This window comes from Odocoileus virginianus, chromosome 9, assembly GCF_023699985.2.
Source record: "Odocoileus virginianus isolate 20LAN1187 ecotype Illinois chromosome 9, Ovbor_1.2, whole genome shotgun sequence".
Lineage (NCBI taxonomy): Eukaryota > Metazoa > Chordata > Mammalia > Artiodactyla > Cervidae > Odocoileus > Odocoileus virginianus.
The window spans coordinates 19,075,659-19,543,288 of NC_069682.1; the positions used below are offsets into that span (position 1 = coordinate 19,075,659).

Here is a 467,630-nt window from a genome sequence, read left to right on the forward strand (position 1 = left end):
TGTGTCTGGGGTGAGGACTGCGAGTGTTGTGGCAAGTTGTGAAGGGAGACCTGGAGGTCCGGAGAGGACTGCGCTCCGCTCGCACTCCCTTCTCCCTCGTCCCGGCTCCTGGGTGTGCAATCCCAGAGAAATTTACAAAGGCCTCTGCGCCCCTCCGAGACCGGTCCGCAGCATTCAGCCCCGCTGTCCCCATTCCCAGCGGGAGCCCCGGAGCAGCACAGGGCGCCGGGGAAGGACTGGCGGGGCGGGGGCGGTCGCGGCGGCGGCATGGCGAGGTTCCGGAGGGCAGACCTGGCTGCTGCAGGAGTTGTGTTACTTTGCCACTTTGTAATGGACCGGCTTCAGTTCGCTGAAGGGAAGCCTGGAAATCAAGTCAATGGTAAGATGCACTTTCGCTTGTTGGTTTCCTGCCCAGTCGGACCTCTCTGGTACCCAGTTCTCCACCCACCCCCAGCCCATCTATCTGCCCTTGGCAAAGTTATTGCAATTGCATTTCAAGTAAACTTGGGCTTCTCAGAAGAGCAGAAGGTTGGCTGGATGAGTAGGGTGGTAGGGACTGAGGGTTTTCTTAAGGATTTACCACTCGCTTCACCTGAGCGGTAAGCAGGGGATGTACCGTCTTCTCCCGAGGCGTCCTGAGAGGGCTCGGGTGTTAGAGCAAACCTTCCCGCGGATACCTCCCCAGGAGCTGGCATCCTAGTCCGCGTCCTCCCGGGCTCCTCCTCCTTCCCTCCTCCTTGCCTCCTGCCGAGATAAACTAAGGGGGTGCATTGTGGCGGATGCGGTGGCAGCCGGGGATTGCAGCGCTCCCCTCTGCTGGAGAAAATTCCCTGCGGCCGCACCTTCCTCCCGCAGGCGGTCCCCGCCTCTGCTCGCTCTTGCTGTCTGGGGCTGAGCCGGCGCTGGAAGTGGGGCGGGCTGGGTGCGGCGGGACACCGGGGAGGGGAGGAGGTGGCAGAGGTGGGGGTGGACGCGCCTCTGGAGACCAACCACCCGCCCCATTGTCCCCCTCCGGCCGGTTTCGCGGACAGGCCTGAACGTGCAGCGGTTCCTGCGAGTGTTCTGGCACTGCCCCCGCGCGGAGCCCGGGAGCCCCGCACAGCCCGGAGGCGGCGCCCCCTGCTCGGGCGGCTGCGCCAGCCAGGTGCGCGTCCATCCCAGGACCGCGCCCCCGGGGTCGAGCGCTGAGCGGGCGACGCAGCCCTGGGCCGGGGGCCCGCCGGCTTCTCCCGGCCAGGCTGCGGAGCGGAAGGTCCAGCTGCCTTCCGGGACCCTGTCCACCGTGAACCGAGTGCCTGCTCTCCATTTCGCTCTCCCCACCCCACGAAGAAATGCATAGATTTTGAGGGGAGGTGAATGAGGAAAAAACACTTGAAGAGAAATAAACGCTAGCTGGTTAGGATAATCAAGGTTTTATTTTGTTGCTTTAATTCCGAGGAGGGGAAATAATAAGTGATTCCTCGGAAAGTATTCTGGCTTCCACAAATGTCAAACTTGCAAGTCGCAGAGGGAAATCTCGGGAGAGCACCTGGGGATTCCAGGTGAGGTGAATCTAGAAGGAAGTCCTTAAATGAAATTTTACCAACCTGAGACAGCCCGAAACACTGTCTGCTCCTGGTGAAAATTCTTACAGAGAAAACAGATTCTGACTGTGCTCCAATTTATCATCAAGGGGTGTGTGTTGGGGATGGGAGTGGGCAACAAGATACCGCTTTTAAAGCTGTGAATAAAACGCAAGTTTCCTGGATGTCGGTTTGTTCTGCACAGAAGGACATAGGTTGTTCTTGACAAGGTGTTGTTTATATCAATACATCATACCTTCTGTTTATTTCTCTGATACATTTTATTGGTAAAAAATAATTAACTTTTACTTGTCTGGGAAACAGCACATTTATTTTAAAAAGGGTAACAGTAATTTTCATGGGCATATTCATGAAATAAATAAATGTTTAAAGAAAGCAATTTATTATATCCCAAAGGAGATTAGAGAGGGCTGTGTGCCAGAATGCATCCTAAGTTGTTTATTTGAAAACTACTTTGGCACTGAAAGTAAATAATGCATTTACAGTAAAAAATAAAAGGTCAACAAATTTTTTTTCTGAACCTTTTCATTAATAATATGTTACTAAGGAAAGAATAATATATATATGTAAGTTTACTAAGTTCTCAAATTGAGGGTAAAGTCCACTTCACTCTAAAATTGGTCATATAATTGAATGCTTCTGCTTTGGGGATTATAAAATACATATATTGCTCAACATAAATCTGCAGGTGTTGTAAACCAATATTTCTGATGGAAAACTAGAAGCCCATATATTTATAGGCTTGAGTAAAAAGGAATAGTTTAAATTTCTTGGCAGTTTTTTAAAAGATATCAAATTGAAGTAGCTTCTTTCCCGGTTATCAATCTCCATTACTTTCATGAAATCATCTTGGAATTAAATAGTTAGCATACTGTAAAATATAAAGTATAGCAATGAAATGGAAGGAAAAAAATATAGTTTCCTTTGTAAAATAGACTAGCTAAAAGTTCAAAACACCAAATTTTTAAAATGTCCAACAGTCTTGGAATTTGGCATGTAGCAATCAGGATTTTTATTACAGACATTTTGACACAGGGGGGAGAAACCTGATTTCATAACAGGAACATTTTTATTATGCATTACTTTAGAAATGCTGCAGTTGACTTTGTTGCCACCAGAGGGCAAAGAAACTGCTAATTTCCTTCCCATTCTTTGCCAAACCTTGGATTAATGATCCTTGATATTTTGTTTTTCCTACGTGCAGTATTTGTCGATATTTCAGCTTGACATTTAAAAATGAATGGTGACTTAAAATAGTGAGAGTTTATTTTATTTCCCATTTTCATTGAAATTAAATATTCATTTAACATTTATATAGTACTTCCTACATGTAGACTTATACTTTGAATACATTCTTGTGGTGTAATAAGTAGTGGAAAACCCCAAATGCTCTGTTCTTCATCACTGTTGGCAATTATTACCACGTTATTGTGGAAGTCCCAAGAATATATTTGAAATAATCTCTCTTATGATTAAAAGTTCATTATTGTATAGTGAACTTTTTTGAAGATTGAATGTGTTGTATTGATACTTACATCTGAAAAGTATTTGCTCATACTAAATAGTACACCTCAACCAATATTTAGAGAAAAATAAGCTTAGAATAATGTTAAATTTTATAAGTCTCAAATCATTTCTGTATTGTTATACATTCATCTTTATATCCTGAACTGATTGTGAAAGTTTAGTAACAATGTCAAAGGAGATAGATGCATTAATCTTAAAGAATTCAAAAGTTTAAATCAGGAAAAAAGGTCTTAAAATATGTAGTTGTATTTTGGCCTCATTATTGCTCTTAGATGTGATTTAATGCAACAAATAAGTTCATTACCACTATAGATAAGAGCAATGATAATTTAGGGCACCAAGGAATTTTCACTTTTTAAACTTTCTAATATTGTTGTAGAGGCAAGTAGTTTATTTTTAGCAGATCATTTACATTTAGTTCTTTCTCTAGTTGGATGTTTTCCTATTATTTTCTGCTTTCATTAGAGTTAAAAAACTTAGTTTGAAATACTACTAATTTGTGGAGTTTTCTATGAGAGTATTTCTGTTGAGATGTACTGTCACTATATATAGACATATCTGGAGCAAAAGCTTATGACAGAGGGTTAATTCAAGTGAATATTCTCTATAAAATGGGCATGTGTCAGATTATTAGAAAATTTAAAAAAATTTTTTTTTACCAGTGACTCTGGATTGCATATAAAACATTTTTAAAATATGGAATGTGAGAGTCTTTTTTCTTTAGAGGATAGATAGAAGTTGAAGCCTGAGGCTGGGTAAGTTTGGAATGAGACATAACTAATCTAGAATGTTCAGTTCAGAAGTAAGGTTTGAAATTCATGGATGTTTGCAAAGAGATTTGTAATCATTACAATTAGGACCATTTATGCATCTCTTAAGTTTGATCTTTGGAAAGAGGTTCTTATCAAGGAGAATGTGCTTGAGTAAAACTTAGGAGTGGAAAATACTAATTCACTCCCCACAGATTTCTTGTCTGTAAGAATCAGATACTTTCATGCAGAGATGTAGATACTGTGGATTCTTTTCAATAGTTTTGGTCTCATTTTCTGCTTCCTAAAATGTACCTTCCCTTGTAGAAACAGTATGTTCACAGAGATGAATGAATTGATCAACCATGATTATGAGATTTAAAATCTCAGGTCAGTTTCCCACTACATGAATTATAGCCTCTGAATGAAACCAGTACACAGGAAAGCAGAGCTACGTGATGGAGAAACTTGAGTCCTGTTGACAATGTTTGTGCCCCTGGATCCAACCATGCCTGAAGCTAGTGTATCCCCTGGACTTTTCAGTTATATGAGCCAATAAGTACCCTTCTTTGCTTAAAAAACAAACAACCCCCTCCCCAAAACCAGGCTCTTCTGCATGGCCATTACCAGTAAATGGAAATGAATATACAATAGGCCTCAGAGAACATAGTTTAAAATGAGAGAAGATGATCCAAAGGTCTGTCATAATGGCCTTAAACCTTCTGTTAATAGAACTTTGAAAAAGTTCATCACACTATCCTGCTACACTTCTGAGTTCTGACTATATTTTCTCTCATGTCCTTAATCTAATACCTTAAAGTACAGTGTGTACTTATAGTGTGTATGTATATATATATCTGTATGTATATGTGTGTGTATACATAATATGTATATATATAGCGGTGATGCACTATTTTCAGTGGAGGTGAACACTATTAAATAAGTTTAGTTCTTTTTGAAATTACTTTTGAACTGAATTGTGCTTAGGCCTCATTCCATTAACCTACACTGAAGGTGGCTTTAAAAACAGTCTCCTAAAACTCATTATTGGATTTCCCAAGTGGTGGAGTAGTGAAGAATCCACCTGCCAATGAAGGAGACATAGGAGATGCAGGTTTGATCCCTGGGTGAGGAAGATCACCTGGAGTAGGAAATGGCAACTCACTCCAGTATTCTTGCCTGGAAAATTCCATGTACAGAGGAGCTTGGCAGGCTACAGTCCATGGAACCACAAAGAGTCAGACACAACTTAGCACAAAACTTGTGGTAGCTGTTACCGGTGAAGGTGGTTGGGTGTGTGGTGCGATGCTTTGCATGTTATTTGTTCCTCAAGTAAGAGAGAGGGGGGGAGGGAGGGAGGGAGGGAGGGAAAGAAGATTTTGTGTCTTAACAGTGATATAGTTCTTGTGAACTGGTTTGTTTGTATCCTTTGGATATTATGAATAGTGACCAGAAACATTACTTTAAAAAAATGAGGTTTTTTTGAAAGCTCAGAGCACAATTTGTGGCCCGAGTGCAACAAGTATATGAACCTTCTGGTGTGCATTTTTTGTACTGGCTTACCTAGGTCTTCATCTTGTCTTTCCCTACTTTCATTTAACTGTGTCCAACTTTTCTCACTTAAAGTCTTATTTAGTTTTAGAGAGGGGAAATAAATAAATAAATAACAATCACCCTAGTACATAAGGTTGTATATTACAAAGTTGCTTTTCTGCTTTCTTTTAATCTAATTTCAGTCCTTTGCCTTTATTCCGAGCACATATTTCACGAAGCTTTGATTATCTCTTTCCAGTATCCCACTCTGAGAAGTCTGTCTTCTTCCCTGAGGTTCACAAAGGAGGTCTTCCCTCACTATCCTCCAGACTATGATTCTGTTCAACTGAGGACGTTGCTGCAGAATGACAGTACTGTAGTGATGCTTTTTCTAGGACAGTTTTCCCCACTATTTATTGTGTCAGGTATTGCCTGGCCAAAAGAATACTATCTGAGGAAAGAAGAGAATACAGAATACTCTACATTGTATTGTAACAAGACTTTGAACTCATTGCATGTTTTTTCTTTGTTTCTATTTTGCCCTCTTTAATTAAAAAGGTGATAAGATATGAATTGATGGCACAGATTTGGATATTTAAATAGAATTAGAGGTCTTGTCAGGAGCCTGTTTGCAATTAGGATAGCCTGTTAAGGATTGTAGATCTGAACACAGGGTCAGAAACTGTGTCACCTTCCTTGAAACACAGACTTGTAATCCCTTCCTCCAGAGGCCATCCAAACACATTTGAGCACTAGTAACTTGCCTTTCCCCTCCAAATTAAAATCAGCTGTCCTCCCTGCTTCAGGCATTACAGTAGACAGTGGCCTGTGATTTTGTCTAGAGGGGGTTAAGAAGGCAGGGATGCAAAATGACTTCCATTTTACTTTTCTGGAATCTTATGACTTAGTTCCTCTCTTTCCCCCACCTGTTATTTTTCACTCATTAATTGGAAATTTTCCCTTGAATACGTATTGTCCAAGGTGTGATCCTCTAGGTAAGGTGCTTAGCTGACTGTGGCTAAGCTGACTGTGGCTATAAGACTATAGAGAGCCTGATGGGAATTTGCCCTGTGGATAAACTGCATAAGAATCAGAATGTTTAAAAGTCAAGTTTGTACATACTCCTTGGAGTGTTCAGTGATAGGAGAAGTCTACATAAAGCCAATAAATTCTCTCTAAGCTTGCTGCTTGGTAAGTACACCCTGGTTTATTTAGATCAGGCTAATGTGTTCTTTGGTCCAGTTGGAATATGGAACATTCAGTATGCAGTGATGATTTTTAGATAGTAGTAATATCCTTCTGTGTTTATATGTATCTGTTTGTGGCAGTGGCTCCCAACTTTTTCTCTCTGAAATCATAATTTGGACATCCTATTAAATATTTATTTCCCTAAACCCTAAAAGGGAAGTAAGCTAGGTGGAATTTATTATTTTACAATGTGAAATTCATAAATAATAATAATGTTCAAGATGTAAAGTAGTCCTGTAGGTGCACTTAAGGTACAGCTCTTTCTGAGTCTATGTACATATCGTACATACGTATTTGCATATTTCTCTCCAAGTTACAGCTTAGACAGCAGCTACTCCTGACCCAATGAACCTGATTATTCAGTTGGTATATTTTTGTTTGTTTGGTTAAAAGAGCCTGTTGACCTTACTGCAGATGTAGCAGTATCTGACTTCTTTTGCTTGCACCCTCCCCTTTTCCATCTGTTATCCATTTCCTTCAATACATTCAAAGGGGTCTATGAAGAAATTATATCAATGTAATCTACATTGCAAAATAGTCCTGAAAAAGTGTACAGGAATTAATTTTTGCTGTACTAACTCATATTTTCAATGCTTATGGGTTCTTGATATTTAAAGGAATCCTGTCCTGAACTTTTGATTCAAAAAAAAAAAAAAAAAGCTCAATTATTTTGTTAGACCATAGTTTTATGCTTAAAATTATCTATAGGGCACTAATATGCATACTTCTTTCAAATATTATATCATCTGATGTTAGCTGTCTTATTTATTTACTTTAATTGAAGTATGATTGACTGATATTAGCTAGTTTAATTGTGGCTTTTTAGTATTTATATATTTCCTAGAAATATACACCTATAATTACTTTTTCCTTTTAAGGGTAAGGGTAACTGTAAGGGTAACTTAGCTCTTTTAGTAGACAGTCAACTTGTTTTTAATTTTATATCACTAATTTATAACTTACATATTTCAAATCTATTTTCATTTCAATTGTTTACCATTTTCTGTATTCCAAGAAACAAGAATTGAACTAAAAGGCATATTGCTATGTATTTACATCTTTTGTTCTTGTTTATTTGCAGTAGAAATAGAGTCGTTGAGTTTATTGTCATGCAACAAAAGTTTAAAGAATATTTTAACACCTATTTGAAAACTCTGGATGTCCTATAAAAGTAAAGTTGACTTGTAAGGTTAAAAACAAAGCCATTTCACATTTTAGTTTGAAAATGTTCTTGCTACATTATAAAGATATTGCTCAAAGTTTTATTTTCATATGTTGATAGAATATCATAGGGTATTGTATATCTTGCATAGTATAAATTTTTACCTGTTTGCATTTATAATTTGAATTTTTAAATTTTATGTAGTTTTCTCTAAATGCTTATTTATTTTATTCAACTTAAATGGATTTTATGAAAATTTTAGATTAATGTGAAGTATATGTAATAATATTTCCTGTATCAAAACACTGTAGTGACATTTGTAAATATGGCAAGAATTGTAAAATTTTTATATGTTGTGAAACAATTTTGATTGAGGCTGAATTTTGTACATATGTATCACATGTCATTGTGTTGGTCCTAACTTTCCCAGTTGATTTATCCCCCAACCGATTTATATAGTCTCCCAGTTATTTTTCTATAAGGGGTGTATCCAATCTTCCATCAACAAAAAATCAGTACTTTTCTTAAAATGGAACAGTGACATGGTATATTTTATTTCCATTTTATTGAGATGCAACTGATACGTAACACAGTGTAGGTTTAAGGTACATGTGCATACTGAGTCCTGTCTGACTCTGTGCAACTCCATGGATTCTTGCCCACCAGGCTTCTCTCTCCATGGGATTTTCCAGGCATAAATACCAGAGTGAATTGCTATTTCCTTCTCCAGCGGATCTTCCTGACCCAGGGATAGAACCCAGGTTTAAGGTAAACAGCAAATGATTGGACGTCCATACATCATGAAATGATTACCACAATAAGTTGAATGAACATCCATCATCTCATATAGATACAAAATAAAAGATTAAAAAATTTTTTGCCTTGTGATGAGAATTCAAGATTTACTCTAAGAGCTTTGATATATATGTATAGTAATGTTAATTACATTTATCATGTTGTGTATTACATTCCTAGTGTTTACCTTATAATTGGAAGTTTGTACCTTTTAACAGCCTTTGTCACCATACAAAGATGTTATGTTATCAGTTCAGTTCAGTGCAGTTGCTCCGTCGTGCCCGACTCTTTGCAACCCCATGGACAGCACCCTGCCAGGCCTTCCTGTCCGTCACCAGCTCCCAGAGTTTACTCAAACTCATGTCCATTGAGTCAGTGATGCCATCCAACCATCTCATCCTCTGTCGCCCCTTTCTCCTCCTGCCCTCAATCTTTTCCAGCATCAGGGTCTTTTCCAATGAGTCAGCTCTTCACATGAGGTGGCCAAAGTATTGGAGCTTCAGCTTCAATATCAGTCCTTCCAATGAACACTCAGAACTGATCTCCTTTAGGATGGACTGGTTGGATCTCCTTGCAGTCCAAGGGACTCTCAAGAGTCTTCTCCGATGCCACAGTTCAAAAGCATCAATTCTTCGGTGCTCTGTTTTCTTTATAGTCCAACTCTCACATCCATACATGACTACTGGAAAAACCATAGCTTTGACTAGATGGACCTTTGTTGGTAAAGTAATGTCTCTGCTTTTTAATATGCTGTCTAGGTTGGTCATAACTTTCCTTCCAAGGAGTAAGCGTCTTTTAATTTCATGGCTGCAGTCACCATCTGCAGTGATTTTGGAGTCTCCCAAATAAAGTCAGCTGCTGTTTCCACTGTTTTCTCATCTATTTGCCATGAAATGATGGGACCAGATGCTATGATCTTAGTTTTCTGAATGTTGAGCTTTAAGCCAACTTTTTCACTCTCCTCTTTCACTTTCATCAAGAGGCTCTTTAGTTCCTCTTCACTTTCTGCCATAAGAGTGGTGTCATCTGCATATCTGAGGTTATTGATATTTCTCCCAGCAATCTTGATTCCAGCTTGTGCTTCATCCAGCCCAGCATTTCTCATGATGTAGTCTGCATATAAGTTAAATAAGCAGGGTGAGAATATAAAGCCTTGACAGACTCCTTTCCCAATTTGGAACCAGTCTGTTGTTTCATGTCCAGTTCTAACTGTTGCTTCCTGACCTGGATACAGGTTTCTCAAGAGGCAGGTCAGGTGGTCTGGTATTCCCATCTCTTTCAGAATTTTCCACAGTTTATTGTGATCCACACAGTCAAAGCCTTTGGCATAGTCATTGACTGCCTTCCCCCAAACTGTACATTTCATCCCTGTGACTCATTTTATTAACTGCAAGTTTGTACCTCTTAATTTCCCTGGCCTGTCAGTGCTGTTTTGAACACTGGTACTGTGTATAGCCTTGCATACATCTCTTCATGTTCATATGTAGGACTTCTATTTAGAGGTAGAATTCATGGGTTATTGGAGTTGTGAATGTTCTACCATAAAAGGTAAAACCTGGGACAAACCCTGATAGACCTTCCAAAGGTCTGTTCCAAAGATAATGTTTCAAAGATAAAGGTGCATGGTACCCTGGTGATTATCCCTGTGCAGATAGCACAGTCTTAATTACTTTAGCTTTTAACAAGTCTTTGTTGGTGGGACAAAGCTGTCCTCCTTGTTCTTGATCTTCAGGAGCATCTTGGCTATCCTAAAGGCTTTTTCGACTTCCCAGGTGGCTCAGTGATAAAAAATCCACCTGCCAGGAGACGCGGGTTCAATCCCTGGGTAAGGAAGATCCTCTGGAGAAGGAAGTGTCAACCCATTCCAGTATTCTTGCCTGGGAAATTCCAGGGAGAGAGGAACCTGGCGGGCTATGGCCTATGGGGTTGCAAAGAGTCAGACACAAGTTAGTGACTAAATAACAACAAAGGAAGGCTCTTTGCTTTTGCATATCTATTTTAGAATAAACTTTCAGGTTTCTTTAAAAACTCCATTGAACTTTTGATGGAAATCACTTTATATCTCAGGGTCATTTGGTAAGATTTCAATGTCAAACAACTTGGAAACGATGTAATTTATTTTCTACAACAGCTAAATGCCACAACAAGTACCACTGTGCTACATAACAAATTGTTAGTAGTGACTATTTGGCAAGTGACCTTTTTTTAGTTGAAACAATGTCCTTAGGTTGAGTGGTCAGTGCTGTTTTCCTGATCGCATCCTGATACTAAACATACATCTAATTGTTTCTTGGGAAATAGTAGGGGGAAACCATAGGTTGATTAAAATGAACAACTCAACTAAAGAAAAGAATATTAATTCCTAACTTTTTAGGAACTGCCACAGATGAGAGGTGGCTGCCAGGCAAATAATTCATGGAAATAACATTTTTTCAGTGTCATTTTAGTAACCTATCTCTTCATTAGCATAGCAGTTCCAAGCAAGACTTTAAATTTGCTGCTTTGTAAGCATTGGTTTTGATGAGAGTCCTCTAGATTTAGGATTCTCCTTAATGTTTGCTCTTTAATTAATATCAATTCCATGGCAGATTTACATTGAAAGAGAGTACACTTTATAAATTGCTTCCATTTAAAGATAGTAAATTTATGATTTTATTTAGACTGTAAGACAATAAATTAAAGGTTTATAATTTGCTTAATTTGAAAATCCTAATTGCACCTCCTTCTCAGCCCAGTTTATGTCTGGCCATTGCTCTGAACCCTGCCTGCTGATCTGGATATTTTTTAATAGGGAGTAAATGGACAGACTGGGCAGGCTGTTTTATTTCTTTGTTATTTAGCCTTCATTATCTTTTTAACATCTGTTGTTCATTTCAGATATTTTTAAAAACAAGCATGATTCAACATCGTTTGCGGATGATAGTCTCATTGTCTGCACATTGCAAAACAGCTTTACACAGGAAGCCAGATTTGTGCAATCTTAGTTTTGGTCAAGCTGTTTTTAGAAGAGCGGTTTGTAAAATAGGCACAACCAATGAGACAGTGATTTTTTACAAACCAAGCAGTGATGTTTGACTTGCTACGGCCTTTTCGTATCCTCAGTTCCCTTATCCTAGCTCTGGCAGGCACCATCCTTTCGAGCCTTGTTCATTTCAGTAGTGTCTCACTTTCCCTCCAACCTCATCCTGCTGGAATGCTTTCTTCATTCCACAGCTGGAAAGATCTTTCTGAAATGCGAATCTGTGTCACCCTTCTGCTGAAAATGCCTTCCTGTCTTCCTCAGGCTCTCACCCTAGAGGTCAGAGGCCTCGATTACCCGATCCTGGTTTACTTCTCCAGGTTCAAGTTCGTCACTTCCTTCCTCCTGCTCTCCCAGGATCCCCACACTTTCTTTCCCCACGAAGCAGCACATGCCATTCCCTTTCCCTGAAGCTCCCTTTCCTTCTCTTCCCGTCTACTTGTCTTTCGGGTCCCAGCTCCATCTGGATTTTCAGCAGCAGTGACTCATTCCTCGGTGTTTCTCCACCAGCTCCAAGACTGAGAGGAGTCCTCCCCAAAGTGTGTTCCGCACACCCTCATGGTGTCACTTATCACTGTGAGCCGCCCAGGGTGAGAGGCTGGCTGTACTGATCACCACTGCCTCACCAGCTCCAAGTACAGGAAGCCCTGTTGAACATTTGTAGGATGGAGGGGTCTTGTTAGTGTCCAGCTTTGTATGATGGTACTGTTAATGGGTGCTTCATCGCTCAGTCGTGCCCAACTCTTTGTGACCCCATCGACCACAGCACGCCAGGCAAGAATACGGGAGTGGGTTGCCATGCCCTCCTCCAGGGGATCTTTCCAACCCAGGGATCGAACTCAGGTCTCCCGCATTGCAGGTGGATTCTTTACTGTCTGAGTCAATTCATTTGTTTAGATTTATCACGCAGACAAAGGGTTTTGTCTGTAGCTTATTTCTACATATTTCTTTGGGCAAAATTTCTCACTCATAATTTCTTTCACATGACACCTCGGATTTAAATACCCGTGATTACAATCTGTAGACGAACCAGAGATTGACATCAGAGTAAAGGAATTTGTAATATATGTTTGTGAAGAACTGAGAATTTATTCACAAATGATGGTTTAAGAACAACCAAGTCACTCAGTAAGCTAAGAACAGAGAAAGGGATACTTTCCTGATTTATAATCCAACAATTTGAATTGTCTAGTAAAATGTTAAAATTGGTTCATTTGTTTCTCTTGAGAGAATGCCATGGTTAAAAAGTTTAGATGGATAAACAGTGAATGAAATAGAAATTAGAGATTGAACCATGAAATCTGCATGAAGAGCTTTCCAGGTGTTTCAAAGCTAAAGATGCAAACTGGGAAATGTGCTCTAAGATGATATACTTACAGAAGTTCCAGATACAAATCATTGGGCAACTTATTAGACATTTTTTCAACAAGATCCTAAAAGATTTCTTAATGCTTCATGCATCTTAGCTTTTGCTAGGCCATCAATCTGTACCCAGAATGGGAGTTACCTCACACTGATGTGAGTTAAGTCTTTCCAAGGTTTTCAGTGTGATTCACTTGCTGAAGTTTTGGTTAGCATCCTTCGTGTATTTAACAACTTGTATTTGTTATTCTACAAGCATATTTTTTTCACCATATCTTTCTATTTATTGCTTTTCTAGAAACTTCCTCCAAAGTCCTTCCACTATGTCACACTAATTTTATGGAGTGAACATCTGATACGTCTCTTACGCCCTTCTAGTAACAGTACCTTCTCATTATTTGGGGATGTTCAGTCTTTTGGAAACAGCATGTCAGCACAATTTAGGAAGGTCATCTAGCTGACTCTGTGTTGTTCACTTGGGTCTTTTGTCATAATGTTGTGCTTCCCCAGATAGTTCAGCATATGTCCCGAAGGTGGATACTCATAATAACCTTTCATCTTGGACTTCAGGCATATTAGTCCTTGCCTAAATGTTGCATGCACATTCTGGAAGAGAGAGTCTTTTTATAAAAGTTATTCTGGGGGTTGCTGCATTGGGAAGATATACATCTAAAGCCGTCTATAGATAGACTTCCTGATAGGCATCCTTGGTGGCTCAGATGGTAAAGAATCTGCCTGCAGTGCAGGAGATGAGGGTTTGGTTGCTGGGTCAGGAAGATCCTCTGGAGAAGGGAATGGCTACACACTCCGGTATTCTTGTCTAGAGAATTTCATGGACAGAGGTGACTGGTGGGCCATGGCAAAGAGTTGGACACGACTGATCCCTCTGACTTTTAGACTTCCTGATAGCATAAGTCAGGAAATTTCAGTTTTTACTTGAGATGTATTGCTTGCCTCTGAATCTTAGTAAATACATCAAAGTTTTCAGTTATATCGTTATTTGAGTAATTACTTGATTGAGGACTATTTTTCCCACTAGACTGTAAGCTCTATGAGAGTAGGAACCACATTTGTTTTCTGTTTTTTTTTTTTTTAAAGCACGTTTCATAGTGTTTGGAATATAGAAAGTACTCGATAAATATTTGTTAAATGGAAGTTTTGAAAAAGTTCATTTGGGAAATATTCCCTCAGTGATTAGTAAAATAATTCAGTGCTCAGACATCAGGTGAGATTTATCAGATGAGTCTAAACTTGCATCTGCAATAGATTTTTCCCCGTTGGTTTTCTTAAGGAATTCTTTGTCCCTTTCTCTTTCTGCACATTAAATTCTCTTAGCTGAGTCTTACTTTTCTAATCTTTCTTCACATTTAACTTGGGGTTTTTCTTTTACTTTCCCTGCAGTTCCTATTATTTTATTTTTCTTATGGGTCTAGATATACATTCCAGGCAGTAGAAAGAAGATCTTAACTCTTCAGTGGATGATACATCATAGCTTTTCTTAGGCCATTAATCTGTACCCAGGATAAAGAGGCAAACGAATATCAAGCAGAAAATAGTTGATCCATAGCCAGGGTTTATTCATTTTATTTGCTTAATTCTTTTTTATTGGGATTTTCTAGACCATTAAAAAAATCTGAAAAGAAAACAAAAATAGTAAGATTACATACTAATATAGCACCCAACACATAGTAACTTCTCAATTTAAACTTGGTTGACTTACGTATTAAATAAAGACCCATGAAAGTCCGTTTCACTTCTAATTTTAAAATGCATTGACTCATTCCTCTATCTATTCACTCATTCAATAAGTAATCAATTAAAAAAAAGAAATGGAGGAATAAATCAATGCCTTTTTAAAAAGTGAAATAGGCTCTTGTAGGTTAATTGGAAACCTAGCCTTTCTATCTCACATACATAAGAAACTTATATGTAAGTTGAGGTCTGCCATATGCTACACATTTATGTGTGATGAGTGCTTAAAATATATGACATTTTCATGGTATGATTGAAATCCACTTAAAAGTTCTGTTCACCCAGTTTTCATATATTAGTTCAGCCTTTCCTTTAGTGAGATAATTTTAGTTGGAAGATGTGTTTGTTCAATCAATTTAATTTCATATTTTATTCTTAGATAAATGAAAACTAGTTTCTATTCTTAAGGAATGTGACCCACAGGGAAACACAAGGACAGATATGGCATGAATCTCATAGAAGAACCATGTCTAGGGTTTGGCAGGGGCGGGGTTGGGAGAAGGCCTTTTGGGAAGACAGCATTTGATTGCTGTACAGTTGTTAAAGGAAGCTTCTGATTCCAGACAGCCTTGGCTCACAATTTACCAGTTGAGTGACCATGAGCAAAAATGTTAACTCCTGGAGCCTCCATTTCTTCATCTGTAATGTGGGAACAAAGTTACTTATCTGCACTGAACATTACTGTTCTCTGCAGGTTTGGCAAGGTCGCCATAGAAATATTAATATAAGGAAGTGTGGAAGCAGTAAGAGAAGGGAAAAACTAAACAAGAGGGAAAGAGTAGGGCAGAACCAGGGAGTTCTCCACAGACTGGTGAGCCAACTGAAAAGGCTTTCAGTAGTGATTTAAGATATTAACTACTGTGGTATCCATGTTTCAGACTGTCCGAGATTAAACCATCATCTTTGGGGTAGTGATAATCACAGGCAATAGTACTGTTGCAGGTGTAGGGAGAATTAAGGCCAGTGAGTGCTTTTGATGGCCACGTGAGCATCAGATGGCATGCAGAGGGCCCACCAACAGGCTCCGACTTGCCTGACAAGGTCCCAGAATCAAAGCACCGCTCATTTTCAGAATCCTCGCCCTCACTCGGCTATAGCCTAGGGCAAGCTTTGGATTTGAAGAACATTATTCCGGTAAAACGTACATTAAAAGAACACTCAAATAATTCATTTTTAACAGATTCATGTTGTGTAAAATGAGACGAAGCTCCCAGAAATGGTTTTCTTTTTTTGGCCTGTGCTGAGGACATGAAATAAAATTCTGCTGTGTCATCTACTTTGTAGGAAGAAAAGAATTCTTTGACCTTATTACTAATGACATACTTGCTTCTGGGGTAAATAAACTGCTGTATAAGATTACACAACTCCCTTGGGTGATCAGGTAACTTTGTTGGATTTTATTGTGATGTTCTGTGTATAAAGAGATCCAAACTGCTATGTGTGTGTGTCTTAGTGAATTTATCAGAAAAGGTAAGCAGTATATGTGTAAGAGCCTGACAGCTATCCTGAGGTTTCATCAGTGAATGGAAGATGAGAAATGTCAAAATAAGAAATGAATAAAAAACCTTTAAACATCCAGAGTTCCCCGAGCAGTTCCTATTTAGCATTTTTCTGCAGAACTACAGAAGGCCTTTGGTGCTTTAGTTAGACCAGCCCTGCGTACGTGGGTAGAAGAGGCGAACACACTCATGGTGCTATTGGAGACCCATGGAAAAACTCCTTCCAGCTTCTGTCACTACACTACTGTGTCTGTGGCTGTTGACTTTAGAGGGTGGGGTTTTGAGTTGAGGTAATGTGTTGTGGAAAATGTCAGTACTAAAAGGAGGAGCAATGGCCATCCACGGCCTTGCTGTTTGAAACCTTGTAAAACAGGTATGGTAAAGAGATAGCATCCAGGTTCAAACAGACTGGGCAGGCAGGCCCCCAGTTAGACCAAGAACAGGAAGAAGTCACTAAGAGCATGTGTGGGCATGTGCTCGCCGATGTGAAGTCTGTGTGTGCGTGTGAGGGTGTGTGGAACAGGAATGCCAGGAACAGGCAGAGGAACAGGAATGCCAGGGTCGGGGGGCTGATAGAGAGTTGCTACAGAGAGCTGGGTGGGCTTGGAGGACCAAATCCGTATACGATGTCTCCGTGTGTGGCACTCTAGGGTATAGTGCCTAGGGTCCCATTTTAATATACGACTACTATTACATTGTTTGCTCATATAATCAAAAGTACTTACAACTTCTCAATATATCCAAATTATCCAATTGGATTAGCCTATTAACTGGAAGAAATTGGCTTAATTATATGATGATCAGTATGAACAGGAATTGTTCCATCCCTCTCACATAGCCACATAAATGTGTCTTACATTATCAATTACATTGAAATTAATAGGCCATTAAGTTGGTGTTGATGAAGTTTATTTCTCAGAATTATTTATTCATTCAACAAACATTTGTTAGCTGTAGTCTAGGTGCCAAGTATTGTGTTGTAAAGAGAGAAAAAATATAGTCCCTGCCAGGTAGAAGTTACAGGGCAGTATTAAAAATACGAAGGTAAAGAGATAATTCTAAGAAAATGGATGAGAGGAAGAGAGGGGATCCCATGGTCTTCTGATCATGCACTGTGGATTAGAAAAAAAGGACCACAGGATTTAGGTTAAAGGGTCAAGGGAGACTTCCTTGAGGAGCTATTTCAGTCTTGAATTGAAGCACGAGTAAGATTTAGGAGTGTGGAAAAGATGGAAATATGTTCCCAACACAGAGAATAGCCTGCAGGCAGGAAACATCAGGCTCTTTGGCATCTGCCATTACCTGTGGGGAGAGACCGTTGAAAGACCAAGAAATGTCTCCTCTGTCATAGAAAGGTGTTGAATTCTTGCCTGCAAGTGACAGCTGGCCATCGGATGGGCCTCTCAGAAAGGTAGTGTTGGTATGGAAGGGGCAGACCTGGAGATAGACCAGATTTAGAAATGATTGGATTAATAAGGATGAAAGGTGACGAAGACTTCCAATAACAGGAGAAAGTCTAAGCCAATTCCCTTTAGGGAAGGGACAGATGAGTTCAGCTTTAGACATGTGGAGTATTGAGATGGTTAAGGGACATTCCTGGGGAGATAGATGCCAGCTCTACCAGGTGGTGGTCTCGGATGAGATTGAGATGTTGAATCATCAATGTGTAAGTGATAGTGAAAACCAGCGAAGAAGCCTGAAAAGACGGAGAAGAGCAGAGGGTCAAGGTCAGAGTCCTAGAGAAGTGGTTTGGGAAGGATGTATGGAGGAGGGTGCTCAGGAGGGAGGATGAGGAGGAATTACCTGAAGAGGGAGGCCAGTCTGTCTGAGGAAAAGCAGGTCATTAGAACTGGCAAGGAGTGGCATCTGGGAATTCAGTTAGAATTTTGCTTGGGTGGATGAATGAGGGCCCAGATTTGCCAGATTTCATACGTGATGAAAGAGAAGTCAGTGATCTGGATGAAACTACAATCTTTAGAGAAAATAAAGGGATGTCTGGGAAAGAACTGAAGGGGAGGAAGTAACTTACTATCAAGAGAGGGTTTTGCCAGGATGGGAAATTTGAACCTGTTCACAGGGCTTACCAGGTGACTCAGTGGTAAAGAATCTGCCTGCCAAGGCAGGAGATGCAGGAGGTGTGGGTTTGATCCCTGGGTTGGGAAGATCCCTTAGAGGAGGAAATGACAACCCACTCTAGTATTCTTGTTTGGAAAATCCCATGGACAGAGGAGCCTGGTGGACTACAGCCCATGGGGTCACAAAGATTTGGACACCACTGAATACACACACACATACACGTAGGTATGGGGAAGCAGCCAATAGATAGCTGGGCAGATTGAGAATATAAATATAATAAGCTACATATAAATATATTCTGTAAATATAGTAAACTATGTTGTCTCTGGAGGCATGATAACAGTTCTCCCAAAATGCAGCTTGACTCATGGAATCCTTTATTATGTTACATGTAAGAAAATTGCTGGGTCATCTAATAAAAATTTAATTAAGGCTGGATGATATCACATTTGTGTTACGTGAAGTCATCAAATCCATGAAACCTTAGAAATAAAGTTTGTTGGAAAGAGAATTTCACCTTAAGAAGTAGCAACAAGAAAAATGAATGTTTCATTTATTTTATCAGTTTAGCCTGGACTGCAAAATGTTTGTAACATGATAAATAAAGTACGTTAGAGAAAAGGGCACTTAAAATATAGCTTATTTAGTTTTCATGCATTTTTTTTTTAAGCCAGCATCACACCCTGAAGGAAATGGGAGTAATGACTTCATTGTTCTTTTATCAATAGGGACCAGGAATTAAAATAATAAACTATGAAAAGGGAGTTGTTTTTCCTGCTGTAGTTCATTTTTATGGCTGTTTATCGATGCATATTTGTGGTGATTAAAATAGTGCCCAGCACATAGTACATACTCAGGAAATAATTGTGAACTATGAGTTTTCTAACCTTTATTTGTATATAAGCAACCAAGGAAATAAGACCAAAATACTTTCTCATAAAAACTTTGGATCTCTCTCCTAGGAAACAGTAAACTCTTATAAAAGAGGTATTTATTTTCTTCCAGTATTGCCTTCAAGGTGAGTTGGAGTTTTATCAGCAGTTGTTTTATAAAATTGTTAGAAAACTTTAAAAGGACTGATTGTTATCATCTGTAACATGCTACCCAGCAAGACATTCCTGACCAGCTTGAAGTTAAGAAAAAAATAATCAGCCTTAATTAAAGGCTGATTAAAAACAGGAACACAAGTTAAGAGCAATAAAACCCTCTTAGCTGTAGGTTGCGTGCTCAGTCGCTCAGTCGTGTCCGACTCTTTGTGACCCCACAGACTGTAGCCCACCAGGCTCCTCTGTCCATGGGATTTTCCAGGCAAGGGTACTGGAGTGGGTTGCCATTTCCTCCCTCTTCCCAATCCAGGGATGGAACCCACATCTCCTGCTTGGCAGGTGGATTCTTTACCACCACAGCACCTGGGAAAGATTGTAAATTTGTTTCCCTTTGTAATTGGAACATTGCTCCATGCCTTGAGAGAGAGAGAGAGAGTGTGTGTGTGTGTTTGGGGTTGGGAGTGGGGTTGGGAAGTGATGAGTGAGGAAGATAGTAAAAGATGAAAAATGACATGGCCTTCCATTGGATTCTGATAATCTAATGGTTTTTCTGGATATATACATAAAGTTACTTAGTTTGTGCTTTCTTAAATTATATCTATCCTATTTTAACTTTGAAATGCATTACAATGACCAAAATGATAAAATGCAGAATTAATTAAATTTTTGTTTCATAAGACATGCAGAAATGCTAATGTGATTATAAATATGCATCTATCCACAGTGACCCTTCAGCTTGTAACTGAACTTGTTAGGTCATTTATCATTGTCTATATTAGAGGCTTTGTCATATGCTTTCCTGTAAATCAGAAACACAGGCCTCTCCTTTTAATTTTTTTGTGTTTTTTTACATTTCTTGTTCACTTAATCTGACAATATATTAGTGAGAGATAACTAGCATGAAACCATTTAGTTTTTCTAGCACATGTATTTGAAGAGAAAATAGTTATAAGTCAGTGAATTTATGTCACTTTTTCTTAGTAAAACTTCCAGGCTCTAAATATGCACTAATGTGTCTAGAATAGATGATGTAATGCTTTGTTAATGTATAAAATAATGAAAACACAAATTTTTCATATTTTACATATTTTTGTTAACCTTGTAGTGTTTTCTAACATGTGATAATTAATACAGCATTGGAAATTTGTAATCAAGTTTATTTAGCCTTTCCCTTCTCCAGGGGATCTTCCCAACCCAGGGATCAAACCCAAGTCTCCAGCATTGCAGGCAGATTCTTTACCAAATGAGCTATCAGGGAAGCCCTAGTAATACAGCATTGGAAATTTGTAATCAAGTATATTTAAGTCCCAATAAAAAAGACAGATCGGCTTGTTAGACTCCTTAACCTAATGAAGGTCTTGAAACAATTCTGAGACCTGTAAGTTCAGATGCCTTAAGTCAATTACTTAATCCTAATCAATTACTTAATCCTTAGAGCAAAGACTGAAATATTAGAATGATAAAGCAACTCAACTCATGGCTTCCATCTTCCCACATTCCCTTGCCTTTTTTCCTGAGTTCCTGCTTGTATTGGGTACACCTGTTAATCTGCTGATCAGTTTTACATTTCACAGCTCACTTGCTCCCTGTGTAAATCTTGCTTCTCCGACAACTGCTCTCTACCTTGCAAGGAGGGACATGGGCATTGAGTTCCATCAGTACTTGTGAACGGATTTACTTTTAACCCTGGAGGTTAGGGGACTGTATGTTCTTCCGTTTTCAACAATAGCGCTTTGGGGGGAAGGAGGGCACTGCAGAGCTGACTGTTGGTTTGCCTGCTGCTGGTTCCTTCTCCTGTCCCGCCTGTGGGCACTCCCATGGTGGGCAGACAGGGCTCCTCCACCACATGCTGGTCTGCATCACAAGGGGAAGCCATGAGGGGCGCTGACTGGCAGTCAAGACAAGGGGGTCAGGTCTTGATTCGAACTCAGCCCCACCAGTCTATCATAAAGGATCTTCTCACTTATATGGCATCATAAAATTATTGACAATAAATTACGTTGAGAGGAAAGAAAGAGCTATTCTCATAACTATACTATATCTCATATATATTTAATATCTATGGTCAAAAAGAATTTGGCGAGGAGCGCATATAATTTCATTTTTATTTTGGTGAAGCATTGAGCATTACTGATTAGATATATACCATCCATGTCATTGCTGTTATCAAAGAACTGATTATGACAGGGAAACAGATGTCAGAAAGCAATTACACTAATAACAACATGATTACTGCCACCAATTTAATTCTAGAAACCTGCCTGGAATCCTTATGAAGCAAATAATTTTCCTCAGCTGTATAGAGTAGGCACTGATCTCTTTCCCTCTCTCTTCACAATTTCAAAGAAAATGTGCATTAAAATGTTTTTGATTTGATGTACCAAATAACAGCATCAGCTATCCAACCCTTGTCTTAAAATATCAGATCTTTTTCAAAGTAATTTAATTATTTTTCCAAAGCACACTTTCACAGGTGGAGGGTTTCATTTGTTTTAAAAAATTTGTTTGCATTTATTTAACCATCACAGTTTGAATTGGGTGCATTATGACAGACTATATCATGATCATTCTTTATTTTCCAGGTTACATACATTTCTAACTTGTTTCTCGGTGTTCTCTTTTTGTTTTTGTTTTTTCACCTTGACTCACCAAATTACAGTGTTTTAATATTTTGTGCTTTTTCTTCTTCCAAGTTATAAAACCAATCTCTATTATAGCTATCTTAGAAAATACAAAGCAGTACACAGAGGAGAAATCTTGCCCATCACTCAGTGGTCCAACATGACCGATATTAGAATTTGATGTGTTTTTTTCTTTTTAAAAGAATCCTTATGTATCTATCATCTTTATTCCATCTATTTTGGCTCTAGTACAGTACAGTGCTCAGTCATGTCTGATTCTTTATGACCGCATAAACTGTAGCTCGCTAGGCCCCTCTGTCTATGGGATTCTCCAGGCAAGGATACTGGAGTGGGTTGCCATTCCCTTCTCTGGGGGATCTTCCAGGCCCAGAGATCGAACCAGGATGGAACCTGAGTCTCTTGTGTCTCCTGTATTGGCAGGCGGATTCTTCACCCCTCGCACCTGGGAAGCTCCATTCTGGCTCCACCACTGACTAACCTTAGACTCACAGAGGTCTGTGCCTTATGTTTCTCATTTATAAAATGGGAACAATAACAAAGCCCTACCTCATAGGGTGACTTTGTGGATTAAATAAATGACTTCATGTAAAGTGATTAGCAGAGGGCTTGACGCATAGTAAATGCTCAGCAAATGCTGGTGATCTGTATTCCTCATTTCTTATTTATATCTTATTTGCCTGTCCTGTTACAGTAGTGCATACATTATAAAAGAGAAACAAAATATAAATTAAGAGGAACAAGACACCCCAATGGATGATCTGCCATGCCCCACATTGGAGACCACTTGGCATAGACATTGGACATTTGCGGGAAAGATAAATGACAATACTTAGCAACATCTTCAGATGACTATCTTCAGATTCAGATTTGTGATAGGATTCCAAAGTCATTTTGAAAACTTAGTACTCTCTAACAGTAATTTATGTATTCTTACAGAAAGGAGATGTGACTTAAGGGCATCTTATGATGCTTTAGTTTGAAGCCTCAAAAACAACCACAGGCCTATAGTAGCAGATTTACATGCTGGGATTATTTTTCAGAGTTCAGCTAAATTTACCCATATCCCACCCCTCCTCCGTCATAATAGTTTCCTGACAATTACAGCCCCCAGCAGCCTTGTTCTCTCTTGATTTCTCTTCTGTTCTACCTACTTGAACTTGACCATTCAGCTGCTTTATTTTTCCACCTGTGTACGTCATAGCATAATGAACATCTTTACTAAATAATGTGCTTTTGTTGTTGTTTAGTTGCTAAATTGTGTTTGACTCTCTGCACCCCTGCAGACTGTAGCTGGCCAGGTTCCTCTGTCCGTGAGATTTCCCAGGCAAGAGTACTGGCGGGTGTTCGCCGCTTTCTTCTCCAGGGGAATCTTTCCAACCCAGGGGTCAACCACGTTGGCCAGTGGATTCTTTACCTCTGAGCCACCAGGGAAGCCCTCAACTAATGTACATGTTGGCTTCAAATCAAATGGACTGAAATCTAGACCTTAGAGATGACCCGATTGGTAATTATTCAATACTTTATTCTTCTATATTTGAAAAGTTTCTTGTAAATTTTAAAGAATCAACTACTGCTATGTCCAAAATGTCTTCATAAGAACATGGGTACTGCTGAGGACTTCTTATTAAGATATTTTCTAGGAGAGAGAGATATGTTAGAAAACAAAGAAATGGGAAACAAGGGTGGGGAGAAAGTGAATAAAGAACAAATAATGCAGGAAGATGCCTTTGTCTACATAGAGGACAGAGGTCTCAACATCAGTTGCCTGAGTTTCTCCCTTCTAGGGTGTTTTACATGATTGTGAAGAGCAAAAGCACATTTATTTGTTTAGAAATAAGTCTGCTACTTAGTGGTGAATGAAACAGGATTAACATCAAGCTTATCTGGTAAATTTATTCTCAAACCAAAGTTTTCTAGCCATGTGAATAGAGACTTCCAGTCAAAATTGCTAACAGAATTACTAACATCTTGCCTTAGAAGATGAGGGGGGGAAAGGGGAATTATTTTCATGGGTGCTATCCAAGGCTGTGCACAACTAGCTTTGACTCAGTCAAATGACCAAGTATTAACTACCGACACTCACAGATAGAGAAGGGTCTTCCTTCCCAAAGGTTATGGAAATGTGGGATTTCCTATATTGTTGTAAGGTCACGTACAAGGTCATTTATTATCTCCAAAATTCAAAGTTCTGGATATTGGAACTACAAACATAATCCCAGATTTGTTTTCTTTCAATATTTTCAGAATCTAATTGTGCCAGGAAATGTCTCGCTTTGACTTATTCTGGTTATTCATCTCATGTCTGATAGGAACTTACTGGGACATACTTGCAAGTTCTCGCTTAGCAAGACCACTGGTCCTGGACATGCTTCTCTTTGGTGAGCCTTCCACTGTTCACTTGGGGCCATGGCACTTCACCTCTCTGTTTTTGACGTTCTCTAAGAAGGCCCTTGTGCCGGTTCTGGATCTCTCACCAGGTGTGACATAACACAAGGCTCTCACAGGTGCCCGATAGAGCCTAATAAATGTGTAGGATTTATTTTTTGCTACACCTTTGGAGAGGCAATTATGGTGACTTCTTGTCAGATGAAATGTTAAGCCAAGCTGTGTAGAATCAGGGCAATTTATTGTCAGCAGGCAGTGAAGTGTAATTTTAAACCCTTGCCAAGAGGAGAACAGGTGTTTGCTGGAGCCTGTGGGAACTCTTCTCCTGCTTGTCAATCATAGAGCCAAGCCCCGCAATAAACAGTTCTCAGTAAGTAGCACCAGGTCCGTAGTTACCAAGCCAATGGGGCTCCATCTCCAAAGGCCTTTTATTTAATTCTTTTAAGTCATTTCTCTTATTTCCATAATATTCTGATCACACCAAAATTTTACCAAGCTGCACTAGATTTTATGAGTCAGACCTCTCACTTCTTGCTAGGTACCTCCATGTAGCCATGGCAACCACCCTAACGAGTAAATATATAAACGTGGTGCTTGTGCCAAAGGTGAGTAACTTGGATCTGGTAGTAGCAGGAAAGCTATTTTTAGGGGAGGAGGAGGAGAAAATGAAAGGAAAAAAGCATTAATTATCTTTCTTCTTTATTTTCTTGTGACTCAATATTTTTGCCTTAGAAGACAAGAGTGGAAGGGGGAAATGGCAGCTTTGTGAAGTGTTTGAATCCAGATCCAGGGCAAAAAATAAGTTTTACTGCATCAGCTTCTCTCCTTGAGCCTTTTAGCTTTCGAAAAACAGTGCTAGTGATATGAAACACTCTAATCATCTTTTCTTCATATACAATAGCTCTCTTTATAGGAATAAACCTTACTGGGAGCAGTTTTTGTCCACAAAGGCATAATTGAGGTTTTTGGTTGTGTTCATAATAAGCCCCGAATGGCAGGATTCCTTCATCTCCCAAAACGTTTTCAGAGAGGGGCTTCCCTGGTGGCTCAGCAGTAAAGAATCTACCTCTCAATGCAAGAGACACGGGTTTGATCCCTGGGTCGGGAAGATCCCCAGGAGAAGGAAATGGCAACCCGCTCCAGTATCCCTTCTCTTTTCTTTTTAAATTTTTTTTATTTTTAATTAAAGGTTAATTGATGCACAATATTGTGTTGGTTTCTGCCATAGATCCACATGGAGGAGCCGTAAGTATAGCTATGTCCCCACCCTCTTGAAACTCCCTCCCTCCTCCTACCCCATCCCCCCCCTCTCGGCTGTTCTAGAGCCCCGGTTTGAGTTCCCTGAGTCGTAGGGCAGGTTCCCGCTGGCTATCTGTTTTATATATGGTATTGTATATATGTCCAAGCTACTCTCTCCATTCGTCCCACCTTCTCCTTCCTCACTCCAGTATTCCTGCCAGGAAAATCCCATGGACAGAGGAGCATGCTGAGCTCCAGTCCATGGGGTCACAAAAGAGTCGGACACAACTTAGTGACTAAGGAACAACAAAAATCAGTTAGTCTTCAGGGAAATAATGTCAAGACACACAATGTGGGGAAAAGGGAAAAAAAGAGTCTCTGAGGCAACATTCTTAGGCACATCACTGACTTGGTATCCAGTGGTCGTTTGAGAAGTGTAACAGGTATCCCCGCAAAAAGAATTTATGGGTCATTTTGTTCCATTTTACAGTCTGTGGGATCACAAAGAGTTGGACACAACTGAGCAACTAACACTACTTGTTCCATTATAGTTCAAGTCCTTACCAAAAATAATAAGATGTTTTACAGCTTTTTGCACCAGATATTTGAATGTACAAGCTTTCTTTTTGGCCCCAGTTAGTTACTGCTCATTTGCTTCAGTCATGTCTGACTCTTTGCAATCCTGTGGACTGTAGTCCACCAGGTTCCTTTGTCCATAGGATTCTCCAGGCAAGAATACTGGAGTGGGTTGCCATGCCCTTCTCCAGGGGATCTTCCCCACCCAAGGATTGAACCCAGGTGTCCTGTGTCTTCTGTATCACAGGTAGATTCTTTACCTCTGAGCCACCAGGGGAGCCCAGGTAGAGTTCAGTTTATTTCAAATAGCAGATTTCCATACATGGCAAAAAAAAATATTCTGAGTAACCATTATAAATAAATGGGGCACACATCCCAGAGATTCAGAAGTACCATTTTGGTCTTCATGCAGACCTATAGAACACGTGGAGAATCTCACAGACAAGTGATTTCTCAGGTGAAAAATGCCTGCCTGGTGTACATGTCTTAACTCAGTGGTTCCCAAAATGAGGAGCATAGCGTCACCTGAGAACTTACTAGAAGTGTGGAGTCTCAGTTTCCCCCCACCCTAGGTCTACTGGATTGGAAACTTGAGTGGGCACCAGCAAGCTGTGACTTAACAAGCCCTCCAGGCAATTCTGATAGATACTCAAGTTTGAGAATCACTGCTTAAACTTATCTTTCCTTTAGGAAACACCCCTCTCATTTCCTGAGTCCTGAACTTAATTTATTTCAGTCCAACAGCATCCCAGGTGGCTCAGTGGTCAAGAACTCACCTCCAGTGCAGGAGATGAGGGTTCAATCCCTGAGTCGGGAAGATCCCCTGGAGAAGGAAATGGCGACCCACTCCAATATTCTTGTCTGGGAAATCCCATGGACAGAGGTGTCTGGCGGGCTACAGTCCATGGAGTTGCAAAGAGTCAGACATGACTTAATGACTAAACGACAACAACTCTAACTATAGCCAACATTCACTGTGCTCTAAATTGTATCATAGTGTGTGCCAAGTACTTTACATGTATTATCCTGTTCTCAGAACAACCCTGTAACAGAAAGTCTATAATTAGCTTCATTTTAATGATGAAGTAATGGATGTTTATGGAGAGAAATTTTCCCAAGGTTACACAATTAGTGAGCAGCAGTGACTGGGATCCAGACTGTTTCACAATTAAATCTGTGCACCTAACCAACAGAACTATATCTCTGATATATTTATCAAATGCAAAGTTGCTGAACGCTTGGGTTAGAATAAAATTGTCTCAGACCCAGTGGGATCCCATTTTATGTGGGAAATTGATCTGTCTTCACCGACTTCCTCTGTGTGTACTGACTCACCTAGAAAATATTGCTTTCCTTCTTCGTTAATCCAGTTCTGTGGCTGCCGTTAAAATCAGTCTCAAGACGCACCTAAGTCCTGGAAGCTTTCTCAGATCTTCTCTGTGGAATGGATCATTTCCATAGGCATTTATTGTCTTATATTCCTACATCGAATCCCTCAAGTGAACTGCAAATTCTTCCAAGAGAGGAACTACATCTTTTATTGGTGACTCAGTTTCCCAGCTGGGTTCTGTACCATGTAGGCTTCCAACAGGGCTTGTTGTCTAACAAGGATGTTTATAAACCCTCTTCCTAGTTCTTGAATACTGTTTTAGTTTGGGTTGAGGAAGAGCCCACCTGAAACACTGCTGTGAAATAGCAAATAAAAATGAATTAGAAGTGCTTAGTCAAAGTACTGAATAGAGATAACTGTTGTTTTTTCAATTTGAATTTCCAAACACCTTTAATACAGATTAAGATGAATTTCAAATGTTTCCATAAAGTAGCTACTAGGATTGCATAGTCTTTCCTTTCCCTGTTGCACCCACAGGCTATTCTTTGTGGCTGCACCTGAATTTATTGAAATGATTCTGTTTGCCTCAAAGGGTTTTGAAGGGAAGAAGAGGATGGCAGAGTTTTTAATGAACTCACTGTCCATCCCATGAAACGAAGCTTTCAGAAAAGACTGTTTCACTTCATTGTTTTAGTCTTAAGTAATGGGACAAAAGTTTTAAACTCTGAATGGTAATTAAGATTTTTATCATATGAAGAAGGAATTCCTACTAATGCCTTTTTGATATCTGATCACATATATTTATGCAGATTTTCACTCCTTTATGATCCTTAGAAGTCCATGCATTTTTATTTAAATATAGTGATTTGTGGAATTTATAAGTTTTTCAATGCATATGCACACATGTATCATATTTTAAGTGAAAAATAGTCTATTACAATAGAAACATGTTTATTGTAGATAAAGGAAATAAACAAACACAAATACAATAAAATAATCCAAATGCATTTTTCTTTCCCATGTGATAGACTTACTGATATAAATTAGCATACATGTATATAAACAAATACACACACACACACACACAGAGTCATAAATATTTTTAATGAAAACCTAATTCTCTCCAAAAAAAAAAAAAAAAAAGAAAACCTAATTCTCCAATGGTGGCTCAGTGGTAAAGAACCCACCCACCTGCCAGTGCAGGAGATATTAGAGATGTGGGTTTGATCCCTGGGTTGGGAAGATCCCCTGGAGGAGGGCATGGCAACCCACACCAGTGTTCTTACCTGGGAAATTCTATGGACAGAGGAGCCTGTCAGGCTACAGTCCACAGGGTTGCAAAGAGTTAGATATAACTTAGCAGTTAAACAGCAACAATTCTACAAAACGAAATCTGATATAATATTACATGTGTTATCCTTTCCCAGTGTGTGGGATAGATTATTCTGACGTTCAAGAAGTCTGAAGTGAAATAAGCACCTAAGAGTGGGAGACAGTACACAAGAAAATAGTTTTCCAGATTTCTGTGAGGGCTGCTTTGCCTGGAGAACTGGGCAGTGGGGACAGCCCAGGCCAAGCAGTCTTTGGGAGTATTAAACCTAGCTCTCTAAGTTACTTGTACTTTCTCCCTAAATTATGTTAGAGTAATCTGATAGACCTAAAGTAGTATCAATAATTGACGTCCCACTTCAGCACCTTTCATTAGTTTTGAGCACAGAAGGAGGAGCATTATGCTTAGTGCTAACCCCACTGAGGAGGTTAGTGCCAACCTCACTAAGCATGGACAATAACTGCTTTCCTTGTCAATTTTCTTGCTCTGGGTAGTTGAATTAGAAATACCCCTTATCTCACCTAGAAGAAAACTGCACCTGCCTGGCTGACAGATTTCCTCAGACACACGCACGCTCTTTGAATAAGGGGAAAAAAAATTGAATATGTATTTTCCCACACAGTAATTTAGAGTATGTAAGTACTAATTTTTCCTTTAGTAAAAGTTTCCCTACTTAAAAATTTTCAGTGAGAAGTCAGCTGAGTTGTTTATAGATGCTGTGTCCTGAAACTTTTGAACCTCTTCTCTTTTACAGGGTATTATAATTAAACGGCAAAGTAGAAAGCAAATTTGCTTAAAAGATTAATATCTCATGGATATTTAATCATTAAAGACCAGTCTAATCAGTTCCTACAAGACCACTACTTACCAACCCCATCCTGAGAGATTCTAAAGCAAATAATCTGCATTTGAATTACTATCTGTTAAATTCTTTATCAGGGCACCAAAATGTGCATTTAAAAATATTCTATATACCACAGTTTAGGAAAGACATGAATTTTAATGAACTTTTGAGCAACTGACCAGAAAGCAAATTGTGTCTTACTCAGAATTTTTGACTGAATGGCAAACCTAGACCCTAGAGCTAAATGACAAGTGAATTCTGCTTGAAGTTCAAGTGCTTTGCTGTTGGATCTAGAGGAAGGGTATCTTGTTCTGGGATAGCCAACCCTCTTGTTTAGTTGCTCAGTTGTGTCTGACTCTTTCGGGATCCCATGGATCCCATAGCCCACCAGGCTCCTCTATCCATTGACTTCTCCAGGCAGAGCACTGGAGCAGGTTGCCTTCAATTTGGTTTAACAAACATTTGATTAGTGCTTGCAATATATGAAGCATTCAGGTATGTAACCCTAGAAGAGTCAAAGAATAAGAAGACCTATTTCTTGTTTTTGCAAGTTTTCAAAAATAAATGATTTCACAATAAACAAAGATAGACACATAAAATACTTTATGACACTGATAATTGTTATAAGTAATGGTATTTTATAGTGCTGTGTTTTGGGACATCAGTGGAGAACTATTATCCTTGCCAGAATTGGTCATGTTCCAAACAAAGGACTGATTTTCTCTTACTCCCCTGTCATCATCCGTTAAGAATCAGGTAACATCACAGCCTAGGGCCTCTCCCATAATAAAAGCTCAACACAGAGTTGCTTAGCTGACCTGAATCAAAGTATTTCTACTTGGAATTTTTAGGATGTTTTTAAGGAGCATCAGGCTCACTTGAAAGATTTTTAGAAATTTGAAATCTCCCCAGGCCTACTAAAACAGAATCTACTCTGGAAAAAGATTCCCACGTGGTTCTTTCATGCATTAAACTTTAAGATTTAGTCTAGAGCCAGTGAAAAATAGGATAAATCATTGAAAAGTAAGAAATAAAAATAGATTTTAAAGACAAAAGTTTTTTAGCCATGGTAATGTTGTTACATTTTATAATTCATCTAAAGTCTATGGAATTATAATATGGAAATGAAGGAGAATCCAAACCTCAAAACATATATTCAGTAAAATGGACACTACTTGCTCCTGCCAGATAATGGAAACCTGTGTTTTTATGAGTGTGTTTTTTATTTTGCTTAGACTGCAGAATAGTATGTATCAAAAGGCCTTTCTAAGGTGAGTGAATTACCATGAGTCAATTATTAAGCAAAAGAGTCTGGATTATTAAGAATATTTTTTGATCTCCTTATATTGTTGTGAGTTTCTAACTCAGTCGTAGTCTTGAGCTGGCACAATAAAGCAAACAATGTAATCATCACCAGGCTGAGAGTGAAAAGACTTTTTATTAATTTTATAGATGTGAACTAATCACAGTAATTTGAATCTTGGACCCCATTCAAAAAAGCCATTTATTTGACTACTGTGTGATGTGTGTGTGTTTTCAAGTGCTCCATAAAGGCAACAGATACAGAAAAGTCAGAAAATAAGAGCTCCATTTTTAAGTCTAAAAGATTGGACAAGGTATTCAATGCAGAGTCCTTTGTTATCTGAACTCCAAGAACTTTTCAGAAGTGGACATTGTGTAATTAGATTTTACTACTTTGCTGTAACAATTTTATCTTCTCCTTCTGTTTCTGTTCCTCTCCCTATCCCCTTTTTCTTTTTAGTTTCTTAGTGGGGGGTGTGTAGAATACTGAGCTTGAGATGTTTTGTTACTGCTTTTTTGAGGGATGTGCAATCCCTAGAAAGCCAGAGTAGGTGGAAGGAAAGTGAGAAATGAAAGCAGACAGCCCAATAAACAGTGTTGCTGAAGTGGCCACAATTTCATAAGAAAACATAGCTGGATGCTTAGTCCCACAAGTTGTGCCTGAGCGGTTGTCTGAAACTATGATGTCTTGGAACAGATTTTTATCTGGATCAGTTTGTTTCCTGGATTCTCCCATCTTTTGTTTCTCTTTGATCAAAACTCACTCTAAAGGGCTTTGACTCCTCTGTACTTCACCCCCTCCCAGAAGCACCTGCAGGATTAGGCATCTCCTTGACTTCCCTGGTGGCTCAGAGGGTAAAGCGTCTGCCTTCAATGCAGGAGACCTCGGTTCGATCCCTAGGTGGAGAAGATCCCCTGGAGAAGGAAATGGCAACCCACTCCAGTACTCTTGCCTGGAAAATCCCATAGAGGGAGAAGCCTGGTGGGCTACAGTCACAAAGAGTCAGACATGACTGAATGTTTTTTTCTCTTTTCTTCTGGGTGTTTTGTTATTACTATAGATAGATTAAAATGTAATGGAACTAAAAGGCAAACTCTGTAAGGGCAGGGATCTTGGTTTTATTCATGAATGTATCCAATAAGCTTTAAATTGTGCCTAGTTCATAGAGTAAACATTTGTGTTTTTTTTAATTTATTTTTTACTTGGAGGAAAATTGCTCTACAATGTTGTGTTGGTTTCTGCCATACTACAGTGCAAATCAGTCATAATTATGTATATATATTCCCTCTCTCTTAAGCCTCCCTCCCCTCCCTCTTCTCACCCCTCTAGGTCACCATGGACTGCCAGACTGGGCTCCCTGTATCATAGAGCTGGAGGGCATGTGTAGAAAAGGGAACCCTCTTGCACTGTTGGTGGGATGTAAACTGATACAGCCACGAGGGAGGACAGTATGGAAATTCCTTAAAAAACTAGGAATAAAACTACCATGTGACCCAGCAAAGCAATCCCACTACTGGGCAAATACCCTGTAAATATTTGTTGAGTATAATTTTTCATCTGAATTAGTAGAAATGACATTTCTGACAGCAATATACATATACACACATAATTAAAGCTCAAATACCATTTTATGTTTTTGGTCTGAGTTAACTGATATAACAGACTCATCAGGCCAATGAAACGTCTGATGTTATTTCAAATTATCATCAACTATTGGCCTTTTGAAGTTCTTGAAAAGAATATTCTTTACTAAGTCTCGTTAGATATTTATATTTATGGAATCAAACAGACCCAGATCTGAGTCCTTATTCTGCCTCATATAACTTTTAAGAAATTTTCTTGAACTTTTTAAGTCATAGTTTCTTCTTTTAGAAAACCCACAGTATTAAATGAGTTAATCAAAAGTTTTGGTTTAGTGCCTATAATAAACCAAGTGCTCAAAAATGTCACTTCTCACAGCAAAGGAAACTATAAATAAGGTGAAAAGACAGCCCTCAGAATGGGAGAAAATAATAGCAAAGGAAAAAAATGGGCAAAGAATTAATTTCCAAGATATATAAGCAGCTCATACAACTCAATACCAGAGAAACAAACAACCCAATCAAAAAGTGGGGAAAAGGCCTAAACAGACATTTCTCCAAAGAAGACATACAGATGGCTAACAAACACATGGAAAGATGCTCAACATCGCTCATTATTAGAGAAATGCAAGTCAAAACTACAATGATATACCACCTCACACCAGTCAGAATGGCCATCATCAGAAAGTCTACAAACAATAAATGCTGGAGAGGGTGTGGAGAAAAGGGAACCCTCTTGCATTGCTGGTGGGAATGTAAATTGATACAGCCACTATGAAAGACGGTATGGAGATTCCTTAAAAAACTAGGAATAAAAGCACCATATGACCCAGCAATTTCACTACTAGGCATATACCCTGAGGAAACCAAAATTGAAAAAGACACAGAACCCCAATATTCAGTGCCGCACTATTTACAGTAGCTAGAACATGGAAGCAACCTAGATGTCCGTCAACAAATGAATGGGTAAAGAAGCCATGGTACATATGTATACAATGAAGTATTACTCAGTCATAAAAAGGAACACATTTGAGTCAGTTCTAATGAGGTGGATGAATCTAGAGCCTATTATACAGAGTGAAGTAAGTCAGAAAGAGAAATATAAATATTGTATACTAACGCATGTATATGGAATCTAGAAAGATGGTAGTGATGAATTTATTTTCAGGGTAGCAGTGGAGAAACAGACATAGGAAACAGACTCATGGACATGGGGGAGGGGAGGAGGGAGAGAGTAAGATGTATGGAGAGTAACAGGGAAACTTACAATTCCATATGTAAAATAGATAGCCAATGGGAGTTTGCTCTGTGACTCAGGGAACTCAGACAGGGGCTCTGTAACAATCTAGAATGGTGGGATGGGAGTTCGGAAGGGAGGGGACATGAATGAACCTATGACTGATTCTTGTTGATGTTTGACAGAAAACAACAAAATTCTGTAAAGGAATTCTCCTTCAGTTAAAATCTAAATAAATTTAAAAAAAATCAATTAAAAAATGCCACTCAGTATAGCATGCTATGTAAAGATTGGACATATCAGATTTTATTATTTGAAGGTGTTTTGTCAAATTACTATGTTTGGTACTGGTAGCACAGTCTTTTTTGTGAACTGTATATTTCTCACAAGTGTTACACATCATTTAGTGATTTTTTTTCTTTTTTTGGCAGAAATGTCTTTTTTTTTAAATCACACTTTTAACCAGAATCTTACTTTGGGGTCTTTAGCATGAGAAGATGATAGTAAAAATACTATCATTTTGTTAAAAATACCCAATAATTGAAACTTTACACACACACCCATTCACACCATGTGTCAGTATCTCCTTGACGTGGAATCAGGTTGGACAAACATCGTTATCTGCCAGCCTGATGATCTGTGATGAAGTTGGAAGCAGAGTTGGGCGCTGAAAACTGTGCTGAGCATCCACGTGAAGTTCAAGCGCCGCTGGCCCGTCGCTGGGGGCTCGGGGAGGACGAGGGCTCTGTGCCGGGTCAGTGCTCATGCACCTTGCACATCCGTGTCTCTTCTGGCCTTGACGACCCTGCTCTGGCATTTCACCCTCTGTGTCTGCTTCCCTCCACAGTTCCTGATTCCAGGCACACATGAAACAGGGAAATGAAAACAGCGTGTGCCGAAATTCTGACAGTTGTGAAAATTTTTAATTTTCCCTTACTTCTTATTTCATTATTATTCTTAAATACATTTAATTGCTTTCTTCAAGATATACACTTCACCACAGTGATGAAAATAAAAAAAAAGAATAATTGCTGAATCATTTCCTCATTGAAAATCAATCAGGAAAAATAGACATGTACAAAATAACTAGGACTGTGCAAACTGGATTTCTACTGTGGCTAACACTTTTTGAAACTTAATTTATTAAGTATTTACTATATGCCACACATTAGGGCATTCATTTTACATGGATCATTTCATTAGACTCACTACTAACAATAGATTACTTAATTTGCATTAAGAGAAATAAAGAGTTCACATATTAAGTTACTTGCCCAAAGTCCTACAGCTAGCAAGTTACAGAGCCGACAGATCTTTACCAGAATAGGGAGTCACTTATTTGTTATTTCAGTTTTCAGAGTGTAATTAAAATCACACAGTTCTTATATTTCAGTGTCAGGAGAAAGCAAAGATTGGCTAGAACTAAATCTGTCTCTCTTAACTTTAGAATCATAACCTACCCAGTTTTTAAAGCCTGTATTAATATTACAAGTATAGTCTGCACATAGTCAATTTAAGGGATCAGATAATTCATGCTTCTAATTAGAACAAGATAGGAATTAGTCACTCATTTTTGTGGCCTTTTTTTTCTTTTGGCTAAGAATCATTCACTTAAATATTCTACTCAACACTGCCAGAAGATATCTGGAAATAGTACAGAGGGGCAGTTCTCATTTCCTTCAGTGTTTATTAGGGAATAATCATCTCTCGCGGCAATTGTTAGAAGGTTCTTTTTCTAATTTGGAAAGTTTTTATCTGTGGCTCAAGACATATTGTATCATAATTCAGGCTTCACACAGGGAAATTGACAAAGACATCAGAAATGTTATATTTTAGATATATGCCTCTTCTTCATTCCTTTCAAGGGCTGGGCAACCTTAAGTTCTAAAGAAGTATGTAGGCCAAACAATAGCCATAGCAATAGATGTGCAAAAGTAGTATTTACCCAATTTGAATCAATGAACCCTTGGCCAATGGGTCATTATTAGAATATTTTAATTTGCCTATGTTTTCCTCCAGAATTTGGGTATTTTCAATAAATTTGTTAGGGAGATGTTAGCTGTTGAAGGGCATTTCCTCTCTGGACTTGTTTGTGTTTTGACTTGCTTAATTTAAACATGGCCTTGAAATTATAAACTATTACCTCCCCTTCTTCTGGTTTGCCTTTATTGCTATTGTTTTGGGAACAACACGCAGACACTTGGTCAGCCAGCCAGATGGGTTCTTGGAGGAATCAATGCCGAAGTGGAGAAAGATGAGAGAGGAATAACAAGTACAGTTTTGAGCTTCTGATTTCTGAGGGCAAATTTTCAGGCAGAAAACTCCCTAGAGTTGGTTTTGGTCCCCAGAGTTATCTTCCTTTGTCACTCACTCCTCCTGTGGTGCATCATCTGCCAGCAACCTGTGCCATGCAGTTCATCTCTATCTCCCACTGAACTGTATGGCTCCTGAGGGCGGACTCTTTACTTCCTTTTTTTTTTTGGTTCTGGGGCATGTGGAATCTTAATTCCTCCACCCGTGATTGAACCTGTGCTCCTGGACCGCCAGGGAAGTCCCCCTTTTTCAAAGAGAAATCCACAACACTTGATGCAGTGTCAAGCACAAAACAGAGTCTCAATAAATACTTGTTGAATAAGTGAAAGAATGATTTCTCAAAGCCAGTCTCATTTTAACTTTAGGACTGCAGATACATTCCATCAAATCAGTCATTCATTTGAATTTGCAACCCTGGCCTTGTGAAAAACATAAATAGTTTTGATAAGATGAGGAGCTCTCAGGTTAATGGGAGTGACATTCAGGTGTCCCTTTTCTCAACATGTAATTGGAATTAGCTTCACTGAAGAAGAGAAAGTCGCTCAGTCGTGTCTTATTCTTTGTGATCCCATGGACTGTAACCTGCCAGGCTCCTCTATCCTTGGAATTCTCCAGGCAAGAATATTGGAATGGGTAGCCAGTTTCTTCTCCAGGGGATCTTCCCAAACCAGGGATCAAATCCAGGTCTCCCACATTGCAGGGAGACTCTTCACCGTCTGAGTCACCAGGTGAATTTAAGTTGAGGGTGGGGGAGAGTTTGGAAATAAGGAAAGTGAGTAGATTGGGGGATGGAGAAGACTTCGGGTTGAAGAGTGGTCCACTGCGGGAGGAGAGAACAACAGGCATTGTGATGGCAATAGAAGCCACTAGAAAGGAAGGGAGGTGGGTAAATTAGAAGTCTGAAGATGCAGGAGAAATGCAAGGGTACCCAGGAGTTAGCATAAAACACCTCAAATCTTCCCCTTCCTTTCCTTGCTAAATTTTTTCCTGTTCCCAAGGCTTATATATATTTCAGGCCGTATCATTAGTATTGCATTTCAGACTTTTATATTACATTGTATTATATTATATAGAATAGTATTATATTATGGGTGAAGTAAGTTGTAGCGAGTTGACGCAGGGGCCTATCACCATTCAACAAAGTCTTTCTATGGGGAAAATGCAGAAGATAACATTATAGAATTTTGAGAAATCTTAGAAATCTTCCAGCTCAGTGGGTTTTTAACTTAACTCCAGAAATCTCTTTTTAAAAGGGGACATCTTACTTTGCCTTCCGAGGCGTGACACAGATGCGAATTGGGGTGGTCACCCTACCTATTCAGCGCTTCTTCCTCTCTCCCTCTCCCGCCCCCCCCAGGTGGTCTGGCCTCTGTGGAGAGGTCTGGCTCTGCAGTGCGGTCTGCAGTCAGTGATCTAAACACTTACACTTGTTTACTGGTGAAAGAAATCCAGTGACATTTAGGAACTTGGCAAAATGAGTCAAGAGCAGGCCAAGTCTGGTCACCAGTGGCGTGTGCTTGCCCCGCCACCAAAATTCCCTGGCAGTAAGAGCATCTGGCACAGTGTCTAACACACAGTGTCTGACGCAGAACAGACACTTCATAAATAATAGAGGTGGTGCAAGGAGTGAAAAAAGTGAATGAATGAGCTCTGTCCTGGCTCCTTTTGAAAAATGCTTGAGAGTTGCCTATACTTGGGGGAAAAAAGCCAGCAGAGAACTGATCAAAAGTGATGCTTCATCGTTTTCTGAAGACATCTTTCTCGCTAGTCAGGCTCTCTCTTTCCACTGTGAGAAACCCTCTTTCCATGACGGCAGGGAACATGGGTGTTTTGTTCACCATCAATACATACTAGGCCCAGTGCCTAACAGTGTGTGGGACAAACCAGATGCTCAATACGTATTTGACAATTACCCAGTTTACTGGATCCCTCCATCTACATAATTTAACTGGGTAATGAATGTGCTCCAAACTACACACATTTCCTTCAGTGTTTCTGGTATTGGATCATTATGTACACACTCTTCGTTGCCGGAATATATCTGAGAGTCAGTTTTCTCTAATCTCCTTTGCTTCCCTTCTGCGACCACACAGTTGTCAAAGTCTGATCATTTTACCATCTCAGTATTTCTTAAATGTCTTCAATTCTTTCTGGCTCCTAAGTTACCCCCTGAAGTGTGGTACCTTCGTGTTTCTTTCCTGGACCACTTGTTTTTTGGAGTTGCCCCTTGAGGCAGAAACAGAAGGGGATGGCAGAGGATGAGATGGTTAGATAGCATCACCGACTCAGTGAACATGAATTTAAGCAAACTCTGGGAGATCGTGGAGGACAGAGGAGGCTGGCAGGCTACAGTCCATGGGGCTTGCAGAGTTGGACATGACTTAGTAACCGAACAGCAACAACAACTTAGCAACTCGGCTTCTTTTGCTCACTGTCTCCTTGCTTCTTCCTCTTCTTGCCTGATTGGCCTTTTCAGAAGGGAAGAAATCTCACTTTGCCACCTCCTGGCTTAAAATGTTAATGTCTCCCTGGTCTCTATGAGGTTGTCTGAACCCCTTAGTTAGCACAGCATTCAAGTAACCAATTTAGCCTCCTTTCATGCCACTATATTCTCAGCTTCCCCTAAACTAGCTGCTGCTGCTGCTAAGTTGCTTCAGCCGTGTCCGACTCTGTACGACCCCATAGAGAGCAGCCCACCAGGCTCCCCCATCCCTACATCTGCTTAAACGCACTATCCTCTCTCATATGCATTCCCTGTTCATCTAGTCTCTGGTGCCCTTCTGCCCCTCTTTTTAGCTTTGCAATTTCTTACTCATCTTTGAAGCCACAGTTCAAATGTCCAATTTCTGACCTTTCCTACAGTTCTCTTGACCTCCAGCTCTACCTCAGTTAGAGTTGGAGCACATCTTTCATAACTCTTCTGAATTCTAAGATAATTGGCTTCCCACTAGTGTCTCCCTTGGACTATGCACTTGATGGCAGAGAGGCTTCCTTACTTACCTGGAAGCCACATTGAGTCTGGTCTCTCAGACAGAGAAGGTTTTATTTGTGGATTACTCATATGGATTAGTAAGTGGTATTAATTTAAAGTGTAGGTGTAAGGAAGTAAGTGAAGTCACTCAGTCGTGTCCGACTCTTGGTGACCCCATGGACTGTAGCCCACCAGGCTCCTCCATCCATGGGATTCTTCAGGCAAGAATACTGGAGTGGGTTGCCATTTCCTTCTCCAGGGGATCTTCCCAACCCAGGGATTGAACCCAGGTCTCCCGATTAATTTAAAACTCCTAGGGAAACGCTAGAGCCTTAAACTCTAAACAGAGGAGATTCAGAAATTCCTTGACTTACAGTGGGGTTGTGCCCCAACAAACCCATTAAAGCTGAAAATATCATTAAGTAGAAAGCACATTTAATGCACCTAACATCATAGCTTAGCCTAACGTACCTTAAATGTGCTCAGAACACTTAACGTTAGCCCACAATTGGCATAGTCATTTAAAACGAACCCTGTTTTACAATAAAGTGTTGAATATGTTATGTAATTCATTGAATGCTATACTGAAAGTGAAAAACAGCATGGTTGTTTGACTCCAAAATGGTTATAAGTGTATTAGTTGTTCACCCTTCTGACCACATGACTGAACGGGAGTTGCAGCTCACGGCCTCTGCCCAGCAGAATGAGGGAGTACTATGCAGTATGTTGCCAGCCCAGGAAAAGATCAGAATTCAAAATTAGAACATTTTATACTGAATGCATATTGTCTTTGCACAATCATAAAGTCAAAAAATCGTTAAGTTGAAGTGTTATTAGTTGGGGACTATCAGTATATTATATGATGATATTTAAAGATACTCGGGTCTAGGGACTTCCCTGGTGGTTAGGACCTCATCTTCCAATGCAGCAGGTACAGGTTCAGTCCCTGGCTGGGTAATTAAAGTCCCACATGCTGTGCAGTGTGGCCAAAAAAAAAAGAATGCCACTACCACTAGATGTGGTATCAGAACACTATTTTTTTTTTTTAGAACACTCTTAAAAAGGAGAAGTTAAAAACACCTCAAAAAAAGTAAAGATCCTCAGGTCTAAATACGGAAAATGATATTAGATATGTTCCAAATGTGTTTCTTTGTAGAATTTATAGTGGCATGATATTAATAATGACTATAATAATTAATCCATAGCATAATCTGACTTAAGGAAATTTAAACAAAAGTGTTGTAATCCAACTAGTTTTGATTAAATAGCTTTAATTATTTGTCTTCACTGCTAAGCTTGGGATACTCTTTTGCCTAGAACTTACGTGGTATTTATCTAGTATTTAAAAATAGTAATTATGTATGTAAACATAGAGTGTGCATAAATAGATTGGATTTAGATATCTATATATAATTATACAGCATAGTAATAGATAGTATTTATATGTTGTCCAACTCAGATGTATTACTTTCATGTAAAATACGGGATTATGTAAGTAACCCCATTCAGTCCAGAAGCAAAGATTTTATGCAGCCAGTTGAGTCATGGTACTTATTAAATGTTTACTGTTTTCCAGTCAATAGAAATTCAGTAGTTAACTAAAGAGTTGCAGTAAAGATAGAATTATGGGAAGAGGGAACAAAGAGAGTTCTTTTCTCTTTGTGTCTTCTTCAAGTTTACGAATTTGAATCGGCTCATTAGTCGTGAATGAGAAAGTTTACTTGCTTTATGTTTTGCTATTAAAAGCATTTTATAATACCTACGCTACACAGCACCTACCCTACAGCAACTCATTTTTCTTTTCTTTTTAACACTGAACTTTCCAATCAGGGAAAATAGAAGCAAATGGTGTTAAGATCTATTTACACCCTGCCAAGAGTTAGCCAAGCTTCTTAGACTTATTGTAGGTTTGCATCCGCTTTCTTTTAATTGCCATTAGTCCCTGGGGCCTAATCTCCTATTCCTTCAGAATCTAGAAGTGAGAGATGGAAGCTGTCTGGCGCCCCAACTCTATTTAAATCTGCTTTGCTGGGAAGAGCTTCCTATAACTTGCTGGAGTGATTCCTGTTCTGCATGAACCCTTTTCTAGTTTTCTTTTTAAGAAACATAAACAAAGTTAACAAATGGGAAACTTTTTTCCTCTAGTTGTGTTTTTAGAGGATAAGAGGAAGTGGTTTTGATCTTTAAGATCTAAAATGATCCCACCTCTCCCTCATTTGAGTCTTCACAGTGTATTTCGATTTTTAGCAGCATGTGAGATGGCTGAGGATGTGAACGTTGCGCTATGATGTTTTGGGTTCCGTTTTCCCTGAAGTTTTGTTTCAGTGACTCTTGGACCTCGGATAGATGTTCTTGCAGAAGTTGTGTTGACAAAGACATCTGTGCAGATCCCAGTTTGGAACAATATTTTAGTTTTGGGAATTGTTCTGAAACACCTGCCAGCTGACATTACATTATAGAAGCGTTTGCAGGGCTGATACCCTGCATGTAGCATTTTACATTTGCCACTTCTGAACTGACAGCTGGTCTGCTTAGAAATTATATTTAATATAATTGTTGTGAGGAACAGCATATCAGGCAGGACTTCCTAGGATACAGATGAGCATCGCTTCCCTACCCAAAGAGCCCTAGGTTTGTCCTGCAGCAGTTCCTTATTTGCATGCTGTTTTGTACAGATAACTCCAAGAATGGAATTATTGTCTTCATGTTTCTCTTCCAAGAATGAATGAGTTAATGATTCAGTACCTTAAGGGAGCAAGAACTATTAATATATCCCTTGGTTTAATTCAGTATAATTTTTTACTTGTTGTCATGTCTCTTTGCAAATGATTGCTGTTTCAGTATTTTTAAGAAAACAGAGTCCAAATTTCTATAGGTTTTATATTAAAAACAAATAAACATTTTTTATTGAATTGAGATAATTGGCTAAGAGAGAAAGCAAAAACTGGTTTTTTTTTTTTTTGTCTGTTTTTTTTTTTAGTGGAAGATATAAACCAAACATACTTTTCAAAATGTTATTTAAATACCAGAGGAAAAGATTACTGGTCCTGCTAGAAATGTGATTTAAATATGGTAATTCATAAAAATATGTGTTGGGGCTCTGACCAATTCACACTAATTATTCACACACAAAGAACAGATTGTTTTCTTAAGAGAGGGACCAAGCGAATGAATTAAAACAAAATGCCACTTGTGATAAATCTGGGAAGATTTTTTAATTTGAATATGAGAAAGTATGCTCTCCTGCTGATTCATCATATTATGTTTTAGGCTAAAATAGGCACCTAACACAACATTTTAGGTAAAATCTGAAGGTAGCACTTGAAAAGCCTTTTTAGTATCCTGATTTTGATTGGATTTTGTCTACTGATTTAAATGTATTTCCTTTAAGAGCATTTGGAGAAAATATCCCCACATATATTTTGGTTGGTATCATTTGCTGTAAAGTTCTATTATTTATGGGTATTTTATACACTTGATTGGATATATTGTTTTTAATGTTATAATAATGATTAATTTTGTCATATGACTTTATGTTTAACATCCTCTTGACTAGTAATGTGGTTGTGCTCAGAATTAGATTTCCTCACATGCTTTGCCTTATAGTTTAACAGGAAATTATATTACAACTAGATTTGGTAGCATTTTCCTCAAAAATCAGTTACAGTTTTGCTTTAACATTCTTATATATGGCAAATGCCATTTTTTCTAAGCTTCATATTCTTCCTGAAACTAAAGTATAAATGATTTGAAAATTTAAAAATAGAATAATTTAAAGAAGTATATTTTATTAAAATAATGTGCCCTTTTGCTAATTCTGAAGATTATAGTGGAAGTGCTGATGAGATTTTGATGTTTAGGAAGAGGGGAAAATGGACATTGGATGAGAATTAACTAATCAAATTATACTTGCAATGAGTATTCACTGGCAGTCATTATATGCATTGTGCTAGACAATGAAGATGCAATGATGCATAGGGTACAAATCCTTCAAAGAGGGTGTAGCGAAAGAGATTGGATAAATATCTAAATATATTCTCAGGAGAGCAGGAAAAGAACTCAGGAAGGAACTCACATTGGGCTTTAGTCACATATGAGAGACATCTCAGTTCAGTTGCTCAGTCATGTCTGACTCTTTGCAACCCCACAGACTGCAGCACACCAGGCTTCCCTGTCCATCACCGACTCCTGGAGCTTGCTCACACTCATGGTCGTTGAGTCAATGATGCCACCCAACCATCTTATCCTCTCCTCCTGCAGGAGGAGAAGGGGATAAGAGACATCTAGTGTAGATTTAAAGAGTGAGTCAAGAGGGACTTCCTGAAAGAGGTGACAGCACTCCTGAATTCAAAAGGCTAAGTGAGAGCTGGGGAAGTCTGGACAAGAGGTTTTCCTGGCAGTGGAGGTCAATTTAATCAATGCCGTAATCAATGCCCTGTGGAGACAAAGAAGATGATTCTTGGGGAAAAGATCATGGTTCAATGTGACTGGAGGAGACTGTAGAAGAGGGAGCACAGATAAGACTCATTTCTCTTTAGATGTTTTACCAGCAAAGGAGTAGTTTTTAGATTGTCTCCCAATGTTGTATTCCGCATAGATGCAATGTCGAAAAAAAAAAAAAAAAGAAATGGGAAGGGAAGTAAATCTAGTTACGGAGGACCATGAAGGTTGGAATAGCTCTGGAAACCTCAGGGGCACTTTACCTGTGGTCAAAAGTTAAATCTGCACGATGGAAAGATTCCCCTTCTGGATACTCTGTGCCCTAGGGAACTTGTCTAGTGGGTACTCAGTCGCTAAGTCATGTCTTTTTCTTTGCAGCACCATAAACTGTAACTCTCCAGGCTCCTCTGTCTATGGGATTTCCCAGGCAAGAATACTGGAGTGGGTTGCCATATCCTTCTCTACGAGATCTTCCCCACCCATGGATCGAACCCACATCTTCTTCGTCTCCTGCATTGGCAGGCAGATATGAATCCTGGGAAGCCCAACCTGTCTACCCTCTGGGTTAAATTCTTTTGCTTTTTTTCTGTACATAAGAATTAAGAAGGTTGGTGGAAAAACTTAGCACTTTTTTTTTTATTTTTAAGAAATGTATTTCCCCAGAGAATTGAGCTGTGCTTCACTTTGCAAATTTAGAAAAAAAGCTTTTATATGCTCTGAAGGTCCTGCCTTCTCATTACTAGAATGAATGGATCAAAAGATACCCTGTTTGCCTTTGCATTTTTAAGGCTTTCTTACATCATTATCATTTACTTCAGCTGCTTTCCTACATTTTATCATTCCAAAATACAATAGGGAGAGGAAAAAAAAAAAACAACCTTAAAATACCTCCAAGTTCCTGAATATTCCCATGGAAGTTCTAGTTGAAGATTTTTACTTTCTGTTTCAGCCTTGGTCATCTCAGGAAACTCTATAAAGAACTGAAGTTTTCTTCTTTTTTCTTTTTTGGATGGAACATTTAGAAAGAACAAACTCGGATGGGGTGGAGAGGGAGGTGGGAGGGGGGACCGGGATGGGAAATAACATGTAAATCCATGGCTAATTCATTTCAATGTATGACAAAAACCACTGCAATGTTGTAAAGTAATTAGCCTCCAACTAATAAAAATAAATGGAAAAAAAAATAAATGAAATAAAAAGGAATGGAAGAAAAAAAAAAGAAAGAAAGAACAAACTCCTGTGACAGTAATAAGACTAAGGCAGGTTTTCACAATTGTTTAACACATCTTTTTAAGCCATCTCTAGGAAATGCACAGCTTTAACTTCAAGCTATGGACACAGGATGAACACGTACACATGGATGCCCTTACACCCTCCTCCCTCCATTTCCTGGCAGACATACAGATTCTGTTACTGCCCCACTGGTTATTGTTATTTCAGCCATACCAAAAATGTTTGCACTAGCCTGTCAGCTCCGGGAGTCACACCTTCATCCTTGTTTATACTTTATTGCCACTGAAAAAAAGGATTATTGGAATGGACTTATGGTAAAAATCATGTTGCTGAGCTTTGTAGTTTTCTTGGCTCTTAGGTGATTAACACAAGAGGAAATGAGGTGAAATTTCCTGGATAAACTTTGTAGAAAGATAATCATATGCAGTCTCTTGTTTTAGTATTCTAAAATGTGAGAATAACAACCAGGGTGGAGGTAATTCCATTGAAGAAAATCTTGTGAAGAAGAATATACTTAGTGTCTATAAATCTGTCTTTGAAAATCCAAAAGGAGTGACCCTATGAAACTTGATTGCTGTCAATATTCGTAAATAGAATTCTCATGAAATCTATAAACATCAATATTAAAACCTAATAGAAGATCTCAGCTAGGTTTAAACTTATTATCTGTAAGTGTGCTGCATTTAGAAACTAAAGCTGTTATTTAGAGTTTTAGAATCTGTTCCAGTATAATTGATGTTTTTATACACAGATTGGCTTCCCTGGTGCCTCAGCAGTAAAAGAATCTCACAAGTGGTGCTGGGATAACTGGTCAACCACTAGTAAAATAATGAAACTAGAACACTTTCTAATACCATAACACCATACACAAAAATAAACTCAAAATGGATTAAAGATCTAAACCTAAGACCAGAAACTATAAAACTCCTGGAGGAAAACATATGCAAAACACTAAGATAAATCACAGCAGGATCCTCTATGACCCACCTCCCAGAGTAATGGAAATAAAAGCAAAAATAAACAAATGGGACCTAATAAAACTTAAAAGCTTTTGCACAACGAAGGAAACAATAAGCAAGATGAAAAGACAACTTTCAGAATGGGAGAAAACAATAGCAAACAAAGCAAATGACAAAGAATTAATCTCAAAAATATACATACAGCTCTTGCAGCTCAATTCCAGAAAAGTAAACGACCCCCCAAAAAAATGGGCCAAAGAACTAAACTTTCTCCTAAGAAGACATACAGATGGCTAACAAATACATGCAAAGATGCTCAACATCATTCTTATCAGAGACATGCAAATCAAAACCAAAATGAGGTACCATCTCATGCTGGTCAGAATGGCTTCTATCAAAAAGTCTACAAACAATAAATGCTGGAGAATGTGTGGAGAAAAGGGAACACTTTTATACTGTTGGTGGGAATGCAAACTAGTACAGCCACTATGGAGAGCAGTGTGGAGATTCCTTAAAAGACTGAAAATAGAACTGCCATATGATCCAGCAATACCACTGCTGGGCATACACACTGAGGAAACCAGAATTGAAAGAGACACATGTACCCCAATGTTCATTGCAGCACTGTTTATAATAGCCAGGACATGGAAGCAACCTAGATGCCAGCAGAAGAATGGATAAGAAAGCTGTGGTACATAAACACAATGGAATATTACTCAGCCATTAAAAAGAATGCATTTGAATCAGTTCTAATGAGGTAGATGAAACTGGAGCCTATTATACAGAGTGAAGTAAGTCAGAAAGAAAAACACCAGTACAGTATATGGAATTTATATATGAAATTTAGAAAGATGGTAATGATGACCCTATATGTGAGACAACAAAAGAGACACAGATGTGTAGAACAGTCTCTTGGACTCTGTGGGAGAAGGCGAGGATGGGATGATTAGAGAAAATAGCATTGAAATATGTATATTATCATATGTGAAACAGATCGCCAGCCTAGGTTTGATGCCTGAGACAGGGTGCTCAGGGCTGGTGCACTGGGATGACCCAGAGGGATGGGATGGGGAGGGAGGTGAGAGGGGGGTTCAGGATGGGGAACACATGTACACGCATGGTGGATTCATGTCAATGTATGGCAAAAACCACTGCAATATTGTAAAGAATTAGCCTCCAATTAAAATAAATAAATACATTAAAAAAAAAAAAAAAGAATCCACCTGGCTAATGTAGGAGACACGGTTTTGATCCCTGTGTCAGGAAGATTCCTCTGGAGAACTAAACGGCAGCCTACTCTAGTATTCTTGCCTGGGAAATCCCATGGACAGAGGAGACTGGCAGGCTGCAGTCCATGGAGTTGCAAAGAGTCAGACACGACTTAGAGACTAAACAACAAAGACATGGATTAGAAAATCTTATTCAAGTTGTCTTCAAGTGCATACAAATAAAGGAGATGCATGGTACTGAGGATCTCCTCACAAGTTTTCCAAACTATTGACACACTCTTAAAAATAAAAACCAGTGTTGTACTTTGAGGATAAATGAAAACCAGTGTACAACACTGGCTGTACTGGATCTGAATTCAATGCCGTCTATTTTCTGACTATAAAGTGAAAGTCGCTCAGTCATGTCTGACTCTTTGCGACCCCATGGGCTATACATTCCATAGAATTTCCAGGCCAGAATACTGGAGTGGGTAGCTGTTCCCTTCTCCAGGGGAATCTTCTCAACCCAGGGATTGAACCTAGGTCTCCAGCATTGCAGGAGGATTCTTTACCAGCTGAGCCACAAAAAGTTGCTTAAAAAGTAAGTTCAAAGCTATACTATTAAAGGGACATATGCAACCATAATTGTTTTATTTTTATTTAGTTAAATAATTGCCCAAATAACAGACAAAAAAAAAAAATCTGTTGAACTTTGAAAAAGCATACCTTTTGCTTACTGAATCACCTTTGTTATCCTAAAAATAATTTTTGTAGTGTTTTTATTAGCCCACTTTTTCTTCTTTAACCTTTACACTATACTTCAAATATTATTTCAGTGCATAGCGATTGTATAGGAGCCACCAGGATGAAACATATTTATGATTAATTCAGAAGTTTTAATGAGAAACTGCAAATCTTATGTTAAAACATGTAAGATATTTTTGTTTCTTCTGATTTTTTTTTTTCGTGTCACCACCTGATTATGCCCTTTGGTGATCTTTAATTATATAAATATTAGTACCTTCTAGCCTACCCTATAGATTATTGCAAATAGATTAGAATAAATCCATACAAGTGTTTTGAGTCAGAGAACTTCAGGCCCTTTCTACTCATAGTAATTATGAACAAGATAATTTAATTTCTCTAAACTTTGTCTAAACATTCTTCTTATTTGTATAAAATATTATTATATCACAGAATTCTTGAGAGGATTAAATTAAACAATATAGTTTGTTATTGCTATGTTACTTTTTAATGTTTAATATTAAGTTGAAATGTGTAATTAATATTTTATTACTTTTATTATAGAGTAGTGTTTGATTGTGTTTATCTATAATGTTTAGTTTTTACTTTACTTAGTGTAATAGCAATGCATTATATTTCTGAACATCTTGATTATGGTAGAAACATGTCTGTGTTGTTGTGAAGAAAACACATGAAAATATATTTTAAAATTCACAGTGGAGGAATATGTAGAAAGGCAGTGGTCATCAAAACATTTAATAAGCCGTAGTGAGTATGCCATTGGGTGTTGTTTTATAAAAGCACTTCTAGTGGTTTTGGGCATCTCTTGAAACACTGAGAGATCAAAGGTAAATGAAATGCACATGATTTTAAAGTAAAGGTGAGTTCTGGTGAGACCTTAACCACCAGAGGAATGCTGAAAGAAAAGCCAGGAGGCTCGTTAAGACAGAGTAAGGATTGCTTAACATGTTTTTGCACAAATGTGGCCAAGAAAACAATTTTGGGGGTGTCTTATTCCAAATGCTGATTATAAAATTATTTAAATTAATGAGATGCTATGGAATATGAGCACAATTAAGAAATGACAGGAAGGAGAAGAAATGCACTTCCTAAGGAAAAGGTTGAAACTACTAGGGCATTTCAGTTAATTGAAAGTGGAAAATGTGATGTCTGTTCTTTATCTCTAAATATGGCTGGTGGTAAAGAACCTGCCTGCCAGTGCAGGAGCTGTACGAGCCACGGGTTTGACCCCTGGGCCGAAAAGCTCCCCTGGAGGAGGGCATGACCACCCACTCCAGCCTGGGCTTTTCTCATGGACAGAGGAGCCTGTGGGCTACAGCCTACAGGGTCACAAAGGGCTGGACAGGAAGAAGCGATTTAGCAAGCACACATAGTTGAAGGTGATAAATTAGCTGAAGTATTGTATGTAAAATGCGTAGGTCATTTCCTGGTGTGAATGAGTACTCAGTGAAGACGAGCCAAATTACTGCTACTCCTACTCCTATGTCAGCTTCTACTCCAGTTATTCCTGTGATGTTTGATTGCTCAGATAAGGAGGGAAAGTGTGTCTTATTTTATTGACAGCTCACTGTGTACTGGATTGTGTGTTAAATGCTTTTTATGCATTATCTCGTGTAATATACACAGCAATCCTGTGAGGTCGGGTCCATCATTCTCAGAGGTTAAAGCGTCTGCCTGCAATGCGGGAGACCTGGGTTCGATCCCTAGGTCAGGACGATCCCCTGGAGAAGGAAATGGCAACTCACTCCAATATTCTTGCCTAGAGAATCCCATGGACAGAGGAGCCTGGTGAGCTACAGTCCACAGGGTTGCAAAGAGCTGGACACGACTGAGCGAGCGACTTAACTAACTTAGACTGGCTATTAACCACCATTGGGATCTGACTTCATGCTTTCTTGTAGTGAGGGATTTCAAATGAGAGAGAGAGCAGGTCTTTTTTTATTCACTCCTAAATAGACAGGGCTTAGATGCCTGCCTGGTACATATTGAGAATAATAAATATTAATTAATAAATAAAAATTTAATAGATATTTGTTGAAGGAGTGAAAAGTACCTTTTCAGGGATAATGAGGCTGAAATGCTCATTTAGAATAATGGGTGAGTTATTTTTCTTTAGAAGGAATTGGTGATTTTCTGAAGAAAATCAGGAATTTCTGAGACCGTTAGCCATAAAGGAGTCCTGAGAGTGAAGGACGGCATCTGTGAAGGCAACTGACATGAAGTAGAGGGAAAAATCGCAGGCTATGGCCAAGGCAAATTCACCCTTGTGGTGAAGTTCAATCTTATAATGCTGAGTTCCCAGATGTCAAGAAAATACTGAGATTAGGTTTGGGGAGATCACAAAATATCACTAACTGGATGGTGGTGACAGCCCTGTTAAAGAATGCAATAGGCCAGAAGAACTTCAAAACCTGGCAGGAATGAAAATCAGAACAGGGAATAAATCTTTGGCTTCTTGAAGACAATCAGCCCAGCAGAGATGGTGTCCATCTTTAGTTCTTTTATCCTAAGAACACCCTGTACTTATTTCTGTGTTTTTGTAGTTTTGCCCTTAAATGCCTAGTAAAATTCTCTGAAAAATTTCAACATTGGCTTAGCTCAACTCAGTAGAGAAGTGTCTCAGCCACACCTAGACAAATGTGGTTTGGAGCCTTGGAATGTTCCAGAGGGAGAGGGCGGCAGCTGTTGAGTTGGGCAACAGGGTGGCGTGAGGGGCTGCAGGGCGGAGAGTTAGGATCAAGGTGGGGGTCGTCGAGGCTGGGTAAATGCGCATGACCTCCTTCCAGGGCGTCCAGCCACGAGGCTCTGTGGTCACGGGACATAGATTTTTCTCTGGGCTAAGTCGACCCAAATGTAGAGAACTGCATTTTGTTGCACTCTGGGAAATGCTTTGAAAGTTTCTCTGGATCTGCTTGAAGGTCACCAGGATGCGAGGAGGAGTCTGGGACTGTTTTGTCAACTCCCCCTTTCCACTTGTCTGATTTTTATGCTGATTCAAATGATTGCACAAACTCCTCACAGAACATTTTGGCTGTTTACACAAAGAATTGTTTTGACAGAAAACCTCCTAATACTGCAGAAGGGTCTTTGCTGGTTCAAAACAAGGGTGTTCATGGAGTGTTTTTATCACGTGTGCCAAAGTGCACCGCAGTTCAGGGCTGATGCTTGCCCTCGGAGTTCCCAGAGTTCTTTGCTGCAGAGATTAGGATGAGGGAGGGGTGCCCAGAGGAGTGCTGGGAACAGGACAGCTTTGCTCTGTGCAAAGTTGCCAGGTCTGTGCTTATTGTATTACACACCTAGCAGAGCTGTATGCTTGTTTGTTTTCTTTTTGGTAGAAGATCTGTGTAAAACTTAGAGGTGATATGGATCTAACATGGCTTTCTACTAGGGGAGAATCACTTCTTTAATCCAATGTTTTTCAATACTTACAGTGATTCTGGAATTGATCCAAAAAGTTTGTTTAAAAAAAATCATAATATAAACAATGTATAAAATTTGTTCTTTCATTAAACATTACTTCTTTGGTATTACAAAGATCTATTTCCACTACAAAATGGGATTAGGTGGGTGTGGGGGCGCCATGTGGTATTTTGTACTGCCCTAAATGATCTGGAGTCAGGAAAGGTTTGAGAGTCAATCGTTGGAACACATTTGCAGTTCTTATGAGGATATATGATAAAAGATCCGTGAGAGTTGTTTGTTTTTTAATCATGGAACCAAGTATCCGTATTTTTCAAATTTCAGACCGACCTGTGGGTAGCCAAGGAAAAGCAGGTGGTTGAACATGTAACTACAACTTTTCTTACTGAAGATAAACTTACCCCAATAAATAGCTGGTTTGCACAGTTAAACACACTTATGATTACAGGTGTCTATCTTTGCTTAGGGCAGCTAGTGAAATCAGTGAAAAGAATGTTCTTACCAATGGGTCTGAAGAATGAGTGGCATTTTCTGGGACAGTTGCTGGAATAACTGCAATATAAATAAAGATTTTCTGTAACGTGTGTGTGTGTGTATGCACGTGCATGGGTGTGCGGGCACACAAACTCATTGCTGTTCCATTTCTTCCAGAATGCTCAGCTAAATACATGTGGGGTTTAGAGTTCTTGCTGTGAATTTGTGTCTTACAGGGGGTATGGAAATACGAGTTAATGTAATTAGTTCAACTTCTAAGAAATCAACAGCAAAACTTCTGTTTCCTTGAACTGTAAGATTTCCTTCAAGATAAAATTTGAGTTCGTCTGAGAATCAGATTTTATAATCTCTCATTCAGTCTTGTAAAATATGGGGCATTTTAATTGAGAGCAAAGCTCAGCATGTTGATTTTCTTGGTAGAGGCAAAAGCACTCAATGCAGATTTACTCCTGAAATTTTTGGTAACTGTTTGCCTTTTGACAATAACATTTGTTTGGAGCTTTTTGTTGCAATGTACTCCACAAAATTAGATGGTAATCAGTGGTTGGGATTATGAGTCCAAAATCTGGTCTATAATTGATCCTTCCCCATTTCTTATTTTCAAGTCTTATTTGCACTATGGTTCTGGGAGAGTGCAAAAGGAACCAGAAGGGGAAAAAAAAAAATAGGTTATGTGGGAGGGATTTAGGATTACAGAGTAAGAGGTCTTTTCCTTTTGTGGTAAAATGAATTTTGCTAACTTCAGAGGATTATTTTGAAACCAATAAGAAAAACTTGTGTATCAGGATTGGAAAATCTTTGTAGAAACTAGATTATATTCTCCTGCTTGACTGTGGTGAAATGTATACAAAACTGTAATGTCTGGTTTCTCAACCAACACTGTGCTGTTGGTCTAGTTTCCTCATAATAGGAAGAGACTTTTAAAAACAATTCTTCAAGAGGAAACAAAACATCAGTAAATGTGAATAGTTGTGACAGAATCACTCCCGAGCGTGTCTAGTTATAGCAACCACAGTATATCAGGGTTCTTTTTCATTTAATTTCACAGTTTCTCAGATTCCTGATTATGACATTATCTCTTGGCAGATAGAAGCATTTCTGCCTCTTAACAACTGTTCGCTGTTGTCAGGTTAAATATTATCTTTTGGCTAGGTTACAGTTGTGTAAGTTGGATTTTTCATCAGCGATATTACATTGCAGGTTCTTAAGAAATCTCGTAAAAAACATTTCACCTTTTGTTAATTAAATTAACATTAGCTATAGGTTGCCTAATTGAAACCTAGAAAACAGAAGATTTAATTTATATTGCAAATTCAAGGATGTGCAAATAACCTCAAAAGTTCTCTATAAAGAACTATATAAAAGTTCTTTGTATCCCACTGAATAAAAAAAAGATTGAATTCGGTGGAGAGAAAATGAGAATAGCAATATTCTCATTAAAACTCTTTAATTTTTAGATGACCAAAATATGGCAGGAGGCTTCCCCGGTGGGTCAGATGGTAAACAATATGTCTGCATTGTGGAAGACTGGGGTTCGATCCTGGGGTTGGGAAGACCCCTGGAGAAAGGAATGGCAACCCACTCCAGTATTCTTGCCTGGAGAATTCCATGGGCAGAGGAGCCTGGCGAGCTATAGTCCATGGGGTTGCAAAGAGTCGGACACAGCTGAGTGACTAACGCACACACACAAAATAAGGCAGAGAGAGATAATGCTGCTTACTGCATCCAATCCATGCAGATAAGTAGCATCAGAACTGGGACTACATCAAGCTTTCCTGGATTATCATTATTTCTATTACATTGTATTCAAATATAACCCTCTAGTTTGCTCTTTGCCCACAAAATTCATTCTCTATTTCTTCCAGGGTAATATAGTGTTTAGTTGGGCACATGGCCACCTGGAGAGCAATGATTTTTTTTTCTCTCCTACCTATGCATCCAGGTGTGACCATGTGACTAGGTTTTTGCCAATCATAGAAATGATGTTTGCAGTGCCTGCATCATTGCCTAGAAATACTGCTTCCCCTCCAAGAGGGTTAGAATGGAGGGCTGATAACTCAGCTTCAGCGAGGAATTCAAGGACAATGCCTTAGTGGAGAATAAACTTGAAGGGAGCTGGGTCACTGGATAACTTCATGGAGCAAAATCACTCACTCCCCTTTAATTTCTATCTCCCTCTGTTATAGTGGTTAAAATACATTCTATAAAGCATTGATATGTTTTCCTTCTTCTTCCTTGGTCTTCAGCAGGGGTTAACGTCAGTGGAAGAGTATGTGCTACTTAACCTAATGCCAACAAGTACCTTGGGATGGGAGGAGCTTAAAGCAGCCTCGTGTAACATTGCTGTAGCAGATAATACCTGAATCAACCTTGCTTTTTTGGGAAGATGCATTGGAGTATATAGGTATGGATAAGCAAAGATACCTAGAATGGGGCTGAACAAGAAAGAATTTGACAAAGGAATAAAAATGTCAAAAGTACCACTTAGTAAATTAGAAATATTGTATTTCCTACAAAATCTTGACTATAAAATATGTTTAAATATAAATACTTGGAAAATACCACATGACCATCACTTACACTTTTCATCAGACTTGACATTTTATTAGTCATGGTCTTATATAAAAACTGAAGACTGGAATTATATTATTTTTCCACTTTAAAAATGTTTATGAATTTTGATTTACATCTTAAAGAATTTTTTTAAATACACATCTAGAATGTTAACTTTATAAATGCTCTTTCCCACTTCTTAGATTTTAAAAAAATGTATATAGTTCTTGAAAAGGGAATAAACATTTAAAAAACTTTGCAAGTTGCACACTGCATAAATAAATGCTGGGTTGAGTCAAGTTTAAGTAGAATAATTTTGGGGGGAATGATGGAATTCCCAAAGAAAAATCTTTGGATAACTACAGTGCTCAATTCTAGGCAAACACCTATAATATATAACATGCTCACTGGCATTTGGATAATTTAATCCATCAATGAGCTAGCCTGACCCCCAATAGTTAATTGAAGCTAAAGTGGTTGAAAGTCTTTCTGATTTATTAATCTCACTGCATAGTTTTCTCAGCTCAATTTGTTTTTATTGCTCAAGCAAATCTTTTTTGAGGGTTTTTTTTTTTTCTGCTAATATTTTTCAGTTTCAAATCACCCTGTCCTCTTTGACATATTAGCAAGGACTATCAAATGAACTCTGGCTTTTTCTGGGTGTCATGATATTTTGAAATAGCTCTCAATAGGTATTTTAATTTTCTCTCAGAATTGACGGCAAACGAGTCACAGCATGGGGAAGCTCGAACATAAGGATTCTCTCCAACATGTGTAGAGAATGTTTCCTTTGTATCATATTATTTTCTAAACTGTGTTAGTTTTCATTGATGCCACTGTCTTTGGTATACTGACCAGTCTTTAGGCAGTCAAGAATTCTACCACTGAACCACCCATGCACCCTGACCAGTCTTTAAAGTCAGCTAGCTATTCTTATCTCTGCCAATAGGTATCAGCCAGGGAATCATTGCAGAATCTGGGGATACAAATTTCTCAGGCACCTGTAAAGAAACATACTTCATTTAGAGGAATAAAGCAATACAAGGACAACTAATTAGAACTCTGAGAATTGCAACTTTGCAGAACACCATTAAGAAGAAAATGGAGAGTATAGGCCTGATTACAAATTTTTATGCTCTCATTAGCATTGATAACCTATAAAATATTGCATGGGTAGCATAGTGCTGGGCTTATAAAATGCATTCAGCTGAGGTTTGCTGTTTAAAATGCAAGTTCTTATTTATCTGGAACATTTAGATGCCATGTTTTATGAATTCAGGCAGTTCATCAGTTTTGTATCTCTATATATGAATATATATATATATATCAAATTATTCTATTTTTAAATTTGAAATGCCCATTATAGACTAGGACACTTTACCAGGTGCTTGCATTTTAACGAATATAATTGTTTAGTGATTTATATACAAAACCTGTTTCTGTATAACTTTCTTGAAACTTTCTTTTTCCATTCAGCTATTTTAGTATTGCATGGGGTAAGTCTATGGGCTTCCCTGGTAGCTCAGGCGGCAAAGAATCTGCCTGCAGTGTGGGAGACCCTGGTTCAATTCCTGGGTCGGGAAGATCCTCTGGAGAAGGGATAGGTTACCCACTCCAGTATTCTTGGGCTTTCCTGGTGGCTCAGTCAGTAAAGAATCCGCCTGCAGTGTGGAAGACCTGGGTTCGATCCCTGGGTTGGGAAGATCGCCTGGAGGAGGGCATGGCAACCCACTCCAGTATTCTTGCCTGGAGAAACCCCATGGACAGAGGAGCCTGGCAGGCTGTAGTCCATGCGGTGGCAAAGAGGTGGACACAACTGAGCAAATAAGTCTGTTAGGTCCTGAAAAACCTGTGGCTGCGAGGAAAGTAGTTTTGATACCATGTTATTTATAAGCACCAAAGGACACTCACTCAATTCTGAGCAAACATGGTCTTTTGCCTTAAAGAGAATATAACCAAATTGTGCATTGATTGAATTAATTATGCCCTTCTACCTTCCAAAAGATATTTAGGGCCGAGCAGTCAGACGGGTCTGTGGATGCAGGTGAGGGAGAGAGGATGAAGGACAGAGCAAATAGAACTGGAAACAGAGTAAGTGAGCAAACAGTTTAGAAGCTGAAGTGCACTCTAGAAATTCAGAGATTGACGCCAGCTTATCTCGTCGAAGAAATTACAGCATCTGCCTGGTTGAGTTGCCAAGTGAAGGATCACCCGGGAAGGATATCTGTCGCCCAGACAGAGAGGGCTCATGGAACCGGTAGAAGTGTAAAAAAAAAAAGGCGGGGGGTGGGGGTGGGGCTGGTGCTGTTAAGTGCAGTGAGCAGGCATGCCTATTTTGTGGGAAGGGAGAGCATCATCAGAGGTATAGTTCTGGGAAATCATAAGGCATATTTGACAAATAAGAATTAGTTCAGAATTGTGGACTATCATGTAGACATAGGGGTAAGACGAGGGACTCAGGAGATGAGCCACTCCCTGACCATATTGTAGAATTCCTTGCATTTCCAGCTGAGGAGGTAATACTTACTTCAGTAGGAATCCAACTGAACACATCATATTGCAAAAATCCTTCAGGAATCCACTGAACACATCATATTGCAAACATGCTATGAAAGTATGCTCAGAGGGATTAATTTAGCTCTGTTCTCTAAGATGGGTTTAAATATGAAGGAAGTGATAGTGGGACACCAGTTTGGAACCTTCTGTGGGTAATAGAGGTGACATGTAGACAATGCAAGACTGTGGCTGACCTACTTGTGACTTTCATTGGTGGTAAGTTGATTTAGGAAACTTGACCATAATGAATGTTTAGAAAACTTTGATCTAAGAAATTTTTTCTTTCGTTCTGTTGTGAAATTGAAAAATAAAAATCTTCCTATGGGGGGTTTTGAAGCAAATTCTCAGTTGGTATGACTCATGTGACATTATTCTGGAATAGTAGAAGCATTTGGGCTTCCCTAGTAGCTCAGACAGTAGAGAGCCGCCTGCAACGCAGGAGACCCAGGTTCATCCCCTGGGTTGGGAAGATCCCCTGGAGAGGGGAATGACAACCCACTCCAGTATTCTTGTCTGGAGAATCCTATATACAGAGAAGACTAGGGGGCTACAGTCCATGGGGTCTCAGAGTCGGGCATGACTGAGCAACTTAAACACGCACGCACGCAGTAGAAGCATTCTGCTTAAGAAATTACAATACAAGATAACACTTTTGACCATCCTTAAGGATAAAATATACAGGCATGGTTTCAAAACATTAACAACACAATGTGATAATCAGTACTTTAAAGCTTGAGTGTCACTTTTTTGAAGTATAATAATGAATTATTTTTTTGGTGTTCTATGGTATTTATTAGGCTTCCCTTGTGGCTCAGCTGGTAAAGAATCTGCCTGCAATGTGGGAGACCTGAGTTTGATCCCTGGGTTGGGAAGATGCCCTGGAGAAGGGAAAGGCTACCCACTCTAGTATTCTGACCTGGAGAATTCCATGGAATGTATAGTCCATGGGGTAGCAGAGAGTCAGACGTGGCTGAGCGACTTTCACTTTCACTTTCTTTGTATCTATTACAGGACAGGCCAACTTGAATAATGATTTTTAAAAATTCTTTCCTATTTGAAATCAATGAGAAAAGTACTGTCAATTACATTTACTCTTAAAAACACGTTACTGGAACTTCCCTGGTGGTCAAGCGGTTAAGACTTCACCTTCCATTGCAAGGGTCGTGGTTTCCCATCCCTGGTCAGGAAGCTAAGGGCCCAAAAAAAACCCACAACATAAAACACATACACACACATTATGAATATTAGTAATGTCATACATAGTGTGTTAGGCAGTGGGGATATTTTCGAATTCTCTATGAAATAAAGCCATGAAGTGATGGGACCGGTGCTATCACTTCGTGGCAAATAGATGCGGAAAACAATGGAAACAGTGAGAGGCTATTTTGGGGGGCTCCAAAATCACTGCAGATGGTGACTGCAGCCATGAAATTAAAAGATGCTAGAAAAGCTACGGCTAACCTAGACAGCATATTAAAAATGAGAGACAGTACTTTGCCGACAGAGGTCTGTCTAGTCAAAGCTATGGTTTTTCCAGTAGTCATGTATGGATGTGAAAGTTGGACTACAAAGAAAGCTGACTGCCAAATAATTGATGCTTTGAACTGTGATGTTGGAGAAGACTCTTGAGAGTCCCTTGGACTGCAAGGAGATCAAGTTAGTCCATCCTAAAGAAAATCAGTCCTGGGAGAAGGCGAGGGTGGGATGTTTCAAGAGAACAGCATTGAAACATGTATATTATCTAGGGTGAAACAGATCACCAGCCCAGGTTGGGTGCATGAGACAAGTGCTCGGGCCTGGTGCACTGGGAAGACCCAGAGGGATCGGGTGGAGAGGGAGGTGGGAGGGGGGACTGGGATGGGGAATACATGTAAATCCATGGCTAATTCATTTCAATGTATGACAAAAACTACTGTAATGATGTAAAGTAATTAGCCTCCAACTAATAAAAATAAATGGAAAAAAAAAAAAAAAGAAAATCAGTCCTGACTATTCATTGGAAGGACTGATGCTGAAGCTTAAACTCCAACACTTTGGCCACCTGATGCGAAGAACTGACTCCTTGGACAAGACCCTGATGCTGGGAAAGATTGAAAGCAGGAGGAGAATGATGTAAAGTAATTAGCCTCCAACTAATAAAAATTCAAAAAAAAAAAAAAAAAAAAAAAAAAAAGAAAGCAGGAGGAGAAGGAGACAACAGAGGATGAGATGGCTGGGTGGCATTACCAACTCATTGGACATGAGTTTGGCAAGCTCCGGGAGTTGGTGATGGACAGGGAAGCCTGGCATGGAGTCGCAAAGAGTCGGACACGACTGAGCAACTGAATTGAACTGAACTGATGAAATAAAGCATCCAAAGCATTTCATAAATTTTCATAAATTCTATCTTTTGACTTCTTTTGCTTGACTCGTTCTCTGTCTAGACCTTATGCCCCAGTCAGCTTACACTATATTTGAACTTTAATGCTTCTCCCTTATTTCTAATTGTTGTTACCCCTGGAATGTTCTTTGTCATCCCAATTTCTGTTTCTTTCAGGATTGTTTAAAATACTATAGCTAGATAATTTTTAAAATAGCCTCATGTATTTATAGTTCTTACGAGTTTTCAAAACATTTTCCTATTATCTCAAAAATTTAATTTTTATAATTACATTTTTTAGACTTTAATTTTTATAATAATCTTATAAGATTTTGAATATTATGTTTACAGAAGAATAATTTAAAATGAAGTTGTGCTCAAATGAGCTTTGAACCTGCTTAAGTCTTCAAAAGAGTTGTTTCCCCGACCCCTCCAACCCCCAACTGGTGTCTTAGATACCTCGCACTTCTCTTGCCTCTGAACTTTGTATATAAGATGTACATTTCCTTCAAGAATGGAGTCTTTTGATTTTTCCCAGAATGTGTCCTTTACATTGTGAGCCTTTTTAACCCCTTTAGCTGTGGCTAATTACAAAACTAGTTTGATTTAATTAGTAACTCTGAAGTAACTTTGTAATTTTGTGAAAAACTGTTCTATTTGCTGATTGATATCAACTCTATGGTGGCAGAGTTTCTAACAGAATTTTTCTACTTTTCCACAACTTGTTTTAACATCCCATATACAAAGTTTTACAAAGCTGCTCTCAGTTGCTTGAAAAGGCAGATATGACAGCAAAAATTTAAAGATCTATTATATTATTGATAAGTGGAAAAAGGGTAAAGAACTTTAGTGGTCAATTAAAGGGCTAACATTTCTCAATTATTAAAACTGCAATTAAATGTAGATAACTTCACTATTGTTATGTTGTGGAGGGCATTGTAATTAGTAGTTTTAAGTTTGATATATCTTATTATTATACAGAGCCCATATTTAAATATTTACCTTCTACAAATTATCAATGTTGTCTTTCTGATGGGACTGAAAGAATACCCAGCTTAGCTTAACTTAATGTTCCAGTTATCTCTTCATACAATTATCTTGTGCTGGTAGACATCTATTTTGGTAAGCTATTGACTGCTGATTCCAGCTCAAGTTTATGTATAAAATTCAACATGTTTCAATTGAAGTTGCTCTTGAATAATTTCTAAGTGAATAGTTAAGTGATCAGTGGACTTTTGATGTATTCCTCATTGTGGAACTCTGGTTAGTACTGAAGCAATTTGAATGTTTATAATAAAATTCAGGGCAACACAAATTCAGATTTGCTTGCTTTCCATCACAAGGTCTTAAAAATTTCATTTACATTTATTTTTGCTACAGCTTTACATATTAGACCTCAATTCACTATTCTGCAGTAGGAATGTTCACCTGAATATAGCAATAAGGACTAAGGGATCAGAGAATTTATGTCTTTTAATCAAAGAGAACAAGAAGTCCAGAAGGTCAATATCAGGGCCTTCTGTTTAGGCTAATAATGGAAGGATGGAGGAAGAGCTTAGTCAGTCTTTGGAGAAATCAGATAGTCAACCAGCAGATCCAGGACTAAAACCCACTTATGTCTGACTCCAAAGTCAGGCAGCGGGACAACAGGCAGCTGTTGTCCCGCTTCCATAAATAGATGTCATGAAGCTGTGTGGTAGAGGTGAGTCAATGAATTGGATATAATAGTGTGAAAGGCTTATAAAACCAAATATCAAATTCTGCACTGGATTCAAAGAAACTACTGTGATCAAATAGATGAGCTGTGGATAAATAGTAACATATGTCAAAAGCATTTGCTTAATGTAAATTCAATATTAGTCAACACTCGGACAAAGCCAGCCAAGACCCCTTGACGAGTATTAAAAGAAGCACAAAATTAAGAACAAATAAGATGAGAGTCCTATTTTATATTGTTTGCTTGGACTTGAGTCATGGTTTCTTTGTTCATCTTACACTTCAAGGGAACTAAAATTTACAAATAAAAGTAGTAGAAGTTAAAAATGCCTGGCTTATAAGGAATGATTAAAAAACTTCTAAGGTGTTTTTTTAAGTCACTGTTAGAAAGCCTAGCTGGTCATGATAGATATCCTCAAAATTTGACCTTCTTCTTTTCAATATATCGATGTATTTTGTTAAGATTTAAAATCCACAGCATGAAACTCGAAACTCAAAACTCAAAAGTATCATGGTCTGCCTGTGTTACTTCTCTATAAGTCACTGAATGTCCTATATGAATGTATAATGGGTTCTTTCAAAGGGCTGGTCTTTTAACTATGAGGAAGAAAAGAATGCTGAGAATTCACTTTTGTCACTTTTTTTTCCCTCTGGAATTTTGCAATAGCTTAAATAGTGCTCCCTAAGATCAATATTTTGGTCTCTCTTTTCCTACGACTTTTTTTCTTTCTTCTAAAAAAAAGGTTTTTTTTTTTTTTCCCCTAGACTTGAAAACAATCATAGGAATCAAGAGAAGATAGTGAAAATCAAAACTCAGTTCAATTCTCTGGCCTCAAATTCTGTATACATCTCCATCATCCAGCTTCTCCCTCTTCAAAGATGTCAGTGTCGCAGAAGCTCATCTTTATTTAGATCAGTGATGCTCAGATGTCTGATTTTATCTCAGGATCCCTTGAAGCTTTTAAAAATTTCTAGTAACTTATCTATTGTGAGTTATATCTCTGTATTTACTATACTAGAAATGAAAAATGAATTAAAATATTTACCTAATAGTTCATTTAAAAATAGCAAACCCATTTTAGGTTTAGATAAATGCCATTTTATGGAAAAAAAATATATATTCCTGAAGACAAAACAATAAGAAGAGTGGCAATATATTTTCCATGTTTGTACATTTCTCCAGTTCAGTTTAATGGAAGATGGCTATATTCATCCATATGCTTCAGCATCCAGTCCCTTATGTTATGTTACACATCAGTCCAGGTAGAACAGTGGTTAAGAATCTGCCTGCCCATGCTGAAGATGCAGGAGACGTGGGTTCAATCCCTGGGTCAGGAAGATCCCTAGAGGAAATGACAGCCTACTCTAGTATTGTTTGGAAAATCCCATGGACAGAGTAGCCTGGTGGACTACAGTCCATGGGGTTGCAGAGAGTTGAATGCAACTGAGCATACATACCAACCCCTAGAAAATTCCACCGTAGACTCATGATGGAATGAGAGTGAAATGGACAAATATATTTGACCCTTGAACAACACAGATTTGAAAGACACAGGTCCACTTATGTGTGGATTTTAAAAAATAAATATATTGGAGATTTTTGGCAATTTGAAAAAACTGACATATTAACCATGCAGCCTGGAAATGTTGAAAAACATTAAGAAAAAGGTATGTCATACATATAAGATACAAAATACGTGTTAATCAATTATGTTTTTGGTAAGGCTTCCAGTCAACAGTAGGCTGTTCCTAGTTAAGTTTTTGAAGATTCAAGAGTCATGTGAGAATTTTCAGCTGAGTGGGTATCAGTGCTCCTAACCTTCATATTGTTCAAGTATCAACTGAAATGTCTCAGTGATATTATGAAAATAGTTTTGACCTTTGGCCCCTTGAAAAGATCTCAGGAACACCTATGGGTCCCCAGAACACACTACTTTGAAGAGAACTGGATATTCTCTATATTTTTTAATCTTCTAATTATGTCTCTCTGGTGGTTACAGATAATGTGTTCATTGTACTCTGGATCATTGGCATTCAGTGATACTCTTCTCATCAGAGAAACGTGATTAAAACTTGGGCTTTATCTAAGCAAGAGTTTGGCTCAAGAGTGACGAGGCTAAATATAAAAAGTGTATGTGTGGGCATATGCGTGCTTATAGGTGCATACTTTCTTTACATTTTAAATATGAATGTGTTCCTTGTTGATCAGTGGAGAATGAAGTAATACGGATCACTCAAAAAAAAAAAAATAGCAATGGTATCAAAGACAGTATTTGCCCCTGTCTTGAATGTAAAAGTGTTAAGGTTATTTGACACAAAAGTAAAAATAAAATAGATTTTTTTTGCTTGAAATAGGATGGGCAGTTTTTTACAATTACATAGGCAACATCAGCAGGATGTAAGTCATTTAAAGATGACATTAGTCCTGAGCCAGCTAAAATAGGGAAGGAAACAAGATTTTGAATTATCTACACAGCCTACATTCTGTCATCTATCGCTGTTTAATTTCACTTTGAGATGCAGTCCTGGGGAGAAGAATACACATTATTCTGCTTCTACCAGGGCAACATGCTTTGGTGTCCATCTGTGGGGAAGTATTAATAGATTTGCCATAATTAAAAGCAATCACTATTGGAAGAGCTTTCCTTTCATATTTTCATTTTATCTGAGATTTTAAAAATAAACTAGCAACTGAGTTGTCAGCTTTGCCAAGAGAATGATAACCAAGTATCATTTAATAAAGATTTATCTGACTGAAGGTGATATGAATTTTGCTCCCTGAGAATTCTGGGAGTATTAAAATTACTGGGAAATCATTCACCTGTGTATAGGATTGGGCATAAATGACATATTTTATTTTTAGGCCAAGTCCTTTTTTTTTATTATTATTATTTTGGTTATTGATCTCCAGCAGGCTGTTGGGCAGCCTTCAAAATTATGATTAAAAAAAAACGCTCAGGAGTGGATTCCCTACAGCAGGGTGCAATGGACTGGGGTGAATTAGACACATTATTAGATTGGTTTCTAAGAGACGGGTAAGTAGCCTGAGGAGACTAGAAAAGGAGCAGGCTCGGTGACAGTATTATAACCAGAGCAAGGCAGCAGGTCACAGGCAGATGGTCCCCATCAGGGAGGTTCAGTATGGATACAGATGACGTCACAGCAGACAGATGGGACGGAGACATTGCCCATTCCTGCCCAGAGGGAGATGGCCAGGCAATGGGCATCTGAGAAATGGGCCTGGCTGCAGGAGTTTGGGATGGGTCTGGCCAGACCTGGGATGGAGGGGTAGTGGTAGTAGTAGTGTTAGTCACTCAGTCATGTCCAACTCAATGCGACCCCATGGACTGTGGCCCGCCAGTCTCCTCTGTCCATGGGATTCTCCAGGCAAGAATCTGGAGTGGATTGCCATTGCCTTCTCCAGAGGATCTTCCTGACCCAGGGATCGAACCCGGGTCTCCTGCATTGCAGGCAGATTCTTTACCGTCTGAGCCACAGGGAAGATCCAGGGTAGAGGGGAGGGGGAATAAAATCAACAAAAAGCTCAGTTACTGAAAGTGCCGTTAAAGAAGGACAGCTGCTGCAGATCAGGCACACCCTCTACGTGCAGAGCCGTAGAGCAAGAGTGGCGGTTTTGATGGTGCCAGCAGGCGTTCTCTGGAGGCCTTCTCCAAGGGAATTGCTGCTCTATGTGTGTGGATTAAATACTTTGGACTAATTCAATACAAAATTTCTTTTTTGAGTTTAGCCCGTGGTTTGATTTTACATTCTACAGGATTTAGTTGAAAAAAAAAAAATACCATTTACCTCTGGGAAACATTTTTATGATAATACAATAGAGACCAATTTTTGTTTTTTTGGAAGATGGTTCAGTTCAGTGGTAGTGTTCATTTTTCTTTTATGTTAGGATTTATTTATAAAATGCTTAATAGCCCTTTGAAATCTTTTGGAAGTGGTACACTCCCTCTTTTTTTGGTACACTCTTTAAAATTATATGGTGACAAACTCTGTTGATTATTTCCATTGTCAGTTACTTTTATTTCTCCTAATGCCCATGACACTCCTGTTATTAATTGTGCACTTAGGGTCATGCATTAACTCATTCAAGCCACTTGGGCTCCTCCCAATATGCGGGTGTTCAATTCATTAAATGACGCATTAATTGTTTTCAAATCACTAGGGCCTCACTTAATAACTTGCTGGAACCTGCAATTAAATAGTGTCCCAGTGCCCCCAAAATGTATCCTCATTTAATGACGCAGTCACTCTTGAAAAGGGAATTTGTTAAGTGACCACAGTTATGCTAGAGTTGGAAAGTAAACTGAGTTACTTTTCTGAGTTCCTTTCTTATCTTTTGTCTACCTGTGGCCTTCCCAATATCTTGCTGAGGTATCAACTGCAAATAAATATTAATATCGTAAAAGCTTGTAGTTTTGGAATTTCAAGATCTAACACATTCCTCAACCTTAATTTTAGGCATCCACAGACCGGAAAATCAATGACCAAGACAGATCTTACACCTTGCAGTCTGAGATGGGCTCCATAACAGTGCCAGCAGGTAGCCCATATAATGGAAAGTGTTACATATAGGTACTGGACTGAATCTCTATTTCAGTTTTTTCATTGAATTCTCCCAAACTATGGGCTGTAGGTTTTTATATTCACCTAGATTTCACAGATGAAGTAACTGAAGCTTAGAGTGGTCCCAGGCAAAGCAAATGGTAGGGTTGGAATCCTAACAGAGTCAGTAGCCCTGACTCTCCACATTTCAGGGGCCTCTGTCATTCATTCATTCCTCTTACAATCACTTATGCTCTCTCTGTGACAAATTTGACAGCTTACTGAGAGTGAAGGGCGGGGAGTCTATTATTCTGAATTTTGGGTAGCTCTGAGCTTCATCCAGTTCCTTAAACTTAAGTCATGATGGAGAATGGTTTTCTTAAACCAAGAGTTGCGGAATCCCACTCTTTAAACTCAGGTTATGTGTAAGCATATAGCATATGTTTCCCTAACACAGTTTAATGTTCTTGCTGCTGTGACACATGGGATGTATATGCATGTATGTGTAGCTAATATGAGTGTATCTCCCCTTTATGCTGATCGTCTCTAACATATATATGCCCTGTGTGTAGAAGTCTAAAAAATATGTCACGGCTGGAAATTCTCTGCTCTGGGCATTAGATTTGGATTCCCCCAACCCACCCCCACCCTTCCCCCCACGGCCCGCCCCCCGGACTCCTTGCATTCCGGATCTTCGACTCCCCTCCTGGTCCTGCGGCAGCTGGAGGTTCAACCATCGCCTTCGCTCCTTTCTGACTGTCGTGCCGCGCGTTCTCCCGCTGGTGCTGCTCTCTCCACAGTCCTCTGGTTTCTCTCTCAACTGCCTCTCTTGTCTCCGAGCCGCCAGAAAATAGAACTACACAGCTAAAGCACAGAGGAGATAACCCAATGCGCCCTGTTCTCTTTTTTAAAAAATACTGGGGCCCGGCGCCGCCCCGCTCGTCGCAGCCGCCGCCGTGAAGGCCGTGGTGCAGCGCGTCACCCGGGCCAGCGTCACAGTTGGCGGAGAGCCGATAAGCGCCATTGGACGGGGCATCTGCGTGTTGCTGGGTGTCTCCTTGGAAGAGACGCAGAAGGAACTGGAGCACATGGTCCGGAAGATCTTAAACCTGCGGGTGTTTGAGGATGGAAGTGGGAAACACTGGTCCAAGAGCGTGATGGACAGCAGTACGAGGTGCTGTGCGTCAGCCAGTTCACCCTGCAGTGTGTCCTCAAGGGGAACAAGCCCGACTTCCACCTGGCCATGCCTCCAGAGCAGGCTGAGTCCTTCTACAAGGGCTTCCCGGAGCAGCTGCGCAAGACCTACCGGCCGGGGCTCGTCAAAGATGGCAAGTTGGGCGCCTACATGCAAGTTCACATTCAGAACGACGGGCCTGTGACCATAGAACTGGAATCTCCAGCCCCTGGTGCTGCTGCCTCCGACCCGAAGCAGCTGTCAAAGCTTGAAAAGCAGCAGCAGAGGAAAGAAAAAACCAGAGCCAAAGGGCCTTCCGAGTCAAGCAAGGAGAGAAGCGCTCCCCGCAAGGAAGACCGCAGCGCCAGCAGCGGGGCCGAGGGGGACGTGTCCTCAGAGCGGGAGCCGTAGGTGGGCTGGACGCAGTGCATTATCATTGGGCACAACTGGATCCTGAAAAATCCATGAAAGATGCTAGGCACCTATACTACTTTAAAGACTTGGACCTGAATCCTGAAAAGGAAGATGGAAATAAGAAACTGGGAACCTACAAAAACACACACAAAAAAACCACCAAAGGAGCGTTACCATTTTTTTGTTGCTGCTGTGGCTTAATAGAGGAGATGGGTGCTGCCAGGGTGGGGAAGGTGCCCCATGCACAGGGCAGCAAGGAACACACCCAAGGGTCCCCTCAGGAAGGCCGCATTGGTTCCTCTGATTCTCATTTTGCCTCTTTTGGAACAGGCTGGCCCAACATCACTTGTCATCGAGTCCTCCTTTCACCCTGTGGTGTATTTCTGAGTGTCCATGATGGGTCCCAAATGCGGTCACACTGTCCATGTTTTTCCCAACACTGGCTAGGCCAGGGCTCATGTTAGGGTGTAAAGAGAACAGTTGTCCATGATAATACATTATGTGAGACCTTTGCATCTTACAAATTTCCTCTTTTTTTCTAAAAAGAAATAAACTCCAAAGCTCCACAAACCAAAAAAAAAATTAAAAAAATAAAAAAATTAAAAAAAAAAAAAACTGGGTAGTTAGTATTTCTCTTCCCTTTGTGGTCATACAAAAGCACAACATTATGGTGCTTTGTGGGTCACTTACTCTGCGTACAAGTTTGTTATTTGTGGGCTTTCAGTTTTTCTGACTTAAAGAATACTTGCTTAAAGAATACCTGGTTCTTTACTCGCTTCTTCCTGCACTTCCCCCCCCCCCCCCTTTCTCTTTTGTCCCCTCTGTCTTCCCCAGTCTCCTGTAATTACCTTTCACATCTGTTAAATTGCCTTACAGGCTTTTGACCGGCATAGCCACAGACTCTTAAGGTGGGAAATCCTATTTTCTGAGCTCTGCTCCCTGCTCCTCCAGGGCTTGCTGCGGGCTTTGTCAAATGAAAGCCACAGGGTCCCCACCTCTGCCTCCTGCTTAAAAGCTCCTTGCCTCTTCCCTACACAGAAATCAGGCCTAATTTTAGACCCGCTGCCTTAGGAAGGTTGGTCACCTCTGGGGTGATTTTAAAGCTAGGCGTGATTAAGGAAATCTCTCTTTTGCTTCTAGACTAATTCCATTTACCTATTATAACTTATTTTTGAAGTAAAACTCAAGTCCAGTGACCCAAAGAATTGGTTTTACCTTCCAAGTCTGAACACAGTAAATGCCAAATGATATTACATGGGGAATTGCTCCTTTGATTTAAAAATAAAAATTGGATTTTTCATTTTCATAGAATAAGAGACCCTTACTGAAACAAAAGGCAGCATAGCTTCATGCACATGTTAGATTGTTCTCTTTTAACCAGTTTTCTTGTTTATGGCGAAAAAAAAAGAACTCATGTGAAGAGACACTTCCCTATTTTAGAAGAAAACAAGGAATTTTAGAAATACAGAATGTTGATATTTACAGTGCAAAGACATTTCAGGCCACATTAATATTTCCTATAGTAGAGTCATATGCTCCTAGTGCTTAGTAGGTGCTTGATCCATATTTACTGAGCAATGATAACGGCTAGTACTGAAATATTTCTCTTATGTGCCAGCCACCATGCAGGGATTCCTAGTTAATCCTCACAGCCACTAAAAGAGGTATGTTCTATTCTTGTTCCTGAGTTACAGGTTTAGCTCTAGGGTACACTGAGGTTAAATGACTTAAACTTGTTCAAGGTCTCTTAGCCAGTGAGGAGCTAAGCGGGGATTCAAACCCTGCCTCCAGAGGTTTGCTCCTACTCCCACTGTGTACACTGCCATCCCGTGTATAAAGACCAGGCTTGTTCATGATATTGAACACCAAAGGTACCTGTTGAAATAATTCTACTCATGAAAATTTCAGATGTAAACTTACAACTGTGACTGCAATCAAAATTGCTGGCTGCTATGTACACCAAATCAGTAAACCTATACAGGAATATTGATTGCTAAGATTTCCTAATTCAGACTATTCCTGTTACTTCATCCTTGGTCATGAAAGCTCAATCCTTTGGTCAGAATCTTATTTAAAGGAAACAATACTTTCTATAAATAAACTGACTTCTTGGAAATTCCTTCCACTCCCTCCCCCAAACTGCCTCCACCTTTGATGGTCACTTCATACAGCAATAGGTTTTGATGTTCTCTGGTGTGCCGACAACAGAATAAGTCTCAACATGGATTTGTTTATCTCCAAATAAAACCCTTGGTGGGCAGAACAGACTAAGGCCCAAGTTAGACAGCAGGAGGAAACTTTCTTCCTGACTGTTGCCTTAGATGCAGTGAGTGCCCTTTGTCACAGTAATGATTCATCACTGTTATCACAAGGGGTAGGTTCATCTAAGGCAGGTCAATTGGATAGCTGTTTAGAGATCTAGGTTTACTTTAACTTTTATCCTCAGGGCTTGGTTCCAGCTGTCGTCCATGAAGGGTAATACTCCTGTCTCAGTGGGGCTGACATGCATAATCATATTTTACTAATCAGTTTATGCAGCTCATCAGGGAACTCCTGGGTGTGGGGAATTGATTTGATGCAGGACTTACAATGGTTGTGGCTATGATAAACACATGCTTTGCTCGGAGTTTTTTGTGTTCATGATGAAAAAATTGCAAATGTATCCATATAAAATATTGTTATTCTGAATATTGTCTTACTGCATATTTCCAAGGCTGAAGATACATCTTAAATGTATAGTATTTGTCATGTTTGTTGCAGGAAGCATTAAACAACGTTTGGCGGAATAAAAAGTGCCATGTTCTGATACTTCATCAGTTGAGATAGTTGAGAGCTTATAATAAAGTGCTCTATGAGCTACTTAACTTTTACATAATGACTGTTTATACATGCATTTTTATAACGCTCATCCTCAAAGTCTTAAATTCCTTTAGAAAGTCACATAACATAAATAATTGAGGGAAGTACTCCTTTATTTAAGAATGGCTATCAAATCCATCTGAAGATCTAAGGCTTGCTTTAAATCCAGTAGAAGTTCTCTGCAAGAAGATGTGTCTGGGTCCAACATAATGTTTCCTTTGCAAAGAAGCAATCCTTTTGAAATCAAGGCAGTGTGTTAAGAATGTATATAATAAACAGTTGAAAATAATCTTAGAGACAAAACCCAAGGAAGGAAGTGAAGTTTTGTGATTAATAAAACATTTCTCCAGGATCTCTTCACCATTCCCTCAGCACGTCACAAGAGCACATGCTGGGGGTCTGATCAACTAGTAACACAGCTCTTTCAGAAATGATTCCTTTCTTGAAGCAGCATAAGTGAACTTTGAAGAGGAAACCTGACTAGGATTCAATTCTATTCAAGAATAGGATTTAATCAATTACTTGAATGGTTGGGGAGTCAACCATGCTAACAGTGAACCCACTCCAGTGTCCAGGGGTTGGACCTGATGGAGTTCCATTCCTGAAATGGTATAAAGTCAAAAGAAACACACTGGTCCTGAGATCACAGAGGGAGTCAAAGCCCAATTTTTAGAAGGAAAAACTAGCCTGGGCACTCCTCCCCAGGCTGGAGCTGCAGCAGGAGTCAGGGCTGTGAAAAATCTTCTGGAGGAAGATTAAGGTAGATGTTAACGAAAAAAGAAATTTCCAAGGTGTCCTTGGAGTTTAAAATCACAGGAATCCCTGGAAAACCAAAGGATTGGTGCTTTCCAATTTCCATCACAGCCTAAGAAGTTAATTTGTTCCCCTAAATTTTCCATAGCGTAGTTCCCCTATGTGTCATGGTCCCATGAATCAGCAATGTGTTTGCATTAACCACTTTCCAGTTTCTGCCTTTCATATGTTCCTTAGAGGTCAAAGTGAGGTGAGGGGGGTTATTCATTGATTCATACATCCCCTTGTGCATGCGTGCTAAGTCGCTTCAGTCATGTCCCACTCTTTGCGACCCCATGGACTGTAGCCTGCCAGGCTCCTCTATCCATGGGATTCTCCAGGCAAGAACACTGGAATGGGTTGCTGTGCTCTTCTCCGGGGATCTTCCCAACCCAGGGATTGAGGCTGTATCTCCTGAGGCTCCTGCATTGTAGGCAGATTCTTTATCACTGAGCCACCTGGGGAAGCCCATTACCTCCTTGTATATCCTCTTAACTGGATTACTTTTCTTAACAACTCCAGGAAGTCATGAGCCTGGGGAATCATGGTCTTTTGTAGGGGGACAAGCATAGATCTCCTTCTGTGGATGAGTTCAAGACTTGTCTTGTTTAGGAATCTTCTGTATTCCGGAAATACATTAGAATACTTTTCTTTTTGTTACATCTCTTCCATGACTCTTTTCTTTAGTGTTATCAACAAAATGTGGAAAGTGCTTTCAGAAACAGAAGATAGAAAATATACTTCATGCTTTTTATTGTATTTAAAATTTTTAACATGTTTATTTTTTCAACTATGCATAGTGGGATATTTTTTTTGTGGCCATGCAGCCCATTATCAGTTTTTCAGTTGAAAGTACCAACGCCTAAGAAATTAAATGCTTGGTCAAAATCATACAGCTAGTTAGTAGCAGAGCTAGGAATTGATATTAGATTTCCCTAACTGGAGTGTATGTGATTGCATATGATAAATCTTCATAAATAATAATACACTTGCAATAGGTAGTTCATTACTAAATAATAATGTATTAATGTGATTTTCAAGTAGCAGGACTGGCTAAGAGCTTTGCTTTTGCAACATCAGAAATTATGCTATCAGCTACCGTGCATTTTCTCTTGTGCAGTCGTCAAAACTGAAGAATACCCTCTACCTATAACATCAACTTATAAAAAATAAAAATTTTTCTTGGCTACCATACTCTGAAAGTTCCATTTAGGATTCATTTTTTAGATATAAAAATAAGTAACATTATTTTCATATTTCAAATGACTTAAATCTTAGCCTTGACTCAATAAATACTAAGAATAGGGAAGACAGTTCCAACTTGACATCAAAGAGTTTAGATATAATAAAATTATCACCTTTTGTTCTGGTTATGCATATGTAACCACTTCTCTTACTCAGTTAAGAATTTTACCACTCCATCATATCTGGAACTATTGAAACAGGTCTTAATCTTAATTTACAATCTTGCAAGCACAACCGGTAGAAAATTAATAGCAACCACAAAAATTAGCAACAACCCCCAAAACTGATTTTAGATTAGTCTGTCATGCACAAGCAATAGAAAATTAACAGCAACAACAAAAGTTAACTTTAACAGCAACAAGAGAAGCTGACTTTAATTTGAGGATTAGGACACATAGATTGCAAACCTATATCCCTTCTTTTCTTTGCCTCTGAGGTCCTAACTCTTGCCTGGAACAAGAGAGGATGAGAAAGTTTCCTTATCAGTCTAGGCTGAGGACTGTTCCACAGTCAGATGACCGCAATTGTCAAACCACAAGCATTTGTTCTTGTGGTTTCCAACATTCGACCTAGAACAGTTCCTTGCAGACAGCAGGTATTCATCCCATATGCTAAAGAATGAGTGATGGAGATAAATCAGTATATACTTAGCACCTGTGGTATTGCCATTAGGCTAGGTTCGATATACACAGTTCTTGCCCTCAGGCGTTCAGCCCTCTTTTCCTTAGCATCTTGTCTGGTACTACAAAACAGAAACAGAAAACTCAAAAGATAACCTGTTAATCACATGCAGAGTTCACTTCGACACTGCGAAGAGGAAGCCAGCTTGGACTTTTGCCGTCTCCTCCTACTGTCCTTACCTCTCACAATTGCTTTTCCTTTCATCACGGAACATCATCCCGTCTCCTCTGGGACCTCTCCTACCAGTTGTTTCTCTCCAGTTTGTTCTTAAAGTTGTTTCTCATATTTTTTTGCCTTATGCTTGTGGAAGATTTGCACACTTCACTGATACATTAAATACTGAAGGGATAATAATAAGTAAGCATGATGGCCAATTTCCTTCCCAACTAGATCATTTATACAGATCAACCTTCTTGCCCTCCATCTGCTGCTTGAGCCGATGATGTTCTGGTGGTTAAACATTCTGGCCTTTAAGGTGCCAACTGCTGCCTAATTAAAACATCATTTCTGCGAAATTATTGCAGGATTATTGATTGCACCTATTAATATGAGAATAAATACTCACGAACCATATCAAGTAGCTTCAAAAAGAACCTTGTAAGGCCAAGTCACTGCAATCAAAGTACAGAAAGGAGTAATACTTTGCTAGCAGGTGTACCTCAGATGGATGGATGTGATCTGAAAGTATCACTAAACTCTTATTATTGGGGAAAGAAGTCAAATTTTTAAAAATCTCCCCAAGTTAAATATCACATAGTTGCCAAAGGTGAGAAGATGATAGGATCCTGCGTTCACTGTATAAGAACACAGTGTCTGTTATTTTAGATTTCTTTAAAACTTGCCCTTATGATATGCTAAGTCATTTCAGTTGTGTCCGACTCTTTCTGACCCTTTGAACTGTAGCCCACCAGGCTCCTCTGTCCTTGAGATTTTTCGGGCAAGGATACTGGAGTGGGTTGCTATTTCCTCCACCAGGGGATATTCTCAAAAAATAGCATAATAAAACTACAGTATTTTAATGAAAATTTCTGGCTCACCTGTTCTGATTTTATTTTAATTTCAAATCTTTATATCTCTCGAATCAATTCTTGCTGATGTTTGACAGAAAACCACAAAATTCTGTAAAGCAATTATCCTTCAATTAAAAAATAAATAAAGTGGCAAAAAAAGAAAAAAAAGATCCACATGCCACCACTAAGACTTGGTGCAGCCAAATAAATAAAAATTAAAAAAAAAAAAAAACTTCTGATTATTCAATTTTTTGTCATATTTTCTTACATGGTTAGAGCATGAGTTTATTCATAATCTTCTAGATACATCATGATGGGAAAAAAAGATACAGACATGAAGCTAGGAAATACATCACACTTCCTGGGGATTTCAAATTGGCCCCTTTTAAAATTGTTTTTCCCTGGCCTACTGATTGTTTGCAAAGCCACATAACAAATGTGATTTCATTTCCCTACTTAATTTGAAAATATAATTTAATGAAGGGCTTGAAAAGCAATGAGGTTAAAATACAAACAGATGCAAGTGAGAAATAGAAAGAATACAGGGAACAAAAGGTCAAATTAGGACTGAGAGGTGTATGGTTGGAAGTGCTACTTTGTAACAGTAATTTTTAAGCTACATGTCTGTCAGCAATCATTTAGTTGAAATTTTTGTTGTGACCTTCCTGATGACTATAGTCAAAAGGGAAACAGTTACATGATTCACAACTGTCCCCTAGGAAAATGCATGCCATTTCTTTAAAAGAAGCAAAAACTTTTCTTCAATACAGAAAAAAAGAAGTTGTGTGCCATGTCTTCAGGTAAAATCCTCTACAACGTCCCTGTAGTTTTGGAAATAACAAATACCTCAGGGCTTTCTCTGTTAGAATGTTTCAGTGTAAGCAGAAGTCTGGACTCTAGGCCAACAGAACAGTGTGTGCAAATGTCTTCAGGCAGGGGCATGCCTGATGTTTAAGGGAACAATAGAAAGACCTGTGTGGGTCTGCAACAGAATCAGTGAATGGAAAAGTGAGAGATGAGATCAGAATCTAGGGCAAAGGGGGAAATCACAGAGGCCTGGTGGGCACTGACAGGACTTGGCATTCGCTCTGACTGGAATGGGACACTGGAGTGTTTTAAGCAGAGGAGCCACACAACCTGGCTTATGCTTTAGCAGGATCATTCTGGTTGCTGTGCTGAGAAGAAACGACAGGGGGGAATAAGGTGGTAGCAGGGGGCCTGAGTTAAGAGCCTATTGCAACAATCCAGGCGTGAGATATGGTGGCTTGGGCCCAGCTAGTACCACTGAAGTTTGTGAAAACTGATCAGATTCTGGGTCTGCTCTGAAGGTAGAGCCAATATGATTTTCTAAAGATTAGATGAAAGTGAGAAGTCAGAGTCAGATAAAAAGCAGGCCACTATTAGCTTTGTTTGTACTTTTGTATGAACAAGAAAAAGATGCTCCCTCTTGGACCTTACAGCTCTGGAGATTGTAGTCTGATGGCAAATGCATGAGTTGGATTTCAGTCCCTCGCTTGAGCCTCTTACCCAAGTATATTTGTCACCAGTTAGAGGATTCATATATTTTCTCTGCTTTCCCCTGCTCCCCACCCACATTAAGGGAGCATGCATTCAACTTATACATAATCAAAGTTGGTCAACTTCAAAGAGATAGCAACAAACCACTAGGAAAAGTTTACTGTAGCATGTGAACCTTTTTTTCCCATGGAAATATGTTTATTAAATTTTTCTTTGAATTTTAGATACTATAATTTTATTTTCATGGGAGCTGGGAGCCTGAAGTTCTGAGGCTAGATGATAGTGGTAACTTCACATTACCATTTGCTATAAGGATCTAGATGTTTCTAGTTCCACTCAGTTGTTGTTGTTTAGTCATTGAGTCATGTCCGACTCTTTGCAAACTCATGGAGTAGTCTGCCGGGCTCCTCTGTCCATGGAATTTCCCAGGCAAGAGCACTGGACTAGGTTGCTATTCCTTTCTCCGAGGGGTCTTCCTGACCCAGGGTTTGAGCCCATCTCTCCTGCATTGGCAGATAGATTTTTTACCACTCAGCTACCTGGGAAGCCCAAGTATACTACATATTATGACAAATAGTTCTTAAACATAAAAAGCAAAAATATTGGAAATATATCTCTAAAAGAGATGGAAGGGGTGAATGTTGCTGAGTGTTGGTGGGTGGGTGTACTTGTAATCTGAAAGAAGTTTTCAAGTACAGATATATTGAACCTGCAGGCAAACAGAGTATAGTTTACTAATTCTTTCATGCCTTTGTCCCTGGAGTTCTCTGCTGTCTAAGATGTTGCCATTCCACAATGATGACCACAGAGATGGCAACATCACCCTGTACCACTCAGGCCCTTTGAGTGTATGTGGCTGATTAACACAGACACACTCATTAGGATGACATATTATGGTGCATTTGTAGTTGGGGCCCTGGAATTCTCTCTCCTTTTTTTTTAAACTGAAGTATAGTTGATTTACAGTATGTTAGTTTTAGGTATACAGCAGCAAAATGACTGAGTAATATATATACACATATATTTTATTATTATTTGATTCTTTTTCCATTATAGGTTATTACAAGATATTGAAATAATTCCCTGTGCTATACTGTAAATCTTTGTTGCTTATCTGTCTTAGTAGTGTGTATCTATTAATGCTATACTCCTACTAAATTGTCCACCCCCACCGCCAGTGACCCTGGAATCCTAATCCCATCTTTTAAAGGAAATATTTTGTGGAGAACAAAGTTAATCAGCCACACATACTCCAAGGGCCTGAGTGGTACAGGGTGATGTTGCCATCTCTGTGGTCATCATTGTGGAATGGCAACATCTTAGATAGCAAAGAACTCCAGGGACAAAGGCATGAAAGAATGAGTAAACTATACTCTATTTGCCTGCAGGTTCAATAGATCTGTACATTTTAACTACATTTTAAAATAGGTTTGGTTTGTTTTATTTGCAGACTCTATTTATATTCATTTTTTTGACCTAGGCACATGGCAGTGAAAGCTCAGAGTTCTAACCACCAGGGAATTGCCAAGTCTTTTTTTTTTTTTTTTTTTTTAATTTATTTTTTGGCCTCATCGAGTGTGGCACCTAGGATCTTAGCTCCCTGACCAGGGATCAAACCTGTTCCTCTTACATTGGAAGCATGGAGGCTTAACCACTGTACCAGGGAAGTCCCTTAACCACATTTTATAGCACTTAGAGCTTCTGAGTTTTAGAACTTAAAACAGCACCTGACTTCTAGTCAGGGTGATGGAAGGAGCTTTCATCATCGTCTTCATCTTTGTAGTGACTTATACCTGTCTATTCCCTCTCGCCATCAGAGAGCAAGCTTCCCAAAGCAGGGATCGTGATTTAGTCTTCTTGCTATCTCTAGTACCTTGAATACTGCTTGACCCCATAAGTGTTTATTAATAGGTGAGTAACTGAATACATAAATGAATGAAAGAATGAATGAATAATCAAATAATTGAGATCGAGTAAATGAGAGCAAATAAATTTGCTGGTCATATTCTATTCTGCCCTGGCCATCTGATCATTCCTCTAGTCTCTTGCCAAGCTGCTGTCAACTTTGATTTGTGACTTCGGTAAAATATATGCTGGCTTCTACAAGCTTTATTAATCTCTTTCTTCTTGCTAAGTTGAGTTTGGATTCTAGAATGCTGAGGTGGTAAGACTCTGGGTTGTATTCTGTTTTTCCTATGAACCAGAAGTAAAAACTAGTCTGGGCAAGATAAAAATGAATCTAAACAAAGAAATGTGATTAGCTTCATGATCTCAAGTGTGTGTGTATGTATGTGTGTGTGTGTGTGTGTGTGTGTGTGTGTGTGCGCGCGCGTATAAAATTCTGCCACACAACAGTTACCAAGATTTCTGAGATTTTGATTCAGGGATTGTCAGCCTTGCTGAGGCTGCTGCCTTATTATAGGTCCATTTCAAAGCTTCAGTTCTTACCTATAGAATCTGGTTTGTCACACAATAACACACACCATGCAAATTCCTGAGAGGTTGACATACAAAATAGAATGCCAACAGTTACGTTACACATACCACAACAAACAGTCATAAAGATGGCTTTGTCAGTGCATTTTTTCTTTGTGAGGAACTTTATATGTTGGTAAAATTATAATCAAAACTTGTTTAATGATGAAAACTAAGGCAAATTAGCTGATCTTAATAGTAACAATGCTCAACCAAGAAGGCTATCTTCCCCATTCTAAAAACAGGACTTTCGATGTCCTCTCTCTTGAATACCTCCTTCCCTGGAAATGTGGGGAAAACTATGGTCAATATCCCAAAGCAGTCTTAAAGGCTTTGGTGAGGAATAAATGAGAAAATATATGCAAGATATATCACCAGGGATATATCACCAGAGTTATAGCAAATCGGGTTATTGTGTACCCATGGTGGAACACGAATGCTTACCATCTTGATCATAAACTTCAATACTTACTATTCCTTATAACTGATCTCTTTTATTCATCAGAATCTTACTATGATGCATTTCTTAGGAGTGTTAAAACTTCGTAAGCACCAAGCAGAGGACATTTCCAAATAGGACTTCTGTAACCAGTGAGCTTTTTGATCACTCTGAATAGTAGGGAAAATTGAAATTGTTCTGCTGAGTGGAATAAAGATTTAAAGGTTACCTTTCTGCATCTGTTTCATATATATGTTTTAAGATATATATTCTCAACACCATTCTTATTTAACTTCAAATACCTGATGCCTCTCTTTAACTCTAAATATTTCTTTAAAATTTGCTCTGGGATCATTTAAAAAAAGACCTTTGTACCTATGTCATTCAAATTTCCTAAGGTTATTTTTTTGCCCTACAAAATTTCCTGAATATTTTACCCTACATTTGAGTCAATATCCTTGTGATAGTAAAAACTGTAATGTTAGCCAATCAAGCCTTTGTTAAATACAAAAGCACTGGGAAGTGTTAGGCTTATGGATTCACAGGCAGAGGAAGGGGGATCATTGAAGTCACCTCACTTCACCTTATAGTTAGAAGAGAAGGCAAATGACATCCACCTTGAAGCCAGTATAATATGTGTGGTTAAGCCAGGTAGAATCCTGTTCTCTTGCCTGTAGTTTACAGCTTTTCCTACCATGCCAAGAAATACCTTTTTCTATTTTCAGTCCATTAAAAAACAAAAGTATTTTATCAGTGGGGCTTATTACAATATATTTTGGGTTACAGATGAGTATTTAAAGCAATTTCCTGCAAATACAGATAGTGAATAGACACATAATATTTCAGAGTGTATGTTCTGTGTAAGCAAATTCTGTTTCTACCAGCTTTGAAATTTCTGTCTGCTGCATCTCAAAATATTTCCCTGAAGCAATTTCCATTTTTTAATAGTCTCCACTCTATCTTAGTTTATTACTCATGTCATTTTCCTCCGACTTGGTTTATTTTTCTCAAACTGATTCCACATGTTACTTTCAATCACAGCATCTCAAGACTTTGGATGAATGGCCCTGAAGCATTTCCCTTGCTTGGCATTCAGCAAGGATTTCAGTCTGAGTATACAGAGGCACTAGAGCTGAGATGTGAAATACTCTGTCTTCGTATTGCTTGTCCTTCCATAAACCAGTTGAGATTTAAAAACAAAAACTTATTTTATTCTATGTTTATAAATTTAGACTTTTACAAACTCTTTTTAAAGTCAGGTTAACCAAATGAACATAAATCAATCTGATTTTTTTTCTTTTGAACATTCTAGTAAGTTGTCTAACCTTATAATAGCTGGAATTTTGTCATACCATGGAGAGAAGGAGACATTGGGAGGTGAATATAAAAAATGTTTCTCAAACATCTCTGATGTATGTAAGTAAAGCACTAATTACTGCTTTAATCTCTTTATGGTAAAGTTCAGTTCAGTCACTCAGTTGTGTCTGATTCTGCAACCCCATGAACTGCAGCACACCAGGCTTCCCTGTCCATCACCAACTCCCAGAGCTTGCTCAAACTCATGTCCATTGAGTCGGTGATGCCATCCAACCATCTCATCCTCTGCTGTCCCTTTCTCTTCCTGTCTTCAATCTTTCCCAGCATCGGGGTCTTTTCCAATGAGTCAGTTCTTCTCATCAGGTGGGCAAAGTATTGGAGCTTCAGCCTCAGCATTAGTCCTTCCAATGAATATTCAGGACTGATTCCTTTAGGACTGACTGGTCTGATCTTCGTGCAGTCCAAGGGATTCTCAAGAGTCTTCTCCAGCACCACACTTCAAAAGCATCAATTCTTTGATGCTCAGCCTTCTTTATGGTCCAACTCTCACATCCATACATGACTACTTGTATGTTGACTTTAATATCATAACTTTTTTTTCAGTCAAATTCAGTGGCCATGGCCAGTAGGAACAATATTAGTAATATCTTCATAAAATAGATAACTGGTAACACCTATTTTCCTTACTCCTCTAAAGGTCTATATTGTATTTGTTTTAAAGAAACATATGTAACATTTATACTTCCCTGGTGGACCAGATGGTAAAGAATATACCTGCAAAGCAGAAGACATGGGCTCGAACCCTGGGTCAGGAAGATGCCCTGGAGAAGGAAAAGGCAACCCACTCCAGTATTCTTGCCTGGGGTATCCCATAGACAGAGGAGCCTGGCGGGCTGCAATCCATGTGGTTTCAAGGAGTCGGACACCTGAGTACAAACATGTGTACACACACAAGTAACATTTAACACAATTAATTTTTAAGCTGTCACAAATTCTTTCAGAAGTTGGTGGTATATAAAATCTAAGAACATGAAAATAGAGACATGACAGCAATTAAATGTGAGAAATGTATGTGCTAGTTAGCTCTATATCTAGCTAGACAGTAAAATTTTTCTTTTGATAAGTATCCAAAGCTCGAATTGTATTTTCAAATAACTAGTTCTTCTAACTGTATACAGTCGAAAAAAACAGAAACTGGAGCCATTTTAATCTGGAACTGTTTCCTAAGGCAGCTTAATGATCTAAAATGAAGTTTTAAAGACTGGTTTCTTCAGCTTTGACCTGGGACAGCTTGACTTTTAATAAGCTCTCATGTTTGAGATCTCCCAAGTTTTTAGAGTATCTGAATGTTTCTGAAGGCAACAACATGTGATCAATTGAATTCCCATAAAAAGCCTGTGAGCATCAGTTTTTTTCTATTAATAAATTATAACTTCAAACTTAATATTAGGATATTTGAAATTTTATGTTTCAGTTCATTTATTTTCAATTATTCATTTGGTAACTCGTTTGGTAGCTAAGTCATTTCTGAAAATTAAAATTTAGTTAGTATAAATTAGTAAATCCCTGTGCTTCACTCTAGTCTTTTAGTCAGTTATGATGGATGAAAATAATGATACCTACTATTTGGGATGCTATGCTGTCAACTATCAAGAGCAAACAATAGTGCACCTTTTGGAGGGGAACATTTTTTTTTCTTTTTCATTTTCTTTTTAATCTTTTCTAGTGTCTTTTGGAATGGTAAATTTTGGCCTAGACCTGAAAAAAGAAAAGTTAATTTCTACTGAAGCTTGTTACTTTAATTCTACCAAATCACTTGAGTTACAATAGTTAAAACATGTACATTTACTCACACACACATTGATAAGGATGATGGTTAAAAGGAAAAATGCCTCCATTCCCCACCAAATAGGAAGATGAGAAGTACACACAGAAAATTAAAAGAAAAACAGAAATAAAGAAGGAAGAAAGGACGGAAGGAAGGAAGGAAGGAAATATTAAATATGACTACTTGAGTAATAACTTTTTGTTCTTTCTTTTTGCAATTCTTCTTGTTCTGTGGAATATTAAATAATTGCATGTGAAGTGAGAGTTGCTCAGCCATGTCCAACTCTTTGTGATCCCATGGACTATACAGTCCATGGAATTCTCCAGGCCAGAATACTGGAGTGGGTAGCCTTTCCCTTCTCCAGGGGATCTTCCCAGCTCAGGGATCGAACCCAAGTCACCTGCATTGCAGGTGGACTCTTTACCAGCTGAGCCACTAAATATTGCATGGTCTAGTTTATTTCCCTTATTCCTTACCTTTCCTTCCTATTTTAAATCTGAAAAGAAGAGGCAGGTGAAAATATGTAAGGATCTGGATTCTACTCTATTGCGATATGTAATTATTATATTCTATGTCAACAGAATTTTCATTGATTTATCTGTAATTACATAATAGTTTCTGAAATTAATTGGAATTCTATATTTCCAAGTCTTTACTAATTTACCAGCACATTTCCCCCAGTATGTTTTATAGCAAAACACTGTGCTCTGCGAATAGAACTCATTATTCATGAGAAGCAATATATCAAAAATTGGAAAGTCAAGGTTACTTTGAGGATTTCTTGTGTCCATCTTTGGACCAAAGCGTTTATATGGTAGTGGAGTTACAAACAAAAACTTGGTATTTTATGTATTGACCTCATTTATACATTTGAACAACCCAAGGAATGGGCATTATTATTCCTATATTTTTTGAGATGGGAACACTGATTCTTAGAGAAACTTACAGAAAGCTGAAGTCCAAGGTCACCAGTATTATAATCAAGGTCTATCCTCATATCCTTATACTTCAAACCATAACACTCTTCATCTTGGTGCATTGACACGTCTATCAGTATATAATGTTCCTTTCCGTGTCCAGTAACTTTCTTTGGTCTGAAGTCTACTTTATGTGATATCACACCTTTCTTTTGATTGGTATTTTTTAATAAAATTTTGTTTATTTATTTATTTTCGCTGTGCTGGGTCTTCCTTGCTGCGTGCGCTTTTCTCTAATTGCAGCGAGCAGGGGCTAGTCTCTATTTGCAGTGCACGGGCTTCTCTTGCATAGACTTCTTTTGTTGCAGAGTAGGGACTTCTGGGCACACAAGCTTCAGTAGTTGCACACTTGCCTCAATCGTTGTGGCTCCGGGTTCTAGAGCACAGGCTCAGTAGCTGTAGTACCTGGACTTAGTTGCTCTGGGGCATGTGGGATCTTCCTGGGTCGGGGGTCAAACCCATGTCTCCTGCATTGGCAGGAAGATTCTTTACCACTTAGCCACCAGGGAAGCCCTTGATTGGTGTTTTCATAGTACGTCTTTACTTTCATCCTACCTGTATCATTATATTAGAAATGAGTTCCTTATAGACATCACATAGTTGGAGCATTTTTTAAAAATCCACTTTGCCAATCTCTCTCCTTCAATTGGCATATTTAGAGCACTCATACAAAGTGAAATAATTGACAGTGTGTTAAGTGTTTACCTTCTTTGTGTATATTGAGAAACACACTGGAAACTATTATAGTTTTGCTTTCAAATATCTGTAACAGAATTTTAAAAACTGAATAAAGAATAAGTAGCATATTTTATTTACCAATATTTTTACCTGTTCTGTTGATTGCTCTGATGTTCCAAGTTTTTTCTGTTGTTATTCCCTCTCTATTTTCATCAGTTCTTTTAACACAGGTCAATTAGTCATTCTTTGCATAGCAAGGTTCCCTAGAAAGTCTGCCTTTTTGTCTCTACCTTTTTGAGTTTTCTGCTGGTAGTTTTATTCATTTTAACCAGGGTTTTAGGTGTGATAAGGGGGAGATGTGCTCACTCCATACTTCCAGAACTGAAGTCCCCATCGCCCCTACCCATTTAAGTACAGCTAGCTAACATCAGAAACATGCATAGGAATACAGAGCTCACATTGCCTTTTTCTCTGTCTCAAAGTCTAGGGTTTAACAGCCAGCTTTAAGTATTCACCTCATTAGTACAGGGTGCATCTGATTTGTAAATGCTGTGGGGAAGAATATAGTGAGCTGCAGCAAAGTAGATAAAATGCTGATGAGGAAATTATGTGGAAGAAATTTTTCCTTTGCTTTCTTCTCAAAATACTTATAGATGGATGAGGAACTGAAGTTGGGAAAACATTCAGGTAAATCTTAAAGTAGTAACTGCTAACAGTTATTTATAGGCCCTCTGCTAATCTTTTTACTATTTTAAACTGCATAGTTTTCTATGAAGTGACCATTATTCTTATTTCTATATAACAGACTTGAAAATTGAAGCTCAGAGACAAGTCTCACAGAGCTCCACAGTTGTGGTGCTTCCATGAACTCAAATTTCCCCTCAAATATCAGTGTGTTAGAAATAAATACATGAAGTACCTGGCATACAGTTGATGTTCCAAAATAGAAGATACAGCATAATTATGACTTTTTTGTAGTTTAAAGGTTCATTTGATCTGACTATATTCCTGGTTCTCCAGCAGTAAAGTTCAAGAGCAGAACACAGGAAAATTTTCTAGTTAAATAAAGCCGTTGAAAACGGGCAATATTTAGCCATGATAAATGCATTGCCAAAAGAGTCTGAAGACCTTTCTTCTTTGTAAAAGGCTCACTTGCAGGAGTCGACTGCTTTTCATCATTTAAGTTAGAAGGCTGGTATTTAAAAGGTTTCAACTCTTAGAAAATTGTGGAGTGTGTTTAGGCAGGGCTTGCTTCAATTCTGACCCCTGCTTTGTGATACTCAGAGTAGCACAGGGCTTTGGTTCCAGCCGTGCCATTTGAGCAAGGAGCACTTTCACAGAACCTGAGCATTGCTCTGAATGTGACCACAGAAGCAGCGTGGAATTGGGCTTCAGGTACTTCTGTAACCAAATGAAGGATCTTTTATGTCCTTGGTGGGCTGCAATTTAAGTCGTGCCAGTCTTTCTTATAAACTACAGTGTCTTTCCATGATACCTTTGATTCACCCTGAAGCTGATCTTCAAAACTATTACAGAAACTTAAGTCATGCTTCATACTCATCATATTCTATGTCTCTCCTTTAACTTTTGGACATAAATTCTCCCAGATGGTTTTGCAGTTCTTTAGCATGTCTGACTCAATTAAACTCCAGTCCTTTTAGCAATGAGAAGTGAATGCAGTTTCTAGTTGTTAAATGCTCATGTTCAATTTGAATTTCAATAACTATCCTTTTAGGGTTTATGCTGTTTGCGTTTTCTCACATCAGTTAGATAGGGATTCAGACAATGTGGGTGTCTTATTAAAGATTGCCGAAGAAGACTCTTGAGAGCCCCTTGGACAGCAAGGAGATCAAACCAGTCAATCCTAAAGGAAATTGACCCTGAATATTCATTGGAAGGACTGATGCTGAAGCTGAAGCTCCAGTTCTTTGGCCACCTGATGCAGAGTCAACTCACTAGAAAAGACTGATGCTGGGAAGGATTGAGGCCAGGAGCAGAAGGGGGCGACAGAGGATGAAATGGTTGGATGGCATCACCGACTCAGTGGACATGAGTTTGAGCAAACTCTGGGAGATGGTGAAGGACAGGGAAGCCTGGCGTGCTGCAGTCCATGGGGTCGCAAGCAGTCAGACATGACTTAGCAACTGAATAACAACAATTACTGACCTTTAATTCTCCAAAGTCTCTGATCTGTATCAACAGCTGAGAAAACCTTTTAATGGGTATTTATAACCTACTAATCTGAATACAATACAATAAATTAAATGCCTATATTCTGCTTCAACTTCCTCTGAATAGCTCATGAACTGGAGATCTGGGTAACAAAGGAAACACACATAGTTTTCTCCTCAGACTAAAGCAGCGAACCTGATTTGCAAAGTTCACAGCACATACTCTCCTGGTGAATGATGCAAAGTTGGGCACACCACATTTCTCATCCAGCTTGAATGAGCTAGGGAAATGCTTTCACCCTTTCTTTGCAGGTGCCCCGTTTCTGGAGTCAGCCTTTTTGGATTTCAGTCCATGAACTGAGTTCTTACACTCCATTTAGCCATTGGTTAATTTGTGCATTGTAACTAGATCAACACTGTCTTCTTGCCAGAAATGCTAAGCCGGTCAAACCCTGAGTTTAGATTGCTACACTATGCAATGCCACTTTCATCTAGTCCTTCATTTTACGAGAGGAGATTAGTCTGTGAGAGATCAAGAAAGCGTTGCTTGAAGACATTCAGCTGGTTTATGGCAGAGCCAGGAAGTCCCACCCTTAGTTCTCAGAATAGAATGTAATTAACCTGGGCTGCAATGGCTGAAAAAAATCTTTGCAGAGGAGGTGGAGATTCTAAAAGCCTAGGTAATTAGAAGCATGCGAGTAGGTAGAGTTCAGCATCCCCACAGTTTCTGTAGGAAGAAAATTCTGTAAAAGGTCTGTGAAAATGATGAAAAACAGAGATGGGTCTGGAAGACTATGAGCATGCTGATATTTTCTAACATCAAGTATATTAAACACAAGCTGGGAAAATTGATGCAGCTGTTCTTTAATTGAATAAAAATTTGAACTAATACCTGTTTTAAGACAACAAAAAATAGAAGCTTGCCTTGGCCTGAGTAGAGTTTGGGAGGGTTGAAAATTGTGGGAAAGTGCTTGCTAAAGAAAAGTAAGAAATTACGGCAGGCACTGCTTTTCTGTACTGTACTATCGATACTCCTGGAAGATAAGTACAGAGCAAGTTGATCTTTATATGCTCTTCTTAACTCAGAGAGCAAATACAGCTTTCTTAAAGGGACTTTGTAAGGATGACTTCCTTTTCAGTGGCAGGTAACAGACTGTTAAGTGTTTCTAAATTATTAAGAACTTACTGCATCAGGCATGCAGTACAAGTGGAGTTGCAGGACGTACTGAGAACCATTAACTCAAGTATAAATATGCATCACTGTTGCTGAGTTCCTGGGAGTTTTCTCACAGGAAGCAACCTGGACAGTTACTGAAGACATTTGATGTATTAGTATACACTGTGAAGTGTATACACCTTGTGAAGTGTCAGTCACGTTAACTTAGACCTTGCATTTGTAAATATGCGGTGTTTACTGTATTCCATGGTGACTATAAATTATGGAGAAATGTCAACAGAAGAGGGTCTCACTCTGTAAGTGGCTTCTGATTATTCCTAACAATGTGTTGTTTGAAAATTGTTTTTCAGTCAATGCAATGTAGGATTTTTATCCCAAAAAATTGACAATAAAAATTTATATTATAGACCCTTTAGTTTTAATTAGCTATTATATATATTAGCTATTATATATAAAATTATATTATATTATTATATAATATTATATTATTATATATAAAATATATATTATATAATATGTTTATTATATATTAATTATATAAAATTATAGTATTATTATATTATATTATTATATATTAGCTATTATATATATTTAGCTTTAATTGCTATTATATGTGCATTTACATGGTGGTGCTCATTTTCCTTTGCCCCAAAACCTTATTTTTAAAAGGACAGTCTTTACAGTTACATATATGCAAGGTATGTGTGTGTGCTCAGTCATGTCTGACTCTCTTAACCACATGGGCTGTAGCCTGCCAGGCTCCTCTGTCCATGGGATTCTCCAGGCAAGAATACTGGAGTGGGTTGCCATTTCCTCCTCCAGAGGATCTTCCCGGCCCAGGGAGCAAAGCTGCATTTCCTGTGCATCTCCTGCATTGACAGGTAGATTCCTTATCACTGAGCCTAGGCTCTTGCTAAAAGGACTGCAATTTACTGACAGAAAATATTTTACACTGCCAATCTTGTTGGGAGCCTGCTGTAAAAACATCTGCAGCTTGGAAGAATTGGAGACAGCTCATAACAGTGACTATCATTAATAGTTAATTGTTTTAAGGAAAGCAATTAGCAAATTAAGCTGATACTTAATCTACCTGATTAAAAACAGGAAGCAAAAAGAATTCAGAAAAAGGAAGCAATGTCTGTTGTATCCATGGTTGTTTCTAGTGGAGACGGTCAGTTTTTCACATTTTCTTTTAAAATATACCTGCTGAAATATACTTCGACCCCTAAGACCTAGCTTATTTTACTTTTTTTTTTCCTGCTATTTGTTACTTAAATCTTCACTTTTGCTATTGGGTATCTAAACTCAATCTGGTATTCCATTCTAGACACCATCCTTTAATACTGACATTAAACTGCACAGGGGCAACTAGAGTGGGAAAGCACGTGATTGTAAAGTGCAGCAGTGTTTAGTCTGCAGAAGAAAAATTAGGCCAAGACATCCTAAACCACCTACTAGAATTTGAATGGCTGTGTTTTAAGAGCTAGAGATACATGTATTGCCCAGTTCCAGGAAGTTGATTTAGGTCCAATGGATTAAAAGAAAACCAGTTGCCACTTTTATCAACCCCAAACACACACCCAAATAATTTTATAAGAATAACACTCCTGCATAGCAGTACGTGACTGGAGCTGATGATTGCTACCACCTTAGCACTTTTTGAGGCTGAGTCCATTTGAGCTGCTGTAACAAATATACAGTAAATTACTGGCTTAAACAGCAAACATTTATTTCTCACAGTGCGGGGTGCTGGAAAGTCCAAGTTCAAGGTGCTGGCAGATTCAGTGTCTGGTGAGGTCCTGCTCATTCATTCAGAGAGGACTGTACTTTTGTGTCCCCACGTGACAAAAAGAGAGCTAACTAGCTGTCTGGACCCCCTTTTTTTATATATATAAGGGCACTAATCCCATTCATGAAGGCTTCACCCTCACAACTTTACTCCCAAAGGCCCCATTTCTGAAGACAATCACATTGGGATGAGGGTTGTGACATATGAATTTGGGGGACACAAATACCCAGTCCATAATGAATTAAACAAATATCTCCTGCTCTCTCCACCTGGTGCTGATCCCCAGCACTGAGACCCAACACCAATAGTTGTTTATCATTGTGCGTGTACCTTGGTTTCATTACACATGGCAATCTATCATGCTAATGGTACTCGTTAAGCCTCTAGACATTTGAGTTTTGTCTCCTGACATCTGACTTTGTTTTTTTTTTGTATCCATGATTGTGATACTTAATGGTTCAAAATGATAGGCTATATTCTATTGATTTTTACTCTGTTTGAAAGTGAAAGTCACTCAATCATGTCTGACTCTTTGCGACCACATGGACAGCCGCCCTCCAGGCTCCTCTGTCCATGGAATTCTCCAGGCAAGAATACTGGAGTGGGTAACCAATCCATTCTTCAGGGGATCTTCCCCACCCAGGGATTGAAGTACTGGGTCTACTGCAATCTATTGCAGGCAGTTTCTTTACTGTCTGAGCCAGCAGGACGTTCACTTATTCTGGTTAAGTGAAGATTTTACTCAACTTCAATTTGTATGATTCTTTTGAAACATGGAACTTTTCAGTTTCATACTTTAAAAAGCATAGTTTGTGATGTAGCCATTTACAAAATCATCTTAACTTTTACAGGCTAAAGTGGACAAAGTAGTTTCACATACATCAATTAACAGACAGCCAGGTAAGCACAGAGTGCTACTCCCTAGTGGACATTTCGGAGAGCCGGTTTCATCTCTGCTGACCATTCTTCTCATCGCTAAATACTGAGAACCTTCCTCCCTCTGGTTATGGGTATGACACCCACCCTGGGATTTGCAGAGGATTCCAAGAACACGTGATTCTGAGAGGGTTAATTGACTTTAGCCATGCATCATATGTAACTGGAAAAAAACAAAGCACAGCATGTAAATGTTAGCTTCATTTTTTCCTCACTGAGCTCTCAACTATGCTTATTATTTTCTTCTCTTCTTTAAGGCTCTGGCTTTAGCCAAATGTGGTCAATGGGGCTACGCAGGGCTGCTGTGTAACTTTTGTGAGGTCTGTGCTCTGCATTTGAGGCACTGGCCCCAGGAGGTGAGGGGCTGAAAGCCAGTTTGCATTCTGCACACCAAGCCCAGTGCCCTGGGGCCTGTTGGTTACAGCTGTGCCTAAGTGCCCGGCGCAGGGACACTCAACTCTAATGTACTGGTTCGTGTCTCTGCTTACTCACTGTGGACTGAGGGACAGTTTGCCAGTGTGCGTATAAGCTTAGCACAACTTATCCTTTGTGGGGCTATTCCTTGAGAGTAGAATTACATCTGTGTGTTGGAGTGGAGGGTGAAAGTGAAGTGAAAGTGAAAGTCGCTCAGTCATCTCTGACTCTTTGTGACCCCATGGACTGTAGTCCCTCTTAATTGATGTATGTGAAACTATTTTGTCCATTTTAGCTCGTAAAAGTTAAGATGATTTTGTAAAAGGCTATGTCACAAATTATGCTTTTCAACTTACGAAACTGAAAAGTTCTGGCATGGGATTCTCCAGGCCAGAACACTGAAATGGGTCACCTTTCCTCTCTCCAGGGGAATCTTCCCAGCCCAGGGATGGAACCCAGGTCTCCCGCATTGCGGGCAGATCTTTATCAGCTGAGCCACCAGGGAAGCCCCAGAATACTGGAGTGGGCAGCCTATCCCTTCATCAGCAGATCTTCCCGACCAGGGAATCGAGCTGGGGTCTCCTGCATTGCTGGCGGGTTCTTTACCGACTGAGCTATCAGGGAAGCTCATCAGGAAACTATCAGGGAAGGCGTGGAGGGTAATTAAACACAAACCAACATTGTGTACTTGATGTTTTGTCAAAGTCCTTGTTCTAGGGATCAGTGGGAAAGACCTGTTGCTGGTGGGAAGTCATTCTTCTAGTCTGTTGAGGATGACTTGAGGACCTACTCTGGATTGGTTCTGCTGCTTCTCCTTTCTGGTTAATTGGCTAGGATGAGCCTTCCTCGGGAAGAGAGGATCAACCATGACACTTCAGAGAGCATATCTGAGACTTGGTGATTTGAATGGCAAAATACAGCTCAGTGATTCTAAAACTACAGCACATTTTTAAAGCTCATAAAATTGGCCCAAAGTGCCAGAAATCCCCATTTTGGACTGCCTTCAAGGCGATGAGAGCTCAGACACTGACTCATCGAACTGTTTCCTTATTAACAGATGTGGTACCAAACATTTTTGAGGATTGAAAAAATGAGCTGTTGTTCAAACCCTGTGAGTCTCTTAACTACAAAGCTCTCTTAACCTCTTAATCTTGAGACTTTGGGTATTTCAAAGGAAATCTGATCACGCTGTATCAATATACATACTGATTTTTGTTGTTGTTTATTTTTAACTCATCCAAATACTATTTGGCCAAAGATACTTATTATATTTGAGAAATCTTTTGAGTCATTTTATAAACTGTTGGGCGCTCTATTTCTTTCAGCCAGGAAGTTGCAGTCGCCAGCATTAAGCAGAAAGTATGTTATTGAGTTTTAGCTTTATTTAGAAAGAATGAGGTTTCATGTGTTTGCGAACAGATTTATTTCACTGACCATCCACTCCAAACATCACGTAACAGTTGAAATTTCTCTTAGCATTAGATATACTGTCAGAAAAGTCTCCCCTAATTAAAACAATGATTATCATTTTAACAAAATATAAATACATTTATGTTCAACACAATAGAAAATAGAAAATGTTCTGAAACAGTCCCACAGGAGTAAAAATCAATCCAAGGATTTATCTTTCTTGGTGCCGTGCCATGTTCTTCTGAGGGTCTGTGGTATTGGTGTACATACTCATTAAAACAAATTCTTGTTATTCAGTGTAGGCAGAAAAAAATATTTACCCAAGTGTTACACTGAGGTACTGGAAAAGGAAATCGCAGCCCACTGCAGTATTCCTGCCATGTGAAATCCTACAGACAGAGGAGCCTGGCCGGCTACAGCTCACAGGGTCTCAAGAGTAGGAAACAACTTACTGAGTAAACCGTCACCACCACGCTGAGGCAAGTAAAGATAGCTTTTAAAACATTCATGCCAGTCAGCAGAAGGTGGGGTTGGGAGGGGAGAACTTAGCAAGTTCTGTTGGTGCTTCCACTTGAATAGGTTGGTTGACTTTTTTCCTAGCCAAAACTAAGGTGTGAATGCCGCTCTATGTTTGTATAAATAAAGTCGAGCATCTTCAACTGATTCCCCTGTTGTTAGTTATTAATATTCAGTTTATCCACTTTTCTCAGATTTGGTATAGAGCTAGCAATTATGTTGACATTCCTGCTGAGTGGAGGGCCCTGTTTCCTTAGCAGGGTTATATAACAGTGGCTTATAATGTCCTTATCCATTCATAGGGAAAACATTGACACAGAAGTAGCAAATGATTTTTCAGTGCAGCGAAGGAATTAATATGGTTCTGAATAGAACTTTTTTGAAAAAAGGCTTTTCATCCCCACATTTGTACTTAACCCTCAGGCAGTCTGTGTAAATCATTTGGAGGAGATCAGGAAAGATGACCTAACATGTGTGTCCATTTTTTTCCTACCAAGGGATAGATTTTGGTAAAGACATTCAACTTCTTGATGGTTCAATTCCTGCATTTATAGCATAGATATTGGTGCTTGCGGGTTCTCTTGCAATTCAGGTGACGAGTGACCACGAGTAAAACCAACTATGCTTCCCAGATGGCAGATATAGTCTCCTAGGGCCTGCTTTATTGCCATCCATAGAGACACTATAATGGCTTGTTCCATATGACAATGAAGTTGTATTTCTTATCTATTACCTCTCCATCCTTTTGGAGCGGGGCGGGGGGCGGGTGGCAGAGATTGGCAGGAAAAGAATTCAAAATCTGGGTGAAGTTAAAGGTCTGCAAACTGCAAGTGCAGAGAATATAAATTTGTGGGCCTGCTCCAGACAGCACAGTTAACTCACTTAACTTCCAGCCGTGACACCAGTGAGCTGTATTTAACATCAGAGCACCAGAGAAGGTCACCCAGGTCCCACAGGAAAGTCTGTCAAACTTACTGCAGCTCAGCTGGCATCCCGAGGAAGCTGAAGGCGTGGAGAGCTTAGTAGCCTCTGCCCACTGGTGGTACATGATAGCACTCAGGCAATTTTGTGCTGAATGGGCCTTGTGTGTGGACAGTCTGGTAGGTATAACAGACTTGCAAAACAGTAAGGGAGTTGCTAGGAGTGTTGATTCATTTCTATTCCATGTCAGAAGGGTATGTGGAAGCCTTCATCTGTTTTATTGTTACTGTTGTTTTTAAGTAATGACATCTGCTTGAGCATCCTTGAAAAAAAAAAAGGACAATATCTAAGTATTTGGTCATGGAATTTTATGCCAAATTATATTCTACTTAGCTCACCTGCATTTTGCACGAAGTGCAACGGGGCAATAGTTGAAGTCACAGAGTCGGCTTTTCTGTTCAGGATCTGCCCATCCCTAAAATAGGCTTTCATCAGCCACTGTAGGATGGTACTTCAGTGAGGAATAAGTAGCTTTCATTGAGTTGGAGTTGCCTGCTGTTTTCCACACAGTAAAATGAGAAAGCATGCAGCCTGAGTTTTTCATTGACTGTTCTGTGCCAGGGTTTATCAGCTAAGCAGTACATTCATTATACCTACCCACTGAAATAAGAGTTTCCACGTATGGACATTTAGTGCATCCACATGTGTGCATTAAGCAGAACAAGAGAATTGTAATATCAGGGAGATAGGGTTAGGGTTGGTATTTTCCCTTATTTTTCAATATAGGACAAGCAGGAGTAAATGAGGAAATTTTTTAGCCTAAAAGAGGTGACACAAAATACAATTCTATCTGGCAGATTTGTAACCAGAAACAAATTTAGAGAAGCATAATTGCCAGTTTCTTGCACAACAGTCTCCACAGTTTCTGAATCTGTGACTTTATACCCATCCCATGGAAGCAAATAAAAGTGAGAAAAATAATAATGTCTACTCATGCTTAGTCAGGGATCCAGGGGAGATTATGTTCCCATATGAGTGGACACTGTCACCATTCTAGCTTAATTTAATGGGCATTACAGTTTTGCACTGAGTAGGTGGGCTCAAATGAAAAATTAATTAGTGGATATAATGGCCTTCTAAACTGTAAAAAGAGTAAACTTTGAAAAGAGTAAACAACCTACATAAGGGTGTTTTTTGTTTTTGCTTTTGTTTTGTCTGTTGCATTATTTTGTCTGAAAATCACCAAAAAGAGTAGAGAAGGGATTGTCTGCTTACGAGAAGCATCTGAGTGCAGAAATCTACAGGACTACAGCACTGAGCCCACGTGGTTGGGAAATGTACCAGGTACTACAGGGAAAGGATGGTGGAATCACTTTCTCAAGGATCTAGGATGGGGGAAAATGGACCAAGGCAGAATTTATTTCCATGTTTTCCTATGGATGTTTTCATATTGTGGGGGAGACATTAATGAGAGTGGACTTGAATGTCAGTCTTGCTTGAAGTATGTCCTTCCCCATTCCCAACACAGCCTTTGAGAAATGTAGCCTCGTGAGAAGAAATGAAAAACCATGTAGTGTGGGGAGTTGTGCCGAACTGCTGAAGGTCTTGTGGCATTTCAGTGAGACGGGATGGTGATTACGATATCTATTGACATGAAGTCAATGGTAGCCCTTGAAAGTTTGATCACTGCATTATCTACTAAGATAGACTTGAGAAGTTGGTACCTCGTGATGTAGAGGGTTCTGCAGTTTGGATAATGATTATTGTCCCAACTCTTTCTATTTCTTTTCTCATCCTTCTTTCTTTTTTATTGTAGTATAATCAATACACATTGTTGCATTAGTTTCTGCTGCACCACAAAGTGAATCACCTGTATGTATACAAGTGTCCCCCCCTGTTGAGCCTCCCTCCCTGCCCCATCCCATCCCTACAGGTCATCACAGAGCACCAGGCTGAGCTCCTGTGCTAGGCAGCAGCTCCCCACCAGCTATGTGTTTTAAACATGGTAGTGGATTTGCATCAATGCTACTCTCCCAGTTTGTCCCATCCTCCCCTTACCCCAGGTCCACACACCCATTCTCTATGTCTGCATCTCTCTTCCTGCTCTGCAAATAGGTTCATCTGTACCATTTTTCTAGACTCTGCATGTATGCATTAATATATGATATTTGTTTTTCTCTTTCTCATTTCTAGGGCTTGAGCCCCAGATTCCTTTCCCCTTTCTGGCCTTATTTAACTGCTGTCCAACTCACAATAACACTGATGTTCCTGACAAAAGTTACTCTTGCATTCCTCCGTCCAGTTTCTTGTGAGTGTTTAACACTTTCCAGATGCTCTGCTAGAATTCTGAGAATAAAAAAGAGGAAAGGAAAGGTGAACCCCACGCTGAGAAACTAGCAGAGTGGTAAAGCTGGGTGCTGGAGCACATGCCTTGGACACACAGTGGCCAGGTGGGGCGGGCTGGCAGAGTGTGGGAGAGCTTCCCAGAAGAAACTGGTGTTTGACTTGGCTTTCAAAAGATGAGATGACATTTTTCTGATCAAGGCAGAATAAAGGGCAGTTCAGGTAAAGAGACAAATTTACAACAGCAGAGAATCGTGAAAAGGTGTAGTATCTTCGTAGAATAATAATAGGTTCAATGGCACTAAATCTTTAGTTCATGATAGGCTGTGAAGGACTTGAAGTCTGGAGGAGGAAGTAAGTACAAGGTGATGCTGGGCATTGTCCACCCTTATAAGATTTTTGCCTTAGGCATCTGGAAATGAACAAGCATGTTAAGGCTTTTACAGAAATAGCCTTTTTTTTTTTATGCTCACAGACCATATTTATTGCAAAATTTAGAAAAACAAGTAAGTGAGCAGAAGATAAAGAGCACTCACATCCCACTGACAGGGTGGGGACACTGGGGAGCCCATCTGGTTGATAAAGTGCGTCAGAACCGAGGGTCACCCTCGGGTGGGGCTGAGCTGAACTTCCTGTGACAGGGAGCCTGGGGAATAGCCTGGGTTGGGTGGGCTTTATTGTAGACAGGACCCTCGTCCTCTCTTCCATCCTAGAGTGACCCAGAGGGAGATAATGGCTTTTGTATCCTTTAATAACGGACCCATTCTCTAGAGGCTGTCAGTTTTGTTTTTTCTTTTACTCTATTTTTTAACTTTATCTTTGGGTGCACTGGGTCTTTGTTGCAGCCAGGCTTTCTCTAATTGCATCAAATGGGTATTACGCTCTCGTCTCCGTGTGCAGGCTTTTTATTGTGGTGGCTTCTCTTGTTGTGGAGCTTGGACTCTAGACACGTGGGCTCAGTAGTTGTGGCTTGTCGGCTTAGTTGCCCCATGACTTGTGGAATCTTCCTGGACCAGGGATCAAACCCATGTCCCCTGTATTGTCAGTCAGACTCCTAATCCCTGGACCGTCAGGGAAGCCCAAGGGGGTTGGTTTTCTACAGGAAAGCTGCAGTGGGGCTTGAACCTTGGATGTATATCCAGCTGTCAGATTTCCATCTTGGAGAGTTAGCCTAAAGCCTAAAGTGATTCTAGAAATGCCTCTGTGCGTGGAATCATATGATTCTTCTTCAGCAATATGAAATGTGAAATAGACTGTCAAAGGAGTCTATATTTCTTTGTGGAAATTTGTTCTCACCTTTTAACAACTGATTGATACATTTATAAACAGTGATCTTTTAAAAATCATGTTCTAATGTTTGCATAAATCAATTTCCTTCTGGCTTTGAAGCTATTTGTACACAAATATAGACTTGAGATCGGCTTTTCTTCTCTTGGTCAGAATCAGAGTGTAAGTGATGGCTAACACAAAGCTATGGGTCAGGAAGAGAAAAAAAAAAAAGAAGACAAATCTGCTTTTTCATCCAGACACTCAGAATTATGGACTGCTCAGGTGGCTCAGTGGTAAAGAATCCACAAGTCAGTGCAGAAGCCGCAGGAGACATGGGTTCAGTCTCTGGGATGGGAAGATCTCCTGGAGGAGGCAGTGGGAACCCACCCCAATATCCTTGCCTGGGAAATCCTCTGGATAGAGGAGCCTGGCAGGCTACAGTTCATTGGGTCGCAAAGAGTCCAACACGATTGAGCATGCATGTACTCTGAAATATAGCCCCTGACACCAGAACCTGTGGGTTGGTTACACCTCCTGAGAAAAGGGAAGAAAGAATAGTTTTCATTGCCACTTTATGTTAGTTTCATTCTCTGGGATATTCATATTTAATTGTTGAAAATGACTCTAAAACTAGAACTTTTCTAACAATCGTTATTCTGAAATCACTGTAGAATTGAGTTTTCTTGGGTGATTGGTCTGCTTAGAGATTCCAGAAGGACAATTTCTCCAGTGTCCTGAGGAAGGTCCTTTAGCCATCAGTTCATGCTCTTGAAAGAGCACATTCTCATTTCTCCTTTTTTTTTGCCCCAAGGATTTCATTTCCCAGCACATTTTTTTTCTTTGCTTTTTGGTACATTTTAAGTTCCCCAAACTCCCTATTACCATTTCAATATGAAATACTGTATTCTTTCTAGGCCCCCAATTTGAAAATTCCAACTTGGGAGATTATTTCATTAAGATGACTGAAATCAGTTTTTAAAGTGGGGATGCTATATCTCAATTGGAAATGGAACTTCAGGAGCAAACATTTTGGTTTAAAGAAAAATCTTTCTTTTAAAAAAAAACAGCTGGGATGTTTTTTCCACTTGAGCTCACTGCAAACCACTAATAAGGTCTTTAACTGTGTGATCTTAGCATAATTCATGGTTGTCAAGAGGAATATTTGCCGACTTAGAGGATATGTTGACTCTTATCAATGAAATGCAGTCAGGCTGGTATTTATACTGAGATTTTAAAAATTTCAAGCACACTGGACTTATTCCAAATGCATAGTAAAACTGAAAAAAAAAATAGCATACCATGATAAGCAGAAGTGCAGGCTAATTTTGTAAACTGTGTCAGCTACATTTGGGAAGATGGCTAAACAAGTGAAAACAGATTTTACAAAGAAAAAGCATAGGTGTTCCAGGTGTTGAAAGATGGGGTAGGTAGCAGCACATGTTACCTCTTCAAATGTCAAGAAGCAGGGGGAGGAGAGCTTGTCTGGTCCTTAAGATGCCCTTGTTGACTCAGAGTGTAAACACGGTGCAGGAAGAGGGTCTCAGCGAGCCCATTCCCCCTGGGAATTGAACTCCGGTTCTTCAGAAGCAGGAGTGGGCTCCAGCTGGCGCATTCCTCTCCTTCCCAGGACCCACCGCTGCCTCCTTCCCTTCCACTCTCATCTCTGCATGTTGTGAGCAGCCTCTGATGTGCCCAGGGCACCAGGCTGTGAGCCAAGCTGATTTTAATGACTATCCTTAAGCTTCAGCCAAACAGATGTTTTACAGGTGCACATTGTTGGGCAATTCACAGTTAATACATTATTTAAAAGGTGCCTGTAAATCATTTAAAAATGTATTTTAAATATTCGTTCTGGTGGGCTTTCTCATTAAAGGAACCCTACAGCAAATCTCCCTTGAAAGGAGAAGGATCTCTTGATGATGTCAGTAACTGTCAGCACCCACTAGGTTTGGCCTTGTATATATTTGATGGATTGAAAGCAGGGTATAGCTTTATTTTCAGGCTGTTACCCTCTGTAGAGGTCCAAATTCAGCTTCACCAGCTCCCTTATCAATTTTTAAAATAAATGTATGTTTTTAATTGGAGAATAATTGCTTTAAAGTATAACCTCAGCATGAATCATCCATAGGTATACATATGTCCCCTCCCTCGTGAACCTGCCTCCCGACTCCTTCCCCATCCCACCCCGCTAGGTTATTACAGAGCCCCTGAGTCATACAGCGAATTCCCATTGGCTGTCTGTTTTACATGTGGTAATGTAAATGTTTGTAATGTTTCCATGTTACTCTCTCCGTATATCCCACCGTCTGCTTCCTCCCCTAACAGACATAGAGTCCCTTATCAATTTTGTTGCTGCGCGCCTCACAGGAGGGTCAGACAGGTTGGTAGGAGGAAGGCAGATTGTATACAACACCTCTGACTCTCTTTTCCTGCCTGGCAGTATACTTTCAGGCTTTCCTGCAAGTCCCCTATTACTGTGAGTGAACCTTAATGAAAACCCACACACTCACATAAATAACTGGATCTTCAAGGATGACAAATTCGGGAAATAATACCTAATGCATTTAGCTTCAAAACAGGAAATACCTTCTAATTTGGGAAGTTTGGGTACGTGTGTGTATTTAAATTAAATAATGAAATCTAATAAAAAAAAAAACAACTTCCTGCCTGAAGGACTTGCATGTCTGTACAAACAAATTTTTGATAGTGTGCATCACATCACGTGCTGTTTTAAATATCCTACCCATCCCAGTGGGTCTCCGGTCAGCGTCCCTTCCTGCTTGGGTCATGGAACATAGCTTTTGCAATTTTCATTACAAATTTGACAAAGTAACAGATACCAGCTCAATTCCTGGTATTATTCTTACTTCTGATTTACTTATCTTCTAGATTTTTCCAAAGGTCAAATTTTTCCACTTCTCTTGTCCTTCTTCTCAATCCTTTTATTTTCTTTCCTCTTGGTATTAATACAATATGTGTCTTTCCTGATCTTAATCATCTTACCTTCTAGCCTTTCTATTTATGCCAAGATCATGCAGTCAGTCAACTGAAGTTATCAGAGAGGCTCTTCTGACAAGGTTCCAAATCTCTTCGGACAGATATTAAAATAAACATGTACTTTCAAAGGCTTTTCAGCTTCTTTCATTTATTTTTATTTGTTTGGCACACTCTGGCATTTTCTGCTTTCCTTTTGATTTTCTGCTTTAGGATTATGTTTTCTTCTGCACAGTGAGACCACTGTGCCAACCACATGTGCAGTCAATTGAAGGAACACAAGAGATAGCTTTCCATATGAAATGACTTTTAAGTAAATTGTAATCTTTTGATGATTACCCTCATATCTCACATTGGAGGTTTTAGTTGCAAAGCCCAAAGTCAGAATGTTATGGGAATGAAAAACAACAACAAAAAAAGACACCTTCCCTTTGAGCATGGTTGAGTACCATCCTTTCCAAATCACATATTCTCCTGAACTCATTGGGCTCTGCTTAGGTAATCCATTACCTTTGAGAAACGCAGAATCAAGTCCATGACTTTGGGTCAAGTCAAAAGTGGGTTCTGTCCCAGGGTTGGGAAGACCCCCTTGGAGAAGGAAATGGCAACCCACTCCAGTATTCTTGCCTGGGAAATCCCATGGACAGAGGAGCCTGGTGGTCACATTCCATGGGGTGGCAGAGTCAGACAGAACTGAGCACGGCACAGCATCCAGACCTAAGGGATATTCTGCTCCTTTGGTGATTCACTCACTAAAGTGAAGCAGACTTTTCAATGGTTTATTTTATTTTTTAATTAATATTTTATTGAAGTATAGTTGACTTACAATGTTTCAGGTACACAGCAAGGTGATTCAGTTATACATATACACCTATATTATTTTTAAAATTACTTTCCATTATAGGTTATTACAAGATATTGACTATAGTTCCCTGTGCTATACAGTAAAACCTTTGCTGTGTAGCGTGCACTTTATTTTTTAAATTTATTTAGTTATTTTAGTTGGAAAATAATAACTTTACAGTATTGTGATGGTTTTTGCCCTACATCAGTGTGAATCGGCCATAAATATACATATGTCCCCTCCATCCTGATCAATGGTTTATCTTAAAGAAAAGTTTCCAGAGAAAACCCTCTCTCATATATCCACAGAGGTGTGTTGACTCATAAAGTCAAGAGTATTTCAGCACCAGTGCTGGCCTCAGTAATGCCTCAGGGCTGCTCCATTTCCAGAAAGAGGGAATAGGGTCCCACTGAAGATTTAGTAGAGAAAGTTTTGAAAAAAAATCATGATTATGTCATGTTACTGTTAGGGTTTTTAGCCTCTTCTTATCTTCAGTGCTAAAGAATCCACCTGCCAATGCAGGAGACACGAGTTTGATCCCTGGGTCAGGAATATCCCCTGGAAGAAGGAAATGACAACCCACTCCAGTATTTTTGCCTGGGAAATCCCATGGACAGAGAAGCCTGGCAGGCTACAGTCTATGGGGTCGTAAAAGAGTCAAGACACGAATTAGCCACTAAACAACAACGTCTTCAACACATACTTGTTTGTGATCGGGGCTGGCCTCCGAGTTGGCGGGCGGGAGATGCTGACAGGGGGAACCTAAGGCGCTCTGGCTGTCTTGCTGGTCTCCCCGCAGGCTTCACCAGCACCCGGTGGCCCTGTGCATCACCATCAGGTAACAGGCTGGCTGGCTGCTGCAGCCAGAGCACACGGCGCCCCGACAGCTGCCAGGCGGTGGTGCCTGGCGCTGGGAGGATATCCTCTCCCATCTGGAAGGTGGCCAAGCTGGCACCTGGCGGAGGAAGAGCCAAGGCAGCGAGCGCCGCGGCTCCTCTCGTTTCGTCTGAGGGAGGCGTGGGCTCTCTGGGTGGTCAGAGGAGGCGCACGTCTTCAAGAACCTCCCGTGGGAGCCCAGACGCGGCCATGGCTGCTCCTCTGGCTCCGGTGCACTCGTCCGGGCTGTTCCCACTGATGATCGGCCACAGCCAGGCATCTCTTTCTCTTCGCCCAGCCACCTAACTGACGGCTAGCACTGGCGTGATTGGTCTGCCTCCCGCTTTTTTTGAGTCCAGTTCATGATAACCACAGCAGTGAAGAGTCACTCCCCAAGGATGTACACCGAGCCCATAAACAGCCTTTTGGTGAGAGTGCCATTCAAGTGAATTCACATTCTGAAAGCACATTTAAAACAGTGGAGAGAGAACCATGAAAACTCTGCCAGAGCAGTAGAGATGGTAAAAGACTAGTGTAAACTATCAAAAAGAAAGTTTTGGCAGAATAACACCTGATAGATTGATGCCTTTATTGCTATTATGGATACATATAGAATTCATCAGAATCTGTTGTAAATCAGACAAGTATGTGTTAATTGTATTCTGATATAAATAAAGAAGTTTAAAACAAAATTTTAAAATTTGTTCTCAGAACATCTTGCTCTTTTTTAAAAAACGTTTTTATGTGTGGAAGTATAATTTGCATATATAAAAATGCACATATTCTAATTGTAAGCATGATATCTTCTTACTAGGGAACCAGCACCCTGATGATAAAATAGAACATTCCTAGTACCCCAGAAGTACCGTGTGCTTTTTTTGATCACTTTTCCCTACTTCACCTCTCTTGAGGTCTCCTCTACTCTGACTTCTCATAGTATAAATTGGTTTTGCCTGTTTTACACTTATATCATTAGTTGGCAAGTATTTTCTCTAATGAGCCAGACAACAAATATTTTAGGCTTGGGGGGCATCAAGTCTCCACTGCAACTATGCAGCTCTGCCGTTGCAATGTGAAATAGCCACGGGCAATACATAGACATTTGGGGATGGCTGTGTTCCAATAAAGCTTTATTTACAAAAACAGATGCTGACTGTATTTGCATGTGGCTGCAGTTTGCCAGCCTCTGCTTTACATAAATGCCTGCGGGTATGTTTGTGAGATCAATCCCGTGGTGCAGTAGGGCCAGCTCACACTGGCTCCTGAGGACCAGCCATGCCCATCTCTTCCCAGCTCAGCCATCAGTGACTCCAGTGGATTATTCATACCATGGAAACTGGCAGATGCTGCAAACCATGCCATCCCCTACTCCCCATTTGCTTTGGAATGTGACAGAATTGGGTGTTAGTGACAATTCACTTCATGTCTCCTAGCTTCTGTTTCTTCATTTGTAATGGGGTTGTGGAAACACCCAGAGATAATGTATATAACATGCTTAGTGTCTTTTATAACATGCTGCTGTTACCTGTTTCATTCCAACACAATGGTCATATTCTGGAATATTTCTGGATATTAGCAGATTGTGAGAGTTCATCTTAGCACTTCTGTGTTCTAATTTTGGATCTTTGATGTTCTTAATGACGTTGGAAATGTCTCTGACACTTGCCCCCCGCCCCAGTCTCCAGTTACATTGAGACGTACACAGACTCAACTTTTTACACCTACCATTGGCGAATGTCCTCTGGTCCTCTGCACCTTTAGTCCGTCCTCCTCAACTGTCATTGTTTGCCTTTTCCAAACTGTGACACATATCTATTTGTTAATAGTTCCCAGGATACTGGAATAATTTTGCTAATGTTAATGGTTCCCAGTGCCCACAAGTTGGGCATCATCCCTTTTACCAAGTCGTGTATTGTCCCAGTCCTTCATCTCCATTATCTGCTCAGCATACACCAGGGCCTCTGGTCATACTGATGCATCTTCTCATATTATTTCCACCTAATCTGTAAGGGCCAGTTTCCATGACACCTCCTCATCCTCGACTTTTTTCCAACCCTCCTTATCGCATCCACAGCAAAATGAATTGTACCCTCATCTATGTCCCTATGGTCATTTGAGCTTAACATTTGTTATAATGCATATCCCATTGTGTTATAATCGGTTGCTTGTTTATCTGCCTCTCTTATTGAGTTGCGAGTTTCATGAGGACAGAGGCTTCTTCATACCATCTCACCATAATTCTGCTGAGGTACAAACAGATGGCTGGAATGTAAGCCAGAAAAACAGGGAAACCCAAGAAAGTAATAACGTGGGCTTATTGTCATGCCTCATAGCAGGATCTTCCATCCCTGGGTAGGCATGTCTAACAAGAATTTCCTTCTGGATGAGGAAGGGCTCCTGGTTACATTGACATTTGAGAAAAAGCCAGGAACTAGTTCTTTTAACTGATTATCTCCAGAACACCTTTGGGAGAGTGTTTAACACATTTCTGTGGGTGTGGCATTGGCTTTGTGGGACACAGATTGTATTTGCATCTTTCAGCCCAGTATAAGCAGTGGCTAACACATTTCTTTCTGCTGTGGATGGCTTTTGCATTTGATTTCTCAATGGTTATAAAAACTCCAAACCTCTGTTCATGTGGTGGCATTACTAGCCTTCCTGATTTGCAAATGCCATACCTATCCTTACAACATTGCAATACATTAAATACAGCAGATGTAGCTTATCTTACGTTGCCATATGCCAGTCGCACAGCTGGGAAGCTCAAGGCTCTAACTCAGGCAAAAGCATTAAATAGTTCCTAGGGCATGAGTCTGATCTCTCACACACAAGATTTTCAGTTACCTTTTACTACAGGGAGATGGAAATATAGGGAGACCAAGTTGTGGATGACCTGAAAATAGAACCGCAGAGATGGGCCTGAGCTGGGTAGGCAACCAGAAGTAACTGGAGCTTGACTCTCAGGTCATGGGAGGGTTCAACTGGCGTGTGTTCTTAGAATCAATTACAGTAGGAAGAAACAAAATGCAGACATCCTGTGAGAAGTCTGTTACAGTAGTCTGGTATTGTACATAATTATGTAGGCTCACAGGAAGTACCGAGGTTTCTAACTAGGGTAGTGGCAGTAAGATTGTTATACACACACACACACACACACACACACACACACATATACTTATATGGGCTTCCAGGTGGCACAGTGGTAAAGAATCCACCTGCCAATGCAGGAAACCCAGGAGGCTCAGGTGCAAGTTTGTTGAATAAAGCAAATTAACCAATTAACATATTTGAATGTCCCCTCTAGGATATCTGTGTGGGGAACAGTATAAATTAATGAGACAAAACATACGTTCCTGTCAATCAAGGTCAACCCCAGGTCAGAGTTTCTCCATGAAGTTAAATTTCATCAAATTAGCATACGGGACATGGTTTTTCCAACATAACAAGAAAGTGTGTTGTGACTCCAGGATTTATCTAGTGACACTGTTAAGCTTCCATTTCCTGCTTACATGTGAGATTTTTTACTTATGAACGCTCGGGAAAGTTAGGTTTAAAGGGGCTGAAATTTTTCTCCTCTATTTTTTTTTTCTTTAGAGAACTGTTACAGGATGATGTGTGGTAAGAAGAAAACAATACAGTAACTGAAAAAGATGTAGTATTTATAGATTTTAGTAAAACATTCTTTTGGGCAAAATGTGACAAATATGGCATAAAAGACAGAAAATGTGGATGATTTTGAGCTATGAGGGGAAATTTACTTTTCCAACTCTAACTTCTAAAATCTGAGAGATGCTTATTTGGACTTGGGGATGTCAAAGCAGTGACTGAATTATCATATTGATATGGTTGATGTTTTATGTAATATGTATATTTTTACATGGGCTTTCCTGGTGGCTCAGTGGTAAAGAACCTGCCTGCCAATGAAGGGGATGCAGGTTTGATCCCTGAGTCAGGAAGATCCCCTGGAGAAGGAAATGGTAACCCATTCCAGTATTCTTGCCTGGGAAATCCTATGGACAGAGGAGCCTGGCAGGATACAGCCCATGGGATGGAAAAAGAGTCAGACATGACTGAGCACAGATGCATGCATGCATTCAAGGTGGTCATTTTAATCAATTCAGATTTAGGTAATTTTCAACTATTGGAAAGAATTTAGGTCATTTAATACAGGTACGTGAAAGCATCTCAAAACCAGAAAGATTTATCATTATACAAACTTATATTCTGGAAATAGAAAGTGGGAAAATATCATGGTTTAGTGTCATACTATTACTACATTCTGGGAGGATTTACTTCATTTAGAATAAAGCAAGGAATTTGAACATTATAAAATTATTTGTATCAAGAAGCCTAGAATTTGGAAATATATTTTTTAGTAAAAATATAAGTGCTAGGAAGTCATGAGTTTCAAATACACACTAATTTTCAAAATGATATGTAGAATTAAGAAATCATTTGTGTGATTTATCCCTTTAAAATGAATCTAAATTTTGGCCTCAATTAATTGGATAGTAATGGAATAAGGGTTCTTTTTCCTACTTGAATTTTCCAAGACAGGTATACTCATTGAATATCCCTTAGTAGTTATAGTGTTGGTCACTCAGTTGTGTCCGACTCTTTGCAACCCCAGTCTGTAGCCCGCCAGGCTCCTCTGTCCATGGGATTCTCCAGGCAAGAATACTGGAGTGGGTTGCCATTCCCTTCTTCAAGGAATCTTCTCAACCCAGGAACTGAACTTGTCTCCTGCATTGCAGGCAGATTCTTTACCACTGGAGCTACAGGGAAGACCTGTTGGGTAGGTACAAATACATTTCTTTACTATAAAAGTTTATTTAATTGTGTAAAAAAAAAAACTCGATGTTTTTTGGAGGCTCAACCATTTCTAAGGTAGCTTTCTGGTAATGATTAAATTTTTATAGCGTTTTAATTTTATTTGGTCAATAGAGTTGAATTTAAGATCTTACTAGTGTTTGAACATGTGTGGAAGAAGGAAAGAGCATCTGTGTTGGTTGGGTCTCCTCCTTCACCCTATTTCTCTGCCCAGTAGTTGTTTTTTGAAAGAGTAGACAAATTAAATTGGTTCTCAGAATTGTTTGGCTTTTTTGCTTCTCTGATTAGCTTCATCACATTTCATCATCTGCAGAGAGAGGATAATAGTACCTTTAGTCAAGAGTTATGAAGCACCTGAGTTCTGTGAACTTCCCTGGTTACTCAGACGGTAAAGAAGTTGCCTGCAGTGCAGGAAACCCAGATTCGATCCCTGGGTTGAGAAGATCCCCTAGAGAAGGAAATAGTTATCCACTCCAGTATTCTTGCCTGGAGAATGCCATGGACAGAGGCGCCTGGTGGGCTACAGTCTATGGGATTGCAAAGAGTAGGAAATGACTAAGCAACTAACAATTTTACTTTCACTTTGAGCTCTTCAATTGAAATATGGAAAACAAAAAAACATTATTGCCTCCTTGAACAATAGATTAAAAAGCACATCCCAATCACCTGTTGCCCTTATAGCTTAATAAAAGAATGAGACATTTTGGTTCTTTTGAAATTTAACAAGAATTTTTGAGGCAGTATAATTAAATGCTTGTAGAAATTCTCTCAAAGAGCAGTTGTTAATAATTTTTCAAATTCTCAAATTGTAATTGTTGAATATTTCTAATCTGAGATCTGTCTGGGATGTGGGATGGTTAACACTTCAAAAGTTATCTTGTGGATTCAGGATCTGGTATTACATTATGAAATGGAGTGCTAGAATCATTTATTTCTAGACCTGAAGAATTTCAGAGCAAGAAATTCAGTGCTCTACTTCTACAGGTAAATAAACTGGTAAAAGCAGAACTCAAATTGGATTTGATCCAACTGACACAGCTATGCCATGGAAGAACAGGGCTCTTAATCCTAACAGGATTCCTCATGCCTCTGATTTATTTTATTTCAAGAATAAATGCTCTTGATCCATAGATATGGAAGCTTTCAAAGACACTTCCCTGAAAACATACGTTTCAAAGTAACTGGGATTTATAAAGGCAGCACTGCGCGTGTCTGCTCTGAATTCTCGCTTTGGGGAGAGAGTGTCCCTCTGAGGCGCCACGTGTGTGTTCTGACGGTCAGCCCCAGTGTCTGCCCCTGAATTGTAGCCGTGATGACCAGTGGCCGCGCAGACCGAGTGTGGAAGCCCGAGTGGAGATGGGCCAGCCGGAGCCACTCCCCTGGAACTGAGAACTGTGACAGAACGTTCAACTCCTATTCCTGGACTGTCTCAGTGAATGCCGACACCAACAGGTGGCACTGCGTGGCTCTGGGAACAGAGGAAGCTGCTCTGTGGAAAATTACTGGCAGAGAATTTTGCTGGAACCTGACTGGTTTTCCAGTTCTGGGTTCCAGTCATTCCAGGGAGCCAGCTGTACTGGGTTACGTCATAGCACACTGCATGCTAAGTCGCTTCAGTCATGTCTGACACTTCGTGACCCCATGGACTGTAGCCTACCAGGCTCCTCTGCCCATGGGGATTCTCCAGGCAAGTATACTGGGGTGGGTTGCCATGCCCTCCTCCAGGGGATCTTCCCGACCCAGGGATCAAAACCGCATCTGGTATGTCTCCTGTGAAACTTTGTTAGAAATTCCTTTTTAATTTTTTAAAAAAATCTTCTCTAAAGCCAGGTCAAATGGAAGTCTTACCGGAAATGAAATGATGCCTACTCCATGTTTATCCTTTTAAACATCTTTATGGGAGAAGGAACAATGCCTTTTGTGACTATGAACATTGCAAAGAACTTTATATTTCATTCACAGAAATGCAGAAGGACACCCAGGACTCATCTCCTTTTGTCTGTCTCTGTCCCTCCCACCCCCTCCAGTTCATATCTTTGAATTCCAAACTCATTTACTGAATTCCCATTATGTGCCATGTACTGTGTTCCACATAGGTCTTCTTACTTCCTTTCAACCGAATATATATTTTTGCCTTTCATACACTTGCTCTTCAGTCAAGCCTTTTTTAAATTTTTTTAGATTGTGTTTGAAATTTCTAAAGTTAAGAACTTTGGCTTTAGAGTCAAGTTTCCACAGTGATGGAAGAGTTGGGCACAAAAAGCAAAAGACCCCGGCGCTATTTATCTTGATTGAAGGGCAAGGTTTCATAACTAGCCATGGTTGCTCTTTTGTAAAGACGGGAGTAATTTTGCAACCATTCTGTATCTTTTCCAAAGGCCAGAGAAAGAATAAGTGGACTTAAGTTGAAATATTGGAAATGCTATTGAAAAGAAATGCTGTCGAGAAGAAAAGATTGTCCAGATGGTAAAAGCTGTTGAATATCATGTAGCGAGCTGAGTAGCATTATACAACACCGGTCTGCTGTGCCTGAAATAGCAAGATTTTCATTGTCTGATATTTTGTAGTTGTTTTCCCTAATAATTTTGAGTACTATCTTATGGAGGTTCCATTAACAGATTTCATAAATTTCCTCTATGTTAGGCAAATTTTGTAACTTTTTATATACTATTTTACATGGCTCAAACATTTTTCATGAAACCTAATTGGATTCTCCAAAAATACTGCAAAGAAAAGTCTAATTTTTTCTTTTCAGATCCAGTCCAAAATATATTACATAGTTTCATTTTCAGTTGACCAAATTGTAATTTAAATATTTATGGGGGAAAAGTCAAGGCAACCAGTGCTTACTGGTAATAGTGAGGAGATTCTTGTAATGAATAGTGACGACCCCAGTTTGTTCAAAATCAGTATTTTAGCCACTAATTATAATCTCTCCACCTTAAAAAAAAAAGCTTCTTTTTTTCCCCATACTATTACTTACAGATGCTGTTTTGGTTTTAAGTAAGGCTTGCTTTCTGTCTCTACATATTTGGTAGATGTTGTTCAGTCACCAAGTCATGTCCCACTCTTTGGGACCCTGTGGACTGTAGCCGGCCAGGTTCCTCTGTCCATGGGATTTCCCAGGCAAGACATAGTGGAGTGGGTTACTATTTCCTTCTCCAGGGGAGCTTTCCAAGTCAGGAATTGAACCCACACCTCATGCCTTGGCATGCGGGTTCTTTACCTGCTGAGCCACCGGGGAAGCCCATGTATTTAATAGTACAATGGCTAAAATTCAGGATGTAGCTTGAGAACTTTTCAAAAGAGAAGGAAGCAGCAGTCAGAGAATGAAGTCCCGCCCACAAGTTGTATATTTAGCCACTGAATAATCTGGATTTAACTCTGCTTGGCTGCTTGCTTATGTAATGGGGCATTTTTCTTGCTATAAGAGTTTTATAACAACAGGACATTGATGTAAGCATGTATCTTTACCCTAATTGCTGCTGAGTTTAAGTGTCTTTCTATTGTTCTGTACAATCTCTTTAGGTCTCCGAGAATATTCTCAGCTTCTAATGCTAAGGATTTCTCTGTCTTTACGATCTTTCTTTCAGAAACAAGGTAGACGACAGAGCTCTCACTTCTGCCCTCTGCCAGGGTGAAAGTATTTTAATGGGGCAGCCATTATGTAAGATCTATTTCACAGAGTAGTTGAGCACATAAGCATTGCCATATGCTATGGGCATAGTTTTGCTGGTCAAGATCTATTAAAGTGAAAAAAAAAATTGCTGTACTTTGTAAAATATTAGACCAAGCAAAGCTCCCTGTGCCACTGGGCTTTCTTCCTATTCTTTCCTATCTTCCTGTCTCCCTTGTACAGTACCAGTCATCTGAAGAAATTCTTAAAATAGGAGAAATATTCTCTTGTCCTTTTAGACCTGTGAAATCCAATTGACCCATCCGAAGAAAATGAGTTATTTCAGGGACTTGTTTACTTGGAAGAGCAGATGGTCATAAAGTTGATTTGTGATTCTTTATGGAGGAGATAGACTTCTGCTGTGCATTGTTTACTGGAAAAATCATTTGCCACATTTGATAGAATGTGGTCTTTGTACCTTAAAGTAGCTGGCCATCAATTCTTGCCACTTTCCTCTAAAAAGTTGTGGGCTATTTTTAACTTCCTGGTAGCTGTTATGCAGAAGTAGCTACATGGTAAATTTGATAATGATGGAAGGATTTTAGATTATAATTGCAAGATAAATATCTGTAACATCCTTATAAACCGGGAATTGGTCTGATAAACTTTCTTGGAGGTGTAGTATTTTTTTTTCCCAGATAAAATTGCTTTAGAGGGATTTTCTTGTGGCCTGGTAATAATAAATATTCTCTAGAGAAATAGAGAAATGATGGTATAGTTCGACTAAGAAGCTGTCGCATCTCATTGGCTGATATATTTTAAAGACATGGAAATAAGGTCCAGAATAAGAAACTGTCTTTTCTCCAACTTCTGACATGAAAGCCTTTAGAATATATATTAATTTGCATGGATATGCCACATATTATAGATTTGAAATATGTATTTCTTTACTTGTTAACTTCTGTATTCAGTAATTTTTCTTGGAAGAAACCATTCAGATTGGTGCATGTCATAGTGAACTTTATATTAATATTGCTGTTCAGATACATAAATATTTGTGGTCTTATTTGTCCTTTTAGGGCTTCCTCTGCCTACTTACTGACTGTACTGAGAGGCTCATCATTGAGGAGATTGTCTTTCTGTCAGTGTCCATGTGGCCAAAAAGAGAATCTGATGAAACTATTTAAAAAATCTTGTTGTGTTTGTAGCAGAGCGAAGTCATGCAGCCATGCTGGTGATTAGGCATTATCCCCATCCTGTAAACCTTCAATTTGTTTGGAAATGAATGCCATGTTGGCAACACTTACCAACTGTCAGCCTTGCCAAGGCCATGCTGGCCTGGATTCAGTTCTCTTGGCCTGGGTGTCTTATTTTTCCCTGTGCAGTCCTGATGGAAGTGGGGGATAGCTTTTAGCTTTGTGGCACTAGTGACATCCTTAGCTGTGAGCAGTTTGTATGTGACTTGACTTGTCTTCAGGTTCATCTGACCTGCAAAGGACTCCACAGTCTTTTCATGTCATCCTGCCTGTCCTTCATAAGTGCACTTAGATGCTTCGAGTAAATTCGTTTGCCTTTTTCTTTGGTTTGTTTTATTTTTATTTTTCTTCTATTTTGAATTTATATATATATATGTGTGTTTTAATTTTTACATTGTTATGTTGATTTCTGCCCTACAACAATACAGATCAGCCATGATTATACAAACATCCCCTCCCTCCTTTGGCTCCCTCCCCTGCTCCCATCCCACCCCCCAGGTCATCAAGAGCTCCGGACTGGGCTCCCTGTGCTACACCGCAACTTCCCACCAGCTAATCCATCTTACATCTAATAGTATATATGTTGATGCTACTTTCTCCCTTCGTCCCATTCTCCCCCTCAATTGCCTCTTGATATTGGTGAATTAACTGTCTTGTGGAGGGAGAAAAGCCTACATCTAACCCCAACAAAGTGCTTTCAGTTGATGTGACAGAGCCTAAAATTCACTCCAATCAGATATGAAAGATTTATATCATCCTCTACCCTGTTGAGTTGAAATGAGTTTCCAGAGGACTGGAAATGTATTTTCACACCAGCTTTCAAAATCTTTTGTTATAATTTTGGACAAGACCGCAGAAGAGAATCTTCATTCAAGTTGGACCTGAATGTGCCACTCAAGTTTATTCCACCCACTGATTGAGGGCGTGAATGGCTCAGGCAGACTGCTTTCAACTTTGAAAAGATTGTCAACATCATCATGAATCAGTCCTGGTATATTAGAGAATTTTCTCAAAGCAGCTCAGCTGAATCCCCTGCCTCCAATTGTCTTGTCCTTTAATTAATTCTACACACCTGCCTGAATGAGTTAACTCCTACAGTGCAGTTCTAGTAATGTGGGAGGGGGGATGGAGGAGCCTCTCATTGCTTCTTCTTGTTCTGTCGCTAAGTCCTGTCAGACTCTTTGAGACCTCACGGACTGTAGCATGTCAGGCTTCCCTTCCCTGTCCTTCGCTATCTCCTGAAGTTTGCTCAAATTTATGTCCATTCAATCAGTGATGCTGTCTAACCATCTCATCCTCTGCTGCCCCCTTCTCCTCCTGCCCTCAATCTTTCCCAGCATCAGGTCTTTTCCAGTGAGTCAGCTCTTCTCATCAGGTGGTCAAAATATTGGAGCTTCAGCTTCAACATCAGTCCTTCCAATGAATATTCAGGACTGGTTTCCTTTAGGATGGAGTGGTTTGATCTTACAGTCCAAGGGACTCTCAAGAGTCTTTTCTAGCACCACAATTCGAAAGCATCAATTCTTTGGCACTCTGCCTTCTTTATGATCCAACTCTTGAAACCATACATGACTCCTAGAAAAACCATAGCTTTGACTATGCAGACTTTGAACCCTAGATTCATTAGTATTCACTGAGCTCCATAAGCTTTCTTTCCATCTTCAGCTTCCACTCCATTCCTTTGCACTAACCAAATGTAATATCCTGTTTGTGGTCGGTAGGGTAAAGCCTCTTCTAAGGTGTCCACCTCCTATTCCTCTGAACCTGTGACTGTGTTATAGCTCATGGCTAAGGAGAAGTAAGGTTAGGAAGGCATTAAGTTTGCTAATCAGCCACCTTGAGGTGGGAAGCTTATCCTGGATTAATAGGCGTGTTAAGTGTCACCTCAAGGGTCTTATAAGTGAGAGGGTCAGCAGCCTGAGAGTCAGACGGTTTGGAAGATGCTAATTAGACTTCTGGCTTGAAAGGTGAGGAAGGGGGTCATGAGGCAAGAAAGGGAAGTGATGGGACCTCCAGAAGCTGGGAAGTACAGAGAAACAAACAATCCCCAAGAGCTTCCAAGAGGAATGCAACTCTGGGGAAATCTTGATTTTTAGCCCAGTGGGACCATTTTGAATTTCTAGCCTCCACAACTGTTGATAATAAATTTGTTATATCAGCTCCTAAGTTAATGCTAAATTGTCACAACAGTAAAAAGAAACTCATACAGTATTGCATAGTGCAGTAGTTATGAAAACCGACTCTGAACCCAGACAGCCAGGCTTGAATCCTGATGCTGACACAAGCTCTGTGTCCCTGGGCAAGTTACTTGAAGTTTTCTGCAACTTGGCTTTCTTCCCCTACTCAATGAAGTTTCGGATAACGAGATAATTATTTTCTCCAAAAAACATCTTGTGCTTTAGTGCTATCATAGTTTGCTAATGTTATACCCATAATTCTACTTGGAAAAAAATGTACTTATTTTATTGAATCCTGCACACATGTTCTCTCCTCCTTAAAAATTTTTGTGATCCCGTCAGGGTAATTTATGTCTTTCTCTGTTTTTTTCTTGGTGCAACTCTAACATTTTTATTTTTATCAAGTAGCAAATTTTGCTGTAGTCAAGCATTGTATTTACTTTATTTAAACTCCTTTAAAATATGGACAGGTTTTGTTCACATTTGAATCTCCCACTCCTAAGGATTTGGAAAGTACAATGCTTGTTAAAGATGTCCCTAAATCTCTGTGAAATCAGTGAGTGGGTTGCCATTTCCTTCTCCAGGGGATATTCCCCGACATGGCACTGAGCCCACATCTCCTGCATTGGCAGGCAGATTCTTTATGACTAGGCCACTGGAGAAATCCGAGTCTTATAAAATTAAAGGTTCCATAAGATGTTGTTGCAGTCTATACTACCCATTTTAATAAATAAATGAAATCATGTCCCCAGGAAGGGTTTTTAAATGTTCAAGGATGAAATGGCTAAATAAACTTATTCAAGCAATTCCAGTAAAATGAATTTTTAAGTTCACAACTGACAATTTGTAATATATTTTTTAAATATTAAAATTAGCACCCAGAGGTATCCTTTGCAGGGTTCAAATGCTCCAAGTATTAGTATCAGGGCCTCGAGTAAGGGTGAAAATTGACAGGGATGTGTTCTCTTTCCTCCTGCCCCAGCCCTCTGCTGGTATCAGTCTCAAACGCTAATGAAGGGAAATGGAGAAAAGAAATAAACAAGGGTCTTAGTGCACACAAGCAGAGGATGGCATTGCAGAATGATCTTCTCTGTGTCTGGAGGAACAGAGAGAACACAATGCCCTCAGTTAAGACTGATTTTGATATTCTATTCTATTTCATACACCGTGACCAATGATTCCTACATCCACTTCTCCATTAATGGCTGGAAGTTTTCTCTATAAATTATGCTTGATAGTTTCAATGGAAAATTGTGGTTGTGATCAGAAAATTCTGTCCTTGTGTGCTAGTTCAATTAATGCTCTGAGTTCTGGAGAAAGAGACAGCTTAATGTGGATTCCAGCCTTGACACTCGGGACTTTTGTGGCTTTGAGCCAAGCTTCGCCTGTCCAAACTTCTCTTTTCTTATGTAAAGCTATTAATAATAAAAGAATCTACCTTAAACATAACAGTTATTACTCTTTCAAAAATTCTGCTTTGTATATCTTTTATATTTTAAAGAATAAAGTGTCATATTATTATTTAATAAATGAGAACACACATACAGTATATACTTAGATGCAAAGCTAGTTTAATGTACAGAATAGATGCTCCTTTATTCATTTGTGAAGAGCCTGATTTGGGCAGGAGCATTGTCCATGTCAAAATACTAATTCTTTGTGTGTTTGAAGGCTAGTTGAAAATTTTCCCTTTAATATTCAAGTGGGAAAAAATTCTGATGTGCAGAAATGAAAGAATTAACAGCTATCCTGACATGGTCATTTTTCCAGTGCTTGTCTGAGCGTAAGTGCCTGAATATCCTCTGGGAGCACATGAGGTTAGATGCATAGAAAAACAGTTAATAGAAACAGTAGGGGTAAATCAGAGATTCACCTTTAACCTCAGTTGAAGTGTGATAAATGAAATTGACGTTTCAGAGTGCTCTTAGGGGCTAAAATAATAGGTGATCCTGCTCAGTCATGTCTAACTCTTTTTCATCTCTATGGACGATAGCCTGCCAGGCTCCCCTGTCCATAGGATTTCCCAAGCAATAATACTGGAGTGGGTTGCCATTTCCTTCTCCAGGGGGCCTTCCTGACCCATAGACTGAACCTGTGTCTCCTGCATTTGGTAGGTGGATTCTTTACCACTAAGCCACCTGGGAAGCCCAAAATAATAGGAATGGTGCTTATCAAGGTTGTTCAGTCGTATCCAACTCTTTGTGACCCCATGGACTATACAGGCCAGAATACTGGAGTGGGTAGCCTTTCCCTTCTTCAGGGGATCTTCCCAGCCCAGGGATTGAACCCAGGTCTCCTGCATTGCAGGTGGATTCTTTACCAGCTTGGGCCATGGTGCTTATATTAGGATGTAAAAAGAATATCATGTCTCAATATAAACTGATTTGTGTGTGACTATCTAATAGAAAATTATAATTTAATTTGATAATGGAGAATTTTCTGTCAGTGGGACTACTTACACATTGGACTACAAAGTAGAAACTTGAAAAAAGAGTAGCTAGCATATGTGTGTATGTATGTGTGTGCATATGTGCCCTGTTGGTCATAACCTAATAACATCATTTTTAGAAAAACTGAGTCATAGGAGACATATTGATCATTTTAAGCATATTTAATAACTTATTGTTATAGCCCAACTTTTGGGAACCAAAGTGACTTGTTGAAGGACAAACTCTCTTTAATGTGGTATTTTCTCCCTCCCTCCATTCCTCCCCCGCTTCTTTTCTAAGAAATAGAATGCCCCCTATATGTTGAATGCCCCCTATATGTTAGGCAGTGGGGAAGAATGGTGATCAAACAGGCAAAAATTCTTGACCTCATGCAGTTTACTTTGTAAGATAATAAATTAGACAAGTAAGAGACAGATAATAAACAAGACAAATAAGATAAATTGTATGTCAGGGAGTGATATGTCTCTGAAATGAATCTCCCACATCATCTGAGTGTTTTCCTCGGATCTTCAAAAGTCATTTTTCCCTAGCCGTTTTATCTAAAATTTCCACCCTCTACCCCAAGTACAACTTCTTTCCCATCTCAGCATATCAGATTTCTCAACCCTTTTGTCTGGATATTAGTAATATCTTGAATTTAACCTCTTATCCCCAGATAACTACAATTCTATGCCTCCCTGTGAACAACCTTGGTCTAAAGTTATGGAACTCAATTTTTTGCATTGTCTTTACTTATTCAGATACCCCCAAACAAGAAAATTGGGTGTAACACCATTCTGACATTTTCATTATGAATCTAGAAAATGAAATAGAGTCTCTCCTAAAGCTAATGAATAAATAGTTTTGAAAATAATTGAAAACATCTCACAAACCCAAAATCTAGTTGCTGTGGCATACTCCCAGTAAAGTCTCTATTGGAATACCACACACTAGTGGCTTGTAGAAGTTTTTACTATATCCATACTCTAAAATGGTTGCTTCAGTACTGAATATACATGAGTGAATCCTGAATGTAAAATCAGTATATGAACCTGAACCTTGGTTTGGTAGTTTTTAGCCAAACAATCTTGACCTGCATCAGCACCTTGGCTTCTAGATTAATTCATGCTTATAGTCACCTGGATTCACTAAGAACAAAACCTGTAACTCTGTAACTAGTTCCTTTGAAACATCCCTTTCAGAGCAAAGTATTTAGTTCAATTCAGTTCAGTCGCTCAGTCATGTCTGACTCTTTGTGACCCCATGGAATGCAGCACACCAGGCTTCGCTGTCCATCACCAACTTCTGGAGCTTGCTCAAACTCATGTCCATCAAGTCAGTGATGCCATCCAAGCATCTCATCCTCTGTTATCCCCTTCTCTTCCTGCCTTCAATCCTTCCCAGCATCAGGGTCTTTTCCAATGAGTCAGTTGTTTGCATCAGGTGGCCAAAGTATTAGAGTTTCAGCTTCAGCCTCAGTCCTTCCAATGAATATTCAGGACTGATTTCCTTGAGGATTGACTGATTTGATCTCCTTGCAGTCCAAGGGACTCTGAAAAGTCTTTTCTAACACCACAGTTCAAAAGCATCAATTCTTCGGTGCTCAGCTTTCTTTATAGTCCAACTCTAACATCTATACACGACTACTGGAAAAACCATAACTTTGACTAGATGGACCTTTGTTGGCCTAAATGTTTGTTGAGAGATTGATTAATTAACAAGACTGTCAATGTTTCAGTAAAATAAGAGTCTTTGTCTGCATATTACTGTCCTTTTAAAACAAGCTCTTTCATGATTCCTTAGAAACTTACACAACTTACAATGATAACTTCTTATAGTTTGGACTTAAGGAGTTAGTCTACTGAATTTGCTGATGCAGGATACTTTATCCTGCCCACAAATGCTTCAGAGGTCATGATTTAAAATATTTACTTAATATTTGTTTTCTACAAATTTAGAAATGACCAGATTTGACCAATTTTAGTCACTATGAGAGATGAGTGGTCATTTATGTTCCTTCTACAGTCTACTGTTGTTAAATTGAAATTGAAAAGAAACAAAAACAAGTTCTTATTGATTCATCTAATTCAGGGAACTTTGAGGTCAGTACTGAAAGTACTCCAAAAATTGTACTTCCCTGGATTTTTTTCTCCATTAAAATACTCCTAACGAAAGAGGAAGTTGAACCTAATTAAGGAAGTTGAGCTGACACTCTTAAGAAATCTGAATATAAGGTCTGACTAATAAGCTAAAGGTTTCTTTGAAGATTTATATCTTATTTTAAAATTCATGTGATTTTAAATTCCTCAATAATATAGATTTTGATATTTTAAAAAATCATATTTTTTTTTCTGTCCTTGCCAGAATCATATTCTAGGTTGCTCTTATGACTTCAGGTAGCCTCTGCCTCATAGTCAGCTTTTCCAGGCATTGTAGACTAGTTTGTTTGATAGTCTCTTTAGTATCAGATTTTGACTCAAATAGAAGAATTTCTGAGTTACAAATGGACTTATCTAAGAACTTGAGAGTCCAAAAGATCTCTCTTGACCTACTCGAGTACTTAACCGCAGCTGTTGTTTAGACCATACAGTAAATTATGTATTAAGTCAGCCTTTCCACCAGCTGACTGGCTGCTATTTCTCAGGAAATGACACTGATTTTTTATGACCCTCACATAAGTAATGATAGTCAACCTCCTCGATTCATTCAACTTTAATTGAATAAATACAGTGTGGATTCTCCCACAGGATCTCAAAACCAAACCCAGCGTTGTTCACCTAAAATTAAACAACGTTTCACTGTATGAAACTAATAGGAGTTGAAATGCAGGAAGTTCCATTTAGCAGTCAAGACTCCTAGACAGTTCCAGACTTAATCAGAGTGTTGCCTCCATGGTTGGTTCAGAGAATATACAGGGAAAATATGTTAAATGTATGACATTATGTTATGGTTGCTTGGGATGAAAGGATCTGCTTGCCTGTGTACGTATTAGAAAAGCAGCAATCTTGGAAATATATTGAACTGTCAGTAAATTCTACAGAGAAATTGGCTAGTTGTCACTTTCTTTAAGTTTCTGAGACAGGGGCATATTTTAAATGGGCTAACTTGTTCTTGTCTGGACTAATGGTAGTGGGCTTAAAGGCAGGTTTTCTTTTTTTGTTTGACTTGGGTGGGGGAAGTTTTAATCTTATCTCTTTTTAGTTTACTTTACATGTATAACACAGAATTCTGCAGTTTCTGTATATTTTTTTTAAATTGAGAACTCCAGATGTTGTAGTCATCATTTTTAGACCTTATTTTATGCTACTAGTTAATTTTGCAGTGTAAATTTTCTATAGTATTGGGTTGGTCAAAAAGTTCCACCCAAATGAACATTTTTGGCAACCCAATATTTGGGAAGGGAGTAAATGATTTTAATAGGAATGATGCATAAAAACTATGTCAAATGCAATATTTATGTATTATTTATTGAACTTATTCAACACATATTTATTGATCATCTACTACATGTCAAGCATGTGATACTAGGCATTTAATATCCAGCAGTAGAATCGACAGTGAAAGTTTCTGCTTTATGAGGCTTGTGTTCTAATGGGAGATAGAGGTAAATAAGCAGAGAAGTAAACCAGGTATTATTAAATGTTAAAATGCTCTGAATGAAATTGACAAGCTTAGGTGTCATAACTGTCATGGGGGAGATCTCTATTTCATAACATGGTCAGGGAAAGTTCCTTCAGGAAAGAGCATTAGAGCCCATACCTGACAATCTGAAGGTTCCAGCTTTAGCTAGAAGAAGATCTAAGGCAGGTAAAGCCTTCTGTACTCTGAAGAGAAATGTCATTGGAGCTTTTATTAATAGGAAGATGAGACTGATCTTAGTTGATATCAAAGCCAGTGTCCAGCTTCTTTATGAGCTTGGAAACCAAGGGGAGCCACTGAAAAATGTCAAGGATGTGAGATAATAACAAGATCAGATTTATAGTTTTAAATAGTTAGACTGCTGTGTAGACAATGAATTTTAGGGATATAGCAATGAGATCAGAGACCCCTGCAATTGTGGAAGCTAAGACACAGGTGATGGTGATGTGGACAAGGGCTGTTGAGTGGGGAGAGGGAAAATCAGAGGCATTTGAGATTTTATCTGGGGATAGAAGCATTAGAACTTGCTAAAGCATTCCACATATATGTTTGTGAGTGTGTTTGTGTGTGTGTAGAGAGAATACATACACCCTGGGCAGTTAAGGGTGAAGAGCATGTAGAGAAATGGAGGATGAGGCAGCAGGAGAAGTCGAGGAGAACGTCTATTTTTTGGTTTGAACAATAAAACAGAAGAACAGGTCTATCAAAAATGCAATTCTTGTTTATATTTTGGAAAAAAAGTTCAGACTTACAGCAGGTCAAAAAGTGTTGGCATCAAAATGGGTTCTTTTGGATTTGGTTTAAAATAGAAAGATTGGAAGGGGAAAGATAGTTCAAATTTCAGTTTCAGAGCCATCAAGCTTGTATCTTTCTTGAACACTAAAATTGTTTTCCTTAAAGAGGTTTATAAACACTGTGCTTTCAGTGATTGCTAGGAATGATTTAAAATTTTTTACTACAAATCATCCTTGATACAGAATGAAAAGAAAGTGACCTATTTCTTTTCTTTTAAATGTGACAGTGAATATTCTGTTTCACTGATGAAATGATGTTCTTCCAAGCCTTGGTGATTGTCTTTTCATTTCAAAGAGTCCAGAAAAGAAAGTGACAGCTGTTAACTTTTGGAAGTGTGAGAGTGGTGATGGAAGCGTGCATTTAAATCATGTTAAAAGCTTGACTTGAGCTGTTAGAAGTTTAGTAATTTATAGCAAATGATATACAGTGAGCTGAAACTGATGAAAAATCAACAGGATATGTAGGCATTGGAATAGGCAGAGGTTATGAAAATAATAATGTAAAAAAAGCACAATTGACTTAGTTAAGCAAAATATATGGGCTTATCTTTTAAAGCAATTTCTTTGAAGGTACTTAGAAAAAGTGGATCAAGCCTTGCATATTGACTGACTTTTTCTGTCAGCCTATTTCACACTATTTCCTGAGGACAAAATTTTTATCCTTTATTATTCTTACTAACATTTTGAATGAAAATCTCCTCTAAGCCAATCTTTACCAATAGACAGCTAAAGTAATCATTGTACATGCCATCTGAAGGAAAAACGCAGGAGAAAGCACCTCACATTCTATATCCATTCAGATATGTCACAGGATTTCCATTTCGTAGAATGGAATAATTTATTATCTACATCTGACATTTGATTTTTGCTGATCCCTATGTATTCTGTCTTATCTATTTAGAACTTCATTGGAGAGAACAAAAATACAGCTTTAATTCCATTTTCACAGTATAACCTCATTTACTTGAATTTATTTTATTTTTACTTCAATTAAATTAATGTAGAATGACTATAAAACTATTGCCTGGGAATCCTCAGATAATTTGCATATTGGTGTATTGATTTTTCTGAGTTAACATGCTATTTAATTCAGATTGCTTTCACAGTGAACAAGTAGGCATAAAGGTATAAGCTGTTCATATTGAAAAATGGATATAAGTTTGAAAAATATTTTTCTGTCATAACTTAAGCAGTCAGAAAACTCTCAGGATGGTTTTTGGTCTGCTTAAGGGCTAGTCACTTAAGGGATATCTTAAGAGAGATGAAATTAAAAGACACTTGCTCCTTGGAAGAAAAGCTATGGCAAACCTAGACAGCATATTAAAAGACAGAGGCATCACTTTACTGACAAAGGTCAATATAGTCAAAACTATGGTTTTCCCAGTAGTCATGTACAGATGTGAGAGTTGGACCATAAAGAAGGCTGAGTGCCAAAGAATTTATGCCTTCCAACTGTGGTGCTAGAGAAGACTCGAGAGTCTCTTGAATAGCAAGGAGATCCAACCAGTCAGTCCTAAAGGAAATCAACCCTGATGATTCATTGGAAGGACTGATGCTGAAGCTCCAATATTTTGGCCACATGATGTGAATAGCCAACTCGTTGGAAAAGACCTTGATGCTGGGAAAGATTGAAGGCAGGAGAAGAAGGGGATGACAGAGGACAAGACGGTTGGATGGCATCACCGACTCAATGGACATGAGCAAGTTCTGGGAGATGGTGAAGGACAGGGAAGACTGGTGTGCTGCAGTCCAAGGGATTGCAAAGAGATGGACACGACTGAGCAGTGGAATGACAACAGCGCTCCATCCCTGTCCTGTACACTTCCTTCAGGACACTTCTCCTAAAGTGGATGTGTGAATTATGTTGTTGCTCAAAACTCTCTACCCTAACAAACCCAGATGGGAACTACAAGTGGCCTTCTCCATACTTATCTTCTATAATTGTTTCTTCTTCTGTCCTTCCTTGATCTCCTACCAAACTGAACTACAATTGACCCTTGAGCAACATGGGCTTGAACAGAGTGGCTCCACTTGTATGTGGATTTTTTTCACTAGTGATCAGTGGTTGGTTAAATCCATGGATTCAGACATGCAGTATGTAAGAACCATGTATAGAGAGGATCTGCTATAAATTATAGGAGGATTTTCCAGTGTGTGGTGGGTTGGTACCTCCAACCCTGCAAGGGTCAATGTACTTCCCCCCTCCCTGAAAACATTCCCTACCCCATTCCCAGGAAATTCCTAGATCCTCTCCATCTTGTAGTAGACACCTTGCTTCTCCCACCACTGGGATCCAAGGTTGCTGTTTAGTTGCTGAGTTGTGTCTGACTCTTTTGCAACCCCGTGGACTATCTCCTGCCAGGCTCCTCTGTCCATGGGATTTCCCAGGCAAGAATACTGGAGGGGGGTGCCATTTCCTTCTCCAGGGGATATTCTCACCACAGGGATCGAACCCTCATCTCCTGCAGTGGCAGGCAGGTTCTCTACCACAGAATCACCTGGAAAGCCCCATTTTTTATATACTGTGATTAATAGGATACATAAAACAATTTATCTCATTTCTTTTACCTTTAAATGTATCTCTTAGAAGATATATAGTTGCATATATAGCTCCCACTTCATTATTTATTTCTATGTCTATTTGTTTCAATATTATTTATTTCTGTCTCTCTTTCTTTTCTGGAATCTGTATCAACATTGCTCAATGAAGACATCAACTGTCAAACCCACTGAGAATTTACTAATTCAAACTTGAGAATTTACTAATTGCTGACTGATAACCGTTAGCTAGCTAATTACCTAGATTCATACGTAAATGGGTAAATGAATAAATTTATGGACCAAAAGACTAAAAGATGAATGACAGTACAAGTTGTGTTTGTCTCACACTTACCTATCCATCTTATCTAGTGCATTCTCTGCCAATTATATATGAGTCCTTTATACATGTGTCCTACATACTATTATAGAATTACCTCCAATTTTTAATTGGTTTAGTCCTAGTATGTAGAACTACCTTAATTTTATAATGTCTATCTGAAATAGAGGACTTCATGCAATGGAGAAACAGTGGATTCTGATAAAGGGAGTTGGGAAATTTACTTGCCCCAGATGCAGAAAGATGACTTTCTGGCTGTTCTTAAGAGCATTCACTGCTCCCGTTTTTGCATAAAATCAATAGATAGTTTGGTAAGCTATGCTTTCAGGTGATTAAATTAAACTAGCCAGTCAGCAGTTCCTAGGTCCCTTCGGTCTCAGAGGACTCAGTGAATCCTCCATGAAGTCTCAAAAACAAAACCAGCTGAAACAAAAATGCATTCTGCATGGCTTCTGCTTGCACTCCATTGTATGACACTCAGTCTTCCTAATATGAATGTATTCTTCAATTTTAAGTATCCTTCAGCAGTTTTCTTTGTGACTTTCCTGTCTTCTCTCCTCAGTAATGAACTCTTTTCTGCTGTGGAAGTGCCCTCTCTCTAAAAAGGCCAAGTCACATTGCTATGAAAGGGTAAAGGTTTGCATTCTTTTCTCCATCACACTTATTTGAAAGATAAATGGAGTGTGTAGGTCTCCTGGGTTGTCTTTCAAGCCCAGAATTTTCTTCTAAGGATATTTTGATAACAGAACTCACAGTACATACTAGAGGAAAGTGTGCATTTGAAAAATACTCAAAATCCAGGGACTGTACAATCATGAAAATGATAAAAAGATTTATCATAAGATACCTAATGAAAGCAGCACATGTGTGGTACGGGTGGTTGGCACTTCAGGGTAATGGCAAGATTCTGTGTCATGTAGCACATTTTGAGGATATCTAGATCAACATGGGCTTCCCAGGTGGCATTAGTGGTAAAGAACCTGCCTGCAAATGCAGGAGACAAACGAGATGTGGGTTCAATCCCTGGGTGGGGAAGATCCCCTGGAGGAGGGCATGGCACCCACTCCAGTATTCTAGCCTGGAGAATCTCCTAGACAGAGGAACCTAGCAGGCTGTAGTCCATGGGGTCGCAAAGAGTCAGACAGGACTGAAGCAACTTAGCATGCAAATGCACATACTGACATATGATTTCATTAGAAGTCAGATTTTTGTTAAAAGTTTACAGTTATCCCTATTTTATAGTATAAATACTGAAAACTTCAGAAATATTAGCAATTAAGAAGTCCTTCTGGGAACCTCTATTTAATTAAAGAGTAATTTTAGATACCTACTCTTTGGACACTTATGTAATTTGTAAAATGTCAACGTAAATGTGTCTCCTTTCTTACAAAGCAACTCAATTTGTGAAAATGAACAATTTGGAAATTTTACAAGTTGTGACAAAGATATATATGCTTACTGAAAAACTGGGGCTTAAGGAGTTTGCAAGCAAGCTCACACCAATTTAGTTCTGTCTCTAATTCTTGTCTTCAAACTAGGACAGTGTGGAAATTAATTTTAGAGCAGAGAGAGTATTCTGCTGATGTGTGTCACATTTTAAAAGGCATATTGATCTCTTTACAGTTTTTTTTGTGGACTAAGGCATGGTAAATTCTCACTGTAAGAATGTGAAATATAGAAAGTTTGACACACAAATAAAAAGAGTTGCACATTTGATCCACAGTGTTAGCCACTTTAATATTTTCATACACAAATTTCCAGCAGCTTTTCATTCTTACATACATTTAGATTACATGTATATAATATTACAAGAAACTTGCATCAATTGCAGAAGTTTTTGATTCAATAATATGCTGGAAATATCGTCTTTCCATGTTAGCACATGGGATTACCTCTTTTATGGCAGCATAGTGTTGCATGAAGTTTTTGCATCATAATATATGTAACCAAACCCCTAACAATGAACATGTCGGTATTTCCCAATTTTTGATTTGAGTGACACTGAAGTGAAGTTACTTGCACACTTGTCTTTGTGCCCTGATCTGATTGGTTCTTCAGTAAAATTTCTACATATGACCTTGGTGGAACAAGGGTATATAGATATTAACACATGTTACCAAATTGTCTTCAGAAAAATTGTACCTGTTTATATTCTGTTTTCATATTTCCTAGCAATACAAATCTAATTTTTGCAAATCTAGTTATTGGGAAAATGAGGTTTATTTTTTAGAGTTCAAGTTATATGCAATATTGGTACCTATTTTTATATTGGGTGATATCAGAAAGGCTAGCAGATACACATACTGTTTTCTCATTGTGATTTCCTGGTGATCAAATATTTAGACTGTTCCTTTGAACTTATCTGACTTAGATCAGCATATTCTTGTAGATTCAGCTCTTAACTAGAGACTTAACTTGTTTTTCTTTAGATCTAATATCTTTTTGGGTTAACACATGTTCCTGAATGAAAATTCAGGAATTTTCTATGTACATTTGCTGCTATTTCATATGAGAAAGACCAGATGAAGTTAATCATCTATTTCTTTACTATCTCAGACTATAATCAAGCTTGATTTTATAGTGATAAGATTCCTGTTGTACAATTACTATCTAAGAGAGACACAAATGACTAATTTCATGACTTTGTTTATACTTACACTGTTGTGGAAAGTAAATGTTTGACCCTTCTCTGAACCAAGATAAAGTTCTGGGCCACTCTTTATGTGCTTGATTCAATAACTGATAAAACCTACAGATCTAAAACAAATCATTGTAACCTATTAGCTATACTGTTCCATGACATTTAAACACATGAGCTAGAATTGAAAAACCAACATCTTTGTCTGTTCAGTAAAGTGTCTGATAAAGCCAAGTATCTCTGTAAGCAGTTCTGTCTTTCTAAAATTAATTGGAATTGTCTATGAAATATAATTGGCCAGGGCATTTGGGATTTAGCACATCTTCTCCAAGGCCGTGATGAAGCCCAATACTTGCAGTCCATTCCATAGCTGCCTTTGTTGATATTGTTCAGAATTAGTTTGCGGAGATTTTTTTTTTTTTTTTTAATGAGGTACGAGGAGAGAATAGATCATCTCAAAAAATTGTGTTTAATCCTAGACTAGATAAGCCTCGATAAGCCTCATGTAAGTTTTTTTTTTTTGCTATTGTTGTTGTTCCTCAAATTAAATTCGCAAGCTGTCATAGACCTCGTTCCCAGAAAAGTAAATGGAGCAGTTAGCCAGACTGTCAAGGCATATCATTTTGTGGTCAACAAAGGAAATTTTGAAGTCGTTTCTGTGGCCTGTTGCAGACAGGCTTCTGACTGAGTAGAAATAGAAAGCAGTTACTTTACTTTCTGTTATCTGAACAGAGGGAAAATAATGAACCTAAGTTTGAACCTTTGCTGTTATCCCATTGAATGCTTATTTTTCTTTTTTTTTTGAATGCTTATTTTTCAAATGGAGAAATTAGTCCTAAGAAGTCACACAATTTAAGGATTGCCATCTCTTGATAAAAATCATCCAACTCTCCAGCCAGTGAACTCCTTTTATCTTAGAAAATGGGGATTGACTGTTTTTTTTAAAGGGATCATAAAGGGACCTGCAATGATAATCTTGGTGTTTCTGAGAAGCACATTGCTAATAAAAAAAGGAAATAAAATCAAAGATCATGTTACTAGAAATAATTGAAAGGAGTCTTATACAAATTTACTTTTTGATAAAAAGCTACTAGAGAACATTTCACCTCTGAGAGGAACACAACTCGCCTCAGAGGGATATCTTTATAGCCATGAGTTTATATGGTTCCTTTCTTGGCAAGGACTTTGTCCAGGTTTTCATTAAATATATGGTCAGCATGAGTTGAAGGTTCATATCTTAATTTACAAAACTTGAAAAAGTTAATACCCTTGGCACTTAAATTTAGAAGCATTCATATCTGAATATACTGCGCTGTAGAGTGACTTGCAAAGGTCTTTGTTTAAATCATTCATTCTAAACCTGGGATCTATGTATCTCTTTTTTAACATCCTCTCCTTAGGGATGCCAGATTTCTTTAGAATGTAAAATATCCAGGAAGCTAAATAGAACTTCAGTTCAGTTCAGTTGCTCAGTCATGTCCGACTCTTTGCGACCCCATGAATCGCAGCACGCCAGGCCTCCCTGTCCATCACAAACTCTCAGAGTTCATTCAAACTCATGCCCATCGAGTCGGTGATGCCATCCAGCCATCTCGTCCTCTGTTGTCCCCTCCTCCTCCTGCCCCCAATCCCTCCCAGCATCAGGGTCTTTTCCAGTGAGTCAACTCTTCGCATGAGGTGGCTAAAGTACTGGAGTTTCAGCTTCAGCATCAGTCCTTCCAAGGAACCCCCAGGACTGATCTCCTTTAGGATGGACTGGTTGGATCTCCTTGCAGTCCAAGGGACTCTCAAGAGTCTTCTCCAACACCTCAGTTCAAAAGCATCAATTTCTCGGTGCTCAGCTTTCTTCACAATATCCACTGGATCATCAAAAAAGCAAGAGAGTTCCAGAAAAACATCTATTTCTGCTTTATTGACTATGCCAAAGTCTTCGACTGTGTGGATTACAATAAACTGTGGAAAATTCTGAAAGAGATAGGAATACCAGACCACCTGACCTGCCTCTTGAGAAACCTGTATGCAGGTCAGGAAGCAACAGTTAGAACTGGACATGGAACAACAGACTGGTTCCAAATAGGAAAAGGAGTATATCAAGGCTGTATATTGTCACCCTGCTTATTTAACCTATATGCAGAGTACATCATGAGAAACACTGGGCTGGAAGAAGCACAAGCTGGAATCGAGATTGCCAGGAGAAATATCAATAACCTCAGATATGCAGATGACACCACCCTTATGGCAGAAAGTGAAGAGGAACTAAAAAGCCTCTTGATGAAAGTGAAAGAAGAGAGTGGAAAAGTTGGCTTAAAGCTTAACATTCAGAAAACTAAGATCATGGCATCTGGTCCCATCACCTCATAGGAAATAGATGGGGAGACAGTAGAAATAGTGTCAGACTTTATTTTTTTGGGCTCCGAAATCACTGCAGATGGTGACTGCAGCCATGAAATTAAAAGACGCTTACTCCTTGGAAGGAAAGTTATGACCAACCTAGATAGCATATTAAAAAGCAGAGACGTTACTTTGCCAACAAAGGTCCGTTTAGTCAAGGCTATGGTTTTTCCAGTGGTCATGTATGGATGTGAGAGTTGGACTGTGAAGAAAGCTGAGCGCCGAAAAAAAAAAAATAGAACCTTAGGGACCTGCATATCTTGAATATCTCAGGAGTTTGTTCCACAGCTTCACCCCCAATTCTCTCCCCTGTAGAAATACAGAGCTATTGTCAGGATTTCTGAAAATTTCTAGGACATTTTCTGTGTCTCTAGCTTTTAGAGTTCCACCTCTTACATTTTTTCTCCATACTGTTCTATGTAGCATAGATGTGAAAATCATCACCATCTTTGAGTCCCCACAAAGACTATTTAGACAGAAACTAAAGAGTTTTCTACTATTGGGTTGACCAAAAAGTTTGTTTGGGTTTTTTTCCATAAAATGTTACAAAAAACAAAGTGGAAAAATGGAACCGGGATTATCTCCATTTTTGCAGTCTTTGGGCGCTCCAGCGTCATAGTCTTTGTTAGGAGAGAGCTTCATGCTCTTCATAGCTCCTCTTTCCTTTTCCTCCCTGTCCTCTCCTCTGGTCTCTTCTGCTCTTTTCTCCATGCAGGTAGAAAACTTCTCTCTTGATACTGTGAAACTAAATGGTATCCAGCTCCCGTGAACTTGCACTTATACCATCAAAAGTTGTTGAGAAATTTTCCCAAGCAAACAGAGTTCCCTTCCACCCTTCAGCCAAGGAACCATGGTGCCAGGGTACACCTTTTTTTCCCCCACCACCTTACAATAAAAATTTATAATAAGTCGTGACAGCCTGCAAGGTCAGTTTGCAGAGGCCATGAATAACTTATTACCCCTCAGTTGTCATTTTGCATTATCAGTTGGAGTACAGGTCATCAATGTACATAGCCCTCTGACCTGCAGACTAAAAAATATAACATCTATGAAGGCATAAGTGTGGCAGTTATTTTAGTGCATTAGAAAGCAGAGCAGCAGTCAGTTACTTGCCTTGAGCTGTGAGACCTCCTCTTCAATTGTACACCTGTAATATCTAGGCCGTTCTGGAAGCTGCTGATTTTAACTGTACAGCATGGGTTTATGTTTGCATTCACTTACCTGTTGTTAGCAGAATATTCCCTGCTTGTTTTCACAACAGTTTTCTGCAGGGTTTATGGATAGTACCTCTATATTTTCTTGCACACTGTTGAAGAACCTCAAGTTACATGATTACTTTGTTGGGGTCATGGATGTGGCTATAACTCAACAGCAGCAATGTATATGTGCTGACTTATTATTTTCAAGATAAAAATACTAGCCATTGATTGTCACCGAATGCATCGACAAAGATCATAGAAGTCTAACCAGATAGGATAGTGATGCACTGACATTCAGTGTCAGGCCACAAGTGAACTTGTATGGAGCTTCTAAGCAGGTTTGAATATGTGTAACTTGAACCCCCTTGTACTTAGCATCCAGTTAAGTTTTCGATGCAGGTGTGGCATTAAGGAAACCTTAGGAGAGAAGAAATACTAGCAAAACCTCATATACTCAAAGTGACAAAAATTACACTAAGATTGGAAGCACAAAGAAAGCTCAGTAGGAATCTTTTGTCTTATGATCGCCAATGGTGTCTTGAGATGAGCCATGTTAATTTCCATCAAGTTACAGGTTTCAAAGTGAACTCTGTTAATTTGGGTGTTGTCTATATGAGTCAAATGGTGTTAACGTGCAGAGATGTTTGGTTGGCACATTAAACAGAAAGAGGTCGTGGAGGACCGTTTGCTCAGAGCAGCATTTTAGTGACCTGTGAAAGGAGTCTGTCTGACTGGCTTCATCAGAGCCTGCCTTGATTTCTGAACTGAAACTGGACTGCTCTACCCTGATGCCTTTACCATGGCAGAAAGCCCCTCAAAATGATGATACTTTGTCTTTTGTATCACGCCCTTGCTGAGAAGCAGTTTCCTACAGCCTTAACGGATCCATTTTCTATTGTGACAATTGCATGTACTTGAACAGAGTAACTTGTTCTCATTGTCACCTCTGCTATTGTTGTTTAGTCACTAGGTGCCGACTGGCTCTTTGTGATCCAGCGGACTGTAGCGTGCCAGGCTCCTCCGTCCCTGGAATTTCCTTTTTCCAGAGCAAATGATACTGAACACACTGTCCTTTTTAGAATGAAAATGAGGTGTCTTTTGGTGACTGGGTATCTTTTTGTCTGTTTAAAGATGTAAAGAAATAAGTCAATGTTCTTTGCCCACCAAACATTTAGTAATCATTCAATAAACATGAAATTTAGTAAACATTTTTGTATTGGAAAGACTTGCTTCGGGAAATAAAAGATGAACCTTACAGGTCAAATCGTATTGAATTTAGAGCACTTGGGTATTCTCATGCCTGACCATTTTCCCCTGGAGAACTGACAGTGAAAGGGAATAGATTCTGGACCGTTTATTTGAAACAAGATTCTATCTAAAATAGTAATATGATAAAACATGATCAAAAGGAATTTTGAGGCAGGACCCCAAACTGAATTTTACTAAAGGCAATGGAGCCTGAGGATTTTTTGATGTGTTCAGTTAGCATCATTTCTTTAACAGATAAAGAGAGCAAAGGAAGGCTGTTCTTTTAGGAAGTGTTTACTGACCTTGACCATGGGCAGACACTGCAGAAGATAATAGTGATACAGGATACACATAATCTGTGCCTTCACATGTGCCATCTATCTGTCCATCTTTGTGTGAATTAGACTTTACCCTGATTTATCTTTTACTTCTAAACCAGAGGTTCTCAGACTTTGAGATCAGAATCACTTGCAGGGTTCTTCAAAGCATAGATCATTGAATGCTACCTATTTTCTTCCATTTTTTAAAAAAAATTATTTATCTTTTTGTTTTTCCAGCTTCACTGAGGCATAATTGACAAATGAAATTATTAGATATTTGAAGTATACATCTTGGTGGTGGTTTAATTGCTAAGTCGTGTCCGACTCTTGCAACCCCTTGGACCATAGCCTGCCAGGCTCCTCTGTCCATGGGATTCTCCAGGCAAGAATACTGGAGTGGGTTGCCATTTCCTTCTCCAGGGGATCTGCCTGACCCAGGAATTGAAACCAGGTCTTCTGCATTGCAGGCAGATTCTTTACCAGTTGAGCTACAAGGGAAGTCTCTAATGTATACATCTTGGAACTTGATATAAGTATACACTTTGAATTGAGTTATTTAATACACTCATCACCTTCATATTTACCTTCCCCACCACCCCCCCCTTTCCAAGAACATTTAAGTTCTACTCTCTCAGCAAATTTCAATTATACAATACAGTGTTGTCAGTTATAGCTAGATTCAGTAGGTCTTGGGTGAAGCCCAAGAATTTGCATATCTAACTGGTATGTCTGGGTGATGCTTCTAGTCTGGGATCACACTTCAAGAGACACTGGTTTAAATAAAGGTCAGACACTGCTTAAATGTGAGTGAGGATGGATGTGAATATTAACCAATCATTCTTGTAATTTAGTGAATAAATGCTATCACAGGAGAATCATAGTTCTAGTAAAATTTGATGTGTGTTATGCTTTTGTGTGTCCAGTTTTACTGTCATTGTGTGTCCAATGTCACTGTAAAATGAGAAGAAAACCCTTTTACATTTTAAATTCTGTTTTTTATAATATATTCTTCCTCTTAAAGAGCTCACCAAATTGGGTGGTTTTTGATAAGACATTCAAAAATGTTTTTTTGGTGAATGAAAGGAACACAAGCTATAGATTAAGAATCTGGATTTAGATATTGAGAAGCATAGCATCTAATTTATCTGATTGATCCTGATGAACTGTTATAAGCATTTGATGACATGATATTTGTATTTTACTGGAGCCATTTTGACTTTTTCTTGTTATTTGTACTGAAGTGTCTGCACCATCTTTCTCTGTGAATTGATTTTTATTCCTCTCCCCTGATTTACAATGGATTATGGCTCAGGGCCCTCCTCTCACTTTCTCTGGGATATGCCTTTGTCCTGGTTCTGCTGTACTCTGTTAGTAACTCACTCCACACAGCAGGCTTCACATTATTTCAGAAATAAACTTTAGAGGGCAGGTATTCCATGCCATCCTCCTGTCCCCTGAAATCAGAAGTGACACACACTGTCGCACCCTCAAGGGTATGATCACTTTTCATTACTGGTTGTTTTCACCTGACATGTGATGCACTCAACTCAAGGATACAGATTCCAGGAGACATGATGGGAAATATCTGGAGAGCCCTTCTGATTATCTCTGATTAGAGCCAACCTTCTTTCTTTAGGTTTTAGGTCATGTCCGGAGTCAGAAAATGAGTCTGACCACTGGGAAAGGTCTTCTTTGGGAAGGAGAGGCAGTGATTTTTCACCTTCTGCCCACATTGATAAGTAGATTCCTGTAAATGCAAAAATTGCTAATTCATTATTGAGAATATGGCAACTAGGGAAATTCTATTGCCAAAATAATAGCATTAGTTATAAGCAATAGTATGCCAGCAAATGTTTAAAAACTGACTCTTTGAGGAAAGAAAATAGGCCTGACTTGTAGCACTGCCAATTTCCTTGGTGTAGATACTCCCACCAAGACCACATTATGCTACCAAACAGATATCACTGAAAATGGTGTTGGCAAGAGATGTGCACAGTTGACTCCTGGAAGCAGGCTTCATACCATGAGAAGCTTACAGCTTTATTGTTTGTTTATTTTCAGGTGAGAGAGCGTAGCAATAGGAAGGAAGATGACCCTCAGATTTTCAATATTGTTCCTTTATGTAAGCAAAAACATTTCAGGGTTGGACTTTTTCCAGCTAGCTTCCCACTTCCACATAATGTAATAAAAGACACTCCATCTCTCATCACTGTAGAAATAACTCAGAAATTCAAAAGAAGCAATACACTAAAGAAAACTCATCACTAAAGGGAAAATAAGCACACAGCATCCTGGCAGTGTCTTTGTAGTGATGCCTCTGAGCTGTGGAGTTGTGTGCGGCTGCTCCCACTGGCACAGTGCCTCACATTGTTGTTCCGAGACCTGTTACCCTGCCTGTGTCCTTCTTTACCTGCCCTCTGCTCCACGAGACCGTGAGATCCTTGAGGTCAGGCACCATTTTTTTATCCTTATTGCCAAACCTTAGCATAGCTCTTCCTTAACAACAGGTGCTTGCACGGGTTCTGTGCCTCTGTACAGGGCAGCTCTGAAGGGCCACATTAGTCCAAAGCTCCTCCTGGGGTTAGCCCTAGTGGCTCAATTGGTAAAGAATCTGCCTGCAATGAAGGACACCTAGGTTCAGTTCCTGGGTTGGGAAGATCCCCTAGGGAAGGGAATGGTAACCCACTCCAGTATTCTTGCCTGGAGAGCTTCATGGACAGAGGAGCCTGGTGGGCTACAGTCCATAGGGTCACAAAGAGTTGGACACAACTGAATGACTAACACTTTCACTTTCTGCTGTAACTCCATTACAATTGAATTTTTCCCTCTGCCTAGTCCTGCTTCCCTTAACAAGCTGAAGGCATGCTACAATAGACCTCTTGCATGCAGATCTCCAGTTCAAAGACAATAGTTAATGTATGGGGCTTTGAATATTGCATAATGAAATATTTGGAAATCTGGCCACTTTTCTACAGCAGTGCACTTCAGAGCAACATGAAATAATTTGCATTTATTAAAAAGCAACATGCATCATTTTGCTGAGGCTGCTATTAAACTAGATAATCCATTAGATTCTTTAACTTCTTAAAAATTTCTCTGCCAATCTATATTAGAATGACCTGGCTTAGCTGTGATTAGTGCAGCAAAATCTCAAGATAGATTATAAGCTCTTTTGAGAAGGAGTTCTACTGCAATCAGAAAGTCTCTCAGAAAATTCTGTAGAATTGGCATGGACTACAGGCCAACTTTTTTTGCCTAGTTCCAGTGAAAATGTAAATACGAGCCTTTTGTCTTGTCAGGTGAGTGTATGCTCCTCGGTTCTTTGTCTTGTCACAATAAAAATTTGGAGTGACGGACATTAAAGCCCCCTTGGCGGGTCACAGCTCTCAGAGGACAGACCATGTTATAGCTCTTAAATAAACCAGTGTTATAGCTCAGTGTTACAGCTCTATTTTATTTAGATAATAGCAGGAAAATCCATCTTCGAGGCATGAGGGCACGTCGATCCAAAGACGCAAAGAGAAGAGCACCGCATTGTGCGAGAGAGAGAGAGAGAGAGAGAGAGAGAGAGAGAGAGAGAGAGAGAGAGAGAGAGTGAGCGAGTTTACGCATGCGTGGGGGAGCGGGGGAGAGAGAGAGAGAGAGCCCTTTGGCTCCTCTTTTTATATTTTTTTTCTCCCCCTGGGCCTGTAGTATGCAAATTGGGCTTAGGCAGGAGCGCTGTTCTACCTGAAGTCCTCACTCCGTCCTTGGACCTTCCTTTCACCTTCCTCTGTTCTATTTTCGTGGGCTTTTCCCTTCCTGTCTTTTAGCCACCGCCATTTTGGACTCCTTTTTCCCTATTCTAGGAGAAGGAAATGGCAACCCACTCCAGTATTCGTGCCTGGAAAATCCCATGGACTGAGGATCCTGGTGGGCTACAGTCCTCGGGGTCGCAAAGAGTCGGACATGACTGAGCGACTTCACTTCACTTCACTTCACTTCCCTAATTACCTAACAGTCTCATGGACTGAGGCATACTGAACCGACCTTTTTATCATCTTAATTCCTTAGAATCACCTGGGACTCCTAAGGACAATCCATTCCCATGTTTTTTGTGTATTCATGTGGCCAAGAGAACGTGAGGTCTGTGTCTGGAATAACAAAGCTCTGTCTATGGCAGCAGCAAATCCCCAGGCTTAGGTGAAGCAGAGGCAGTGAGAAAACCTATGACTCTGTGTGCTTGGATCCACAGATCCTCAAGAGCACGTAGATTTCCTTGCAAAACGTATATATATATATATATATATATATATATTGGTTGTTGTTACACGATGAAATGACATCATCTAAATGTATGAATCTCAGATATGAGGATGATTAAGTTTAGATTCTACAGCATGCCCCAGAACAGCTATTATTAACCCCGGGCTTGTGTGCCCTAGTTTTAGAATGAAGTTCCTACTTAATTATATCCCAGTAGTCCTCAAATGGGTTTACAATGTTCTTCTTACTAATAGGATCCCATTCTCAATTAGAAGATGCTTCTCTTAGCTATCAGTTAAATGGGACAAGTAGACTTTCAACTCCTGTCCAGAATTAGGGAAAAGTAGGATGGGCTATTATAATCACATTTGTGATCATCATGATTATAAACCAGAGAAATATGTAATTATAGAACTGCAGGTACTAAAAAATGACACAAACATTGAACCAGAGCTATGTGGCTATCTCTTTCTCTGTATGTATATTGATAGATAGGTCTATATGGGTATATGATACTGATATTGAAATAGATAATATTATAATTTGGGTTACCTTTTTAAATGGTGCCACCGCTGTAAATCTAGAAGTGAAATGTCAGTAATTATTCAGCATACCTATTCTTTATCATTTTGGATAGAAGGAAATAACAGAAAGTAGAAATCTTTGCTGTTTATGTGTTACATTTATACTCAAATGGAAATATGAGCTTATATTATTGTATTCTTCTGCCTCATGAATAGAATGTACAGTTTTGCATTCTATTATCAGTCATAATAATATGACTTCCCTTCCCTTCCCTCTCCTTCCTTTCCCTTTGTCTTTTTAAGTATGATAAACAAAAAAGCAGGACCTCAGCACTCAAGTCCAGCCACACTGGACCTGAGACTTTCCCAACTGTGCTTGAAGTCCTTAGTGGGTGAGACCTCCCAGAGAAGAGAACAATTGGTATTAACATTTTTTTCCGAGGTAGGCCAGCCTGGAATGTGGAGGCAGGGTAAATGCTGGGGAAATGGCTCTGAGGACCTAGCATTGCGACTGCGGCAGCTGGTGCTGGGGTTGCTGTGTCCACAGCCATGTTCCGGAGCCCTGAGGGGCCTGCCCGAACATAAATCCAGCCTGTCTTTGTCTGTGCTAACAGATGGCAACCTCATGGCGAGACTTGTTTTATGGTGCAAACTTTATGTGCGCTTGGAACATCCAACCTCGTGTAAAATGTGACCATCATGACACCGTCACATTCCTAACCTCTAAAAAGCAAACCCTTTTTTTTTAAACATACATGTTTTAGTACAATGTATAGAGCACCACATTTTCCTATTAACTGCTTATTCCTAACTTTTGTTGACATAAAATCACAAATGGGCTTGTGGAGTAAAAACAACATGGGGAACCTACATGGTATGTTCATCAGGACATCCATTTGGGGCTAGATCTTCAAAAATATGTCCCAGGAGATGGAAATATGATAGTAGTATCAAGGCAAGGGGAAAGAAATGATTTTATCTATGTCTGGATGAACTCAGAAAAATAAGGGAGTTTAAAAAGATGAAGTAAGTGAATAAAATGAGCTCAAAACACTGTATGACTTCAATATTTGGGCTTAGACCTAGGAAAACCACTTAATGTATTTCCTGCTTCATTCCTTACTGTTGAGATATACTATACGCAAACTAGAAAAGGTAAAATAAGCATATAAAGATGAAACAACTAAAATAATAATAACAATGGTACTAATAGTAATAATTTTTAAAAACATGGAAGAAGGAACAACCTATGTTAAAATCATAATTCACTGATTAAAATTAGTTTAAGATTTCAGGTACAAAGGAGACACATTTCAGCGCACTGAAATAATTGCAGGTAACACCTTACTCATTTGTGTCTGGAATCTGGAACAATTTTGAGTAGACTATAGGTGGTACAATATTTATAGTACAACAGGAAGACCTTGCTTGCTTTCTTGTTTTAAAATGGAAAAAAAAAAAAAGCTCACACAATGTTAAAAAAAATGGAGCCTGATGCCTCAAAAGTGAATGTACTAGTAGGTAACATTGACACATTAGTATCAATGTGTCACAGTTTTTCTGGAAAAATCAGACTGTATGCCAGGTGAGACTGTTATTTAGTACTGTGTACTTTTTCAGAGAAAGGTTTTTATACTGGCAATGATGGAATGGATTTCATTTGTAACAATAACATTAAGAAGAAAAGAACACAAGTATCATGTGAATTAGGTGAAAGAATTTGGAATATTTAGAAAAGACTTGAAGAGAAAGATAGCTATTTCAAATATTTGAAAGACTGTCATATAGATAGTGGTTTGGGCTTCATTGACATCAATTTAATGAGCAGAACAATCAGCAAGTTGAAGTTTCAAATAAACCGGTCTCCACTCAATGTCAGGACGGGTCTTGTAAGATTGCAGTTCTTTAAAGCAGAAATGGACTGATTTGAGAGATGGTAAGCATGTCTGCGGGCTTCCCTGGTAGCTCAGCTGGTAAAGAATCTGCCCACAAATCAGAAGTCCCCGGTTTGACTCCTGGGTCAGGAAGATCCCCTGGAGAATGGCTAGGCTACCCACTCTAGTATTCTTGGGCTTACCTAGTGGCTGAGATGTTAAGGAACCCACCTGCGATGCGGGAGACCTGGGTTCGATCCCTGGATTAGGAAGATCCCCTGGAGGAGGGCATGGCAACCCACTCCAGTGTTCTTGCCTGGAGAATCCCCATGGACAGAGGAGCCCGGCGGGCTACAGTCCATGGGTTGAAAAGAGTCGGACATGGCTGAGCGACTAAGCCCAGCCCAGCAGAAGCATGTTGGCCTGTTCAAAGAGAAGGGGAGATCAATCTTTCAGGTCTATAGTGGAAGGAATTTTCCACTTTGCATTAGAGATTAAGTGTGATGACCTCATATCTATTCTGTATTTGGTTTGGGGAAGAATGTCACTTAGAATTCATTCAACAACTACATCAGGTTGTGACATTGGAATAGTGCTGTTCATTTGGGACATTTTATTTTCAGATATTATCAATAGTGGCTAGAATATAGGGGAAAAGCTAAAATAAAATGTCCTTTGGTAATGTAGATGGGATCTTGTAAAAACTATTGATTATTCCTTGCAACAGACGTCACCACCCGGTGTTAGACTGCTAAGTTTTGTCAGGGTAAGGCTGCCAATCCAAAGATTGAAAACAGGTGACAAAAGCTCTCTGGGGCACTTGGCACCTGTAAGTAATCAGTTACTGTAAAAGCCTTGGTCAGACACAAATTAGCTTAATTGCTGATGACATTTTTAATAGCTGAAGGACCTCACAGCTTTATTTAATTAGAATTGCAATGCACTATATATATTGTAGCTGATCACCTCTGACAAGTGTTTCCTTCTCTTCTACTTTGTTAGCCTAAGTTACAATGTACCAGACATTTTATTTCTGTAATGCGAAAGGCTCATAAACACATGATAGAAGGCAAGATACACTCCTCTGTGTATTCTGCTTCAGTGTTTCTCTGCTGCATTTCTCTGGTCCTTGCATTCACCCATAACCAACCCTTAAGGAGAAATCAAATACATCTGTGCTTGGTTTCTGTTCAGTGGAAATTAAATCCCACAAAAACCGAATGGAGGTTTGAACTGAAAATGCTCATTTTAAAAGTATGTTACTAGCCTTTCTGACATTTTATTCCACTGCCCTCTTGCCCCTCTCCAATGGATGTGGAAGCAAATTAAAGTTTATTCATAGGGGAATTGATAGATAAGAAATAAAGACTTAAATTGCTAACATTATCCCAAGTCGGCACTTTCCAACTTTTGGGTTCTTATACTTCAAAGCATCTTTGGAAAATGTTGGGGAGGGTGAGAATTTAGTGGAAAGGCCAGGCTATTCAGTTTGGAGAGAAATCTTTTAGCGTGTCATGGGAACATTTTTGTAGATGCCTTTATGCCATTGGCCAGTGGTTCCATTAATATGATGAGATAAGTTTTCTTCTTATCAGACCCCGGGTAACTCATCAGAAAAACTTTATCTTTGTTGAAATAGTAAGATACTGTACTTATAACAGTTGAGACTGGCCATAAAAAAGGATACAAATATATATAAGGGAAAACAATGTAATGATTTAAAATACAATCTTTTGTTGATGTCAAAGGACAATACACTGCATGTGATTCAGAGAGAAGTGGCACATTTTCTGTTTTCTCCATAGGACTAGGGAAAACTATAAGGCAGAACTCTCCTTCACAAAATGGCTGCATTTTTAGTTTAAGTGAAGAGTGATCAATAGCCTTGGTGGAATTTAAATCTTATCCTACAGTTGTACATTAGCCTGTGTCCCCCAGCTGGTTCCTCCGCCTCAGGAGACCGTTTATTTTCACAGGTTGCATTGTTTCTTAGTAGGCATTGAGCTATCATTTAACAAGAAGGAAGCATTTTGCATTATTGTCTTTTATCAAGCCCCTGCTTTGTATTTTATTGGTTTATTCAGGTGATGAATGACTGATGTCTTGCTTGGGAGCAACTGTTTGCTCTTGATGGTCCTCATATCTTTTATGCATCAGCTATCTAATCACAATTAAAATTTAGAAACAGTAAGTCGCTTGGCAAACTGCAGTGACACTTTCAAGGCAGTTCGTGGGAGAAAGATAGAATTAAGCAGTGGACAGCGAATGCCTTTGTGTTGTGTGTAACTGTCATGTGAACTTACGCCTTCTGTTTACAATGGAAACTCTATTGGATTACCTCACATAATCCTTCAGACTTCTGAGCAGTTTGACTGTGAAGCACATGTAGTAACTTCCTCTACATCCTGTGAAGACATTACCTTGGCGTACTCTTGTTATTTAGGAGACAGTTGAATTTTTCCAGCGGTTACATTGTGCAAACATAAGACATCTTTTAGAGTTTCCTGACTATGAGATACTCAGATCCTCTGGTATGGCTTCATAGCCCCCAAGCGTACCACCATGGTTCAGGAAGGGATTTCTGGGGAATAAGATGCAACATGCTGGCAACTCCAAGAACTAAGGTGGTGAAAATGTCATGGATGACAAACCTGGTGTCCCTCTGGTACCCCTGAGTGGTCCTGAACAAGTCCCAAGGAATCTAGACTAAACATGTTCTACCATGGGAGTCTCGCCCCGAATTTCATTCCAACATCACAGAGTAATTTGTCAGAAGTTGGCTTGGACCTAGCAAGTGTAAAATCCCTTGGATGTGTTGGGATTAAATTATGCAGCTGTTCCCAGTGTCTTTCAAGTCCTGCACTGCTCCTTTCTCTTTTCCTTAGTAAGATTTTTGAGTTTACATATAATTTTTAAATAGATAGGATTAATTTATAGCATAGCTAGTTTGTGATTATTTTGTAGATTTTGAGGTTGCTAAATTATACAAATTTATTGTTGCATTCTATTGCTTACCTTTTAATTATTTCTATTTTTCAAGGAGCTATCAGTTCAGTTCAGTCGCTCAATCATGTCCAACTCTTTGCAACCCCCTGGACTGCAGCATGCTATTAGAGAGAGAATACACCAATATTTGAATATGTTACTTATTACATGATCAGTGAATTGTTTTAAGAGATGAAAATTATGGACTAAAGCCAAAGCAAAACCCTGTGTATTTGGGTCCATCCCACAATCTCAGTTCCCTCTTATCATAAATATGTGGAAAATTACTATAGACTTTTTTATAGAAGGTAGCCTATCCCTTCTCCAGTGGATCTTCCCAACCCAGGAATCAAATGGGGGTCTCCTGCATTGCAGGTGCATTCTTTACCAATTGAACTATTAGGGAAGCCCACTCTAGACTAGTTAATATTTCAACTTTGACAGTCAAGGTTGCTATGCCCTAAATCAGAGGTAAGGAAGAAATAAAAGGCCTGAGAAGAGGGGATTATATTCTGCAAAGGGGTCATGTGCAAAGGTAAAGATTGCTATGGTCAGAATTCTAGGATGAAGGAAAATGAACAATGCCTGGGCAAAAGAAACACATTTGGGTTTTCTACACTTAATGGTTTATTGGGTAACTTATGTTGTCCTAGACTTCTGCTTGGCATGTGGTTTTCCCCTCTATTCACCTCTCAGCAAACATTTATTAAACACTTTTAAAACCGCAATGCCCAATGCAGGCATCATGGAGAGAAAAGATGGGATTACCAGTGATGTAAGTCAGAGTATGTCAGTTGCCATGATGAGGAAAAGTCTTGTGTGTGTGTAATCAAGCAGGGTGCCATGTTGTTGTCCAACTCTTTTTTGACCCCGTGGACTTTAGCCCATCAGGCTCCTCTGTACACAGGTTTTCCCAGGCAACAATACAGGAGTAGGTTGTCATTTCCTTCTCTAAAGGTGCCATGACCTATGGCTTAAGAACAGAATGGATGGGGGGTGGCGATCTAAGAACAGAGAGTGGCATGAACTAGGCATAGAGGTAGGAATGTCCAAGGATTATCTGGGAGTGGAGGAATAGTTTATTTTTGCTGGAAGGTTTGTAGAGTGGGGTGGGACATCATTTGGAATGGTCTTTTTAGTATCAGATTAATAGGTCTAGCCTTTGTTCTGTCAATAGTTATGAGCCAGTAGAAGTTTTTGAACTGGTCATTTGACTCTATCATAATGTATCTAGCAACAGTGAGCAAGGGAGATTTCAACAAGGACAGAATGGGTACAGGTTAAGATATTAGGATACAGAAGAAGTATAACCAGATGAGCTATGGTGTTAAAGTTGAAATTAAAACTAAGTGGCATTTAATTGATCAGTTGGAGAAATCTGAGCTAATTAATGTCCTTTAGGTACTTTTAAAAAAATTTTGGCAGTGGTGAGACAATAAATTTAAAATATCCCTACTCCCTATCTACCTGGAAAGGAGAGTCAGAATTAAGAAAAATATTGAAAGGGTTAAAGAAAATAGTATTTTTGCTATAGGAAAAACCCATAAGACTTCATTAACTCTTCTATGAATTGGGCAACTCTGTCAATTCATACGTAAAAGTTTTTATCAAACTTCAGTTCCGTTCAGTTGCTCAATCGTGTCCGACTCTTTACGACCCCATGGACTACAGCATGCCAGGCCTCCCTGTCCATCAGCAACTCATGGAGTTTATTCAAATTCATGTCCATTGAGGCAGTAATGCCATGCAACCATCTCATCCTCTGTCGTCCCCTTATCCTCCTGCTCTCAATCTTTCCCAGCATCAGGGTCTTTTCCAATGAGTCAGTTCTTCACATCAAGTGGCCAAAGTATTGGAGTTTCAGCTTCAACATCAGTCCTTCCAATGAACACCCAGGACTGATCTCCTTTAAGATGGACTGGTTGGATCTCCTTGCAGTCCAAGGGACTCTCAAGAGTCTTCTCCAACACCACAGTTCAATAACATCAATTCTTTGGCGCTCAGCTTTCTTTATAGTCCAACTCTCACATCCATACATGATTACTGGAAAAACAATAGCTCTAATGGACCTTTGTTGGCAAAGTAATGTCTCTTCTTCTTAATATGCTGTCTAGGTTGGTCATAACTTTTCTTCCAAGGAGCAAGCATCTTTAATTTCATGGCTGCAGTCACCATCTGCAGTGATTTTGGAGCCTAGAAAAATAAAGTCTGTCTCTGTTTCCACTGTTTGCCCATCTGTTTGTCATGAAGTGATGGGACCATGATCTTAGTTTTCTGAATGTTGAGTTTTAAGTCAGTTTTTTCTCTCTCCTCTTCACTTTCATCAAGAGGCTCTTTAGTTCTTCACTTTCTGCCATAAGTATGGTGTCATCTGCATATCTGAGGTTATTGATATTTCTCCTGACAATCTTGATTCCAGCTTGTGCTTCTTCCAGCCCAGCATTTCTCATGATGTACTCTGCATATAAGTTAAATAAGCAGGGTGACAATATATAGCCTTGACGTACTCCTTTCCTGATTTGGAGCCAATCTGTTCCATGTCCAGTTCCAACTGTTGCATACAGGTTTCTCAAGAGGCAGGCCAGGTGGTCTGGTATTCCCCTCTCCTTAAGGATTTTCCACAGTTTGTTGTGATCCACACAGTCAAAGGCTTTGGCTCAGTCAATAAAGCAGAAATAGATGTTTTTCTGGAACTCTCTTGCTTTTTCAATGATCCAGTGGATGTTGGCAATGATCTCTGATCAAACTTAGCATCCATAATTTTGAAGTTTAGCTATTTACTTCTTAATAAGCTATAACTTCAATTAATTTCTATATTTTAGGAGAAATTTTGTCATTTGCAATTGTTGCAGTTCTTTGTTGTCTAACATCCTCTAGGATTTGAGAATGTACAGGATGCTTTCTAGCAGGACCTCTGGCCAGCGCTGCCGAGGTAACCTCAGTGTTCTCATTATCATAAAGGGATTCAGAGGCAAAAAAGAATATTGTGATGGTTCAGATGGTAAAGAATCGGCCTGCAATGTAGGAGACCCAGGTTCAATCCCTGGGTTGGGAAGATCCCCTTTGAAGGGAATGGCTACCCACTCCAGTGTTCTTGGAATTCCATGGACAGAGGGGCCTGGCAGGCTATAGTCCATGGAGTCACAAAGAGTCAGACACAACGGAGCAACTAACACTAAGGATGTTTTGACCTCTCGGTTTTTAGTAAGAAATTTCTAATTTCTACTTAAAGCCTAATATTAGTAAGAAGAAATATATGACAGAGTTGCTCTGGTGAATCCTATGGAGTCAAAAGCTTAAGATTCAGGGTTACCTTTAAAGAGGAACGCCAGTTTTGCTGCTACAGAATAGAGTTATAATAATGGAATTTTTCCTCTGATGATGAATTACCAGTCTGAGAGGAAGTGGTAAGGGAATGGTAGCCCATCAGCCAGAAAGCCCCAAGAACAACCATTAATAAGCACTCTTTGGTTGAACACCTATCATTATGGGGTCTGAGCTTGCTGGGAGAGCGCCATTCTGCCTCCATCTGACATTCAGGACAGTCAGTAAGAGAATGAATGAAAGAGTATTAAAAAACTTCCAAAAACAGACTGAAGAAGCTTTCATTTTAGGTAAAGAATAAATAACTAAAATTAGAACATTTTATATTTTCAAGGGAGTTTTATGAGTGAAACTAAGAAATCTTTATAGTTAACTGTGAGTAACTTTAAGGAGTTAAGATGCACAACTTTCATGCATAATATTTTGAACATTAAAATATGTGATATTTTAATTTTGAGAGCCTAAATAAGAGGAGAGCAAGATTGACAGAGTACATCAGTAGTTTGCCATTTGAAGTTATTTTTGAAAGGTCGGAGAATGTGTCCCATGTCTGTCAAGGCTGTAGTACTGTTCCTTTAAGAGAATTTCTTATGTCACATTTCCATCAGGAAGTCGGAAAGTGGCCAATTTCTCACATAGTTCCACAATCCTCAACACAATCTACTTATTACAGAATCTTCATTGCACCACGAGAGGTAAATCGTTAGTTCCCCAACCAGCTGGTGGTTTCTGTGGCTCTGGTGGGGCTGTCAGCCAGTCTGTGGGCTGAAATGCTGGCGACAAAGCAACGCTAACATGGAAACATGAAGTCATTTAAAGGCCATACTTGAAATGCTGGTGGTGGCTGGACCTTCCTCGGCGCTGAGAAAGAAAAGAAAAATAAATTTCTTAATGCTTACTGTGTCAGTAAATGAAGTCAAGAGTTACACTGGATGTGGGTAGAAACGTTCAGAAGGAATGTAGGAAAGATGAATGTATGATTAGGAGACTTAATTTCCAAATCTATGGTTCTAGTTAACAGTAAATGTCATATAAAATGTCTCTGAGCAACTCATAAACTCCATGAGGACAGAGACTGGGTCTAGTTTTGCTCCCTGTTTTACCTCCAAGAACTAGTTTGCACTCAGTAGATTTTTGTGAAATGACTGAGTGAACAATTATCTAAAGTTTTATGACTGTGGTTATGTTTAAGAACATAATTATGCCAGGTTAAATAATGAAACAATGAAATGCTCTGGTCCTGATTCTTAAAGGCCTCTTATTGAGGGACCAAGGAAAAGGTCATAATTCTGAGTGTCTCGGGTTCTTCATGATTAAAATGAGTGTTAGATTAATTCATTGTTATTCTTCCCATTTTCATAGAAACTAGTGTGTCAAATGGTTTAAAGAGTTGAATAAATATCATCAGGGGACTTCCCTGGTGGTACAGTGGTTAAAACTTTGCCTTCTGATGCAGGGTTGCAGGTTCAGTTCTTGGTCAGGGAGCTAAGATTCCACCTGCTTTGTGGGCAAAAAAACAAAACAGTGAACAGAAGTAATATTGTAACAAGTTCAATTGAGACTTTAAATGGTCCACAGCAAAAAAAAAAAAAAAAACTTAAAAAAAAACAACAAATAACCATCCTCAGCCCACATCCACAGCCCTGTAATTTCCCATGGCTGTTTTCACTTCTTTTTAACTATTCCTGTTGATATTTATTAACACATATCTAAATAGTATGCTTATGGTGCTAGCTTTGGTTTTTCAACTTTATCATCTCATAAGACACAATTGCAAGATGAGATTTTAGCTCTTTGTATTAACCCCAACCTCCTATTACACACCATCTTTCCAGCTTCCAAACATTAACCTAATTAGGACTGTGAAAGCACATTTTGCCTCTGAGCTATGTATGTATTAGGATTCCCCTCATCTCTTTTGAATTGGGTTTCTAGCTTCATAAGTTCTTTGTGTAATATTTCCTTTAATACCTGATTTTGGTACAGGAGTATACACTCCAGTAGTTTCCTGAAAAAGAATGCTTGAGAGATAGATTTTTGAGATTTGGCATATCTTAAGTGTTATACTTTCATGCAAAATTGATTGCATATAGAATTTTTAAGTTGGAATTCATGTACCTTCACAATTTTTGAAGGTTTCTTTTTTTCTTCTAGTTTCCTGCCACACTTTTGAGAAGTCCTAAATCATTTTCACCTTTTGGTCTGTGATATAATTTTTGTCTCTCTTTCAACATATTTTGGTTGTCATATCCACAGTGTTCAAAAATTTCATGCTGCTCTGCCAAGTGTGTGTGTATAAACCCAGTGGTTTCTATCAGTCTGGAAACTCACCATTTCTGGGAAATTCCATTGCTTGGCTGTTTAATGTTTTACTCCTCCATTTCATCTGTTCCCCGCCCCCTCCCCCTGCTTCCTGGAGTTCCTGTTGTGAGATTTGGGTTAAGTTTAGGGTTAGAGTGAGGCTTTCTAGGTTAATAGTCTCTCTCTTTTTTTCACTTTGCTTCTTATTTTTCCAAATATTTTTTAAAATTTTGCTAGATATTCTAGTCAAAGTGCTCTTCTAAGCCTTTCCTTTTATTCCTAATATCAAAACTTTAATTTCTTAGAGTTCTTTCCCCCTGTTTTTATTTAAGAAATAAAATTGTATCCCTTATTTCATGAATGAAATATTATCTCTGGTATTTCTAAGGATAGTTATGGTAGTGTTTATCTCATTGCATAACATCATTTCCCTTCAGGTTGTCTTTATCTGATTGGTCTTACTCTTTTATATTAGAGACATTCCTCAGATGTCTGGAAGTCCTTGGCTGTTCGCTCATTATTGTAGAATGGAGTGCTATAAAGCTAACTGCATTCACTCTAGGTTGATCTGGCTGAGTCTCATTTGTTGAGAAATCTCAATATCAGTCTCTGTCCTTCTTTTATGTTGGTCAGATTCTAGGACTTGCCACTAAAAGTATAGGCTGTGACCAATAGCATCCATATCACCTGTAAGCTTGTTAAATGTATTAATAGAACATCTGGCTGCAGCCCCAAAGCTTCTGATCATTATCTACTGTTTATCAGGATCCCATGGAGAACAATCTCTTCATTTACTTGGAGTTCCTCAACCCAGACATCCTAGGAGGTGTGAGGGATGGCGTAGAGGGCAGGTGTTTCCACATTTAGATGATAACCTTTTAAGTAATCTCCTGATGACAAGGCAGTGTCCCTGCTTTCATTATTGCCTGAAGTCCTAATCTGTTTGGGCTGCCGTAATAAGCACCCATAGACTGGGTGACTTAAATAAAAAATATTTGTTTCTCACAATTTCGGAGGCTGGGAGTCCAAGATCAAGGTGCCAACAGGTGGAGCATCTGGTGAAGTCTTATATCCTGGTTTGCAGATGGCCACCTTCTTGCTGTATCCTCTCATGGGGGAAAGTTTATAAGGGCAATAATTTCATTGGTAAAGTCCCCACCCTCGTGACCCAATCTAGTCCTAATTATTATATATCCCAAAGCCTCACCTCCAAATAACATCATCATAGAAATTGGGGCTTTAACATTTAAAACCTGGGGGAACATTAACATAGCATCTGGTGTCACTTTTGTTTTATCCTTTCTGGATAATATGCCTCCAGCTTTTTGCTAAGGTGAGCAGAGAATCTGATGGTCTAGTTTCTTCTTAATCCTCCTCAGTTTTCTGCCCCATATCCGTGCCTACTTCCTGATATAGTTGGTAGATCCAAATTCTGAGCAAATCAGCCTTCTGTTTTTCTGACAGCTAAACTTTTGTAGTTGTTTCTTTCTCCACCATTCAATTTTTGTATGGATTTTTGTATTTAAATATTTCTGCACTGTGATTTATTGGGTTTTAAAGTGAGATCAGGGGCAGATATGTAGATATAGTTTACCATCTTAGCCAGAAGTAGACTGAATTTCAAAATTCCTCTGAATTTCAAATTTTATGTCTCAATTTCTTTGCTATCTTTACAGAATAAATATATCTTATTATTTATTGGTACATTTACTTGCTTCTTTATAATTTGTCTTTACCCAGTGTTTAAAAATCTGAGCTCTGTCATTTCTAGTTATTTTATGTGAGCAATAAATAGTGCTGTGTTAAACAGGATTTATTTGTGTAGAAATTTTCCACGTACCCCGTTTTTTTAAAAAAAAATATTAATGTACATAAAAAGAAATTGTATTGCTCAAGTTTTAATTGCAACCTAGTTCTGAGGTCAAAGTTAATTAGCACCATCAGAATTCATTGTTAGGTCTAGGTGTTAAGAGTTTCAGAATCGCAAAAACATCATGTGTGTCTTATTTCTAGTTTCACCCCTCAGTAATTACTTGGCATCTGAAGAAGATTATAAAGTGCTATCAGTCAATCATAATTCCATGTAAGACCAAGCACTTCAAGCATTTTAATTATCACCAGACCTGCTATTTGGTGAGTAATACTGCATTTGGGGGCTTCCCTGGTGGCTCAGATGTTAAAGAATCTACCTGCAATGCCAGAGATCCAGATTTGATACCTGAGTCAGGAATAACCGCTGGGGAGAAAATGGCAACCCACTCCACTTTTATTGCCTGGAGAATCCCATGGACAGAGGAGTCTGGCAGGCTGCAGCCCATGGGGTCACAAAGAGTTGGACACAACTGAACAACTCAACACACACCCACTGCAAAAGGATGCTTTGTAGTCCTAGGTTATTGACCACTCTGCAAAGTACTGATTACAACTCAATGCTCACAACTGTTGTTTCTTGTAACTTTGGAAAGGGCTAAACAAGAACGTGGTAATATTGACTCTAATTACTTATGAACATTTTCTCACATATGTATGTGTGTCAATGAATGTGTGTATGCAGGTGGAACAAGAATCACATGAAATGCTCCTGGACAACATTTCTCCAAGTTGCCAGACCTCCAGGTTGGAGAATCTTGCTGCACTTTAACATAGTAATGACTCTGAGTGGTCCTTCAGCCTTTGAATACTTTTGACTTGGTTTAACCAAACCTTCCTGAAAACTTCGTTTGCTGCAGAACATCAGTTTGTATCGCTCATTTTGTTTTTGTACAGCACTTTACGAAATGCTCCCATTGGAATAGGAACGTGTTACTGTCTCAGTCATGTCTGGCTCTTTGAAATCCCCTGGGCTATAACCCATAGCCCACCAGGCTCCCTGTCTATAGGATTCTCCAGGTGAGAATACTGGAGTGGCTTGCCATTCCCTTCTCCGGGGTATCTTCCCTATCCAGGGATCGAACCCAGGTCTCCTGCACTGCTGGCAGATTCTTTACTGCCTGAACCACCAGGGAAGCCAAAGCTACAGGTGTGTGAAAGTGTTAGTCACTCAGTCATGTCTGACTCTTTGAAATCCCATTCCCGCCTTGGAATAGGAAGGCCTATGGTAAAACTATTTCGTGACACCTCTGTACAAGGTGAATTTTGTGTTTCCCGAGCTTCGTTCCGTATTTGGCACATACTCAATAAGTAGTTTCAAAATAACCTGAGTCAACTTGGATAAACTACTTTTTTATCAGTATGTTTTAAGCAAGTTCTTCAAGTTATCATTTGAGTTGGTATGAGGTTTTTGGTTTCTTTTTTCCTCCCTACTTCAGATTCTCTGAAGGTACAACTGATCTGGTTTGCCTTACAACCAGGGGCTAGTTAAGCTCCTGCACATGTAATAATTTGAACTGCCTCTAAACCATCGCCTGAAATAAACTTTGCCTCTGACATATCCACAGTGGAGAAATGGCCAACCCTAAACAATCCAGATTGATCTGAGAGCTTGGCAGTTGCTTGAATTTCCAATCGAGTCTATATCATTAAAAATCTTTTTAAAAAATTGTTTCTCTTGTCAGTTAAATGTCATATATGCTGGGTGTATTTGAAGTAATATCAAAGTATCTTATGTGTTATTAAAATTCTCTTTGATGATTTTTGTAGTGCCTCAGGCTTCTTATTTCAATTATATTTTGCTAAACTGTGAGCATACAAGATGTAGAAAAGATGAGAAGGAATGTCGATTTGATAGCATGTCTTTGCATTTTTTTTAATAACAAAATGTTATGATTTCTTTTATATCTATTTTTTGCTTAAATGGATGAATCTTTGTGATGGATATATGTAGTTGAAGGTCGTAGTGTATCAATGTATTTTATCAAGGTGTACTTGTGGGGGTGCGGGGAGCCTGATACTCTTGTATGTCCTTCACAAAAGCTACTTAAATACCAACACACCATAGAGGATCAGGTAACATTTGTTGGTAAGTCTAGTGAATTACAGCTTCCCAGATGGCTCAGTGGTAAACAATCCACCTGCTAATGGAGGAGATGCAGGAGAAGTGAGTCCGATCCCTAGGTCGGGAAGATCCCCTGGAAGAGGACTTGGCTACCCACTCCAGTATTCTTGCCTGGGGAATTCTACAGCTAGAGGGGCCTGGGAAGCTGCAGTCCATGGCGTCACGAAGAGTTAGACACCACTGAGGATACGTGCACCATGACATGATCTAGTGTCTTATTGTGCTCAAACTGCTATTCAAAAATACTATACACTAAGTAGTTTAAATAACAATTTTTTTTTTTTCTCACAGTTCTTGAGGCTAGAAATCCAAGTTGCTGGCAAATTCAGTTTCTAATAAGAGTCTCTTCTTCGCTTGTACACGGCCACCTTCTCACTATGTCATCACATAGCCTTTCCTCTGGTGTCTCTTCTTATTGTATCACTAATCCTGTCAGGTCAGGGCTCACTCTTATGAACTCATTTAACCTTAATGACTTCCTGAGAGGCCAAATCTGAAATACAGCCAGACTCAATGTTAGGGCTTCAACCTGTGAATTTTGGAGTGACACAAAATTCAGTCCATAACCTCTGGTTTTGTAAAATGTATTTTGAGTTGGTCTTAATTAATTTATTAAGAATTACATTCCAAAACTTTCAAAGAAAGCACTGAGTGTTCTATTTTCTTGATTTTTTTTTAATTGAAGTAACATTAGTTTATGTTTCACATGTACAATATTGTATTTCTACTTCTGTATATACTGTAGTATGCTCACCACCAAAAATTTAGTTTCCATTCATCACCATACAATTGTTGTTCAGTTGCTCAGTCGTGTCTGACTCTTTGTGACCCCATGGACTGCAGCACACCAGGCTTCCCTGTCCTTCTCTGTCTCCCAAATCTTGCTCAAACTCATTGATGTCATCCAACCATCTCATCCTCTATCATCCCCTTCTCCTCCTGCCTTCAATCTTTCCCAGAATCAGGGTCTTTTCTAATGAGTCTGCTCTTTGCATCAGGTGGCCAAAGTATTGGAGCTTCAGCTTCAGCATAAGTCCCTCCAGTGTATATTCAGGGTTGATTTCTTTAGAATTGACTGGCTTAATCTCCTTGCAGTCCAAGGGGCTCTCAAAAATGACAACAGTTCACATGACTCGTTTTAATCCTGGAGTTCTTTGTTGGTCACTTGTGTTTGATTTGCTATGGATGCAGTCAGAGTCATCCTTGCATTCTGTTAGCCTTTTTCACTATCCTGATTTAGTCATAAACTTCACAATCACTTTTCTTCTTGAACGTCATAGACTCATGAGCTTATTTCAACTATGGGATGAGACAGCTCTTTGGAATACAATTCAGTACAAGCAAAAATAATACCTGTCTGATTTATTACTTTGATTCTTTGTTAGGGGAGCAAAATTAATCTGTTTTTTAATTTAAAATTGATAATGGACTTACATCATTTAAATATGGAAATCAGGGTCACTGGCTAAATTTTTTATGGGCAACAGCAAGAGATTTTTTAAAATAGGCTTTATTTTTAGAGCATTTTTAGGTTTACAGCAAAACTGAGAAGGTACAAAAGTGTGTCATTTATTCTGTGCCACTTATATGTACAACCTATCCCACTATCAATATTCCTCACCAGAGTAGCATATTTGTTACAATCTATGAACCTACATTGACACATGGTTATTATCCATAGTACATAGGATACATTCAGATTCACTATTAATGCTGTATATTCTATGGCTTTGGACAAATTTATAATGACATATGTCCCTGATTATAATATCAAAGTAATTTCTTTGTCCTAAAAATTCCCTGCATTCTCCCTCTTCATCTCTCCTCACCCTCTAACCCCCTGCAACCACTGATCTTTTTATTGTCTCCATAATTGTGCCTTTTCTAGAATGTCAAATAGTTGGGATCACAGTATGCAGCCTTTTTATATTGGCTTCTTTTACTTTCTAATATTCACTTAAGTTTTCTTCATGTCTTTTCAGAGCTTGATAGTTCATTTCTTTTTAATGCTGAATAATATTCCATTGTCTGGATGGTGAATTCATCCATTCACCTCCTGAAGGACATTTTTTTTTTTTTTTTTGAGATGCCTATTCAGCATCTAGTTGGCAGGTTTTGCATTAAAAAAAAAACCCAATAAAAATCAGCTTCTTTGTTAGTGGTGCTCATTGCAAAACAGGATTGTATGGAAATAAACAATGTAACCTTCATTCTACAGGGATATCATTTGTATTGCTGAAAGGATACTGAATCATCGCATGATATTATTATGATCGGTATTATTGAACAAAGAACAGCTGCTCTGAAAAGTCAATTTATTTCTGTGAGAAGTGAATCTGCTAAAATTTAAATATGTTATCATAAAGTTCGTGTCAGTACATGCTTTTTTATTCCATTTATATGGGCTTTAGTATATTTTTTAAATCTAAAATTATTCATGTCTCATTTAGTGGATAAAAAATCTTCTAAGCAACTCTCTTCAGGTAACCCCGACTAACCAGTAATGAGAAAATTCTAAATCTTGAATCTTCACCAGTGAATCAGTTGATATAAATATCAATAGTAGATTCAATAACAATTAGTGGGTAATTGCTTAAGTCCATCCCTTTTTCTAAGTGAGTCTAGCCAAATCAGAAGACAATGCCATTTTCTTGTGAAAAGCAAAAAGAGAGGAGAGAAATAGTTTTCTTCAATTTTCCATGATAGCGCCTTTCATAATTCAAGGGCTATTGAGAAAAATTAAGTAGATAATGGTTTAGAAAGCACTTTTCAAAGTGGTGTAGGCAGATGAGTTAAAATAAGGTTTTAAATATTGGAAGAGAAGTCTTTTCTATGTCAGAATAAAATCAGAGCCAATATCCACAGACTATTTAATGTTTTCCTTCATATTCCTCCGTATTCCATAACTTTGAAAGGTGTCCCCAAGGTATAAACATACGATGTTTAATTCCAGACACAGAGGAGATAAAATTCTTTGGAGTTTTACTATGGCAGTGTTTCTCCAAGTATTGTTCTCTGGTCTACCTGCCTCAGAATCTCCTGTGGCCTTCTTAAAGAGAGTGGACTTTAGGAATCTTCAGGAACACTGTGATTCTGATGCATTCTAAAGCTTGAGAAACTAATTTGAGTGCGTTTTTGCTGTTTTAGGAAAAAATTTATTACAGCTTAACACATAGGCCTTTTGATTTTATAACAGCTACCCATAATTTCCCCTTTCATATTTACTCTTCTAGAAGGAAATTGTACTTCTGCTTTTTTCCCTGAGGTTATGTTGTTTAACTCATTCTTTCCACAAAAATTTATTAAGCATCTAACAGAACTTTAAAAATTTATCATCTGTCAAAGAAAACCACTTCATTATTAGTTCTGCATTCCTAATTTATCAGGGCAATAAATACTTAAAAATGATCTTTGATTAGATTTTTGGGAGAAATGTGAACTTTGGACACAGTCTCTGCTTGTGAACAATAAGACACCCTAAATTTTGAGCCGCACCCCCCCCCACTGTATTGCCTTTTCTTTTACTTTCAGCCAAAATTGCTTTTCTCTCTACCTACTATGATATTAAATAAAGAAAGACAGAACAAATCTTGTTCTTTGCTCTTCCATGCCACACCTTAATACATAGAATTTAAATGTATATTCTACTATCGTGGAGATACTATAGTAGTAGATTATAGTGGACACTAGTTTTTTTCCTTTTCTTACTTAGAGACATTGCTGATGATGTTGCATATATAAAATTCACAGTCAGATATTTTATGTGTCTTATTAAATACATAAAATGAGAATTGATGATCCTAGACATTTAAGTTGTTAGTCACCTATCAGCTTAATCACTTATTTTTCTTCCCGTAGTCCACTCTTTTATGCTAATTGACAACTCATTGGAAAGAGTCAAGCCCTTTTTGAGTAAACATGTTATTTCTATATGACAGCTGAACATCTTCAGAATAAAAGTGTTTTCTTTCTTACTGTTATCAGTAGAGCCTAAAGTGATAAAAACAACTTATATCCCTAGTAGTGGAGGTGATCTTTTGAAAACATGTGTCAGATCATGACCTTTCCTGGTTAAACCCTTCCACTGACTTTCCAACTGTCTCAGAGTAAAACCCCACTCCCTTACACACTGCTAGTGCCTTGTGTAATCTGGTTCCTCCTCCTTCCCCAGCCTACTCTTAAGCCCTCTGCCCAGGCTCCTTCTCGTCTAGACACACTATTCCTCCTTCAGAATCTCCAGTAGAATGTCCCTCGCTGCTTGGGCCACAGCTCTGGTTGCTTCTTCTGCCTACCGCTGGGAAGCCTTTGGAAAGTTTGAAGATGGCCTGTAACAAGATGTGATTCATGAGAATGAATGAATGAATGAATGAATGAATACATGTACAGTAAGTAAGAAGAATGCATTTCTTTTCTTAAACAGGAAGCGACATAGGTATTTTGGGGGAGTGCTTTGAAATGTGTCAAATGTCTGATATTGGTAAATGTATTATGGATTGGCATGAGGCCTTTCTAATTGGCCCCACAATAAGTTTAAATATGGTAAAGTTAGGATTAGCATTCTCAGAGCAGACCTGCATCTAAGTTTAGAAACAAATTTACATATAAATAGAAAATTAAATCAGTTTTCTAACCAGGTATTTTTGAAAATCCAATAACAGGTTAACAAATTTAAGGTTTATACAAGCACACAGAATATTTTTGACTTAATTTTAATTAAACTTCATGAAGTATTTGATGGATAAGTAAAAAGAGGAAGAAAGCATTCTCTTGGCATTCTAAATATTAATAGCACTGAAGGATATTGATGGCTTTACAAAAATGATCCCAGACTGCCTGTCTGTTACCCAGCCAAGTAATTCATAACAGAAGGCAGGTTAAAACACTTCACTCTAGAGCAGTGTGTTGTGAGATGTGAGACATTACATAAAGTTAAAGCAAGAACAAGCTGACATGTTTTCTTCTCTTTATTCACATGCCATTCTTTATAAGCAATACATTTGAAAGTTTGCCTCAGAGCATTTTGCGTTTTCCTCTGGGGAAATGTGAAAGAAAATTTTCTGTCTAGAAATAAAAGCATATTAAATGTGTTAATTTATTCTACAAGGGATGAAGAGGCTTGTGTTGGAGTAGGACTAGAGTTCAATTCAAATCGTGATTTCTGTGTATGAACATTGGAAATGTTCATGACCAATTATCACCAGTTTTTGAAGTGTGAATTGGTTAGGAGTGAAATTGTACATATATGTTTAATTTATTGATATCTCTCTTTCCCAATGTTCTTTTTTTCAAGTACGGCCATTCTTAGGGCTTCCCAGGTGGCATTAATGGTAAAGAACCTGTCTGCCAATGCTGGTTAGACGTAAGAGATGCCGGTTTGAACCCCGGGTCGGGAAGATCCCTTGGAGAACCCCACGGGCAGGGCAGCCTGGTGGCTTGCAATCCAAGGGTTGCAAAGAGTCAGACACAACCGAAACAGCTTAGCATGGCCATTCTTAAGTTAAATTAATTAAGCTATAAATGGTGGACAACCATGACCCAGGTTTCAGTCTGGTGTAAAAGGACAATCAAGGTTCATTCCTTTTGTTTGAAGAACACAGAACAGTGGACCCAGATCCCACAGAGCAAACCACAGCAGATCACACCTGCAGAGTGTGACCGTGTGTCAGCCCAGCTGCTAACTCCAAAAGAATTCTTTCTAATCAACTCCCCAAATTATTTTTACACAACTTTGTCATTTTTCTTCTAAATACTTCCAATTAAAACCTCTTTTTCTTTCCTTTTTTTCCTTTTCCTAGTTTGTCAAAAGGCTTGTCTGGCTCTTTGATGTAATGTGCATCTCACCTCCCCATGACATGTTTTTATACCCATTCAATGCTTCAGTTTGTACCCCTTACTACCTTAGTTTCTTCCTTTTGGTGTCCAGGGTGTCATGAATAGATATTTGGATTTAAATTGATTAAAATTTAGATATTAGTGTATGCCTGCCATCCTTCTTTACCCTAGGTTGACTTTCTAGCTTTTGATGCTGTTTGCTTTTTAAAATTTTTATTTGTTTAAAATTTTTGTTAACATAATGGAAGAGTTCAGCATTATAACTTTCACTTATATTTTATTACTTTACCCCTACTCTATCTTGTTTAAAATTTAGAATCTTTCCCCCAAATAACTGCATTTATTCTTCCTGAGGCTTTGTTTAAATAATGAATAAGTTTAGTGTTTTTGTCCTTAATTTGGAACCAGACTCACCATTTGTATACCTGCTCTTGGGGTTGTTTGTTGTATGGGAATACACTTCACTTGTTGGGGTTTTGAAGATTCAGTGTTTTGAAAGTCTCTGGAAGTCTACCTGATATTTAGGGAAACTCAAAATTGGAAAATACCTGATAGGTGGATAGCTTTCAGAAAAGAGGAGGACATTCCAATATTTTATGAGTTTGGACACTCTCTGAATTATAACCAATGATTTCCTACTATTTTTCATGAATTCTATTCATTCATTCATTCATCAAATATTAAATAATTGCTTAAAAAATAAGAATATAGAAAAAGCAGCAAATGTAATCAATGTGTCTCTTTGGGGGGGGTTCATTTTTTTATGTGGTAAATACACATAGCACAAAATTTACCATTTTAACAATTTTTAACTATGCAATTCAGTGGTATTAACTACACTCATCATGTGTTGCAGCCGTTACTACTATCAATCACCAGAACATTTTCTTCATTGCAGATTATACTCATTAAGCAATAATTCCTCATTATTTTGCCTTTTCAGTATCTGGTAACCTCTACTCTACTTTCTGTCTCTAATATTTTGACTACTCTATGTACTTCAGATAAATGGAATTATATTCGTCATTTTGAGTCTAGTTTATTTCAGCTTGCACACTCTTCAAGCTTCATCCAAGTTGTATTATACATAAGATTTCTATTCCTTTTCATGGCTGAATAATATATATATATACACATATATATATGTATACATAATATATAAACCATGTTTGTTGAGCTTTATATGAAAACGTATCCCTGTATCTTTCCTTTATGATATAACCATGCAAAGGCACCTAAACAGAATAATAGTCTCATATATTAGGAAAATATATCATGGTTTCAACAAATTTGTCTGAGACAGATTTGTATAACAAATGATTTTCTGAAAAAAATTTATAGAGTTTTTAGTAAGCCTACCAATCCTATAAATTTAAAAAATGAGTTACCTATCTCACAAAAGAGTTTGAATAGGATAATAAAAAAAGAAACAAGGGAATAGCATTTAAAAATGTTGACTCACTAACAATCAAAAATGTAAATTAAACTAGTGAGATTCTATTTTTTCATTGAACAAATAGGCAAAAATAAATTTTTTAAGACACCATTAGGTGATTGATGAAAATATGGGATATCTGGCTTCATGTCCTTCTGGTTATTTTGTAGACTGATGCAGTTTAAGTGCAATAGAGTACAGACATAAATTGTTCCTGAAAAAGAATTGAGGCTGCTCACAAAAGTTAACCTCTACAATCAACTTAAAAATTCAGCAGTTGATGATTAATTAGATACCTTATGATGTATCATAATAAGTACTTAAAGTGGAGACTACTCCAGTTTATCTGGAATTTGTTTGTATGAGTCAAAAAAATGTTTATAAAAAAATAATTCAAGGATAAAGGAAGAATGAAGCAATAGAGTCTAAAAGTTTTGGCGTTCTCCTGATCTCTACATGGTTGAAAGCTTGCTTTGGATTTCTGTCTCACTTTGGTGGCTTAATTCTTACCTGGTGGTCTGACTATTTCAGGAATATATCAGAGAAATTGAAATCTAACTTTAGTACAGTTTTACTGTCTTAATTTCTTTTTTAACGTAATTTTGTTGATTGTGGTTTATTTACAATGTAAGTTAAATTGTGTAATCAGCATAATGTATGCAATCAAGCAGTTTAATTAGGCAATGTTATTTAAGAAAGTAGCTACAGAATTCAGATATTCATACCATTTTAGAAATTCTTGGAACTGTATTTTAAAACTGCTATTTGAGTGGTAGTTGATATTCAAATTGAAGTATTTCTCATTTCAAAAAAAAGGGAAAAATACAGTGAATTCAGTGGAGTAAAAATATAGTATTATGATAGCTTGTAAAAACATCAAAATTTCTTGACTAAATTTACATTATTCCCAGTTCTATTCCTCATTATTTTCCCAGTTTTTTACTTGAAGTATTTCAGTCCTTATCAAAGAGACTATTTGGAACATGATTGTTTTTAATTGAAAATCATAGGTTTACATAGAGAAATAGTTTTTCTGTGTCAATATGTTTCACCCCAATACTATCTTGAGTTAGTCTTAAGGGGAACTAGGCAGGAGATGAATCATGGAAGTTTTCAGCTAATAAATACTCAAGTTCTTAATGAAGTGAACACATCTTAGTATATAAAGTATTTCTTATTTAATTATAGATAACAAAGTGTCAGTTTTGTTTAAAGAATTATATGCTTCCTACTGTAACTAATATATTATTTATGAATCCTTGCCTCACAATGCCTTTGATATTCAGAAGCATAAATCTTTCCTGTGATTTCTTGTGAAAAACTTTTATGTAAAGTTATTTGGAGATATCAAAGCTGAATAGTTTTGCCCATTGCTTTTTGGTTCTCAAGTCGTGTGAAAATATATTGCATTAAATATATGAATTAAATGTGAGAAGTAGAATAACGGGAAAATCACTTTGCCTTGCTGTATTAATCTTTCTGAACCTTTTAAAGGATGCTGCAGATAGAATGTTGTAACACTAATATTTTACTTGATGAAACACATATAGGAAAAGATGATAAAATATAGGAAATTGCACTGAAATTGACAGGGCTACATCTACTTTTCTCAAGAAATAACCCCCCAAAATATAGGTATACAAAGCTAAGAATTTTAAACAGAGAAATGAGAGTGCCTGAAGCAAGAGCTGCCACGATAGAAAATGCCAGGTCACCACCCCAAATGTATCAGGACATATCTCAGGGAAATAGCCTGGGCAGTTTTAGTGAACATCTATTATAATAACAAGAGTCAGACACGACTGAGCAACTTCACTTTCACTTTCATGCATTGGAGAAGGAAATGGCAACCCACTCCTAGTGTTCTTTCCTGGAGAATCCCAGGGACGGGGGAGCCTGGTGGGCTGCCATCTATGGGGTCGCACAGAGTCAGACACGACTGAAGCGACTTAGCAGCAGCAGCGGCAGCAGCATTATAATAACAAAAAAGAGCACAAAGATGAATCAAGACATGGCACCTCCCATGGATAAGTTCATGGTAGTTTGTGAAGGAATGGCATTTAATCAATATTTACACTTTCATGAGAACACGGAAATGGGTTTGATTAAAGTTCTATGAGATCCCATTAAAATATTCTGTCTAGGAAAATCTTCTATTGGTTATGAAGGAAGGCTTCACCAAGTCAGAATCTTTGAGTTTCAAATGGTAGAGACCTAGGGATTTTTTCCCTTGCCATAGAAGTAACACATTATAGAAAATGTACAAAATAAAGATATGTCAAAAGAACAAACCAAATAAAATGGACTGCTTCCAACTTGCATAACACAGAAAAAAATCATTAATAATACTATAATGTATTTCTTTCTCTTCTTAATTTTGTGTTCATATGTATATGTTTTTCCTTTTAACCAATTCAAATAATACTATTGCAGTTTTTTATACTTATTCATAAATCATTTTGCATATCTAGGATTTCCACAGTATCAAATCCTAGAAGACTTTTACTACAGATGGAAAATATGCACATATGAAATTTGAATTAAAACTGGAATCTGCCTACCAGTGTTAGAGAGTACAATACTATTTTCATAAAATAATCTTATCAAAACTAACAAATACAATTTTACAGTAAATCTTTGTGAGTGTAGTATATAAAAAATTACAATTTATTATATTTCTCTGACTTCTTAAAATGTTAAATATTCTAATGTATTTGGTAGTATTTATATTTCTTTGCTGTGAATTACCTATTTATGGAATTTGCCTATTTTTTAAATTTGAGGACTGGTCTTTTAAAAAATTCATTAGATAGGATATACTTGTGTATATTAAGGAAAATATACATGATTGCAATTTTATAGATCAAAAAGTTGAATAGATATACATAGTATTAATCTTAATGTGTGCTATTGATGTTTTTCCTGCTGGCCTTTTAAATGTATATAAAACTGAAATAGGATTTTTTTAACTTTCTACTTAATGTTCTTTAATGCCTTTGTGTGTGTGTGTGTTTGATGCTCAAATTTGAGCACCTTAAGCATATATTTTTAAGTCTATATTATCAACTCTGACAACAGTAGAAAGCCAAAAATTCCAGAGTTTGTGATTGTACTTTTCATCTTTATCCAAGAATGATACATTTAACAACTAATATTATCTGTTTAGTAATAATGGGAACAGAGCAGGCTATAGGGCTGGGCCCTGACTTTGCCAAACCAGGTCTTTAATTCCTTAGTTGTTGGATTATGTGAAGGGCATTGCTCATTATTTCGGGGATAAGTAGAGAGTGGGGTGCAGTTAATATGTTAATTTGTGGAAATCTGGGGATATTTTGATAATGGTATGAGTTATATTGGGCTTCCCGGGTGGCTCAGATGGTAAAGTGTCTGCCTGCAATGTGGGAGACCCAGGTTCAATCCCTGGGTCGGGAAGATCCCCTGGAGAAGGAAATGGCAACCCACTCCAGTACTCTTGCCTGGAAAATCCCATGGACGGAGGAGCCTGGTAGGCTTCAGTACATGGGGTCACAAAGAGTCAAACATGACTGAGTGACTTCACTTTCAAATCAAACATAATCTGATAGAAATATTAATACATGAATTGTCTGTCATCTGTGGTCACTGGCCAAGTCAGCCTAGGCTCCTTTATGGATGCATATGTGCTAAGTCACTTTTCTTTGTGACCCTATGGACCATAGCCTGCCAGGCTCCTCTTCCATGGAATTCTCCAGGCAAGAATAGTGGAGTGGGTTGGCATGCTCTCCACCACGGGGTTTTCCTGACTCAGGGATCGAACCCAGGTCTCTTACATCTCCTGCATTGGCAGTCAGGTTCTTTACCACTAGCGCCACCTGGGAAGCCCTCTTTTATAGATCTGACCCTACAAACTAAATATGGGCTAATAACAACAAGCAGTGAAACTGAATCTATCAGACATCTGGCAGCCATAACTTAATAGAAGGCCCTTAGTGATTTGGGTCCTAGGCATTTGGATGTCATCTTTGACATGGGGCATCATGATAACAATTGATTCTATCTGCCCTATTTTGGCTCAGGAGACTAAACTTTCCTTAGAGGCTATTGGACATGACTGGTCCTTGTTTACAGAAATTTACATCTCCATTGGCTAGCAGAGTTACACTTTTCATGCATTGGGTTTACCTTTTGTTTTAAAATTGGCCATTCTGAATACAAGAAATAAGGGTAGTTGAGGATGGCCAATAATAAAGAAATATTGAGATATTTCATTAAATATCTTTAGTTTTTCTTGTGCTGTGGAGACTCTGCCAAAGCCTTTGACTATGTGGATCACAATAAAACTGTGGAAAATTCTGAAAGAGATGGGAATACCAGACCACCTGACCTGCCTCTTGAGAAACCCTGCAGGTCAAGAAGCAACAGTTAGAACTTGACATGGAACAACAGATTGGTTCCAAATAGGAAAAGGAATACATCAAGGCTGTATATTGTCACCCTGCTTATTTAACTTATATGCAAAGTACATCATGAGAAACGCTGGGCTGGAGGAAGCACAAACTGAAATCAAGATTGCTGGGAGAAATATCAATAACCTCAGATATGCAGATGATACCACCCTTATGGCAGAAAGTGAAGAAGAACTAAAGAGCCTCTTGATGAAAGTGAAAGAGGAGAGTGAAAAAGTTGGCTTAAAACTCAACATTCAGAAAACTAAGATCATGGCATCCAGTCCCATCACTTCATGGGAAATAGATGGGGAAGCAGTGGAAATAGTGGCTGATTTTCTTTTTCTGGACTCCAAAATCACTGCAGATGGTGATTGCAGCCATGAAATTAAAAGATGCTTACTCCTTGGAAGGAAAGTTATGACCAACCTAGACAGCATATTAAAAAGCAGAGACATTACTTTGCCAACAAAGGTCCATCTAGTCAAGGCTATGGTTTTTCCAGTGGTCATGTATGGATGTGAGAGTTGGGCTGTGAAGAAAGCTGAGCACCGAAGAATTGATGCTTTTGAACTGTGGTGTTGGAGGATACTCTTGAGAGTCCCGTGGACTGCAAGGAGATCCAACCAGTCCATCCTAAAGGAGATCAGTCCTGGGTGTTCATTGGAAGGACTGATGTTAAAGCGGAATCTCCAATGCTTTCTTCACCTGATGAAAACAGCTGACTTGTTTGAAAGGACTCCAATGCTGGAAAAGATTGAGGGCAGGAGGAAAAGGGGATGACAGAGGATAAGATGGTTGGATGGCATCACTGACTCAATGGACATGGGTTTAGGTGGACTCCAGGAGTTGGTGATGGACAGGGAGGCCTGGCATGCTGCAATTCATAGGGTTGCAAAGAGTTGGACATGACTGAGCGACTGAACTGAACTGAACTCAACTGTGGAGACTCTAAAGATTTATAATACATGGATTCTCACAAATAGTAAACCTGAAAACAAATGTGTAGAATATTTTATATATGATTCCAAATAGCCTCAAGTATGTTAATGAGAATTTAGCTAGCAAGTAGATGCAATTTTATAAGCTAGGAGAAACTGTAAAAGCTATAAATTTGCTCCTTATTTTACACATGGTTAGGGTCATGTAACCTAAAAATTCCATATGCTTTTTGGCTTCATGATGCTGTGTTTTCTGCTGAAAATCCTAAAACCTTATTAAAAGATAGATTCTTAGATTTAATTACATGCTGTTTTCACTATCTGTAGGTTATTTGTAGGCTATGGCTGATGTGGAAATGAGTTTATTCGCCAAATCTGACAGATTTATTGGAAAAATCAGTGAATAGCTTGAGTTCTCTGACAATCATCTTTGTTATAATAAAATAGGAGGCTATCATCATGATAAAACAAGTCCTAAAGTCTACTTGAAGAATTCAGTTTTTCTTTTAAATTTCTGTTAGGGAGTTTTAATAGAAAACACTCAGTTAACAAGATTAATTATCTGTTTTAAAGTACTTCCAAACTTTTCAAGATGTTAAAAAATATAATCAGTTTTAAAGTGCTCTTATTTTCTGCTGTTTTTACATCAACTTTGTTTCATTTCCTCCCACTGGCAGAGTCAACTTGATGAAGATGAAATATTGTATTCTTTATTTGCTTTCACTGCTGGATTGTTTACATATTTTTGCCATTTCAAATAGTGCATTTTGTCTAAATTTTGTTTTGTTTTGTTTTAGATTCTATGTGTCATATTGTCGTTCAGTCACTGAGTCATTCTGACTGTTTGTGACCCCATGGACTGCAGCATTCCAGGTCTCGCTGTCCCTCACTGTCTCCCAGAGTTTGCCAAGTTCATGTCCATTGAGTCGATGATGCTATCCAACCATTTCATCCTCTGCCACCCTCTTCTCCTTTTACCTTCAGTCTTTCCCAGCACCAGGGTGTTTTCTTTGTGTCATATCATTAGGCTTTCTGACAGATGTCTAATTCTACCTGTGGAAGAGTCATCTGAAGTAGATTAGATAACAGTTAATACCAAGCCTATGGGTCCAGATTTGGTTATTTTCCTGGTGTATCACTTACCCTCTCATATACGTGTTTCCTCATATGTGAAATAGGAAATGCCAAATAGTACATGCCAAATACATTAACATATGCAAATATTTAGAACAGTGTATTACATTCGGCTAATCCTAAAAGAAGGTCAGTTATTATTACTAATATTATTATTATTAACCCATTATTAGAAACAATGCATAGATCACCTCTGTTTATAACTGTTAACACAGTTTTATTTTCTCTTTAAGATTTTAGTAAATATGGACCAATACCTTAACATTGTCTTAAATAATATTAACCTTTGCTTATAAAGTTAATCATGTTTTCCATAGAATAATTAACCATTTTATATATAAGATTAAGATCTCTGCTTATTATCTTATTTAATAGTAAGGTTAGAAAACTATTTCATTTTTAATGTGCAAATTTCTTCTGTACATACTTTGGATTATTTGGTTATATTTTCCCATTCTCTTTCATTTCCTGTGTGTTTTTTCTTGACCTGCCTAATGTTCTTCACTGGAAAATTATTGCGAGCGACCAAGAACCCTGTGATGACTGAGAAGTCAGAGAAGGGAAAGAGTGGAGAGTTAGAGTATGCTGGACACTCACATCTTGTCTTAGGCCTTTGTGGTTCTTCTACTCTGTGCCTCGGAGACTGGACTCATTCTTCAGACTTGTAGAATAGTCTCCATTTATTTTCCACATTTTATTTACCATGTCCTTGTTTCAGGTACTTCATACCTTTTCAACCTCCCTGGGCCACGCCCATGTTCTTCAAAGACTTGTATTCTATTTCTTACTGAGTTCATGAACCGGAAAGAATTGCGACCACGAGTGTTGCTGAACATCACCAACTGGCCAGTGAGCTTTTGTTGAGTCAAACTCATATCCGATAAGGAGAAGCTGCTATTGCTTTGTTTTCCCATAGTTTTCTTCTTCTGCTTTTTTATCTGACTGAGCAAGAGACATAATTAAAGTCTCAAGAAGTTAGACAACAGATCACATACATAATCCTTTAAGACACTGTCTCAGATGAGCAGCAGCCTGGCCAACCATTCACTTACTCATTCATTCATTTGCTTTTCAAAAAGAAAAAGCTTTGGGTATTTATCATATGTCAACATCCATGTTTGTACCAATGGGACAAAAAGTATAAATAAGATCGAACCTCTGTGTCGGGAGACTTCACGGCCACTGTCAAGTTTGGTGATGTGATAGGAGGATTCACAAGACTCGGTTGTGCTTTGTTAGAAGTAAAAGGCTACAGAGCAAAATCGGCAGAGGGAAAAGGCACGTGGGGTGATGTCTGGGGAAAGCAGGGCAGGTTTCCAGGAGCCTCTCCAGTGGGAGCACAGAGGAAGCATTTACTTCCTCCAGCAACCAGTTGTGATAACAACTGTGTGAAATATGGTCAGCCAGGGAAGTTCATGAGAAACTCAGTGCCCAGGGACTTGTACTGGGAACCGTTCACATAACCACCTTCTGTCTGCCATGTACCTCAATTCCACACTCCTGGAAGGAAGACGGGTGGTCAGCATAAACAATATTGTTTTCCCAGGCAGTTTAGCCACAGTAAGCCCCTCTTATCTGTTAGGGAAAGGGGTACCCCCCCACCAGCACCCGCAAATCTCAGTTCCCAGGTGCCTGCCAAGGGCCAACCTTACAAACAAGATTTTCTAAGGATAGCAGTCTCAGACCTGCTGTCTCAACACTTTTCTGCACAGTCTCACATTGAAGTAGGGATAGGTGGAAGAATGATTAGAGAATCAGATGAGAAGAGGCATTGGACTGCAGAAGAAAACTTAATCAGCTCTGCTTGAAGGAGTCAAGGGATGCTCCATTTACCAAGACAATATTTGAACTAGATCTTAAAGGAGCTATGAGATTTCCCAAAGCCTGGAATGAAGAAGGACTTTCCCACCATGCAAAGGTATTTTTTGCAGGTAAAGAGGTTATTGGGAGATTCTGTGTGGTGGGAGCATAGAGCTGATGAGGGAGGCAGAGTCAGGGAAGAGTGGTTAGAATAAGAGCATGAAGTGCTTTATCATTTTGTTGGGTGGTGAGGAGCCTTAGAGGTTTTAATAAAAATAGAGAAGTGAATAAATTTGAAAGTTATCTCTGACAGCAGATGGAGAAAAGATTGGAGAAGGGAGAGTTTGAAGAAAGTAAGACCAGGCAGGAGGCAAGGAATGATGAAGACGTGAGACAAGAGCATGGAGCAGTGGTCCTCAACTGGGAGACATGAAGAAACGTGTGATGCTTAACAAGAAAATAATGTCCACTTCCCATTCAAACCCTCTACTGCCTCTCAACAAAATATTCTGTATGCTTTCTCTTCTGTAGCTATCTTCTCTGTAATGCTATCAGTCAAAACTTCCTAGTCCACTACATAGCCAGCTCATCATTGGACAGAACCAGTAATATAACCATTTGTATGGAAGTTCCCCTTCACTTCCATAAATTGAGGTGTGTGAAACCATACAGCAGTCTACCTTAGCTGAATAATTTGCCTATTCTCAGATGATTCAAGCCAGTAAATCTATTTGTAGTGAAAACTTGTAGTCTTTGCAAAGGATCCACAAGGGTGATTTTGTTCATTTTGTGCAGTACAAGCCAAAGTGTATGTCCAAAATGTACAGTCATGGTGGGTCCTCACTACATAAAATACATGTCAATTTATGTGGTTACTCCTTGCTCATTTGACATATATTGTGTATATGATTGTATGCAAGACTCAAGAAATGCAGTACAGCTGGAACTAACACAACATTGTAAAGCAATTATACTCCAATTAAAAGTAAATAAATAAACAATAGAAAAAAAAACCATACTGGGGTTATAATAAAAAAAAAAAGTAACGCAGTTAAAGATGCATTCAACTATTAACTGAATGTAAGGTATTTAAATAAAATCATTAGGATGAGATGCAAATATAAACATAACTAACCCAGAACAGTTTTCTTCCCTTTTGTTTTTATTTTAAATGATTTTATTTTATGGTAGATGATCGCATAAAAGAAACTTGCAAATTTTGCGAAGAATGATATGAAGGTGTACATGAGTTTCTTATTTTGCTCTCAGATTAACTAGACATTATTGGGTTTCTTAATGATGATCTATTTGAAAGGTAGTGAAGAACCTTTTTCAATAGTACTTTATCTGCAATTTTTATCAAATAAAATATCTCAAGAATGTGTTAAGGCCAATTTATGTATTAAATATACAAAAATGTGTCTTTTAGCTTTCTCTCCTTATGTCCAAATGGGAGTCCTTAGATATATTTAATGTTTCCATGAACTATGTGATTAACAACTATAGCAAAATGTGTTCACGGAAATTATCTTGGAAGGTTTTCCATCAGTGGTTTAATTAACATACAGTAGACAGAAAGCAAACAATCTGTTCAACCAGACTATTGAAAGATCCCTCCTGTTGCTTTTGTTTTCACTACAGCTGGGAAGGGAAAAATTATTTTACATATATCCTTTCCTCTTGCTTCAGAATGATCTGTTTTGGTGGTGATTTAAAGAATAATTTGCAATATTTTTATGAGTTGGAAAGCCCATGAAGAGAATAGGAATAATTTACAATGTAGATAACCAGACTGTGGCTTTGCCAGTTTTTCTCCATTTTTATTTCTGGAAAACATCCATTTTTGACTTGTTTTATCTTCTCTAAAAATCATTCTGAAATGGGGTCAAAATCAAAGCCAGTGTCAAACTTTCATTTTTTAATTTTTTTTATTTTCTATTTTCAAACTTTAATTTTGATGAACCATGTAGTACTGAGTCATGAGCATATAGGGAATGTTTCCTCTATGCGTGATTGGCTAGTTTTGCTTATACATAACCTAAGCAGAGAGGAAGACTTACACGTAAAGCAACAACCCCAAGGAAAATTTAGAAGCTAGGCCCTAAAGCTCACAGATTTTGTCATTGGAAAACCCTTAGGTCCTTTCTTGAAAGTGAAAATGAAAGTCACTCCGTCATGTCCGACTTTCTGTGACCTCATGGACTGTAGCCCACTGGGCTCCTCTGTCCTTGGAATGCTCCAGGTACTGGAGTGGGTAGCCTTTCCCTTCTCCAGGGGATATTCCCAGCCCAGGGATCGAACCCAGGTCTCCCTCATTGCAGGTGGATTCTTTACCAGCTGAGCCACCAGGGAAGCCCCATAGATCTTTCCTTAGCCTTTGTTTACTCTTCACAGTCTGAGCCAGCAGATGATTGATTGGTTTACAGAGTTCAAGGTGGTAAATTCTAGGAGGAGCAAGCATGTCCATCTTGGAAGCAAATTAATCAACAGCTGTAATAGGTGTTAATACAACAGTAAAGAAAGCAAGAAAAAAAAAATCATGTAACACCACTAAAAAGTGAAAAACAAACATGTTATACGGGTCTGGGGACTTACCCTTATATGGGATTGGCCAAAATGTTTGTGTAGGTTTTTCATAAGGAAAACCTACAATAAATGCCAGAGGAAGAATTTATGCCAGTTTTACGCAGAAGGCCTATCTGTCTGTTAAATTCACCTTCCCCAGTAATCTCGCTAAAGGATGAGGTGGAATGTTCATCACAGAAGCAAGAGTTTGACACATTCATCAGACTTTGCAAATTTCAACTACAGTTCAGTTCAGTTCAGTTCAGTTCACTTCAGTCACTCAGTCGTGTCTGACTCTTTGCGACCCCATGAATCGCAGCACGCCAGGCCTCCCTGTCCATCACCAACTCCCAGAGTTTACTCAAATTCATGTCCATCGAGTTGGTGACGTCATCCAGCCATCTCATCCTCTGTCGTCCCCTTCCCCTCCTGCCCCCAATCCCTCCAAGCATCAGGGTCTTTTCCAATGAGTCAACTCTTCGCATCAGGTGGCCAAAGGATTGGAGTTTCAGCTTCAGCATCAGTCCTTCCAATGAGCACCCAGGACTGATCTCCTTTAGGATGGACTGGTTGGATCTCCTTGCAGTCCAAGGGACTGTCAAGAGTCTTCTCCAACACCACAATTCAAAAGCATCAATTTTTCAGTGCTCAGCTTTCTTCACAGTCCAACTCTCACATCCATACATGACCACTGGAAAAACCATAGCCTTGACTAGATGGACCTTTGTTGGCAAAGTAATGTCTCTGCTTTTTAATATGCTATCTGGATTGGTCATAACTTTCCTTCCAAGGAGTAAGCGTCTTTTAATTTTATGGCTGCAGTCACCATCTGCAGTGATTTTGGAGCCCAAAAATATAAAGTTTGACAGTGTTTCCACTGCTTCCCCATCTATTTCCCATGAAGTGATGGGACCAGATACATTGATCTTAATTTTCTGAATGTTGAGTTTTAAGGCAACTTTTTCACTCTCCTCTTTCACTTTCATCAAGAGGCTTTTTAGTTTTTATTCACTTTGTGCCATAAGGGTGGTGTCATCTGCATATCTGAGGTTATTGATATCTCTCCCGGCAATCTTGATTCCAGCTTGTGCTTCTTCCAGCCCAGAGTTTCTCATGATGTACTCTGCATATAAATTAAGCTTAAGTGGTATTAAAAGATAAACTGAGGCATACCAAGCATTTTAAGAGTCTATCTGAACACAGTTTCAATGGGGCAGCAGCATACCAGAAGTGGTTATGAACACTCCAAGGACCCCAACTAGGGGAGGGATTTTTATGGAGAAAAGGCAGAAGAAAACAGGGAAATTATTTCATTGGCTGTAGCTTAAGTGTTACCCACTCCAATGTTCTTGCCTGGAGAATCCCAGGGACAGGGGGAGCCTGGTGGGCTGCCGTATATGGGGTCACACAGAGTCGGACACAACTGAAGCAACTTAGCAGCAGCAGCTAAAGTGTTTGCCTGATTCAGAAAAGTCTAGTTGGGAGTTTGTGACTGGTTGTCCTTAGGTTTTGGTCTCAGACTTGAGGCACTTAGAGGCTCAGGTTTAGGTTTGCTTATATAGGCTGCTAAAACCATCAGAGACTGCTCAGGCTGATGGCCTCCTTGTTTAGTTAATTTAATAGTGGGGAACATGGACTTCATCCTCCCTGTGTTCTGAAGCTCTTTTTATTTGTACTCTAGGGTAAGAAGCAGAGAGGGAGAAAAGGAGAAAGGGTACTTCCTATGCAGACAGCTCCTTCATTGTTCGTTATTTTGTCTACTCCATGCCCTGTGCCAGGACCACAGGGGCTAACGTGATGTTTCTGGCCTAAGTTTCATGAAAAGCACTGTATTTTGTCCTGTGTTATAAAAATCTAAAAGGATAATGGTGAAGTTTTAAAGTCGGGCAGTGAGTATCCAATGATAACATCTATTTTAAAGAAACCAACAGTGGGGTTGAATTTCTGGTTTGAAGATTTTAATGAAGACTACTACTTTGAAGATTTAGGTATATTTTTCTGATTTACATTAGAAAGAACTGACAAACCTCTGGCTGGAGCCTTTCCCTTTCTGTGATGTTAACAAAACAAAACAAAACACTTATATCTAGGACCCATTGACTGCATTATATTTGCTATCTTTCTTATCTAGACTGATGTTATAACTAAGGATACTATAGGTTTTCAGTTGTTCCTACATAATTGTATTCAGATCGCCACTACCCATAGGGCAAAGCGAATGCGTAGCTCTAAAGTTTAGTCTAAATATTGTGCTATGAGGCCTTACCTGGTTGTTATAAAACTTTATTGTGTACTTTTGTTGTAAGCTACATCATATATTTTTAGTAATGAGGCAGGACATCTAAATAAAGCAAATAAAATTGCTTTATGTAGCTTTACCTAGAATCATAAGTCTTAGAGCCTGCCACCTACTTAGGAAAAGTGGTCTGCTTTTGCAGGTAAGATATTTTCATTCCCATTTGAAATAAAGGGTAACAAAACCACAGAGAGCTTTGTAAATTACACAACATCCCCTATTCAGCAAACCTAACAGAAAGAATTCCACCCCAGTTCTCCCGAATCCTTGCATTTCTTCCCTTACCTAATTCTGCCGGCTCTAATCATCTTTGCTCTGAAGAGACTGTCTACAATTTATTTATTATTCATTCAGTCAGTCAACAAACATTTATTGAGCATTATTCAATGGCCAGTGGGTACAACACCTTAAAAAATAAACATTTTCTGTAAAATCCTCTTTAGACATACTTACTGAACATTTACTGCGTGGCAGGTGGGAGGCCACTGTGATCAACCCTCCATGTACCTGAGTTTTTCTTTAGCCTTATAACAGTTCTGTGAGCTGAGAACAGCACTGCATTGTCTGGCTCTCGGTTTCCTCTCTATGGAATGTTTGGTCGTTTCCATTTCCATGATTCTTTTACACTCTTATATTCTCCAAGCCCATGGAAAGGTCGAGATAGCCTACAGTATGGTAGTGTTTTGCTCTAGGCTGTCTCTACTAAGGCAATAAATAATGGCAGATCTTTTAAAGTCACAGTGAAATCAAAGGATATCCCCTCAAGAGGAAATGATTAGCACCTTCATGATTTCAAAGGGAGATGTTTTAGACATTTGCATGTGACTAGTAGTGGTAGCCTTGACTTGGTTATTAGAGTTCAAAGTAATGGATTTAACGGTATTATTTTTTGTTGTTATTTTTGTTCAGTTGCTAAGTCCTGTCCGACTCTTTGCAACCCCATCGACTGCAGCACACCAGGCTCCCCTGTTCTGCGCTATTTCCCGAAGTTTGTTTAGATTCGTGTCCTTTGAGTCCATGATGCTATCTAACCATTTCATCCTCTGTCGCCCCCTTTCTCCTCTCACTTTCAATCTTTCCCATGATCAGGATCTTTTCCAATGAGTCTGCTCTTTGCATCAGGTGGCCAAAGTATAAGTTTCACTAAATACATTTTGGTTTCTTGGAATCTTCTAGTATTGATGGCAGCATCACAGCTGTAATTAAATCACTATTCTCTTAGCCCTTTTGAACCCATGTCCTGCCTATTATTAAAGGCTGTCAATTCATATCTTTTGGTAATCGTTGCCTAGAGGAGAATTGTTCTTGGTCAGACACTGAATTGCCCACACTTGTGGAACATCTTCCCCTGCTGACCACTGAAGTGAAAGACTAGGAGTAATGATGAAATCTAATTTTCACCCTGTAGAAGCGGCATGAGCTGGGTCAGCAAAGCCAGTCCCTGCAGATGGCTTTAAAATGCCTTTGTGATTTGATCTCCTTGTTTTTCATCCATTTCTCTAAGTGCCCATCACTGTCATCCTTAACCACTCTGACAAGATTCCAAGGTGAGAACAGCCCAAATGAACAAAGCATTTGTGATGCCTCCCAGGGGTGTTGCTTATTAAATGAATTCAGCAGTGAACCAAGTCTGACTTGTGAGCTACAAGGCAGGTTATCACATTGACGTGAAGATCATTCTATATATTTTTTGACCTGTTCGAATGCTCTGTTATCTCTCTGCTGCTCAGCATAACTTATGTGAAACAATATAAACTTGCAAGTTAATGATGTCGGATTTGTATTTTCAAATGTGCTGGGAGTCAGTTGGTTTCATTCCTTTGTTTGGATTGCATCTTATTTTCTCAGAACAACTAGAGAATGTTTATGAAGGGTGTGTGTGGAGGGCAGGGAAGGAAGGGAATAAAAATGAATTGCTTTAGGGCAGCACATCTGTTTTAGGGACTCTGTTGGATCTGCACATTAAGCATTGTCACAACTTATGGCATGTCCTGAAATTGCCTTCTACTCAGAGTTCTTCATACCAAACTCAAAATGTTATAGTTAAATGGGTTTCACTGTTTTGAGTTAGTTTCCTCTTTTCATGAGCAGCAGGATATTTTTCTTCTCTATGAGAAAGCATGTGAACGATGTGTAACAGGTGGTAACTCATTTTTTTATTTTATTTTTTCAGATGGGCAGTATCAGGTTGCTCAAGCCTTCCCACAGACAGAAGAGGAGGTGGAGGTGGACACACATGCATTCAGTCACAGGTGGAAAAGGAACTTGGATTCTCTCAAGGCCGTAGATTCAAACCGAGCTAGCCTGGGCCAAGACTCCCCAGAGCCCAGAGGCTTCACGGACCTGATCCTGGACGATGGGCAGGACAACACCACCCAGATTGAGGTGGGTGGATGATCTGGGTGATTGAGATGGATTAATGAGTATGCTTCTTGGAAGGCTCCCAAATTCCACATTATGCTGTCTCTTTGGCTCAATCTGGAACTTTTGGACCTTTTTGCAGGGATCAGTTTAATTCATTAATTAATAATTGATTAATGATGATAACAATAATAATCACAGTATTTAACAATAATCTTTCTTGTACAATTTGTTAATATTCAGGAACTCAATGATAAGTAATTATTATTTTGGTAAATAAATAAATAGCTAAGCCAGTTAATCATCCACAGATTCACTTACTCAGGAAACGACAAACAGGGGCTTGGTGTGGTGATGACAGTGAAGGGAGAGAATAAAGCTCCTCCCCACTGGGACATCAGTGTATGTAAGGGTCAGAAAGGCTAGCTGCCATAGCCACGTGATATGCACAGAAGTATGTACAGGCCAGTGTGGCATGGAGGAGGGGGATCACCTGCTTGCGATTGGGGGGATGGACTGCTGGCAAAGAGGCTTAGGAGTGGGCATCTAAGCTCAGGCTCAGCTGACTGAGAGGAGCTCAGCAGGCTGATAATCAGTTAATAGTAAAAGAAGATTGCTGGCAGAATGAATTACACCTGCAAAGGCTGACTGTCAGGATGGTAGGCATGGAGTCTCATATGATAACCAACCAGCTGTCCCAGTTTACCTGGGACTGAGGGGGTTCCTGGGATGTAGGACTTTCAATGCTTAAAATGGGGAAGTTCTGGGCAAGCTTGGATGGTTGATTACTCTGTTACTGTATATAATTCTCTATGATAATTGGAGCCATGAAGTGGAAAGAAAAGGATGGTTGCAGGTGGGCTTGGTGAGTATGGAAGGCTGCTGAAGGCACATTCGAGGCAGATTTTGGGGTTGCCCAGAGGTCTCAAGGGTAGTGTTGGTTGCATTGTCATTCAGTCGCTAAGTCATGTGTAACTCTTTGTGACCCCATGGACTGTAGCACGCCAGGCTTCCCTATCCTTCACTATCTCCCTGAACCTGCTCAAACTCATGTCCATTGAGTCCATGATGCCATCCAACCATCTCATCCTACTGCCCTCTTCCCCTCCTGCCCTCAGTCTTCCCCAGTATCAGGATCTTTTCCAATAAGTCAACTCTTCACATCAGGTGGCCAAAGTATTGGAACTTCAGCTTCAGCATCAGTCCTTCCAATGAATATTCAGGGTTGATTTCCTTTAGGATTGACTGGTTTGATCTCCTTGCAGTCCAAGGGACCCTTAAGAGTCTTCTTCAGCACCACAGTTCAAAAACATCTAGGTTTCCATGGTCCTTTGCATTGCAAATGGTAAAATATGATCTTGTTAGTACTAGATATAACAAACAGAAACAAATGAATCTTACAGAAATAAGCAAAAACCACTTGAATGAGAACAGAGCTGTTTGTTCAGTTTGTTACAGCAAGGGTGTGAGCCTTCATCACTGGCCTTCAGAAGAGACTCAAAGAAGGCAGGAGAGTGGGAAGGCTTCTCAGTTTAAAAAAAAAAAGAAGGCTTCAGGTATGCTGTGACTGGAGGTGGTTGGCATGCAGAAGCCAGATGTGGGCTAGTCAGAAGCCAAGAATCTTGTGGGATTGGTCTGGGGGATGTTTGGTTATCCATGCTTGGTCCAGAGTTGGGCAGAGGAACAAAAAAGAAAGAAAAACCATCAGTTGTCAATCAAGTCCTACCCATTCTGGACCAATTGCTTCCAGGATTGAGTTTTGGCTCCTGGACTAGTTGCTTTAGAAGTTGAGGCCAGACTTCTGTTTTTATTCATGGTGTGGACATTGTTGTTTGTATATTCTCTCCATCTGAAGTTTTAGTTCCTACCATCTTCTAGGTAGGCTTATGTTTTAAAGAACCAGGCAGCATTCTTTTTAGTGCCCTGAAATACTCATTATTTAGGAAGCAAATGCGACATAGTTCTGCAGATAGTATCAAGGCTTTGTTTTGTTCCCTCAGGATAAGAGCAATCTTCAGATCTGAAGCCTAGGCCATTGGGATTCTGTGGATGTGAGAGGCCCAGTGATTTTCAAAACCCTTCTCCATCCCCTAAGCTAGTGTATGACTTTGGGGGGGGTCCCTGGATGCCCCAAGTCAGCCCCTTAACAGGCAACAGAGGATGTGCCAGTAGCAGAAGTCATATAGTACTTCCAAGAGGCTATTCTGACTCCTGCAGAGTGCCTGCTATTTTGTCAACAGTGTAGTTACAGCAACTCAGAGTGGGCAACACAGTTCTTCCCTGAGCTGCCCTTTGGCCAGGGTGCAGCAGAAAGCAAGGAGAGCAGAACAGGAACAGAGCTGTTTACTCTCGGCCTAGAACTCAGCTAGTAACCTGCAGAGATTAGAAGGGGAGAACGTGGGCTCCCAAACCTCTGTGGTCTCTACGCAGGGTGCTGAGTTTTTCTTACCATTTATCAAATAGAAAAGTCCTTTTGCTCAGGGATTTATGAAGACTTCTCAAAATTAGTCCTTAGTTGTCAGTATAGTCATGATTTTGTTTTTCAGCCACTTTTTCTCTTTTTCTACCTTAATAGAGGGAGACCATATAATGTCAGAGATTCTGAACCAGTGAAAAGGAGGAAGGATGATGGAGGGAGCTATTCACTGAGTGTTCTCTTGGTGCTGAGACCTGCCAGGTGGCCCTGTGGAATCATCTCACCTGGTCCTCTCATCAGCCTGGCAGGACTTGCATCCCCAGGTTCACTGGCTAATCTCAGTGATTTACATGAGGGACTTTCAGATTTAGGTTTAGTATTTTTCTTAAGGTCTCTCATTAATGAATAAAGGGCTGGCATTCAAACCAGGGCTGCCCAGCTCTCAAGACAGCCTTACTATTTGACTTCCTCTAACACAAAGGGTAATTTTTTTGGATAGTGGCAGCATCTGAATATCGATAGGGTAACTCCAGGGTTTCAATCTGTTTGGAAGGGGACTTTCCTTGAAGCTAGATTTCATAACAAGAGGACTGCTTTTATTTTGAGTTGTTTTTGTGGGGTTCTGGGGATAGATTGAGATTATTGGGGATCTAAAGCTCCATAAGTCACTGCTTGGAACCCCCACTAGTTCTGGAAGCAAAAGCCTACATCTGAAACTTCTCAGCAAAGTTTATTTATCCTGGCCCTTGAAAAAGTATTTTTGAACACTGTTGAATCTCTTTGGGGGCTGGGGGCGGAATACTTTTGCCTGATTGAGTTAAATGGGAATAAGAAAGAAAGGAACCAAATGGTTAGAGAGTGACTGCTCTGCCCTGGGCATTGTGACAATATCTTTCTTATCTTTTAGGAATAAGCATTTTGATTTATGTTGCTTAATACAAGTAATGAGCATGAGAGACTCTGTATGCTTTTTCTTTTTAGAAGCTTCCAAAGTCCATGTCAGGAATCAGAATTATTTTCCCTAAGAGTAAAGACTGTAGCAGCAACTGTTAAAATAATACGTATCTCAGCGAGATTTAAACCACCCAGAATGGCATTCATGTGCATGTTCTCCCCAACTTTTGCCACCGTCTAGACTTTATATCCCACTTTCACTGAACAAAGACAGAAAACAAAAGACAATAGTATATTTACTCTTTTGGCACAGGCTCATTCTGAAATAAACAAAGACTGTTATTCTCTTAAATTGGTGACAGTATTTTTTCTGGCTCTGCATGAGAACAGATAATGGAGGGATTATAAACCTTAGTATCCCAGTTAAATAATGCTTCCAATGGAAGTTTCATTGTTGTTGTTATTATCTTCTTTTTTTTTTTTTACATTCTTTTCATGAAGATATAAAGATGTTTTGAAACTATTTGTATTTCCTGGTGAATAAATGGGGACTCAGTAGTTGACAAGCACCCCTGTTGATCTGGATGTTAATTTACACGAGACCTTTCTTCTTGTATCTTCTCTGTTCATGTGGACGTGTGACCATGTGGACGTATGACCACCTGAACAGAGGGGATCCAAAAAGAGGCATACCTTACTTGGGCAGATCGAAAGAAGCATACTTCCTTCTGGTTAGCGGGTATTTAAAGCAGTCACTGGCATGCTTTTTGTAATTACTTTGGGAACAGAAGGGCTTCAAGGACTCTCAGGTAAGACTGAATTCCATTCATGATTCGGCCTTGTTTGAGCTGTCCTCAGTGAATTCCATGCCCCCAGGGACACATGCATGGATGAGCAACACGTGGACCTCCCCTGCTGACTGCCCTTCTGTTTCCTGGGGCAGAGCGCTTACAGCAGTGAGGGGGCCTCGTAAGAGAGAGGGGGTTAAGCAGTGTTTGGTGAGAACAGCCAGTCTTTATAGAGCTAAGGTTCTTGGGCTTCTTCCTGTGTAATATTGTTGGTAACTTACAGTCAATCCCTTTACAGAAATCAGTCACAAATTCCTTTCTTAAGCAAGGAAGCAAATACGAGGTTCTTACCACTTTTTTCACATCCAGTGTTTGGAACTTCATATTCCTTCTCTTGGGACAGTGAATGTATTTCTGAAAAGGCTTGTCAAGTGTGACTTTGTTTTTGGCTTTGATTCTGTATTACCTGGATGACTGGAAAAAGGGAAGACTAAAATTAGGATTTATGGATCATATAAGTGTAAGTCCATGATCCAGACTGACGGAGACACTGTGAATTTGACCAGCACCTCTCCGGGGATGCAGATATGGCCAAACCACAGGCCACACTTGCCCTTGCAAAGAGTTAGAGCACAGAGCAGATTTAGCTGTTGGTTTTGAGGATGTAAATTTCTGAAAAATTCTAGATTAAATTGCACTGACTACCAACAATATCATTCATGGATTTCCCATTCTTGTACCGAATTAAAAATTGCAGGCACATCTAGCAATTGTGTCACCTCTGTTCACATTAAAGCTTATCTTTAAGGAAAGTATCCTGGAGAACGGTTAGCAAATATACCCTATGTTGTTGTTTAGTCGCTAAGTCGTATCTGACTGTTTGACGACCCTGTGGACTGTAGCCCGCCAGGCTCCTCTGTCCATGGGATTTCCCAGGCAAGAATACAGGAGTGGGTTGCCATTTCCTTCTCCAGGGGGTCTTCCCCACCCAGGATAAAACCCACATCTGCTTTGCAGGCAGATTTTTTTTTTTTTTTAACACTAAGCTACCCTGAAGCCCCCCAAATGTGCTGTACTTGTAGCTAAAAACTAGAGATCAAAGACTTCCACAGTAATTCAATGGCTAAGACACCGAGCTCCTAATTCCAGAGACCTGGGTTCCATCCCTTGTCAGGCAACTAGGTCAAATATGCCACACATAAGAGTTCACATGCCACAAGATTCTGGGTGCTGCAACTGAGACCAGGCACAGTCAAATAAATAAATAAATATTTTTAAAAAAAACTAGAAATCAACTGTTTTTCCTCAAATGTGTATGTAAAAACTCTTTTTTTGATCATCTGCTGTGGCACATTGCCAATTGCATCTGTATCATATTGTCACCAATTCTGTATTTCTTTAAAAAGCTAGCAGTTGCTAACTGCTGCACACAAATTATTGTATGTGTTCTAATATTCTATTGTAGTTCATAACTAGGTGCTCTGTTTGCCAAGAAAGAAGTCACTGGCAAGTCCTTGATCTAAAAAGAGTGTGGTTGCTTTGATGGCATTTTACAAAGCAAAGGCAAATTTCATAATATCTCATGTGGGCATAATCTCCTTGGTATGTTTGCAGGATAGAGAATGCATCAGAATATTCTTAGATAATGAAACCCCACAGCTTGTGTGTCTCAAGCCCAGATATGCTTTCTTAGTTTCAGAGAGCTGACAATAACAGTTCTAAATAGAAATATTATGTAGTAGTAATAAGACACATCATCCCATTTCACAGAAATAATGGAAATTTGCAAAATACTACTATGCTGATTCAGTCTTCAGGCCACTGTCCTGCTTAGGGAACTAATGGAAGACAGTCTTTATAGATGAAAAGGGTGTGATTATGATATAGATTTGTGACATTTTTCAAAAGAAGGGAAAGTCTCACCTGATACTGGAAATTTCTGGTACTATGTTTATTATGAATGTGAAAAGCTGGTGTAGATTTTTTAATGAAACATTTCCATCTCAGGGGAATCTTAAACTTGCAGAGGTATCTCTCTGTGGTTGCAGAATCAGAAAGCTGTGCAAAGGGAATACTAAGATAAATCCTGAAGAAGCACACTTCTCTGACTCAAGAGTGAATTGAAATTTCCTAAATGCATGGGGATGTCAGGTCAGTTTCCACAAAATATGAGAAAGAAAGTGTTGTGAGGGCCTCTGATTAAAAAGGAGCAGAAATACTGCGGAAGTTCACTGGTACCCAGAGGACGACCCTTATTCTGTAGAGAGCCAGGATTAATGTAGAGACAAGTTAGCATCTGAACCCAGTCATGGAGAGAGAGTTAGAAGGAAGCCAGGTTTCAATGTATTTCTAGCCAGAGAGTTTTGCACAGACAAGCAGGGACAGGATTCCAAATCCCCTTATATACTGTATGTCTTAGTCTGTTCAAGTTGCTACAACAGAAATACCACAGACTGGGTGACTTAAACAACAGACTTGATTCTCACAGTTCTGCATCAAGGAGCTGGCGGATTTGGCGTCTGATGAGACCCCACTTTCTGGTTCATAGGGGGGCTCTCTTTCTGTTGTGTCTTCCCATGGCTAAAGGCACTAGAAGGCTCTTCATGGATCTCTTTTATAAGGGCACTAATCCCACTGATGAAGGCTTCACCCTCATGACCTAATTACCTCCTGAAGGCCCCTCCAAATACCACGGCATTAGGGGTTAGGTATCAACATGTGAATTTTGGAGAGACACAACTGTTCAGTTCATATCACTATGCTAAGGTGTTTGGGATTTATCAGGAAGGTACCTGGAAGCTACTGAAAGGTTTTAAATAGGGAAAGGCGAGATTGTATTGGTGCTTCAAAAATATTACTATGGGGGGCTGAGGGAAAAGGGCATCTGAAAACACAAATCTAAGGAGTGGAAAGATGATTAAATTTAAATGATAATTACTGTGAAGTAAAGTGAAATAGTAGAAGAATGTTACTAATGAGCATATGAATTTCAGGAATATTTAGATTTCTAATCAATAACATTTATTTTTTTTTCCATTTATTTTTATTAGTTGGAGGCTAATTTTAACCACTATGAACAAGTTTATACCCAAACTTCTGGTGTTTGCTTGATTTTGAGGCCAGTTACAAATCCTGGTCATTTCCTTCCCTGCCAAGGTGGCCAGTTACAACCTTGACAGCACCTATCTCATATGGTTTGAGAATTGACCTCATGTCTTCAACTCTGTATTGCCAAAGGTTATGTGAACTGACAACAAAATCTGTTTCACTTCCTTTTTTTGGAAATTGGCGAAAACACACAGTTTCAAACTTATGATTTAATCTCATTCATTTTCTTTTAGAATCTTGATGATGATGACTTTCAGTTTTCAAGGAAGAAAATCCACTGAAAATAGTAAATCAGGCAGAACTTATCTGCAATTATTGCTCACCCTCTAAAAAGATAATGAGGATTAAAATAGAGTGTCATATATCTTGCTCAATTATAGATTATTCTGAGCTTGACATGTCAGCTCTTTATTGAAACAAAAATGGAAAAAGATCCATAACTGTCCTTCAAAGATTTCCATAAAGAATAACGGAATTATCTCTATGATGCTTCACTGTTAGTTAATTGAGTTTGCTTACAGTAAGAGCATGTAAATAGTCTTCAGAAAGAGATATATACAGGTTGTAAAATTTCAGCTGAATCTCCTCCAATACTTTGGCCACCTATGCGAAGAACTGACTGATCTGAAAAGACGCTGATGCTGGGAAGGATTGAAAGCGAGAGGAGAAGGGGATGACAGAGGATGAGATGGTTGGGTGGCATCACCTACTCAATGGACATGAGTTTGAGTCAACTCTGGGAGTTGGTGATGGACAGGGAGGCCTGGTGTGCTGCAGTCCATGGGGTTGCAGAGTCGGACATGACGGAGTGACTGAACTGAACTGAAAATTAAGTGTGTTATAGTCATATGATTTATTTTTAGAACAAGAATTTTATTTTAGAATAGTATTCTTACATTGTCCATAGAAGAAGAGAAATATCATATTTAACCTTCCCTCACCAAGACCCTGAGATTAATAGAATCTTGCTCTGAGTTTCTCCAACCTCAGTTTCCTAGGCATTTATGAGGACTGTATCATATCATCCACCTTTCTTCACATTAATTAGGATAGTGATATGGAACTTACAATACAGGAAACATCAGGTTAACCAGTTGAACTTTTGTCTTGTCATCTTGCAATCTTATTTTTTGTCTTTCTTTAGGCTAACTTCCAACAGGATGTTTAAAATATGCTTTCATGAAAATTATTATTATTTTCATTATCAAGATTGTAGTACAGCTCAATGTTATCAGTCTATATCATTCATCTAACTGATTTTTTAAAGCCATGCTGAAGAAAAGATTAATTGTTGATAGACCAGAATGTGTGCAGTCTTTGTATGCTGAGGAAGGGTAAAGGAACAGTGATGACTAAGGAGGGCCTAGAGGTTGGCAGCAGAAAAGCCAGTAGAGTGCTCTGTTCTCCTGGCATCTCATGGAGGGGTGTCTGCCAGTGGACAGTGGCCCAGGAGGGCTGTGTATGTTTGTTTTTCCTCTTTATTGGAAAAAGCTAAGAGGAACATTGTACAGGGGAAATACACACTTCAGGATCAAGCGCCGAGCAGCCCAGACTGACCCACCAGTGGATTAAGAAGTGCCAGTACCTTGGGCTGGTCTTGCCAGGTTCCATGCAGAGTTGGGTTCAGGCTCAGTCCTTCTCCTTGCTGGGTACATAGCTCATCTTCTCAGCTATCTAGTTTCTGGGCAACAAAGAGACAGCTTTGAGGGTCATTCACTGGACAGCCTGTTCTATATTAATGGATTATGCCTTAAGGATTAGTCTTCTATGTGATTCTTTTCAGAAGCAGAATAATAAAAGTAATTGTAGCTCAGTGAAAATCACTCAATCATGTCTGACTCTTTGCAACCCCATCGACTGTAGCCTGCCAGGCTCCTCTGTCCGTGGAGTTCCTCAGGCAAGAATACTGGAGTGAGAGTAGCCATTCCCATCTCCAGGGTATCTTCCCAAACCAGAGATAGAACCCAGGTCTCTCACATTTCAGGCAATTCTTTACTGTCTGAGTCACAGGGGAAGCCCAAGAATGCTGGAATGGGTAGCCTATCCCTTCTCGAGCGGATCTTCCCAACCCAGGAATCAAACCGGAGTCTCCTGCATCCATAAAGGTGGATTCTTTATCAGCTGAGCTGCCAGGAAAGCCCTTAATTGTAGTTCAAAGGCTCAATAAGTCTGGATGGATACAGGTATGCCAATAACATGATTTTTATTACTACATCCCTAAGAGTATTGAGGCCACTACTTAATCACCTGAAGATTTGTAGCATAGTGAATCTGCCAGCCCCTATGATGTTATTAAGTAAAATTAACTTATTTAATTTTAGAAATACTAATACCAACTGAGTTCACTAAATCACACCAAGTCTTTGCCATTTATTTTATCTAACAAATTAATGTGCACTCTGCAGTTTAGTACCAATGCTTTGGAAAAATAAAGACAAGGCCTCTGATAAACAATGATGATCTGGCATTTTGTATGGCACCCAGAAGTTTCTATGGACCTTTGTCAAAGATGTCTCATGTGTCTTTGCCAAATATTGTGACTTAGATGGAGATATTATTAGGTCTCCACATAAGTGGGCCATTGCTTATATAGGAAGTATTTAAAATTTTCTGCTTTAAACTTACAGTATGATAAAGTATAGTTTTATTCTTAAACAATGATGTATAATATATTTTGCTAAGTGTTCAGGGGAATTTTATGTCACCTTGTATATTTCTGAAGCAGTCTTAAGGTAGATAAAATGAAAATTTGCTAGTTGCTTAGTTGTGTCTGAGTCTTTGCAAGTCCGTGTAGCCCACCAGGATCCTCTGTCCATGAAATTCTTCAGGCAAGAATACTGAAGTAGGTGGCCGTTCCCTTCTCCAGGGGATCTTCCCAACCCAGGAATCAAACCAGGGTCTCCTGCATTGCCGGCAAATTCTTTTACCATCTGAGCCACGAGAGAAGTCCAGTGTAGATAAAGTCTCTCTATAAAAAAGCATGCATATGCATATTTGTATTCTTTGTTTTTTGCATTTGTCATAAAGAAATTTTCCAACATGTCACTCTGTACTCTATTCAGGAAGGCATCAAATATCCAAAGGTCTTTTTAAGAAGGGGTGGTTAACATTCGGAATGAACAGAAAATGCCTTAATTTTCTTTTTGTGTGTCCGAAAGAAAACCTTTCTGTTCATGCCCCAGCAATGCATAGATGTCTGAATCTGTCTAGAAACGAGAAAAGAATTGAACTTTGCAGCCCTTGGGAACAGTTGTTTTGAGCTATTTTCTGATGGTATTTCAAGCCTGAGCTATTAAATTGAAAAAATAGTTTGGAATCCATGGCACTGAATGGAATGAACGGATTAAATACTGCTGAAACTATTTCTTTTTTACAAGTAATTCTTTGCTCTTTTTGTAAACTTCATATATTTACATGATCTCTAGCTTAAAAAGCAAAGCTATGGAAAACACTAACATTCACCTTTTAGACAGTATCTCTATCTATCATCTATCTAGCTATATAATTCTACATTCACAATGCTGATCCCACTTGTGGCCAAAGGAATTTGAAAGAAAAACTTGGAAGCAAATTTTTTACTGTTTAAACATTTCTCTTAGTCACAGCACCTTTTATTAAAGAAGTCTTTTAGATATTTGCCAAACTAAAAATATTTCATCTTCTGATAGGATTTTTCCAGTTAAATATAATACTGCCTACCTTTTAAGGTTTCATGAGTTCTACTCTGTAAATTTTTGTAATTTTAAAGTTGAATGTTATGGTTTACGATTGTCAGATTTTTTTTTTCTGAGAACATTTTAGGTTATAATATTTTACAGTTTTCTTAGTTTATAGTGCTTTGCCCAGTATTCATATTTGAATGCAAATCTTTACTAGTTCTGTCATATAAAACTAATATAGAGCAAAAGATGATTTAAAATTTTATTTTCTGAAAATGTTTACAGGGAACACTAAAAAACATCTCCAAGGAACTCAAAACAGTTCATTTATTCATTGTAAACAGTGTTATAGATGATCTGTTATCTTAAAAATCAAGAATAAACAATCATTTTTCTCCTTCTTATTGAACAAAGAATGACTTGTCAACTTTCTCTGTCCATTGAGCAATCAGATTGTTTTTACAAGAAGGAGATTAATCTTTTATTATTTTATCTTATTATTTATTAATCATTTATTTTAGTTTTACAAAGAAGGAGATCAATCTTAACCAGAGTAGAAGGATGTCATATTCAGATGGGAAAGGTGTAATTCAAACAGTAAGGAAACAGCTTTATGAATAAATACAGAAATGGGCAGGCCAAAATATGTATTCATTGGAAAATTTTCTCACTTTATTGATTTGACCTGGTGGTAAGAAATTTATCCTCTAAAGTTAAAAATTTTAGACAAATCTTTGTATAGTCACTGTTCCTCAGAAACTCTGTGGAAAGTAATATTTTCCACCATAAGGAAATAAAGTGATCAATTCATTGAAAAGCCCCCCTTCTTTCCTCCTACCAACAGTCCAGCCAATGTGACTGTATTTAGGCAGAAGACTTTACAAAGAAAGCAGCTGCAGTTCAGTTACTTATTGCTCCACAAAGAACTTAAATAGAAATCAAAATCACTTTTGCCACGATGGTTAAAATGTTATTTTGCCTCATCGAATAGGTTTGCCATGGTCTGAGCAGATTTCAAATGTATTTGATATGCTTTATTCAGGCAGTTTAGTTGCTGAACCATCATAACTGCCACTTGAAGGATTTTTTTTTTTAATTTCGCTTTGTAAAGGTGTATTTCTAACTTCGTTCTTAAAAAGAGAATGGTGATATTTTCTGCATTTAAATCATTTGCATCAAAGGACAAAAGAAAAAATAGCTCTGCATTTTAATCTCCGAAAGAAAAATGTTTAAACATCTTCAAAGGAAACTTTTTTTTTTCATTTGGTGATTACTTCTGAATGCAAATTAGAGTAAGTGGTAAATGACTGTTCTTCCTGATTTTCTATGGACTTTTTAAGAGTTGGTAATACAGACTCTGGTAAGAGAAAATTATTTCCAACTTTGAAACAGTCCCTGAAACAAAGCTAGAAGCCAGTTGACAGCAATGAAGCAGAATCTGGGACAAATATTAATTTTCTCACTTTGATTTTTCATTCTAGCAGTGCTTTCCACCAGTCATCTTCCATCTGCCCAGTAGCCTCTATACCAAAGTATCTTGGTCTTCCTTTGGACTGAAGTTGCAAAATTAAAAACCAAAGAATTTGGCATTGTAGGTAGTGGTTTTAAAAATCCTTTTGTGTAGGCAAGGTTGCTATGAACTACAGATTTTCTTTTTTCCAAAGCCTGTAAATAGAAGTTTTAGTCATTTGTAAATGATTGTGTTATCTATGTATGTTTGGGTGTATATGTTTTGTGTGTGTCTGTGGACATATACATGTGTCTACATTATTCATAATCATTGTAAATAAAAGTTACCTCTGTGGGGAAAAATAAACAGTAGCTGGGTAGCCCCTTCTGTGTTATAGCTAGACACTTATTTCTCTGAGCAAAAACCAGTATTTTTTTTTTTCATGGAGACAATAAAAATTAAACAGCTACCTGAAAGACTTGGCTAAGATTCCCTTTGCTTCAGTGAATGGCTTAAGCTTTGAATATGTTCTTTAGATTATGGTTCTGGAAGGGAAGGATGAGACACAATGAAGGAAATCAAAGTGTAATGGGCTTTTTGAAATAATGGGAATCAGAAATTATGAAAACTGGAAGGGAGATGTGACTATGAGCTGGAGACAGTGGGGCAGCTAGGGATCTCCAGTCCTTCCTTCACTGGACCCCTTTCAGCACGTGCACACAAACCCCCGTTTCACCTGCTTCTGTTTCAACTTCTGTGGCCCCTCTTCTCCCTTGGGGGCAAATTTGCCCTTCCTCTCAACCAAGAAGAAGCCAGGCTTTCTCTTGACTGGAAGCTTGTGTTACCACTAATAGCTTCTATAGTCTGAAGTCATCCTGTCTCTCTGTTCCTACAAGTTCCTATGAAAAATAGAGGGTAGATTCTCTTCTAGAATAAGTGAAAGGGCCCCTTTAGTTAAAGCATGGTTTGGCAAGAGAAACTCCATGGATATCCACCTAAAAATAGCCAAGAAATGACCAGATTGTTTCAAAAGACCCAGTCTAGGGAAATCTAACTCAGATTACAGCCTCCGTGAGAGATGAAACAACGCTGGATCCTTTGTTGATGTTCATAAATCATTCATCGATTTGAAGTAAAGTTTATTGGCAGTACCAAGAGTAGTTATTTAGCTGAGGATTAGACATAAAACCCAGAAAGGGTAGAGAAACTCGACTTCCTTTCTGACCAAGAAAACCAAGATTCACTTGTGGCTTGGACTGTAAATAAAGTAGAATGTGCCAAGGGCTAGAACTAGACGACCAAACAACAGCCTGACGTTGTTGGCTGTTTCCACCTTTGAATGGGTAGTGAAGTGGGGTATGTGATTATCACTTCTCTCCTGGGATTCTTCCTATGACAGTAAATTTGTCTTCATACTCAAATGATCTGAATACGATTTTCTTCTGCAAAAGAAGAGCTGAAGAATGAGGGTAAGTGGTTACCGAGAAAGTGTCTCATGGTCGCGGTGTAGAAACCCCTTTCCCTCGGACTCAGGCACAGTAACGCCTCCTCGGTGCCTACCTGGAACCCTGGCTTGTTTCCACTGGACTAAGTCCCCATCCACTTGTACTGATTGAAGCTCTTGCTACCTGCACAAATTTGCTCCCCCACCCCCTATAAACTGTATTTTTGAAGCGTTATATTTAAAGCTGTCCACATACACAAAGTAGTAGTAAGAGGCGACAGCAGTGCTGGTACCCACAGCATCGGATCCATGCAGTGATCTGGAGCAGAGCAGCGAAGCTGCCACGCTTTGCAAAAGCAAGCGTGCATCTGCAAGAGAAGTGTCCCCTTGGCTCTGGTGAGCTGCTGAAGCTGCTGCTCTTACTTCAGTCAATTTGCTTCTCCTGGGGCTGTTCTTATCCCCTTTGCTGCCTTTCCTTCTGCTTCCTCTCTGACTGTTGCAGTGAAATGAAATGAAATGAAATGAAGTGAAATGAAATTCTGCAAAAGCACACATGCCTGGAGACAGAGAGAGGCAGAGAGAACCGAGAAGCACCTTACTGATTTCTGTCCCTGCCAGGGATGATGGAAAACGCGAAACCACTGCTGGGAATCTCAGACCACCTGCCTTGGGTGCTAATTGCCTTTCCCTGATAACAGCAATATTATAATGCTTCCAGATGGGCAGCAGCCATTGGGCATCTAGGCAGAAAAGGGAGGGAAAGGCTCAGCGTAACATTGGACCCTTACAGGGCTGTGCACCCGCTCGCTCCTTGGTGAGTCATCCACGGCGCAAGGCTTCCTTTAATAGAGTGACTCATGTGTTAGCCTCCTGTTAGGAATCAGGAGAGACCTGTTTTCAAGTTCCACTGTGATGTGATGAATCTGGAATTTCTCCCCGCCGCTCCATTTTCTTGAGGGATTATGTATCTGCCTACTTCTAACATGAAGTAATCGAATTCCATTTTTAAAAATGGCTGCATTAACCACTGGTTTGGATTGATGACTCCCTTTTGCTTTACATAGACTTCCTCCAAACACAATTCCATCTAGCTCATTAAATCCCTTTCTAATTATTATACTGGCACATGCCAAATTTGTTGTCTTGACATTCAAGTACAGTTGCTTTAATTGGGTTCTGAGTGATCTGAAACTCTGCAGTCCTGTATTTGAAGACAATCACTGGATTTACATTTGGTTGGCAAATTTGAGCCCTTGGGGTCATGGTGGCAAAAGTCCCAAAAACTTAAAAAAAAAACGAAACCAAAGATTTCATCACAGGTGGCGTGATCTAGTGCATTCCTGGGCACAGGAGAGCGATGGGGCATGCAGCTGCAGCAGCGTGGAACCGTGTGGGATGTGGGCACAGATTGCCCGAGTTTCCAGTTTCTCAAGAGATACCCAAACTCTGAAGTTGTTTATTCATTCTTTCTTTTTCCCCCTTAATCACACCTGGACCAAAACAATGATGGCAAAATAAAAACATGTCCATAGGCCCATCTATCCAATGGTCCAGGGCTTCCCTCATAGCTCAGTCAGTAAAGAATCTGCCTACAATGTAGGAGACTGGGTTCAGACCCAGATTCCTGGGTCAGGAAGATCCCCTGGAGGAGGAAGTGGCAACCCACTCCAGGATTCTTGCCTGGAGAACCCCATGGACAGAGGAGCCTGGCAGGCCACAGTCCATGGGGTTGCAAGAGCTGGACATGACTTAGTGACCATACGACAACCCAGTGGTCCACACAGATACTATTGCTACTCTATACCATACAAATAACCGATACATTCTTAATTGATATAAACTTCCTAGGTCATATCCCAGAGGGCCAAGTTCTGAGAGGAACCTCCCTGTTGCCTTCATGAGTACCCCAGAGGCAGCATACTCTGTGTTGAGTTAAATTCAGTCAAATATAATCTGATTCTTGGAGATCTATCCCAGATCTCTTCTGTCCGACTTTTCTTCTACCCTTATTTTATGTAAGTACAGTCCTGATGAACTGCTTCCTATTGTGTCCCTTGTAAACATGACTTGATATTGAAAACAAGAAGTGAAAGATGGTTTTTAAGGTCTCACCTTCACTGGTTATTTCAAAGAATGTTTCTAAGATTATATTTTTGGTCTTCAGAAATATTGCAATCCCATGGACAGAGGAGCCTGGCGGGCTACAGTCCATGGGGTTACAAAGAGTTGGACATGACTAAAGTGACTCACACTTTCACTACTTTTTCATGATGTCTATAACTAGCTTTCTAAAAAATTAAATAAATAACAAATGGATTAAACTGTATGACTGTATGATCACCATGTTTTCAGTAGTATTGTGTATGTATAAAATAGCCACAGCCTTTCTAATCTGCAGATAGATATGGAGGAAAACAAGAATGAAACTCAAATAAACTGACTAGGGGGCACACTTATAGAGACTTTGTTTTTCTTTTCAATTTTATAGATGTTGCAACAGATACATGTGGCACCTTACCTACCACACTTGCGGTTAGAAGTCTGATGGAGTAACTGCATTCAGCTCAAATCACTGGCAGAGCCAGAATAAGGACTGACAGCCCCTGTTTCTGCCCCTGATGCCAGCCAGTCCCTCCCCACTCACCACTACATTATAGCTCTTTACCTTGACCCCAGGATAACTGATACTTGGTGCACTGGCCTGAATCTTATCCTTCCCCCAAGTCAGGTGTTGAAGCCCTCGTCCCCAGTCTGACAGTATTTGAAGGTAGGGCTTTTAGGAGTTGATTAGGTTAATGGTAAGGTTAAGGTTAAATGGTTAAATGATTAAGGTTAAACTTAGGAGTTGATTAGGGTTAAACCTAATGAACTTCCCTTGTGGTTCACCTGGTCAAGAATCTGCCTGCAATGTGGGACACCTGGGTTCAATCCCTGGGTTGGGAATATCCCCTGGAGAAGGGAATGGCTACCCACTCCAGGATTCTTGCATGGAGAATCTCATGAACAGAGGAGCCTGGAGGGCTACAGTCCATGGAGTTGCAAAGAGCGGGACATGACTGAATGACTAAGCACAGCACAAGGTTAGATGAGTTCATAAGGGTGGGGTCCTAAACTGATAAAGTTAGTGGTCTCAGGCAAAGAGCAGGAGGGACAGAGCTCTTTCTGCACAGATACACCCTGAGAAAAGGTCAGGTGGCGTGACAACATGGTAAGAAGGCAGCTGTGTGCAAGTCAGGAACAGGGTTTTAACCAGGATCTGCAGGAATTAGCACCCTAAGCTGAAACTTCTGGCCTCCAAAACTGTGAGAATAAATTTCTGTTGTTATAGCCACTCAGTCTATGGTATTTAGTCATGGCAGCAGCCTGAATGGACTAAGACACAGCTGGGAGGTGTGGAGAGATAGTTTACTCCATGACGTTTCCTTAAAAAGATTCTTTGAAGCTTCTGACACTAGTTTCTACATGTAACCTTCCAATCTGAACTTAGTCAGCCAGTCAGTTCAGTCATGTCTGACTCTTTGCGACCCCGTGGACTACAGCACGCCAGGCTTCCCTATCCATCACGCACTCCAGAAGCTTGCTCAAACTCCTGTCCATTGAGTCAGTGATTCCATCCAATCATCTCATCCTCTGTCATCCCCTTCTCCTGCTGCCTTCAATCTTTCCCAGAATCAGGATTTTTTCCAATGAGTCAGTTCTTCGCATTAGGTGGCCAAAGGATTGGAGCTTCAGCTTCAGTGTCAGTCTTTCCAATGAACACCCAGGACTGATTTCCTTTAGGATAAACTGGTTTGATCTCCTTGTGGTCCAAGGGACCCTCAAGAGTCTTTTCCAGCATCACAGTTCAAAAGTATCAATTATTCTGCACTCAGCATTCTTTGTGGCCCAGCTGTCACATCCATACATGACTATTGAACTTAGGTACTGTTTTCTTAATGAGAATTCTACTCTTCTTCAATCCTGTGACTGGCTGCAGAGATCCCCACAATAGAAGTCTCATATTGTATCTTCTTTCCACCCCATTTCCTCATGGTGTATTTTCCAGTGAACCTGTGATAATTTATCTCTTCAAGAAAAGTAGCAAGGTCGATTTACCAGTGTACACATTTTCTCTCTTTATTCATATGGATTCCCTGTTTGTGGTGCTGGAAAATTCCTTAACCTCTTTGTTATATTCATGTTCATGGTCTATTATTTGTAAATGGTATTTCCTTAATGGTCTGAAAGTTTTGGCTACGGTGTTTTGGAAACTGAATTATCTAACTAAATCCTTCAAAGTTTGTGCATGTGGCTAGAATCACTCAGAGTTGCACACATTGTTCAATAATCATTAGTACCTGGTGAGAAAATTAAATAACGATGATACTTTTCTTCTTGTACCCTAGATAACCTTGCTTATTTAGAATAAGACATCATATAAGGTAAAGAGTGTCCTAAGAGTGTTTACCCTAATGAATGAGTACAAGCCAGAGATAGAAGATGGAAGGGAAAGACAGTGAAGACAAAAAATAATCTAGGTCTTTTTAGAAAATTCAGATTGTTCTCAGCTTATTTCTTATCCAAATAGCAAATTATTTATTTAGTCACCAATTACTTCATGAAGTAGTTTTAAATATAGCTAAACTAAACGTAGTTTAAATATGCTTAAATATAGTCAAAATAATCTGAGATAGTATAAAATGCATTTCTTATACAAATACATGAAACTTTACCCATAATAGTCCCAAGAGCCTTTGCTCAAAGTCTTCTAATGGGGATTTATCCTTTTTTTAAGAGGGAAAATTTTGGTTTTGACATCTTAATTTATTAAACTGTTTTCTTATCCTTGCCTGAATATTTCATCCCCAGAAAATCACAGATGAATTGTGCTTCTGACCTTTGGGTAAAGTAAGTCCAGTTCCTCTGTGTCATCCAGTGGACTCTTCCCCATTCATTTCTCACATGACTTGACCTACAGAACCTCAACCATTTAGATCTTTCTCCTCTAGCCACAATTTATTTTGTTTGTTATTAAAATGCTGAACTCAAAATTGTACCCAGCAGGAATTTGTCATGAAGCTATTATGGGGCAGACTAGCAACTGTCCCTCAACTTACTATTGGGAAAGTAGTATCAATTTGTTTAGACTCTATAAATTTACTTAGAAACTGACATGTAGGAACTCAAAATACATTTTTTTAAAATAAAATAAAGCAAAGTTCCTAGGTTTCATTCATCCATTTATTTTACTCACTCAACAAATATTTATTGATAGTTCCCCCCGCCCCCAATAAATAAAGCAGATATGAACTGGCCTTCTTGGAGCTTATGGTTAAGTAGTAAGATAAAAGTGAAAGCCATTTAGTCTTGTCCAACTCTTTACACCACAGGACTCTAGCCTGCCAGGCTCTTCTGTCCACATGGGATTCTCCAGGCAGGAATACTGGAAGCCATTTCTTCTCCAGGGGATCTTCCTGACCCAAGGATTGAACTTTGGTCTTCTGCATTGCAGGCATATTCTTTACCATCTGAGCCAGCAGGGAAGCCCCACAATTAAGTGGAGTGGATATAAAAAGTAAATAAAGAAATCTAGAATCATAAAGATGAAGAAGCAAAGCAGGTGAGGAGACAAGAGTCATTAGCTGGGGATGCCAGGGGTTTCTAAGATACTATAGATGAAATTTCTGTTGAGACTTAAATGATGGAGCCACAGGGATGGAATATTCCAGATGGGAAAAGTGGCATTTTGAGAAAGCAGTGAGTAGGGAGGAGGTGGCTATATTCCAGGAACTGGAGGAAGACCGTGGTTCCAAGGTGGGTGGGGAGAGACTGGCTCAGGAAGAGAAGCTGAAATTCAAGTCCAAGCCCAGAGATCTTTGAAAGCCCTGTGAAGGAGTCTGCATTTCTTTGGGGCCTAATGTAACTTCCTGTGCATTATTTGTACTAGGAACAGCTTGATCCCCAGAGGACCCTCAGAGGCTGGTTCCTGGAAAAAGGATTAGAAGATCAGTACCATGTAAATACTCCCTGCCACCCCCACTTCCCCACTCTGAGGAGGTGACTGCCACTCTCTGTGCCTGCACAAAAACCCTTCAGCCACTCTTAAGCACCAGAGTGACCTTGGGAGTCCTTTAGAGCTGTGTACCAAGAGGAAGAAGTGTAAACACATGCAAATACTCATATGCTAGACTCATTATTGTGGCTTTTAGAAGTGAGGGGTGAGTTTGAGTTTGAAGGTGGAAACCTTGTAACTTTCCTAGAGTCCTCCTGAGTTAACTTTGTCAGAGTATGAGAGTATGAGAAATTCTCTCAGCTTTACTCCCAGTTTCATGACCAATATTTTCGGTTCTTTAAAGATGTTGTCATCTGCCTCTGAGGAGGAGGGGAAAAGGCACTGTGGCAGTGGCCTCTGGAACTTGGATATCATAAAACCAAAGTGGAAAAAAAAAAGACTCAACATTTTCATTTGCAAACTAATGGCATTTTAAAAAATGCGTTATCTACAAAACTTATCTTTTCAGAAAATGAAAGCATTAACAAGAAATAGAACATGATATTAGAGTAATGATAGGTGAATAACCAAGTGTATCTTTTAAAAAACTCGTTAAGTTATTGTCATTTTCTTGCATTTTATTCTCTATTCTTTGAGAACCACTGTATTATGAATTCATTACTGTGGATCTCATATATTTGTCTCTATCATAAATTCTTTGATAACTATGCAAACAGGTTATTTTTCAGGTAGCCACTTTCCAAAACTCCTTCATTTAAAAGATTAACCAGCAAATGATTTTATTGCTTCATGAAATACTCTGGGGGAAATGATCACTTTCCATTTTCAAATCAGTCTTTTAGTTTTTCTTCCTTGGCTTTAAAAGTTACGCCTGTTATTTCTCTGCATGTTTTGCAAACTGTTGTTGGTGTTTTTTGCAACCAAAAACCTCTAGGCCATCATAAGTTATATAAAGTCTCCACTATATCCAGGAAGGCTTCCCAGGGGGCTCAGTGGTAAAGAGTCCACCAGCCAAGTAGGAGACGCAGGTTTGATCCCTGGGTGGGGAAGATGCTCTAGAGAAGGAAATGGCAACCCACTCCAGTAGTCTTACCTGGGAAATCCCATAGATAGAGGAGCCTGGCGGGCTGTGTCCACGGGGTTGCAAAGAGTCAGACACAGCTTGGCCACTGAACAACAAACAGTCATTTCTTTGCACTGCATGTTTATGCAAAGTCTGATGATCATGCTTGAAGACTAATGATCTTTAAAATTGTGTTGATATCTCAAAGTGATATAGCACATTCATTGCACTTGTTTCAAAGCTAGTATACCTGGGGTGGGGGATGGAATACATAAAATTGTATGTCTAGCGAATTCATCCAAAGTCATGATATGATTCCAAATTTATACTGTTTAGGACATGTACAGATGCAACCTATGAAACAATCAGAAAGCTCCAGATCTGAGAAATCAAAAGTTCTCCAGATATCATATCCACTAGGGAATAAAAATCTGGACTCAGCCATCTTTATTGGGAACTTTAAGGATCATCATTTCAAAAACAGTTGAAGGGCTGTTTATTATTCCTGCGTTCTCTGGAATGTAAACCTTGCTGTGTGTGCTTTGAAAAGTGCTAAGCTCAAGGTTTTAAGAAGTGAAATTCTTAAATTCTGGTAAACTCACTGGAGAAAAGTTGAATTTTTTATATATTTCTAAAGTCTTGGTTTTGGTATGATCATATAGATACAGAACATGTTCAGTTGCATATTGCGAATTTCAGCTAATAGGGTGATGTTTGCTCTTGTTCAGTGTTTCCCAGTTGTGTCTGCACATCGGGTTCCACTGCATTCAGCCCTGATTCTGACTTAACTGGTCTGGAATATGATCTGGGCTGTGAAATTTGTAGATTATCTCCAGTTGATTCGAAATGTGCAGACAAGTTTGGGAGCTACTGCTGCAGTTAAAGGGCATTCATTAACTCATGGCATTGTACTCCTCCCGCCTTTGCCTTGAGCACTTATTTGAATACTCAGTGAGAGAAAGAAACACAGTTGTTACTTGAATATGGGTTGTTTGTTGTTGAAGTTGTCGTTGTTTAGTCACTAAGTCATGTTTGGCTCTTTGCAATCCCATGGACTGTAGCCCACCAGGCTCCTCCGTCCGTGGGATTTCCCAGGCAGGAATACTGGAGTGGGTTGCCATTTCCTTCTCCAGGGGATCTTCCCAACTCCAACGAGTCTCCTGCATTGGTAGGCGGATTCTTTACCACTGAACCATCTGGGAAGCCCAGCTTGAATTTGGGAGAGCTTCTCAGTTAGCCTCTGGTTACTTCTCAGGGCTTATTCTGTGACCATTGGTATATGCACTGTATCTGGGAACCAGGGATATTTATTTTTCTGTACTTGTTTGTTAGCATTTATAATGACATGTTAACTGGCATCGTTCCTCTCAGCTGTCCAGGCGGTCCTAGTTATCCTGACTAAATTCAGCAGGGTCATTTTTGAGTGCCCTTCTCCCTTGTAAATACTGGCAAGTCTGTTGGATTCTTCAGTCTTTCTCACAACAGCCTCTTCCCTTTTGTTCTGTCTCTTAGTCCTCTGGTTGAGCTGTTAAGATTTTGTTCTTGATTCTTTTATTCTTTTTTTTAAAAAGTAATTAATTAGTTAATTAGTTAATTTTTTAAATTTTTTATTCTTATAATAGCTTCCAACCAATGTATGATTCTGATCTCTCCCTTCTCCAGCCCATCCTATTTTCTAGATTGTTTCTTCTAAGTCTACACTTAAAACTTCCAAGGCTCTCATTTTATGCAGAATCAAGTTCAGACTTTCTAGATTGATGTTTAATGGTTTATACCATCAAAGTTCTACCTATCTAACTGCACTCAATTCACATTACTCCCCTGTTGTTCAAGTTAGCTTCTGTATTCTTATTAGTTTTTTCTTGCTCTTTCCCCTGGGTTCAGACCAGTCCTTCTGAGGAGAATTACCCTCTCAATTCATGTTTTAAAACCCAGATTAATTATCATGACTTCTGTGAACCCTACATTTTATCACTGAAGCTGAGTGAGATTTTCTCCTTCTGAGAAGGCTTATGGAACTGACTCTGCCATTAGTACAGCCCTTATCTTTTGCTGGTCTAGGGTAGGGAGATCTGAGTACCTGCATTATGTCACTCTGTTGCAGGTTTCTGGAGAGCAAAAACTGTGTCCTAAGCATCTTTTGCCCTTCACAACAGCCAGCTCAAGGCCTCCCAAACACATAAACATAAATACTTGTTAGCTTGTACGAGTGACAACTAAAAGAAAGGGTTGTAAATAAATAGGCCATTTTATAGCACCCTCTACATTAGACTATGTTCTCTTGAATATTTGACCTCCGTGCATTTTTCTGGCAGCCTTTCCAGCTAGTTCTTAGGATAGTGAGAAGCTCATAACACTGATTTTCCCCTGTGTGATTTTGTAAGACAGAAGCAAAAAAGGAAAGCCTGCTTCTCAGACTGCACTGGAATGAAATCTCTCCTCACTATCTTAAAATTTGATTGCAAGATATAAATACCAGCTTTATAGATCTGAGAGGGAATCTCTCTGCAAAGTCAGCAAAAACCATATTGTGAAAATATTTGCTTGAATCTAGAATTGGTAATTTTAAAACGAAACCTCAACAGCTTGTGTTTTTCCTCTTGCTTCTTTATTTTTAATGGCTCATGAAATGACTGCAGCCTCTCTGCCTTGACTCTGCCCTTCTCTGACCTGTGCATCAGCTACCTTGAGTTAAGTGAGTTTGCAGCAAGATTTTCCATCTTCTAAAATGGAATCCTGAAAGAATTTATCATTTCAAATGGGCTTTTAAAATTCGTATTTAGAAAGCAGTAGGAAGATTTACATCTTTTAAAATTCGTATTTAGAAAGCAGTAGGAAGATTTACATTGTTGAAAGTCCCTCTATGCTAAAGGGAAAGCAACTACATATTTTTTTAATTGACGCTGTCCACAGGTATTGTCAAAATGGTTTCTCAGCGAAGTGGAAATAGTATAGTCAAAAGAACTTTATGTATACTTAGCAAAACAGCTCAACCATTCAGGCACAGAAAATTTGCATGGCATGATGGGTTAAAAATGACTGCAAATTCCTGCAGTTTATCCCATGAAGAGGTACCCCGGACAAGCTTTGTGACTTGTTCTGATCAAATGATGAGGTGGAAGTGACGTTGAACTCCTTCTGGGCATTGCCTCCAGATTCTTGCAGCCTCCATCCTTACTTGCTTGGATTCTCTCAGCTTAGGAAAAAGCCCAGTCTGCTCTCCTTGGGCTTGAGACAGCACAATGAGATAAAGACCCTAAATGTGTGGCCAAGTCCATGTGGAACCAACTGACATGAGAACTGGCCCAAACCAGCAGTGAACCCAGCTGATACCAGGTAGGACAGAAGCAATGCCCAGCTGCACCCAGTCTCACCTCAACTGAATTCCTGAACAAAAGAACGGTTGTTTCAAGCCACTGAGTTTGGAGGTTGTTGGTTATCCAGCAATAACTCCTGGTAGAAGTAGCTTGCAGTGGGAGTTGGGTGGAGGGCAGGGGGTTTGTCACAGATCATGGAAATTTCAAGAATAATAAACTGAACAGTGAATAAAATATATAAGTAAATTAGATTGGTTTGTATATGAGTTTTTACTTGTACCTTGCTATTAAGAAGAATTAACCACTGTAACATCTTTTCTTAGGAGGTAATAAGGCCAAAGTAACTAGGCTTGAAAAATATAAATAAGGTCTATAACCAGCATATACTGAGTATGATGTACTGATGTTTGCTATTTAGAATACAGCAGTGAACCCAATAAAAGAGAGAGAGAGATTTTAAACAGGGGGACAGTAAAAAATTTTTAAGTCCAAAGATAAAAGTTACAAAGGAAATTAAAGCAGGCTCAGAAAGAAAGCATGACAGACTAGGAGAGGTGCATAAAAGACCAGGTGCAGAGTATGGTATTGGGGTGCACTGCGTGCTCCTGGGGCAACAGGAGAGCTAGCAGAGTTGGTGAGGTGTGTGACGGGGAGGATGAAGCGGGGGGATGGCTCCAGTGTTTGTAAGGACTTTAGGTTCTATTCTAAAGTGTGAAGGGAAATCTCATTAGAGCTGGAGAGGGACATGATCAGATTTCTGCTTTAAAAGGATGTCTTTTAAAAGGATTACTCTACTTTGTAGAAAATAAACTAAAGGGAACCAAGATGAGAAGCAGGGGAACCTATGAGAGAGCTATTACAGAAGGCCTGAGCACTCGCCTCATGAAAGCGATTTGACCAAAGGTAATATTTGTTGAGGTCCCAAGAGAGTTTAATACCTAGCAGGCATTTTAGAAGTGGAAAGAACATAGACATTGGAGAGATATAGGACTTTTTTAAAATAATCCCTGGGTTTTATGTGGTGCCAAGCAACTTAGTTGGTGTTTCTGAACTTTAGTATGCATACAATTCATTGGCTTGTAAAGATTATATGCATAATGCATATTATGTGCCAGGCTGAGAATTTGCACTCATGAGAGTTAGCTACGCCTATTAACCAGCTCTCATAAATATGTGATTAACATTTTCTTAAGTTTTAAAGTAAAAGATCTGAAACAAAGACCTACTAGCTAAAGTCCAATAATAGATGGCAAAGATAGAGCAAATGAATTCAATATGTAGAGAATACAGAACTCTAATTCAATATTAGATACTGGAAGCTTGGTCAGGCCAGTTAATAAGGGGCTGCTGAAACACAGAAAGTAAGGGACTATTTTTCCGTCATTTTGTCATTCCAGGTATGAGAGTATATCTATTTATTTCTAGTTTACCAAGCAACATAGCTCTTTTCATGTTTTATTGGGTTTAACAGTTTTGTAAAGTATGTTTATCACAGGTCAAATATACATGTACAATTTGCTTCAAAGCTGTATTTTCTCCTAATTCTTGTTCCATTTTCCACATATTAATTTTGCCTCAAAACCAGACTATAAAATTTGCAAGTGAGAAAAACTAAAATAATCTGAGATATATTATCAATTATTTTTTTAAAACATTTTATTGTGAAAGATGTGAAAATTGTGATGGAGAGGGCTGAAAAATATATTTAAATAAATGGAGACATTGTGAAGAATTATCTGTTATTTCACCAAATTTAGAAATTTGAAATAAATACCCAAGTAACATATCCTCTTTATCTGTCCTAATGTTAGGTTTTCAAATATAATTCCAAAATTCCAATGACATATATATAATTTTATTTTGATGTAATTGTCAGTCCCTGTAGCTATATAACTGATAGAACTGGATACCACATTTTCTGTAACAGCCAGCAGTATTCTCACAAACATAGTTACGTTAATATCCTGGTGCTTCTCTTTACTAGCATAATATGACGTATACTATTAATGATGAAATTAGTTTCTTTGATTGCTATACTTTCTATACTTTTTCTTTTAGAGAAATATTTTGATAATAAAAATGACAAGGCAATTACATGAAATTTGGTGAAAAGGTGGGTTTTGTTCAGGGGTGGACATTATTTGTGAAAATTGTTCTCAAGTATTAGCAGCTATAGAGCACTGCTCACTCTGTTAATTATGGACTACAGGTGATCTCTGATGTTTGAGGAGAATTCATGCTTCAGTAAGGGTTAGTAACATAAAAATATAAAATGTCTCGTTTTTTTTTAAAAGATATGAGAGGTTGAAAAGAAGACATGGAAAATTTTATTCTTTGACATTAAAGGTGTAATAATATGAAAAAAAAGCTGGATAATTATATTAATACCTGTCACTTGAAATACCAGACTGGATAGTTTGGGGACTGTAACAGTCACCTTAGAAATGAAAAGATTGGTCAGTGCATCAGAGGAAATTACCCAGCCTTTCCACAAAGTGAAAACTGTCAACTGAGTTATAATTTTTAGAAATTGCTCTAGAGTAAATTTTTCCATAATTCTTGTAAAAATATAAATAGTAGTTATTTCTCAATTTTTTTTTTCTAAGAAATAGGCCAAGACAGGGAACTGTATGGATTTTCAAAAAGCCCTCTTATTTTAGATAGCTTGGGTGGCAATTTTGATTAATACTAGAGAATGAGATGAATTTTCAAAGGTATTAAATTTAGGGATTTTTTTTTAAAACAAATTCAGAGTTAATAAACGAACTATCTGTATGTGCTATCAACTGGATTCTGTCTTTCCTAAATTCATAGGTTGAAGCCCTAACTCCCACGTGGTTATATTGGGTTGACGAAAAAGTTCATTCAGGTTATCCTGTCACATTGTATATGCAAACCTTAACTTTTTGGCCAACCCAGTATTTGGCGATAGGGCCGTTACGAGGTAAAGATTAAATGAGGTCATTAAGTGTGCAGCCCTAATTCAGTGGGATTGATGTTCTTATAACAGAAGTGAAGTGAAGTGATAGTCACGCAGTCATGTCCGACTCTTTGCGACTCTTTGGACTGTAGCCCACCAGGCTCCTCTGTCCATGGCATTCTCCAGGCAAGAATACTGGAGTGGGCTGCCATTCCCTTCTCCAGGGGATCTTCCCGACCCAGGGATTGAACCTGGGTCTCCCACACTGCAGACAGTTCTTTACCATCTGCGCCACCAGGGAAGCCTTATAAGAGGAGAGGAGGACACTAAAGAGCTCTCTCTCAGCCGTTTGAGGACATAGCAAGAAGGCGGTCACCTACAAGCCAGGAAGACAGCGTTCACAAAAACCACATCAGCCAGAGCTTTGATCTTAGGCTTCCCAGAATCCAAGACTGTGAAAAATAAATTTTTGTTGTGGTCTTTTGTTACGGCAGCTTGGGCAGACTAAGACAGTATGTTTATGGTGCCCCAGTTCCCACCCTAGCATGAATGCTACATCTAGAATAGAAGTGTTTGTAATTTTAAATTATGATGGTTTTTTCTGATTATCAGAATATTTTGAGGTCCCTCACACCATTGTTTTTATTTCTTGCAATTGATGAGAAAAATATACCAAAATTTATAGAGAAATTCAGTCTTACTATCAAATGATCACACATTTTATGCATCATGATATATCGTGCATTTTTTAAATGCATACAAATACAAATTTAAAAATACTGCATAGAAATTCAAGACCTGTGATTTTTTTTCAGTTTGCACGGATAATGAATGCATAGTGTCCCCAGGGATTCGTACACTCCTTGCAACATGTCTGTTAAGTTGCCTCCAATCTTGGGACCAGTCTACAACTTACCAACAAAGATGGTTAGGGACCTATTGATATGGTACTATACTATCCAGTTACTATAACTAGAGACCTGTGCCTTCTCTTCAAACTGCACACTTGTATTTCTTTTGGTGAGTATCACCAAAGTCTGATTCATCCCAAGCAGTGTCTTCCCATTTTTCTTGTGGCTTTAGTATCTTGGGACCTGAAAGGCATTTTAAGAGACACCTAGTTCAATTTCTTACATAGAATAAAGTCCAGAAGTTACAGAGGCTGTTTAGAGACAAAAAATGTACTTCAACCCAAATCTCCATTGAGCTATGTTATTGTAATGCTAATTTTGTGCTTTTTAAATAGAAATTTCCTACATATTTAAAAAATTTTTTCATGCATAGGTTTTTTCTGTAGTTTTTTTTTTTTTTTTTTCCCCAGCCTTCAGAAGTTCTTTGTAAATTGCCAATACATCTCTTAAGTGGCCACTGTTTGATTCCGTTTCACTTGCTTGTATTTATAAAAGGTAAATTGAGATGTTAATTCACTCAAAACTACCCCAGGTTCTCTCTCTGGTGGATTCTTTCTCACCCTTCTAAGACTGGGAGTGCTCTCCCAAGTTTATTCTTCCAAAGGTTAAAGGTTTCTACCAGGAACAGCTAAGTACACTATTATTATATCCAGATAGAAAATGGTATTTGTTTCATTTTATAAATGAGTCAACACAAACACATAGCCAACACATTCCAAAATGCCTGGAGAGCTAGGCAGCCACTTAATTGAATTACAGAGCTTTGATTTTGTTATTATCTTGAAAGATCATAAATGAATGTATTATGCTTTCTTGGCCATATACTTTACCTCTCTCTACATAGCATGAGAAATGATCTTATCTAAGAGAAACTGTTACTGGGGAAATGAACAATATTTTATAATGGAAATATTACTGGGATCCCATATTTTATTGTGTCAGATAGTAAGCTGACCTCACAATAAATTCACATACACACACCACACACACACCAACTAATCTTACATTCTTGGATATCATTTAACTAAACTCTTGTGAAGAACTGATAAATTAAAGAGTCTAGACAAGGTTTCTAGGGAAATAGACCATACTGCAAATAGATCAAGTAGGTAAAAACCCTTAGAGAAACGGTAGAGGAGTCTGTGAAAAACTGAAATTACATAAAAGATATGCATAATGAGAACTGGTGCAATGATCTGATATAATCAACAGGAGACAGAGAACTGATTTCAATTCTTCTGACACCATAACATTAAGTTGAATTTTTTTCCTGCATAATTGTTCAGAATGTCTGAAAAAGGGTATTGCTATAGTACTTGCTGATGTATATCGAAGGCTATTTGAAGATAATATGGAGTTGTCCCTATCGTAGTGAACTTGTATGGAGCTAATTTAATAATTCTTTATATTCTGTCCATATGCTTTTCAAATGTGCTTAAATATGTTGGTCTAATTTCATTCTTTGGCAATGCAGTGACAGAAAAGTAAATCCTCTCACTGGCTTTGTATTAGTAGAGACGCTCATGTGACCTAACTATCTTCCTGGGTCACCTTCTTGTAATGTAGCTGGGAAAAGTGGAGGTTACCGTGGATTTTTCATCCACCTCTCTTTCCATGTATCTTCTGTCTAATGGTGTCTTCAATTCTTCCGGAAGATCAACTGGGCAGGCCCTGCAGGTCCAGGACCCCTGCCATTCTCTGTGTGATTTTACTTCTGGCCAAAGAAGGATTATAAGCCCGGGGAATTTCACACTTTCAGTCCACTGAAATGAACTGAAGGCGTAATTGACTTCACTGAACTGACAGAATATATTAGTGACCAAGCGTGTGAGAACTGTGGAGCAGATCACCTGCCTTCAAGTTTAATGCTGTGGTCCACTTCATGTTTCCCTCCCCGCAGCTTTCCCTGCCTTCCATCCTCGGCCCGCGACTTTGTCAGAATGTAGCCAGGTCCCAGCCTACTGCCTCTTTTTGAGATCCTTCATAACATTCCTGGAAATAAGCCAGCAGATTATACTAGGATAATAACTAAAAGGAAAGCATAAGCAACTCATTAAAAGTCTCTCAGACAGGGAATTTGGAAGTGTCAGAAAGAGAAAAACAAATATCGTATATTAACACATATATGCAGAATCTAGAAAAATGATACAGATGAACCTGTCTCCAAGGCATAAATAGAGACACAGACCTAGAGAATGCACATGTGGAGACAGCAGGGGAAGGAGAGAGTGGCACGAACTGGGAGATTGGGGTTGGCATACATACACTCCTGTGTGTAAAACCATAGCTAGTGGGAAGCTGTTGTATAACAGGGAGCTCAGCTCTGTGCCCTGGGATGACCTAGACGGGTTGGCTGGGGAGACGGAGGAGAGGGCTCTGAGAGGGAGGGGATATATGTATGCATATGGCTGAGTCACTTCATACAGCAGAGACCAGCACAACAATTAAGGCAATTGTATTCCAATGTTTTAAAAAAGAAAAGTCTCTTGGTAGATCTATAGCCATTGCCAAGATGAAGCTGTACCATTGAAGAATCCTTCAGCGTTACCGCCTGTATTTTCTGTCAAAATGTATCTCACTAAAATATATCGTGTCTTATACACACGAAACAAATGATTTCTGCATAATGAGTGAAGAGAGATAATTTAGTAATACTTGTATAAAGTGCTTAAACCAAAAATTCATTTTTTACAGATCGAAACTCTAAGCAACCTCTCCTTCAAAATTTAGTAGAAATGACTATTTTCATGTTTCTATTAACACTGATTTCATTCCCCTTAAGTAGTGAAAAAAATTTCACTCTATATCAATTAGGTTGTTAAAACCAGTATTTTAAAGAAAAGGTTTAATGAAAATTTATATATTGGCTTCTTCACAGGGCAATTTAAAGTTATTGACCTTGAAGCTCTTTACTGAGTATGACTATCTAATTTACAGTGTGTTAAAGGAGTCTTCTTTAAGCAGGGTACTTATTTCAGGGTACTTATTATAGATATTCTACATGATCTGTGTGTAACATTGTAGTCTTGTGTGTCTTGATATATTGTGATAATTTGAATTCAGATAATCAACAATTAATACTTTGAAGCATCTTCAAGGATTTGTTATTTTATTTAAAAAAAAAAAAGCAGTTACATGTAATGTTTATTTAAAAAATTCAATAATTCAGTAACACAGATTCAGGGGAAAAAAACACTCTCCAAATCCCATCATCTAGAAATAACCAATATAACAGCTTCTCTATTCTTGTGACCATGTTTGATTCACTCCTCAGTTGAAATGGTGGTATAATTAGGTGTTCCATTTTTAAGAAAAGGCTGTCCAGGTGGCACTAGTGGTAAAGAACTTACCTGCCAATTCAGGAGACATAGAGATGAAGGTTTGATTCCTGGATCAGGAGGATCCCCTGGAAAAAGGCATGGCCACCCACTCCTGTATGCTTGCCTAGAGAATCCCATGGACGAGGAGCCCAGAGGTGAAAATCTTGGTTAATATCCCCCTGCATTTGTGGGTAGTACAAATATACGTGTTGCCTTTATAATCACATTACAACTCAGGCAAAAATTCCTTGAATCCCAACTTCCTTCTCTCACATGGTACAGCCATTGCTTCCACTGAAAATTATGGAGAAGTATCAGCATATCCAAGGTTTTTTACTGTTACTCAATTTGTCTTGCTAGATATGTATAAGATGTCTGATTCTCTTTTTTTTAACCTATGAGAAATTTCACCAGAAGATTTCTTAATATTCAAAATTGTATTGCAAATTTATGTGGGATATAGTGTATGATTCAAGTCTGTATCTCAGAAAAAATTATTCTAACATAATTAAAGAGACTTGTCTAAATCAACTAAGTGTGTGGATATGTACGTCTGTGTATGTATATCAAGTTATTTTAAAATATATAGTTTAAAGTTTGTAATATGTATGTCATTTTAAAATAATTTGATTATCATTCTTATATATATATGTGTATATATATACACTTCATTCTTCTTTTCCATTTCATTTTGTGTATGTTTCTCAAGGCTTTTCCCTATGTCCTGACTAGTAATTAATCACATTTATTCTGCTTTTGTTGGGCTTTCCAGATGGTTCAGTTGTAAAGAATCCGCCTGCCAATGCAGGAGATGCTGGAGAAGTGGATTTGATCCCTGGGTTAGGAAGATCTCCTGGAGTAGGAAATAGAAACCCACTCCAATATTCTTGCCTGGGAAAATCCCCTGGACAGAGGAGCCTGGTGGGCTACAGTCCATGGAGTTTGCAAAGAGTTGGACACGACTGAGGGACTGAGCGTGCACACACACACACACACACACACACACACACACACACACATTCTGCTCTTGTTTCTACTAGTGATCTCATCTCGTAATTTTTTCCTTTGTAATTGTCAGCTCACTCTCCTCTTCCTTTTGTAATTTGCTCATATCCTTTTTGTTCCTTATATCAACATGATTTTTTAAATGGATTATTCATGATTATTTACATCACTATTTGTTACTTATTGTTTTTGAGGAGGTTATATACACAAGTAATATTTTTAAATGGCCTTACCTTTAAATATACTATATGACCCTTGTGAAATCATTAACATAAGAATATAACATATTTGGTGTATATTAACACCTGGCAAGAACCATTCAAAGTATAATATTTCTTTATTTATTATGAAACTATCTTTGAAAGGTAACCAATCCATTAAATGCTAAATAACTTTACCTAAGATCTTTGGCTATGTTTTATGTATCTGTATATTTCAAATGACTAACACAGTGATATTCATACAATATACTCATGGTTTTTAAAAATAATTCTCAATGAAATGAATTTAGAGTTCAAACATTATTACCACATAAGGCAATGTGAGGCATCCATAAAAATTATTTAACATAAAATCAACTTAATACCTATGACACAAGAGAAGACCACACTTGGGTTAGGAATTGAGTGAACTGATTGTTACCGAATGGTTAGGCTATAGTTGCAAAGACCTTTTCTCTGTATTTTTGGTGTATGTCCTCTGTTTACAGCTGCACATTTCCAGACGTGTCTGAAAAGCATGCATTTATAGGATTTATAGCTACCTACTATGCCATCCACTTTCAGTAACAGTTGGTTTCCTAAATGAATTGGCAAGTAGGCATATCACAGTGGTGTTTTGTTTTATTTTCTATGATGTTAGAAATAGTTTGCTTTTGAGCAGAATAGGAAAATGTTTATGCCTGAAGTGGCTTTTGGCAAAGCCTTAAGTACCATTACTCCTATAAAGGACAAGATGTGGTTTGAATAATTTAGTAGTGCTAAGATGTCATATTTTTGAGACACCTAGTTTATGGTGTTCCTGAATAGCTGAGCCAAACACCTCTCCCAGGACTTTAACAACTTCTGTCTCTAAATTCCTAGGTAAACAATAAATTGTCTTCCTCTTTGAATAGAAGTTTCCATGACAACCTGGCAAGCTTGGGCTATAGAAGGCAAACACCAAGAAGTCAAGTCTTTAGCTTTCAGTATTTTCAAAGATGTAATATTGTTTTGAGAAGCTCCAGTTTAAGTGAAAATGTAAATGTATGTTCACATAGCCATATCAGTAATTATAATTACTGATTACAAACCAAAAAATGTATATTTTTGCAGCAAGTCCATTGTTTAGCATAACAATACTCTTATTCTTTATGTTAACTTCAAGACTATGTCTTGATTCGTTACAAAGACTTAAGAGGTTAAAGGAAATACCAAAGTCATTTTAGATATCTTGATTGCAACAATTATAGTGAACTCTATACTGAAAGTTTGTATATTAAATAAAATATCTATTTGGCAATCATATAAGAATTTGGCACTATCATAAAATCTGTTACATAAGTCATATAAAGACTATATCTCTGACCTCAATGATGCTGAACTCTGTAAAAATACTAGGAATAGGCAGAAAAATTAATTTTTTAATTTAAACTCATTGAATATTTTCTTCAAAACCACTCTATTATACCATTTGTTGAAAAATTAAATGAGTCATTATCATTTGTTATTCAGACTTGATGATTTCTGGAAGGTTAGATAAAAGTTTTCATTTCTTCTATGTGATTTGATGGAATACTAGATGTTTGTTATCCAGATCTATAAATCTGTAGATAAGGTTGTCTTATTCAACACTGCTTAAGTCTCTTTTCATGCAAGTTAAGAAAACTTGTTTGTCAGGATTCTTTTGGTTGATAATAACTCAACTCAAGGTGTTTTAACAAAGAAGAGATTTAATGATTCATCTAAGTGGCTGAACAAGTCTAGGAGCTGGCACACTTAGGTATACTGGTTAGGGATCTGTCTGGTTCTTTGCATTATGTATGGGCTTATGGTTCTGTCCTTATCTGTGCTTGCTTTATCTTCAGGCAAGATTCCCCCTTGGTAGCAAAATGGTGGCAGCAGTTCCAAGTCTCACACCTACACATCTCAACAATGAGAATCAGGGGAGTTATCTCCTCTCTACATAGTTGCCTGGATGTCTCACTAATTGGTCTTTCTTAGGTTGTATGCTCACCCTGACAATCAGCCATTGTTGCCAGAGTATGACTCTTGCATAAGGACTCACCACTGAAAGCTCTCCCAGACAGTGGGAAGGAGTAGAAGCACGACCGCAAAGCTTGTTACTCTCCTGGAGCCTGGGCCGTCCATGTCATCACCTTCTGAAAGCAAGGGCAAGAAAAATCATTAATAGAAGCTCCTTTGAGTTGCAGACTCTTATTCCTACTTCTTTCTTTGTATTTCCTTTTTCTGTCTTCTCTGCTTCACTTTATCTTTAATCATGGGTATACATGTAATTTGTGTATGATACCTAGAGTTTAATTGGAGATTTTCCTAGGATTTTTTTTTTTTAAGCTACTGTTAACATTTAATCACATTTCTCAAGATTTACACTTGGGGTCATATTTTTTCATTTAGTCATGAAGCAAAATCTATTTAGAATATTGCTTACCATATCCCTTTCCTTTATGTAGAAATTAGAGTTAGGGTTAGGGTTAGTACCATATATATGGGACTTAAGAAAAGGTACATGGGATTCTTATTTAGACTGGATCTCAAAGATAATTATATTTTATATAATTAGCACTTAAATAATAAATGCATTAGATAAAATCTATCCCAAATTTTATTATTCAAATCATAGACCCTCTATTCACTAACCATTAATCTTACATATACCTGAGTGTTTTCAAGTATGTTCTGTTTAGAGATTTCTCAAATTGATAAGCACAATTATATTTCATGAGAATATAAAAAACAAAAAATCTAATTGTGATTCAAATTAGTCAAGAATAATATGATTGTACTGAGTGTTCCTCAGCAAAAATGCTTGATATTCATTCAGTGAGAAACAAGAAAAGTGAAGGTTTGTGCCAAGTACCATATTGATATCAAAAGTGAAAATTCAAGTAAAACTAGAATTCACCAACCCGCATTATAGGGAAGAGATGTATTATCTCAGTTTCTCAGTCAGTTCATTTCAGTTCAGTTGCGCAATGGTGTCCAACTCTTTGCAACTCTATGGACTGTAGCACGACAGGCCTCCCTGTCCATCACCAACACCTAAAGCTTGCTCAAACTCATGTCCATCAAGTTGGTGATGCCATCCAACCACCTCCTCCTCTGTCGTCCCTTTCTCCTCATGTCTTCCCAGCATCAGGTTCTTTTCAAATGAGTCACTTCTTCACATCAGGTGGCCAAAGTATTAGAGTTTCAGTTTCAGCATCAATCCTTCCAATGAATATTCAGGACTGATTTCCTTTAGGATGAATTGGTTGGAACTCCTTGCAGTCCAAAGGACTCTCAGGAGTCTTCTCCAATAACACAGTTCAAAAGCATCAGTTCTTCACTGTTCAGCTTTCTTTATGATCCAACTCTCACATCCATATATGACTACTGAAAAAAACCATAGCTTTGAGTAGACAGACCTTTGTGGGCAAAGTAATGTCTCTGCTTTTTAATATGCTGTCTAGAAAACTCCATTTCTAGGACCGTTCAATGAAAGCAGGGCCAAATCCTAGTTTAAAAGGAGAAGTTTGAATTTGTTGTCATTCAATAGTAATTATAGTTCACGTTTTTAGAAAAGACTAGTTCCAGAAAAACATCTACTTTTGCTTTATTGACTATGCCAAAGCCTTTGACTGTGTGGATCACAACAAACTGGAAAATTCTTTAAGAGATGGGAATACCAGACCACCTGACCTGCCTCTTGAGAAATCTGTATGCAGGTCAGGAAGCAACAGTTAGAACTGGACATGGAACAACAGACTGGTTCCAGATAGGGGCAGGAGTACATCAATGCTGCATATTTTCACCCTGCTTATTTAACTTATATGCAGAGTACATCATGCAAAATGCTGGGCTGGATGAAACACAAGCTGGAATCAAGATTGCCAGGAGAAATAGCAATAATCTCAGATACGCAGATGACACCACCTGGTAGAAAGCAGAAAAGAACTAAAGAGCCTCTTGATGAAAGTGAAAGAGGAGAGTGAAAGAGTTGGCTTATAAAGCCCAACATTCAGAAAACTAAGATCATGGCATCTGGTCCCATCACTTCCTGGCAAATAGATGGGGAAACAATGGAAACAATGACAGACTTTACTTTTTGGGCTCCAAAATCACTGCAGATGGTGACTGCAGCCATGAAATTAAAAGACTGTTACTCCTTGGAAGGAGTTATGACCAACCTAGATAGCATATTAAAAAGCAGAGACATTACTTTACCAACAAAGGTCTGTCTAATCAAAGTCTATGACTTTTCCACTAGTCATGTATGGATGTGAGAGTTGGACTATAAAGAAAGCTGAGCACCGAAGAATTGATGCTTTTGACCTGTGGTGTTGGAGAAGACTCTTGAGAGTCCCTTGGACTGCAAGGAGATCCAACCAGTCCATCCTAAAGGAAATCAGTCCTGATTATTCATTGGAAGAACTGATGTTGAAGCTGAAACTCCAATACTTTGGCCACCTGATTCGAAGAACTGACTCATTGGAAAAGACCCTGGTGCTGGGAAAGATTGAAAGAAGGAGGAGAAGGGGACAACGGAGGATGAAATGGTTGGTTGGCATCAGCGATGTGATGGAAATGAGTTTGAGTAAGCTCCAGGAGTTGGTGATGGACAGGGAAGCCTGTCGTGCTGCAGTCCATGGGGTCACAAAGAGTGTGTGTGTGTGTGTGTGTGTGTGTGTGTGTGTGACTAAACTGAACTAAATTCCAAAAGTGACAATTTTATCTGCTGCTGCTAAGTCGCTTCAGTTGTGTTCAACTCTGTGCAACCCCATAGACAGCAGGCTACCAGCCTCCCCCATCTCTGGGATTCTCCAGGCAAGAACCCTGGAGTGGGTTGCTATTTCCTTCTCCAATGCATGTAAGTGAAAAGTGAAAGTGAAGTTACTCAGTCATGTCCGACTCTTTGCAACCCCATGGACTGCAGCCTACCAGGCTCTCTGTCCATGGGATTTTCCAGGCAAGAGTACCAGAGTGTTTTGCCATTTCCTTCTCCAGGGTATCCTCCTGACCCAGGGATTGAACGCAGGTCTCTTGCCTTGCAGGCAAATGCTTTACCCTTTGAGCCACCAGGGAAGCCCCACTTTCCTTAGAGATTATTTAACTCATTTGGCTATTTTGAAGAATACTAACACTTCTAATTCCAATAGAATTATGTTTGTTTGTTTGTTTGTTCTTTTATGAACTTTAGGAACACCTCTGATCTTTCTTTTTTTCTTTTGGGGGCTGACTTTTTTCTTCTTTACAATGAAACTCTATATGAAGTATTGCAGGCGGAGTGTTTTTGCTCAGTCGTGCCCAGCTCTTTGTGACCCTGTGGACTGTGGCCCACCAGGCTCCTCTGTCCTGGGATTTCCCCAAGCAAGAACCCTGGAGTGGGTTGCTACTTCCTCCTCCAGGGCACCTCCCCAACCCAAGGATTGAGCCCATGGCACTTGAGTCTTCTGCATTGGCAGGCAGCTTGTTTTCCCTTAACCCCACCTGGGAAGCCCAAAATTCTGTATATAACTGTAAATTACGTAAGTTTGATGTATAATGATTTAAGTGTTTCTCTTTTTAAAAGGGAGTCAGAAGAAAGAAAAATCTTTTTTGATCCTAGGACAATAACAGTATTAAAAATTTAACTGTTTAAAAAAAAAAAAAAAGGAAAAAACATTGACTGTAGCACTGAATTCTCCTGGAAAAAAAAAATGCCACAAGTAGATTCATGTTAGAGGTATTATTTTAAATAGCAGTTAGAATCAACACAAAGCTTATGACAAGAACCAAATATGATTACCTCTATGTTTTCTTGGCACAATTCTGACACACTCTCAATTTTAGGGTAAAAATGGTGTTCAAACAACTCTAGGGAAAGAGAAAAATAAACTGATGAAATGGAGAAATTTCAAGCGGGCCAAGGTCATAAGTAAAATATACTTTTTTATCTTGTAAATTAGAAAGTAAAATCCTTTAGGCAAATTTAGCTAGTACTGAGTAGATTCTGAAAAAAAATAAATGTTTCTCTTTTTTTCCTACCTTTATTGAGATGTAATTGATATGTAACATGGTATAAATTTAAGGAGTACAACATGCTGATTAAATACACTAGCTAGATAGCATTAGCTAGCATAGCATTAGATAGATAAATACATTAGCTAGATAGCATTAGATAGCATTAGCTAACATCTCCAACATGTCACACTATTACCATTTCTTTTTTAGTGGTAATAACTTCTAAGATCTACAGTCTTAGCAACTTTCAAGTTACTATATTGTTATTCAGTCACTTAGCTGTGTCCAACTCTTTGCAACCACATGGACTGCAGCATGCCAGGCTTCCCTGTCCTTCACCATCTCCTGGAGCTTGCTCAATCTCATGTCCATTGAATCAGTGTTGCCATCCCACCATCTCGTCCTCTGTCATCTCCTTCTCCTCCTGCCTTCAATCTTTCCCAGTGTCAGGGTCTTTTCTGATGAGCCAGCTTTTTGCTTCAGGTGGCCAAAGTATTAGAGCTTCAGCTTCAACATCAGTCCTTCCAATAAATATTCAGGACTAATTTCCTTTAGGATTGACTGGCTTGATCTCCTTGCAGTCCATGGGGCTCTCTAGAGTCTTCTCCAACACCACAGTTCAAAATCATCAATCCTTCAGTACTCAGCCTTCTTTATGGTCCAACTCTCACATCCATACATGACCACTGAAAAAGTTATCATATAGTTACTCTCAGTTCAATTCAGTTCAGTTGCTCAGTTGTGTCTGATTCTACGCAACCCTATGGACTGCAGCATGCCAGGCCTCCCTGTCCATCACCAACTCCCGGAGTTTACTCAAACTCATGTCCTTTGAATTGGTGATGCCATCCCACCATCTCGTCCTCTGTCATCTCCTTCTCCTGCTTTCAATCTTTCCCAGCATCAGGGTCTTTTCCAATGAGTCAGTTCTTCACATCAGGTGGCCAAAGTATTGGAGTTTCAGCTTCAATATCAGTCCTTCCAATGAATATTCAGGACTGATTTCCTTTAGGATGGACTGGTTGGATCTCCTTGCAGTCCAAGGGACTCTCAAGAGTCTTCCCCAACACCACAGTTCAAAAGCATCAATTCTTTGGCTCTCAGCTTTCTTTATAGTCCAACTCTCACATCCATACATGCCTACTGGAAAAAGCATAGCCTTGACTAGATGGACCTTTGTTGGCAAAGTAATGTCTTTGCTTTTTAATATGCTGTCTAGGTTGGTCATAACTTTTCTTCCAAGGAGTAAGCGTCTTTTAATTTCATGGCTGCAGTCACCATCTGCAGTGATTTTGGAGCCCCAAAAAATAAAGTCAGCCACTGTTTCCACTGTTTCCCCATCTATTTGCCATAAAGTGATGGGACCAGATGCCATGATCTTAGTTTTCTGAATGTTGAGCTTTAAGCCAACTCTTTCTCTCTCCTCTTTCACTTTCATCAAGAGGCTCTTTAGTTCTTCTTCACTTTCTGCCATAAGAGTGGTGTCATCTGCATATCTGAGGTTATTGATATTTCTTCCAGTAATCTTGATTCCAGCTTGTGCTTCATCCAACCCAGTGTTTCTCATGACATACTCTGCATGCAAGTTAAACAAACAGGGTGACAATATACAGCCTTGACAATATACATCCTTTCCCAATTTGGAACCAGTCTATTGTTCTGTGTCCAGTTCAAACTATTGCTTTGTGACCTGCATATAGTTACTCTATAATAGAGTATTTTTAGCTACAATCACCCATGCTGTTCATTAGATCCCCAGAACAAATCATCTTATTACTGGAAGTTTGTACCCTTTGACCAACATCTCCCCATTTTACCCCTTTTCAGCCCCTCATCACCACCATTCTCATCTGTTTCCATGAGTTTGGCTTTTTTAGATTCCACATATAAGTGATACCACAAGGTTTTTGGTACTTATCTTTCTCTTGCTGACATTTCACTTAGTACAATACCCTCAAAGTCCGATTGTATTGTCTGTGTTCTTGATGTGCATTATTTTCTATTATTACAGGAGGACACAGATCATAATTACTATATATCTCGGATATATGGTCCATCTGATTCTGCCAGCCGGGATTTGTGGGTGAACATAGACCAAATGGAAAAGGACAAAGTGAAGATTCATGGAATACTGTCCAATACTCATCGACAGGCTGCAGTAAGTACTTTGACTTTTTGAGTTTCTTTTTTTTTTTTCTGCTGTGAAAAAATTTTTTGCTTTACCTGAAATACTGACATTGTTTGTTATGATCACTTTTATTTAGTTTGTTATGATCACTTTTATTTAGTTCTGCATTTGCAGTTTACATTGCTAATTACAGATAAGATGTTGTGGAATATGATAAAGAATTATTTTGAGAAACCACTATTAATTTAGCCATTAGTTAATTAATTATTCACTCATCTCTCCAGTAAGTAGAATGAGTTGCATATTCCATTCAAAGTTGAGATTTGTCTTGAGACTTTTCAGTTTTCTTGCCATCCATGCATTTAGACAACATTTTTAATACAATTGCATTAATTCACAATCTTCCATTTTATATGAGTTTATTACTCTTGGTCTCTGAAGATGATTTAACTAGACACATTCATGATTCAAATAACACATGTAGACTAAATTACATGTGGTAAGCAAAGAAGTTTAATATAAAAGAAAATAATTAATTAAATCTAGAAGGCTCCAAATGTACTTGAAGCCCAAACTTAAATCACTTAAAACAGTGGTGGTTCCTTAAACAGGTAATTTAATCCTTCTGAGGCACAGTTTCTGCATCTATTCAGTGGAGAGGACAGGAGATATTAAAGCAGGTCTCCCTTAGCTTACATGGTCACTGAATCTGTGTTCTATGCATCAGGTTTAATGCTTACATGGATTAGCTTTTTAAAAAATTTTATTTCTTTATTTGTGGCTCTGCTGGTTTTTTTTTTTTTATCTGTGCGAGGGCTTTTCTCTAGTTGTGGAGAGCTGGGGAGACTTCCTAGGTGTGGTATGAGGCTTCTCATTGCAGTGGATTCTCCTGTTGTAGAGCACAGGCTCTTGAGTGTGGGCTCAGTAATTGTGGCACATGGGTTTTGATGCCTTGTGGCATGGGGTATCTTCCTAGACCCGGGATCAAACTCATGTCCCTGTCTTGGCAGGCAGATTCTTAACCACTGAACCACCAAGGAAGCCCAGCTTTTTCAGTTTTCACAGCAGTTCTATAATTTAAATATCATTTGCCATCTAGGTATTGCAGATAAGAGAACTTAACCTTGGAATAACCAGCCTTTCTAAGGTTCTCATGCTAGTAAGTGGTATGACTCAGGTGCAAACCTAGGCAGTCAGTCCCTTATTCAAAATGTATGTGTAAAAGTTACTACTCTTAGTTCTCAGAATATTCTTTGATAATCATTCTGTCAAAGATGATTCCTGATTTAACATTTTCAAAAGTTATTTAGTTTCATTGGCACTGATTACAGTGGTGATCTTACTATCAGTGAAGCAAAGTCCTGTTCAGTTTAGAAAAATGTGCAGAGAAAACAAAATAATTTTTCAAGTGCAAATGCCAAATATTATTGACACAAAAATAGAACTAATAAGAGTAATGGCTGATCTGATTTACAGAGGCATTAATAAGATAAATATAATATAGCAAAAATGTTGGCCAACAGCCTTCATTGTGTATATGTAGATGTTCCTATATCAGGAGATCACCTTCTAACAGTTAAAATAGAAATTAATTGTATCATGATACTTCATTGAAGTTCAGAAGCAAATGAAGTAGCCACCTCCCCTTGCTGAATTATGTCATTCCTTTTCCTTTGCATATTCAAGCAGTCTCAGAGAAGATGACAGATTCAGAAATGATTCATGGTCTGGCTTAGAACAGATCTTCAAAAGAAGATAAAATAAGAAAGATTGGATTAAGACCATGTTTTTCAGGAATGTATTGCATTTGACAATCTTCCCACAATATCACAGTCCCTAATAATATATACTTTATAAGAGTTTGAACATTGGCATATCCACATGGAAATTCCAGAATATGACCTAGTTCTGGTGTCAGACACTGTGAGCAATGTCTGTAAGCAAAGGAAGAAGTTCATCAGTTAAAATGCTAGCTGATTTCATCTTAGACTTTCCCCTATGTTTTCCCACAGGGGAGGTAGTTCGTGTGTCTTGTCTTTCCTTAAAGAAGATTTTTTTTTTTCTCTTTGGAATAGAGTTTGGTTGCCTCATAACAACTTTCTGATAGTTTTGAGAAAAAATATGATGATATAAAGACCTATTTTTTTCTTACTGTGATTGTGAGAGTGACATTGTTGGTTTGAACACCAAAGATTGGCTAAAACACAAATGGAAAGACTTGAGCTTGAAACTTATCTGGTGCTCCTTGCATTGATTTTTAAATATATATCATTGATAGAAACCTTTATTTTAGTTACTGTGCCATTGGTTTTCCATGAGAATCTAAACCATTATCAAGAATTTATTGCTGCTAGAAATTCGTCCAGAATCCACTTTCCCTATCACCACCAACAGAAAACACACACACACACACACACACACACACACACACACAAACATTCACATCCAAGTACATATTAATAAGTTCAATTTATAACAATAAAGTTGATAATATCATTTAGTTACATTTTTTTCAGGAAAAACTTGTCATTTAGACTTTTTCATTCAAATAGTTTTATACCTTGGAACTTACAAATTTTCTTACTAGAATATCTTATAAAAGTTTCCTACATTCTTTATTTCAGAAGTATGATTGTTACATATTTGTTTGAAGATTTCCAAATTGTAGATAGTGATCCATGTTTCACTATTTCTTCCATTGGCCTGCTCATCTTTCCAATCCTGCCTTGTTCTGTTAGCTCCATCTCTATTATGCCAGCCTTGGAGTAGAACCAGGTTATAGAGGTGATGACAGAATTGCAGTGTTAAGGTAGTGTTATGGCCAGGGACTCAACAATGCCCACATACACCCTCTTCTCCCACCCCTCTCCACACACACAACACAGACACTCGGCCACAGCTACTGTCCCTTCTGTGATATTATTGAGAGGCTTAACCCCGAGGGAAAACAGCAAATGGGAAACAATGACCCATTTCATAGGTTAGGTTCCTGATATAATTGTCAAAATCCTTGATGCAGAGCTTTCTTGTGGACTTCCCAAGTGGCGCTAGTGGTAAAGAACCTGCCTGCCAATGCAGAAGTAAGAGATGCAGGTTCAATCCTGGGGTCGGGAAGATTCCCCCAGAGAAGGGAATGGCAACCCACTCCTGCATTCTTGCCTGGAGGATCCCATGCACAGCGGAGCCTGGTGGGCTACAGTCCATTCGGTCACAAAGATGGACACGACTGAAGGGACTTAGCTTGCAGGCCCCCTCTGGTAGTTTGGCTGGAAATGGGACTTAAGTTTAACCTCTAAGGGAAGAGGGGAGTTCCTTAAGTCTTAACACCAAATGATGAACTTTGCATACCCAGGTCATCCTTTCTGTCAGCCAATTAGACAAAAGAAGAGAACAGAAAGATCTAGCCTAGGGGAGACACAAGGGCCCGCTGGCTAACTCACCCAGCCCTGGGCAAAGGGAAGGAAGTTAGAGAGCTGAAAACTGGGAAGGCTGCCCTTCCCACTTCCTCCCAGGGGCCCAGAGGAAGGTACAGGCATGTCTGACCTAGAAACGTGACTTTGTAAAGAATATTGTCCCCTTCACCACTATCATTTATAAATGTGGTCTGAACAATATTTGGGGATCTGGGATTAATTTTCTAGAAAAGGAGGTATGTTGGATATAGTGTAACAGTTGTCTCTTTTCTCCCATCCACAATACTATTATGCTGTCAGAGTAAAACTTTTCATTTAATTCACATTCTTCACATGCCAAAACACCATGATTTCTCTTTCTTTTAATAATGTAAGCTAAAATGATTAGTATTTATATTATATATGTGTGTATGTATGTATATGTGTACTACATACATACATATATACATATATATGTAGTAATTTGATTACATGTTCCTTCAATTTCCCCTTTGTCCTCTTTTGTTTAGATATCTCCTTTGTTCTTTTTGGGTTAAATAACATTTCTTAAATCATATTTGCAGTAAAAACAGATATTAAAACCTAGTTTTCCAGTTGGACACATTAAAGGAAGAAGCATGTCTTCAAATACTAGTTAAAGGAAAGCAAAAAATTGGCATAAGTCCCTATCACATGACAAGCAATGAGTCAGCAGCACCTTACCTTCAAATACTGGTACTTATTTGGGTTTTTTGTTCCTTATTCAAAGTCCACAGTTATCAGGTTGCAAACCTAGAACTTTCTGACTACAAACCTGAGAACCAGTTGAAACTTTTTTTTTTTAAATTTCTATGAGGACCTTCAAATGCCACAATTTTGAAATTTTCTTCTGTACTTCTCAATCCATATAATTTAATTTATTGCTGGACACACAGTTTGATTCAACAAATTAGATTCAGACAAATTAGAATTCATTTGTCTTTTGAGATCACAGTTTATGAAGCTCTGATTCACAACTTCTACAGAAGCACCATTGTCCCAGTGGAAGGAGTCTGGGGTTACAGAAATTATAAGACCTTGACTCCAAAACTCATTTTCTCAGATTCAGGCCTCTCTGGACGATATTATAACCTAGAACAAAGGGGAAAGTGCCTGCTTTGACTCTCCTCCAGTGTTATTTCAAGAATAAAAATGAAAAGAATATGAAAACATCAAATAACAATGAGGTAGTAATGAGGTAGCATTGTTGTTTAAGTCCTAATTCTTCACAACAAAACATATTAACCCCTAAATACGTTAATTCCTAAGTAATCTCTCAGAATCTTTTTCTATAGATAGATATGTACCTATATATTTATATCTATATATCTTTAAATCATTTTTTTGCCAGGAAATTGCCAGTGTGCTTTTTGTCAGACATAAACATACCCTGGCTTTAAATTTTTTCTTTAAACTATCTTTCTATGTATTACTGAGAAGATTGATTCTTTATATAAGAAACACTAGCAAAATTAAATGAAGTATTGCTCTCCTGTCTACAATAAAGCTGGTAAAATTTTAGATGATACTGGTACAGTTTTGATGGTAGAATGTTTTAAAATTTTAAAATTGGATTGTTCTCTGTGGGGATCTTTAGACTACTCAAATATATACAGAAACCTTCATTAAACAAAAATCAGGCTTTCTAGAGGTATTTTCTTTTTCCCCAGGAAAATAACAGCATTTTGACTTGTATTTCCATTGGTCTTAAATTTGCATAATGTTGATGTTGGGAGAACTACCTCCGGATGCTTGTGGTGACTTTAGTCAATTGTTTTTGTATATTGCAGAATTTTTTTTTTCTGTGCATTAGAAAATCTGTTGATAAGTGATTATTTTTCTAAATTATTAACTCAAAAGGCAATTTAATTTGCTATCTCTATCGGGCTATTATCTACACCACACATTTTGTCTCTTCAGTGTTTAACAATAAGTTGCTTTTATTTTTATTTTGACTGTTAAATAAACTTGCTGCATTCTCTCTTGTGAGTTGTTTCATTTCAAGTAAGACACACGTCTGGAGGAGGAAATGGCAACCCACTCCAGTACTCTTGTCTAGGAAAATGCATGGACGGAGGAGCCTCGTGGGCTATAGTCCATGGCCCTGCAGAAGAGTTGCACACGTCTGAGCACGCAGGCACAAGACATGCACAGTTCATCAGCCTGCCCGCCCTTGTCTTCATTCATGGGGTTTTTCTGTAGTTTAATAACAGACTAGGATAAGCTGTGTCTGCACAACTGTTTCTCTAACTTAATTTTTGTTTAAATAATTCACTTTACTACTATCATACTGAAATTATAAATTTTGAGAATAATTCTCTGTCCTGAAGAAAGTTTTATTTGAGGGCCTTTTATGGAAAAGAAAGGCCTTTTTTCCCCCCATTCCACAAAACCAACCTGAGATCAGAGTGACTGAGTTCCTCTGCATGCCATGCCGGTGAGCTGGTCTGCTTGCCCCCCAGTGGACATGGAAGGATCTAGTCCCTCTTCCACAGATGGTGTTAATGACTCAGGTTAAACCTGCCCATCTGATAGTTTAGTCATGGAAGGGACTTTGGAAATTCTTGAAGATAGTGGCCAATTTTTAACACATATGCCTAACCTTTGTTTTCTAAAGCAAGAACATACCTTCTTTTTAAAAATCATCCTTGAGTTCATCATATTTCAGTTTAATTTCATCCCATTTCTCCATGTTGTATCTTTAGTAGAGGACAGGTACATAAAGTTAGAGTCACAGGAAGTAATCATACATTCTCTGTTGCCAATGAAGACTGTAAAGTAATTCTGGATATTGATGACTATCTACTCAACTTTTTAAAGTCACAAGTGAGGCAAATACTTTCACATTAATCTCCTATAATTAGGAGCTGCTAAAGTGGGATCCCACAGTCAGGCAGCTGTGTTTCAGGTAGAATAAATAAATCCATTTACTCCTATCTTTCATCCTAGATTGTCTTATTAGGCCCGTTTTTAATCATCCTTTTCGATCTCTCAAGGACCCCATGAAGACTTAACAAGGGTTAATTTTAGATAACATGAGTGTAAAACACATTCTCATCCTGAAGTTGTTAAATGATAAAGCTTCCACAGGACTCTTTTCAAGGAAAACATTCTGTAGCACAGAAAAGTTAGCAAAATATAGTCGGAATATAATGTTCCCTGAGAGTAAATACAAGTAAAAGCAGATAGGTATAAGTCTTGTGGAAAATTTTAAATTGTAGAAGATAAAAGGCTTAAGATATTTTGGAATTGAAATTTCCTGAACAAGTTAGTATTCTAGTATCCTTTAAAAATATTTTTTGTGTCTGTTTTCGGTAACTTTATTTTTGTCCATTTCTTCATACTAAATTGTAGCCTATGACTTAGGTGGATGATTACTCTAGGTGAAATAGCCAAGATCGCACACTGTTTGTTTATAAATTGGCTTCCCATCAGAACATGTGTCGTGCCTGAAATTCCAGCCCCAGAACGAAGGTGTCTCATCCTTTCCTCACTGAAGATGCTCTATTCCTATGCCAGTGGGACCAGAAGTAGAACACTTTTAGTCACTCTCAATGAGTGATAAATTGCCAGGAATTTCTTGTTATGCAGCCAGTGTCCGAGACAAAATGTCAAGTAAGTTTCACTCCTGATAGACAGGCTGAGTTTAGCTACTTGAGTCTGATCCCTGCAGGACCAGCTGTAGACATGGGTAGGGTGGATAAAGGAGCAGCTCTTGGAAGCTGTGTTGAGAGGCGTCAATTTACTTATTTTGCTTTTGAAAAATCCAAAAGTTGGCCACCGTGGCAAAACATTAAAAACCAGTGAATCTGCCTAAAAGATATAGGAGACTCTTTGGATTATTGTAACTTTCATTTGAATTTATTTCCAAATAAAAAGTTAAAAGAATAAAATAAAAGAGGGGATGTTAGTGGAGCAGGATGAAGAGTTAAAATTGGACCTGGCCTAAATTTTCATTTCAACCTGTGGTCAAGTTTTGAATGATTTAGTCACCTTTCTGCTGAGATTTGCCTGCACTGAATTCCAAATCCTAATACCCTGCCTGATGTGCATAGAAACCAATACTGTGACGCACGTGTTTGAGAAAGAAGAGGGCTTTATTGAGAGGCTGACCTGCAGGGAGACAGGCAAGGCTCAAACCTGTCTCTGAGATTCAAGGTTGTGGCGACCTTGCAGGGGTCAGAGGAATTTCAAATTTGGAAGCCGATTGGCTAGTCCCCAGTTACTGTGCTGCTGGAAGCTGAAGACCTCTCATTCATTTGTGAAGGGCTCCGCTGGCAACTTACCTGTTCTTTGAGATCCGTAGATTGAAGTTTCCTGGTTCAGGGCAGGTCTGGAGACACCAGTTCCTATCTTGCACATGACACTGCTGTTTCTGTAAAGTAACCCAGGTTTTGACTATTCAACAGCCTGATGTAAGGGAGCAAAACCCATTTAAGCTGGTCCATGTTTCAAGCTGTTTCAGTGTCAGCTGAGGGGCAGCTTGATAGAGTGTATAAGCATGTCTACTTAGAAGCAGGCTGCCTGCACGAGAGTCCCCACGTTTGCAGCTAAAAGCCGGGTAACTTAAAGCGATTTTACTTGATGTTAATCATTTCCCTCAGCTGTAAAATGGGAATGATGATAGTACCTACTTTCTAAGATTTTCACTAGAATGGAATGATTTATTAATAACATTTGTACTATGCTTAAGTCCTGGCTGCTCTAGATGACTGTTAGGATTGATACTAATCACTGTCATACAGAAGTTTTAACTCTAAAACAATCATTTTCCAGTGACAGGAAAGAAGGGAGGACAGATTGTGATCCACTGAGACAAGCAAGGGCATTTTCAAACTGTCAAGGATAAGCTCATAGGAATACATTTCCTGTCCTGCCCTGTTTGAGGGTCACTGGTCAAGGAAGTAGCCACCATGTCCTTGTCCTCCGGTGTACTGAGGCTGCAAAGAGCTTTTGCAAATCATTACTTTAAAGGTGCTCCGCTAGGAGGTATCTCTATCCTTTCCTGCCTTAAATGGAAAATTTCAGGTCAGATGAGTGCTAACAGGCAAAGTGAGATGATGTTATCCAGAATCAAGTCTATTTATCCTTTTAACCCATTTCACGCTTGTCAAAGCTTCCTTACAGCACTGTTTTAGAGTTTCAAAGACCATTTATATGACACAAACTCTTGAGTTTCCAAGTGGGGTTTCTGGGGCAGCCTCAGGAGCACTGGGAGCTTGTTAGAAATGCAGAATTTTAGTTCCCTCCTCCTACCCACCACTATCCGGCAGCAGAGTCTATTTTTAACAAGAACCCTAAGTGATTGCCGTGCACACTCAGGTTGGAGAAGCCTGGTAGAATTCCTGCCTTGTTCTCCGAGCGGTGTGGAAAATCCAGATGTGACCTCTGGGTCTCCCCTCCCCCACCGACCCTCCCAGGGCTCCTTTATAAAATCCTGTTTTTTCTTACCCTCTGTGTCCTTAAACAGACTTATGCTCTGCACTCTCCCTGAATGGTAAACAGTCACATAACTAATTTGAATAATTCTCAAAACGTGCAAGTATAGGCAGGCAACCATAAGCCAAGTGTTACTGGGAACCATGAAGTGTAAGAGATCAAAAGATATGATGTTCACTCAATCTCAAGTTCATATGAACAAGCATTGGGTAACTGCAAAATGTTTATATGTTGTTTTTCTCATTTACATGTAACCCCATGCAGTGTCATTCAATATGCAGGATTAATTAAGTTCTCTGTTACAAAAAAGTGCTGAAGCAGTTAGAATTTCTAACCCAGAAAATCGATTCAATTGATGGGCTTTATTTCTGAAAGGAGCCACTCCCTTGCCTGTATATTTGCATATTGATTAGCCCCTTTTCCTGAACAATTTGATCTTTTAATTAGGTTTCCAGTGTTTTCAGTCACTGGATTAACGACCCATATCCTGTTCACTCCCCTGCAAGAGTGAGAGTTTGTTTAAAATTCCATTTTGTAAAAATTCCACATGAAAAAAGTGGTGTGAAGCATCCTGCCCACGGCAGCTATTTTATTTCTGGCAAATACTCAGCTCATTTATGGCCTAGAAGCAGGATCTTACTTTAGGATATATCAAAAGAAGCTTGCATTGCTTGCATTGCCCCATGGAAATGCCTTCCATAGTACATTTTCTCTCTCTGGTAGTTACTTGTTGTGGAAACTTGTTAATTTAAATCTTTCTATCTGTCTACATACATATACATGTATATCAAATTGAGAAGTGTTGGTCACTCAGTCATATCTGACTCTTTGTGACCCTGTGGACTCTGGGCTCCTCTGTCCACGGAGTTCTCCAGGCAAGAATATTGGAGTGGGTAGCCATTCCCTTCCCCAGGGATCAGCCAGATCCAGGGATCAAACCTGGGTGTCCCGCATCGCAGGCAGATTCTTTACCATCTGAGCCACCATGGAAGCCCATATACTCATATTTATATCTTTCAGTTTATGTTACTTTTTTAAGTGAATATTTGTCAAATAGGTGAATAAACCAATGAAAGGTTATTATCATTGACAAATGTAAAATAAATAAATAAATGCTGTGTAAGTTTAGAAAACAGGCCCTTGGGTCTATCCTTGGCAGATAAGAAGTGGAAGCATCTAATCCTCAAATGTGCAAAATGAGTAGTTGAGGCTGTTCCCATCATCCGGTGGGAAGAGACCACCATGCTGCCATCAGACCTCAGTGGTGTGCAGCTCAGGACGGCTGCATCCAGCCCAGCACTACTACTCTAGTCCCTGTGAGTTCATCAGAGGAGACTGCTCTGTACCTTCCTCCAATTTTCTTTTTGCATGTGTGGCTTTAGCCTCAGGCATCTGGGAGCTTTCTATTTCCACTGTTATTAAATTTTAAAGTTTACTGAGAACAAAAACATCAGTCACTGACAATGTTAAGAGTACCAGGTAGGAAATGGCTATAGAAGATGTGATGATAGGTAGGAAAAGGATCACCTAGTATAAGGGAGAGAGAATGATATCCTGTAGTGGGCAAGATTTAGGAGTTTAGAGTCAAGCATGTTTGGATTGAAATCCTGGCTCTACTGCTTCTGGTGCTTTGAACTTATTAGTTTTCCTTTCTTATAAAGTTTGATCAAGGAGATCAAACCAGTCAGTCCTAAAGGAAATCAATCTTGAATATTCATTGGAAGAATTGATTCTGAAGCTGAAGCTCTGATACTTTGCCCACCTGATGCGAAGGGCCGACTCATTGGAAAAGACCCTGATGCTGGGCAAGATCGAAGGCAGGAGGAGAAGGGGATGACAGAGGACAAGATGGTTGGATGGCATCACCAGCTTAATGGTCATGAATTTGGGCAAGTTCCAGGAGATGGTGAAGGGAAACCTGGTGTGCTGCAGTCCATGGGGTCACAAAGAGTTACATATTACTGAGTGACTGAACAGCTTGTAATGTTTTGTTTTGAAATAATTTAAGGCTTATAAATAAACTTGGAAAAATTATTGGAGAGTTCCCATATAGCTTTCAACAAGCGTCCCCAAGTAGTAACACTTTATATATTCATGGTATAATTTCCAACACCAAGAAATTACCATTGGTGTAATACTCTTAACTAATCTACATGCTATATTCACCTTTTGTGAACTGTCCCCAAACTATCCTTATTCCTATCTGGAATCCAATATAGGACCCACATGGCATTTATTTGTCAAATCTCCTCATCGCACCTCCTCCAGTCTATGACATATTTTCTGTCTTTCTTTATCTTTCATGAACTTGACATTTTGAAGAGTCTTCATCAGTCTCTGTACAGTGATCTTGATTTGGGGTTTGTCTACTGCTTCTTCATGGTTAAATATGGGTCTCTATTTTTGGCAAGAATACTAGGGGAGGGACTTCCCTGGCAGTCCAGTGGTTAACATGCAGGCTCTTATTGCCCAGGACCCGGGATCCATCCCTGGTGGGGGAACTAAGATCCCACAGGATACACAGTGTGGGAGAAAAAAAAAAGAATACCCAGGGAATGGAATTTTGTCCATCATCATGCATACATCAGGAGGTACCTGATGCCGTCACATCTCCTTACCAGCAGTGTTAACTTTGATCACCTGCTTAAGGTGATGTCTACCCGATTTTGTTTCTTTGCTGTAAACTTACTATTTTTCCTTTTCTAATTACTAAGTATCTTTGGAGGAGATACTCTGTGCATACAAAACATCTTCTTTCTTGTCATACTCTCACCTAGTTTTAGCGTTCATACTTGCCTAATGCAGGCAAAATACTTAGAATAATGTCCGACACATTAAAAGCTAATTCCATTCTTATAACACCAGTAAATACACTAGTTATGATCATTTCAGTATGACAAAAATGAAGCCATCATAATGTTTCTGTGGAACATAATGTCTAATTGTGATGTGATTCTATTACAAAAGCAATTTGCCTCCATTGCTATTAGAAACAACATATATCAAATCATTTCCATCTCCTTATTAGAAATCAGATAAGGAACTGTTATTATTTAGGAAACTAGTTTTAAGGAACTTTTGCTGTGCTAAACCCTTCAGGTACATAATACAATGTTAACCATCATTGACTCCATTGACTCAGTGCTTATGAAGGTCCAGGTGTCATTTGGTCATTTATTCAGGTATTTTGGATGAAAGCCAGTATCATTAGAAATAGCCATGTAAATAAAACAGCATGTATTTTTTTCTTTAAATTTTCAACTCCTCCCTAAGTTATTAATATAATACTTAATAATATTTGGCATCAAGTTATTATTAATACTTGACATCAGTAAACAAACTAAAAATGCTATGACTCCAATTTACTTGGCCTAATTTTTTGGAAAAATTAATGCAAATCTCACTTTGTCAATCATCACCATCATCATCCCACCTATTTAATAGCTTCAAGATACAAACACGTGCCCCGCAAACGTGAAATTATTTGAATGATTAAAAATAGCATGTTCAAATACATGTATAGAAATTAACAATTAACCCATGAATTTATTCTTAAATAAATGGACACCGGCTATATTCTCTGGACTCGTTGCTGTCATGAACTTGTGAGATCAGCAATTACTAAGAGCTTGTTATTGTTGTTTAGTGGCTAAGTTGTGTCCAACTCTTATGTGACCCTATGGACTGTAACCCGCCAGGCTTCATGGGATTTCCCAGGCAAGAATACTGGAGTGGGTTGCCATTTCCTTCTCCACTAAAAGATTAGTTATTGCTAATTTTTTCCCCCACAGGCTGCTTTCATCAGGATTATACCTTATAAAGATGCAATGGAGGCTAGGGAACCATAAGAGTGTAACTTTACTCCTGTAAATAAGAAGCTGTCTTAAAACAAAAGGCATTTTTTATGAATGGCTTTCTCACTGGTTTTTAGGATTATAAATGCACCCACTTCAGATTCTTTAACTCTTATTAGGAGGTTTCTGTCTTCAAGGTCTTGAAAGCATTGATTAATTAATTTATCTTCGTAATACCATTGAGAAATAGGCAAACAAGTAAAACTGAAGCAGTGTTTACATAGGATTATAATTCTTGTATTATTAAAAAATAATTAGCAGAGATCATAATAATTAGAAACCAGATGGCAACAGGCATAAGAAAAATATGTAACAGAAGCAATAAGAGATGTGGACGTACTTAGTAATCTATAAGAGGGACTTCCCTGATGGTCCAGTGGTTAAGACCCCCCCCTTTCCAAAGCAGGGGTTTGCGTTCCGTCCCTGGTGGAAGAACTAAGATTCCACAAGCTGCGTGGCATGGCTGAAAAAAAAGGAAATCTATTAATGTGGCCCTAATTTCCTCTGATAGTGTATTCCCCACAGTGACTCCACGGGGCAAGTTGTAGAAGAGCATGATTCGGTTTCAAAACTCACAGTCATATGTGTCTGTACCTGCTGTAAATTTGCAGCCCACCACCTAGCACCTATTTATATACTTCTACAAGCTTTTCAAAGAACGCCTCCCAAGTTTCTTCTCCCCCATGTGATACTTCTTATGCCTGTCTCAGAATTATGACACCTCTCCTGTCAAATAGTTAGCTTTCTGCCAAGTATAAGGAATTAGCAAATTCAGTTGATTTTATTTATGTCACACATGCTTTTTACAGTTTCACTTTTGAGTTTTTATGTTACATTTTGCTCTATTAATTAATTTACTGTCTTTACACGACAATTTTCTAAACACTTCTTCCTTTTATGTTGTGTGCGTGTGCATGCATGCTCAGTTGCTCAGTCATATCTGACTCTTTGCAACTCGGTGAACTGTAGCCCACCAGGCTCCTCTGTCCATGGGATTCTCCAGGCAAGTATACTAGAGTAAGTTGCTATTTTCCTCCTTCAGGGGATTTTCCTGACCTAGGGATTGAACCTGTGTCTCCTGCATTGGCTGGCAGATTTTTTTACCACTGAGCCACCTGTGAAGCCCTTCTTTCACCTTAGATATTTCTTATGGGGTGAGGTCCAAAATAGGAAAATATTCACCATTTGTATCATGTACATCAATTAAATCAAGTAAATTTCAATATTATGCTTCTTCTTGTTTGCAGTGGCTTTTTCTGATGTTGTCCAGGATTTTGTTTACCTTTCTGGTTGCAGAAGAGTTTTTGTTGCATAGTCAAGTTCTAAAAAATTTTAATGATGTGGTTAAAGGATGTGTAATCAGTTAGTGACACAGCAGGTCTTCTTACACCTAACCAAAATAACTCTTCTTCCTGTATTCATCATCTCAGTTAGTGGATTATGGTCCACCAGTCACCTAGCTAGAAACCTGTCCTTTATTCTAGACTTCTCTCCCTCATTCCCAACTTTTGTGTATGTGTGTTCTCAGTCGTGTCTGACTCTTTGTGACCCCACAGACTATAGCCCTCCAGGCTCCCCTGTTCATGAGATTTTCCAGGCAGGAATACTGGAGTAGGTTGCCATTTGTTTCTCCAGGGGATCTTCCCAACCCAGGAATCGAACTGGAGTCTCCTACATCTCCTGCATTGGCCAGCAGATTCTTTACCATTGGAACCACCTGGGAAGTCCAACTTTATGTCCAGTTAATTATGATCCTTCCAGTTTTACTTCCTACATATATTTTTACGCATCCTTTTCACTCCCATGCCTTCAGGCCTCATCTGACTAGTGTCTGGTAATCCCCTTTGCAGAGCTTCAGTGCATCTCCTCTGGGTGAGGTGTCCTCTTCAGGTCCTTACTCTGCTCCTGCCTGGTCCTATTAGTTTCTTCTTCCATGTTGCTCTCCTGCATCACCTTCTTAACTCCTTGAAGGAAGAAACTGGTTGGGCCTTACTCTTTGAGGCCCAGTCCTGGATTTAGTGCCTGGTATAGATAAGGTGTTGAATCGATGATTTCTGACTACACGAATGAATGAATGAATGAATAAATAAAACTCTCCTTTGGCTTCACCAAATACCAGTTTTATATACCATGAAAAGAATGTGAAAGTAGAAGTTTCTCAATCATGTCTGACTCTTTGCAACCCCAGGAACCGTAACCACTGTAGCCCATCAGGCTCCTCTGTCCATGGGATTCTCCAGGCAAGAATTCTAGAGTGGGTTGCCATTTCCTTCTCCAGGGGATCTTCCCAACCCAGTGATCAAACCTGGGTCTCCTGCATTGCAGGCAGATTCTTTACTATCTGAGCTACCAGGGAAGGAAGCAATAATGATCCAATTACCCAGGGGTAATTATATAGAATATATAATAATTTAGCTTCAAAGAGTCCCATAAAATCCTAGCGCTTAATCATTTCTGTTTGTTTTAATAACTTGTGTGGATGTGTTGCTCTGTGTGTCTGTGTCTATATGTTTTGTAAAGAGGGATGATAATTTTCAGAAATTTGCCATTAAGTGTGATACCCCTTATTACTTTACTTTCAATATTTCAGTAATTAAGAGCATTGCCTTTGTTGTCTTTCAAATCTGGGTTCAAGTTTTGGTATCCCCCTTGGGCCATTCTTCCCTGGAGAAGGAAATGGCTACCCACTCCAGTGTTCTTGACTGGAGAATTCCATGGACAGAGGAGCCCGGCGGGCTGAAGAGTCTACGAGGTTGCAAAGAGTCTGACATGACTGAGCGACTGACACTTTGGGCCATTCTTAACTACTCTGATGCTGAGTTAGTTTCACTTTGAAGCAGTTAAAATCTGAACCCCGTGTGATTGTTTCCTGTGTACATGCATATAGAGAGAATTCGTGGTGAGATACGGTAGGAGGTGTAACTTTGCAAGAAGTAATGGTAGGACTCTGAGGATGTGACACTTTGTGGTCCCTCTTGATACTTTGCCTCACATCCCTTCTGCCTCCCTGAGCTCACTGAAAACTGAAACTATGGGAGGTGGTTTCTAGGATACTAGCTAACATCCCAACTCAAGTGCTATGTCTCTTCTTTCTGCCTGAGAGTAATCCTGGGGAAGGAGAGAATCATCTGCCTGCTGTCGATCAACAGGAGATCGGAGTGGATGGATCAATATCCCAGCCTCCTAACCTCCAATGAGATGATTCTGAGTTATGTTTTCCCTACTTTTCCCAGAAGGTCTCCAAGGGAGACATGGCTATAGTGGTAACACATCCAGTAACTGTTACTGGTTTTTCTCTTTTCCATGTCTCACTTTACCCATTTCTTTAGCACATGCTTCCTAGGATCACCTTCCAAACAAACCATGTGCTCTAAGTCCTTATGTCAGGTTTAGGGTACCAAGGAAACTAGGCCAGGGCTTGAAGAATATGGGAGCCATGGCCAACCTAGGTTGAGAGATCATTACAGTCAAAAGAGACATCATGTTGAAGAACCAGAGCCCATGATTAAGGGTGGCAGTTTCAAGGAAGTAAAAGTTGTTCTAGAAGGCTGGCCAGTGTAGAGAACGTGAAGGTAGAACTATAAGATAGCTGAGACCAATTAGTGGTGGGTCTTAAAACTCATTTTCACTATTTTTGCGTGATTCCAGGGTCAATGGGATTCTAGATTGAAAGATTTGGATTGGGGAGTGATATTCTAGATAGTATAAAGAAAAAAATTCCAAGGAAAATGGAACCAAGACACCTGTAAGCAAGTTATTGAGATAAAAGTGACCTACACTTAGGGAAGGGTGTCAGTAGTACCTGGAGAGAAAAGGGTAGATTTCACAACTATGGAGAAGGTAACACCTTTATTAATTGTCATTGATATTAGTGCAAAGCAGACCTTGGTGATAACTAAGGTAAGCTGGTCATTTAGACAGTAAACAGGGAGACATTTCAATCATTGATATTGTGCTTCAGGATAATATATTAGCAATTTTTTCTGTGAGAACTTACTATCAAAAATAGTCTTTAACTTATGTATTTGTTTATCTCAGTTTGATTCTAAAAATATTTAAATATTTGTTGTGGCAGAGAAATTGTCATATTCTTCTGGTTCATCTTTGGTAGTAATTGATAGCTTGTTAGTGATAGATGTTTAAACCAAACTCTTATTCTGGAAGTGAGAATGCCAAAGGACTATAAATTTTCCAATTTCCCCATGGCATGGAAAAAATTAGAGTGATGGAGAACAATATACTAGAGCAAGTGCCTTTATAAAACTGTGTCAAATGTCTTCTTTGAGATATATGATTTTGCCACTGAAGCTTTTATTTTAGGGTTGTTAGTAACCACTCATTTCAGTCAGTGCTATAAAAATAGGTTTTGTTGTTCCCATTAGTCAGCATAAAATAAAAAAATGAAGATAAACCCTTCTGAAGATGCAGCTTTCGTTAGAAAGGAAAGGGAAAAAAACTAATTGAAAGTCACTGTAAATTTTAAATGATTAATATCATGCCAAATAAGTCATTAGGAATCTCTGATGGATATAGAAAGCAGTCATTTGCACAATCGGAAAGAGCCAAATTCAATCTAGCTATACTTCTCTATTTTTTTAACTTGTATGTTGGGAGAGATATAATATTGAAATTGTTGAATTTTAACATAATAGCCTTTTATTATAGGTGGTTTGTACATTCTATTGGGCTCTAAATCAGCCAATTAATTTCCCTATAGATCTTTTTATTTCAGTTGATCATCTTTGTTATAGTTCACTGTTTTTTCCTTATTTCCTTCCTAATAATAATAAATCTGATTCATATTATTTCAAACAAATGAAAAATCTACGATTTCTTTCTCTTTGCTTTTTGTGTCTTGTTTTTTATCTTCCTATACATATGTATGTATAATATATGATAATAAGATATATTATAAATATATATATTTCCAAAGCTTCAGATCTTCTTTTAGAAAAAAAGAGGGGCAAAGTTTATGAACTTTATTCCTTGGTCTCTCCAGTTTTCCTCTCTACAAAGTAAAAGTAGCTTTCTAGTAACCAGCATTTTAAAATTCTTGGTATCGCATGCCTTTAGAAGTGCACATAAAGCGGTTGCTCTCAAACAACACTGGGGCTAGGGCTGCCAGTCTTCACCCAGCTGAAAATCCACACAGTGGTACCTCTGTCTCAAAAGCAAAGGAATTAATGGATGACTCACCCAAGGGCAGGATAGAATCAGGACTCAAACCCTAGTCCTTTTGATTTCATACTTTGATCTCTAATCAAACTTTTCTCAACACTTCAATAATTGAAAGATCTGTCTAATGAAAACACAGATACTATATTATTGGGGAAGAAAAAAAGAAAAAACAACAAAAACATGTTATAAGTGGAACTGACCAATACAGTTCAAACCCATGTTCAAGGGTCATTTGTATACTGAACCAGGGGAGTTTATCACAATCTGAAAAAGAAAAATATCTGCAGGTTTAGATCTGTAGGTGCAAAGTATCTTGTTCCACAAAACTGCCTTTTGTTCTATACAGAAGATAAGTTGACTATATAATTGCCTAAAATAAAAATATTTTTACTTTTTATTCAGTAAAACTTAACAGATAACATGCTCTACTATTTTGGAGAAGATTAATCAAACAAAAAATAACCCTAAATAAATTGTTGGTCATGATGGTTGACCTGCTTTGTAGTGGACAACTGAAAGGTAGTGGTGATGTTAAAGAGAATAGCTTGATTCAGAGCTGAAACTTTCAGATTCCCTTTGGAAGTGAAGAACAGATTAACAGATAATAACAGCCCAACTTTATTTTTTTCACATATTTGCAACATTTAATTATCAGAGGGTAAAATTTCTTTATTTCCTTCCAAGATTCATATTCTAAAAGTCAGCTACAATGATAGTGGTGCAAAGTAGAAGCTTTTTTTTTTTTTTTTTTAGGTAGAAGGCTCTTCATTTTACATTTACTGTTATGCACATTATTGATTTTCTTTTCTGGTTGTTGTTCCTTGCAGAGAGTGAATCTGTCCTTCGATTTTCCATTTTATGGCCATTTCCTACGTGAAATCACTGTGGCAACTGGGGGTAAGTGGTTTTCTACCCATCCACTCTAAATAATCTACAGTTTCACTGCAGTTATTATTTTTAATTTACTCCATATTTCAAAAGGGACATTTATTGGGAAAGCCATTGTCTTCTATCAAAAAGTCATGGGTATAAATAAAACCTAAGAAAAGTACAGCTATTGGGAAAACTTTTCTGCAGGAAAAAAAAAATGTACTTATAATAATTTTCAGCATAGATTCATCTCTGTTTTCTTTTCAAGCCTTCATTCATTTATGGAAGACTCCATGAAAGGGAACAGAATTATAAAGAAAAACTGCTTAAGGAAGCTATAGAAGTATATCATTTTCTTTTAACTTATGTAGTAGATTGAGAGATATATATATACATGAACACACATGCATTCTATTAGCTTTAGTTATTTGGCTGTTTCCTCCCCCTTTAATGCCACCTAAGTTGACTGACAACTCATTTGAGAATTTTAAAAATGAACACTGAAATTCGGTTTGAATTCTCTTCATTTTCTTTTTCTCCACAGACTTTGGAGGTTAGTATAGAGATTAGCAATAGCCTAGAAATGCAATTATCAGTTTTTATAGCATATCCCAGGAGTCAGAAAAGTTTATTCCTTGAATGCTACTCGCAGAAATAAGCAAAATGCCAGAGAAATCACTGTTTGCCTAATAAGGAGCAGTAGAGACAGTAGGAGAAAGAGAAAAACATAAAAACGGAAGAGTAAGTAAAGAAGCAAATTATTAATAAATGAAATACACAGATAGGATGAAAGGTCTGTGGTGGCTCATACTAAAGCACCAGAGAGAGTCCCTTTCCTTCACTGGGTTTTGGCCTTCTGGATGATATGGAAACCAGGTTGGTCACTCATCATATTTCAGTAAAAGACGTAGAAGTTATGTAGGATTTGGAGAAAGATTTGTAATCAGGATACCAATAATCAAGTAAAAGTTTTAAGCACCATCTCTAAGCACTGGCAAACAAAGCTACCTCTGCCTTAGGATCATGTAACCTAGTGGACAAGGTGAAGCAGAATGTGGGAGTTCCTTAGAAAATACAAATGATGAAATACGGGTTTCCAGAGATGAAAAGCTCAAACGTGAGAATCCTTTAAAACTTAATAGAAAAATTATTATTTAAGGTATTTCTTGAAGGAAGTTAGAATTTCTGTGATTGTGTAGGGAAAGAAGAGTAGGTCATGGGGAAGAATATCTTGAATAAATACTATACAGAAGAGAAAATTGGTGGAGTATTTTGAGACAATAAATAACCGAATTTGAATGAAGCTGGGTGTGCAGGTTTGAAAAAAAAACATTAAGATATGAAAATGAGGTTGGGACAGTTTTGTATACTGCCTCAAAAGTCAGTTAGAGTCACCAGTCCTTGATTAGATAAGTGATAAACTTAAGAAGCAGAACCAAGATTATATGTGGACTCTAAAAAGAAATGAGACAAATGAACTTACTGACAAAACAGAAAGAGACTCACAGACTTAATAAACAAACTCATGATAGCTGGGGGAAAGGGATAGTTAAGGATTTGGGGAAGGTTATGTAAACACTACTATATTTAAAATGGATAACCAACAAAAAATCTACTGTATAGCACATGAAATTCTGTTCAATGTTATGTGTCAGCATGGATGGGAGGGGCGTTTGGGAGAGAACAGATAGGATACATGTATATGTATGGCTGAGTCCCTTCACTATTCACCTGAAACAACATTAACAACATTGTTAATTGGCTATAATCCAATATAAAATGTTTTTGGTGTTAAAAAAAATAAAAACACAAAGCAGAATCAAGATATTTTGTAATGCCTTAAAGTATAAAAAGACTGAATTTAGTGCCTATAGTTGAAAGTGTGACAAATATTGAGGACCTTGGTAATCCTGTGGCTTCAAACCATGGGAGAGAAATGATGCTATTAGCAAAATTTACGAACTCTAAGCAGAAGAACTGGTTTTAAGGCTTCAGTCCAGAAACTATTACATTTTGTGTAAAAAAGGACTATATATAAGTAAAATTTATACACAGATTCTGTCTTAATAAGTTCACTGTGTATTTCTGTGCTAGTATATTGCCGGGCATTTAATAGACATTTTAATTAATATGTTGAAGGATTGAATGAAAAGGAGAAAGGCAAGTTAAAAGACTGCTCCTATAAGCCATGAATTACTTCATGTCCACTCACATCTTTAAAGTATGATATAAACATGGTTTTCTCATAATATGAACATTAAACATGTTTTATGAGACTTAGGTTAACTGTGTTCTACTGAATTTTTAAAAGTGAATCATTAATTATGTTTGTTCAAAATCTGTACACACAGTGGTGAAAATATGGGCAGCTTTGCGTTTTCAGTTTCGCAAATCATTTTATCTTTAAAAGTCATGCCAGCAATTTAGCCAATATGAAGTAAGATTTCCCTTAGCTGAGTTGGCGGGAGAAAACCCAAACAGATGGCTATATCATGTTTACTGCTTCAAAATACCTTTTTTCTTTGCAAAGATCCTCAAAATAAGTGAAAAATCTGATGTCTTGAATAATTTCTATTTTCTTTGAAGAAAACAATAATGTAAAAAAACCTTTTTCTATTTTTTGTTTAAGAAATGCTAGTATGGCACTTGCATATATAAATCCATACCCTGTTTAGAGAGATACAAGTAAGATAATTTAGACACTGACCTAGGCTTCTCCAAAATGGAATCAGAATCTCTTGTAAAAGTTTTCAACTAAATAATAGCTTGTCTACACCTCCATTATTTATTTATTCAGTCAGTTTTGGTTGAGTCCCTCCTGTGTGAAAGACACAGTACGTGACATTAATACTTTGGTTTGTACAGAGAAGAATAAACTGTTGTTCCTCCAGGAACTTAGAATCTAAGAAGAGGATGGATTATGTGACTAAGCAATAAGACAAGGTTGACTGTGAGTATTGGAGGATCAGAAAGATGCTCCAAGAGAGGTTCATTCTTATTGAGCAAATCAGAAACAGGTTTGTAAAAAAAGCTCACATTTGACATTGGCCTTAAAGAAAGGTGGAATTTTAGTATGCAGAGAAGCAGGTTGAAAAGAGGTGAAGAAGGAAGGAATATCCTAGATAAATGGATGCCGAGCTAAGTGAGTTTGCTGAGTCCATATTGAGCATATTTGGAGGCCTGTCAAGTAAATCTGTTTGTCTTGAGTGGAAACTCAAAGTAAGAGTTCAGTGAATGGGAACTGGGAAGAGTGATGTAAAATACTTTTAACTTTAGACATTTGGGTAATATCCAGCAAGCACTGGGTTTCTTTGAGTAAATAACAGATCTGGCCTGATCTGGTAGTGGAGGATGGGATAAGGTGAGGGGTTTAAAGGCAAAGAAAGAAGCAGGTTGTTCAGTACTTCTAGTGCCTGAAGCCAGTGAAGGGCACATCATTTGAGTTATCTAATCATTGTGTTTGCAAAAGGCAACAGGATTCACTAGGACATAGGTGAGTAAAGCCAGGAACAGCTTGGAAAAGAACTCATGAATCATAGAGTTTCAGTTGGTCTCTTCTGATTAAATAGGTGGTATAAGCAGATAGACCTACCTGATAAAGGCTCATCATTTTACAAAACTAGAAAAAGTTATTAACTTTGAAAAACTTACAAGAAATATAGAAACCACACATCAGGTTAAATAAAGTAGACCGAAGGCCATTGCAAATAGACCAGGGACTGAAATTTTTAAGGAGGAATATGTTGGTTTCTATGAAACAAAATGAAAGAAGATATTCTGCTGACTGCAGTTCTCCCTGAATGTGTCCACAAATTACTGTGACATGTCTTTATATATGGGCATCCTGGTAGCTCATTGGTAAAGAATCTGCCTGCCCAGGCAAGGGACATTGATTCAATCCCTGGTCCAGGAAGATCCCCTGGAGAAGAAAATGGCAACCCACCCTAGGATTCTTGCCTTGAGAATTCCATGAACAGAATAGCCTGGCGGGCTACAGTCCATGGGGTTGCAAAGAGTCAGATACGAGTGAGCAGCTCAATAGCAATAGGATGAATACTTTAATAGGTTCTTTTTAAATTTTAGGCTGCTAAGGTGATCTTTTAAAAGCTTCAAAAAGCAGGTTTACATTTGAGGATATAATTTTTTAATTCTTGCAACCATCACTAGTAATGATATCTTTTTCTTGAGTTCATTGTGGGCACTACATTTAACTAGATGAGAGGAAAGTGAGAGGTGGGAAGAATGGTGATTGATGCCTTATATAATGGGGAAGAGAAAAGTTGACATTATCCAGGCAATTCTGACCCCAAATTTTAATTATGTAGATATAGGCTGATTCAAAATGAGTGTGTAGAATTGCAAGCAAGCCACACATGAGATTAGGAATCAAAGATGACATGATTTAAAGGCAACCTTGGTTATATGAAGGTTTACCCTCCTTTCCTTTCTTTGTGAATTTCTAGTTAGAGATATAAGAAGTTATTCAGGTTTTTTTTTTCAGGGTATGAAAACAGTTTTATTGCAAAAGCTGTTTCACACACATCTCTTTTTCTGGTTTAGTTTTCTTGTTTAATTGACATATAGCATTGTATAAGATGTCAATTTCAGTTCTGTTTTCTTTTGTTTGCCAGATGCTAACTAATAAAATGTAAAATGTCCACTAAGTAATCTGTATTTAATATCTGGAAAATTAATACATGGCATTAAAAAAAGTCAAACAAGGAAAAGTAAAATGTATACAGTCAGCCCTCCATATTGTAGGTTTTGAACCCTGGGATTCAACACGCTATGGATCAAAAATATTCGAAAAAAAAAATTTTTGGAAAGTTCCATGAAGCAAAACTTGAATTTGCTGTGAGCTGGCAACTATTTACATAGCATTTACATTGTATTAACAATTATTTACATTGTATGAGCTATTATACAACCTAGCGTTAAATTAAAGTTTGTGGGAGGATATGTGTTGGTTGTACACAAATTGAGCTTCAGGGGATTTTGGCATGGGAGTGGGGCTGTGTCTGGGAGACAGAGGAACAACTGTATCTCCTTTCTTCCCATGCCTCCTAATCCAATAGTACTCCTCCCAAGGTGAAAATGAATTAATATGAGTCTGTTTTTTTTTTTTTAACTGTTGTTGTTTATTGTTTAGTCACTAAGTCGTGTCTGACTCTCTTGTGACCCCATGGACTCTAGCCCACCAGGCTCCTCTGTCCATTGGATTTCCAAAGCAAGAATACTGCAGTGGGTTGCCATTTCCTTCTCTAGGGGATCTTCCTGACCCAGGGATCGAGCATGTGTCTCCCTCATTGGCAGGCAGGTTCTTTACCACTGAGCCACCAGGGAAGCCCACTCTTTGAGCTATGGTATGAAATTCAGATCTAAACTAATTTCCTATATCTTGTTAATAGTCATTTGTTTTTTCCCCTTTAAGTCACTAATAAGAGAGGTTAAAAACAAATAGTGCATATTATTTTGACTGGATTTTCAGGAAGTATATTACCAAGTCTACCAGCTTCTTTTTTATTCTTTCTTTCAAATAGCAATATTTTAATTGTAGTCCCAAATAATATTTCATGCTTTTCAGAGGTACTTGATTAATAACAGTTATAAAAGGCTTTTTAACAGCAGAAGAGAGTTAGTTATTACTCAGGATGATTGATTTAAAATACCAACCCTGTAATCTTCCAAGTATATAACCTTGATATAACAGAACTTTATTGCATCCATTAGCTTTCTGAATCTAGTGAAAAAGTAAATGACATTATTTTGTATTATTATTATCATTATGTTATTATATGTTATCTAGAGATCTGATACATGCAGGGATATTGAAAGGATAGACGTTGGACAAAAGAAAATCCATTCCAATTTGGTTCACTAATTTAACAAACTCAAGTCTCAAAGATTCCTGGATGGAAAGATAAGTTGTTTGATGTCTGCTTTGCTGTGTCTGAGTGATTCTCTGGATATATGTCCTGAAAGTTCAGCTCAATTGTCCTTCTTAATAATTTTCTCCCCCAGACTGTCTCATGTCTCTCAGTAGATTCAACAGATTCACCAACATTACTGAATTTCTTTTCCCCATGGCTTTATGAATTGCATGTTCACAAGCCTGTTTGTTTCTCCTGTGTATCAATACACTGTGTTTCATCAGCACTGGTTCCTTGGGATTGGGGTGAGGTGTCGCTGGATATCAGAGTGACAAGAGATGCAGAAAGGGACCACCCAGGAGATAGACTTGAGTCAATATGAAAATTACCAGAGGCAGAAATGTGGGTAGACAGAAGTACAGTTTAAAAAAAGACAGGATCATTGATCCATGGTGGATAAGTGATGACTGGTGACAGGAATGGGGGAATGTTGATTAATCAAAGTGAGAGTCTGGGTAAGAAGCAAATTCTCCAAGCTTAGCCCCTTCCATCACCATAGCAGCCACAGAGAAGTCCATAGATCAGTTGACGTTCACTGTTCACTTAGGAATGTTTGCACATGGAAAGCACCATTTAGTCTCTTGTGGATCCAGACTTTGTTTGAAATATTGGCAAATATTTGCTTTCCTCCCTAGTTCAGATAACAGTATTACCTAGATGCTCAGATACATCACCCAATTGAAAACAAAAGGAGTCTAGGTGACTAATTAATAAAGTAACAAAGTACAGCAATTGCTCTAACCTTGTCCAGTCCTAGAAAGAGGAGAAAAATACTAAGTGAGGCAGGATTGACTCACCTGGGCTTCCCAGGTGGCATGATGGTCCGCCTGCCAGTGCAGGAGACACAAGAGATGCTGGTTTGATTCCTGGATCGGGAAGATCCCCTGAAGAAGGAAATAGCAACTCACTCCAGTATTCTTGCCTGGAGAATTCCATGGACAGAAGAGGAGCCTGGTGGGCTACAGTCCATGGGATCACAAAGAGCTGGGCTTGACTGAGCACACACACACACGCACTGTACATTTCAGGAATAAGTTCAAGAGAGTTCTGTTTCTACTTAAGTCATCAATTGAAATTCGTTTTCTTGAAGAAGCAGTCTGATACCTCGGTTAAGATAAATACTCTTGTACTGGAATGTTCAGTTCAGTTCAGTTCAGTCACTCAGTCGTGTCCGACTCTTTGTGATCCCATGAATTGCAGCACTCCAGGCCTCCCTGTCCGTCACCAACTCCCAGAGTTTACTCAAACTCATGCCCATCAAGTCGGTGATGCCATCCAGCCATCTCATCCTCTGTCGTCCCCTTCACCTCCTGCCCCCAATCCTCCCAGCATCAGAGTCTTTCCCAATGAGTCTACTCTTCACATGAGGTGGCCAAAGTATTGGAGTTTCAGCTTCAGCATCAGTCCTTCCAATGAACACTCAGGACTGATCTCCTTTAGGATGGACTGGTTGGATCTCCTTGCAGTTCAAGGGACTCTCAGTCCTGGAATGTGGGTCTTCATAAATAACACCAGTCATAGCTGTTGTGACCTTCAGTGAATTACTTAATCTCTCCTGCCTCAGTTTCCTAATCTGTACAATAGCATAATGAAAGTTCCTAGTCCATAAGGACTTTGGTCAGGAGTTAATGGCATAACATGTATTATTGATACTTATTTCACAGAAAATGCTGCAAAAATAGCATATATTGTTACTACTGTCATTTTTTTATATGTATTTCTTTCTCTTCTATTCTTTTTCAAAATATGTTTGCTGTAAAACTGTGTTTACCTGTTAGTTCGTCTATTGTTTTCTTTGATAACATGATCCATAGCTCAGGAGGTGCTTAGGGACTTAACTATTTTAATTTTTCATTATCTCCTTTAAAGTCTGGCTCATCTGTTCCTGACTGGGAAATATAGGCCTGTGTAGATGACTCGGATGTCCTCTTTGTTAGCTTGGATATGTCTGTCATCTCTAAGTACACTGCAGAAGCTCCTCTAAAGGCCTCCCGGTGCTGCAACTCTGAAAGTCTTACGAAATTTCACACATGGCAGAAGAATCTTGAAATGTTGGTCTAATTGTGATATGATGGGTCGTAACTGGATAACAGGCATTATTATCAACAGCAAGCCACCCGTATCTTGATGCTTCTTATTCTACCCTTTGTAGAACATGAACTTCAAGGACAAGTCATCAAAGCATAAAGTTAGTTATGGGTCAGATGATGGGGGTGGGGATGACACTTGCCTGATGTCATCTCATCCAGGTTGCCTTTCATAGACATGAGATTTGATTAATCGCTAATAATCCAACTCTAAAATATACTGAAGGTCCAACCCCAAATTCAGAGTTAAACATTCACTTGGTTAAATTTATGTGTGATGTTTTGCCTTTGAATTAGGAGGCAAATTTCTTTATTCGTGCTCAGTCGCTTCGGTCGTGTCCCTCTCTGCAACCCTGTGGACTGTACCCTGCCAGGCTCCTCTGTCTGCAGGGATTCTCCAGGCAAGAATACTGGAGTGAGTTACTGCACCCTCCTCCAAGGGACCTTTGTGATCCAGGCATCAAACCCGCATCTCCTGCACCTCCTTCATTGCGGGCAGATTCTTTACCACTGAGCCAGTTGGGAAGCATAAGGTTATTTCAGTGCTAACCTTTATTGTCAGGATTTTCCCCTGTTTACGTCACAGGAAACTAGTAGGTACAATGTGGAAAAAACTCAAAATTGTGTTCTGACTTCAACTGGTACAGCTCTGGAGCTGGGACATATTATTAAACAATAAATATTTTGTTGGCTATTTCTAATGGGATTATGGTAGATTTAGATTACTTTGTTGATCTGCCTAGCCAGAGGGCTACAGTGAGATTTTCATTTAATCGGTTTATGGTTCAAATGAGAGGTTTCTGCTGAAGGCAAAGAAAATGGAGGGGAAAAACCTTTTTAATTGTTTTATTATCAATTTCCCCAGCTCCTTTATAAAACAAGCATCTTTTAGTTAATAGCCTGTGGAGAAAATCAATAGCACTTTTAGATTACTCAAGGAACATGGAAAAAGTAAAAGAATTTGGAACAATTAGATTTTGCAAAAAAAAAAAACCCACAAAATTCTATATAAATGATAAAGACAAAAGTCTTTTAATGTTTTAAAAATTGTTGTCAATATACATAGCAAAAGATTTACCATACTATTTATGAAGTATAGTCATTGAGCTCTGCTCCCAATAAGTTTTTCCTCCTGATTATTCTTTTTTTAAGTGGTAATCTCCATACATAATTTATCAATTTCCTCCAAAATGCCTTCAAAACACAGTTTCCCAAAACTTTATACCAGTACATTCTTGTAAGCAAAGTTTACTGTTCTTAGTGGGTGGCAGAGAGAAAAACCTATTCCATTGGAGAAACATTTGTGAAGGTCACAGTCCAAAGACACAGGCCCACTAAAGGCTGAGAAACTTCTAAAACTGAAATACAAAGATAAAGAATAGAAGCAAAAATAGAACACCCAAGAACTATGGGACAATAATAAAAGATGTAGTTCAGTTCAGTTGCTCAGTCTTGTCTGACTTTTTGTGACCCCATGGACTGCAGCATACCGGGTTTCCCTGTCCTTCACCAACTCCCGGAGCTTGCTCAAACTCATGTCCATTGAGTCAGTGATGCCATCCAACCATCTCGTCCTTTGTCATCCCCTTCTCCTCTTGCCTTCAATCTTTCCCAGCATCAGGGTCTTTTCCAATGAGTCCATTATTCGCATCAGGTGGCCAAAGTATTGGAGCTTCAGCTTCAGCATCAATCCTTCTAGTGAATATTCAGGACTGATTTCCTTTAGGATTGACTGGTTTGATCTTCATCCTGTCCAAGGGACTCTCAAGATTCTTCTCCAATATCACAGTTCAAAAGCATCAATTCTTTGGTGCTCAGCTTTCTTTATAGTCCAAATCTCATGTCCATACCTGACTACTGGAAAAACTATAGCTTGGACTAGACAGACCTTTGTCAGTAATAAAAGATGTAATGTATACATAATTGGAATGTCGGCAGAGATAAAAGAAGAGCAGAGCAGAAGGAATATTTGAAATAATAATAATAGCCAAGAACTTTCCAAAATTAATGGCAGACACCAAACCAGAAATCTCAGGGAACACTAACCAGGAAAAAAGGAATGACAGCAGAAAGCACAGCTGGACATATCAGTTTCAAACTATACACACACACAAAAGAAGGCAAAGAGAAATTCTTGAAAGAAGTCAGAGAAAATCATACTTTCCTACAAAATGCTCAACCAGTGCTCCTTAAAACGTCAGTCATCAAAAAGAGAAGTCTGAGAGATTGTCATAGTCACGAGGACCCTGGGGAGACATGATAACTAAATATGCTGTGATGTTCTGGCTGGGATGCTGGAATATAAAAAGGACAGTATGAAAAAATTAGGGAAATCTGAATAAGTTTACTTAATAATTCAGATAATAATTATGTATCATTATCATTCATTAATTTTGACCACAATATGATCATACTAATGACATACTAATATAAAGTGTTAGTATGAGAAAACAAGTGTGGAGTATATGGAAAGATTTTACACTATCTTTGCAGCTTTTCACTAAATTTAAACCTAGTAATAATAAAAAAAACTTACTTCCTTTAAAAAAAATAGGAAATACAAGTGGCTGCTAAATGTATGGAAAATGTGTAATTGTACTCCTAATAAAAAAGATACAAATTAAAACAATGAAATATTTTTTCCACTTGTGATTTGTAAAGATGTTTAAAAAATAAGTTTTATAATACAATAAATTTTTAGGATATAGAGAAAAATGTAGTCTCAATTATAATCTATTAAAATATAAAATGTATAATTGTCATTCCTACTTCTAGAAATGTATCCTGTAGGTGCACTCACACAGGTGTGAACTAATGTTTAAGGCTAAAGATTGAAAACAACCTGTTAATAAGGCTGTTCAAGTTGTGAACAGATGAAATAAATTATTATGCACTCACAGAATGAAATGCCATGTAGCCTTTAAACAAAATGAATAGCTCCATATATCTAGTGAAAAAATCAAGATGCAGAACAATGTTACGCACATATATGTGTGCATGTATATGAGTGCAGACAGGTACATTTAAACATGCATAAACTATCTCTGAAATAGTTTGAAAGAGATATGATTTTAAGTTCACAAAGAAATCGCTGAAAAAATATACAACAAACTATTAGTGGTTACTCTTAAAGAGAAGAATTGGTAGATTGCTGGAGATGGGAAGAAAGGAGACAAATTCCACAGTCATCTGTACATCAAATGATTGCTTTGTTCATGTGTTATCCCTTCAAATGCTACTAAGATTTAAATTGTTTATTGAAGTGTTTATTGGTATATCTATATTTCTTGAGGATAAACCCAGATTAACATCAAATTGGTAAATGTGGCATTGAAAGAAGGGCAGAAAAAAGATTTGGGTGATTCATGGTTTAAATACGTTGGTCATATTAGAAGGGAAGATATCACCATCTAATTAATCAACACATATTTGATATTAGAAACAATTTATTTGATGATATATTATCAATAATCAGAAACTGAAAGCAATTAGCTGAGTATTTTCTAAGGAGAAATAGGAAAATGTAAGGAGTGTATCTATTATCATAAGTCTGCAGACTGCAAATATCAGCGCTTCAAGGATGGACCTGTGAGGAAGGGGAGTTAAATCAGGAATGAATGAGGCCACAGCAGTGGAGATCCTCTGGCTGTGGTGCTAGACATTGTTTAATGAGGTTATTGTTATGAACTGAATATCTGTATCCCTCCCTCAGTTCGTATGTTGAAGCCCTAAACTCCTATGTAGAGATGAGGCCTCCAAGAATGTGACTGAGGTTAATGAGGTCATAAGGAAGGGGCCCTGATTCAGTAGGACTGGTGTCCTTAAGAGAAGAGACTACAGCAAACTCACGCTCACCCTGTGTGACCCAGGGAAAGGCCATGTGAGGACTTAGTGACATAGTGACCACATCTGCAAGTCAAGAAGAATCCTCAACAGAGGTCAAAGCTTGCCTGAACCTTGATCTTGGACTTTCCAGCCTCAAGAACTGTGAGAAAATACATTTCTATTGTTTAAAGCACCCCATTGATGGTGTTCGGTATAGCTCAAGCCGACTAATACAGATGTCCAAAGTGCTTAATGACTTTGGGCTTTCAACAAGGTGGGAGACAGACTCCAGAAGTTCAGATTTTCTGGACTGAAGTGATACTTAAGTTCTTGGCAATGTCCTGATTCTGAGTAACCTGTCCCTTGGCCAAGCTGTAAGGAGCAGAGCCAGCATCAGAGAAGCAGAAGCCAGGCTGGGCCAGGGTGGCAGTGAGAAGGGCCGGAGCCAAAGCAGATTATCATCAGGAATAACCGAGACACCCTGCGGAAGGTGGCAGATGACCACTCCTCAGAGAAGGTGCAGGGTCCAGGGACTAGTGCCCTCCAGAGGGAAGATTTCCAAACCACAGGATTCTTCAGAAGAACAGTTATGCAGGACAGCAGACAGCCGTGGGCTGCCCCCCATGGATTTACTATTGGATAGAAGAGAAGAGTGACCTGATGGGACAGCCCACAAATACCTCGGCTGAATATTTGTTCAAGCATGTGTAGAACGAAGGATTTCAGGACCAGCCACAGAAAGTGTGCGTGAAGGTGGTGGTGGAGGTAAGGGATTACATTAGCTCTCTGTTTGTAAGAATATCTCTACTGAGAAATCCTTGTCTTATTAATATTGTCCAGGAGGCTTCTTTATTTCAGTGTATTCCTTGGGTGTTACATAACCCTTTCATTTGTTCTATATACAATGTTGTTTAGTGGATAAGTTGTAGCCGACTCTGCGACCTCGCGGACTGCAGCATTCCAGGCTCCCCTGTTCTCCACTGTCTCTCAGTTTTCTCAAATTCATGTCCATTGAGTCGGTGACTCTATCTAACCCTCTCATCCTCTGCTACCCCCTTCTCCTTTTGCCTTCAATCTTGCCCAGCATCAGAGTGTTTTCCAATGAGTTGGCTCTTCAACCTACATAGAATATATAACTTACTTGCCTTTTCAATACGTATATAAATGGTATACCACTCAGGTCAAGGACACAAGCATGCATTTCTTTTTCCCCTAGAGACTATGGGTTGTTTGGGCAGTGGTTGATCCTGTGGCGTTTGTCCTGCAGTTTGGCACTATTTTAGTACTAGGCTGGCACCTACTGGAGGTGAGGGAGGTTGGGGTGGAGTTGCTATTCACTTCAGTTTAGAAACTCTTATTTTCATAAACTAAACTGCAGCTGTGTTTCAACACTTCATGCATAGCAGGTGGCTGCCATGGAACTGATAAAATGTTAGAATGAATAACAAGTTCTGCCTCAGAATTCCCTGGAGTACTTTTTAAAAATGTGGATATCAGGGTCCTATACCAGACCCGCAGACAGCTGCTCTAGAATGTCTATGTTCAAGGGGCAAGGGATCGGGGACTGGGTTAAAAGATGAGGGCAAGGGATGAACCTAGAAAAATGGTCATGAAGTTGAGTTTGTGTAGCATACACACAGAATTTCCCAGATTCTATTTCATTTTAATAGAAAAATTTTCTGATATTTCATATTCAAAGTACATGTAAGATTTGTAGTTTTAATTGATTATTAATATTTTATTTGGGGAGATATGGGAAAGTGATGTGGATAAGGGGGAGTACAGACCACCTCTAGACACCACCACCCTCTTCTCAGTTGGACTTCCTGACAGCAGAACCTAAGAATCCCTATTTTCAACAATTCCCCATGTGATCCTCATGTTTATTATGCTTGCTATTTTCTTGGGCTCCAAAATCACTGCAGATGGTGACTGCAGCCATGAAATTAACAGGTGCTTGCTCCTTGGAAGAAAACCTATGACCAACCTAGACAGTGTACTAAAAGTCAGAGACATTACTTTGCCGACAAAGGTCCATATAGTCAAAGCTATGGTTTTTCCAGTAGTCATGTATGGATGTGAGAGTTGGACCATAAAGAAGGTTGAATGCTGAAGAATTGATGCTTTTGAGCTATGGTGTTGGAGAAGACCCTTGAGAGTCCCTTGGACTGTAAGAAGATCAACCAGTCGACCCTAAAGGAAATCAGTCGTGAGTATTCACTGGAAGGACTGATGCTGAAGCTGAAGCTCCAATACTTAGGCCACCTGATGTGAAGAGCTGACTCATTGGAAATGACCCTGATGCTGGGAAAGATCGAAGGCAGTTAGAGAAGGGGTCGGCAGAGGATGAGATGATTGGATGGCATCACTGACTTAATAAGCATGAGTTTGAGCAAGCTCCGAGAGATGGTGAAGGACAGGGAAGCCTGGTGTGCTGCAGTCCATGGGGTCACAAAGAGTCGGACATGACTGAGCGACTGAACAAGAAAATGGAACAAAACACATTTTAAGAAACACAGCACTTTTATATAAATCTGGTCAGTGGAGACTCTGTAGTAAAAAATGAACTTGTAAACATCTTTCTACTTACATCATCAAGAAAGCAATTAAGAGTTTTCAGGCATAAATTCAACTGCAGCTGCCTATAAACTGTAAAAGAAAAAAAAGGTCACTACTCATCCCCAGATTGTGGGTCTAATGACTTCCTTGTAATAGTTTGCCTGGCAGGTCAAGATTTAGAACGCAGAGCATAGGATTGTTCTTACGAGGCCCAGTGTCACCTCTGTTTTGTGTCTGTCTCCCGGAGCTTTCCACTGGGGACACGGACTCATTATTTTCCCGATTTTGTCATCTGGCAGTATTTAAAGACAGTTTGTGCCTGATAACTTTCATTAACTTTTCCCCCCAAACTGTGTTCTAAGCAATAATATGGTTTATCCCCTCCTGCCCCATTCTTTGTTATGCTGTTTTCTTTGGGTTATAAGGACATTATGTATATTCATATCAGCATTCCAGAACACAAAGCATAGTTGACAGTCTCCTCCTAGGTTGGTCCAAATGCAAAATGTTGGGCAGCCTCTTCAAGTTAACTTTACAGTGCTCTGCCATTTCAGTGAGAGTTCAAAAGGGGGATAGAAGAGAAGAGTTTTATTTTTTTCCCTTCAGTGATTCAATGAAACAGTATCTGTCACAAGCACCTCATTCAAATAACCCATCCTCAAAGTGAACAGCACTTGTAGTAGCTCCTTGAAAAATTGAGCCTGCAGGTACAATAGAGCACTTAACTTCAGAGAAGGGATGTAAACACCAGTCTGAACAAATGCTGTGCCAATTCTGCTCGGCATGTATTAAAAACAATGAAAAAAAAGAACGATGAGAGTCTTTTATACAGAAGCCTTTTATCCTAAATAGAAAGCAAAAGAATGTATAAAAAGTTTTCTTTGAAATTCTCAAGGATGAAGCAGAAATTCATAATTAAGAATTCAAAACAAAAATGGGCATTACATGATCTTGATTTTATGACCCATCCATCTATTCTGGAATGTTTGTTTGAATGCACATTGCCCAGCCTTTCCTGTGAGGGTCCAGCTTGCTTCCTCTAGGCCCTTGCAGGCCAGCATTGACCACAGCAATATATCTGGGAACCGCATAGCAGGATTGTCAATTTCACTACCAACACCTAGGTTTGGGCTAGGTGTGCCATTCAGCTTGAAGATATTGAGAATCTACCTGTAACTCAGAGACTCTCTACGACAGTTTATTAACGTTGAACACAGGAAGAAGATGTTTGGCTTGCTAAATAATTTTTTTTTCAATTTGCCAAGTTGTCCATTTTCATGGAGTAAACCGCAATCCATCACCTTCATTCCATTTGCCTTACACACACATTAGCTTCAAGCCAATACATAGCGACGTTGTCCAGTGAGATATTTGTTTGTCGAGCTCTATATGTAAAAGCCTGAGCAACCTTAAAACCACGGGGACCTTCTAACCTTAAGTGATTTTTCTTCCTCCAATAGATGCAGTTTGAGTATTTAGATCTTGACATTTTGGCAGTCGGACATACTATGCCTGATGAAGACCCCTGTGGTAGCAGTCAAAAAGTAATTTCTCCCCCTAATGAACTTGATCTTTTAAAAACTAGGAGCAATGTTTAGCAGTTTGTTTTAAAAGAGAAAAACAAGCAAGGCTATATCTGAAGGCAGCATTTCTGTTGGTGGGCTGCAGTTTCCACATCCTGTGTTCATTTCATTAGAGTCTTTTTATTAATGATTTCTCTACTACTTCTGACATATCCTTAAATATCCCCAGTGTTTTAATCAAGGATATGTTGGTTCTGGCATTTGGTCACAACACCCTTCCTGTGCTTTAATGCGAATGTTAATAAAATGCATGTCAGACTATACAGAATGAGAGGAGTGGAGTATATAAATCCCCACTGTCCAGGCTCATTATTCCTCTTCCTTTTTTCATAAAATCAAAATTATCTAAACAGCAATGGGTCAAAGAGTAAAACTTTGCATACTTTACAGCACTAGGGACTTAGGCTGCCTGGAGGTGTTTCAAATCTACTTTAATTCTGTTTCTGACAAGTGGTTCTGTAAGTGTGGATGAAGGATTTCTCCTAATGCTACAATGCAAAGTGTGCCAATGCTTACTTTACATAGCTGCAGTGACAAAGCTAAATGTTTCCAATATGTATTAAGTTAATTTTTAGTGAAAAACCCAAAGGCAAATGAGAATTTATAGCCTTGCATTTAAGAAGAAAGAATTGTGAGTGAATGAAATATTTTTTCTATGTTAGAAGTATTGAGGTTCAATATTTTAGTGAGCCTACTGTTAGTTTTACCGTCTGCTATTTACAAGTAACCATGCTGGGTACTGTTGATGAAACAAGTCAAAAGGCATGATATTGGTGCCCTGGAGAGGTAGAGATACAATATACCTGTTCAGGTGTTACTATTTTATACCTATAGTAGGTCATTCATTTTACCACCTGGTGGATAGCAGAGTGGGCTTCCCAGGTAACTTAGTGGTAAAGAATCTGCCTGCCAATGCAGGAGACACTGGGTCAATCCCTAGGTCACAAAGATTCTCTGAAGGAGGAAATGGCACCCCATTCCAGTATTCTTGCCTGGGAAATCCCATGGACAGAGGAGCCTGGCGGGCCACAGTCCATGGAGCCACAAAGAGTCTGAGTGACTGAGCGCACACCCAGATGGCAGAGTGGGTTGGTTAAAGGCGCCAACTATAGAGCAATAAGGCCTTGGTTCATACTCTGCCTTTGCAATGAATACATTTGCCTTCTTTTCCTTAGTTTTTTAATCTGTAAATTGGGTATTTCAACAGCCCCTGCCATACAAATTGCTGTGAGAAATAAATATTACAATACATATGAAATGCATAGGACAGTCCTTGGCAAATGCTAAACGCTGAATAAAGATTAAAAACTTTATATATTCACTGAGGAATATAATTCTTCCACAATTTAGGAATATTGCTACAGCGTTTAGTGCCTGACCACCAACCCCCAACCACCACTGTATTTGACCTTATCTGGGAAACAGAGCTTCTGGACTGCAGGGCACAAGCTGGGCTTACAACCAGCTGGGGAATTCATCCCAATATGTGCCCCCCACAGTGGGTAATTCAGTCTTTGCTTCTGTAAAATCATAAATAGTGCATGTCACGGTCATTTAGAACCACTCACAAATAGGCAAAATAGGAAATGTTAAATTAGATAAATTCAAAGATCTGCTATTATATTTACTTAGAGGCACACACGCATGTGCACACACATTTATATGTATATCAAAAAGATAGGACACTGAGAGACAAACTCCTCAGGTTGATAGGTGCCCCATTAGCCACAGGAGGTCAGTGGAGAAATAACTCCAGAAAGAATGAAGAGACAGAGCCAAACCAAAAACAACACCCAGCTGTGGATGTGACTGGTGATGGAAGTAAAGTCCAGTGCTGTAAAGAGCAATATTGCATAGGAACCTGGAATATTAGGTCCATGAATCAAGGTAAATTGGATGTGGTCAAACCCAAGAGTGAGCATCAACATTTTAGGAATCAGTGAACTAAAATGGACTCATACGGGTGATTTTAACTCAGATGACCATTATATCTACTACTGTGGGCAAGAATCCCTTTGAAGAAATGGAGCATCCATCATATTCAACAAAAGAATCCAAAATGCAGTACCTGGATGCAATCTCAAAAATGACAGAATGATCTCTGTTCGTTTCCAAGGCAAACCATTCAATATCACAGTAATCCAAGTCTATGCCCTGACTAGTAATGCTGCGGAAGCTGAAGTTGAACAGTTCTATGAAGACCTACAAGACTTTCTAGAACTAGCACCCAAAAAGATGTCTTTTTTGTTATACAGGACTGGAATGCAAAAGTAGGGAGTCAAGAAATACCTGGGGTAACCGGCAAATTTTGCCATGGAGTACAGAATGAAGCAGGGCAAAGGCTAATAGAGTTTTGCCAAGAAAACAGACTGGTCATGGCAAACATCCTCTTCCAACAACACAAGAGAAGACTCTACACATGGACATCACCAGATGGTCAACACGGAAATCAGATTGATTATATTCTTTAAAGCCAAAGATGGAGAATCTCTATACAGCCAGCAAAAACAAGACCGGGAGCTGACTGTGGCTCAGATCATGAATTCTTTATTGCCAAATTCAGACTTAAATTGAAGAAAGTAGGGAAAACCACTAGACCATTCAGGTATGACCTAAATCAAATCCCTTACAATTATACAGTAGAAATGAGAAATTTATTCAAGGGATTCAATCTGATAGAGTGTCTGAAGAACTATGGATGGAGGTTCATGACATTGTACAGGAGGAAGGGATCAAGACCATCCCCAAGAAAAACAAATGTAAAGTCAAAATGGTTGTCTGAGGAGGCCTTACAAATAGCTGTGAAAAAAATAGAAGTGAAAAGCAAAGGAGAAAAGGAAAGATTTCTATTTGAATGTAGAGTTCCAAGGAATAGCAAGGAGACATAAGAAAGCCTTCCTCAGTGATCAATGCAAAGAATAGAGGAAAATAATAGAAAGGAAAAGACTAGAGATCTCTTCAAGAAAATTAGAGATACCAAGGGAACGTTTCATGCAAAGATGGGCACAATGAAGGACAGAAATGGTATGGACCTAACAAAAGCAGAAGATATTAAGAAGAGATGGCAAGAATATACAGAAGAACTATACAAAAAAGATCTTCATGACCCAGATAATCACAATGGTGTGATCACTCACCTAGAGCCAACATCCTGGAATGCAAAGTCAAGTGGGCCTTAGGAAGCATCACTACAAACAAAGCTAGTGGACGTGATGGAACTCCAGTTGAGCTCTTTCAAATCCTGAAAGATGAGGCTGTGAAAGTGCTGCACTTAATATGCCAGCAAATTTGGAAAGCTCAGCAGTGGCCACAGGACTGGAAAAGGTCAGTTTTCATGCCAATCCCAAAGAAAGGCAATGCCAGGAATGTTCAAACTACCACACAATTGCACTCATCTCACATGCTAGCAAAGTAATGCTCAAAATTCTCCAAGCCAGGCTTCAACAGTACATAAACCGTGAACTTCCTGATGTTCAAGCTGGAGTTAGAAAAGGCAGAGGAACCAGAGATCAAATTGCTGACATCCATTGGATCATCAAAAAGGCAAGAGAGTTCCAAAAAAATATCTACTTCTGCTTTATTCACTATGCCAAAGCCTTTGACTGTGTGGATCACAACAAACTGTGGGAAATTCTTAAAGAAATGGGAATACCAGACCACCTGACCTGCTTCCTGAGAAATCTGTATGCAGGTCAAGAAGCAGCAGTTAGAACTGGACATGGAAAAACAGACTGGTTCCAATTCAGGAAAGGAGTACGTCAAGGCTGTATATTGTCACCCTGCTTATTTAACTTATATACAGAGTACATCATGAGAAATGCTGGGCTGGATGAAGCCCAAGCTGGAATCAAGATTGCTGGGAGAAATATCAATAACCTCAGGTATGCAGGTGACACCACACTTATGCCAGAAAGCAAAGAACTAAAGAGCCTCTTGATGAAAGTGAAAGAGGAGAGTGAAAAAGTTGGCTTAAAGCTCAACATTCAGAAAACTAAGATCATGGCGTCTGGTCCCATCACTTCATGGAAAATAGATGAGGACACAGTGGAAACAGTCTCAGACTTTATTTTTTGGGGTCCAAAATAACTGCAAATGGTGACTGCAGCCATGAAATTAAAACATGCTTGCTCCTTGGAAGAAAAGTTATGACCAACCTAGACAGCATATTGAAAAGCAGAGACATTCCTTTGCCAACAAAGGTCCATCTAGTCAAAGCTATGGTTTTTCCAGGAGTCATGTTTGGATGTGAGATTTGGACTATAAAGAAAGCTGAGCGCAGAACTGATGCTTTTGAACTGTGGTGTTGGAGAAGACTCTTGAGAGTCCCTTGGAGAGCAAGGAGATCCAACCAGTCCATCCTAAAGGACATCAGTCCTGAGTATTCATTGGAAGGACTGATGCTGAAGCTGAAACTCCAATAGTTTGGCCACCTGATGCAAAGAACTGACTCATTGGAAAAGACCCTGATGCTGGGAAAGATTGAAGGTGGGAGGAGAAGGGCATGACAGAGGATGAGATGGTTGGATGGCATCACCAACTCAATGGACATGAGTTTGAGTAAACTCTGGGAATTGGTGATGGACAGGGAGGCCTGTCGTGCTGCAGTCCATGGGGTCACAAAGAGTCGGACACGACTGAGCAACTGAACAAACTGAACTCCCAGGTAGCTCTACTAGTAAGGACCCACCTACCAATGCAGAAGACATAAGAGAACCGAGTTAGATCCCTAGGTCAGGAAGATTCCCTATAGGAGGGCATGGCAACCCACTCCAGTATTCTTGACTGGAGAAATCCGTGGACGTGGAGGCTGGTGGGCTACAGTCCATAGAGTCACACAGAATCGGACACAACTGAAGCGACTTGGCACTGCATGGCATACGTTGTAGAGAGATTGCGAACGGCATTGGAAGCCCAGATAAAAGCAAATTGATTCCTACTTCGTGTGTCAATGGATTTATGGTGGAAGTAGCATTTGACTTGAATCTTGAAGCAAGAGTAGGATTTTGGTAGGCTGAGAAGCTGGGGAACGGAATTTCAGGCAGAGGAAGATGTGCAAGTGAACTGTTTTCAGCACATGTGGAAGGTGGTGAGTGGTTCAGAGACTTGCACATGGGATATGGAGATATGTACTAAGAGAGAAGGTCAAGGAATGGGTTAGAACCATTATGTAAAAGTCCTTGATATTAGGAGAAGGTCAAACTTAGTTTTATAACCACTAAGATGGAACTGTTGAAGACTGTGGAGATTACTGTGGTTGCTTCTTGTTTCCATTGTGAAAGGTGGATAAAATACAGGATCCTGGTAATCATTTCCAGTATGTGGTTAAAAAAACTATAGGATCTAAATTGGCCCAAGACAAAAGACTAGAAAGGAGATTAAAGGAGGTGGTGATAGTTCATTGATAGAACTCTTACACATGATGGTTCATTCAGAGTGAAAGAAGTCCAGGAGAGAATAACCATGAACCAATACAAGAAACAAAGGATAAATAGCACTCTGAGGCGTTGAGTGATAGTCCCACCTTTACAGTCACGTGAGCTAAAGAGGAAAATGAGCATCGGATTCTATATCCATTGTGTGTGTTATGTTTTTTCAAGACCTTTTTGTAGTAGGGTAACAAAGAGGAAAAATCTCACAGTTCCCCTGACCTGCACACCCTGGTAAACCCTGTGTAGTGGCGTTTTCCTGGGCACAGCTGAGTATAAGGAAGTTGGCTCACCACAAATGGAGCTGAGTCTTACCACGCGCTAAACCAGCTGACCTAACTGCTGGGTGCACAGTGCCCACAGATGTAAATGGTGGTTCATACCCCAGTCCTCGCCACTTTTTCCGTTTTGTAGATGGCAAGAGAATTACATAGTAAACAGGGGGGAATGCCCATATGTATTCTGGGATCGCAGGTTATTTTTTAAAGTTCAAGCATGACTTCCACAAAAATTATGTAATAGGAACTATTTTCCACCAAAAAAAAAAAAAGAAAAAAGAAAATTGACATCATTCTTAGGTTTATTAACAAAATCTGAAATAACAGCAGAGAGCAGGAAACTATACAGTCTAAGCAGGAAGTAGCTCTGGTGAGGGGCAGAATGAATGAATTAGATAGAAGGGGAATATGGAGGGAGATAGGCTGTGTAGTTCTGCATCCTGCCCTGGAAACAGTGTTGTTGTTCAGTCACTATGTCATGTAGTACTCTGTCACTCCATGGACTGCAGCATGCCAGGCTTTCCTGTCCTTCACCATCTCCTGGAGCTTGCTCAAACTCATGTCCATTAAGTCAGTGATGTCATCCAACCATCTCATCCTCTGCCACCCCTTCTCCTGCCCTCAGTCTTTCCTAGAATCATAGGCTTTTGCAGTGAGATGTGCTTATATTTAACTTTGCTTTGCTATCTATATACACCCTGTTCACTGGTTTAGCCTCCCTTATTTTGTGCTTTATAAGTGTAATATTTAAGCTACAGTTACTGTCTTAAATAGAGTTATTTAAAGTTAAAAACTTTCAGAGAAAGTTCTGAAATTCTGAAGTTGTAAGATGTTTCTTCTGAATAATATATTAATATTCCATAATCACTGCATACAGCTGCACATTAGAAACAAAATGACTTGGTATAAACCATCATTACTTACCTCTTTTATGGAAAGCCCCAGAAAACAATCCCCCCTGTATCCTAAAAGGCAAAGGTTATCACATGTTAATAGTAGCTAAAGAAGCATACTTTTAAACAGTATTAGCAGTATCATTAATATGATATCCATTCACACAATTTCCAATATTAAAGTTTTTTTCCTATAATATCCGATCAAATGTCTGAATGAACAAAACTTCAGACTCAGAATCCTGAGGCAATAGGTAATAAATCATTTTGCTACCTGGGTTGCACCCAGGGTAAAGATAGCCTTGTGAACTTGATCATTGCCAGCTTCCCCATGATTTAAATGTCACTGTGAGGACTTCCCTGGTGGTCCAGTGGTTAAGAATTCTGCCTACCAATGCAGGGGACGCAGGTTCTATCGCTGATTGGGGAACAAGATCCCACGTGCTTGAAGAGTCTTTTGGACTCTGTGGGAGAGGGCGAGGGCGGGATGATATGGAAGAATGGCATTGAAACATGTGAATTATCATATGTGAAACGAATCGCCAGTCCAGGTTCAATGCATGAGACAGGGTGCTCGGGGCTGGTGCACTGGGATGACCCAGAGGGATGGGATGGGGAGAGAGGTGGGAGAGGGGTTCAGAATGGGGAACACATGCACACCCATGGCGGATTCAAGTCAATGTATGGCAAAACCAATACAATATTGTAAAGTGAAAAAAAAAAAAGATCCCACATGCCGCAGGGCAACTAAGCCCATGTGCCACAACTACTGAGCCTGTGCACCGCCACAAAAGATCTCGCATGATGCAACAAACATCCCACATGCCACAACTAAGACCTGACACAGCCAAATAATTAAATATTAAAAAATAAATAAAAATTGAATATAAAACATCACTGTGCAGATCTCTCCAGCCCAGAACTTCCTGGGGATTCTGGCATACAGTTATCACTAGCATTTGGGACAACTGTGTGTCAAGGCCCCACCTCAAAGGCAATACCAAATTCAACATCCCATGCCCCAGTCCCACCACCAGGGTCCCCACCCTTCCCGCATGTTCCCCACGGTCCTGTATGGAAACGCACACACTGCCCTACCCAGACCTGAGGCCTTGCTGTCATTATCATTCATGACTTCCCTCTTCTCACCAACTCTTGTTGTGTTAGCAAGTCTAGAACAAGTGTACTTTTTAATCTTTCTCTAATGCAACAACTTTTCTAACTACTTTCTGTCTTTGTGTTTTGCCTGTTACCCTCCCTCCTGGATAACTCATGTACCCTCTTAAGTTATTGCTGTTCTTCTCATCTTGTCCCTCCAAACTCTTCTCCCTATGACAAAATATTCTTTAAAAGGTGGGGTAGGCACAGCTTTTCTGTATCAGCAGGAATTCCATGAAATGTGGGCTGTTCATGCTTCCAACTTGTTAGTTTATCCAAATAGCCCTTCTGTACTGAGTTTCAACCACACTTTAAATACCTTAGGGTTATAGTTACTTTATCCCCTGGTCCAGGCTTCTTCATAGGCTCCTCCTTCCCAGATTCATTACCTGCATCATCCCTGCCAGGCCTTTGGGTCTCAGCTGATACACTTTTTCATAGAAGCCAAGCCTGGCCCCAAGACTTGTATAGGTATTCCTCCACTTATTTAAATTTGTAGGTGTATGTGTTGGGAAAAGGATTCAGAAAAAAAGGGTTCATTGATGAATATAAACTCCTGGCAAGCATTGGACAGAGTGCTCTCTCTCCCAAAGGCAGGATCTGAATATTTGTTTCCTACTGAATGAATAGTCTGAATAAATAGTCAGACATGACTTAGCAACTGAACAACAACACATGAATAAAATCAAAATTAATTCCCTTCTTGGATTTATCTGAATAAGATTTTTAGAAGAGCAGCTCTGCAGGTTTTCCTTGTGGCTGGTTTTCAGCCTGTATTGTTATTTCTATCTGGTAATCTGTAGATTGCCTTCTTGTTGTGCTTTGGGAATATCGTTCCAATGAGCCCACTGGGAGAAATCTGTACCTTGAATTGATCCCAGGGCGTTTGTCTCCCATGAATAAGTAATTTAGGGTTGAGAGTGTACTTCACACAGCCCAAGTTAAGAAACATCTTATTTCACTAGAAATAGGTCATTTGAATCAGGAGACTCTGAGAGTGTGTTTAAGGTAATTACATGGAGCAGGTGGTCTTCACAGCTAGTGCTGACTTTGATGAAAGAGAGATCACAGTCTGAAAATAGCCCGAGTTGTGTTGAGTTCTGGAGGGGAAAGGGGGAAAATTTAATAACTAGCTTTGAAGTGAATACCAATATTCTGTCATCCTTCACTTATTTTCCATGGCAGATTACAGATACTCTTACTATTTTGTTTCTGTAGGAAAAGTGTGAGGCAGTGCTCTTTTCCCATTTCCTTAATTTCTTCCTTAAAAACTTGTTCCGGTGATAACTTTTAGATTTATCATGAATCTATTTGTTTTTACTCATAAATTTCTTTTTCCAAACTTAAAGTTATAATTGAATGGAAAAAAATTTAGCCTGTGTGGCCAAATCCAGTTTTGAAAATGGCCATGCAATTTCTACAGAAGTCAATGAAATTGGTTATAGGTGCCCATGGATCATATAAAGATTTGTTTAAATTTGGGGGTAACCCCTTGATGAAAAGACATTATTTCCTTGCGATGGAAATATGGGAAGAATTAATTCTCTGTTTTACAAATTATTTCATTTTTAAAATAATACTCTTATAAAGTAATAAATACATGATTTGGAAATTAATAGTGTATTACTTGATCTCTCTCAGTTCCTCTCAGTCTCTGTCTCTCTACATATATATATATATATATATATATAGTCTATGTGGCAGACGTAACATGTCAGTTTTTCATCTGTATTAGTTACTTTTGACTGCTGTAACAAATTTCCATAAACTAGGTAGCTTAAAATGACCAGAATATATTCAGTTCTGGAGGCCAGAAGCCTGAAGCAAGTATCATTAGGCTGACGTCAGGGTTGGCAGGGTCGCACTGCCTCTGTAGGCTCTGGAGGGGAATGTGTCACTTGCCTCTTCCAGTCTGAATCTCTTCAAGGCCAGTGTCTTCTAATTTCTCTCTGTTCCATCCTTACATCATCTTCTCCTGGGTATTTGTTAGCATGTGTGTGCACACTCACACTCATGTCTAATCTCCTGGTGCCTCCTTGTTTCACGGATACATGTGATTGCATTGTCCATCCAGACAATCCAGGATGAGCCTTACCACCCAAGGATTGGCAGAGATCTTTTTTTGCCAAATTATATAACATTCAAATGTACCAGGGGTTGGGATGTGAATATCTTTGCAGTTGGTGGTGGGGTGGTGGATGTTTTAGTCTAAGACACTGTTAAATACACATTCTCACTTCCTTCCTTCCTAATGGAATCCTGATTTTGTTCAAGGTTCAGTATTCCTATGAGATACTGTCATTGGCTCACAATGAACCTGAACCACTTCCGGCAGTCAGTCTCTCCATGCTGTGCAGCTGGGGATGCTCCTGTAATCCAGTTCTGGCAAGTGAGATGTGAAGGGAAAAAAAAAAAAGACAGAAAAGAAAATGAGTCGGGGTGTTAGTTTTCAGAAGGGGGCTTCAGTAAAGAACCTAAATGGAACAGGCAGGACTAACGCTATTTCTGGTCCCATTTTCTACCTTGAAATCAGATATGATTACCTGTTACTAAGGTAACGATTTGTGATCACGAGGCAAAAATGCCCTTATGGGGAAAAAAGCAGCAAAGCCAAAGGTGGGAGAATTGAAAGAAGGTCATTATTAAGCAGCTGAAGCAATGCCAGCAACCTCCTGTCCCAAACTTCTTGATATATAAGAATATTTAATTACTTAATTAAGCTGATATTTGTTGAAGCCACTTAGTCAGATTTTCAGTTACTGCAGCCAAAAGCATTCCTAACTGAAATATTTCAAAAATACTGAAGAACACAAAAATAGAAAAAGAAATCACTATTAACATCAGCACCCAGGAATTACCACTGTTAATATTTTGTAGTATATTCTTCCAGCCATACAAAAGGGATCTTTCAGAGCATTCTTTTTGATCTAATTATGCTATGACCATTGTCTTCATGTCAGTAAATAATAATCTGCAAAGTTAATATCTCCATGGTGATCCGTCATTTTGATAAACCATAATTAAATAATCTTTACTGAACTTTTATTTAAAAATTAGGAATTGAATATTTTAAGTACCTCCCTTTCCAGTCTGTTTCACACAGACTCTCAAATGAATGTTTCAAGAATTGCTTTTCATTGTTGTTGTTTAGTGTTTCTTTGTTTAGCAATAAAATGTAAAATTAATATGAACAGCCAAAAGGAAAAAAGCACTAGGTTAAGTGAGGATCTCTGAGCCATAAGAAAATTTTCCTTGTTTTCACAATATTCCCTCTCCCTGCTGAGAAATCTAACTGAAAGTTCCAGGAGGATAAAATCTAGTTAGGGTTGACTGAGTAAATGATTATGTTGCTAAGGAGCTTCTCTTAATTATGTTTGATAGAAATCTTATTTGTTTTGCTATTTTATTTTAGTAATACATTCTCTAAATAACTTTTATGTAAAATAGCTTTATGTAAGAGGTCATACAGCATAATTGTGATTTAACACAACTTAAAATATAAAATCAATATGTAATATTGGTGCCCAAGGAAAATAAAACATTTCTCATATGCAGAAAAGGAATTCACGGAAAGTATGGGTCTAACAGCTTATTCTGTCTCAGAATTTGCAGGAGGAAACTGAGAGACTAGCTTCTAGAAAACATACAGTCTTTGCCTCTATCTTGTTGATGGAGATAAATAAGGGCACAGTGAGTAAGAGAATGTCATTCTAGCAAATGCTGACTCTCCATGGAAGTATTCCTAGCTGTGGAAAACCATAGGAAGTGGGGAGGGAAAGTGTTAAAGTGTTTCTGGTTAAAACAATGATTCATGAAGAGAAACTCTAATCCTGTCCTTTCTCACTGAGACCAAGTTACCAATTGCTTAGTCTGCATTTAGGAGTTTGTGATGATGTTTTCAAAAATTTGTGATGCATCTTGTGTTTCCTTTTGTAATTCCATATAGATATGGGCAGAGGTGTGATAGGAAAAGAAAAAGAAAATAGGAGGTTTCCATAGCAACAAAACAGAAAATCCATAACATGGAAGTGATGTGATACAAATAACTTCTTCCTCCAAGGCGAAGGGTGGAAGTACAATAAACATGGTGGACAGACATGCTGTGTAGTTCAGAAAGCATTCGACGTAACTGAGAATTGGCTGTAACTCAGCTGATCAGACCATGTCATTCCTTTTGCTATTCTCTCCTTCCCCTGAGTGAATGGATGAGTGAAACTCACTCAGTCGTGTCCGACTCTTTGTGATTCTGTGGACTGCAGCACACCAGACTTCCCTGTCCATCACCAACTCCCGGAGCTTACTCAAACTCATGTCCGCCGGGTCTTGTCCCCTGCTCTTCCCACCTTCAATCTTTCCCAGCATCAGGGTCTTTTCCAATGAGTCAGTTCTTCGCATCAGGTGGCCAAAGTATTGGAGTTTCAGCTTCCGCATCAGTCCTTCCAATGAACATTCAGGACTGATTTCCTTTAGGATGGACTTGTTTGATCTCCTTTGAGATACAAAAGTGACAGGAAAGAAGGGGCAGTCATTTGGTCATTTAAATAATTTTGCCAGTTATTTTAGTGCATTTTACATTTTGGTTTGTGGTTCAATCAGTTAACCTTAAAAATATTCATCACTAAAACACAGTTTTTGCTGGGCACTCATCTAAACTGAGATAAAAATTGCATATTAGGTATTAGCAGTTTAAGTCATACCCACACAAGTTGAAAGAAAATAGTCTGAGATACTAATTTTGAGCAGTATTGACAATTACAAGATAATCACCATAGCATCTTACGTTGTCCTCACTTTCTAGGTTAGTAATTCAGTTTGAACTTGTTATCATTAAAATGTCAAGGTTTTCATTGGCCAGTGGCTGCCATTCATCTATTTCAACAATTTTTCTCCACAGAGTGATGAAAATAAGTGATGAAGAAAAGGTATGATTAAAGATAAAATAATTAATGGCATCTGGCTTGGGGACACCGTGACTTATAAGCCTAAATAAGATACAGTCTTGCCAACCATCATCAATCATGTTATTCTTTAGATTTAGACTCTGGAGGAAGCTACACGCAGCATCGGCCCTTTCTGTCCTGGTGTCTTGATGTTTCCCACGTCTTTCTCCTCAGCTTTTATATGCTTCCTGTCTTACAAATCGTGATAGTTTTGTTTCACTCCACTTTCTCCTGTTACCATGTTTTCCTGCTACTAAAAACATCTTTGATTGCTGCCTTCATTGAAAAGTTCTTAATGCTCTTCCTTTGGCCTCCTTAGGCTTGTCATTACAACACTGGCCTGCTTTAGTAGTGCCCAGCACTGTAACCAATCTGAGGGCAGATGACACGTCATTCTCCTTGCCCTCTTTGTGGCATTAGGCTGTGCTGGGCATCAGTTCCTGATGAAATATTGTCTCCCCTTAGATTCTAATATAACAGTATCTTGGTGATTTTTGTTTTGTTGGAGTATGCTTGATTTATGATGTTGTGTTAATTTCATATATATATATATTTCTTTTCCTTTTTAACCAGACTTTCTAAGAGATCTTAACTGTGCCATTTCGTGTATACAAGCATGCTCCAAGATGTCACTCAGTTTCTCATCTTTATTTTTGTATTTTAGAAGTTTCCATATATGCAAATCTGCAGTCTACATTGTTATTATGTTTAAACATAATCCTATACCTATTTCTTTTCTTTTTAAAAAATATTTTATTTATTAATTTCTTTGACTGGCTGCAGGATGCGGGGTCCTATTTATTCTTTGGTTTAGATAACTCTGTGTGCTGTGCTTAGCAGCAAAGTCATGTTCGATTCTTTGTGACGCCATGGACTGTAGCCCACCGGGCTCCTCTGTCCATGGGGATTCTCCAGGCAAGACTACTGGAGTGGGTTGCCATGTCCTCCTCCAGGGGATCTTCCCAACTCAGGGACTGAACCTAGGTCTCCTGCATTGCAGGCAGATAACTCAGTATTTCTTCAAATGCAGTACATAAATACCATTACCTCTTTTGAGAGTAATTGAACACTCTTCCCTAACTTTCCTATTTCTCACTGTAATATAGCCCTCATCCCAAGGTATAGTCATTACTTATTCCTACTCTCCTTTAACCCATAAATTGAACTGCTCTTTAATGTTTATTAAATGGATTATATATCTGGTCCTGTTCCACCACCATTAATGGAAGTCTTTTAGATATATTTTAAAGGTATTACTGATAATATTTGCTGATGGATAGGGTAAGGGGTATGAGAACATGAGGAAGTTTAGGGTCACTTGAAGGATTTTGTCTTGAACAGCTGAATGAATGGCAATGTTACTTATTGCGGTACAGAACAGGGGAAGAACAGGATTTAAGTAGGAAGTCCATTTTCAGCCTGCTAAGTTTGAGATGCCTATAAAACATTCAAAAAAAGATATTTAAAAAAAACCAACTTTTAAAATTTCTGAGTCTGGAATTCAGGGGAGAAGTGGAGATTGGAGATTTAAGTTTGGGAGTAATCAATTTTTAAAGCCACAGGACAAGTTGAGAGTACCTAGAAATTGAGTGTAGGTAGACAGAGAAGGGTCCTAGACTTGGCCCTGGAGCACACCAATATTTACAAGGTAATAAGGAATGAGAGGACTTCCCTGGCGGCTCAGATGGTAAAGAATCCATCTGCAATGTGGGAGACCTGGGTTCGATCCGGGGGTTGGGTGGATCTCCTGGAGGAGGGCCTGGCAACCCACTCTAGTATTCTTGCCTGGAGAATCCCCATGGACGGAGGAGCCGGGCGGGCTGCAGTCCATGGGGTCACAGAGTTGGACACGACTAAGAAACTAAGCTTGAAGGAGGGCGAATGCTTTGAAACAGAAACTAGCAACGTAAGAAGAAAGCCAAGATTGTAGTGTCATTGAAGACATTTGAAAATAGCTTTCAAGATGAGGATAATCAATTATGTGGAATTCTTCTGAGAGTCTGAGTAAGATGAGGACTTTAAAGTCACTGTCACAGCCAGGTTCTCCACTATCTGCACGTGAGCTAAGTCACTTCAGTTCTGTCCAACTCTTTGCTACCCCACGGACCATCGCCCACCAGGCTCCTCTGTCCTTGGGATTCTCCAGACAAGAATACTGGAGTGGGTTCCTGACCCAGGTATCAAAGCCGCATCTCTTATGTCTCCTGCATTGGCAGGCGGGTTCTTTACCACTGGCTCCACCTGGGAAGCCTCAAAAAGAAGATATGAATATAATAACAATAAATATAATAATCCAGCCTATGTTATATTTCTTTATAACAATGCACATAAATTATAGTTTTAATACTTATTAAATATCTTTTTAGGTACTTTTTATGGAAAAAAGTCCCCTCGAAGGTCTTAATGTGGCTCTGCTGAGCACTGGATGGGCTGTGTGGGACCACTGCTCACCTTGATAAGAACAGTCTGGAAGGAGTCCTGGGAACAGAAGCCTGATAGGTGTGAGTTCAGGGGAAAGTTGGAGAGCACTTGAAATGGGTGACAGGAGACTGCATTTTTAACAAATCTTTAAAACAATTCTGTGCAGAAGTGCTTAAAAATAGGAGCCTAACTGGAAAAGAAGTGGAGTCAAAGGAAGTTTTGGTTTTATTTTGTGTGAAGTGAAGCCAGAGGAGATGTGTGTGTGTGTGTGTGTGTGTGTGTGTGTGTGTGTGTGTGTTTGGGAAACTAGAAAGCCATATCTTTTAGAAGATACAATCGGAGGAGCAGAGTCCTTCAGAGTCAAAGGGTGTTGGAAAGATAACCAGTGGGACGAGAAAGTCTTGGATGGAAGACAGCTCTTACTGTAGCTTCTGCTTCCTCTGTGAAATAAAAAATAAAATCATCAGCTGAGAGTGAGGAGGTCTGAGAAGTGTGTGGGATGTGAGGAGAGGACAAAATATTCAGTAGTCACTTTTATGTTGAGAGTATGGATTGTCTAGGGAAATGTAAGAAGATTGTTGAGGGAGAGAGAATGTAAAAAACTGAGAATGTTAATGACAGTAGTTATCTCTGGGTAGCAGAAGCAAATTTGAGTTGTATTTTACTTTGTATAATTTTTGTTTTAAACGTTTTTACATGGAAGTACATTTCAACATTTTAACATGATGCTTTGTTGTTCAGTCACTAAGTTGTGTCCAACTCTTTGTGAACCCATGGACTTCACAGCAGGCTCCTCTGTCCTTCACTATCTCCCGGAGTTTGCTCAAATTCATGTCAGTTGAGTCAGTAGGGCTATCTAAGCATCTCATCCTCTGCCACCCTTCTCTTGACTTGCATCTTTCCCAGTATCAGAGTCTTTATGAATGAGTCAGCTCTTCACATCAGGGGCCAAAGTATTGGAGCTTCAGCTTCAACAGCAGTGCTTTGATGCTTTATAAAACTGTTAAAAATAATTTTTAAAATCTCCAACTGCCTTCCTATTCTTTGTATCTTGCCTTGATTCTTATTTTCTATATGAATTTTTCCTGGATCAAATTCAGCTACATGTTGAAATTCCACTGAGACAATCTCCAGTGTGTGATGGTACTCTTTTTTATATATTGTTATGTTATTTCAATTGCTTTCCGTGTGAATATATTGTTTTCATAATGAAATTACCAAATCTTCACTGCCAGCAACTAGGTCCCATATTGACCATTCTTGGTTTGAATGCATCAGTGGACACAAATGTCTTAGCTGCCAGTCTTCTTTGTTAACACATGTTTTCTCTTGCCTTCTGTGGCAGAGCTTGCTGTCTCCTTGTAGGCCGTGTAATCCCCACTCTGAACTAGACGCACCTCATTCTCCTCCCATCCTTCCAAATACATCTCTGGTTTTCTTGAGACCATGAGCTTGCTACCTGCAGAACAGACTTGTGGGAGGTGGGAGGGTGGGAGGGTGGCAGGCAGGGAAGGGGAGGTGAGCACGAAGGAGGTGAGAGAGGACTCTGCTCCTCTGCTCGCTCAAATTCTCACCTCCATTCCTCGCCTCCTCCCCCACAGCACTCCCTAAAGTGTTCCAGTATCCATAGACGGTAGGAAAGAGAATACCTATGCTGGCATCGCTTACCTGTGGCCATCGTGCTAGAATTTGCTCAGTGATGTCCTTCCAGATGATCCTTTGAGATGAGTGACTCTTCTCCGTTCCCATCCAAGCTTCTTGCTGGGTCACGCAGAGGTGGACTGTGTGGGGAGCAAGGAGTGGGTAGTGTTCGGATGGAGGTGGAATGACAACTTGGGAGTTTAATTTGGAGGTATTCTTTCCTTCACATTGGCTGTGGCCCAGCAATGCTGACCTCCTTTCAGTCTTCAGAGGAACCATGCTCCTTACCATCTCAAGGCCATTCATGCCTTTTTCCTCTTCTGGAACTCTCTCTCACCAATGCATTATTAATTCCTAAGCATCCTTCAGTTCAGCCTTTCAGGGCACTCACCTAACTGTCCACTATATACTATGCTAAATACTATTAATACATGGTAAATTCTATATACCGCAAACTGTGTGTTACTTGCTATATGCTACTGATTCTATTATACATGCTATATTCCATATACTATATAATGTATAATGTCAACTTCATGCTGCATACAGTATATCTTCTTCCTAGCATAGCATTTGTCACTGTCCCTTAGTATATATTAATGTTTCTGGTTATTTATTTAGATAATTTTCACCAATAGTTTTCCATTATATATTTATGCCTCCATAAATGCTTTCTGAAGGTTGAATAATGAGTTATGCTCTTCCAGAAGAGATTAATTTTGAGATTTCTGAGGGGAAAGTGGATGGATGGATGGAAAACTGAAGAATGGAAGAGCTTGGGCAAACAGAAAAGCAGAAATAAGCTTCTAACATGTGACAAGTAAACTTCTGGGTTTTTTTATTTTAATGAATTATAAGATGAAATCTACCTTTATGAGACACTGTCCTCAGCTTAGTGATTTGCAGTGGCCTTACTTCACTGTCACAGTCAAGGTTCTGAAACTGTTCTGGGAGAGTTATTATGCAAAGGTGACTTTCAAAAGTCTTCCTGATGAACAGATGCCAAGGCAGAGAAAGATTTATTCAGTTTTGGGTGTTTTGAACATTAGAGTTTATTCAGTTTATGGTATTTTAGCTTCAATGTTTGGATTCATATCCTTAAAATGAAAATTATTTCAAAGTATGTACCTCTTAGCAGTAAGGATGTGCATATTTATCTATAAGAAAACAACCTCAAGAGGCAATATAAACAAAAGGAGGAAAAGTCAACAAATTAATCTAGAATATTACCCCTAAGGAAGTTATCTTTAATAACTCTTTTAGATTCATCTTTGTCCTAGGTTTTATAAATGGTTCCAGGTACAAGTTAAATACATTGCAGTTCTCTCTATCAGACTTCCTGGATTCCTACTCTCTGCTTATGTATCTTACTCAGACTTTGAAATATTTGAAATAAATCTTCAAAACATCTTTAGCAGTTCCCTGAAGAAAAACTTCATCTTCCATTTTCTTTATCTATTTGCTCAAGAAATTTAATTCAGAATCTTGTATCATAATCAGGGGAGGGCATAATACAGGGAACAGACAAATCTCTGAGGACAAAGGCCGACTGTTAAACAAGAAGCTCTAGTCGATCTTTCTCAAAAAAGACAGATGATGTCTTGTTACCGGTAACCCCTGAATGGAAAATTAGTCAATACAGCAGGTCAGCAGGTCAACATTAGCAGTGACTCTTCCTGGACCTTCCTGCTCTGCCCTTTTCACTCTATTGTATTTCTCAAGTTGTGTCTATAGGGCTGAGCAATAGGCAGCAATTTTAAAAAAGCATATCCCTGCTCAAATAAGTGTAGAGATTACCATATACCAAAAATCCCTCTTGAAATGTACATTAGATTGAAAACTCTAAGGCACTCTAAAATTTTTCAAAAATAATATTCTAGGCTGACCTAATAAAGCATTAAGGAAAAAAAAAATAAAGGCACAGAGAACAGATACAATAGCAGTCTTTTTTTTTTTTCATTTATTTTTATTAGTTGGAAGCTAATTACTTTACAATATTGTAGTGGTTTTTGCCATACATTGACATGAATCAGCCATGGATTTACATGTGTTCCCCATCCTGATCCCCCCCCTCCCTCCTCCCTCCCCATCCCATCCCTCTGGGTCTTCCCAGTGCACTAGCCCTGAGCACATGTCTCGTGCATCCAGCCTGGGCTGGCGATCTGTTTCATACTTGATAATATACATGTTTCAATGCTGTTCTCTCAGATCATCCCACCCTTGCCTTCTTCCACAGAGTTCAAAAGTCTGTTCTATACATCTGTGTCTCTTTTTCTGTCCTGCATATAGGGTTATCATTACCATCTTTTTAAATTCAATATATATGAGTTAGTATCCTGTATTGGTGTTTATCTTTCTGGCTTACTTCACTCTGTATAATGGGCTCCAGTTTCATCCATCTCATTAGAACTGACTCAAATGTATTCTTTTTAATGGCTGAGTAATATTCCATTGTGTATATGTACCACAGCTTTCTTATCCATTCATCTGCTGATGGACATCTAGGTTGCTTCCATGTCCTGGCTATTATAAACAGTGCTGTGATGAACATTGGGGTACATGTGTCTCTTTCAGATCTGGTTTCCTCTGTGTGTATGCCCAGGAGTGGGATTGCTGGGTCAAATGGCAGTTCTATTTCCAGTTTTTTAAGGAATCTCCACACTGTTCTCCATAGTGGCTGTACTAGTTTGCATTCCCACCAACAGTGTAAGAGGGTTCCCTTTTCTCCACACCCTCTCCAGCATTTATTGCTTGTAGACTTTTGGATGGCAGCCATTCTGACTGGCATGGAATGGTACCTCATTGTGGTTTTGATTTGCATTTCTCTGATAATTAGTGATGTTGAGCATCTTTTCATGTGTTTGTATGTCTTCTTTAGAGAAATGTCTGTTTAGTTCTTTGGCCCATTTTTTGACTGGGTCATTTATTTTTCTGGAATTGAGCTGCAGGAGTTGCTTGTATATTTTTGAGATTAATCTTTTATCTGTTTCTTCATTTGCTATTATTTTCTCCCATTCTGAAGGTTGTCTTTTCACTTTGCTTATAGTTTCCTTTGTTGTGCAAAAGCTTTTAAGTTTAATTAGGTCCCATTTGTTTATTTTTTGTTTTATTTCTGGTTTTATTTTTGTTTATTTTTGTTTTTATTTCCAATATTCTGGGAGGTGGGTCATAGAGGATCCTGCTGTGATTTATGTCAGAGAGTGTTTTGCCTATGTTCTCCTCTAGGAGTTTTATAGTTTCTGGTCTTACATTTAGATCTTTAATCCATTTTGAGTTTATTTTTGTGTATGGTGTTAGAAAGTGTTCTAGTTTCATTCTTCTACAAGTGGTTGACCAGTTTTCCCAGCACCACTTGTTAAAGAGGTTGTCTTTTTTCCATTGTATATTCTTGCCTCCTTTGTCAAAGATAAGGTGTCCATAGGTACATGGATTTATCTCTGGGCTTTCTATTTTGTTCCACTGATCTATATTTCTGTCTTTGTGCCAGTACCATACTGTCTTGATGACTGTGGCTTTGTAGTAGAGCCTGAAGTCAGGCAGGTTGATTCCTCCAGTTCCATTCCTCTTTCTCAAGATTGCTTTGGCTATTCGAGGTTTTTTGTATTTCCATACAAATTGTGAAATTATTTGCTCTAGTTCTGTGAGGAATACCGTTGGCAGCTTAATAGGGATTGCATTGAATCTATAGATTGCTTTGGGTAGTATAGTCATTTTCACAATATTGATTCTTCCAATCCATGAACACGGTATATTTCTCCATCTGTTTGTGTCCTCTTTGATTTCTTTCATCAGTGTTTTATAGTTATCTATCTATACGTTCTTTGTTTCCTTAGGTAGGTATACTCCTAAGTATTTTATTCTTTTTGTTGCAATGGTGAATGGTATTGTTTCCTTAATTTCTCTTTCTGTTTTTTCATTGTTAGCATATAGGAATGCAAGGGATTTCTGTGTGTTAATTTTATATCCTGCAACTTTACTATATTCATTAATTAGCTCTAGTAATTTTCTGGTAGAGTCTTTAGGGTTTTCTGTAGAGGATCATGTCATCTGCAAACAGTGAGAGTTTTACTTCTCTTTTTCCAGTCTGGATTCCTTTTATTTCTTTGTCTGCTCTGATTGCTGTGGCCAACACTTCCAATACTATGTTGAATAGTAGTGGTGAGAGTGGGCATCCTTGTCTTGTTCCTGACTTTAGGGGAAATGCTTTCAATTTTTCACCATTGAGGATAATGTTTGCTGTGGGTTTGTCATATATAGCTTTTATTATGTTTAGGTATGTTCCTTCTATTCCTGCTTTCTGGAGAGTTTTAATCATAAATGGATGTTGAATTTTGTCAAAGGCTTTTTCTGCATCTATTGAGATAATCATATGGTTTTTATCTTTCAATTTGTTAATGTGGTGTATTATATTGATTGATTTGCAGATATTAAAGAATCCTTGCATTCCTGGGATAAAGCCCACTTGGTCATGATGTATGATCTTTTTAATATGTTGTTGGATTCTGTTTGCTAGAATTTTCTTAAGGATTTTTGCATCTACGTTCATCAGTGATATTGGCCTGTAGTTTTCTTTTTTTGTGGCATCTTTGTCTGGTTTTGGAATTAGGGTGATGGTGGCCTCATAAAATGAGTTTGGAAGTTTACCTTCTTCTGCAATTTTCTGGAAGAGTTTGAGTGAGATAGGTGTTAGCTCTTCTCTCAATTTTTGGTAGAATTCAGCTGTGAAGCCGTCTTGTTCTGGGCTTTTGTTTGCTGGAAGATTTCTGATTACAGTTTCAATTTCCATGTTTGTGATGGGTCTGTTAAGATTTTCTATTTCTTCCTGGTTCAGTTTTGGAAAGTTATACTTTTCTAAGAATTTGTCCATTTCTTCCAAGTTGTCCATTTTATTGGCATAGAGCTGCTGGTAGTAGTCTCTTATGATCCTTTGTATTTCAGTGTTGTCTGTTTTGATCTCTCCATTTTCATTTCTGATTTTGTTGATTTGGTTCTTCTCCCTTTGTTTCTTGATGAATCTGGCTAATGATTTGTCAATTTTGGTTACCTTTTGAAAAAACTGGCTTTTAGCTTTATTGAGTTTTGCTATGGTCTCTTTTGTTTCTTTTGCATTTATTTCTGCCCTAATATTTAAGATTTCTTTCCTTCTACTAACCCTGGAGTTCCTCATTTCTTCCTTCTCTAGTTGCTTTAGGTGTAGAGTTAGGTTATTTATTTGACTTTTTTCTTGTTTCTTGAGGTAAGCCTGTAATGCTACGAACCTTCCCCTTAGCACTGCTTTTACAGTGTCCCATAGGTTTTGGATTGTTGTGTTTTCATTTTCATTCATTTCTATGCATATTTTCAATAGCAGTCTTAAGTTATTCCTATCCTCTCTCCAATGTCTTGTGCACAGTAGATATTAAATAAATGTTATGTGAGGGAAAAGAGAAAGATGTTAGTGGCAATTAGAAGTTCTGTGCATGGTAGGTTAGGTAAAATCATATGGATGCAAAAAGGATGGATGCCAGTTCACCAGTATTTGAAAACGACAAATAGAAGCTATTATCAATATTTGAAATTGAAGGAGATCTCATCATTACCTCTTTCTGATAGAGGTTATGTCATTTGCTATTGTTCCAAATCCCCATTCATCCCCAATCTTCTCATTTTTTTTTTGCCTTTTGAACTTTCCAAGTATTGGATTGGCCCGTTTTTGGCCAACCCAATATATGACTTGCCTTAGTTTTTTAAAAATTTCTTATTTTATATTGTTATTTTAAAGTCACCTTATTGCAGCACTATGGACATGCAAAAGCCTGTAAATATTTAATGTATACAACTTTATGAGTTTGGAGATATTCACCCATAAAACCATCACCACAGTCAAATCTATAAGTAAATTCGTGTGTTTGTGCCAAGTCTCTTTAGTCGTGTCTGATTCATTGCAACCCTATGGACTGTAGCCTGCTAGGTTCCTCTGTCTGTGGGATTCTCCAGACAAGAATACTGGAGTGGGTTGCTATGCCCTCCTCCAGGGGATCTTCCCGACACAGGGATTGAACCCACGTCTTACATTGACAGATGGGTTCTTTACCACTACACCACCTGAGAAGCCCATAAATAAATCCATTACCTGCCACAATTTCCTCCCATATGATTGATTGATTGATTTTTATATTGATTTTTCTTTTGTGGTAAGAGATTGCCCTCCTAATAAAATTTGAAGTATATTTTTAACTATAAGACCTATGTTATAGAGTAGATCTCCAGAGCATATTTTGTTTTTTTAGAATTATTCAATGGATAGCAAGTTTGCAATAGATGCAAAGTTTCGATCAAAAGTGGATTTAAATAAAAGAAAAAAATTATTTTTAAAAAAGATTTTGTAATGCAATCAAGAAAAAGTTATATGGATTGGAGGTTTCATTTGTTTATGTATAAAATAAAGGATGAAAAAAATCAGATCAACAAATGTCTTGATCATTTTTCTGAAAGAGAAAATTAAAAACTTGAACTTTTTCTAATTGTGGGACAATACATTGCCTGGTTTAAAAAACAAGAAGGAACTCCGACGATTGTGGTTTGAAATGCTGACCTATAACTCAGGGAAGTTTTATATTTACATTTAATTTTTTTTATATAAAATATTGTTTTTCCAAAATTTCTGCTTATACCAATTAACCTTCATATTATGATATGTTTTCATCACCCTGTTTCTGGGATGTATTTAGCAACAGCTATGAGTTTGGGGCATTGTCACAATGACATCATATGTCATCATTTTTTATAATGCATTATTTTTTAAGATATCATGTTGCTGCCTCCAGTGGGAATTACTGCCTTGTAGTGGTTTTAAATGTTTCTATGCAAATTGGCAACTTGAGCATATGAGATATTATTATTCCTTGACTGAAAAAGCAGCTTCTCTCTTAGCTTGATATATTAAATTGTGTTTCCAGTGATGCACTGAAAACATTAAAAACTAATTATAGCAAAATCTTCTTCTAGGGTATTCTGCCCCAGTGTTTTTAAGCTTAGCTCTAAAGAATTAGATCAGTTTGATTATTTTGTCTGAGAAAACATCTCCTTGTCTAAAGATTTCTCTTCTTAATGATAATTGTAATCAGTAATTTTCTATTTTAAAATGGTCTTTCTAATATCTCCTTTCAGATGGAAAAGAATTATAAGATTATCTCAGTGGAGAATAGGTATGTTTTAAAAATACCACCATAATTAAGAAATGATCCTTAAAGTAATAAATCTTTAGAATTAGAAAGACATTTAACTAGTCAATGTACATCCAAAACATAGAAAGTAAGCTCCCAGAAGGTAAGACCCTCTTTATCTCTCAGTGCTATATCCAGTCCCCCAAATAACATCTGGACTGAGTCAGCCCTCGAATTGATAAATTCAGGAATAAATGAAATATGTAAAACACAGTTTTCCAAACATTCATGGAGATGTAGTAAATGCTAAGTCTGATCGTTTCCATTTTGAAGGGAAATTAATATGACTAGCAAAAGAAACAAAGAAATACACAAAATATGTAGAAGTGCCAAAAATATTCTCCATGTCATGGGAAAGTTGAAAGATGATGGGAAAGTTCAAAGGAATGCAAGACTGGTAGGAATGGAAAATTGCCCAGGAAGAAGATAAAGCTGAAGAAGAAAGTGCGATTTTGTCAGGAGTAGTTCATTGGAGAGAAAGACTTTCTGGAAAGGGGAAATAGAGAAGAGAGAGTGAAGAAAGGAATGGAAAAAAACAGTGAAAGGAAAGGACCTGCCATTGCCTATCCGGGGGAGAAAACCGAATAGATCATTTAGTGCTGCTCAATGAGGGCATTAAAAGGTAGACCATGCCACTTAGAGCTGTTTCATTATCACCTTTTACAGTAAATGGGTTCTCTTTCCTTTTTCTCTTATCTTAAGTAGTAAGAAGGATTTCCCTGATCAGAAATTTTCTATTTTATTTTTCTTACTGAATGCATTTATATTGTAGACACACCCTCTTTTGAAATCAATCACCTCTTTGGATTTCTGTGATGCTCTTTCCCAGCTCATTCCCTCTTTTCCTGGCCCCCTCTGTCTCCTTCCATGCTCACTCTCCTCCATCAGGAAGGCTGGCGTCAGCATCCCTGTCCTCCAGCCGGCCTTTGTAGGCTGACCACTGTGATGTGCAGTCTCTTGTCCCATCTCCACTCTGCTTTTCCAGGTGGCCAACCCCTGAGGACTTGAGGCTTGGATAATCATCACCTCCCCTCCTAAACCTTGCTCCCTATTTCCTCCATCTCTCCACTTTTTTTTCTACATTCTAAAGTTAAAGTGTTTTTTTTTTTTTTTTTTTTTCCTTTCTGATCATCTTTTCTCTGTTTTTCCCCCTCATAGACTCTGTTTGACCCATCTCTTCCTTTCCATTCTTACTGCCAACAGTTAGGTCACCTTACACCTGAATTATTTCTAATCACCTCTGGCTCCTTGCTGGGCTTCTCGTCTACTGCTACTCCCTCCAAAAGGAATATAGTTCTACCAAACTAAACTAAAATATATCTTTAGTACACTCCCTTCTGCTGAGTTTCACAACAGAAATCAGCCAACATTTATTGAGAACCCATTACATGGTGCACAGAGCAGCCGGCAGAAAGGGTTACAATAACAGATGCATTCCCTGCTCCATGTGGACATTCAGTTTAGTGTGGGTGACAGACTGGTAAACCTTAGTTAATCAATAAATTAAGTAATACAATGCCTTAAAATTTCTTCTATCATTTTCTATTACTTTGACATAACCTTGTTTACTTTAACCTTGATGGTAAACTTTAAAATAACTCCTGAATTGTTTTTCAAATCTACACCAGCACCTATGGTTACTTAAACACTTAAAAAAACTGAATTCCTTAAAATAACCGAATTGGTTTTTACTTTAAAAACTGAATTTTCTTTTTTTTTTTCTTTTTAATCTACACCAACAACTCTGGTGATGATGTTTTGTAATTTGGAAGATAGGTAATTCTTTTGATTCAGAGTTAGACTTTTTGAAAACATTTGTCTTGAGATTTGGAAAAATATATTTCACTTGGACTGTAGATGTTCTCCAAGCAAAATATATATATATATTTATAAACTAACATTTGGTTTTGTTTAGTTCAAAAGCTTAAACCAAAAATGTCAAAGTGGAATGTTTGCTTTGTCAATAAACATTATAAAAAATTATGCTGTAGTCATTGCAGCATATTTACTCCATTTAAAATTGGTTAAGAATAACCAAATATTAGTGTTCTCAGCTTAAAGTAGACTGTTAATGTTATAAGATGTTTTATGTAAGCTCCATGGTAACCAGAAAAAAACACATGTGAAAGATACATGAGAGAGGAAACAAAGCATACCATTCCTAAATTATCAATGCAATGCAAAGTAAAATAGCAAGAGAATAAAAGATGGACAAAAGAACTACTACAAGACAGAAAACAATTGACAAAATGACAATAGTAAGTCCTTCTTTATAATAATTGCTTTAAATATAATTGTATTAAACTCCTCAATCAAAAAGAATAGCCGAATGGATGTGTGTGTGTGTGTGTGTGTGTGTGTGTGTGTGTGTGTATCCATTCAGCTATCTGCCATCACTTTAGATTTAAGAACATATACAGATTTCGAGTGGAGGGTTGGAAAAACGTATTTCTTGTAAATGGACACCAAAAGAGAACAGGGTAACTGTACTTACATCATATAAAATAGACTTCATGTCAAAACTGTTACAAAAGACAAAATATATTGTATTATGATAAAAGAGTTAATTCATCAGGAGGCTATAACAGTTACAAATATATGTGTACCCAACATCGGAGCACCTAAATATATAAAGCAAACATTGACAAACTGCAAGGAGAAGTTATCAGTAATAGTTTAAGACTTCAATACTCTGCTTTCAATAGTGGAAACAACATCCAAACAGAAATCAATTAGGAGATGGCAGGCTTAAGCCAAAATAACACTGTAGGCTGAATGAACCTCACATTTCATACATAATATTCCACTGATCTGTAGCAAAACACACATTCTTCTCAAGTCATGGAACATTCTCCAGGGTAGATCATATATTAGGTCACAAGACAATCTTAACATATTTTAAAAAACTGAAATCATATCAAGCATATTTTCCAACCACAGTGGTATGAAATTAGAAATTAATAGCAGAAGGAAAACTGGAAAATTCACAAATATGTGAACAACCAATGGGTCAAACAAGAAGTCAAAAGGAAACCAGGTGATATATTGAAACAAATCAAAACAAAGCCACAGCATACCAAAATTTATGGGATTAGCAGAAGTACTAAGAGAGAAGTTTATAGCTATAAACACCTAGATTAAAAAAGAAGAAAGTTTTCAAGTAACCTAACTTTACATCTTGGAAAACAGGAAGAAGAACAAACTAAGCTCAAAGTTAGCAGAAGGGAGGAAATAATAAAGATTAGAGAAGAAATAAATGAAAGAGAGAACAACAAAACAATATAAAAATCAATAAAACTAAGACTTGGTTTTTGAAAAGATTAGCAAAAATGACAAGCCATTAGACTAAGAAAAATGAGAACTGACTCAAATCAGAAATGAAAGAGGATACAAGTTATATCAGAGAAATGTAAAGGATCATAAGAGATTATGGTGAAAAATTATCCACCAACAAATGGATAAGCTAGAATAAATAGGTAAACTTCTAGAAGCATAAAACCTACCAAGACTGAATCCTTAAGAAACAGAAAATCTGAGCACATCTGTAATTTGTAAGAAAATTGAGTCAGTAATCAAAAAAATTCCGTACAAAAAACTTTCAGCCATATAAAAAATATGAATAATACAGAAAACATGTATGTACCCAGTACTAACTGAAGGGAGTAAAATGAACACAGTTGATTTTTGCTGTGTACCCTTCTCCATGTGTTCTTCACTGGAAATAAACACTCTTCAGAATACGGTGTTTATCAAAGTGCTTTTTCAGTAAAGTAGATCTGGTTGTGTCAAGTCTTGAATTCAACCCTTCATTGTGCTCCTGCAGCCTTTGAAAAAAGGTCAAGGAACTGCCTGGTTAGAGGGCCCAGGTGTGATCCCTGGTTGTGGAAATAACATCCTACAAGCCACGCAGTGTGGCTTAAAAAAAAGAGTCCCCACACCTTTGCCATGTTTGGCACCACCTCCCAGAACGGACCCCTGGCTGTTGCTCTCCAACCTCATCACGCACACACACCATTCTCTGCAAAGTCCAGAAAAGGTCCCCTCCCTCCAGTAACCTCGGTACCTAGTGTAATCTCTCCAACATGTCAAGCACTCAGCTATTACCTGCAAATGGATGTGGACATGAATGACTGTCAGAACTTGTGTTGAGACACAAATATGAACAAGTCATGGTCTCTGTCCTCTAGAGTCTGTAACAGGTGATAAGTGAGAGGAGAGGCAAGGGGATGGATATGAAAATAAACAATTGTAACTCTGTGTGGTAAGACCTGTAATAGAAGTCAGGTGAGCATAGGGCTGGAACCTCAAAGGGTATAATCAGATATTATGTGATCAGAGAGGATAAAAGAAGTCTTCACACAAGAGGAGACATTTCAATTGAAGCTTGAAAAATGAGTAGAATTTTCTAGGACACAAAAGGAGGAAAGTGTATTTCAAGCAGAAAAAGCAGCATGTGAAAATGCATAAAATCCATGGCACCTGCAGAGAGCTGTGAGTATCAAAGCCCAGGTTACATATGGAGGAGAAAGGGAAAGTATTAGTCTCAGTCATTTTCGACTCTTTTCAACCCCATGGACTGTAGCCCATGGGCTTCACAGGTGGCTCAGACCGTAAAGAATCTGCTTGCAATGCGGGAGACCCTGATTTGATCCCTGGGTCAGGAAGATCCCCTTGTGAACGCAGTGACTACCCACTCCAGTATTCTTGCCTGGAGAATTCCATGGCAGAGGAGCCTGGTGGGCCACAGTCCATGGGGTCACAAAGAGTCAGACACAACTGAGCAACTGAACAGCCCAGAAGGAGATAAACCCACAATGCAACTTTTTAAACCTCTTTCTCTTCCAATATAATGTTCTCTGAAATGGCTATCTGTAATAAAATTGAGATTTTGTATACTTTCAAAGTCATTGGGTAGCAGCCATAAGCCAGGGGGACTGGCGTGTCACTCTACCACTTGAGATGAACCGTGTTGTGGTATGAAGTCTTTAAAAATCTCCAGCACTGCAGAGCCTACATAGGATGGCAGTGGTCACCTGAAGGGGGTGGTGACCCACACTGACGTGATTTTACCTTCCACGTTTCGCAGGGTGGTATGGGTTTAGTTGGAGACCTGCGCTGACCCTCCTACCCAAGGCCAGCAGTGAGTTGACGCCTACTGGGGTAATTTCAACCCCTTGTTAGTAACAACAGGAGAGAACTTTTTTTTTTTCAGCTTAAGGAGAGTCCTCTTCCTCAAATAACAAAATAACATTTAAATACTCCTGAGAGGGGATACCATGGTAAAGATCATATGCCATTCACAACTGTAGTACATAGTAATTCACCAGATTCTTCCTGAGAGATTTAAATAGGAAGGAGACAGCTGATAGTCATTTTGTACCTAGGGAGGGTTTCTGACAATGGCAATGTTGAAGCCTGAACAGTGAACTCTAATAAAATCTTTCCTATTTTTCCCCAGGCCTCCTGTACCTCAGATCTGTGGAAAGGTTAAAACCTCATTCATTTTTATTTTAATAACTTTAAAGGGTATTACTTTAGCACTGGGGTCTGATTAAATATATGCTTTCCCTGGCTTTGTTGAGCTTTGGGCACATATACAAGGAGCCCTCTTATGACTGGGTCATGTCATCGAGGCCAGATTCACCGGCTGCCACCTTGACGGCTCCATTCACACATTGATCAGGACCTGTGGACGGATGTCCAGGAAAGAATTCTTCCCAGCATGGAGAACCTTTTCATGCTCTGCCTTAGCAAACATCACAGTGAAATAAAAGAAACTCCATCCCTTCAGTTCTGATCAGTCTGAATCAGTTACACAAAAGCACATTTTAAGATATGGCTTTTTGCTGCTCTGCCTCAAAAGCTACCTGTTAGAGAACCAGATTATCAATTACAGAAAAGTGGCCATGCCTTCCTGAGGTCCCCGTCGAGAGGTGCCTCTTTCAACCCAAGAAGATGATAGCTTTGCTCCCCCAGCCTTTATGGCAGATGTAAATGTAAAGGTGTTGAAAATATATGTATACAAATCTCTTTCATTTTCCCTGGGAGGCAATAAAGTGTTGCCACGGCACATGGAAGGCCTTTTTCTACTTTCCGTACCAGTTAACCTAAGAGCAGGTGTAGCCTTATTCATTCACTCTGGGTGGTCCCAGAGTTGTGGTTCTATTGACTGCCTTTTGTTCGCCACATACCTGTATCCATTTCCACCTGATTCTAGTATTATTCTGGTCAAAGGTTCAGTAAAATGAGAAGTAAATGAGCCGTTTTTGTGAATAATATTTGCTACTGCTTTCCTTCAGTTGGATAACAAGATGTTAAGGTATAATTGAAGTAAAAATGTTGAGAAGGAAATGGAAAAATAAGATCCCTAGCAGAGTAGGAAGGAAAGTAACATTTTCAGATATCTAAGGATTCATGGCATAGATTGTCTTTCTGTCTAAAGTATGTATAAAGTAAGAAGAAATAAAACACATGGTCACATGTAAAAGCAAACAAATTCATTGAACATCACAAAATATCCCTAGTTGAATGTGTATGAATGCTGGAACATGTACTTAAGCATTTTAGAATCTAAGCAATCTTTGTAATGACTCCCAAGGTCATGGAAAAGTGCTTTATTGGCATTTTGATCAAAATAAATATATTCAATCCAATTTTTTCAAAATGATTATAAGAAGTAGAATCTCTAACATTTGAATTAGGATCTAGTCTCTGAGATATATAGTAATTCTAACCAAATTCTCTTTTCTTCTGCCTCTATGACCATATCCTGAATGAATATGAGTAGCTCTTTGTAGTAACTCTCTGGTGGAAGAATATACATCCTCATAAACTCTCCCCTGAGGCAACACTAGGAAGGGATGACCTTGAATAAACAAACTTGATTTTTTTGGTTGTTTATTTTTTCATGTAGTGTGAGGGAAAGAGTGGGGAGAGAATTATTAGAATTATTATAGATGCTAAGAAGTCTTAGGGCTTCATTTAATCTCTCACTGCTCTCAGTAACTACAGTATTTCCCAAAATAGAGTTGATAAATTTTATGTAAGAATACATTATATCCATGAAAATAAATGCTCTTTTTAAAAGCCCAATCTAGTTGGTATTAATCAAGATATTGAAGGGCTGTGCAAAGGGAATCAGCAAAATGGGTAAAATCATGTTTAAAATGCTTTTAGAAGAAGTGAGCTGATTGGATTTTATTGTGCTTCAGATTTTGAGATACTCAATATGTGTTTTGAATTGATTTACAAAATCTGTGTACTCTAAGATGTGCATGCACATGCTCTCTATACACATATGTATATATACCTATATATGCATGTACATATGTATATATAGGGGTGTGTATTGGAGAAGGCAATGGCACCCCACTCCAGTACTCTTGCCTGGCAAATCCCATGGACAGAGGAGCCTGGTAGGCTACAGTCCATGGGGTCGCGAATCGGACACGACTGAGCGACTTCACTTTCACTTTTCGCTTTCATGCATTGAAGAAGGAAATGGCAACCCACTCCAGTGTTCTTGCCTGGAGAATCCCAGGGACAGGGGAGCCTGGTGGGCTGCCATCTCTGGGGTCATACAGAGTCGGACACGACTGAAGTGACTTAGCAGCAGCAGCAGCAGGTGTGTGTATGCACACAAAACCCACACATACGTGTATAAAAACAAAGCCAAGTGTGTTATAAATTTCTTTCTTTTCCCAAATAGAGTTTTTCTTTCAGCACTTACCATTTAGAGTGTTCAAATTGGAGGGCACATTGAAAGTACAAAGTGCAAAATGTGTAGTATGAATAGACAATTGGGTCAGTGCTCTTTTGTTATAGCTATTTTGTCCCTCTTATTGAGCACTCGTCACTTTAAGGGACCAAACTGCCTAAACATCTGAGAAAACAGAATTAAGATCACAAGTCTGAGATTGTAAACAGGGCAAGTGTCTCAAGAAGGTGGAAATATCACAGAAGTTCGAGCCTGACCAGGACCACAGTGATCAGGAGCTCAAGAGGAGAGGAATCAATGATGCAGTGGCAGACGGGCCTCCCCAGGGCTCAGATTTTAAAAGTATGTCAGAGCAATGACATGCTCGATGTATATATTCTGTGTGGTAAAATTGCACCCACATTTGTAGGGTCCCTTTTCACCAGCTAATGCACACAGCAATGTTGTTTAAAAGGGGGTTAATTTTAGCCTGATTTACAGAAGAAATTGCAACTCAGTGAGAGTAAGTTTTGACATGAGTTGGGATCGTACAGCTTGGAAAACATGAAAAAACAGAAGAAGTTATGAATTTTTGTTTCTCTTCCTTTACTCACCTACACAATTCTAGCTCCTGTTCTTTCCTTCTGAGGTTGGAGAGAAGCACTTTATATCGTCAACATAAATGCTTATATTGGTAATTTCATGTTTATAATTTGCAGCCAATAACCAAATTGTCACTGGTTGTTTTTCTTCCCCAGAGGATAACTTGTAATTTGTAATCCCCAATATGGCTTTAAGCCAATAGAATAAAGGAGTCTATGAGAGGTGATGTACTTTAACATATATAAGTTTTCATTATATAAAATATGATTGATGTATTTTAGCTTAACAGGTGGTTGGAATTGTAGAGGAAATGTATTTGATGATTGAGAAGAGTATAGTTTGCTTCCTAGGTGCCTGTGGTTAGTTAGTTCACATGAGTTTCAGAAATGGTTCTTTCTTTTTTCCTTTAACAAAGTTGCATGAGCACACCAGTATCCTCATGGTCTACTAGCAACAATTTTGTCCCAAGGAAGCCAGTCACATGAAACCCATCATTGTACAGTTGCATCTGGCAGACATTTACCAGATAACTTACCACAACTCTTAATTTTCATATTAGCAGTTGCTGCTACATGTGATTTTGTTTAAAATGCTGACTGAACTACAAGCAAGTATTTGTCTAAAAGAGGTTGGCTTATGCAGCATGGGATAATGTATTATGATTCATAAAATGGCATTTGTGCAAAATGCAAGTTGAATTATACACAAACTTCATTTGTTTGCTTCAAGCAAGTTGTCCACCACAAACACCAGTTCAGTTCAGTTGTTCAGTCGTGTCCAACTCTGCGACCCCATGGTCTGCAGCACGCCAGGCTTCCCTGTCCATCACCAACTCCCGGAGTTTACCCAAACTCATGTCCATTGAGTCAATGATGCCATCCAACCATCTCATCCTCTGTTGTCCCCTTCTCCTCCTGCCTTCAATCTTTCCCAGCATCAGGATCTTTTCAAATAAGTCAACTCTTCACATCAGGTAGCCCAAGTATTGGAGTTTCAGTTTCAGCAGCAGTCCTGCCAGTGAACACCCAGGACTGATCTCCTTTAGGATGGACTAGTTGGATCTCCTTGCAGTCCAAGGGACTCTCAAGAGTCTCCTCCAACACCACAGTTCAAAAGCATCAATTCTTCAACTTTCACATCCATACATGACTACTGGAAAAAACCATAGCCTTGACTAGACAGAACTTTGTTGGCAAAGTAATGTCTCTGCTTTTTAATATGCTGCCTAGGTTGGTCATAACTTTCCTTCCAAGGAGTAAGAATCTTTTAATTTCACGGCTGCAGTCACCATCTTCAGTGATTTTGGAGCCCGGAAAAATAAAGTCAGCCACTGTTTCCACTGTTTCCCCATCTATTTGCCATGAACTGATGGGACTGGATACCATGATCTTAGTTTTCTGAATGTTGAGCTTTAAGCCAACTTTTTCACTCTCCTCTTTCACTTTCATCAAGAGGCTCTTTAGTTCTTCTTCACTTTCTGCCATAAGGGTGGTGTCATCTGCGTATCTGAAGTTATTGCTATTTCTCCCAGCAATCTTGATTCCAGCTTGTGCTTCATCCAACCCAGCGTTTCTCATGATGTACTCTGCAAGTAAGTTAAATAAGCAGCGTGACAATATACAGCCTTGACATGCTCCTTTTCCTATTTGGAACCAGTCTGTTGTTCCGTGTCCAGTTCTAACTGTTACTTCCTGACCTGCATACAGATTTCTCAAGAGGCAGGTGAAGGATCTGGTATTCCCATCTCTTTGGGAATTTTCCAGTTTGCGGCAATCCGCATAGTCAAAGGCTTTGGCATAGTCAATAAAGCAGAAATAGATGTTTTTCTGGAACTCTCTTGCCTTTTCAATGATCCAACAGGATGTTGGCAATTTGATCTCTGGTTCCTCTGCCTTTTCTAAATCCAACTTGAACATCTGGAAGTTCACGGTTCACGTACTGTTGAAGCCTGGCTTGAAGAATTTTGAGCATTACTTCACTAGCATGTGAGATGAGTGCAATTGTGCGGTAGTTTGAGCATTCTTTGGCTTAACTGATAAAACTTCAACCACAAACAGCACCCTATTCAACAACTCAGTTCTTCATGAACAGAAATGAGACAGGTCATGTATAAGGTTAAGGAAAGATCAGTATGAGGAATCTACTCTGTAAGTCTTCATGGATAAAAGGTCATAAAGTTCAGATCTATTTGATGAATGTGTAGGGTTCATAGTACACATCTCACAAAGCTAGCAACAGTGGCATACCCCATTGTCATTTGTACTTTAAAGGCAGCATTTAACTGTAAATGTTCAATGCCCTACAGGCATACCCATCAGCTTCAGCTTTTCCTCTGGGGTCAGAAATGTCAATTGAATGATGAAGTGAAATATTTTAGGTAGCCTTTTATACATTAAAGCTTTATAGTATGTTTCACAGGTGCTGATTGCCTCTTCAGGCTTCCTTCATTACTGTGACACTTCCTGTTAAGTGAAACAACAATGGCAACCAATAGGAAGTGATATTTTTACAAGGTGCTTATTCCATTAGAATGTAGGGAAATATAGATCTACACAAATGCAGAACTTTGGACATTAAAGCTTTTTGATTACCTGTTGTCTTGGAGTTAGGTCCAGTGGTACACTGTAACCCAAACTGGAATAATGCAAGGAAACATGTATCATACCATTTGAGTCTGAAGCACAGTTTTGAAGTTACATAAGTGTCCTACTGTAGGTATAACAACTATCAGGCGTTAGGCAGAAAAGTCTTCAAGGGGTGAAGATTAGAGAGGATTTCTTTTCTTTTCTTTAAATTTATTTTTTAATTGGAGGATAATTGATTTACAATGTCTTGTTGGTTTCTGCCATATAGCATTGTGAATCAGCTATAAGTATACATATATCCCCTCTCTTGGGTCTCCCTCCAGTCCCCTCTAGAGAGAATTTAATTGATTGGTTTTTTCTTGCACATTTTTGTTTTAAACACTGTCTTTGGGTGTTTTTTATCTATTAACTCATTCAACCATCATATCAATCCAATGATATTGATATGATTATTCCTCCATTTAATGGATTAGAGAACTGAGGCACAGAAAGGCCAAGGAACTTAAGTCTCTAAAGTCAAAGAACTTAAGTAAAAATTATTAGAAACAATTTGATTTCACCATTAAATAAATTCTCTACTCATATGTCATTCACCTACCAATCTGAGAGTCATTTGGGGGACTGTAATAGAGGGCATCCCTCCCATCCATCCTATCCATGGGGTCGCAAAGAGTCAGATACAACTGATCAACTTTCACTTTCACTAGAGGAATCTAATTTAAATCTATACAGTTTGCAGTTAACAGAATAGAGGCTTAAGCAGTACAGTAAAAGTAGCAGGACTTAAGAGGACTGCCCCTCTGCTCTAAGGTAGAGGTGTTGGAACTTCCACAGAGACAGCAGGTCTTTTCTTCCTCAAACTCTTTGTTTCAGAATGAAATCCAGTGAGGGAGGGGTGTCTAGTTCCGAATCTAAAGTATGTGGTGAAGAGGTCATAAAATTTGGAGACCAATTCTAGCCATGTGGCATTAAGCAAATTACCCAGCTTCATTACATGCTTCATTCAATAAAAGGAAACTTGCATCTCCTGTATTGGCAGCTGGTTTCATTACCACTGGTGCCACCTGGGAAGCCTAATAATAATAATATTAATAATGTGGACTTCCCTGGTGTCTCAGAGGTAGAGAACCCACCTGCAATGCAGGTTCAGTCCCCAGGTGGGGGAGATCCCCTGGAGAAGGAAATGCAACCCACTCCTGCCTAGAGAATCCCATGGACAGAGGAGACTGGTGGTCTACAGTCTATGGGGTTGCGAAGAGTCAGACATGATTTAGTGATTAAACAACAACAAAATCAATAATGTAATTCCTTTCAAAGTTATTATAAGGATACATTGAAGAGAATATATGAAAACAATGTAATTGTTAAGGCCCATATAGGTATTGGTGTCTTCCCTGGTAGCTCAGTGGTAAAGAATCTGCCTTCACTGCAGGAGCCGTAGGATACACAGGTTCAATCCCTGGGTCAGGAAGATCCGCTGGAAGAGGGCATGGCAACCCACTCCAGTATTCTTGCCTGGAGAATCTCCATGGACTGAGGAGCCTGGCAGGCTACAGTCCATAGGGTTGCAAAATCCATAGGGTTGCAAAAAGTCGGGCACAATTGAAGAGACTTAGCACATATGCATATAGGTATTGGAGATTCCCTGGTAGCTCAGCTGGTAAAGAATCCGCCTGAAATGCAGAAAACCCTGGATTGATTCCTGGGTTGGGAAGATCCGCTGGAGAAGGAATAGGCTACCCACTGCAGTATTCTTGGGCTTCCCCGGTGGTTCAGATGGTGAGGAATCTGCTGCAATGCAGGAGACCTGGTTTCGATCCCTGGGTTGGGAAGATCCCTAGGAGAAGGGAACAGCTACCCATTCCAGTATTCTTGTCTGGAGAATTCCATGAACAGAAGAGCCTGGCAGGCTATAGTCCATGGGGTTGCAAAGAGTCAGACACAACTAAGCGACTTTCAGTCACACTCACACTGGTTTATTATAAAGGATACAACTCCAGAGCTCCTGAATGGAGGAGATGCTTAAGGCAAGGGGAGGGGAAGGGTGTGTGTGTGCAGCTTCCAGGCCCCTTCTGTGTGCCACGCTCTGAGTGAAACTGTTACCTGAGGGGGGACCCCTTCCAGGACCCGAGAGCAGGCTTTTGTTTAATATTGTAAAATGAATTGTCCAGGAAGACACATGTACTGACAAAGCACAAGACTTTATTGGAAAGGGGTACCTGGGTGGTGGTAGGGCTGCTAAAGAACCCTCCTGTCAATTCCAAAGATGTAAGAGATGTGGGTTCAATCCCTGGGTCAGAAAGATCCCCTGGAGAAGGAAATGGCAACCTACTCCAGTATTCTGGCCTGTAAAATCCCATGGACAGAGGAGACTTGACAGGCTACAGTCTGTGGGGTCACAAAGAGTAGAACATGATTAAAGCGAATTTGCACCATATAGGTATTGGTTAATCTCACAATTATCAAAATAATATTTGTGGTTAATATATATATATATAATCATGGTTAGTAAATATATAATTACTGTGTAGGAGTTATTCATATCAGGACTTAGAGTGATAGAATTCTCAAAGGCTGGAGGAGGTGTACAAATTTAAAACTATAGATTATTCAAGTGACTCGAGACCATCTACAGAAACAGCCAAGTAGATCCTTCAGTTGCAAGAGAAAATCTGTCAATTATAGCTGAGCTCAGAACTTGACTTTAGGTTTAGTAATGAAGGCAAGCGAAGTGTGTAACTGTTGAAATTCAAAAATCAAAACACATTTGCTTCTCTTATTTGGGCTTTTTAAGTGAAAGTATCACCGAGTTACACATTACCTCAGTAATAACCACTTTTCTACAAATGTTATGACCAGGTAGATAAATTCTATTTAAGCTAGAAGCATGTATTGAGTAAAAGAGACATTTTGTGATTAGCCTATTGTGATTAGCCTTTCAAGTGGGTACAACCAAGCTTGAAAATAAAAAAAAAAATTAAAAACAGTAAATATATTTTACCTAAATTGCCTTAAAACGTGAAGGACCAGAAAAATGAAATATTTTTTCTGTACAACTGGACATGCTCTAGACAACTAAAGAAAAGAGACAAATGTCTGAATGGGTTATAGGTAACTATGAGTGCTTTTGAAGATTTGGAAAGCATTTATTCAAATAAAGGATGCTTTACTTTGCATAGCTGGTTCTTATTCAACACCTGGTTACACTTCCCTCCCTGCTCTCAGCAGGCCTGGAAGGTTTCTCTCCACTCAGTTATTAATCATTGCTGAAATGATATTTTAAAAACAGGAATGTAAGGAGAACTCAGTAGGGCCCACTGCTACAATCAAGCATTTTACTTTATAGTCATTAAGAACTAACCTAAGATAATGGAGGAATTAGGTTTCATATGACTAGAGAAAACAAATATTCTCTGAATTAGTAAAATTAAACTAATTGTGTAGAGTTATCCTTGAATTGTTTTTCACATTAATCTTGGTGGTAGTGGTATTAATGGTAATAGTGGCAGCAGATTAATCATAGTGGCAGATGTGCTAGTAATTATAGTAGCAGCTTCTTCTTAGTGGGTCTACTCTGGTGGCTCAGAGGGTAAAGTGTCCGCCTGCAATGCAGGAGACCTGGGTTTGACCCCTGGGTCAGGAAGATCCCCTGGAGAAGGAAATGACAACCCACTCCAGTACTCTTGCCTAGAAGATGCCATGGACAGAGGAGCCTGCTAGGTTACAGTCCTTATAATCGCAAAGAATCGCACATGACTGAGCAACTTCACTTCTCTTCTTGTTAGCAGAAGTTGTAGCAATTGTAATACTCCTATAGTTTAATGTTATTGTAAATATAGCTTTTACACATTAGCAAACTCTTTCATCTTTTCTCTTAGTTCTTTGGGAACAGTTTGCACCTTTGAAATCTGAGAAATTCTAGTCCTGGAAAACTTTTTCCTGATGAGAGGAAGCAAGAGATAGTGATTCTCATGATCTGAAAACTGGAGAATAACGTTTTGGGAAATCTATAAAAATAAGTGTAATCTTACTTATTTTAAAAACTAATAGTGAGAATTATGTATCTGAAATCTTTTATGACTGCATTTTTCAATTCTGTTTTCAGGAATTGCTGCTGCAATTTCTTACTGCAGTTGTTTCAGTGAATAAATATTGTATTGATTTAAAATTATCTTACTGCTTTGAACTGCTACTCTCCTTATTCTTTAAATCAATCAGTTTCTCTTATTAGCACATGGAAAATTTAAAGTAGAGGAATAACTATCTGGGGATATTGACCCTGAAAGAACACTTTCAGAGTGTAAATCAATCTTTTCCTTAAAAGATTATATTTATAGAATTGTTGTATCCCTTTTAATGGTGAAATTATAAAAGACACACTGGTGAGGATAAGAGAAAAAAATCACAGACCCTGAAAAATAGTCATTCTTCATCTTTATAATTTTAAGGATGTGATGTTGGACTTTGAACACAGAGCATGACTCTGAGAATCTACAGGGAAATCAAATAAAAGCAATGACTGTTTCACCCTATTGTCATCTTTTAGTACACTTGAGCTATGTGAAATAGCAAATTACAAAGTTCTGCTCAAGACACTGGGAATTTATTCTGAAAGATATTTTTTTGTTGTTGAATGTGAAACAAAGAGTAATTGATGACTATAACATGCTAAAGATTTTACCAGTTTAAGTATCTTTTTAAAAGCTGAATAGCTATGATTAAATTATGCGTTTGGTGAAAAATAAAAAGGAAGTCAAAGGAGAGAAGACCCTGCTGGAAAGACAGAAATTGATTTCAAAGTGAATAACTACAGATTTGGGGCTTCCCTGGTATCTCAGTGGTAAAGAATCTGCCTGCCAATGCAGGAGACTGGAGTTTGTTCTCTGGGTCAGGTAATCCTCTGGAGAAGGAAATGGCTACCCACTCTGGTATTCTTGCCTGGAAAATTCCATGGACAGAGGAGCCCGGTGGGCTACAGGCCATGGCATCTCACAAAAGTTGGACAAGACTTAGCAACTAAGCAACAATAACAAAACTACAGATTTAATTCTCCAATAACTTACTAGAAATTGCAATAGAGAATTTGAAACAATGAGGGCCATGATATGCTAATGAAAGCTTTATTCAGACCATGAAGTGAGATAAAAGTTTTACATTTTTAGGGGTTTAAATTCAACATAACTTTGTGGGTTTTTTAAAAATTCTGCTTTTTCTAAAATTAATTCTTATGAAAATATTAATAGAAAAATGATCTATAGTAACCCTAGATATGTAGTTAACTTATGATTACCTAAACATTACAATTGCATTGTCACAAATAACTTGCTTTGAATTTTATTTTGTAATAATGTGTGTATATGTATGTTTTTATATGTTCTTAATTGTGCACTTCCTAGTTTAATATTAGAAATTAGTATTCCCTGATCTGACTCTCCTTTTAAGCAGCTAAATACCTTGGAGGCAAGAAGCCAGTATAGGATTAACAATTTGTCATGGATAATCCATAAAGTAAATAAACCCAGTGTGAATAATTGAAAGTGGGTAGAGTTGTAACATGGGAGCTATTGAAATTTAATTCAAGATAAAGTTCTCCATAGTAAATTCCCTCTTGTTATCCAGTAGCTGGAATAGGCTGGCATCAATAACTCTCTAAATAGAGAGGTATTTGTGCATTATCAATGGTTTACCATCTTATCTGCAAACATATAGACTAACTCCTTGATACAGTGCTACTTGAGCAATCTGAGAAATGTGAAGTTTAGTCATGAGTGCTTAGCCTCCTTTCAACTTTGAATAGATGGTTCAAAATACTTTCTGCATTTTAGTATTAAATATATGTAGGTATGAATCCTAAAATGTCCTAAACTGAGATTAAGAATGCATAACGGAACATCATGAGAATACATTCATTTGTAAATGGAACTTACCTGTTTGACTAGTGTAGAAATAACAAGGGATTACTAGAGGCAAATTTAATGTTTGGATGACTTACAGTACTATACTAGCCTTTTCAGCCTAGTAATCTCTCTGGATCATAGTCACTTTCCCACAATTAAAATTGTACATGTAGTAGGTTTCTGATTACTGTTCTGCTACCATATTATATGAGAATTTGTCACTTAATCCAGACTCAACTATGTTGATCAGATATTAGGATATTATTTATGTTTCTTTTTTTTAACTACTGTAATTTTTTTTTTCCAAAATGTAACGGAAGTTGAGTTGAGGTATCTTAATCAAAATATTATTTTTTTCCTAACAAGTTCCTGTTTTCCTAATTACAGGTTTCATATACACTGGAGAAGTTGTTCACCGAATGCTAACTGCCACACAGTACATAGCACCTTTAATGGCAAACTTTGACCCCAGCGTATCCAGAAATTCAACTGTCAGATATTTTGATAACGGTATGTGTTGGCTAGCCTATGTTTTGCTGAATGTATACTTATAAACACTGATCATCAGATTCATATGAATATTTTTGTAATCTTGGGTTTAGACTGGATTTGTTAACTGTTTGATGCAAATAGCCTGAGGTAACAAATGTTATACTGCACCTATTAATACTATAATAAGTGGATAAAGTACATGGTTAAATGTCACTCATGTATTCATTCTTTCATTTGCTCATTTAGCAAACATTTATTAACATGTATTAGGGAATATAAGTACTCTTGCCTGGAAAATCCCATGGACGGAGGAGCCTGGTAGGCTGCAGTCCATGGGGTCGCACAGAGTCGGACACGACTGAGCGACTTCACTTTCACTTCTCACTTTCATGCATTGGAGAAAGAAATGGCAACCCACTCCAGTGTTCTTGCCTGGAGAATCCCAGGGCCGGGGGAGCCTGGTGGGCTGCCGTCTATGGGGTCACACAGAGTCAGACACGACTGAGGTGACTTAGCAGCAGCAGCAGCAGGGAATATAATAAATAGTTTGCTGCAAACATTATTTTGAACAAAGCAAACACATTTATTTGATGCTATTTGAAATAAGTCCTTCCTATTATAAAGAGGTAAATAAGGAAAAATTTTAGTTCTGATTTTTAGGTAGAGCCAAGTGGTATAATATATTGATATTAAATTTCTAAAACTTACAAACTATTTGTATGTTTGAAAATACAGGATAGTGTAGTAGTGAAGTCGCTCAGTCGTGTCCGACTCTTCGCGACCCCATTTGACTGAAGCCCACCAGGATGCTCCGTCCATGGGATTTTCCAGGCAAGAGTACTGGAGTGGGGTGCCATTGCCTTCCCCAGAAAATATAGGATAGTGAGTAATTAAATTTCGCTTGGCCTTCGCAGATGGCTCAGTGGTAAAGAATCCACCGGCCAAGTTGACGTGAGTTTGATCCCTGGGTGGGGAAGATCTTCTAGAGAAGGAAATGGCAGCCCAGTCCAGTACAGAAATCCCATGGACAGAGGAGCCTAACAGCTACAGTCTGTGAGGTTGCAAAAGAGTCAGACACAACTCAGCAACTAAACAACAAAATTCACTTAAGGAAAAAGGTTTCCTGACTTTGAAATATGAAATAGAGCTGTTAAGTTTTATCGTATATACTGACAACAGTCTATCCCTACTACTTCTTTAGGGGAACACACAAAATAGTCAAGGAATATGTAGAAAATGTCACTAAATGCCCCCAAACCTAAGTAAGAAATTTATGTTCCTAAAAACATAAGTGAATTTTCATGTCTACATGTTAGTGAAGGCTCTAACTATGATAGAAAAAGAAATTATAGGAAAAGAATGTTTGTTTGGGAAACTTAAAAATAGAAATTTCTGTATTCTTTATAATACAAAAATAGTATTTATTTGCCCAAATGAGAATCATCTTTTAAAAAATAGAAACATGCGGCCTGAACAGAGTTACTTCTCCTCTTGTCTTGCCTTAATGACCAAGGGAGAAATTTACCGTAGGGTAGCATAGACTTACTGATGACCTCCGCTTTGGGAAAATGGCATCACTTTGCTGAAAGAGATCTGACCAGTGTGATAAAGCCATTTTACAAGTCAAAATAGCAAAAGAGGAAGACAACTAAACACATTCAGATGTGCACTTTGAAAAATAGATTTCAAACAATTTGAATAACACCAAAGTGTGCTCCAATACATGAAGTTAACTCTAAATGTTAACCATAATAATTATTTCCTTCTATTATTTTAAGAACTGTTAATAGTCTGTCCTCCCACTTAAAGAAAATTGAGGTACAAAGGGTCAGAGATATACAAGCAGATTTTAAGTATACTTTAGACAGAGCTACAGTGAGCAACTTATCCGAAGTTTATCTCCTGAATCACCTAAGGAATCTACCCTAAGTAGTTAAGAAAGTTGAGTATTTTCCAAGCTCTGTCACTTACTAGAGTATGTTGGGGACATTTAGTCATGGACACAAGCTTCTGATAATCAAGTTTTTATATCATTGACATCAAAATCATAAAACATATTGTCTCCTTCCCCATACACTCTCTCATATACCTTGTGCCTAAGTAGCTCCATATTTTAATTTTACTTTTATTAAAATGATTTTGAAAAATTGGTATGTGCCACTTCAACTGGATTCTAAAGGGCAGTGACTATTTATAAGAAATGATTTGCTCTTGCATACCTGGCACAAGAACTCAATACACAGTAGGTCCTTGATAATTATGCAATGAATGAATAAATGAAAAAAAATAAGTATTTAAAATGATTTTTAATTCTGAGAGTTGTAAAAATACAAATACTCAAGAACAATTGTATTTTTACTTTATTGAAATATCTTCTGTGTAGTAATAAATGGGAATATTGAGTTCTTATCATAATAAGAGCTAGTTATTTCTGTGTTTTATTAAATGATAGAAGTACTTCTCAATACTGTAAGGATCTTCACAAAGTCCTTTCATACCAGAGCGACTTACTGAAATATTTCCAACTCTGATTGGTTAGGATCATTGAAGGAGTGCTTAAGGATGGGAAACTCAACATTTTAGGAAAGCAAAACTTCTCTAAAGGAGACAGCAGCAGTTAAGAACATTTCTTCTAAGATAAAATTTCTGCAAGTATTAAAGCACTAGGTTTTAAAAACCAAACGATGCTTCCAGATATGATAGCCAGCCTAGATAACTACTGGAGTGTAAGGAAGTCACAGAATATTAATGCACAAGAACTAGAAAAGTTATAAAACTAAATCTTTTATTAGAAAAATAATTTGATGGCTCATAAATAGCAGATTAGAAGCATAATTCTTACCAAAATCATAAACCTAATCAAACACAGAATCAGAAAATTTGGAGTTAACAGTGACCTTAAATGCCCCTAGATCAGCCTACTTGCCTGTTTTTATTTTGGAGATTAAAAAATTGGCATCCACTACTGATCAGAAAGTATGATCACCCTAGTGGTACTAAGTCCCAGCTGCTCAGCTTCAGTAAGCACATAGGATGGTGCAGCAGCTCATGCGGTCTGTTCCATGAGCTTCAGTAACAACTTCAGCTCCACCAGGAGGAACTGTGCGCTTAGACTCTGTGTCCATCGGCAGAGAAACGACATCTGATTGTCAGTCATCGGCCAAGAGATGCCCCACTCTAAGCCAGCTCTTTGGTAAATTCCGTGCTTGAGTCCAAGGTTTGCTTTTGACAGATTATTCTCCTACATCGTAGCTGACCAAAGAAAATGTTTTTTGATTCACTTATCTAATTGCTTCCTGTGTTAGGTGCTACCTTGAGAGCAATATGTGATCATTATCTGCTGAGAGAAATATAAGATTGTACCTCTAGAAGCCGCTCTCACTAATCTGCGGACTATAGGGTTTTAGATTTAATAAAAGGTGAAACTTGAAATATTGATTATTTCATAAAACAAGATAAAAATATGTAGGTAATTTTTTAAATTTAAGGATAATATTTACACTCAACTAATCTTACTAGTGGGCTTCTCTTGTGGCTAAGTGGTAAAGAATCCACCTGCTAATGCAGGAGAGACAGCAGACAGGGGTTCGATCCCTGGGCCAAGAAGATCACATGGAGGAGGAGATGGCAGCCCACTCCAGTATTCTTGCCTGGAGAATTCCATGGACAGAGGAGCCTGGTGGGCTACATTCCATGGAGTCACAGAGTCAGACACTATTTAGCAATCTTACTGGTAGAACCACTTAAATTAACAAATATTGGAGAAGCTATAATAGGACATAATATAAAACTTATTCGCACACTTTAGTGTTATTTTTAAAAGCCTGCTATAATAATACATGGAGATATCGTCATCAGAATTTGCATTAAAAACATTTAATTACTCTAAAAGAGGTAGACCTCTTTTATGCACAAGAATTTGCAGAAACTATGGATTTGGGAGCTGAAGGCAGAAGTCTCTAGAAAGCAAAAAATTATTCTTTCCATGTTGTAGAAGATACAGGTTCAACCAGGTTGTGTCCAAGGTCACACACAAAGTTTTAGAGGCAGGACCCAAGTCTAGATCATCTGCCTGCCAATTCGGTGTTTTCTCTGCACCATCAAAGTGCTGACTGAAATTAGTGAAGATAGAAATTAGCGAGGATAGGAATTAGGAGGAGGCCAGATCTTGAAAGGTGTGGACACGTGTGGAGGAAAAGAAGCAGTTGCTAAGAGGCATTTCATGATCAGAAGACCCTTTTACTTCTACAGTTATGGAAAATTTCCTGGCTATTATAGTCCTCTTGCCTTTTCCAGTTAAAAAAAAAATAGTAGTAGAGATACAGAGATGCCCATGAAAGGAAGAGACATGGGTTTTCACTTAAAACAGGGGTATGTCTTAGGTGCTGCTTATGACTAAACATACCAAGGTAAAAGTCAAAAATAATTTTTTTACTTACAAAGTTTTACCTTAAAGAAACATATTTTTCTGTATTTAAAGTGTCCAATGTGATAATTTGATATATGTATACATTGGAAAAGAATTTCTATCATCAAATTAACTAACATATTCATCCCCTCACATATGTACCTTTTGTTTTTCTGATGTGAACTCTTTAGGTTTTATTCTCAGTAAACTTTGGTTATATTGTAGTGTTGGGCTTCCCCTGTGGTTCAACAGTAAAAAATCCACCTGTAATGCAGACAACAGGGGTTAGATCTATGGGTCAGGAAGATTCCCCTGGAAAAGGGAATGGCTACCTACTCCAGTATTCTTGCCTAGAGTTGAATCCCATGGACGGAGGAACCTGGAAGGCTACAGTCCATGGAGTTGCAGAATCGGACATGACTGAAGCGACTGGGCGCACACACATAACCTCCAGTGTCAGACACTGTAGTCCCTGTGTTATACATAAGATCCTCAGACCTGATTTGTTATAGAAATGAAAGCTGGTATCTTTTTGTTAGCATCTCTGTTTCCCCCAGACTCTAGTCCCTGCTTTGTTTTAAGATTTCACATGAACGTGATACCATGTAGTTTTTCTCTTTCTCTTTTTGGCTTATTTCACTTAGCTTAATGCCCCTCCAGATTCATCCTTGTTGTCTCATTGGTGGCTTATTAAGCTGTGTTTCAATTAATATTTCATGTTAATAATTTTATAGTAAACATTGGCAGATTGACTTATCAGACTGTGGTATACAGCACTGAAGATTCATCCCAGTGTACCTCAAGGGGGCTTCAGAAATCTTAGCCTGGGGCACTTAAAGCTACCTTGCAACCTTCTAGAAGCAATACTACAAAGACAGAAATGCAGGCATTGTGAATTAAAGAAGAAAATTCCCATTAGTGTTAAAGAAATTTCTTCAGCATGGAAGAGTATAATTCTAAATATGGAAGAGACATCTTCAAATCTGTTATAAGTGATGCTAGCTTCCCTGAATGTGTTCCTTTCTCTCTCAGCGTTTGTCAAATGTATTTGAAGTTCATTCAAGTCACTTGGGTCGCATTTTGAAAGTGACTCATGGAAATTTAAGCAGACAGTAAACCCATTAACATTAATGGACTTCCTAAGGCAAAATTCCCCCATACTGGGCTCAATATTAACCTCAGTATGAGGTTAGATTGAGAAAATACCCAATTTTTATTAATATCCCAAATGCTATTTCAGTAACAGAATTCCAGTTAACTATATACAATTCAAGTAGCACAACTACTAGATGAGAAAGTAAGATCCATGCTTTTGTGAAGATTCCCACCAGAACTGACTGATTTATTTTTCTCATCGCATTTCTTCTGTTCCAATGTGGTTTATAGGCACAGCACTTGTTGTCCAATGGGACCATGTACATCTCCAGGATAATTACAACCTGGGAAGCTTCACATTCCAAGCAACCCTCCTCATGGACGGACGCATCATCTTTGGATATAAAGAAGTAAGTAATATATTGATGAGTTCTTTCCCCTTTGACCTTTGACCTCTCTATCATTTTCTCCAAGTGTCAAGAAAAGGGCATGTAGCATTCATGAGCCTCAAGTCCTTTTCTCACCTCTTGATTTCTTTCGCTTTATTAAAAAAAATACAACTTTTAAAATCTGCTGGATAACACTGGTTGTTTATTTTGGGGTTTTGTTTTATTTTTGCATTCTGATATCTTTGGCATAATGACCTATGAATTTCATTAAAATTATTAAATAATTATATTCTCGTGATAGTATAATGAAATATCTCTGAGAAAAAAAGCATTTCCAGTTGGAAGGATTTTCATCTAAATCTGATTGTTTATATTTATATTATTTGTTTTTGCCTCATCAACTTCTGTGACATCTTTTGACTCTAATTTCAAAGTGTTAATAGACATGAAGATTTGTGTGGCTCGATGACCCAGTACTGAGAGCGTTCCAAAACAGCTGAGTCCACAAGTCCTTTGGCTAGTGTTTACTGCTACCTGATAGGAAAGATTAGGGCTTCCCCAGTGACTCAGCAGTAAAGAATCCGCTGGTAATGCAGAAGAAACAGGAGACATGGGTTTGATCCCTGGGTCAGGAAGATCCCCTGCAGGAGGGCATAGCCACCCACTCCAGCGTTCTTGCCTGAGAATCCCATGGACAGAGCAGCCTAGTTGGCTACAGTGCATAGAGTCGGATATAACTGAAGGGACTAAGCATGCAGGCAGGAAAGATTCATTAGAGATCTAAGTGAGAGAATGAATAAGGAAATTTAAACTTTGTTTCATTTTCCCAAGTTGACAGAGAATAGAAATTGACTAGATTGTAACCTTAAATTTATAGGATGTCTAAGTTAGAATAATAGCATGTTTGATTTAAAACTCTGTTGACAATGTAATTAAGGTCTATTAGACAACCTAAACTTTGGGGGAAGGAAGCAAAGAATATATGAATAAAGTTTCAGAAGTATCAGATATGATGTTTTAGGCAGTCACTAGTCATGAGAGAAATTCTGACAATGTGAATTGATAATGGGCCTTATTGACCCATGTCTTAATGAGTATTTATAATACTGCAATACTGACTCACCATCTTATTAAACTGAAGGGTTATTTTTCCCTTGGGAAATGAATCCCTGACTCTTAAAAAGATGCTGATGATTTTAAAAGGATTCACTTTGGTCACCTCTTCTGAAATCTATCTTTTCTATAAAGTGAGGGATGGTTATGTTTCAGTTAAATAGGACAACTTTTGGAAATCTCATAACCATGTTAAATGTTTCCACTCCTTTGAAGAATTCTTTCGTGTGGAATTAATCATTTACTTGGGGCAATAGTGAACATAGAATAAAAGAGAAGATCTACTCTGCTTGTTGCATCCTCACCCAGAGCTGTTTTGATATCATAGCCCACCTGCTCCTTGTATCACGCTCCCTGGAATCTGAGGGAATATTGCTTAAAGGGACTTATGCATTTCTAGTTTTCATTGTAATCCAGTGTATTGCTGGAACTGCCAAGTAATGTTATGCAATGTTATTTTCGACATTGTAACTAACAGTGGTAAAATTTCTGGAAAGATGAAGAGTCAGAAAGTCTAGAATCTGAAATCTCACTAACTGTAGGCTTTGTCAAAACAGAGGTTTGTGTTCTTATTGTGGTCTCTCTCTCTCTCTAAACCTTATTATCAAAATTGTCATCTTTATTTATACTGTTCTCAATGGGTGTCTCACATTGCATACTAACAGTTTATTTTTCCTATTCTCTCTTTGTAGTGAGGTTGATATTTTTAAAATGTCCTTTTCTTTTCTTTACTTAACTGAAGAGAAATTTTCCATTATGATTTTCCTATTTTGTCATGGGAATATTAAGCTGATAGGCAATTTTAACACTTTCTTGATATTCCCAGACTATCAGTCCTTGTGAATTTAGAGTTCTAAAAGAAGTAATTGCTTTATCATTTGCCTTGCTGTCCTTTCTCCTTCCTGGTTAAAAACCAGTTACTTATTTTATATTCTGCTTTTTTCTTCCTGATAACTGTCTTGTACTTTATTTTTCTAAAGCAAGGTTCTGCTTATAAAATTTGCCACAATAAAGATCCTCCTGCCCATTTGAGGTGACAGCTAGGTGCTCCTGGCATTTCTAGAAAGCATTTATAATTTTGATAGTGTAACATAGTTGTTTGTCTAATATACTATCCTTGACAAAGTGCTTTCACACACATGATAGTTTTCAATTCTTCCACAATATCTTATATTCTTATCCTTTCACAAAGGCACTGGCACATAGAAGTTGTTTAGTAAATGTGTGTGGCTTGATTATGGAGTTAGGTCATACACAATTACCTTTATTTTATAGCTATGCAGACAGAAAGGTTAATTGATATGCCTGAGGTTACAGAGCTACATATGGACAATCCAGAACAAAATTTTTTAATATGGTGACCCTAGGACACCTCAATGTTTTTTTCTTTCCCAAGAAGATTATGTACAAGTCACAAATCTATTTCCCATTTGTTTCATTTCAGTAAATATGTGTTAATGTTTGCTTTTTAATAATCCTTTCATCTGACTCCAATATATTACACAATTATAGTCCCATAAAGTCAGGAGTTAAGCTATAGAGCTAATGAAACTGTAAGAATGTAAGGAGTAGAATGTTGTAGTCCTGTTCTGATTAAATATACAGAACTAAAATTATTTTTTAATTTTTAAAATAATTTTATTTATTTATTTGATTTATTGCTGTGCCAGGACTTTGTGGCTGTGAGGGCTTTCCTCTAGCTGCGGAGAGCAGGGGCTACTCTGCTTGTGGTGCGTAGGTTTCCCATTGTGGCAGCTTCTCTAGTGGCAAAGGACCTGCTCTAGGGCATGCAGGCCTCAGTAGGGTCCCAAGCACAGACTCAGTAGTGGCGCCCAAGCTTAGTTGCTCTGCCCGCACATGGGATCTTCCGGGATCAGGGATGGAACCAGTGTCTCCTGCATTGGCAGGCATTCTTCACCACTGAGCCACCAGGAAAGACCCTATTTTGTTAAATTTTTAAAAAATGAAAAGAAGTTGTACATAAGTGAAAATAATGATAAAAACAGATCTTTTCTCAGATAAATGGAATTTGGAAAAATCAAGTTACCATTTTCTGTTCTGTTAATAGGAATAACTAGCTGTCTTAATAGAACCCAGATTCAGTATGTTTTTTTAAATTACTGTTGAATAGTGATATTTGTTTGCTTTACAATTATTGTTGTTAGTTGCTAAGTTGTGTCCAACTCTTTTACGACCCCATGGACTGTAGCCCATCAGGCTTCTGTGTCATGGGATTTCCCAGGCAAGGATACTGAAGTGGGTTGTCATTTTCTTCTCCAGGGGATCTTCCCAACTCAGGGATCAAAGCCAGGTCTTCTGCGTTGGCAGACAGATTCTTTACTACAGAGTCACCAGGAGAGCTCTTGATTACAGTGCAGACCTGAAATTCTTGGTCTGTTGATAATGTAACAAGGAAACTGCCTGTCCACACACGCAAAAATATTATTCCAAAAACATTACAGATCTGAAACCAGGGTTCTTAAGGTTCTTGATGCTGTCTGTCCTAGTATACTATCATATTTTAGGAGTTACATTTCTCTAACTTGTTTCATCTTTCTTCTCCTATTATATTTTGAATTTACTGTTACTTCAGATACAGACTCGGAAAGGAAGTGATCCATTTTGTGACTATTGTAAATTTGATAATTTTTTTTTTTCACCAGTTCATGGGAGGTACAGAGTGGTCATCAGTTTCAGACAATACAATTAAAAAGAAAAGTCATGCAATCTTTCTACATGGCCATAGAGGAATACATGCCCCACCTTAGAGTCAGCCTATTTTATCCATTTTCATGGTTGAATACCAAGAAGTATTGAATACCAATACTTATTATCTCATCCTGCCGCAAATTTTATAGGAAGTATATATAGAGGAACTTTACTGTTTATTAGGTAAAATTACTTTTTAATCTCTTCTACCATATAATTATTTCATCCTAATGTTCCTTAGTGTAACATTTACTGTTTCTGTGGAAGAATACATAATTAATAAATCATTGCCAATTGGTTGTAGGTTTAACTGGCAACCTAAATGCGTTTTTAAAATTTCTTTGAGGACTATTTCTCTTACTTAAACTGTAATGATCCTTCACTCATGGTAATCATCCTGAAAGTATTAAAAGATGAACACTTGGTGAGCTTGTAAAATTTATAGGAAAAATAATAATTCAAGCGAAAAGAGAAAGCCAAAAAGAACTGAACAGCGAAACAATTGCCATTTAGGTATGAAGTGATTTGCTGTTATGGCTATTGCTGTATATGCAAAAATGCTTATTATGTGTTGTTATAATGTATATGCATCCCAGAAACTATATATGTATACATATATATATATTTAAATAAAATTTATTTGATAAATGTATCATACAGGGTTGAGAAAACCCAGATGCCATAAAATGCTAATTATAAACTATCAAGAAATAATGCTGAGAAAAATGTAGATACAGATGTTTTTAGATCATATCACTTCCCCGTATTTTAAATACATAAAGTGCAAAATTGTATCTGCATGGCTTTATTTAGGACTTAATTCATTTGCATTTATACATTTGTGTTATCTCACGTACTAAAGCTCCCCAATATCTTCATTTTCTTAAACTTCCTATAGTGCAAGAAAATGACAGATTGAACCATTCTTCCTTTATAATATTAAGAGTGAAAATAAATAAATAAAGCAGCAAGGAAATAAGAATCAATGACATACAAGAAATAATTATATTAACACAGAAAGTTTATTCTAATGCCGCTTTGCCTCTAGTGGGTTATGTTGTCCTTGGACAAGGTATTTGATCTTCCTGGGTGCATTTTCTCCTTCCAAGCCCCACTTCCCTTTAATCTCTCAGACGACATGGAGAAGTTTGTTTCATACAGGGTTCCTGTCCATATCAGGCCATATCCCATTTCTCTGCTCTGAGGATTCCAGGACCTAAGAGCTAATTTGTCCTTGAGGCAAAAGTCCTTGTACTTTCCCCAGGTCTCTCCAAATCCATGGTACACTTCCTAATCCCATTTCCTTTCCCTCGGTGTTTTATTCCCAACTGTTTAAGCAAATTCCCTTATCCAGCTATCATATCAGAAGAACTTCCCATTATGGTTTTGATTATCTTGAGCCAAGTTGTACAGGCTTCTTCAGGGGGCACCTGCCTCAATCTCTTCTTTTAAAAGATGCTCCAACTCTAGTTTGTCAGTTCAGTAATGGGCAGTTTTTAAGTCAGAGGGCTCAGTGATGTGTATTTAAAACATGGATATCTTCAGTTCAGTTCATTTGCTCCGTCGTGTCCGACTCTTTGTGACCCCATGCACGCCAGGCTTCCCTGTCTATCACCAGTTCCTGGAGCTTGCTCAAACTCATGTCCATTGAGTCAGTGATGCCATCCAACCATCTCATCCAATGAATATATTGCCCACATCTAAATATTTGAAGATTTCACATAAAAATATAGATTTGCCTCCTTTCTTGAGAAATCAGAAGCCTGGAACACTCATCCTACATTTCCACTCAGTGGCAATTGGCTAGAAAATTTACTCTTGGTGTGCTCTCTCCAATGTCTCCCTCATCAATTTCTTCTTTCCTACCCCAGACCATTTCTAACTTATGTAGAAATGAAGTTGGAAGCCCCTCTTTTAACATAGAGCTATTCTTGTCAATTTCATCCTGTTGTCTGCTTCCAGATTTTCTATGGGGTACAATCATGAAAATGAGGGTAGGAAGGATTTTAAGAATATAGCTTTAGGGACTCCCTTGTGGTCCAGTGGTTAAGAATCTGCCTTCCAATGCAGGTGATGTGTTGAGGAACTAATATCCCACATGCTGCGGGGCAACCTAGCCCAAGTGCCACAACTAAGGCTTGATGCAGCCAAATAAGTATATAAATAATTTTTAATGATAATATTAAAAATAATATATCTTTAACTTATGGCTCATCTTTGATTTCAGGTCACTAAGTGCGTTGCTTAATAGCTGGCCTATGAAAAGCATTCAGAAACTGAAAGCTAGAGGCGGTTTAAAACAATTGTGATAACTGGCAACAATATTCAGGAAAGCAAATGGATCTTTGTATTGTCAAATTTAACTGAAAGCCCTGCTGTTCAAATGTAGTTTTCAGATAACTAAGCCCTAATACTCAGGACTTTATGTGTTGCTTTGATAGTAATAAAGGAGAGCATGACTTTTTAAAATTGGATGCCCTACTGCATAAGGAGAAGCCCAATTAGATTTTTAAGGGAGATGAGGTAGGAAGCTAAGGGTTAAGTGAAGGTAAGGGTTGTTAAAACTGTAAGCTTTGGATTTTTCTTTTTAAGGTACATATATAAGCTATTAGACACCACATTGCTGATTAGCGAGTCAACAAAAATGAGTTTAAAGTAATTCTTCTCCAGTTACATTCTGCTAGGCATATGATTCATACTTGGGAGCACATGCTCTGCCATCAGACCCTTGCTGAGATGCTGTGCTGCCTATTAGATAGATAGCTGGGCCATAATGGAAACAAATGAATGTTTTGGCAAGGTTTGCAGGGCAGAACAGAGAGAAAAATAATATTCTGTTCCCTCTGACTCAAGCAGCATGCTGTTACCCACCTAACTGTTACATAGACATGTACAGTTACAGAGACAGACATAAAAGTTCACGTTTTCAGTACTGTGTCTGGCCCTCGTGTCCTGGAAAATGATACCACAGACGGAAAAGAAAACAACTTCTGCCTTTGAATCTTCCACCAAAGACCTGCATGCTCTGCCCTAAGCTGATGCCTGATACCATTTCCTGTCTTAATTTCACCTAGTTATTCCAACTCTTTTCAGTCTCCATACTTCATTTGCTTCACTGTATCATTTCTAGAAAAAAAAATTATACTTACTTAAATAACAAACTTATCTGTGTTTTATGAAATGCAAGGAAAATTAAAACACCTTAAAAGAAAAGAATTGACAAATGCTTGTGTAAGCCGAAATGGAAGCATATTTTAAGTGGTGTTAACGCTCCTTTTCTGTATCTATCCTGTGGAATGAATGTCATTGTAAAACCTGTTCTTAGAAATTATGATTCATTACAAATCATACAGAGGTCAAGTGAAAATTAAGCTTAGCTTTAATCATAAAAAGGTGAGTATTACAGGCTCTTGAAAATAATGAAGCCACATTTTTTAAAAGCTGGTGTCGTTCAGAGATTGTATGCAGATTGGCTTCCTGACTGAGGTCCCCAGAACTAACTTAGGAGACATTTTAAGGATTAATATAAATTTGGAGAAAGGATAAAGAATAGCTTCCATAAGCAGAGTTTCAGAGTTTTTGTTCTTGGACATTCCCCTTGGCTATGGCTTCTCTGATGTGCGTACTTAGTATCCAATATAGAGTCTGCTCTAGAGTAGGGGACTCTGACACTATGACAGGTCCTTTCTTGTGCTAATTTTGTGCACTCTCAGTTTTAATTCTAGGCAGTTTATTTATATACATATGCACACACACGATTGCTTTGTTGATGTTAGTTTAAAAAAAAAAATTGTTCATTTTAAATGTGGTTTTAGCTGTGCTCCTGATTTAGCTTAACAAATGGCCTCTCATTATAAGCTGTGAAGCCTGGCCTCACTCGCTCACAGGGAGCTCACATGGCCCAATTACTTGCCGCAGTGAGTGAGTAGATGAACCATCCTTATGCTGAACAACCCCACGTCTTTGAGGTTTTGAAGTGAAAAGATAACAGCCCAAGAAGGCAAAGTGGAAAAGATAGGATGGTATCAGGTGAAGAGAGGCAGGCGTGTTCCTAAAAGAAATCAAAGAGAAAGCCTACACTTGGCCTCATTAATCTTTTCCCAAATTAAGCATTTCATTCCACTGATAAAAGTGGTTTTATTCTAAACATGATATGTAATCATTTCCTAAAAGACTTGGCTGGCTTCTAGGAAAATGTGGAGAGTCAAAAGCTTCTTGTACATTTTCATGTTAATATTTAATCAGGATAAAATAGCAGAGTTTTAGAAATTCTATGCTTTTATTCATGCACTCTATAAAATGTGAAAGAAGAGCGTTCGAGGCCAGTGGTATTGTGGTCCTCTTCCTTGTCCATTGCTTCCTGCCCCTAGTCTCCTCCTCTCTGGACCCTTCTATGCTGCTCTTCACAGCTGTCTTCTCTGCACAAGCAGATGACACTGTGCTCATAGCCAGCAATGGGAATGAACCCTGGAGGTGTGCACCACACTGGCCCCAGTGAAAAGCATGATGCCATTTTTCTTGCTGCTAAGACCAAAAGTCTTGATGATGCTGTTGACTCTCTTCTCCCTGTCCTTAAATCCATGGCATGTTCACCGAGAATCATCTTCCTGCCACTCCAGCTCCTATACTTACCACTCATCTAGTAAACTTCCAGCCACATATATTGATAGTGAGTATGACTTGTTCTTGTTTAGTCACCAGCTCATGTCTGACTCTTTTGTGACCCCATGGACTATAGCCCACCAGGTTCTTCTGCTCATGGGATTTCTAGACAAGAATACTAGAGTGAGTTGCCATTTCCTTCTCCAGGAGATCTTCTTGACCTGAGGATTGAACCCAAGTCTCCTGAACTGGCAGGCTGATTCTTTACCACTGAGTAACCTGGGAAGCCCAAGTTTGACTTAGCAATTTCTAAATAAATTATCTCAGAGTTTCATTTAGTAAATAAACATTTAGGGACAAAAATCTTTGATTTTGTTTGTTTCTGTTGTCCACATATCAGAATACTTCTTAATGCTAGTTAAGAACTGGGCACACTGATATAAAATTGGCAGTACCACAACATTGTTCAGGAGAAGACCGATTAGTACATAAAGGGAAAATGTCATCTTCCATTTACTTGTTTTGAGATAATTTGACAAATTTCAGAAACATTAAAATGTCCTCTTAGTTGATAAATTTCAATGAAATAACCCTTTTTATAATTTAATGATGTTGAGGCAAAAATAAACAGTATCAGTTCAGTTCAGTTCAGTCACTCAGTTGTGTCCGACTCTTTGCGACCCCGTGAATCGCAGCACACCAGGCCTCCCTGTCCCTCACAAACTCCCAGAGTTTACTCAAACCCATGCCCATCAAGTCAGTGATGCCATCCAGCCATCTCATCTTCTGTCGTCCCCTTCTCCTCCTGCCCCCAATCCCTCCAAGCATCAGGGTCTATTCCAATGAGTCAGCTCTTCACATGAGGTGGCCAAAGTATTGGAGTTTCAGCTTCAGCATCAGTCCTTCCAATGAACATCCAGGACTTATCTCCTTCAGGATGGACTGATTGAATCTCCTTGCAGTCCAAGGGACTCTCAAAGAGTCTTCTCCAACACCACAGTTCAAAAGCATCAATTTTTCGGCACTCAGCTTTCTTCACAGTCCAACTCTCACATCCATACATGACCACTGGAAAAACCATAGCCTTGACCAGATGGACCTTTGTTGGCAAAGTAATGTCTCTGCTTTCTAATATGCTGTCTAGATTGGTCATAACTTTCCTTCCAAGGAGTAAGCGTCCTTTAATTTCATGGCTGCAGTCACCATCTGCAGTGACTTTGGAGCCCCAAAAAATAAAGTCTGACACTGTTTCCACTGTCTCCCCATCTATTTCCCATGAGGTGATGGGACCAGATGCCATGATCTTAGTTTTCTGAATGTTGAGCTTTAAGCCAACTTTTTCACTCTCCTCTTTCACTTTCATCGAGAGGCTTTTTAGTTCCTCTTCACTTTCTGCCATAAGGGTGGTGTCATCTGCACATCTGAGGTTATTGATATCTCTCCCGGCAATCTTGATTCCAGCTTGTGCTTCTTCCAGACCAGCATTTCTCATGGTGTACTCTGTATAGAAGTTAAATAAGCAGGGTGACAATATATAGCCTTGATGTACTCCTTTTCCTATTTGGAACCAGTCTGTTGTCCCATGTCCATTTCTAAGTGTTGCTTCCTGACCTGCATACAGGTTTCTCAAGAGGCAGGTCAGGTGGTCTGGTATTCCCATCTCCTTCAGAATTTTCCACAGTTTATTGTGATCCACACAGTCGAAGGCTTTGGCGTAGTCAATAAAGCAGAAATAGATGTTTTTCTGGAACTCTCTTGCTTTTTCGATGATCCAGCGGATATTGGCAATTTGATCTCTGGTTCCTCTGCCTTTTCTAAAACCAGCTTGAACATCTGGAAGTTCACGGTTCATGTACTGTTGAAGCCTGGCTTGGAGAATTTTGAGCATTGCTTTACTAGCGTGTGAGATGAGTGCAATTGTGCAGTAGTTTGAGCATTCTTTGGGATTGCCTCTATAGCCCTTATTATATCTTCTCTCCAAGTTATTTTTCTTCCTTTTTATTGGTATGCTGTTTATTATGGTTTATACAACCATATCTGATCTAATATGTTCTTTAATGAATTTCCCACAGATGGTCCACAAGCTGCTTCTTCTACTTAAAGATTTGTTCATGCATTTACCCTTCCTTTTTGTTTCTTGTCCCTTTATTTATTGAGGATTTTTTCATTCCCCTTTTTTTCTCTATAAAACTGGTGATAAAAATAGTAATCATACCTCTAATGATTCTTTTCTTAATCTAGAAAAAATGACTCCAAGAATTTGTCTTACTCCTGTTGTATCATGTTTAATATATTCTCAGTGTGTCCTAATTTTTAAAAATGAACACATTATAGATTTCTATAATATTCAGATTTTGGTTCTATTGAGATTTAAATTTAAGAGATATGGCCTTGAGTTGACCCATAATAATGTGTTTTCCATATGAGTTTTAGCCAGGATAGTGAAGTTTGACATCCGTTAAAAAACAATTGCCAAATTTCACTATATGTTCATCAACTATATTAATATTAATTTAAATTAATCTAGTAATATTAATTTCAATCAATGTAATAATCAAATGTATGTTAATAATATATAGTTAAGAGCACACTATTATCTTTCTCTATGTTTTATATCTACAAGGCCACTTGAAAACAAGGATTTTCTTAAACTATGAAAATGAATGTATAATAGAGTCTTTAGGGAAAACAAATGATACCAAAAAAATCTGTATTTATGAAAGGATAGCCAGCATACATGCATTTATGGTGTACCTTTATGTGGATAAGTTTTCAGCATTCAACATCCGTTTGATTCTCTGAGAATCTGTTACTTTCATCTTCAAATAGCCCCATCTGTAGGACTAGGAACCCTCTTGTCACTTAACCCATCAAATAGCTCTAAACAGATGTTATTTTCAGATATTTATGTCTTTTTTCTTTACTATTTCCTGCTCTCTCTGTCCCTTCGTCTCCATCATCTAACTTTATCCAGTAAACAGGATGATCACATTCATCACCCCTACCCCTGAATGAAATTCAAATCTAACTCGTAACAATCTGCTTTTTCTTTTCCAGATTCCTGTCTTGGTCACACAGATAAGTTCGACCAATCACCCAGTGAAAGTGGGCCTGTCAGATGCATTTGTCGTTGTCCACCGGATCCAACAAATTCCCAGTATGTAGAAGAAGGGTAATCTCAGAGTCTGAGTCTGCTGTTGGAATAAATTGAAAGGAGGTTGATTTAGGCTAATTGCTGCTTCTTAATTATATTGTTTGGCTTATAAGTCTAATTGGCATTTGCTATCTCTCTGGTAGTGTTGAACTAATAATTTAGGAGGAGTGAAATTAAATAACCAAGCCAAGAGAGCTTGGATTCTTTGGCATAGTTTGGTTGTGCAGATACATTTGTTGTATTAATAGGAAGAAGAACTTAAAAGAGTGACAGGTTATTTGACTGATAGCTATGTGACTTTGTTTAGTTTCCATAAATTTCTCAGCAAAAGAACAGCTTTATGCCATTCTATATTTAACAAGTTCTTATAAAATTATTTGAGAGCATAAAGGAAGATTTATTTTAAAAAGTATAAATTGAGGTTAAAAAATATTGACGGAGCCATACCTACCACATAATATTTTTTATTTTTTGGTTTGAATAATTTTTGCCTTCTAGTGCGGTTTGTATTTTTAGAATAAAAACATATATGTTACTTTGGGCAGCTGGTCATCATATTAAAAATTAAAAATGTAACTGCTATTTGTAGTAGTTCTGATCATGTAAATAGCCATTTCTTGAAAGCTTCTGTTTTTAAAAATCTTCCTCTATTTAAAGAATAGCCTTGAAGTTTGCTTAGGTATGGTAGTACTAAAGGTGATTATTATTTGTGTCCTGGATGTGTTCATGTAAAGCAAGAGGTTACGATATAATACATCTCAAGATTAGATTGTTCCTTTCCCTTTTGTTCAAAGGTCTTGTTCCACTTTTATTTCATTATAGCCGTAGACTTAATTTATCACATGCATGTGCTGTTTGTTCTTCACTTGTGCCACATCTGTTTAATTATGTCATGTCTCAAATACAGAAAGTAAATGCAGTGCAAATTAGACTTTTCAGAGCAATGGATTGGCTGGAAACGTTATAGGGGGTATCTTATAATTACAGTTTAGAATGACATTCTTTTGTGGCAGTGCTATTTGGTGAAGACTATGAATCTTCCATGGCTATTTCTCCTTGTTCGCTGAGAATTTGCAGGAGGTAATATTCCAGCCAACTGTTAAATCAAGGCAGATTTTCCAGAGACAAACCTGTACTGTGAACAAAGCAGAGACATATCCCTATGTGCAGGCAACATAAAGACATCCTGACAGAACTCTTAGACAAGAGGCTGAGCCCTGGGAGAGGCCAAGTTGATTCCTGTGTGAGGAGGAATGTTCTCCCGTTCTTCCTTTCAGAGGTGTTCAGTCAAGCATGACCTGAGTCAATTATCACTCAAGTAAAAGAATCGCTAGTTTTAATTTATGTGTGGCGTCTTTCATCCCAGAAAGAATTTTATTTGCAGCTTCCTCAGAAGACATCCTGGTTAACATTGATATTCTGATATATTATTGTTTCAAGAAGAAGATCCACCAAAGTAAAAGAATTTTGTTTGTTTTTTGCAAAATATTCAAGTATTGTGTCAGAGGGGACTTCCCTGGCAGTCCAGAGGTTACAACTCCCCACTTCCACTGCAGGGAACACGAGTTCAATCCCTGGTTAGGGACCCAAGATTCTGCATGAGGTGAGGTCAAAAAAAAAAAAAGGAGAAGGAATAGGAAATTCATTGAATTGAATCAAAGTAAAAATATGACATATCAACTTAAAAAATATATGGGGAAAGTAACAAATTAAAAACAAAACTGTCAGAACTAAAAACATGACAAAATTGTCCTCAGACAGCAGCATCCCTAAATGCTATTTTTGCATCCCTTGTGACATTGTAATAGGGTGACCCTTATGTTTGGAGGGGAAAATATCCTTCTCAAGTGTAAATTTCATTGAATAAATTGGCACAGTTAATCTGAATTTTGAGAACAGATTGCATCTGAAGTTTGGGACTCAGCATTCATCTAATGAAAGTACTAAAGCTTTGAGTTCAGGGAGAAGCTTCTCTCAGGCAGACTTTGTGCCAGAGTGATGTTCACATTTCCTGTTGACCTCAGTGTCATCTTGAGAAAACTTGCTAAGAAGGAACAGAAGTCCTGAGTTTCCAGTCCACTCATCCCTGCCATTAGATGGGACCATATTTCAGCAAGAACTTTGGAATTTATGTGTTCTACTTAAAAATCTTTGGGGAAACAGAGAAATTTTAATCTCCTTGAAAATCTGTCCCCACATTTATAAAGTGTAACAATATCTGTTAGGACGTTCAGTGTAAAAGATATGGCTGCATGGTTGCGTTGTATTCTCAGCCGAGGGGGAAAAAAACAGCTTACTTATTTATGCCAGAGATTTGGCTAACCCAAGAATACTGTAAAACAAGTTATACAAGTAATATTTTTTTTTGAAGAATTAGATAATTCCTAGAGATCAATATGCTACTTACTTGCATAATCAGAATTTAGATAAATATTTAAGTTCTTTTCAAGATTCTGTTCCCTTACTTAGCAACCTTCCTTATTAGGAGTCATCCTTATAGGGAATTTAAGTCTTTCATCTCTGTTACCCCTTTTTCTTCTCTTGAGTGAATTTAGGGAAAAACTGATCATTATCTTCAGTAATGGGTAGTTTTATTTCTTCTGTATTCCAAGGTGCATTATTACACAGGACCTCATTCTCATAAGACCAGTTTTCTGTTATTTTAATCATTTTGGTTGGAGAAGGAAATGGCAACCCACTCCAGTACTCCTGCCTGGAAAATTTCATGGATGGAGGAGCCTGGTGGGCTACAGTCCATGGGGTCGCAAAGAGTCGGACATGACTGAGTGACCACTTTCTTTCTTTCTATAGTTCCTTTTGGACAAGGAAATGGCAACCCACTCCAGTGTTTTTTCCTGGAGAATCCCATGGACAGAGGGGCCTGGTGGGCTACAGTCTATGGGGTTGCAAAGAGTCGGACATGACTGAGCTACTAACTAATACACAATCAATTTAGTTACATGGGTTATAGAATCTAGATCCTTGGCTTAATCTAGCCATGACAACATGGGAAAGTATGACAACCATGAGAATAATTCTTCCCAGTGGACCCACAATTACTATACCATTCTTATCAGATTTGGTAAAGGTTTGCTAAAGCATTCAAAAAGCTATACGGCAAATGGAATTTGTTTATTATGAAGATGCACCTCCCTTTCATCATAACATCAACAACAAAACAATTTTTTTTCAGTTTTTAAAGGCTTCCAAATAACAAATGTTTTCCTTATAACTTTTAGCATGGCTTATTAAAATAGACTTTACCTTTCAAGAAAAGATTAGGTGATCTGATAGTTTAAAATATCAAAGGGAATTCAGGCATTGTTAGTAAGTTAGTAAACAGTTCTGAGGTTACAAGGGAAATTCCTTTCCTCCTTCAAAAAAAAATGAAAAATGTCTATGATGAAATCAATTCTTATATTTGAAGAAAGTAAAAGATAAAAGCTAGCTAAAAGTCCAGAAAGTTTAAGGGATGTTGTCATGTGAATACTGGTCATGAGACCTTGAACATTTTATTTAATTTCTGTAACTTTCTTTATATGCAAAATGATCATCTTGGTATCTAAAGATACAGTGTGTGTATAGCATGTGGTACGTGGCACAAAGGAACACTGTATTTGTATTTACATGTATTGTTTATTCATCAGCATCAACATTGTTACTTTAAAAAGACAGTAGGGCTGACTGAGGTGTCCACACCCAGACCCAGTTCCCTGAAGAGTGAGGCCACGGGGAATTTCCACTCAAGGACACTTTGACACTCTCTCTGAAACTCATTCTTTCTGATTATGACATCATTTGTTTGTTAACCTATTGTGTCTGTCGGTTGCATATGTCCGCATTACCTTCTGTTTTTCTTTTTTTTTTTTTTTTTTCATTTTTTAATGTATTAAACAAAAGTTTATTTATTGGCAATGTCAAATTATTTTTATTAGCTGAAAGCTAATTACTTTACAATATTGTAATGGTTTTTGCTATATGTTGACATGATACCCTCTGTTTTTCATGAAATATTTTATAGAACTTTAGAAACAGAATAAAAACCATACAGATAAGTCAGTTCAGTCTCCAAAGGAACAGATGTGAAAAATAGGTCTACATGTAATGAACTTGTTTATAGATTATAGAAATATGAGGTAAAAACGTATTTGGGATTATGAGCACAGTCCATATTAATTCAAGGGAATTTTTAAAATAATAGAAAACCCAAAGAAGAAAACTAAAGTGCCCATAAGTCTACTACAGAGAGATAACAATCAATATTTCCTTGTATCTTCATCCAGTATTTTGTTTATAGTGTAGACACACACAGAAAGAAAACTGTTATTATCCTGTAAATATGTTTAGCACCTGTTTTTCTTATATACAACATTTTTTTTCCTACACTGTTAAATACTTGTCTAAATGTGGTCATCAATAGTTGCAACAAATTCCTTTGTTCCATAATTTATATAATTTGTTTCTGTACTGGTTGGTCATGTAGGTTGCTTTTCATGTTAATTATCAGGAAAACAACAGTATTGAACATCCTCTTTTTAAATGTTTACACATATCTAATTCATAAAAAGTGAATATGCAACCATTAAATGTTAATGGATTTTTATGCACATTGACAAATTGTTTTCTATAAGGGCTATAACAATTTACTCCCCCAGCAGCATCATATTACATACCCTTTCCCCCAAATGCTCTCAGACACTATTATCATTTTTTAAACTTCACAGATTTGATATGCAGAACATGGTATTTCATTGTTGCTCTAATATTCTTGTGATTACCAGAAAGTTCTAGCATTGTCATCTATTCATAGATCATGTGTAATTGCCGTATGTTCTTGCTAAGTAGCTCTACTGAATAACTGTTTCTCAGTCTCAGCTTATGTCCCTCCAGATTCTTTTACGCAGTGTGTAGAGGTCTTCTTGGATAAATGGACAGTGCTCACTGATTCCATTCATTCTTGTTTGTTTCTCTCCTCCCGTTTAACATTTTGAATTTTAGTCAGTCTCCAGAGTGCTGACTTTCCCCATCATCCCTCACCTTTTCCTTCAGCTTCTGAACTTAATGAGCATAACATTTCCAGCAAGAAATGCAGAAAATCCACTCGTGTCTCCATGGTTGGCTTATTTGGAAATTCAAAGCTATGTCATTTCAGTAACATCAAAGTTACACCTGCATGTAGAATTCCTGTACTAGAAACTAATCTGGAAAGCAGCTGACTTAACTTGAGATTGTTCTACTACAAGTTAAAATAATGACAATTTCTGAATCCCTTAGAATACTCCACTTTTTTCTTCCCACCAGCATACATTAACTGGCTGTTTCTTAACACCAATCCCTTTCTCATCGGCGTCTACTATTTTAAATATACTGACACTGTTTGTGCCTTCACTTTGTTGGTTATTATTATTCACAACTCATTAAGAAACAGCATTTTCAAAAATAATTTGGGAAGCAAAAATATTTTACAAATACTTAGGGATTTAGAGAACTATTCAATGAACATTGTATATAGTTTACCATACATGGTTTCCTTATGAACTTATAGAATAGGCAGCAATTTTTCAAAGAGCTTGATCAAAATGATGTGCACAGACTAAAAAAAATGTAACTTAAAAAGAAACAGATGCACTTTTATTATACAAAAACCTTAAGCTTTAATTCTAAAAAAAATAAAAATAGTAGCATAGACCAATACTGTTCAATAGAACTTTCTGTGCGGTTGAAATGTTTTAAACCTAAATTGTCCAGTATGGACTTACTAGCATAAGTGACTACCATGCACTTGAAATGTGACTCGTGAGACAGGGGAATTGAATTTTTAATTGGATTAAATTAATTTCAATTGTAAGAGTTGTGTATGATTCACAGTTACCATATTGAATAGGGTGACAATGAACCATATATACATGTTGAAATAAAACATTAAATTTCAAGTATAATGTTTATATTAACCTACTTTTTACTTCTTCTTTGCCTTTTGAAAGGCTTTAAGATTTTAGAAATGATTCAGTGATACATTTTCAAATTTAAGCATTCCGCTATAACTGATTTTCCCCATTTTAAAAATGTGTATAATTTTGGACTTGGTAGTAGGACACATCTATTATAATTACTTAGTAACTAAAATGAAAGAACATGTTGACAATATTTTCCCTTAATTTTTATACACTCTAATTAAAGCTCTTTCAGAAGAACTGAGCCTCATCTATTATTTTCAAAGTTATCAGGACCTTTTCATTCATTTAATGATGGATCGATCTACAAACCCTTCAGTAAATTGTGTCATCTAACCTTGTCTCTCCTCAAAATGAAAACACTTCAAAATTATTCATTTTTACAGAAGATAAAATTGCTTCTCTTTACTGCACAGCTTCATTAGGCACTCCATTGTCAAGTACACACTAGCTCACTCCAGGCTCAACAAAAGGAAGCAGAAATAGAAATCATGACATTTTCCCCATCAAGTCACCGCTCATAAAACTCTTCAAAGATAGAAAGCATTATGCAAAGTGATATTTTGTTGCTTTAATACATACGGTTCTCACATACCCTATTTGATTGATCTTGATTTTTCAAAAGAAGCAAAAAACAATAATTTTTTTGATATTAGAAGTCACTGATTAATTTTGACATAATTGAAATTGTTTTTAGAATTTTTATGAACACAAAAGAATAATGAGAGGAAAATCTGAGAGGTTTAGATTAGTACCTCATGGTCACCTAATTTTATGTTGCCTTGTCCAGTGCTAACTTATATTATTGTTTAATAGAATTAGAACTATAGAGAGAATTTTAAACCATTTGAGACAGGGATTTCCCTGGTGGTCCAGTGACTAGGACTTTGTGCTCCCAGGGGCCTGAGTTCGATCTCTGGTCAGGGAACTAAATCCATATGCTGCAACTAAGTATTCACATGCCACAACTAAGACCTAGTGCAGCTAAATAACTAAGAATAAATACATATTTTTAAATATTTGAGGCAGAAGTATCTTCCATTGGAGATGCTTTATTTCACAGCTCCAACTGGCTAATTCTTTTCATGCATTGGACTTTTGTGTGGGAAGCTTATGACTTCTGTAATAGAGCACGTTTTTACTCAAGAGTCTCTTTTTTTCCTGAGTCTTTATGCTGGGAATTAACTTGTCATTGAGTTTTGCAATACATGCTATTTGCATTAAAGAGTACTCTCACTAAATGGTGCTGTGTGCTGGGCTCAGTTGGAACTAGAAAAGAAAATAAGAAATAATCATTTGGCACTAGTCATTAAGCATTGCAACACATAGATAAAGACATGTTAGCTAATCATTTACTTGACAGTTCAGACAAGATATTAAAATATTTATATAAATATAAGAATCAGACAATTTAGAAAATTTAGGAAATAACTCATACATTCTCTCTGTGAATGTTAGTATTCAAGCAGACAAATAAACTAGATCATCGCTAATCATGCCACAGGGCACTCATTAAACTGTTTCCATTTGAACTAGAATGGATATTGATTGGAGAGAATTCCTGGTGCTTCCATATGATCACTCAGTCCCTCCTGCTGACATGGTTTAAAATATTTTGAAAAGTGCAATTCAATAGTTATGCTTTGAATCATATTGCCTTAAGATTTTAATTATTGAATTTTATTCTCTATGTGTTAGCTGCTCAGAGATTTATTTCATTTCATTAAAAAAAAAATTTAAAGCCCTTCATGGGTATTATAGTTGATCTTGGTTTTGTAAAGACGTAATAAAACAGTTGAAGCTGCATCACAACAAGACAGAATGTTTGGTTCATCATTATTTTGGCTAGCTTCCTAAGAAGACACATGAGTAAAATACATTTCTGGAATCAAATGAAAGCTTCTAGCATTGGCAGGAGTTACCAGTAAATACATGCCTAATTACTTGTTTTTGACAGGGAGATGTCTGAAATACAACAGAAATGACCATTTGGAAGCTGTCATTAAATGGCAGATCATCAAACAAAACTCATTCTTATTGATTTTGGTTTTGTTAAATTCATCTCCTCCCAATTGTTGGAGGTGTCTGAGCAAGGTGATAGAACTAGCATGGCAAAAAAGGTCATTCCTTCCCCTTATCCCATCTGCTTCATCAATAATAAACTCCCAGAGGTTTCACTGTCGTGCCCATTGTTTGAGCTTTTCAAAGTATAGTATGAAGTTAAAAGAAAACTAGTATTTTAAGCACCTACTAATGTGATAGATACTATGCAAATTTTAGGATGAAGAAGGCTCAAAAAACCCGATCACAGTGATCCCATGGCAAGTCCATGTTGTTTATTTATTTCTAAGAACTAAATTGTTCAGTAAAATGTGTAGGAAACCAGTATATAGGAATGTATACCATTTAGGCAGAAGCCGAGTGATGGTTTCATATGCCTTAAAAGTTAAAAAGAGAGAGAGAAGACATGATTCATGTACATCAAGACACCTTACTAAATACCATGAAATAAGCATTTTCTCTAATGTTGGATAAAATTTCACTTGAAAATTATATGTACATCTTTCATTTATGCCAAAAAGATGTGAATTGGATTTCTAAGCAGTGTTTCCTAATCTGAGAATCCTGAAGATGCATTCGGTGAAGGGCTCTAGATGTAACCCAGCCCCCACAGAATTCATTTTGGGCCACTCCCTCCCCCTTCCTCTTCTGCTGTAGAACTTCATGGAGAATAATCAGAAGTGGGTGAAAGAATATGCAGAGAGAGAAAAGGAAGTACGTGTAGGTTGTGAGTAAATATTTGACCTCCCTCCCAGATGTGTGAAAGTGAAGTCGCTCAGTCGTGTCCAACTCTCTGCAACCCCATGGAGTTGGTCCATCAGGCCCCTCCATCCACGGGGTTCTCCAGGCAAGAGGACTGCAGTGGGTTACATTTCCTGGTCGTTGTTACTGACGGACAGCTTTCTGTCTTCTGAGTTACCACGCTCCTGCTTCATGTCCTAGGGGACATGAGTGTTGGGTCTGTTGACTTCAATCAAAATTTAACCTTCCCTAATGTAAAATGAGAGACAAAACCCTCGAAGCCTAATTTCAGGGCCTAAATCCTAATTTCTATAGGTATTAGATCATTACATGCAGTATGATCTATGGTTGCCGTATTAAAATTAGACAAAAATTATATCTGACATTTTCTGAACACTTACTGTGTGAAAGGGATTAGTCTAAGCAGCTTTCGTTTACTATGTCATCTTAATCCTCAGAACAACTCTGTGATATAGGTACTATTATCTCTATTTTATAGATGAGAAAAGTGAAGGACAGAAAGGATAACAAGAGCCCAAGGTCATGACATACCTAGTAGCAACACTGGGATTTGAACCAGACTGTTCAAATGCATGAATTTTTTATTAACACTATGACATATGACTTCCTAAAATCAATGTTTTAAATATAATTTATAGCTTGTCAAATAATTCCTGATAGGTATCATAGTGTCAAGAAATGCATCCCTGTTATTGTAAGCATTCTAAGAGCTAGGTAAAATGCTGATAATATTACATTTCTATTTATACTTAACAAAGTCAGGCAAGCTAATAAGTATAAGGCTCAGGTCTTTTTTTAAAGTAGATTTTGAATACATATCATCAGTGTCTTGTTTTGTTACAAAATACACTTGCTTGTATTTATCTGAGTTTTACTTATTAAAGTTCTTCTCAAAGTTTTCATCTAACCTATTCTTCAGGAACATGGCTGGATTTGCTGATGAATTATTATAAATTCCTAGATGCAATATAAGTGCTAGTTATTAACCTTCATAGGATATGACACTCTATTTAATAAATAGCAATATTGATTTTTTAATGATTTAAGTTCTAAGAAACTTACCCTAAACCTTTAAAACAGACTCTTATTCTAGCTAAACCAGGTGTACTTAGGTTATGAAAAATTTTTGATTGCTACCCCTTCCTAAAGGACTCACTTTAACTTCAGAGAAGTGGGATTATCTTACCTTCTTGATTTCATATGTCAAGTTCTTTCAAAATGTATAAATCTATCAAGAAAATATCTTAAGTATACACTGGGTTTGAAAATGGATTTGAACCCTGCTAAATAAGTGAGAAATCTGAGACCCTAATCAACATTTTCAATTTCCTGATGAAAGATTTCTGGTACATGGGCACTGAGTTTCAGATTTTGATACTCAATCTTTTTGCAGGCTTTGATCATTTAAATTTTTTATTTTAAAGGCCCATCAGGTGAAAAGCATATAACTCTACATTCACTATTAAAGTACAGGTTTTTTTATAAGTGAAAAAATGTTGAAAGGGGATTTTTTTTTTTTTCTATTTTCTGTTTTACCAGATGTTCGAAGAAGAACAATTTATGAATACCACCGAGTGGAACTACAGATGTCAAAAATCACCAATATTTCAGCTGTGGAGATGACCCCATTGCCTAGTAAGTTAACGTGTAAACAAAACTAGGTGGGAAAACAATTTGCAGGTTTGATGATCTGGTCTATTTATGCATGGGTCTCTGGATCCTGCATATATATAGAGATGCATGGGTGATTTCAATTTTAGTGGCGTTGTCTTTTTTTTTTTTACCCTCCTCTTCATGCTGCCAATTCGTCTTGATGCATCCATTCTCTCCTGTTTCCTAGCATGTCTCCAGTTCAATGGTTGCGGCCCCTGTGTATCCTCTCAGATTGGCTTCAACTGCAGTTGGTGTAGCAAACTTCAAAGGTAAAAGAGAATAATGCAGCACATTTAAAACCTTTGTGAAGCCTTGTTCCTTGTACTCTTCCATTGAGTTTTGAATGTGTAAGGTGTGTTGACTGGGTATACATGAACAAATATACACGTGTTTTAAATAAAAAAGAAAAAAAACACCAAAATGCTCAGATGACGAAATTGTCATATTTTTCTGTTTGCTCAAAATGACTAGCAATCTTTGTAGTCCATACGATAATTATCTGACCTACTTCTAATCACAGTGGGGCTTAAGATAGATGATGGTGATGGATGAATCTATAAATTGATGCTATTGGTTCATAGTCTTCAGAAATCATGATATGATTATCTTCACAGTAACAAGGATGTTTTATGCTTAATCACATTAACATTCTTAGCAAATTCCTATAAATATCTCAGAGGTTACCAACCAGGATTGGAGGTATAGTCGGAGGCTGAGGAACATGATGACACTAACTGATCTGTGCTACATAAATAAAATGTGTGGTTTGGGCCTGAGTTGTAACTAACTGACTTTGAAACTTAAGCTGCATCACTCGCTGATGTCAAAGAGTTTTACCGGTTTTCATGAATGCAAAGAGGATTTTTCAGTCTGTAGGGTTTTTCAGAGACTGGATGATCATTTGTTGGAAATACAGAGTGAAGACATTTAAATGTGTTTTATATACTCAACCATTTTGTGCATTAGTTATGTCCCAAGTGCTGGGAGAGCAGCAATGTGTCATATAGATCAACCCACTCCAGTATTCTTGCCTGGAAAATTCCATGGACAGAGAAAGAGGAGTCAGGCCGACTACGGTCCATGAGGCCGCAAGAGTCAGACACGACTGAGTGACTTTCCCTTTCACTTTTCACTTTCACTTTTTTCACTTTTACTGCCCACCATGGAACTTCCAGTGTGTCTGAGAATAAGTCCCCTCTCACCATCAGAGTTCATGAAAAATCTGCTTCTTGCTCCAGGAGGAGAACTGAGTCTTCAGGTTCCTACATGTTCCGCCAGAGCTTTCTGTTTTATAAGAAGCCAGTGCCTTATCATCTTACTGCAGCCTTTGCTGTGATGATAGAGGCGTGTTCAGGAAGACTTTAGAAGTTACTGAAGCTTAAAGAATAGAATTCCAATTCCTTGATAACAAGCTTTTGGAAACATGTGTAACTTGCTGAGTTTAGGACAACCACTATAATATAATAGAGAGAGTAATATAGTATTTACTGTAACTGCTGCTTTATTTTCAACGTAACATGTTGTTCCAATAATTTCCTTTGTGCAATGAATTGCAAATAATACAAAATCAAGCCAGCTATTCATGTTCTTAAAAGTAGATTCTTGGCTGTCTCTCCAGAGTGGGAAGAACTACTATAAAATTAAGGATTTATAGTCCTTTAGATTCAGATATTGCTGACAATGCATACAAATTACATACAGATCAGAAGTTAGTCAAAATCTGTTTAGATGATGACCAAAATGAACCTAAAGATATGGCATTTTAATATGTATATTTAAATAATACTGAACTAAAACATGAAAAATGCCCAGAAGAATGAAGTAGAAGGTTTTGATTTGGGGTGCAAACTTAATTCAAGTTCCAGTTTAGTGTTCACCAACTTTCCTTCATCTGAGTCTGTGTGCGGTGCCCAAATGCTGTGGTTCCTGGCATGGGTACATCTGTGCTCAGTCATTCAATCATGTCCTACTCTTTGCAATCCCATAGACTATAGCCCCCCCACCCCAGGCTCCTCTGTCCATGGGATTTCCCAGGCAAGAATACTGGAGTGGGTTGCCATTTCCTTCTCCAAGGGGAGCTTCCCGACCCAAGGATCAAACCTGTATCTCCTGAGTCTTCTGCATTGGCAGGAGGATTCTTCACCATTGAGCTGCCCGGGAAGCCTGTGGTTCCTGGCATTCTGCACCACGCTCTATGTTTAGCATCTTGCTCAGGGCTTATGGACGTTTGTCTCTTATTGGTCTCCTCTGCTAAGCTCTGAGTTTATTAAAAGTGAATTGTCTCCATATCTCCACAGCCTAAGGATGTACCTGCTACTGCAGAAACATGAATGAGTGAATGATTGATAGTTAGGTTCCAAATGAAGGAATCATGAGTCAGTTTGTCTGGGAATGAAATGTCTCACAGGATGAGGGACGTTCAGTGCTGAAACCAGGAACGTTGACAGAAAACCAGGATGAACTAGCCACCTCACCTAGAGAACTATTAGGACAATTCTCGACTGAAATAATGATATTATAAATGAAGGTTTGGGACACTAGTCTAGAAATCTACCTTCCACTAACCATTTCATTATTTTTTAAAAACATTTTTGATGTAAATATATGTTTAGGGTTTCAAGCAAGCAAGTTTGACAATCAAAACACGTCCACAAGTCACAAACTTCTTTATACTGTTAATGCTCCCATTTTATTGAGAAGTTTCTCTGACATACATCGTTCCAAGGAATTTCCAAAGATATTTAATTCATCCAACATTTTTATAGTTGAGGAAACTGAGGCTTCCAGGAGTTGTCATTTGTGTACGATCTCAGAGCTCTTCAGTGATGAGTTTGGAATTGAAACTCAATCTGTGTGACTTCTAGCCTTCTGGGGATTTTTTGTTTGTTTGTTTGTTTGTTTGTTTAATTGGAGGATAATTGTTTGACAGTGTTGCATTGGCTCCAGCCTGCCATTTTGATGTCTCACCTTTTCTGCCTCACACAGACCAGGCCACAGGTGTACTAAGCTACTTAATCTTAACCACTTCCTGATAAACAGTTGACATGCTATGGGAAAATGAATATTTCTGTAATTGAGGGTGAAGAAAATTACATGGTTTTGAAATTGACATGAAAAGAATGCAGAAGAGAATCAAGCAAAGCATGACTTTTATGTATTACTGAAAGCATAGGGTTTTTTTTTTTTTTTAAGATTAATGGAAAAAGAAAGGTGATGATGCATATGAATGAGGAAGGAATTTGTCAAAGAAGAGTATTAAAGAAGACTTCAAGTTTTCTGCATGTTACCATTTGGTCACCAAATAGTAACATGCAGAAAACTTGAAGTTTGTTTGGTATGCAACCAAACACCAGTTTAAAATCTTGGATTTAATTTTAATTTATCAGCAACTCAGTTATATACATATCAAGACCTGCTTAATTAATTGGTTTAACTATGGCTCATTGCACTTTTGTTCAACTTAATTTCCCCACTGCATTTTATTAATTTCTCCTTAGGCCTGTGAGCATCAAAACTTCACTTTTGCTGCCCAGTAGCATTTCCCTAGATTTTAGAGCTTTTGTTAACAAATTCAATAAAACAAGAGACATCTTATCCTAAGGAGCATGAAAATTGCTTCTCAGACTCTTTTCTTCCATGCTTCTTATGTTTCCCTTTGTGCTTTGTTATCCCTGAATGATAATCAGTTGGTGGCAATTACTGAATTCTCAAGTTGGGCTTCCTCTAAAAAGATAAGATAATTTTAATTGGTTTATTTATTTCCTTTAACTCCCATTTTTCAACAAACTAAAACCAAGGCAAAATGTTTATTATAGCTTATCCAAGGTCTAAAGGAATTTGAGTTATAGGAACATTTAATGAGATCGATGATCAAAAATGTTTTCTTGGAGGAATTCCCCACTGGTTCAGTGTTTAAAACTCAATTGCTTTCTCTGCCTTGGGCCTGGGTTCAATCTCTGGTCTAGGAACTAAGAAGCTGTAAGCCACACAGTATGGCCCACAGAAAAAATTTTCCTGGGATAGGTGGTCATTACTTCTAGACAAGATTGTTTTTATTTCTTCAATGACAGCTGAGAGGACCTGAATCAACCACTTTCACCCATACCTTTTATCTTCACTTATTCCACAAAAAAAATTTTAGTATCTCTATGTTTAAGTTAATATCCTAGATTGTGATGTCAATAGTAAATGAGAGAAAATTACTTCTCTCATAGAGCTTACATGTTTAGTAAGCAAGATAGAGTTTAAGCAAAGAGATATGCAGGAAATAAAGTTAGTAGTGGAGAGTGCTAGGCCAAAGGAAATAAATAGGACATCAGAAGGTAAAATATAGCAAAACTGTTAAGAATAACAGGAGTGTACATGTTGGTTTCATGCTAAGTAAAATTGTCTTTGTGAAGAGACCTTGGTTTCATCAGCCATCACCTTCCGAATGTTTAGTTTTTAACTGAAAATATTGGGTTGGTCAAAAAGTTTGTTCTAATTTTTCCATACACTGTTATGGATGTTACGAACATTTTGGCAAAGCCAATATATTTTGGCTCTTAAAGTACTTATTTACTCATTCATTTACTTAAAAATGTATTGACTGCTTCCCACATTGATCTAAACAGCAAGTGTTAGTCTAAGCACTGAGCTAGTTAGAAAACTAGTGAGGCATCCATCAAGGCAAAGTTCTCATGCAGCTTAGAGTTTAGCATATTAAACTGGAAAATAAATGAATCGATAATTAAATTAAAAAGTCAGTTGATAATGAGTGGTCTGTCAAGTTTAGAGAGTTGCTACTTGTTCTGGACTGAGTGGCCAGGTAAGGCTTCTTGGGAAAAGTGACAGTTAAACTTAAATCTAAACAACTGGGAAAGATTGAGGGCAGGAGGAGGAGGGCATGGCAGAGGATGAGATGGTTAAACAGTATCACAGACTCAATGGGCATGAATTTGAGCAAACTCCAGGAAATAGTGAAGCACGGAAGAGCCTGGCGGCCTACAGACCATGGAGTCACAAAGAGTCGGACACGACTTAGTGACAACAATAACAACAAAACAGCTGGGAACCAGCTACACCAAAGTGGAAGGAAAGCGCATTTCAAAGGGAGACAGATTGTAGTGGATTAGAAATGAAGGCAAAGAAAATGATATGAATCCAGGATACTTCCTAAATTTTTGTTTGACAAGTGTGATGGATGCTGATGCTCACTTTTTGAGATAGGCAAGATGGCATATGAGAAAGAGGCTAGGGTAAGGAGAAATAAAGGGTTTGGTTGGGGTAAACTCTTTAATAAATAAAGACTAAGTTTAAGGTGCCTGTCAGACTTCTAGGTAGAAATACTGGGTGGGTAGGGATATATGAGCCGAAAATTCCAGGAAAAGGTTATGGCTAGAAGCTCAGATTGGAGAGCTATTATCATATAGATAGCATTTAAATTCAGTGGACTGAATGAGATCAGCTGTGGAGAAAATATAAATTGAAAACAGAAGACATGCCAGGAACCAGCCTATGGCTTGGCATAATGAGGTATGATGCTGATTTTCCATTACATAAAATTATTTAAAGTATTTGTAGGCATGTATGTTTGTTTAGACAGAGAAAATCTCAGAGAAAATATCTAAAAGACTGATAAACATATTTGTCTCCAGGGAAATGATAATGAACAGGGATAGGAGGAGAATGAGTATTGCTTTTCATTATGTACTCTTTCCTATGATTTGAATTTTGCCACATGAAGTTGATGACAAAAGGGGGAACCAACAAAGGGGACATAAAAGAACATAAATTCTTTAAAGGGTAGAAATGCAGTCTTAGTCTTACTCATTTTTGTGTCTCCCATAGCACCCAACATGGCACTGGACCTAATAAAGGATTCCAACACATACAGGCTGGACTGAACTGTGAGATAATTGAGGCCAGAAACTTCCACCTTACTGGGAATTCTAATTGCTCACGTTGGCCGTTTCTCCCCGTTGGCTGTGTCCATGTCAACCACATGGCTGTGGAAAGAATTATGGGGATGCCCGGCATAAAATGTCAACATTTATCATTAAGCACTCTGAACACTGAGGAGTTAGTCTCTTGGTGCCTCATTTTAAAAGAATTTTCCACCTTATATTTACTTAGCTCCAGTCAAAGTCATAAGACTGGTACTGGTAAAAATTTGGGAATAAATATATTCTATGATTCCACCCATCAAAAGAATAAATAAAATAGGCAAACCTCTCCTAATGGTAAAGACATGGATCTACAGAAGAATGCTATAGCATATTTACTTAAGAAAAAATATGAGGAGAGGGAGTGATGTTTATGAATAACCCTTCTCTATTTTTTTTTTTTTTACCTATTATTTCTACTGCATCTCCCTGAGCATCTTCTGGCACTGCCTATTATTTTCCACTAAATGAATTGGATTTCTTTGCAGTAACAAAAAGAGAAATAGGAAGAATCACATGTAATACGTTTCAAAAATTTTGAAAATACATAAAGTCAGAAATATTGGCTACTAATTCATTAACAATATGAAATATATTATTGACCTAAATTAATTAAGGATAGAAACACACATCCACTGGAATAGGAAATGCAACCTTCTCCAGTATTCTTGCCTGGGAAATCCCATCTGAGCCTCATGGGCCGTAGTCCATGAAGCTCCAAAAAAGTCAGATATGGCTGAGAGACTAAACAACAACAGCAACAAATAAAAGCACATCTAATTTTTTAAAAGAGAATTCTTTTCATATTTTCATTGAGCTTACAGAAATTAAATTGCCTACATTTGGGAGAAAAAAGGGAGTTGGAGAGAACAAATTTAAATTGTGCAGCTGATCTCACCTTTCACCAGTCAGTAATCTTATGCTTCAAAAATACAGCACCAGGGTGACTTGAACATATCTTTGTCCTTTGATCTTGGTCCTTTGTACCCCTTAACACAGGCACCTTTGCTGCATTGAGTAGGACTCTAGTGTTTAAAGACACAGTGGGTATTTTTCATTATCCAAAGAAGCAAGCCCACAACTTCATCACCAAGAACCTCACACTCCATAGCCCATTCTGATATTGAAGGAAGAACAGAATGTCAGGCTCCTGAGAGGGCTGTAACTAAGGGAATTCCAAGCATATTTTGACTGAGCATGATTTTTACTTACTTACCTACCTCAATATCTAGCCCTGAAGTAACATGCAACTCCACTATAATCCTTAGAGGGCCATGAATGAATGAATGAATGAATGAAAGTCGCTCAGTTGTGTCCGACTCTTCATGATCCCATGGACTACAGAGTCCATGGAATACTCCAGGCCAGAATACCGGAATGAGTAGCTTTTTCTTCTCCAGGGGATCTTCCCAACCTAGGGATTGAACCTAGGTCTTCCACATTGCAGGTGGATTCTTTACCAGCTGAGCCACAATGGAAGCCCTAGAGGGCCATGCAAAGCTATATATAGTTGGTCTGATTTAATAGTAAGGCTTAATTAATCCAAGGTTTTAAGATTGTAGGAGAGGATCAGGAACCTATGGTTCTTGAGTGACAAGCCATATACTCTGAAATTATGGTCAAGTCTGAAATTTGTAAAATTAAGATAGATCAGTAGATAGAGTGAGTCTGTTTAAATGCACCTTTTATATCTTGGACAAAGCTCTAGTCTGTAACACTTTTGACATTATGGTTTAATAAATTCACATTAGAAGCTACTTGTAAATTATTCATTTATATGATTTTTTCACTTAACGAAGCCTATTAACTTTCTTGACAAGGTGTGAAGTCCAGACCTAACAATCAAATAGAAGCCATTTAAGAAATCTAGAAGCCCTGATCCAAAATTAGTTATAATCCTTAGAGGGCCTTAGGCTTATTTCAGTGGATTGAAGTAGAATCAAGCTCTGTTTGAAAATGTACCTAGTTTCAGATGGAGATTTGGAACTCAATGATTTTTAAATTTTTTAAATAAATTTTATTGATCTGTGTTCCAATACACTGACTTTCAAGTTGAAATCTCTTGTATTTGCTTGAAAGAATTACTAATTAGTAATATTTTGATTGCCAAAAATGTTATTCTTTTCAGTATATAAATTGAATGTCAGATTTAAATACAAAATATGAAGTTATTCATAACTATAGCAAAATCTACTTTTTCTTTGATAGATGGTGTGTCCTTACTTATGTACTTATGTCAGATACAAAAAAATTATTTCATTGATAAAAAATTAATTGGAATGCTATGTCACTTTGCCTAGTTATGATCAGTTCAGTTCAGTAGCTCAGTCGTGTGTGACTCTTTGCAACCCCATGGACTGCAGCATATCAGGCCTCCCTGTCCATCACCAACTCCCGGGGTTTACTCAAATTCATGTCCATTGAGTCGGTGATGCCATCCAACCATCTCATCCTCTTTCATTCCCTTCTCCTCCTGATCTCAATCTTTCCCAGCTTCAGGGTCATTTCCAATAAACCAGTTCTTTGCATCAGGTGGCCAAAGTATTGGAGTTTCAGCTTCAGCATCAGTATTCCAATGAATATTCAGGACTGATCTCCTTTAGGATGGACTGGTTGGATCTCCTTGCAGTCCAAGGGACTCTCAAGAGTCTTCTCCAGCACCACGTTTCAAAAGCATGAATTCTTCGGCACTCAGCTTTCTTTATAGTCCAACTCTCACATCCATACATGACTACTGGAAGAATCATAGCTTTGACTAGACGGACCTTTGTCAGCAAACTAATGTCTCTGCTTTTTAATATGCTGTCTAGGTCAGTCATAACTTTTCTTCTAAGGACAAGCTTCTTTTAATTTAATGGCTGCAGTCACCATCTGCAGTGATTTTGGAGCCTCCAAAAATAAAGTTGGTCACTGTTTCCACTGTATCCCCATCATTTTTCCATGAAGTGATGGGACCAGATGCCATAATCTTAGTTTTCTGAATGTTGAGTTTTAAGACAACTTTTTCACTCTCCTCTTTCACTTTCATCAAAAGGCTCTTTAGATCTTCACTTTCTGCCACAAAGGTGGTGTCATCTGCATACCTGAAGTTATTGATATTTCTCTTGGCAATCTTGATTCCAGCTGTGCTTCATCCAGTCCTGCGTTTCTCATGAAGTACTCTGCATATAAGTTAATTAAGCAGGGTGACAGTTTACAGCCTGACATACTCCTTTCCCTGTTTAGAACCAGTCTGTTTCTCCATGTCCAGTTCTAACTGTTCTTCCTGATAGACAAGAAGAAAACAATGGCTGTCACTTCTAATTGAAGGCGTCAAGGAAACATTAGGCTTTAATTATATACACTCAGCAACAGTGGATAAATTGCCCTTAAATCTGAAACTGGTGACCACAGTAGCACTAATCTAGACTAAATGAAATTCTTTCTCTTTAGTGTATACTTATTAAGTGTATTGGACTTTCTGTGTCAGGGAGTACTAACCAGCCAAACCTCAAGAGGAGCCCTAAATGGAGGAAGCATTCCTGAGTTATTCAAAAGGAATCAAAATTCCCAAAATTGAAACTAGAGAGGAAGCCATGTTTTGTTGCCTGAAGTAAATTCAGACTGGATGTCTGAAGACCTGGAGCCACAGCCAAGAGTTAACTGACTAATCTTGGACAAATCAATAAAGCTCTTTGATTGTATATGCTAAAATGTGAAATCAATATGTCATCTAGGTATGTTTGCTTCTTATGTTCTTTACCTCTGAATGGCTGTAAGTTCTGTAGTTCTCACATTACAAGTACAGTGAAGAACTGCTTACACAGCGTTGAAGCATATACATTTCCATATGTAAAGTAGGCAACTAGTGGGAAGTTGGTGTATAACACAGGGAACTCACCCCAGTGCTCTGTGACAAGTCAGAGGGGTGAGATGGTGTGGGAGATGGAAGGGCGGGTCAACAGGGAGGGGACATATATGTACTTACGGCTGATTCATGTTGGTGTATAGCAGAAACCAACACAACATTGTAAAGCCATTGTCTTCTGCCAAAGCTTGTTTAGATGCAAATATCTCTGAAACCCTCCAAGGGATTCATATTCGGTAAGTCCAGGGTGAAGCCCAAGGATTTAACTTTTTAACAGCCCTCCTCAGGGCATCCTGGGGTAATGGGAGACTGACTGATAACAGTGCGAATGCTGCTCTTTCACATGTAGGCTGAGAATCCTGTAAGCCTGCAGTATAGAAACACTTGTCCTCAATTTGGAATAGAGAAATACTACGGAAAAAAAGCTCTGAAGGTGAAAATATTTGTGGTTAAAATCTATCAAAAGTTAACAAAATAGATCATAATAATAGAAAACAAGAAATTTTTGGCCAAGTATAGCATATATAACAAATAAATAAAATTATTTTGGAACGTTGTTGGCTAGTTAGAATTGTTGGAACATGTTTGATTTCTGAATTTTTAAATTAAATTTTAAATTACTGCTTCTAAAGTAGAAATTCACTGTTCTGAAAGAGCAAAGATACTTCTAGAAATACTATACATCCAAGATAATTGTTTTTGACATGCAGTGCTTTTATAAGCAGTTAATTGAATTTTGAATTCATTTTAGTGTAAGGCCCTTTATAATCCTTCAAATTTAAATAAAGAATCTTAGTACATCTCTTAATTAGGTTATCTTGAAATACAGCATAAACAAAGTTGTCTTTTAAGAATACAGAGTTAGAGTCTATTTTTATTTCCTTCTAAGCGTTCCAACGTCAGCTTGAATAAGTGTAATTATAATAGTATAATGAGGTGTAATGTCAGTGTATTCTGATATAGAGAGTACTTTTGAAAAGGTACATGAGATGTTAGTAACAGAGTTCATCTTTGGGAAAACTGCCATGAATTGGAAGTTGACATAAAAAGAGAATATCGTTTCATCAGATTCCCTTTTATAGAGTTTGAAGTTACATATGTACATATTACCTACACCAAATCAATCAATAAATATTAAAAGAAAGGAAATATATGTTAAAGTGTATTAAGAAAAATTGGATACTCTTTCAGAAAATTCTAAAGTTAAAGAGCCTTTCAGGAACAGAAAATTATCAATGCTGAATGTATGGGCAATATTTCTTTCTTTAGAAGAGATGCATTGGATTTATTAGCCTTTTGGATATAAAATGCATTTAATTCTTTTCGGAAAAAAAAATGTACTGAACTATGTATTTTATCTATCTATAATACAAAGCTCTCTATCTTTCATCTATCATATATTTTTCATTTTGGTCTGTGTCTCCTTTTTGCCACTGGCTATCTGCCAGTCTCTCTGGATGGGTAACTGTGAATACAGATTGGAAACCAGCTTTCTTTGTTCCAAAATCTAAAGCAACAGGTGCTTGAGCCAAGTCTCCTGGTAACGAAGTCCCACCTGAAATATCAAGGCATCTTTAAAGTTGTCTTTGATTTTCCAGTCAGTGAATGATGCTGTGTTTGCATTCCATCTGAGCACCATTTGGCAATCTAGAGATAAAATCTGTAGAATTATTTAGCATCACATCTGTTTATACTTGCTTTTTCAAGATTATCCAAGTGATTTTAAAGTTTTGCTTATGTGTTAACCAACTGTGGTGGCTGCATTTTATTTGGTTATAATTTAGAAAACTAAACTTCAACAAATGCAATCAACAAACATATATGGAGTAGCTAAAAAAGGATCATTCTAGTGCTAAATTACATATTCCATTCCCTTAGCTGGTTTGTACTAATGCAATAATGAGTTCCCGGGAAATAGGTAAAATTTAATTGTCCAAGAATGAAATTGAATTTCTCAATTTAAAAACAGTAGGTTCTAAATTATTATGAGGGAAAAATATCCTTAAAGGACAGGGAAACCAACATTTAAAAGTAAAAATCAAAGTTCACAATTGGCTTCCCATGTTAAAAAAATAGAAATGACTATTGAGTATTAGGTAAACCTTAGATTAACAGTCTTATAATGAAAAGACATATTGTGGTAAGAAGAGAACATTTAGTAAAAGTAGTTTGTTGGTTTAAGTATTTGTTTTGCTGGAAATCTAATGTCAAGATGTAGAAAAATGTTCAAAATACAATATATTCATACTCAAGTCAGCTCTTTCAACACTTACATAAGAAAATGATAAAAAATATCATTGGATAGTTTCTGAATTTTTGCTTTCTGCTAAAATCTTTCTCATGAAATTAAAAGACGCTTAACTACTTGGAAGGAAAGTTATGACCAACCTAGACAGCATATTAAAAAGCAGACATTACTTTGTCAACAAAGGTCTGTCTAGTCAAGGCTATGGTTTTTCCAGTGGTCATGTATGGATGTGAGAGTTGGACTATTAAGAAAGCTGAGCGCAGAAGAATTGATCCTTTTGAACTATGGTCTTGGAGAAGACTCTTGAGAGTCCCTTGGACTGCAAGGAGACCCAACCAGTCCATCCTAAAGGAAATCAGTCCTGGGTGTTCATTGGAAGGACTAATGCTGAAGCTGAGACTCCAATACTTTGGCCACCTGATGCAAAGAGCTGACTCATTTGAAAAGACCCTGATGCTGGGAAAGATTGAGAGCAGGAGGAAAAGGGGACGACAGAAGATGAGATGGTTGGATGGCATCACCAACTCAATGGACACGAGTTTGGGTAGACTCCAGGAGTTGGTGATGGACAGGGAGGCCTGGCGAGCTGCTGTTCACGGGGTCGCAAAGAGTAGTACATGACTGAGTGACAACTGAACTGAAAATCTTTCTCTGAAAAAAGCTGAAATATGATTATTTTATACTTCTTGATATGAACATACTACTTATGACTTTTATGAAATTTTCTAAATGCTAGATAGTTTATTTTCTCTCAAGTCTTGAGTCAGAGATACAGTGCATGTAACAATGCTGTTATTTCTTTAGCTCTACAAACATCTAAATAGTGTTCTTCCAGAGAGGTATCTTTCTATATGACTGTAGGGCAATCTGACCAAGCTGATAACACTTTATTAGGGAAAAACAAAGATATTTCAAGATAAAAGTGATCTATTGGTTGAACAAAGACTGCGCTGTGCTTAGTCACCCAGTCGTGTCTGACTGCTTGCCACACTTTGGACTGCAGCCAGCCAGGTTCCTCTGTCCATGGGGATTCTCCAGGCAAGAATACTGGAGTGGGTTGCCTTGCCCTCCTCTAGGGGGTCTTCCCAACCAAGGGATAAAACCCAGGTTTCCTGTATTACAGGGAGATTCTTTACTCACTGAGCCACCAGGAAAGCTCAAGAATATTGAAGTGGGTAGCCTATCCCTTCTCCAGGGCATTTTGCCCGACCCAGGTATTGAACTGGGGTCTCCTGCACTGCAGGCGAATCCTTTACCACCTGAGCTACCAGGGAAGTCTGAACGAAGACTAGCATTCCAATTTTCCTTTTCTGGATTATTATAAAATAGATCAGCGAATTCCAGATTAGTGACACTCATTTTTTTTTTCTCCTTTCTAGAGAACCACTTTCTCCTTCATCCCAGATCTCAAATTTTCCCTTCAATGACAATTCATATTTCGAGGGAGGACTGTTCTCTCCATGTATCATGACCTTGTCTGCAACAGTTTCTAATGACAGGCTCTCCTACAAATACACAGATATTATGTTCCTAAAATAATGTCTTCCAGCCACCAGAGAAGACCTCTGTATTGATCTGTGCCCTGATCAGAATTCATCTCTTTCTCCTCTGCACTCTGCTAGCACACAGGTTTATTTCATCTTTGCCCAGATTTCCTGCTGCTACTAAATTGCATGAACTTTAAAAGAAAAGACAAGGGGGTTGTTTTAAGGGGAAGAATGCCTTACCTTGGAGATGCTTAACGTAATTATAGTACCTACCTTTTATCCTCTATTACCATGTGCCAGGCATCACAGGCAAGCCTTTACTGCCGCTAATCTTTTAATTCCAAATTCATTATTTCATTCAGTCTTTGCAGTCACATTAAGAGGTTTTTAAGATCCCTGTTTCATAGATTAAGTACATGAGAATTAGGAAGGTTTGAGAAGCTAAGCTGAGGTCCTGACATTAGTAACCAGTGGAGCCAGGATTTAAAATAAAAATTTTTGAAAGATGGGTGGTTGGAGAGATGAAGGGAAAAATAAATAAATATCTCTATTAGGCTTCTATGCCTACTGTTAGTAGATGTGACTTTGCTAAGAACATTCACAAGCTGCACGAGCAACCCAAAACAGAAGAAGGTCTCCCCTTGCCCACTTAAAACAGTTTACTATTAATAGCATATTTACACTAACCTCTATTCAAAACTTATCTGAATGATCTGTTATAAATGATACATATAAAGTTTCCTTTAATAATTGAAGTTATATCCATGCAAAGTGAGTAAATGGCAAGCTAGAGTCCTCATTAAAAAAAAACAATTAAAATTGGGATTGCAGAAAGTAAAAATATCACATAGATGGGGAAATTATTTGTAAATAATCTATTAAGATTGCATGCAGTAAAAATGACATATGGACAGTTTATTTCATACAGGAGAGTTAGTCCTGTATCATTTTTTGTGTGTGTCAAGTTTTCTACTCATATCAGAAGATAGAGTTAAAATGGATCCATGCACTCAGTCTATGAAAATAGAGAATAATCCTTGATGCCATCCACATTTCAGAGGAAGTGGCATAAAATGCTTCATATATTTAAATTTTTGTATGCAAACATAAACCTAGATTGTCTAAGACAAAGTGAATGTGGCAGGAGATAAATATACTAGAAAACCTGACTAAAAAGATTTACCCAAATTGAGCACAGAATTCATCAACTAGAAATGTCTGTGAAGTATGAGGTTTAGATTCATGCTCTAAATGCCATGTGCCGTTTTCTCAGTACAAGCCTGCATTAGCCCTATTGTCCCAATACCCCATTTCTTTCTCTCTCCGAAGTGTAGTGGTTCCCACTATACATTAATTATATGGTCACCCTACCTAACAGCATTATGGAAATCTTTGCTCTTGTTTAAGTTTTAACTACATTTGCGTATTCAGGATCTAAGGCAAAGAGTAGAATTCCTAGGTTAAGTTCAGTTATTCTCCATAAAGGAATTCTTGTGACAGAGATACAAGACCAGCTGGCCTGAAATACTTACTAACTGACCCTTTACAGGAAACTTTGCCAGAAAAATGGAGGACCTATAACAGACATGTTGATTAAGAAGAAGAAAAGCAAAATATGTATTCCAAATAAGTTATTTTGAAAGAAGATTTTGACTGGTTTTGAGAGGTTTAATGAGGTAAACAGTGACACTGGGATAAACATAGTGGTTCTAATAATTATCACCTAAGGAAATAACAGGCAATAAATGAAGGACCAGGTCAAATGAATATCATAGTGTTTGAAAATGAATAATAAAGAATTCATTTTGAGAATGTTGAATTGATGAGTCTGCTGAACTATTAGCATGAAGATTCAGGTCTAGATAGATATTCTCCATATGCTTCTATAGCTTTTACTATAAATATTTTTTTGATCTGGGTTGAAGGAGTGCTCTGGAATACCAAGTCAGTTTCATTAAAAGCAAACTTGAAGAAAAAAAGCTACACATCCAAAAATGCTCCTGTTAACATAAGGTGACACTAACTGTATTTTATGAAGCAGAAAATTGCTTCACATCCAAATTCTTAAAATCCTTCTTTTTTCTGTCTTTAAAAAGACATAGAACACTTGTGCACATGAGCTGCATAAAATTCTAATAAAATTAGCATTTAGTAATTTGATATTTTATATGCCTGACAAATCTGATACATAATAAAGCAAGGAAATAAGAAAGCAGAACACTCTTTTATAACCAGAATCATTCCTTAAACTGGAATGAATTTACTAATACATTGTTTGTAATCTGCATAAGGACCTGAACTTGCTATAGTCTTAGAAACAGACCATTCCAGGTGAGTCCACAGATTAATATGAAGAGAGAATTTTAAAAAAGTTTAAAGAAAACAAAGCTTTATGTATATGAAAAATCACTACAAAATTAAACACATTGTTTATTTAAGCATTGATATTAAAATCTAGACTTCAAGAGGCAAATTAAACTCAAATGTAGATAGGTAGGTAGGAAAGCAGGTAGATAGACAAAGATATATTTCAAAATATGTAAACATGCAGTTTTTAAGTAATGAGGAAATCTTGTTTAATGTTGCAACAAACTCTACAAATCTTAGAGGTTTTTCTGTCAAAATCAATTTACTTCTACTTGGAATAATTACTCTTAGGACGTTAAAAAACAAAGCTGAGTTTAGCATGAGCTAAAGATATGCCTGGAGAAATAGGTTCTTTGAGCAAAATAAGTTGATGAAATGGAGCAATGACTGTTTTCAAGTTTGAATGATTAATGTAAATAAATATGGATACCTGAAATGCAGTACTTGGATGCAATCTCAAAAATGACAGAATGATCTCTGATTGTTTCCAAGGCAAACCATTCAATATCACAGTAATTCAAGTCCATGCCCCGACCAGTAATGCTGAAGAAGCTGAAGTTGAATGGTTCTATGAAGACCTACAAGACCTTCTGGAACTAATACCCAAAAAAGATGTTCTTTTCATTATAGGGGACTGGAATGCAAATTAGGAAGTCAAGAAATACCTGGAATAACAGGCAAATTTGGCCGTGGAGCACAGAATGAAGCAGGGCAAAGGCTAATAGAGTTTTGCCAAGAGAACGCACTGGTCATAGCAAACATCCTCTTCCAACAACACAGGAGAAGACTCTACACATGGAAATCACCAGATGATCAACACCAAAATCAGATTGATTATATTCTTTGCACCAAAGATGGAGAAGCTCTGTACAGTCAGCAAAAACAAGGCCAGGAGCTGACTGTGGCTCAGATCATGAACTCCTTATTGCCAAATTCAGACTTAAATTGAAGAAAGTAGGGAAAACCACTAGACCATTCAGGTATGACCTAAATCAACTCCCTTGCAATTATACAATGGAAGTGAGAAATAGATTCAAGGGATTCAATCTGATAGACAGAGTGCCTGATGAACTATGGACGGATGTTCACGACATTGTACAGGAGGCAGGGATCAAGACCAGCCCCAAGAAAAAGAAATGCAAAAAACCAAAATGGTTGACTGAGGAGGCCTTACAAATAGCTGTGAAAAGAAGAGAAGCAAAAGGCAAAGGAGAAAAGGAAAGATATACCCGTTTGAATTCAGAGTTCCAAAGAATAGCAAGGAGAGATAAGAAAGCCTTCCTCAGTGATCAATGCAAAGACATAAAGGAAAGCAACAGAATGGGAAAGGCTAAAGATCTCTTCAGGAATATTAGAGAAACCAAGGGAACATTTCATGCAAAGATGGGCACAATAAAGGACAGAAATGGTATGGACCTAACAGAAGCAGCAGATATTAAGAAGAGGTGGCAGACAAATGGATAAGGAAGCTGTGGTACATATACACCATGGAATATTACTCAGCCATTAAAAAGAATTCATTTGAATCAGTTCTAATGAGATGGATGAAACTGGAGCCCATTATACAGAGCGAAGTAAGCCAGAAAGATAAAGACCATTACAGTATACTAACACATATATATGGAATTTAGAAAGATGGTAACGATAACCCTATATGCAAAACAGAAAAAGAGACACAGATGTATAGAACAGACTTTTGGACTCTGTGGGAGAAGGTGAGGGTGGGATGTTTCAAGAGAACAGCATCGAAACATGTATATTATCAAGTATGAAACAGATCACCAGCCCAGGTTGGATGCATGAGACAAGTGCTCGGGCCTGGTGCACTGGGAAGACCCAGAGGGATCGGGTGGAGAGGGAGGTGGGAGGGGGGATCGGGATGGGGAATGCATGTATATCCATGGCTGATTCATGTTAATGTATGACAAAAACCACTACAATATTGTAAAGTAATTAGCCTCCAGCTAATAAAAAATAAAAAGACAGAAATGGTATGGACCTAACAGAAGCAGCAGATATTAAGAAGAGGCGGCAAGAATACACAGAAGAACTATACAAAAAAGATCTTCACAACCCAGATAATCACAATGGTGTGATCACTCACCTAGAGCTAGACATCCTGGAATGTGAAGTCAAGTGGGCCTTTGAAAGCATCACTATGAACAAAGCTAGTGGAAGTGATGGAATTCCAGTTGAGCTCTTTCAAATCCTAAAAGATGATGCTGTGAAAGTATTGCACTCATATGCTAGCACATTTGGAAAACTCAGCAGTTTCTACAAGACTGGAAAATGTCAGTTTTCATTCCAATCCCAAAGAAAGGCAATGCCAGGAATGTTCAAACTACCACACAACTGCACTCATCTCACATGCTAGTAAAGTAGTGCTCAAAATTCTCCAAGCCAGGTTTCAACAGTCATGAGCTGTGCACTTCCAGATGTTCAAGCTGGATTTAGAAAAGGCAGAGGAGCCAGGGATCAAATTGCCAACATCTGTTGGATCATTGAAAAAGCAAGAGCGTTCCAGAGAAACATCTACTTCTGCTTTATTCACTATGCCAAAGCCTTTGACTGCATGGATAACAACAGACTTCGGAAAATTCTTCAAGAAATGGGAATACCAGACCACTTGACTTGCCTCTTGATAAATCTGTATGCAGTTCAGGAAGAAACAGTTAGAACTGTACATGGAACAATAGGCTGGTTCCAAATCAGGAAAGGAGTACATCAAGTCTGTATATTGTCACCCTGCTTATTTAACTTATATGCAGAGTACATCATGAGAAATGCTGGGCTGGATGAAGCCCAAGCTGGAATCAAGATTGCCTGGAGAAATATCAACAACCTCAGATATGCAGATGACAACACCCTTATGGCAGATAGTGAAGAAGAACTAAAGATCCTCTTGATGAAAGTGAAAGAGGAGAATGAAAAAGTTAGCTTAAAGCTCAACATTCAGGAATCTAAGATCATGGCATCTGGTCCCATCACTTCATGGGAAATAGATGGGGAAACAGTAGAAACTGTGGCTGACTTTATTTTTCTGGGCTCCAAAATCACTGCAGATGGTGACTGCAGCCATGAAATTAAAAGACGCTTACTCCTTGGAAGGAAAGTTATGACCAACCTAGACAGCATATTAAAAAGCAGAGACATTACTTTGCCAACAAAGGTCTGCCTAGTCAAGGCTATGGTTTTTCCAGTGGTCATGTATGGATGTGAGAGTTGGACTATAAAGAAAACAGTGCACCGAAGAATTGATGCTTTTGAACTGTGGTGTTGGAGAAGACTCTTGAGAGTCCCTTGGACTGCAAGGAGATCCAACCAGTCGATCCTAAAGGAGATCAATCCTGGGTGTTCATTGGAGGGACTGATGTTGAAGCTGAAACTCCAATACTTTGGCCTCTTGATGGGAAGAGCTGACTCATTTGAAAAGACCCTGATGCTGGGAAAGACTGAGGGCAGGAGGAAAAGGGGACGACAGAGGATGAGATGGTTGGATGACGTCACGAACTCGATGGACATGAGTTTGAGTAAACTCTGGGAGTTGGTGATGGACAAGGAGGCCTGGCGTGCTGCGATTCATGGGGTCACACAGAGTCGGACACGACTGCGACTATACTGGCTGAAAATGCCTTAAGTTACTTCTACAGAATCACAGCGAGAAAAAGAGAAAAGGTTGCTTCTCTTCTTGGAGTTCCTGTCAGTGTTATATTTTCATATTTTAAATAAGCTCATATTACTTGTCTAAAAGATTTAATTGCATTGTAATATATAGTGGTAACAAGCCTAGATTAATTAATGTGATATACAAATGATTTAATAAAATGGTTTTCAAAGTTATTCATCTTAAGCAGGAAAAACATTTTTGAAAAATGAAACCTCAAATACAAAATGGTTAAAATTAGAACTTGAAAATCCATGATGAATGCAAGTTGTCCTAGTTAAAAATACTAACTTTACTAGTTCACCGATTCTTTCTGCAGATCATTTGCAAGGACTCAAATGTACTGTGACTAGAAACACTTCCATAAAATTGCCGCCTGTGATTGGGAGACTTGGATTCGATCCCTGGGTTGGGAAGATCACCTGGAGGAGGACATGGCAACCCACTCCAGTACTCTTGCCTGGAGAATCCCCATGGACAGATGAGCCTGGCAGGCTACAGTCCATAGCATCACGAAGAGTCAGACACGACTGAGCAACTAAGCGCACGCACACACAGACACACACACACTCACACCTCTTAAGGAAGGGGTGGGGAAGAGGAGAAAGAGAGAGACTGATTTGTCGGGTGGTTTAATGGGAACTCTTCCTATAGTTGCTGCTGCTGCTAAGTCGCTTCAGTCGTGTCCGACTCTGCGACCCCACAGACGGCAGCCCACCAGGCTCCTCTGGCCACGGGATTCTCTAGGCAAGAACACTGGAGTGGGTTGCCATGTCCTTCTCCCTTCCTGGAGAGATGATGATAAATGTCTCTTTTATTCCTTATAGCCCTTTCCTAAATGGTAAATGAAGACAAAGAAAAGTTCATCCTATGGTTCTCTGAGAAACTAGAAGTACCATCTTTATCTGTTTCTCTATAAATCTCAGCATTCCCAATAAAATTCTGAAACTTTTCATAGTAAAAAATAAATAAATAAATTAGAATACAGACCTTCCCTTGATGAGGTAATCATCTCCTCAAAGGAATTTCTGGTTCCATACCCAAGCCCAGCACTGCTATCTTAGCAGAACAGTGGTGAGTTGATGCATGCATCACTGATGTCCCTGAGGAAGATGGACAGCTCTGAAAGACGAGGAGTTATTCATTTGATCACCATGGAATAAAAATTTATTGGCAAATGGATAGCATCTTACAGAGGCATGGCACACCTATACCCGCAAAACTTGATGCTCCTTTTCCTGAGTCAGCAGCAAAGTAAAAGTCACTGGTCTTTCTGTCCACTTCTGTGAATTTGAAAGTGCCATTCAAGTATAATATTTGGTAAGAAGTCAAGAAATTTTAAGAAAGGGTGTCAAAAGTCAGAATCCTGAAATGTCCAGGAATTTTGTTTATCATAGGGTGTTTCCTTCAATGGCTAACTGCCACAAGGAGGAATCTTTTTTTTTCTTTCCCTGAGAACTGAACTCTCATTTCTGTTCTACCAACACAGCAAAACTGAATGCTGGCAAGGAATTTTTAGATTCTGGAAGAATTCATCAAAAAGAAAAGATTTCTTCTGTTCGGTTTTATATCCCTAACTTTTGTGGCTGAAGACACTGGATCAGTACTTGAAGGTTATTTTCTAGATTTTCAGTTAGGTTACAATGTCTTTTTTTTTTCCAACAAGTACTTTTCAACCTGTGCTAAGTGCTACGGATGGTAAGAAAGCCTAAAATAACTTATATTTATTGATCACTCACTGTGTCAAATGCCAGAAGAGTGCTTCATCTATATTATCTCGTTTATCCTCACCCAGTGAATGTAGATTTTACAGTCTCCAGTTTACAGAAACTGAATCCCCAATAATAGCTCACCATATCCCACCCAATAATCTCCATAATAACTTGGAGATGGATCGTAATCAATCAATGGCAGAGTAAAGACCTGAACCTAATTTTATGTATACAGTTCTGAAGCTCATGCTCTTTCCACTAAATAAGTCAGTCACAAGTTTTTGCAAGAGTCAAATGGGGATAAATGTAAGGAATACTGCCAGATTTGCATGAGAATTACATAACTGACTGTTATTAAGCACATGTCAACTACTACATGTTCAAATGACGTCAATAACCTCTACTTCCTTCCTTTTCTTTTCCCCATTATACCAATAGTATATGAGAGAATGTTGTTTTTTCCTGTCAGTGCCCCAGTAGCATGTTGAAATTATTAATCAAATTAGTTATTACTTTAAGTTTAGAGACTCCATTGCTCTTAGTGCCTGAATTCAGAAGGGGAGTTGAGTGTTTAAGGGGAGTTCTCTTTTCTAATATGACACAATGTGCTGTGCTCCCCAGATTCTTCAGAATGTGCTAGAATGCTGCCCATGTTAAGGACTCCAAAAGTTGCACATTTAGTTAGGTGGAAAAAGAACATTGTTTTTAAAATGGAATACTCACTTTATGCACATATTCTAAAAGCTGCAAAAATGATTAATTTTGCTCTTAGAAATAATTATTAATAAATAGTCTTCATTTTTCTAAAATAAAAGCTACATGACATCTTATTCATGTATTTATAATTTGAAAAAACAAAATGAACTGTCTACTTATATAATTATAATAGTCTACCTTCAGTTACCATACCTCAGCCTCAGATTAGCACATGTCTTCTTTGAAGAGTTACAGTGTTACTAAAGGAGTTGCAATCTTTCATAAAGAAAAAGCCAAATTGTTAAAATGTGTTTTCAGTCAGATTTTGGCAAACTGCAAAAGCCATATTTAAGGTCAGTCAATGAAGAAATATTATACTTGAAGTTGGAATAACAAGTTTGTTTTTAAATGTTAATAGCCTTTAGTAGAAAGGCCAATGGCAGAAAACAAAGAGGAACTAAAGAGCCTCTTGAAGGTGAAAGAGGAGAGTGAAAAAGCACTGACTTAAAATTCAACATTCAAAAAATGAAGATATACAGTCTTATCACTTCATGGCAAGTAGAAGGGGAAAAAGTGGAAACAGTGACAGATTTTATTTTCTTGGGCTCCCAGATCGCTGTAGACAGTGACTGCAGCCATGAAATTAAAAGACGCTTGCTCCTTGGAAGAAAAGCTATGACAAACCTAGACAGTGTGTTAAAAAGCAGAGACATTACTTTTCCCACAAAGGTCCACATAGTCAAAGCTATGGTTTTTCCAGTAGTCATGTATGGTTGTGAAAGTTAGACCACTGAAGAACTGATGAGTCCTGAAGAACAGATGCTTTCAGACTGTGGTGTTGGAGAAGACTCTTGAGTGTCCCTTAGAGTACACGGAGGTCAAACCAGTCGATCCTAAAGAAAACCAACCCTGAATATTCATTGGAAGGACTGGTACTGAAGCTGAAGCTCCAATACTTTGGCCACCTGATACAAAGAGCCAATTCATTGGAAAAGACTCTAATGCTGGGAAATATTGAAGGGAGGAAGAGTGCAAAGAGTCAAACATGACTGAGCCTGTGGTAAACGGAAGACTCTGTATTCATCTCTAATTTTATCAGATAGTACATGTTCTGTTCTCAAGCTGGGTGCTGTAATTTTTTAAATTTATTTTTAACTGGAAGATAATTTTTTTACAATATTGTGTTGGCTTTTTCTATACAACAGTGTGAATCAGCAGTAAGTATACATGTGTCCCCTCCCTCTTGAACTTCCCCCCCTACCCCTAGCCCCACCTACCTCTTCAGGCTGTCACAGAGCCCCTCACTGAGCTCCCTGTATTATTCAGCAACTTCCCACTAGCTATTTTACATATGGTAATGTATATGTTTCAGTGCTGCTCTCAATTCACCCCACCCTCTCTTTCCATGCTGTGTCCACAAGGCTGTTACATGTCCATCACTATTCCTGTCCTAAAAATAGGCACCATGTAATCTTTATTCAGATGGCATCTGGGAAAAGGAAAATCCTCCACCAGAGGACTCTTCCCAAAGCACAGCCTGGGTTCAATCTCATAGAAGAGATGGGTCAGATGGAAGAAGAAAAGGAACTGCAGTGAAACAGAAGGCAAGCAGACTACAGATGTTAGAGATTAGAGGGAAATGATTTGGAAAAGAGCTGGTAGAAAGCGAATGAAAATGCTGAGTCTTTGTTGTTTGAGTGTCAGTTTTCTCTACGCCCCACCAGCTACCCTCTTCTGGAAATCCTAGAGCAGATCATTTCTTAAGCAGACTATATGACTCAGTAAACAGAAATGTCTGGTTTAGTTTGGTGATGCATACAAATCCCAGTGTTTCAAAAAGAGGAATATGTGCAATTTTTGTCATCTCAGTAGTGTACGATTTCCACCCTGCTCAGAAACTTTACCTACTTTTCTCTGAACATTTAACCCTAAGGTATACTTTGGATTCTAGCTGATTTTAGTCATTGTAGTATTGAAGTTGTTAGCTTTTCAGCTTTCCACCATCATAACAAATATTACTTTATATCTCCAAGATGGGTTGTTCTGAATCTCACCAGTTTGGTACTTCTTCTGAAGTCTGCTGTGGCTACCTTGTTTTTGTGACTTAATCAAACTGTGCATTGACTTCTTATTTTACTTTGCATTCGTAGAAGGAACATTCAAAGCGGGAAGCAGTTAATGATCTGACTATTTTGCTGAAACTTCACTTTCTTGGGTTCTAACTTTGCCTCTTCAAACTGAACAATACAATCTTGATTAGAAGTAGTCAGAGTAGCCATTTTATCTCATTTCTAATTTTAGGAGAAAAACATTCATCGTTAGGTAGGATGTTAGCTATAGATTATTCATAGAGCTCTTGCATTATAGTTAACAAAGTCAAAATAATTAAAACATGGCCAAATAATGAACTTACCCCATGAAAACAAACATGCTTTGGTTTAAAGAAATCAATTATGCCATTTATAGCACTAGTATTGAAAATCATTTAGTCATATTAATAGATAGGAATATATTTAATAAAATTCAAATTTTTTCTGTGTAAGAATGTCCGTAGTCTGTCAGGCCCTTCTGTCCATGGAATTCTCCAGGCAAGAATACTGAGTGGGTAGTCATTTCCTTCTCCAGGAGATCTCCCCAACCCAAGGATCAAACCTCGGTCTCCTGCGTTGCAGGCAGATTGTTTACATCTGAGCCACCAGGGAAGCCCTAAGTAAAAAATGTTAGCAGGCTGAAATAGATACATATTAACATGACAGTAAATATTATACCAAACATTAGTGTCCCAGAGACATTCCCACTAAAACAACGAAGAAGACATGCCTGTGATTACTACTATTGTGTACCAAAATTCTGTAACTCTGGTTAACACACAGAGAAAAGAAATAAATGAGATAAAACTATTGGAAAGCAGAAGCTAGTTTTTGTAAATAAAGGAACCAGATACAAAATACACAGAAGCTCACAGCTTTCCATGTCAGAAATAACCATTTAGAAAATGCAAGATTAAAGTTCCTTAATAATTGCAAAAATAGATAAAATACTTACTAACAAGCTTAATCATGTGTAGGTTCCATATAACGAAAATAATAAAAGTTTGATGAGACACTTAAAAGAACACCTGAATAAACATTTTGATGGATGGAAAGCTGGAATAGATTAAGATATCATTATTTCCACATCAGTTCCATCAATAACATTATTATTTGGAGCATCAGAATGTAATTAGAAAAATCACAGAGAAGCATAAAGAGTGAGGCAACTTGAGAAAAAATTTAAAAATAAGATCAATGAAAGCAGACTGTACTAAGTCTAAATAGATCATTAGATTGAACTGTAATAATCAAGTCATTATAGGAATTGCATGAGAAGGAACAGGGAAATCAATGGAAGATTATAGAGTTTCAGAAATAGACCTTAGCATATGAGTGTAATATGTGATAACAACATGCAGTTCCAAAAAATGGACAAATGATCTCTTACTCAATAAATGATCTGAGGACTCTTAGCTATAAATCTGAATAATATTTGTCTCTTTAGATTTGGTTCTAACTTCATGCCACATGCTACAATAAATTTGAAGCAGATTAGAGAACTGAAAGTAAAGAATGAAATAATGAGCTAGCTAGTAGAGCCTATGGCAAGTTTTACATAATGCCAACATAGTGGAGGCCTCTCTGAGCAAAAAAGCAAAATATAAATCTTAAACAAAAAGTTGAAAAATGTTACAGTATGAAAATATACACCACTGTATGGCAAAAAAAATCATAGTTAGAATTAAATGGCAAATTACAGACAGATGATATGTTTAGCAGAAATTTAATGATCTTATTTTATAGACAACCTATAAACAAAAATAGCCCAATTGAATAAAATGAGGAAAAGAAATGAATATATACTCAAAGATGTATGAAATGTTGATAAACATGGTTTAAAATTTCACCTCACCTGTAATAGAGAAATGCTAAATAAAACATAACTGTCACTTTTAATCCATCAAGTTGAAAAAAGAATGATGGTATGTATTTTTATAAGTGTTCCAATGACATATGCATGCTTACAATATTGTTGTTTAGTTGCTAAGTCTTATCTCTTTTGCAACTTCCTGGATTGTAGCCACTAGGCCCCTCTGTCCATGGGAATCCCCAGGCAGGTATACTGAGGTGGGTTTACCATCTCCTCCAAGGGATCTTCCCGAACCAAGGATCCAACCCTCATCTCCTGTATTGGCATGCAGATTCTTTACTACTGAGTCACCAGGGAAGCCCATATGCTCATATACAGGTTGAATAATTATTTGCAGTTTTATTGAGAAATAATTGACATACTTCACTGTATAATTTTAAAGTTTTCATCATGATAGTTTAATTAACATATATGGTGAAGTGATTGCCAAAATGGGTTAAGCTAACATCCATCTCATATAGATGCAAAAAAGAGAGAAAAAGGAAACAAAATTTTGTTTCATAGTAACACATAGAATTTAGTCTTTTAAAACTTTCCTATATATCATACAATAAAATGTTTATAAAGCCATCTAATGGAGTATATGCTGTCATTAAAAATTAACTCTCAAGGGATATTTATGGACTTGGAAAATGCCAAGACTATCATATTAATTGTAAAAAAGCAAGTTATCACATGATATGATTTCAATTTGATTAATACATAAGTATATATAATTATATGTTAAATAAAGATTGGTTGGGAAATAAAACTAGCGATATCTTAGCACTGGGATATTATCTACTTTAATTTCTGTTTCTATACTTTTCTGTAATTTTCAATTAAAATGATTATTTTAAAAACCAGACAATGCTATTTAAAGCATAAATATGATTAAAATTTTCAACTACGAGAATAGAATTATTCAAACTGAGGGCTGCAATTCAGGAGGGTCATGCTATCAATTACCCAGTGGGTTGCAATCAGCACTTTTGTTAACGAAATAGTTAACAAAATATTTAAAAAAATACAAAATATCTCTGTGCTTTATTTGGATATTTTGAAAAAAGAAGAAAAGAGAAACATCACAATAAATATGTAGTTTCAGCACACACAAACATACAGCCATAACACATACCCAGCTATACAAATGATTAAACAATGTTAACTGTTTCTTAGCATGGTTTATTTCAAAAAGTTTCAAAGGCTACCTTGGAGTAATCTGTTTTTTTATAGATTGAAGATTTCTGAAATTGCATACTTCATATTACTAATGCAGTCACATCCACTTCATGCAGGTGAATTAGGACAAAGCTGGAAGTCACTGAGGAATTCAGATTTAGTTATTTCAACTACTTCTTGTGGGAATCCAGATTTAACTGTCTAAGCTACTATTGGTTTAAAAAAATAAAATAATAATGTCCAAACATATGGCTTAAATTTGTGAATAATACAGAGATTATATGATGCTCTGTAATGAAGGATAATTTAAGTCAATACACAGCCAAACTTGCATAATTTAAAATTCCCTGAGCCAGCATATTTCAGCATTCACTAGAAGCACTTAAAAGTTAGGGAGAGCAAAGATAAAAATTGAATTTTACTGCGAACAAGTAAGTCCAAGTCTTTTGAATCATACACTTTTTAACTGTTTCCATATGGGAGAATACTTCATTCTCTTGCCCCTTCTAAGTAGTATCTTAGGAAACTTTTTGATATAGATATAAAATAAATACTCAGATATCTAATAATCTGGGTACAGTTGCCATCTCCCTGATTAAAACATGATGAAAGCACTGTACTATCACTTATTATTTTGCACCTAAAATGGGTTTATTGGATTGTCCAGGGTATAATTGACTTTTTATGCATCTCTATTTCCTAAGATATTTAAGTCTATTTTTTTTTTTTTTTTTGGCTCTGCTATGTGGGATGTGGGATCTTAGTTCCTGACCAGGGATCAAACCTGCACCCCCTGCATTGGGAGCACGGAGTCTTAACCACTGTCGTAGACACCAGGGAAGTCCCTAAGTCTAGTTTTGTATGTCCTTCCCTTAAAGTATTAACAGTGCATAAGTGAGGATATTTTCCTAACATCAGCAGTGGCTTTTAATAAGAATGATTTCTAAATATATTAGCTTGTTTCCAGCTAAGTCTAAATAATGTAGCTTCATTCCAATTCTTTCATCCCTTACACATTCCAACACTGAAAACAGACTTGTGATCGGGAGGTGGCACTCAGAAAGAACCCCAGCTTGAAAAGCTAATTACAAAAATTACTTTCCATTTTGAAAATGGTTTTCATTGGAAGATAGGGGAAATAAAATCCAAAAAGTAATACACACACACACACAAACACACACACACACACATATATATGTATATGTATATATAAAACCAATAGTTTGGAAGGAAAAAGAAATAAGATGTGAATATTTTTAATGAGATATAAGAATTGAAAGGGTAAAAGACCCTGATGTTATGCTTTTAAACACATATTAGGGTGCTCTAGACTCTAGAAATCTAAAGAAAAAGTAAGTCTTTATTTTATAAAACCTGCAGCTCTACATGATGCCACATCTGATCTGACAAGGTTGTGCTTATCAGATCCAGATGATCACCCCAGTTTTCCATCTGAAACTCATCTCCACTTGCAAAAGTTCCTGTGTTCTGCAGATAACTATTCTTAATGGCATTGGCTTATGATCCTGGGCTACAACGAATATCAAGAGCTTAAGAGCTATGAAGAGCATGTTAGAAGGCAACATGCTCCATATCCTTGCATATTATAATGATGTAAATTTCATAATTTGTCCTGTAGTGTTGCCTCTGTATTAGATTACTGTGTACTCAAATTCATTGATCATTCCCAGAGCTCTATGTAATGATTAGATCAGGTATGAAGATTCTGAAAAACTTTAAGCTCAAGTTTCTTCATTTTAGAAGAAATGCTTTTAGAAATAAAATCATCCATCTCATGCCTGAAGCCAATTAGGAACAAACATACCCCATATGGGAAATGAGATATGATTTTTTTTTACTAACTTTTTATTGACAATAATGATTATTGTACTCAACATTTTAAATTTTATGACCTACCTTTCCAATGAAATTTTTTCAGTGTTTCAAAACAAAATCATTTTCCCATATCTTACGGCTCCATACTCTTATAAAAAAATATGTTATGAGTTAGTTTTAGTCACAGCTGTTTATCATTATACTTGTTTCTCACCTAAAACACATTTTTTAAAGTACTTTCCATCTCTTTAATGCCAGAGGATCATTTTTCACACTTTTGCAGACTATGGCAAGAAAACTTACCAAATGTACAATTGATTTTCCCATTAAGGTACCATGCCAGTAAATAAACTTGAGACCTCAAGGACCATTTAAATAATCAGACACTTTGATGAGGTATGCTAGTCTTCAGAATTTGAAAGATCTTCATTTTTAGATAACAGATCACGAAACTACAGCAAGTGGGCCAAGTTGGACCCACATCCTGGCTTTATAAATAAAGTTTTATTGAAACACAGCCACACCCATTTCTCCATGCATTTGTATGTGGCTGCTTTTGAGCTACAATCGCAGAGGTTTGGTTCAGTTCAGTTGCTCGGTCATCTCCGACTCTTTGTGACCCCATGGACTGAAGCACTCCAGGCCACCCTGTCCATCACCAACTCCCAGAGTTCACTCAAACTCATGTCCATTGAGTCGGTGATGCCATCCAATCATCTCATCCTCTGTCATCCCCTTTTCCTACCACCTTCAATCTTTCCCAGCATTAGGGTCTTTTCCAGTGAGTCAGCTCTTTACGTCAGGTGGCAAAGTATTGGACTTTCAGCTTCAACAGCAGTTCTTCCATTGAATATTCAGTACTGATTTCCTTTAGGATGGACTGGTTGGATCTCCTTGCTGTCCAGGGGACTCTCAAGAGTCTTCTCCAACACCACAGTTCAAAAGCATCAATTCTTCGGTGCTCAGCTTTCTTTATAGTGCAACTCTCACATCCATACATGACTACTGGGTAAACCATAGCCTTGACTAGATGGACCATTGTTGGCAAAGTAATGCCTCTGCTTTTTAATATGCTGTCTAGGTTGGTCATAACTTTTCTTCCAAGGAGCAAGCATCTTTTAATTTCATGGCTGCAGTCACCATCTAAAGTGATTTTGGAGCCAAAAAAAAATAAAGTCTGACACTGTTTCCCCTTCTATTTGCCAAGAAGTGATGGGACCAGAGGTCATGATCTTAGTTTTCTGAATGTTGAGTTTTAAGCCAACTTTTTCACTCTCCTCTTTCACTTTCATTAAGAGGCTTTTTAGTTCCTCTTCACTTTCTGCCATAAGGGTGGTGTCATCTACATATCTGAGGTTATTGCTATTTCTCCCGGCAATGTGATTCCAGCTTGTGCTTTCTCTAGCCCAGCATTTCTCATGATATACTCTGCATATAAGTTAAATAAGCTGGGTGACAATATGCAGCCTTGACATACTCCTTTCCCTATTTGGAAATAGTCTGTTGTTCCATGTCCAGTTCTAACTGTGGCTTCCTGACCTGCAAACAGATTTCTCAAGAGGCAGGTCAGGTGGTCTGGTATTCCCATCTCTTGAAGAATTTTCCACAGTTTGTTGTGATCCACACAGTCAAAGGCTTTGGCATAGTCAATAAGGCAGAAATAGATGTTTTTCTGGAACTCTCTTGCTTTTTCAGTGATCGCAGAGGTAAGTATTAATAATTAGGACAAAACTGTGTACCTGCAGAGCCTAAAATATTTATTACCCTGTTTTTTTTTCTAATCTCTTAATCTGACTCCTAATCTACAAACTAATTCCTAACTGGATCTCAGGAATCTGTGAATTTTTTCTCCAGAATTTTCTTCTGTAGAGGTTTTATCTTACTGGTAAAATGACACATGTTCAATTGTGTGGAAAGACATGGACTTCATTTTTAATCCTTATGTATGTATTTTAACATTTACTCTGTTTTCTTTATCTGAACATACTACCTTTGCAAAATAAGTTGTACTTGTGAAGCCCTTTCCACAAACTGAGATCAGTTAGAGATGTGATGAGATTTATGCTTTAATCTCACAATTGACTAGATGCTGCAAACTAGGAGAGTATCGTTTCCTTTCTAGGCTGCCTTATTAACTGGGGTTCGTTTAACATGGTTCCTGAGGGCTTTGAAATCAACATCCCATTGAAGCTGAGTGGAAAATAGTACAATTAACTTGAAGTATCACTCTCCAACAATCTGCTTTGGTATTAGGTAATAGTGAGAAGAAAGTAATAGCTTGAAAATAAAAACACTGGAAATCTTTTGTAGTTAGGAACTCAGACTGTTGAAATCAATTTCTAGGGAATATTTACAAAACCACATAATTTCTATTTATAAATATTGAATAAATATGTGTTCCATATTTGAGAGCAATTTAGATTTTTCTCTCACAAGATTTTATAATATAAATTTCCAAATATGGTGATAAGGAACTTTTAAGTATAAAACATATTTCATATTACCATGGTAAACAGCAACATTTTCTAACTTCTGTCTATATAGTGAAAATTTTGCTTACTCATTTTCAAGAGTTCTTGAACTTGTTACATACATGCTGCAAAGACATTACTTAGGTGTTAAAAACAGCTGACATTTACTAAATGTTGACTGTGTACCAAACACTCTAGTTTTAGTTCTTACCTAATCCCCCTCCATCATTTTACAGATGAGGAAACCAGTTTAAATAGGAAAAATAGCTTGCATAAGATCACATACCTATTTGGCGTCCAAACCAGACTTCTACCTAAAGCAGTTTGACCCTAGACTTTTCATCTGAATTATGTTCCCCTGCAAAGTCTTATGAGTATGAGAAGCATGAAAACAACCAATTGTAGTGTAATAATTGACATTAGCACTGGTGTTGAGGGACATTGAAAACAGGGTGCTATCTCTTCTGAGTAAGAGGGAAAGGAGATGCTTCTGGAAGGAGATAAGGCTTGCATTGTATTTGGTCTACTAATTAGAGATGAAGAAGGTACTCCAGACAAATGTAATGGCATGTTCAAAGGCAGAGACTCATAAAAGAGAGAAACACAAGCAGAGAGGGGTCATAAGCACAGGAGATGGGCTGGTAGAGCGGAAAGAGGCCTGTTGTGTAGACATATCATATAGGAAGTCAGCGGGTTTCCCACTTCAGTGTGGGGAGAATCACCAGGGACGCCTGTTTGCAATGAAATTGCTGGACCTGGGTTGTAGGAGAATCTTACTCAGATCCAGGAATCTGCATTTCAGCAGGAACACCGGGTGATTCCAGGTCAGGAGAGCCTCTCTGAGTTCTCTGGAAATCAGTCTGCTAGAGCACAATGTGGTTAGTGTCGTGATGTTTTAGGGAAGCAACACAGCAGCTGAGTGGAGGGAGGAAGGTGTTTTCAGAAGTGATTTTTTTACTTATTTGTTGTTCGGTTGCTCAGTCATGTCAGACCCCATGGACTACAGCACACCAGGCTTTCCTGTCCTTCACCATCTCCCGGGGTTTGCTTAAACTCATGTCCGTTGAGTGGATGATGCCATCCAACCATCCCATCATCTCATCATCATCGCCCCTTCTCCTCCTACCTTCAATCTTTCCCAGAATCAGGGTCATTATTTAGAATTTTGAAATAATAGAAAGGTAGCTTTTCTTAATGATTGGTACAACACACACACAGAGACACACACAGACACATCTTCTTGTTTGTAATTGGTTTTTGATGCTGTTTAAATTACTAGGTTTTAAAATAAAATTATGAAAAGGCAAAGTCCTGTTTTGTTAATTTTTAAAGGCATCATAAGGTACAAAAATGTATGAATTTTTCAAACCAAACTTTATTTGTGTTTTTCCATTGTCGATCCTTCCCACCCTGGCAGTTAGTAAGCTGTGGATCAACTAATAGGTAATCAATTGTGAATAAATAAATGAATGAATTACTTAATTGAATTACATATTTTCAGTAGAACCTAATTTCACACACAATAATTGAGAGAGTATTTAATAACTCAGGCAAACTGCAGTGTTTCTGTACTTTTCCCTGGGATTAATATAATAATTTAAGGGACCAATTACTTAAGATAAAATTGACTCATAAATTTAAGATTTGGTACTGTCTTATTACAATATAAGGTAAAAGTTATTATTTCCCACTGGCTTTGAGTACATCCAGAATGGAATAAGTAAAGACAAACTGCATTTAAAAATTATCTGTTGCATTTAATTACTTGTCAGATGATTCCCAAAATATGTTCTTTGTAGAAAATTGATAGATTCCCATCTTGCAAAAGAGAATGTCAGTATACTTTTCAATATTTAAGCAAACTTTGAAGGGGAGAAAAAGAAGAGGCAACAACCATCTGATTCATCTGGAATTAGACTCTAAACGTCAGAATCTCTTTGGGTAACCAGAGATGGCCTTGACCAACTGGGGATTCTCAACTCAGAATGCTAGATCACACACTGATGTTTATTCCACACTTGAGCTTGTTCAGCACAGATGGTAGGTATAAAATAGCTGAGCTCTAATGGATCATGTCCAGGCAGAATGATAGATATGATCTTTTCTGTTGACAGTCGAGCTGTTTTCACATTCCACTTGAATTAAATTGTGCTCATTCATGCTATGGTACATGATCTCTGGCAAGGATTCTTAGAAAAAAATCATGTGGACTCACTGCAAAACAAGGGAAAAAAGAAGTTGTGAAGTAACAGTGTAAGAAAACATGAGACTAAAATTGAACAGCCTGTAAGGATATAAGACAAAAAACCTCCATTTATTTTGAAAAATACATAAATATCTATTTAGATTATTAATATGGATTTATATTTATAATGTATAAGTATATATGTTTATATATTAAAATTCAGGATCATTGTAAATCCTTACTTTTCATAGACTCAAAAATATATGAAAAATAAGACTCAAAAATATATGAAAAATAAATCATGTGTCAGATATACTTGTTGTTGTTCAGTCACCCAGTTGTATCTGACTCTGCAACCCCATGGACTACAGCATGCCAGACCTCTCTGTCCCTCACTATCTTCTGAAGTTCGTGTCCATTACATCCAAGTTCACGTCCATTGCATCGGTGATGCCATCCAGCCATCTCATTCTCTGACAGCCTCTTCTCCGTCTGCCCTCAATCTTTGTTCTCATCAGATAACCAAAATACTGGAGCTTCAGCATCATTCCTTTCAACGAGTATTCAGGGTTGATTTTCCTTAAGATTGACTGGTTTGATCTCCATGCTATCCAAGGGACTTTCAGGAGTCTTATCTAGCACCACAGTTCGAAGGCATCAATTCTTTGGTGCTCTGCCTTCTTTGTGGTTCAGCTCTCACAACGGTATGTGACCCCTGGAAAGACCATAGCCTTGACTATGTGGACCTTGATCAGCAGAGTAATATCTTTGCTTTTCAATACACTGTCTAGGTTTGTCATAGCTTTCCTGCCAAGAAATAGTCATCTTCTGATTTCATGGCTGCAGTCACCATGCACAGTGATTTCAGAGACCAAGAAGAGGAAATCTGTCACTACTTCCACCTTTCCCCCTTCTATTTGCCATGAAGTAATGGGTCTGCATGCCATGATCTTATTTTTTTAATATTTAGTTTTAAGCTGGCTCTTTCACTCTCCTCCTTCATCCTCATCAAAAGGCTCTTTAGTTCCTCTTTGCTTTCTGCTGTTATAGGGGTATCATCTGCATTATCTGAGTTTGTAGATGTTTCTCCCGCCTATTTTGATTCCAGCTTATAACTCATCTAGCACTGCATTTCTTTTTTTTTTTTTTATTAGTTGGAGGCTAATTACTTTACATCATTACAGTAGTTTTTGTTATACATTGAAATGAATTAGCCATGGTTTTACATGTATTCCCCATCCCAGTCCCCCCTCCCACCTCCCTCTCCACCCGATCCCTCTGGGTCTTCCCAGTGCACCAGGCCCTAGCACTTGTCTCATGTACCCAACCTGGGCTGGTTATCTGTTTCACCCTAAATAATATACATGTTTCAATGCTGTTCTCTTGAAACATCCCACCCTCGCCTTCTCCCAGAGTCCACAAGTCTGTTCTATACATCTGAGTCTCTTTTTCTGTTTTGCATATAGGGTTATCGTTACCATCTTTCTAAATTCCATATATATGTGTTAGTATACTGTAATGGTCTTTATCTTTCTTGCTTACTTCACTCTGTATAATGGGCTCCAGTTTCATCCATCTCATTAGAACTGATTCAAATGAATTCTTTTTAATGGCTGAGTAATATTCCATGGTGTATATGTACCACAGCTTCCTCATCCATTCGTCTGCTGATGGGCATCTGGGTTGCTTCCATGTCCTGGCTATTATAAACAGTGCTGCGATGAACATTGGGGCACTGCATTTCTTATGGTGTGCTGAGCATATAGGTAAAACAAGGTGACAGCAGACACTTTACTTTTCATAGGTAGATACATGAAAAAAAAAATTCACGTGTCAGATATACTAGGAATGCTCAAATATACTGCTTGTCCTAACTTTAAAGTATTCACAGTCAAGTTTGGTAAATAGGTGTGTCTGACTCTTTGTGGCCCCGTGAACTGTATAGTCCATGGAATTCTCCAGGCCAGAATACTGGAGTGGGTAGCCTTTCCCTTCTCCAGGGGATCTTCCCAACCAGGGATTGAACCCAGGTCTCCCTCATTACAAGCAGATTCTTTACCAGCTGAGCCACAAGGGAAGCCCAAATAAGACATGAGGCTGAAATTTAATATAAATGAGAAAAGTTAAATAGTAAAGTAATATGTGATCACACCAGTGATGAAACTTTATCAGAATTGGCTCTGGGTAGTAATTTCTGAATCTTGTAAAGTGAATGAACTGTAGTTGCATTTTCTGTAGGGAGGGCAGAAATTATTTTAATCAAGAAAGAGAGTGGAGGACTACCCTGTGGTCCAGTGGTTAAGATTCCATGCTTCCAATGCAAAGGTTGTGAGTTCAGTCCCTGGTTGGAGAACTAAGATCCCACATCCACAGAGCCCAGTCAAAAACTTTAAAAAAAGAAGAAGAAAGAAAGTGGGAGTGAGCAAAATCTCATCAGCCCAGTGCTTGCTTAATTTGACCTTTTATTTTTATTTTTATTATTTTACTTAACTTCTATTGGAGTACAGTTTCTTTACAATGATCTGTTAGTTTCTGCTCTACGGCAAAGTGAATCAGCTTCTTTGGATTTCCTTCCCATTTCGGTCACCACAGAACACTAAGTAGAGTCCCTTGTAAATCCAACCTTTTAGACGTGACTTATTCATAGGAATTATGTAGGCAGGAATCCACAAGAACACACTCAGCTTCACTGATTCACTAAAATAACTGACAGAAAGGAGAAAAAGTTGTGCTCCAAGTTGCTGTTTATTACAACAAAAGGACGCATTAAAATCAGCAAAGGGAAGGAACATGGGGGAATCCAAGAGTGACAAGGCACGGCTTCCAGTCTTTCTCCCTCAGTGGAGTCCACACTTAATTCTCCCAGCAACTGTTTGTGAACACGCACACCAAGTATTGCCAACCAAGGAAACGCATCCAAGTCTTGGTGTCCAGGGTTTTTACTGAGGGCCATAACATAGATATGAAATTTTCCATGACTAACTTTATCTCTATTCTCCAGCCCCTCAAGGGTCAAACTGATGCAGCATGGCCCAGGGCTCCAAGCAAATAAAAACAGACATGCACTATAAATCATTTTGTTGGTGTGAACTATCTCGCATAGCCCAAGACCCAAGATATACAAAGACGCTTTTATCAGGCAGGATATTCCAAGGCCTTAGACGTGATCTCCCAGGACTGGACAAGAGCCAGTTCTTTCTTTGGAATGTGTAGGTTTGAACATCTCAAACCTGACTTACTAACCTTTTACTGTACAATAGGGAAAGAGTTTTTGTGACTGCAGATCTTAAGTTTTAAAATGTAAGTAAAATAAACAAGATCTGAAATCCTGAAAAATGCCTGCAAAAATTTTTGTATATGTTTGTTGTAATAATGAAAAATTTATACGTATGAGGAAAAGGAAAACCAGCTCCATAGAAAGGCTACTGTCTCGCCTTTGTGTGAGGATCTCCGTATTGTGTGTGAGCCTCACTAGAGTGACCTGTCATCTCGTGCAAACAATGGCATCATTACCTAAGGTGTGTGTAGGTGGTTACACAGAACTCTGTAAATGCTCATCCGCTGCTCCAGCTAACAGTTCTGTAGAAGAAAGTTTATGTTGTGCACATTTGAAAATTAACTACTTACCAGTGTTTCTCTTTTAATTTCTACCTCCACTCTGTGCCGCATACTTTCTTTTCTGATCTACAACATGGCTGTCTCTGAAGATGTTCCAGTGGATTTGATCGCCATCGGCAGGACTGGGTGGACAGTGGATGCCCTGAAGAGGTACAGGTGCGCTTTATTATGACAAGATTGCTAAGACCAAGCTGTCATATATCATTGCTGCAACTTAATGAAAATGGGGTCTAATTTAATAAAAAGAGCCAGCAGTCATTGAGCCCTTATATGTACCAGATGTTGGGTTTAACTACATATATTATCTCAATTTACTCTCATACCTATCCTATGAGATCAGAGCTGTTATTGCCTCTGTGGTACCAAGAAGGGACGGGGAAAGGATGAAGGGTGATGTTGGGGTAGGGGTGAAGAGAAAGAATCTGGAGCTAGATATGTGACTCAGGAATTGTAGAACCAGGATTTAAATCTCTTTGATCAAAGGGCAGCTCTCTTAAATATTTGCTGCTTTTTTGAGATTTTTTTTTTTCATCTTTTTCACTCAAATAATGAAACCAGTGGTATGGAGGAAGAGATTGATTACAGCAAATCAGCATAATAGAAGAAGGTAGATGTGGTCTAACGTGGAAACAGTAAGTCTCAGGCAAACATCATGGATACAGTTATGCAAAGAAGTGATCCAAGCAAGTAAAAAAAATTGCAGAAGTGATTCTAACGTGTTTAAAAGTTTTTCAGTGAATTGCATTTGCACTGAGTTCAGAGTCACATAAAAATATCCCATAAAGTTCACAGAGAAAAGTAGTATTTGTTCTTTCTCCCTTTGTTAAGTTTTAGGTATATATTTCTTATAAAAACCATTACAGTTTTACAAGTTTTTTTACTCAGTGAAGCATATCATGTCAAAGAGCTGTTTTTAAAACTATTAGGGAATCCCGGTTACTAAAGCCTTTTTTAATTAAGTTTTTATTTATGATGTCTCATAAATATCTTGAGAAATGCATTTTTCAGGATATTCTTGAACTTACTGCCACAGTAGCTTTAATCAACTTTTTGACACCTGGTTGGGGGGGTGGTGAATTACAATAATGTATACTGATTTATTAACAGTATTTCATTTCACTTATTTAACAATGATACTTGAAAAATAAAATATATTAATGAGAGTATAGTTGTGTTTTCAGGTTGATGTTTCTTTCAGGTAATCACAGTTACCTCAATTAAAAATGTTGAAATTGAATATCAAAAGTGTAATTGAGACATCGTAATTTTCTTGCTTCAGTGTGTACACAGCATGAAACATAAGCTATTGAGAAGAATCCACCACATTCTAAGCCCTCCTAAATAGATGTGTGGGGAATTCACCATGTCCCATGGTCTGTGCTAAGCACTAATGTTTTTTTAATTATTCCCTCTTCCCAAGAAGCTCAGACTCTAGCACATTCTATAATATCCAATGTTTCCTTTTTATTCCATAACTAAATAGTCAAATTACTAGCTCTATTCTGAGCAATTCTAGACTTCTGTTACAGGTAAGTAAACAGGGTCACCAAATCCAGTCTATTTTCTGTGCCTGAAACTAGGGTTAAATTTTCCTTCTGATCTTGTGAGATGAATTTATTCAATAAGTGCAGATCCTAATATGAGAACTTACTATTTACTGTTCTAAGTCCTGCTAATGTAAGTGTGAGAAATATGTGTAGCAGGGGAAACACACACTGAACAAAGAACCACACCTAGAGAATGACACTGGCAAAGAGGAAAAACCTAAGGGCATGGTCTTGTCCAGTGGGATAAGGGAGCATTCGTTTGAGGAGGTGATATTTAGTGACTTCTGAGGGGTAACTGAAGATAAGAAGGGTGGTGAGAGGTAACACTGGTGAGGTGGACAGGGCCCAGTATGTAACATTGAAGGAGTTTGAGCCTCATGTTAAAGGCAGGAGAAAGCTATCTGGAGGGTTTTAATTAAGGGGATGATATGATCCAAACAACTTTTTGGAAGAATTAATACATTGTATATTACCCTGTCTTAATTGCTATAGTTTTATAAGAAATATCATTAGCTATAGAACACACTTTGCTTTTGCATCTTCTCGGGTGTTTTGACAACTTTTGAACTTTTTTTCCTCATATAAATTTTAAAATCAACTTGCAATATCTGTAATCAATCTTGTCAGTATTTTTACTAAAAGTCTGTTGCTCAGTTGTGTCCAACTCTTTGTGACCCCATGGACTATAACTCGCCAGGCTCCTCTGTCCGTGGGGTGTCCCAGGCAAGAGTAGTGGAGTGGGTTGTCATCTCCTTCTCCAGGGGATCTTCCCAACCCAGGGATTGAATCCACATCTCCTGCTTAGCAGGCAGATTCTTTACCACTGAGCCACCAGGGAAGGCCCTCGTTTTTACTGAGGTTACATTGAACTATGAAATTATACTGCATTTCCAAATTATGGAAATTTTAAATTTCATCTTTTCATTATTGACTTCTTACCTAACTGAATTGCCAGAGAGCACATTCTATATGACACTGATTCTTTAAAATTAGTTGGAGCTTTTAATGGAATAATGAATGAGTCATTTGTAACAAAAATCTACATGTGCTCAAGAAGGATGTGTATTTTCTAACTGATTGGTTATTAAGTTGGATAAATGGGTTCTAGACTTTTTCACCATAAGCTTCTTTTCCATAAACATCTTTGCCACAAACATTCTTGCCAAGTAAATGGCCATGAGGTCCTACTTTTGCCATAAAAGATACAATAAGGAAATATAAAAGAGAGACATTAGAAAGGATATAATGAAACATGAAAGTGAATAACAAAATTAAAAAGATTTTATTGAGAAATACAAAGTATCTGAATGCATTTAATGTGTGTGGAGACTCAGGACAATACTGTGCAAGTAAGTGACTTTATTCTATGGGTTGAACCTAAGCACTTGCCTTCCAAGTCTTTTGTTCATAGTATCACACATTTCTTTGCTACTAATTTGTCTGTTTGTTCAACATCCCAATGTTATTTTCAGTAAAATTTCTTCCTTCTTGAAGAGAGGTATCAATTTCAAATGCTAGGATGCTTGTTTGTAACTGAGCTTTCTATTGTGTTATAAAAGCCTCTGCACTGCTGTTTGTTCTTGGCATTTTGTCACATGGCCATCGATAGATGTTACAAAGTTTTATGGGAAACGCAGATTCACCTCCATGCCTTCAAGGTCCTTGGCCTCTTTCCTGCTGTGTCTTGTGTTTCAGAAGAAACCAACTCTTGGGCAAATCATCATCTGTCATGATTTCTGTTCTGTGTATATCCAACCAAACCACCAGCCAGATATTTTATCTTTTACAGCAAAATTGCCTTACAGCCAATTAGTTATGTGGCAAGAGTATTTTCAGCAAAAGTGCATGTGACAAAGATATTTACAGCAGAGAAGATTATGATAAAAATTCCGGGCACGTGATAAATTCAATCAGACTCTCTCCATTCTCTTCATCTTCACCTTCTGAGCTCTTTGGAGGTAGGCTGGACCTGCTCATCACTTCCTCGCATAACCTCTCTTTAATATCATCTATTTTCTTATTTCTCTGTACTGTATCCCAGGGGTTTTTTTCAGATCTATTAGCCAGTTTATTAATTATCTCTTCCTCTTGTTCAATCTGCTATTTAACCTATCCATTGAGGTAGTAATTTCAACAATGGTGTTTTTCATTTTTTAGTGTCAATCTTTGTTCAATCTGCCATGTCATTTTTATAGCCTGTTTACTAGTTTATTTTTAAAATTTCCTCTTTATTTATTTATATATTTCGTGTATAATTTTTATATGTTTCACACTGGATGATCCCAATTTGGGATCGAAAAGTTTTTACTAGTCTAATTATGTTGTTTTTGTTTTTGCTGGGTCTTTGTCAGACTACTCTTTTTCTCTTTGTGTTTCTTTTTGTGTCCTTTAATTAGTGGTGCGTTTGTTTGATCTTATTCCATGGGCATTTCTAGGATGTAGGTAGATGATGTTTTCCACTAAAGAGGTTTTGATGATGGAAACCTGAGTGCTTCAGGGGGTGCCATCTGTTCCTGCATTACTATGGGGAGGAGAAGTTTGGATTAATCTCCCCCATCTACTGCTGGTACCAAACTGATCTCCTTAGAGCATAATTAGTTTCTGACATTTTTACCTTCAGAGCAAACCCTGCACTTTTGCTTTACCTAATGTATATTGCTCCTGCTGTCTTTATAGCACACAGGTTTTGCTTTATTTTGTTTTGGTGGTGGAGACAAAAGAAAGGCCCCTTCAGAGATTTTCTCTACTTCTTGAAAATCCTCGTAATGCTTCAAAATTCTTGTTTTATCCAGAATCCACTTGTATTATGGCAGGAGGACCAGTCAGGATCTGTGGTCTGCCTTTACTGCCATGAGCAAAACAAGGTTAGGACTTCAGCTTAACCATTAGAGTAATTAAGAATACTGTTATACAGGGTGTGTTTGTGTGTGTGTGTGTGTGTGTGTGTGTGTGTGTGCGCGCGCGCACGCAAATAGAACCACAGGAGAAGAATAATGTGTGACAAATTCCATCTTAGACTTACTGAGCTTGAGATGTCTGTGACATCCACCTGCATATAAGTCAATAGATGAATATTTGGGCCTAAAATCCAAGAGAAAGATGTGGACTGGAGATAGACATTTATGCATAATTAACATAAAGTTGTTAATTGAATCATTGGTATGGAGGAGATTGTTAGTGACCATGCCTATAGAGAAAAGATAGTTCAGGACAGATCTGTAAGAATTACCAACCCTTAAAGCAAAGAAAGAAAGGGAGAAGCAGTTGTGAGACAGGTGTCAGCAAATTGATGAGGGTGTGTCACAGAATCTAAGGTTAGAAAATGGGCAGACAGTGCCAAATGCTAGTGAATATTGAGTGTATATGGAAGGTGTGGTAAATAAGGAGGTATTTAGAAGCATTAGTATAAGAAGTTTCAGTTAAATTGTGCTGGACCAAAACAAACTTGTGGGCATCTGTGAAGCCCAAGGATGGTCCATCTCTCTTGAATTCCGACTGTGAATGGAAGGAAAAACAAGATGATCCCAGGATGCATGTGGAGAAGAGGGAAGATGGAGTTTTTAAAATAAGCTGGGATGTGCTTGAGTACGGTTAAGTGCTGATGATAACAAGGCAGGAGAGAATTAAGATTGAATACTGAAGAGAAAGGAGGAGGTCAGATGAGCAGGTTCACAATACCTGAGAAGGTAGTCTGGGCTAGGCCAGGGCAGACACTGAGGGAGCAGCTGTTAACAGTGGACCTGTCCATCCCAATGGGAGGAAGGACAGGTCAGTACAGATTAAAGTAGGAATGCTGATCTGTAAATAAATTTTAAAAATTCTTGCTGATGACTCGCTTATCAAAGATATAAAAAGTGAGGCCAAGGGTAAAATTGGGAGACACATTATGGAATGGCAGTTCTAAGTAGAGTGGAGAGGGTTTGAAATTGATGCTGAGGATAATGAGAGGAGGTCAGCCCAGCTGGGCAGTATTGCCAGGCAGCACAGAAGCCCTTGCTGGGGATGCTGGAGGTGAGGTTGTGGAGCTCCCAGTGGGAGGCTGTGTGCTTGTTCTCCAGCTCGCTCTTTCTCTCTCTCTCAGCTTTGGTGCAGGCAAGGAAAGGCAGAGTTTTTACTGTATTCGGTATTGCCGATTTTCTAAGAAGGTGATGTGGTAAACAAAACGAAAAACAGGGCAAGATGCTTAAAAGATATTGAAAAGCAAGGTTGAAGTGATGGAAAAACAAGAGTAAAGGGAGCACATCACTGCGCTTGGGTTTTCTACAGAAGCGCAGGATAAGAAGAATGTGAGTGAATAGCTACATGAATAGATGGGAAAAAGGATAACTGAATGTGTGATTTCAGGACTAAAGCATCCCCAGCTGCAGAGAAGGTCCAGGGTGTGGGGATGATAACTCAAGTGGAGTCAAGGAGGAGATCACGAGATTACTGAGGCTGAGAAGATGCAGGAACTAAAGTCTGTTGGATTGAATGGGCTGCTAGGATGTTGGAGAGAGTAAGCTGGATCATATCTAATTAGTGACAAGGAAACCATGTTGGATGTTCTTCCTGAAACAGCAATACAGCGCACCGCATGTTACTAATGACAAGAGAACTTTAAAGCGGTATTTATTTAATAATACTTTTCAGTTGTGGGATAAGTACCATCCATATGTACATAGTTATCTTCTATTAATAGTCAAGGCCCAACAGAGGGATGAAGTCCTTTGAAGCACAAAGAGGTAGGGAGAAATAGCAACTCCTAAACCATAAAAGTTTGCATGTTGGAAATTGTTATTGGTAAATGTCATATTGTTTATTCTTGTGGGCTATAAATGAAAAATATGATATGCACCTTGTCCTAGTGTAACTCTGCTAGGTAGAAAATATTCTAAGTGATTACCTGAGTGCTGTTCAATCCTTTGCATGGGTGACTTTGAATATTTCATAAAGGAAAGCAAAATTTTAATCTCAAATATCCATTTAACCTGTGGTAAATTATTTTTGAAGCAATGAAGTATTATAGAGCAGTTCCATTTTTCAAATTTAGCATTAACAATTTGATGTGAATGGAATACATTCTTTCTTCACACACTTAACCATGTCTTAAACCTTCTGTTCATGTACATCTTTCTTCTAATTTGAGTGTTTCCCATCATGTCTTTTAAAAATATATTGATATAAAGTTTAGGTTAAGAAGAACAGTAATATGAAAAGTTAACTGCAGAAATGATGGAATCCAAATATCTAAACATGGAAATGCTTTCTAACATCCAATTTTATATATATACATATACATATATATATATATATATATATATATATAAAGTCAGTAAAATCTATAACTATAGTCCTGTACAAAAAGTATTCCTCGTCTTGATTTGAGAAGCCTTTGTGCATTACAGCCCAACTTCTTTTATTTCTTTTGTTTCTTCTATTATTTTTCTTCTTGATATAATTTTTAAATGCAGCTCTGATCACTCCTCCATTGTCTTCCCCTGTTTCTCTTATTAGTCAAAAGAGAAGATGTGTGACCCCACAGATCCAGTGGAAAGTTCTACCCGAGCCAGCACCACCATACGCGCAACAACCGCACAATTCGGGGTCTTGACGACCACCAGAAGGGCAGCCACCTCCCAGCTGCCCACCAGCCTGCCCACGGAAGGTGCCCTGCAGACACTTTTTCTCTGTTACCGAAGGAGGGAATTCACTGCTGACATGTACAGGAGAGGTTCTCCAGGGGGAAATTTTCTCTTCAGCAAACTAGATTTCTTAGGAATGTCTACAAGGGAAAACACAAAATTATGATGGAGTAAAACTATGTGTTTTTTTTTTTTTTTTAATGTATGTATGCCTTTTATTAAGATTTAGTCTTTAATGGTGATCTTGGCTACTAGAGCCCCTAGAAAAGAGAAAGAACTTCCTCGCATGTCCTTTCCTTCCTTCCTTTCTTGCTGAACTTTGTAATAACTGTGTTTAACATTTTAATCACAGGATAGGAAGGCAAAATGCATAGAAAATGTCCATTGATTTTGTATTCTGAATAATAGGTAATTCTACTAATACACAATTCTTATATTTGCCTGGATACAGTCAGTGAAATATGCTGGCCTATAACCTTATAGAGAAGCACTGTGTATGACACAGAAATTGTACTAGAGAAGCATTTCCTTTGCCAGGAAAGGCAAAAATACTAGAGAGCATGAATGCATGCACACAGCTCATTGGGGAAAGATGGTATATTAGCCTAAATTTGTTAGTCATTTATTCTGAATGGTGCCACTAGGGAGAAATGTGAGACCAGTTAGCCAAGAGTAAGCCTTGAGGGGAAAACATCGTCTTATTTATTTTCATAAGCCTTGCTTTAATTTGAATAAGATATTAAACTTGAATCTTTTGCTCTTAATTGAAATTTAATTGGATATTTAAAGTTAACTGGAATAAAGTGATAAAATGAGGTGAAGGATAGCTGCTAAGTACATTTTATTGCTTTTAAAACCAACATATTTTAATCCATCTTATTTGGGGTTGTTATGTAGCCTGAGAAAAATATTTCTGTAATTCAAATCCTCCCCTTTAGAATGAAATATACAACTGAAATTAAAAGCACATTCTACATTTCATTCTCATAGGGCAAGATCATTTTGTATATTATTTTGGTCATATTTGTTAGCAATGAATAAGCATTTTACTTTTGAAGTTAAGTTTGTAAATACTGACAAATATTTACTATTCCAATTAACTTGGAATTTCCTTGATTTTGGTTTTTATAATAAATAAGAACTCTAGAGTCTTAACTACAGTAAATCATTTTAGAAAATTAAAATAAATGTATTTTAAATCAAAGTTATAACAGTGTACTTTTCTCGTAGCTCTTAAGAGTCATATAAAACTTTATTAAAGTTTTACAGTCTTGATCTTACAATCTCAGGAAGTTTAGTACTGCATCCTATAAGGTAAGACTAACTCTCATTGACCTAGAAATTTACTCAGTAAAGATTCAAAATCCATTCCTGTTAAACAGTTAATGCATTAGTAGACAATTGATTTATGCACCTTAAAATTTTTTCTGTTGTAACTTTGACTTTCTCTTCCAGATGATACCAAGATAGCTCTACATCTAAAAGATAATGGAGGTAGGAACTGACATTTTTCTTTTATAAATATTTTTTAGATACTAATCTATTTCATTCATTTAAGCATGAGAAAGGACTTGTGGGCTTCTAAATGTAGAATGAGGTCATATTTTACTCCCTGATGGTATTTAACCCAGGAAGAATTCAACGGTTGACTTGAAAAGTCAAATTGTTTCAATAGCGGAGTGAAATTCTAATCTCAGTGTTTGCCTATGAAATTTCAGGATGCCACTGACCAATTGTAAGGTGAAAATTTATCCACACCGCTTGCTGTTTCTTATTGCTATAGTCCTTGGTTTATTGGCTGCATATGTGGCTATCTACAGGTATTGGGTTCTACCCTGTTTTTCTCTACATTGACTATTCAACATCATTTAGAATTAAAATTAAGAAATAGAGCAATATGGAAATATACCTTTACTAGGCGTTTTTATCTTTTATGCAAAGAAAAGGATAAAAAGTAACCTGAGGAAGAATAGTTAATAAGTAGATAACTAGAGTTTCTCTAAGACAATTTAGGAATGTATGTAATAGTACTTGAAAATTTGAGGAAGAAAGCTTTACCAAAACAAATCTGTAAAAGATATTGACCAAAATTTTAAAATAGTTCTTTTCCTTTTAAATTATATTAGGTCATATGTGCAACTCTATCATAGAATGCTGGATTTCATGAAAGAGATGTAACTGTTTTAGTAACTGTTTATTCAGTTCAGGAAGGGGGTTTCCTCTTAGCAGAATCTTTCATGTAAATATGGGCTCACTGTATTATTGATCTTGACACAGTCTCACTTTTGCAGCTCCAGGTGATAACCTGAGTAAGTCAGAATCCAACATATATGGTGTTAGGTATGTTTCTCTCTGTATTTGTAGAGAATAGTTTCTAAATTACTCAGTCTAAGTCAAGAAACAAATATTTCTTTTTTTTTCTTAGGTTACTGTATATCTGTATCTATATATTTAGATCAGCCCATTTAAAAGAACAGCTGCTTAGCTTCTTCATATATATCATTATCTCATCAGTTTTCCATTGTCTTGCTTCTGTATCACAATGTTTTATTTCATTTATTTCTTATTTATTGTTATATTAATGCAATACGTGGATAGCTTCACAAGTGGCCGTTTGCCACGTATACACTAGCTAGAAATAAAATCTTAGCGTTGAAGGGACTTTAGCAATTACCCCATTCAAATTTTTCAGAGGAGGTTGTTAGTGAATCTAAGTCCTAATGTTGGGGTTACCTCCTTTGGATGGAGGATGTTAAAAAGAAATAAATGGAATGGAGGAGGGGTCCCCAGAAGCTTCTGTTGTATTTTCTATATGTAATTATTAATACAGGTAGTAGTTATATGTGTTGCTATATTGTTCTCTATTCTTTTTTCTTTAATATGACTAAAATATTCTATAATGCTAACAGGAAAAAACTGGAGAAGGAAATGGCAACCCTCAGTATTCTTGCCTAGGAAATCTCATGGACAGAGGAGCCTGGTGGGCTACAGTCCATGGGGTCACAAGAGTCAGACATGACTTAACAACTAACCAACAACAACGGAAAAAACAAAAGATTCCCATTATCAAATAGCTATGAGATATTCTGGTTGAAAGAAAATGTAAGAAATTTATTTTCTGGAAAACTGTTTAAAGCTTTTATCGTTTATTCATTCATTTACTTATTCCTGCCAAGTGCCTGCTAATTGCAAGGGATTGTATATGCTTGCAGCTATGGTAGTGAAAATGGTTTAGACAAATTCCTGGCTTTCAGAAAGCATAGATTCTAAAGAAACTCCAAGATGGTGATAAAGATTTAGCATCTGGCATTTCTCCACTATTTGGTCTTAAAATTTTTTTACAAATAGCTTTCACTGACTTAATGTTTTGTGGAATACACTTTAGGAAATAGTTTTCTAGAATGTTACCAGTTATCCCAAGGAAAATCCTTAGTTTTGTTTAATGCAGCGAGGAACCGTAAAACTTTGATTTTTTTTTTTTTTAAATGCAGTGCATTAAAACTATCTTATGACACTGAGAAATCAAGTTAAGTAAATTCCAAGATTGAAATGGAGGGCTTCTTTTCTTTTTTCGTCATACTAGAAAAATTGACTATTGGATTTTCAGATGATATTAGATCACTGATATGCATCAGGTAGTGCAGTGGTAAAGAATACACTTGGCCAGTGCGGAGAGACTCCAGAGATGAGGGTTCGATCCCTGAAACAGGAAGATCCCCTGGAGTGAGAAATGGCAACCCACTCCAATATTCTTGCCTGGAAAATTCCAAGGACAGAGAAGCCTGGCAGGCTACAGTCCATGGGGTTGCAAAATGTCAGACATGACTGAGCTACTGAGCACAAACATGCATCAGGTGCCCGTCAGAGTTCCAAAATATCACAGTAAGACTTCGTATGTCTATACTCTCTTCATGGCTAGGTTTGCTTATGAAGCACTTTTCCTAAAAGCGCAGTTAGAGCAGACCAACTTGACCAGTGCTAAGATAAACGTTCCTTTCAAAGAGTACTTAAGATCGCACATTCCTTTTTATAGCAACTTTATTAAGTTAGCATGCTACCACAGCTTTTTATTTTATGGAATATGGAGATGTAGGAAGGATTGCCAATTTCAATCCAACTTCATTAGTTAATTAAACATGTTGAAAACAGAATTCAGAGTCATTCTCCTCCTCCAGCTTAACATTTTTTTCTTTTTTTGAGATTGAGGTAATAATGGAAAAGGATGCCTAATTTAAATGCTTTCTCACATTTATCGAGAATTTTTTTTAAATGCAAGCTAAGACATTTGTATAAATTGCTGTGTATTGCAGAGAAATCCAGCACATTTTCTTTTGTGATTTAATTGGATGTTCTTAAAACCACTTTAATTTAGAGGTCTGTACTTTTCTAGAAAAGAGAGTGACATTTATCAAAGTACTCAATGTGTAGCTATATTCTGCTCTTTGCATACGTACATCATCTTCTTTAGATATTGGAATTACCTTGGCTCTCAGTCTTCCTGGAATATTTCTGTGAGTTAAAGTAGTTGATTTTCTCAGTGGTATCCACAGCTGACCTGATTATAAATTCACTTTCCAGGAGATTTCCCTTCATCTTTGATATGAAAACATAAAATACTTCTGAGCAGCTGGACACCAGAGGCACACAACAGGGCTTCTCATTCACGGGACCCAGACTGAGTTCCAGTCTGCAAAAATCACTCCTGATAAATCGTCACTTGTGCACTGTATTTCCTGCTGCAATTAGATCAGGTCCAGGAAGAGCCTCTGCGTATTTCCAGTTAGTGGTTTGATTGGAGACGTTTTATCAGTCTTCGGCATTGAGTGACTCTTAGAGAACTGAGAATTTTCACTCAATGCCGAAGACTAATAAAACATCTCCAATCAAACCACTAACTGGAAATATGCAGAGGCTCTTCCTGGACCTAATCTAAGAGACTGAAAAAATATCTAGACAAAGAGAATGATTCCTAATGAATGCAGGTCCCATTAGTAAGTTAGCACTGATTAGCCATTATAAATGGCTGAATATAAAAACTCAGAGGAACCAATATACAGATAGTATTTTGTCTCTAACTGAAATGTTCCTACTTGCGTGTTTATGGTATTAAGTTGCAAGTAATATATATGTCTAATTAAGTAGCATTTCTGCTCTTTATTCATGTGAAAGGCAGGTAAGAAGAAGGAGGTAAGAGGAGGAGGAGAGGAAGGAGGAGGAGGGGGAGAATCAAAGAAAAATAGGAAAGGCACTTATTGTTTCCTACATTCCAAGCACCGTTCTAAATGCTGTACATGTATTAAGTCGTTTAATTCACACAATATCCCTTTGACTGGTCCTGCCCATATTTCCATGTTTTAGCTGAGGAAACGGAGGTGCAGAAAGGTGAGGTTACCTGGCTAGTACGTGGCAGAGCTGCCATGTGAGTCTGTTTAGTCTTAGTGTGGATTCCGGGACCTTGGCAGCCGCACAGTATGCCTGCTCCCGTGCAGCGCAGTCCTCTTAGAAACTTCGCATGGGAGGCGCCAACCTAAGGCGTATCATTCACACCTCCAGTATTCTTTTTCCTCTTCTATAACAACTGATTATACTTATAAGTATTTAGAAGTGAAACTTCCTTTTGCCATGTAATTACGCCTTACTTTTCATTTTAGCCTTTGAAAATCACAATGCATTGATCCCCCTGTGTAACTGAGTCCTTTCTGAAACACTGGCCCGTGTTCTGCAGGAGTATTCTTTATTTATGTTCAAAAACTAAATTCTTTCAGCCTTCCAGGTTCCTCAAGAAATTCAAGTTTACTTCTCCATTAAGGGGTTCCTATAATGTATTCTTTAAATAATATGTATTTCTGTGGATAATGGTTATAAGCATTTAAAACTACACCTCCCTTGGGTTTTCAAATTCTGACAAAAGCTTGTTAGAAGCGTCACATTTCTAAGGAATTACCTAGCTGTATGTTTTTAGCTGGTGCAACTATTGACTGCCTCCTTTGGAGTTTAATTAGTTGCTTCCAAATGACAGTCACCACTCACCACCTAAATAGAAATGTAAATGCCTTCAAGATGGAAACTGGAAAAAATTATATTTAGGGCTGAAATAGGTCTTCGAGTTGAATCAATGGCAAAGTCTTTTAACTGAGAATTGAAATCTTCAACCAGATTCAGCTCAATTTAGCAAATGGAGTTGTGCCATTCTGCTGCACTGCAGATGTTAAAATTATATCAAGCTCTAAAATCCTGTGGTTGATTTTATTATTTAAATTTGTTGACTGAGATTGGGTACTGTGATAATAATACCAAAAGCTGCATTCTCTCTTGGTTCCTCTAAAGATTCTACCTTCTGATAAAGTCATGTTTCTTTTTAAAAAACATATTTGAATGTAAGTTCTTAATTACTAATGATATTTGAAGTATGAGCACCCAAGACATCACTGGTGTGTCATGCAGGTGGCACTGTGTTCGTCATTTCTTCTCATTGCTAGGAAGTCTGCTAAACCTGGACTCTGAAAGGCTGTGTTCTTGAGTCGGAAGGTGGGGTCTTCATCAAAAGGATGCTGAAGTAACTACATTAAGCAGTTTGCAGAATGTGATCAAGTTAATTCTGGAGCACAGATATGCAAGATGATTAATTTTAAAGAGTTAATACAGAAATATTACTTTGAATGAATTATGGAGTGGTCCGCCTAAATTCTGAATCTGTTGTGTTTAATCTTCTACTTGTGAACATATAAGGCCTTTTATCCAAAGATAAAATGTTAGAACATTATTCTGACTTTTTCACTAGACTACTTCTAAGGTTATATTTTTATTACCTAGTGTGTAGTGACAGATCAAGTGTCTAGTGTTTCATTTATCATTCAGTCAAATTATTTTTTGACTTTAATACATAAATCATCAAAGTCACCTATCTTTCACTTTTTTCTCCTACCTTCCCTTGCTATTTTTTTCATGTTTTTCTTTAACAGCGATCAGAGTCTTGTAAGCAAAGGGAAACTGTTACTACCTTTTGACAGACTATTGAGTATCTATCACTTACTGTTTCTAAAACTGTAAAAATATCTTGGCATTCGGTTTTATCTTTTGCTCTGTTTGACTACTTTTCATGAGCACTAACTCTATAAGAAAGTGTACAAGTGCCATAATAATGAACATTTCTTACACTTCAGAATATTATTTTGAATGTCCTGTAAGGATTAAGAAATTCTCTCCTAAAATTTTGTTTAGAGTAGTGTTTTTCAACTTTTTATGTACATAAGCATCATCTGGCTATTCTCATTTTATTATTCTAGTTCCTAAGAACCCCAGTGCTCAGACTGTTCTCCATAACACTTAAATCTGAACCCTGGGATCTGGGATCTAAGCATCAATACTTTTTAAGCCCTCAGGCGATGTCTACGTACAGTTCCATTAAGAACAAGTGGTCTGAGGCAGTGCTTCATAAATATTAAGAAGCATTGGAGTCATCAGGAAAAGAGAGAATCTATGCAAATCTGAAATTCACTTGAGAAATACAAGCAAACTATACATTTAGACATCATCAGCATATAATGATAGTTGAAATTATGAGTGAATGAGATCACAGAAGAATAATGTAAAAATGAAAAGGGCAAAGGACTAATGAGGGAAAACACACATGCATGCTACATCACTTCAGTCGTGTCCAACTCTGTGTGACCCCATGGACTGCAGTCTGCCGGGCTCCTCTGTCCATGGGATTCTCCAGGCAAGAATACTGGAGTGGAAAGCCATTTCCTTCTAAAGGGGATCTTCCTGTTCCCAGGGATCAAACTCGTGTCTGTTATGGCTAACCTGCATTGACAGGCAGGTTCTTTACCACTAGCACCACCTGGGAAGCCCATGAGGGAACTCGGCAGTTGAGATTTTGCTGGGGGAAAAAAAACTCAAAGACAGCAGGACAATCAGAAGAGTTTGGAATCACAGAAAACAAGAAGAAAATTTCAAGAAGCAAGTAGTGAACAATGCCAAAGACAAATGAAGAAAAAAAATAGAAAAGTAACCACTGAATTAAATAGTGAGTTGACATTTGTTGACCTTGACCTGATAGTTCTATAGTCCACAGATGCACAGTCCCCAGAGAGAATCTGAGAAGTTGATGAGCAATAAAGAAATTGAAGTCAAATGGGACACACTGCTATTTAAAGAAGCTTGGTGAGAAGGGAAGTAGGATTCTGTTGTTTCTTTAGGAGTGTATTTATATGTTAGAGGTGTTGAGAAGAAAAAAGACATGAAGAAAAGGAGTTGAGAGATGACTGAAAATGAAGCAATATATGTGCAAGCAAGGATGGGCTAGTCCACGTGGATGAGAGGAGATGGGTAAGAGGCAGAAGTTTAGGGAATTCCTCTGAGCTTGTTGTTGTCTCAGTGTGATAGGAGACGGCAATATGGCAAGAGTGAGTGGGAGAGGTCAGAGTATGGGGCCCAGGAGTTGAAGTAACCCACAGAACATTTCTGAAGGAAATTGAAAAGGGAACCTCCTACGTGTGTTTGAAGGGTGTGCTAATGTGAATTTGGAGCCTGCTGACCATGGTGACCATCCTTCTGCTTTGGTGACATCAACACTAAATGTTTTCATGTGTGCTTGAATCAATGCTTATTGATTCAAGAAATCATGGAATGTGGATTCCTTGAATCCATATGGAATATGAAATATGCTGATCTGGCTTAAGAAAGCAAAAAAAGAAAAAGAAGTTTTCTCTGAGAGAAAAAATATGTTATTTTTAAAAAGACATAAAGCTTTAAAGACAGTATTTTAATCTGTTAGATGGTAAATTTAGTTTAATATTTTTAGCAGCTAGGTTTTCACTGGCTTACTGTTCCATTAAAACTAATTTTTGCTTGAATTTTATTCTGCATGGCCAAATAATACCATGCAAGATTTAAAATGTATCTTGGGTAGCAAGGACAGGCGTTAATTATTTAACACTAATTCATAACAGTAAGTACTGTGACCAAATGTTATTATTTCAGTTACAGTAGTGAATTAGCAACTAATTGGATCAAATTTCAATAAGTGATTTCAACATGTGTTAACATTATGCTCAGCAACTACTAAAGAAAAAAAATTTTTACTGTAGAGTTAAATTGAAATGGAATTCTAAGAAATATCTGTTTAACGTAAAGAAGGCATGAGAAGAGGAAAAAATGGACCACATAATGGATGGACACAGAGGAAACAGCAAAATGGAAGACCAAATTCAGGCATACAAATAATTTTACTAAATGAGTCAGAAATTCTACTTCTATGTATTTATTCAAGAGAAAGCATAGCCACAAAAATATTGTACAAGGATATTCATAGCAGCTGTACTCATAATTGCCAATAACTGAAACAATCCAGATGTTTGTCGAGAGAATGCACAAATTAAATATTTCATACAGTGGACTACTACTCAGCAGAAAAAAAGAACAAACTGCTGGTAAATACAATAATATAAATAAAACTTTAAATCATTAGTTTAGGTAAAAGAAGCAAGGTATGAAAGAGTACATATAGTATGATTTAATTTATGTGAAGTTCAGGATAGATGAAACTAATCTACAGTAAGAAAAATCACAGTGGTCTCCATGGCAGGGTAAGGTCAGGGTTAATTGGAATGGAATCAATCGATTGATTAACTGAAAATTTTCCGAAGGCATGGAAATAGTCTGTATGTTGGTTTGGCTGGTGATTCCTTTGGTATATAAGATCTGTGCATTTCAAGGATGCAAATTTTACCTTGGTGGGAAAAAAAAGTAAGGAAACAGAAATGTTGATGTGCTTCTCATGAACTAGTTTTTTCTTAACTCTCATGAGTAAATTTTTCCAAGCTTCTTCAAATTCTCAACAAAAGAGAGCAAAAAGATTTATCCTTAACAAAGAAGCTTCTCTAATTAATAAGCATAAAATTTAACGCCTCTGATTACTTGATTCGTGGTTTACTTTAAATCATTCTTAGAATCCTTCCATGTAGTTGCTAATAGTGATAAAATTATCTTGCAATTATTGGACCGTTACTGTACACCAGGCATTCATCTAAGGGTTTTGCATGTTGATCTCATTTAATGCTTAGAGTACCCCATGAAGAAAGTCATACTATAATCCTATTTTACGCATGAAATATCAGAAGGACAGGGATTTAAGTAATCTCTCTGGGGTCCCTAATCTGTAAGGGATATAGCCTGGCGGCAGCACTAAACACTCTACTGTCGGAGCATGCGCTCTGCTCACCACAGCCATCCTGCAACCTGGGAGGGCTTCTCCAGCTGTGGCACTGAATGTGGGGGAAGACTCCCCTTCACCCTGTACCTATCAGGGTGAAAAGACAGAGGTGTGTCCAAACCCCTGAGCCAACCTGAGTCTTAGCACCTGCATGCCTCTCAGTCACAGCTGTACTCCCAGGCCAGTATGAAGCCTTCTTGAAATTATTCATGGAAATGGGATCCTTTCTCTCGCTGAAGCTTGAATGCGTGTTGAATGAAAGCATGGACACTGTGTGGCCACTTGCTTGCCACTCTCCCTCTACTAAAGCCATGCAGGATCTCAGCAAACGCAGACAGCACCAGGTGCCAGTTCATGGGCAGAATGAGCCCTGTGGGTCTTCTGAGCCCATCCCTCAACAGGTTAAGAGCCCAGATGACTGTAAAATTCACAGTACTGCTTTGTACCCACGTGTGGGGCCAGTTCACAAAGCTGATTTGATGGAAAGGTGAGGCTGAGAATAGTGCTCACCTCCAGGCCTAACCATATTCTATCCCACATTCAACGTGTGGAGCTCTGTATTCCAGGAAAGTTGATATTTCAGGACCTAAGGGGAAGACAGTCATGATAAACACATTTTTTTAGCATCCTTCTTCCCAAGCAGGCCAGATGAACCTGCCCCCATTAAAGGCATTATCTGAGCCATGTTTTGACAGTTCTGATGTGAAACAGTCAACTATACTTAGCCTTCAAAACTGGTCCTCAGTGGTTCCAGTTTTTTCTTTCTACCCTTGATATATGTTTATAGTTTTATTTATATCATATTTTATTATGATATATGTTTATAGTTTTATAGCCTGTCTTATTAGTTCTGGTAACACAAATTAAAATGCAGTTCGAAGCTCTACCCAAGTTTATTTTTTTCCAGTTTCCGATTCTATCTTTTTGAGATACATAGCACATTCATTTAGTCCTGCCCATTTACCCTCCTGGGAGATTCTATACATCAACCACAACAAATAGCAGAAAGTTGTGTGGTTGTTAACATCAAGGGCTAAGGTTCAATCCTGAGGTACCCACAAGGGCCAAATTCACATCTCCAGCAACTAAATTAATCCATGCTTTCATAGGAAGCACATAGGTTCTCATTAATTGTAAATATAAACTCAGGTGCCAAAGAACTTGAGACTGGCTTAATATTTAGCAGTTTTCAAAAGAAGCTCTCCATAAGGTTAATTTTGTTTAGACAGCCTACCAAACCACAGCAGCTGGGCTTTTGTTTTTCAGATACTGTCTGCAGATTCTATGTAACATGGCCATGTCCCAGTTACTGCTGGAGTCTGGGGAGAGGCAGGTAAACTCTCAAGGAGCTTGGTGGTTTGTTTTCCTTCAAACGGGTAGACAGTGAAAGTACATGGAGATTGATCTTGGTCTTTCCACTGGAAAAGCTATTCACTGAGACATCCTTTCTTTATCCAGCATGCACTTAAGCTTCCCATTTCCATGAATAATTTCAAGAAAGCCTCATATTGACTTGGTAAGACAGCCATGATTAAAAGAAATGGCAATAGCAAGGGTTCACATTAGGTAAGTGGTTTGGACACACATCTATCTCTCCACACTGACGTGAGCAAGGTGAAAATGTTCCTTCTCTATGTTCAGAAAACATGATGGATTTGATAGGAAAGCAAACATTTATTGCATGTGTATATTCATTCATATGTTTGTATATCAATGAACTATTTTAATATAAGTGACTTCATTCAAATAGACAGGATTAAATGGCATGAAGAGTCACTCTCTTCTGTACCCCCAGATCTTGAAAGTATACTATCAACCTCTTCTTTGGTATTCCATTGTAATTGTTAATATATTTTTCATATATATTTAATATATGTTTACTATTTAGATGGGAAACTTAAGTACTAAGATTTCTGTGGGTTATTTTATAGAAATAGAGACACATTTTTAGCAAACAATTTTTAAATATACTTTTAAATAAAGAAGCAGGACAACTTGATATAGAAAGCTGATGTTAGGGAAACTTTAAAAGTTAGATCTTATAAAGATCTTGGTTGCTGAAAATATTAAAGACATGGGTCAATCATTACAAAACATAGCACATACAAATAAGAAATGAAAGCCAGAATTGGTCATTACAAGGATTTGCTTTTGGTGTCACGGTAGCTATAAATATGGCAAATACCCTCTTTTTGATGCTCACACACATACATGCACAAAAGCACTAATCACATAACAAGGCTAGTAGCAGACTGGGTGGTGACTACTCTCCAAATTCCCTCATTTTGATGGAATCAAGCATTTCTTTTAATATGATTTCACGGAAATTTTATTTAGCCTTATTTTCCTGAGATAAAAGGTAGCGGATTATTGTTTAAAAAGGATTGTCATACCGTAAGCTCTTTTAAGCCAGAACATTTTATATGTTTCCCTGAATGAAATTTCACAGCTGCTCTGTAGCAGCGCAGGCTGCAGACGAGAAGCTGGGCCAGCTGCCCCTGCCAGAATATTGTTCTCACCACACATAACGCACTTAGCTGTGTTTTGTGCACCATTTTAATATCTTTTCACAGTACTTATTCAAATCCCTCCTAGGGAGATGTCATCATGTGAATTATGAATGAATGTAGGGTCACAGTGATTCGTACTGTGGATTAAGTATGGCTCATATAATAGTTTCAAGGAACCCTAATACCCAAATAATATTGACAGGTTGGTAAGCATCCAAAAGAAAAAATAGGAACACCATGATTAAGAAAATGAAAGAACAAAGAGAATTATGAGAAACAAGAAGGTATGTAAAATACCCAGAGAAACTACATGAAGTCAAGGTCATATCGTGTCTGTAGAAAATTAAAAGTGTCATGAAGGAAATTATGTGAGCTACAAAATGAGGTCAGTTGCAAGGGAAACTTCCAAAGGAAAAGTCAATTTAGTGAAATTTTTTCTTTTACTTGATATTCTGCTGTTACATTTGGTAGCTCATAAATGGGTTCAATAATATTCCACAGGGAGACTCATGTGTTTTCAATCCAAAAATGCAACACTAACATTTTAAGCATTTTGTAGTTCAGCTTCATTCTGAAGTGTTAAAAAAGAACACTTGACATCACCTGTATAAGATTTATGGATTTTTTAATAAATTCATGCAAGACTTTGCCCAAAGCCTCTTGGTCCCCCAAAAGACGTTATATGTTGTGGAATTTATGGGGTTTTTTTAAGCCAAGAGAATAGTTAGATTTAGAACTAACTCTTTAAAGTGAATAAAATTTCAGACAAGGAGTGTTTCTATTTTAGTTTTACTTTATTGCTGGACTTTAGTTACTGACAAGATTTAAAAGTGGGTATGATCATTTCAGCAGTGTATTAAAACCTTTAATGTAGTCAAGAATTGTACTTCTAAATTTCATTATCAATACTACATACATATAAATACTGAAAAAAAATAACAGACATAGAAAGACCAAGGAGACATAGAGGTCTAAAATTAAATGCTACACCTTGAAGAAACAAAAGGTCAATATTTTTTTCCTTCTTTCCTCCTATCATCTTTCTTCTACTTTTTTTCATCTTATCTTTTATCAGTAATTTATGAACTTTTCTTGGAGTGCAGAAAATTAAACACATTTACATGAGGTCCTGGATATTTTCAGTATGTGCTTAATGCCTTTTAAAAATCTGTCATCTTTGCTATCATGGTAGCTATAAAACTTACCCAAAGATAGTATAATGCTTCGATTGATTTGACAGTTCTCAAAGTCCTCTCTGTGTCTAAATATTGATCTGTGTTTTATAAAGTTCTAAAAGTTAGAAACTCATAAGAACTGATAGGTCACTCTGTGGATCAGATGGGAGTGTATTATCTTTGATACTATTGATTTTCTGTGCTTCATTTATGTTTTAAAGTATATCTCCAAGAGAGCAGAAAAAAAGGCTTTGATTTGGTAGGCTTTTCAAATATATTTATATATTTCCTCTTTTATTTTTTGGCTCTGAGGCTCCCTTTGGGGGGTCTTATTGTCTCTTATCATTAACTCATCATATTTAAATATACAGTGTAAAGGTAAACAAGCTAAAGACTTGAATTGTCCTCTGTGTGATACTGTGTGTGTGTGTGAGGGTAATTCTTTGGCTTTTGTTCACTTTGGGACATAAATGAAAGAGCATAAGATATTTCCAAGAATAGAAAAAGAACTTGGTTTTCAGGCTAGATTCCTCCTGACCTCTTTGAATATTCCCCCAACTCATATAGACTCTGACGAACTTTAGAAGTTTGTACCTGATACAGGTTCAGAGTCTTCTTTGACCAACTTCTTTCTGCCAATTTCCAAGAACAATCAGTTGAACCTCAGGAATGAATATTGTCAGAGTAACATCTTTGTTCATTGTCTTTTCTGAGGAATGAAATCAATTTATTTGAGCAGTCTGCCCCCGAGGTGAATGAACTAAATTTCAATTATGGAAATTACTAGCACTTGCTTAAACATTTTAAATTTCAACTTGTGTTTGAGTTGATCATGATTTTTACCACAGAGGGTTCTCTGTGTTATTTGTAGTTCCCCATAAGTGTGTAATGGAGAAGGCAACGGCACCCCACTCCAGCACTCCTGCCTGGAGAATCCCATGAACGGAGGAGCCTGGTGGGCTGCAGTCCATGGGTCGCTAAGAGTCGGACACGACTGAGCAACTTCACTTTCACTTTTCACTTTCATGCCTTGGAGAGGGAAATGGCAACCCACTCCAGTGTTCTTGCCTGGAGAATCCCAGGGACGGGGGAGCCTGGTGGGCTGCCGTCTGTGGGGTCGCACAGAGTTGGACACGACTGAAGCGACTCAGCAGCAGCAGCAGCAGCAGCATAAGTATGTAAACCCTATTCCATTTAATTGAAAAGTGGTATCAAACTGAAAACCAAATAGTGAAATAATTTGAAATCAAAGCACATCAATGATATATTCACTTTATCTCCAGATTTAACGTTCCTTAATGTGCCATCATAATACCTGTTAGTAAAGAAAGCAGCTAGAATAGAAATGCAGAAAGCTTGGCTAAATAGTGAGAGCAGAAAAGCAAGTTCTCCAGAAATATGAGTACAATTTTTGCCACTTCATTTTGATTTTTTGTGAAGTATTTAGAAATAGCATAGGCCTGGGACACCAAGATAGCTCTGTAATATTTTGAAATTTGCTACATTTCTCCCTAAATGATTTGTTCTAATTATGACACATCTTAAAGTCATGTGCATATTCATGGGTTCCTACTGGTTAGTAATATTTTGAAAATCCATGAAGATTGTTTATTTTGTTAAAATTATCATCATCCAAAAATGTTATAAAATGCTTATTGGTTTGTAACAAACTACATTCTGTACAGGTTTCATTAGATATGAAATGGTGTCTTAACATCCAAACCAGCACAGTAAAGAAGAATTTGTAAAGGAGGATATTATAAGTAGCCATTATTAGAAATATAGATTAATAATCATTGTGAGTGTAAGCATTTATGCCTAAATAAAAGGAGTGAGTGGATTTCAAGGAATAAATGCAGTTATGACTATGATTATGATTTTTTATTCTAAAGATTGGCAGCATATGGCCTGCAAGTCATAGTTTTATTGACAAGAACTGCTGAGGTCTTGAGTGAAACATGTCCCTAGCTCTCCTCTTCCTTCCTTAGACAACTGCCCCTTGCGTGCTGCCTTCTCAACAGACTCTGGGTCTCTGGCCCACTTGAGAAATCACAGTCCAAGGTCAAGTCGCAGGTGTCTTTTCCTTCCCTTCCCCATCTTCACACACACACACACACACACACACACACACACACAATGAGACCAGACTTCATGATGCTTCTGAAAGATTACTAATCCCAGAAAAAAGATCCAGGTGCTGTTTGGATAGATGGATGCATGAATGAAAAGAGCAATAGATGGAAAATGTGTGCATGCATGCATGGATGCATGAATGGAAGAAGAGATAAATGGATGGAAAGATGCATGAATAGAAGGAGGGATAGATGGATGGGTGGAAGGATAGATGGATAAATGGATGGATGGATGGATGGAGGGGTAGTTGGATGGAATTATACATGAGATTTGAATAAACATTCAAGGCTTCCTTTTGTGACTCTAGCAGATATTTTTGCCACATATTCTCCAAAGCAACATTTTAAATTAATCCTATTTTTCCATGAAAGGGATCTGTTACCCTCTTAAAAATAAGAAAAAAAATCAAGTGTACACAATGCAAGAATACAAGCATACTTAAGAATGAAACCAGACTCTTAAAAGTAACAAATGTTAAGGGCAAAAACATAGTTTATGCAGTGTCCTGAATCTGACAGTGTAATTTGCCTCAATCTGCCTCATATAAAATATAATAATGTAATAACTACATCAGTTAAGTACTTATTATATGCCAGGTGCGTTCTCATGTACTTAATATGTATGAGATGTTTGATTTTCACAGCAACCCTATGACGTCATTACTGTTATTGACCACATGGAGAGAGGGCCTAACCAAAGACTAGACGGGCTGCATCAGGAGCGGGGTGTAGCTGCCTGCCCCATGGCTGAGCAGCCAAGGATGGGTAGTTACTACTGTCCTAAGCGCTGAAATTGCCTTGAATTAACCACGACATGCAGTGTGAGCCTTCTTCCTGGAAGTTACAAGCCTTCAATAGAGTCCAGAGTTGTCATATTCTGGCAGTGGAATTGTTGTCAATATGAGAAGACATTCCTGATACTTCCTCTACCATCTTCCAGAATCCTATGAAAATGAACTTTTTCATAATGAATTACCCTAAATTTTACACTCCGTGACTGATGAACTTCTGTTTTGTAAGGGAAAGCTTTAGGAATTTAGGCTTTATCAGATGTGGAGTGCTATGCTGTGCTTAATCGCTTCATAGTGTCCGACTGCGACCCTGTGCACTGTAGCCCCCCAGGCTCCTCTGTCCATGGGGATTCTCCAGGCAAGAGTACTGGGGTGGGTTGCCATGCCCTCCTGGGGATCTTCCCAACCCCGGGATCGAACCCAGGTCTCCCGCATGGCAGGCAGTTTCTTTACCACCTGAGGCACCAGGGAAGCCCATTAGACGTGGAGAAGGATTGCTGAACTATGGGTCTCACGCAAAGAATAAACAAATAATAGCAACAAAACTTGAAAACATGGACGGGAAGAATTGGGAGTTCATATTTCTCTTCTCCATTTGTAATTTCGTTTTCTTGTATTTACCACACATTCTGATAGGTAGTCACATCTGGTTTTTTCTACTAACAAAAATTATGATAAAAGAAATAAATCAGTGCTTATTAAGTGAGGTTTAATAGACCAAAAAATGTTTAAAACATAGGTGCAAAACTTGGAAATAACAAAGATGTAAATTGCTAATGAAAGGATTTGGAATCACTGTTCTAGAACTTCTATGAGTCTTAAAGAATTTTCTAATGATTCAAAAATACCCATCATATTATGTAATAAGGTACAATTTCCTGCTGCACATAATTTAAGAATATCTCCTCTAAATGCCTGAGGAGACATCAAATATTATAGAATCTTAGAACAAGAGAAGACTTTAGAGATTGGTTTTATTTGGTTGGTTGGCTTGGCTAGGCTAATTATTGCTTTCAAAATTTAATTTCTCCTTTTTCCTTTCTCTCTGAAATGGATATTACAATGGAGAGTATCTTAGTAAAGTTACAGAAAATGATATTAGTCTGTGGCATAGTAGAATATTCTCATATGCTGTGTTCCCTTTAGATAGTGATAAACTATTTGCGGGTCATTTAGCATCCATCTGTTACACTTTTATAGAGCATTTCAGTTTAAAACAGATTTTGAAAATTATCCTTTGAACTCATGCACAGACTTTCTCAAAATGCCTGTGTAGCCCACCAAAAGATGTTTGGTACTCTTCAGTTCAAATTTTCCAAAAGAAAATGAGAGAGGAGATTTCAAAAAGTAATCAATTTTTCCATAGGTAACAGTGCCAGTGGTTTAATGAGAAAGATCAAAGTTAAATTTATTATACAGTTAATTAGAGTTTTAGATTTTCCCCAGTACTTTTAGAATAAAGGCTATTAATTTTGCCTTATTTAACAGAATAGAGACTATTGAACCATAAATTAAAACATAGTTATAAATGTGCTTTTAATCATTAAGAGTATGGGTTTTTTCATTTGCCAAGGAAAGAGCATCTAACTTCTAAAATTGGTGTTGCGGAAAAGAAAAGTCGTTCAGAAAGTTTAAAAAAATTTTTCACTGGTACTTTATTAAGAATATGAATATCCCCCTCAATGAAAATGCAGATCTGTGAGTGCACCCATGAATGTCTGACAGCTGTCCTGTTCTTCCAGCCTCTACAGATGACAGTGCAGCCGAGAAGAAAGGAGGAGCCCTTCATGCTGGTCTCATCGTCGGGATTCTCATCCTAGTCCTCATTATAGCCGCAGCCATCCTTGTGACAGTCTATATGTATCACCACCCGACATCAGCAGCCAGTATCTTCTTTATTGAGGTAAGTGTCAAATAGAGTACATGAAAACCTTGCCAACTGATGAACTGTAGCCATTTGCTAACACCACCTGCATTTAATATTTAGCACATTTCTGCACTTTGCACTTGGGAGCTGGCTGCTTTCACACACACACGCACGCATGCACACGTGTATTGACAGATGGCTTTCATGTGCTGAATTCAGTTACCTTATCTCAGGAGCTTTTAAAGATATAAGCCATCTTGCCTTTTTCATACATAAAAGAAAATAGAAACCATATTTTTTGTCTCATTATAGCAAGTACGTGAACCAGCTGTTCTTCTGATCCTGAAAGGAATGCACCATGTGCCACAGGCTGAAGGACTTAGCTTAAATCAACTAATCAATAAATACTAATTGAGTATTGGCTGGATTCATAATACAGTATGGTGGGCCTGCTCTTAAAATGCTCACAAACCATTTAGGAAAAATATAGATTTCCCTCCAAAATAACAGTACAACAATAAGGTAATTGTATGTGCCATTGGCATTTTGTGTGAGTGCATGTGTTTTTACACATGTATCAATACATATAAATGCACATGCATGTACATACACTCAAACACAATGAGAGCACCAAGTCAAATGAGTGTTGTGTTTGCATGTACAGCATGCCAGTGCCCAGACAGTAGTTAGGAGGAGCAGCAGCCCTGGACGGAGGCCAGAGCCGAGCCCTGGTGTCCAGAAGACCTGAGACTGGGAGGCCTGGGGGCCACAGGATAAGGTCCTTGTGACCAAGTCACCTTCTGTCTCTCAGACAACTGAGCTTCCTGGTCCCCTGTGTGCATGGCTTTCATCCCCACATCATGGAGCCACACCTCTTCAACACAACTTAAATACTAGAGCAGTGAAGGAAACCTCCCTCAGAGCTTCCAACTTGAAAAGTTTAGATCTTCTCCAGTTCACCAGGTGATATACAGACAGTTACTTAGAATTTTATTCACATGTTAAGTGAGAAATTGTGATGACCTTTATTGTTTTTTTTTATTTATTTTTTTTATTAGTTGGAGGCTAATTACTTTACATCATTACAGTAGTTTTTGTCATACATTGAGATGAATTAGCCATGGATTTACATGTACTCCCCATCCCAGTCCCCCCTCCCACCTCCCTCTCCACCCGATCCCTCTGGGTCTTCCCAGTGCACCAGGCCTGAGCACTTGTCTCATGTACCCAACCTGAGCTGGTGATCCGTTTCACCCTAGATAATATACATGTTTCAATGCTGTTCTCCTGAAACATCCCACCCTCGCCTTCTCCCAGAGTCCACAAGTCTGTTCCATACATCTGAGTCTCTTTTTCTGTTCTGCATATAGGGTTATCGTTACCATCTTTCTAAAGTCCATATATATGTGTTAGTATACTGTAATGGTCTTTATCTTTCTGGCTTACTTCGCTCTGTATAATGGGCTCCAGTTTCATCCATCTCATTAGAACTGATTCAAATGAATTCTTTTTAATGGCTGAGTAATATTCCATGGTGTATATGTACCACAGCTTCCTCATCCATTCGTCTGCTGATGGGCATCTGGGTTGCTTCCATGTCCTGGCTATTATAAACAGTGCTGCGATGAACATTGGGGTGCATGTGTCTCTTTCAGATCTGGTTTCTTTGGTGTGTATGCCCAGAAGTGGGATTGCTGGGTCATATGGCAGTTCTATTTCCAGCTTTTTAAGAAATCTCCACACTGTTTTCCATAGTGGCTGTACTAATTTGCATTCCCACCAACAGTGTAAGAGGGTTCCCTTTTCTCCACACCCTCTCCAGCATTTATTGTTTGTAGACTTTTGGATAGCAGCCATCCTGACTGGCGTATAATGGTACCTCATTGTGGTTTTGATTTGCATTTCTCTGATAATGAGTGATGTTGAGCATCTTTTCATGTGTTTGTTAGCCATCTGTATGTCTTCCTTGGAGAAATGTCTGTTGAGTTCTTTGGCCCATTTTTTGACTGGGTCATTTATTTTTCTGGAGTTGAGCTGGAGGAGTTGCTTGTATATTTTTGAGATTAATCCTTTGTCTGTTGCTTCGTTTGCTATTATTTTCTCCCAATCTGAGGGCTGTCTTTTCACCTTGCTTATAGTTTCCTTTGTTGTGCAAAAGCTTTTAAGTTTCATTAGGTCCCATTTGTTTATTTTTGCTTTTATTTCTGAGATTCTGGGATGTGGGTCATAGAGGATCCTGCTGTGATTTATGTCGGAGAGTGTTTTGCCTATGTTCTCCTCTAGGAGTTTGATAGTTTCTGGTCTTACATTTAGATCTTTAATCCATTTTGAGTTTATTTTTGTGTATGGTGTTAGAAAGTGTTCTAGTTTCATTCTTTTACAGGTGGTTGACCAGTTTTCCCAGCACCACTTGTTAAAGAGGTTATCTTTTTTCCATTGTATATCCTTGCCTCCTTTGTCGAAGATAAGGTGACCATAGGTTCGTGGACTTATCTCTGGGCTTTCTATTCTGTTCCATTGATCTATATTTCTGTCTTTGTGCCAGTACCATACTGTCTTGATGACTGTGGCTTTGTAGTAGAGTCTGAAGTCAGGCAGATTGATTCCACCAGTTCCATTCTTCTTTCTCAGGATTACTTTGGCTATTCGAGGTTTTTTGTATTTCCATACAAATTGTGAAATTATTTGTTCTAGTTCTGTGAAAAATACTGTTGGTAGTTTGATAGGGATTGCATTGAATCTATAGATTACTTTGGGTAGTATAGCCATTTTGACAATATTGATTCTTCCAATCCATGAACACGGTATATTTCTCCATCTGCTTGTGTCCTCTTTGATTTCTTTCATCAGTGTTTTATAGTTTTCTATGTATAGGTCTTTTGTTTCTTTAGGTAGATATACTCCTAAGTATTTTATTCTTTTTGTTGCAATGGTGAATGGTATTGTTTCCTTAATTTCTCTTTCTGTTTTCTCATTGTTAGTGTATAGGAATGCAAGAGATTTCTGTGTGTTAATTTTATATCCTGCAACTTGACTGTATTCGTTGATTAGCTCTAGTAATTTTCTGGTAGAGTCTTTAGGGTTTTCTATGTAGAGGATCATGTCATCTGCAAACAGCGAGAGTTTCACTTCTTCTTTTCCTATCTGGATTCCTTTTACTTCTTTTTCTGCTCTGATTGCTGTGGCCAAAACTTCCAAAACTATGTTGAATAGTAGTGGTGAGAGTGGGCACCCTTGTCTTGTTCCTGATTTCAGGGGAAATGCTTTCAATTTTTCACCATTGAGGGTGATGCTTGCTGTGGGTTTGTCATATATAGCTTTTATTATGTTGAGGTATGTTCCTTCTATTCCTGCTTTCTGGAGAGTTTTAATCATAAATGGATGTTGAATTTTGTCAAAGGCTTTTTCTGCATCTATTGAGAGAATCATATGGTTTTTATCTTTCAATTTGTTAATGTGGTGTATTACATTGATTGATTTGCGGATATTAAAGAATCCTTGCATTCCTGGGATAAAGCCCACTTGGTCATGATGAATGATTTTTTTAATATGTTGTTGGATTCTGTTTGCTAGAATTTTGTTAAGGATTTTTGCATCTATGTTCATCAGTGATATTGGCCTGTAGTTTTCTTTTTTTGTGGCATCTTTGTCTGGTTTTGGAATTAGGGTGATGGTGGCCTCATAGAATGAGTTTGGAAGTCTACCTTCTTCTGCAATTTTCTGGAAGAGTTTGAGTAAGATAGGTGTTAGCTCTTCTCTAAATTTTTGGTAGAATTCAGCTGTGAAACCATCTGGTCCTGGGCTTTTGTTTGCTGGAAGATTTCTGATTACAGTTTCGATTTCCTTGCTTGTGATCGTTTTGTTAAGATCTTCTATTTCTTCCTGGTTCAGTTTTGGAAAGTTATACTTCTCTAAGAACTTGTCCATTTCTTCCAAGTTGTCCATTTTATTGGCATAGAGCTGCTGGTAGTAGTCTCTTATGATCCTTTGTATTTCAGTGTTGTCTGTTGTGATCTCTCCATTTTCATTTCTAATTTTGTTAATTTGGTTCTTCTCCCTTTGTTTCTTAATGAGTCTTGCTAATGGTTTGTCAATTTTGTTAATTTTTTCAAAAAACCAGCTTTTAGCTTTGTTAATTTTTGCTATGGTCTCTTTAGTTTCTTTTGCATTTATTTCTGCCCTAATTTTTAAGATTTCTTTCCTTCTACTAACCCTGGGGTTCTTCATTTCTTCTTCCACTAGTTGCTTTAGGTGTAGAGTTAGGTTATTTATTTGACTTTTTTCTTGTTTCTTGAGGTAGGCCTGTAATGCTATGAATCTTCCCCTTAGCACTGCTTTTACAGTGTCCCATAGGTTTTGGGTTGTTGTGTTATCATTTTCATTCATTTCGATGCATATTTTGATTTCTTTTTTGATTTCTTCTATGATTTGTTGGTTATTCAGAAGCGTGTTGTTTAGCCTCCATATGTTTGAATTTTTCATAATTTTTTTCCTGTAATTGAGATCTAATCTTACTGCACTGTGGTCAGAAAAGATGACTGGAATGATTTCAATCTTTTTGAATTTACCAAGACTAGATTTATGGCCCAGGATGTGATCTATTCTGGAGAAGGTTCCGTGTGCACTTGAGAAAAAGGTGAAGTTGATTGTTTTGGGGTGAAACGTCCTATAGATGTCAATTAGGTCTAGCTGGTCCATTGTGTCCGTTAAAGTTTGTGTTTCCTTGTTCATTTTCTGTTTAGTTGATCTATCCATAGTTGTGAGTGGGGTATTAAAGTCTCCTACTATTATTGTGTTACTATTAATTTCCTCTTTCATACTCGTTAGCATTTGCCTTACATATTGCGGTGCTCCTATGTTTTGTGATGACCTTTAAACTACAAATTTACCTTTGGCCTCTGTAACAGTGGGAAGTGAATGAAAATCAATTAAATAATTGTTCAGAAGTCCTCTATGGCTCTCAGCTGTCTGTGGAGTGAAGTGCAGTCTTCTTCAGTCAGCAGTTGCAGTCAGCAACAGCAGACCTTGGCTGTTTCTATCTTGTCTGTCATTTCAATTTTTATCCCATAGTGCCTCAACTTGGAATTCGTGTTAGTCGCTCAGTCATGTCTGATTCTTTGCCACCTATGGACTGTAACCCACCAGGCTTCTCTGTCCATGGAACTCTCCAGGCAAGAATACTGGAGTGGGCTGCCATTCCGTTCTCTAGGGCATCTTCCAGACCCAGGAATTGAACCCGGGGCTCCTGCATTGCAGGCAGTTTCTTTACCATCTGAGGCACCTTCAACATGGAGTTCAGTACCATCCAATTCACTCCATGTTCTTCTCCACACGCGCCCCACATTCTCTGTGCCACCAAGACATTGCTCATTCTGTTCCTTCCAGCTGGAAAGTCCCCTCTTCCACCTCAGTCTTTGAATTCTTGATCCCGGTAGCCTTCGACACCATGTACCCTCTAAGCTTTCCTTATCATCGCTCTGCTAGGACAGCCACATGTATTCTCTCTTTCCTCTGATATTCTATCCATAATAATACATCTATATATTTCTCTGGCATTTACCTTTCTGTTTTGCGTTAAAGTTAAATATATAGGTGATTTATTCCACCCTGAAGACTTATAACTTCCTCTAGATTTCAATTAAATAACTGAAATCTCTTTCAAATAAGGGTATTCTATAAGTACTTTCTAGAAAAAAGATAAATATCCTAGGACATTTCAAACTTCCACTAAATTTTCACACACAATGTCTTCCAAAATTGGCATTTTCATTTAAAGTGATAATTTAGTGACTTACTGAAGTGGAAAAGTCATTGCCTTCTCCAGGGGATCTTCCTGACCCAGGGATCAAACCCAGATCTCCTTTATTGCAAGCAGATTCTTAACCATCTGAGCCACCAGGAAAACCCAAAGTCATAATAATTGTGTAATGATGAGGCATTGTGGTTAGTTGGAAAACTCATACTAAGTCTTGTTAATGTGCTTCCATCTTAGTTCTGATGGAAGAAAGGTCATTTCCCAAGGTCATGATGCTTTAGTCCAAAGGCTGACAGGTGACAAGCTGTAAATCTTCAGTGACTAACCAGACACCAGGCTGCTGCCGTAACTCTCACATGTTTAAGCCTCTTAACATACTGTGTCCTACCCCCTCATAACACACAGGAAGAGATTGAGGTCCAGAGTGGTGGATCGCCTTCCCCGAGATCAGAGAGCCACAGTTCTAGGAAGAATCCTCATCTTTCCATACCTAATCCTCAGCTTCCCAGCTTCTCTTCTCTTTGCCTTTTTTCTTGCCGTTGAGTCAATTGCCAATAATTCTGCCTCCATCATTGGCTCTTTGACACCCTGCCGTCCGCATGCAGCTCACAGCGGCTGGTCAGCAGATGATTTTTGAAGATAATCATCATAACTGTACTATTATTAAAGCTGATCCATGTCTGCAAAATCAAAACACAAATGCATGATGACTGCATAGTTTTACTGACATGCCAGACCTATGAATTCAAAGATTTGAATTACTAACTAAATTAGAGCTATTGGTACATGAAGAGAATATGTTTATCAATATTGTCTCAGTTGCTTTTCATCTTCTATATTATACTACTGTCTGCTTCTTAGGTAAATTTGATGTGCTTTTTTCCCATTAAGAAAGTTGTACCTCTTCATTGTCAAAAAAAAAAATGTGGAAACATAAAAACAAAAAGTAAAGTCACTTAGAGTCCTAACGTACAGAACTAATCACTATAACTGTGTGTTTTTCTGTAATTTTTACATGCATAACTTGATGTCTGCCCATTTAGTATAATTGTGATTTCACTGAAATGCAAATTTATACTTTTTATTTTTGAAACATCATTCTGATGGCTGTATGCTATTGCATTCAACGTTCATTCAACAGCTTTATGTTGATTGTCCCGTATGCTGTGAAGAGGTGTTCATAAACACCAAGGGCCTAACATTGTTTACAATGCCTTGAAGTAAAAAGAACCTTATTTCACCCAATGTGACTGTACATTAGTTTTCTATTGCTGCTGTAACAAATTACCATGAACCTGGTAGCTTAAAACAATACACACTCTCTTACAGTTCTGAAGGTCAGAAATCCCAACTCAGTCTCATTGGGCTAAAGTCAAGGTGTTGGTAGAACTGACTCCTTCTAGAGGCTTCAGGAAGAATCATTTCCTTACCATTTTCAATTGCTAGAGGCTGCATGCATTTCTTGGCTCCTGGCCCCTTCTTCCTATCATCCCATCTCTGCGTCTGTCATCACAACGTCTACTACTAACTCCAACCCCTACCACCTTCTCGTAAGGCCCCTTGTGATCCCAGATAACCTCCCCAGGTCACGGGCCTTAGTTTAATCATGTCTACAAAGTCTGTTCCGCCTATCTGGTGGTTGACCGGTTTTTGCAGTTAGGACTGGGAGGCCATTATTCTGCCTACCACAGACTGAAGCAAGTTGAGCTGCATCATACACTCTCCATTAAACTGTGCCATGCCCTTGACTTTAAGACACATCCCAATGTCCATGATGTTAAAATGTGACCCAGTATGTTTCTTGTGTGTTTCACCACGAAATTCAGACTGCATTAAACATTTACAGAAATTAGTTTCCATGCTAAAAAATAAGTGTATGCTGTGATGAATTTTTTTTATTTTATTTATTTTTATTTATTTATTTATTTTTAACACCAGAAACAGTTTATATTAGGATATAAACTATAAACTATATTAGGATATAGCCAATTAACAATATTGTGATAGTTTGAGATGAACTACATGCACAAGTATCCATTCTCCGTCAAACTCCCTTCCCATCCAGGCTGGCACATAACACTGAGCAGAGTTCCATGTGCTATACAATAGCTTTCTGCTGGTTATCCATTTTAAATATAGCAGTGTGTACATAACCTTCCCAAAGTCCTTAACTATCCCTTTTCCCCACTGGCAGACATCGGTGTGTTTTCTAAGTCTGTGAGTCTCTTTCTGTTTTTTAAGGAAGTTCATGTGTATCATTTCTTTGTAGATTCCACATATAAAGGATGTCATATGATATTTCTGCTTCCCTGTCTGACTTACTTCACCCCGTATGACAATTTAATAAGTTGGCCCTTAAGTGGATAGGCCACAGTTTATGCAGCCATATTGTATTCTGGTGCATTTGGAGTTCTTACCATTGTTTGCTCTTATAATTGGCCCCATGAACATGATAATGAACATGAACATGATCATGGTAACAGTGAACATTTATTAAATTCACTGGTGAAAGTGATTTGTATTTATTACCTCATTTAGTGCCTCACAGAGAACTGTGAGGCACTAAAATGATCTCCATGTCATAGATGAGGAAGATAAGGCACAGAATTTAAGCAGTTTGCTCAGTATCATGTATTCAGTCAGTGGTGGAGTCAGAGTTTCAGCCCAGGCTCTCCAGAATCCTGCCCTTAACCTCTCGGCTGTGCTGCCTCTCTCTGTAAAGGGTCTTGCTTCACACGCTGTGTGTAGCCGTGTAGGAAGATGCGTGCACGTGTGCTAAGTTGCTTAGTCATGTCTGACTCTTTGCAACCCTATGGACTGTAGCCCACCAGGCTTCTCTGTCCATGGGATTCTCCAAGTTAGATTCTGAAATGGGTTGACATGCCATCCTCCAGGGGATCTTCCCAATTCAGGGTTCAAACCCATGTCTCTTATGTCTCCTGCCTTGACAGGCAGGCTCTTGACCATTAGCACCAGCTGAGAAGCCCAGGAAGATGTGTATCTAAAGACATACATTATGTTCCTAGAACAGTTTCTCCAAAGTATGATCTCATGAAAGAAAGAAACATCTTAAAGACACTTAACAAATATTGCCAAAATCATTGCCCAAAGACGTACACCACTTTATGTAGCTGTCCTTGCTATTCTTTTTTTAGTGAAGATAATAATGACAGTAGCTGTTATATTTGTATTATGTTCTTGCAGAAAAGATACACCAATTATTATACATAAATTTTGTGGATGCAAACACTCTTCCTCATATGTTACCTGGACTTTAGCTTTTAAACTTTTTCTTATAGAAAGAGAATGGGATAAAATAAGGATTAAATTCTAGAAATTCATTGTTATATGGCATGCTCAGTGATTATGACTCAAGTGATTAAAATCAAGAGAAAAGTAGTTGAGAATCAGGAAGTCTTGATGATAAACCAAATCATGACTTCATATATTGTGTAACTAAATAATAACTGAGCTGTTTACACCTCATGTCTTAGACGATTGGGGCTAAGAGTTCCATTCTCCTGAGACAGTCACTCTTTACTCATTTGGCAGAATAGTCTATTTTTCATAAACTTATCTTTTATATTTCTCTGTGCATCCTCTTCAGGTCTTAAACTCAGCATTTTCTTTTGATTTTTTACTAAATGGCTTTCATTTGTGTTGGCCTATCTGGCTTCTCTCAGTAATTTTCAAAAAGATACTTGAGTTTGACTAAAACCTATCTCATTATACAATAACATGCTTAAAAATCTTTTTTTGAAATCAGGTTCATTATATTGAAATAAAATAGCAGAGAACAAATATTCAAATAAGCACATGTTCCTTAATTTTTAATAGATTTTCATGAAGCTACTATTTCTTTGGAAGAATTAAAATGCCTTGGGTTCTATATGAAATTTAATATTTGCTGAACATTTCTAGGCATAGATTCTGTGATTTATAATACAGAATGAATATCAGTTATAGACATAAATGTTCGCCCACTGTTAAATACTATCAGATATCACTGTTGAAAATGCCCCTCTCTTCCTAAATGTTTTAACCTGCTCCAGTATTCTTGCCTGGAAAATTCCATGGACAGAGGCGCATGGCAGGCTGCAGTCCGTGGGGTCGCAAAGAATCAGACACTGCTGAGCATGCACATACACACTGTTCCTAAAAGCTCAGCGGCAAGTGTCCTTTCTCCTCTGCACCATTTTTGGAGGCAACTCCAGTGTGGAGACAGAAACACAGCATGCTGAAACAGTTCACTTGGGTCATGGGACATCCAGTTTCAGAGCCAAGACTTGAACTCGGGACCCATCTGGTCTGTGGGCTGTGTGCTATAGCACCCACATAGCCACAGGCTCCTGAGCAGTTTGTCATTCAAGGAATTCCTCACCCCCAGAAATATTTGTAAATAACAAGGACCCATGGAGTGTGAGAGGAAAGAAAGACGGGCAGCTGTGGCCCTCAACTTTTCCTGGCAATCAGGAGTGCTGCCAGGAAAGAAACCAGAGGAAAGGAGCTAGGCAAGGATTCAAGAGGCTGCTGCTGGGGAGAAGAAAAGTGTTTACTAAAAGTTTGGCATCTTGCTTTACAGCTGCCTAATGAATAGCACTTGGAAGACAGGAAGACATGATTCATTGACTAACCTGTGTAGTAAATAGAGAATTCATTTCATAGACCCATGGATCTTTTTTTATCTTGAAGTCACATTTTTTTTTCATAACTGAGTGTTGCCTTTAAGGCGTTCTTTAGCTTTATTCCAGTCTTAAAGGAAACTCCAGGAAAAAGTGGGTTCTTGAAAGAAAATATTTATTTTTATTTCTTAGAGGAGGCAAAAGGGAGCATTCACTTCTGATGAATTACTGTGAAGAAGGAAAGATGAGGCAAAGTCCAGCTGAAATGGTTTGACAGTCTCCTTAAAGAAGTTATTTTATTAGATGGCAACTTTCCAGAAATATAGTCATATGAAAAAAGGTGAAAATTGTTTGCATTTTTTAAAAAAGACACTTTTTGTGTATCTGTCTAAAATGCTGAAATTTTATTCATGTCCATCACTGAATGTTTCTGAGACATCAGTTTAAGTTTATGGTGATTCTTTTATTTATGCAGTCACCAAAATAAGATCTCTTTGTAAGCATAATCTTTCATTTACTCTTCTGGATAACATGTGTGTGTGAGTGTTTGTGTGTGTGTGTGTGTGTGTGTGTGTGTATGCTAAGTTGCTTCAGTCATGTCAAACTCTCTGTGACCCTATGGACTGTAGCTCACCAGGATCCTCTGTCCATGGGATTCTACGGGCAAGACTATAGTGTTTTTAAATTAATAAAATATTTTCTTTGCTTCATCAGGAAGAATTATTTACAATAGTGAATAAAATATTTAATATCTCACTGAGTTCTCTGCTCTAATTGCTTCTTAATTACCATGTGCTGTGCTTAGTCACTCAGTCGTGTCTGACTTTGTGACCCCAGGGACTGTAGCCCACCAGGCTCCGCTAGCCATGGGGATTCTCCAGGCAAGAATACTGGAGTGGGTTGCCATGCCCTCTTCCAGGGCATCTTCCCAACCCAGGGATCAAACCCAGGTCTCCACATTGCAGGCAGATTCTTTATCATCTGAGCCACCAGGGAAGCCCCTTAATTACCATACCATAACTCATTATTCTTAATGGTGCATAAAGCCATGAAATAAATTATATATATATTCATATTGTATTTTTATCATACATATTTATATGTATATATATATATATTTTTATGGGGCTTCTCAGGTTGTGCAGTGGTAAAGAATCTGTCTGCCAATGCAGGAGAAGCAAGAGGTGTGAGTTTGATCCCTGGGTCGGGAAGATCACCTGGAGGAGGAAATGGAGACCCACTCCAGTATTCTTGCCTGGAAAATTCCATGGACAGAGGAGCTTGACAGGCTATGGGGTCACAAAGAGTCGGACACAACTGAAGGACCGAGCACACACACACATATAATTTATACTTGTGTATGAAATTCCACAGGGAAATCCTTAAAAGACGAAAGAATCAAGTGAATAAATAAAATCCCACAGAACTACAGTCTACTTGGGTGTCTGTAAACCTGAATTATGTTGCTTTAAGAACACAATATATGTTTTAGGTATTCCAAGTCTTTCTTTCTGTTAGCTCTTTAAAAGAAAGTTGCTCTACTTATAATACCAATGGTTGAATAATTTCTTCTTTTTGACTTTCATAGCTGACTTTTGTTAAAATAAATACTTAAGTCTATTTGTAGAGACAGAGACTATAAACTTTAATTTAGTAATGATAATTGCATTGCAATCATAATAAATTAAACTTAGATTATTTTTCCACCAATTCAAAATAGTGTGATTTTTAGGACAGCATTATAAAACAACTAAATAATTTATCATGAATTGATGCTTTTGAACTGTGGTGTTGGAGAAGACTCTTGAGAGTCCCTTGGACTACAAGGAGATCAAACCAGTCCATCCTAAAGGAGATCAACCTTGAATATTCATTGAAAGAACTGTTGCTGAAGCTGAAGTTTCAATACTGCTGTGAAGAGCCAACTCATTGGAAAAGACCCTGATGCTGAGAAAGATTGAAAGCAGAAGGAAAGGGGGACAACAGAGGATGAGATGGTTGGATGGCATCACCGACTCAATGGACATGAGTTTGAGCAAGCTCCAGGAGATGGTGAAGGACAGGGAAGCCTGGCGTGCTGCAGTCCATGGGGTTGCAAAGAGTCAGACATGACTGAGCAACTGAACAACAACAACAGTGCTTTGGATGGAAAGACACATAATAAATTCATTCCTGTTGTTGTTTAGTCACTAAATCATGTTCAGTTCTTTACCACTGACCTACCAGGGAAGCCTAATAAATTCATTAGGATAATGAAATATCAGGAGGAAATATTGGACTGGGTATGTCTTAACAAACAACATAATTGGATTAGAATTTGTTTAGAAAGAGAGGTATATAAAAAAGGGACCAGATGAACTAAAAACCACTGAAGATGTTGAGCAAAGTCAAAAGAAAACCAAATTGATAAATATATTGATAGTGACAAATCCAAATGTAAAAGAAATGGAATTATTGGGGAGAAAGCTATAGTAACAGAAAGTCATAGACAAAGCTATGGTTTTTCCAGTAATCATGTACAGATGTGAGAGTTGGACAATAAAGAAGGTTGAATGCCCAAGAAATTATGCTTTTGAATTGCAGTGCCGGAAAAAACTGTTGAGAGTCCCTTGGACAGGAAGGAGATCAAACCAGTTAATACTAAAGGAAATCAGTCCTGAATATTCATTGAAAGGAATGATGCTGAAGCTGAAGCTCCAATATTTTGGCTGCCTGATGTGAAGAGCCAACTCATTGGAAGAGACCCTGATGCTGGAAAGACTGAGGGCAGGAGGAGAAGGGGACAACAGAGAATGAGATGATTGGATAGCATCATCAACTCAATGCACATGAGTTTGAGCAAATCCCTGGAGACAGTGAAGGACAGGGAAGCCTGGCATGCTGCAGTTCATGGGGTGGCAAAGAGTTGAACACAACTAAATAACAACATTAAAATACAAGAAGATATATTACTATAAAAATCTCAGGAGTACAGAAGAGGAAACATAGAATATATTTTTAAAAAACTAAGTAATTATCATGGTTTTGGATTTAAATTTGTATTTACTAAGTGTTAAAGCTATTTAGCAGAATATATTTAGTGTAACTGGGAAACAGTATATACCTATTTTTTTAAATGAAATGATTTATGGTATTTCAGAAGAAGAATAACCAGAGGTTATGAGATTTGAAATTATTTTCTATTAACTCTGGCTAATAGGTGGAATTAACTGATCAGATCTTTCAGGGACTGTTTAAAACAAAATCAGAATGACTTCCCTCATTGTATTATTTTATTTTGCTTCTTAGTGAACCTTAAGAAATATATGGTAGCTCCAGGGGACAGAACATCTGTCTCATTCATTGTTTTTATCCCTAGGACAAGCACAATGCTTAGTAAATATTTGCTGAATAAATGCATGCATATGTGCTCAGTCGTGTACAACTCTTTGAGACCCTATGGGCTGAAGTCTACCAGACTCCTCTGTCCATGGAATTTCCCAGCAAGTATACTGGAGTGGGTTGTCATTTCCTTCTCCAGGATGTGAGAAATATGCTCACCAGCTTCAAACCAAGGAATGGAATCAGAGACCCAAAGCATAGCAAAAGCGAGACTTTCAATGATGGTCTTGCAAGATTGGATGTCTCGTGGGCAAGCACACCCCTGTCAGTTATAGCAAGCACTTTTATTCCCTAGCACATAGATCCCTCCCCAGGTCCTCACTGGCTGCGTACTGTGGGGTTACAATCTTCCCGGACATCATCATCTAGGTCTCATAGGGTATTCTTTCTACTCCGTTCCCATCCTAAGTCCACATTTCTCAACAAGGACTTTAGTTTATCCCTTCCCAAACGTCCTGTTAGCTTAGGGACTCTCCAGGTATAAGCTGTTAGACAATACTTAACTTGCCAATAATTTTCCAAGAAAAAATGGCTCGCTCTGAGTGGAAAACCATTGGTTGATAATTTTCTACACAAGGCCAGCTACCTCATCCTGAAAATGGACCACTTCAAGTTCCATTTCTTACTAGGGGAGCTTCCTGGTCCAGGGATCAAAGCCACATCTCCTGTGTCTCTGGCACTGACAGGTGGATTTTTTACCACCTGTAAATAAGTAGTCTCATCTAAAATAATCCAAGTGGAATGTCAATAACAGAATCATAAAATGATAGAAAGTTGGAGACAACAGGAAATTTAAGGAAAAATCAAATGCAGTGGTTCCCAACTCTTGCATGACATGTCTCACCTGAAGAGAAATTAAAACTTCATTTCCCTGAATAAACTTTTGTGTGCTTGGAACTATAAATAACTCTTGAAATTGCAACATTGATGTTGTAAGACTTGATGCATTTGGACATTTTTAATGCAAATCTTATTGTAATATTTTAGTTGAATCTTTCACTATGAGTTTTAAATGCATAAAATTAATGTTAATTTAAAATATTGCCCTTTCAGGACTTCTCTGTTGGCCAGTGGCTAGACTCCAAGCTCCCAATGCAGGGGGCCCAGGTTTGATCTCTGATCAGAGAACTAGATCCCACTTGCCATAACTAAGATCTGGTGCAGACAAAATATATTTTTTTTAATTTTTAAAAATAAATGAAAATATTGCCCTTTTAAAAAATCATCGGCACATATGTAACAGTTATAAGATAATTGGAGGTTATAGGCTCATAGTAAGTAGAGAACCAGTGTTTGTCCATTTTCTCACTTTTTAGATGAGAACGTGAATAATAAGACATGGGAAGTGATTTGCCTAAGACCTTAGTGTTTGACAGTAACGGAAGCAGGAGCGAGCTAAGTGCAATAAGTAGAAAGAGATCAGTGCAAAGAGGACTGACCTTGCAAAAATTCCAGCTTTTAATTTACTAACTTTGTGACTTTTGGTCAATTCCTTAACTTCTCTGTGTAATGCAACCAGGAATTAAAAGCACATTTGCTGCCTCCCAAGGTGCCTTCATCAGCATTGTGTTAAAAGCACTATTTTTAAAAAGATGATCATTAGTTTTAGCCAAAAATTGGTATTTAACCAAAAATGCCAAAATGTATTGGAGGTATTTATCTTTTTTCCCATTGGGCTTCCCTGGTAGCTCAACTGGTAAAGAATGCACCAGTTCAATTCTGGTTCAAGGAGACCCCGATTCAGTTCCTGGGTTGGGAAGATCCCCTGGAGAAGGGAACAGCTACCCACTCCAATATTCTTGCCTGGAGAATTCCATGGGCAGAGGAGCCTGGCAGGCTACAGTCATTGGGTCGCAAAGAGTCAGACACGATTAAGCGACTTTCACTTCACCTCATTCATCTTTTTCCCATTGCTTCCTTCTTGTATTTATTGGAAGGGTTGATTTGTTTCTCATACTCACCCTCCTTTCTTAAGCAAACACTAGTGATTATCCACATGAGAAGAGGCTGAAAAAACGTGATTTAGAATGATCTAAATAATTCACAAACCTGGTTCTCAACCCCTGTTTTAATACCACTGATTGTGCAATAAAAGTCATTTTTATAGGTACAAATTGGTCTGTCTTAGACATCTTGATTTTTTAAATTTCTTTCTTTCATTTTAAAAACAATGTGAATGTTGGAGTTACTTCCAGGACTGTAACCTGGCTCGCATAATATCATTAGAGTGGTTATCATTACTTCTTTATCACAGGATGAATGTCTTGCACTTTCAACTAAGCTTTTGTACAAATTACATGAGTCTTTGTAAAGGATAGAAGTGAACATCACTGGAGGCTCTAAGTAAGGAATGATTAAACACTGATATTAGTCAGTTACACCATTGTGTGAAAATAGCTATAAATGCATCTGTAATACCTCTTCCAATGATCTTATAGAGCAGATATGCTTAACATTTATTTTCCTTCCATCCTAATGCTATATTGTTCCCCTTCTCAGGATTTCAATTACTTTTTTATTTTTTTAAATTGAAGTATAGTTGAAGGACAGGCTTCCCAGGTGATTCAGTGGTAAAGAATCTGCCTGCCAATGTAGCAGAGTTGAGTTCAATCTGTGGGTCGGGAAGATCCCCTGGAGAAGGAAATGGAAACCCACTCCAGTATTCTTGCCTGGAGAATCCCATGATGGGCTACAGTTCATAGGGTTGCAAAAAAGTTGGATACATCTTAGTGACTAAACAACAACAAAGTTGATGTACAGCATTGTATTAATTTCAGTGGTACAACATAGTGATTCACTTTTTTATGGATAGGATCATAATTATTTTTTATTTCAATTTCTGAATTGACTTGAAAAGGGATAGTATGTATCCAAAATTCCAAAGTAAATAAGACAAGTTTCTCAAATTTAAAATAGATATATATCATATATATTGAAGAAGGCAATGGCAACCCACTCCAGTACTCTTGCTTGGAAAAATCCCATGGACGGAAGAGCCTGGTAGGCTGCAGTCCATGGGGTCACGAAGAGTCGGACAACACTGAGCAACTTCACTTTCACTTTTCACTTTCATGCACTGGAGAAGGAAATGGCAACCCACTCCACTGTTCCTGGAGAATCCCAGGGACAGCGGAGCCTGGTGGGCTGCCGTCTCTGGGGTCGCACAGAGTCGGACACGACTGAAGTGACTTAGCAGCAGCAGCAGCATATTATATATATCTGTTTTTCTGTAGTACCTAAATAGATAAAAAGTTTGACATCTGCCATTTAGAGTTTTTCTAAACTTTTTCATCTTATGTAAACATATACAAATTAAACACGTCATGAGATACCAGTCAAATACTATAGATCTCTTTTTGTCCTGGCTTGATTGATAAACATTACTCTAAATTGTCATTATAAATCAGGTTCACCCTTGGATTTGATGGCATAAGCAGGGGTCCCCAGCCTTCAGGATCAAATGCCTGATGATCTGAGGTGGAGCTGATGCAGTCATAACAGAAATAAAGTACATAGTAAATGTAATGCGCTTGAATCATTCCGAAGCCACTCCACCCCAGTCTGTGGAAAAATTGTCTTCCATGAAACCAGCCTCTGGTGCCAAAATGACTGGGGTCCACTGGCCCACAAACCAGTCAGTAGGGTTGTTTCCTGATTAAATGTGGATTAAAACATGCAATCCCTTTAGGACAGAAGATAGTTCACCATTTACCATCCGTAAGGTCACGGCTAATTAGAGTTTAACTTGCTGCTTTTCTTTGACCTCACTGAGAAGCTCAGTGATGCTCCAGATAGAAGTTACTTTATGAGAACAGCCTCTTGGGGACTGCAGCCAGTTCTGTCATTGTTCAGAGCAGCACTAACTCACATTCGACTTTTATTAGAACGTTTATGACCAAGTAACTTTATCTCATCTTTTAACCAAGTCACTAGGTGCCAGTGAGCTGGCTTGTTTTCACACTCACTACAAATTGCTTTTCCTCAGAGTAAATTGCCTGTCTAATCACAATTATTACTCTATTTTAGTAGACAGCAACCACTCATGGCAGTTTGGTTCAAAAAATTAAGAGATATTGCCAACTGCATTATCAATATGGTATTATGAGCTAAGACTAAGGAGGACTGGAATCTTCACAACTTACATCATGGCATGGAACATCAATCAAAACTGAAGTTCCTACTTGTTAAATGCAATCTGGCAGATGCCGTTAACATCACAGAGGTGTAACTCCTAGTTTATATCTATTGTCTGATATAGTTGTTAATAGTCCTCCCACTCACTCTCAAAGTTTCCTAATCTGGACAATGTCATATGGTCATTCTCTGTATAATCACATTTGCCGGCTTATTATATAGGGGAAATTGTAGAACATAAAATCTTGAGTGATCAAATAGCCACATAGGAATTTAATAATAATACAAGGAACATTAAAGGTATATTCAATGCCGAATAGTGCAGTCAGTTCAGTTTCGTTCAGTTGCTCAGTCGTGTCCGACTCTTTGCGACCCCAAGGACTGCAGCACGCCAGGCCTCTCCATCACCAACTCCCAGAGTTTGCTCAAATTCATGTCCATTGAGACGGTGATGCCATCCAACCATCTCATCCCGTGTCGTCCCCTTCTCCTCCCACCTTCAATCTTTACCTGTATCAGGGGCTTTTCCAATAAGTCAGTTCTTCATATCAGGTGGCCAAAGTATTGGAGTTTCAGCTTCAACATCAATCCTTCCAAAGAATATTCAGGACTGATTTCCTTAAGGATAGACTGGTTGGATCTCCTTGCAGACCAAAGGACTCTCAAGAGTCTTCTCCAACACCACAGTTCAAAAGCATCAATTCTTTGGCTCTCAGCTTTCTTTATAGTCCAACTCTCACATCCATACATGACTACTGGAAAAACCATAGCTTTGACTAGATAGACCTTTGTTGGCAAAATAATCTCTCTGCTTTTTAATATGCTGCCTAGGTTGGTCATAGCTTTTCTTCCAAGGAGCAAGCGCCTTTTAATTTCATGGCTGCAGTCACCATCTGCAGTGATTTTGGAGCCCCCAAAAATAAAGTCTGTCACTATTTCCACTGTTTCCCCATCTATTTGCCTGAAGTGATGGGACCAGATGCCATGATTTTAGTTTTCTGAATGTTGAGTTTTAAGCCAACTTTTTCACTCTCCTCTTTCACTTTCATCAAGAGGCTCTTTAGTTCTTCTTCGCTTTCTGCCATAAGGGTGGTGTCATCTGCATATCTGAGGTTATTGATATTTCTCCCAACAATCTTGATTCCAGCTTGTGCTTCATCCAGCCCAGCATTTCTCATGATGTACTCTGCATGTAAGTTAAATAAGCAGAGTGACAATATACAGCCTTGACTTACTCCTTTCCCAATTTGGAACCAGTCTGTTGTTCCACGTCCAGTTCTAAGTGTTGCTTCTTGACCTGCATACAGATTTCTCAAGAGACAGGCGAGGTGATCTGGTATTCCCATCTCTTTGAGAATTTTCCATAGTTTGTGGTGATCCACACAGTCAAAGGCTTTGGTGTAGTCAATAAAGCAGAAGTAGATGTTTTTCTGGAACTCTCTTGCTTTTTCGATGATCCACTGGATGTTGGCAATTTGATCTCTGGTTCCTCTGCCTTTTCTAAAACCAGCTTGAACATCTGGAAGTTCACAGTTCACATACTGTTGAAGCCTGGCTTGGAGAATTTTGAGTATTACTTTGCCAGCATGTGAGATGAGTGCAATTGTCCAATGGTTTGAGCATTCTTTGGCAAAATAGTGCAGTCAAGGACTGAAAAATTCTTAGGAAAGAAAGAGAGAGATTAATTTAATCAGGGGGAGTTTCATTAAAGAGATGGTATTTGAGCAGAGTCTCAAATGAGTGCCAGACTGTGGAAGAGGAAATGGCATTCACATGCAAGTAGGGTCTATTATGATTTTACAAAAGCGTTAGATCAAGGAAGGTTCAGATTGGTTGGTTTATTCAACTATATATTGGTGTCTATGGCAAGTACTGGGAGTAGCTTTAATGCAGATGGAGATTACATGTGACAGATTTTGAAGAACTAACTACAAAATCTGGGCTTCACTCTACAGGCAGTCAGAATCAGTGATGTGATAAAGTAGTAGAAATTGAAAAGGCATTAGGGAAATGGGCTGGAGACAGCTGGAGAAGAGAGAAAGGGCCCACAAAGGAGAGCTGGAAGGCTGTATTTGTAGTTCATGTGTGACATGAGAACTGGGAGCTGAAGTAGGGTGTTAATAGAAGGAATGGAATGAAGCTAATTCAAGAGCCATGTGAAGACAGAAGACAGAATTCAGCCATTTTCACCTGCTTAATATTTTGTATCTAAAAGGGCCTTTAGTTCATTTTCTTTGGTTCTCAGTGAGGTCTGAATAGTCATTGTCACACCCCTGTTTTACAGAGAAGGTCACTTGAAGGAGTTAAGCAATTTCCAAAACTCGTAGAGCTAATTCATAGTAATGGTAGAGAGGGTGTCCTGATTCTTGCATTGAAAGTGTGGGATGAAGAAAAAAATAGCAAAGATAATTCCCAAGTACAAAATCTGAGAAACAGGGACATAAAATGTTCTGGTTATTAGAATTAGAGACATCAGAAGACAAAGTTAGTTTAGGAAAGAAAGTGAGAGGGGTAGATTTTAAGCATGTTTGTTTTGAGCTGATGGTCAAATCACAGTTGGGCCTCTTCAAAAAAGCAACTGAAGGGAAGGAATGGATTAAGATAAAGCAGTCAGATGAGAATATATGAAAGTTACAACAGTGAGAATTGAATTCCAAGGGAATCAAGAATGCCACTGGGAAGAGGGATCAGAGAGTTCACGGCTCTCTTAGGACATCTTAACATTTAGTATTTAGAAACCAGCAAAGGAGACAAGTGTAAAAAGTATATTTTTTAAAAAAAGAAAACAAAAGGAAAAACCCAAGATGCAAGAATATTTGCCATGTTAGAGAACCAGCAACAGGGAGAATATCAGAAATGAAGAGTACCCATCATTATAAAGGGCTCTAGAGACGCCAAAGAATTTGAAACGATAAAAGGTACTAAATTGACAAAGAGATTATTTGTCACCTGTGAGGATGCAGTTTCAAGGGAAGGTGGGAACATCAGATTTAAGGGGCAAAAATTGTATAATGTGAAGGCAGAGGATTCAGTCAGACATTCAAGAGAGATATAGTAATGAGCACCCCCCCACCCTGAAAAAAAAAATCAGGTAAAGGTGGTTCTTTGTTTTTCTGGTGTTGAGTGTAGACATAAGGTAAAGAAAAAAAAAAAAGGAAAGTTTTTTTTTTTTTGTTTTTTTAAGGTGCTTGGGAAGGGTGAAGTAGAGACAGGATTGAGTAGGAAATGCAATTAGCTATCCCATGGAGGGAGACTATCTTTTTATTTCAGACAAGAAGAAAGGATCAGTGGATATGAAGGCTTTAGTGAAGAACAAGGGGGAAGGGTTAGCATCTTAGTAGCTTAATCTTCTCAATAAAAATGGTGATGAAATACAAGATTGAGAGAGAATTGGAATTGGATGGACTGTGGGGTGCATCATACGGATTTAACAAGAGAAGAATGAACTTATCACTGAGTTCCCAATTGAAAGAGTGTGATTCTGACATCAGGTGGCCTCAGCCTGCAGCAGCTTGAAGCAGGGTGTCCGATCCTGGCCAGAGAGTGAGGTCAGGCCACAGCAGGAAGAGTGCTGAATCGTAGCCAGTAGACCAGTGGTCAGTGACAAGGCCCTGGCCATTTGGGTTTGCAGAAAAGAATTCCCACAAAGATGGAGAGTAGTGAAACAAGTAAAGTGTTTATTAGGAGGAAAAGAGTAGCGTGGAGAGACACAGAGGCTGACTCAGAAATAGAGTCAGTTTGAATCACTTATGGGGGCACTTCTTCCAGGTTTCCTTTGGCCAATTGTTTTTATTTGCCTGATTCTGAGTCTGTATTTGATTTATCTCAGGATCCTCCCATGTGCACATCTCTTAGCCAAGATGGGTTCCAACAAAGAAGCCTACGGGCAGATTGACATCACTCCCCTTTGGACCTCCAAGGAGCTTTCTAATTGGGAAGGTCTCCTTGACTTTGAGAATGAGAAAAATGTGGTCTCTGAGCTTTCATCTGGGCAGGGCTCAGCCTCTCCAGTTATCCTGTTTTATGGAGTTCCTGTCCATAGGAAATGAACTCCATCTGCTGAGTCTGGGGGCTCATCTATCTCCTGCCTTAATCCTTTGGGACTGGCTTAACCTGAATATGTGACTTTTTTTCTGCAGTAGTGTGACTGCTTAGAGTCTGAAATAGGAAAATGTGGAGGATGAGGATTTAAGATACGGCTGAAGAACTTAATCTGAAGGAATTAGAGCTAGTGCAGTGCAGGGAGATGGCCAGACCTTGGAGGTGGCTGTTTTGAGATGAGATAGAATGAAGAATATAGAAGAGACAGAAGTGGATATTTTCAAAGTGATCGGGGGGGAATTCTGAGGGAGAGAATGTTGAAGTTCTTCAAGTTGCTGGAGGGGATAAAGTAGAAGGGGAAAAAGCAATGCACACAAAACCAGCGGCTGAGGTTTCCTAAAGACCTGGGATGAGTTCAGCCAGTAGCCTCCAGACTGCACTCAGTTTCATTCTGTCCTTTGCCTTCATGTTCAGTCTGCTCATGAAACCATCTCTGATGACTCAAATCCAAAGGAAGGCTTCTTTTCTCCAAACTCATAAAATTTACTTTCGAATACTTTTAGCACATACTTGATTTTATACTGAGTAATCAAATCTCTTGTCTGTATGTTTTTAGCTTTAAGTGAATTCAATCTTTTGTATGCAAATAACTTGTTTTCCCTAAATGTACTTTAAATGCCTTGAGTTAGTGTTGTGTTTTACATATAGGTGCTTAAATAGCAATTTTATTTGCTGACTGAATGCAGTTATACCCACATGAATGCACTAATAGTCACTATCAACCATTCTTATTTGGGGCAACAAAATGCCCAATAATGGGTCGAAGTCAAAAGAGAAAAGAAAAATCTGGATGCTGAGTATCTCACGGGGCATAAATTGGAGAAGAAGATCTATGCAAATCAGTATGAGTCTCTTTGTACCCTACACTTTGCTAAACATGGTGGATCAATGTGGAACCAAGGATGGGCTTTGAGCACTGTCTGCCGCAGGTGCAGGTCGTAAGTGGGGAGAGGGGGGATTGTCTACAGGGAATGGTAAACCAAAATAAGGTGAGATTTTTCTTATCATTGTGTGTTTGAAATTCGAAATTGTGTTAAAAATTTTTGCTGATCTAAGGTCTAAAGAGTTGATTCAGTCACTATTGAGTTTTGCTAACATAGTATATATGTAAAGTTCAACTCAGCATGTTTTGTTTTTTTTTTTTTACTTTAGTGAATATTGTCTTCTACATGAAAATTAATTCAGAGAACCCCCAATTGCATGCTTGGCACCTGACAACAGACTTAGTTGTATGCATTCATTTAGAGAATGAATGAATTCTTATGAATCAAATCTCATCTTTTTATGTGTTCAGGATCAACGGGTCTCCAACCCACCAGTACTTCAAGCATCTGTGTTAAAACAATAGATTCAAAATAAAGAATGACAGCATTGTGTTTGTGAAGACAAAGAAAAAGAACTTGAGTCACTTCAGTTCTATTTTTACTAACTCTGAACCTGGAGCTCACCCATTTGGCAATATTCTCTCAGGTGTCTTTTCCACCTTTTTTCAAAAATACATAGTCATTCTGTTTTACCGTTTGTGCAGTGATATTTGTTTTGTTTATTTGTTTTTTTCTGATATGATTACATCTATGAAGTTCAAAACAGGAAGGTTTTCACTGTCTTCTGATCATTATTATTATTCATTTCCTTTTCCGATTATGACTGAAAATAACATCTTGCAGAAGAGGCAGATGTTACGAAAGGGATCTACTCCAGATGTCACGATGTCCAGATGTCACACTGCCATGGCTAGTTCAGGGCTGAACAGATATGACGTTAGCCTGAAGACAGATACATACATGCATGTATGCAACCACATAAGCGATAACCACATGGACTACACCGTGATAAGACATGTAGCCAAAGTATCAGGAAATGTCTGTGACAACACAAGAAGATGAAAGTAACTTCTAATCTGTAGGTGGGAATCCAGAAAGCTTTCTGGGAAATAATAGGAAATGGATAGTGTTTGCATAAGTAAAATGATGAAGTAAGCGACATTCCAGGTTAGGGGAGCCACAGGTAAAGGCTCAGAAGTAGGAGAGCATGGGATATAGACATGGAAAGTGGTTCTCAACCCTTACTGTGCATCTGACTGACCCGGAGAACTTTAAAAAAAAAAATCTGCTGCCTGAGCCCCAGCGATAGATTCTAAATCAATTGGCCTCATTGTGGTTTTGATTTGCATTTCTCTGATAATGAGTGATGTTGAGCATCTTTTCATGTGTTTGTTAGCCATCTGTATGTCTTCCTTGGAGAAATGTCTGTTGAGTTCTTTGGCCCATTTTTTGATTGGGTCATTTATTTTTCTGGAGTTGAGCTGGAGGAGTTGCTTGTATATTTTTGAGATTAATCCTTTGTCTGTTGCTTCATTTGCTATTATTTTCTCCCAATCTGAGGGCTGTCTTTTCACCTTGCTTATAGTTTCCTTTGTTGTGCAAAAGCTTTTAAGTTTCATTAGGTCCCATTTGTTTATTTTTGCTTTTATTTCTGAAATTCTGGGATGTGGGTCATAGAGGATCCTGCTGTGATTTATGTCGGAGAGTGTTTTGCCTATGTTCTCCTCTAGGAGTTTGATAGTTTCTGGTCTTACATTTAGATCTTTAATCCATTTGGAGTTTATTTTTGTGTATGGTGTTAGAAAGTGTTCTAGTTTCATTCTTTTACAGGTGGTTGACCAGTTTTCCCAGCACCACTTGTTAAAGAGGTTATCTTTTTTCCATTGTATATCCTTGCCTCCTTTGTCGAAGATAAGGTGACCATAGGTTCGTGGACTTATCTCTGGGCTTTCTATTCTGTTCCATTGATCTATATTTCTGTCTTTGTGCCAGTACCATACTGTCTTGATGACTGTGGCTTTGTAGTAGAGTCTGAAGTCAGGCAGATTGATTCCTCCAGTTCCATTCTTCTTTCTCAGGATTACTTTGGCTATTCGAGGTTTTTTGTATTTCCATACAAATTGTGAAATTATTTGTTCTAGTTCTGTGAAAAATACTGTTGGTAGTTTGATAGGGATTGCATTGAATCTATAGATTACTTTGGGTAGTATAGCCATTTTGACAATATTGATTCTTCCAATCCATGAACATGGTATATTTCTCCATCTATTTGTGTCCTCTTTGATTTCTTTCATCAGTGTTTTATAGTTTTCTATGTATAGGTCTTTTGTTTCTTTAGGTAGATATACTCCTAAGTATTTTATTCTTTTTGTTGCAATGGTGAATGGTATTGTTTCCTTAATTTCTCTTTCTGTTTTCTCATTGTTAGTGTATAGGAATGCAAGAGATTTCTGTGTGTTAATTTTATATCCTGCAACTTGACTGTATTCGTTGATTAGCTCTAGTAATTTTCTGGTAGAGTCTTTAGGGTTTTCTATGTAGAGGATCATGTCATCTGCAAACAGCGAGAGTTTCACTTCTTCTTTTCCTATCTGGATTCCTTTTACTTCTTTTTCTGCCCTGATTCATTTGAATCACTTCTAATGAGATGGATGAAACTGGAGCCCATTATACAGAGCGAAGTAAGCCAGAAAGATAAAGACCATTACAGTATACTAACACATATATATGGACTTTAGAAAGATGGTAACGATAACCCTATATGCAAAACAGAAAAAGAGACTCAGATGTATGGAACAGACTTGTGGACTCTGGGAGAAGGCAAGGGTGGGATGTTTCAGGAGAACAGCATTGAAACATGTGTATTATCTAGGGTGAAACGGATAACCAGCTCAGGTTGGGTACATGAGACAAGTGCTCGGGCCTGGTGCACTGGGAAGACCCAGAGGGATCGGGTGGAGAGGGAGGTGGGAGGGGGGACTGGGATGGGGAATACATGTAAATCCATGGCTAATTCATATCAATGTATAACAAAAACTACTGTAATGATGTAAAGTAATTAGCCTCCAACTAATAAAAATTTAAAAAAAAATAAATAAATAAATAAATAAATAAATAAATAAATTGGCCAAGCTGGGCTTTGATGTCAATATTTTTTTTTAAATTTCCCCAAGTGGTATTTTTAGTTCCTTCTGAAATGCAGTGGGATATATTAAAAATAAATGGACATTGTTTGAAATGTATGTTTGTAAGATTTTTCTTCCCATATTAAAAAATTTATTCCCCTAATTTAGCAGCTAATAATCACTTAATTTTCATTTTATTTTGTTTCTTAAATTTTTATTTTATATAGGAGGATAGTTGATTAACAATATTGTATTAGTTTTAGGTATAGAACAAAGTGATTCAGTTATACATGTATCTGTTCTTCCTCAAATTCGTTTCCCAGGTAGCTTATTACAGAATATTGAGCAAAGTTCCCTATGCTATACAGTAGGTCCTGGCTGGTTATCTTTTTATTTTTATTATTATTTTTTTGTTTGTTTTATTTTTGGCTGTACTGGGTGTTCGTTGCTGCACATAGGCTTTCTCTAGTTGTGGCGAGCAGGGGCTCCTCTCTAGTTGCAGTGTGTGGGCTCACTAGTTGTGGTACATGGGTTGAGGTGCCCCTAGGTGTGTGGCATCTTCCCAGACCAGGGATCAAAACCATGTCCCTGGCATTGATAGGTGGATACTTAACCACCAGACCACCAGAGAAGTCCTAACCTATTTTAAATATATTAGTGTGTACATGTCAGTCCCAAACTCCCAATCTAGTCCCTCCTTTTTAAAACTCTTTATTTTACATGGAAATGTAGCCAATTAACAGTGTTGTGATAGTTTCAGGTGGACAGCAAAGGGACTCAGCCATACATGTACCTGTATCCATTTGCCCCAAATTCCCCTCTCATCCAGGCTGCCACATAACATTGAGCAGGGTTCCCTGAGCTATATAGTAGGTCCTTGTTGGTTATCCATTTTAAATATAGCAGTGTGTACATATCAATCCCAAACTCCCTAACTATCTATCCCCCCTTTAAGAGTAATTTAGCTTTTAGAAAATCACGTGAGTATCATGATGGTTTTGTTATTCCCAGTAAATAACTCTTCTTCATATGCTTTGGGACAATTTTCATTTGGGGTATGTGTTAACTATGGTTATAGTAAGGAATTCTTCAGGATTTATCCATAGCACAGTTCTAAAAGGAAGGGAACAGACCACTGGCAATTCATAATTTTAGGTTGGAACAGAGGCAACTGCAGGATAGTAAGACAACTTTCACGTGAGGAAAAGCAACTAAAATAGGATGAGTAGAGACTGTGCAAAAAAAAAAATAAATCCAGGCTTTGTTTCACACAAGAGTTATTGCTTAGAATTCTTGGTCACATCAGAAGACAGACAAATTCATTTGAGTTCTCTTTTTAAGAAAAAAGTCACCTACAATTTTTGAAGCAGACATAGCCACAAATAGGAGTCATTTATTTTAATTAGATTGCAAGTTATGACTGTCCCCGGCCCACAGATATTATATTGTGTCTTCCTGTGAATTTAGGGCTGCCAAATCAAAATACATGACACTTAGATAAATTTGAATTTCAAATAAACAATGAGTAATTTTTAGTATGAGTACGTCCCATGAAGTATAGTTTTAAAATATTACCCATTGTTTATCTGCCATTCAAATTTAACTGATGGCCTATAGACCCATTTGCTAAATCTGGCAGCCCAGATTTATAAGTGAATATAACCTGTGTTGAATTAATATGCAACACAAAATAAGGAGATGAGAGAAATGATTTCCTTCCTCTGGACAATCAAACGTGACCAAAGCTAAATGTGAAAAGGTTGACCCAGTTGAATGAACACATACATACTGGAGTTTCCATGAAGGTCTGCGGAGATCCAAGTAAAGTCAGAGTTCAGTATTTTCTCTTCCACTCACTTTTAAAGAATGCTGATTGCAGAGAGCGTAGCAAATCATTGTCCTTGCAATTCCCAGTGTGCTGTGGACCAGCAACATCAGCATCACCTGGGACCTTGTTAGAAATGCAGAGTCCCAGACCTCTCCCAGGTCTGCCGAATCAGAATCTGCATTTTAACAAGATGCCTTGTGATTGTCTGCAAGGTGAGAAATGCAGATCTAGTTCAATAGTTTCCAAAACCGTGCTCAGGCCCAGGGTCCCCCAGGGCTCAGCGAGTGTGTAAGCAGGGCTTCGTCCATCGTGATGAAGAGAGACCTTTACTCTGAGTGATCCTGTCTGGGCTTCAGGTAAAATGTCATTGGAAAAAAGGGTCCATGGTTTAATTTTTTTTCTTAATTAAAAAAGAAAAAATTCTTTTAAAAAATCATCTAGTTCATTTCATTTTCCAAATGGGGAAACTGAGTAACAAAACACTTGACTGTGCCTGAGTCCAGTGCTGGCAAGTGACGGGACCACGATGCTGTCCATGCCTCAGGATCTCAGCCTCCTTCCACTTCTCACTGTTTACTGAAGAAATCACAAAATACTAGAAATCTCAGAAAAAGTGCTTGTTAGGCACCATCAAGCTCCACAGGTGTGTTCTGGCGGGGCCTGCTAACCTTGTCTTTCACACTCACGTCTAGTAACTGCCTTTCAAGGGTTCATCCAACGCATAAAAAGCACTCTCTGCTTTGCTCTCTGAGCTTGAAGACAGGTCTCCAGCTGCAGTTTTGTGTACACTGCTAACACAGGGTACCCTGCAGGTTTGTTTGTGGATATTTCAGCTAATTATCTTGCCACAGACCATTGAGACAGATCTGAATGACTGTTCAGTTAATAGTTCTGAAGGAGTAATTAGGGAGAATACCTGCCTGCATGGCCCGCCCCAGTGCAGACATATCAGTGTGAACATTTACTTCTTAATGTGATGAATTTCATAAATAATTCTCAGAAATGAAATTAGAGAGCACCCACGCATTACACACAGTCATGTTTTAAGTCATGACATCCTGCATCTCTGTAATAAATTAACAGTACAGTCTGGTTTGAATTTTTCAATTTTCAGCATACATCCTGCTCTGTTAACAAGTGACCCTGTGGCCCCCATCAGTTTCTGTAGCAATTTGAATTAGCCATTCTAAAAAAGAACACAGATTGGGACATGTTTAAGCCTCAAGAAAGAAGTATTAAATGCTAGGTTGTGACCCATCCATCATATTTCATAGCAGAGTCAGACATGATGCCCAGGTTTCTAGATCCCATTTGTCTATTGGATAGATGCCTCGTGGTATCTACCAAGCTTAAAGATAAGGTTGGCAGTCACCAACCTTACAGATTGTTCTATGAAAACTAAATATTGAGTCGTGGAAGTCAGAGAACTGACCCCTTGTTTTCATTTGTAAGGAAATTCTCTGAGCAACTGCAGATTGACCTAGAAAAACAACTTCAGTTAGGACTAATTTATATAGATTTCAGCTTAGGGATCCTAAAAGTTAGTGGAGGAAGGTAGGAGGGACAACAATCAGAAGAACCATGACCCAGAGAAGTTTCTAAGTAACTTTTCTCCCCAGTGTTCAGTTATCTCAGGCAACCAGGTGTAAGGATCCTACAATTTTAGAGGATAGATCCCCAAATATCAATTTATAGTTAAGGAAGCAAAAGCCCAGAGAAATCAAGTGATTTATTTAGGATCATTTAATTGATTTGTGATATGTGGAAACATTCTGGAAAGGAAGCAGGATTTTGATAAACTTACTACTCTGTGGCATTTTTAGGGTTAAAAATGAGATATCAAGAACCAGTAAAAGGATGTAAAATCAGACCAAATGCATGACAGTTGCTAGATTTCATTGCATGAAATCAGACCAGTTGCATGACAATTAATAGATTTCATTGTAAATTTTGACATATTATTATGGGAAATGCCCTCTCTTTTCATCTAGTCAAAAACTGTAGAAGTAAGTATAAATCTTTCAGTTTTGTACATATAAAATAAGAGTCTTGAATAATTTTGTAGTTAGATAACACCTATTCTATCTTGTTCATCTTTAGAATGCTTATGTGAAAACTAAATTAAGTCTTACCCCTTTTACCCTGAAGAAGTTTTTATCTTCCATATGGAAACCATGTTCTATACTTTCTTTGGTCATATGTCCTTCAAAACAGCATCTAGCACCATGTTAGACATTTCAGATATTTTTAATAAATAATCTGTGCATTCTCTTTGGCCCAATAATTTCACTTCTGTGAGTTTATAAAAGGAACTAATCAGAAATATTCCTTTGAGGTTAGCAGCAAAAATATTCACTGGAGCATTATTTATATTATCAAACAATCTTGAAAACAATCTCAAAATCAAATTGACTATATAACTCATATTGAGTTATATGTAGTATGCTCTGCACACACTGAAAGTAATTTTGTAGAGGAATAGTTCATAAATTTTTTTGTGTTCTTAATTGGAAATAAAGGAGTTCATAAAACAGTATTTGCAGTGATTCAGTGTTTCTAGAAATGAGTATAAGTGATATACACAGATACTTGAACCAAATTATGTGTGGGTGGTGGAATCTCTAGTGGTTTTAAATCTTGTTAGGGTGTTTTTTCTCTAATGAGTAGTGGTAAGATGAGAGAAATTTTCTTTAAGGACATGAAATTAATTCAGAAAATAAGTTTGCACTGTGTTAACAGTGGTAGCTTCACTGTACTTTCTATTTTGAGAACCTCTGTGATGAGTTCACAAAGAACATGATAAACATTATCAATAATCCTGCAACCTTTTAACCTAAGACAGAGAATTAATTATTAATTTAGTAATTCTTAGAATTCTTAGTAATGCTTAGAATACTGAAGTTGTTGGTAATGTTATAGTTTCAGATTGAAATAAAAATAGAACCATGTGTATAAATTTCAGATAGGTTGTACACAAAGTAATGAATTTTAAGAGCTAATTTCTATAATGGGAGAATTAACTTTGGAAGCTGATAGCTCTCATTTTAAATATTGAATCTGCCATTTGCCAGCTTTTTAGGTTTGGGTGCAAGGTAAATGATTGAGTTGTACACATTATATAAGATCAGGTATGTAAATCGCCTTCTAACAGCATGAAATATGATTAATTATGTTTAATAAAATGTAACTTTCCCAGGCATCATCATCAACATTCTCATCAGTGGTATTTCTTTTTATTTCTTTAATTAGATAAGTTTGGCATTGTGTAGGTTTAAGCATACAACGTGTTACTTTGATACATTTATATATTGTAATATAGTTGCTGTTGTAATAATATTTATTACATTGCATGCTTATAGTACAATATTGTTTAATACTCATCACAAGTGTATACCCTTAAATACCATCAATCTTATCTCCCCATCCTCTCTTACCTGGTAGCCACTGTTTGCTTTTTCCTTAGGTCTGACTTCTTGAGATTCCACAGATAAGTGATATCACACAGTTTTGGTCTTTCTCTGACTTACCTCACTTAGCATCATGTGTTCAAGGTCCATCCTTGCTATCACAAATGGCAGAATATCCTCTTTTCTCATGACAGAATAATATTCCATTGTGTGTCCATACTGCATCTTTTTTTTACCCATTCATCCATGGATGGGCACCTGGGGTGTGTCCATATCTTGGCTATTGTGAATAATGCTGCCATAACGCGGGAATATAGGTATCTCAGCAAACTTCTGTTTTCATTTATTTTAGGTGTATGCCAGAAGTGGAACTGCCGGATCATGTAGTAGATACATTTTTAAGTTTTCGAGGAACTTCCGGATTGTTTTCCATAGTCTTTGGACCAATCTACAACCCACCTATAGTGTCTCAGTTTCCCTTTCCATCACGTTCTCACCACTACCTGCCATCTCTTGTCTTTATGATGATAATCAGCTCTCCTTTTTGATGGTCACCTGTAACACAGTGTCTTTATGTGCTGAGTGGTAAATCAGTGCTAGTCCATAGGACGGTACTTGCCTGCTGGACCCGTGGACCGAATGGGCCTTGTAAGGTAGAGCTTCAGAACAGACAGTGGTGCTGCTTGACTCCAAGAAACACAAGGGCAGCTGTGCCCTGAGAAGCCCAGACGTGAAGTAACTGAAACCAGAGTGGGGTTATAAAGAGTGAGCATACTGAGGACTTCCCTGGTGGTCAGTGGTTAAGACTCTGCACCTCCAATGCAGCGGGCTTGGGTTTGATCTCTTGTTGGGAAACTAAGATCCCACGTTCTGGGGATCTAAGATCTGGTGCAGCCAGGGATTTTTTTTTTTTTAAGAACGAATGCGCATATTGGCATTTTCCCACAACAGGAGTGACCACAAATTACAGTGCCCATCTCTCTAGAAACATTTAGTATATTTCCATTGATGATGATTTTTAGTTCCAACAAAGACACTAGATTGCTATTTAGCCCTCTCAGTTTTACCTTCTTTTTTAGGAAAATAAAGATAATTCAGTTTCACTTACATAATGGGACTTAACCAGCTAATAAATATAAAGCATTCTGACCACATAATGTTATAGAGACAGTACTAATATTATTAACAGGCAGAATGCAATTACCATGATTAGTATTTTTCCAGAAGGTAGAGCTAATACTCATTCCTACCTGATGGGAAAACTCTTTTACAGCCATTAATCATGACAGTGGAATGTAATTGGCCAATCTAGAAAGCTGCCAAATGCCAATATACCTACACTGATATTTAACATTTTTCACATTAAAATTCTTAGGTAGAAATAAACTTCCTTTAATATTCATTGGTTTATTTACTCCAAAATTACAGGTACTCTGATAAATGGAATAGTAGTTTCTGGTGCCACTGTGGCTGAGAAATGCCTTTTAGTGTCTTCTGCTGCTGTAACTTAATAATTCGTTCCATCACTTCTGTTTGTAAATCACAAAAGGTTTGTTTGATGAACATAAGGTTAGGGAGAAGTGTGAATATAAGTAACCTGTATTTTAAGACCATTGTCTATATGTGCAGTTATTTACATAGGTTTGAGATTATTCACAACCTCTGACATTGGATTCAGTTTTCAGGGCATGATATCTGTTCATTTTCAAACACAAAAAGTCATCTATGGGATGTCTTAGTTTAATAAATTAATTCTTAAGATATTAAGGTGATTGATCTTTTAGTTTGCTTTTTGCTCGGAAGTCTAAGCACCAAATTTGAAGCACACTTCTAATAACTGTGCAGAGTTTTATGGTCTTAGGTTTTTTGAGTGAATTAATAAGTGAAATGAAGTGGTATAATTATTGACTTCTAAAGAAGAGAAGGTGTCCATGGTTATATATTAAGAAAATTTGTTTTTCATGACCGTTCATTTTTGCTTAGTTATATTTGGACACTTAATGGAGTCTTTTAGACATAAATATGCATAAAGCATAAACCATGTCTTTGAGAAACTCTCAATCCTTTGGGGGGTAGCTTTGGCCAAGGGACTGTCATCTGGGAGACGCTGGTAGTACCATTAAGAGAGGCAAGGCATGCCCAAAGAGAGGCTTTGGGCATGTATAGTTTCAGCTGTGGTGGAAATGAGATCATTTAATAAGTAGGTACATTTAATTTAGAAGTTCATCTGAATAGTTGGCAAATATATTTTTCTTATGATGTGACTGTCACCACACTGTTCACTCCTTTTGCATTTTTCTGTTTCAGAGACGCCCAAGCAGATGGCCGGCAATGAAGTTCCGAAGAGGTTCTGGCCATCCTGCCTATGCTGAAGTTGAACCAGTTGGAGAGAAAGAAGGTTTTATCGTATCAGAGCAGTGCTAAAATTTCTAGGACAGAACAGCACCAGTGCTGGCTTACAGGTGTTAAGACTAAAAATTTGCCTATACCTATAAGACACACACACACACACACACACACACACACACAGGAGCCCTAAGCTGCTCTAGCCAGAAGGAGATGAGATTTCTGGACAAGCCCAGCCCAGGAAGGGTTAAAAAAATTTTTTTAAACTTACAGAGGATACCAGTTACCACTGAACATGATATTCCCTAGTGGAATGGCCTCTATAGTTCACTCAGCACATCTCCTGTGGACTTACCAGAAATATGACAAGATTACAGTGCTGTTGGCTTAAGGTGCAGGGTTGCAAAGGGATCGAGAAAAAAAAATATTAATAAAGCTTTAGTTCACAAGGGATCTATACCTTTGGTTCAAATATTCTTCTCTGATAACTGTGTTCCAAAGCCTGAACCCATTCACTCGAAAGAACAGTGAGAAATATTTCCAGTTTGCTGAGAGAAGTAGGTGATGCAGGGGCCCAAACAAATACAGAAGAGATTTTATGTCTTTCCACGAGACATGTGGCTGAAGGATTTTGTTTTGCTGGTCTAGACCCACCTGTTCCAACCAATTGGTTCTTTACAGGATGAATCTTTATCTTTCCAGTTCCGACTTTGCCTCCCTCTTCCTGGACACCTTCTGTGTCAGCAGTGACAGAATCATAGCCTTTTAGCTAAGCGTGAGGACAGAGGGAGGGACAAACGAGGCTTCTGGTTCCCCCCCACCTCAGAATAAAACATCTGATTAGTTTCCAGAAGCATCGCCTCCACCTCCCAACTGTGAAGTCCTGTGAAGCCACAGTTGTTCTTGGCTGAAGGAAACAGAAGGAAACAGTACCAAGAGTTCCTTAATCGTTTTTGAAGCAAAAATGTTAAGGGATTCTAAGCATATGAGTTTTTTGGTGGTTTTTTTTTTTTTTAACTTTTTGCCGTTTCAGTCTGAAAGGCCCATTTCATTGTCGATTCCTATCTAAGAAGTCTTTCAAGTCAGCATATCCCTGGCGAGAAAAAGAGTGAAAGAACCCTGCTGCATCATACAATAATTTTCTTTAAAGCACATAGTAGTTACATAAATATATATATATAAATATATTTTTGTTTATAACTAACACAAGGCAGGCTCTTGTGACTCAGAGTGCATTTTGTCATCGAGACAAAACAAATGCGAGATGCATTACTGCATACTTCCATAGAGTTGTAAAATAATCCTTAATATTAGAATATTTTTATGTCACTTAGTGGAAGTGGTTCAACTGGTTGCAGCGCCGATTGTTTTTCCTGCCTGTTGGAGCCGCTCTCCCGTTCATATCAACCCCTTCCCTCCCTGGCAAAATAAAGCAGATGCAAAAAGCTCCTTAGATGGATCTGTTGTTTGCCCCATAATCACAGTCCAGATTTTGAACCATCCCTGTGAGTGAAGACAGGAAAGGCACCCCCCCACCCCCAGAGGAGGAAAGTGGTTAATATATATACTGAGCTCCTAAAGTTTGAATTCAGGTCCTGTGTGTACAATTTCATCAACATCTCGACCCATGAAACTTACATCTTGTGCCAAGAAGCTGTTGGTTCTCATAGAGTACCCATGTCCAACATTTGCAGATTCAGGTATCAAGAAGCAGAGCTGTCTCGTAAGCGGCACTTTACTACCAACTCAGCATCTGTACACAGTGTCTACACCAAATGACATCAGTCTACTAACAGAGTATCACATATTATCCTCACAACTGTCTGATGTAAACTCGTGCCATTTTCCATCTAGTATATTTTGCTTTACATTTTAAAGTACCTGATGAGGGTGTTAATTTTTTTTTCCTAACCTGCTTAGACAATAATTGCAAAAAAAAAAAAAAAATTGACAAGCAAGGTGATTGAAGGGTGTGATGACTGCTATAGCTTTCTGCTACAGCTACGTTCAATTGATATGAAATAAACCAACTTATTTCTTGTGGAGTAGGTTTGGTCGGTTAGCAATTACTAAATGACTCTCCAATATAACTGATGCAACCGGCATTCTACAAAGGCATAAGGAACACATGGACGATTCCTTCTAGGATAAGTTGATGCTTCTTTCACTTGCTTTTGTGTTAGGTGTGGCTTCCAATACAGCTGATTGACAGTTATATAAATCCTGCATATATATATATATATCCAACACCTTTCTCAATTCTTTGAAGTAGTTGTGTAATTTCTATCCCTTTCAAAGTTCATCTTCCACTTTTGATTTTTTTTTAAATTCCAATTTTGTAAAATAACCTAAAATTCTCTGAATTGTCTTGTGTACTAGAGCATCCAGTAAGTGAAAGTGGAAAGGCTGCTGAAGTATGGGAAAACTTCCCAGCCAAATCAGGAGTTAAAGGTGGTGAGACGTTTCTGTTGTTGATGAATCTTTTAGAGCTAAGGGAAAAGGCTGACTGAATCCTTTTTTTCTTTTTTACATGAAACTTTCATTCTACTCTGTACCTCTGGTTTCTTCTTGGTGCCCATTTACTGCAAAGGAAGAGAAGACATTCACAGAGTTTCTGGAAATTCAGAATGGACTCTGGTGCTTTGGACTTTTCATATATTATGTATTAGAAAGGATGCATCTGCATGTTATTTCATATACTATGAACTTAGTAAAAGGAAAATAATAGCAAAGGAACATATACAAAGTTCTAGAGAAATCAAATAAATGGTGCTACAGAGGAAGTTAGTTACTTCATCTTAATTATTTGTAAAAACATTTAGGGAATGGGTAAAGGATTCCCAGATGGCTCAGACCATAAAGAATCTGCCTGTGGTGCAGGAGACCCAGGTTCGATCCCTGGGTTGGGAGTAGAGTGACTACCCACTCCAGAATTCTTGCCTGGAGAATCCCATGGACAGAGAAGCCTGGCAGGGGTCCATGGGGTCGCAGAGTTGGACACACTTTCACTTTTCAAAGGTATTAAAAGTCAAGAAAGATATCTCAAGCCAATGAGGTGAAACTGACCACAGTGTTGATTTGTTTATGAAAGGTTTGAACTTCAACATATACTAACAATAGAAAGTTAAAGTGCAATTTACCTCCAATTATTATTTTAATTTGGGATGTCTAGCTCAGTGGTAAAGAACCCACCTGCCAATGCAAGAAACAGGGTTCAATCCTTGGGTCAAAAAGACTCCCTGAAGAAGGAAGTGGCAACCCACTCCAGTATGCTTGCCTCAGAAGCTCCATGGACAGAGGGGCCTGGTGGGCTACAGTTTGTGGGGTCCCAAAGATTCAGACACAACTTAGCAACTGAGAACATACAAATGGGGCAGTCTCACAGGAAGCTTGTAGGATGTGCTGTCCAATATATCCACTAACCAAATTGAATGATTTAAATTAAGTAAAATTAAGTAAAAATTCAGTTCTTCAGTCACTCTAGCCATATTTCAAGCCCCCAAAAGTCACATGGGGCTTGTGGCTTCTATACTGGACAGCACAGAACACTCCTGTCTTTGCAGAAAAATCTGTTAACTTTGCTGTAGAAGTCTTTCCTTTTCAGTGGCTCAAACAGTAAAGAATCTGCCTGCAATGCAGGAGACCCAGGTTCGATCCCTGGGTTGGGAAGATCCCCTGGAGAAGGGAATGGCTGCCCACTCCAGTATTCTTGCCTGGAGAATCCCATGGACAGAAGAGCCTGGCGGGCTACAGTCCATTGGGTCACAAAGAGTCGGACAAGACTGAGCAACTGACACTTTCCCTTTCTTCCTGAAGAAAAGGAGGAGGAGAAAAAATAGATTTGATAGTTTCTGGGCCTGTTTTTGCTCTCAGAGAGGCAGCTTAAAATAATGAAAAGAATCCCAGCTGACACAGTTTTGAGTTTCCACTATGTCCTCAGGAATATCACTTTTACCACAAGTCTCCATTTGCAAGTTTGGAAAATAAAAATATTTCTATCCTGTCTTCCTTGCAAGGTTATTATTATGTAGATTGACTAAACATACAGACTTTTAAAACCTTATGTCAACTGAACCCATAGAAGGGGCTTCCCAAGTGGCCCAGACAGTAAAGAATCCACCTACAATGCAGAAGACCTAGGTTTGATCCCTGGGTCTGGAAGATCCAGTGGAGGAGGAAATGGCAACACACTCCAGTATTCTTGCCTTGAAAATCCCTAGGACAGAGAAGCCTGGTGGTCTACAATCCACCAGATTGCAAAGTTGACACCTGGACAGCTAAGCACTCATGTACAGCCCATATAAAACACATCTCTTGGCCCAGCACCAGCACGAACTTGTATTCCGAGGGAAAAAAGGCCATGCATCCTAAAAGCATTCAAAGACAGTCAAATCAGTACAGTTCTTGAGGAAATGCCAAAGGAACATAGACTCAAGAATTGCTTCAATTCCTTTTTCCCCATAATAATATTTTCTCTTATGTTCCCCCTGCCTGACATCAGTCTCGACCATCCCTTCTCTCAAAGTCCTTGGGTGCATTCTTCATCTGGCTCAGTTCTTTATTGTGTAGTGTCCCTGAGCCTCTCCAGTTTTTTCTGATTTCCCACTTAACTTTTCACAACAAAGAGAACCCAGGAGCTGACCAGCAGGCTTCTCTTTAGAAGAGAGTACCTCAAACAAATAATTTCAAATACGTATTTTCTCCCTGTAACACAAATGTAAGGGCCTGCCACGCTAAAATATTACAGCAGGTGGAACATAGTTTTAAAAGTAAAAATTTGCAAATGCAAACTACATGAAAAGAATAAAATTAAATTTTGTCATATTCAGGTAATACATATTCTCAGATTAGTGTGATTTCTTAGTTTTGGCAAAAAGAAAAAGTCTTATGTTATTTCCTCATTCTGAGGTAGTATAAGTTTAGCAATGCCCTAGTGTCTGTTGCTCAGGGCAATAAGAAAAAGTTTTGCTGGAACTCATGGCTTAATTCAAGACACTTCCATGATAAATTAATATTTAAGTAAGAGTAACTGAAAAATAGATGCTGCAATTAAGGCTTTTTCCTCCTGTAAATTGTTATTTCGCTTTGTATTTCTTTAGGCATTTTTTAGCTATTTTATTAAGATGTGTTTTATTAATTCCCGGAGATTGCTCTTGCTTTTACTTTCCCAGCCTCCAGTTTTTGGCATCATCATCTATATGCCAGAATCATGGAAGGTCATCTAATCCAACCTCTTCATTTACAGATCAGAAAATTGAGGCCCAGAGAGATAAAGTCATTTGCCCAGCATCAGAAGTGGGCCTTGAACTTAAAACTCCTGACTGGTCATTTTTGTTCCAATTCTCTTTGCCTACACCCTTCCATCAGTATTTAAAGCCAACCACGCAGCTTCAAGAATACTGAAGTGGGTTGCCATTCCCTTCTCCAGGGGATCTTTCCTGACCCAGGGATTGAACCCAGGTCTCCGGCATTGCAGGCAGATTCTTACCTTTCTGAGCCACTAGGAAAGCCCTTAGAAGGCAGGGTCTGCCTGAAAGCAAGTTTTATTTGCTCTCCTGACTCTCTGCTCTGTCCTAGAATAGAGAACTTTGGACCAACCTTCTGCCATCAAATGGTTGTCCTAAGAATGGTACCAGTAGTTCCAGTTCTGGTTATTGCAAGGTCTTTATTTGGTTTTACATGCCCCTACCTATGGCCATCTAAGTTAGCAATACTATCTTGTGTCTGCCTTTGCTTCATTTCTTCCCAGATGTACCTGAAAACTAGTCATCTTCATAGCAGATTTTCTTACTGAATTATCACAATTTTTATTTGCTTTTAAACCAGTGGAGCCTAAGAAGCTCTTTGGAGCAAATGTTATGAGGTCAGTGGCATTACATACAATGTACTCCTATTTCCTTGTGTTTGTAAAGCACTTTACATTTTACAGGGCACTTTGATTCATTTCTTCATTTGTTCATTCATTCAACCACCCAATTCACTTAAATAGTTACTGAGCACCTACTGGAACCAAGTTCCTGTGCTAGGTCTTGTAATATACAGTGATAGATACAAACAATAAGAGATCAGGCATGTCCACTGATAATTGTAATAGGGTAAAATCTTCAAACACAACTTTGCAAGTTGATTGGCTCCCTACTACTCTATCCAATTTCCAGTTCTAATTTCTATTCTACTAAGATAGGGAACTCTCAAGTACTTGTCTGAGGAATGTTTCTGAAATATGATACATCATTGCCCATCTCTGCTATTTGCTCAATTTCAAATGATGTGTTAATTTCACTGATGAGAAGAAAAATTACTCATTCAAAGTTGTCCCAGACTCAGAAGGACTTTTTAGGTCATTTGAATTCTTCCTGATTAGATATAATAATAGTTCACTATCTTATTCTCATATTTCTACTGTGGCTTTGGGTTTTATCAATGCCATCTTTTCAAGGTCTTCCAGATGTATCCGTAGATCAATGAAGCATTGCACTTTAGCTATGTGTGGTTGATTGTCATTCATTAGATTGTCTCAGGTTTTCTCAGCCTCAGCACTAATTGACAGTTGGGGTCCCATAATTCACAGATGGGGATGGGGTGGTGGAGTGGTCCCTTGCATTGCAGAGTGTTTGCCAGCTTACCAAGTTCCCATTGACTGGTAGCTCACACACACACACACACACACACACACACACACACACACACACACGCACACACACACATATCCCAACTATGACAATGAAAGATGTTTCCAGACATTGCCAAATATCCCCTGGGATGAGATTGGGCAAACTACTGAATTCTCTAGTGAACAAAATATATCAGGAGAAAAAAAGAAATGTTTCTCTTTCTCTTGGCACTTAATCTTCATTATAAATAGGTTTTTTAATAAGACTTGGCATCGTAAACTCTTTGCATGAGAAGGGGCTGTAAAAGTCACTATTTTAATCACAACCGAACATCATCTTTTTCTATTTCATCCTCTCCTAGTTTTACAAATTTATTGAGAGATCTGAAGATTGTTTATCTCTGGAACTTGGGGATTTACTTTCTCATAGCAAGAGATAAGGCTGTTTGCTGGTTTTGCTTTGCCCTGAAATAGCTGCCGCGGGGGTTTTTGCCTCAGTCAGGAAGTTGGTGTCACACAGCTTCAGTATCTCAGAGACTTCAAAGAGTTTTCTTCTGGGTATTTCACACGTCTGCAAATCCTGCTCCATCATCTTTGCTTTCAAAATATGCATAAAAGTTGATGTTTGGTACATCTAATTTTAAGTATATCTACATGAACTATTTTTTTCTTAAGTTTTCTATTTCTGATATTGATTTCTTTTTATCATCCCTCTTTGGGGGAAAAATATTGGACTGTCCCAAGTAATTGCAAGTTGGAGATGTCTGAGTTGTATTATCTAAACCTATCAAGCCAAAGTTGCTGCTGATTCAATGTGCCTTATGTCAGTTTTCCTGTAGGATCAGTGATTTCCTATAAACAGCCCTGTGTTTGTACTTGTGTCTGTGCTGCACCAATTGGAAAAGTCAGTGACGTTATGAGACAACCCCTTAAGAATATCTTACAAATAACAACAAACCTCCAACTGGAACATCAGGTCTTCCTCTCCTCCTTTGCTAAAAGACCAACCCAGACTTTGGAAGCATTCTTCATTGTTTACTACAAGTTGCTAATATACACACAATTGAAAGCTTTGATTATAATATCCAAGGCTATAGAGTATTGACAAGAACATCCAGAGAGACCTTTCCCAGCCCACACCATCACAGAAATCAGAAAACTCCAACCTAGGAGATCCTCAAGTGTGTGTATGAGTTCCTTCTCTACCACTGTCATATCAGATGCTATGGTGATACTTAAGGTTTTGACTAAGATTTTCCAATTTCAACTTAAATTTCAATGCATGTGCCTAATTATTGCCTGACATGTATTTTAAATCATCCAGTGCCCACTGCTCTCACAATGATTATTGCAAAGCAGTAGGATGATAATTGCTCAAGTAAAATTACCTAAATTCTTGAATCAATTCTCCATAACAAATTTATAGAACACATCATCATTGGCTTCTCAGTGTTAATTCTTATTAATTTCCAGATCACTCTCCACACTGAAAGAGTCTATGTTACTTTAAATCCAGGATAAAAGATTAACTAATGCAAAACATATGCTTTTGCTCATCTTTTTCTAATTTCTAAGATTTATTAACATTTGAAAATTACTTTTTTAAAAAAGCCTCTCCTAATGGGGTAAGGTAAAAAGTTTTAACTTGGAAGATAGTAATATATTGATTTTTATTTCAGTTGAAAAACCTCAGTGACTTCTGTCAATACCACTGGAGTGTTGTTTTCTCTTTTTTTATAAAAGTGGCCTCTCTCATCCCTAGCATTACAAATATATATATATATAAAATATATATATATTCATGACCAAAATATCACTTACTTATCATGCAACCATAAACCTTTTGTGCCTATCAAATAGATAAATAGCATGAGACTAATTTTAGACATTTGCTGTATGAGAAGAAGTATTGAAATGGGTGGATGGGGGATGATTCATGGAAAAATAAAGATCAAAATATGCTTTCGAGCGTAATTTTCAACTTCTTTAGAGCAATGTGCAAATACATATTCAATAAAGATCAGCTCAAATTTAAGTCATCCAGACTTTGAGACACTGGGTCACAGATCCCACCAGTTATGCCAAGAAACACATGACATCCAGAAGGCAGGGGTGGCCCCATTTTAGCTCAAACTTACCCATTACCCATCTGTACCTCTTCTACGGCACCAATGCTAAATTCATAAGGCTTTTTCCCAAGGGAATTGGATTACTTGAGCAACTAATGACCAAAAAGACACTTTTCACTTATTATCCTCTGACTTACAAGGCATAACCGTGTACTTTGATTCCCTTATACCAGAGACCATGTGACATCCAACCACACATAGGTAATAAAATACAATAAAAATACGTTTCCTGAGGAAAGGGTACGATATTCTACAGACCCAGATCTCTGTGAAGTTTGACCATCTAGGGACCCAGACTCCATACTCATGTCTAGACATTGTGGTCATGCCTAAGCAACCATTGTAAAACTAGTTTGAACAAAAATATACTCAGCGTCGTATTTTCAGCAGGAAATAGAAACTCAAAGTGTCTTCTTTGGCTACTCTGTAAGTGACTACCCTGAAAACACCATCAAGTGAGATCAGAGCTTCCTCTGCTAAAAAATGTGAAGATCATTTTAGGGAAATGAAGTCAATTTCTTGAGACACAAACGTGTTTACTGGAACTAAATCTCGGGGCCTTAGCTGAGATGCAGGAAGTCTTCATTGGTTGGTCAAAACAAATCTCTCATTTGCCTCGTTTGAGGCTTTGAACAGTGCCTGGGAAGAACATTATTTTCAGGGGAAAAAAGAAACAGGCTTTTTTTTTTTTTTTTTTTTGCATGCCAGCTGGGATCATGGTAATTTCCAATGCCAGGAATTTACTACTGTTTCTGGTAATTCTGCTTGTAGTCATCTGAAACGTTGAAGGGTGAGAGGAGGAGAAACTGGGCACCTGGGGAGGGGAGGGCTGTCTGTGTTTCATGCCAGTTGCACACAGAATATTTGTAAATGCCTTTCAAAGTGGGTATAATTATAGCCTTTGTCAGGATCACAAAGCTCACTATGGGGCTGCTGAAAGAGAGCCCTGAGGGGAAATCTGACCCTACACACAGGGCTCCCCTGGTGGCTCAGTGGTAGAGAATCCACCTGGCAATGCAGGAGACACAGATTCAATCCCTGAATTGGGAAGATCCCCTGGAGGAGGAAATGGCAACCCACTCCAGTATTCTTGCCTGGGAAACCCCATGGACAGAGGAGCCTGGCGGGCTATAGTCTATGGGGTCGCCAAGCGTTGGACACAGTTTAGTGATTAAGCACCACCACCCAACAAAAGGAAAGGCAATGGGTAAGCCTGTCACACTTTTTGAGTTTGTTTCTCTTTTCCACAGCCCTGGACTTCAAATCAAGAACATATCTGTCAGGTGAAGGTTAATATTGCTGAGGTTTTTCCAAAACTTCGTTTAATCCTTGGAAAACTGAGCATTTTGAATTTATTCCAATCCTCCAGGCATCATTCCTACTTCTTTTGCCATGTGAATGAGACGCTGGAGATCGCATTTTTTCGTAGTAAAATCATATTCAAATACTTCCTCGATGACCTCGTGCTTGACATACCTGAACCTGCAAATGTAAAAATGATTGTATCTGAATTTGCACTGATGGTATATGATAGCAGAAGACCTTACTGGAATCCCCTGTTTAAATTCAGTAATTTGGATGCTACATACTTCTGCAGTCTTCTTGGTTATTTTCACTGTAAGATTAATTAGCTAAGTTTGAATGTATTTCCTTACAGTCTATTCATTTGCCATCTATCTCTTACCTGGGGATCATTACGATTGCAATAATTCATTGACGTTTTCTGCACACAGCTTCTTAAACCAATTTTTTTGCATTTCTTTTCCTTACAGTATGTGGAAAATCTGGTTTGTTTGTTTTTCCTAGTAATCATTTTGTAAGAAAGCGCAGTGTATCAACTGCCGTGGTGACACAATTCCTCTTTTAAGGTCTGGAAGCTGGTTGTGACCAAATGCCATATGTCTTCTCTCTGTCAATTGCTATTTTCAGAATTAAATCTTTTTTTTTTTATCTTTCACTTTCAGTTGGAGTCAACATATTTGGGAATTTTTAGAAGGGGGAGAAGGGAGCAATTTGTGTAATACTGCTGTCATATTTGACTACATATTAAAAACAATAAATGATCATTTTGTTTTAATTTCTTAAAATAGTTTTATTTATTTATTGACTGCGCTGGTTCTTCGTTGCTGTGAGGCTTTTCTCTAGTTGCACAGAGTGGGGGTTACTCTTTAGTTGCGGGGCACAGGCTTATGCAGTGGCTTCTGTTGCTGGGCACAGGCTCTAGAGCACAGTTCAATAGTTGCAGCTCACGGGCTTTGTTGCTCCGTGGCATATAGCATCTTCCCACACCAGCGATCGAACCTGTGTATCGTGCATTGGCAGGCAGATTATTTACCATGGAGCCACCAGGGAAGCCCTGTTTTAATTTCTTAAATGTGTTTACCCTTGTCTTTCAAGGTATCTTTGTTCCTTTCCACTATTAGCCTTTGAAACATTTTCCCTATTGTGGAAGAAAATCTGAGTGCAGTGTCCAGAGCTGTAGGCTAGTGAAAGGATAGAAAGTCCTCTTGTTTCTTTCTTTTTTTTTTTAACGTTTTGTATTGGAGTATAGCCCTGTTAACAATGTTGTGATAATTTCCAGTGGAACAGCAAAGGGACTCAGTATACATATACATGCATCCATTCTCCCCCAAGCTGCCCTCCTATCCAGGCTGCCACTGAACTCAGCACTGAGTAGAGTTCCCTGTGCTATGCAGTAGGTGCTTATTGGTTATCCATTTTAGATATAGCAGTGTGTACATGTGGAGTCCCCACTCCCCGACTATCACTTTCCCCCATCCTTCCCCCCCAGAAGCCATAAGTTCATTTTCCAAGTCTGTGAGTCTATTTCTGTTTTGTGCATAAGTTCATTTGTATCATTTCTTTTTAGATTCCACATATAAAAATGTCATACAACATTTCTCCTTCTTTATCTGACTTCACTCAGTATGACAAGCTCTGGGTCCATCCATACTGCTGCAAATGGCTTCACTTCATTCTTTTTTTTTAATGGCTGAGTAATATTCCATTGTATATATGTACCACCCCTTCTTTATCCATTCCTCTGTCGATGGATATCTAGGTTGTTTCCATGTCTTAGCTATTGTGAATAGTGCTGCAATGAACACTGGAGTGCATATGTGGTCCTTTTGGACCACATTTTTGTTTCTAAACAAGCCCTAGTGTAGGACTGATACCAACTAGAGTCAGCTGTAGAAAATGGAGGACCTGGGATGTCTGGGTGGAGACTTGGTTGAGTCCTCCTGGACCAGATAGGTGGGAGGATCTGAGCTGCCAATATGAAATAAAAATACCCTCAAACTATAAATCATGGGGCGGCAGTTCAGCTCCTGCCTCTGACGCTAGTCTGGTTCACAAACCTCCATGACCTTCCAAAGAAATTACTGAAGGTTCTCCCTGATTCCATCCCCTTTTCCCTAACTGGAAATGATCTTACCCCTTTGTTAGCTAATTAAAGTAGAATGTCTGAAGTGAGATGGTTTGAGTTCCAAATATCCTTTCTCTTTGTTTGATCTATCACTCTCAGGCTATTCTCATATCAACACCAAGTATGCCCAAGCCTGAACTTGGGCCAGGAAGCAAGTGCCAGAAGCTAAAATTCCAGTCAGTGGCGCTGGTTGAACAATTACTCTGTGCAACTCGATAGTGATTTTCTTTTTAAATCTTACCTCTGTATGGATCTTTCGGGCTGTGTTGATTAAACTTTGAAATCACATAGTAAATTCAGAACTACCATTTTAAATAGTGTAAATTGCTTCCTGATGCCAAAAGGGAAAATGTATTAATGTAAATCATGCAACTTTCCCTAACAGTAAAAAACATTAAGGCCAGTGCTTTGAAAAATCATTTAATGTGTGCCATCTCTTTAATAATGCAGTGGAAATATTAAAGAAAAGATGTTAATGACAATCATAAAACTTTTAAATTAGCTGTAGATCTGTCTCCTACAAATTCAAGTCTTCTCCTCACAGGTCCTCTATTCCAAACCACTGTTTTCAGAATCAGAGCTTTCTGACATGCAGTCAGGAATTTTGTTCCCCCCTCAGTTTGTTTTAACTAAAATTTATTGAATGTCTAACCTCTGCTAACCCTGGTGGCTTGGATGGTAACAAATCTACCTGCAATGTAGGAAACTCAGGTTTGATCCGTGCATTGGGAAGATTCCCTGGAAAAGGGAATGACAACCCACTCCAGTATTCTGGCCTGGAGCATTCCATGGACAGAGGAGTCTGGTGGGCTACAGCCCATGAGGTTGCAAAGAGTCAGACATCACTGAGCAACTTTATATACATACATACCCCGTGCTATGCAGGGTGCTTGACTCTAGGGTTACACAAACAAAGAAGATGAAATCCTTGTTTTCAATTAGCCTGTACTGTAATAGAGGGGAGACACATTTAACCAAATAGCAGATCAAGGATGACAGGCACAGGATGGAAGTATTAACACAGTCATACCGTTAAGTAGCAGAGGATGGGAGCGTCAGTTCTGTATAGAAGCCATCAGGAGAGCTTTCATGGAAGAAGTGATATTTGTTGCTGTTGTTCAGTTGCTCAGTTGTGTCCAACTCTTTGTGACCCCAAGACTGCAGCACCCCAGGCTTCCCTGACCTTCACCATCTCCCAGAGCGTGTTCAAACTCATGTCCATTGAGTCAGTGATGCCATCCAACCTTCTCATCCTCTGTTGTCCCCTTCTCCTCCTGCCTTCAATCTTTCCCAGCATCGGGGTCTTTTTCAGTGAGTCAGTTCTTCACATCAGGTGGCCAAAGAACAGGAGCTTCAGCTCCAGTACTTCAGGATGGGGTGTCTAGGAGCAAATGGACTGGCCAAGGAGGAGAAACAAGGAGAGGATGGCTGGAGAGTAAAGCCCTTGATGACATCCACAGACAGGCCTTCAGAGTATGACTTGAAAGGAGTAGATACACTAGAAAGTTAAGAAGCAGAGGAGCCATAGAAACGAGACCATTTCAGAAAGATGACCCGGGAGGCGAAGTAATGGATGACTCACAGGGGAGAAATCTGGAGATCACCTGGAGATAACTATTTTAGTCTGGCTGCTGTTCCATGACTACACTTCCTTCTTAGTTCTCAGATCTGGCCTCTATGTGGTCGGTCCCTTTCATAAAATCCTATGTTAATCAATTGCTTGTCTGGATGCATGCCAAGGTCCTGGCCAAGTGAAACACTTCGTCTCCACCAGGGAGGTTCTTTTTCCCGCTTGGATTCTCTCATTCAGTAATGAACCTGATGCTGACACAGGAACATCCCAAGATTGATTCAGTGGCCAACAAATAGGGAAGTAGGAACTCAGTTTGCAAACCAGCTTCTCAACCAGACTGGGGCTGAGATGCAATATATATAGGAGAGTCAAGGTTAAAAAGAAAGAATTAAGTGAAGACAGGGAAGAGTGAATGTGACATCCGAGGATAGGGGTGTGGTTTGGATGAGGAATTGAAGGAACACTCCATTTCAGGAGTAAGAAATATCTCACAACGGGAAGAGAATAAGGACCGCCGAGATGATGGAGAGAAAATAAGACTTACACAGAGAATGGGTTCTTCCAGTTCTACACAATGAGTGTAGAATGAGTCTCAAGGTCTACTGGAGGTCAGGTCTTACACTTTCTTGGGCCCAACTGTTTCCAACCAGTTCTCATTTTTCATTTGGCAGCTACCTCCTTTTGCAGTTGAATCTGATACTCAGATCAGGGCAGTTAGTTTCCACTTGAAAGAGGGCTGGGGCATGATTCTAGGGTAACAGCCCCATGGCATGGGAGCAATTCCCCCTCCTCTGTAAGCACCCCTTACAGCAAATTATGCATTCCTTTTTCCCAAAGCAAGAGCCGAGCACAGTCTGACAGTCGTGTGAAATCAGGTAGACCAGGCCAGGTTTGCCCATCTCTGCAACTTCTTCTGCAAGTCCTTTTATCAATCTCCTAAAAACCCCAGGACAACCCAGACGATCAAGACCTCCTGACTTGCCTCCAGGATGAGGACCCAATAGGAAAATGAGACATATCATCAATTTCTTTCCTGTCAATGTAGGCGTGACTTTTTTAACATTTATTTTTACTTATTTATTTGACTGTGTCGGGTCTCAGTTGAGAGAGGACTTCAATGGAAACCGCCTCTGGATCATTTGTGGGTATATTGATGTATTTCAGAGCTCTCCGAGGAAGCAGATAAACTCCTGAGTTAGTCATCAGGGAAATCAAGGAGATGCCAGGCGTGAGGCCAGTTGGCTCCCTGAAGCTGACTCTGTGTTTAAAGATTTTAAAGATCATGCATGGCCTTGCGGGTCAAGTGCGTTCTTTTTTTTTTCCATTGGCGTAGAGTTGCTTTAAAATGTTGTGTTAGTCTCTACCGTACAGCAAAGTGAACCAGCTGTATGCATACATATCTCCCCTCTCTTCTGGATTTCCTTCCCATTTAGGTCCCACAGAACCCTGAGGAGAGTTTCCTGTGTATACAGTAGGTTCTCATTAATTATCTAATTTAGCTTGTGGTTGTTGTTCTCATTTAGTCACTAAGTCATGTCCGACTCTTTTGCAACCCCATGGACTCTAAGCCACCAGGCTCCTCTGTCTGTGGGATTTTCCAGGCAAGAATACTGGAGTGGGCTGCTATTTCCTTCTCCAGGAGATCTTCCCAACCCAAGGATCGAACCTGTGTCTCCTGCATTGCCAGGTGGATTCTTTACCACTGAGCCACTAGGGAAGCCCCCATCTACAGGGTGTATATGTCAATCTCAATCTCCCAATTCGTCTCCCCATCACCCCCCGCCGCCCCATTTTCTCATGAGGAAGTAAATCTTGTGCCTTGATGATCTAAGGAGCCTGTAGAAGCACAGAAACCTACAGTTTTGTGATATTCCTTACACCTCCGTCTCCTCTGGGGTATAACATGTCTCTAGGCGGACCTGACGGGAGTGTGGAAATAGAGGAAAGAGATGACTGCAGACAGGACATTACTGCCTCAGCTGATGCTCTTTCCCTGATCCAAGTAGATGGCACGGCAAGAAATATCCACATGTCTGCTTCTCCAAGTCTAAACATAGGGCAATTATAGTTTTTGGAAATTTCAAAAATGTGTCAAAGAGAGAAAACCAATAAGACTCCCATCACATTTACGACTCCAGGTCATGCAGTAACACCAGCCTCCACCTAGTGATGGACTTCTTATTTTCTGTGAGTTGTTATCATTTTAAAGACACAGTGAAATGCACTTGGCCTCCCCGAGTAAATACCCTTCACAAATGCCAGCACCTCTTGATAAATGTTAATTGACCCCTTTTTAATGTGCATTCCTCTTATTGGCTGCAATAAACTTTACTCAGTGTCTTTGAACTTCTCCCAGACAGTCTCCTGACATTTTTTTTTTTTGGTGAACTTTAACAAACAGTTTGGGGTTGCAGGGTAACACTGGGCTATTTTTCTCCCCAGATTTCTTTGTACAATTGCAATTTAGATTTCCTTCCAAAAGGATTCATTGTGGTGTGAGCCTTGATAGAGTGTGAAGCAAATTTCTCCTGCTGCAGTTTGGCTGTAAGCCTGGAGGATGGCACGCATAAATTATTCTAAATGCCATAGAACCTTGCATCTTATTTCATTGTATAACATTTCAAATTGTCCTCAGGGTGCCCCAAAGTGAGACAGTGATCAAGCATGGCCAGAAAGAGATATGTGGTTTGCAAAAAAAAATAATAATAAAATCCCTTTTGTAAAACGATGTCCTGTGGGATTTAATTAGATATCATTTTAGCAAGGAAATGGATGTTTGAACAAGAGCAGATCTCAACGGGTTAAAGTAGCAGAGCGGATAGGAAAGGAGCACATGGTCAGAGACAAGTGAAAACCGGAGCGTGACGATCACAGGAGAGTCCCCAGCACCCAGGCTGGGAGAGGCGCAGTGCATGAGAAAGAGGGGGTCATGTGGATTTCCTATTGTTTATCTTTATGCCCTGATACGATGCTTTATTTGAGGCATTGAGGTGGGAGTTCATTGACTTCAGCCAGATTGCTGCAGTCAGTTTGATTTCCTTGATGGAAAACGACAACTGATAACTGACCTGGCAGTCATGGCTCAGAGGCATTGAAAACAGCAGTTCATGCTAAAACAGGAAGGAAGGTCCACTGGTGATTGCTTTTTGCCCTTCTGATAAATGTCAGACCAGGATCCCCCAGAAGCCGAGGGCTCACGGGCAGGCACGGGCTCTCAGTTTACATCTATCAGTTTCCGGAGCTCAGTTTTCTCTCTCCACCAATAATATGAGCTACCAGGCCATCTGATACCTACACACCCTATATACGTAGCATCGAAGGGGACAAACTCTGTGACATTGCCCAGCTGACCTTTCAAAGATCAACTTCATCATCTGTAATCCCACTGGTCAAATAGTACCTCCTTCCTAGGATGATTATGACAAATAAATGAACTAAAATATTTAGCTTTGTGTTAAATTTACAATGTCCAATAAAAGTTATGTTATTATGTTGCCTATGGAGGATGCGTTGATTTGGCTACATAAGTGTTTTCTTAGTCCTTAAGAAGATAAAGTTAAGGCAAAGAAGCAGACAGCAGCAATTAACTGCAAGAGCAGATCGGAAAACAAGCAGCTCAAACTGGAAACTGTTTTTCATTCTCACTGCGAGTCTCCTTTTCCTCCCCACCATATATCTTGGTCTTAGCCTCTCCTCGTTCTGAGAGGTTTATCAGAGCGAAAAGGAGGGAGCTTTAAATCTAAGTGATGAAAAATTTTTAAATCAAATTTTTAAAAAATTTAAATAATTTAATTAAATAAAAAATTAAACACAAGGACTTCCCTGATAGTCCAGTGGCTAAGACTCTGTGCTCTCAAAGAAGGGGACCCAGGTTCAATCCCTGGTCAGGGAACTAGATCCTATGTGCCACAACTAAGACACAGCACAGCCAAATAAATAAATAAACATTAAAAAAAAAAAAAACCACAATGATAGCACTATATGTTATTAACATTTGGCTATAGAATGTAAAGAGTTCCCCACTCTTTTTTGACTTTGTTCATTTGTTTATGAATTCACAGAAAAACCAAGTAAGGCTTCTGAGTGTTACTTTAATCCAGTTCACCTGCACAAATACCACCACTGCTCAGGAAGCAACTCATAGACATCTCTGAAATATGAGTGTATGTCAGTCTCTCAGTCGTGTCCAACTCTTTGCGACCTCATGGACTGTAGTCTGCCAGGCTCCTCTGTCCATGGGATTCTCCAGACAAGAATACTGGAGTGGGTTGCCATTACCTTCTCCAAGGGATCTTCCTGACCCAGGGATTGAAACTGGGTCTCCTGGCTTGCAGGCAGATTCTTTGCCATCTGAGCCACCGGGAAACAGGAGGCTCCCCCAGATCCAGCAAACAAAACACATTCATCACCATACACCCCAACTCAAGCCCTGGTTTTTCTTTTGCTGTGCATTTTTCTTTTGAGGATACATTCTATGAATGTTTGCTGATCATCTTCCAGGAGCCAAATAGTGTTTTATGTGCTGGAAATTTAACACTTTATTTATTTATTTATTGTTTTTCTTATGCAAGATACTGAAATAAACTTATTAAATGTTAATGTTAAAATTTGATATTAAATTATTGGATTCTGTTATTATCCCCTCTTAGCAGCTGCTCTATCTATCTCCATGTGCCATAGACTGAATGTTCATGTCCCCCCAAAATTCACAGGTTGAAACCTAATCACTACTGTAATGGTATTAGGAGGTGGGGCCTTGTGGAAGGGATTAGGTTGGAGCATGAAGCCTTCATGAGTATGATTAGTGCCCTTATAAAAGATACCCCAGCACTTTCCTGGTGGTTCAGTTGTAAAGAAACCACCTGTCAATGCAGGAGATGCAGGTTTGATCCCTGGGAGGGGAAGAAATCCTGGAGAAGGAAATTCAGTTTGCTCCAGTATTCTTGCCTGGGAACTCTCATGGACAGAGGAGCCTGGTGGGCTTAGTCCATGGGGTGGCAAAAGAGTTGGACACAACATATTGACTAAACAAAAACACAGCAGCATAAGAGGCCCCAGTGAGAATTCCCTGGAGTCTAATTCCCTGCCATGGCCTCAGGTTCAATCCCTGGTTGGGGAATTAAGATCCCACAAGCCACATGGCATGGCAAAAAAAAAAAAAAAAAAATAGACCCAGAGAGCTCTCTGACCCCTTTCTCTAAGTGAGGTCACAGTGAGAAGATATCTATGGAGGAATGGATTTTCACCACACATTTCCTAGATCCTTCACCTTGAACTTCCCAGCCTCCAGAATGTAAGAAATAAATCTGTTGCTTATAAAGCCACCCAGTCTATGGTATTTTGCCATAGCAACCTGAATGAAAATCCCAGGTCACAGAAGAGGAAGTGGAGGAAATTAGTGCTTGAGCAACTGATCCACAGCCCCTAGACAGTGAGAGGCAAAGACCAGGTGCACGCCTTGGGGCTGTGCTCTTGGTCACTGCTCTGGGCTGCTTTTCAAACAAAACAGTGACCAAAATAACAGAAATCCCTTGCCCTCTGTATGCATATTCTAATGGGGTAAAAAGACAAATGAAACAGTTATCTAAATAATATCCATTAAAATAAGTTATAAAATAGACACTATGTAGAAAAATAAAACAGAAAAGAGAAATCAGGAGCCTTGGAGAAGAGGGCTTCTAATTTTAAGAGGGCAATCAGAGAAGGTATCCTTGGAATATTGACCTGAGAGTTTCCAGGGAAAATGCAAGTCCAAAGCCACACAGAAGAGGAAACATTCCTGGCAGGTTCAAGAAGAGCAAGGACATCAGAGTGGCTGATGCAGAATGATTCCAGCGAGAGAAACAAAAGGAGGTCAGAGAGAAGGCAAGGCCAGGTGCCATCCCAAGTGAGATGGAAACCAAGGGATAGTCCTGAGCTGTCTGATGACAAGACCTCACTTCCGACTGGGAACGATGACCCTGGCTTCTGGGTGGGACTGTGGCAGGGCGGAAACAGAAGGAGCATGTCAGAAGGCTGGTGCGGTCTGTGGAAAATAAAGCCACCGGCCCAAACCTGAGGAATGGACTTGGAGACACAAGGCTGAGGTGCAGCAAGATACGAGGCTTTAATGATGGTCTTGCAAGATCGGGTGTCTGGTGGGTAGGCACACCCGGAGTCCCTACAATGGGTTTTTTATCTTCTCAGCATGCAAGTCCCTCCCCCAGTTCCTCAGTGCCTGAGTACTTACTACTGGAGTTAACAATATTTCCCTAATGTCACCTGGATTTATTATTCTTTCTGTTCTCTCCTTTCCAATTCTTAAGTTTTGAATTCACCAATAGAATGAGCCCACACAAAAATCCTAGTCATTTCACTTTAATTTTTCTGAATTTTCCCTCGCAAATATCCTAATGGCTATTATATCAGCAGGCTGTATGTGAAAACAAACCGCTTTAAGTTTTTATTTCTTACAAATCTTCTGGGTGAGAGGTAACATGGCTTGAGTTCTAATGGATGTTCTATATGAGTTATTTTGTGATGGTGGCCATCACATAGGGATGTTATGGTGAATGGCTGAACTCTCTTGCTTACAGCTTTGCAGAGGGGAAGTCTGCTAGGCAGAATCACACAGACTTTGCATCTGGGGACAAGACAACAGCAAGCTGGAGCTATGGGGGACAGCCCAGGTATGACACCCAGGGTGGGGCTAGCTAGGTTTCCATGGGGGCCCTTCAGGATTGGCTAGTTTGAAGAATTTGAGGGGCTCCAGAGCATAGGAGGTGTTGCTAGCTATTGGACACCTGGCCCTGAAGTGATTAGGGCAAGTGGATGGTGAACCCAAGTGTATGGAAAGTGGTTGGGGTGTGGATCAATCACCCGCTTTGAGAAGGAAACAGACCAGCCATCAGCCAGGACTTCAAAATTAGGTCATGGTATTTCCCTAGTGTTCCAGTGGTTAAGCCTTCATATTCCAATGCAGGGAGTGCAAGTTTGATCCCTGGTTGGGGAACTAAGATCCAAGGTGTTTCAGGGACAAAAGAACAAAACTTAAAACAGAATTAATATTGCAACAAATTCAGTAAAGACTTTAAACGTGGTCCACATGAAAAAATCTTAAAAAAAAAAATTGGGTCATGAGAGCATTATAAAGAAAAACACTATAATAGACAATGAAGCAATGAAGATGTTGAGGATTGGTCAGGTCATGATTCTATTTGGGAATAGAATTGATGGGAGAAGAAATAGGGTTTGCTATTGGGTCAGATATGGGATGTGAGAGAAAGAGGCATCCATCCACAGGATTTCTGGGGTTGGGAGCCTGAGTCTGGAGGACTGGAACTGCCCTTGATGAAGATGAGCAAGACTGAAAAATGAACAAGTTTGTAAGAAAACATTAGAAGCTCAGTGCGGAACATCTTGTGTTTGATATGTCTTTTTATTTTATTTTTATGACATTGCAGTGAAGATGTTGAACAGAAAATGGATTTATGGGTCTGACGTTCAAGAGACATGTCTGAACTGAAGACATAAATTCAAGAGTGCTTGACATGAATATGGCTTTCAAGGCCATGAGACCAATGAGATCATCTAAGAAGTGAATGTAGATAAAGGGAAAATGTGACCTAATGCATGACTCTTGGGACATTCCAACGTGAAGAAGTTGAGGAAAAAGGGCAAAGAAAACTGGGAAGAAACAGTGTAGCAGAAGGAAGAACAGTGGACTGGCCTCTAGGGAGCCCCAGGAACAAAGCATTGCATGGACACAAGATATTCAAAATCTCCAGCCATCAGATATATGTATTAAAATGACAATGCGACACCACTTTGACCATTAGATTAGGAAGTAGTTTAAAAACAGACACTTTATGTTGTCAAGAGAACTGTGAAGTGGTTGTACCATTTTACACCCTAATTGGGAAAATAACTGGGTTGAACTTTCTGGAAAGCAATTTAACATGACATAAGAGCAATTTCATTGCAAAGTCTACATACTAAAATTCAGCATTTCCTCTTCTTGGAATCCACTCCAAAGAAATAAGCAGAAACTTATAAGTTTTATATTCACAGATGTTCTCTGCAGGGTTATTTATATTAGTGAACAGGTCAGGGGGGACTACATTTTGGACAAGGAAAATTATTCAAAAATTTGTAAGTCCCAAATAAAATGGATAATATAGTCCAGGAAAATGATGATTGAAAAGTATATTTAATGACACAGGAAACCCTCCTGCTACTGCACTAGTTGAGGAAAATAAGATAATGTCCTTTCATTTAGTAGTAATAAAATTGGTATTTACCATTTATTGGAAACCTGTTGTGTGAAAGGCACTGTGCTAGTAATTCATATACCTCGTTCTTTCAGTTCTAACAAATAGGCAAGTAGGCATCATGAGAAAGTGGTGGCTCAAAAAGTTAGCTGATTATGTCATAGTTTACTTGATTATATTAATGTATTTGGGAGGTGATCTCTCTCACACACAAGGAAAATCTGATGGTCTCTCCTATAGAATAGGCCTCTCCTATTCTCCTTCAGGGACTTCCCTAGAGGTCCAGTGGCTAAGTTTCCACACTTCTAATGCAGGGGGCACAGGTTCGATTCCTAGTTGGGGAACTAAGATCCCACATGCCACACACCATGGCCAAAAACTTAATTAATTAATTAAAATGGTTGAAGAAGAAGAAGCAGCTTCAGCCACCTACAATGGAATCCAGAGCAAACTTTGAGTATATGAGTTTCTCCCAAAGAAAGTTTCTAAGAGTGAAAACAGAGTGAAGAAGTAAGCACTAGTTTCCTCATTTATATAAAAGTCATTTTCTTATAATTTCATAATTCTAACAACTCACTTATAAAGATTAAGATGGCTTTAGAAACCATCCCTACCCCTGCCAGATTCTTTCTTACTCCTTTAGTGGCTGAGTTGATTCGCTGTGATATAAAAGGCTGAAGGGGTTAAACATTTTCAGAAAATTTATTTTATTGAGGACCAGGGTTAATTTATGAACACAGTCTTTTCTCCTTTTATTCTATAACCCCTATTTTTCAAGCGGATTCCTTAAGTTCTTTACCCCCTTTTTGAGCTATCCCTGTGATAAAAGTCAGTTTATTCACATCCTAACATATTCAATAATGCAGTCAATGGTATGACTACTACACACCAGGCACTCTTCTGGCTCCTGGAATGGTCAGAGGAGACCCTTGGGAAGAACAGATTGACATCCTTGTTATAGCTCCTATTCCAGAGAAACTCATTGTCTAGAGGAGAAAGCAAGCATATCACACTCGTGTGAAATGTTACAGTGTTAAGAATCTGCCTGCCACCATAGGAGTTGCAAGAAACATGGGTTCAATCCCCAGGTCAGGAAGATCCCCATGGAGAAGGAAATGACAACCCACTTCAGTATTCTTTCTTGCCTGGAAAATTCCATGGGCAGAGGAGCCTGGTGGGCTGCAGTCCATGGGCTCACGGAGTCGGACACGACTAAGCAACTGAGCAGGCACGCAAGGGCCAGAAATGGAGGAGTGTCTAACAAGAACTATAAGAGGGACATTTGAAAAAGAGGTGAGGCAGGATAACTTCACAGAGAAGATGGCATTGACTGTGTCCTGGGGGTTACAGAGAAGGAAAAAGCAGCCCAAGTGGAGAACAACACAGCGTAAAACAAAGTAGAATCATGAAAGCCCCAGAGTGGACAGAAAACAGTTCAGTGGGGGGCCAGAATGGTGCTATCTACATGGGGCCCAAATAACTGGGAGAGAAAGATGATTAAAGATGATTAAACCTGTCTTATGCCTGACAATCAGAGAACTATTTTGAGTGCCCGCGGCATTAGTATAGAAGCAGGTAGCACAGTACTGCAGGTGACTAGTGGTCAGGGGCACAGAGAGCCTGGGTCGGACTCCTGCTGGCTATGTGACTTCAACCCAACCCTGGTGGGACTCAAGGTCCACTTTATGCCGCTGACCTGGTCACTTGAATGTATCGCGTACATTGCCTGTGACGTGCCTGTCCTGGAGCGTCAGTGCTGCAGTCTGCACTCGTCTCTTAAGTGTCATCTCTTTGTTCCCAACTCTCTGATAGCGCCTCTTCACCATCCAGCCGCTGCCCTGTCCTCCCCCCTCTTCTCCCCCAAGCCCCATGAGCGCCTCAGGCTCAGCGTCTTTATTTGCGTTGATGTCCCATCCTCAGGAACCCGGGATCGCTCTTCTTTCCCCTCCAGCCTTCACCAGCCTCTAAGTCCTCCACCGTCTTTCCCTGCAGGCAGGTTTCTGCTCAGATGTTCTATCCTCTCAGCCACCTTCCCTACCTGACCCATTTCTCTAGAGTATTTAGAACCTTCTCCCTTCTCTCTCTCCTCCTCAACCCTATTTTTCTTCATGGGGCTACCTGATGTGTTTTAACATGTTTTAACATGGGAAGCCATAGGCTGGGCTCCCCAAGGGAATGGAAGACATGTGAGGGGAGAGACTCATTTCTCTCTGTCCATTGCCTACATAGGACCCAGCAATAGGAAGTATTCAATAAACATGTGTTGAATTAATTAAAATGGATTAATGAATGAATGAAGGTGGTGCTCGGCTTTCACCGGGCGAGCTGCTGTCTGCGGTTGAGTCATCATCACTGACTGTGTTAGGAAGGAATTTTGGGGGTCCCTGGGAGAGGCTGGGGTAGAGCAGCTCAGCAAGGCTGGGGGTGGGGAGGGAGCAATTCTGTGGACCACAGTCTCATAGCCCTGGGCACCCCCGCTGTCCTTCTTGAAGGACTCTTTCCCTTGACATACTAAGGTCTAGAATTCAAGGGTCCCCACCCTCCAGGATCAAATGCCTGATGATCTGAAGTGGAGTTGATGTAATAATAATAATAGAAATAAAGTGCACAATAAATGTAACATGCTTGAATCATCCTGAAACCATCCTCCTGCTCCCCACACGCCTCCCCCCACTCCCACAACCCTTTCCATGGAAAAATTGTCTTCCCCCAAGCTGATCCCTGGTGCCTAAAAGTCAGGGACCACTGGAGATGATTTTGCCAGGCTGCTAACAGTCCCCACACTGATGCGCTTGCGGATGGTTAGCTTTGTCCTGGATGTGACATACAGTCCCTGACCCTGGTCTTCCTGACTCTGGCGAGCTCTGGATCTCCCACCTTACCCAACACACAGTCAAGGGCATCTCCTGATGCCCAGTCAAGTTTGGTGAAAAGCTTTCCTAGTGTTTCTCGCCAAGATACTTTGGCTGTTTACAGCCAGAAATTCTATCCTTTTTATCTCAGTGTGAAATCATCTAAATGCCCCTAAGTACTTAGGCTTCTGCAAGAATAAAGTTGGAGAGGAAAGTATTTTACCTCTTAGCTTGGTTTTCTGCTCTGCCACATCTGGGTCATGAGGTAATCAGCGTGGAGCAGAACATATGGTGAGTGAAGGGAAAGCAAAAAGGCAGAATAGCAAGAAGAAAAAAACAGACATATTCATATAATATACATACATTATTATAGCTTGGTCACATGGTCACCTCTTTCCTATTGAGGTATAGCCAGAAAAAAAGTTACCTGGTGAGTGGCCCTGAGCTTCCAAAAAGGGGAAGAATGGGACTCTTTTAACTAAATAAGTATAAATATCAGATTTAGTATTAAATATCAAAGCTCTCATGGTTCTGTATAACTATTGTTTTTTTATAAAAACATTTTCCTGGAGTTATACAATTTTATGGAAAATTTGCCTTTACTCATTCTTGACATATAAGCATTCCAAAGTACTTCTTTAAGGGAAAAATTTTCCAAGAAACTGAACCTTCTAGGACACTTTAACTTTTCTCTCTTTTTCAATCTCCAGTATTTCTTGTTGCTGTTGTTGATTTATTGTTCCTTTGTTTCATTTTGTTTTTTTCATTTTCTTGGGAATACCTTAAAAGCTGATATGATAACACCAGCTACTGTTGGAGAAAGATAGCAGTTCAATCCAATCACATTTAAAGTTATCCTGCTTCATTTTACATAATAAGAAAACAAGCAAAAATTCTCTCTGAATTATTTTTAAAGAGATAAAGTACGCACAGAAAAACATATATTTAGTTCATGTATTTAGGAAAAGTTGGAAATATACTTGGGCATTGTCATTAACAACCACGTTTGAATGAAACCAAAGATGAACAACACAAATTAATTATAAAGATAATGTATTTGCTTAGAGAAGAAGGTTGGCTTTTTGTCATCAAGGTTTGGAGACATAATGAAAGCGAGAGGCACTGATCATTTTTCCATTTTTCTGCCTCTGTGTTCAGCCTAGGATATCTTAAATCAAGCAAGCCCTGTAGTTCAGAGATGCCGTCATATTTTATAGTTGCCAAGGCAGCTCTAAAAGAACATTTCATTAAATTTAAACTGTATGTGCCTTTTCCTTTAACTTTCTGAAAAATTTAGTGAGTAGAGCATGTTTATTTCCAAAGTGTGATTTTACCCTGTCTTAGGCTTCAGATTAAAATTCCCAACTAAAAAAAAAAAATAATAATAAAATAAAATAAAATTCCCAACTAACGGATTAAAAAGTCTCCTTACCGAACTTCACTGGCAGTCTGGTAGTTTAGACGTTGCCTTCCAATGCAGGAAGTTTGGGTTTGATCCCTGGTTGGGGAAATAAGATCCCATATGCCTTGCAGCTAAAAAACCAAGACATAAAACAGAAGCAATATTGTAACAAATTCAATAAAGACTTTAAAAAAAAAAGTGTCTCTTGGCAAGGACAGAGGGGGCTTCCAGAACAATCAGCAGTGCTTTGTCAAGTGGTTGGGAGGGCTTCAGAGGGAAAAGACCTGAAGTGATTGAGTGGAACTGAGCAGACAGATGGATGCTCCCTAGAGAAGGTTGGAACCCAGGCTGTATATTAATGCAAACTCCTTCAGCTTAACGGTGGGTTTGGCTGTTTTGGAAATGATTTGTGATCTAATTTGAGATTGTTGTTTATGATCCCAACACCTAGTTTATTTCATCCTGGCTGATAGCATAAATAGTTGTGTCTGGTAGATAGGAAAATCCAGCAGTAGGATGAACTACCCAGCTACAGCACAGCATATCAGATTTATTAATCAAATCCAAAGACAATCCATCATTCTCAGGTTAAAGCTTTGCATATGTACTGACTACCTATCACTGTTGGGAGGAGAAACACCAGCCCTATACCTGGCATAGAGCAGCTGTTCAATAAATGTAAATTTCCTTCCCCACTGAGATCAATGAATTTGTGAATTATGGAGAAAACTAGTCCCTTAGTTCTGTTACCATCTGTTCTGTCAAAAAGTGGGTTCTTCAGTCAAATAAGTAAAGAGAATCAGAATCCAAGGGCCAGACTCCCTCTTGGAACTTGAAACTGCTTATTAGCTTGTGCAAGGGGTTCAAAGCAGAGTCTAAGGACCACTATCCACTCTTCATTCCTTTGCTGTAAGACTTAAGTACTTAACTTCTGTTTTCTTAGAGGTGAAATGAAGACACCTTCTACTTCATGTGATTAATATGTTAATATTTATGAAGCACTTTAAAATGTCTGGCACATAATATGCACTGAATATGTATTTACTGAACAACAAAGGTCTCTGAAAATTTCTTCAGGAAAAAAGTCAATCTGGAGTCTCCCAAACTTTGACCAAGGAAATCCCTGCCCCACCTAACTCTATCCCACTCCTTTTTATCCCCTCCACAACAACTTTATCTAGGAAAACCATGCTTCTTATTTTGTTTTGTTTTGTTTTTTTAGAAAAAGAAAATCTGCTGCAGAGAGAGGTTCATTGAATCCACTTTCTTAACAAAGGATTAAAAAGAAAAGATTTTAAGGGTGTCACTGGTGTGCATTTCAATCATAAATCTAAAAGCTCTTGAAACCAAAAGAGAAAATTCCAGAATATGCCTAGTGAAAAGAGTTCCTAGTTAATGAACTTTGGGTAAAGTTGTTGATTCTCATGCTGTGTTTACTGAAGGGAATCATAATAATGGCATTTAGCACGTGCTGAGTACTATGTCACCAGGCATTCATCTATGTTTAGACGTTATTTCTAGATCCTAACAGTAATCTGGAGAAACAGACACTACAGTTCATCCCCATTTCATAGATACTGAGGTTTAGCAGGTCAGAGTTTTTGTATTTGTTGCCTAAGGTCACTCAGCTAGAAACTGCTAGAGCCAGAAAGACAAATGCAAGAATTCAGACCCCAACACTGATACCCAGGAGCTCATGGCATCTTCAACATACATATTCCTTCTCTCCTCACTGTACTTTCTTCTGTCTTGGAGGGACTCAGGGACCCCAGGTCCATCCCCCATGGGGTCTAATTTGTCCCTGTGGGATGACAATATACAGTAGCTATTGTCATCCTCATGCTAAGTCACTTCAGTCCTGTCTGACTCTTTGCAACCCTTTGGACTGTAGCCTGCCAGGCTCCTCTGTCCATGGCAGTTTTGGGGCAAGAATAGTGGAGTGGGTTGCCATGCCCTCCTCAAATTATCATTCTCAACTGGTGACAGAACTCTGAAATATTAGACAATGAAGCAGAATACATCATTTTATTCTTCATCTTTTCCCCTCAAAGATTTGCCATTTTTACACACCCAGTGCATGGAGGAGACAGGACTCCAACCTCCATATTCTTCTTTCGAGTAAGGGGCTCTTTCTGCTGAATTTTACTGCTACTGCCAGAACTTTGAGAATCACTGAAATCTTTGTCGTTCTTTTTAAGTGATGACATTTAACACATACTACTGGCTGGTTTGCTTTGTTTTTGTGTTCACACAGAAATACGTTGCAGAGTTCTCAGGCACCGGTGGTGTGTGCCTGTCTTGCTGCCGTGAGGCCGGCCTTGCTGACCACACACCCGTGAGCTCGTGGAGAGTCTGCAGGACACCCAGCTCTGGGAACCACGTGTCTCACTTTGCTTTCGCACCATCTGGGCACCGCTACGTTCAAGGAAGAATCTAAACGAGGCTTTTTGGAAAGGAACAGAGTAGATCTTTGTAGCTTTTATTATTGAAAACCAATTCAGTACATACATACAATGGCTTGAAACTAGCGAAAAATCAACCCAACTGGGAACGTTTTCCTTTGTGTGTGGCAAATTCAGCAGATGGATTGACTTTTTTTAAAAAACAGGATGTTCTCAGATCTCAGAAAAAAATCATGCCTTCTAAAAGAAAAACTATAATATGTATTTATGTAATTAAATACAGTCAAAGTTTTTACTTCCAACCTGTTGAGATTAAATGCATCCATCCTGGCCATATTCTATGTAAATATCGGTACCAGTAAAGGAAAAACAGAACAAAGGAAAACCAGAGCTGGATGGAAGTTAAGCAGGGAAAGTAGATTTTATTCAAGACTATTGCAAAAGAGGGACAGAGACCTCAGTATAGAACTGGGCTCAACTCTGAATACAGCAAAGTAAGGAGGGATTTACAGACCAGAAGCAGTGTGGGGGTCAGTGGATGAAGAATTACTAAGAGGAAGCATCAAGGGTAGAAAGGGTTCTGGCTGAACCTGGCTAACAGGACCTTTGCTGAAGACAGACCTGGGGGATGATGGAGATTGAGGAAATCAATTAGATATTGAGGGATCATAAGAGGAAGAAGGATGGCAAACTCACACTAAATTGAATTAACATGGCTCTTGCTAAAACGAGATTTTACAAAGAGGTGCACAGATGGCCCTAGGAGAAGATGATGGAGCTTGATTTAAGTTTAGTCCTACAAGGAATCTGTGTCAGGATCATCCCTGGGGTTTGAGGGCAACATTATTCTCTTCAGCTGCCTTCACCCGTGTGCCTGCAGGTAAGTACCACACACACACAAATCGAACAACCCAACCCTGTCCACCGATGGTAAGGAATATGAGTGGTAGCTGATTAAATATCAGGTCCTCAAATCATCCAGTGACCTGGACTTCAGGAAAAAAATCACCGTGTGTGCTTGCTGTTGGGCACATATATATAGTTCTATAGAAGTGAAGTCTCACATATGGTACGCATTAGATACATGGTATCAATCTCCTGTTCAGGGACACCCCTGGTGGCCCAGTGGTTAAGAATCCTCCTGCCAAGCAGGGGACACTCGTTTCAGCCCTGGTCCAGGAAGTTCCCACGTGCCCTGGGGAACTAAGCCTGGGTACTGCAACTACCAAGCTTGTGCTCTAGAGCCTGGGAGCTGCAACTACTGAGCCACGTGCCACAAGTACTGAAGTGCTCGCACCCTAGCGCCCACGCTCTGCAACAAGAGAAGCGGACACCGTGAGAAGCCCTGGCCTTGCAAACTAGAGAGCAGCCCCTGCTTACTACAACTAGAGAAGGCCTGCGTGCAGACCCAAAGACCCGGTGCAGCCGAATTAATTAATTAAAAAATATTCTGTTCAAAGATCCTATAAAACCCACATAGGTTGAGCAGGACTTTGGGCAGCTGGTTCTGGCTCTCTCCTTCCCAAATTCACGTCCTTTCTCTCCCTCAGGGCCCTGGATCCACTCTCAGGTCCAGGATTCTTGTTACCATTACAATTTGCCATTGGAAAAGTACTGCCCCTCTGTGGACACACATGCTTTTCCCCAAGGCTGTTCTGTAGGCCGCTAGCATTAGAATCCTGGAGCAAACGTGTTGAAATGCAGGTTTCTGGGCTCCCCCTGGAGTTTATTGAATTCCAGTACCTACAGGGGAGTCCTGGAATTGGGATGCTTCATTGACAAGCAAAACTTTTAGAATCATAAATAGTCACAAAATATATAAGGGGAAAGTGAGATTAAAAATAGAAAAGATTTTGTTGTTCAGTCGCTCGGTTGTGTCCAAGTCTTTGTGACCGCATGGACTGTAGCATACCAGGCTTCCCTATCCTTCACCATCTCCTGGAGCTTGCTCAAACTCACATCCACTGAGTCAGTGATGCCATCCAACCATCTCATCCTCTGTTATCACCTTCTCCTCCTGCCCTCAATCTTTCCCATCAAGGCAGGGAAACCATATTTAACTGCACAGCCCAGTGGTACTAAGTCCATTTTCACGGTCATCCATCTCCTGGGTTTTTCACCTTCTTAAACTGAAACTCTGTCCTTGTTAAACACCAATTCCCCATCCCCACTCCCCAGCCCACCCCCTCTCTGGCCCCAGGCACCTACCAGAGTACTTTCTTACCAATGAAAGTGACTATTCTAGGTACCTCATGGAAATGAAATCAAACAGTATTAGTCTGCACCTAATATATTGATATATTGGGGTGCACTTTTTTATAATTTTATTTGTTAATGACTGTGCTGGGTCTTCACTGCTGCACGGGCTTTTCTCTAGTTGCAGAGAGCGGGGACTACTCTCTAAGTGTGGTACCCAGGCTTCTCAATGTGGTGACTCCTCCTGTTGCAGAGGATGGTTCTAGTTAGGGCACATGAACTCATTAGTTGCAGCTCCTGGGCTCTAGAGCACAGGCTCAATAGTTGTGGTGCATAAACTTAGCTGCTCTGAGGCAAGTGGGATCTTCCTGGATCAGGGATAGAACCTGTGTCTTCTGCATTGCCAGGTGTATTCTTTACCACTGAGCCACAGGAAAGGCCCTGGAATGCATTTCTTGGGTTACCTTAATATATGTCTTGCAAACAGGTACCTTCTTTTTTCCCCACCTCTGCTGTATATAGTAGGTTCTTTTTTTTTTTAATAGTAGGTTCTCATTAGCTATCTATAGTAATATATATATATGTCATATCTATAGGTATATATGTATGTCAATCCCAGTCTCCCAATGTATCCCACCTTCCTTTCCTCCCTTAGTGTCCATGTATTTGTTCTCTACGTCTATGTCTCTATTTCTGAAAATAGGTTCCTCTGTACCATTTTTGGAAAAAAAGATATATCTCTTATAGATATTTCACACCCATTTACCCCATAATTTTCCTTTATCCCCTCTGATCCCCCACCTGCAGCTGCTGCTTCATACATGTTGAAGCAGCTGGTGGGCTCTATGGCACATTTGGCTGGCACACCAAGTGGGCATCATGGGCAGTGTCACAGTATGCTTCTCCCACAACCTCCTGACACTGAGAATCAGGGAATCTGGAGCTGTCTGAGCACACATGGTGTTATCAGCAAGCCCTGGGCATGCTTTCCTTGAAAGGGAGGTGTAAATATCCTTATGCTTGTAAGGAGTCGGGGGAAGGGAGAGAGGTCACCAAATATTGCATTTTATATATAAGTACATTACCCTAAACAAATGCTAAATCAGACAGGATGCCAAGTCAAGGGCAAACCAGGACTGCCCCAAATGAACAGGGACATATGGTCACCTTGTCTAAGAGCATCCATCATATGCAATATTAACCAAAGATAAGATCCAGCTTGGTTCAGCCTGCCACATTCATGCCATACTCTGAATGGTCATTTTCTTTTTCTGAATCTCTGTTTCATTCTTAAGGAATTCACCCTTTCACCTCTATTTTTATTTATTTTTTAATTATTTTACTGTTTATTTAGTTTTTGACATTTAAAATTTTTTACTTAATTTTGGGGTATAACTGATTAACAATGTTGTGATCGATTCAAGTGGACAGCGAAGGGACTCAGTCATACATATTCATGTTATGCATTCTTCCCCGAACTCCCTTCTCATCCTGGCTGCCATGTAAGACTGAGCAGAGTTCCCTGTACTACCCTGGAGGTCCTTGTTGGTTTCTTCTTGTTCAGTCACTGAGTCGTGTCCAACTCTTTGCAACACCATGGACTGCAGCACATCAGGCTTCTTTGTCCTTTACTATCTCCCGGAGTCTGCTCAAATTCATGTCCATCGAATCGGTGATGCCATCCAACCATCTCATCCTCTGTCATCCCCTTCTCCTGCCTTCAATCTTTCCTGGTATCAGGGTCTTTTCCAATGAGTCCACTATTCACATCTGGTAGCCAAAGTATTGGAGCTTCAGCATCAGTCCCTCCGTTAGGTAGTTAGAATAGGGAAAGGAGTCCAGAATGGCGGTGGACTAACAGACCTGGAAGGGAAAAGCCCTTGAAAATAGAACAAAGGAAGGTCCAAGGACTGGAGTGAGAACCTCAGGTAAAACAAACAGCACTCCTGGCTGGCCCAATTTACATAAGACAGGCCCGGGAAAAGAAAAACATATAAAAAGAGGAGTCACATCACTCATTATCAGAGAAATGCAAATCAAAACTAAAATGAGGTACCACTACACACCAGTCAGAATGGCTGCTATCCAAAAGTCTACAAGCAATAAATGCTGGAGAGGGTGTGGAGAAAAGGGAACCCTCTTATACTGTTGGTGGGAATGCAAACTAGTATAGCCACTATGGAGAACAGTGTGGAGATTCCTCAAAAAACTGGAAATAGAACTGCCATTTGACCCAGCAATCCCACTCCTGAGCATACACACTGAGGAAACCAGATCTGAAAGAGACACATGCACCCCAATGTTCATCGCAGCATTGTTTATAATAGCCAGGACATGGAAGCAACCTTTATAATAGCCAGGGCATGGAAGCAACCTAGATGCCCATCAGCAGACAAATGGATAAGAAAGCTGTGGTACATATACACAATGGAATATTACTCAGCCATTAAAAAGAATACATTTGAATCAGTTCTAATGAGATGGATGAAACTGGAGCCCATTATACAGAGTGAAGTAAGCCAGAAAGATAAAGACCAATACAGAATACTAACGCATATATATGGAATTTTAAAAAATGGTAATGATAACCCTATATGCAGGACAGAAAAAGAGACACAGATGTATAGAACAGACTTTTGGACTCTGTGGGAGAAGGCAAGAGTGAGAGTATCTAAGAGAACAGCATTGAAACATGTATATTATCAAGTATGAAACAGATCACCAGCCCAGGCTGGATGCATGAGACAAGTGCTCAGGGCTGGTGCACTGGGATGACCCAGAGGGATGGTTTGGGGAGGGAGGCGGGAGGGGGGATCGGGATGGGGAATACATGTAAATCCATGGCTGATTCATGTCAGTGTATGGCAAAAACCACTACAATATTGTAAAGTAATTAGCCTCTAACTAATAAAAATAAATGGAAAAAAACAAAAAGAGGAGCCAAAGCTAGCTCTCTCTCTCTCTCTCCCGCCGCTGGGACTCTCTTCTCTTTGTGTCTTTGGATCAACGTGCCCTCAGGCCTTGAAGATGGATTTTCCTGCCATTATCTAAATAAAATAGAGCTGTAACACTGAGCTGTAACACTGACTTGTCTAAGAGCTGTAACATGATCCGTTCCAGACCTGAGAGCAATAACAGGGTCTGTCCAAGACCCGAGAGCTGGGACACGCCGAGGTGGGCTTTAATGTCCGTCACTCCAAATCTTTGTTGTGACGAGACAAAAACCGAGGAGCATACACTTGCCTGACACTTCCAATGAATATTCAGTGTTGATTTCCTTTAGGATTGGCTGGTTTGATCTCCTTGCAGTTCAAGGAAGTCTCAAGAAAGAATCTCTCCTTGTTGGTTATCCATTTTAAATATAGCAGTGTATACATGTGAATCCCAAACTCCCTTCACCTCTATTTTTAGACTTTCCTTTCCCTAAAAGAGAAATCCAAATAAGAAGTTTATTCATTGATTTCTTTGCTCATTTATTCATGTGAAACATATTTTGGATGGCTCACCACAGCCAAACCCTGCTGATGACTCAGAATGGATGAAACAGATTACACTTCGCATCCTTATAGAAATGGAGGAGATAAAGGGATAAACACACAGGTAGACAAATATAAGTGAACACTGTGCTAAGTGCTGTGAGGAAAGCTGAGGTGATAAAAATGGAAAGAAGACTATGAATGGGGAGGGGAAAGGAAATGGAAGCAGCTTGCAGTGTGCCCCCTATCCTATAAGAGGAAGTCATGGTTTAATCAAGTAGCCCATTGAAAATGAAAACAAAGTGACATTTTTCTAACCAGTGCTGAGGAAGAGCCCCAAGAGGACAGAAGACCTTTCTTACAAATTGGCTGACATGACTGCCTGGGCCAGGTGATCTGCCTGGAGTTTGGCCCCTGACACAGAAGGAAGACTTGTTCAAAGATCGGCAGGAAGGAAGCGGACACCTATGACCTGATGTGATGGAGGAAGCCTGGGTGGTTATAGAGGAAAGGTCAATACAGGAAAAGTGGATAGTTTAAACACTGCTTGTCTGCTGATTAGCTGTGTGACCTCAGGCAAATTATCTAAATTTTATAGTTTCTTCCTCCATACAATGAAAGATACTAATAGTTCTTACCTGGTAGGGTTTTGTGAGAATAAAGTAAGTGAATATGGGTTAACATGCATAGAACAATGCCTAGCACATAGCAGGTGCTCAATAAATACTTTTTAAAGGATATATTCTACCTATAGATTATCTTTAAAGTGTTGAAGTGGTTCACAACATGCCACCCTAAAATATTACCACTTTGGCATATTGATTATCTTGAGAGCAGGCAATTGAGAAACTTTAGCAGGAAGGGCTCTCTACCATCCTCCTTTCTATCTAAAAGCTGGTCATGAGATTTCCATTTTAAAAAAATATGCCCTCCCTGCACCAGAAAGATAAAAATATTCTTATCACTGGAGATTGTGAGTTGAAACCTAAATGAACCTATACAAACAAACCAACGAAAACAACCCTGATCTCCCATTCATTTCCCCATATGGTTCCTGTGTGTGTTTCAGTCGCTCTGTCATAATCAACTCTTTGCGACCCCATGGGCTCCTCTGTCCATGGGATTTCCCAGGCAAGAATACTGGTTGCCATTTCCTCCTCCGGGAGATCTTCCAGACTGAGGGTTTGAGCCCAGATCTCCTGCATTGGCAGGCAGATTCTTTACCACTGAGCCACCAAGGAAGCCCTCTGTGTATGTCCTAGAAAGAAAAAAAGTGAAGTCGCTCAGTCGTGTCCGACTCTTTGCGACCCCATGGACTGTAGCCTACCAGTTTCCTCCATCCATGGGATTTTTCTGGCTAGAATACTGGAGTGGGTTACCATTTAATTCACTGTCCCAAACCAAATCCCTTTGTCTTGTCCCATCTCCACAATTTATTGTTCTTTTTTACAATCACATATAAGTTCTAGGGCCTAAATCGCTTCTTTACATCTTCATTTCCCTTATCAAGACTCCTGAGTGCATAGATTATTAAAACTTGCGTGCTTTTCTCCTGTTAATCTTTTTTTTTTTTTCACTTTTTTTTTTCCATTTATTTTTATTAGTTGGAGGCTAATTACTTTACATCATTGCAGTGGTTTTTGTCATACATTGAAATGAATTAGCCATGGATTTACATGTATTCCCATCCCGGTCCCCCCTCCCACCTCCCTCTCCACCCGATCCCTCTGGGTCTTCCCAGTGCACCAGGCCTGAGCACCTGTCTCATGCACCCAACCTGGGCTGGTGATCTGTTTCACCCTAGATAATATACATGTTTCGATGCTGTTCTCTTGAAACATCCCACCCTCGCCTTCTCCCAGAGTCCACAAGTCTGTTCTATACATCTTGTCAGGGCCAGGCACAAAACTTAAGAGGGTAGAAGTTTTTCCTCCCCAAATTTTACATAGCAGCCTTCTGCACTGGTTGGTGAATAACATATGTAGACCTCTTGCTTGATGATGTTGAATATGAGAAACATATAACAGGACTCAGACAGTAGAGTAGCACAGAAGCCAAGACACACCTAGAGACAGCAGTAACTGAAAGTTGTGAGTACACAGAAGCCATGAGGCATGGAAAAGGAAAGTAAGTTCTCCACAGTGGCCGCAGAGGCAGAGATAATTAAACCTAAGAACCAGATTCATAGATCTATGTTAGCATACTAGCAATAGTACTTTATTTTGAAAATCATTTCAGGTCTTCATGAACATTTATTATGCTCCTGGATTCCCATGAGTTGGTGTGATGCTCAGTGATTACTCTCTCGTGATGCAAAGTAGCTGCCAAAAGCTTTAAGCTTGCACTCCCTCGCCTTCACGGCACATAGTAAAAGATAACATAGTGTTCCTTCAAAATACCCTGCCACTGTCCAAAGAATCCATCACACTTATTCTGACTAAGACTCTTGCCCATCCCTGAACTAATCTCTGTGGCTGGGAGGAAGGGGTATTCCAGTTAGCCAGGCATGAGTCACTTGCCCATCTCTGTAGCTCAGACTAATATCAATAAATTCCCCAACCACAGTGGAATTGAGATGGATGGTAGGATGGTTCCTTAAAGGAAAATAGAGGTAGAAATGGACACTAGCCACAAAAACAATAACCTCTACTGCACTTGGTAGGAAACAACATCCCGGCAGAGTTGAAACAAACTTTTCTTGAAATAAATGGAAGGGGCATGACCTGCAGTCCTGAGAGACCTATGAAATGGCTGAGCTCCTCACTCATAGCCTCTCAGAGATGCGCAATTGAAGGGAGAAGCTTGACCCATTGATTCTGCAGGTCACCTCCATGCACTCCCACAACCACCAGCCTATCCACCCTATATTGAGGATGCTGCCTGAGTGGGAAGGGTTTACTTAGAAGCTTCAGGAAAGTGTTATGCAGAAAAAAAGTGACATTATACCTCAATGTGTATATTTTACACAGGACCAATCAGGCCCAGTGTTAATTTCCATCATGTCCTGGGGGAATTTATTTAATCAGGGATCCATATCGTGACTGTAATAAACCCTCCTTAAACAGTTATAAACTTCCTAGCAACAAGGAGAATGGCTTTTATTGTTCTAAAGGAGATGATGTCTCTGAGCTCCAGGCTCTGAAAAGAAATAGAGTATAAGAAAGGTGAAAGTGAAAGTCACTCACTCATGTCCAACTGTTTGCAACCCCATGGACTGTAGCCTGCCAGGTTCCTCTCTCCATGGAATTCTCCAGGCCAGAATACTGGAGTGGGTAGTTTATCCCTTCTCTAGGGGATCTTCCTGACCCAGGAATTGAACTGGGGTCTCCTGCATTGTAGGTGGATTCTTTACCAGCTAAGCTACCAGGGAAGCCCACAATGTAAGATCCCTCAGGAAAGTGAAAAACAAACAAACAAACAAACAAACAAACAAAAACTTTCCTGTTTTGTAAGTTGAATCTTTTTGCTATTTAGGAGGGAATGCATGCAAAATTCAAATATATTCCTAATCAGAAAATTAGAGTCAGTTCAGTTGCTAAGCTGTGTCTGACTCTTTGTGAGCCCATGGACTGCAGCATGCCAGGCTTCCCTGTCCTTCACTATCTCCCAGAGTTTGCTCAAACTCATGTCCATTGAATCATTAATGCCATCTAACCATCTCATCCTGCGTTGCCTTCTTCTCCTCCTGCCCTCAATCTTTCCCAGCATCAGGGTCCCCTCCCTGATGAGAATGGTTCTTCATATCAGGGGAGCAAAGTATTGGAGCTTTAGTTTTAGCAGCATAGAGTCAAAGTCAGCTAAAAATGCTGTCAAAATGTAAAGAAAACATCAAATAAAAATAGATAGGAAGACACTTTTCCATGAAACTCCAGGTCACTCTATTTCTCCACTAGCACCAGCCTTGCTCGTGACCAAGAGTAATCCAGCTTCCTGGTTTTCAAACTCTATGGAGAATCTACCACTTCAAGTATTCCCGCCCCTCTGAAGTTTTTTAAAGGATAGAAAGTAGCCATAATTATATATAGACCTACACTCAAATTGGAGAAGGAAATGGCAACCCACTCCAGTATTCTTGCTGGAGAATCCCATGGACAGAGGAACCTGGCGGGCTACAATCCATGGGGTTGTAAAGAGTCGGACAGGACCAAGAGTTTAACACACACACTCAAATATCAACATGCTGTACTTTAAAACTGGCATCTCTGGGCTCAAAACTGTAATGTGATATCTACCAAGATTTAGGAATCTACTCACTCCATTAATAATACAAGTTGTGCTCTTCATTACATCTCTATCACCAAATCAGAGACTGTGATAATAGGATTTCTAGGGTTTGTGTCTTTTGGATCACAGCAGCTGAGGTGCAGTACAGATTGTTAACTCCACAGCAAGAATACAAATGATTTGGTGCTCCCAGCTAAGAATAGATCTCTAAATGCCAAGATGAGGGGGGAAAAAAAAAACCCACACCCCACACATCTTCAAGATCTTATATTCTCCTGCTGGTTTATTCTTCCTGCACATCTTTTGCAAGGTGCCAATGCTTCAATTTCAGCAGTTACTATTATCTTCCAGCTTCTTTTTTATTTTTGAATCCATTTTCTGTCCTTTCTCTAACGGAAAGAACACCCGCGCTGCATCCGCCGCCTTTAGGGCTGTGTCTGTCACATACTTCTGTCTCACGGTTTTTTATTCAGCATCTCATCAACTTGCTCTGAACTTTCTGTTTTCTGGGGAAGCATCACAGCCATATTTCTGTTCACCTTTCCAGTTTTTCCTGCGGGAAATTAAGAGGTGATTAGTCAGTCCTGTAAAGTAATTTTGGGTTTATGACTATTGCAGTGAAAATTTAGTGATCTTAACTTGGCCAAAAGCTTTCTCAGGAAGAAGTGAGGATTATTTCCCCTTCACTCGCTCTCTCTCTCTTTTTATTTAGTTATTTATTTTTTTGGCTGTTTCTCTTCCTGTTAATAATGCTTTCTTTGGCGAGTATTTTCTGTTTTCCAAGAAAAAGAAATGTAATTCCCAAAGATTAAACTTGAATGGACCATCAAATGCTGAGACTTGCCATACGCATTTCTCTAAAACCCTTTCCTTAAAATGGTAAGGAAATTGGAAAAGGACACATGAGCATCTGAAGGGACCAGACAGGTCTCTCCACTAAACAGATCTAAAGACACACACAGGCAGCTTTGAGAGCCTCAGCTGCAGAATGGCTAGGATGACATAGTAAAGCAAAGTTTAAATATGCTGGTATTTAAATCTAAAGTTTAAATTTGTGAAGATAATTAAATGTCCCATAGATATGTGGGGCATACGCTCTGGAGTGCATATGCTGCCAAAGCCTGGATCTGTCCACTAAAGGACGGTAGGGACAAATAGTGTAAGACAAGCCAGATTTAAGAGTGTAGATACTGAAAATAACATTCCCTGTCTGCTTTGGGAAGTAATTTCAAAGAAATTCAGGCAGTTTTCTGATCCTCTTTTCTGCCCACTTCAAAAAGTTGCTTTCTTCTCATGTTATCGCCTCACCAGAATTCCTCCTGTTATATCCTGTCTCTGTCATATCCCTCCCCCTCAGTGTGACTTCTGCCTCCAAGATACCCAGTGGGTTCATAACACTAATCCTGCTGGCCTTTTCTCTCCCCTTCCTTGACACTTTTACTTGATACACGATGTGTGTGTCTGTTAGTCTCAGTCGTGTCCGACTCTCTGTGACCCCATGGACTGTAGCCCACCAGGCTTCTCTGTCCATGGGATTCTCCAGGCAAGAGTACTGGAGTGGATTGCCATTCCCTTCTCCAGAGGATCTCCCCACCCAGGGACAGAACGCTGGTCTCCTGACACATGATACTATTGTCTATACCCTCCTCCTCCTAGGGTCCCTTCATCCATCTCTCAGTGGCCCCAAGAGATGGTACTTTCTCTCCTTTTGCCTCTTTCCTTCACTGGTTTTACCTCTTTGGTGTTTTTTCCCCACATCCCTGGCTCTCACACAACTCACACTAGAGTACTTTCCTCTGAAATCTCAGCCAGAGTATTGGCCCCAACCCCTAAAAAGAAACAAAGTCTATATTAGTATCAAAGCTCATGCTCCCTCCACAGCTTGTTTACCTCTCTCCCTGCATCCTAGAAGATGTGTCTAACTTCTGCTTTCTTCTAAGCCATGATCCTCTCTGCACATCCTAACTTCTGGCAATGGTGGCACCTGAATTCACAAAAATTTTCCTGTAAAACTCTTACGGTTCTTGTTCTCTTTCTTTTCTTGATTTGTCTTCACCAAGATCTTTCTCTTTCCTATGTTCAACCTACTGCAATCATCTTTCCCTTGGCTCTGGTGCCTCCACTCTCTCTCCATTCATTTATCTGAGTCAACAAACTCTAAAGGCCAGGGGTCAAAGAAGACCAAGACGTGACATCTGCTCTGAAGAAGCTTCTGGTTCAAGGCAGTGGAGGAGGCTGGGAAGGGTGGAAAAGTACATTTATAATTTTCTGAACAACAAAAAGGTAGTAATAGGGTGAAAAGAGGCAGAGTCTAGGCATTTAAGTCACATTTAGTAGTCAAATGTCTCCAGGGAAAGCAAACTTGGAAAGGCGTTTTAAATGATGGATATGAAGAGAAATGAGCATAAATGGTGTATTTAAAGCTCAGAAGTTTTGGGGTATCTGCACAGGTTCTTTATGGCTAAAGAGTGCATCTCAGAACAGGTGGGAGAGGAGACCAGCAAGCAGGCTGCATTGTTAGAGTCCCAGGAGGAAGAGCTGGGTATTCAAAAGACTTGAGGTGGGTAGAATTTAACAAGGGAACTAGATATGTGGAAATAATGGGGGTACATGGAGATCTAACAAAGGCCATTAACACCCACAGGCCACAAGGAGCAGAGGAAAGGAGTGATGTTACAGGAACCTGGGGCTAAATTTAGTGGAATTACCAGCACAACCAGGTGGGAACAAGCAGCAAGGGGAGCCTCACAGGGAGGAATGGGAAGGCAGTCCTTCCCATTGAGGGTGAGAGCCCCCAGTCTGCTGTCCTGCTGGTGCTTCATGTTAGACACAGCCAGCCAGAACCCAGAGAGCAAGGAAGCCTGAAGCCTCCCTCAACACACAGCCCTGGGGGAGAGGGATGCAAATGTGGGAGAAGAGCACGTACGGGTATTTCTGAGCAGGTAATTCTGCAAGTTACAACTTGAGCTTGTTTGGCCATTGTAATTTGTATAGATTTCTGCTTAAAATCTATACCGGACTCATTTTTAATTTTTTATCTTTTGATTTCCTTATCCTATTTAATGGCTTCCCATATGGCGCTAGAACTTGCCTGCCAATGCAGGAGATGCAAGAGACTCGGGTTTGATCCCTGAGTTGGGAAGATCCCCTGGAGGAGGGCATGGAACCCATTCCAGAACTCATGCCTGGAGGATCCCCATAGACAGAGGAGCTTGGCGGGCTATAGTCCATAGGGTCACAAAGAGTTGGACACAACTGAAGCTCCTTAGCATGCACATCCAAATCCTATTTAAGATGAAACTAAAGCAAATCACACTGTGATGAATTTCACTTCGATGTAATTTTTAAACCTCACTTTAAGAACATGTTTTAATTGAACATGTTCTCTAATTCCCTAAAGAACATATTCCTCTAGGGAATATGTTACGATTCTTTTAGGGTTATATAAATGTACATTCCTTTAGGGTTATATCGGTTTGACCAGCAATAGTTTCTAGTTTTCCATTCCATTCTCTGGCTTACATTTTATATCTTGGTGCATTAAAGTAGAGTTCTGTGCTAAATACTTTCTTTTCCTGACGTCAGCCTCAAACCATCTGCTTTCCTCTATGGCATAAAGTAAGTGAAAGTGGGGGGAACATCTAAGTGAGAAGAGTTGTCTCATTTGATAAATGGAGTAATGTGGACAGAATTCAATCTATTTGACAAATGGGCCTAATTTAACCAGTATCCTGAGTCCAGAGAATTTCTCCATTTGGTAAGACCATCAGTGCTTGCAAGCTCTCTTGCTTTGGTATGTAGGAAAGAATCCGGAACGTGACTAAGGTCATCACTTGGTCTTCCTGGGGAAACGTCCCCAAGATTTCAATGAATAATGAGAGACTATGCTTTGTCTAACAGATTGACAGATGTGTTAAACTCAGCATTTCAATGTTTTAGGGTTTTTTGCAGGGAGAAGAGGAGGGGAGAGGGAGTGGGTCACATACCAAAGGGCTCAGAATGGAATCAAATTTCTCAATAGTTCCCCCCAAAGATAGAAGAGAATGGAAAATTACCTTCAAAACAAATAAGGAATGATTTACAAGCTAGAATTCTATTTCCAGTCAAATAATAAATCAAGTGCAAGTGTTGACTAGACATTTTCAGACACGCCAGGTCTCCAAGCAGTGGATTCCCTGTAGATCTGTTTTCAGAGTTTTGGAAGATATGTTCCAACAAAATGAGGGAGTAAAGAAGGGAAAGAAGGAAAAAGAGAGAGAGGCATGGGAGATGAGAAAGGGAGAGAAAGATATAGAAATGAAGGACAAGAATTCCCATGACAAAGTGAAAAAAAAATCTGTGCAGAAATCTAAAGATGCGCCCAATCCAGACTAGGAAAAGAGGCATTAACACTCTTAAGAGATATGTTTACAGGGCTGAAATAGTCATGATGATAATAAAGACGGACATGACCTGATATGTCCCATTATGTGATGGCAGCTTTTGTTGTTCAGTCGCTAAATTGTGTCCGACTCTTTGCAGGCCCATAGAATGCAGCATGAGAGGCTCCCCTGTCCTTCACTATCATGAGTCGGTGATGAGCTTACTCAAACTCATGTGCATTGAGTTGGTGATGCCATCTAACCATCTCATCCTCTGTTGTCCCCCTCTCCTCTTGCCCTTAATCTTGCCAGCATCAAGGTCTTTTTCAATGAATTGGTTCTTCACATCAGGTGGCCAAAGTATTAGAGTTTCAGTTTCAACATCAGTCCTTCCAATGAATACTCAGGGTTGATTTCCTAGGATTGACCTCTGTAGCTTACCAAGGAGTAGAACCCAACCTCCACACATACCCGCTTCTTTCCTCTGTGCTCTGGTTTTAAGATTTCCATTTTAGTTTTTTACAGGGAAGCAGTAGGTTAGCTGGGGCTCAAACTTGGCTGGATTTCTATACTGTGGATTCCTGGTCTATAGTTGCTGACATCCTCTGATGAGGTCAACCAACAGGAAGCTTCTATGAATCCTTTGGCCCCACCCCTCTTCTCCTGATCTTGGGCTCACATGCAATACCCTCTTCCTCCAACCAAGGTAAAGGCTGAAACCCCTCTTTTTAGCCTCAGGTGAAATGCAGGCTGTGGATGTTAACAACTAGAAACCCTTCAGACCGCCTTTCCTGTCTAAGAACCTGTGTCCTACTCCAGAAAGTGGCCCCACCTTCACACCAGCCTCACCCAGCCGAACCTTTCTCCAGAAACAAGTGGCCTCTTCCTATCAGAGTACACATTTTATTTCTGAATACCCCCAAATTTCTAAAGTGAAAACTTCTCATCTTAGAGAAGTCTTGTAGAAGGCACACCTGCTAGAATTAAAACATCTGTCTTGACTCAAAATCCTGTCATAGAATAGCTACAGTCTGCAACCTAACTCAGAAAACAGAGCTGTGCTTCAGTACTTCTTCCTGTGAATTTCTTGTTGGACTAAGACAACCACACTGCCATAAAGAATTCAGATACAGTTCTTCTCCATTTTTACACAATGAAGGCCCAATACGGACCACATCTATCCCCCAAATCTCTTAAATATTCCGTTTGTCTCTGGTTCTCTCAAAAACAACCACATCATTTCCTGAACATTCCTAGTGCTGACTTGATGCAGATTCTTCAGATTTTAGGAAAAGTATGTATGGGTAGAAAAAATAAAAGTAGCCAAAGTTTTTTGTGTTTTTGCTATATATTTTTTCTTCATTGACATACTGTATTGCTTTAAAGTGGTCTGTTACACTGTATCTTGAGACGCTACACATAAAAACTTTCCTTAGGTATGTTCATTCATATCTATGACATTTCATGTTTCCAGTACATGTGGATAAGTAAGATGTAGTGAGTGTCAAGACTAATAGGTTTATCTTATGCTAAGATGCATAATTTAATAAGCTCCCTTAGGAAGGGTGACTTATAAAGCAAATATTTGTGCAGTGATGCAGTTTTTGTGTTTTCTTCCACATTTAAGTCATTGGATGTGCTGAGCTTGTACTTTGTAAGAAATTGTAAAATGTTGTCAGAAATGAGAGATGAAGGGAGGTTGAAGTTTTATCAACACCCTGGCATTATGGACATGACATTGCAACACACAGGCACCTGGGTCCATAAGAACTGAGGATTGGCCATGGACTTAATCCAAGACCTTCTGCATATGTGATTTGGCACTTAAAGACCCGAGTCTTGAGGTGCTGGCCTGCAAAACTGGACCTGCTCCTACCTACAGGGTCATTTCCAGTCTCAAATGAAATAATGAAAAAGAGTTTTTGATAACCTGGACCATACTGTGGAAAAGCAAGATCATTCTTTCATCAGGTCAGTATACCACTTCGGTTCTCTTACCTCTGAATACACAAGCAGGCAAGGTCCTCTGGGTCCCTGGCAGATAGCATTGCCAAAAAGGCAAGTCATGTTGTAGAGGTTCAGCTATTTTTCAATCATCCATGGATGATTGCATTAAAATGACGACTATGATCATGGCATCCAGTCCCATCACTTCATGGCAAATGGATGGGGAAGCACTGGAAACTGTGACAGACTTTATTCTCTTGGACTCCAAAAATCACTGCAGATGGTGACTGCAGCCATGAAATTAAAAGACTCTTTCTCCTTGGAAGAAAAGCTATGACAAAGCTAGACAGCTTATTGAAAAGCAAAGACATTACTTTGCCAACAAAGTAACATCTAGTCAAAGCTATAATCTTTCCAGTAGTTATGTATGGATGTGAGAGTTGAACCATAAAGAAATCTGAGCACCAAAAAATTGATGCTTTTGAACTGTAGTATTGGAGAAGACTCTTGAGAGTCCCTTGGTCTACAAGGAAATCAAACCAGTCCATCCTAAAGGAAATCAGTCCTGAATATTCATTGGAAGGACTGATGCTGAAGCTGAAACTCCACTACTTTGGCCACCTGATGGGAAGAACTGACTCACTAGAAAAGACCCTGATGCTGGGAAAGATTGCAGGTGGGAGAAGAAGGGGATGACAGAGGATGAGATGGTTGGATGGCATCACCGACTCAATGGACATGAGTTTGAGTAAACCCTGGGAGTTGGTGATGGACAAGGAAGCCTGGTGTGTTGCAGTCCCTGGGGTCACAAAGAGCCAGATACAACTTGAGTGACTGACCTGAACTGAATGGAGTTAATAAGAAACAGTACTGTGACATGTACTGTGACATGTACAGTACATGACACCCAGATCATGTCTTCTGCACCTGGGTGCTGATTTCCCCATCTGCTTTGAGTGTGGCTGCTGGCAGCTCATCGCTGAGTCCCCTCCAGGAACTGCCCACCTCAGCAGGAGACTGCCTTCAGGAAAACAATCCACGTGTCAGTGCAAAATTCCAGCCCCTCACCTCCCTTGGGGATGATGTGGGAGCATCTTCCAGTTTGAGGATGCTTTGGGGTCTATGACAGCCCCTTTTGTAGTGACATTATCACAGTTCATGGTGTCCCTCTTCCCATGCTTCTTCCCCTACCTCCTTATGGGGTTCGTTCCCAGGTCCACTGCTTAAAAAATTCTCCTGCTTGCAAATCTCCATCTCAGGAATTGGTGTCTTTTAAAAGCTGTCAGTGCTCTGTGATGACCTAGAGGGGTATGATGGGGAATGGGTGGGAGGGAGGCTCCAGAAGGAGGGGACATATGTATACATATAACTGATTCATGTTTTTGTACAGCAGAAACTAACATAGCATTGTAAAGCAATTATACTCCAATTAAAAAATAAAATAAATAGCTCTCCAAATCATTTGGATATCCATCAGGGCTGGAAACGGAAGTTTAACCTCTCCAAGCCCTCTCTGACAATTGGCATAATAACTACCTTAGACAGTTTTTGTTAGAAGAACTTTATAATGTGATAACACAACACCCACAGCATTGTATATACTCAATAACTGTTTGTTGTAGTTTTCTTTATAGCCAACCAGGAAGAACAATGGTTACCATCCTGCATGATTGGGCCTTATGTATCACTAGATGTTCTCTATTAGATATGGTACTATATCTATATCTACATAATGCACTCTATTATGGTAAAGAATCTGCCTGCCAATGCAGGAGATGCAGGTTCAGTCCTTGTGTCAGGAAGATCTCCTGGAGGAGGAAATCACAACCTGCTCCAGTATTCTTGCCTAGAGAATTCCGTGGACAGAGGAGCCTGGCGGGCTACAGTCCATGGGGTCACGAATAGTTGGATACAAATTAGTGACTGACCAAACAGCACACACAGCAAAATTAGATATTCAGACAAATGCAATAATAGAAAGAATATTTAACTGGAGAAAGATTAAGAGTAACCAATAGCAAACGGAAGATAGCAGGAAGGTATTTCATCAACTGAAGGAAACATGATGTTTATTATAGAGATATTTTTGTCAGAAAAGAACTCATACACATATACCAAGTTTATTGTGGAATATTGATTGAAAAAATGTTCACCGAAGTTTGTAGCTAACATGATAGCGTAATATATTTGGTGTGTGTTGGTTCAAGTCTCAGGGATAATTAAAAGATAAAAAACATTAACTTTGAAGATAGAGTAGAAACTTTGGGGAAACTGTTATTTCTTATTTATATAATTTTAAAAGTTGCTATTATTTTATAGGAAATGGTGACCAGCTTTTAAATCTCTTGGATTTCATTTGGGAAATGGGAGTTGTGTGGAAAGACATGTAACTATTAAAATTTTTTATTTTCCTGCTTATGTATTTTTTTTAAAAGGGTCATGTTACCCTTACCTTCTGTATAAAGAGATATTCATCACAAGACTCTGTTGAATTATCCATTCAAAGAAAAGTAATTTCTGGGTCTTAAAAGGATTGGATGGGGCAGGATACTGTTAGGATTGCTAAAAAATAATTATCCACCTTGCTATTCAGTAATCCCAATTAAAGAGGTTTAAATTGCTTAATTCTGATTTCTTAAGCATTTATAAATGATTCCCTGATTTTGATCAGATAAAGACTCAAGTATAAGAACTAGGTGATTTGCGCTAAGATTTGTCACTAATTTAAAAAAAAATCAGGTAAACTTGTTAATTTTCATACTATTTCCCAATTGTATTTACCAGTTGCAACTCAGTCTCCCAGATCTTAGCTATCAATAGCAATAAAATAAGATCATAGTGAATATCTTTTGTAACTAAAAAAAAAAATTAAAGTACTTCAAATATTTAGGCAAGTAACATAGAGGTTAATTGAATGAAGGCGCTAACACAAGACATCTTATTTTATAAATTCTTGATCACTTTGTATCACACATCTCAGATTATTTTAAGCAATAAAATACTATGAGGTATTTGAAAGCCCTTTATATATTCCACTGTAATCCCATTCTCCATTTTCCCTTTCTAGAAGTGACTATTGTCTTGGACTTGCATTTATCATCACTGTAATTATTTTACAATTTTCATCCATATGTAGGTGATCATTGAAAAATATAGTATTATTTTCATATAAATGATATTTTCAATATGCTTTTTATGGTTAAATATTAGGTTTTAAAGATTTATCTGAAGTGAGATATATAAATTTATTCACTCATTAACTTGCTCTGCAGTATTTTTTATATGACAGATAGCAATATTTTCATCCTGTCTTTGGTAAAAAATAGCTTATCTCTAATTTTTCTCTACTATAAATATCCACTGTGCCCTGGGTGAGGGCTTCTCTGTTCTCTAAATGAAGGTGAAATGTTTGGGTCTCAGGACCACAAATAACTTCAGTTTCCTTTTGCCTTTTTTTGGTAAAAAAAATTTTTTTTTGATGTGGACCATTTTGAAAGCCTTTATTGAGTTTGTTATAATAATATTGTCTCTGTTTCAGGTTTTGGCTTTCGGCCATAAAGGCATGTGGGATTTTAGCTCCCTGTAATGTGATATAATGTATGTGCTCCGTCTTGTCTGACTCATTGTGACCCCACGAACAGTAGCCTGCCAAGCTCCTCTGTCCATGGGATTCTCCAGGCAAGAATACTGGAGTGGGTTGCCATTTCCTTCTCCAGGGGATCTTCCTGACCCAGGGATGGAACCTGAGTTTCTTGTACCTCCTGCATTGGCAGGCAGATTCTTTACCACTGAGCCACCTGGGAATCCCTTTTATTGCGACATAATTGGCTAAAACATTGTATTAGTGTAACTCATATATCATAGTGATTTGATATATGTAGATATTGCAAAATGATCACCGTGATAAGTTTAGTTAACATCCATCACCTCACGTAGTTACATTTTTTTTCTCCCCTCAATGAGAACTTTTATGATCTACTCTCTTAGCAACTCCATAATTAATTTAAATGGATGATTGGTTTGGATTCCAGGTTTCCAAAGATAGATGTTCAAATCCCAGTGCATTAGCCTGAAAGGTTTCCAGTCCTCACTAATGTGTGGACACAGATGCAGGGGCTCTGGGGGAGGAAAAATGGTGCCTGGAACACTTGAGCTAAGTAACGTCTGGGAAATGCTCCATCATTCCACACTCAGTGGTGGAAACAACATCCTGGGGTCATGTGATCTGAAGCAGGGGTTTGAAATCCTGCCTCTTATTCTTAGACTTCTGTGGTTATAATCCAGGACTCTTCCATTGACAGAGAGGAGCACACTATCAGTGGGATGATGGACAGTGTCACGGTTAGTTGCCACTTTGTCCTTAAAGTAGGTTCACAGTCTAGTGCCACCACATACTGTTATCAAAACCCTTAGAGATTTAGTTTCCTAGTTGGTGTAATAATGTATTTACTGTTAAAATAATGTTTATTTCAGCCTGGCAATAATATTTGTTTCCTAAGCTTATTGACATGTTTAAATAAAAGGTATGTAAGCTACTTGGCATAGATGCAAGCATTTCATAGTACCTATTCTAACCTCTATTTAAAATATATGTTATAATTATTGTTGGCATGTTTATTTTACTCACTATTCAGAGACCTCTTTATATACAGAATATTTGTCCTGCTCCTTCCCTTCAGTGTCAAGTTTAAAAACCATACATAATAGACAGAAATGTTTTGCATTAATAATCAAGGTAGTACTTCAGAACTATTAATCTAGTGGTTTCAAATGACAGATCAGAATGTAGAAAGATTGGAGCCAGGGAGATTGGCTAAAATATCCTTACACTGGGAGGAAATTTGATGGGAATGTGTGATCAGAAATGATGGTTAAGGATAAGCATAGGTCAAAGACTTCATATACATATATGTGTATATATATATATATATATATATATATGACTGCATCAGGTATTATTTGCTTCTCTCTAGTTGTGGAGCATGGACTTACTTGGTCCATAGCATGTGGGATCTTAGTTCCCCTAACAGGGATGGAACCCACATACCCCGAGTTGGAAGGCAAATTCTTAACCACCAGTCCACCAGGAAAGTCCCAGGAAGCAAATTCTGTAAAACTTGGCCCCCAAGGGAGCCAGTTTCTGTCTAAAGGGTGACATGCTTTCCTGGTAGAGTCCTAGATTGATTCTTTGCTTTAAATCCATTTGCTTTGAGAATTTTTTCCTGGTTGAGAATAATTTATTCTTGAACCCAAAAGTCTTGGTTTCTTTATGGATCCTCTAAACTCAGATTGAAACTTAACAAGTGCTTTTAAAAACTCCTTCTCTCTTCAGATATGTTATCTTACATAGATAAAGGAGAAGGCAGTGGCAACCCACACCAGTACTCTTGCCTGGAGAATCCCATGGACGGGGGAGCCTGGTGGGCGGCCGTCTATGGGGTCGCACAGAGTCGGACATGACTGAAGCGACTTAGCAGCAGCATAGATAAAAGAAACAAGTTGGATCTTTGGACATTCTACCTGGAAATCTCCTTACCTAGTTCCACAGGTTCATTAGATACATGATCTATTTTCCATATTCTACAGGTGACAGTTTTTCTGTTCTTTCCCCTATGATGTAACACAGTTATCTTCTCTCCAGCGCTTTCCTCACTGTCCTGCAAGTCCTCCCCTTGTCTCCTGTGGAACTTCCAATTTCCACTTGCTAGCTGGTTCTAACACTGATACTACGTTTTGGTATTTGGTCATGGCTGCATTCTGCCTCCAGGTAACAAATTCTGTTCCAGATACACCACAATACACCTAGAGATAGACTATGGGAGCTGTCAGTCTTTTAAAGTCTGAACCCAGACACTTTACAACGTCACCCTTACCAAAGTTCCCCAGGCTGAAGATGCTACCTCTCTATGGGAGTGGTGCCAAATAAATTGGAGTCATTTTTAATCTACCACAGATGGAGAAGCATGAAGGAAGGGGGAGCAGGTTTGAAGATGAAAGTTCAATTCAGCATCTGAAATTGAGAGAGACAAGTTAATATTGCAAATAAATGCAGCAACATGGATGAACATAGAAATTATCATACTAAGTGAAGGCAGATACTGAAAGACAAATATTATATGATATCACTTATACGTGGAAACTAAAAATTAGAACCAGTGAACTTATTTACAAAACAGAAACAGATGCACAGACATAAAACAAACATGGTTACCAAAGGGGAAAGGGGAAAGGAATAAATTTGGAGTACGGGATTAACAGACACACACCACTGTCCATAAAATAAACAACAAGGATTTACTATATAGCACAGGGAACTAGGTTCAACATCTTGTAATAAATTAAAATGAAAATTTTTTTCAAAGGAATATAGTTATATATGTGTGTGTATATATGTATAAAATATATAATCAAGTCACTTTGCCACACACCTGAAGCTAACCAATATTGTAAGCCAACTATATTCCAATTGAAAAAAATTTCAAATAGACTCTTGGCTATGACTCTGGATCCCCAAAGAGAGCTCCAAGCTTGATGAATAAATCTGGGAACTATGAAACTGAACACCATTACTCCAAAGAAGGTATGAAGCAAGAAGAGAAGAAGGCGCAGTGCTAACGATTGAGAAATTCCAGTTCAGACAGTGGAGTAGCTCATGGTATAAAACAGAGAGCATGTTCAGAAGAAGAGGAAGGGAACCTGGCCAGTGTAGTGTTTACAGAAGACAGCAAAGAGAGCAAGTGAAGACAGAGAGACTGCGCAGATAACACACGCTCCGCCTCATCAGGTGTCCTGCCGGCCCCACTGAATGGGCCACATTCTAGAACAAATAACAACAGCATACTCTCCTACTGAGTTAAAATTATCAGCAGGGTTTTCAATAAAAGTCTACAATTTGTTTTTCTACAAGTAAGAAAGTATTTAAATAACGTGAATTTCCAGGGCTGCGGGGAAATGTAAAAACACAATAAAGTTGACCCCATGACACTTAAAGGCCAAGCAGAATATGTTTGTAATAACAACATGTAGGGAAGAGAAAAAGAGCGTCAAACCAACAATATGTCTGCACGCTGCCCTTGTACGGAAAAATCGAACATTTTGCCACTTCACCCACTTGTTTTTGAGGGGAAGGATAATCTTCTGAGAAAATTAAGAACCAAGATATGATATATATTTTCAGTAAGTACAAATCATGTAGGAATGCTGTTGACAAGTAGAAATTTCCTTTTCCAACTACATTTATGAAAGAGTTTTGTAAAGGATGGCCACCTGGGTGGTATTGTTGGACAAGTACAAGCTGGCTTGAGTTTCTTGCGAGTGAATGCTGCAATTTGCTTAAAATATTCTTCCATCCTAGGATGCCTTATTCACCCACAGAGCAGCTCCTGCCCACTTGGGATATCAGGATTCCTCATCTCCCCTCCTCTCTCACCTCCTCTATTTTAGTGAACACAAAGCACTGAACATGAAAAAGAAAAAAAAATCTAGAATCTTTGCTCTTTAAAAAGCCCTGAAACATTCTCTATGGATGGTCGACAGTCATGGGAGGAAATTATAATACAGGACATGAACTGTTTCATCAACACCCTTTGAGGTGTGTGGTGTTCATGTCTTTTAGGGAGGTAACCATAATGCCACTTTGAGGGGCGGGGGTGTTAGTTCCCTGATCAGGGATCAAACCCGTGCCCCCTGCATTGGGAGTGCAGAGTCTTAACCACTGGACTGTCAGGGAAGTCCCCATAAATGCCATTTTTATATGGATATTTCCAAATTCCTGAAGCTCTGGAGAAAACACCATCAACATAAAATTCTTCATGTTTAATATAAAAAGCCAACCCAAAGCTTTTCTCCCATATCTGTAGAGGCAGGTGTCACCTGTAGGTTGGTTGTCTCTGAAACATTCAAAAAAGGATCCTAAAGTCCTGATAACAATTAAGTATAAGAATGTAGAGAAATCGGCTAAAAGAAAAAAATATATTCAGAGAGAGATGAAATGTAAAGATTCCAGGAAGGCCTGGGAAACTGTACAAGTTTTTCCAGAAGATTGATTTGAATTTTGGAAAAGTCTTCTAACTGCCCAGAGTTTATGCAAATCCAAGTTCTGAATGATTTTGAGGTCTGCCCTATCAATCGTAATATATAATGGAAAGAACTAATTATCTTGGAACAGTGCAGCTGCATGCAACCTTCAGATTAATATCAGAGTTCAAAGACAGAAGCAGATGTGTAAAGCAGAAACAATGCCAGATATGTACTTTGGAGTATTAGGAAATATTTGGTTTGATGAAAGAGTCTTATTCAATAATAATTTTCCATCTCTCAGCCATGGCAATGGGATTAATATATATTAGTCTGTCAACTAGGTTGCTGTTTTTCATTGTATTTGTTATTTTTCCATTTTGGGCTTAATAGACAGGAAATTGCAGCTTTTTCGGAGCTTGTGTAGATTTTGTAAATCCCTTGTGGAAGACACTCAGAAAAACAAATCCAAATAAGGTACCTCTGCTATTGTCAATTGAAATTTATTATGCCTCTTTTAGCAGGACTGAGAATAACACTGCACAATTCAATTTGCTGAAACTCGTCTCTTAATTTTTCAGCTAAAGAGCTGAGATTTGGGCACAAATTTTTAAGACAGTAAGTCTTTATCAGTATTATTCTTTAAACATCTTTCTAGATGCCTCAGAAAGCCAGCCCAGATTTTGGGGGGCTTGGAAAACTCAAAGTCAAAGATGCTGAATAACCACTGTGAGTCTGAAAGCAGCCTAGTTTTCTGACATTGGCATATCTTTTCTGAAATCCCGCCTTCAATCAGATAAAAATATTTCACTTGGAAATGATCTAGATAAAACTGTCCACAGCAAAAATGTAAAGAGCTGTCATTTGTGGGTGGAAGAACTATGTGTGTCTTTCAATTCTTCTTCCAATGTCTCTTCCTTTTCCTAAATTTCCTACAGTGGGCATGGAATGGTGTTTCATTGAGATAAAGCTAAATATATGTTTTTTAATGTTCTACTTAACTGTTACATCTAACAGGATGCCAGCTACTTTATGAAGTGAACACATTAGCTTAATAAGTACTTAGAATTTACAAGTGAATTTTAAAATTCTCTAGTTCTCCTGGAAATATTTATTTGTTGATAGAGAACAGGGAAACCTATGTCCCCCTTATGTCCAGTATTTGAGGAATAGGAGTGTTCTCTATTTTCACATACCAATCAATAATATGGCTTTTTTTCTTCTTTATCTTAACAAGCTGAAATCATGATCCAGTGTTAGTGACACGTCTTCCTTAATATGAATCAACCATCATTACACTCTGGCACAAAAAGATACCAAATTGGAAGGTAATAAATTACGTAGGGTTAGATTTGGGACAGTCATCAGGGGAGAGGCAAGGCTGATCTTTCTGGACTCAGTCTAACCCAGATGTTACAGTGTGGGGTGAGCCATTGGAGGAGACACGACAGAAGATATTAATACAAGCTCTAGCCTGGAAAGTAGCATCCCTCATCAATAACAGAAGTGAGGAAAAGGAGAACAGATCTTCAGCAAACTTCTGGACTTTCTTCCTGGCACAAAGAACAGTGTGACTGCCCAGTTTCAGTGACTGTATCCGCTACCACTGTGTCAACAAGTGCTGAGAAAACAATGCCTGTTCATGAATCCATCTATCATATTTGGGAGCCCCTTCTCTGTGCTGAGCATTGTGGTAAATGTTTCAGATTCTTTATCTCATCTGGGACTCACAACTCTACAGCAGGTGCGGTTAAAATAGAAAAGGACCCTATGGTCTTTGCCTCTCATGTCCTCAGCCTGCCATTTGTCTGTGG

The 467,630-nt window shown here is 38.6% G+C and overlaps 1 protein-coding gene, 1 non-coding gene and 1 pseudogene across 4 annotated transcripts; all 3 read left to right on the top strand.

Annotated features, from left to right (window-relative positions):
* Positions 1-267: 267 nt before the first annotated feature.
* PLXDC2 (plexin domain containing 2) lies at positions 268-423,778 on the top strand. Of its 3 annotated transcripts, none has more exons than XM_020911626.2 (14): positions 268-379; positions 171,695-171,906; positions 212,381-212,527; positions 231,227-231,296; positions 288,384-288,506; positions 294,283-294,401; positions 305,862-305,961; positions 316,275-316,370; positions 316,576-316,657; positions 353,657-353,723; positions 360,608-360,758; positions 362,191-362,229; positions 379,302-379,462; positions 412,911-423,778. In XM_020911626.2, exons 1-14 carry the CDS (start codon positions 268-270, stop codon positions 413,025-413,027), a joined length of 1,596 nt encoding a protein of 531 aa, XP_020767285.2. In that variant the 3' UTR covers positions 413,028-423,778. The 3 variants fall into 3 exon arrangements, with proteins under 3 accessions (XP_020767285.2, XP_020767286.2, XP_070328142.1); XM_020911627.2 differs by having other exon boundaries at positions 353,657-353,717; XM_070472041.1 differs by lacking the exon at positions 268-379 and adding an exon at positions 153,458-153,479.
* On the top strand, positions 66,280-74,533 carry LOC139036528 (D-aminoacyl-tRNA deacylase 1 pseudogene; annotated as a pseudogene).
* Positions 423,779-430,510: 6,732 nt separating the features above from the next.
* Positions 430,511-430,583, top strand: TRNAE-CUC (transfer RNA glutamic acid (anticodon CUC)). The gene has a single exon. It is a non-coding gene; the product is annotated as a tRNA-Glu (tRNA).
* The last annotated feature ends 37,047 nt before the right edge of the window (positions 430,584-467,630 follow it).

Coding starts and splice junctions, on each gene's coding strand:
- PLXDC2 (XM_020911626.2), top strand. CDS start 268: ATGGCGAGGTTCCGGAGGGCAGACCTGGCTGCTGCAGGAGTTGTGTTA. Junction 212,528..231,226: donor ATACTCATCGACAGGCTGCA/GTAAGTACTTTG, acceptor TGTTCCTTGCAG/AGAGTGAATCTGTCCTTCGA. Junction 360,759..362,190: donor CACCAGCCTGCCCACGGAAG/GTGCCCTGCAGA, acceptor TTTCTCTTCCAG/ATGATACCAAGATAGCTCTA.